Source organism: Mus caroli, unplaced genomic scaffold, assembly GCF_978045245.1.
Source record: "Mus caroli unplaced genomic scaffold, Mus_caroli_1 scaffold_16, whole genome shotgun sequence".
In the NCBI taxonomy this organism is placed as follows: Eukaryota; Metazoa; Chordata; class Mammalia; order Rodentia; family Muridae; genus Mus; species Mus caroli.
The window spans coordinates 39,648,252-40,219,135 of NW_028227271.1; the positions used below are offsets into that span (position 1 = coordinate 39,648,252).

The 570,884-nt window shown below is 44.2% G+C and overlaps 4 protein-coding genes, 1 non-coding gene and 1 pseudogene across 19 annotated transcripts; 3 read left to right on the top strand and 3 right to left on the bottom strand.

The window, feature by feature from the left end:
• Nucleotides 1-55,152: 55,152 nt before the first annotated feature.
• Nucleotides 55,153-347,151, top strand: Asap1 (ArfGAP with SH3 domain, ankyrin repeat and PH domain 1). Of its 6 annotated transcripts, none has more exons than XM_029469556.2 (30): nt 55,153-55,404; nt 88,654-88,739; nt 126,525-126,651; nt 230,830-230,902; nt 244,537-244,682; nt 263,287-263,361; nt 263,851-263,900; nt 265,819-265,948; nt 267,116-267,201; nt 273,187-273,262; nt 274,472-274,594; nt 280,726-280,826; nt 285,810-285,879; nt 297,137-297,224; nt 299,349-299,397; nt 304,989-305,152; nt 305,987-306,120; nt 307,818-307,909; nt 310,309-310,495; nt 310,814-310,899; nt 311,238-311,353; nt 311,479-311,546; nt 313,117-313,224; nt 315,021-315,249; nt 324,030-324,200; nt 332,577-332,646; nt 336,059-336,117; nt 341,015-341,514; nt 343,365-343,487; nt 346,011-347,151. In XM_029469556.2, exons 2-30 carry the CDS (start codon nt 88,681-88,683, stop codon nt 346,083-346,085), a joined length of 3,435 nt encoding a protein of 1,144 aa, XP_029325416.1. In that variant the 5' UTR covers nt 55,153-55,404; nt 88,654-88,680; the 3' UTR covers nt 346,086-347,151. The 6 variants fall into 6 exon arrangements, with proteins under 6 accessions (XP_029325416.1, XP_021038389.1, XP_029325421.1 ...); XM_021182730.3 differs by having other exon boundaries at nt 274,472-274,558; XM_029469561.2 differs by lacking the exon at nt 324,030-324,200.
• Nucleotides 347,152-374,883: 27,732 nt separating this feature from the next.
• On the top strand, nt 374,884-508,057 carry Cyrib (CYFIP related Rac1 interactor B). Of its 10 annotated transcripts, XM_029469392.2 has the most exons (14): nt 374,985-375,156; nt 412,523-412,573; nt 463,967-464,005; nt 479,578-479,660; nt 480,563-480,645; nt 487,256-487,377; nt 492,997-493,102; nt 494,247-494,383; nt 495,544-495,621; nt 497,518-497,634; nt 498,520-498,599; nt 500,052-500,178; nt 501,466-501,536; nt 505,484-508,057. In XM_029469392.2, exons 5-14 carry the CDS (start codon nt 480,573-480,575, stop codon nt 505,545-505,547), a joined length of 975 nt encoding a protein of 324 aa, XP_029325252.1. In that variant the 5' UTR covers nt 374,985-375,156; nt 412,523-412,573; nt 463,967-464,005; nt 479,578-479,660; nt 480,563-480,572; the 3' UTR covers nt 505,548-508,057. The 10 variants fall into 10 exon arrangements, with proteins under 10 accessions (XP_021039648.1, XP_029325250.1, XP_029325252.1 ...); XM_021183989.3 differs by lacking the exons at nt 374,985-375,156; nt 480,563-480,645 and adding an exon at nt 374,884-374,917; XM_029469390.2 differs by lacking the exons at nt 374,985-375,156; nt 479,578-479,660 and adding an exon at nt 374,889-374,917.
• Nucleotides 409,099-409,205, bottom strand: LOC115029528 (U6 spliceosomal RNA). The gene has a single exon (XR_003835089.1). It is a non-coding gene; the product is annotated as a U6 spliceosomal RNA (small nuclear RNA).
• A 3,594-nt stretch (nt 508,058-511,651) lies between the features above and the next one.
• LOC110310057 (gasdermin-A-like) lies at nt 511,652-522,065 on the bottom strand. Its single transcript, XM_085831447.1, has 11 exons — nt 521,995-522,065; nt 521,270-521,456; nt 520,526-520,812; nt 519,366-519,552; nt 518,579-518,753; nt 515,991-516,096; nt 514,717-514,764; nt 513,950-514,125; nt 513,481-513,622; nt 512,972-513,045; nt 511,652-512,316 (listed from the first exon to the last, which is right to left on the bottom strand). The coding sequence occupies exons 3-11, from the start codon at nt 520,743-520,745 to the stop codon at nt 512,026-512,028; spliced, it is 1,419 nt and encodes a 472-aa protein (XP_085687573.1). The 5' UTR covers nt 520,746-520,812; nt 521,270-521,456; nt 521,995-522,065; the 3' UTR covers nt 511,652-512,025.
• Nucleotides 522,066-533,158: 11,093 nt separating this feature from the next.
• LOC110310861 (gasdermin-C3) lies at nt 533,159-544,387 on the top strand. Its single transcript, XM_085831466.1, is given in 12 exon segments — nt 533,159-533,366; nt 533,954-534,131; nt 535,754-535,916; nt 538,360-538,465; nt 540,951-541,049; nt 541,162-541,191; nt 541,424-541,450; nt 542,260-542,405; nt 542,897-543,026; nt 543,460-543,533; nt 544,076-544,303; nt 544,305-544,387. Coding segments are annotated over 12 exon segments (1,440 nt in total). The 3' UTR covers nt 544,356-544,387.
• Nucleotides 544,388-547,227: 2,840 nt separating this feature from the next.
• LOC147000764 (gasdermin-D-like) lies at nt 547,228-554,369 on the bottom strand (annotated as a pseudogene).
• Nucleotides 554,370-570,884: the final 16,515 nt, after the last annotated feature.

The following is a 570,884-nucleotide window of genomic DNA, read 5'->3' on the forward strand; positions in this document are numbered from 1 at the left end:
TTATGCTTCATGTAAATGACAAATCATTGAGCCCAAACTAGCTTCAAAGGAAGGAATGTATTAAGTTTTATAACTGGAACCCAGGGCACTCGAGAAGAGCCCGTTGTTGGTTACTTTTTGCTTCCTGTGACCAAGCAGCTGACAAGACACCATTTACAGAACAAAAGTTTTGCTTGCTTTGTCTTGAGAGAATCTGTACCGTCAATCCATCATGGTGAGGAAGGCAGGGTGGGGTTAATGATGCCACGGCCATGTAGCTGGGGCTCCTCGTGTCCAGAAGAACCTAAATAGAGAGAACAGCAAAGTTCTGGCAGTCAGCTGACTGTCTCCATTTTCCCTTTTTTATTCTGCGTGGAATGCCACCAGTGTTCTAGCATCTTCTGTGGCATCAGTAGAAAGCTGATACATCATGGTTCTGAGACTGGACCCTGAAGGACATTCTCCTGTAACTGTCAAATCTTAGTCTCAGCACAGAAAGCATGGATTTTTCTGGAAACTTATTTCCTATCCTGGACTGCCTAACAAAAAGTTACCACACACAAGAGTTATTGCATAGCACATAAATAAACCCCATCAAACAAAAATTGCAAACCCAGTTCTTCTCACCCTGAGTCTGACTCCCCAGATTCTTGAGGCCAGATTCTCGAGGCCACGTGAACACTATCAAAAGACACAAGGGAAGAAAATAGCAGTTGAAAGGAGTCATAGTCTCAACCAATTGCAAGACAAAGTACAAGTAATGAGTAGTAATACAAGGGGAAGTAATGAGTTGTCACTAGGGCCACTCACAGAACTTTGCAAATGACTCTGCAAGCCCCCTCGATGGGCTTTAAAACAGGTCACTCTGGCTAACGAACCAGACTGTAAACAGCAAGCATAGAAACAGAGGCTCTGAGAGGTACCTCCTAACTACACCAGAGAAGGTACAGTGGAGGCTGAAACCAGCCAGGCTCAAGCGTGGGGCAGGGAGACATGGTCTGGTCAGATTCTGGGTGTATTTTGAAGGTAGAAACTGATAGGGTCTTCCTTTTACATCAGACATGGAGTGTGAGATAAAGATGGGTGTCCAAAACGAATTTTGATGCTGCTCTGATGAGGACCATGGTCTAAGGCCATGCTAGCATCCTAGCACTGTCTTAGTATGCTGGTAAAACAAGGCACTGTATGATGCCCTGTAGTATATCCTGTCTAGGACCACTGATGCCCGGTGGAGCATACCATCTAAACAGTCTCTCTGTCTTGCTTATCCTTTGCCTCCACATTTTTCTACCTCCCTTCTCCTGGCTTCTCCCAGCAAGAGTCTCTCAGTTCATGTTCAATTCCTAGCTTGATTTCCCTGCCACCTTCAAGCCCTGACTGAAAACAGGGCCTCTTCTTGCAGGGCGATGGGGCAAAGAACTTTGGAGGAGGCTTTCTGAGTTCCACACAGCTATGCAAATTAGAAGCTCAGTCCCCACCTACTACCTCACCGCCCCCCTCCTTCTGTGTCGATGACAGCCTGCTCCTCCCACAGAATGCTGGGAAAGGGAACTGAATTCTTGGGAGTCTTAAATGCCAGCGTCTGCATTCTCTTCCAGGCAATGCCTGGGCGTGAGATCCTACAGCCACAGCCCAAACCCAGTGCAGGTGCTCTATGCTAATAGGAACCTGAACATTGTATGTGTACGTGTGTGTGTGTGTGTGTGTGTGTGTGTGTGTGTGTGTGTGTTGTGTACACACATATGTGTGACTGGGTCTGATGCCATCAACAGGTATAAGGCATAACTTGTATTCTCCATCATCAACTTTGCTTCCTGGACCAGATAAAAATATCTTCTTAGGCAAAGCCTCTCTTAATTTGGACAATCTCAACCTCAACAACAGCTGCAGGCTTTGAAATGGGTGCCACTGGCACCATTTTCTGGGTATGAAAACAGAGGTTGTGGTTGTCTTCCGTAGATCACAAGATGGATTCTTTCCCAGCTCTCGTCCTTTCCACTCAAATGGCTCTCTCATCTCATTCTAAACCCTTTCCGACTGAGACCTCATCCCTTCTTTCTTCATCGCCAGCTCAAATGTCGCCTCCTCCCCTCCAAGGAGCCTTGGCTGACCATCCTATCCTCCTTGGCAGCTTTGCTCCTGGTTTCTATCCAAATCATCCTCATTCTTTTCAAAACTCATCAGGGTGTGAGCTGTGGTTTGTCCCTGTGTGCACCTGGCTGGAGCATGGCTCTCTCCATCACACAAGCTCCTTGAGGGCAGGGGCCCATTCTGCCTTATTCATCCCTGTATTCCAAGAACTAGATACAGGTCCAATGAGGAGAGTTCTTGACCAGCACTCCAGGCTAACTGACCAGTCCAGGCACTACATGCCTACCTTCATTCACATCTCTATTCACTGAGTTGGTATTATTCTAGTTCACACTGCAGACTATGCTAGGAATACTTGTATACCCCTTAGCTAAGTTGGCACTAGGTACCCTTGAGTGTGAAGTACTTGTGCTGTATAGCTTTAACTAGTTTAACTAAGAGCTACGAGGTTCAAGAAACTCAATGAGAATCTTATAAGACTCGGTAAGTTCTGTAAAGTCTGACTCAGGAGGCTCTTTTCCTGGGGTTTAGCAAATAATTGCTGAGGGAGAGGAGTCTGTTGGGTGTAGCTGCCTGCAAGTTGTGTAGGGAACTCCAGTAATTTAGCTCTCCTGAGTCATCACCCACCCATCAACGATACAGTAATGCTGCCTTTCGGTTGCCTACACTCCTCCTAGGAGTAACCACAACAAACTCATTGATTCACCAACCTGGATGTAGACACAATTATTTCTTTGGTCTCTTGTTGCTCTCTAAGTAGAATATGGGAGACTGGGTAGCTAGTGAAGAGACAGGTTGATGTGGAATAGGCAGGAACAGGGTTTCCTCATGACAGGTTAGGCATGTATCTTCAAGGGCTTTCTATTATTTGGCCAAATTGACTCCAAAAAGGTATAATGGAAAAAACAAAACAAACAAACAAACAAAACCAAATGTCCACTGGAACATGTAGCATCAAATATTTGTAAAATATTTGTATTAAATGCTTTGAGAATTGCTTACATTATATTTGCTTATACTTATCCACCTTTCCCCAACTCCTCCCAGATCCACCCCTCATCATTCCATACCCATATAACTTTGTGTCCTCATTTTTGAAAACCCACCAAGTCCATTGTATGCCACCTACATACTTTTGGGTGTGTGCCCATCCAAAATCATGGTGCAAGATTGGCCTGAAACACTCTAAGAGCCAGAAGTGAAAGACAACAGCATTGAAGCTGAGCATTCTGGACACAGCAGGGCAGTTGCACACAGGACCTCACAGAGATTGGGACAGCATGCACAATACCTGTGCATAACATCGAATTTTTTTTTTTTTTTGGTTTTTCGAGACAGGGTTTTTCTGTATAGCCCTGGCTGTCCTGGAACTCACTTTGTAGACCAGGCTGGCCTCGAACTCAGAAATCCGCCTGCCTCTGCCTCCCGAGTGCTGGGATTAAAGGTGTGCGCCACCACGCCCGGCTCAACATCGAATTTTAAAACATTGCCTGATAACTACCAAAGGAAGAACGAATAAAGAACATAAAGTAAACATACATCATGAAACTTAGTTGTGTCATAATGAATGAAACTATGCTGTCTGCAGAAAAGTGGAAGGAACTAGAAATCAATATGTTAAGTGGAATAAAAGAGCCCCACAGGACTCTGCCGAAAAGTAGTCTGCACAGTTGAGAGTGTGCACACAGAAGCGGACAGCTTCTGGGACAGGCAGGAGCCACAGAGCTTCTGAGGCAGCGCCCTTTTCGGGGTCCAGACATGCGACCGCCTCCCCGGCCAGAGGACAGGTGTCCACCCGGCCCGGAAGGTTTTTGCCTCAGGAACGGCAGGAGCCATCTTGGTTCCGGGACTTCGCCAAAAAGTAGTCTGCACAGGTGAGAGTGTGCACACAGAAGCAGACAGCTTCTGGGACAGGCGGGAGCCACAGAGCTTCTGAGGCAGCGCCCTTTTCTGGCTCCGGACATCCGACCACCTTCCGGTCCACTGCAGCACCAGGGTTCCTGGCCAGGGGAGTCTCCGGACACCCGCAAGGACCCACACAGGATCCCCCATGGGATCCTAAGACCTCTGGTGAGTGGAACACAGCATCTGCTCCAATCCAATCTCGCAGGACCTGAGACTGCATTAATTAGGGAAGCAGATAACCCGGCCTGATTAAGGGCACAAGTCCCTTCCGGTCCACTCCAGCACCAAGGTTCCTTATGCGCTGAGTTTCTGGACACCCCCAAGTTCCTCACAGGACCCACCACAGGATCTTAAGACCTCTGGTGAGTGGAACACAACTTCTGCCAGGAGGCAGGTTTGAACACCAGATATCTGGGCACCTTCCCTGCAAGAGGAGAGCTTGCCTGCACAGAGTACTCTGACCACTGAAACTAAGGAGAGAGCTAGTCTCCCAGGTCTGCTGATAGAGGCTAACATAATCACCTGAGGAACAAGCTCTAACCAGAGACAGCTATAACAACGACCTCCAGAGATTACCAGATGGCGAAAGGCAAACGTAAGAATCCTACTAACAGAAATCAAGACCACTCACCATCATCAGAACGCAGCACTCCCACCCCACCTAGTCCTGGACAACCCAAAACAACCGAAAAGCTAGACCCGAATTTAAAAGCACATCTCATGATGATGGTAGAGGACATCAAGAAGGGCTTTAATAACTCACTTAAAGAAATACAGGAGAACACTGCTAAAGAGTTACAAGTCCTTAAAGAAAAACAGGAAAACACAACCAAACAGGTAGAAGTCCTTAAAGAAAAACAGGAAAACACATCCAAACAGGTGATGGAAATGAACAAAACCATACTAGACCTAAAAGGGGAAGTAGACACAATAAAGAAAACCCAAAATGAGGCAACGCTGGAGATAGAAACCCTAGGAAAGAAATCTGGAACCATAGATGCAAGCATCAGCAACAGAAGAATACAAGAGATGAAAGGGAGAATCTCAAGTGCAGAAGATTCCATAGAGGTCATTGGCACAACAATCAAAGAAAATACAAAACTAAAAAGGATCCTAACTCAAAACATCCAGGAAATCCAGGACACAATGAGAAGACCAAACCTACGGATAATAGGAGTGGATGAGAATGAAGATTTTCAACTTAAAGGGCCAGCAAATATCTTCAACAAAATTATAGAAGAAAACTTCCCAAACCTAAAGAAAGAGATGCCCATGAACATACAAGAAGCCTACAGAACTCCAAATAGACTGGACCAGAAAAGAAATTCCTCCCGACACATAATAATCAGAACAACAAATGCACTAAATAAAGATAGAATATTAAAAGCAGTAAGGGAGAAAGGTCAAGTAACATATAAAGGCAGGCCTATCAGAATTACACCAGACTTTTCACCAGAGACTATGAAAGCCAGAAGAGCCTGGACAGATGTTATACAGACACTAAGAGAACACAAATGCCAACCCAGGCTACTATTCCTGGCCAAACTCTCAATTACCATAGAATACGAATTGATCCATTCCTATCTCCTTGTACTAAGGTCAAGTCTAAGTGGATCAAGGAACTTCACATAAAACCAGAGACACTAAAACTTATAGAGGAGAAAGTGGGGAAAAGCCTCAAAGATATGGGCACAGGGGAAAAATTCCTGAATAGAACAGCAATGGCTTCTGCTGTAGATCGAGGATTGACAAATGGGAGCTCATGAAACTGCAAAGCTTCTGCAAGGCAACAGACACCGTCGATAAGACAAAAAGGACACCAACAGATTGGAAAAGGATCTTTACCTATCTTAAATCAGATGGGGGACTAATATCCAATATATATAAAGAACTCAAGAGGGTGGACTCCAGAAAATCAAATAACCCCTTTAAAAAATGGGGCTCAGAGCTTAACAAAGAATTCTCACCTGAGGAATACCGAATGGCTGAGAAACACCTGAAAAAGTGTTCAACATCCTTAATCATCAGAGAAATGCAAATCAAAACAACCCTGAGATTCCACCTCACACCAGTCAGAATGGCTAAGATCAAAAATTCAGGTGACAGCAAATGCTGGCGATGATGTGGAGAAAGAGGAACACTTCTCCATTGTTGGTGGGATTGCAAGCTTGTACAACCACTCTGGAAATCAGTCTGGGGGTTCCTCAGAAAATTGGACATAGTACTACCAGAGGATCCCGCAATACCTCTCCTGGGCATATATCCAGAAGATGTCCCAACCGGTAAGAAGGACACATGCTCCACTATGTTCATAGCAGCCTTATTTATAATAGCCAGAATCTGGAAAGAACCCAGATGCCCCTCAACAGAGTAATGGATACAAAAAATGTGGTACATTTACACAATGGAGCACTACTCAGCTATTAAAAAGAATGAATTTATGAAATTCCTAGGCAAATGGTTGGACCTGGAGGGCATCATCCTGAGTGAGGTAACACAATCACAAAAGAACTCAAATGATATGTACTCACTAATAAGTGGATATTAACCCAAAACTTAGGATACCCGAGATATAAGAGACAATTTGTAAAACACATGAAACTGAAGAAGAACGAAGACCAAAGTGTGGACACTTTGCCCCTGCTTAGAATTGGAAACAATCACCCATGGAAGGAGTTACAGAGACAAAGTTTGGAGCTGAGACAAAAGGATGGACCATCTAGAGACTGCCATATCCAGGGCATATCCCATAATTAGCCTCCAAATGATGACACCATTGCATACACTAGCAAATATTTGCTGAAAGGACCCTGGTATTGCTGTCTCTTTTGAGACTAGGCCAGGGCGTAGCAAACACAGAAGTGGATGCTCACAGTCAGCTATTGGATGGATCACAGGGCCCCCAATGGAGGAGCTAGAGAAAGTATCCAAGGAGCTAAAGAGATCTGCAACCTTGTAGGTGCAACAACTTTATGAACTAACCAGTACCCTGGAGCTCTTGACTCTAGCTGCATATGTATCAAAAGACGGCCTAGTTGGCCATCACTAGAAAGAGAGGCCCATTGGACATGCAAACTTTATATGCCCCAGTACAGGGGAACGCCAGGGCCAAAAAATCGGAATGGGTTGGTAGGGAAGTAGGGGGGAGGGTATGGGGGACTTTTGGGATAGCATTGGAAATTTAATTGTGGAAAATACGTAATAAAAAATATTTAAAAAAAAAAAGAGCCCCACAAAGACCCGTTTTCTTATCTCACAGAGATGTGAAAGGGAAGAAAGGCATTAGAAGTGTAGAAGAGTCTATGAAAGGATGGTCAAGGCTCATTGTATGCACATATGGAAATAACTTAATGATACCCTTTTTAAAACAAATGCTCAACCTAACCACTCAATTCTCGTTTTATTCTTTCAGCAGTAAGTGACTGATACATGCCACAACCAAATACAGAGAATGTTGAGCCAAAAATGCATAAATAAATAGGAGGGGGAAAAACAGGGAGAAACAATCCACACACCCAGCTCTGGAGAAGGCCACAGAGCAGGTTTCCCTGTTGGACTGAACATAGGGGCTGAGATCTAAAGAACAACAGGAGCTGTGGAGAGAGGACCTTTTGACTGACAGCAATGTGGAAAGTTCCAGCAACTAGAAGAAGAAAGGCTTCAGGAGCACAGATGGAAATCAAACACACTTCAGGAGCTGAATCAGTTGTTCAAATGTGGAATCACTTCTAAACTGTTGATAAAATTTAGCCTCATCTCACAGATTTATCCCCGGAGCCCTTGTGCTGGACAAAATGGTCCATCAATCAAGAGTTAACCTTGCTCAACCAGTTAAATAGCTGGAACGGTGCAAGGGTTAGAAATCAGGAGGGGAATGGGAGGAGAGCAAGGAAAGGAGCTTGGTCCTTACCTAGAGAGAGTGGCAATAACATCCAAGCTCTTTGAGCCCACAGTGTAGCTTCTGAATGGTTCTGCAGGCTTTAGTGTGGAGAATGTACTGGGACCAGCTATAGATCCAGCCTCTAGTAGAGAAAAATTGAGACCTAAGGACCAATTTCAGAAGTTTTTAGTAGGTAAACTTGACAAATATGAAGCACCAGGTGACTCCAAAATTTGATTTCAGGAGTAGGGAACTGAGGTAGAGAAACCAGAATGCCAACTTTGATATCACTTCAAAGATGCCTATATCACCTCATAAACTGATGGAACTACCATCAGAGTTTTCTACTAGTCTCCTACAAAGGGGGACCATCAGGATTTAGGTGCCTCCAGTGGACGCTCACAATCTGCTGTAAAGTAAGCTGACTTTGCTAAACATCAAATGTTAAGATAAAATTAAATCTCTAGAGATTATATAAAAATTTCACATTCATGGTAGTTATACCAAATATTGATTATTTTGGAGTGATTCATTTTGCTTAGCTACATGAAAAAAAAGTTTTATGTATGCAAAAGTACAAATCAATGTGTTTCTTTATGACTAATTTCAATGCTCTATAATCCTCATGATATAAACAAATACAATTTAACAAAAGATACATTTTTTAAAACTTCAAAAGGATCACCCTGTGGACAGAATTATTCCTTACTCTTTCCAAAATTGTTACACTTAGCACCAAATAGTTTCTAACTCCTTCAAAACTCCTCTTGACCTACAGTTTCAGTCTCCCCAAATCCAACTCCCAGATGTCATTCCTGGCTCTCCCTCAACTTGGGCCTCCAGGAGTGAACCATTCTCCCAGGTGGCACCCTCACTTCATACCCTGACCTCTGTAGAGGAGACTCTGTACACCAGGAACATCACCCTGTCCTGGCATCAAACACTGAGAACAGCATGTGAAAAAGCAGGGAAGAGGTATTGTGGTGGTTTGAAAGAAAATGACTCCCATATGCTTATAGGGAATGACACAATAGGAAGTCTGATCTTGTTGAAGAATGTCACTTGGGGTGGGCTCTGAGGTAGCGATGCTCAATCCAGGCCCATTGTGGCATTCTGTTACTGCTACTGTGGATCTGATGTAGAACTCTCTGCTCCTTCTCCAGCACCACAGTTGCCTGTATGCCATCATCCTTCCTGCCATGATGACAGTGGACTAAAACTCTTAAACTGTAAGCAAGCCACAATTAAATGTTTTTACTTTATAAGAGTCACTGTGGTTCACTATAAAAGGGGCTGCTTGCCCCCTCCTCTCTCTCTTGCTCCTCTCTTGTTCTTGCCTTCCTCCTCCAGCTCTCCCCCATTCCCTTTCCCCTTCTCTCTCTTTGTGCTCATGGCCAGCCTCTACTCCTCTACTTTCTCTCTCTCTCAAAATCTCTCTCTCTCTCTCTCAAAATCTCTCTCTCTCTCTCTCAAAATCTCTCTCTCTCTCTCTCAATTTTTCTCTCTCTCTCACTCTCTCTCTCTCTCTCTCTCTCTCTGCCTTTCTCTGCCTCTATTACTTCTTAACTCCCCTCCCCATGCCATAAAGAAATTCTATTCTATACTATACCATCATGTGGCTGGTCCCTCAGGGGGAAGGGATGCCTCAGCATGGGCCTGAGGAGGCACCCCCTTCCCCCATACCTGACTATACCTCCATAGAACATATCCCCCACTCTCTTTCATCTTTTTATAAACACATCAGTGGCCATGGTATCTCTTCACAGCAATAGAAACCCTAACTAAGACAGGCACAGAACATAAATGTGAACTGAAGCAAGTTCAGTTACCAGAGCTACAAAACTGAGATTTCACCCCATTATGACCAGTATCCTCATAGGCTGGAGTCTTTACATCCAGTGCTCCTGGGTGTGTTTTGGGGAGCATTAGGACACTAATTGGAGTCTTGTTCGCCTCTAACTTTGTAGAAGGTTGTTAGAGAATATGGGTGTCTTACTCCATCTTCTGTTAGCAACAATATATAGACTGGGTGAGTCATTGAGGGGATCTCATCTTGACTTATGGTTCTGGTCAAAGGTCCACAGGCAGCATCCTTGGCTGGTAGGGTAGCAAAATTCTAAGATGGAGGAGGACAACTCATAAGCATGTGAGAGACCTAGCCAAATTGGCTTGTAAAGCAACCCACTCACAATGTGATTCATTAACCTGTTAGCTCGTTAAGTAAATGGATTAATCCATTAATCTTAAATATGTGAATTTTTGAGACAAGCAGCATTCAAATCATAGCAATGAGCAATGGCTTTCTCTGCTTTCTCTGATCCAGGGTAGATTTCCTACCAGGTGTGAAACGGTTTGCTGAAAGCTGCTTTTACAGCCCTGTGTTTGGGGAGACCCCTGCCTGAGTCCCATCTGCTTCTGCACACCCTGTTGTTAGATCCCAGCATCAGACATATTGCACGACATCTGGCCAAGCCCTGGTGCCTGGCACATGAAGCATTTGCACATGATCAAGACTCAATAGATATCAATTTCATTGACTCAAATATACGTATTCCTACAAATACATATGCATATGTATACATGTAAACCTATTTATAAAAAAGATTCCTGCCAAAACAGCATTTGGGAAAGAGTGATATCCATTAAGAATCTAAAACAAGAAAAAAAAAAAAAGTCAGCCCAGATCACTTCCACTGGAAAAGTCCATCCCACTAATTACCCTGAGAGGGCAAAAGACTGTCTCTGGCCCAAGAGAATATTACCTGCTGATTGACAGGAAGAATGTGAAAGCCCTAGCCAAACTAGGTTTTAGAAGTAGGCCCACCCTGGAGAAATGCATTAGCCTGCTAAACCATTAATCAAATAAATGATCAATCCATTTGGGAAGACAAGCTGTCTGAAGTCACAGTAGAATATTTGTGTCACAGTTTTGCTGATGTTTTCTGACCTCTCGATTATGGCTGCTCTCTATCCTGACATTGTTTCATCTGCCTGGTCCACTGTGATGCTCCCAGGTTTGCAGCTCCACCTCCTACTCCACACACATTATCCCTGGTGAGTTCTGAGATTCCCATGGCCTTTGTGCTCGGTGTGTTCCTATCCCTGTATCAGGCAGACCTTGGTTGGCATCACTATTATCAGCAGCTCCGGAAAGAATGTTTAAAAGGAAAGATATCCTTTGGCTCATGGTTTCAGACATTTCACCCCACTTCTGGCTGACTCTCACCCTTAAGCAAGGCACCCCATAGCAAGACAAGAAAGACTTGAAGGAATAAGGTCACTGGTCACTCTCCTTTTGACAGCCTGGAAGCAGAGAGAAAGGGGTAGGAGAGAGGGAGGAGACTGAGAGAGGGGGAGAGTGAGAGAGAAGAGTGAGAAGGGGGAGAGGAGGAGGAGAGGGAAAGGAAACAATTCCTATCTTTCTAAGGCACACTGTAGTGACAGACATCCAACTAGTTCCAACCTCTTTCTACCACCTTTGAGTAATCTCATGTCATTAGATTATGAATCCATCAAAGGATTAATCCATTGGTTAGGTCTAAGCCCTCAGGACCTAATCACTTCCCAACAGTAATTAGCTGCCAGCCAACCAAGCCCCCAGCATGCGACTCCAGGGAGCTTCTTCCAGTCAAGCTATAGCAAACTTCGGTATACAGCATGAACCCTGACCAATTCCTCAGAGCTCCACTTGTATCTCTACAGCTGCTCACAGCCATCTCCAAGAAGGAAAGGTCTTCATGTAGCCCGGTTCCCGCCTTGGGAGACCTACTGCAGTGTAGCATCTTGAGATGGCTCTGGCCTCACATTGCCTCCTTCGCCTTTTGTTACTGGGGCTCTATGGCACTTGAGGAGTGTCTCAAGTTCTGCATCCATCGGGTTCACAGGGAAGTGATGCACCCTTGGTGCCCCATAGACTTCTCCCCTCGCCTACCTCCCCCATTCGGATAAAGGGAAGGCTAGCACAGGTAGCCTGCTTTGTGGGCAAGATGTTCAACTGGAGGAGACAGAAGGCACAGCTGCTAATACCCTGAAATGAAAAGGAGCAGCCAAAGGTTTAGCACGTCTGGGAGACACTAGCAGGTGTAGTAAGAAATCTGGAATTTTTGCTCCCTTTTTAAAAACACAGAAATATTATAGTAATATTTTTCATTTTAATCCCAGGTGTGGGGCTCTGGGGCTATGTGCTTCAGACTCTCTTGTTCTCTAACAAAGGTGAGGTTTTGCCAGCTGCAGATAGTTTCTGCAATTGTGTGACATTTTGGAATTCTGGGAACTTTTCAGAGGTGAGGGACTCTTGGCCAGCTCAGCACAGCCCTTGGACATCAACATTATCCCAGGTAGCATGGCCTTTGGTGGTAATATGAGTCACAAACCTCAACCCAGACCCCTGCTGCTGCATGACCGTGAACCCAGACATGGCTCTCAGAGACTGAGTGGGCTGGAACTTCACCATGGCCTCAGGGGGCCAGGCAGGCTATGCACATCAGGCTGTTCCTCTCCACTCTCACCTCTCCAGTTCTGCCTCTCTCCTCAGTGCTCAACGCGTTCTGCTTCTCTTTCTCTCCCATCTCTCTACCACATACTTGTAAATCGTGGTGGCTGCAGGAAGGCCCCTGAGTGTCTTCTGCCCATCTGTGTTGCAAGGTGGGTGGGCAAGCCTTTCTCAACAACCGTTTTTTGAGCAGAGACCAAATGCTCCTAACATTTAGGAATAGCCATGGCTTCAAGAACTCTGTTCTGGTATTCCCAATAAATTGGCACTTATTGTCATACTACATAGCTGTGCTTACTCCATAATGCAATTACTATATTGATATACACTTCTGATGGACAAGCTCAGCCACAACCTCTAAATTGAACCCTTTTTATAACTACTGCCCTGAGGCTTCTCTTCACCCATCCAAGGAGGGGCAAGACGCCTCTGCCCCTGCCTCAGGAGCATGAGGGAAAGAAGTTAACAACACTTGATAGGTGTGACTCATATTCATTGGAGACCACTGAGTCTGTGGTCTCAGGTCTAGCCTGGCTCCGCGAGATGGTAGTTCTCAGCATGGCTGCCCTGAACTTCACGGCTGCTTTTTCTTATCTCACAGTTCAACGTGCCCTGGTAGGTAGGAGCCAACCGACTGGAAACTGACTCAGTGAGAAGTTGGACTACACAAGAGGCCAAAGATACACAATTCAAGAGCAGAGTACAACTATATCCCAGTCAAGGAAAAATGACCCAGGGATGTTAAGCAAGATACTGTTATGGAGGTAGATCCTGGCTCTGCTCCCTGCCTGTCTCTCCTTATGCATCTCGAGCATGCTTTTTTTTTTTTTTTTAAGTAACTGTTTTGGAGGCAGAAGTGGTTAAGAATTCATGGTCATCCCCAGCAGACTTTTGAGCTTGAAGCCAACCTAGACTACTTGAGATACTGTCTTGGAAAGCAAAAACAAAAACAAGCAAAAAGTGATCAAGTGCCCGAAACACAGCTCAGTTAATAATTTTTTTTCAATTTTTATTGGATATTTTTTCATTTACATTTCAAATGCTATCCTGAAAGTCCCCTATACCCTCCTTCCCCCCCCCACCCTGCTCCCCTACCCACTCACTCCCATTTCTTGGCCCTGGCGTTCCCCTGTACTGGGACATATAAAGTTTGCAAGACCAAGGGGCCTCTCTTCCCAATGGATGGCCAACTAGGCCATCTTCTGCTACATATGCAACTAGAGACACGAGCTCTGGGGGTACTGGTTAGTTCATATTGTTGTTCCACCTATAGGGTTGCAGACCCCTTTAGCTCCTTGGGTACTTTCTCTAGCTCCTCCATTGGGGGCCCTGTGTTCTATCGAATACATGACTGTGAGCATCCACTTCTGTATTTGCCAGGCACTGGCATAGCCTCACAAGAGACTTCTATATCAGGGTCCTGTCAGCAAAATCTTGCTGGCATATTCAATAGTGTCTGAGTTTGGTGGCTGTTTATGGGATGGATTCCCAGGTGGAACAGTCTCTGGATGGTCTTTTCATAGCAGCCTTTACAATATCCAGAAGCTGGAAAGAACCCAGATGTCCCTCAACAGATGAATGGATACAGAAAATGTGGTACATTTACACAGAGTACTACTCAGCTATTAAAAATGAATTTATGAAATTCTTAGGCAAATGGATGCATCTGGAATATATCATCCTGAGTTAGGTAACCCAATCACAAAAGAACACACATGATATGCACTCATGGATAAGTGGATATTAGCCCAGAAACTTAGAATACCCAAGATACAATTTGCAAAAGACATGAAACTGAAGAAGAGGGAAGGCCAAAGGATGGATACTTCATTCCTTCTTAGAATGGGGAACAAAATACCCATGGAAGGAGTTAAAGACACTTTTAATTTCCACTTCCCATTCCTCCTATGGGCTTGGTACTCAGTCAGTGTCTTATGCTTTTTCATCTAGCTGTTTGCCTTTCCCTGCAATCCTGGAGGAGTATACACAGACACTGAGAAGGTCGATCCTGGAGGAGTATACACAGACACTGAGAAGGTCACCGATTTTGGTCTCTCACCTGTTTAGAGCACTTTCCCAGCCACATTCATTGCTATCTTTTGGCTTTCTAGTAATTTTCACAACACATAAAGTTTTAATTTATGATATTATTTTATGTAACCTCCCTCCCCCCAGCCTGAAATCTGGCTGATCAGGTTTGACTGTTATCACCAAGAGAGCATCGGGGATGGAGCCTGCCACCCTATCTTTCTGCCACTCCCACTGCTGCTCCTGCCACCTAGCTGTTCCGGAGCCAACACGTGCTCACTTGCAACTGGACTCCAAGGATGATTTGGTGGGAATGGGCCCCTCTCCCTTCTTCATAACCCCATGTCTCCGAATAATAAAATTGAGCTTTGATCAGAACCCTTGTCTTTGCTCCATCCTTTCTTGCGCCGCCTAGGTTACCTCTTTTCTTTCAGATTCCAAGATGCTTTCCAGGCTCGAACCCGGACATGTAGGCCGCTGGCCGGCCTCAACAATTTTACTGTGTCTTCTCTTATGGACTCTGGGGGCTGTCGAGCTTAAGAAGGCAAAGCTTTTCTCCATCTTGGTATTATTTAAATACATGTTTTCTCTTAATACTTTGGATGAATATTTTTAAATGTAAAACCTTTCGTCATCTGGAGTTGATTTTTTGTGTGTGTGTGTGTAGGAACTAGGAAGAATGTCATTTTAGATGACTTCCATTTGTCTGAACACAATGCCAATTATTAAATAATCCTCCTGTTTCCCACCATTTGAGGAATCCTCTTAACCACATTTCTGATGCATCAGAGCCTATTTCTAGACCCCGTTTAAGTTTTTTTGCTGGTGTGTCCAGTCATGTGCTATTACCAAACCGCTCATTTTATTTTAGCTTTACTGTGTACTCCAGTAGCTTTCAAGCATAGTCTACCTTAGGTTTTTCAGAATCTGTATATGTTATCAATGGATTCTTTTTTGCACATAAGCTTCACTATGGCTAATTGCACCAAAAATGTATTCTTAAAGTTGAGATTATGTTCAATTTAAGGATTAATTTAGGAACATCAGACATTGTGTAGTATGAGTATGGAGCCACCTGTCTTATAAATATTTATTTCTATTTATTTGTGAATTTGTACATAATCCTCAATGGCATCTTTATATTATATGCATACATGTGTGTGTTACAAGGGTAGAACCCAACCCGGGTCTTTGCATGTGCCAGGCAAGTGTTTTACCACTGAACTGCGCCTATTTTCTTCGTGTACATGGTAACATAACTTGATATGAAAACTAATTTGCCCATAGTTACTTTAAATTGACTTTTTAAAATTTTTTTTATCTATTTATTATGCTGGAAAAAAAACTGATTTTCTCACCCAGACATCATGCTGTATTTGATTGCTGAAGATGAATTTTAATTGAATACCCTAAGTTAGTAACTATAAATGCTATATTTATACCTGATAATCATTTGCCTCATTATTAGTTCTTACAGCTCTGGGCTGTTTGTTTGTTTACCCGCCTAAAAACACTGGCTATTAGAGGTAAATCCCATGTTCCAAACATTAATGTGACTTACTAGGGTTCCAAGATTAAGTCTCTCTCTCTCTTCCCCCTCCCCATCCCCCTCCCTTCTCTCTTCCTCCCCCCCACCCCCGTGTGTGTGTGTGTGTGTGTGTGTGTGTGTGTGTGTGTATGTGTGTGTGTGTGTTTGCATGCTTACATGTAGGATAGGGATAGAGGATGTTGTAGACCTGGCCCAGAAATATGGACAAAGCAGGTGAATGCAGAGATGCCTTCTTTTCCTCTCTCCTTATTTTCCAGCTCTAGGCTAGCTCCCTTGGCTGGGGGTGGGGGGAGGGGGACTCCTGGAGACCAGGATGTCTCTTCCTTCACCAAACAGGCTCACTGAAGTTCAGTTCCTACCTCTAGTTTTTCGCTGACTGTCTGCTTTCTCATGTTCAAAGAAAGCTATTATTATTGGGTCAGCCCACCTCCTGTTGTGGAAACCACTTCATGGGGGCAGTGACATCAGTCATAAGGAATATCCATTATCAAGGGTCTTTAAGCAGCTATACAAATTGTCATCATGGTGGGCACTACAGATTACTAGCCAAGTGGAAAATACACCACAGGATCATTTGCCTTTACATCCTACCAGGGGTGATGCAAGCTCCCAGAACCTGGACAACACTCTGGCTGGCTCTTGACCCCTGTATTTCCCAGGAAAGGAAAATAAATGGTCGGTAGCATTTATAACTGGTATGCTGGGGCCTTTGAGGACAAGCCTGCTGTTTCTCAGGTCAAACTCGGTGAGAAGAACCTTGACAGCTCTAGCCAAGCACTTGCTGAAATCAGTGATAAGGTTTGTCAGCCTGCCACAGCCAGCCAGCAGCCCCATACTGTGACGAGATATCTGCAGGACAAGGACCAGGCTGATCAAACCAGGGAAGCTACTGCCAGCATCTAAGCCGCCGTGTAAGATGCAAAACCAAACAAGAAACTGGAAACTTTAATCCCAACACTTGGGAGGCAGAGACAGGTGGATTTCTGAGTTCAAGGCCAGCCTGGTCTACAAAGTCAGTTCCAGGACATCCAGGGCTACACAGAGAAACCCTGTCTCGGGGGAAAGGAAGAAGACGAAGAAGAAGAAGAAGAAGAAGAAGAAGAAGAAGAAGAAGAAGAAGAAGAAGAAGGAGGAGGAGGAGGAGGAGGAGGAGGAGGAGGAGGAGGAGGAGGAGGAGGAGGAGGAGGAGGAGGAGGAGGAAGAGGAGGAGGAGAAGGAGGAGGAGGAGGAGGAGGAGGAGGAGGAGAAGAAGAAGAAGAAGAAGAAGAAGAAGAAGAAGAAGAAGAAGAAGAAGAAGAAGAAGAAGAAGAAGAAGAAGAAGAAGAAGAAGAAGAAGAAGAAGAAGAAGAAAGCTCCCACTTCTGTTCTTAAACAAATTGATGGAGAAGCCGTCAGAACCATCGGTGGGTAAGTGGGCAGGGTCATGAACAGTTTCCAGAAGAAACATGCAAGGGTTTATTTTCTCCCTTCTTCTTATTTATTTAGAGTCCCTTGGCATTCTGCAAACAGCATCGATATTACATTGGCAGTCAAAGCAGAACGCTATTAATCTAGACAGCTATTTTGAAAAGAGCCCGAGGCTTCTTCCTTTGCTGTCTTTGTTCTCCAACAAGATGTGCATTTAAACATCAGAAGCTGACAGAGATTGGTAGTCACTGTGGACAAAGAAGGAAGAGTCAGTGAGTGGGGTCATTCAAGGGAACAGAAGACCCTCAAAGGTGAAGTGGCATTTCTTGGGTCTGGGTCACCTGCCAGGTGATCAAGGCTAATGGAACAGATTGATTATTTATCAGCTCTGGGATTTTTCCAACACACTGAGGTTCCTATGATAGTTATCCTATCTATAAACCAGAGATGTTATGTGTATCTTCAAGGACTGAGAAGTAACAAGGTTGTGTATGGAGAGAGATTAGGACCTGATACATAGTAAATATTCAGCAAGTTAGGATGCAGGAGCAGCACTGCTAACAAGAAAAAAGGGAGGGAGGGAGGGAGGGAGGGAGGGAGGGAGGGAGGGAGGGAGGGAGGGAGGGAGGGAGGGAGCGAAGGTTATTTTGGATCAATGGAAGGTGCACAAGATGAGACTTTGGTCCTCATGTATGGAACATCTATGTAGCCTTGACAAGTCATGTCACTCCCAGGTCCCAGACGATCTCAGAGCTTCCAGGTTTTGTTCTGGGCTGCCCAAGACAACACCTCACTCCCTTGGCCACTGACATTCCCATATTGGACCTGGAGACGTGGAGCATCATGGGTGTGCCTCAGATCAGGCAGGCATCTCACTGGCATGGTTGGCCCGCCCTTCCCCAAGGAAGCTGACCTCTTGTTTGGACCTCTCTGGCATTTCCATGGAGACAAGGGATTTGGCAGAGAGGGACTGAAAGTTCTTCCTTCAGGAAAGACTCCTCCCTTCCCCAGGGAGCCTATGCTCTGTGACCCAGCTTCCTGGAGCCACTGAAACTAAGGCTACCTCCCTCCCACCCAGGCTGCCTCCAGGGACAGGGTTCAGGCACCGCTTTCGGCATGCCACTCAGGGGAGCCAGCTTAGCCTGAAGTTGGCTCTGCCTATACCCACATAGCTTCCGGTTAATAGCAGAGTCCTTCCTGTAGGCACCTACTGTACATTCCAATGCAAGAGGAATTCCCACCATCCCCTCAGGCAACTGAACCCTTGCAGGGAGGGGATTAGGGGGTTGGACTACAGCTCTGACTGCCAACAAACCATACCCTGAGAAAGGTCCTCAGGACCAGCCTCTGTGACATTTGAACCCGTGGACCTGTGAACTGAGCACAGTGGCTTCTGTTGGGTTCCATTCTCCTCTGTTCTCTCCATGCTAAAGCAGATCTCTGCTGTGCCTCGTGCTCCAGGCTCCTTGGTGCTATCATTGCTGAGACTGGCCTGCTTCCTATACTGTATTGAGGGCTTGCTCCGCCTTAATTAAGGGACTATTGGTGCTCTACCACTGAGCTATACCCCAGCCCTCCAGTGTCCATTCTCAGAGGTTCAAGCAGCTGCTCACAGCATCTCCCCGGTATCTCATAAAAGTAATCTAATTGAGGAGCTTTCCATAGCTCTGCTTGTGTGAACCTCAACGGTCATCCTGTGATGAGCATGTGTTGGGGGGGTATGGTGTCCTTTTTTACAAGTGGGGAAATTGAGGCCCAGAGAATGCTCTGAAGCTTCCCAGGGTCCCCAAAGCCAGCAAACACTAGAACTGGGTCAATGATAAGAAGCTTCAGGGGTCCCTGTCACCCATAATTCCTGTTACCCAGCAGCCATCCAGAGCATCACAATAGTTTATTTACCTCATCTTAGAGGAATGAGACCAAATTTACACACATTCAGCAACTTGTTTTTTAAGGTTTTTGTTGTTGTTGTTGTTTTGTTTTGTTTTGTTTTTATTTTTTGAGATAAGTTCTCAATAGACTATTCACTAGGTAGTTAAAGTTGGCTTCAAACTCACTATATAGCACAGGTTAGCTTTAACCTCACTACATAGCCCAGGCTAGCCTTAAATGCACATGATCTTCTTGTCTCAGTCTCCCAGTTACTGGAACTGTTGGCATTTACCTTCACACCCACTACCCAAAATAATCTGAGAACATTTTGTCTCTAGAGATGGGAATGTAAACCCAGATCCACTGAGCACCACAACCTATGACTTCATCATATTACATTACCATCCCACACAGTAGGTCGACCTGTGATGGGAAACTGTCTCTTATACGGGAACTGTCACTCCAAAACCTGGCACTTCCTATGATGGGATCTTGCAGGTTGGCTGGGCTGCAGAAATCCCTGATGAGGAGGACTGTGTAGAGGGAGCACCCAAGGGCTGGATAGAAACAGAGCCGGTCTCTCTGTCCTCTGTGAGTGGATACACAGTTCAGCGGCACTTGCACTCAAGCAAGTCTGACTGAACTGTGGCTAGAAAAAGAAAAGTAGGTCCCTATGATGAAGAGGAAGACCAAGGAGGACACAAGGTAGAGACTTCATCTTCAAATGCTCACTGGTGATAACAGTGACCAACGCAAGATGTGAGGAGAAAATGAAATACCGTGCATTCGTTTATGCACATGCACATGTTACACACCTACTATGCACAAAACACTCCTGACTGTCATCAAAGAACCCACTGATAACACTGTCTTCTGATGTGTAGGTCATCCCTGTGTCCTAATACAAGGACAAACCCCACCCTTACTCTAGAGCCACAGCCAGAACAGTGGGTTGCGTGAAGCGGCACACACCTGTCAACCCAGCCCTCAGGAAGCTGAGGATTGTGGGTTGAGAACAGGCTGGCAATGGCAATACTCTCTTTAAAAACCAGGGTTGAAAAGAATGGCAAGAAGAACCATGGTCAGAACCACTTGCCAAAAAGAGTCCCAGCTTTGAGGAGAAAAGCTAACAGGAAGAGAAAATGGCTGTTCTGTATTCCTACACTCTTCCCAAGATGGTTGAAATATAGAGCCCCAGGATATTTGTCTGTCAGAAAGTGCTCAGTTGCAAGTAAGAAACTCTGACAGCGTGGCCCAAACATGAGCAAGTTCATGGTTTACCAGTTCATGGTTTACCTCAGGTGACTTTAAATTTTTTTCCTCATGCAGTCTCCTTCCAAAGGACTCTACATTACACAGCAGTATTGAAAACTGAGTTTCAAGGTCACTGCTAGCTGTAATAGTTAAGAAGATGCTAATCAGGCTATGCAATCCCCTCAACGTAGTAAACCAAGGAGAAAGGCATTGCTGTACATAACACTTAAAGGACTCAGGGAAGTGGGGGGCTAAGGTCCTGCCTGGAGCTACATTCTATTTCTGGACTTCTGGGGTGAGGCCTGGTACCAATTAATTTGAACCCAGAATTGTCATTAAAAGGGGGGTGGAAGGAAGCAAATGTAGATGAACTAGCTACTCTTAAATTCTGCATTTCCACTTCTCAGACCCTTTTCTCTTGAGAGAAAATGGGCAGAGGGAACACCCAAGAGCCCCTTGCTTATATAACCGTCCTCTGTGCTGGGCTGTCTCATGAGAGATGCACAGGCTGGCCCAGGGTGAAGTCCCTCTCTGGATGCTGCACATGTCTCTATAGTCAGCAAAACCTTCACCCCCTGTGCCCCCTCCCCCTTCCTCACCGTATCCTCGGCATATGATAAGTACCTTACCAGTTGTCACCTGACAGTGGATGGACTTAGGGATAGGAATGGTCTTATAGGTGTTTCAAATACAGTCCCCTCTGCAACTGTGACCCTCTGATGTCCTTAATCTGCCTTCCTGCCAGACCCTATGGCAGTTTCCCTGACATACCTTGTTTGTGCCAGTGACTTGTTCCATCTGGCCTGTCCCCCCATCCTCCTGACTTCTGCATACACACATTCATCTGATTTTTCCTCCACTAAGGCCAATTTCAGCCATCCTTCCTGAGGGAAGTTTCTACTGAACTCATCAGCCCTTCCCCAGTTTATGCCTATACCATTGCCTGTACTGTGATCATGGAGATTAGGTTGAATATGTCTATTCTCTTTGCTCATCAGACTCTGACACTCCAGAGGCCAGGGACCCTGTCTGCTGTTATCTCTGTTGCCTCTGTATCTAGGCACAGTACCTAGATCATAATAGGTGCTCAATTAATGGTCCAAGTTTGCAGGGCACATGTCAGAGGCCTAATGTCTGCCGAGGAGGGCATAGTGGCTTGATTGCACAGGCTCTGATGTCAGACAGCTTGAGTGTAAATCTTACAGCTCCACTTGCCAAATGTGTGATGACTTGTTACATCAAGGCAGGAGTCCTCCTCCTGGAGATATAGCAAAAACCACCTAGAAGTACAGTATGCATGTGGTTCTTAGTCAGTGCCTAACTCACAGGGTAAGATACCATTACCAGTGCTCATGATGTTACCACAGGTTAGTCTTTCACATCTCCATCAGTACCTTTTCTAATCACTGTGTCCAAATACACAATAGACATAAATGAAGGGATTCTTTAATTTGGCTGAGTTTCATGGGGCACAGACAACCGTGTCCCATGGAGACGTGCAGAGCACCTCCACAGTGGTGGAGGCCTGTGACTGAGGCTTGTTTCTATCCTGGCGACCAGGAAGCAGAGCTCAGGCTGGATCCCAGCTGAGCTATATAACCTTCTTAAGTTACTACTCTGCAAGCCAGCCCTCACCTCTCTACAGTCACACAGCCTCTCAAAACAGCACCACCAGCCAGCCGGTGATACTGCAGGCCTTTAATCCCAGCACTCAGGAGGCAGAGGCAGATGGATCTCTGAGTTCTAGGCCAGCCTGGTCTAGACATCCAGCTCTAAGACTGCCAGGGTCTCATAGAGAGGATCCCTGCCTCGAAAAGCCAAACAAAACAAAAACCCAGCCCACCAACTGGGAACCAAGTATTAAAAAGTCAAGCCTCTGAGGGACCTTTTAGATTTAGACTCAAACCATAACAAACTGTCCTCAGCCATCTCTAGTTTCCTCCTTCATAATGACTCATAACTGCTCAACTGGGACGCTAGTGAGATGGTACAATATGTGAATCTCTTATACAAAGGGAAACTTCTATACAAACAATCCTTCCACAGTAAGCTGTAAACCACTTCTCCCTTTCCCACCTCTGCAATTCTCATTCTCTCTCTCTCTCTCTCTCTCTCTCTCTCTCTCTCTCTCTCTCTCTCTCTCTCTCTCTAGTTTTTGATACAGGGTTTCTCTGTATAGCCCTGGCTGTCCTGGAACTCACTCTGTAGACCAGGCTGGCCTCGAACTCAGAAATCCACCTGCCTCTGCCTCCCAAGTTCTGGGATTAAAGGTGTGCGCCACCACACCCGGCCCCTCTCTCTCTCTTTATGGCTATATTAGCCTCTCCGAATACATTGAAGAATGTGGAAACATCAACCTATTTGAGTGAAAATTAAGTTATCATTTATAATTAGGCCAAGAACACTAGAATATGCCGCCCAACTGACCCCACCACCTTTAGTGTCTAACAGTGAGATCTACAGTGCGTTCCCATCTGTATTTGCTGTTTGCTTTGCCATACTGGCAATTTAACTGTGGCCTCAAAACCGTGAAGCCCTGAGCTATATCCCCAGTCTCCCTCTTCAAGTAAATGTAGGCTGGCGATGCAGTTCAGGTAGCAGATACTCTAAGCCCTGAGCTCAATGCCTAGCACATACATAAATCGAGCATAATACCCACCCAAAATCCCAGCTCTTGGGAGCTGGAGTCAGTAGGATCAGAGGTTAAAGGTCATTCTCAGTTATGAGCTGAGTTCCAGGACAGCTTGTGGGGGGATGGGAGGGAACTGTCAATAAATAAATCTGTTTTACAAAAAGAACTTGATAAAAAAATAATAAGGGATTATTTATTTTGGCTCAACTTCAGGGAACACACAGACAATCATGGCGGGGAAGGCATGCAGAGTGCCCCCACTGTGGCTGATATAAAAACTGATATATAAAATAAAAGTGTGACATTTAGGGTATTTTTGTTTTGTTCAAAACGAAGATCAGAAGTGGGAAAGGTGCCATACTCATGGATCACAAACTAAAAATTCTTCCATGTTATCACAAGAAGGAATAAAGAAACAAAGAAACGGCCCTATCTCCCTCCTGTGTGTGCAAAGTAATTCCTTATCTGCACACCAATTTACTTGTCTCTGTTCCCAGAAGACCCAAAAGCACTCAGAAGCCACCAGGTGGCTCCGTGGAAACACAGGTCCACTTCCAGGAAAGCTATCACCAGGGATCCAGCGGCACTTGACACCAACCGAAGGTGACTGGGGGGACCCAGTCTAGACTCCTTCCCTCTCACAAATCCGATCTCAAATCCTTCACACTCTGTGCACCTCCTTCCTCCCCATAATCAGTGCCAGCTTGGCTTAGGTCTTCACCAGTTCCCCTTGGATTAGCACGACGGCATCCTCCTCTAACGTCTCTCTGTCCCTGAGAACCCCTCCTAACCTCCAACCATACCATGGTAAAAACCAAAAACCCAATCAAGGTTTGCCAGATAAATGAGCACAAGTCCCCATTTGAAAGATGGCTGGCATATCTTGGAGGCAAGCTAGAGTGCAAATGACACCTGACATTTGGAGAAATAAAAAATGCACTAATTGATAGTGTGAATTATCAAGAGCTCTGAAAAACTATGACAGAAGCAGAAACGTTCCTTCTCAGCAAGGGAGGTGATGGCCTTGTCAAGCAAGTACCTTGCCTCCTGTCATTCCTCCATGTTCCTGTTTGAACTTTGGTTCCAATGACCTGTATGTGTCTGTATGTGTTCTGTTCTGCAGGACTTTGAAAATCTCTCTCTCTCTCTCTCTCTCTCTCTCTCTCTCTCTCTCTCTCTCTCTCTCTCTCTCACACACACACACACACACACACACACACACACACACCACACATACATGGCTGTGGGTTCCTCGAGTGTAGGTACCACTTCTTGATCATACGGTGTAACTCTAATGCTTAACACATCTCGGGGAAGTTGATTGATGTTGGTCGTGTAACTGGAATAGAGTTGCTGGAGTTGATGCCTGTCTCACCTGTCCTCTGCCAAATCCCTCTTTGCCAAAACAAGCAGGATTCTTGTCAGACACCCACCTTGAACATATCCCTGAGTGGTTTGTAAAGCAGGGTAATTTGTCTCTCTTGGGGAGATCATGTCAGTCCATTCTTTCTGGAAATAGAGTTATTTTTAGAAAGCTTGGCAGGAAACAAGTCCAATTGGAAAATGACTTGGAGTGAGGTAAAGAAAGAAGCCAGAAGTTGTCTCTGCAAACAGCCTCTTACCTACATCTCTGAGAATGTAGCATAACAGTACAAGTCACAAGCACCCTCCCTGTCAACAGTATAATTAAGTCATCCTCATCTCTGGCTGCAGGTACCCCAGGAACCTGGCTGGAAATGGTACCATTCATCCAGTAGGTGGTTCAGAATAGAATCAATCTTACACTGCCGTCACAGCTATTGAATTACCCTGTGCCTCTACCATCAGCCCTGGTAATCCCCATTTTGAAGCCATAATGTTAAGGCTTAGAGAAGCCAAATAGCACACTCAAAGTCACACAGCATCACACATCCATAGCCAAAGACCCTAGCCACTGCCCACACTTTCCCCTCCTCTTAATCTCTCTTTTCCTGGGACCAAGTTACCATAACAACACTCAGGCCACGCTCTTCAGAGAAAGGAGTGAGAACGAATTTTCTAAATCCAGGAATATATAAGTAATACAGCAGGTGGGGTTTACAAGGCGATATTCTTGGTCACTGCCTAAGGAGGAAAAACACAGACCAGGCATTATTTATTAGTCTCAAGAATTCCATTAGGCCAGTGTCATCATGTCCCCCTTATTCAGGTGAGGGAACGTGAGGAGGTTAAGTCGTTTCTCCAAAGTGAGAAGCAGCAAACAGATGAAGGAAGAACCCATCTATCTTAGGGTTTTACTGCTGTGAATAGATGCCATGACCAAGGCAACTCTTACAAGGACAACATTTAATTGGGGTTGGCTTGCAAGTTCAGAGGTTCAGTTCATTATCATCAAGGCAGGAGCATAATAGCATCCAGGCAGGCATGGTGCAGGAGGACCTGAGAGTTCTCCATCTTCATCTAAAGGCTGCTGGGAGAAGACTGGCTTCCAGGCAACTGGGATGAGGGTCTTAAAGCCCATGCCCACAGTGACACATCTACCCCAACAAGGCCACACCTCCAAATACTGCCACACCCTGGGCCAAGCATATACAAACCACCACACCATCCTCAGAGCAAATCTCCACCAAAGGTCTCAATGTGTCAACACTGCTCTCAGTGTACCCACACTGTGCTGCGGAACGCCGCAGTCAGGAGCCACACATCTGACCCGTGTCCTTTTCACATAAATGCAAAAGGCTGGGATGCTGAGGGTGAGAATGATGGCTACTGCTGCTGCTGCTAATGTCATCGTGTCCTGAGGACTTTCCATGAGCCAGGCTTCAGAGTTCCCAACTGTAGAACACAGCCAATTCCTGGCTCATGGTACAGCATGAGAATATGCTCCCGTTTAATCCCCTGCTCCCTAAAATCAGATAATTTCTCTTTTACAGTTGGCCAGATAGGGGCTCCTTCTCACCCTCCATTTGCATATCAAGTGCTCCCCAACCTCAAGACCGATCTCAATCTTATCTCACCTAGCAGTTCCTGCCTGCTTCCCCTTCATGCTCATAATGATAACTATCCTAACGACCAGAAGCTAGAACTCGAAACCAAGCACAGCACAAATGCATGCAGCTTTCAAGGCCTGCCACTTGGACCTGCTTCAAGAAGCTTCCACAGAGCTCAGAAACATGCTTTCTCTGAGAGATAACAGAGTATCTCTCATACCACAGAGATTTATCCAGGTATCAATGCAGAACCAACCCCATTTAGTTTCCGAGATGCTCACTTTACCATGAGCTACCTTTCCTCCTCACAAAGAAACTGGGTGCCCTGCCACCGAGTCACACTCTGAGTCATTCCTCATCACTACTGAAACACAGAGAACCAATGCTCAGATATGAATAGGACAGGGTCAAGCTTGAGGAATTGTAGTCTACCCACAGGACCAAGGAACTAGAGCCTCCCCATTGCTACACACAATGTTCCCTCTATCTAGAATCTTATGTCCCTCTTCATAATCTTCACCTGATAAACTGTATACACCCTTGGAGACACAGATTACAGATCATGTCACCTATGAATCTCAGAAACAGATTCAGTCCCTCCTTCCTCTGTGTTAACAATGCATCTTATTTGTATGCTCATTAGATAAACCTGGGTCATGCATTACTATCAATTTGCACATGGACACATATTTATATTTTATTTTAGGTTGTGAACTCCTCAAAGACTCTTCTCCTTCTGGGCCCAGCTCAGACGTGCTTCTTCTGTGAAGGCTTGCTGAATTCCATCAGTAGGAGTTTTGCAGATGTCTAACACTACTTATGTGTATCTCTGCTTCCTCACGCAGCTCCTACCATGTGGTGAACGCTCATTAGCTGTAACTCATTAGCTTGTAAATTTGGGGTCCTGCGGGGCTTGTTTCTGGGCACAGATAAATGAAAAGAAGCTTGGACCAGCAGCTAACATAATGAAAAGGCAATCCCTTTCCTGGCCTAGTTTCTCCAGGAAAGAGATGTGATGCAGAACTCACTGGAATCCTAACCCCCAAGCTCCTCCCCACCGCTCCCAAATTCTCTTCCGGCTCTGGAACTGTCCTGGAGTGCTGGTCACCAACACTACATTCCTTCCCCAGAGCCATGTGCACAGGTACACCTTGGGAAGCTTGCCTTTCCTCCTGGCATCCTCTCCTCCCCTGACCCTCCATTCCTTATTGCGGAGACCAGCCTAGCTTCCCCCATGTCCTTTTTCCTTTCCCTTTGAGTGGCAGGCCTTTCCTCTTACCCTCCTGACATTCTACCTTGTAGAACCCATTGTCTCATTTTTGTACCGTTCATAGAGTTTAAGGGACCATTGCTTGAAAGACCAAATCCTCTCCAGGGAGATAAAGGGCTCTATATGAGCCCACTGGGAGTATCCTCTGGCTAAGAAATCTTGCCTGGGTCAAGTGTGTCTATGAAATCGATGCATAAACAATAGAAATTTTTTCTCAGTTCACTTATCCGTTGATGCTGAACTCGACAGGACCTACCATGCATCCATCATGGGCGCTAGGGAATGGACCTTGACAAGGACAGTAAGGAAATCCTAGCTGAGTATGCTTGGAGAACATTCTGTTTCCTAGGGATATGGATTAGTGTTTAACACAGAACCTCTGTGTTGTGAGTTATTCTGTTGATGGCAAGGGAATCTGCTTTGAGAACTTTCACTTCTGTTCATTGGGTAGGAAATCATCCCAGAGAGATCAATAATAAAATCTGGCTGGGCCTTTGCACTTGCTCTTGGGTTTCAATGGGAGGCCATTTTGCTTGGGAATTTTTACCTAATGACTGCTCATTGCTGTTATTTTAAAAGATTTGGTTTGAGACAAAAGTCTAAAAAGGAGTACTAATATAAACATGTTAATGTAATTAACACAACAATGATATACAACAAATCACTTCTCACTAAGTGTTTGATATACAATGTTATACACTCTGGGGTAGGTACTAGGTGTGGGCCTAGTGTCTAATGTAATGAAATTAAGATCGTATCTTGCTTAGTTTTGCAAGATAGGTGGTACAGATCAGGAGACTTTGAGTTTGTACAAGGTCACATGATCAATGGTAAACTTCCCCAAGGTCACATGGGCCATTGAGCCAGTGCTGAAATGTAGAACCAACCCAAACCCTGTGTGATTACTCAGAGCCATGGACATCTCCTCTTTATCCAAGGGCCCCATTTCACTCAATGTAGCTTCCAGGAAGCTATGACCCAAGATGCCCTTGGGGCCCATATGTTGCTTCTTCTCTTCTCTTTTCTCCCTAATTCCTTCAGCTTCAAACACACACACTTGCACATGCACACAAATATACACAGGCACATACATGGAAATGGTCCCATACTCTGATTAGCTCTGATCTACCCCAGGGCAGGAGGTCACCTGTGCCTGCAATGCCCTCACAAGAGGCTCCTCAGTTGCTCCCTTCTGCTCTGTTTTGAATCCACCTGCTCTGCTCTGGTGACCCAGGTGGCTCTGAATTTACAGCCTCTCTCAACCTCTGAGCTGACATCTCTTGGATGCTAATGGCTTTGGCTGTTGTTTCTGAACACTGCTCTTCAACCAGGGCTGGAAAGAAACTGCTGGATCTCCCAGGCAGGTAAACAACCTCAGTCTCTTCAAATGGATATCCTTTCATTCTCCATTCTGAAGTTATTGAAAGGTGGGAGGCTGGAGTGGGAAAGAACCCGCTGAGGACCATCTGTCCTCCATTATCACAGCAATCTGGCCTATGCTTGCACTTTCCATTTTGCAAAACCACAACTGGTCCCCATGCAAGTTAGCAGCCTATCTGAGTGGTCACTGTTCTATTGCTGTGAAGAGACGCCATGACTAAGGCAACTCTTACAAAAGACAGCATGTCATTGGGACTCCCTTGGAGTTCCAGTAGGTTAGTCCTTTTTCATCACAGAGAAGAGTATGAGAGCTTACAGTCAGGCATGGTACTGGAGAAGCAGCTGAGCTATATCCTGGACCACAAGGAGAGAGAGAGAGAGAAAGAGAGAGAGAGAGAGAGAGAGACAGAGACAGAGAGAGACAGAGAGACAGAGACAGAGAGAGACAGACAGAGAGACAGAGAGAGAGAGACAGAGAGAGAGACAGAGACAGAGAGAGACAGACAGACAGAGAGACAGAGAGACAGAGACAGAGACAGAGAGAGGACCTGACCTGGACGTTTGAAGCCTCAAAGTCCATCTTCAGTGGTGTACCTTCTCTAACAAAGATGCACCTACTCTAACAAGTTCACAAGACCTAATCCTTCCAAGCAGTTCACCAACTGGACACTTAAGTATGAAAATATATGAACATATGGAGGTCACTGTCATCCAAGCCACCATACAGCCTGAGAAGGTTTTTAAGAGATCTTTCCCACCCATAACTCCAATCTAGTGAAGACATTTCTTAAAGCTTCTTGCAGCTATGGCTATATTCTCTTAGAAGGCATCATGGGGTACCTCCGTTCTCAAATGTGGGTCACCTATGTCTTACTGCCTACCCAGGAGGCCCTTTCTGTTCACAGATATCGTTTAAGTTCTAAATGGGATCCTTAAGACAGTAACACCCATTACTGATGTTGACAGATTTTCTCAGCATCCTTTGCCCCAGGTATAGGAATCCCCATATATCAGGAAGGCAGTTTTAACCATGGGTTTACATGTTCTGTAATTGGAATTCATTTCACAACTACTGTAACCATTTAACATGGCTGTACATTCTATTGTTGTTTATTCAAAAGCTAATTGTTCTAAGTATTAATTTGTTTCTCTGTTGCCATTATAAAACACAGACCAAAACTGATTAGGGAAGAAAAAATGTATTATGGTGGGGAGACATGGCAGCAGGTACCCACAGTGGCTGGAAGAGAAGCAGAGAAGCATCCTTTACTACAAGCATGAAGTGGAGAAAGCAAGTTAATTAGGATGCAGTTATATAGTCTCAAAGCACTCCCCCAAGTGATCTACTTCTTCCAACAAGACTGCAACAGTTAAGCTCCCCAAACAGTGCCACCATCTAGGAATCAAGCATTCAAATACCCACGCCTATGGGGAACATTCTTATTCAAATCACAGCGTTCTAGTTAGGTTTCTGTTCTTGAGATAAAACTGTAACCAAAAGCAACTTGGGAAGCAAACGGTTTATTTAGCCTATAGGTTACATTCCATCATGGGAGGGAAGCCAAGACAAGAGCTGAAGCAAAGACACAAAGGAACACAGTTTTCTGACTTGTTTTCTCTGGGTTGCTTTCTTATACAACCCAGAATGTGTTGCCCAAGTATGGCACCGCCCAGAATGGGCTCAGCCCTTCTACATCAGTCAGCAATTAAGAAAATGCCCTGAAGACATGTCCACAGGCCAATATGATAAAGACATTTCCTCAATTAAGGTTCCCTCTTTTCCAGGGTATCAAGCAGAGAATTGACATTAACTATGATACTGATATTAAGCCAGAATGCAGCTTACAATCAGTGGTATCTTCCAACATTAGTACTCCTTAATAATTCAGATGATATTACACAGCACACATAGAAGGAGTGACCCCGTCTTAGCTGAATTCCCATACCACTTCCCGCCTGCCTCTTTCATAACCCTTGTCAGGGAATATCATCATCCTTTGTATGTATATCTCACCTAGCAGACAGCAAGTTCCTCAAGGGCAAGGGCTCTGTCCATTCCAGCTTTACACTCCAATGGCTAGCCCTACACTGAATGCTTTGTGGAAACTCTGTCTAATTTGGTTGAGCTGGAAAGAAACTAAGCTCAGATAGTCCTCAGAAAGAGACACGGCAATCCTGAGACCTCAAAGGCTTCTTTGAGTGTTTTCTCTTTGTTTTTGTTTTCTCCTAATCATTGTTCAAGTGGCTCAGTGCATTGTTTTGGGATTAGATGACCCAAATTCAGGTGCTGAATTTGATGCTCCAGGGAAACTTGAATCTCCAGGATTAGGTTATCATGGAGGGACCTTCTGTTTGTTTGTTTGTTTGTTTGTATTCCAAATGCTTCTCCCCCTTCCAGTCCCTTCCTCACAGAGTCCTTCTCCCTACCCCCTCCTTCTCCTCTATGAGGGTGCCCCATCCCTGGTCTCCCCCCATTATGGAGCATCAAGTCTCTGCCAGATTAGGCACATCCTCTCCCACTGAGGCCAGACAAGGCAGCCATGAAGACTGAGCTACATGTCTGCTATATATGTGCCAGGGGCCTCGTTCCAGCCCATGTATGTTCATTGGTTGGTGGCTCCATCTCTGGGAGCTCCCAAGGGTCCAGGTTAGTTGACTACGTTGGTTTTCCTGTGGGGTTCCACCCCTTTGGAGCCTTCAGTCCTTTCTCCAACTCTTCCATAAGTGTCCTCAACCTTCATCCAATGTTTGGCTGCAGATATCTGCATCAGTTTTAGATGAAGGAACCTTCTCTAATGGCTTGAATCTTTCTGTCTGGCTCCTGATGCTAACTCAGGATAAGAAAATTCAGGCTAGACAGGCGTGGTGGCTCACACCTTTAATCCCAGCACTCGGGAGGCAGAGGCAGGCGGGTTTCTGAGTTCGAGGCCAGCCTGGTCTACAAAGTGAGTTCCAGGACAGCCAGAGCTACACAGAGAAACCCTGTCTCGAAAAAACCACAAAAAAAAAAAAAAAGAAAGAAAATTCAGTCTGCAGCACAGTGAGGAGTAGTGGGAGTAATGTCTTTTATCGTTGTGCTCTTAGTGGCCATTGCATTGTTGATTGTTTAGTTTGAAGTTTTCTGCAAGCTACTCAGGGACTTCGTTCTAGCCCGATGACCTCATATCAATTGAACACTATGGACTCTGATGACATGTTAAGCTTTGAGGTGACAGACCAAAGAGTGATCTACAATAACTCAGGAACTGGTACCATTTCCATGGGCCCTCAGTGAATCAGACTCAGGTTCTAACAGCTTCTATGTGTGTATATGGGGTGGCGGCAGGGAGATGGGAGACACTAAAATATGATGTACTGCCTGACAATCTCATTCTTTGTCCCTCTCTTCTTTCTTTCTTCTTCTTTTTTTTTTTTTTTTTTTTTTTTTTTTTGGTTTTTCGAGACAGGATTTCTCTGTATAGCCCTGGCTGTCCTGGAACTCACTCTGTAGACCAGGCTGGCCTTGAACTCAGAAATCCACCTGCCTCTGCCTCCCAAGTGCTGGGATTAAAGGCATGCACCACCACTGCCCGGCTTCCCTCTCTACTTTCATAACCCTTCATGATTCTGCTTCAGTCTCTTAAGTGTTAGAATTACACATGTGATGGTTAGTGGTAACTGTCAATTTGATAGAATCTAAAATCATCTGGAAGATGGACCCCTGAACCTGTGGGGAATTATCTTGACTGTCTTTCGATGGGATAACCAGTCCATTGTGGGTAGCAGCACTCCTTAGCCAGGATCCTGAGCTATATAAAATGGAGAAAATGAACTAAGCAGAAATACCCATCACTTTCTGCTTTCTGATTATGGGTGCAATACAACCAGCTGACTTGGCTTCCCTGTGTTGATAAACTGCACTCTTGTATTGTGAGACAAAATTAACTCTTTCTACCTTAAACTGTTTTTTGTCAGAGCATTTTTTTACCAACAGACAGAGAAACTAAGGTGGCGTACACCAATACTTTTTGTTCAATTTGCCCCTTTAAATACTTAGAATGTTGACTCCAAAACTGAAGAGAAAGTGGGAGAGTCTGTAGGTAAAAGCCCTCTAAGATGTCCCAACAATTGTATGAGTAGCTTCTTCATACACTACTAATGTGGCCACTAAGAAACTCCAGATTTCCCAGGCTCAGATGGATCAGGAGTACTTTGGGACACCAAACTCAGGGAAATGGTGAACAAAAGACCAGGAAGACAATTTGTACCATAAATACTCATGTTTCAACGTAAAAGGAAATGTTTGCCAACTTCAGCTTATCAACTAATCAAAACTAGGTGTCTGGGGATTTACAAAAAACATCAATGTCTTGTTAATAGATTTCATTGAAAACGTCAGGGAGAGGTGCTCTGTTTGATACTTGCAAAATGTATTGCCTTCCAGGTTTAAATTGAAGTATCTAATTACACAATTATGAACGCTGTGATTCAGAGATTGCTCACCGAAAGCATTTCCTTATGTAATATCATCTTCCTGTCTACCTACTATCTTCATTTCATTTGTGCTTTTATTTTTGCTAGACTCTAAAGATCTAATTGGAATTTCAAAGTGCCCCCATTAAGCCAAAATAATGATTCCGCTTGATAAACACCATGGCACGGTTGGTTCTGACTTGTATACATTTTAAAACGTGAGGTTTCTTTTTATTTATTTATTTATTTATTTATTTATTTAAATTTATTTGATGGTTGTTTCTCAAGACAGTTATGGCTTTTGCAATTAGACAGCATTGGAGAGCATCGTTTTAACTGCTGTTAATGCTTCAAACCAGCTGAGCATTCATCCACCAATTTTCTTGGCCTTTTAAAAAACCAATACTAATGTCTTTTGTGTGTTCTGGTTCTTTCCAATTTACAAAACTCAATTACGTGTGTTGTTTTATTTGGCCCTCCTATGCAGAGATTGCCTGTCAAGCATGAGACAGCCAACAAAACAGGCCCTGGTGAGAAGAGCAGCGGTGGAGAGAAGGAGCAGAAAGGAAAAAGGAGGAATTTAATAATTCCAATAGAACAACTCAATATGGACTCAAATCTGGTGATTTTTTTTTTTAGAGTACTGAAGTGGACTTCCCAAGAACTCACAAATCCTGGCACAATCATCTCACAAGACTATATATATATATGAGATGGCAGGTAGGTACGATGACGATGACATCTTCTGAAATGAAAATATCTTGAAGCTGGCCAGCTCTTTAGAGAGTTGCTGGGGAACCACAGAGCTGGGTGGTTCTAGCCATCACCCAATCCTCTGTTCTTCCTTCACGTGGCAGTTAGGGGACTTGACTGTAAACAACACAGGCTGCCTTGGACCAATATGAGCATGCAAAGAATTCATTGGCAGCAATGCAAGCAGGCTGTTCAGGAATCAGCAGCCAGGCCGGGAAAACTGGCTCCTACTGCAACTAAGGGCCAAGAAAGGCTGGGCTGTCGGAAACACAGCCAAGATCATGTCACAGCAATAGCCTAATTAGAGTGTAGACGGCAGGGCTGCCAACCTGGACAAGGCAATGAGCCTAGGCTTTGTTCTCTTTTTTATTAAGGTGCAAGTTATGAGAGTTACATGAACAGGACTGAGGGGGTGAAACTCGGGTGTTAAGGTGCTAACCTGAGTCCCGTCCTTAGCACTATATAAATGCAGGGACGGTGGCATACCCTGGAGTACTAGCACTGGGAGGGGAGACCAGAAGAGACAGACGTTCAAGGTTATCCTTGACTACATAGCAAGTTTGAGTCCAACCTTGGCTACATGAAACTGTCTCTTAATTTCTAGAAGGAAAGAAAAGGAAAGGAAAAAGGAAAGACAGAAAAGAGTTATATACAAGTTTTACACACACACACACACGCACATATATATGTGTGTTATATATATATATGTGTGTGTGTGTGTGTGTTATATATATATATATATATATATATATATATATATATATATATATATAGTGTGTGTGTGTGTGTATGTGTGTGCGTGTATCATATAGGTAACCACCTTTTTCAAAACTATAGACTACTTTTCACATCCTCAGGCTTCCACGGGCTTCTGAAGGCCAACACCTCATCACTTTTCTGCCTTCTATCATCGTAGATTAGTTTGCCTGATTCTGAATTTCACAAAGATAGAAACAATATCTACTCCTTATGCTCTTTGTACCTGAGGGATTTTTTTCTCATTACATTTTCAATATCTACATGCATGGTTGCTTACTGTAGTAGCCGTTTATAATTCAGCTCCCCTTCCTTTTCTCCCTTTGTGGCTCCCTTCCTTCCTTGTAGTAAAGTTCTCTGTTTATGCTAATAGTAAAATTTATTACCCAGCCTATTTTTTTAATGACATCTGGGTTATTTCTCCTTTGGGGCTAAGATAAATGACACTGCTGGTTTGTGTCTTTTGGAAAATGACTTTTCTATGTTTTCTTAAGTATAGTAATTTCAGAATCACTAGTAGATATTTAGTGGATGACTCTCATGCAGCCACTGCTCTCATGCAGCTCCTGTCCTGGCATCTCTGTATCATTTAAATTAATGTAAGACCCTGTGAGCACTCAGTGCATCTAGCCCAGATCTCCTCCTCCTATCTAGTGGACATGGGACAGGCCATGCCGGCTTCCACATAATGAGAGGACTGCTGCTTTTGGCAAAATGTGTTTACATTTTCTGGTATTTTATTTCAAAGAGAGGATTCAGATATTCTGGCAAATTTTTACCAAATTCTAAATGGCATATGCCATCTTCCAGTGTGTGCTCTGTGTGTGTGTGCTGTGTGTGTGTATGTGTGTGCTGTGTGTGTGTGTGTGTGTGTGTGTGTGTGTGTGCTAAGATGAGCCATGAAACCCTGAAGATGCTAAGGCAAATACTCTACAATGTAGAGTCTACCCTGACTAGCATCCCAAGCTTCGTCTTCCAGATTGTCAATCTCATCCTATATCGCATGCATCATCTGTGACTCCTTTCCTTGGGTTTACTTTTTAAAACTGTAAGTAAGTTTATTTTTCAGGAGAATGGTTACATTAGTATTACAAATAATATCACCAGAAAACAAGAGGCCTTATTTCCTAATGCTTCTCTGGTGCTCTTTCTGGGTTCCATTCTTGCTCCTGGAACAGATGAAAAGGTGATTATGGGAGATGAGCACAATGAAAACGGAGCAATGATGTTACATTGTAACTATTCAATATGAGGTGCTGATGCTCTTACCTATTGTTACAAATGAAACATTAAAGACAAGGCGAGATTAGCCAGTGTTGAAAAGGTCTTAACAGTTTTCTAATAGAAAACATGCTCCCTATGAAGTAAATAGAATTATTTGAGAATTAAAAGGAGGGGGCTGGGCATGTAGCTCAGTGGGTAGGGTACTTGCCTAGCGTTCACCAAGACCTGGGTTTCGTAACTAGCACAGCATACATCAAATGTGCTGGTGCACACCTGCAGCTCCAGCACCTGACACGTGTGATTGGGCGGATCAGAAGTTCAAGGGAATCCTCAACTGCATAGGAAGGTTAAGGCCAGTGTGGATTACTTGAGACTTTGTCTGGAAAAAAACAAAACAAAACAAAACAAAAAACTAAAATTTGGATGACCTTTTCACTGTACAATTCCTTTTGACTTCTTATCTCTGTGTGAGAGGGATGTGCCACAAGTGAGAGGAACAGTTCAAGATGAAGTGGTTTACTCAAAGTCAGCCAGCAGCATAGTGATGAAGACCAAGCATTCTATAAGCTGCATGTTTTGGATTGCTCATTCATTCTCTTATTCCTTCAGTGCTCGAGTGCGTGGACACACACACAGTGACAGTTTAATGAATGCCAGGCAAGGGAGATAAGTTGCTTGCAAAGTGGCTACTGTCACAATTTAAAAGGTACGTAGAGTCTACTCTCTTCTGCTTTGAAGTGGAGGGTCTCTGTTGTGGGGAGCGGGTGTGGCGGCAGTCCCAAAGGCACCAGGGACTGCAGCTAAGTCGTATGACTTGCACCTGACTTCCTCATATAAACCACAAACATCGTGAGAGCTGCACAGGTGTACCAGGTTACTGGCGAAGCCATTTTGGTGGAGATATGCCCCTGCTGCCCTGATTAGCTGAAGCTGCGTGCCTGGTGAGATGATGTGACCTGCTGTGCGTGGATGAGAACTGATAGTATATAAGAGTGAGAGGCCCAGGGCTCGGGGTCTTTCGCCTATACAGTCAATGCGCAGCCCAATAAACGTGTGCAGAAGGATCCTATTGTGGTGTCTTTCTTGCTGGCAAGTCAGGCGTCTCACACTCTGTTCCAGGAGCAAGAATGGAACCCAGAAAGAGCATCAGAGAAGCATTAGGAAATAAGGCCTCTTGTTTTCTGTCAAACCTTTGTGGTCACCTGCTCAGGGCTCTTCTGAGTCTACTCCTAGAGGAGGCTGCAGCTGCCCTTCCATATTGAAATACCAGTTGTTCTCCTGTCTCTGGGCTGTGGCATCACCAGCAGCTGTGAGTCTGCAGATGATTCCTGGGAAATATTTCATATTTATGCTCCTCTAAACTGTTACTGTATTTTTGCTGTGATAGACAGCAGTCTAGTTGTCTGGTAACAGACGACTCTGCTTTCTAGTAATAGCACTGAGGCTAGACTGGAGTTTCAAAACCTTGTAAGTAGCCAGTCTTCCCATCCTGAAAATTGTGAATTGAATGAAGCACACGTGCCCAGACTCTAAATACAGTAATAATCACACTAGAAATGGCTTATACAACACTCGGATGAAAAGATAAAGATGGTAAGATAAGACTTTTAAAATAAAATAGACTACATGTTGGCCATAAAAAGATACCCTTAAAAGATGCAAAAACATGGAAATAAGATAGGAAAATATAAATTCTGGCCAAAAGAAAAAAATGCAGAATTCTACTGATATCAGACAATACAGGATTTAGGCCAATATAAGAGGGGGAAAATTCATATTAAAAACAAAAGTTAAATCCCTCAGAAAGCTATCATAAAATCATAAGCATCATGTACACCACCTCTGGTATGTGTTTACATATGCGTGCGGCAAAAATTAACATAACTAAAAAGATAGATTGGCAAATTTATAAATATTATTATGGAAGAGTTGGGTACAATATATGCATACATCTATGTGCCTTCCTCATTTTCTAAAAGATTTCTCAAATTTTTGCATTTATCTAGAAACAGGACTGAAGAGATGGTTAAGAGCACTTGGCTGCTCTTTCTGAGGACCTGGGTTTAATTCCTAGCACCCACATGGTGGCTCACCACTGTCTGTAAATCTAGTTCTGGGGGATCTGATACCCTAATACAGACCACACATGCAGGCAAAACACTAAGGCACATAAAAAGTAAGTAAGTAAATAGATAAATAGTTAGAAGTAGCACGTATCACATATCCTAAAGAACTGATTAAAAAATGAAATAATTTGCCATAACCTAATGGCTGGCAGTGGCTCTTCTATATTGAGTGGAAATATAATTGACCTAAATGGAAAATGGTGCCAAATAAAGCAGTTGAAAGATTCGTTTTATCCTTTCCTACTTTAGCAAGGATTCATGAGCAGCAATGGTTCATTCCCACAACAAACGTTTCTCATGCACCATCCATGTAACAGGTACTGTTCTTGGTGCTCAGTAAATGTCAGTAAAAATGGAGGGGGGGAGTCAAATGAAAGAGGGGAAAAAATCCCTGCCTTGATGAAGTTTACATTCCATGGGGATTCTACAGCATAAGAGAAATTGGCAAATACAAAATATTAGCAAAAATAAGGGCCACAGAGAGGGAAAAGCGGGGATAAGGACCAAGATGAGGCAGATGCAGGTCTGAACTCTTTTAATTGTAGCAAAATATATACAACATAAAATTTACCAGTTTAACCATCTGTCATGCAGAGTTCTGTGACGTTAGCTACATTTATATTACTGGGCAATTATTACCACTGCCTACCACCCAGACTTTTACATCATAACACACAGAATCAGGCAGGCAAGTAGGTAGGTAGTTCTGAAGTTAGGTCGGTCTAGTCTGCCAATCAAGTTTTATCTCTGGGACTCATATGGTAGAAGGGTGAATCGACTCCTACAAGGTGACTTCTAGTTTCCACATGTGTGCTGTAGTATGCATGTGCCCACACATACACCTTCATGCACATGCAGGATAAATTAATACATAGTTAAAAGGTAGAAAAATGGAACCCCCCCCCAATCCATTAAACACTCACTTCCTATTCTCCCCATGCTCCAGCCCCCTGTAACCAGTCTGACTTTCTGTCCCTATAAATAGAACTCCAATAGAGATACTCTGGGTTTCTTAATAAGCAGGGAAAGACTGTACTTCTCTGAGTGAAACACCCAATGGATGCTAAAATAAGCAAGCACCATTGATTGCCCAATAGCTCCCCCTCCTACACACTGAGTGAGGTGGCCTATGGCTGCAGTCTCAGCACTTGGGAGGTAAAGGCAGGAGGACCAGGAATTCAAGGGCAGCCTGGGTTTCATGAGACTGTAGAAAGTGGAGAGGGGAGAATTCTGACAATAGAAAGGTTTAAGTCTGGGGAGACCTGGCCCTAGTAACACAGGCACAAGAGAGCTAGCTGGTGGGCTGACCAACTCAACTTCCATGCAGGCCTAGATCCAAGGCTCTGAGTTGACGCACTCCAACATATACCACCCCATCTGTGAAGTGCTGGAGCACCAAAGGGGCCAGTCCTGGAGATCAAAAGCTGCAAGATCTCCATGACCCCGGGGCAACAACAAGATATCTGAGAGGAGTTCTGATGAGGATTCAGTATTGCCAGCCTAGCACAAACCTAGCCTCGAACCAAACCAATGACCCATTGCAATGAACACTTGCAAGGAAAGCTGGGTGGGCAAAAGGAGATGCCGTGTGATGTGGTTTTGTTTGTTTTGCTTTGTTTTTGTGGGGAAGTTGCAAAGGCACAAGATAGATATGAAGGGATGGGGTGATGAGTGCGATTGGGGTGCATGATGTAAGATTCACACAGAATCAATAAAAAGGTTTTATTTAAAAAGGAAATAAAAGTGGCAGAGTTCTCTAGATTCGTCTCACCATTTACAAAGGAAGAACAGGAGAATACTCACCATGATGACAAGGGGTGCCAGCCTGAGAGAGGAGTAGATGTAGATGAGATGTCAGGAGATGTCATCTGAACAGACTTGATGTTCTCATAGTTCCTGAGAAGACTTCCAGGGCAGCCAGCCTGCAGCAAGGAACCAGGCAGACCTGTGTAGAACCCACAGTATCCTTAGGGTCTCAAAATAACAGGGTCAGATGGAGAGGGGCTGGGGGGAGGTGGGCTTCTGCTAAGGCAAACAGGCAGCAGCTTGCGCTGGCTGAGTCCTGACTGTGAATGAGTAAGGGCCAAAGAAGCACTGGCTGCGTATGCAAATTACTCAACTTCTCAAACCTATTAATGAAAAGATATTAAAGCCATGGAAATGGCTCCGTGAACGCAGAGGTGGGATGCAGAGATCACAGACAGCCTAAGCTTCAGGGACGTGGGTTTGCGTTCACTTAGAGCTGTGCAAAACCTGTACTTAAAGAAGCAGGCATTGGGATAGAGTTCATAGTTAAGTTTAAAAACATAATGAATTCATTTGAGGAGTCAGCGAATTTGAGTGTACCGCATAGAAAGAACGGCCCCATTCTTAACTGTTCAAACCCATCTGGAGAATTATCTTACTTCTGAGAGTTGTGTCTTAAGAGGACATGATTTCATAGCTGTGAGGTCTAGCCAGAGCAACTAAGTAGAGATGGCCCTTAGTGGTGTGGGTGTGGGAGAGCAAGCCCAGAGGGTGTGAGAGAGCATGAGAGCTGTTCTCCCATATTGGAATACAGTGGTCCAGGCAACACTCGGGGAGGACCAATCAGAGACGTGTCTCAGTGTCTGATGAGGGGGCTATGTACAGAAAAGCCCGGAGTTATTCCAGTAGATAAGATGCAAGCCATAAAAAGTTCTAAGAACAGAGACTGGTTGAAATTTCTGTTTTCTTTGCCCAAGGAAGAAGCCTGGGCTGAGGGCTATGTCTTTCATGTCTGTGTGTGGCAGGGATCTATGGCATCTGAGGTGGAGGCAAGCATAAGGGAAGAGACCGATTAGGTCATAGAGTGAGAGCAGTGTACAGCCGCTTGTTAAAAAGGGGTCTAGAAGGAAAGAGGATCTAGTCTAGGGAGCCAGGCAGAAAACTAATCATGTCCCAGCTTTCTCTGGCTGTCACCTGTCTGGGTCTCTACCCATGTGTACAGAATTGTTATGCAAGTGAAATGTCCCATTGAGAGCTACTTGGTGAGTGTCCATACTTTTGTGGGCTTAAGTTTTGTTTGGGTTTAAATATAGTTATAGCAAAATGCATGACATTTAAATTGACCACCATAAAGTATATTTCTTGTTTCTTGCTAATTATGTTTCCTTCCTTTTCTTTGTTTTTAAATTAATTTATTCTTTTATATATTATATCCCACTGCAGTTCCCCCTTCCTCCTCTCCTCCCAGCTATTCCACCACACCACATATACTTAAAAACCATGGTATTGTGTGCAATTACATTGTTGTGTGACCATCAGTACCATCCCACCCCAGAATCTTTCATCCTGTGAAACTGAAACTATGCCCATTAACAATCCCTTATTTCTTAGCTCCCCTCCCCTACTCCACCATTCTGCCTGCTATATCAGAAACTAACTACGGTGGATTATTCATATAAATCTTATTTCTACTAGCATAAAGCCTCAGGTTCCATCCCCAGTATATTGCATCCTGATTTCTTCCCTTTTTCAGACTGAATAATACTGCACTAGGTATGTACTGTGTTCCTTGTATTCATTTATCCATGGACACATATTAAATGCCTTAATTCTTTCCAGGCTCTCCAATAGGCAACAATGTTAATACCATGAGTATCTCCCTCCAGGACCTCATAGCTGACCTGGAATAGAAGAGGGGAGTTAGGAATATGACAGAGAAATAGACTAATTTTAATACTGTATTTACTATCAAGAGTCCAGTGCAGTGGCTGTGTGTGGTGGTGCATGTCTGTAGTCCCAGATACGTGGGAATTTATTTATTTATTTATTTATTTATTTATTTTGGTGTTTTGTTTTGTTTGAGTAAGAGTTTCTCTGTGTAGCGTTGACTGTCCTGAACTCACAGTGTAGACCAGGCTGGCCTCAAACTCACAGAGATCCACCTGCCTCTGCCTTCTAAGTGCTGTGATTAAAGGCATGTGCCAGCCCCACCCGACAACACTTGGAAATCTAAGGCCGTAGGCCAGCTTCTGCAACAGAAGCAGCAAGGTTAGACCCTGGATGAAAAGAGAAGAAAATAATTCTGTCCCAAAGTACAGTACATAGCGGGTTCTTAGAGAAGGTCAACATTCATTCTGAGGGCAGTGTGGAGGGAGGGAAAGAGGGAGGGAGGGAAGGAAGAGGAATATTTCTCAGAGACAGCCAAGCCAAGATCAACAATGCAGAATTTGCATCTGGTTTCCCCTGCAGCCAGTGGTTACAGAGCTGACTCAATTGCCTCTAACTCCCCGGGACAGCTTTTAAACATATCTTCACACCAGCTCTCCAGACTGAAATATTGGATTCAGTGGTTCCAGGGAGTCTAGATCTTGAAGAGGCTTGCCTGGCGATTCTAAAGAGCAAGCAGGCTTGACAGCATCAGGCAATATTATAAGTTCAGGTGTATGTTTTTTTAAATATTCATTTTTATGAGTATGTGGATACATATGTGAGCTTCTGTGTATCCCATACAGTAAGTGCTCTTAACTGTGTATCCCATACAGTAAGTGCTCTTAACTGCTCAGCCGTATCTCTAGCCGCTGGGTTTGTATTTTATAGAAACCTCCCTGGCCTCACTATGTAGGGGGAAGTATACAGAGTTACAAAACACTCTAGGCAGAAGAACTGGTCCCAATCTCATCTGATAAGCATTCCCTGGATTGCATATTGCTAAAAGCATCATGCCTGGTCTGTTTCTCTTTCTGGCCATTCAAACGTTAGGTATACACCTACTCTTGGTGCCTGGATTTGAGTACTGGGGAAGTCTTTCCCATGGTGCTAGAGATGAGATCCACATCCTCCAACACACCAGGCAAGCACTCTATCACTGAGCTGTATCTCTAGCCTCAGTCCTTTTCATTTCCAAGACTCTGTCTCTTATTTGGTTCCTTGGGAAAAGACATTGAGCAATGAAGCATGGTGGAGATGAGTGTGAGTTCTAAGCTCAGGCTGTGAAAATCCTGGCAGCTGCCTCTTATGAATCTCTCAGAATCCTGTTGATATTCTCAACACTCCGGACTATCCCGCCAGAGGTGAAGCAGCCCATAACAGGCGTGTGTCACTTTGCTGGCCTGGAAGATGACCATAGATGTATGCATGTATGAATTACTTTTCTGTTGCTCTGATAAAACACCATGACCAAAGGCAATAAAAGGACGAGGACATTCATTTTTGACTTATGGTTCCAGAGGGACAAGAATCCATGATGGCAGAGTGAGACGTGTCAGTGGGCAGCAGGCATGGAGGCATGAACAAGACACGGAGAGCTGACATACTCACCTGCAAGCATGAAGCAGAAAAAACAATGCTCGAATCCTGCCTCCTCTCTATTTCTGTGTTTAGTCAATTCTTAGTTATCACAGCTCAGAAACATTTTCCCTGGTTTTGATTTGCTCCCTGTATTTACTGCTTCTGGTAACACTGCAGTCATTATGGTTTTGTATTTATTCATTTTCATTGTTTACTCCACTATAGTCTCTTCCTCCCAAAGTTGACTGAGAGCTCCCAGAGTTTATGGACAGTTCGGAGCACTTTGTCGGTGCTCGCTGAATACACGTTAAATAAAACCTAGTTTAGTCCTGGAGGAAAGAGGTGTTGGGGTTCTTTTAAAATGGAATTCTTCATACCTACCTTCTACTCCCAACTAGCCTGAGAATTTAAAAATGCTATTGTTGTTAATTCTAGGGTGGCAACAGTTGACTTTGAGGGGAATTCTGCCCCCAGGCAGTTTCCTAGCAGCTACAATTACAGTGCAATATGCAATCTAAAGACTGAAAGTCCTGTCTAAGAGTTAAATCATGGATATGTAAACATCTCTGCAACAGTAACCTCACAGCAATCTCCAGCCTAGATAGATGCACAGCGCTGGTAATGACACCAGCACTGAGTTCAATTAAGGGCTATTTACACAAGCAACAGGGAGCTATTTTCTGCTTTTTCTCAACAGTAGGCCCAGACTCCAGGAACTCTGTTATTTCACATTATATGTCTAAAGCTCTAATATATCTATGTTTTTTTTTCTTTTTCCCTCTCCTCCTTTTCTGGTTTTCTTTTTTTAAGACAGGGTTTCACTATATAGCTCATGCTGACCTCAAACGCATAGCAATCCTCCTTAGCTTCCCAAGGGTTAGAATTGCACTGAGACTTGCTCTACCTCTTCTCTTCTCTTTCCTTCCCTCCACCCCCTCTCTATAATAAAATAATAATAACAACAACAACCCGGGGCTGGAGAGACAGCTCAGTAGTGAAAAGTACTTACTGCTCTTGTAGACCTGGGTTCAGTCGCCATCAACCACAGGACAGCTCACAACTCTATCACTCCAGTTCCAGGGGAGTGGGATGGCCTCTGTACGACCCTGCATACACATGGTGCACGTATATATTTATACCAACATACATACACACATGATTAAAGATTTATTAATTATTATACATTCTTAATCAATAATCTTTTAAAAGTAAATCCCAGGATTAGATACTTCTGAAGTTCCCTTATGGTTGAACTCTCTAAGTTCCAGGCCCAGTTTTGGTCCCTGGAGCTCAAACTTGCTGAAGAGAGTCAGTTAAGAATAGTAAACAGAAACCCAGATACGTTCCATTAACTGATAAATGCATTAAGATTCTAGCTTCATAACTGTAAGATTAAATGAGATAATCATTGGGAAAGGCCATTGGCCATTAGGATGGTACAAGGCCTAGGGTGTAAGCATTAATATGTCTCAGCTGTTCACATCATGTCACCATCACTGTCATCATTGTCACTGACAGTCACCATCATCCTCAGCAGCACAATCCCCTCTACTCTAACCAGCGAGGAGGAGAGACCTGTTCTCAGATCACTTACATCATCCTCTGCTGAGGGGCTCTCAAAATAGCTCAGGAGGGAGATGTTTTGAAAGACACCCTAAGTGTTTGTTCTTGAGCCAAAGGCTGAGAGCACCCTATGTGCTAGGCAATCTAAAAGATGCTGGGACACACAGGTGAATGGCAGAGTCACCACCTCGGGAGGCTATAGGAGAGAGATGATATGTGTTGTGGTATAGGTCGACCAGCAGTGATTTCAGGGAACAACAGGAATGCCTAAGAGGGACATATGTCACTAGAAAAACAAAAAACAAAAAACAGGGATGGTTTCCTCTGGGCCTCCAGAGGTTCCCGGGTGAAGCCCTCATTAATTTCACACAGAATGGAAAGGGCCTTACTTGCTTAAGTGATTGTGGCAGTGACCCATTTGTGTGATCCTTTTATCACAAGGGCCCATTATCACTCGAAGTAAAGCCTTTAAAATTAACAACCTAAGGACAGAAAGCATTTTTCCAACGCTCAGCAGTTCCAGAGGAAATGCCATTGAGAGTTCATCTCCAGAACCCTTGGCAGGGGTGGGAGGCGGGGGGGCAGAGGGGGGAGCTTCAGCAGAGGGTGGTACAATAATGGAATGATGAGGAAGACATTCTCATGATCTGGGCTCTGTTTCGTCTGTGCCAGTTAGATGTGTGTGTGTGTGTGTGTGTGGTGTGGCTCTAATCATTAGCATTTATTGACTTCACAAACCCTGCTTGAGGATGTGTGCCAGTTACCTTGGCTTTTTGGTTTTTGGTTTGGTTCGGTTTTTTGTTCGGGTTTCGGTTTTTCAGAACTGAGGACTGAACCCAGGGCCTTGCTCTTGCTAAGCAAGCATTCTCCCACTGAGCGAAATCCACAACCCTCAGCTCGTAGCAATTATTTCCAGCTTAGGTGACTCATTGTTCTCTACCTGGTTCTCATTGTCCCCTCCCTACTGGATGTTTTTCCTTGCTCTCCCAACAAGGAGAAATAGAAACAAAGCCAAACTTGCCCTGGGTTCTCCTCCAAGGTATTTACTATTCTGTCTTTATTGCTCAGTAGCTTGAAAAACAATATTTTTTTAAATGCTGATATGATTGTTTTAGTGTGTTTTGTGCTGCTGTATAACAAAATGGTTGACACTGGAGCCTGGGTAATTTATGAAGAATAGCTAGGGATTAAGGATATAGCTCAGTTGATGGAGTACTGGCCTAGCATATATGAAGTCCTGGGACTGGTACCCAGCAATGCATGAATCCAGGCCTCATGGCACATACCTATAATCCCAGAACTTTGGAGGAAGAGGCAAGAGAATCAGAAGTTCAAAGTCATACTACACGTAAAATCAGAGGCCAGTCATGGAGCAGGAGGGCAAAGAGGGAGTGAAAGGTGGGGAGGGGGAGGAGGAAGGGAGAGAGAGAGAGAGAGAAAGAGAGAGAGAGAGAGAGAGAGAGAGAGAGAGAGAGAGAGAGAGAGAGAGAGAGAGAGAATAAAATGAATGAGAGCTGGATTTCATCAGGAACTCATTCTTGTAATAATGATATTCATCTAGTTACAAAGTCACAGTCCTCATGGCCCCATCACCTCTTCATGGGCCTGCATCTTAACCCTACTTCATTGGCAATACATTTCCAACCTATAAACTCTGGTAGACACATTAAAACTCTAAGAACTGCATCTTTAAAAAGAAAAAGAAGGTTGTATATGTATAGTGGCAAATGCCTGTTATCCCAGCAATGGGAAGAGAGAGGCTGGAAGTTGAGAGTCAGAGTCAGCTTCTGGTCCACAGCAAATTGGAAGGCAGGCTGGGCTGAGACCTTTTAATCTTCCTAGCAGTCATATGAAATGGATGCTTGCATTGATCCCACTTTTTATTCAAGAACTTAGGCTCAGCACTTTAAGGTATGATATAAAATCATACTGCTCATAGGTAGTTGAACCAGAATTTCAGCTGAGGCCTACCAATGTGCAAGTTCTTAACCACTTACTTCTGTTGGTTGGTGTGGGCTAACCCACTTCCTTCCCTCCTTTCCTCAGATCCCCCACAGTGTTTGCTCTGCATCTAGCATCTCCATCTGGCCTAAAGTAGAACCTCTTGGAGTGGACACTTGATAGGGTTTGGGTGTCAAGGGTTTCCTGGAAACCTTTGGGCTCTCATGGAATTAAATGTTCCCCAGTGCTTTGGATCCTGTGGGGCTGCTGGAATCAGGATCTTTGCTTTTGCCTTGGCTAAGAGACAAGGGAATGACCCAGGCTAGTTGTCAAGTTATAAGCAGCCAAAAGAAGCTGAAAGAATTTGGAATTCTGTTTGATACCCCAAAGGGTTCTAAGAGAGGAAGTAACTGTTTCAGTTACACTTGTTGCTGGGATAAAAGACCCCCAACAAAGGCAACTCAAGGAAGGACGGAAGAGGTCATTTTGGCTCAGTTTAAGGGTAGAGAAATAATGACTGTCGTAACTTTAGGGAGAAGCTTGTCACATTGAAACTGCAGTAAAGAATCAGTAAAGAGAGAGGAACCATAGTGGTTAGCTCACTTTCTCACCCTTTCCCAGTCCGTGGAGTGGTGTTGCCCAAAATTTAGGTAGATCTTTCCGACCTCAGCTAACTTAATCTAGACAATCTCTCACGAGTATGCCTAGGGCTGGTCTCCTAGGTGATTCTAGATCCTGCCAAGTTGACTATATTAACATTGAAGTGGAAACTGAAGTGTTCTTCGGAAAGTCGGTTGGATGGTATTTTGAAAGACTAAGGCAGATTCGTGGAAGGACATGTGATGAGAGGGATTCTTTGCTAAGAACACAGAGGCATTTGTAGGCCTTACATTGTGTAATTGAACTCCCTTTGTCGGGACTCTGTAGAGAGAACTGCACCAAAGAACTCTTGGTGACTTGTTGAGGCTCTTTTGCTGCTTCCATGGTCTTGGGCTGATTGGCAGAGTGCTGTTAGCTGAGACACATGCATGTGCTGAGGCAAGACACATGGAGGACACTTGGTATTTGGAGGGTATAAATAGGACTGGATAGACAGTGTCCGAGAGAGAGATCTTGGCTTGTTGGTAGAGTTGCTGTTCAATGCTTGTGAGTCTCTCAACTTCCCTGAGAGAGGCACAGCAGAGAACTTTCTGGTCCCTCCTGCTGACTCGTGCTGAGGCCTGGCTGTCTCTGCTAGGTAGTGCCATTGCTGAGGATTCAGGTTTGCTATCCGGACTGCCGGTGTATCTATGAAGTGTTTGCGAGAGGATCAGAGGTGCTGCTAACCTGTGAACTGAACTGGCGATTTCCAGACAACACAGATGGGAGTTGCCACAAAGAACCTTTCTAAATAGGTCACTTCCCCAATATCCTTTCCTTCCCACTACCTCTGGTGGGAGGTGGGCTAAAAGGGAGGTCAAAGCATTTAAAAACCATCATTAAAAATAGTTTTTTTTTAATTAAAGTTACAAACCATCACAGTAATCAAGATTTTTTAAAAGTCAGTGCAATTTTTTAAATGAAAATTCTAAAACAAACAAAACACTGACATTTTAAGTATGTAAGACTGGTTTATCTTTTTGCCTTAGGCTATACTGCAGCAGTGTTGGGTATATCTCTTCCCCAAATGGATGGCCACTGTATGTTACCTCTCAACAGACTGTATCACCGTCATGCTTTGCCTTTTGGGGACAGTCTTGATACATAGCTCAGATTGGCTTCAAATTCACCACATAGCTCAGGTAGACCTCCCCAACGCTGGATTACAGGCATGTGCAACAAACTCTACATCACACACTTCAGCCAAAGATTCCTTTGGGACCCTTCCTTTCCTCATATTGATCTGTTTTTGTGAAAGGCCATTTTTGACGGCCAGGGACAACTGTCAACTCAAGAGAATCTCTTGGTTGTATTAATCGAGGGGGGGGGGCAGGACCACTATCCGCTCTGGTTGACACCAATCCCGTGGCTGAGATCCTTGACTTTACATGTGGAGAAAAGAGCTGCAGCCCGTGTTCACTCTATCCTGTTTTTAGATTGGGAATGCACTGGGAGCAGCTGCTTTAAGATCCCACTGCCTTGACTCCCCCACTGTAATGATGCACCCCGAACTCTGAGCCCAAATAGACTTCCACTCTTATTACTGCAACAAGAAAGAAGCTAAGGCACTGGCTTCCCTCCAGTCCTGCCTGAGAAACTCACTCTCCCTTTGTCTAACACCTCAGTTTCTTCATGCAAATAGGGATGGTAAATAGTCCCTACATTATAGCTTTGTTATAGTGTTGTGAGTGTTACATGATTATTAATATCATAATTATAGGTTCCACCTATAGTGAGCACTCAGTGACAGCTCGTTCTTTTATCAATGGGGACGTGATCCCACAAGGTGACAATCGTTTGACATGCTTCATGTATATTTCCCAAAGGCCAGGAGTACTTTTTACCTTGTCTGGAAGGAAAACTTGCTCACATGTAGTTCCTCGCCCATATTTCTAATCACTCAAGTTCCATTGCAGGCTCCAATCTCTCTCTCTCTTTCTTCTTCTTCTTCTTCTTCTTCTTCTTCTTCTTCTTCTTCTTCTTCTTTTTGCAGTATTATCAGATATATTGAATTTGTTGTCATTAAGATCAACAAACTACTTTGAAGGACTGCCCACTGTGACATGGAAAAAGCTTTGTAACACAGAACACTCTTCTGACATATTGCACTGAAATAGGGTTATACCTCTAGAACAAATGAATATCCATTTATTGATGGCTAAGTCCACCATTGAAAAAGGCACTACAGAGATCAGAAAACATGCATAAGTTCAAATTTACAGTACAAAAATAACATGTTGAGAACTTTTCCCATCATCTACGCATTGTAGCTTGGGTCTTAGTGCCGAAGATTATACCTACAAGGGTTGGGCAAGGTGCTAGGCAAAGCTCTTCTCACTTGCTGATGGTGAACATACTGGCCCCATCACTCTGTACCAGCCCAAATGAGAAAGGGGTGAAGACTGGAGAGAAGGACATTTGCCGGAGATCTCCCCCACAAATACTGACCAGGCAAGCAGCCTGGCATTGATTCCCCCAGCAGGATGACTGCCACATTGCCCAAAATTACCAGTCTGGATGCTTCTACTCCAGCAGCAGAGTACAGGGGAACTCTTAGAAGCTTGGAGTGGTTATTGTGAGATCAGTATTATAAAGAGGGCGTCAAGAGATGTTTGCTAAAACCAGGACAAATAGATCAGCCATGAAGCCCCCTATTTATATTATGTGGAAGGCAAAAGATGATTTTCCCCCTTTGTCCTTTTCTCCTATAGACTTGTTTGAAGAGCATCAGGATTGATTAATTGAAAGAACAGTGTTCAAGAATACTGTCTTCAGAGTAAGATATAGATCCATACACCTGAAACATGTATATGATTACAGATCACTTAGGGTTTTGTTCAAAACTCTCTTCTTTCTGCAGTTCATGTGCAGATGTCCACCACCTCCAGGATGTCCTCCTATCTTTAATATGTCTGTGAGGTCAAGATCTACAGGCCCCAGTTTCAAAATGTTTACTGGAGGTAACATCAGAGCCTAAATACTACCAAGAGTCACAGTTGATGACTAAGGGCCATCACTCTGACTGAACCCAGTACTTACATGAATGGTTAATTTCATTCCCACAACTTCATTTGACAGATAAAAACAAAACTACAGAATATTTAAGCCCAGAGAAGGGAATAAAGTCTTGAAAGGTCAATAAAGACAGAAGACAATAAAGTCAGGATTTGAACTGGAAACAAACGCTTCTATCCAAAATTCCTTTTTTTTTTTTTTTTGAGGAATTAGGGGGAGGGGCACCTTTTAAGGCAGGTCCCAAGTAGCCCAGGCTAGAACTCCATATATAGCCAGGATGATGTTGAACTCTTATTCTGTCTGTCTTCACCTCTGAAATGCTGGGATTAGAGGTATGAGCTATCACATCTGTTTTGTGTTATTGTTTTGTCTAAGATAAGGTCTCTCTGTGTAGCTCAAGTTGGCTTCAAACCTATAATCTTCCTGCCTCAGCCTGTAGAGTAATAGGAGTTCAGGCATGTACTACCATGCCCAGATCAAGTGTTCTCCGCCCCATCCCTTGTGGGTATGTGTGTGTGTGTGTGTGTGTGTGTGTGTGTGTTTAAGCCAGAGGTTGACATCAAATATCTTTCTTAATCTCTCTCCATTATTATTATTAATTATTAATAATATTATTATTAACATACATTCTCTCATTGAACCTGGAGGTCACCAGTTATTCTAGATAACTGGCTAGCAGACCCAGGGGTCTTCTTGTCTCTGGCTCCCTAGTTCTTGGATGACAAGGAAGGCTTTTCCCATGGGTGCTAGAAAGCCAACTCAGGGGCCTTCTGCTTAAGCAGTACACACTTTGCTGACTGAGCCATCTCCCCAGCCTTCAGAGTATTCACTCTCTGATAATTCTATGATTAGCTGAGGATGAGGAAAAGATGATAGAAAAGAGCTCCTGCCTGGGAGGCAATTTTGCTGCCAGGAGACACTGGACATTGTCTAGTGATAGCTTTGGTCCTTCGGGCTAGGTTTTGTTGCTGACGTTCAGTGGACTGCTGCCAGGCATGTTGTTCAATGTCCTATGATGTGTACGAAGCCCCTCGTAATAAGGTACCAACTTATTATACCAACAGCTCTAAGAATGATACCCAGCACTGGGGAAATCCGAGCAAAGCAAGACAGTGAGGAGCTGGCATAGGGTGTTGCCTTCTTAGGTGCCAACTCCCCCTCTTACCAACTGTGCAGGCTCCTCTACCTCCCCTTCCCCCCCTCCACCCTCAAGCCTGGCCCCTACCCCAGCCCTGCAAAGCCTGAGACTGCAAAACCACACCCACACTGCCTTCTTTGCACCAAGCACAAACAGGAACGCATTACCTTCCTCCTCAGAATCTTCTCCTTCTCCCTCTTTGTGATGGTTAAAAATACCCCCTCCTCCTCTCCCTCCTCCTCCTCACAGGTGAGCACCATTGTCCCTCCTATGTGCCCTGCACCCCCATCAGCCAGCACACAGTGCCAGCTGTCTCCTAACTCTTCCCTCAGCCTCACTGCTCCTGATTCACTAACATACTTGGAGCCAAAATAGCTTCTTATTCCGTTATCGTCATGAGGTTGAAGGCGTTTTATATCAACCTCATTTGATTGTCCTGATCACGAATTTCGTAAGGAATTCAACTAGGGGAACTTTAGAGACCCACTTAATTCCTATCTATGTGTCTAGGATAAATTCATGATGCTCTGGATATTATCAGCTGGCCTTCTCCTCCAGTGGACAAAGTGGTTCTCCCATAGTTCAGAGCCTGCCCCATCCTGCTCTCCTCCGGTGGGGCCCCCCAGTTCTGCCTCTGCAGATGCAACTGCTCCAACAGAACCTTCCCGTCCCCCACAGACGCTGGCATGCCTGGCCATCTTTGAGAAGCCTCCACCCTTGCCTCCCACGTGCTAGACAGCCACATTTCTCAAAAGAGTTGTCTACACTTGCAGGCTCCCACTCGTTCCTCAACCCACTGCAATCTGGCTTCCGATCCCTTTGCTCCATCCACACAGCCCCGGTAGAAGTCAGTACCCTTACAACTGTCCAGTGCAATAGATGCTCACCTCTCGATCCTCACGGGACTGAATTTGCTGGGATATTTATGAGTGTTGGCCATCTCCTGTCTTTGGGAGTAATTTCTTCCCTTGACCCCCTGGTCCTTTCCGGCTTCCCTCTTCCATGCGATTTAAGAATATATTCAGCTACAGCTGGTACCCATGGCTTCAACTACCAGGAAAGGCAGTATGGATAGCAAAAGAGTTTGGAGACTAGAGCTCCTCCACTCACTAACTATTTGGCTTCAGGCAAGTCACTCAACATTCAGGGCCTCAGTTTCCTTAACTATAAAATAGTACAAAAGTGGTTTAGTCTTTTTGGTTTCTGTTACTGAACGTGCACCTTTCTTCTAAGGATGCAGACCTTCCAGTATTACCCAACTATGAGGCCTGTTCAGGCTGTCTTGGCTCGGGCACATAGGGAGTGCCTAGGCAGTCAGTATGAATATATAGATAAAATGCTGTTCTGAATTGAGTTGTCTCAGAAGTAAAACTGGAGACCAGGAGTTAGGTACAGTTACTTCATCTGGGAAGTGAACCCAAGCAGAACAAAGGAGGGAGGAGAAAAGGGGGGGGGGTGAATAGTGAAAGAATGGGTTAATTTCTTGCTTGCCTGGAAAACAAATGTAAAGAAACTATTGGGTCCTTTGGCCAATGCTAAGCAGATTTAATTCACCTTGGTCCTAAGGCCTTCCTTAGAGTAAGGGGTCATTACTGTGGACCCTTCCCTTCCCTTCACTGCAGAATGGCTTGCCACTTAATATGGCATATAATGTAACAAGTAGTCTTTTTGCTTTTAGAGACTGGGTCTCAAGCAGCTTAGGTGAGCTTCGAATTCCCTAAGTATCTAAACACGACCTTGAACTCCTCATCCTTCTGAGAGCTGGGATTACAGGCATGTGCCACCATGCCCTGGCCCAATAGGCAAGACCTTTAATGAGGAGATGCTGGGGAAGCACAGAGGAAGGCATAATTAACTGGTGATGTGCCAAAGAGACTACAGTTACGTCAACTGACAGTCCTAATTGTTCACAGTGTTCATTTCCCAGGACCATTAGTATAGCCCACTGGAGCTTCTTCCATTACACTGAACACTCCACCTCAAGTCTCTGAGTGAAGGATTCAGGGAGCTGAGGGAGAGAGTGAATTGGCATGCTTGGATGACAGACAGATCTGGATTTCTAGTTTGCCCCTTATATCCAACATGTGCTGACTGAGGGGCTCCCATGTGCTCGTATGGTTCTTGGCACTGAGAGTGGGAACACAAGAGAGACAGTCAAGAATTCTGCTGTGACGCAGCTTAGCCATGGGGAAATGTTAAGCAAGCATCCAGAAAGATACAATAGAGACAGGAGCTATGCAGCAACAGGACCAGGGGCAGGATGTTGGGAGAGGTGCGGGTGGTGAGGATGTGGGGGTCAGATACAGTGGATCAAACGGTGAACTGTGAGTGCCGGACTTCTGCTCTGTGATTTATCTGCCGACCTCAGTTGGGTAGAGGTTCTTTCCAATAGGATGGTGGCTATGAGGGGCAGGCATTCCGGGTTCTTAGGGCCCAGCTTGGAGCTTTTCCTGTGACCTGTAACTACAGAAAGTGTTGAAGAAAAGGCATGCCTATGGGTGCCAAGCACAGGTCTGTTTGTCCTTGGGAGACGGAGCTGGTACCCAAGTTTCAGTTCCCAGCATGTTCATTTCAGTTCTCACTTACCCACACGTGGTCCTTCCTCTAAGTCTTGAGAGTCAGAGGAATCTCAAACACTCAAGTAAAACCACCAAACTGCAGCCTACAGGTAAAGTGTGGTATTTCCTCGGGAAACCACAATGAATCACTCCCCGTGGCCGCCCAGACTCCCTGGCTAGTTCTCCTAAACCCCCTGGAGCAGCTCAAGGCTTATTAACGCGACCTCCCCCCAAGTCTCCCACCCTCAGGTTAAGAACAAAATCTCCAATCTTGTGAGGCCTGGTGAGTTTCTAATTTTACCAGAAAGGGGTCTCTACTACGCCGTGGCTGATCTTTTCTTCTTCAGACAGCAGTTTCTGGAAGACTCAAAGAAAAACAATCACCAGTAATGAGGGAGAAACTGACACCCTTGGGCCAGACCTGCCCCCGAGCTAGGTCCACACAGACATGCAGAATACACAGCCCACAAGTTAGAAGCCTCCCTTCTCTGACATCTCTAGAGTGCAGTAATACCCAAGCATTGTATCATTGATGTCTCCAACATGCCAGTCTAAGCATCTTGTTTTCAAATTAAGTCTACGAACACTCCTTTCTTGTTTGAGAAACTGAGCCTCAAGGAAGTATCACTTGCAGGAAAGAGGAAAAGGCCATTTTCCAACCAGGTTTCAGAGCCTGGAATGCTCGAATGCTAGCCAGATCATCTCTGTGCTATCCAAAAGGTTTTGCCTCCAGGCACTGGGTAAGAAGATAGAAACCGACGGAAAGGAACAGGAGAAAGTAGCCTAGGAGAAGACAGTGCAGGATGGGAGAGAGGCCACAGTCTTTTGGTGTCCCAGCTTTAGCAAAGCTCCACTTCAAGGCCAAGGTTCTCTGCTGATAAGCCCCACCTCTGCCTTCTGTGGCCAAGAAGGAGGCCCACCCCATGCATCTCCTACACTGTCCTATACTCCTGTGCCCTGAAGTGTGCCCGGCGGGCCAAGGGTTAAACGCAGCGGGAGCCCCCGGCGCGGGGCAGCCGCGGGCCGGGAGTGCTTAGTCAGGATTCCGATTTCCTGCCGAAGTGTTTGGATTTCCTGCAGCCCGCTCCCGCCGCCGCCACCGCCGCCGCCGCCGCCGCCGAGCGGGCTCGAGAGAGCGGCTCCGCGTCGCCGGCCTCCTCCTCCCCCCTCCTCGGCACATGGTCGCCCGCCCCTTCCTGCGCCGCGCTCGGCTCCCGCGCCTCGCCCGGCCTCGCCGCGCCCGCGATGGAATAATGCCCAGCGGCCCGCCCGGTCCCGGTGAGTGGCGAGGCGGCGGGGCGGCGGGAACAGGCGCGGTGGGGCGCTGTACGGCCACCCGCACACCCCCTGTGGGCTCCGGGTGTCCCCGTCCGCCCGCAGAGCACCAGCCGGGGGCGTGCGGGGCGCGCGGCCGGCTCTGCAGGGGTTGGCCGGGCGGCCCGGGGACTCCGCAGCCGCAGCGCCGGAGCGCGCGTTCCCCTGCTCCGCGGAGGAGACCCGGGTTGGGGGCGTGCGCCAGGGGCGCAAGGGTCCCGGCTCCAGGAGAAGGCCAGGGCAGACGCCGGGGCGCTTCCCGAGTCCGATGGGGGCGCTTTCTCTGTCCTCCCGGGCACTCTCCCCTCCCATCGGGGCTCTCTCCTTCTCCTCTGGGGCGCTCTCCCGGCCCTCGGAGGCGCTTTCCTTCTCCTCCCCGGCACTTTTCCCGGTTCTCCAGGGGCGCTCTCTCCCCGCGCGGCGGGGAGGCGCGGGCATTGGCCGCCGCATTGTCTCGGGCGCAGCAGAGGAAAGTTCCCCTCGGCGCGGGTCCCGGCCTGGACATGGCGCTGCCAGGCAGGCCCCAGACCACTTAAAAGGAAAAGAAACCGGGAATGGGGGGTGGTAATCCCCCTTGGGAGCTGAGAAGTGCCTATGTCTTCTTCCGCTTGTACCATTTTGGAACCTGATGCTTTTTATGAGAGCAACAGTAAGTTTAAGAGCGAGAAAAAAAATAGAAAGAAAGAAACTCGCTGGTATCTGGTTTTCTGCTGTTTAATTCATCCAGAGACATCATCTCACGCCCTCGTAGGGCGTGTTCTTTTTATCAAGGAGAGGCTTAGCCAGGTCTAGACCAAGTTAACTTGACCTTAGCCTTAGCTGTACAGATGCAAAAGACCATTTTCCCCCTTCCATCGACTCCATCAGGTTGTGTTAGCAGGATTGCTTCTGGGATAGCAGTGGTACAGGATTGCTGAGTAATGTTTTCAGATTGTAAAACAGAATGTAATTCTTAGGCCAGTTTCTTGTCTATTGTAGCCCGAGTGGCCAGGTCTTCTTGTGAGCCGCTGGAAGGCCCCTGTGTAGTGGCCATTGGGAGAGGGGCTTGAGAGGGGGGTGGGGTGCCAAAAAGAAAAGAATCTCGGAAAACAACTGTTTTCTCTTTTAATGTGGAAGAGATTCAGAAAGATTCTATGGACACAACTACTTGGTGGCCTGGCCAGGAATAGCTTACTTCCAAGCCTCTAAACTCCCTGGCCTGGCCACCCTGTTTTTGCCAGATTGTGATCTGCCAGCCATAAACCAGGAGTGTTACTGTGTCTTTCAACTCTCTCCACTTTAGCACCTTCTCCTGTTCTCTTATCTGTTATTGGTGTTGTTTCTGAGCTATGCAGTTATCTCAAAGAACATATTTTGAGATAAGAGGTTTTAAAATTACCCTGTTTAGAAATGCATAATGGTTTTTAGTACTTGTATGGTAATTAAAAAAAAATCTAAAAAAGAAAGAAAGAGAGAAAGAAAGAAAGAAAGAAAGAAAGAAAGAAAGAAAGAAAAAGAAAAAAGTATTGCCCAACTTCTCCTGTTCACTGACACAAGTGGATTTGGGATTCAGCTTTCAAGTGGATTTGAAGCATACAATTGTAGTTATTATATGGGTGTGGGGGGTGCTTTTCTCTATTCTCTCATTTTGTTTGAAACAGACGAACTCCAAGCCAGCATTGTCTTGACACAGAATGTGCTGTGAGATTTTTTTCAGAAGTCTCAATTCTGAATCCTCCTCTCTCTGCGAGCTAGGCAGCCCACCTAGTTTCCTCTTCTTGAAAGCTGAGTGGTTGGCTTTTCCTCTTTAGTATGTGATAATGTTAGAGAGAAAGGACTTTTTCACAAGCTTGCCATTTGGTGAAGGAAATTGAAATTCCTTACACCTCTCCAGGCCTCCACAACCACAGCCAGCTAGATTTTCAAAACCAGTGCAGGCCCTGCAGGCCCAGAGATGAATGTGTGCATTCAGGCTGAGCCCTCCTAGTCCAGACCCTCCTCCCAGCCGGCTGCTCCGTGTTGCACCCAGGTGGCTGTGGTCTGGGGGACACGAGAGCCCCCCTGTACCTGTGTTGTTCGTGGGTTTTCCCAACCAAGTTCTCATTGTGTCAGATGGGATCTTCCTGGGCCCCTTACATTTTCTCCTTCCATCTTCTTTTTCTCTCACTGGGGTATCTGACGTCGGCTCCAAGGTCTTTTCTAGAAATCTGCCTAGATGATCCCTACATGAGCAATGCTGACAGTGGCATCTCACACTTATTAAGCACTTGTTCTATGCTCTAGACTTGTTGCCTCCTAAGATGGACTAAGAGAGTGTTGGGGATATGGCTCCATGGAAAAGAGTGTTTGCCGTACAAGTGTAAAGACCTGAGTTCAAATCCCTAGCACGCATGTAAAAAGCCAGATGTCCTGGTAAATCTAGCACCCACAGAGTGAGTGGGTGAAGATAGCATGGTTGCTTGAATTTGCTAGCACGCCTTGGCCTGGCTTTGGGTACAGTGGAGACCCCATATGACTCCTGTGTTTAGTCATTGGTATATGCTTTCAGGCAGATGTGCATATATGTCTGTCTGTCTGTCTGTCTGTCTGTCTCTCTCTCTCTCTCTCTCTCTCTCACACACACACACACACACACACACACGAGTGCCCCCCCCCCCAAAGAGGGGACTCCTTGGGAGTCTTTCCCAGAAAGGACAGCCTTTCTCAAGTTCATCTGGATGGAGTCATTCTTTCTTGTATGCAGTAAACATTTGCTAAGTGGCTCTATTGTGGGAGGTGGTAGTCATGCAAAGATGAATAGCACCCTGTTCTCAAGGCCTCGTCTTTTCTGCCCCATCTTTCATTGTCAGGATTATACTCTTTCATTTAATTAATCAATTCCCCAAACATCCACTGAGTACCTGTTCTATGCTAAGCCGTGCACGGAGTCCCCGTGAGACAGTGAGGACCAGGATCAATGAGGCCTCACCCTCCTGGGGCTTGTATTCCACTAGAGGACCTGGGCATCTGGGAAGAAGCTGGTGACTTGTAAAGAACGAAAACTTGTGGGATGTAAGTTACCCAGGAAATCGGCGAACGAAGAGGAGGGTGTGAGTAGAGTTGGCTCTTGGTTTACCAGAGAAAGCCAGGTCTGAGACTGGAAGATAGAGGAGTAGCTAGGCTGAGATGTAGGGAAAGGACATTCCGAGGCGATGGGTAGGAATATACAAAGTCTTCTGTGCACAGGAGGGCTCCAAGTATTGCAGGGAGTGAGCCGAGTCAGGAGCTCACGTGAGGTTGATATGTGTTTTAGAGCCCCGTTCACACAGCTTGGATCCTCCCACCAAAGGCCGCGTTACTGAGTTTAGGCTCAGGAGTATACCCTGGACATGTCGAAGAGCCTGCTTCATGAAGAGTGGGTCATAGAAACAAAGAGTAGGTGCAGCAAGGCTGCATTAAGCTGCCGTTTTTGCTATTCCAGAAAAAGGGCGAGCAGACTGGAGTGGTTGCAGTGGAGGCGGGAAGGAGCTAGTGAGTAGCAGTTAGGACATGGAGAGAGAACTGATACATGCGATGGATTCTATAGAGATGATGGGACATGGTTGGAGATGGGGGGGGGACTCAAATATGGGTCCTCTGACAATATCTCAAGCAGCTTGGGGCACGGTGGCCTCATATTGGGGACAGGAAAAATGTGGAAGGAGTTAAGGTTTGTAGGGAAAAAGCTTGGTACTGACTGCGCTAAGGCTGGGATCCATAGGAAGGTCTCAGACAGAGAGGAAGACAGAGGTCCTTAAACTAAGAGAAGACGAGATGCCGAGGCTGGAGACATGGTTCCCGGCCTGAAGCTGAGCCACTGAAGCGCTTCCTTACCATGCACCTGCTGTGTCATTTCCCCTGAGCATCTGTTCCCTTATCCCTGCCTGGCGTGCTCTTCCTCTTTCATTGGCTGACTCCCACTTATCTTCTTCAATGCATCCATGTCTTTATCTCCAGGAAGATGCTTTCGCCTTCCTGGCCCACTCTTGGTTCCTTGGTTCCTTCTTATCCTGTTGCACTGAAGTTACGTTTTCTTCATCTCTTATGCCCGTGAAACATTCAGACTGGCCCTAAATACAGAATGGTAAATGCTGAAGGCAAATGCATGTAGGCTCAAGAAGTGTGAGCTGTTCTTACTGAGTTGGGCAGCAGGCATGTGGATAAAAGTGGTCTTTTTTAAAGGTGAGTGTAATGATAGTATATTAGTTTATCTGTTGCTGTAGTAATAAAAGAAACGTGATTTAGCCAATAGAAGTTATCATCTTACAGCTCCAGAGTCTGAATAGGCCTCAGCATTCTAAAGTCAAGGTGTCCTTCTGTGCTCTAAAGAGGGCTGGGCTTTCTCCCCAGCTTTGGAACCAGCTGTGTACTTGGCTCGTGTCTCCCAAGTCATCAGTGGTCTCCTACGGCCGTTTTGATTCTACCTTTGGAATCTCTCTCCTACATAAACTCATTAGGCGTTTGCTTTGGGCTGCTGTGTAATCTCAGCCACTCTCTCTAGGTTGGTTTGTTTTCCCCCTAGCCAAGGCTGAAGGCTGACCTTGGGCTTCTGATGTTTCTGCTCCTGTCTTCTAAGTTTGAGGATTACAATTGGGATCATTGGTGGACGTCCCCACATCTGGTTTATGGAGTGCTGTGGATAGAACCCAAGACTTCATGTCTGATAGACAAGCACCAACATCCCCACTGTCCTTATTTGAAGAAGGGCTGCCTGGTATCATTGTTTCTGTCTGCAGCCTTCAGTTCCTTTTCCCACATAACTAAACTTGTCCTCAGGATGCCTTTGGGGTGTGTTGGTAGGGCGGTGGTGGTGCTGTGGGTAGTCAGGGGAGAGACTGCTAACCAAGCAAGGAAGACAGGTCAGGGACATTTCCTGTGACACTAGTGATGAGTGTTTAGCCCTTCCTTTGCTCTCTGCTGTGGGGAGTTAGGCCTGATGGTTTCCTCTCAGCCCAGGGATGCCAACCCTTCTTATCCTTCCTCAGCAGTGAATGAGTTCATCAGTTATAAAAGTCCTCCCAGCTCACCTGTCATCACATCCTCTCTAAAATGGGAGTCAGGGGTTAGGGCACTGTTCCTCTTATTGAAACTTGGCTTAGACTTCATTTCTCAGCACTTCACGAAGCCCCTTTTGTTCAGCTAAAATCTTGGTTCCAAAGTCAGAGCTAGCGTTCCCAATATGAGCCAGCCTTGTCCTCAAAGGCACAAGAGAGGTCAGAAGAGGTCCTGTGTTGGCCCATGACAAATCCGTTTGCACCTTGGGGGAAACACTAACAGTGGAGACCCAGCTTGCTAGTGGTGCATGGGTAGGTGGCCTCATTGTCTGAGAGCAAGGGCCTCGGCCATGATGTGTCATGCAGCCACGTCGCTGTTAGGGGGTAATTAAGACCAGATTTCAGCAGGCTTTCAGTTAGAGAAAATGGGCTGCTGTCCCAGATACTCCTGGAAGCCAGATGCTTTCCTGAGGCATAAGCACTTTGGAGATCCACATTAGCTCTGCTGGCCACCAGCACACTGGGCTGCAGAGCCGAGGGCGTTGGCTACCTGAAGTTCTCCGTCATCCCCCTGGAAACACCGCCAGTCTTGTGATATTTCTGGTGTTTCCTCTTCTTCTTTTGCCTGCAGCCAGGAAGTGTGAAGGTGCACACAGACTTGGAAAACTAGGAGTAAGCAGGTTCACCCTTGCCTGGGGCCCAGTTGGAGTCTCGTTTGGGACGAAGGAGAGCACACCCAATGGTACTTCCTCCAGATGTGACACACATTCTGCAGTAGCAGGCTCTTCTGGATCTCTGTAGGCAGGACAGGAAGAGGGACGGCAAGATGGCAACTGTACCCGTTCCGGGATTGCCTGCACTTCCCTGTTCAAACCTGAGCATGACGTTTTTTGGTCAGAGATCTCTGTGTGCACTAAATCCTGTGCACGTGCGTGCGTGCCTGTGTGTGTGTGTGTGTGTGTGTGTGTGTGTGTGTGTGTGTGTGTGTGTGTGTGTGTAATATCCTGTGTGCATGTTTTACCAAAGCAGTTTCTATTTTGGAGTAAAATAGAGAGGGATGCTTAGCCAGGCTGTGTAGTAGTTGTCCCCTGACGTCTGTGACACCATTAAAGCAGGATGGCCAGAGGGAATAGTTCCCTGAGGGGAGCCGTGGTAGACTCAGGGCTGTCTGCTCGTGACCCAGCCGCCCCCTCTAACTGCACATAGTTGACTTGGACAATGTGGGAAGAACATGAGGGGTACCCTTACTGTGGCTTTGTTGCAGCCATCCTGCGAGAAGCTGTTCATTTTGTCGTCTTTCCTGTAACATGGGCCACTTTGAAGGGGATTGGTGGAAGGAGCGGGACCCCGTTATTCTGTGCAGTGCTGAGCAGAGAGGAGGAAGGGTTACACGTTGCTCACGTCGTTCAGCCATGTTGTCCTGCTTCTAGAATTTTCCATCCTTAAGTTTTCAGTGGTAATGACTGTTCCTGTCATTCGTAGGAATTACTGTTGGTTCTTTGTCAGATGGTGCTTGAAGGGCTAGGGAGATGGCGTAGGCTGAAAAGGGCTTCCTGTTCAACTTCTTATCCTGGCCACTTATCCCCGGATTGTACTCTTTCCTTTGGGCTTCCCCTCTCTGTTTTACATCATTTCAAACACGCTGATGTTCTCGTTCAGACTGACCCACGATGCTTGTTCTGAATGAGTTACTTCTTTTGTTTGTGGTGTGTTCTGTTTGGGGGAACACAGTGGTTTGGGCTCTGGGGGGCCCTCAGGTATCCTGTGTTCCAGAGGGGTCTGTCTCTTCTGTAGCAGCCCTGGGTGTTTCCTGGGCCCCTGACTTTCTGCCAGAGAGTCTGGACTGAAGATTCGGTCAGTAGGCTCCTGGTAGAAGAGAGTTTGCCTACCCAGAGCATTCAGGGAACGATGCTTACCCTGCCCCAGACCCTAACGCAGCGGTTCTCAGCCTATAGGTCAAGATCCTTTTGTGGGTCGAACGACCCTTTCACAAGGGTCGCATAGCAGATATTGGCATAATGATTCATAACTGTAGCAAAATTACAGGTCTGAAGTAGCAACGAAAACAATTTTTATGGTTTGGCCCACCTCAACATGGGGAACTGTCTTAAAGGGTTCCAGCATTAGGAAGGTTGAGAACTGCTGTCCTAAGGCTTTCTTGACACTTCTCTGGACAGTTGGAAAGAAACATTCAGGCTATCTTTTCAGAGAAGACTTTGATCTTTTCAGGGCCTCGGCTCTGTGAAGAGGCTTTGGCTTTTCTTTGTTTCTGGTAGGTACCAGATTGCTTAATTCAGTCTGGCTTCTTCAGAAGGCTGGAGAAGAAAGAACATTCATGAAAATGTATAAAAAAAATTCTCTATTAACACATTAGCAATAAAAGGTTGGCGTCAGGGATGGGGATGAAGTTGGTGGGGTGTTTGTGTAGCATAAATAAAGCCCTGGGTAAAATCTGTGGTACCCTCAAAGCTTGGCATGGCGGTGCAAACGCGTAATCTCATTGGGTGGAAGCAGGGAAAGTTCAAGGTCAACCTTAGCCACTTATCAAGTTTGAAGATAGCCTGGGCTACAGGCAAACCTGGGGTTTTTGTTTGTTTGTTTGTTTGTTGTTGTTGTTTTAAAGGGTGAATTCAGAGAGCAAGTATTTCCTGAGTTTGCTCCTCCTGTCTTCATCTGCTTGCTGTAGGTACTTACTGCTGGAAAAGGAGGAGGCCTGGTTCAGGGACCCTGCAAGCTTCAGTGTCTAACCTTGAATAGTGGTGAGGAAAAACTATTTCCTAAGGAAGGAGGGAGGGAGCAGGGAGACAGAAGACAGCTAGGATAGGAGATAATTTAAAAAAATATGAACTTAAGATTGGGGATTCTGAGTTCTAGTCGTGGGCCTGATACTGACTAAGGACAAGATTGCGCAGTGGACATGGGGAGAGTGGAAGTGTGCTGGTTAGTCTGGGAGCTTTTTCAGTGCGCTGGTGTACTGCCAGCAGCTGGGCTTTGGGGAGCTGAGCTGGCTCTTGTGACTTCCACTGGGGTTCCACAACTGAGTGCCAGACTGCCACTTAAAGTCATTATGGGATAGGATCTATGTGTTTTTGTGGCTTTAACCCACTGGTCTCTTGGTCTGCTCGTCTGAGGGGCGGTGCTCATGTACTCTGGTGGCCTGTCCTCTGTGCAGGTCCATCTTCCTGCCTAAGGTGATTGGGCAATGGAACACATACTGCATGCTGGCATGGGAAGCCCCTGCACGTGGGGGCAGCGATAATGGATGATGTTCCTTTCGGGTGGGTGTTTGTCTAGCGGTGTCCTGAGGCGTTTTCTCTCTAAGTCATTCACTCTCCATCATAAGCCTGTGGGAGAGAAAGTGTTCTAACCACAAGGGTAACTGAGATACACTAGCTCCCTCAAGGTCCCTTGGCTTGTAAGTGGCAAGACTTCAAACAAGGTCACTGAGCTCCTTACCCACTCTATATGTGTGTGAAGATGTGAGTCCGTCCCGATTCTTTATATGGCCCTCCAGGGTCTATCCTTAGCCTTTCTCTTAACCTCCCTAAATGTTCATTTCCTTTTATGTAAACAGTGAAAAATCTCACAGTTCTTCTTTTGGGGAGGTGAGGGGTGTCAAACAAAACATATAAAGAAAGTGCCTAAGCTCCTGGCACATGATCGGTGCAAGACAAAAGTGAGACAAGAGTTTCCTTTTGCTTGATGAGTTAGGGAAAGGAAAGGCTTCATCAGTTGGAAGAGTTTCCGTACCTCGTTTGCTGTGTGCCAGCTCTTAGGGTGGATAACGGAGAACCAGAAGTTATGTGTACCCAAGTACTCGGCAGGTGGACAGAAGAGAGAGGTGTAATTATGTAATGTTAAACCCATGTCCACCCCCAGGACCCCCATAGGAGAGCTGGCAGATATCAGCCCTGAGCTTGGAGGGCCAACGATGTCATTCCAGGGACATGATCAGAGAGAGCTTTGGTAACGGACGGGTGCCATCTGAGCTCGGGAACATTTCCGTAAGTGGCTACTGAGGAAGGGGAGTCCAGCCTGAGAAAAGCTGGACCAAATCCCGTGGTCGGCATGTGCTGGTGATTTGGGGAAAGGTCTAAGTGTTGTATTATTCGCTCCAGGAAAAAAGGTAAAGCTCTTAGCTGAAATAACACTGCATTCAGGGCTGCCTCTGGAATTCAGTTGTCCCCGCTGTTTCCTGTCTGTGCCACCCCCCCCCCCCCATCACGGAACCCTTCATGTGGAAACTCAAACAGCAGCATCTTTATAGACCTTCCTGTAATAGCCTTTAGCAAGCTTCCTCTCACAGGACAGTTACTTCCTCAGGCCTAAAATAGACTGGCAGCGGGGTGGAGGTATGGGCTCTCTGCAGACTGCACTGTGTGCTGTGGCTTGGATGAGCCTTAATTGTGTGGCCCAGGATTTGTGTGCATCAGAGGTTTGGTCCTCTTGGTGTGTTTGTGAGAGATGATGGAACTTCTTAGGAGTGGGAGGTCATGGGGGCAATGGGTAGGGTGGGGAAAAGGTAAGGGGGTGGGATCAGGACTTACCCTGGAAAGGTGCCTCAAGAGGGTTGTTACCAAGGGAGCCAGCCTGGTTCCACCCAATTCTCTCTGCCTCCTAGCTCAGAAATGAGACTGCTTGCTCTGACACATGCTGCCACCATTGCCAGCCAGCATATACCACCCGCCACAACACCCTCACCAGAAATGTGCTGATCCAAGTGTCCATGGTTTTGAACTTCTCAAAACTCCAGACCTTTATCCACCTCTCTTTCTTTCATAATGCTTCCGAGTCAAGCATTCTGTGGTAGTGAGGAAACCTCTATTAATTAATTTTTCTTGTTGCTGTACCAAGTAATTTAAGAGGGGAAGGGTTTATTTTAGCTACACTTTGAGGAGACAGTTCACCAGATCAAGGAAGGTGCTGCCTCCATAGGCCTGAGGTAGCTGGTCCTGTTGCATCCACAGTCCCAAAACAGAGAGATGAAAGCAGTGCTCGGCTCACTTTCTCCTTTTTTATTCAGTCTAATACTGTAGCCATAGAATGGTACCGTCCAAATTTAGTGTGTTTTCTAGCCCAAATTAACTTAAAATAAAAACTCCCTCAGTGACATGCTTAGAAGATTATAGATCATGTTGAACTGACAGTCAGGATCAACTATTCCAGAGTTCTTAAGACACGCTATATGGATGGAGATGTCTTGTAGGTGAGTGGGTGGGAATCTATAACAGACACTGCATGCCCAATATAATTTTCCCTTCTTTTTTGTTGACAAACCACTGACCATCGAAAGTCTCTATTCCAGGACTATTGAGGAGGGAGGTGGAGCTCCAAGGGCAAATCCTCACCATGGTCTTGTCCCCTTGGCAGTGACTGGTTTAGGCCTGGACTCATGACATGATTCTGGCCAATGCATTAGGTGTGGAACTGGGGAAAGATCTTGTCTCGTTCTTAGAACATTTAGGACTGAGGGTACAAGGTTGGTGGAGCGCTGCTTAGCATGCATGGAGCCCAGTAGTCATTCTCCAGCCTGGTGTGGAAGAGCATGCCTGCAATCTCAGCACGGGGAAGTGGAGGCTGGGGGATCAGGCGTTTGAGACCATCCTTATCTACACAGTGATCTCAAGGCTAGTCTCAAAACAAACCAACAGATTTCATGTTACTGTTGGGCCAATGAGATGGGTTCCTAACTTGGGAAGAACATATTGAAGATGTCAAAGCCGAAGGATGGGAGGAGCGAGACACTGGATTCTTTATTCATTATATAATAACCTACTTCAGTAGCCATGCAACCCACATTGTTTTTCCTTAACCCACTAGGCACACTAGTGCATGTCTTTATTCCCTGCATCCGAAAAGCAGAGGTATATCGTGAGATGCTGTCTCAAAACCAACACCTAGAAAAACAAAAGCCCCAACTTAACTAATAACTCGAAGGGATGTGAGCCATCTCACGTGAAATTTGGTCTCCTCCTGCTCTTAGCACACACACACTCTCAGTGCCGCTCTGAAGGGCTCCCCTGCACTGTGTACATCTGTGTCTTCACAGTCTCGCTGTCTTCACTTGAGCTTTCCATTCCCTCCCTTTGGCTTCCCCAAAGGCTGCTGCCTCTTTAAGGATGGCTCCCAGGCATTTTCTCTGCGAGGCCTTCTCTGCAGTCATCTTCCTGAGTACCTTAACAGCTAACACTTCCTCTCCCTCTTCCCCCTCTCTCTTTCTTTATTAAGTGCCTACTTCGTGCAGGTATTGGGTTATGCACTAGCACCATCTCTGCCTGTCTGAGACCTTCCGTGTCAATGGAGACGTGTGTGCACCAAGAGTAATCCAGTGTGCTTTGTGTGATCATGCAGGCACATGCAGTACTATGGTGTGCTTGTAAAAAGGTACCTGACCGTGCCTCGCAGGGAAGGTCAAAGGAAGACTTGTTAGGTATTATGTTTTACACTCCGTGTGTGTGTGTGTGTGTGTGTGTGTGTGTGTGTGTGTGTACAATGTGGTACCCCCAAACTGTCTAGCCACTTCCTAACTCAGTGTTCGCCTCTTTGTCCAAACCACTGACTGCCAGTGGAGGTTCACGCCTCAGCTAGGGCCACCTTCCTGCCAATCAAGCATTGGTGTCCATCCTCTGCTTAGGGAAGGGAAGGCCAGGGAAAGAGGAAGCAGTCAGATCTCTGCACCATCAGACCCAGGGGCCTTAACATGCACTCAATAAAGTGCTCACCCTGTAGCAACTCAGATGGTTAGTCAGTCTGTGATGACTTCTTCCTCTGTGCCTCTTTGGCTTAGAGTTTGGCAACCTGTATTTGGCTGAAGTTGACAATCTTGTGAGTTGTTGCCAAGGACTAGGACTTGAACCTGCTGCTCAACGGTGTTCACGTAGAAAAGGAGAGCAAACCTGTGCCCCGTGCTCCTCCCATGGCCACCGTGTAACTGGACACTCATGTGCTGCCTCTTAGGGGCAGAACGCCTGGCTCCTGGGACCTAGTGTGTCATGCTGCAGGTAGGCTAGTCCCCAGAGGCAGCTGTCACAGGGGAAAGTAAGAACAGATCAGTGGAGGTGTTTGAATTAGCCAGTGAAAAAATAGGTGTTGCTTTTCAAAACTTCTTTTCTTCCTAAAGCATCCGGATGGACAACACACGAATGTGTGGGATGTCTTCCTCTTGGAACGAGTTTCGAGTCGGTTGGGGTAAGTTGAGTTCAGTGAGGAGATTTTAAACTTGCAGTGTGAGGAGATGAACCGCGTGGAACATTTACAGATGGCAGCCACGTCTGCAGAGTGAGCAGCAGAAACCCAGCTTCTGGAGTGGTAGATGGCTGGGCTCACGTGAGCCCCAGCCTGGACTTTTATTGGCTTATTTGATGACCTGAAAAAACTCTTGAGGTCTCTCGGAGCTTCAGGTTTGTTTTCTTTCAAATGGAGACAAGGAGATTTCTGCTCTCTGAGCTGTGGCCAGAAGTCTCTGAAGAGGTATGTGGAGAGCACGTGCCTGGTACCTGGGGACTAGGGAACAGGAAATGGAAGCTGCCTTCGTGAGAGTGGGGCTGATTGTTGCAGGTTAAGTCATGCCCTTCCAAAAATGTGTTTTTAAAGTCCTAATCCCTAGAATCTCAGATTGTAAATTATTGAGAAATAAGTTCTTCAATGGAAATCAAGTTAAAATTAATTCATTGAGTGTGCTGGCTTCTTTCTTTCCCCCTTCCCCCTCTCCCTCCCCTCTCCCTCCCTCCCTTCCTCCCTCTCACCTCCCTCCGCTCCCCTCCCCTCCCTCCCCTCTTTCTTTCTTTCTTTCTTTCTTTCTTTCTTTCTTTCTTTCTTTCTTTCTTTCTTTCTTTCTCTTTCTTTTTTTTTTCTCTCGTCAAGAGACATAGGAGAGGAGGGAACCCATGATTGAGAATTTGTCTCAATAAGATCAAACTACAGGGCCTATTCTTAATTAGTATTGATGTGGAAGGGCCCAGTCCATTGTAGGTGTTGCTGGGCATGTGGTCCTGGGTGTATATGGACATAAACTGAGCAAGTCAGGAGGGCAAACTAGTCAGCAACATCCATAGCTTCTGCTTCTGCTTCATTTCCTGCCTCCAGGGTCCTTTCCCAACTTCCCTCAGTGATGGATTGTTACCTGGAAGTATACGATGAAATAAACCCTTTCCTCTCCAAGTTGCATTTGGTCATGTTGTTTTATCGCAGCAATGTGAACGCTACCTGACATTATTTTTGGCAGGATAGTATGATTGGGAAGAGGAGAAAGAGAAAGAAAGAGTTGGAAGAAGACAATGAAGAATAGGGATCCTCAGACATCGGCAGATGGAGGGATGTGTATCTCAGTTAGGACTGCTGGTAGCTGTTACAAACTAGGAATAGACAAGGGAAGATTGACACTGCTAAAGACATCAAAGAGACTATGGATGGCCCTGCTCATCTTGATTTGGGGATGCTAGAATTGTGAAGGAATATATTTCTGTTGTTTTTAAAGAACCAGTTTTGGTCATTTGTTATGGCATACCTAGAAAACTAGTATGGTGATGGGAGTTATGATGATTTGATGGTGATGGTGGCAATGGTGATGGTGATGATGGTGGTGGTGGTGATGATGGTGGTGGTGGTGGTGATGATGGTGGTGATGGTGGTGGTGATGGTGGTGGTGATGATGGTGGTGGTGGTGGTGGTGATGGTGGTGGTGGTGGTGGTGGTGGTGGTGGTGGTGATGGTGGTGGTGGTGGTGGTGGTGGTGATGGTGGTGGTGATGGTGGTGGTGGTGGTGGTGGTGATGATGGTGGTGGTGGTGGTGGTGATGGTGGTGGTGGTGATGGTGGTGGTGGAGATGGTGATGGTGGTGATGGTGGTGGTGGTGGTGGTGATGGTGGTGGTGGTGATGGTGATGGTGGTGGTGGTGGTGATGGTGGTGGTGATGGTGGTGGTGGTGGTGGTGGTGGAGATGGTGATGGTGGTGATGGTGGTGGTGGTGGTGGTGATGGTGGTGGTGGTGATGGTGATGGTGGTGGTGGTGGTGATGGTGGTGGTGATGGTGGTGGTGGTGATGGTGGTGGTGGTGATGGTGGTGGTGATGGTGATGGTGGTGATGGTGGTGGTGATGGTGGTGGTGGTGGTGGTGGTGGTGATGGTGGTGGTGGTGGTGATGATGGTGATGGTGGTGATGGTGGTGGTGATGATAGCAACGACCCTGGTAGTAATGGTACTGCTGATGTAGGTGCCAAGGACAGCTATAACAGTGATGATAACAAACATGGATGATAGTGATGGTGGTGATGAGAACAGCCATGGCAGTGGTGATGCTGAAAATGACCATGACGACTGTGCATCTGGCCTTAGCACAAGAAAGAGTTTGGGTACCTGGAAGAAGCTTCTAGAAGGCCTGGATGGCTCTTATTGGAGGAAAACTCTCAAGTTCTCATTGTTCTCTAGTTTCTGAGGTCATCATAGAGAGGCTGGTACAAGGGAGAAGAGAAGGGCGCCTATGATCTGGATGGCTTAAAAATGGCTCTTAGGCAGAGCAGTAAAGAGGTTTCCCCTTGACCGGCCAGCTGAAATATCCCTTTCCCTGCCCCTCTGCTATTCTGTGTCCAGCCACTCCTTGTCTTACATGTCCTTAGGCCTGGCTTAGTGCCAGGCATTGGTGACAGCTTTCTTACTGTTTATTACGTGGCTGATTAGGCTGCCATTTGCGGATCCCTTATCAAAATGCATGCGACACTGACAGGTCACTGTCTCTCCCCACTGCTGGGCTGTGGTCTCTATGAGGTTGACACTCTTTGATCCACTCCTAAGTGTGGTAAAATATCAATGCCCATCACCTGCTAGGTCCTTAGGAAGTGTCTGAGTGAATCCACCTTGTTCCTTTTGATGCACATGGCATCGCTCCTGGGGCGCTGCTCCCAGCAAGTCCCTGGGAAGATTAGATTGTTAAAATCTCTAGCTCCAAGGTGGGCCCTTAGGAAGGAAGAGCAAATACAGAGACGCGTGTGGTCTGAGTCAGGCGTGTTGAAGGACTCTTAGAGCGTGGAGTGCTCTCCAGGGCTTGTTGGTGTGGCAGAGAGAGGCATGTATGTGGCTGACAGAGGGGACACTTGACTGGCAGGCTGCAAAAGGAGACATTAGGTTTCCTGAGCTGGAGATCCAGATGGTGGCTGTAGACATTGCTCGGTTGGGTTCTCTATAGATTACAGGATGCATGGCCCGCCATAGTGATGGCAGACAATGTACAACCCTTCACCTATACCTCTGGTCCTGCTTACAGTTACCATCATTTATTGTTTGGAGCAGGGTCTTCTGTGTCACAGGATGGTCTCCCAACTCTTCCCCAGAGCTGAGATTACAGGCATGGGGCCATCATCATTGAATACTCTTTATGATGGATGTACAGGTTATTTGCTTTTTCCACTTGCATTCTTATCCAAATGCTTCCGTCTGACATGGAGTTGATGGGTCAAAGAGGAGGCACATTTTCTTGCTTAATTCAGTCTTCTAATTTGCCGTTCAGGGAAGCTGACTGTCTCATGATCAGTTACACATCTCTGCATATAGATGATCAGCCAAGGATAATGTTTTATTTGCATTTTGAAATTTAATACATAATTTACGAGGAAGTCATAGGTGTGTGTGTGTGTGTGTGTGTGTGTGTGTGTGTGTGTAGGTGCATATGTACATGCGTGTGTATGTATGTACTTCAATCATGCTGGCAAACGGACCCAAGCCAGTTGGAGTAGTTTAGTTCTTCCTGCTTCTGTAGTTTAGATAGATGTGGTTTCTAGACCTGACTTTGCTGTCAGCTGTGAGTGCACGCTGCTTGTTCAACCTCTGAGGCCCTCAGTATCCTTTAGAAAGTGGTTGTAGGGAACTAGAGGTTCCATTCACCACCACTACCAGCAGCAGCAGCAGCATCACCATCAACATCACTACCACCACCACCACCAGCATCATCACCATCAACATCACTACCACCACCACTACCAACAGCAGCACCATCACCATCACCACTACTACCAGCAGCAGCAGCAGCAGCATCACCAGTCACCACCACCACCACAATTATTTTATTAAGAACAGTAGAAAGAAGCCATTCTGGAGAAACTAGGCTTGAACCTTGTTATTACATATTCAGAGTCCGCAAATCAAAGGTAATGGCTTTTATTCAAATCCAGAACACTTGCCTCCAGCTCTCATTCTGTCCCTGGCTCTACGCACCTTTGTGTGACTTGACATCATGACAGCCAGTTACCATGGCTTCTGAAGAAAGTAGTGTAGGTAGGCCCTCCCTAGGAAGCTGACTCATGGAAGAGAGCTTTGAGGACATAGAGAATGAGGAAGGGAGCGGCTTAGGGGTATGACTAAGGAGTTCTAAGCGCTTCGAAGGACTGTGGAGTGAGTCTGAGAGGAGCAGCAGAGGAGCTCAGATCAGGGAGGGGCCAGGAAAACACCCCATGGGAATCACACAGGTCAGAGAGCAACAGCCTGGAAAGGCTGACAAGTGGACTCCTCAGACAGGCCTTCCTTGGAATGGGCAGGCTCAAGCCATTCAGCTTTTCTCTATGACACAGTCAAATGTCCCCAAACTGCCACAGGTGCCTGTTAATGACTCTGCCCCACCATCCTCCTGAAAGTCATTGTCCTCCTCTCCTGCTTTGCCTTTTCCTTTCTCCACCTTGCAGCAGGTGCACCATCCCTTCATGTTCTTGCCCATCATACCTCCATCTCTGGTCTCAGATTGCCTTTTACATTGGTCTACTTGGGATGCAGGGAAGGATGTCCCTTGTCCTGAGCTGGGATACCCACATTATGGGAGCTGACCAGGCTACTTTCAGTAGAGTGAACCTCATCCTATCTGCTCCTCAATTTATTTTCCTTGGCCCAGCTTTTCCTTCAGGACGGTTTCATTATCTGTCTCCCTTAGTATCCTGCGCCTTGTTAGAACAAAGCCTACTACAGTTGTGTTTGCATCTACAGGTTCTGATATAAATAGGCATCAGATATAGTATTTGGGGGGGCTAGCCATGAAACCTTGCATAATTCAGTGCAGGTGACTAGCAACTGAACTGCTTTATTAGTTAATAAAGCAACAGTATCTGCAACAACCAACAGTCCCTTCAGTGTTTTTTTTTTAAATGGGGTTTTTCTTCTTTAAGATGGCTATCTTTGATTCCTTTAGTAGTCATACTCAAACATAGGCCTCTTCTGCTTCTGTGGTCCTACAGCTTCTCACACTGTGTATTCCTTGGCTGAGGAGGAAGTGGGGAAGACACACCCATTTCTTAAAAGCCTGTTAATGGCTTACCCCATTTCCACCTTCCCTGGCTAGGACCCTGACACATAATCACCCTCAGTTTCAAAGGAGTCTGGGAAATGTAGTCTGGTGGTGTGCCCAGAAAACTTGGTGAGAGTTGGCTACAGTGTTAGGTGTGAAGAAACAGACAGAGCTCTTTGAAAGTGATGCTTGTGACCATAGATGTTCAACTCCTGGTCTGAGGGGGCTAAAGTCCTACCTGATCCAAATCATTTTGATGCTATTCAGTAATAAGGGCACACTCTGTAAGCAGTTACTGTTGTGGGAGGAGGGAGGCCATGGACATAGAAAACTAAACTCTGCTATGCAAATGACTAGGGTCTGTTCTTTGACAATGACAATGGCAGCTTACATGTTCCAGATACTGATACGTTCCATCCCCTTAACTATTCCTGTGTCACAAGTGAGTGAACCAAATCTCAGAGCAGCAATTTTCCCAAGGTCACAGTTGAGTGACCGAAGCCAAGCTTGGGTTCCAGCAAGTTGGTGACACAGCTGCCATTCCTGATGTGAGCCTACCCTGTTCTACCAGATGGATAATACTGCCACTGAGATAGATTGTCATAATTTGTGTTACAAGCAGTGAATGAAGTCACCCTTGGGTCTCCACCTAACAATCTCATAGGAGCCATCATAAAAAGTCTGAACGTAACCTAGTGACACTGGTATTATGATTCAGCCTTGTTTTATGGAGTGATGAAGTGAAGACTCAGAGAAGTGAGATATTTCTCTGAGGTCACACAGCAGGGAAGTGATTCTATGCTTTTGGCTGCAAGGAACACAACTGGCTTAAAGGAGGCATGAGGGAACTGGACTGGACCATAGGCTAGGCAGTAGGCTGTTTCATTATAGTACGGGACACACAGCTCCCTTGAATTATGATAATTTCATAAAGGGTTGGCTCACATGCATACACACACACACACACACACACACACTGGATGTAGAATTAACGTGAAACTAACCATAAATCTTACCCATTCATAATGTGTGACTATCATTTCTACGTAGTTTCAAGATGTTTTCATCACCCACAAAGGAAGCCACAATGCCTCCTGGTTCCCCCCTCCCCCTCCCAGCCCCTGGCAACCACCAGTCATTTCTTCTCTACGTATGCACCTCTGCTGGATGCTTCGCGTGTATGGAATTGTCCGTGTAAGATTTCATGTCTGGCTTTCATTCAGCATGTTTTAGAATTAATGTTGTAAAGATCTACTCAGGTTGTGGTATAGTGCCAGGGTTCCTTTTGTCTGGCTGTTTGCTTGTTTGGGGTTTGTTTCTTTGAGACACGTTCCTGCTAGGTAACCTTGGCTGCCTTGAACCATCTTGTCCCTTCATTCCTTTTTATAGTTCAGTAATTCCATTGTGTGGGTAGGCTGCAATGTTTATTCATTTACTAGCTGATGGACATCTAAGCTGTTGCTACTTTTTGGCTGTCATGGCAAGTGCTGCTATGAACATTCATTTACAAGTGTTTATATGAGTTCATGTCTTCAATTCCTTGGGGCATATGCCTGGGGTGGAATCGCTCAGTCATCAGGTAACTATTTTTAACTTTTTTGAGGAGCTGTCAGACCTTTACAAAGTGGTTGAGTGATTTTTTATTATTTTTTTTTAACATTCCCACCAGCCAGCAGACCTTTGCCAAGACTTGATGTTGGGCCATTTTCTTGTCTGTGGCCGAACTAATGAATGTGAAGTGGTGTGTCATGGTGGTTTTACTTGCAGGTCCATAATGACTCATGCCTTTAGCTGCTTCTTCCGTGCTTGCTGGCCAGGTCAAGGAGCTTTAGGAAGGTGTGGCCAGGTATGGGGTAGTGCAACCTCTAGAACAGCAGCCTAGGGGTTCCTATGGATATGTGGTTTTGAGGGGCAAAGAGTGAGTGGCTGGCAGAGTCTCAGAAAAGGTGTGGGCTTCCCGGAGAGATTCTGGGCAGAGCTGAGACTTGGGCTGAGCTTGGAAGATGATCTTCAGCCTCCCCTCTTCCTCCCATCTACTAGGGGGACTCCTTGTTCGAATGTGACCAGAGAGTAGGGAGCTGCTCTATAAGTTATGAGGTTGGCTAATAGCTGGTCCTTGAGTGTTGAGTGTTGGCCTCTTGATGAAGTTGCTTGTGAGATTGGCTATAGTCCTGTGGGATAACCCCCCCTTTATCATTACTACCAGAGACACACAGTGAGCATCTTTTCTACAACAAATACTACTGAGAAAGGATTCTCTTCCTCATACCCTCTCCTCCCTCCTCTCCCCTCCTTTCTTTTGGGTAAGTTTTCATTCCCTCTCTAAGCCTGTACCAAACTCTGTCTGGGCACACATGGAATAGATAACTCATTACTACAGCTGGGCTGCAGAGAAGGTTTCAGACTGGATGTATAGTCAGATACCAGCCTTTACTAGATCTGATGAGAGGCCTATTCTCCTTGAAGTTATCATGCTGTATTTGGATATCACCCACAGGCCAGTAACCCACTTGAAGCAAGTTTTCCAGAAAACCCCTGTCTCCCCTAAACAAGAGTGAGAGAGAGAGAGAGAGAGAGAGAGAGAGAGAGAGAGAGAGAGAGAGAGAGAGAGAGAGATCGAGCAGGGTGGGGTGGTGGATTCTCCCTGACCATATCCCATGAGCTCTGAAATGATGGAGCCATGGCTGCAGTTCATTCTCTCCTACTCCCTATGGGTCAGTTGTCAGTCTGTAAGTTCCACTTCTGTTTCCAGTAAGGCAGTGCTTGTCCATTCCCTCTTCCGAGATGTCTAGGTATGCCTTTTGCAAAGCTGGACTTCCCAGCTTGCTCCTTGCCAGGCCACCGCTTTCCACATCAGTCACAGCATGGAGGTGGGTGGTGTGAGGAAGGGCAGTTCTTCCAGCCTGTGTCTGCTGCCAGAACAAGTCAGGAAAATGTCTCCCCAGAGGAAGCAGGCTGACGCTGGAATGTCCTGATCCAGCCCATGAAGTCCGTCGTCGTCGTTGTCGTCGTCGTCGTCGGTCACTTAGGGAATCTGGAAAGTGCCCAGCTATTTTTCTGCAGTTGGCCATGGGGAAAGGCCTTGACACAGCTGTGTGCCTTCCTCTGCACTCTGTCGGGGTACAGATGCATCTCTGTACATGCCTGTCCTGGGAATGGTGGCCTTTGGTTTTGGCATGGGGTCTCTCGCTCCACTCTTCTTTCAGAGAGGGTTCCACACAGCCCAGGTTGGCTTCAGGCTTGCTCTATAGCTCAGCGTGTTTGTAAACACTGGATCCTTCCGCCTCTCCTCTCTCTCTGAAGTGCTTGGATTTCAGACATGTGACGTCGCACCCAGAACTTCACGCACGTGCGGCTAAGTTCCTTACTAACTGAGCTACATTTCCAGCCCAGCGTCTCCCCTTTTGGCCATGTAGTGGCTCATCTGAGTCCTAGTCATTCAAGATTTTGAGGGAGCAGGGTACCCATCAGGTCAGGCTGTTGAGATGCTGGGATAGGATATCTCTGCTGTGCTTTCTCTTCTCAGGAACCCTCACTGTGCTCGTGAGATAGAGACAGGATGACCCTTGCTTCCGCACTAGTTGCTTCCCCACTGGCACCTTGAGATCCCAAGGAGCTAGTAGCCCTCCTTGACTAGTAGCCTCGGCCATATATGCTGCCCCTTGGGGGATGAAATACATCTGTCTTGATTAACTGCCTTTAATTCTTTGTCATTTGAGGATAAAATCTTGGGGAAACTGAGGAGACTGGATTAATGTCTGAGAGAACTTTGGTTTGCAGTGGGTTCTAGAGGATGGGGCCTGTCAGGACACCTCATACCATGCATAACTGCCAAGCAAGAGGCTTGTAGGAACCGGTGTCCTGATAACGTGTTGCTAATCCTTTGGCAACAGGGAGTTGGACTCTGCTGGGAAAGTCTTGGCATGAGATATTTGTTTGGTTTATTAATTCATCAATTCACTGAACATGCACTGGATCAGGCGCAGACCTGGCTGAGGGTCATCTTGTTCCCTGAAGGCTTCTCTGGAGAGGAAGGTGAAGAGAAGTGACAGATTGCTTTCCCCATAATTCTGTCTTGCTTTGCCAGAGAGTCTTTTTTTTCCATCAGCCTTCCATTTCAGGTGGCACCCTGATGTCCACAGCTTGCCGTCCTGTGAAGGTGACCCCAAATGGCTCAAGGAGTCATCCTGAAATTACAGTGAGTCAGCGCACCCAGCTCAGTATCCTGTCACTGTGCTGACACCCTTCACACTTGGAGACAAACAGCTGTCGGAATGGAAACTGTTTCATCGTCATTAGAAGCAAAGAATCTAGACTCCAAGATAATGCAGTTTCTGGAACTGAGAGGATCCTCCTATGTTGGCAAGCAGCATCGTTTCTAAGAAACAGAGGCAGGTTTTCAGAGAGATGTTTGGAGGTTGAGCTGCCTGGCCCTGGTGTTCCTAGGTCATACACTATGAGTTCCTAGGTCACATAGATTCTTAAATATGGCACTGGGCTTCCTTGTCCAGCTGGAGGAAGTAGCATGCAAGGCTGCTTGCATGTGTGAGATATATATATATATAGTCTATAGTCTATAGACTATATCTATATATAGTCTATAGACTATATCTATATCTACATCTATATCTCTATATATGCATATATTATGTCTACTGTACATATTAATTAATAATTCATTATTGTTATTTGTATTGCCCGTAATACAAAAGGCATTCCCGCCTTCCTATTTTTGACAGTTCAAGCAGAAGTGTCTTAGCCCCACCCCCTTTTTAACTGATTCAGGGAATGTATTCTGGCAACAATAGTTGCTACTGACCACCTGCGGTGCAGCAGCCATTCTTAGGGCTATGGAAAGGGACAATAATCCTAGCTGCAGCACGAGAACATTCTTATGTGCTGTCATGAAACTTTCGAACAGCATGGGAAGTAGATCCCCTATCTTGGTTTCATCCCTGGAAGACCAAGTTTGTACCATTTTTGAGAACTAGAAGGGCAAAGGATGCCAAAGGAAGTGTCAGTTACCCATGTTTTTCCAGAAGGTCTAATTCACAGCAGGCCCTTGAAGGAACTTACTGTAAATGTACTTGTTTATGTATTTAATTTTGAAACAAGGATTTTTTTTTTTAAATTATTCAGTCTGGCTACATAGGCAAGGACTTCCCAAGTGCCAGGTGCAGAGGTCCTATGTCTAGCCTGAGGCTACTCTTATTAAGCGAGCTTTGAAAATTGGAACACCCAGTTCAGAAAGGTGAGATGAAACTGGTAAGGGGAGAGGCAGATACTCTGGTCCGTCAGCCTGCAGATTCCAGAGCCTCTTCCTTCTGTGCCTCCACTTGCAGGTTGAGAACTTCCTAATTGCAAACCTTCCCATCTGCCTGTGGTCACACAGCTTTAGATGGGAGCAGACTTGAAATAACAAACCTCTACTGCCATCTCCTCCTTCTGGATGGAGCAGCACTGTGCTAGGCAGAACGACACACGTTCCCGCAATGAGCAGTTTCTTTAGGATGTGGCCTTGTGGGTCCACTTAGAGCCTCTTCCTTTCTGTGTGTTTGATAGCCTCTTGTTCCACCTCAAAACCTGATGCTACTGTTCTCTAGCTCCACAGAGCTACTCCATCCAGCCACGTGCATCGCTTTTCTGTTTTATAGTAGCTTCTCCTTTTGTAGGTAGGCACAACTAAAGGTTCACCTGTGTGGCTTGCATCAGAAGACAGTGCTCAGCTTGGGATGGCGTCTTGTTAGCATCTGCCACCTAGTGTGTAGGAATGAATGGATCTGGCCAAACAGAAGATAATCGGATGTCTAGTCCATCCATGTTTCTTCAGTGTGAAGGGCACTCTTTAGACATGTTCTACGTGAATAAGCAGGGTGAAGGGTTGGGTTTCATTTCTCATTAGCCCTGCAGATATGCAAGAATATCATGCCTAGGATTTATGAACTGCAGCTACGGGTGGGGGGAGGGGGGGCGGGGAGTGTGCAGGTGAGTTTTCCTGTGGGACCAGGTGTGCTTTGCATGATTCTTTGGAAGATCTAAAGGAGGGATTCGTCTCTTTGTTTCTTATTATGCCAATCCTATATCGTCTGTGCTTGGCTTTAAGTAGACGGTATTGAATGCTGCTTAGACATATACCTCATTTCTTTTGATTCTGGGATTCCTTTGATTACAGAATGCGTTATTGATGTCTTAACAGTGCTGGCAGAGAAAGCAGAAGTCAGAATGCATTGGCAGGAATGTGCTTTCTATTCCAGGCATGCTAACCTGTGAAAATATGGCCATTGGAGAATGGAGGTGTAACATGGTTACGAAGAATACAGCCAAGCTGGGTGGCTGGGTGGTGGCTGCTGTCAGGACCAGGTATAAGCTTGTGTGAGGCTGGTCTGGTTAGCTTCTTAAAAGACCCTTTCCACTTCTAACATTCCTAGTGGGAGACACATGGAAGGAGTTGTCTCTCCTGAGGCCACTCCTGCTCTGAAAGGCTGTTGAGATTTAAAAGGACTTAGACATATTTAGGTATTCTAGTTTTATTTCTGTTGCTGTGATGAGAACGGTCTGACAAAAATCAACTTAGGGGAGTAAAGGGCATATTTCATCTTACAGTTTGAGATCTTCATTGAGAGAAGTTGAGACAGGAACTTGAAGACAGGCAGGCTTGCTTGCTCTTCCACATAGCATTTCCTCTGACCAATCACTTGATAGTTAAGGAAGTGAAACAGGAACCATGGAACCAGCTCATAGGATAGCTTATACTAAGCTACATTTCTTATTTAGTTTAGGATCACCTGCCTAGGCAATGGTTCTGCTCACAGTGGGCTGGGCTCTACTATATCAATTAACAAACACAACAATCCCTCACAGACATGCCCACAAACCAGTCTGATCTGGGGAGTTCCTCAATGTAGACTCTCCTGTTGGATGATACTGGGCTTTGTCAGTGTGTCAGCTAACGAGGACACTGGGTTTCATTTGTTACTCATAAAAGCTCTAGCAAGATGCTCATCCTGTCTTAGCCCATTCCTTCCTGGTAAGAGGGAGCAATGGTGACGCCTGCTCTCAGGCTGTTATGAAACTAAAGTTAAATTTTGGAACGTGTGGTACACATACTTGCCACACGGCACATGCTAGCTTTGTCATTTTAAAAAATGGTTATTTAGGCTGTGAGGGTTGTTGTTGCCTCCTTAAGATGGAACAAGGGTAGTGCTTCTCACCGCCCTGGGCTTGGTGAGAACCCATGATTGCAGGTGACAGTGTAGCTGCCACCTAGACCGGAATGCTGCTAGGGAGCGCTTGGCCAGAAGGCTTCTAGGGGAACTAGAACCTCCCATGTAAGCTCTTTCCCCGTTTCTCCTGTCCCTGGACAGAGTGGAGGCTGGGACACTGAGGTGTTATTCCTGGAAGGTGACTTGCAGGCCTTGGAAGCAGGATCCTCTCTGATTGTCACTGGGGCAAGGGTCACTGGACATCAACAGGATGAGCAGACATACGAAATAATGTCCATGCTGTTGATCCTGATGACAAGCTGCTGAGTCAGGACTCCTGGCTGCAGGTGTCATTCCTAGTTTGTGTTGTCACCATAGCGACAGTTATTTGTCCTCTCACCTTTTTGGCTGTGGGTCTTTTGCTTTGTTGAGATAGAAGCTCCCTTGGTGTCAGCAGCTCTAAGCCTAGCTTGGCAGGACCCCCTGCAGTCCATGTTCCAGTGCTGAGCTCCAAGTACAGTAACTGGGTAGCATTCAGAAGGTCTTGCTAGAGCTCTGAGCTCTGAGTGTTGGAACCCTCCGCTCCTAGTGTTACAGCTCCTTGGTAGATGGAAGCACTGATTTTTGGTGGCTCTCTGGAACTCTTCTTCAGGCCCAGCTCTTTACGGTCCCTGCTTCCACCTTCTGGAACTATTCAGCTGCTGCTACTGGGTATGCTTGGGGCTGGCAACCCTGGCAGTTGTCTGTTATTCATGTTATCAGCTTGCTTTCATGGGGTAAAGATAAAAGACCACATGTAGACAAGAGAACCCTCAGTGAGACTTTAATAGACTTGAGGCTGCAACACCACAAGTGGGGACAGCACAGATGGATGGACAGAAGGACACTCTGTTGGACGGATCTCAGCACTGCTGCTTTGTAGACAGTTGTACATAAACCCTAAATGTCCTGGATGGGGACACCTCCCCGACCAGTTTGAAGATTGTTGTGAGGATGTTAGATGGCTGTGATGGAGCTACAGAGAGCCATTCGAAGCTGTCCTGACAAAGCTGAGTCATTGCAGGTGGTTCTGTGACAGAAAAGTCCCCTAGGGCATAGCCAGGCAATAGCCACCATGACAGTTGTGATAGTTCCTGTGACTGCCACAGAATGTCTCAGGGGCTTCTGGGACTGGTTCAGGGTCTTACCTGGGCATCAGTCACTATGTCAGTGTTCCTGAACATTCATTCACAAGGCATTTAAAGCAACCCCAGCTGTGATGATGAACACTCCAGGAACTAACAAGGGAGTGTCTGTTTGGACAGCTTTCGTGGTTCCTGTGAAAACTGTGGGGCTGCAGTTTAGTTGCCACTGCCTCCGACAGGCCTTCAGGAGTAGCATTGATGTCATTCACAGCCTTGCAGGACTTGGGACACATCAGCACCAGAGGTTCTGATCTGCCAGTGTCCCTGCTCAGCCTGGGATGGTCATCCGGTTCTGTCCTAGGTAGCTGGCACCGTAGCCAGGCATGAGGGAAGACCGACAGCTATCAAGCAAGCAAGGGAACTGCTTGCAACTCTCAGCTTCAGTCATTTAAACAAATAAAACAACAGTCAAACAAGCAGACAAACCTTGCTGAGTACCCACATAAAAGATTAGACATGAAGTTTACATTCTTCTTTAGCAGACCTTATCCAATCATTCCTAAACCTCAGCCAGGCACCCTTAGGGAAGCCCGGGGGCCTCCCTCTCCTCAGCCACACACCTGCCCTGCACTGGCAATTCTCATACTTTATGACCATTTCCTTTCTAGCAACGCTGCACTGTAACTATCGTCTTACCATCTCTAGGCAGGCTCTGCCTGAAGCCAAAAGCCATGGAAATGTGAGACCGTAAATGTGAGAGATGAAGGCATGAAGCAGAGAGACAAGAGATGATATGGTCCCCGGTAGATGGGATGTTGCCTTGCTGTGCCTCATTCTCCTAGGGGCCTCTTTGTGTTGGGGAGCTGTGGGTTTGTTGCCTCGTGTCCTCTCCACCCATCCTGGTCCGTGGGCTGTAGTTGGGAGCTACTCCTTGGCTACCTCTAAGTTTGCCTCTTGGTGGTAGACAGGAGTGGGGAAGAGGAGGGGCAGGCAGGTGTTGCTTGAAGCAGGATGCACTACCTTTTAATGAGGCAGAGAGGTCTCAGGATCTGCCAACCGTGAGCTGGTTAGCTGAGAAAGTCACTGATGGGGTTCAGTTTCAGTCCGGAAGCCTGCAGACCAGGAGGCCAAAGGTGTTAATCCTAACCTGAATCAGAAGACCCAAGAACAAGGAGCACCGGCATCCAAGGACAGAAGAACATGGATTTCAGCTCATGTGGAGAGCAAATTCACTCCTGGTCTTTTTCTTCATTCAGGCTTTTGGACAGACTGAATGGGGCCCATTCACCTCAGAAACACCCTCAGCAGACTCATCCAAATATAATGTTTTTGCAGCTGCCTGGGCAGCTCTTAGCCAAGTCAAGCTGACACATGAGACTGACCACCTCCCTGCCCGTTGTGGGCTTGTTTCCATTATTATTGACACCACAGAGTTCAGAATGGGTAAACTGTTGTGCTAGGAGATTCTGGGAATACTTCCTTGAAGGGTTGGAGCTTCACCCCGAAGAAACAGTTGAGCTGCTAAGAGATGGAAAGAAATAATAGCACAGCAGTATGTTTGGCTTATTTTTCTTCAGGCTCCTGGTTTTTTGTCCAAGTACAGCTCCCACTGAACAGGGGAAAAAAAATCACACTGGTAAATGGGAAAAGTGTTTGACATAGTTTTACGAGAGGAAGCAATTGTCTGAGCTGTAGCCACTTGCGGATGACGTGAGCGTTTCCTAATGTCCTTGCTGAAAGGATGTGAATCCAGTGTCTGTGAGGCTCCTGTGGAGTAAAACTCAGCTGCTCTCCTAGGATTGGCACTGGAGAGAGGATGTTAGTTTCTTGGTTTAAGCAACTTCGGGATGGAGAGTTTATTTTGGTTGATGGTTTCAGAGGGCTCAGTCTGTCGCACTTAGTTCTATGTACTCAGGCAGAGCATTGTGGCAGAGAAGTTTCTGTACCTCAGGATATACAGGAAACAGAGGACAGAGGGGATCCTGGGATTAAGTGTGAGCTACAAAACCGTGCCTGAAGCCACCAGCGTTCCGATCTTCTGAAGTTTCTGCCATCTTCCCAAACATTGTCAATAGCCTGGGCTCAAATGTTCAACATGTGAGTGTGTGAGCGCGTGTGCGTGTGTGTGTGTGTTATATTTCACATTCCAGCCACAACAGAAAGGTTTGTATGCCATATGGTTCGTGTCCCTTACTCCTATATGGCATCAGGGGTGGCTGTCCTGACTGACTGTACATACGTTGCAGGACAGACTTTGAGTGGAAAAGCATATACCAGAGAGTTAACAAGCTAACTTCAAAAGCATGGCCTTAGCAACCGGCTTACTCATCTTGATGCAGATGAATTCCACTTTATGTTAGCATGTAGTTGTTTTAAGCATTTTATCTCTGGGCCAGCAAGGTGACAGCTATTGAGAGGAGCATGTTATTCACTCTCACTCTACACATTTCACTGAGCATCTATTTACCAACACCCATTGCTTCCCCACTTAGGCCTTTGATTTCTCCTAATGTGTGTTCACTCGACACTTCCTGCATCACTGAACCATCTCCCGGGATGGATGGAAATTGGTTAAGTAAATTCCCCAGTTCCCTTCTCCTCAGAAGCCAGATCTGAGATGGTATTTGGTCTTCAGAAGGCCCTCTGGAGTGAGTTCCAGGCTCTCATAGGATGGCCTGCATTCACTTCTGAGCACACAACTTCACTGTAACATTGATTTCAGGGACAGCCAGCACTGCTAGTTGTAAGCACTGAGAAGTTCCCAGGGAGCCAGAGTTTCACTCAGTGTTTTAACCACATCATCTTGTTGATTGTGAAGCAGAGTAGGAAAACATGAGTGCATATGGGTTAAATAGCTCACCAGAGTCCCACTGTGGCTTCTAACTCAGGGGTACTTCTTCTAATTATAAGTCATATTGTAAGAATACAGGATCTAGCAAGACAGCATCCAGTATTAGCCTGCTTATCTATATCTATATCATCTATATATATATATCATCTATCTATCAATCATCTTATTTTTATTGTTTGATAATTTTATGCATTTAATATGTTTGGCTCAGACCTCAGATTCCTTCCCCTCTAATTCCTCTTCTATTCACCAAGTACCTTTCCTTCCCAACTCCATGTCTTCATGTGCTTACTCTTACACACACACACACACACACACACACACACACACACACACACACACACACTGTGTGTGTTCCCTGTACGTGCACTATTATTGTAGGACCATCTCCTGGAGCATGGATAGCCTTTCAGCAGCCACATTCCTGAAGAAATTTCCCTCTTCCCACAGCCATCATTTGCCAGTAGCTCCTCAGAGATGGGTGGGACTCATGGCTCCTTGTCCACTCACCTGCCTTAGCCTTGTCCTTTGACAGGTTTCCTGAGCCCCTCCTTTGTCCATGCTGGGCCTTTGGCTGGCTTGGTCTTACTCATGCTTGGTCTTGTCTGTCACAGCCACTGTGTGTTCATGTGTGCAGCTGCCTTTTTGGGTCAGAGGAGCCTGTTTTACTGCAGACATCCGCTACTTCTGGCGCTTATGGTGGTCCCTGATCCTTAGGGTAGGGAATGTGGTATAAGTGTCCCATGCAGAGCTGAGCACACTCTCTTGATCTTGTATTCCCTGCTTGTTGACTGCTGTGGGTCTCTGTTAATCAGTGCATACTACAAAGAGAAGCCTCTCTGATGAGGTTTGAGAGATGGGCATAAGGCTGAGAACCTGGGGGGTGGGGCAGAGGGATTTTAATACTGTGTCCATGTAGCAGAACCATAGTATTTGGTTCTCCCCGGGACCTGTGATCTAGCTGAAACATATATTTGGACTGTTTTACAGTAGTAGGAGTGAGTTCTGAGTGTCTTGATTCCTCTGGAAAAGAAATAATCTCTGAAACTGAATCAGTCTCAGAGGATAATGTGTGTGCTTAACTCAGAGCACCCGTGTATGGATGCTGACTTCAGCTTAGGAGGTCATTGTCAAGGCAGTGGAGTGTCACACCTCACACAGCTCTTTCACACTCCTCTCTGGAGATTTCATAGTGTGTACTGATGTGGGCTAGGCTGCGATTATGGCTTTGTTTCACAAACAAGGACCTAAGAGGCTGAGGGGCTAACCTATCAATATGGGATTCTGGAAACCCGTCAAAGGACAAGGCTAAGGCAGGTGAGTGGACAAGGAGTCATGAGACTCATGTAGCAGCTCGTGGAAGACTAGTCAGAGGAAGTATGGCTGCAGTTCACTTATGTATTGTTATATTATCATTTCTGGGAGAGTGTCCTGTATGTCAGGCTAGTGTCAAATTCACCATGCAGCCTGGGGTGACCTTGAGCTTTCTGATCCTCCTGCCTTGCTCTCTAGAGTGCTAATATTAAAGGTGTGCATAGCCATGCCTCATTTATGAGGTGCCAAGGATCAAGCCCAGCATTTTGTGACTATTAGGCAAGCACTCTACCAACCAAACTACATTTCTAGTCCAAGCTACTGAGCCTGCATCTAGAATCTGGTTCTCCTATGCCCTGTCTCAAGGACATTATTATGTATTTATTGATTTTTTTAAATGTGAGTACACTGTTGCTCTCTTCAGAGACACCAGAAGAGTGCGTCAGATCCTGTTACAGATGGTTGTGAGCCACCATGTGGTTGCTGGGAATTGAACTCCTGACCTCTGGAAGACCAGTCTGTACTCTTAACCGCTAAGCCATCTCTCCAGACCCCTATTTCTAAGTCTGAAGTTTTCTCTTCCGTAAAGATGACTCATTATCTGGGTTGAAGGACTTGTGAGGGTCAAGTCGGTACCAAGCAGGTCGAAACACTGCAGGAATCACTGTCAGTCATCATCCTGGCTGTGCCGTCTGTGTGCAAGGCTTCATTTTTGTCCCCGACTTGTACTCATACTCATGGGTCGTTCATGCATCACTGTTCTCATGCTGTCTAGTGAATTTTTAAAGAATTTCTTACACTTATTCCTTCGTTTGTGATTATGCGTACGTAACATGCCATTGCATGCATATGGAAGTCAGAGGACATCTTGGGACAGCTAGTTCTCTTTTCCCATGTGGGCCTCTTGAATTTAGGTTGTCAGGCTTGGTGGCAAGATGCGGCCAAAAATGCCTAGCAAGGGCAGAGGCTAACAAGTGCCGTTCCTGTGATTTCTATTCTTTTCATGAAGTAGGACTTTTTAAACTTTGTCCACCCACAACTTTCTTTCATATGAAAAAATTTAACACAACCTCTGTTCTCTAGGTTTATACAGTATGTATATAAGCAAAACCATACATTTATTTTTAAATGACCATTTATTAAAGAGGAACTCAATTAAGCACACTAATGAGATGGGTGTGCTTTTCTATTTTATTTTATTTTTACATGCATTAAGTCTCGCCTGAATACTTGAGACTGAAAGGCCAAGAACATCTTCAGTATTTTCCAGAGCTCATCCGTGCTTCAGGTTTATAATCATCTACCCAAAGAATGGTGCTTCTCATGGGTACATGATGCAAAAGAGAATATTTTGGCTGTTTCAGAAATCATTGGACATTCCATCCTGATCCTAGGTCAAAATTCATGCAACCTGTTCTCTGAAACCCAAATCAGCAACTTGAGCACTTTAAAAAAAAAAATCAAGCATTCTGATGCAATACAGTCCAAAGACAGGCTAATTTGCTGCCTACCTGCTGAGAGCTGGCTGTCGGAAAATAACGAAGTCCTTGTTTTCTGTAATAAAGCCATTATTATTCTGTAAGCGTGCTGCCATTCATAATGTATAGGAGCTTTTAGTGTAAGCTGAGGTGTATTAGGGGCCTTCCTCAGTGTGAGGGCTTGCACAGTGCCACGTGTGCCCATTGTACGATTAGAACTGAGGATGAAGAAAAGCCATGCGCGGAGACAAGGGTGAGGTCTGTCAGTAGCAGGCCAGGCTCGTCATGCTCCTGATTTGTAACTCACCTTTGCTAGTTGGGCGTTCAGAAGCATGCTGTTGCTAACTTTTGCCTTACCCCACCCCTCCATAGACTACCCACATTTAAATAGCTTTTGTTCTAGAGCACCAAGAAACCACTGAAAGATGGTTAGCTGGGGGTGGAGAGGTGGGAGATGACACCATCAGATTTCTAAAAATTTTATCCTGCACATCACCTTGATTAGAAGATGTTATCTTGGGGCCGGAGAGATGCCTTGGCAGTCAAGAGCACTTACTGCTCTTGTAGAGGACCTAAGTTAAGTTCCCAGAGTCCACATCTGATAACTCACAACCTGTAACTCCTAATCAAAAGAATTCATTGTCCTCTTTTGGACTGGACTTTGAAAGCACATGTATTCCTGTGCATATGTCATACAGACATATTCATATACATATAATTAAAACATAAAAAAAACCCAAGATGTAAGTCTTACTTGCATATGGGATTTTTTTTCTTAAAAGAGCAACAAATGTTCTTCCCCACCCCCAAAGATTTATTTATTTATTTATTTATTTATTTATTTATTTATTTAATATGAGTACATTGTAGCTGTCTTCAGACACACCAGAAGAGGGCATCAGATCTTATTGCAGATGGTTGTGAGCCACCATGTTGTTGCTGGGAATTGAACTCAGGACCTTTGGAAGAGCAGTCCTAACCTCTGAGCCATCTCTCCAGCCTGTATATGGGATTTTTAACCGACCAGCACCATCTATGACTATTAGGAAACTGGACAATGTGTGGAAGTTTGATGTTGTCGGCAGTGCTTGATGCTGATTGGAGCTGGGTGAAAGACACATGGATTCCATGCCTCTCTTATTGTGTAGGAGTGGAAAGGGAGAGGGTAGATCATCATGGAAGATCTGATTTAGTATTGAAGTTAGGCCATTTGCAGTAGCCCAGATGGCAGTACTTGGGGGCTTGGTCCAAGGCATCAGAGGAGATAGGGCAACAGCTAAGCTAAATGGGCAGTGCCCCTAAGTGGGCCGGATAATGATGGGGTCTAGAGTTTCTGGCCTTGGATGGGGGTATTCCTCTGAGCTAGTGACCCTGGAAAAGCACCAAGTAGGCCCCATTGCTCTTGGTAGTTTACAGCCCCATCTTTCTTTCCCTTCTATCTTACAAATATTAAGGCTACTTCCTTGTGCAGTGTCTTCCATTCTAGTGCGTTCAGAACACGAAGCGATTAATTAACCTTTGGTATGCATGCTTTAATTCCAATCCTTTCCCAGGTTCACGGAGGCTGTTCTAAAATATGTAGGCTCATTTTCGTTGGCCTTCTTCCTGCGACAAGTTCCTCTGCTTTTCAGGAGGCACACAGCTGCATGTGTCTGTCTGTCTGTCCATCCGTCATACCTGCCACACACTGTTAGTTCACGTTTAAGGATCCTGGGCCTAGAGAAGTTAATGACTTGTAAATTGCTCTCCAAGTCTGAGCCAGAAATAGAAGGCAAGAAGGTTCCCGAACAGTCTTGCACAGAGCTGCTCTGATGGAGGTGTCAGCCCCACTGTGGGGAGTGACACGTGCTAGCTGTCTAGCCTCACATGCTGACTGGTCACTCTGGGAAGCCAGAGTACTTCTAATGAGGGCTCGGCCTCCATTGGTTGGATATAGGTTTTCTTGGCACCCCTTGCTGATCGTGTTACTTCTTCTCCCCTACACTGTTCAGGTCGTTTTCGGATGTGACGGCTAAGACATGAGATCTTCAGCCTCCCGGCTCTCCAGTTTTTCCTCCAGAGATTCACTATGGAATCGGTGAGTGGTCCCTGGCCCACCCTGTCTGGGGAACACGCTGGTGCTGTGCAGGGTGGGTTGGAAGCAGCATCAGTACAAACATCCATGGCCACAACTTTTCTGGTATTTGTGGCATGATAAATCTCTGAAGTTTTTCTCTCCTTTTTTTTTTTTACATTTATTAATTTACACATGTGCATTTCATGGCATATGTGTAGACGTCAGAGGACAAGTTTTGGGGTTGGTTTTCTCCTTCCACCATATAGGTTCTTGGAATCCAGCTTAGGTAGACAAACACCCCTACCTACCAAGCCATCTCCATTCTTTGTGCCTGTAGCCCCGGGCTGGTTTTGACTGTAACACGTAGCTGAGGGGTGCCCTTGAGCTTCTGGTCTGTCCTATTCCCACCTCCTAAGTGCAGGGACTCCAGGTGTCACCGCCATGCCTGGTTGATGCAGTGCTGGGGATGGATGGCACCAGGGCTTTGTGCATGGTAGGCAGGTACTCAGCCAACTGAGCGACAGCTCAGCCCTTCACACTGGTCTCTATCAGATTCATCACCTGTTGAATTTAATCCTAAAGAAATGACCGTGGTGCGGGCAGTGTGAGGTGGAGGATTGTATCAGAAAGTGGTCAGGAACGTGGTGTGTGTTGCTCTAGTCAGTTGAACTTCTTTGGAGATGGTCACAACCTGTCCGCCCATATGTCCTGCTGGGTAGGAATGACTGTGTTAGTCAGTAGTTCTCCCAGCTGGATTTTAAGTCATTTTTTCTGGCCCTGGTACCCTGCTTCCCCCTCCCCTGCCTGCCCCCCCTCCCCCACCCTGCCATATAGTCTATGTCATCCTGTTGTAAAAGGTTTACCCAATTTGACAGCTGGAAATACTGAGTGCTAGAATTGGGGTGGATCAGGAGAGGCCTCAAAGTTCAACTTCAGTAGTCCATTATAAATCTTACAGCTCAGGATGGGCCCCAAGAAATGCATAAAATCACGAGGGTTCACTGGCACAGGCTGGTTTGCTGTGGCTGGTGTTGCCTGGAAGTCAGTGCTGTGTTGAGGAGTGCATGCTAGTGCTGAAGGGAGTGGCTGGTTCCTGGCCCGGGCTCAGGTTTGTATGATCTCAGTTGAGCCATTGACTTTATCTCTTACTTCTGCTCCCTTATCTAGGAAAGGGGCAGGATAAACATTTATGTTTCAGATTTTTTGGCACAGGCTAGAAAAGTTACACAATCAAGTGTGTGGATACAGTAGGTACACAGAATGCAATAATTATTTCGTTTTCAGGCTGAAAACAAATCTTAAGGGTGGTTGGCTAAGCAAAATTATTTTAAATGGCAAGCTAGGGAGATGGCCCAGTTAGTAAAATGCTTGCTGTGCAAGCCTGAGGAACCCAAGTTCAGATTTTCAGCTCCCATTAAAAGCTGGGCAGGACCAAAGTAGTATGAGTCTGTAACTCTTGGGCTTGACGGTTGGGGGGTGGCGAGATGACGATTGTTGCTCATGTTTGGTGATGGTGGTGGTGGTAGTTGTTGTTGGATCTTTGAAGCTTTCTCGCCTGCCAGTCTAGACAATTCTAAGCCAGGTTCATTAAGGGACCTTGTCTTAAACATAATATGCAGAAGTAATTGAGGAAGATATCTGGGCATAAAGCTGTGGCATCTTCAGGCACATGCTTCACACACACACACACACACACACACACACACACACACACACACACTGAATAGATGGAAGAAGTGAGTAGGGGATGTGACCCAGACATGAGGTGACAAGAGAGAGACTGTTTCCAAGGAAACAAGGCTTTAGGCACCCTGCTTTCATAGTTCATCTATTACGAGTTTTTTTTTTCCAAATCCCGTTATGTTTTATTGTGCTTTGTTTTTAAAGCCAAGAGTACCATACAAGGTGGCATTAATTTTGCAGGTATGTTTTTAAGGTATATGAATTGTACTGTAGCTGTAAGGACTCGTGGCATTGTTGGAATTAGGTTTTGCTAGGAATGACATAAAACCCAAGGGGCCCTTGGCTTTGAAAACTCAGCAGTTAAAGCACTTGTGAAAGCATCAGGACTGGCATTCAGATCCTAGAGCCCAAGTGAACGGTAGGTGGGCATGGCAGCCTGACGGTGATTCCAGCCTTGGAAGATGGAGACAGGATCCTTGGAACAAGCTGACTACCAAGACAAAGAAAGCACTTGGTGAGTTCGAATGAGGCTTGAGAAAGGATTCCTGACATTATTCATGCCCCTTCCAACACACACACACACACACACACACACACACGAACCTGCTCATACATATGCCCACATATATGTGAACACTCATGCACACACATGTGCACCCATGGAAAAAAAATACAGATAGTGTACATATTCGTTTCTAAAAGTTTAGAGGCAGATAGTAGAGAGGTGCCACTGCAGTAATCTGTGAGGTCCTTTCTTTTGTTTCTGTGCTGTGTAGTTTTCCATTTCCAAGGCTCTTATTGCCCATGCCAGTCCCTTTTTCCCTGGCCATCAGACCAGAGGCAAACAGACACACCAAGAAGAAAGGCAGGGTATATGCTGCTTCTGCGTGTATCTTGTTGGCCAAAATTGAATCCTCTGGATAAAATTAGTTGCAAAAGGGAAAAAAAGAAGACTTGGTTAAAATATAATCCTTATTCAGTGAGAGTAGACTAACCAAGTGTTGTCAGCATAGAAGGAGGGATTGACTAGGCAAACCCATCTTTGAGCGTGCTACTTACTGCTTACTGAATGGGTGCTGTTGAGAAGATGTGATTCTCTTAGCCAGACTGCTGCAGTTCTTATTGCTGGGCACAACTCAGGTGACCTTGACAATCTGCTGACCTCACTGAACCTCAGGATTTTTGTCTGTGAATCCCATTCATAGAGTTCCGCTAAGTGTTCTTGTGAATGAGCAGAGGCCAAGCTCTCGCCCTGTGCCTGGTGCACCATAAATGCCGAGCCCGCTTCCACGCTGCCTGCTGTTTGCCATCTGTGGTGATGCTTAGTGACTCGTCATTGCTTCCTCCACCACCCATGCCTGCCTTCGCCTGCCTCTCGTACTGTTACCACTGCCATTGCTGCTGTTGTAGCTTCCAAGACCCCCATTCCCACAGCCTCTGTTGGTCCGGACACTTCCTTCAGTGCTGTGGCCCCTCCCTCTATGCCTTTCACTTCCTGGTGCAGTGCTAATTCTAGTCCTCTGAGCTCTCTGACGTACCACTCAGTGCATAGTAAGCTGCCATTTCAAAGATGAGAGGGAGACAGTGACTGGAACAGAGCAGATGTGATGGGCATGATACAAGTGCTGGCTTCTTTGTGTGTCAAATTCCACTTAAGATGGACGGTACTGTGTGTTTATCTTCTACTTCGGGAAAACGTGTCCTTTCGGGGTACACCGATGTCTTCATGGGTAAAGTGTGTGCTGTGCAAGCGTGAGGGTCTGAGTTTAAGCCCCTGAAGCTAGGTGAGAAGGACAAATGTGGTGGCACATGTCTGTCACCCCAGTGCTCAGGATGCAGAGACAGCCAATCTGTCTGCACTTATTGAGTTCCAGGTTTGGTGAGAGACCCTGCTTCAAAATTAAGGTGGAGAGAGATTGAGGAAGACTGAATCATGAACCTGTGGCCTACATACAGATGAACACACATATGTGTGTCTCTGGGCATCACACACACACACACACACACACACACACACACACACGTACCTTAGCTGTGATGGAACCTGAGTGTCATCACTCAGGTAATTGCAAGACTTGAATGTCTATTACTTAGATCCCTCCTTCTTTCACTGAAGGGACAAAATCCACTGCGTATCCCTGAGGCCCTAGGAAATGGGATGCAGGGTACATGAAGATGATGCGGCCTGTCTTGTGAAGCGCTGTCTCCTAGAGGTGAACACCAGAGCCTTCAGATTAGGTTCAGTGTGTGATGCCCTAGGGCCGCAGGGTGGGGCTGGAAGCCAGCCTAACCACTCCACTGAGTGACTGGTAGGGAAAAGTTCCCACATTAGTGGGTAGTCCAGTCACATGTGGCCCACATTCTGCCATCTAAAGCAGTGTTCTCTACCTCAGAAGGGGTCAGCTTTTCTTGTCTTGTCTGTCACTGTCACAGTTAGGAGCTGCCTGGCACTCCAAGCAGCAGGCTGCACTCGAGCTGTGAATTCAGTGTGGAAAAGGCAAGAATAGGAGTGGAGACTTCCTAAATTAGGCAAGACAGTGTGAATGAAGGAAAGAATGAGTAAGATCACACCCTGTAGCAGAGCAGGTGTCATGGGTGGAGAAGAGGGAGAGGACCCAGAGTGTTCTTGTTTGACACCGATAACCCCAGGAAGGCAGAAAAAGCAGCCCACTGTGACCTAGAGGGATTCAGAAACCAGCTGGCATTGCTTCTAGGGTTTTTCTTCGTACATACAAATGACCTAACTTCAGCCTGCAACCATCCACAGCCAAGCCCTGGGAAAATCCTCTGCCTTCCAAATGTCAGGGCAGACTCTATCGCTGTCATGCTGCCGGCTGTTCGCCCAAATTGAATTTCCCTGCATCCAGCTGATGTCCCTTTTTGGCCACAGGGCAGGGGTCAGGAATGTGCACTGCACATGGACAGGAAACGTGTCCCAGAAGCCAAACACAAGGCTGACCTTTCAACTCTGCATTTCTAACATAGCAGAAAGGGTCAGGATGCCTTAGGGGTCTGGATGGGAAAGAAAAAGAAACGCATGATAGAAAAACAGTTTTTAAGTCCCATTGTGAAGGGCGTTTGGATGTGATTGAAGTGGTCTGAAATTCCTGAGGCCCCTTTCCAGTTTTGGCTGTTCTTCAGTTACTGTATTCGCCTCAACCCAAGAGCCTGGAAAGTATGATCCTGTTCCTTCTTCCTCCCTGCTGCCCTTCCTCTACCCTCCCTCCCTCCCTCCCTCCCTCTCTCCCTTCCTTCTTGTAGAAAGTAGAAAGCTGAAGCATGCTGGATCCTGTGCAGAGCCCTGGAAATAAGTGAGAAGCCCTGAGGGCCAAGAATCTCTGAGCATCATTCATGTTCAGTCATTGTTTTAAAAGCTGTATCCATTCTACAAATGCCTATATTTTCTTTTTTTAAGTTTGTTTTTAAAATTAATATTTTTTTGTTAATGTGTATAATGATGGATTTCAATCTGACATTTTTATATACAGATCTCCTTGTATATTGGTCATTTTTATACCCCACTAGTACCCCCTCTTCTTCCTCATAGTTCTTCACAGTGGTCCTCTTCCTCCCACAGCAAAGCCCCCCTTCTGCTTCTGTGTGTGTGTGTATGTGTGTATTGTGTGAGTGTGTACATATGTGTGTGTGAATACATGTATTGTGTGTGAGTATATGTGTGAATGTGTGTGTGAGTTCTGTTTTCTCAAGTGTCTTAGTAGCATAGAGTTGGTTATACCTCTTAGGGTATTGTTTCTGTTTTGATTTTCCAGGTGCAAAGGCAAGTACTGTATCACTAAGATACTTCCTAGCACCCTTTTGAAAGTACAGGGCTGGAGAGATGGCTCAGTAGGTAAGAGTACTGGCTGCTCTTCCAGAGGACTGGGTTCAATACCCAGCACCCATAGGGCAGCTCACAAATGTCTGAAACTCCAATTCCAGGGCACCCAACACGCTCACACAGACATACATGCAGGAAAGACAGCAAGGCACATAAATGCACATAAAGGAAAAATTAAATTAAAAGGAGATATTTTCTCAAAAAAAGAAAAAGAAAAAGAATTACTTTGTCCTTCATTTCTCTCACCTGCTCACTCCACAGCACTTTCTGAGACCCACCATGAAGTGGCAGGCACTGTACCAGCTGCTGGGACACCAAGATGACTGACACACACTTCCCATTTATTGGAACTCAGAGGAAGGCTAGCACAGTGAGCTCCCCAGGGCTGCTCTAGTCCCTGCAGGCTGGTTTCACCCAACAGAGGTGGTCCTATTCTGCATTACAGAAGGCTAGGGGGTTGGAGCCAGGGGTCAGTAGGCCACAATCTCTGACACCTGCAGAGAGTTGCCTCACTCACCCCTAGCTCTTGTATTTGCTTTCTGACCCTGGTGCTTCTGGACTGGCAAACATGCTACCTGTTTCTGCAATGGAGTAAATTTTTTTCTCCTGCCTGTAAGAACTGCAGTCATACTAGATTTAGGGTTTTTTTTTTCCTACTTCCCTGTGACCTCACCTAAATGTATACCTGATTGTATCTGCAAAGATCCTGGGTTTTGTTGTTGTTAATTGTTTGTTTGTTTGTTTGTTTTGAGATAGGGTCTTGTTAGCTCAGGCTGCCCTGAACTTGTTATGGAGTCAAAGTTTGGCCTTTGAACTCCTGATCTTTCTGGTTCTACCTCCCAGATATTAGGATTACAGGTGAATGCCAGTCTGCACAACAGATCCTGTTTTCAAATGAATGGTCACATTTATGAATGCTGGGAGGTGGGACTTAGCTTTTATGGGGCAATATAATGTATTACAACATAGCTCAGGACACTTTGTGAGGCTGTGACATCTGGGTTGCCACCCTACACGCTTGCTCTTTCAGTGGTGTCTTTACAGGTAAAGGGTGCATGTCTGGAGAGAGGCACCACTGATCACTTGGATGCCTGTTTCTGATTTCTAGCTGAGAAACTTGACTGGTGGATGCTCCCTTGTGCATTAGCAGGAAGTCCCTGTGGGATTCCATGCTGGTAGCTCCTTCTAGCTGCTGTCACCAGTGTTGTTTCCTAGGCTGGTAGGTGAGGGCATTGAATTCTGGGCAAAAACCTGCCTAAGGAAATGATTCCCTACTGACAGTGCAGGCTGGTTGTGTGGCCAGGCACATTTCCTTGCCAGTCTGCCCCAGGCAATGTATCTGTCCTTTGATGCTAGGGGTCTTTGTGAGGGTAGCTAGACTCAAACAATGTTGGAAGGATAACCTGGCTCATAGTAAGCTAGTAGATACCTGTGCTGGGATACGCCACGATGCATTGTCCCCCCACCCCCAGCCCCCAAAAGACATCAGCCTGGCCTACCCAGCACATTTCCCATAGTAAAGGCCCCAAAGGCTCAAGTACACCCTGTAGGGAAGTCCATCCTCATTTTGCTGTCACTTCCCTCAGGAAAGCGTGTTAGTCACAATTCCTCTAAATGCAGCTTAAGGAGGGAAGTGTGTTTTTGGCTCACAGTTCACAAGCACAGGCCCTCCTTGTGGGGACAGCATGGCAGCATTGGGGCGGGGCTGTGGACACAGGGCATCTTCAGTCAGGAAGCGGAGAGATGGATGCTGGCACTCGGCTCACCTTCTCCTTTTTGTTCAGTCCAGGATCTCAGCTCACAGGAATGTTCTGAAGCCATAGTTAGGGGAGGTCTTTCCTCCTCAGTTAACCCAATCTGGGAACTCCTGCACATCACAGACATACCCAGAAGTCTGTCTCCTACTGATTCTAAATCTTAAGCAAGTTGACAGTCTAGACTGACCAGCACAAATGTCCTTCAGGAACATGGCGCTCCCAAGGAGGTCAGAGGCAGCAGCATTTCAAATGGGAAACAGACACAAACCAGATGAAAGGCTGTCCAGCAGTGGGGAGCTGAAACAATGAAAAAAAATGTAGCATTAAAAAGAGGATGGTTTCTTTTTAATAGATTTGTTTATTTATGTAAATGAGTGCTCTGTCTGCATGTATACCTGCATGGCCAAAAGAGAGCATCAGATCCCATTAGAGATAGTTGTAAGCCACCACGTGACCACGTGGATGCTGGGAATTGGACTCAGGACCTCTGGAAGAGCAGCTAGCGCTCTTAACCATTGAGCCATCTCTCCAGCCCCCCTGATGGTCACGTTTTAAAGTTACGAGGATAGCGATGACATGACTGCCGTGTAAGGATAAGGAGCTTTATTCTGAGGGATGTGACCTTGTTCCTTTGCCTCTCTGTCATATGGGGACAGGACAATAGGAATCAGTCCTCATCCATAGGCTTGCTCTGAGAATTAGATGGCAAACAGCTTATGAAGCTCGGGCCCAGCACCTCACATGTATCAGGAGCTCACTAACTGTTAATGATTACTAGATCATGGTTCAAACTATGGCAGACTGTTCATAGGAAAAGATTGGAAACAATCATACAGGTGAACACCGACGTCTTTTCCCTAGTCGATGTCTTATTTGAAGGGACTTGCTTTTTGTCACTCAGCAAATGTTGGCTGAAAAGCCAAGTGGGACATGAGACAGGTAGCCATAGGAAGCAGAATACAAATAGGATGGACTGGGGAGGCGAGCTCAGGCTCACCCCTCATAGCCTTGGAAAAACCCAGATACCCTTGATCTGGCTCTCAGACATCTATCATCAGAGAGGCCCCCACTATGTAAAACCTTTCTGAGGAGCGGTGTCTTGGTGACCAGCTAAATCCGGTGCCACCGAGGAAGACTATAAGAGGCAAAGGAGTCAAGAAATGACAGGTTGGGCTTATGACAATACCTCCATGTCTCATCCTCCTGTCCCAGTCCCTACCCAAGGTATGATAGGACAGGGATGGAACCAAAATTCTTTCACATCTCAAAGCTGTGACACTTGACATATTTCCTTGGGCTGGTACTAGTTAGTACTTTTTTTAAAAAGGAAATTATTAAAACCTTTAAATAGGGATAAATTATATATAACAAAATGGTCACTTGTTTTTAAGTGCATACTTCCTGACTAATAAGTACAGTCACGCTGCTGTAAAACTGTCACCACTCCCCGTTTCTAGAATGTCTGTAGCTTGCAAAACTGTATTTCTGGGGCTGGGGTGTGGTTTAGTGGGAAAGCACTTTTCCTGGCAGACGCAAGGCCCTGGGTTTGGTGGCGCAACTGCACAACAGCCAAGTGCAAACAGACAGGCACAGCCTTCCGGCCTTTGCAATTCTGTATCCACCAAATACTAGCGCCACCACATTCTTTCTGGATCAGCCTTTGGCAACCTCCAGTTTGCTTTCTATCCATGAATCTGTGCATCCAAGGTAACTTGTATAAGCAGAATTATACAATATTTGCTCTCTTTTCTTGTGACCAATTTCGCTTAAAATAGTGTTTTCAAGACTCATCAGAGTTGCAGAATGGCCAGATTTCCCCTTTAAGGCTGAATAGCATTCCTCTGTGTGTGTGTGTGTGTGTGTGTGTGTGTGTGTGTTGTGATCTTTTCGTCATCCACCATCCATTCATTCACAGACCGTGGGTTGTTTGCACCCATTATGAGTAACTTTGCTGTGAACTGGGATGTACAAATATCTGTTGGAGTCTCTGCTTCTGGTTCTTATGGGTGTATGCACAGAAGTGGAATGGCTGGATTGCATGATAATTAATGCTAATTGTCTTGAGCTGCTTTTCATAGCATCCGTCCGCCCCGATTACCTTTCCACTGACACAGGGAAGGGTTCCTGGTTTTTCCTAGTCATTGCCATGACTTGTTATTTTCTGCTTTCATGATAGTAGCCATTCTCATAGGTATGGAGGCTTTCAGCCAGAACAAAGCAGGCCAGCTTCTTATTTCTCTTATGCTGTCTAGACCAATTAAGTAACTCTCGGCATTTATTTAAGCCGTAGGCATGGAGAATAACAGACCTAAGTAATTGTTGTTTGCTTCTTGCCTTCAAGACATTCATGGTGTGTTGGAGAAAATAAATATGCAAATAGGTGATTTCAGGCCAGTATAATAGGGGTGATAATATATCCTAGTGGGCTAATAATTTATATATTCTTATGCCTTGAATTCAGACAAAAAAAAAAAACAGGCAGCAAATGCTGACTGAGTTTTGTGCCTTGGTGGGAAGCATGTGAAATTCCTAATTTCTACTGACTTAAGAGTCCCAGAATTCATAGGCTGGAAGGAACTTCCCCGTAATTCTTACGATAATAGACATGTTTGCCTGTTGCATCTGCTAGCCATGTGTTCTTACAGTGCATCTAATGGATGGAGAGACTGCATTTTTTAATATCTGTTTAATTTTAATGAATTTACATTTAAATTCAAATGAGCCATACTTGTGGCTGCTGTGTTGGACCCTACAGTTAGTAAACAGACACATACCATCATCACCACCACCACCATCATCATCATCATCATCTGCCTCTTTGCAGACTTGAGTGTACCTTGAACCACCTAGGGATCCAGCCACAAAGAGGCTTCCCTGTGCCTCCCCTCTAGCATTTCTGGTCCGTTACGTTTGTAGTGGAACCAGGAGTCTGCGTTTAACCACCGTGTGTGATTCAGATACAAGCGCATCTGAGAGCGCCTCCTAGCCTCATGGCCCTCAACCTCTGTATCTTCTTGTGAGAGGCAGTAAGATTTGCCTTTCCACTCGCTGTAGTCACGTGTGGCATTAACAGTGTTCTGAGCGACCACACACCGGGTATGGAACGGGGGTCCTGTGAGAGTAGGACATGTTACTGTTGTCACTTCCTGTCGCTGTGCTGTGCGTGTGTTGGTGCTGAAGCTGTAAGAAGACCCATGGCGTAGCCAGTCATGTAAAAGAACAGCACATACCATGATATGCGCCATATTAGACGGTGCTAATGAAGACTGCCCTACTTGTTTATGTATTTACTATACTTTTTATTGCTATTTTAGAGTGTCCTACTATTAATAAGAAAAAACATTCTGCCATCACAGACTCTTGAGTGTTCTGCCTACAGCAGGCTTGCACATCTCACATTGATTGTGCCTCTTGGCTGCTTCTGGAGGCCGTGCCCAGTGCTTACTGACCCGTACTATCTGGGTTTGGGTGAGTTTGATGTTTGCACAACAGCAAAATAGCCTCATGACACACTACATACCCATCCCTGTCAGACACACCAGCACTTATATAAAAGCAATGATTGTCTGTGGAAAGGCAGGGTGAAACACAATTAATGCATTAGTCAGCTAGTTTTCTTACACAGGCCCTTAACCAGACATCTTGGCATCAAATAGGGGGATTGCCCAGCAATAATTAAGAGCAGAACACATAGTGTCTGACCTGGTTGTGAATGCTGAGTCCACCAGAGAGACCTTACTCTGTGCTCCTAGGCACCTTTCCTTATCCATAAAGTAGGGGTATCACTGTCCTTCACCTAAGAAAACACATGTGAAGAATGACATTGGTACTTGGCATAAATTAGAACAGCAAAAACACAGTAGCAGGTAACGCTGTATACTTAACGTGAGCCAAGCATTGCTCTCTGTCTTCTAAGCACCCACTGTTGATTAACTTTCAACCAGACAGCAACCTTGTGAGGAGACAGAATCATTATTTGCACAGGCTGAAGTCCTTGGAGGTCTGGAAAACTGCTTAAGAGCCCAGTGCTGGTTGATGGAGGAGTTGAAGTCGGTTGTAGGCAATTGGCCCTGGAGCCTGCAATTCTTGCCTATTATCTCAGGCTCTATGGAAAGCCCTTTGAAGGTAAACCTCATGCCCTTTGTGACAGTCACCTTCCAATCAGCTCAGCTTTCAAGCTCAAGCACTTGGCCCAGCTGCCCATGCTGTCCCTCTGAGAACAGTGGTGCTTGAGTTTGCACAGTCCACGCCCACCTGGATGTCCTCTAGTTCCCGTGTGCTCTTTCTCAGTGCACCTTGTTCTGACCAATCCTGGCATGCCTTTGAAATTGTCTTCAACTTCAAAGTAGCACAGTGACTTCCACATTATTTCTCCAAGTTCTAGACCTGATAGCCCAAGTGCCACATGAACATAGACCCCTCCAACTTGATGTAGGTTAAGCATCCCATTCCAGACATTTCAAACTAAAAGCTTCAAAACCGGAGAGCCTTTGAGCCTCGAACGTGATTCCGCAAGCGGTGAATTCCACACCACAGGACTTGATTTGGTGCAGTTATTAAGAATATTTGAAATTACCTTCTGGCTGTGTTGATGAAGTGTTGATGAAACATAAATGCATTTCGTGTTTAGACTTGAGTCTATTCCCCAAGAGACTTCCCTACGTATATGCAAATATCAAAATCAAGAAAATTTGAAAATTCAAGCAAATCTGGCCCCGAGCATTTCAGATAAGGGATCTCCACAGTTCGCGTCCACCATGGCTGGCTCTTCTTGTTTCCACATGGCATTGAGTTATGTGCTATGTTGTATCCTGCCCCTTTGCTGCCCGGACCCACACCCTACCCTTACCCTGCTTCTAAACATACTCACTGGCCTCTGCCTTCCTCACAAGTGCTGTCCTATCTGGATTCTGCTTCATGTTGTTCTTCTGTCTTCCAGGCCCCTGACACCAGGATCCTCGTATTCAGATCCCCATATCTTAGCTGAATTGAAGCCCCTCAGACAGCTCTTTACCTCCTCTTGTAACCTGTCTTCTCCCTCTCCCTCTCCCTCTCCCTCTCCCTCTCCCTCTCCCTCTCCCTCTCCCTCTCCCTCTCCCTCTCTCAATCTCTCTCTCTCTCTCTCTCTCTCTCTCTCTCTCTCTCTCTCTCTCTCTCTGTGTCTCTCTGTGTGTGTCTGTGTCTCTGTATATGACTTGGTTGTGGAGACCAAAGGTCAATGTCTGATGTCTTCTTCAATCTCTTTCCACCTTTTTTTTTGGAGATAGGATCTATCGCTGAACCTTGAGCTCACCAGTTTAATTAGCTTGGTTTGGCTAGCTGTTGTCCAGAGAGCCCGTTTTCTCTGCCTCTCCAGCACTGACGTTTTATGTGCGTGTCAAAGATCTGATCTCAGGCCCTCATGCTTGTACAGTAAGCACCTTACCAGCTGGTCCATCTCCTCAGCTTCTTCCCTGTGGTTTTTCCCTAACGGTCTGTATTCTCTTTGTATATGTCTGACACCCCTACTATAAGATAAATCTGTCGTGGCTGCTTATAGTACTTGACATGTAGGATACACACATTTGGTAAATACATATTTAGTAACTCCTGCTCAGTCGAGCATGAACATAAATGACCAGATTTCAGGTACGTCCTTTGTGGACTCTATCACAGATGAGACAATAGTCATATGTATACCCAAGTGATTGACAATAAGATGGGACCTGGGATTTTGTAATGGATCTGGGCCTCTGCCTTCACAGTTGTCCTTGCTGATCATCTAAAGTATTAGGACTTTCTAAGACACACACACACACACACACACACACACACACACATACACACACAAAACCACAAAACAAAACAAAACAAAACAAAACAAAACCAGTCTTAGGTAGTCAGTCCATATGAAAGTTAATGAATGCATTGTACAGATTTGAGTAAGGAATTTTGTTTGTTCGTTTGTATACAAGAACAACTGTATGGTGTCCTCCTGAAAGAGGTCTTTGGTGCATGGGTATTTTCTGCAAATTAATAACTCAAGCAGTGACATCACTTCCAGAATCAAAATGTGCGTGCTAAGCTGAAATCGAGAGGGACCGTTTTGGCCAAGCCACAGAATTTTTGAAAAGGGAGGTTTACAGTGTACAAAGGAACTGCAGACAGGTCATTAACACGGCTGGCTGCTGCAGCGAGCTGGGCTATAGCTCATCGCTTCTCCTTTTCATTAGCAGTGAGATAATTAACCGTTAGGCTCTGGAACTGGGGCTCCTGGCTGAGGTGAGCTGGCTTGGAGCTGTATTAGAAACTTCCAGACAGTGGGAATGGAGTTTTTTCTTCAGGGCAGTGATGAGAGGATACTGTGTGACTACCAGGTTCCAGGCAATGGTCTTAGTTAGCTCAGTGTTTGAAGGATGTCGGCCAGGTTGCTGTCTGAGTTCCCATGAGTCCCACTCAATTCTTGGGATGGAATGACCAAGTTGAGGTGGAGAGAGCTGCAGTCTTACTTGTGAGAGAGCCTATTACCTGTGTGTGAACAGTTTTGGATTTGGGGGACAGAAGTCCAAATGCATTATTACTTTTCGCCTTAATTTGACAAAATATCAGATAAAGGTTATGGAAGGAAGGAAGGGTGGATTTTTGCCTTGTGGCCTGGAAGGCATGGTAGCAAGAGTGTGAGGCAGCTGGTAACACTGTATCTACTGGCAGGAAGCTGAGAGGGGTGAATTCCAGGGTTCAGCGGCCTTCCTCGGTTTTGTTCAGTCTGAGAACCCAGCCCCAGGTGGAGCCACTCATATTCAGGGTTGGTCTTCCTTCCTCAGCCAAGCCTGTCTGGAAGTCTCACAGACATGTCCAGAGGTTTGTCTGCTAGCTGATACCAAATCCAGTTGATTTACATTCACCGCATCTCGGGTCCACTTAAGCAATTTAGTTGTTCACGTGAGCGTTCAGGGTGAACCAGCCCTGGTAGCCATTGGATTCCAAAGTTTGTTCTCACTTCCTTTTCTGTCTGCTCCACTGCCGAGTCTCTTGCCTTTCATGTCTGTGTTAGTTACTTTTGTGCCCACGGTACCTGGGAGAAACAGGTTGGTTTCTGGTTTCTGGAGTTTAGGTCTACTGTGGCAGGGAGGGTATGTATGCTGGAGCAGAATCTATGGTGGATGTAGCATGGGATGGGGGCTGTTCACATCATGGTGGACCAGGCACCAGAGAGGGAGACAGGAAGTAGGGAGCAGGCATAACGTTCAGGTGCTTCCAGAAGCCCCTGCCTTATGCTACCAGGCTGGCAGTCCCAGACACAGAGAGCTTTGCTTCCCAGAAGCTCTCTCACGGTCTCGGTCTCTGAATTAGTTCCCCCAATTTGGGTCACATGCCCATCTTTCTTTCAATCACCGTGGACCAGATGATGGAAGATTTTGAGAGGACTGTCCTGTGTCACCTGACCATTCTCAGACTTGGGGGAGAGATTGAAGGTCAGTCTCAGAGGAACACTAGGGAGTGATGACTTCCCCTATGGGGAATCCATGAGAGGAACAAGCCCTGGATGCTAACCAGGCAAAAGTGCCTGGGAGAGTTTAATCAGGTTGTGTTCGGAAACTTCTCATCTGCTTGGCTCTTCGAATAACCTCAGACGCATGTCCTTCAGCTGAGGACATCTCCGCTCCTCTCCAGAACCACTCCAGGTGAACATGTGGTCAGAGGCTGTGGCTGCTACCCATTTCTGCTGGAGCGCTCTTGTTCCATGAATTGCGTGGAATCAAAGACAGAATGTGGACTTACTATTTGCCACCAGTCTCCTGAAATGTGGGTCAAGGTCTCTGTCCCTGGATGTCAGTCACCCTGTTGGTGAGAGTGGACTGGAGTCTGATGTGACAAGCTACAGATCCAAGGGGGAGGAGGAGGTGTGTGGAAGCAGGGCAGGCCCTGCACACTAAGGAATCCTTTCCCATGTCCCTTTGTAACCTCCCTCCCTGCTCTACTCTCTGTCCTGCCTGCGCCTCTTTGTTTATCTGTGGTTTAGCCAGAGCAGAGTTCTCTTGGTTTATTAAAGTTTATTCTTTCCAGTCCTAGAGCTTCTTGGGTATAGACCTTTAGCAAGAACAACCAGAGGCAATGCTCCTTGCTTCGTATGACTCCATCAAGCCTCCTGACAAATTCCCATAGTGCATATAAACGTGTGGCACCATCTTGCTTCCCCCACTCACCTTCTGTCACTGTCTCACTATGATCTCTGTCACATTATAACCTCTGGAAGGTAGGTGTCATCTTTCTTGCTTATTGCTCTGCATAGGTTCTAGCCAGTGCTTAGATTGGCGCTTGGTCATTGGGTTTAATGAATGGATCCTTTGGCCATGGGGAGTCACTCACAGATGCATGATCTGCCCTGTTTTCTTCAGATAAGAGGTACGTATCTGCAACTCACACCCAACTTCCTGTATTCTGCCTGTTCCCCTTTGCTGAGACCTATGGGTCTCTGAATAGTAATTGGAAGATAAGGATTATAACACATGACAAATACCTGTCTACAGCAGGTTGTAAATTCCATAGCAGGGCTGATAACTTTGATATTATGCCCGAGCTGTTGTCATTGCTGCTTGCTAACAGCAGGTGTGTCTCACACAGAGGGGAAACGACAACAGTTTATCTTCATCAGAGAAGCCCTTCCCTCCTCGTGACTTGAGATCATTCCATCTTACCTTTGTGTCACCCCCTGAACTGATGTAATTTTTTGTAGCTGTAAGCAAAGGATGAGGTGTTGACTTGCTCATCAATGGCATGTTTAACTCCAGGGGACTCTGACTTCCCTGACTCAGAGTTCAAATAGGAGAGTTCATGTTCATGTCACAAAGGGTCGTCTTCCCTTCGAACTGTATGTAGGGAGAGTAGCTATGTGTGGAGCGTAACCAGGAAATCAGTGGTTTTGCCTGTGATGCCCATCTTAGGAGGGGCTTTGGGAGAGTGTCCTGTCACCTCACTGGGAGATGGGTGATGGTGTTATTCTATAGCCATCTATAGAATGTTCTATATACATCTGTTGGATGTCACTCAGGAGGATGGTGGCTTCATCACCTCCTGGATGCAGAGATTACCACTGAAGTCACTGGAAACTGGTCCCGCCTTTGGTAGCGGTACCTACATGCCTACCAAGAAGATTCTCTAGCCCCTCTGTGCTCTGTGACCTTGAACAAGCTACTATCCTATGAGCTCTGATTAATCCACCCGAGGTTTGTAATAACTCCCACATGTGGCTGCCAATCCAGCCACTTCCTGGAAGTACTTAGCACTGGCTGGCACATAGTAGGTTCTTTGTGCTCTGCCCTCTGTTCTGCTGGCTCCATTCTCAGCCAGGCTAGTTCCCCATGTTGGCTCCTGATAGATTGGCGCTCCAAGCCTCCTGACTTTCAGTGTGCTGCCAAGAATCTTTTTCCCATAGAAGGTACGGGATAGAGATGAATCTCAGGCTCAACTGGCTATGAGCGTCTGTTCTCAGCTTGTGGAGTCCATGCGAGGAGAGCTTTGAGAAGTGAGCAATCTGCCTACCAGGTGGAGAAAGAAGTGGATTATGGACCAAATTGATGTACAATGCACATTCTGTAGAAAGAAATGAATAAGAAGCCTTGCAAGCCCTTCTGTGGGGGTGGGAGTAGTAGATAGGGAGGCTGTTGACACGGGTTAGCCGTGCTCTTCTCTGCCTTTGCCTTTGTGCATGCGCTTCTGTCTCCTGTCCAGCACACACTCATATCCTCCAAGACCTGGCTCCTCTGTGAAGGGCTCTCTGGCTAAAATTGCCACTTTCTGTCCCCTCCAGCCTCCTTCCCTTCTCTGTCACCTCTTTCCCATTCTCAAAACAAGCCTCTATTGGTGATCACACCACACCATGCGATGGAATGCCAATGAGGCTTTGTCATAGTGTTGGTGTCAGAGTTGGTCTGTGCTGAATTCTCTAGAGCAGTGACTTATTTATTCATTTATTCAGCAAATATTGATAAAGCACCTGCTGTTTTGCCAGGCATTGCTACAGAAGCTGGGCATTCAGTTCCTAGCAAGAAAGACAGGAAAATCTATAAATAACATTAAAAGAACAAGATAATTTCTGATGGTATGTAACTTACAAAAATAAGCCCGGGCAAAGAGAGAAGGAAGCATCTGAAGTGGGAGGAGCCAGGGCAGGGAGGAGTGGAGTCAGACCCGAAGGATGGTGGGGTCAGTTTGCAGAGATCTGGGTGCAAGGTATTCAGGGGTGGCATGTGTAAATGCCCAAGGTGTGTGTGTGGCCAGACGTGACAAAACCTAGGGCTATGATGTCACAAAAGTCAACGACTTGGTCAGTGAGGTCAAGGCTTAACCATGCAAGTCTTAGATTTTGTCCTCAGTGCTTTAGAAAGTTGCTGCCCCTGGGTTGTCTTCAATGGTGCTCTAACACTGTCACCCTAATGCTGCAAGCGAGAACCTGAAGCGAGCCGGGCGTGGTGGCGCACGCCTTTAATCCCAGCACTCGGGAGGCAGAGGCAGGCGGATTTCTGAGTTCGAGGCCAGCCTGGTCTACAAAGTGAGTGCCAGGACAGCCAGGGCTACACAGAGAAACCTTGTCTCGAAAAACCAAAAAAAAAAAAAAAAAAAAAGAACCTGAAGCGTGGCTTGTCCAACTTGAGATGTAAGAATAAAATATATTAGTTACCCAGAGTTCGCATGACAAAACAGACATGTTCCACTGGTGGCATGTGGATGGGATACTATTTTGCTACATGTGACCTATTATTAGAAGTAATCTTGTCTGTTTCTTTTTTCTCCTATGACTTCCATGAGTTGAACTACATACCTGACAAAGTCTGACTGACTTCCATTGCTGCTCATAGCACTGTGCTGGGCGTAGCCTAAGTTTTTACTTGCTTGGTTACAGCTACCTCTTGACTGGCCCAAGGTCCTACCTTAGGACCTGGTACATTATCTGATGGGTAGAGTCTTTGGGTACCAGGCGTTTAACTTGGATCATCTGGGCTCACATTGCTCCTTGTACCAAGGCTTCAACCGCTACTCTTCCCCAAGGGATCTTCTTGGTGACCTTAGACTGCACATGGTCCAGGTCAGAGCTTCATGGATCTAACTGCCCAGGAGCAGTCCTTCCTTAGCCAAATGGGGACTAGAGTGGGACAGAAAGCACTCTAGCCTCCATGTCTCTAGAGGCTCTGCTCTGAGGTGCGCTTCATAGCATCTCCCAAGGTCTCCAGTGTGGTGAGCTCAGGTTATCATCTCTGTATCCTGCTCTTTAATACATTCAAGAATGGCTTCCTTCCCATCTTACTTACTCTGTTGTCTACCTGGGATCGATTCCCAAGTATGTTCTCGTATTCAGAGACTTGTCTCAGGCTACCATTCTTGTTGGATCCAGTCTTACACTTGTGTCCAATAAATAGGTGCTCAGTTGAGAATAGGGGCCACCTCTCCAATATATTATTGTGCATAGGCTGGCTGCCCATGCCTAGGGGATAGGGGTGGGGCAAGCATAACAACAGATTCCTTGGCTAGTCTTGTTTGGTCTCTGGACCTCAGGGACAATGAGTGTGACAGCTTTGGGTGTGGCATCTTTCTTGTACACACACCCAGGAGGACGGTTGAGTCAGAAGTTGAGTCAGTGGGGCAGAGCCACTCAGGGGAGCATAGTCCTCTTGGATTAGCCAGGTCATGGGGTTCAGGGAATGTCTCTCAGAAGGAAAAGGGCAGGCATTGTTCCTCAAATACAATGAAGTAGACTTTTTATGGGTGTCAAGCCTGTATTTTTTTTTTCTGACACCATGTCTAACATCCAATATATGAAGTTTTTTTTTTGTTTTTGTTTTTAAATACCAGATGGTTCTCCAGTTTTATAAGGAAGGCCAACAGGGTACACTGTGATTCATTCTAATCTCTCTGTCTCTCTCTGTCTATCTCTTTCTGTCTGTCTGTCTGTCTGTCTGTCTGTCTGTCTCTCTCTCTGTGTGTATGATTATTTATTTATTTAATATATCTGAACATTTTGCTGGATAGTTTTATGCCAACTTGACATAAGCTAGAGTCACCAGCGGGAGGGAGCCTCAACTGAGAAAATGTCTCTGTAAGATTGGGCTGTAGACAAACCGGTAGGGCATTTTCTTAATTACTGATTGGTAGTGGAGGGCCCAGTCCATTTATGGGTGGTACCATCGCTGGGCTGGTAGACCTGAAGCAAGCCAATAATCAGTGCCCCTCTATGGCCTCTGCATCAGCCCCTGCCTTAGGATTCCAGCCCGGCTTGCATTCTTGTCCTGACTTTTTCAGTGATGGACTACACTGTGGAAGTGTAAGCTAAACAAACCCTTTCTTCCCCAAGTTTTGGTCATGGTATTTGGTCATAGTTCCAGAAATAGAAACCTTAACAAAGACAAGTGCTTTGCCTGCGTGTATGTATATGAAGTATGTGTATACTTGCTGCATGTAGAAATCAGAAGAGGACATTGGATCCATTGGGACTGGAGTTACAGTGGTTTTTGGCTACTTTGTGAATTCTGAGAATCAAACATGAGTTTTCTGCCATGATGTTCTACCCAAACACCCAGGGCCACGTGACCATGTATTGAGCCCTCTGAAACCTCAAGCTCAAATAAATTCATCCTGCCTTAGGTTGTCTCTGTCAGGAATAGATGGACAGGCAAGATGGACCAAATCACTAGCTATTGGTAATTATAGCCTCTTGAAGCCCCTTTTCTTCTCAGAGTTCCTGAAAGAAGAGCTGCATTATCACCCTGAAAGAATTTGGCCCTCCAGTGATTCCCCTTATCAACACATGAAAGTTACTCATCAGCCAGGATATATATATATATATATATATATATATATATATATATGTATGTATATATAATGTATGTGTATATATATATATATGGAGGCTTATCAGTTATTAATAATTTTGGATATCTCATGGGAAGACCTATACCTAGTAAGTTGTCTGGATCACGCTGTTATGTGTGTTGGCATGGGTGTTGGAAGAACGGAGGGAAACAGAGGCAACAGACTTTGGTGTGCAGAACATGTCCACTGTACTCATGTTGTTCCCTGGTCAGAGGCAGGCTGAACCATCTCCGCATCAAACGTGTTTGTGCCCACTGACATGACACCTTTAGAACAGAGACATGCTTCTTTGCAGCAACATTCAAGACCTCCCCTAGATGTCTTGCCTAACCTCTGGCCTCTCCTCATCCTTCCTCCTTGGCTCTTTGCTGTCCCATACTGACTTGTGTGCACTACCTCCTACTGATGTGCATTCCAGTCCCCGATGTACTTACTTGTACCCGCTGTGCATGGTACACATAGCTAATGCTATGCACTGTGAACGAGCCAAGAGCTAGGTACTTTCTTCTGAGGACAGCTTGACATCGTCTGCTCTGGGTGGTCCTAGGTCTTAGTGCCCTCTCCTATTGCCCTGTCTCTTTCTCCATGTCCCTCGTACCTAGTTTTCCTGGCACTCCCATGACTTGACAGACATGTATGGGGCACCCTCTGTCAAGGAACTGCATAGTTAATGAGAGGTTTCCTGCTGGGTATGTCCTAGCGCTGATACAAGGCTCATCTCAGTGCCAGATACCCTGTGGGCATTTTTTCCTCACTCCATACACTATTATGTAGGCACCCCAGTAAGCTTCTTTCTCAGAGACACAAACTGAAACTTAAAGAGGTTAACAGAGATAGGTAAGTGCTGGAACTCATACACCTCGAGCCATTAAGACTCCAGCATTCTTAGGTTGCTGAGGAGCGATATTGTCTTTTATTGTTCTACATTATACCATAATTGTCTGTTTATAGGACTGCCTCCCCGTATCAGTCAGGGTCCCAGCAGGAAACAGATGGCACACTCAAAATAGTAATGATTGAGAAGAAATTGGCTACCGGAAGAGTGGGGGCAGGAGGTGGGGAAGCTGTTAGGGCGAATGGGGGCATCCCTGGCCCCAGGGGAGAATATTCTTCTTCTAGTCCTGTGTCTCTCAACCCAAGCAAAAGCTGAGGAGCCAGAGGCCTGGAAGGATAGAGAGGGCCTTCTTTGCCACATGGTCTGTCTCGTTGCCTGTTCGGGTTTTTTTCAGCTCTTAGCTTGTACGCCTGTAGCATCTTGTGTTGAGACCAACAGGCAAGAGAACCTTGGACAGGGTGAGGCAATGGAGAGCGAGCTGGCTTTAGTCAAGAGGCAGTCTACAAGGTCTGCTTGTTCCTCACGCACGGGCACACATACATGGGCATGCATACATGGGCACGCACACACAGGCACACTCACACGGGCACGCACACACGGGCACACTTGCAGGCGTTCTTAGTTGTGAGTGTTTGTGCCTGTGTCTCCATGTGCTGCTCATGGGGATAGTAGCAGAATTCCAAATGGCAGCCTGGCCCAGCCTATCCAGTGGCACTTAGAAAACCTTTGTAACTATGTGTTTTGTTTCTGTTTGAATGTGAATGTGGAGAATAAGGTTTCCTTCCATCCCCTCCCCTTCCCTCTTCTCTCCTCCTCCTCCCCCTCTTCTTCTTTCTCTTCTTTTACTTTAAGTAGCAAGTAGGTAGATGCTGTGTTGGTCTAGCAAAGTCTACAGGGAACAACTGCAATTTCTTGGCTTCACTGAGCCTCATTTGATCAATAGCCTTTGCCTGAATTGCTCAGATAAAGGCTGGGAAATATCTGTAATGCAGAGTCCACTTTGGGCTATCCCGTGTGGTCCTGGATGATGCCCCCAGGTGACAACACCTTTCCTGGCCCAGTCCAACTGTGCAGCCTTGTCTCCAGTGTCAAGGGTCATGCTTATATCTGAGATCCCATGTTTGCGAGCTGAAGGACTGGAAAGGAATGAGATTCCTACTTGATGATAATTCCTTTCTCAAAAACTTTGTGCGTGATGTTGGGTGTGGTGGCCCATGCCTGCTAAATGGGGCAGAAATGCGTATCTTCCCACCTATTGTTGTGTACAAGTGATGAAGAAAATTGTCATGGCTATGACATCACTAATACTTTTAAGGACAGAAACACTGTATCCTTTCTGTACTTCAGTTTTCTCATCTGTTGATTGGGGACCATGCTCTGGCATTTATAGGATGACATAGGAATGAAAGGGATTTTAACAGAGGGAAAGCTCTGAGAAGCGGTAGGTTGGCTGTGATGGGACTGTACTTCCTTTTCCTCTAATGCCTGCAGGACCACTTGCCCCACCCCCATCCCGTGTGTGTGTGTGTGTGTGTGTGTGTGTGTGTGTGTGTGCGTGTACATGTACATACATGTGCGCACACATGCCACGGCCTAAGTACAGGGATCAGAGGAAAACTTTCTGGAGTTGATTCATTCTCTCTACTGTGGATTCCAACAGCTGAACTATGGGTCAGCAGCCAGGAAGATCTTTCTGACTCTGCCCGTGTTTTTATTGATTGATTGATTGATTGATTGATTGATTGCTGTTCAGCATCTATAAAACCCTTTTGGCAAAGACTGACCTAACTTTCCACTTTGCTTCCCCTTCTCTCAGTCTCTGCCTCCCTGTGATGGTTAGAATGAGGCTGTGAATGAAAATGGTTCTCATAAGCTCATACTTCTGAATACTTGGTTCGTAGGTGGTAGAACTGTTTGAGAAGGATTAGGAGGTGTGGCCTTGTTGGAGGAGGTGTGTCACTGGGAGCGAGCTTTAAGGTTTCCAAGATCCCTGCTGTCCTCAGTGTGATCTCTGCTCCCTGCATTAGAACAAGATGTGTGCTTTCAGATGTCCCTGTTCCCATGTCTTTTCTCTGCCATCATGGACTTTAACCCTCTGAAATCGTCAACCCCATGCTTGGTTCAGTGCTTGGTTTTTGTAGGTTGCCTTGGTCGTGATGTCTTGTGATAGTAATACTGACTAAGACACTACGCCCCTTTTATTTTTCTCCTTCCCTTGTTTGCTACTTTCCACTCTTCTTCCTCCTTCCCTGCCATCCTTTTCCTCCTGCCTCTTCTGCTCTTCCACTCATGGCCACAGTCGTGTACCTTGAGGTCTCTCTTCTCAGCTGACTCTCTAGGGTCCTCTCATTCATGGTCTGCTCCTGCAGTAACCAGTAGATTGCTAATCAGCGAGAGTGCATTATGGCCCAAGGATTGTCCCTGAGACCGAATACAAGCCAATAACCATAAACCATGCTTGACTTTGCCTGAGGTCTATTGAGGCCAGTACATTGAACAGTTAGGAAATAAGGAAGCACATTTGCAGTTGGGGAAGGGACAAGGCAGCTGGCATGATTTGAGTTCTTAGGCCGAGGTGTAGATGTTGGAAGGGGGCTTTGCCACTTCATGGCTGACTCTCTCCTGCATGTCACCTTGAAGGCTTTGTGGATGGATGCCCTAAACAGTTACACCACCTTAATATGGGTTAATTCGTGAGTAGTTATTATCCTCTTTGTATGAAAATATGTCGAGATGCATGCTTTGCATTCCTTTTGAATTCCCTTTGAGTCCCCAGGTCAGGCTCCAGCACCATGTAAGGGATGGGCTTTCGACAGTGCTCATCCTGGCTTTCATGACTGCTCTGCTTCCACAGCGTGAAGCAAGTGCCAAAGAGGTCCGCCAGCTTTATGAGTGGAGCAGGAACCTACACTCATTAAACATAACAGGTAGACCAGCTTGTCGAAAAGCGATTATGCAAAGCAATAGGGCACCTCTGGGCAGAAGCATGGCTCTGACCCAATGCCTTCTTGCTTTCTGAAGAGGGAGCGGGCTGTATTCTATGGGATTTTGATTTGCCAGTTTTACTGTTCATAATGGGAAGATCTGGGGTTTAAACACTACAGTTCACTGGGTTGCCCAGATCCAGTCTGTTGCAGGTCTGCAGGAAATCTGCATCATCAGTGCTGTGCTTCAGTTGTTCTATGGCTGGGGCAGAATTGAATTTGGTGCCAGAAATAGTTTCTAGTATGGATGCAAGTGCTTGGTAGCTGGGTGAAGATGAGCAGGCTTCCCAGCCCCTCAGATCTGCCTCTCCTTTCAGGACAGAGCAGAAGATAAAATGAGAGACACTGGAATCTTTTTCTTGCTACATGGACTAAGTATATTAATATTCTTCCTGTTTTAATTTCTCTCAGCTGAAGACTAGATGATAGTAGCTGGCCAATGTTGTAAATGGACATGTGTTAAAATCAAGTCAACTTTGGCAGAAGCCTGATAGGTCAAGGTACCAAGGTCCTGTGGTGTCTCAGGCTATGGGGCTATTTTCTGGCTACAATACTTTGGTCTGGTTTTAGAATGCTCTCTCTCTCTCTCTCTTTCTCCTCTCTCTCTCTCTCTCTCTCTCTCTCTCTCTCTCTCTCTCTCTCTCTCTCTCTCTCTCTCTCTTCCTCTTCTCCTCCCTCCCACTCTGTGTATGGGGGTGTATATGTGTATACATGTTTGTGGAAGCCAGAGGTAAACCTCAGGTGTCACCCCTTAGAAGTCCACCTTGTTTTCTGAGACAGGGATTCTCATTGGCTTGGGGTTTGTAAGGCCAATGTAAGGGGTGGGATTTAGACAAGGGCTTAGTTAGACTGGCTGGCAAGTAAGCCCCAGAGAGCCTCCTGTCTATGCCTCTTCAGTGCTGGGGTTACATGCACATGCCGTCATGTCTGGCTTTTTCATGTGGATTCTGGGAATTGAACTACCAACCAAGCTGACTTCCCAGCCCTCTGAAGCTGCAGATTCTTTTTTTTTTTAAAGCCTTTATAAAATTGTGGGGTGTGTGTGTGTGTGTGTGTGTGTGTGTGTGTAGTACTGCTGTGAATCTTACCACACATGCCTCTTAGTACCTAATGTGTGCCTAGGTGTCATTAGCCACATTGTAGCAATGAGGAATTCATGTCTGAACGAAATTAAGCCTTGTGTTCTGTGCCAGGCAATATCTCAGCAGCCATGCTGAAATTATTCTGTATCTATTTCATGTTTTTCTTGGTTATAAAGGCCTACATGTAGCATGGTACCCTACCTAACCATTTCATAACAACTCAAGCCCTTCTTTGTAAATCACAAAGACTTGACATTGTTTCCTGTGATCATTGACACCAGTATATGTTAAGTAGAATGGGGGGTTCTCATGAGCATGCCCATGTATTCAGAATTTCTTTATGGAGGGTCACGTATCTGCAAATTTCGAGTTTGTGGGCATCACTTTTTCGTTTCCTTTTTCACTTTAGCTGCTTCTTGCTATTCCCAGAATGAATTCTGTGTCCACTTGGATACAAAATGTGTCAGTGTATTAGTTACTTTGTCCCCAGCAAAAGCAATGTAAGGAAGGAAGGGAGGATTAACTTGGGCTCAGGTTTGAAGGTGCAGGGGGTCAAGACAAGGAGAGCAGATCCAGGTGTGTCTCCAGCTGGCTGGAAGCCAGCACCAGCTAAGCTGTCTTTATCTCTCCAGAGCTGGGGACTCCAAGGCACATGCAGATCACATAGAATCCACAGCCAGGAAGCAGAGAGTAATGGATGCTGGTACTCAGTCAGCCTTTCCTTTTCTGCTCTGTCTAAGATAGCCCAAAGACTAGTGTCATCATCGTCAGGGTGGGCTTTCTCTCCTCACTTGAGCCCCTCTAGACACACACTCACAAATCCAGAAAATCAGGTCATGGAGATCACCACCACATGGCAAATAAGAGAAATCAAGAACTGGGGAGACCTGAAGGGTCTGCAGGTCTTGGAGGGGAGATCTGCAATGGCAGCCCTAGGCTTTGCTCTTTTTGCTGCCCAGGGATCTGTGGGATTTTTTTCCTGGTTCCTGTGTTCTAGAAAAGGAGACTGTGTGCTAAGTCCTAAAAGGCAAAGATTAAAAATCCTACCCAAGATCTGGAGATAGGATGAATAAGATTGATCAGAATTCCTTCTCTCAGCCAATTGCCCATAATCCCAGCCCTGGAGGGACTTTAACCCAGGAAGCACGCTCTTTGGGCATCAGCTCATTGTTATATGCACGAAATTTAATGTATCACCTCAGAGGAGGGTGATCTGTGTGCAAAGATCTTTTCTTCAAATATTTCATCCTTATTTATGTCATTGTGGGTCGAATTCTAAAGAGCATGAGACGGCAAGGAAGGAAAAGCTGCTCTTGACCCACTAATACCCTATCAACCTGCTGCTGGATTATAAATAACACACTGGTTGATAAATAGCACAGCAGCCATAAGTAAACAGCTAAACAAATAAGCGAGGTGGGATCCTATTTCTGCCGTGGGAAAACTGCTGCTGTTTTTCTGGGATCTGACCTGATTCTACTGAAAATGTTGAGCCAACATTGATTTTAAAGTGTAGAAGTCTTTGAGTGCAATCATTTTACCGTGTTGGGAATCTGCCCTGCCTCCGCTCCCTTAAGCAGTGGTGCAAAGGTCGGGTAAATACATTTGCTTCTTCAGAAGCAGGCTCAGTGGGAGCTCATTGGCTCCTTGGAGGTTGGTTTTCTGAAGCAATTGCTGAGATGGAGTTTAAGTGCATACAAAATGTACTTACTGTGCGTGCATGGCGAATTGAGACCAGTCTTTTCAGCAATTCTGTAACTCCACAAAACAGGCCTTAGTGAGTGTCTTCAAAATAACCCAGTAGAATCCCAAGGCCTCCATCAGAAAAATCTCAACTGTAGAGCACACGTTGGGAAAATAACTCTGGCAGAGCAATTTTAATTTGACCCCTTCTGAGATGAGCTGTCTCCATACATTCTTGGTTGGCTCAGCAAGTACTTAGTCCTAGGTTGTAAATTAAGATTACATTTCAATGATATGTAAACAAGGCCCCAAATAGCCGCAGTAATTAGGTGTATATCCCCTCTACCCAACCCCAGTCCCTACCCCTCCACCCCCATGAATCCAGAGAAGTTAAGAGAGAGTTCAAGGCCAGGTAATATTACCCCATGGTTACCAGGAAACTCAGGCTTTTCTGTCCCACTACTTCTAGTCTCTGGGCCTATTGCCTCATGATTTTAAATGACTGCCAGCATGTCAGCCGTCACATCTATGTTAAGGGCAGTAAGAAGGAGAACAGGGGGAATGGATGATATGGTTCCTCCTCCAACTAGAGTAGCTCGGGAAAGATGGATTACCATACAGAGGCTTAGGTGTTCTTATGGCATTCCCCCACCTCAGTAGCTTCCTTTCTGCTTTCATGTCACATGTGTGCCATTGTCCCCCTTCCTCAATACCCTTGAATCATCCTTCAGGGTTCCCTTTCTAGTTTCATAGTCTACACACATACTCACACTCACCTACCTACCTACCTCTATACATACATAGATACAAGCGTTTAATGTGAGACTCTGCCTATGAGAGAGAACATGGGATATTTGGCCTTCTGACTCTGAGATACTTTGCTTAATTTAATACTTCCAGATTTAATAACTTCTCCACTTTCCCACAAATGTCATAGCTTCATTTGTCTTTACAGCTGCACAAAGTTTCCCTGTGTTTATACACCACATTCTCATGATCCGGCCAGTCACATACACTGGCTCCATTTCCCTTCTGTTGTGACCTAGAGCATCTGTGAACATGGATGACTAGGCATCTCTGTGGTGACCTAGAGCATCTGTGAACATGGATGACTAGGCATCTCTGTGGTAGGCTGTAGAGTCCTTTGGGCATGTGGTACAGCTGGAGTGTATGGTAGCTGTAGCTTTAATCTTTCCAGAAACCTCCATACCAGTGTCTATAGTGACTGTCTCAGTTACACTCCCAGCTATCCATATATGTTTCTATTTACCTCACCCATAGCAACATTGGCTGTTTTCTCAGTGATAACCATTTAGGCTGGAGTGGCATGGAATTGCCCAGAGTTTTAGTGTGCATTACCCTGGTGGGTATGGATGTTGAATTATACACACACATAACATGTACACACACTCATAAAACATATGATACGTTATATAATATGTGTGATATATAATATATAGTATATGTGTGTGTGTATTGGGCATTCATATTGTTTCTTCTGAGAGTAGTTTATTAACACATATATTGATTGTCAGTTGTTCTTGGTGTTTGATTCTAACAGATATTATCTGTGTATTCTAGGTAATACCACTCTGAAGCATGGCTTTTTATTAAGGCACTTTCCCCACAGTCCTGCATAGCACGCATGTGTACCTCCAACAGTAGCCTTGAGAGAGGTGGACCAATCAAATTGGAGCCATGTTATTGAAGAAAGAAAGGCCTGCTAGAGGGTATGTAGCTAATACTCCCTGGCACACCCAATAAAGCCTAGCCCTAGGTCCCACTGATAGACTGTCTCCAAACCTGAGGTGGATAGTACCCAAGGAACCATGCTCAAGATTGACCACTGGCCTCTATGCACATCTCTGCCCCCCACAAACGCATGCACTCAAACACTTCTGTATCATGCCGTGCACACCTGCACGTGTATCCACAAACCAGCTCCCTCATACCCAGCAAATTTATAAGTTAGTATATAGGATACTTCTACATCTGTAAGACCAGAACAAAAAAATTAACTTTTCAAAAATTAAACCTTACCACCCCCCCCCAAGGAACAGAACAGAAGCTAGATGCATCTCTCAAAAGATTTACTGACAATTAGAAAGGTTGTTTTTTTGTTTTGTTTTTTTAATTTAATTAGCATCCCTAGTGTGATTTGGTGTGTTCACATTTGAAAATGTTGCTAACCAGTAACATATGCTAAGAAAACTCTGCAGTGGGTGGGCAATTTTTCTTTTTAAATGAAGTGATTGATACCCTATATTCCATAAGAGTGGACTGCTAAAATTCTGATATGATACAGGTCATTTTATGCGGGCTCAGATATATGTTGCAGGTAAAGTCACATTTCTGGAAAACATAACGAGAAAGTGACTGATAAAGAGCATCCCTTAGAAGGTCCTGCTGCCCGGGACTGATGGCCAGCCAGCAGCTCCTGACTTCTCAGCAGCCCATGAAACTCAGCCATAGCTTCCTGATCTTTAGGCTTAGTTATCAAGTGCTGTTACTGAGTTATGGGATGTTATGGCCCTAGGGACCTCAGAAAGTATCTGCCCTAATCTTCGGTCTTAACCATAGAGGGAAAAAAAAGGCCTAAGGTGGTGAAAAAAACATTTGGCCAAGAGAAAGGGCCAGCCTCCCTGGCTTTCCATGTGGCAAACATCTCTGAGCTACCATTTACTAAGTTGTTTCTTCTTGAGTTGGGTTTCTGATAAGCAGCAACTCATAAAAGACAGCTTACAATGATAGGTCTCAGTCGGGGAAATGGCTCAGTGGGTAAAAGGGCTTGACTTGTGTACCTGGCAACCTGAGTTTAGATCCCAGAGCCCAGGTCAAAAAGCTGGATGGATGTGTTAGTGTGCACCTATGGCAAGATGGGAGGCAGAGACAAGAGGATGGACCTGCCAAAAATCCCAGGGTCCAGTGAGTCTGCAGCGTGCAGCATCTACACAGAAACAAGAGAGACCTTGACTCAAGGTAGAAGGTGAAGGTAGACTCCCAGAAGTTGTTCTATGACCTTTACATGTGCCCTGTGTCATGAGTGCCCACAGTCAGACACATCATGCACACATACAGAACATATATAACATACAAACACACATTCCCCCCTCCCCCACCCCTTATACTCTGGGCTCTGGGTGTATCAGACACTTAGAAATGCAAGTCACCTTTGCCTGGTCACACTTTAAATGGACTTTTTAATGTGTGTTTGACCAGTTCCTTATTAGTCTCTGTGTTCGTGGAACCTCTTAACGGTTCCTGCCTTATGTATGCTTTCAACCCCTACACAATCAAACTTAGCGCCTGTTTAGAATTTTAGTAATGATAAACAGTAGCTGCCTATTAGGGCCTTGCATGGATAATCTTGTTTAAACCTTTCAGCACACTTACAAAAGAGGTCTTGTCATAATCCTCATTCTAAAGGCTAAACAATTTGGAATGAGATAGCCTGCCTGAGGTACCAAGCAGCTGCACTGGCACCCAGGTGATCTGAATCCAGGTCGCACCATGGGAAGATTATGGCCTGGGGATAGTGAGACAAATGTGGGCCTTCTAGGATTCAGCCTAATTCCACCATTCCCACTGGAAAATGTTTGGGGTACCTTGAAGGCAATAATCCCTTCTTTGGAAATGGCTACTCTTGGTGCTTATCATTAAGAGCAAAGGGGAAATGTGGCCTGCACTCTGTGTTGGAGGGGTCCCCTTGGGATAAGAGAAGGGCAGTATGATTATGAAAAGATCATGGGTTACTCACATTAAGGTAACTGAGAAGGAAGAGGTTGGTGTGGGTATTCGCTTTGGGGAACAGGAAAGAAAAGGGAGATAGTGCTAATGAGATGGGGAAGAAAATGAAACAGGAGGTGAACTGTCGCAGACTGGAGTTCTGTTTCAAATTACAGGCGTTAGTCAATGATGGTATGCCATATATATATATATATATATATATATATATATATGTACTCTGTGTGTTTGTGTGTGTGTGTGTGTTGGGTTTTGTTGTTGTTGTTGTTGTTTCTGGTTTTGGTTTTGTTTTTTTTTTTAAACCAGTTTTTCTGTGTAGCCCAGGCTGACCTGGAACACAGAGATTTGCCTACCTCTGCCCCCTCCCTCCCCTCACCCAAGTGCTGGGATTAAAGGCATGCACCACCACTACCCAGCTATGTTTCTTAGATTCAAAGCCTTACACATAGTAAGAGAGCCTACCCCTGAGTTATGACCCCTCATTATAGTGATTAAGAGCAGACCCATGCTTCCAGGCATTCCTTGATACTTTGATGCTAAGATCAACATTCAGCAGGAGAGATGGGAGCTTCTCACCACAGGCTCTTTGCTCCTTCCTTAGACATGGAACCAGGAAAGATGGAGAAATAGAAAACTCTTGGGAGGCAGGACATCTGTTCCTCAGAGTTCCCACACACCTGCCTACTTGGAAATCATTTTCCTTGTCTGGAAAATGAAAGTATTAGAAAGCATATTACTCCATGCATCGTCTCTGGCGCCTGTTTGTGTGATGATAGATACTAGAGGCAACTTCACTCAATCCAGTGCTCCTGGACTAAGTCTTCTCTCTTAGCAACATTTTCGCCTTCTTTCCCCTCCTGTCACTCATCCTTCTATCCCTTCAGGTAATGATGTCTAAGCATCTGTGCTCCAACAGTGAGTGGCTTTCCCACTTCTGCCTTCCTAAGGAGTCTACAGAGTAACTGGAGAAAAAAAAATATTTGAAAAGAGGCCAGGAAAGGGGGCCATAAACGATGTGTATTTTACCTTGAGATAGCACAGCCATGGGCATGATTAAGTGTCATCTGGTAAATTTAAAGCCAGACCAGTTCATCCGTGATGAGGAGAAACCTGGATATCATATAAATAGTTCACCATTTTTCAGGGACATGTTTCTTATGCAGAAGCAAACTAAAGATGTAAGAACCCAGACTTCTATAGAATGTTGGATTTTAGGAATCCTGTAAAACACCATGATTTTTCTTCTCTGGATGTTGTTTTGCTTATATTGGAAATGATGTATCTCATTTAAAAAAAAAAAAGAACCAGTACAGCTCAAGACACATTTATGGGCAGCCTGCAGGGACGTTCTGTAAGAATAGAGAGGCCTGCAGGGTTTGGAGCCACACCAGAGCCTCTGTCCTTCCTTTAATTCCTGAGGGATGTAGGTGAGACAGAGATAGATAAGGCTCCCTTGGAGCCCCCTGGGAATTAACAATCTGGAACTTGGTAGTGTAGGAAACTCAATAGGAAGATCTGAGTTCGCTGCCAAGCCCTATCATTAATAGAGCTACCTACTTGTCACTGTGGGAAGTTCACAGTGTACTTGAATCTGAAGTCTGCTGGAACTGACCTGGTGTGGCTTTGTGTTTTATGACATAGGGATCTGGCTGTTATTGACAATATTCATGTGCAGATTAATCCCTAATCAGTAGAGACAGGGGACTGCTTTCAAGGCCAGTCAAGCTTGTATTCAAAACTGGACTCACAGAAGAGGGAAACCATGTGAACTGTGGCAGGAGAGTTTTCCTGGGGCTCTGGGACCTTTCACTGTCTCTGATCACTCTGTTGAGCTTGCGAAATACTGGCTGACCACCAGGGCCTGGGCATTACATTGGTCTGCTTCATGACCTATCAGGGTGACCTTTGAGCTTCAGTGTCCCCTGCAGGTAAGTAGGGGATAGTTTCGTGCCCACAGTATATAATTGCCATGGTAAATGAGATCATGACTGCAGCCCAAGGTGCATACTATGATTGTAATTATTAACTGTAACTCCTCTTTTACAGGACTGAAGTATATTCCCCACTTCATTCACTTGTTACTCATCCTTTGAGCTTTGGGTTCCCAGTATTCTGCACGCCTTTTCTCTCCTAATTCCTTTACAGAGAGCAGTAGAAAACAGAAAGGTAGAATAGAAGGGTTTTTGTGTCTCCAAACAAACCATGTTCTGCTCTTACTGAGAACACTCTAGTGGTTTTATGTGACATATTTAAATTAAATTAAGCACAATCAGGACCAGAAAAGGCTTTAAGAATGTATTACATGAAATTGTACAAGTGCACTTGGGATACACTCGTACAAAGAACATGAAGAAAACCGCCTTTCTTTTGCGGAGAGTGTGGTAACGTGAGCCTAATGGAATAACACATAGAGTCAGATACATCACTGTTGCCCGGGAAGGACTTTCCCTTCCTGTAGTTTCTTTAAGCTGATAGAAAACAAATCTATGAGTTAACAAGTGAAATGCATAAGGTTTCCTTGGTTACCTGTGATGGGAAATACAGCATCCAGGATAGCATCACTATCTAGCTCCATACAGTAAAAGAGATCAATTTTGCAGACCTGTCAGGCTCAAGAGTAAAAACTTGCAGTTTGATTTCATTGTGTTGCCGCTCCTGTTGCTGTGGTGGCTGCACCTCAGGACTAAGTGGTGGTTTCAGACAGTGCGTGCATACCACTAGTGCAGTGACTGGCTAAGGATAGGCGCTCGGGTAGAAGGGTCCTGGCCTGTCCTCCAGTCTTGGTTTTCTCTGTGGTAAACATTAGATAATTAAAACTTACATACAAAGTTGCCATGAGGGTTCAAAAGGGGAACATAAGCTAGAAATATCAGAATTTCTATCTCCATATACAGGTTTCAAGTTCCCATTATAATATTGGAAATATGGCATCGACTTAGGATGTCTTAGGCCCCGTTAAGTACTTTATATTTCTTAGCTTGTTCATTCTTGTAGATGGGCACTATCATTGTGTTGTGTCCTGTGTGTATGTGTGTCTGTCTGTCTCAAGACTCTGAGAAGTAAATCACTTTAATAAGGTCCGATAGCTGATGTGTGGCAGAGATGTGAGCCCAAGTCATTCAAGTTTGAAAATCCACTCTTACATAAATCAACGCTCCTTCCTGGGAATGGGATCCTTAGACGTTACCCGCCTTAAAACATCCTTCTTTATAAGAGCTTTGGTTCTAAGAAATCGTGTGTGTGTGTGTGTGTGTGTGTGTGTGTGTCTAGGTCCGTATGTGCCATGTGTGTATGTGGTCAGAGGACAGTTTGAGGGTGCTGTTCTCTCCTCTTACCATGGGTTCCCTGGATTGAACCCAGGTTGTCAGAGCTGGTGGCAAGGACTTAACTCTCTGGGCCCTCTCATGGTGGCCCTCAGTGATTCGTTTCTGCTCCTGACTGGAATCGATCCTACTTGGCATTCTTGTTCACTTAATTTCCCAAATCCAGCCTGATCATGATGGGGTCTGTCCTCTTACAAGAGTAAGCACATCTTCCAAACAGTACTTACTCCTACATCAGAGACCCCAGATTCTACCCCAGTTAGAGTAGTCCTTCCTTCCCCTCCCCTCCTTCCATCATCCAGGCAGCCAGGTAACTAATTTAGAGATATCTGAGTTGTAGGATGAAAGGCGATGGATGCATTTATAGCCATGCTTCACACAAGAAATGTTCAAAGAGAATTCACTCTGTGTCAACATCTTTAGCCGAATCTTTTCCCATTTCTTCTAACCATCTGATTACCCTAATTTTACACCCAAGAAAACAAGGCCAGGGACAGAGTAGAGGAACTCGAGTTCCAGGAACTTGAAGCATTTTGCCTTTGCTGGTTCCATGAGGGATTCGATGAGCGCAGTGGCTGGCTGAAGCTGTGGCTCCGAGCAGCAATGGGGTTCCAGGCTTAGAGAGCACCTTTGGCTGCCCACCTCCAGCTCCCTAGGTTTGGATCGCTGTCAGTCCTCTTGCAAGAGAGCTTCTTTGGTTCCAAAGTAGATGGGAGAGCGAGCCTTGTGAGTAGAAATATGACTCAGAGTCAATTCCCAGGTGACGGTGGTCAGCAGGGCTAATGCTGTCCGTAGGAACAAGCTTGTCCTGTTCTTGGTGCTTCACTTCCAGGACACAAAGCATCCTTGCAGGCTGACTAGCTTGCTGCTCTGGGCAGTGCTTAGCAGAATGAGAGGCCTAGGGTAATAAACAGTCTTTGAGGGGGATTATAATGACGACAGCGTAGACGGCGCTTGCTTTATATAAGCCAGGTTCACAGAAGCTCGAGTCTGTGTGCACGTGTCTTTTTCTGGCTTTGGAGAGGATAAGTGTGTATTTCTGGGTAGTTCCCTGTAAAGAAACCCAGCCTTTCAGCTTTGCCCACGCCAGACTCTATTTGCTTTTAGATATCCAGGAATGGTGTTCGGGGTATTTGAGAAAAAGGGAGGTGCAGATGGTTTTGCACCAGGGCATGGTTTCAAATTTAAAGAGGATTATGGTCCATGAACCCCAGAGATGGTGGGTTGAGGTGCGAAGCTTTGAAATTCTAATTGCAGACAAGTCTAAGGAGGTATATGCTTACCAGAGCACAATATCTCATTGTTCATATAGTCCCCTCTTGGCTGGAGGAGGCAGGGGAGGGGCAGATACATAACATAATCTTCGGAGGAAACTGAAACAGCAACTGGTGGCGGCAGTTTGGGCTCTCTGGTGAATTCAGAAAGAAATCCCTGGCTGTTTACCACTGCTGTGCTTGGAATAATCTTGACTCGTTCATCTGCAGAGCCAGGTGTGGGCGCAAACTGGCTCCAGCTGGGAGGGCTCTGTGTGGTGGTCATTTTTGACACGCCTACCCTCTTATTTGATAAAGTCGTGCCACCCAAACCCAAGGTATCTGGATTAGGAGAGAAAGCTGTGGAATTCAGGGTCTCTGGGAACAGACACACTTATTAGCTAAGTCTAGGCCTCTGAACAACAGTTCATATTTACTGTTTATGCCACACACACAGAGGAGTGCTGCCAGCTCAGTAGCCGGGGCAGGTACTAGATGACAACTGGGGGGTGGGGGGTGGGGGGGTGGGACCCAGACTGGCTCACAGCCCTGAGGAAGACAAATCCTTTCAGAGGAAAGCCCCAGTGCTCACTGATTTTTCTGATTTGCTCTCAGTACTTTATAGGGGAGCATGGGATTTCTGAGGCGCAGGGAGCTTAATTAGTCCAAGCTAGTAAGGGTCATATTTGTTCCAACTTACAGAATTTTCCAGATGCTGTGAGAAATGAGGTAGGATTCCCTTCTGGATTGTTCATTCTCCAAATGCTACATCTTGCAGCCGTGGCAACCAGTGAGCCTGCCCTTGTGCGTGGTCAGCTGCCAATCTCCTCCTGCCTTATTTTCTCCCTGAGAGCTTCACTCTCCATGTCTCCCAAACCAAACTTTTAAAGTACTGAGGGCAGAAAGTACTCTTGTTTATGTTTAACCTCTTTATTCACTAGTTTTTTTAAAGGTCAATTTGCCAGGGATGTTGTTTCTTTATGCTTATTCCCTTAGCAAGTTCCTGTAGTAGGCGGAGACACTTCCCTGCCTTGGAGAGCACTGGTAGGAACCACAGTGGAGGCACAGTGCACACCCAATTTGGTCAAGCCAGGAAGAGAAACAGCACACAGTTTAACCCATTTTTTTCCTATGCAGAGAGCAAGTCCTCATCCATGAACTCAGCCTCCTGCATGAGTGTCCCTGTCTTCTACTTTCATGGGAGGCAGTTAGGGGTCCAAGATTCCCAGCCAACAGGGTATCGAGTGGTGTATCCATTCTATTCTGCACACTTTGACCGAGCCTTCTCTGACCATGGTTTATGTATGGCTCTGTCATTTTCTCCTACTCCTCTGTATTGCCTATTTGTCTGGTCCTCTGCTGCAAAGCAAATTCCAAGACAGCAGGAATGTGGCCCTTGTGACATCGCTCATCTCAGAATTTGTCAGCTTGTGAGGCGAACCTTTTCCTCTTGACATGCAGTCTTCCCCTCCCTCCCTGCCGGTCCTCACTCAAGACAAGCCCTCTCCGTGGGTCCCTGAGCCACACGCGGGCAGAAAGGCCAGCGAACACAACCTCTAGCTAGCTATATCGGATGGTATGCAGGCAGGTCTGAGTGGGCCTCAGGGCTTGCCTTCCAAAGCAGGCTTGCATGGAGGCCAGTCATACGCTTTCAAGGGCTCCTGGAGGCCAATCCCAAGGACTAGGTGGGTTTTGTTGATACCGTTCTCAAAATCTTCCAGTCGGTGGTGAGAAATTAGATGGGTATGTTGGACTAACAACAGTAGACATCTTGCTGGGGCTGAATTGGTACTTTTCTCAGAAGAAAGTCAGTTCCTGCTTAGCAGTGAAGAGCATTTGCACCTGAGAAATACTTTTTGCATCTCCGGATGCTCGGCGGTCCTCTGGGGTAGAAAAAAAAAAAAAACCCAAATGCATCTGGACAGATGAAAGTATTTTAAAACAAGCCTTCCTGTCTCCTCTGTACAAGGTACAGCATTGACGTTCAGAGGGCAGCAGGGCTGCGCCCCCATCCCTCGGTCCGCGCAGGAGGGAGACGGCTTTCCGGGCCTCGCTTCCTGCACCCACTCGGGACTAAAAAAGAACATGAACAACTTTTTTTTTTTTTTTTTTTTGGTCCCTCTCTTGCAAAAACGCTCGCGTAACCAGCTCGCTGAAGTAACCGCTCCGGGGGCGGCCGTGTGTGTGTGTGTGTGTGTGTGTGTGCGTGGGGCGCGGTTCCGGAGCCCCACGGGCACGAGCACCAGCGCCGGCGGCTGCGAGGTGGGGGCCGCGCGAGGGCCGGGCAGCGGGAGGGCGGGGGGGGGGGGGGAGTGGAGAGAGAGGGGCGGGCGGGGCGTGCGTGGCGCGTGCGCAGAGCACTTCCGTGTTTGTCCCCGTGACTGGCGCGGGCGCGCCGCCCGCCGCTCCGCGGGAGCGAGCGCCCCAAGTCGGTCGAGCCTCGCCGCGCCTCGCCGCTTGTCAGCGCCACCGGAGCGGTCCGTTCCGCCCAGCCCCGCCCCTCCCCGTCGCGCCCCGCCCCGCCCCGCCCCGCCCCGCCCGCCGCCCCTTGCGTGCGCTCGGGGAGGCGCGTCCCCGGCCGCCTGCGCGCGCCGCTCGCAGTTTGAAGGGCGCTGCGCTGCTCGCTCCGCTCCTCTCCGCTCCGCTCCTCGCGCGCCAGGCCGGGCGCCGCGGCGGGTCGGGCTGCGCGCGTGGCGTTCATGAGCCGCCCGGCGGCCCCGGGAGCCTGCGCCGTGACTCACGCCCGCCCCCGCTTGTGTCTCGTCCCTCCCGCGGCAGGATGCCGGACCAGATCTCCGTGTCCGAGTTCATCGCCGAGACCACCGAGGACTACAACTCGCCCACCACGTCCAGCTTCACCACGCGGCTGCACAACTGCAGGAACACCGTCACGCTGCTGGAGGAGGTAGGCGGCGGCCTGGCAGCTGGGTGGGCTGGGGCCCTGGGGAGCCCGGCGACTCGGGGAGCCACACCCCCTCCGGCAGACCCCGGCCCCTCTGGTCCTCCTTGGCGGCCCTTTCCGGGGTTCTGCAGGTTTGAAAGCCAGGGGAACTGAAGTGGGGAAGGACTGAGCGAGCTCTGGACACCCGAGTAGAAGAGAGATCCTCTCTGCCTTGCACCCTGTCTGGGTGCCAGGCAGTCTGCTCAGCGCTTCCACATCATTGTGACCCTTTCCTAACCCACGAAGTACGTGGCGTCAGGCCACCGAGGGCAGAAAGGCGAGGCTGCTTGGCCAAGGTCACCAGCCAGAGACTTGGAGGTGGGCCGTGAATGCACTTCTCCGCAGCCCAGCGGGGCCAGGCAGGCTTAGCTGTAGAGATAAGGGCTGGTGGAAAACCCCAAAGGAGTAAAAGGGAACTTCAATTGAGACTGTTGCCATCCCTGGGCCTGTGTCTGCTAGTCCCCTGTGTCTAAAGTGAGCAAAAGCCCAGTGGAAGGAGGTCTGTACAAACAGATCCCCGCCCAGCTCCCCTTGCTCCAGTGGCTTTGGTTCTCTAGGGCTCTGCTGCACCAGATCCGCAGGACACTCAATGCAGTCTGCAGAACTGATCAGACTGGTAGATGGGACCAGAAGCTGCGGAAAGAACAGTTCTGCCTATCAGGACCCTCCAACGGATAGATGTCCAGGGGCAGAGGCAAGGGCAAAGCTATTTCTTTTAAATCTTGAGCGCGGGGTGGGTGAAAAGAAACGCCGTAAGCACATATTTACAGCTACAAACAAGCCAGTGAAAATAAGGCAGTTTCCCAGAAACTCAGCACAATTTCTCAGTGCCACAAAATATTCCCATCCTAAGCAGCCAGGCCTGTCTTGGCTGAACACGACAGTATAGGCAGGAAGAGGGTTTCCCCCATGGGAATTAGGCACCTGGTTTATTTGAGGTTCAGGGAGCTCTTTTTTATTTAGGGCGGCTAGGGACCAGCTCTCGGTAATGTAGGGAATGTTGAAGTTCTGTCTGGAACTGGCTGTGGTAGTCAAGTTGTCTAATGTATGAAGAACTGGTATTTGGGTGCATGCATAAGAGATGGAAATGTTAGGGGGTCGGTGGAGATTTCTTTGTCCCATCTTGCCCACCTGCCAGGTGCTATAAACTGGTCTGTTTGATTCCAGAAAGGGTTGTTTCTAGAGTTTTCTCTGGAGCCATTGTTGAGTGATGGAAATGAATATTCAAGTGGATGGAGAAATACTACCTACCTAAGTGTATTTGAAAGGCAGAGGTAGTGAATACCCCTCCCCCTTGTGACTTGTCAGTTGCTTGACGGTTAATATCAGGGATTAAGCAGAGTAGCCAGGCATTCAACCTCAAAGTGATTCTGTCCATCATATAATTGGAAGAAGCTGACAAATGTGCTCATCTAGGAGTGTGTGGTCATCTTTTTCCATTTCTAACTGGATATGGCTCTAAAGGGTTTAACATTGATTAGGCTGTGGGGTTATTTTTCTGCCAGATAACTTCTTCTCTGTCTGCTAATAGAGCTGTCAGTTACTGTAACTTTCTGCACAATCAGATAGTGTTACTGTATTCTGTTTGTGCAGCAGATGATAAGGGTGTTTGGGGTGCTGTCTGTGGGGGATATTTGTGCATATTGAAGCACCTTTTTTTTAGAATAGTTAGAATAGATGCTGTCAAATAAGCATCTGCCCCCAGCCCTGTGTGTGTGTGTGTGTGTGTGTGTGTGTGTGTGTGTGTTTGAGCTTAGGTAGAAGAATAGTCCTTTGGACTTGAGAAAGAATTAGAACCAGTCTAGAAAGTTCAAAAGTGACATATTAGAATACATTGATATACTCTTGTCCCTAAAGCATGTAGATTAATTGATAGCAGAATTTTGTCATTCTTTTTCTAAACTTGAGTACAGGCTTGGTTAAGAAGTCATTTTCCTCAATGTGTATTTTTTAACCCTTGAATCATAGTCTATTTGATTTGACTTTGTGTGGTGACCTCTTCTTTATATGAAACATCTTTTTAGCGTCTTACTGTTGGATCATAACACAGCTGAAGGTACCATCCTCAGTAGATGCTAACCTGGTTCTTCAAAATTAGGCTGGGTAGTGGGACATACCTGTAATCCAATCAGTTGGTCGATAGAGGCAGGAGGATCCTCCACAAGCTTGAGGCTAGCCTGGACTTCCTAATGAGTTCTAGACCAGCCAGGGCTGCACAGCAAGACCTTATTTCATAAAATGCTAGGGCAGAGACCTGCACTAGACATGCCACACACCATGAGGCCAGCACTCAGAGACTGAGCAGAGGGTTGTGAGTTCCCAGCCTAGGATACATAGGAAGAGCCTGTCTCAATAAAATAAAAATAAAAATAAATCGTTGTAATGGGGTGGAAGGTGGCCGGGGGATTACTGCTCCCAAAATAAAAGGAAAACTTTGTGAAAATATCAGAAAATGTTATTTGCATATTCTTCACAAGTGAGAGATTTGGAAATTGAAAGAATTTGGCTTGTGTCATTGTGGTTATTCTTAGAATTTTTGGGTAGTTTGTTTGTTTTGTTTGTTTTTGGTGATGTGGACGCTCTAGAATAGGGAGTAATTTGGGTAGCTTGGACTATTGTTTAGAAGCAAGTCTTTTCCTAGTTCTGATAGCTAAGAATTTCCTGTTTATATGTGACTTTATCTGCTGTTTATATGACTAATTAACACACATGGGGCTTAACTGAAAACCTGTTAGAGCGCCAAGCTTCGAACACCAAATTGATTCATTTGGGGCTAGCACTTTCCCCTTTCATTGTGCCTCCCTGTCAAACAGTACACCATGTGGAGCAGATGCTGATGTTTATATTTAAAGCCCCTTGGGACATGCACTTTGGGAAATGAATCAGATATACATGGAAAGGAGAGGCTAAAAGGCTTACTTCAAGGCTTCCTTTTTAGGGCTGAGGGACACATATGGTTCGGCAAGTAATGGTTTGGCTGGGACACCAGTGGCTGCCTTTAAGAGGCAGGAATGGATCAGCTGGGATTCAGCTAAGGTTTCATCCTGTAAGTGGTTTCCAAGCACAAAGCCAATCCTTTGCTTATTCAGGAATCAGAGCATTCTAGTATATGCTGTTCTGCTTGTGACCCTTTAAAAGTTATGGGTAAGGGGCTAGAAGACAAGGGTTGCTTGAGAAAGAAGCAAGCATGCATTGTAGGAATACGGGCCAAGGTGCTGGGATACATTCTGTCTTTAAAGATTGGGAGTGGCCAATACTTAGGGCCTTGGGTACAAGGGAGAACACATCATATTAATCAAGGTTACTGGTTATTTGCCAGCATTTTACTTTGGTGCTGATGGAAATAACTCTTTGCTCATTTCTTTAGATGCTGCTCCATATAAGGCCAGTTTTAGGCACATGGGATACATAGTTCCCTGTAGTCAGCTGTGTAGGGCTATGTGCATCCTCTGTGTAAAGTCTACACATAGTCAAGTATGAAGAGAAAAGGACAGCTCTTATCTCCACTTTACTGAGAAGAAAAGGCCCAAAGAGGTGACTTTCCTCTAAGGCTTCCTTAGTAAATAAAGGAGTTCAGGAATTCTTTACAGTTACCGGGTAAGATTCACATTCTAAATGTCTGCAAAGTCATATTTATTGACTTTGTAGTACATAGATGGGGCTTCACTTCTGTCACACAACACAGTTTTGATCTCACGAAGAGATGTCTAAGGTCCTTCGTAGTTTGGCTTTTCCTCCTGCCCATGTTCCAGGTACTTCTTAGTAGTAATTTTAGTATAATATTTCTTCAAAGATATGGATATGGGTTTCAGTTTGAAATGTGAGAACTTACATAAGTGACCTATGGGCAGCATCTGATCAGCACATCTTCGAGGAGCATCTGTGTGGAAGTCCCAGTTGCCAAGCCCTGCTGGGGCACTGAGGCTATTATTTGGATTATTTGGAAGCTCATGTTATTGAAAGAAAAAAAAAACCCATAACTCTTAATAGGACTGAAAGGTTAAGTTCATAGATGGGAGAATTAATAAAGAACACTCATGACAGCAATATAAACTAAATACTGCAATCTGCCATCCAGCCAATACATGCACCATTGAATGCATTATACTGGTAGGCTTGGGGATTAGAGATGAATAACTGTGTCTGCAAGGTGCCTTCTAAAAGCCTTTCTAAGGTTGCTGGATGTCAGTGTGGTTCTGGCTTGGAGACTTGTTTTTGAAGGCTTAGAATTATTTGATCAAAGGTTACCAGAGGTCTCTTTGATATTAATAGTAACAGCAATTGACAACTACTGATATTCCTACTATGTGCTAGTTATGTATGTGTATATATATATATATATATACACACACATATATATGTATATATATATACACACACATATATATGTATATATATGTATATATGTATGTATATATATACACATATATACATATATGTGATTTATTTTTATTTTTTGTATATCAGTGTTTGCCTGCATGTGTGTATTACCATGTATGTGTCTGTTGCTTGAAGAAGCCTGAAGAGGTCCTCTGATCCCCTGGAACTAAAGTTACAGAGGGAAGTGAGTCACCACAGGGATGCTGGGAACCAAACCCAGGTCTTTTGCAAGAGTAGCCAGTGCTCTTAACCACTGAGTCATCTCTCTAGCGTGTCCCCTCCCCCATATAGATATACTGTTATATAATGTTTGTTCTATTACTGTTAATAGTCCCATTTTATAGATAACTATGTATCTCACGTGTATGAGTATGTGTGTGTGTGTGTGTGTGTGTCTGTCTGTGTATTTGGTTCACATCCCGTCAGAAATGAACTTGAGACTTAGAGTATCAAGGGTAGAGTGTTCTTGCACGCCAGTCAGACTTCCTTTGTAAGTGTTGCTCCACTCTTTGAAGTTTTGATCACAATATTGAGCTTGGTCTTTCTTGTTGATGTCTGGAGATCTAGCCTTTGGTAAGTAAGATTAGGTCTCTAGTGCTAGCCTGTGGACTCTCACCTAGGAATTCTAAAGCCAGGTCTTAATGGATTCGAGAACTAGTCAGTCACCTTCAAAAAGTATGTAGTTTTAGACAACAGAAGCATCAACAAAGCCCTTCTCTGGAGGGTTTAGATAAAGACCCTGTGGGACATTTTCCCTAAAGTAGAGAAAATGTATTTGGATCTGTTCCTAACCTCTTGAAGGTAAACCAACAAAAGAGAATTCTCCCTGTGGTACCAGGATCCTTTGTAGAAGTCTAGGCTCTGGAGGCCAAGCCTCTGATCCAGTCTGAGAGTAATTAGGGTACGTTTTCTCAGAACCTAGCAAAGTTCAATGACTGTTGGCTTACAAAAACAGGGAATGCAGCTTCCCTTGTGTTTCAGATTCATGCACCCTACAGCAAGGTGTGAATCCATCAGTCCTGTATTTCACAGTAATGCCATATGCCCTCATATACATCTTTGTTATTTTAAAAACATTGTTTTCATCTTCACATAATAAAAGGCCAATTGAGTGGTATTCTTAGTATTCTCCTTTCATACATGCATAAAAGTTTAGAGGTTAAATGTCCCAAGATTTCCTGGTAGGGTAGGCAACAGACTTGGACTGTGGATACAGAATGTATGAACTTAAAACCATACTTATTTTCTATATATTTCACAGTTTATAAATAAAATTTAGGGAGGAGAGAAACAGCAAGCCAATTGCTTTAGTCTGGTTAGGCCTCTCCCTAAATGTCCATTTGTTAAGGTCACACATGGTGCTGCCAGCAGTCCTCTGTGTGGCTGATCAGCTATGAAAAAGCCATGTGACTTCCACTTCCATCCTGGCATATGTATTCTGAAACTGTTGGCCAGCCCTTTGCCTGTGAACCTCCATAGTTGTGGCTGAAGAACTGCAAGTTGTGGCGGAAGTTGTAGCTACAGTAGGCCTCTTAGATCCTTTCTGCTCTTGAGCTCCCTGTCCATCCACCACCTCCTGGTTTACAGGATACTCATTGCTAAGGAATCACTGTATATAGTTGAGTTAAAGGGAACTTGAGTAACATCCAGTCTGAGGTTGGCAGTGTGGAGACTCTATCTCCAAGAGGCTCATTGAGAGCTGTGTTGAATTCAGTAACCAGTTACAATAATACAGAAAGGTTGGTGGACACCCCTACTAGTGTAGTGTAGTTCCGTGTAACTCTCCTGCTATTGTGCATTTGATTTGGACTCTTAATTCATTGAGCTAGTAGTATGGTGCTGATAATCTTTCACTGATCCCATGCTTGGATTGCTGGTTACAGCCACCAAAAAGTGGAGGAGCAAAATATTAGTCTTACTCAGCTTCCTGTTCACCGGAAGACACTTGGAACTTTGCATCCCTGGGGAGTAAAGCTGGTGAGTTACAGGGGCTCACACAGATTTTTGTCAGTCCTCTTGCTTTCAATGTGGAGACTGAGGTCTAAAGATGAGGCAGGGGTTTGAACTCAGGGCTTTTGACTCTTTTGTGCTTTGCTGGGAGAGTCTTCTCCAGCACTACTCTCTGGATCTAGCTTCTAGAGAGAAAGCCTGGAATAAGCCTGAAGTTAGGAAGTTCATTTTGCACATACCAGTCACTGAGTTAAATGCTGGCCTCTAAAAACATGGTATGTGAGGCCATGGCACATTTGATACTGGGTTAAGAGGCCTCCATCAAAAGCCTGTTGTGTCAGATGTTCAGACTGACCAGGCCTTTGCAAACTGCCCTTGTGTGTGGGGTCTTTGAAGCCCCGAGTGTTGGGTTCCATATACATCATGTAGTCACTTGAGGATTTCCTGGCATATCCCTTCTTACACGTGTTATTTAACGATGGGTAAGTGATGGGGCTGGAGATCATACCTAAGTCTGTTTCCTCATCTCAAAAGTGGTATCCTTTTGAATAGAAAAGGAGATAACGCCCACGAGACACTCATTAAGTGATGTCCTGACCTGGTAAAAGCAGCCAATGAGTATCCAAGTCTTTATAGTCAGTGTTCCTCCCATAGGGAAGGAGGCCAGGGAGAGGCCCTAGCATTCCTGTAGCTGGTCTTTTGCTACTTTGTGGGATCTTCTTTCTTCTACCCTTCCCCACCCTTTTCCCACCCTTTCAACCCCCTAACACTAGATGAAAGAGAAAAAAAGAATAGAGGGGAAAAAGGGTGATGTTATCATTATGCTACTTCCTGCTTATTAGGGGTGTTGAGTTCCTTGGGGCAAGTTTAACTTCGCCATCAGGATATCTAATTTTTTCTTTCTTCTTTCTTCTTCCTTTCTCCTCTGCCTCCTCCTTGAACAACTATTAACTAAGCACTACCAACAGCAACCACCCACCAACCAACGAAACCTTTCAGGGCTCTAGCATTTATATATTCTCTAAAAAGTCCCCAGAATCCACACAGTTGCAGAAACTACTTGTAGCTGGCAAAATCATGCCCCTGCTAGAGCATGAGGCAAATCACAGTCAGTTGCTGTGACAGTCTGCAGAGGCTCCATCTTGAACGCATGGGATTTAAAAAACAAACAAAACCCAAAAACGTATTCTGATAATATTTGTGGTTTTTAAAAAGACCAAAATTCCATAATTGTCACTACACATTCCTTGGTAGGTAAGTAAACAGGCGGAAGGTTTACCAGTGGACCCGTAATGATCCACTGGGTAGATAGAGAGGACGCTTCTGCCAGGTTTACTTAAGCTGTTTGATTTCCAGGATGTTTGTTGGTCAAGTTCCTGAAGCTTTCTCTGTCTCTTGTTTCCTTACGGGAAGAGTGAGTCAGCGTATGTAAAGTGCTGAGTATTGCCTGGCATGGTGATCACTGTATTCGTGATGGCTCTTACCCTCAGGACTGTTGCTGTTTACTGTGGGTGCATTGTATTGCTGGTGTGTCACCAGGATGACAGTTGGCAGAAGTGTTTTGGGAAGGTAGGTGATGAGGAGGTCAGGTGGCAGTGCTGACTCCATATGCTTCAATGATCTGGGTTTTAGCAGCACAGATGGGACCAAGGTAGAACTAAAGATTGGGACCATTTGTGGCTCATGGTCATAGCCATGTTGAGCTAACGTAAGCTGCTTGCTCAGTGACTGAATTCTTACCCCTTAAATGAGAGAACCGGTGCTTAGTGTTGCTGTCTGACTTAGGCTAGCTTGATGGGCTCCCTGTGCAGCCTCTTGCCCCATGCTTTTGCCAGCCAGAGCTAATTTGTTTACTGCCACATGTCCACAGGGTCCCTTCATTGATGCATCAGATCCTGGGCAACACTGTTCTTTTGATTTTGTTGGAGTTTGGGGTAATGAGCTGTTTTGTTATATAATGAACACAGATATTTGATTTTGTCCATTTCGAGGGAGGCACGTATGCCTTGGTCCTACCTGAAATATAGTGTGCTTTGCTGATTATAGCTTGAAGCGCTGAGACCACAAATGATTCTATTTTGGTTTGGAGGCAGGAGCTTTAGAGTTGAAAGGATCTTTCTGTTTAGTTAAGGCATAGAGTTGCTGCCATCTCATAAAGTAATTTTAATTGTATCTGGAGTAGGGGTGGCTCAGCTTAGGAGCCATATGACTCTGCTTGTTTTAACTAAATGGATGAGTTCACAGTGAACTCTTCCTGGGCCTGAGCATTATCTGAGCAGCCCTGTGCCATGGTGCCGTTTGCGGTCAGTTACATAAGAACTGAATTTTAATGCTGAGGCCACGGTATAATTTTCCCCCAAAGAGCTGGAATATGTATCCCTTTGATAAGACAGTACCCAATTTAGCCACCCAGAAGCTAGGAAAACAAAATCAGAACCTTATGGCTCAGTGAGGTAAGAACCACAAAACAGTTAGAATTTGGTGCCAACTATTGCAGAAAGCAGAGTTGGCTGCATTAATGGAGACCATTTCTTCTCCTGCCAGATGTGAAGAAAATATACATTCTTCTCCACTCTGTTATTAACATAGCAGGGATACTTTGTATTCTGTAACATCATGCCCCAGGGGTTTAGACCAGGACAACCATAGTGAACAAACCCAGCATGCAGCAGGCTGTAATAGGTATGGTGATAATTCTTTCGTTATGGAAAATAACCAGAGATCATCCCGTCCTTTTGTGGATTAGATTGGTGGGGCCCAGAAAATAAAGGTGCACATGGTCCTTTTGGTAAATTTCAAATCTCTACCCACCCCACATAGATACTCACATAAAGCAAAGAAAAACACAAATAGAACTAGTTAAATAGCGTTTGGATTTGTTGGAAAGACTCATAGAATATTCTGTAGGACACGAGAGGAAGAATGACAGGCAGTAAAGGCAGTACACTACTCACTTCTAGATTACTGGCAGATATGTTCACACTGGTCCTATATAACTTCCTGACACCAGCTGGTATCTTTGAGCTCTGCTGTGGGAAAAGCACATTTCATAGGGAAGTGCAGAGTGGCCCAGCTTGGAAGAGCAGATCACCTCTGGTTTGGTCAGCTTCTGGGAGGATGATGGACCTGTGATTGTTCAGGTTAAGCCTTCCCTCTCACCACTTCTCAGCACTTCCCGGTCCTTAGAGAATGGGAATAGGTTAGGAACAGCCCCCCTCCTCAGCCCCCTCTGTACAGCTGACACAGCAAAGCAGAAATCCAGGTTTCCTGGCCTCCTCTTTATGTTTTTATTTAAGTAAGAGTTGGGTGGAGACAACAGGGTCTTGTGTCAGGAGAACTAGGAGGTAACAGAAGGTAGGTAAAGTGCCTGGTATCTGGTGACACTTGGAAGATAGTAGCTTTTATGCGCTTCCCTCTGCACTTCTTACCTCTCATTGGCCCTTCTACTCTATTCATTTGGGATACATGAAGGGCTGTGGTTAGAGGACTGTGCTGCACACTTTTAGCTTTGCTAATGTGGTCAAGAAAGACCAACAGTGGAATCCAAAGTGATGGCATGATGTTCTTTCAGTAATCTTTCTATAGTTACCCAGGATGGTTGGAAGACTAGGCAGAGCAAAGGTTCTCCTTGGCTTCATCGGCTTTCTCCCAGTGGGAAGTAACCAAGACACAAGAATAAACAAGGACTAACGACTTTGCGTCCATGGAAGGGCTTCTTCACGACCCGGTCACACATGAAATAAGAAAGTCTCCTTTTTTGTTGTTGTTTGTTCTTTCGCTTTTTTTTTTTTAAAGATATGAGGGTGGGGGCTCCTTTATATTCATTAATCATTCCTTTTTTATGAATTTCATTTCCTTTTTCTTTCCATGTTTATTCACATTAGTAGCGTTTACATAAAATTAGATACTCCTTATTTCCACAGAGTGCAAATCAAAAGAGCTGCTCACTGCTGGCCCAGCAGCTGCTCCTGCTTTAATAATAGTAATATTTTTCACAGCAAAGCAAGTAAGCGCACTGCCTCCCAGAACATGGAACAGCGCCAAGTCAAATAACACTGTCGCTGCCCCAAGGCTTCTGCATTTTGTATGTAAGCATTGGAACAAAATCAAATTCACAAACAAAACCACTACAATTAAGCATGTAGTCTGCCGTCGGCATTGTGTTGGGCACTCTACAGACATCCTCACCTTAATACTTCTGTAGCTCCGAGACTCTGTTTTATGGATGACTGAACGAGGCTTCGATGACTTGCCTAGTTCATGCCCTTCCTCCTTCAGACTCATCTTAAAGTGCCATGCGTGTGTTAGCCATGTGAGATAGAGCCAAGAGAAAATGGGCTTTTGCTGAGTCAAGCAGTTCAGGTCAGCTTGCTTATTTGTTGCTGTTGTTGTTTTAATATTCCTGATGGGACAGTAAATGACAACCATTGGGTGGTCACAGAAGTAGTTTTTCTTCTCATTTTAGAACAGCCTTGTTCATGATGGGCTGATGAAGTAGTGATATGTTCATATACTTGTCTTTACCCTTTTTTCTAGCCATTCTTACTGCATTTCTCTCTTTTTATATTATCATTCCATGTATACATAGAATAAGCATATCCTGTAAAGTCCATTTAGTGGTGCATCTGTCCGTGTGTTTAAGGCTGACCACAGTTAGGGGCCTCTTCCCTGAGGAAGACTGATACTCCATCACTCAGTAGTCATTGATTGTCTGTAGCTCTCCATCTAAGAGTGGGACCTCATGAGATTGCCCATGGACTTTGGCTGGTCAGCTGGGGTTGCCATCATTCAGGACTTGTTTAGGCAGCCCTAGTGTTGGGATTTCATGGCTGTAACTTCGCTGTCATAGAACACGCACTCTCATATAAGAGCTCCTTATCGTCTGGTCTTTGCAGCCTTCCCACTCCCTCTTCTGTGTGTTCCCTGAACCTTAAATGTAGTGGTAAAGTTATCGTTGTATCCATCGGGGCTGGGCACCCCACTGTCTGTTGTGCCCTGCATTTTGACTAGTTGTAGCTTTCGGTTTCTACCTGCTGCCAAAAGAAGGGTGTTTTTTTTTTTTGTTTCTTGTTTTTTTTGTATGTTTGTTTGTTTTGTTTTGATGAGGGGTGAGAGCTACATCTATGCATGGGTAGAAGGGTAACTTGTAAAATGGAATTAGAAATTATACCAGTTGAGAAAAGTGGCAGTCCTGGACTCTCCTAGATTCCATGACCCACTAGCATTACTTCTAAAAGATCACACGTAGTGTCCTCAGGTCTAGTGACACTCCCCCAACCTCCTTTTTAAACCTGTTGGAATGCAGATATTTGATTAAAATTATGGCAGTGATCACTTGATTTATAATTGTTGAAAGCAGATCTGGTAAAGGTTTCTGAGTGCAGCCGAGTCTGCCTCTTTGGACTAGGACTATATGCCTATCGATTGAATGGTGCCTCGGATTTTTTGAAAGTTGTGCCACAGCCAGTTTGAATACCTTGCTAAATGTATTGTGTGACCTTTTGTCAGAATTAATTGTGCTGTCCCACCAGTCACTTTCCGAGTGCCAGCTCTGTTCTGGGGATCTTCTGGTTGCTATTTCCCCACCTTTCCAAATCATCCGGGGCTTGATTGAGACAGTGATCCAGCCTTGGCTCCACGACCCAGATCTTGATCCCGTTGTTTACTACCCTGCCTTGCTTGTTTTTAGTGGCATAGTGGCAGAGTACCAGTAACTCAGAGAGGCTGCTCAGCATTTGCCTTCGTAGTGGAAACACACTTGCACATACATGTAACATGTATACAACATACACACAACACAAGACACACCTTGGTGTCGGCGAGTGGAAAATGAAAGCATGATTTTTTTTTTCCTTTAAGCTGAGTGGGAGGTGTTGAGATCTAGACAGTTTACATCAGTTATTTTTAGGAGTAAGCAGTTCAGAGGTGGAATGAGAGGGATTAATGAGGGAGCTGATATTTTCAAAACAAGCTAACTCTCTGCTCCTTCTGCGTGGACAATAAGGAGTGAATCTGCCTTGCTGTCTAAACATTTTTGTTTCTGATTATTAAATCAACAAGGCATTTCTCTGGCTGAAAACTCCATATTAAATCATTTCTTGCTACTAAAATAAAGTACACAAGGCTGCATTTGCAGGGATTGAATCGAGTCCCTTGTGTAGGTTCAGTAAGTACTGCATGAGCGTCATCAGGGGCTAGGGATCGTTAGACAGGAAAGAGGTTTATTAAGCTCACAGTTCTAGAAGTGAAGCATGCGGTGCCAGCATCAACATGGCTCTGGTGAAGACTGAGAGTGGATGGCCTCAGAGTGGGTGGGATGTGCAAAAGGAGAGATGAGACTGGCAGAAGTCAAAGAGAGTGGCCAGGTACAGTCTCAGGAGAACAAGCTCCAGGTCCTGGGAGAATCCTCTCCAAGGTCGGAACTTGACAGTTGTGTCACTTCAGCGTCACTTGGCTGAGGACCAGGGTTCCAGCCTGTGACCCCTTGAAGAAACACCCACACCACAGTCACGCATGAGTGCCTTGTGCAGCCCCACTTGCTCTGCCACATCACTTCCATTCAGTGAAAGTCAGAGGGGCCGTGCTGGGGGCGGGGCTGACAGACTGGGGAACATCTTGAGGAGGAAATGACAGGAGAAGGGAACTAAGGTGACTTGAATGGGCCCTTCGGAAGGCGGGCCTAGCATTGTTTTCTTTTGTCTTGTTTCATTTTTCTGTTTAAGTCAAATTGCAATTCAGATTTTGTTCTTGAGCCTTGGCTCTTGGATAGAAGGCTGGTTCCGCCTGGTCAGGTGAATTGGTCATTTCTGAGGTTTTAAAACAGCTCTATCCACTTTGTCAGGCAAGTTGGTAACATTTGAGTTTGCAACATTTGGATGTTTCTACAGAGTGTACTCTCTTCATTCCAAAAAAATTCAGAGAACTACTCTTGAGTAGTTCTGAACATGTTGGGCCTCTCTGTGAGCGTGCTGTCAGGAGCACCTTTCCTAGTGGGGTATCAGCTAAAGGGCACATCTGTAAGTCAAGGCACACTCCTGTCAGCCGTCAACTCCACACCTAGGTTGATTGGTTTGTTTTTTGAGATGTCTCATGTAGGCCAGGCTGGCCCTGGACCTTGAACTTCCTCCTTCCTCCTCTACCTCCAGGTGCTGGCATCCAGGAGTAGCACGGTGCATGTCAGCACCAAGCACATAGTAACCAATGCAAAGCTCCCTTGGGCTGGCTCCACGTTTGATTCTGGAATCCTGCTACCTCTCTACTTCATGTTTGGAACAAATACCTTCATAAATGACTACCTTTCCTGTTTCCCTTCCTGATGGCAGACCTTTTCCTAAAGTTTGTCAAGCCAGTCATCCATGAAAGAGCCTGTGTCTTGCATGCATATCCAGCACTAGACTGCATAGTAAGCTAAGGATGTAAGCCTCCTCTGGTAATCTTTAACAGTTGTGGAAATGGACTCGAGAGCTTTCGGATGATGAGTGAGCATCATGAATCTTTCAGGTGATGAGTGACCGGAAGCTTGCCAGTGGGCAGCTTCCTTTCTCCAGCTACGTCCTGAAGGGAAAGAACCAAGATGGAAGCCAATACTGTCAGACTTTTCAATTCTCCCAGTCGCTGTTCTTCACCTCTCTGCAGCTTCCCACCAGGGTCCCACACTTGTTGCTCAGGCAAGCATGCTGTGTGCTTAGACACTGTGGATGTTTGATGTGGGCTTAACTGGGAACAAGCATGAATTGGCTGTTGATACTGACACTTGGGGAACAAGGTGGACTTCTTTCTGTCCTGTGCCCAGTCAACCTTCCTGTTGTTCTGTCTGCTCCCCTCTGGAGCAGGCTGGCGGGAGGTTAGTGTCCACTTTCTGCTGTAACACGGGATGTCACTTGACTTAGCCACTTAATTTGATCTGTTAGACCCTAACATACATCATGATAAAAGTCACACTAAATACAGATCAACTCTATGACACAAACAATTGTGAATTCTTATCCCCAAAGGGAAAGGAAAGCAGGTAGCATGTCTTTGCTGTGAAGGGTTTTGTAGTGTTGCAGTATCTATCAATGATTGCACAGCCTGTAGTCTTCAGGAACTGTTATTTCTTAATAGCCAGTGTTTACTAAGGTTTCTTTGGAACTTAATGCTGTGTTAGTTCTTTTTGCAAACACTCAACAGTCCTTTATATTGTATAAGGAGAAAATAGCTGTTTAGAAATTTGTCTATCCAAGGTGAACAACTCTTATATGGTAGAGCTGAGGTTCAAACCAGGTCTTTTGACTCCCTGATAGCATACTGCTGCCTTAGGTATCATAGCAGGTTACAGAAGTAGATGTGAAAAACATTTTTAACTTCATAGTTTAAATATATGCCCACATGCATTTTATGCATCAGGTACAAGAATATGTGCCAGAAACTCTTACTAATGAGATCATTAATTTCTACTTCTACTCTTTCTTCTAGAATGCTTTTGGTCTGAAGGCAGCATTGGGGAGGGGCTCTCCACCCAGCAGAAATTGTTACCCAGTGTGCATTAATGTGTGTTTATTTCTAAAGCTGTTGTTCTTACTTCCCTAAGGGCCTAACCTTGTTTAACTCTTTGTTCACTAAGTTACTGTTAGTCTGTCCTCTGCCTGGCAAGAGTTGGTAGCTTTTCATTCCCTGGGAAGTAGCCTTTTGCTGCACACAAACCCATTCTTCCTCACAGCTGTGTGGGAGAGCACTCTTCCTTTCTCTAAGCAGTGTCTCCAGGTTTTTCTCATGTGGGACCCACCAGATTGAGTTTATTCCCAGGTCTATCCAGTTACTGTTTTAAGAAGTTTTTTTGTTGTTGTTCCCAAAGCCTGACAAACAGTTGAAAGACAGCACCTGAGTGAATAGATGAAACAGAGAGAGAGAGAGAGAGAGAGAGAGAGAGACAGACAGACAGACAGACAGACAGACAGACAGACAGACAGAGGAGAGAGGAGAGAGAGAAAGGGAGGAGACGGGAGACAGAGAGAGAGAGACAGAGAGAGATGCATGCATACTGCTGGTTGTGAGCCCTGAGCAGGGTGGGAAAGTCTGGAGAAGCAGTCTGGGATACTGAGACAGTGTTAGGTGGAGTGTCTGAGTTCTGGAGAAGTAATTCAGTCGTGGAGTTGGAGTTGTAGAGCTAGAAGGAGTCGTTAGAGGTTATAAGGTCAACTGCCTCATTTTCCAGATCACTGAGATTGCTCTTCAGCCCTGAGTTCACAGCCACTGCCTGCTGACCTTAGGTGCACAGAGTCAGAGCAAAGCTCCTCAGGTTAGTGCTCTCATTGGTTTAACACATTAATGGTTACCAGTGTGTATTCTGTGTTTTAAGTGATTGGTTTTGTCTTTGAGCCTTGAGATATTTTTTGTCACAAACAAAGCTCTATTAAAATCTCTAAAAGCCAGTGAGATGGAAATTCCCAAGCAGAAAAGAGCTCCACCATATTGAACTTATGGTTCACATTGGCTTCCTCCAGCTCCTGATTCCCTCATGGATTCTGTTGATCTGCTCAAAACTACTGCCTGAGTTTGCTCACCCGTAACTACTTGTTCACCACAAGGCCCAGCATTACTTGCCCCCATCTGTGGCATGTGGTCTATTTTGTTTGCTTTAAAGTTTTCTATCACTTTTATGAGACATGTTGAGTTACAAAGAACTTCATGTGTATTGTCTTCCTGAAGAAATGATAGTTTAGACAAGTCAGCTCAGTCTCCAGAGAGAGAGAGAGAGAGAGAGAGAGAGAGAGAGAGAGAGAGAGAGCTGGTAGGTGCTGAGTACAGGTGCAGTGACTCTCATTCCCCAACAGGCAGAGACTTAGTGTCTCCCTAATGCAGAGCTGCTCCACCGGTATGTGTCCAGCCTACGGAGGCATCTATGAGCTTGAGGCTTACAGCCCACTGTCTCTTCAGATGCAGTCTTCCTGACTGCTTTTCAGCTCACATGGAAGAATAGGACAGTAAGGCACTTACTTATTAATGTGCACGTGTTTCCATCATTCTGTTCCCACCTTGTGATTTTCTTTTTCTTAGAAAGGCTCTCTTATGTTCCATGCTGGCCCCTGAGCTTGCTCTGTGGCCAAGAGTTGCCTTGATCCTTCTGCTACCATCTCCAACTGGGATTAGATGTGTGCAGCTACACTGGTTTTTATGAAATGTTGGCCATTCAACCCAGAGCCTCATGCACGGTAGGTGAACACTCTGCCACCTAGAGTACATACATCTCCAGCTCCAACCTTGTGATTTTGATTGCGAGCCGTCAGCTTCGATTCTGAATCACCCATTGTATACTAAGAGCTCAGCAACAGCTGCCCTGAGGGGTATGGCCGAGGAATGAACTCTTATGTGGTTTATGAGCTCTTGGAGCAGCAAGCAAACCAAGATCAGCAGCCCCCAGCCAGAGTCTGATGGCCCTCTCTAAGAGTCAGTAGGGTAGCAGGGAGCTACAGCACTGAGCTGCAGAAAGCAAGGCTCGGCCATGTCGAGTGGTTAAGAGGTGATGCAGCACAGGATGCACGTTTTCTATTACACCCTACTGACTGTTTCTGTGACAGAAATGAAGAATTCTTTGTAAGTTTTGTTATAAACCATCATCCTCTGGCATATAGCCATCCCTTTCATTAGAGTAGCTGTAGAAAGCCTCGAGATTCAGCTTGTTGATTCTTGATGTTTCCTCAGAGAGGGATCTAGGAAGAGTCATTGGACCCTTGCTTGATCTCAGTCCCTTCCCCCACTCCCTGTGCATCTCCTATCTAGCTGTATATAATTCTGTCCCTGGTTGCATGTGGTCACAGGATCTCTGAAACTGCTACATTATGGAAGGTTAACTAGGAGTTAGGGAGGAGGGTCCTGGGACTCCATCTGTGAAACTGTGAGACTTCTGGAGTTGTGGAATTGCTTTGGGATTGTTCATGCTTCTATGAGATTGCTCTCACCCATATTCTGCAAGTAGTACCAATAAGCTCATTGAGTCCCCAAGTTGGACCTTAGAGGATTTGTTTTGGTACTTATAAAAAATGAATAAGATAACTTAAGTTACTTTTCTATTGCTGCAATAAAACATCATGACCAAGTTATAAAAGAAAGCATTTAATTTGGGACTTAAAGTTCTAGAGGTTAGAGTCCATGATCATCATGATAGGGAGCCTGGCAGGAAACAGGCAGGCATGACACTGGAATAGTGCAGAGAGCTTATATCTTGATCCAGTCAGGGAGAACTAGGTCACTGGGAATGGTGTGGGTATTGCCAGTAAGACATTTCCTCCAACAAGGCCACCTCTCTAAATCCTTCCCACACAGTTCCACCAACAGGGGACCAAGCATTGAAACAGTTGAACCTGTGGGGGCCATTCTCATTCAACCCACCAGAATAGATGTTATTGCATCTCCTTAAGGAAAGCACTCTTGCAAAAGATGTGCATGGCATCACTAGCATTAGAGATACCACAGTGTTTGCTGGGTTCTTGGGCACTAAAACTATCTGGGAGAGATTAGAATAATGTCCCTGGAGTATTGTCCCCTCTTTATTTACCTGACAGGCAAGCTCTGTTGTGGCTACTGGGTCTTCTTTGTTGAGTGCTTTTTTTTTTTTTTTTTTATATGCAGAGAACTTTAACTGTAGCAGCTAATTTTTATTGAATGCTTGTTGAATGTGGTTAATTCGGTTCGCTCATTTAAACCTCACAACCACTGGTTAAGGTATGAGCTGTCACATAGCAAACCATGCCACTTGGGGCAAGTTGCCTCACTTCTCTCTGGTTAGGTCTCTACTCCAGGCATACTGTGTAAATAGGTACCTTAGTGTCAAAGTGGCATTTGTACTGTGCTTCTGTGTGAAGAAGTGTAGGGTGAAGTGAAGAGCTCTGTAGACCTTGGTTTCCTAGTCATGAGCTAGGACAAGCCATTTCAGCCATTCCTTTATCTGGAGCCATTTCTTCATCTGTAAAGTGAATATATGTATTTAAAAGATTATTGTGGGTCCCAATACCTTACATTCTGTTGTCCCATGGTAAATGCTGAACTTAAATGGCAGCTGTGGCCTCTAAGACTATTCCCAGGAGGAAGTGCCTCCTGGGACCACCTTTTTATGTAGGCAGTATTGTAGGAGCAAGCGTGTATAGCAAGGGCTGATCACTGGCTCTCTCTGCTCTAACTTAGAAGAGAGACTATCTTAGTGAATGGAAGAGATTTCAAGCTGAATACAGGGAAGTTGGAAGGTTATTACAGCAATGCAGGAAGGCAGCCAGTGAGAGGAACTGGCTGGGATGAACCATCTGTTAGTATTTTAATTTTCTTTTCATAAAAAATTCTTGGAGCTGGGCGTGGTGGTGTATGCCTTTAATCCCAGCACTCTGGAGGCAGAGGCATGAAGATTTCTGAGTTCCAGGCCAGCCTGGTCTACAAAGTGAGTTCCAGGACAGCCAGAGCTATACAGAGAAACCCTGCCTCGAAAAAAGCTAAAACAAAAAACAAACAAACAAAAAACAAAAATTCTTTACCTACTTCTACACATAACCAGCTTACTTTCTAAAGGGGATTATATATAATCCCCTTTTATTTCTTGTTAATTATTGTGAACAGTCAAATTTTATAACATATAACAGGGTATCTCTTTGGACTCCGTTCATTTTGTTATACTGGTGACAATGCTGGACCAGCGTCCTGTTATACTGATTATTTATGAAAACTCCTAGACAGGAGTGTGGCACAGAACATCAACCCATTGCCAGTTTCATCAGTTGATGTATTTTTAATAATTTTTCTTGACATCTGTACTGTTCATTCAGAGTTCAGATGGTAGTTTAAAGTTGTAAATCAAACTTTTAGAAAATAAATACTGTAAGTTAGAAAACATAGAAACATCTTTTAAAATACTTTGGAATTAGTCCCATCGTTTTACCAGCCTGTGCCATTATTTTCTCTGTTGATGTGCCAAGCCTTTCCTTGTTTGCAAACATAAGTTCTGGTCTAGGCTTATCTGACAGCCTTAGGTGTTTGCCATTTCCCCTCTTGGAAGTATTGGAAGCGTGGTGTTGGGGTTCTCTTGCTTGGTGAGAAGCTTAAGGCCTCCACAGGCCAGCAGTGCCTTCAGAACGAAGCCAAGGTGCTCTTTGCGCGTTTCGCTTCCTGTCACTGGAGTTTCCCAAGGGCTGTGTGATGAGTGATGGTGTCTTCTCTGACAGCCTGTTAAATGTGTTTTGGACTTGGAACGTTTTCTGTTTTCATTTCTGTTACACAAAATATCAGTAGATGTGGCTCCCTTTAAAAAGCAACAACAGTGCCAAGCGTGATTGCTCACTGGGTAAAGCACTAGTGTGTCACCAAGCCTGACTACCTGAGTTTGACTCCCAGAGTCCATGTGATAGAAAAAGAGAGCCGACTCCCGTTAGCTATCTCATACTACACTGTTCAAGCCTGTTCCTCCCAGGAATCAGGTTTGCATGGGTTTGCCAGGTGCCTGGCCTACCTGGGCAAAGAACCTAAAGGCCATTTCTCTGATTGCGGAGATGCTCGGGCATGGCAGTCATGAGGACTTAAATGTCAACTGCACTTCACCAAGCTGGTTCCCCTTCCTGTATGCTAGGTAATAGTTGTTCCGTAGATGAAGTGAGTTTGGCTGGTCTTCATTTTTTATTTTAATGTATGGGTGTGCATTTGTGTGAGGCGAGCAGGTGTGATGTTGTTGGATCAAAAGATATTGATTGGTCCTCAGCCAAATAAGCCTGGCCAACTGGCCAGCCTATGAGCTTCCACGGATCTGCCTGTTTCCACCTCCCGTCTCATGGTTGTCAGGGTCTCAGCACAGGTGGCACAACATCCCAGTTTTCCATGTGAGGTCTGGGGACCCAAACTCGTCCTCCTGCTTGTGAGGTAATACTGGCTAAGCTATCCCCCAAGCCTGAGACATGTAGTTGTAATTGACTGTAAGGAATTTGAAGAAAGATGGACCACAGCATAGTAGAGCAGTGATCTCGCACACATACTGTGCAAGTGTTGCGTTCAGAGAAAGTAAATTTGGAATCAAGTTAGCAGTTTCTTTGACTTCTTTTGTGTGCCCCTTGAAAGGAAATGTTGGACACTGCAGTTTTATTCTGTGGATTTTCAGTAGAAGACCTTAAAATTGCCCACAATGCAGCTCTGCCTTTGTCTGCATGACATATAATTTTCATGGTAGCAGTGGTCCTTCCATGCTTGCCTCACTCTTTGGTTCCTGTCTCTTTGTAGTTTGCCACCAACCATTCCTCCTTACATTTTGTTAGTTGGGGCTTTTTGTTTTTCGTTGAAAGTCTTTGCTCCCTTTGAGATGTAGTAGCAGTGTAGACCACAGAGGAAGGCAGTGCTGAGGATCAGTGCTTATCCACTTTTGACACTGAGTTCCTCATCAGTTGGGATGCACAGACCTGTGCCCCAGGCAAGCATCAGTCACACTCAGCACCTTTTGTTCTTGTTGCTTTCCAAGCTTGTCTTTGTCTAAAAGCTACACAACCATGCCTTGCTGGTGCTTGCCTGTGCTGGTTACTCGTAGTTCCTATTTAATGAGCGAGTGGAGCTCACGACATAGCTGTTGAATGAATGTGTTAGTCATTCACTTGCCCTTTTTCTGTTATTGATCCCTGAGAGTTGGGGAGGAACCCTCCCATTGCAGGAGTCTGTCTCCCCTCTCTTGTCTCAGGCTATTCTGCTTTGGCTCCAGGATTGAACACTTGAGTCAGCACAACTGACAGGGGATTGTATTAACTTTTCTTGGAGAAGACAGCTATGTGACATTCTATAAATCCGGCATGTGGCTTTTATGAGCATATCCCTGCATTCCTTCCAGGTACATTTAGAACTTCTGTTAGGGAGAGACCATTGCATATTTTTTTTCCATTTCAGTTAAGTTAGGAGCTTTTTTGGTCTTTGTTGACATTTATATTCTTGAGTGTGGCCTGGCTGGCTTACTTTTGGCTCTCTGTCAATTCCAGGTATTTACACCAGGGTTCCTGTATACACCACAGTGTGTATGTGTGTCATCATTAGATCTGTTTTTAGAGGGGGTTTTTTGGAGGGGTAGGGGTGCTTTATCTTTCCATAAGTCACATATAAAGATCACAAAATGGATCAGTGGGTGTGAGAATCCTTCAGTGACAGTTGCGTTTTATTGCTGTCTGATGACTAGCATTGGAATGGTTACTACGTTTTCCTTTCACACTGGTTTGTTACAGATGGGTCTGCATTGCTTTCAAATGTTGGCCTAGCATGTGTTTTTCTTACTAGCCTGTCACTGCTGAAGAATTGGTCTGTTTAGTTTATGGCCCCTTGACCCTTCCCCTTTTAGGACACCTTGCCCTGAGAAGAAGATAGAGTCTAGGGAGAAGTCTTGTAGGAGATACCATTCTATGGTGATTCCAATGAGAGGATGGGGTGGGGGGTAGGGGGCAGACTGTCTTGAGGAAGCAGGGGAGAGGGATAAATTTTCATTTCCACAGAGGTTTCTCATTGACAGGGTTCAGTGGAACGTCTCTTTCTTTGTCTCTATTTTTCGGTTTTAGATGTCGTTGCTGTATGAACTGATAATTAAAGTAGGCCTGTAGGGATGTGGCCAGGCAGCCTGGGTGCAGATTGAATCAGGCATTAACCCTCTAACTCTGAAGCTTGGGTCTCTTGAGCCAGAAGTCAGGGAGAGCAGAGCCACCATGATCTTACCTTCCCCCCCACTTAGTCTCAGGTGTTGTCCTACCCTGTATTAGGACAACCTGCTGGAGTGCAGTTTACAGTGGCCCTGATCATCTGCTCATCTCCCCGGAGCTGGGTGGCCATCGTTGCAGTTGCATCTATGTGGGTGGGGGTGGGTAAATTAAAAACTATTTTTGTTTTTAATAGCCAGTAATTTCATAGAAGAAACGTGGAGTTTTTTCCTTCTCTGCTGCCAGTTGTGGCTTTTGATAGATAATCTGTGCATTTTGTGTTTGCTTTGGCTGTAATAAACCATTGTCTTTGATAACATTTTCAGGCTACCCGGAGGCAGCTTTCAAACCTCTCAGTAGTAAGGCAGTTCCCCATAACAATCTGTTTATTGCCCTATTAATTTTTAGTTGTGCTGTTTAGTTATTAATGTTTTATTGAAGGTACCTGGATCAGGCAGTAGTCGTCCAGTTCCTGTCATCTGGCCAGAGCCTGTGCGCATCGTTGTCTGAGTTTAGAGACTGTTTCTTAGAGCCAGCACGTGGCCTGCAATGGTTTCTCTTAAATGGCCTCTTGTGTTCCATTTGGAGTTTAACGTCCTTCCAGCTTTTCTGCCAGGTCTCATGATGGTTACAGGCTCCTTCAGTGATAGGTTGGAAGGAAGAGCTGTTGCGCTCTTGGGTGACTAACGTCAACACCATGACCATTTTCCCTTTCAGGGGGCTTCCTTCAGTTCCTATCAGATCTCTTTCCTGATGGTTCAAGAGACTCCATGCCGCTGTCCACATGAAGCACCCAGAGTCAACTCGGCTTTCAGGGGACTGTTTCGGAAGTTCATTTGTATTATTTAATCCCAGGTGGTGGCTCTGTGGCAGTGACCAGATAGCATTTGGAATTGGGTAGTCTCCTTGACTTAAAGCTTGGCCCTGACTTGTATCTGACTCTGAAATTTCCTGGCCAGTTAATTGTATCTTGTAATTATGAAGGTGTCTTTGAGAATATACTTTTATTTAAAAAAAAAATAAAAACAAAACAACTTTTTTTTTAACTTCTGCAGCTATGTGATTCAGTAGTACCATAGAGCGTATGTTTCTATAAACGTTTGCTAACTTCTTTAGGTTTAAGTCGGCAGAAGGGTGGATGTGCTTACAGATGTTTCTCACTGACCCTCACCTGCCCTTGCCTGACCAGGGAGCCCAGAAGTCATGTGGAGTATATTTATGTGGTCTACAGGTTACCTTTAGGGGACATCATGTCCGCAGCACAGGCTGCTGTATCTTCTATCCACATCAACCATGAGAGGCAAAGCCAGGCCCAGAATCTTCCTTCAAATTATTTCATTACTCCTTGTCCTACCAGAGTGTCCTACACTCTGCGGACATAGTTGATTTCTGGCTAGACTAGCCTTTCTATAGTCTGATATTCGTGAGTGCAATGATGTTTTGCTAGTACAGGTGGGTGGGGATGGAGACCGTGTGCTGGCGTATTATTGAGTGATAGAATGAAATGGATTAATATATTTAAATGCCTAACTAGGGTCCTGTGTACCGTAGTTGTCTAGCTGAAGGCCATCCATCTGGTGGTGAAAATGACCAGTATTATCAAACGAACAGGAATGGAGCGTGATTTAAATAGTAGTTTGAGGAAGATAGTGCTTAAGGTGGAGAATGGCGTAGGACAGGAACTGTATGCCAGCTCTCTGGACCCCAGGTAGTTCTGGGTGGACAGTAGAGCATCATTTTGCTTCTCATATCTGTGGCATCAGTGAGCACAAAGCAAGGGAAACTAGCGAAGAAAGGAAGGGACTCTGGGTATTGTGGAAGGGAAGTTTGGATAGATATGTATTGGGATAATCTGGGGTGGGATTTGCTTACTTGTGACAAAGGCACTCTGTTAGTGAGATGATGCTCTTAATTCCATTTCTCTTTCACATTGTAACAGAGCTGTTGGTATTGGAGTCATGTCAAAATTTCCCAGTTTCCAAATGATTTTAATGTTGATATTATGGCACGAAAAGTAGCCTGTGATTCGATCTATGGCTGAAGAAGTGTGAAAGAAACCAGAAATTTCTGCACACTTGAAATATAACAGATCCTTTCATTAATTTCGGTCTTTGATTCCTCTGCACTATCAAATAAATGTTTGTTTTTGTATCGCATTACAGTGAGAGTAATCTTTGAGCCCTTAGAGCAGCTGTGAGGAACTGAAGAATAAGTATTGAGACAACTTTATAGCTTGACGTCCTCTGTGCGTACGGTTATTGGTATCCTGTCAGTTAAAAAGTCAAGAGTACACTAGACATCTTGGCTTTTGAACTCTGGCTGGATTTGAGTGCGACGGGTCAGGTTTCTGTGAGGCTGGGAACTGGTAGATGACGTTAGTAACAAACAAGAAGCTGCTTTGGTGACAGCGTTTCTTTCATGTGTTCCCTTTCCGCTACCCAAAAACATACTCAATGCCTTAGATTTTTTTAATTTGGAAATGAGTGTGTTCCTTCTTTTGTGTGAGCCTTGGCAGCCTTCTATGGGCCGTGAAATAGCGTCCATTCCTCTTCACAGCTGTATGAGGGCCCCCTGCCTTCCCATTTCCTCTACTCCATGAAGGAGTCTCAGTGCAAACCTTAGGCACTCGCTTCTCCTGTGTCCCTGCATCCTCTGTAGTAGGGAAACACAGATCCCTTTTCTCTACCAAGGTTTGACAACACCTTGAAGGGACCATTTTTTTGTTTTTTGTTGGTTTTTTTGTTTGTTTTTTTGGTTCTGTTTTGTTGTTGTTTGTTTGTTTTTTTGCTGTTGTCCCTTGTCCCTGCATCTTGCTGCTCTAGCTATGCTAACTACACATCCTGTTCCTGTGCCTAGGATGCTGTGCACTAGTGTCTGCAGGGAAGGTATGGCATCCTACTCAGTACTGTGCATGGTGGGCCTCCCAGAAGTCTCCAGGAATGTATAAATATATCTCATAGTTGTAGTTTTATGTTTATCAATACAGTCAGTGAGAGGACTAACCTTTTGGTATCGTGGCCATCTGCTGTAAACCTTCTGTGTCAGAATAAGAGTGTCCTAAATTAAATTTTTATTTTTATAGCTGTGACTGTTTACTAAAGAAATAAAGAAGAAAATGTAAAGCAGGGCCTCTTGATCCGAAGATAATGAGACTTAACATTCTGTTGGGTAGCTCACTGGCAAGTTACTGTTTAATAATCACGTTTGAACTAGAGGTGAGTGTTTAGAAATGAGACAGTAAGAAGGTCTAGTCTGCACAGAGTTCTGATTTCCCCTCGGTTTTTCCTCTCAAGTTATGAGAGCCACTTGGCAGAAGAGCAGGACACAGAGGGCGTAAAGTTCGGGGTGACAGATTGAGCCAGTTTGTGTTGAAATTTCCATGAGTATTGTCACGTTGGCACTCTCACGTGAATGTTTCCTTAGACAAGTCACCATTTTACTCTTGTCTCTCTGTCTGTCCATCCCCGTCTCTTTAATTTTGAGACAAGATCTCATTCTGTTTTGGGACTCAGTATCTAGCCAAGGCTGGCCCTGAAATCAAAGAACTTGGCCTCAGTCTGTTGAGTGCTAAGGTTATAGGCATACCACCAAACCCAACTGTTTTTTTTCCTTCTTTTCCTTTTTTTTTCAACTTTATATTGATTTGTGTGAATTTCATATCATGCACTCATCTCTCTCTCTGTGCCTTTGTATCTACCCTCTTGCCTTGCAACATCGATCTGGGGAAAAAAAAATAAAGGAAAAAAAAAAAGAAACAAAACGAATAAAAACGTGTCGCTGTGGAAGTTGCAGTGTATCCTGGTGTGTCACGCAGTATACCCTTTTGCCCAAACAGCTTGACTTTGCAAGTGTTCATTGCAGTTTGTCATTGGTCTGGACAGAAGCCTCTGGCTTCTGCTACACTGCCAATGCTGGATCCTCACATGACTCCTCTTGGACATCCTGTTGTTGCTCGGTGTCATGGAGATCCTGCAACTTTGGTTCTGCAGGTTCATGCATCCAGCAGTTCACAGATGGGTTGGGCCAACTCAAAGCCCTGGATCTTGGCTTGAGTGGTAGTTGAGTTGCTCAGCCTACCAGTTCTCTTGCACCCACACCACCAAGGCTAGCTCTCCAGCATTGCCCTGCTAGCTCACCCAGTGCTGCAGCTGGCAAGGGCTGAGACCAGCTATCCTGTACTCACCTCCTTGAAGACAGCTCACCTATGCCCTTGCCAACAGGGCCAGCTCTACTGTGCTGCCCTCTCCTGAGTGGGTTTTTTTGTGTTTTTTTAATCACTTTTCAGGTTTGGTGATTTAGTTCAGTTTCAGGGTGCTTCTGGTCCTTGGGTTCAAATATTTTCTGCCTACTATGAATGTAAAGTGTTTAATGAACATACGTATTTCCTTAGTTAACTTTAATTGCCAACCTGTCACAGCTATCTGAAAACCCAGATTGAGGACTTTCCCAAATCAGAAAAGCCTGTGGTTATATTTCTGGGGTTGTCTTTTTTATCAGTTGGAGGGTTTAGGTCATTGTGGGTGGATACCATCTCTAGGCAAGAGGTTTGGGGCTGTATAAGAAAGCTAGGTACGCATAAATAAGCCTGAGGCCAAGCCAGCAAGCAGTGGTCCTCCTTGGTTCCTACCGTACTGCCTTGGCGGTGAATACCCTGGTTGAAAGTGTGTGGAACAGTAAGCAGTGTTGCCTGTTGGCTCCCACTCTGACTCTCTCAATGGTGGACCATGTGGCCTGGGAGGATACGATGTAGTAAACTCCTTCCTCACCTAAGTTGCTCTTGGCCCGAGTTTTTATCATAGCAACAGATATGAAAACAAAACACTTCCAAAAATAATTTAATGACATGGAAACAGCCCGTCAAGCTGCCTGTGCATTCCTGTTATGAGAGGCCGTGAGCATGCTAGCAAGACAGCTGCTTCCAGGTAGGGAAATATGTAATAAAGGCCATGATTTTATTTGAAAGAAGTGGTAAGGAACTTCGAAGCTGAATCAGTCAGGGCTGGTCTAGGGAAGTGGGTTTTTCTGCTCACAGCCAATGAGAAGACAGGGATATTCCAGACCTTTTTAAATTAAAAAGAAGAGGAAGAAGGAGAGAAGGAAGAAGAAGAAGAGAAGGAGGACGAAGAGGAGGAGGGGGAGGAGGAGGAGGAGGAAAAAAGGAAGCAGCAGCAGCTTCTTTTGCATTCTGGAATATTTCCAAAAGTCTTCCTGTTGCTGTTGAACTCCATTTGGGATTTGGAATTATGAGTTTTTTAAATCTTGAGATGAAATTAATTGTGTATTTTTTCTTTTGACAATGAATAATAATGATACCATAAAGTAGAATTACGTAGCCACAGAAACCAGCATAAAGGCAGATGCTTATTTGAAATGGGATTGGATATTAATGTGTAGGTGGTATATATGGGTTTGGGTAAAACTGGGTTTCCTTTCTCAGCCTGGGTTGAAAGAGAATTTCTTTCCACTCTGCTCATTTGCTTGTACTGTTTGGCTGTGGACCTGTGGTGACACAAGCTGTGGTGTCCTGGGTGGAAGCACCCTGAATTAACAATAGAGCAGTACATTTCACAAGAAGTACAACCAAGTCAGCTTTTGTCAACAGCAGTAGAATGTGAAATTTCAGGTATTAGCCCTGAAATTTTTACTGTGAGCCTAAACCAACAGAGCAGCCCTGTGGGGGCTTAGAGGCAGCAGATTTCTGTTATCCTCCTAAAATCTGCCATCCTGTGTATTTTGTCATTGTCTCTAGACTCCACAGTGCTAACTAAGCAAACCCAGGCTAGGAGCAAGCACAGAAAGAATCCTGTCTGTGGTATTCTAGTTTGGGCCTTTGTTGTCTGGTTTTCCAGCCTTTGTGGGTTCTTGATCCTTCCCCATGTGATAAACTGTGTGCGTTTGTAAGTATGTGCGTCACATGTAGGTGTGTGTTGTAAGTGCTGTGCTTGTGTTGTTGACAACTCCACAGTCTTGAGGGTTGGACACATTTTAACTGAGTTCTGGTCACCAGCAGTCATCGTTCCACCTGTTTGCTTTATAGTTTCCCCATAAAAGCCTGACAGTGGCTCAACTCTTTTTGTTGTAAATGAGGAAACTGAGGCTGAGAAAGCAAGAAACTTCCACTGATGAAGGCAAGGAGTAGGGTCGAATCTTGTAGACTTGGCAGGCCGAGTTAAACTTCCATGTCTGAGCTTAACTTCTAAAATTTGAGTTCATGTTCTTACAGAAGGAATCTACTGGCAAATTGAGCATTTTGAGTCAGCCGTTGTAATGAAGGCTGTAAGAGCTAGCGAGCTTTGTGACTACTTAGTAAGTGCTCTGGACCCATTTTCCTCAGCTGCTGCCAAGGAAAGAGGAAGCAACACTGACCAAGTTGACAGCTGAGTCAGGATAGCGCAGCGGTAGTATTCTTCCTCTGCAGGCAGCCTCCTGTAAGTCCTGAGACTTAAGATTAGTTGACATTTCATGTGTGCCTGCTAGGTTCTGTTCTGTCTGTGCACATGGGGCGTACTAGCCCTGTTCGGCAGCAAGGGGAACTGTGCACTAGAAACCGTTATGTGTACGGGAAGGTCTTAAACCCAGGTCTAAATGAGGTGATAGTCCATTCTGGGCACATAATTTCAGAAAAATAAAAGAAAAAAATGTATGGTTAGAAATAGAAGTGGGTCTTCATACTGTCAGGAATACCCCAGCTTGCTGTACTTTTGAATTCAGTGTTCTTCTTGACTTCTTGCAAAAATTCCCATTTGGAGTACTTTTTATGGGTTCCAGAAGGATTGTATGTAAAGACTAGCAGAATTTCCATAAGACATCATAAAGTAAAATGTGTGTTACTTGTTGGAATCTTCTATTACTGTCATCCCAGTTTACATACATACACAATTTTAACCTGGGAATAGAAAAGGTGACTCATGATAAAACCTTCCCCTGAGAATGGATTCCCTTTGGTAGGGTATGCCTTAAATACTTAGGAAGGCCTCATGTTGGTCATAGCTCAGGCTAATTTGATCCAATATTGAGTACCTGCTGTGTACTCAGCCTACTGTAGGTGCAGAGAGAGGTGGGGGAGGGAGGGGCACACACAGATGAATTAATAAAACTGATTTCTGCTCTCAAGGTCGTAGGGCAGCTAGAGGGTTAGCTATGCAGTGTGGGTCAGTGCTGAGATGTTAGTTCTGAGTGTTCTAGGAGCAAATAATGGGCCACCATCGAGTCCAGCTGGGGAGACTTTGGGCGATCATTTCTGATGTGGGTTCTGAAGTGGGGACCGGGCATAAGTAGAAATTCCAGCTGTGATATCATTTGAGCCAAGGTAGGGAGGTCCAGGGAGGAATGGGAATGTGTTGTAGAAATTTTAATCCCAATCTGGGGTTTCTACCCTGACTTGGAACATTTAGTTCCTGGATAAAAGACACGTGAAACCTTTATATTTACAATAAGCCTTAATCAGCACTAGAGCTGGGCAGATATCTACCCTCTATGCTATTAGAATCTACTTTCCTAACGATAACTGTAATATTATTTACTATGTTTCATCTGGGATGCTCCTAACTCCCAGCTAGCCACCTCAGGGCCATGTTGTCATGACTCACCCACCCCATGCAGCTTCTCCTCCTGACCTTTTTCTCCCCTCCTGGTTCTCCTCCAACCCTAAGCCCGGGAATCCTAAACCCCACCTATGTTTCTTCTGTCCAGCTGTTGGCTGTCGGCATCTTTATATACCAATCAGAAATAACTTGAGGACAAAGACATATAGCGTCACTTGGGTTTATGTGCAGACTCCAGATCTTGGGGGCACTTAGGATTACAATACACAACCAGGCAATGGTGGCGCACGCCTTTAATCCCAACACTTGGGAGCCAGAGGCAGGCGGATTAATGAGTTTGAGGACAGCCAGGGCTACACTGAGAAACCCTGTCTTGAAAAACCACACACACACACACAAAAAAAGATTACACAGCAAGAGCAAATATTAACAGGAGTGTCTACTGCATCAGTGAGTAGAGGAGGACCTTCTCTTCATGGCGGTACTACTGACTTTGCTCGTTCAGTTTAGTTTGATAAAATCAACCAATCGTTGTCCTAAGTGTGTGCATTTTTCTCCATTACTTTTCTATTATGTTTTATGTTTTGTTGGGTATATGCGTAGGAGAGATTTCCAGCTGGGTCCAGCTGCAATGAAAATGTCCTGTGTGACAAATTGAGGAATTAGATGGTACCCATCTCTCCCTGAGAACCAGGACTCTAGCTGTAACACCAATCATCCCTCCCTTTGTGGCACAGGATGGAAGGGAAGTAGAGAATTAAGGCTGCTGGGTGTGTTGACTAAGAAATTATTTGAACAAATAAGACTGTTGCTCTACATGATTAATAAATATGGCTTCTGACTGAACCACATGGATTTTCCCCCATGGAGAAGAGGCTGACACTGAGGCTGCTCCTGGGAAAAAGAATAGAGATGGTCAGAGCCTTCTCATTGCTTGAATTACTGTTTGTGTGATTTCCTAATGGTTCCTATTTCAGAGCTTTTCGTGTTCTTAAAATATGAGGGGTCCCATGCAAGCAAGACACAGATGTGAATTCAGCACCCGTTGACAGGAGATAGTTAAGGCGCTTCTGAGTGTAACAAGGACGTCAGTGAAGTTATTTAAGCAGATGTCGTATCCTACTCAGATCAGTCAAGGAAAATAGTTCTTGGATCTCCGCTAGTCTAAGGAAGACATACCTCTTCCAGATATCAGTAGTCTGTGTATACTGAGCTGTAACTGATCAATTATTTTTAATGGCTTTGCATCTTAACATTGGACATATTGCCCACAGGAACAACTAGGTGCAGTATTATGTGGCTCAAGTGTTGTTATGTCCTTTAGAGGGCAGACACTGGGCACTGGGCACTTCTTCCTTCAGAGGGCAAAAATTACAGTTATTTCTCCTCCCTTATTCCTGAAATTAGTTTGCGTTTGTGTAGCAAATAACATGAATGTTATTACATGTACCTTCACTGTTTTCATTGTTTGTTAGCTGTTACAGTAAACTGAGTTAAGACCCTAGGCTTTGACCGTATGGTCCTTGCTTTCAATACCTACTGTGCCATTTATTAGTTCTGTGTACTTGGCTAAGTTATGAAGTTGCCTGATATGTACAAGTAAGGGACTCAGACTCAATCTTTATGTGTATGGGTGTTTTGTCTGCATGTGTGTCTATGCACTGTGTGCATGCCTGGTGATTGACAGAGATCAGAAAAGAGGTTCAGATCCCCTTGAACTGAAGTTAATGGACACCTGTGAGCTACCATGTAGGTACTGGGAAAGCAACATGGGTCCCTCTGGAAGAGCAGCTAGTGCTTCTAACTGCTGATGCATCCGTCCATCCCCCAGACTCAGAGTTTCTATGAAGCTAGATGAGACTATCTTTGAAGTACTTCTGGCTGTCTCAGAGTTGACGTGCACTGGGAGCATTGCCGCTGTGGCCCTGGCAAGAGTAGAGTTAGAAGGTAGCAAACATTACGTGTTCTGTTCTGCTCTGCAAAACTGGGATGATTTTAAATCCTTAAAGCCTTTGCTCTTCCCTGAGGCCTCTGCATGATGACTTTGGGGATAATTTTGTTGTTGTTTATTTGCATTTATACTTTATCCATTCAGAGTATAGAGTTTGATGGTGTTTAGCCTATGTGCAGAGTTGTACAGTTCACTTGAGAACCTCTTATCAAGCCTCATACCCACTAGCAGTCACTGCCGATTTTCTTCCACTCCCTTAGTCACCATTCCTCCCCTCCCCGACACCAGTCTACTTGGTATCTCTATGAAACATTACATTCTGGGCCCCTTTTAACTATACATTTTAATGACTACACAGTATTTTGTTAATGTATTGTAGCTTAATTTAGTCATCACCCCCACTATTGCTGATTTTTAAATGACTTCACTATTTTAGGCCATGTTTATGTTGGCTCTCTTGAATTCTTTCTCTACAGTTACCTGGGAGCCCTATAATTAGGTAAGAAGTAGCATAAAATCTTAACTGCTCTCTACCCTGTTACACACTATGCTGTGGAGCTCTTCTGTGGAACATTTCTGGGCTCCTGAGACTGCTGAAGAAGCCTGGGCCCAAGACCCAGGCACGCCTCTGAACAGCAAGCAGTTGACCACCATGAAGCCACAGGGTCCCCCACCCCGACCCCCTGTAAGGATGTTAGACAAAGCTGTTGAAAAACAGACCAGTCACAGGGCTGTATGTTTTACCATCTGTAGAATTAGGGTCAGTCACATGTCCAAATACAAATGATAGTGGATCCAGAATGTAGGGAGAAGTCTTCATCCCATCTGCCCTGGAAGATGCAGCACATACCAGCTGCAATGTGACCTGTCAGAGTCTGAAGGGCTTAAATATTAGACTTGAGGGGAAAGGACTCTGGGAGAAGCCGAGTGCTCCTCTCCCCTGAAGAGCTGCTGTGACCATTTTCCAACCCCAGGGCTGGGAGGCATGCTGTGGAGAAACACATCAATTTATGCTTTGCTCTTACATGTTGGGACTACCTTAAGAGAATTTTTTTTTTTTTTTAGCTCATCAGCTGTCTGGTGATCTTAACACTATCAAATGTAGAGTATTTGCATTCACTTGTTTTGGGTATTCATGCTTTGCTGGACTCGGCAAGGACACACTGCTAACTCACTGTGATTAGTATCCAGTAGGCTGCTCAAACCTCTTTGAGGGAAGATGAAAATGAAACTCAAGAGTGTAGTGACCTACATTATGTATACCAGGTTCATCATGGTTTGTACCAAAACATATGTTTTTTGGTTTTGTTCTGTTTTGTTTTGGCATGGAAAAGTGCTTCTGATGTAGAAATAAATTTTATAAAACAAAAGGAGAAAGAATAGACACAGGCTTTGCAAGTAGACACACTAGTGCTAGACTAAATAGTGAGCTTGTCAAAAGCAGACTCAGGTTCCTTCCTGTGCTGGTGAGCTGGGGTCTCATCCCTTAGTCCTTGGTAATGAAGGATGATGTGCCCTAAGAAGTGACCTTGAGACATTGTATCCCTGTCATGTCACCCCACCCTTAAGCTTTGACTGGCTTATTAGGATTTTAGATAGCTAGTTAAGGCTACATGCTGTAGAGTTTAAAAGAAAAACTAACCTCCCCCAAGATCTTTAAGTCAACCCCTTGAAGGTTACTTAACTTTTGTCTGTTCATTTCCTCATTTGGCGCACATTTCCTCACAGGCTGTAGTGGGGTTAGCACCTTATAAGGCTGCTTGGCTTGAGGTAACTGTTACTAATTGCAGGGCTTGAGATCAGTTAACTTTTTTGAGCCTTAGTTTTGTCATCTCTAAGGGAAGGAGAAAGCATCCGTCTCACTAGCTTTCTACAGTGCAGAGAGACAGTGCTGGAGATGCGTCAGCCTGGCTGTAACTTTGGGCTACTGGCTTGCCCAGCATGTGGTACTTGATATTTCATGTATTTTATAACACATGATTCTGCTGTGTGTATACTAGCTAGTTAATGTGTTCTGATGCTGAAGCTATGATAAAAGGCTGTGCTTTGCCGTGCCTGCAAACTAGAGGATTTGGACCTATTAAACTTATTGTAAGGACACGCATCTTTAACTCTGCCAGTAGAGTAAGGAAAATATAACACATGGCAGCAGCATCTTAATATGGATATTTGTAATGTGGTTACCCAGTTCACAAACCAGGAATGCTAAGAGCAGTGGTAACCTTTTCACACTGTGTGCTGTCTGAAGTTAGCCTCACTTCTTCCATGTTACCTGAAATTTTATTGAGGCATTTTGTTTGTCTTTGGATACTTCAAGAATGCAGTTCTCCAGTTTGCCCCATTCTCTCATTTAAAGGGAAATTATCAGATTGGGTTCTAAAAAGAAGCTAGATGCAAAGTCCTGAGTTTTCAGAAAAGGGAAGAATGCAAACCCACTCATAATTCCTGCTGCTTCTGTTTTCTCGACTCCCCCTCGCCCCCACACTACCCCGCCTGTTAGGGGTATTCCGTTTCCTCATTCAGTGAAAGTATTTGAGTTAGGATAAAGAAAGACTGCTTCTCCATTGGCCTGCAAGCAGAGTTATCAGACAGCAGGTGGGGTCCTGATTTTGGTGGTTCATGATCTCATCTGTAAACAGGTGTGTTGCAGGGTTCAGTTGCCTTTGCTTGGCTCTTGCAGAACTCAGGACTACACACCAAAAACTTCTTTTGCTTCTTGCAGTCGATGCAATGGCAGCATTCTGCTGCCACTTCCTAAGGAAGCAAAGATTCACTCTTGTTTTTCAAAATAAGTGTTAAAAAATGAAGTGTCCTAGTACTACCTGAGGACCGAGCAATACCACTCCTGGGCATATACCCAGAAGATGCTCCAACATGTAATGAGGACACATGCTCCACTGTTCATAGCAGCCTTATTTATAATAGCAAGAAGCTGGAAAGAGCCCAGATGTCCCTCAACAGAGGAATGGATACAAAAAAATGTGATACATTTACACAATGGAGTACTACTCAGCTATTAAAAATAATGAATTCATGAAATTCTTAGAAAAATCAATGGAACTAGAAAATATCATTCCGAGTGAGGTATCCCAATCACAAAAGAGCACACATGGTATGCACTCACTGATAAGTGAATATTAGCCCCAAACCTAGGAATACCCAAGATACAATTCACAGACCACATGAAACTCAAGATGAAGTCGAAAGTGTGGATACTTCGGTATTTCTTAGAATAGGGAACAAAATACCCATGGGAGGAGATATAGAGACAATATGTGGAGCAGAGACTGAAGGAAAGGACATCCAGAGAGTGCCTTAAGTGGGGATCCATCCCATATACAGTCACCACACCCAGACACTATTGAGGATGCCAGGTTCTGACAGGAACCTGATATAGCTGTCTCCTGAGAGGCTCTACCAGTCCCTGACAAATACAGAGATGGATGCGCTCAGCCAACCATTGGACTGAGCATAGGCTCCCCAAAGGAGGAGCTAGAGAAAGTCCCCAAGGAGCTGAAGGGGTTTGCAGCCCCATAGGAGGAACAGCAACCCCCCTCACACACACACACACATACACACACACATGCAAACACACCCTACACCACCACCCCACATCTTGAGTGCAATATTATGGTTAGAGATAGGGATTAGGGAGAGTATAGGGAAGTGGAAAAAGGGTTACACAAAACATAAAAACCTAGTACATGGTTCTAATGTTCACTTCCTTCTGCATTAACAAGTGACTCCTTTGCCTTGATGGCTTACAGTCAGGTCTTGAACACTGCCTTTACCCACTTGTTGGGGCCTGCTTTAGCTTCGGAACGTGCTGGCCCTCTAGACCGGTGTTTAAAATATGAAGGCCTCTACTCCTGTCTCCTCTCCTCTACTTCCCCACAGAGTGCCAGGGTGCAGTGCTCCTGCCAGAGCAGAAGAGCAGAACAGCTCCTTTGCTGTAGGGCTACAGAACGTGTCCTAAAAACATCCGACCACCCAGAAGATAGAAACTCCTGACACTGCCCTAACATGGACAGCAGTAGTTCTGTGGTGTGTAAGCCATGCCAGGGTGTCCTCCCATTTATGTATTTGCCATCAGTGTCAACATAGATGTCAGTATTGCCTGTGTTTTTGCCCAGTTGGGTCTTGGGTTTCCCATGGAGTTTGACTATTCAAAAACTACTTGTGAAGCCTGTGATCCTATGAACATTTTGCAGTAATGCCCCAGCTCGTGGGCTACCTTGGTTTTGCAGTGGTCTGGGTGTCCCTGTTCTGAAAGTGAACATTTGCTATTATCTAGAGCGTTGTCTTTGAGTCTCTCTCTCTCTCTCTGCATTGTTACACTTTCTTCTTTGTTACTTGTTTATAGGAGCACTTGTCTTTCCTACCAGGTTGTTAACTCACTTAGGCAAGGACTCTGCTGAGGGTTTGCTATGGCAAGTGCTCAATGAATACTTTTTGGGTTGAATTGAGTCCAAATAATATGATTTATTTTTAGTTGAGACTTCATCTGGAACAAAAGAAATTTTTTTAAAAGAATGGTTCATTATACTTTTCCCGAGATTTTTGCCTCCAGTTCTATAGTTACAGATATGATATGTTTCTCAAAAGTATCCTGAAGGGTATGTGTGGTAGCCTAAAAATAATAAAGATCAGCAGTATCATGGGATTGGTTCATGATCTCTTCAGCAAGGAGCAGAGATCAGTGTTTAGCAGATGTTGTAAGTCCGTAATTTACCTACGTGTAAGGCAAAGACTCATGGTTGTGTACAGCAGTTCATGTTCTTATCCCACATGCTATAAATGCACATGCAGATGTAAGGAGACTTCTTGGCACTAACTTGAGAGGATACATTTTTGTTTCTCCATTTTTTTTTTGGGGGGGGGGAGGTTTTCGAGACAGGGTTTCTCTTTATAGCCCTGGCTGTCCTGGAACTCACTCTGTAAACCAGGCTGGCCTCGAACTCAGAAATCCTCCTGCCTCTGCCTCCCCAGTGCTGGGATTAAAGGAGTGTGCCACCATGCCAGGCTTGTTTCTCCATTTTTTTAAAACTTAACATTTTTTTGTTGTTGTTGTTGAGAAAATCATTCTATGGTACACATGAGGAAACCAAAGGACAACTTGTGTGAGTTAGTTCCCCTCCCCACCATGTGTGTCCCAGAGGTGAAACTCAAGTCATCAGCTTTGGTAGAGTCTTTACCTGGCAACTCACCTCCTGTCAGGTTTTTTAGAAACTTTGTCATCACCTACTGGTGCATCTCTAAGATGTCTCACTGACACTGTTTTCTCTGTATTGATAGTTGCAGCTTCTTTTGTCTCCTTGGGCTCTTTTTTTTCTTTTTTTTTTTTTTGCAGACATTGGAGAGAAGAGCTACAGTTGTATCCTTGATGCAGTATTTAGTTTCTCTTTAGTAATGGTTTCCTGCATTTTGCTTTGCTTTCCCTGTTTCTGGGGATGGAAGCTAGGCTCTCCTGGATGCTAGGCAGGTTTTATGTCACTGCTCTTTATGTATAGCCCTGTTTTTTACTTTGGCTGTGGAGTCACAGTTGCTCAGACTGGCCCTGAACTTACACTACCCCACGCTGAGCAGCTGTGATCAAGCCTGGCTCCAGTACAGACTTTGATAGCATGTTTGACAAGAGGCCAGTCCAAATCGGGCTTAGCTTCTTGATCATCTGTTGGGAGCCAAGCACAGCGCTAAATGCTTTACATTATTACTCCATTTTATCTACCAGGACATTGGGATAAGTTTTGTGATCATTAAAACCTTACATCTCTCAGTAAGCAGTGAGCCTCTGGGGTCTGTGAGATGATGGGAGATTATTGTTTCATTAAGATTTATTTGTATTACTTTGTAATTATATGTGTATATGTATGTCTGTGTGAGGTTATGTACATGTTGAGTATAGGTGGTTCTTGAGTAGAAAAAGGCTGTTGGATCCCCTGGAGCTGAAGTTTTACCCGGTGGTTGTGAGCTGCCCAACTTGGGTGCTGAGCATTGAACTTGAGTCCTTTGCAAAAGCAGTATGCTCTCTTAACCACCGAGCCATTTCCCCAGCCTTGGCTAAAGATTATCGATGAGTAGGTAGACATACTATGTCTTTCTGGGATATCAGTTTTACTCAGATTTAGGTTGGAGGGAGTAGATGTGTTTAGACAACTTAAATGACTATAAATCATTTCTTATATTTAAAAAATCATGAAGCATAAGAAAGATGGATAAAATGTTGGAGATAAAATATTTAAAGTTTAAGTATTTAGAGATGGGGTGATATCTTGGTTGGTAATGCAAGCATGAAGAACTGGGTATGCTACTCAGAACCCAGTTTTTGAAAGGCAGGTGTTGTGACCCACATTTATAATCTCATTAATGGGGAGGCAGAGGCAGGCAGATACTTGGTGCTTGATAGTTAGCCAGCCTCACCAAATTGTTGACAAGTTGGCCTGCACCTGCAGAATGACGTTGTTAAGACTGTTAAGTCCAGGTTTTGTTTTGCAGTTTTGGAAAATGAGCTCCTACAATTCATGTCTCTGTTGACTACAGGGGGACTTGATTTCCCAATTCACTGAATGTCCTCTTGACCCTGCCACACGCCTGCTTCTCCTTACCTACCAGATGCTTTCATGCTCTATCAAACATCGCTAAGCTCAGATGGATAGACAGAGCTGAAGATCAATAGTATCAACAGTGTTTCATGATATGCACAAGGTCACAGTGGCTTGTGAATGGCAGGGCCCTGACTTCACTCTAAGACCTTAACGCTCCTATCCTGATAACATGCCAGAGGTTCAAGTTACTGTTTTACAGTTAACAGAATTTTGAATTTTTCTAACTCTGTGCTCTTGCTTTATGTTACATGATTTTTAAAAACAGATTTCCTTTTAGAATTAGATGATTGCCCTTTTGGTTACTTACCTGTTTACCTGTTGTTCCAATGTCTTAAACTGAAAGACTGGATGTGTTTGCGCTCTTTGGCAAAGTGAACTAGGACAGTGGTGTTGATGTCTACTGACCTAGTCGGGGGGTTGGGCAGATAATTTTACTGTTTTCCATAGGCGAATTCTACTCTCAGAGTAGTCTGGTAGTAACTGAGAAGTCCTGTGTTTCTGTCATCGTATACTAGGGGACAGTAAAAACAAAAGGCCCTTGCCCTTGGTACTATAGAGAAAGCTAGGTCGAGGTTGGTCATGGCGGTGGTGTTTTAGTTTGTTTGGATTTTTGTTTTTGGCGTGGTTTTCCTCCTTGGTTTTTCCTGCCTGACAGTGATATCTTTGTCTTTTCAAGTTTTAAATCTTAAGTGTCAGGCTTTAGTCTATGTCCTCCCTCCCCTTCCTGTTGAGAGGGAGCCTTTCAGTGTTGTCCAGAGAGACTACATATGCGGATCCAGCTCTCTATATTCCTCATGGTCACCAACCCTAGAGATCTGGGTGTGACGTGCTCACTAATACTTTCTTTTTTTGTTTGTGCTTGTTTTGTTTTGAGACAGAGTCTCTGCATAGTACTGGCTGTCCTGGAACTTACAGAGATCTGCCTGCCTCTACCACCTGAGTGCTGAGATAAAAGGCGTGAACCACCACACCCGGCTAATTATTTCACATTTTGCAATGAATCCTTTTGAAAAGCATGGTAAATTTAACTTTCTTTCTGGTGTGAAATAATGCCTCTTTTTTTTTTTTTTTTTAAATTCCACGACACAGTTTTGAGAATTCTATGAGATGAGAGCACATAAAAATATCCTCTTATGAATTACATAGTGACAGCTGATATTTTATGCATGACATATAAAGGATGTATGGAGTCCAAGCAGGTCTCGTATTGCTATATATTCTGCATTCTCCACTGGTGATATGACTGTCTCCACAGTTGCTTAAAAAAAAAAAAAATTACCCTCTGCTTGCACTGTTGTACTTATCTAGTTATTAATAATGGTTTTCTCCATTCCTTTTCAACTTTTTAAAACAAAAATATGTGTGTGTGTGTGTTTGTGCCTACATGAGCTTATGTGCACCATAGGCATGCTTGAGCCCTCGGAACTGGAGTTAAGGCAGTTGTGAGCCATTTGATAGGAATGTGGAGAACTGAACTCTCATGCTCTCAACCACTGAGAAATGTCTCCAGCCTTCTTCCGTTTTATTTGTTTTGTTTTGCATTTAATATTTCTCTACTCACTTTTTCTAGCAAGCTTTTAGGAAGGGACCTTGGAAATTGAGTTGCTGGGTCTAAGGCTTTCACACAGAGCATATTCTGTGTTAAATGAGTTAATGTTCCCACTGGTAGATATGAGTGAGGTTTGCCTTCACAGGGAGAGTAAGCTGTAACTTCCCATGCCTGGGTGTGTAGAATATTTGCTCATTTTTGACTGCACAGTGTTCTCACATCCCACATGAAAGATGCCCACTGCCTCTCCAGGACCTGGGGGCAAGACCTCACTACCTCTTGATCTGGGTTCATTACCTTTCATTCACTGGTGCCACAGTGTGTTAGATAAGTGCCAGGCATTTTCCTCAGCATTTTTTTATTATTCCTTTTTAGTCTTATTTTCTTATAGGACAGACAGGGCTGTCTTAAAATTAGCAACAGCTGTAGGCTGTTCCTGGCTATGTGAGTCAATGCCACAGTGACTTAAACAAAGGTACCATCCTATTTCTGGCTGCACAGGTTTTTGCTTGTGATCTTTTGAGCATTTCTACCAAGGTAGAAACAATGCTGTTTCTTCTCCATATACCCACAATTCTTCCTACAGAGGACATGAACACTGTAAAAACACTTTGGCAAACCAACAGTGGCATTCTATTCCATATGATCTGATTAATGCTGTCAGTTTTCTTACAGTTTTTATTCAAATGATGCAGAAGTCCAGTTTTCAGATCTGCATCTATATTTCAGAGTTCCCTTCACAGCTTTCTTGATGGGTAGTGCTGGGACCACAAATTGTTGTTGGAGAAAATGTTTCTTTGTACTACTGATAGTGTTTCCCACTTCCACAGACAGTTTCCTTCTTTGTTTTCTCCTGTCTGTCTGTCTGTTCTCACCGCCCCCCTTTTTGTTTGTTTTCTGAGGTAGAGTTTCTCTGTATAGACCTGCCTGTCCTGGAACTCATTCTGTAGACCAGGCTGGCCTTGAACTCACCTGCCTCTGCTTCCCAAGGGTTGGAATTAAAGGTGTGCACCACTATCTGGTCCATGAACAGTTCTTTTTTTTTATTTTTACTTATTTTTTTATTTTTTATTTCTGAGACATGGAAAAGATTTCAACCTTGTTCTCTTGCATATATCAGTTTTAAGGTCTTGAAGGTTTTGAAGGCAGATAATATACCCTCCCTGGCTATTACAGTGACCTGACAGAGAGGTAGTTAAAGGTACCCATAAGTTTTCATTTGTCATGTGGATTGTCCTTGGCCAGGTTGTTTGACCAGCTGACACACACACACCATTGCTTTGAGAACACAAGGAGGTCTTCCTGGAAATGTGTTCCCCTGTAACCCTACAGCACAGCAAATGCTCGTCTCCAGAAAACACCATCTGGTCCACAGTTCCATCAAACTATTAGAAAGTGCTTTTCTGTTTTTGTCTTGTCATAGAAACCACCAGTGGGTGATTTTTATACAACCATTTGTGAAGAATTTCCTGTTCCTTATTTTAGCATTTCTATAGAAGTGTAGCAGCCATTTCTGCAGCTCTTCCCCAGCAGATCCAGTGTTCCTTCCTTTTGCCCCTTCAGTTTTTGTTGCTGCCTGTTCCTCTCCTGTCATCTCAGAGTTGCACTTGCTGCCTATATAGCTCTGACTTCTTCTGCATCAATTTAGCCAGTATAACCTGGGTTTTCAGTTGTCACTATAGATTGGCAAATGATGCTTAAAGGATGTCTTAGGAGTTTATATATGTAGAACTTCCTGGGTGGCTTCCTGACTCACCTCCATGAACTCATATAGGGACCATTCACTGAACATCTGCTATATTCCAGAAAGCATTAGCTCCAGAGACAAAAACAGTGTGGCAGGCAGGACCCCCAGGCCTTCAAAGCTCACAGTGGAGTTAACTGATTTCCAGCTGCAGCATAGTAGGTAGAGACAGGTATCCTGTCAGTGCCTGTGGAGCTGCTATAGAGGAGGCATCAGTAGTAGGCTTGGCTTGATTTGGACCAAGACTCCGAAAATACTCCACAGAGGATATGGGCCCATTCAGATACAGAGGGAACAACCCTCACTCCTTTTTTTTGAAATGTCTAGGGTAAAGTTTTATTCACTGAGTGGAGGCTAAGAGAATCAGAGTCCAGCCCTCCTCCTCCTACAGCTTCAGCAAGCTGTAAGAGTGTCTTGTGACATTTTGACGTATTGAAATGGTTTCCCTGCAGGAGCCATTCCCTCTCGGCAGATGGCTGAGAGGTGGAGAATACCAGCAACATCTTGGCATTTGCTGGTGTGAGAACAGGCGAGCGAGGAATAAAATGACCCTATTCTTCTGAATAAGTCACCGGAAGAAACCACTGTATACTGTTTTTAATTTTATTTTTTCTGTTTAACATACCTGTAATACTTGGCTAAAGATTATGGTATGGACAGTTATGGAGATTTATAGGGGAAAGCAATTGCTTGGAAGCCAGAAGCAAAGTCATTACTCATCTGGAGGTATATGATGGACCAAATGATGGCGGGACCCCCACCCCCAAGCATCTTAGGCTGATGGCTCTTTATTAACATTCACCATCCGGTCTCTCTGGCAATTAATGAGTCATGCTGGAGACCTTGTACCATCTTTTATTTTATTTTTGGCTTGATTTAATTGGGGTTAGATAGAGCTGCTTATCACAGAGAGGAAGAGCCTCAAGTGAACTGAAGCCTTAATATAACAGGCCATTTCTCTGTCTGCCTGCTTTCGTCTCCTCTACCTACCTTGATGCATAGCTTCCATTCTTATCCTCACATATTGGCTTAAGGTTACTGCCAGAGCTTCAGCTATCACTCACAACATACAGATTCTAGAAAGACAAGAAAAAGCCACCCCAACACTCAGTAGGCTGAGGTGGAGGGATTTGGTGTGAATTCAAGGCCAGCCTGAATTACAGTGTAAGAACTTGTCTCAAAAAAGAAAGAAGAAGGAAGGAATGAAGGAAGGGGAGAGAAAGAGAGAGAGAAAGAAAGGAAAGAAAGAGATAGGAAAAGCAAAATCGGCCCATCTTAGCAGAGTCACTTAATGCTAGAACTGACTGATCCATCTAGATCAGGAAAGGCTAGGAAATATGTTTCTGTGTCCAGTGGCAAATGTCCTGGCAAAAACAGAGTTCCATTTGTCAAGGAGAAAAGGAGACTGGGTTTCGGGATAGGAACTCAACAGAATGGAGTAGAGAAGAGATAAGCTTTGTACCACTCCACTAAGGAAGAATCAAGTCAAGATTGAATGTCACTGGTACAGATCCCAGAATTTCCAAGAGTGATGCTGGGCAGGAACAATTGCCAGTTAGATGGAAAAGTCATTAAAGTATTGGTGTCCTGGACCATAGAAGGGAAAGATGGCTAGCAGGAAGCATCTCTTCCCATTAAGAAGAAACTGTTAAGCAGTCCCAGTGACACAGGACTGTAACTCATCTATCAAGGAGGCCACAGCAGAGGAATCACAAACATCATGTCCTATGTGGGCAACAGAGTGTGTTCAAGGCCATCCTGGGCAAGTTAGTGAGAATGTGTATGTAAATTATGCAGAAGAAAAAGGTTCTGTCCCTCCTAAAGGAGGAAATAAAGAACTGGAGGCATGTTAAAGACCTGCAGTAAATCAGAAAGCTACTTGGGTGCTTGACTAGCCTGAGATCTGTGCTTGGTGTGGCTGTTATCCGTAGCTCTGCTAGTACGGGACCATTGCTGGGACCACTTCCCCGTTGCATGAAGAGCGTCAGAGCTTAGTACTAGTCTGGTTCATGTGTTCTTTCCACATGCCTCCATTTTTCCTTCATCTATAAGACGAGCATGATGCACCGTGTGTAGTGTGAGAATTAAGTAAACGGCTATAAAGAGGCTCAGCCCCATTGTGACACTGCAACTGGTGCTGAACAAATGATCCACCCCACCCCCTTTCAGTGTGTTGAGTACCTCATAAAAAGTGGTCTGAAGACTGAGGAATGGTCAAGGATGTCACAGTGTGAAAGGTCTCGAAGAATGAATGCCTGAGGCTAAGTGGAGAAGTATGCTTACCTTTGTAACCCAGGGGGGAGAGCTTTTCAGAAAAAAAGACCTTTCCTGGCCAAACTGAGGGTGACAGGGTGACGCATTCTTTTCTTCCATTGATAATGATCATTTGCATGGAGTACTTGTATTTTAAAATTGACTTCCCGAGGCACTGATTAGCGCCTAGTGGGCTCTCTGCCAATCTAAGGACAGATTGTAAAACTGTTTATGCCAGTACTCTCTAGGGCCATCAGAAGGGGAGAGAGAGGAGCCAGGGGATGTCATGGCTGGGGAGGTTGCATCTGTTTACAGACAGGATGTCTCTTTGGAGGGGGAGGAGAGTTCATTGTCTTCCTCTGCACACTGTTAAAATAGTTTGAGTAGCTCATGGTGGAAAGTCATGGGCGTTTTAGTTCATGCAGAATGTAGACACTGTTTAAGGTAAAACTGCTTAAGTCTTGATTATCCTGGGTTGATAGCTTTTGGCATTGAAGGTAAATTTTTCTTTAGCTGAAACCTCTTGATGTCCTGTTAGGTCGTTGAGTACAATTGTTCTGTTTCCAAAAGAAGTGTCGGGTGTTCCTGTTGTAGCTGCTTGCTTTGACATTAAACTAGAGTTCCAGAATACCACAAGGCCAGGCTATGGCTGCAGATAACTACAGAAATTTTGCATGAAGTGTTCCTTTAAAACTGCTAGTTTCTCTGACCCATTATTGCAAATTGAAATAGCAGTTTCCTTTTTAATGCAGGAGATGGGGAAGGAGAACTGAATTTACATATGATCTCTTAAAGGGCAGCAAAGATAGAGAAGGAGGTGGCCCTTTAAAACATTTCTGTATAAGGTCACTTTGTTTCAGTGAAAACAATGGATATGTGTGAAGAGTAGTATCTCATCAGAAAATACTTAGTTTTGGTCACTGGGTTGCTATGGATTTTAGTCACTTGGTCCTTCAGACCACTTGCCTCCTTTCCCAAAATGTACTACATCTCCAAGAGAATTTGGTTAATGAAAATGCATTCCTGGTTCTTGCATGAAAACCTATTAGACTCTTAAGGGAGGCCAGGCATGCTGGCAGAACTTTAATCCCCAGCACTTGAGGAGGCAGAGGCAGGATCTACAGTTCCAGGCCAGACTGGCCTACAGAGAGAGTTCCAGGATAATTAGGGATCCACATAAAACCCTGCTTTGAAAACCCAGAAAAGAAACTCTAAAGGAGAAGATTCAGAACACAGTGTCCATGCCTGCCCAGGATGTGTTCTTTCTAAGCAGGCATGTGCTTGCTCTCTGGCTGACCTTCGTGACTGGGACACTGCTGTAATTGGAGCAAATGTACGGGACACCTAGCATTTGATGTTCTCCTGGGCTGCTCCTTCCCTAGTCTCTCTAGTTGAATAATAGAGGCAAACCCAAGTCCAGAATCCTGGGATCTGACTGAAAAGCCGAACTACTGAAGAATGTCAGTGCTAGGCCTCGTCTCCAGTGTAGCTGGGCATCTGCTTCAGGCACAGACAGATTGAGATTCAGATGCCCATGTTGCCACGTAAATGTATCACCAGGATTTAGTTTCCCTTCACCTTGTTTTCCTAACCCGCAAGTTGAGATCACCGTAGCATCTGGAATGTCTGGCCACCAAGATCAATGACACACAAGTGAGTGCCACGCACGGCCTGCACCCATGTGGAACTCAACCCTTCTCATGTCCTTGCTTCCCTGTAGTTTTTCCCTAGCCAGCCCAGGTATTTTAACTAAGATCTCGAAAGCCCTTTCTTGAGCAGGTAGAATAGTCTAGTGCTCTTTAGACTTCGTTGTACCCTAGACTCACCTGGAGCACTTGGTAGGACGGGTTACAGGGCTCCACCCAGGCTCTGACAGTCAACAGGCCAGCTGTGCAGCTTAAGACTCTACCTGCCTGCATCCCTCTTCCTTCCTTCTCTCCTTCCTCTCTCCCTCTCTCCTTCCCACCCTTGCTTCTCATTTATGTATTTGTGTGTAGGTAGTGTGTAGTGTCCAACTGGCGGGAGTCAGTTCTCTCCACTGTGTGGGTTCTGGAGATTGAACACAGGTCATTAGTCTTAGTGGCTTTAGCTTCTAAGCCATTTGAACTGGCTGGAGAGGATTTGGAGCTGGTGCTGAAGCTGCTGGTGCTGGCCCAATACCACTTGCTTTCTCTCTGAGGGCCAGAGCTAAAGCAAGCTAAGTCCAGGAGCATTCTTGTAGCTGTGAAGCAAGCACTATGGAAGATCCAGAAGATCTTGAAAGGATTGAGTCTTAAAGTCTAGAAAGTACAGAGAGCTGCATGTTTGGGGGTAGGTTATACCAGTTCTCTCATCTGTAGATACATTGAACACAGTGATGCTCACGGCTGTTATTGATCCCCATGTGTTTCTTCTGCCTTGGTGACTTTTGCAGGGCCTGTACACCTATAGTTGTATAACTGACATCTTGTTAAATTTGGTTTCTTCATTTTCTTTATTCAGTGCTGGGAATCAAAACAATATTTCATTAGGAACTTTCAAACCATATGAATTACAGGAGGGTTAATAAGCCCCGCTTTTCAGCATCCAGCTTCAATAGTCATCAACATATTGTTTCCTTGAGATCACACTAGGTTATTTGAAGCAATTCCCATCATATAACTTTATTGATAGAAGTTCAGCGTGCATCTGTAAAAATAAGAGCTCTTTCTAGTACATTGCCACTACCACACTTAAAAAACTAACAATAATTCATTAATATCGTACATATTCAATGAAGGCTTATATTTCCCTGGTAGTGTCAAATACTTATTTATTCAAATCAATACCAAAATAAAAACTCATGGTTTTGCTTAATACATTTCTTTTTTGTTTTTGTGTTTGTTTTGTTTTGTTTTGTGTTTGGTTTGGTTTGGTTTGGTTTGGTTTGGTTTGGTTTGGTTTGGTTTGGTTTGGTTTTTCAAGACAGGGTTTCTCTATGTAGCCCTGGCTGTTGTGGAATTCACTCTGTAGACTAGCTGGCTTCAAACTCAGAAATCTGCCTGCCTCTGCCTCCCAAGCACTGGGATTAAAGGCGTGCGCCACCACTGTAGACTCTTAATACATTTCTTAAAGTCTCTGCTTCTCCTAAGAGACTGAAGGCATTGCTCACGCAGAGTCAATGCATTGTCTGCAGTGACTTTGATGCTTAACTTGGCCCTTCATTCCTCTGCTTTCCACAAGCAGTTCTTCCTCAGATTCCAGTGTAGTTTATCCTTTTCTCGCTTTAGAGAGGTGGGACAGTATTTATTTGTTTCAAGAAGCATGTGAGAGATGGATGGTAATGGTATGCTCTGTTGTGTTCTCTGCCTTTTCACATCAGCCAGTGGATTCAGGTATTATAAACCACTTGCTTTTTGTTGCCCTACCTCCAATATATCCTCTGACTGAGGAACTTCTAGGAGTGAAAATAATAGGGAAATATGAGCTGCATCATCTAATAATTTTACTAAATGAGCATTTGATACTGTAGTATACTGTTCCCACTGCACAAAGTTACTTCATCAATCTGCCGATGTGTTTAATAGAACAGAAGTCTTCCACCCCACCCCACTCCCAATCCCAGTCTTCCTCGTATTAGAGTTACAGGCATAGACTACCATGCCTAGATTATTCATTCTCATTTGCTTAGTGTTGGTATTCTACCCCAGCAGGTTCTTTATGAGTAAGTGTACTTCAGCTGCATTTTCAGGAATGAAGGAGTGAACATGTATGTTCAGTCTAAACCAAAGGCTGGGTACTAACTCTTATTTCTATGAAGAATCTGAGTTACTCTCTAATTCCTCTTAGGCTAGGACAGGGCTTGCTTTCATGTTATGATAGAGTATTATTTCAGGAAGGACTTCTAGCAACATGTATTCTAGTCGTTTTGACCCTGAGAGGATGTGACTTCCACATGATCACATGATCACATGGTAGCAATGGATAGGCCTGGTGTGATGGTTTATATATGTTTGGCCCAGGAAGTGGCGCTATTAGGAGATGTGGCCTTGTTGGAATAAGTGTGTCCCTGTGAGTGTGGTCTTTAAAACCCTCATCCTAGCTGCCAGGAAGCTTATCTTCTCCTAGCTGCCTTTCGAACAAGAGATGGAACTCTCAGCTCCTCCAGACTCATGTCTGCCTAAATGCTGCCACACTCCCACCTTGATGATGATGGACTGAACCTCAGAACCTGTAAGCTAGCTCCATTTAAATGTTGTCCTTATAAGAGTTGTCTTGGTCATGGTGTCTCCTCACAGCAATGCAAACCCTAAGACACCTGGTGTCTCCTGTCAAGAAAAAGACCACTTAATTTTCTACAGAGACATGAAGGTCTTGCTCTTCTTCAGAACCCCAAAGGTCTATAGATTGGCCTTCTGAAGCCGTCTGAACTTGACCTATATTTGAAGGGTAAGCCATTTGGCAAGTAAGGATTGTCTGGAGTTGGCATTCAGAACATAATGAAAACTAACAGTGGTGTATAGTCCCTGAAGACAAGGAAGAGAAGTCTGCATGACTGTCCCTCAGGTCAGGGTGGCTGCAAGGACATAGACCTGGGATTCTCTGTCCTCATCTCAACTGAAGTCAGAGGAGACATAGAGCAAGAGCCAGCTGTCCCTGCTTTGGTGTCTGCTCTCTGCCTTCATCCACTTCACTGTGTATTCTTCACATGCAGTGCTAAGGGTTGGCCGCACTGTGGGTTTAGATTCAGGCCTTGATGCAGTGGCTGCTCAGGCTTCTCATCTGTTGTCTAATTTCTGAAAGTCTGGAACATGGACGTGGAGGGACTGCATATTGAAGGAAGTAATGTATAAGGTAGACTGGCAGGGCGAACCTTATAGATCATCTGCCTCCTCATTAATGCTGCTGCTTTGGCCTCAGGCTTCATCATAACTCATTACTTCAGAGGTAAAACTTGAAACTGTGAAAATGGCCCTGAGCTAGAACGTTTGTTTTTGTTGTGATTTTTTTTTTCACTAAAAATGTGCCATGAGGAAGGGATGGTGCATTTGTTGGTGCTTGGAGGAAACCAATCTCTGCTTGGGTTGTGGGCTAAATTGTGAAATACATCAAAAAGAGAAGGACAAATAGAGGCCATGCCGACCATCCACTTTGCACGTTGAGCTTGTTCTGCAGGCGACAGTCCTAGTCCTGAGCTCAGAGACTGAAACCCACTTGTGCTGAGGAAGAGAACTGGAGGAGAGTAGCATACTCCCCAAGGGAGGGAGGGTTGGGCACTGCTGTGGGTTCAGGAGAACAGCAGAAAAGGCATGAACGTCCCTCGTCCCTCAAGTAGAGCACCGTAGGGAAGAAACTCCTGGCCAAAGAGGAAGCATTTCTGGCTTTCATCATGTAAAAATAGATCTTTCTTCCTTGGTAGATGTCATTTCACAACATGGAAGAAAGCTAACAATACAGTCACTTGTGTGACTTGGTGTCCACACAAGTACTGGAAATTAAGAAATCCACACCACTTAATTCCATTCTAACTGATTAGGTTTATGCTGCCCTACGTGATCTGATAACATTTGTCCAGAAGGATAGTTAGAATAGCAAGCTTTGTGGTTGAGGGAAAACCCCTTCCCTAGACGAGAGGCAAGAGGCTCAGATGCTCCTGGTGTGTAGATGTCAGCTTCATCTCAGGTGTAGCTTGGTTTTTGAAGGAACTAAACTGAGGTAGGAGCAAATTGCCACCGCCGATCTGATTTCTGATGGTCTTTACAAGTGCCAGGTGTTTTGTGTGGTGGTCTCTTAGATTCATGAACACAAGAGCTGTCTTTTAAAAGTGACAGGTGTAAGATGTAGCCTCTTTGAAGACCCTACTTATTTACCCTTCAGCTCCCTAATGCTTATCTGCAGGAGACCTTTTGGATTTGTCTTCAGGACACTTAGGACAAAACACTTTAACGTGGTGTTTAGGGTAACCAGCGTGTTTTAGTGCTAGAAACATCTCTAACAAAGAGGACATTGGCTGTCAAAGGAAGAGAGGCGCCGTCCCTGAGGCGTAGGTGTGGGTTGCAGTGTTCCTTTGTCAACCCACAACTTTCCTTGAGTATTGCTGTGTTCTGCTTAGGTGTATTGAGTGGAATATAGTATGGGTTTGAGTCATGTTCTTGCTCTTTTTTAAAGGTGCTGTTGGTATCAGGCAGGAGGGTCCCTGCAGCAGTAACAGCCACCCCCTTTAGGCACACCTCTTGGCTTCTTTGCACTGGGTAGCAGTGTCCATTTAGAATTTAGTGAGAAAAGCGAATGTGTGCCCCCACGCACCCCAGTGCAGTTCAACCCTGGCTCGGACCTCGTCTTTGGAGGAAGTATAGTTTGCATCCTTGTGGTTTGAATTTAGATTGCCATTGCTTCAATGGGTTGCTGCTAGCTGTTTTGACTTACACTAAAACAGATTTTAATCATTGAGTTTGTCTTATGTTCCCTTGACATAAGAGGATTGCTTTCTCAAATAATGAGAAACCTGTAATGATTTCACACCATGCACCCCAATCCTATTCTTTTTCTCCCTGTCCCTTCATGTCTGCCCTCTACCCTTGTGACCTCCTCTCTAAAATAAAATATAAAATATAAAATAAAATAAAAAGCAAACAAGCAAAAGATATCTCCTTGTGGAAACTGCAGTATGTCAGGAGGTCCCACAATATACCCCTTGTTCACACATAGCAGATACTTGTAAGTGTGCATTGCACTGAGTCAGTGGTCTGGTTGGAGGCCTCTGGCTTCTGCTACACTATCAGTTCTGGATCCTCACCAGGATTTCCCTTGGATATCCTATTGTTGTCCTGTGCCATGGAGATCCTGCAGCTTTGGTCCTGCAGGACTGGCCCCTTCACGTGTTCTGGTAGTTCATAGATAGGGTAGATGTTGATGTGAGCGAACTCAAAAGCCCTGGATCTGGGCCAGCCGCAGTGGTAGGGCAGGCCACTCCCATCAGGCTGCTCCTCTCCACCCTTGTGTCTCCAGTTCCCCTTCTCTCCACAGGGCTCAAACCACTTAGCTTTTCTCTCTCTGCCATCTCTCTACCACATACTTGCACATTGTAGTGGCTTCCCGCTTTTCACAGGGCAGGCAGGCCTCTAGGTATCTTCTGCCACTTATTTTGTCTCTTATAAATAATGGCTTAACAAATGGGAACTTCATTTGCATTAAAAAATTAATCAGAAGCGTACACAATGTCAATATAGCTTTTCTTTGGGGGAGGGGAGATTTATTCTCATGTCCCTCTCTCCTATCTATCCATCACTCTGTCCCTGTTTTTCTCTCATTTAAACATTTTTATTACATTTGGTTCCTGTATGTATGTATGTGAGAGTATATGCAACCACTCATGGTTACTTGTTAAAGTGAGCTCTTTCCTTCTACCATGTGGATCACAGGGTTGAACTCAAATCTTCAGGCTTGTTGGCAAGTGATTGCCTGCTGAGCCATCACAACAGCCCCCTTTTGAGACAGGGTTTCACTATGTGTCCCTGACCTGGAACTAACTTTATATATCAGGCTGGCCTTGAAACTCACGGTGATTACCTGCCTCAGTCTTCCAAGTGCTGACGACATTAAATAAATACACTATACTTGATATCGTCCAGGCTTACCTAGAACTCACAATCCCCCTGCTTCAGCCTCCCAACTGCTGAGATTACAGCATGGCCTTCTATGCTGGATATTCTAAAAATTCAATAGATGTAGGTATATTTATCTAGTTATATAAAGTGATTATTGAATATAGACTTTAAATTGTGTGTGTGTGTGTGCGTGTGTGTTTATGGATCATAAAAGAGAACCATGAGAAGGGAGAAAGATCTTAAGGGAAGGGGAAAGAGAGTGTAATGGCATACATGCGACATGAAATCAGAAGGGAGGCCTGAGGGAAGCAAAGGAAACAGCTGGAGTTGGGTGGGGCAGAGTGGAAAGCTGTCAGAGAGGGGGATGACTCGGAACAATTAAAGAGACATATGCACATACATATACACATATGCACAAGTGCACACACGTGTAAATACCACAATAAACCCGGTTATTGTATATTTAAGTAAAATATGTATATAGGAGGAAAACTAATTTAAAATTTGTTTTAAAACAGCCACTGTGGAAATTTGAACATAGGGTAAAACATGGGAATGTCAACCTCAGCAGCAACTTCTGACTCCATCCCCCACCCATCTTCCAGACCACCTCACTCACCCGTCCCGTCATCCAGACTGCCTCCCTCAGACCCAGCTGGCACTCTGCTGTGTAGTGTGTAAGAGAAGAGGCCTTGCTTCCTTTCCCAGGTCTGAAGTTCCTTCCTCCTGCAGGCGGACACTTCTGACAGTCTACCCTGGGCATCCACGCCCCCCCCCCACCCCCCAACCCCCGAGAATGCTGTCTTCCCGGCAGGCAGCAGCCTGTACTAAGCCTAAGCAATAACTTAATGGGAAATCAATATCAATATCACCTCTTACTATCAAAGCAATGATATCCCTGACCCAAGTTGGTCTCTCAACCCAAACCTTTATGGTATATTCTCAAGTAAAGTATAATCTACAAATGCTGGCACCATGTGAACACACTGACTTGTGTAAAGCTCAAGTGTATAGGAAGCAGGGGGGGGGTAGTGTTACTAAGAAAATTTACTGCCAGTTTTGGGGGGGGCAGAACATAGACTGTGTCCTTTGACAAGTGTCAAGTGGCCCTCCTAAAGGAAGCTTTCAGACTTTTGTTTTCTTTTAAATTAAAGAAAATCAAATTTTATGATAGAATTTATAAGTCGTGTGACCTATTTTTTTTTTTCATGAGATTGTGGATGTGTTTTTAGCATAGCAGGATTTTGTGGTTTGGCTAATAAAATCTTTTCAGAGCTGATCCTCTGACTGAGCCTTCTGTCTAGTTAATATCTCTACCGCTGCTTTTATGACTTAATTGCCTTTGTGGTTAATTCACTTGATGACACATCCATCACCGTGAAGTTTACACACTTCCCCCATCCGCCCTATCTACTTGATGAGTCCTGGGGTCAAGGAGAGGTTGGTGGGTGGATGAATGATATTAGATAAGTAATGTGGCTAATCGGCCTTGTTTAATTAAAACAATCCCCTTAATTAATACACAGAAGCTACTGTTTCCTGATCGTTTTCTGTTCCACCGTGTCTCACCTGAACCTGTAACAAGTTATTCCATAATTTGTAGGGCTAAGCTTATATGGCCCTGTCCTGTAGTTGTCCTCAGGACCTCTCCCACTGTGCTAAGTAATGAGATTTCACTTTGTATAGATGGGGAAACTGACACAGAACAGCTACTGCAACTCTGCCGTGTCACTGTGGCTAGTAATATGGTAAAGCTGGGATCCTGGTAAAACAGAACCACAGTGGTTTTACTACAGATTCAAATAATGTAGTTTTCACACTCGTTTCTTGTTACTGGCATCACCCTCCTGCCTCTGTTTCCATGTAGATGCCTCACTGTCGTCTCGCACAGCCGCTGCTTACTAGTGGATGGGTATTTGGACATGAGAGTTTCATCTTGTATCTGTCAGAATCTATTTAAAAGCTGAAGCTTTGCTCAGAAGACTACTTCTGGAGTGTCTGCGGTTTAGGATCCCTTTGCTAAATTCAGCAAAATTGACATTGTGCTACTTAACAAAAGACTCTGCACTTGTGACACTGTTCTTAAGCCACCACCATGAGATCTGATGTGGATTTTAGTCTATTTGATTTATATCTTATTTGTTAGATAATCTGCTTCATCCCTGGTGTCTGCCTGTGATCAGAAATCTCATTTTAACCAATAATGCAGAGTTGGGTTACTTTTAATATGAGATTGAAAGTATTTAATAATTCAAGAGCAAACACTTTTAGAATTTTAAAAAGATTGTATATATATATATATATACGTGTATATATATATGTATATATATATATATATATATATATATATACACATTATGTATATGTATGTATAAATACACACACACTCTCACGTCTGTCTACACAGATACCTGTCTTCAAATTCCAGGACCAGAACCCTAGTCCCTTAGGAATTCCCGCTGCTGTTTTGACTTTCCTAATTCAGTTGGTTTCATGTGTAGACAGACGTGAGAGTGTGTGTGTATGAGCTTTCTGCCTGCATGTGTATATACTACATGTGTGCCTGATATCCATTGAAATCAGAAGATGGTGTCAGATTCTTTGGAGATATGGGTGTTCGGAATCAAGACCAACAAGTGTTCTTAACCATTAAGCTATTTCTTTAGCTTCAAGAGAAAATGCTCTAATATCTTATATTTTAAACTAGACACTGAAAATCATTGTGCAATATCTTTCATCTTTGGAATACAGTTTTAAAGCTATGACTCATACGTCACCACTAACTTAATGACATGGTGCAGTTCATTGGTAGAGGGCTCCTACCCACAGCATGCACAGAGCTTTGGGTTTGGTCCTCAGAACTGAAAGAACAGATAGTTAATAGATTCAGGTTTTCTCTCACTATAAGAAAGTGCTTGTTATTGCATTTATATTCAAGAATGTTGTATACTAGGGGCACATTTGTGCTGTTGACTGTAAAATGTAACTGATTCCTCAGTTGTACTCCAGAAAGTGGAGGCAACTGTACAGGAGGAAGCTGCTTTACTGTACAAATACACTTCCCTCAAGTGTTGCTGAGCACAAAAGCTTAAAAAATGTTTTAGGAAAATCAGCTTACTGTACAATAGCATTTTGGAGCCATAAATACCTGTCTTCAAATTCCAGGACCAGAACCCTAGTCCCTTAGGATTTCCCACGGCTGTTTTGACTTTCCTAATTCAGTTGGTTTCATGTCTGAGAAATTAAAGCATGGGAACTGGAACTAGAGGTGCTTGGCCCCATGCTTTCTCTTAGAAGCTCAAGTGAGAGGTGAGAAACATGTGAATTGTGAGTGAGAGATGAACGTTCCCTGTTGAGTGGTGACAGAAAAACAGAAAGAATAACTGCAGGCATGTGGCAAGGAAGACTTTGTCAACTTAGTTCCTGGACTAGCCATTGTATGCAGAAATGTACATCACTGGTCTACTTGGTGTGGGTGGCCTGGACCTAAATCTCTGAGCCTATCCCAAGAACTTACGCATTGCCATAGGACAAGAGCATACAGTTTTTGTGACCATTTTTTTTTTCACACAAGAATACTTTTGGCTTGCACTTAGTTAAATGTTGTTTCCTAAACACTCAGTGTATCTATTTATGAGCTATTAAATTGAGTGCTCAGTGTTTGATAACAGTTGTTCTAGGTGGTCAGGATTTCAGTAGGTGTGTGTGTGTGTGTGTGTGTGTGTGTGTAGAAAGTACATCATAGGAGAGACAGACAAAGGAAGAGAGATGTATAGGGAAACTCAGGTAGTGATGACTGCTAAGAAGAAACCAAATAGGTAGCTGAACATGGTGGCGGGTGTCTGATCCCTGTCATTCCCAAGGCAGGGGTGGGAGACTCTGAGTTATTAAGCCCACCTGTGCGGTCATGTCTTTTAAAACCGTGCCTCAAGAAGCACTCAGCCAAACAGGGACATTGATGGAGTAGGGATGAGATTGCCCAGAGAATGCCTTGTGGAGGAAATGGCTTTTGAGCTTCATCCTGAGGTGGGAGCATGGCAAAAGGCACACAGACATGGGTGTTCTGGTCCACGGAGGCCACTGGTGCAGAAATTGAGCTGGCTGCAGTGACCTGCAGTTCCTGCTCTATTTGGCTTTCTATATCTGGCCCAAAAAGCTACCGTTTTAATAGGACCACAGAGATAAAACAGGCGGTGCATATGAATAAATGTTAAGGTACATGTGGCTGCTGAAAACTTTCTGTGCTTCACTGGAGTCGACCACAAACACACCCTGAATGTATAAATCAAATGGTTTCCCAGGTCCTTTCATCACTGCATCTGCTAATTTAATCAAAAGCTGCTTGTTCCCTTTGTGCTCTGAGGCCATTGACCTCTCTGTCTCTTGGTCTCTGGAGTAAAAATTGTAGGTAGACATGAAGGACTGATTCTACTCAGACCTTTGACCATGCAGATCCTTGGGGGCTTTGTGCTAATGGAGATGGATAAGGTTTTCTTTCTGCTTCTGAATTGATTTTGTGACTTTAAAAAAAAAAAAAAAAAGAACATTTCTCAAAGGCTAAGGGTTTGTCAGCGTGGGGTGAGGGGCATTTAAAAAGAAGCCATTATCCAAGTAGCTGCTCAAAGGGAATCACTTAGGCTATACATTCATCTATAATGACTTGCATAAATAGAAGATAGCAGATGTGGTGAGTGAATCACCTGCTAACTAATAGCACTCACAACAAGAGCTGATACCTCAAGAGCACTTGCCATTTGCTACGTTTCCTGTGGAACAATGACCTTCATAGGCTTCAGTCTTCTTCCATCTTTTAAAGAACTCTCTCAGATTGGTATTATCGTTATCACTATTCAGGTGAGAAACATCAGGTGTAACTAGTATAACTTCATAGTTAACTTGGGTAACCAAGTGCAAATTAGACCCTGGTCTTCTTCTTCTTTTTTTTTTTTTTTTTTTTTTTTGGTTTGTTTTTTAAGACTTCAGACACTCCAGAAGAGAGAATCAGATCTCCTTACAGATGGTTTCAAGCTACCATATGGTTGCTGGGAATTGAACTCATGACCTCTGGAAGAGCAGTCAGTGCTCTTAACTACTAAGCCATCTCTCCAGCACCGACCCAGGCCTTCTTGATCCCAGACTTTAAGTTAATGAAGACAATCCATGGTGTGCCCTGATGATGATAGGATACTGTGAAGGATACTGAGGAATGCTGTCTGAGAAGTAATGACTAACAAATAACTGGAGGAGTGCTGAGCTGGGCGTGCACTAACATAACTCTACTAATTTCCCACTGACAAATGGAAAATGAGTGGTTACATGAATGAGTAAATGAATGATCCACCGTATCGTGAGTATCTATCTCTAAGGTGAAGATTGTCTAAAAAACAGTGAAAGTACAGGCTACAGAAATCAAGCAAATCAGCACTCAGGCAATAGTGTATTAGGTGGTGAACGGTGCTATGAAGAAGGTCGAGTAGTGAAGAGGATGGTGGAAGGGAGGCATAGGAGCATGGGAGTAGGATTCAAAAGCTGTGATGGAGATCACTATGGGTTAGGAGACCAGCAGTGCAAAGACTGAGGCAGGAGCATGGCTGGTGTGTTCAGGAAACAAGGAGATCTTGTAGCCCAAGTGTACAGGGAAGAGACTGGGAAGGTTGTAAGACCAGGTACACTGAGCCTTTGTCTTGTGAAGATGGAGTCTTTGGGGTTTATTTTTTGTAATTTTGAGTAAGGACTGACTACCTGATGGGCTTCCATTGAACAAAGATCTCTCAGTCTCTTCTGGGAAATGGACTATGAGGGTCAGCATAGGAGGTAGGAACTCAGTCAACGGGTAAGATTCCCTCCCCCAGTTAGACACACATTCTGCATTAAGGTAGAGACATCCTCAGACAGTTGAAGGATGGTAAAATTAAACATGAGCTCATCTTAAATAGACTTAGACAGATGCTTATGTTCATAGGCTGTTCCATAGGACTGACTTGTTAAGCTTGGCTTTGGGGATGCTATTGGACTGGATCATATATATGAAAAAATGTTCTAATGTATCTATAATAGCATATTGGAGAAGAATAAAGAAGAAACTGGTGCTCCTTTCTTAAACTGACTTACATCAGATTTTTAAGTGCAACACTTAGTGTTGGATATTCATTCCTTTTTGAAACTGTAACTATGCAAGTTACTTTGTTGCAATCACCATAAAAAAAACAGTTCTCATTTATTTTAATTTTCATCTTTAGCAAAAAGATGAGGGAGGGTCATTCATATACTTAAGCAGAGTTTCTCAATGGAACTGGGGTGACTTTTGCCTTTCCCTATCTGGGAGAACATTTACGATTATCAAGGAAAAAGTTCTCCCTTTCTTCAGAAATGTATTGATAGCCTTTTTGAACATGCAGTTTAGACTTGTGGAAAATTGAGCTGAAAATACAGAGTTCTCATATACATTTCTGATTCACACTCCCATACTGCCACCATGGCTCCCATTACACAGTGTGTTGATGTGTGGTGCATCTGTGACAGCTGATAAACCCGTACAGTAGATTACTACCAAGTGAAGCCCGTGACTTAGCTCTTTGATGTTGTACATTCTATGGAATTTTGACAAGTATCTATTTTGCTGTATTAATTTCAGTGCCCTAAAGTCCTCTGTGCTCTGTGCATTCATCTTTCCCTCTCCCAACCCCCAGCAGCTACCGACCTTCTTACTATCTTCCAGAAGATAGGCTTTTCTAGAACACCATATAATTGGAGTCATATAGTTAGAAGAGCTTTTCAAATTGATCTTTTCACTCTCAGTCTTTTCCTAGCTTGATAGCTCATTTGTTTTTATTGCTAAATAAATCCTATTTTCAGGGTGTACCAGGTTGTTTAATCTATTCATTTAATGAAAGACGTCTTTTAATATATCCCTGGAGCCATTTTTTTGATTGTCTCAAAGATGTAAGAATGCTATTGATAACTGCCAGCTCAGATGTGCCACACACCCTGCTGTACAAAGGACATGCCTCTAACAATGAGTCATCCCATTCAAAAAAAAAAAAATCACTAATGTGGAGATTGTTAAGATCTGACCCAAATCTGTCTTAAGTAGTGTAGGGAAATATTCTAAGCTGACACTTCAGTTTGAAACCATTAGTCTCACAGCTATCCCAGGACCAAAATGTAATCTAAAGTCCATTTTGTAAGTGAAGAGACAGTTTAAAGCTAGGTTCTGTGGCACATACTTATAATCCCAGGATTCAGAAAACCACCTATTTATAATGAATGGTCAAAGACAGAATTCAGTGGTCAAAGACAGAATTCCAATCTGGACCTTTTGAAGACACAGGCACCTCAGGTATTATGCCTGTACTTTCTTCCTGTATTATGTATGGATTCACTAATTTTTAACAAAAATGCAGTACACCTTTTCCAAGGTGACCTAAGTTTTTTGTAATATGAAACAGGTGTTGTACAATTCTGTTGCAAAGTGCTTGCCTAGCGTTCACAAGGGCTTCATTTAAGACAGCAAGCTTAGCTCTGCAGAGCTGTAGGTGCCCCAGCTGCTCTCTTGTAGCTGGTGTCTGGCTTGGAGGCTTGGCTGCCACCTTTGGTCATCTTCCTGTGGCCATCAATTTCTTCCTCCCACTGATGGCCGCTGTTCTGGATGCTGAAGTTGCTTGTTCTTTTCTGTGCCCATTAGCAGCCTGCCCTCACCATGTGTTCTTCCTGTTTGCCATAAGGAACAGCTGGAAGTCCAAGCTTAAAAGCCAGCATTTTATTTGGGGGAAATTTTGTGTCTTCATATTTCACATTTTCATATCTGTCAACTCTTGAGATAGCTGTTTGTAGCAGAGTGCACTGTAGACATACACACACCCTTAAAATAGTCTTTTTGTCAACCTTGCTTAGTTTCTACTGTGTTTATCACATTAGAGGAATTTTTATTATGGTTGATACAATTTGGTTTCATTGGTTAAAGTGAAAAGATAAGCCATGGTTTTCTAAAATTCTGTGCACATGTCGTATGTAATGTTGGACAGCAGCTGTAGGCAAAGTATTTATTTACACATCTGTGACTTTTCGATGTTGATTCCCAGAGCATAGACATTTGGAAATTACTAGTATTTGAGTTCTTACCAAGCGGTGTGGTCTTCTATTTGGAAGGGACTTTGCCTTCATGGAGGTTGAATCTTTTCATCAGAACTCTGATCCAGTCATTCCATTTCTTTGACATTTATCTTGTGTGCAAGATTTGTTTTAGATCTGCAGACACCTTGAGATACCCTTGCTGGGCAGTGAGTGCTAGGGAAATCTGTGAGTAGAATATGCTAAACGGTGCATACACATATTTGTTGGCATGGGAAAATAGTTATAAAACCAGGATAAACAAGACAGTTCTATAAGTGTGTTGAAAGAATGAGGTTTGTTTTTTTTTTTCCAAGACTGAGTTTTGGTTCTTATTACATAGCGGACAGTGAGAAAGGTAGCCCTATAATTATCTATACCTTTATAGAGGTTTGAGCACAGTACAAGGTGCTATTGGATGGTTATTCTTCATAGTAAAATCTGGACTAATGGGCTTTTGGGGCATCATTTTTTGTAATGCATCAGAGGGCATGGACTTCTGTACTAAGAAGCAGTACTACAGCTTAGTCAGACTGTTTTGATTTAGCGTTAGCACACTGCTTGTTTTGCAGCCAAACAGAAAGGAGAATAGAAGGGAGGGGATGGAGAGAGGTGAGGTGGAGAGGGGTGGGGCAGGGTTCTTGCTGGTCTTGGAGTGCAGGCAGACATTGATCCCCAGTGTGACTGATGTTCTGCTGAAACCTAGACCAGACAGGAAGTAAAGGATTAGTTCATAGGTCCTCTCCCTTGTCTTAGCTGAAGACATGCCTCTAATTTTAAGGACCCAGTTGTTTTGAAAGAGGATAGCAAAAAAAAAAAAAAAAAAGTGTTGTTTTTCCTTTTTTAAATTAGGGTGGTACTTTATGATTTAGCCTTTGATTCTTTAGCTTCACGATCTTTTCCAGATAATAAAGACTTTTATGTGAGAAGCCATAGGGTTCTCAGCCTTTGCCAACTGCGTATCTAGCTGGGGAGCTGTGAGAACTCTGGGAGTTGTACAGCAGGCAAACCAGAAACTAAGAAGGCAGGAGGGGTGACTTCAGTTTGAGCCCAAGCTGAGCTCTCGGGGTGTGCTTGCCCTGAGCTCCTCGGAGCACGGGATTCTTACCTCCTGCAACACAGAAAGTTCCAGTCCTAGAAACATTTTCAACCTCCCTCCCCTTGAGACAGGATTGTGCTGCATAGCTCCAGGTGGCCTTGAGCTGTGGCAGTCTGTCTCTACCTCGAGGCTGGGGATTACAGGCTTTGTCACCACACCGCCTTCCTTTTCATTAAGGGGAGAAACACATGACGGTGATGTCATTTAAGTGTCATAAATTGGTTTGGTTTTAAGATCCCGTACTTAATTAAGGTTGAATGCCACAGCTGGTGTTTGTCTCTTTCCATGGCCTGATCACTGAATTCCGGGAACTTGTCAACCTTTACCGATGCACATAATATTCCTCTGTGAGTTTTTCTTTTTCTCCTTACCGTTGGGCCAAGAAACTGTACATGTTAAAGCTTGTTAGTATTTTGGGTTTTGTTTTGGTTAAATTGTTTTCCAAGGAACTGCCTTACTCCTTGCCTAATTAACTTCCATAGCGTGCATATGTGGCTCATTTCACAATCCTGTCCCTTTAGTGGATTTCTGGTCCACTGACCAGATTTTTTTTTTTTTAAACAAAATATCCACCTAATTTGTTTATACTGTTTACTTATCTTAATGCAAGTTTTCATTATTTCTTTGACTTGCATAATTTCTCATCCTTAAATGTAACATTTTTAAGTTTGATTTTTAAACATTTATTTTTCACTGGGCTGCCTTTACTCAGCTTACTTTCTCTAGAAAGTTTCTCCAAATCACCATTCCCTTGATGTGATGTCTGCCTATTTAAATATTAAATAGTTATGCATTTTCTGCACTGTTTTAAGTCCAACATATACTCTGCCTTTCTGCCTTCTTGCAGTTCACAGGGAGTGACAGCAGCTTAGTGCGTTCATCACGTGGGTTTCCAGCCCAGCACATACCTGGATATGTGGTGTTTGCAAATAGAGGTTGGAGATGAGAGAAGAGCTATGTCAGATGAAGGGGGTGAGGGCAGCACCTGTGAGTGCTCCCAGTGACTGGCACCCCCGCTGGCGTGTATGCCACTGTGACGTCCATCCTGTACACATGCACCACTCAGGCAGGCTGCTGTGTCACACTTCAAACTCTGAAAAGCGTTTTCGGTGTCCTGGTCCTTCAGGGTGTGGAATAGGTGCAGCCTGTGTTGTTGTCATTGCATCCTCCAGTTGTTGACGTTATCCCTCAGCCTCTGGGCAGACAAACAGAGGCAGTGAGACACCGTTGGAACCCAGCCTGGTCTTGCTGCCTTCTGGTTTAGCTTGCTGCTTTTTCCTATCTTCTGTAGTTCTCAACATTCATTTTATTAAGAGAGGTACTTGTCTATGTTTCTAAAGGACGTAGGTTGAGCTTTGTAAGCTGGGATGTCTCAAAGTAAAGGCACATGATTTCTGCTTTGCAACCATTCTGATAGGAGGAGCAGGCATATGGTTAGTGATTTACAGTGGGGCATAATCCGTGCCATGATGGACTCACGGCAGAGGTCAGTCTGAGAGGCCAGGGCAGGGTACCCAGCCTTGACTCTTGTACCAGAGGAGACTCACCAGAGGAAGGGATATCTTATCTTGGGCTCAGATTAGAGGTAGGGGAGAACCTATCTCTTTCGAGAAAGTAAGAGGTGTTATAGCTACAGCTTGCTGAGGAGAGGGGATTTTAACAACCCTGGAAGGACAACAGGGCTTTAACCTCAGAGCAACAGAAAGGCAAGCCCCTTAGAATTTAAACCAGGAATTAGCATGTTCTACTTTGCTTTGTAGACATACTGTTCTAACTATAGCATGGAGAATGGGTTGAAAAGAACGACATAATGTGAAAGGTAACATGCTTCCAGGAGTGCCTAACCCTTTGGCATCACTGCAGAACATTGCTGTCTACAGAGCTCACACTTAGAACAGCACAGTCGAGTTGTCAGGGGAAAAACAAGATAATGTGATGTTTTAAGTAAATTTATGTAAGAAATGCTTAGCCCATAGCTGCTTTCCTAGAAAAGAAATAATGTTTGGTTCTTGAAAAGGAAATCTTTTCGGAGCAGGGTCCCCAATAAAGGAGCTAGAGAAAGTACCCAAGGAGCTGAAGGGGTTTGCAGGCCCATAGGAGGAACAACGATATGAACTAACCAGTACCCCCAGAACTTCCTGGGACTAAACCAAAGAAAACACATGGTGGGATTCATGGCTCCAGCTGCAATGTAGCAGAGAATGGCCTGTCGACCATCAATGGGAGGAGTGGCCCTTAGTCCTGTGAAGGTTCTATTCCCCAGTGTAGGGGAATGCCAGGGCCAGGAAGCGGGAGTGAGTGGGTTGATGAACAGAGGGAGGTAGGAGAGGACAGAGGATTTTTGGAGGGGAGACTAGGAAAGGGGATAACATTTGAAATGTAAAAAAGAAAATAATAAAAAAAAGAAAAGGCAAGGAGGTATTTTTCTGTCATTTGGGGTCTTCCTACTTGTCAAAACATTGATTAATGCAGCTGTCTGCATTTGGTTTTCATGGCTGCCAGGCCCTGGGTTGTAAAGAATCGGTTTGGTTATGCATAGCCATCTATACCAGCAGTTCTCAACCTAAGGGTCACACCCCCTATGGCTCATATATTGTGTATCCTGAATATCAAATATTTATGTTACGATTCATAACAGTAGCAAAATTACTGTTATAAAGTAGCAACAAAATAATATTATCGTTACCTTAACATGAGGAGGCACTGTATTAAATGGCTACAGCACTGGGAAGGTTGAGATCCATTGACCCGCGCTCATTCAGCAGCATCCTTACAACAAAGTGATGGCTTAAGAAACCTCACATTTCAGCAGTGATGTCATAGCCGTGCAGAAATAGGAATATTTGCTTACTCTCCCACATGTCTCAGTTCCTAGTTCAGTGGTTCTTTGAATTAACTAATCAGTGTCCTCATTGGCCCATTTAGCTAACTGTACCGTCTGCCATTTTTCCCAGTTATACTTTCCCAGTTAGTCTTTGTCAGCTGCAGTTAGATGATTGGGTAACAAGTGCCAGCTACCTAAGTCAAGGCTGATCTTGAGTGTGCCCTCTCTTCATGTTGATTACGGGTTCCTCCAGAAAGAACTTGTGTGTGCTGTCTTGCAGCTCTCTTTCAGTTTTATCTCTTTATAGTGGGCCCAGAACCTGAATTCACCTCTACATGCAACTTAATGGATGCAACTGAGCAGCAGAACTGGGAACTTGTAGAGGATAGTTTGACTGTGCTAGCAGGTTACCCGCAGTGTATCTATAGATTGTAGCCCAGCAGCTAGGACCCAGAGGAGCTCTGCTACATGGCCCCAGTCATTTCACCAGTAACAGGAGCAGTCACACTGAGTGGGCTGTAGATGAGAAGGAATGGGTGTTTTCAAATCTGGCACATAGCTGAGAATAGTAGTAGCCATTTCTATAGACAATTGCTCTTTCTCTCTCTACGGTAGTTTTTTAGGTGGAATGTGTTTGCTCACAGATGCCTGTCATCATTTACACTGTGTCAGTCCCTTGAGATTTTTAGGTCCAGGGGTGGCTGGGGGGTGGGGGTGGGGGTGGCGGTCTTTGTTTCTATCCTCCTGAGTGACAGGTACGAATTCTTAGTGTTTTTTCTAACCTAGCCAGTTAACCTTGAAAGGTACTGTACTGTACAGTGTGGTGGGATAGTAAGAGCCAGAGGCTAGGGGAAGGACTTCAGCCTGAGATAGTTACAGGGGCCTGGGGCAAAGGGAGGTTGTGAGTATGTGAGAGCAAAGTTAAGCCGCCTGGGAAGCGTCACAGTTTTTCTTCTTAAACTCATTGTTTAGTCAGTCACTCAGTGTTAAGCCCAGATATGAGTGACTCAAACAGACAAACAACAGGGGCAGTGTTGGGGGAGCCAGAATAAATCAGGTCTGTGCTGCTTCCTAGGTAGAAGGCCAGCTGAGCGGGGCTGTCATACAACTGATAAACAACTAGTTGCATCTCAGCCCACAACAAAAGAGATGTAGCAGCAACAGCAGGGAGAAGGAAAAGTAGGATGTTGAGACAGCAGTTTAAAAGCACAGGCATGCACATCTCTGTTCCCATCCCAGCCAACTCTCTGAGAACTTTGCTGAGTAAAATGAATAGTGGGTTGGATACTAGGTGTCCTGTTCCCTTCCCTAGCCTCTACTCAGAAAGATTGTCACAGGGATCAGGATAACTGTTATGAATAGAATCGCCCAGGGACGTACTCCACTTTATCTGGACCTCTACCAGGTAAACCTCTACTTCTAAGAAGCCTTCTTCCTTGTAACTCCAAGGAAGCAGGAAGAAGTTGGTATTGGCAGGTCTGCGTTTCTGCAAAGCAGTAAGTAATGATCTAGCAGGTTTGAAGAATGTTAAGCTTCCAGTAAAGTCTACAAGGCTGGAATTTCAGATGTCAACAGTGTGGCATATTCTCTCTCTCTCTCTCTCTCTCTCTCTCTCTCTCATACACACACAGAGGAATCTAACAATCTCTTTGATTGGATGGATTTTTTTTTCTATTTAATATGTGCTAGTTTCTAAACTTAGTAAATTTATCTTTAAAGTGTAGCACAGTGTGAGTTTGGTGCACAAATGTTCCTGATACTTCCATGAAATATGGTTAGCCTTACATGAATTCTATCTTGTGGTGGTCATTTGTAGCTTGGTACAAAGCCTATTGAGTACTGTAGTTAGCCTTCCCATGGCTAATGTGTAGCTGACCCCTCTGCTAATTGTGTGTTTGCTTTTTGCCAGATATTTTATAACATGAACTTCATAGTAACTGTTTTTGTCATCCTCCTCTTACCGTTGTAAAAACGCTCTGTCAGGTGCTAACCCCTGCCCACACTCTTGAGAATTGACCTTGCTCATCCTTTTAACTTACAGCGTTTTATCCATGATCATTTAATAGCTTCTGTACTCTCCCCAGTTAAACCAAGGAGCCACTTGTAATTTGTCTCAGTAATTAGAATGTGACTTTAAGTAACTTGTGGAGTTGGCCTTTATCTGACTGAACACTTGTTTGGGTAATTTTCTGTTCCATCGACCAAAATTCTGTTCTATCAAATGAAATTTCTGTGACAGTTGTTCTTTCCACAACAGAATCAAAGTAGTGGCCCTCAAATAGAGAAGAACTTACACTTGTCTCCTGTCACCTTCCCAAGCCCCACGTGAAGGCTGCTGCTGCTATTTGTGCATATACTGAGTTACGTGTCACCACACAGCTGAGTAGCTGAGGAGTAGAACCTGACCTCTTCAGCTCGCCTTGCCTTGTATCACACTTGCTGCTTGTATGTGATGCACGGCCAAGGATGGTGTTTAGGGACACTTCATTATATGATACAGAGGAGGTAACTGGGACATTACTGCATGCTTTATAGTGGTACTCTGAAAATCTTGTGAGCCTGTTGACAATTAGTTCCAAGTCACAGAACTGTCACATGGGCAAAAGCGAGTTCATTATGGCTATGGACTAATGTTATCGTCGCTGTTGATAACTGATGGAGGGACAATTTTAGTCAGGTTACAGTGTATGTGTTATACATATATATGTATATGTATGTATATGAATGAAGTGTTGCTTTTTTTTTCATTTCATTTAATCATCTGCAAAATGCCTACATCTCGTTCACTGTGATTGAGGCGTGTAACATGAGTCAATACAGATGAACTGTTAGCTGACGGTCTGTCTGGTGCTTATATAGGGAAGCAGAGAACATGAGTGGCTGTGAAGATCTGTTTTAGTCATCTCTGCTTCCTAAGACATTGCAGCATTATTGCTAGATGTACATTCAGTAACTATGAGTTGCTCATTTGTTTTCTTTCTTCTTTGTGTGCTGTAGGTATTTAAACATCCAGCATTGTGCCAGAAGAGAGGGCAATGGGAGTTTCTTCTGCTAGAGGCATTTATAGTCTCCTGAGCTGTATGATCACTGATCAGAGTCATCCAAGGAAACTGGCCCAGTGATGGGTAGTGGGTAGTGACCCTGAGGCTGCATTATACAAAGACCATGAGCCTAGGAATGCGAATGTTCCTGTGTAGCCACAGAGTGGCCATTATTGAGGAGGACTGCCTGTGAGGACTCACTGCTCCCACTTGGTAGACTTGCTAAATACCTTAAGCAATAGTACCCTTCCTGTCTGAGCTGCTCACTTCAGAGAAGAAAACATCTCCTCTATGTATGTGTTTCCTTGTGAAGTAATAGCATCCCTCCTTAATAGCTAATAAAAACAGAAGCCTATAGTCATGCAGAAAAATCAGTAGCCGATTTCAAGTTCCCATACTGAGATTTCAGAAATGCTCCATCAGTGTCTTGTGGTTTTGTAGCTACACTTGTACCCAACAGAAATGGAAGACTATGGGTGGAAGAAGAACCTGGACTAGGAGAGGAATTTTGTAGCAACTGAATCTTGACACAGTCAACCTTTGGGGTGTTTCCCTGGGGTCTGTTACTTAAAGCCTGGAACTTGCAAACCTTGCTCCACTTCTTACCCTTTGTACATCTCCTCTGTAAAGCCCAGTTCAGATGGCTCAACCTTCTGAAACCCTTTCTGCTAGACTAGACTTGAGGGCAGGGAGGCAGATCATTGGTTGCTTTGGTTATAAAGCTGACCACTCCACCTTATTATCCATCTATCCAGACAGTCTGCAAAGCCCTCGAAGATGGAGAAAGTCCTGTTTACAAAATAGCCCGTAGCCTGACATGCAGGCTCTTCATGTATGTTAAGTGACTGCATGCATGCATTCATCCTTTGTATTTCTGTGCCTATTACCTGGTGTCGCCTTTGTGAATTACATCTGGAAGGGAGAGGAAATGTAGGAGATAGGTCTCAAAAGCTGAGCCTGTCTTCTCTTAAAAGTTTTGTAGAAAGTACTAGAAGGAGGAGTGTACTCCTGGATCTGTGTATGATCTGCCCTTGACAAATCAACTCACAAGGTCTGGAGTTTTATCTTTCTTCACTGCCCCTTTTGTAAACACTGGATGTAACAAGAGGTTGTAGAATACTCAGGAATGGTCAGGCTTCCCCTTAGAAATCAACCGCATGGGAGCTTACGTGCCAGAATATGAAGTAATGAACAGATCACCTTCTGCTGGGAAAATGGGAGCTTTGGCTGCCTTGTCGGGGTATGAGTGTTACCCCATTGATCTGTGCCATTTGTTAATTTTCTTGATCCACTGTGATTTGTCACCTTTCCCATTCGTTTTTTTCTTTGCTGCCATCTTTTCTTGTTGGGGCCCCATGGGAGACAGGAGGATAGTATCATTGTTATATAGTGTCTCACCACTCTTTACTGTTCTTCTCTGAGGCTGTGCAGACACCTGGGGGACAAAGGGGACTTCATTAATGGCCTTCTTTAATGAGGACTGCAGTGTTGGGGTGGGAATGTGTGGTGGCAGAGGCAAGTTGGCTGAAGTCTGAGGTAATCATTCCATTGGACCTATCGCATTCCATGTGGGCACGTGAGCAGCTGTCCATTTCTCCACCCAGCATTTTCTTGGGTGTTATTCCTTGTCTTATCAGGGGTTTCCCAACACTAAGAGATTCTGACACACCCACTCTAAGCTTGTCCTGTCATGCTTCCTTCTTCATACCAGTCTTCCTCTTTTCTAGCTGGAGGGCATGTATGTACAAAATGTAGAGGTTCATTTTTAGCTGCAGTCCAGGCAGGCCTCGAGGGAAGTGTTGCGATAACTGGATTTCTCAAATGGTAACTTGGCAACCCATACTTTCAATTCCCTTGTAAGCTGGTGTTTGTCTGTAGAAGATGAACTGTCTTTACGTGTGAAGGTCTTCATGGGATCATCCATTGATCCCATCAGAGCCTCGTCATTTACTTCCTTTAATCCAAGGCACATCTCCATGATTTGACAGCCTGTCACAGCAAGGGAGGATGTAGAGGATAGGATAATAAAATTGGTCAGGCAGGATTTGATACAGAGCAAAGAAGGCCAGGTATCAGCTTACTAGCCAACTACAAGTTGCAAGAAACAGTCCACAGAGGATCACTGAACAGTTTGGGACTGCTGGGAGTGGCTTGGCTCTGAAAATCGTCAGATATGTGCCAGCAGCCTTGGGAGCTCCCTAAAGGGACTAAAGCAGCCTTTATTATGTCCATGTAGATTGGGTCAGGTTTGGGCATCATTCTAAGGTTCATTGAGGGAGGCATATTTGGGTCATGAGAATCCTCTAGAACCAATGGAAGAAAGAGGAACCCAGGGTCTGTTGGTGAGGCTGGCATAGCCTGTACTTTTGGGCATCCCTGTCAGCTCTTGAGCATCTCAGCACTGCTTCCTTCAAGGTCCATCCAGGTTGGCCTCACACATTATCTTCCTGTTGTTTCATATGCTTGCCCTTTGATCTCTACAGGTCCTTTATCTGCATTACTCCCATAAGTGTGTTCCCCTGACAGGATACCTTATTGTATGAAGAACTTGGTATCTAATGTTCCAGGGGTCATTTCATAATGGTAAGCATGTTGCTGTAGTTTTGAAGTTGACTCTACCCTAATGTTCTTCGAGTTAGCCTTGGTTCTGAGATGGAGCTGTTTGGAAGTGGTGAACCATGCAGGAAATAAGCGCGGTCCTTAGGTCGCGAGACAAGTGATTTTCCAAGTGAGTTGTGAGACTGGAACCCCTTTTTATTTTTATTGCTTTTTTATACAGGGGGTTCAGTTTTGCTCCCTTACATATTACCACCTTGCCACAAGCACAGCACAACGGGCTAGCTGATTGTAAGCTGGATCCTCTCAAACTGTAGACCAAAATAACCCTTTTTACTTTATAAGTTGATGCCTCAGATATTTTGTTGTAGTACAGAAAGCTGACTAACATACATTAAAGTTATTTGTGTCTATGGAAGTGGGGCAATTATGTCGGAGACTAGCATAATTAAAGTGATCCCTACAACACAAAACAAAACATGAATAAAATGGCTTGAAAAATGGGAGCATCTGTTTTTATTACTATATGTGCTTTAACATGTAACTCCACAGCTCCTTGTATCCACGAAGGGACCCTAGGTAAGTGGTCTAGTTCAGACACATATGGAAACCACATATCACAGTAAATTAAATGCCAGCTCTGCTGTTGATGGCTTAAGAATATCTTCGCCTTTCCTTGCACAGCACTTTATAAATTTGGTCCCAGTTTCACCAGACATGGTTACTATTTTGTAAGAAGCAGTGTGGAGAGCGATTCTAAGACAAGGCTTGGTTCTTTGATGCTCTCAAGTCTTGAGAAAACATCATCTCCAAGCCTTGTTTTCCTCAGCTAGAATATAGTTCATAGTTTTCCCTTGCAAGTCTGTTGTGAAGATTATTGGAAATGACACCAGACATACAGTGGATTCCCAGAGACTAGGAGCTAAAAAGCAAGAGGAATTTCAGAAGCTTCCTGAACAGGCAGTGATTTCTCTAATTGAGAACAGGTACCAGACTATACTATCTCTTTGCCAGTAAGCTCTGAGCTCAGCTCAGTATTTTCTTCTGTTTACTTGATTTGGGGCCTTGTTCCTTCTCCTCAGCTGGAACTAAGCATCAGGACACTCAGCAGGAAGCAGTGGTCTGAATCCTCCCTGGTAGGCATAAACAAGCACTTAATGTCATTAAGGAAATTCTGGCTGTCGCCTATGGAAGACAGGAGCTAATCCCAGCATTATTGTTGTTAGGTTATTAGAATACCAGCCTGGCACTGACCATGGATACTTGCCTGTCCAGAGCTTGAGAAAACATGTTTAAACATGTTTGTTTAAATTCCCAAAGAGGTCAGAGATACAGTTGTCTGGGTATTTTAGCAGTTAAACATAATTATCTTCATGCCTTAGGAAAATGATACAAATGGCTCTTGAATAAATGTGATTCCAATTTCAGTTTCCTTGGTTTTGTGTAGACCAGTCGAAGTGCTTCTAAGAATAAGATAATTTTATTTTGGCTGAAGTTTGTAAGCTTCTTCATTTGTGGAATTGTGATCATCAGTCCCCACAGTCCTGCCCTGGGTCCAGTTTTTCCTTGATAGTATTCTTTGTTGAATATTACATTTCCTTTCTTGAGTCTGAAAGTCCTTCAAGGAAGGTCAACTGTTGGAAGTTATCATAGGCAGAGCCCGGTGTTTGCTTTGCTAATACTTCCCCTCCATGCTTACTGTAGAAAAATGAATGTGGGTTGCCAAGTCTTCCTCTCTCTTTGGCCTGGTGCTCCCTGAAGTAATCCACTCTAAATTTTGCAGTCAAGGAGGCATTCAGTGTCAAGGAGTCAGTGTGAACATGATTGCATGACATGGGTCTGCTAGCTTTCTTGGGTCTTAGTAGGGGTGTCAGGTTCCCCGGTTTCTTCTTCACAGATGTAGTTAGCACCATCATGTTTTGGGCCACCATCTGTTCCCACTAGTGGATATATTAGAGATGAGTTATATTGCCTCCAAAGGAGATGTCTTTATATATATATATATATATATATATTGAAAGGATTTTGCTTCTCCACAGATCTTTCATGCTTTTTAGCAACTGAAAACTGACAAATTTGACAACTTAAGCCCCACTCTCCTCTATTCCCCATAGCCACACTTTGTATCAGAGTCTGCGTAGGTCATTGTGATGGGTTCTCAAACACAACCAAGGAAGCCATTGAGTTTCCTTGTTCAGTGGTGGCACTTGTCTTCCTAAACCTGCCTTTACCTGGACTCTTCCTCAGCCCTGCCTCGTCACTTGCACTCTCTATTACACACAGCTCACCTTGCAGCATAACATCTCTGAATGCTTCTCTTGAAACCCTTGGTCTAATATGAGAAGGTTGCACCACGTTTAGCCCTTACTCTTTGTGGGATTCCTGGGCTGCGTAGGAAACAGCAAACAGTGACTCTCTCATACCTGTTTGTTTGAATGGGAATCTCTGTGCCTGGCTTCAGTGCCTTCCATTTCCTCCTGTGTCGCCTCACCTTCAACTTCCTGTTCCTAACAGATGTGTCTCATCTTCCCTCTCTTCCGAGCAGTATTCCCACAGCTCCTTTCCTTTGCCTGGAGCCACCAGATGCTCCCAGAAGCCTATGCTGCCAAGCACATGGTCCCTGCTTCTGCAACCCACGTGAAGGGATGTTTTCTTTCTTTCTTAGAGTAGGATCTGCAGCACTCACAAATCTGTCGCCACCTGCCTTGTTGAGCTAACAGATGTTTTGTGGGTGTTGCCCAGTTTGGCCTGGATATTGTCATTTAAAGTTCATTAATTAATTACTGGTGATTTTCTTTAAATGGTCAAGACCATTGTCTTTCTGTTATTGTCATGTCCTCTTCTACTCTAGTAGGGCAAACTGTTTCTCTTTTTAACCTCATCTTCCCATATCTAGAATGCACTTGATTTGTGTGTGGTTGGTCCATTGATTCTTGTTTATGTTGTACTTATGTCTTCATATTGTAATTTCTGTAATTTTCATATAACCTCATGAAAAGGGGATGAGATCCTTTTAAAAACATCCCAAGGGTGTTTATACTCTTGATAATTAATTGATAATTAATTACCTAATGAGGAATAGGTATTGATACTGTGGCTTTAATGGCATGGTTGGCTACCTTGCCTACCAGTAGCAGCAGCCTTTGAAAACCTTAATTGCTTAATGTGATCATGACCAAACTGTAAAACATCCCAGCCTCTCTGAGACTCCCACAGAGCACAGAGCCATGAGAGTAGGCCTTGGGCTTTGCAGAGAAGGGAGGGAAGGGACCAAGGAACCGTTGACTGCTTTCTGTCTTAGACTTCTAGTGGAGCAGCTTACCCTCTATTATAAAGTTGGCAGTGGAGGCCAGAGGTAAAATGGTGTCATACAAGTAGCTTGAACCCAGGCTTGATGTTAAAAGGTAAAAGGTTTGAGAATTGTTTATTCTGTACCATTAGGCTGGGTGAGTATGGTGACAAAATCCTTTCACCCCAGCGCTTGGGAGACAGAGAGGTGGCTCTCTGTGAGTTCAAGGTTATCCTGCTCTATATCCAGGGCTAGTCATGGCTAGAGTAAGACCCTGCCCATAAATACATGCATGCATGCATACATATTTCCAAGCTATGCCTTCTATACAGCCTGTCCCCTGGGCTGGTGCAATTAATGCACGCACATTTGCTCTGCCTGTGAATTTTTGCAGTTCAGGAAATGTGTGTATTTGTATTTTTATATTCCTAACACCTAAAGCAAGACAGGCACGAAGGAAATGTGCATGAATTGTTTCATCTCTCCCCAAAACATTTGTAGACCTTATGCCTGCAGATATGCCTCCAGTTGAGTTCTCATGTGGTTGCATTCGGGATTGGGCTTTTGTCTCTTTGGGCTCTACTGATATTACAGAAAGGAGAGGGGCACTTAAGGTAGCTGGCGTTTCAGTATGCTAAAAGGGGATCTCACAGTCACTCTCACTCACAGCGTGGTTGACGGTGGCAGCCGAGCAGTGGTGCAGATGACGCCAGTTGTATTGCACTTGGTGAGCCATACACAAGTTCAGTTGAGGTATTAAAACATTTCCGTTTGATTGCTGTTATAAGCAGACTGGTGATAATTGTGCTGTGTTTTGGAAAATAGGGATCAATACCTAACTACAAATAAAGTTTATAAGCAGCCACAGGATAGCTTTGCGTGTTTTTTCTTTTCTCCTGTTTGGTAAAATTACTAGAAATGATTAATTCTCTACTTAATAATCAAATTGATTCTTTGGTTCCTAAAACACCACATAGTTGCAGGTTTTTAAATATCTCTGCTTTGACTATGTGGCCAAATCAAATTTATCAAGTTACCAACTTGGGAGGCATGTGGAAAAGGGAAGGACATTGATGATTGGGAGATCTGTGAACGTGGGGCCTGGTGTTCTATAGATAATGATAGTGCTTACCTTTAATTGAGTTGTAGGCTTATTTCTTTCCCATCAACCCTTTGATTATGTAACTTGAAAATGAGGTCATTGAAATCATTGAGATGAAATCACTTTTCCAGTGTCACATGGCTGTAGGCTGTTGGCCCCAAGCTCTTCTCTTCTGCCTGACATTGTTTGTGAAGTATGTGGAGTGTGTATCCATACTGTGTATCCCAAACCTGTTTGTTACTTGGAAAAAACATGTGATTTATTTTTTGATTCTTCATCTGTAAATGACATGGTCACCTCTTCTCAAACAACTCAGTGGTTGTCCCAGCCTCTGTGTCACAAGTTAGGTGATTATTAATGCCCAAGAACAACAGAATGACAAATTTCTACTCCTTTTTTATATTACTTCTACTACTTTTTTATATTAAGTGTCAATAGAAATGTGGTTAACTCCATCTCTCTCCTTTCTGTCCTCCTTCCTAACAATAGGTTAGCCAAGACAGGGTTTGAACTCAGGACCCTTCTACCTGAGCCTCCATGTGCTGGAATTACAGCAAAGAATCATCACACATAGCTTGGTTAAATTATACAGTAGAAAATTAAAGTCACGGTTGACACTCTAAACAGCCTCACAGCTAATCATTCCAAATCTTAAGTACCTGGATGACTTTCACTTTGTTAGTCATTTTCTTTCTCAAGTGGGATCATTATGAATATGTATGCATTAGCCCTCTTTTTCTCTTGCCTTTTATTAGTGTGGATAAATAATGCTACAGCTCAAAGTTAGGAGAGTCAATTGTGTGATTGTATTGGTGAATCGTGTAAATTGGCAGCTACATTAAGAGTCAGTCATGTGACATACCGATTTTCTAAACCTATGTTCTCAGTCAAAACCACCATTTAATCCTGGTTGGCTTCCTTGAAGTCCATCCCTCCAGACAAGGCACAAAGAAGGTAAGAAACAGACAACCAGGGAAGGAATGCTAGTGTGTCTAGTTGGTTAACAAGTCCAGCTGCACTCTGCCTGGGCATTGCCATGTATTTAAAGGACCAGAGTGTTCTTGTCAGCAAAGGAGGCAAGAGCATCACCTCTTCACCTCTTTCTGATGGTCAAATAAAATAAGGAACATGCAAATACCAGATGGAGATATTCTAGTAACAGTGCTGAGTTACTGAACTGACACACAGACCATAGGTTTCTGTCATTCACTAGGTCAGAAAGGAGGAACATTTAAGGCATAGATGCCCCTAACCGCTCTGTGAAGCACTTCACATCCCATGTTCTTCCTGCCTGGTCTTTACTTCTTTAACCCTTAGAGAATACGAGTTGAAAACGATGTAGGAGTCATCCGGTCAAAGCAGCGTGCTTTATATACAGGGAATTAAAACCGAGAGACTAGTTTGTATTTAAGATCACACAGTTGTTTATTAAGCAGCCAGACTTAAATGAACCTGCATGCTTGTTACAAAAGCAAATTAGATTTTACCACACCAAGGAGCTTTTATGTATACCAGTAGAATGATACTTCCCCATGACCATTTAAGAATATGGTTAAACAATCCCACAGGCATGGATTTCTAACATTTGCCATTGAGACACACCTACACCCCACCCTTACCCCTCCTCCCCAAACTGTGACACAGCCTTCCTATTGCCTAGCAGTTGAGAAAGAGTTGATAGGCCTTGTAGACAAGCAGTTTGTGTCGGAACCATGGTCTTTAATCCTCTCATCCTGGGTATATGTGCAGTGAGAAAGAGTCAATTCTACCATTTGCTTCTGGTCCGCATCGGCCAAGCTGTGGAGAGGAAGGTGTGGGATTTCTGTACTTCTCTCAGGTTTCCCCTCGGTTTCACTGTGAATCAACTGCTTGGCATTTGGAGGTTTTGCCCTTTCCTGAGACGCTGATGGGCTGAAAGATATCAGATTTGTTCATTCTTCGTTAGTTGTCTGACTTTCACTAACCCCTTTAGTTCAGCCACCCTGTGTGTGAAATGGGTTTGAAAAATCCTGCATTGTTTATAACTAAGGAATATTTTAAACAGACAAATGAATGGGGAAGAACTTTGGGAACATATGCAGTGCCCTCTTAGTTGGGAGTATATGCATAGAAGATTTAAAAAAAAATAGTAAAAATAAAACAGGATGGGTTGACGGAGTTGCCACAGAATGGTTAGTGGGTAGGGTGAGTAGATCCTGAGTGGCCCAGAGTAGTCGCCTGTCCTCTTTTCTAGGCCTGTGTGCTTACGTTTGGAGAAGATAAGATACTGTAAGAAATACGCAGACCTCTGCGTCCTGTGCCAGTAACCTCATTTATCATGTGTACCCTACCTACAAGCCCGGTGCTAAGTATGGAGAAGGAACAAGAAGAAATGCTGGCTTGTGTGCAAGTGTCCTCAGAGCAGACTGCTTCCTCTGTGGTGGCCGTTGCCTTCACGTGTGTCTAATGGAACAGAAGCCAGTAGGTTTCTAGTTTATTTCTTTGTTTTCAGTCTGACATTGTTGATGTCAACAACCACAGGGTGGTTGGGTGGTTGGTTAAATAGGGTTATGGTTTCCTTTTAGTTTCTTTTTCTCCCTTGAGGCTAGGAGTGGTGAATTCTAACTGCCCCTCTAGTAAAGATATGTAGGATGTAGGATATAGGATGTGATTCGGGTTTTTTTTTTTTTTTTTTTTTTTTTTTTTTTTTTGTGCTTGCAGGGATGGCTCCTGTAGACCAGTCTCAAATGTCTTTTGAAACTGTAATGAGGAGAGTGAATGTGTTAAGTTTTACGTTGTTTCCTTCATGCCGTCTATTTAATGTCATGAAGCGCTAAGCAACCCTGAGTGTGAGCTGAGTGTGAGGAGCTGTTGGTGCTCTTTTCCATGGCTGACTTTTCTATGCCTATAGTGTTAGTCTCTCGGTGCTCTCAGAGGCAAGGGACTCCTCTGCCTCACAGAGCACTAGTCTGCTTTGGGTTCCTCCTGCCTTTCAGGTGAGACTCCTGGGGCCCAGCACTCCTCCTCCATTTCTGAACACTACTGGGGTCAGTGTGGCGGGCCCACACACGCTGCCCATGCTCATGTGACAGCACAAGCTGCAGAGCGTTTATGTAATCTGAGGACAAATGTGGAAACTCCTGTGAGCGCTCGCAACTTGTTTGAGAACTTGCGCTTGCGGCTGCCTGTCTGTGGTGTCTCCTAAGGCACTTGAAAGCTATTTCTGTATCCTGTAGTTCCTCTCTTTCCCACTCACCAGCCTCTTGGGTGCCATGCCAGATTCTGAGGTCTGTGACGCTAATTTTGGATATTTTTTTTGTCACAAGAACACTTAACATCACATCTTTTGATTTTTATTTTCCCTGCTTTTGCTTCCAATTTTAAAGATAACTCACCTAGACATTTTCACATGTGGTAAAAATAGAATTACTGTTTTGGATTTGGTTATGTACTAAATTTTCTGATTCTTTGACCTCAACTTCATCAGTTTTATCCTTTTTTATTGTCTTAAATTCTGCATACCAGTGAGTTGGGTGGCTAATGATGGTGGATGGTTTTCTGCTCTTGTTTGTAGACACTGTAAGCATTACAAACTGGCAGTGACTGGATCCACCTTGTTAGGCAAGTTGTTAGATGAGATGAGACAGACACAGTTTGGATCCTTTTCCTGACCCTGTTGCAGCTTCTCTGTCCTCATTCTTCCTCTGGTTACCATGGCCTGCTGTCCTCAGCCAGAGTGTGCTGCAAAATCAATTTGGGACATTGTCAGCTGGGAGGTCTTTGTAAGGTCCAGTGTCTGTTTGAAAAGAGTGATTCTCATGGGAAGGGTTTAGCTACAGAGCCAGTACTTAACTGTTAGCCAAGTAGGCTTCACCTAGAGAACAACATGGTTGAGAAGCTGAGGGAACTTGTTTCTTCCAGGTGGGGTCTCACCACAGGCAGGATCCTCTGTCCCTTCTTTGGGGCAGCTGGGCCCCCGGTGTCTGTGGAGACCCTCAGGCCCAATGGTTGTACTATGGTCCCTTTATTTCCAATCCTGTTGCTTGGCTTCTATGGACTCAGTTTCGTCTCAGTTTAGGGTCACTTGTGCTGCCGCAGAGCATTGAGGAAGACTGTATTGTGTTTCAGAAATTTTGGGCTCACACAGTCAAGTGGCTTATGTGCTTCATTTCCTTTAATTTGGGTTGGGCCTGTTACTCTTCGTCACACATCTGTTTGGTCAGAATGTGGGTTAGGTGCCCCCTTAGATATTCTCAGCTAATGACCAGGGTGCTTTCTCAGAATGACATGAGGATGAACCCATGCAGGACTTGCACGCCAACTTCTCTTGTTCAGGCTGTCTTTCAGTGGCAAAGACATCAGGTATCCTAGGGAGCTCACTTATTGTAGTATATAATTGTCTGTACCAGAAAACAATGGAAGTTTTGATTTTAACAATTATTAGCAATATAATTTTAGAGAGGTCATTTAATGCAAAAAAAATTCTAGCTTTTGTCACAGTAATAAAAGAAATTCAAGTTGTATATGAGCTTGCTTTCTAAACTTCACACAAATAAAAAAGACGAATGATTAAAGCTATGTACACATACATACATGCACACACCCTCAAAGCACACAGAGATCCTTGCTCTGGGAGTTTCCTATGCCTAGGGACTTCATACCACATCAGCAATGCCAGACTCAGATACTTCTTGGAGTTCTTTTGTTACATTGCCAGCATAAGGTAACTTTGTGGTACTGGGTTGACTCTTTGTCCCTTCTGTTGCAGAAGCTTGCCTCTCATAAGGTTCAGTCATTTTCAGCACCGTAACATTTACAAATAGAAGTTGGAGGGTACTTTGAGCTTGATCATATTTATCACTTACAGTCCTAGTGTTTGTGAGGAAAATCAGGCCAAACAACAAGAAAATAACTCCGTCTGGATTCCCACAGCATTCCTGTAATAGACACTTTTCTTCTTCGGGTGATCCTTTAGCACTGTCAGGAACCCTATTTTGAAAGTGCTCTCTAGTTCCCAGGCTTTGGGTGAGGGGAGTCCTCGGGGAGATGGGAATGGAGAGGCTATTGACCCTGAGGCTTGCATCTGAATGTGCCTAAGTGTTGCCACATAAAAGATATTACTTCTTTTTTCCAGTAATGCTTAATAAATGCATTAGTGGGCTGCCTTTGCTCTCTGATCTGCAGAGAGCCCTGCTATAGGCTTTCTTTGTTTACACTTGAGTGATTTCCTTCAGCTGGGGTCAGGGGTATAATGTAATTTCCCACTGTGGGCCTCAAAGCATGTGGAAGGCAAGGAGGAGTGCCCTTGGTGAGTGCCTTCTTGGCGCTGGCAGCGTTATACACTCTCACTGCATTCTCACCCAAACGCCATGTGGGTGTGCTTCTTCAGTCCTACTGCATTGGTGAAGTGGCTAGTCTAAGAAAATCGGAGAACTAGCCCAGGTCCTCCAGCTGAAGTGTAACTGTGGAGCCACGGTCTCCAGAGCCTCTGCTCCACAAGCCTCACCAAGCAGCCCTTCCCAAGCTAGGGTGGTAAGTGGTAGAGAAAGGAAAAGAATTCATCCTCCATCAGCCTCTGTAAGGTACGGAAATAAGAGGGAAAGGAGCTATGACGACAGAGAACCAATCAGAATGTGTACTGGTGGGATTGATGGGAGCTTTCTGGGGGCAGTACCCTAGATGAGAACAGATCCCTTCATTTAACTTCATCTGTGTCGTGCCTGATACTCTGCTAAATAAAGGAAATAAGACTGTCCCAAAAATGAGCCCTAGTTGATCAGTTGGATGAAACAAAATAGTCTCTCATTAAGTATTAAAGCCCAAAGACATGTGCCTGGCAGTGAATGCCATGGGAGACAATGAGACAATGAGTCTGAATTTGCCATATCATATGACCGTCAGTGGCACAAGTAGGGAGGGGTTAGGCATCCCTTTCTGTCTTTCCATTTAGGATTGATAGTGGATTGAGTGGTCCAGCAGAAGACTTCAGACAAGGAACCACAGCTTTCTGACTCTGCAGCCTGATTTCTGATCAGGTAGATACTCTTGTCTCTCTACCAAAGAAAAGAATATAGACGTCTCACCTCTATATTTCTACCAACACAAGACTTGTCTGTGGAGTGGTGCCATCAAGAGCCAGTTGACCACCATCTTCTTCCTTGTCACTCCTCCTATCCCCAACATACCAAGTCTTGTCCCCTAGTAATCTCAAGTTCTGCTGTCAGTTGGACTTGGTACTTCCTAGTGGGGAAGTAATTAGTACAAGCAGACAGGTGTGTGTTGGTACTGGCCAGAAAAGAAGGGACCCTTCCTCCCAAGTTGTTTAACCTGAAGGAGTATCACTAAAATCGTTTACTTGTTGCAGTGAGAGTGGGAACTCAAATAAAAAAGGCCCTACAATGTTTGAGAGCTTCTAGCAGCTAAGCCAGTCTCTGCTGTGCATCCCCTGCCATCTTTATCCAGTGAGGGATTCAAGGATTGGAGGAATAAGAGTGAATGAGCTCTCTTATCAGAATAGTTAGGTAAGCCAGTTTCTCCTGGGTGTTGACTGTGATCATACAGAGCAGTGTTCTCAGCTTCTGGCTGCCTTGTGTGGAATCACCTGGCAACCCTTAAATATGTACCAATACCGAGGCCCCACCACAGCCCGGTGGGACTGCTTCCACATCTTCTGCACAGTGACTGCTCCAGCTTGCTCTGTTACCATTGGTCCTAGCCTTGTAAGCCTGGTTTTCTCCCTTCTGGGAGACCCCTCTGAGGCTCCCCTCAGGAGTGCTAGTTAACAAGCAGATAAAGGTCCCTAGTCTTTCCCTTTATGACGTCTTCCTGATTGTCTGAACTGGGGTTCCACATCATAACAGATAATGGTCTTATAAAAACCAGGTAACTGTCTTAAAAACAAAGTAATTTATTTCTCTTCTGCTTTCTGTTCCTGGGTCAGTCCTTTGCTCCCCTCCCACCACATCATTCCTATTTCAGTCCCTCTACAAATCCTTGAGTGGAAGAAACAAGGTCTGCTGTGGTCTGCCATGGCACATCTCTCTGAACTGCAGAGTGGATCTGCATGTTTAATTTCTTTATTTAGCAGTGTTGGAGAGCCAACCCACGCTGGGCAAACACTCTACTACAGAGCTGGAGCCCAAACCTGCATTGTTTGTGATGCCTTTCACCCAAGAAGGATCCAGCACAGGTGTCCTAATGTTAATTTTCAAGTGATAATGCCACTAAAATCAACTTTTTAAAATCTGTTGATTTGCTGGTAACACCATTTTCCATTGGCTTTCTGAGTTTAGCTTATTATCTTGCCCTTTGTAGCACTGCCAGAAAGATGAGTGTTGTTTGGCATCGGTAGGAGTTTGGCCTGTTGGGAAAGATGATTATGTAAGGATTCAGCAACGCAGTGACTCCAAAACAGCATACTTCCAGCTCCAGCTATGTTCTCAGAAAGAGTAAAGACAGTATTTCCCTCCTCCTCTTTTGTTTTTGTTTTATTGCTTTGTTTGTACAGCACATTTAAAACTTCATTGACTTCTGTGTTTCTGGCCCTGGGATTTCTTTTAAACTAAAATAAGTATCATGTATAATAATAATAACCCACAGATATTAGAATTTGAAATGGAAAGGCAAAGCCCATGCACAGGAAGGCACAGGAATCTCAAGATGCATTTTTTTCGGCCTCCTTCTCAAGTCTTAAAAATTCTCATGTTTAATCCTTAGCTGGGAGATTTACTTGATGTTTATATGCGTCTCTTGTCTCTCTTGTTATTTTTCCCCCCTTTGCCTCAGTTTTGTGGGGCTTAGTGGTAAGATTAGAGATGTGCCAAGAAGTCAAGGAGACAACTTACAGAGCTGTGAACTGGGAGGCTTCCCCCAGCCCCTGTCACAACCCAGCTAGTGAGTATGGCCCCGAATCCAGTGTTGAGTGTGGCAGTAGCTACCCTACCTGGCTTTACCTGCTCTGCTCTCAGCTTGTATTTTCTTATATCTAAGCCAGAGGCAGTGCTGAAACCCAACAGATGCATTATAGCTCTGTGTAGTGGGCAGTGTAATTCAGTTGGGTTTTCTAAATGTTAGAAAAGGGGGACAATTTAATACTCCTAGGAAACTGATACTTTATAGATTTCATTCATTACTTTGCTTATTTTCTTTGAATGAAATCTAGCATTATTTCTTTAGTTGTTTGTTTATTATTATGCAGCTGTCTAGAGATTAGGAATGCTATACTCAACAAAACTGGAGAACCTGGATGAAATGGAGAAGTTCCTAGACAGATACCAGGTACCAAAGTTGAATCAAGATCAGGTTAATGATCTAAACAGCCCTATATCCCCCAAAGAAATAGAAGCAGTCATTAATAGTCTCCCAACCAAAAAAAGCCCAGGACCAGATGGGTTTAGTGCAGAGTTCTATCAGACCTTCAAAGAAGATCTAATCCCAGTTCTTCACAAACTATTCCACAAAATAGAAACAGAAGGTACTCTACCCAACTCATTCTATGAAGCCACAATTACTCTGATACCTAAACCACAAAAAGACCCAACAAAGATAGAAAACTTCAGACCAATATCCCTTATGAATATTGATGCAAAAATCCTCAATAAAATTCTTGCTAACCGAATCCAAGAACACATCAAAACAATCATCCATCCTGACCAAGTAGGTTTCATCCCAGGGATGCAGGGATGGTTCAATATACGGAAATCCATCAACGTAATCCAGTATATAAACAAACTCAAAGACAAAAACCACATGGTCATCTCCTTAGATGCGGAAAAAGCATTTGACAAGATCCAACACCCATTCATGATAAAAGTCTTGGAAAGATCAGGAATTCAAGGCCCATACCTAAACATGATAAAAGCAATCTACAGCAAACCAGTAGCCAACATCAAAGTAAATGGTGAGAAGCTTGAAGCAATCCCTCTAAAATCAGGGACTAGACAAGGCTGTCCACTTTCTCCATACCTATTCAACATTGTACTTGAAGTCCTAGCCAGAGCAATTCGACAACAAAAGGAGATCAAAGGGATACAAATTGGAAAAGATGAAGTCAAAATATCACTTTTTGCAGATGATATGATAGTATATATAAGTGACCCTAAAAATTCCACCAGAGAACTCCTAAGCCTGATAAACAGCTTCGGTGAAGTAGCTGGATATAAAATTAACTCAAACAAATCAATGGCCTTTCTCTACACAAAGAATAAACAGGCTGAGAAAGAAATTAGGGAAACAACACCCTTCTCAATAGTCACAAATAATATAAAATATCTTGGCGTGACTCTAACTAAGGAAGTGAAAGATCTGTATAATAAAAACTTCAAGTCTCTGAAGAAAGAAATTATAGAAGATCTCAGAAGATGGAAAGATCTCCCATGCTCATGGATTGGCAGGATCAACATTGTAAAAATGGGTATCTTGCCAAAAGCAATCTACAGATTCAATGCAATCCCCATCAAAATTCCAAATGAATTCTTCAACGAATTAGAAAGTGCAATCTGCAAATTCATCTGGAATAACAAAAAACCTAGGATAGCAAAAACTCTTCTCAAGGATAAAAGAACCTCTGGTGGAATCACCATGCCGGACCTAAAGCTCTACTACAGAGCAATTGTGATAAAAACTGCATGGTACTGGTATAGTGACAGACAAATAGACCAATGGAATAGAATTGAAGACCCAGAAATGAACCCACACACCTACGGTCACTTGATCTTCGACAAGGGAGCTAAAAACATCCAGTGGAAGAAAGACAGCATTTTCAACAAATGGTGCTGGCACAACTGGTTGTTAACATGTAGAAGAATGCGAATCGATCCATTCCTATCTCCTTGTACTAAGGTCAAGTCTAAGTGGATCAAGGAACTTCACATAAAACCAGAGACACTGAAACTTATAGAGGAGAAAGTGGGGAAAAGCCTTGAAGATATGGGCACAGGGGAAAAATTCCTGAATAGAACAGTAATGGCTTGTGCTGTAAGATCGAGAATTGACAAGTGGGACCTCATGAAACTACAAAGCTTCTGCAAGGCTAAAGACACCATCAATAAGACAAAAAAACCACCAACAGATTGGGAAAGGATCTTCACCTATCCTAAATCAGATAAGGGACTAATATCCAATATATATAAAGAACTCAAGAAGGTGGACTCCAGAAAGTCAAATAACCCCATTAAAAAATGGGGCTCAGAACTGAACAAAGAATTCTCGCCTGAGGAATACCGAATGGCAGAGAAACACCTGAAAAAATGTTCAACATCCTTAATCATCAGGGAAATGCAAATCAAAACAACCCTGAGATTCCACCTCACACCAGTCAGAATGGCTAAGATCAAAAATTCAGGTGACAGCAGTTGCTGGCGAGGATGTGGAGAAAGAGGAACACTCCTCCATTGTTGGTGGGATTGCAAGCTTGTACAACCACTCTGGAAATCAGTCTGGCGGTTCCTCAGAAAATTGGACATAGTACTACCGGAGGATCCAGCAATACCTCTCCTGGGCATATATCCAGAAGATGTCCCAACCGGTAAAAAGGACACATGTTCCACTATGTTCATAGCAGCCCTATTTATAATAGCCAGAAGCTGGAAAGAACCCAGATGTCCCTCAACAGAGGAATGGATACAGAAATTATGGTACATTTACACAATGGAGTACTACTCAGCTATTAAAAAGAATGAATTTATGAAATTCCTAGCCAAATGGATGGACCTGGAGGGCATCATCTTGAGTGAAGTAACACAATCACAAAAGAACTCACACAATATGTATTCACTGATAAGTGGATATTAGCCCAAAACTTAGGATACCCAAGATTTAAGATACAATTTGCTAAACGCATGAAACTCAAGAAGAATGAAGACCAAAGTGTGGACACTGTGCACCTTCTCAGAATTGGGAACAAAACACCCAGGGAAGGAGTTACAGAGACAAAGTTCGTAGCGGTGATGAAAGGATGGACCATTTAGAGACTGCCGTACCCAGGGATCCATCCCATAATCAACTTCTAAACGCTGACACCATTGCATACACTAGCAAGATTTTGCTGAAAGGACCCAAATATAGCTGTCTCTTGTGAGACGATGCTGGGGCCTAGCAAACACAGGAGTGGATGTTCACAGTCAGCTATTGGATATATCACAGGGCTCCCAATGGAGAAGCTAGAGTAAGTACCCAAGGAGCTAAAGGGATATGCAACCCTATTGTTGGAACAACATGATGTACTAACTAGAACCCCGGAGCTCTTGTCTCTAGCTGCATATGTATCGAAAGATGGCCTAGTCAGCCATCAATGGAAAGAGAGGCCCATTGGACTTGCAAACTTTATATGCCCCAATATAGGGGAATGCCAGGGCCAAAAGAATGGGAATGGGTGGATAGGGAAGTGGGGGGGCACTATGGGGGACTTTTGGGATAGCATTGGAAACGTAATTGAGGAAAATATGTAATAAAAATATTAAAAAAAAAAGAGATTAGGAATGTTCATGTAAGGTGCCCGATTTGTAAGATTCAGGGAACTGGGACCCCTTCACCAGCTCACTGAGGAGACAATCACACCATTTGAAGATAAACCATGCCAGTGTCTGAGGAGAAGAGAGAGTTTAAAAAAAATAAAATAGAATTCAACATACGTGTGTGTGTGTGTGTGTGTGTGTGTGTGTGTGTGTGTGTGAGTGAAAATAAAACAAAGTCAGAAACACAGGTGGGCAGGAACTGACTTTGGTTGATGGCCTTACTCCCCAGGCAAGGCCTGGCCACACATACTAATAGTCACCTCTCTCCAAATTGCCGTGGACACGCACACACACTTCCACGGCACTATTCCCTTTTGCACAAGGAAATACTTATAGAGAGCAGCTCTCAATTAAAGGCTTGGGGGAGGGGGACGGGAGAGGGTCTGTTCAAGGCAGTCAGTGCCAGCAAGGGGTGGGCCAGTACCTTGCTGCTCCAGTTCACAGTACCAATAGGTAGAACGTCACAAATGTCATGTTCTCAGGGACAGAAAACCAGTCAAGGTGGCGGCAGCAACAGTGTTCTGTGTATACTGTGTAGTCAGACATTTGGCTCAGGGAAGGGCCTCTGCCCCGCATGCGGGGAAGCAGGCCTCAGGTCCAGCGGGCACTTCACTCAAAAGCCCTGTTCTTGATAAGAAGAATCAGAGATTGAAGGAGGAGGATTGTAGCCCACAGGAAAATCAGATTGGTGTGAGTGGGCTGTCCTGATGGACAGCAGGCTCTCCTGGGACCCAGAAGTAGTTCTCATGCAGAGACGGCGTGGGCCTCAGAATGCAGTGTTAGGTGTCTGGAAAGACATTGCTTAGCATGTGGCCTTGCGTGCTGCTGCTGCCTGCTCCAGCATGAAAGACCCGATGAGGAATGGACACTGGAAAGATCTTTGAAAAGATGTGATATTAGTACCCCTCAGTAGGAAAACCTAATTTGAACAGACTAGATAAAGAGTTTTCCAACATTCAGGACCAACAGTTGTAGGGTGGCACCTCCTACTGTGCACTGGGCCCTCCCACATCAAGCACCCATCAAAAAAATGCCCTAAAGATTTGCCCATAGATCAGCCTGGTGAGGACATTTTCTCAATTGAAGCTCTTTCTTCCAAATGACTCTAGTGTGTCTGGATGACATAAAACATACCTTCACTTGTGACCCTGATGCTGCCACCTATTATCATGATGGAAACCTTTCTTTAATTGCACATGAGGATCCCTGGTTCACAAGAGATGAGGTGGGCAGTCACACCGTTTTAAAAACTATGTTTCTACACTGAGCACAGCAAGTTGCTATGGAGAGGGACCCCTGAGATGTAGCTTTTGTAGCATAGTTTGGTATGTTTGCATGCAAGTTTAATATTCTTTATTCTTTCCTGCTGTTGACCTGTAAGCACATGTAGTTAGCTGTTTGTTTGGTCTGTCCCAGAGCATCTTGGTAACAAGTTTCTTACCTACAGTCCACCCTCACAATAACCATTTTGTGTGGAAGCTGTATCACTGACATCTGCGTTGGCATTCTGTCTCTGACCAGTGGGTGATTCTGAAAGTCTCAGATTTTACTTTCAGATTCATCCTCGGCTAAGCCAGCCTCTGCTTTTCCCCCTAACATTGAAGAATGCTTTCTAGACAAAAGGCCAATTTTAGTTGGCCTTAATTCTCCCTCTGCGGCATTCCTTTAGTTCTGTGTGTTTGAAATTCAAGGCCTGTTCTGGTTTCAAGTACACTTTTTAAAGTCTGAAACAGAAATGTATTATTGGACTGATAATGACTTACGGAGGCCAATAATGGGTTTATGTAGGAGCCACAGTGCTGTTTTTGTTAGTGGCTTAAGTGCCTTTGACTGTTCTGTCTCCTCCACCTCCTTCTCCTCCCTCAGGTTTCTTGAATCGCGTTAAGTAATTTGATATTCCTCTTGTCCTGCATAATGCAAGCTAACATTGGCAAATTGTTGTGAGAGTGCTTCAGGGAAAGAATTCAGCTCAACACACAGCAGTATAATGTTGTGGCGATTGTAAATGGTTCTTAGAGTGATCAAGAAACTTTGAATTTCTTTCATTTTTTTTCTTTCAAGTTTAGCATACTCTACAATACTGGATTTTAAAAATACTTGGAGAGAACAGATCGTCCGTGATGCCTCTAACCCAACTATTTTTAGTTACGATTTTTAAGTCTTTCTTTTTTCTAGTTTTAAACAGTGGCCTTTGCCTTCTTGCTTTATACTGTTTTATGGGTTTGCAGTCTTCCCTTAGTTTTTCGAGTAGCATAACGTAACTGTATGGAACTGTTTGTCACTGTCCCAAACCATTTCTGTGTTATCTTCTCTCTGGAGATTGCCTAAATTTTGGCTAATAACCATCACTGTTCTAATTCATTTCTGAGTCATTAGCCTTTTTTTTCCAACTGAGCAATTTCCTTGGCATGCATTCCCAGAAGGAAGATGCTAAGATAGGAATTGTGGAGTGCCAACACTGTGCTGCTATCTGATGCTGGCAGTTGCTTTGTCAGCAGTGTATGGCACAGCTGTCCGTAAGAACCATCGCTATAGAATGCTCTGGTTAAGAACCATCGCTATAGAATGCTGTGCTCGCTAGTTGCTTTAGCCATCTCTGCGCTGGTGGCTTCTGAGTTTATCTAGACAGGCCTCGCTCGATGTCTCTTTTAACAGACTCCACGTGAAGTACTACCAAGAAGAAAAGGTGGCAATCATAGCTGACTGTCCCGTGAAGGAAGGTGGAGGTACCGCTCTGACTCACTGCCTCATAAGAGTTAGGTCAAGGAAGCTCTTCACTGTATGTCCTCACCATAGTTGAGACCCTAACTCCAGAGGTAGATGGCCTGGGTTTGATGCCCCGCTCCCCATTTACCTACTGTTTTGAGTTGAGTAAGCTGCTTAGCATTCTTCTTCAGAGAAATTGTCATCATATTCTGATTTTCCTTAGGCTTAAACTACTGGTGCTCTGGATATTCTGACCATTTGGTTCTTTCCTCGTGCTCTGGCTCTTTATTTTCTGAAGCCAGGTAGAACGCCTGTCTTCTCAGTCACCTTTGCCCTGCCCAGCCAAGCAGGACTTGTAGAGCCTTCTGAGTAGTATAGTGTTGTTAGCACTTTGCCGTCTTCATGGCTTGGATATGCACTAGCATTGCCATGTCCTGCGTTTCAGGCAGGGAAGCATTTACATTCCATCTTGTGTTCATGTTCGAGGGACGGATGATAAACATGTTAGTTAGCTTGAGTCGGTGCTTAGATTTCTGACATGAAGTCAGACAAGATAAAGTATGATATAATGAATCCCTGAGTAACTGCAGGAGGACAATTATTTTTGTAAAGTAGTTTGTACGATTGTTGTGCAAACTAAACAAATTGGCATGGTGAGAGGCAGTGCTTGGGCCAGGTCTTTAGAGGTGGTGACAGGAGCCATACTGCCTCTCAGCTACTTGATTACACCAGTACCATTTGTAGACTGATGAGTGAAGGCTGCGCCAGTGTCTGTCTGGCCTGAGTGCCGGGGATCACAGGATTGTGGCTAGGCCCGAGTGACTTGTTCCTACCAGGTGAACTGTAAAAAAGGTGAAGGAGTGTCCGTGCTTTATCCCTCCCCCGCTCTCACTGTGTGACATGCTGCCTGCTTACCATTTCTGATCTGAATCTCTATGTTTCCATCTCTGATGTTTCAAGTCCCCTGTCTGGAGGTAGCACGTAGGCTGTTCATACACTTTTCTTTGTTGGCCTTCATATCACGCCATGTCCCCATCATGGTTAAAAATTCTTTCCGCTTTCCAGTTACGCTGTTCCTTCTCATCAGTTCTCACAGGGTCTCGCATAACTGCCGCTGCCTTCAACACAAAGCAGCAGAGTGAGAAAAGCTTGCGTGGCCTTAAGACAAGCCACTCAACACCCTTGCACCTCAGATTCCTCCTCTGTGCAATAATTAAGAATGCCTGCCTCCTTAGATAATGTTTCTTTGTGCCAAGCTCATAGGAAGCCCTCAAAATCAGTAATTGTAGTGAACCTCAAGGAGCTTACTAAAGAAGGTCACCAGAACTAGCTGGGCTGTGGGCCCTGATCTTGTTTTTTATTAATTCTTTACCCTCATGGGTCAGCGTGCCTCACTTTATAGGGATGTGTAAGTTGTGCATGAGTTAAGGAAGGCCATTTCACTTAGCACTCCTGAGCTAGCAGAGGCTCAGATCAGCTCCCTCAGAAAGACGGCTGTTGGCCTTCCCACCTCCTGACCCACCTTCTTGTGGTCCCTTTCTTGTATTTATTTTTTCTTTGCTGTCTGACATGGACTTATATCTGTTTCTTTTCTTTTCTTTCCTTTCCTTTCCTTTCCTTTCCTTTTCCTTTCCTTTCCTTTTCCTTTCCTTTCCTTTTCTTTCCTTTCCTTTCCTTTCCTTTCCTTTTCCTTTCCTTTCCTTTCCTTTCCTTTTCCTTTCCTTTCCTTTTCTTTTCTTTTCTTTTCTTTTCTTTTCTTTGTTTCTTGCTCATAGTGGTGTTTCTTCCTCAATAGTTGTTCAACACCAGTTGTGGCTTCTTGTGCATCACTTGTCCCACCCCTTCTTTCTAACTCCTGCAGTGGGATCTGATAGGCCAGCTTGTCCCGCTTCTGCAGCCAGATAGACATCTCTAGGTTGCTGGATCAGCCTGTCTTCCCTGGTGATTTTAGCAATGCAGCCAGAGGAAAAAGTATAGCCCCTGGCTACCCTGGATCTCATCCTCAGCTTCAGACTAATTGTAATCAAGCACTATACACAAGTCAATGATTTAGGAGCTATTCCTATTCACACATCCATCACTGGGGATAGGAGGCTTGTCCTTTGATTCCATGTTACACAAAAGCAGAAATATTCGCAAGACAAGTGGGTAAGGGAAACTTGTTGTTTGTGGAGCTAGTTCTCCCTTGATCCGAAGCAGATCTTTGTTTGGAATGTAGCAATCTCTGGTGCGGTGAGTCAGGCCTTCCACTGGTTTGCATTTTTCATTAGTGTATCATTTAAGGAAATCCTGTGGTCAGGGCTTTGGAACAAGCCTGTTTATTCTTCTGCTAAAATAAAAGAATGCAAAACACTTAATAATGCATCTGAAGATAAAGTTGTGTTTCTGGAGCTGTTTGCCTAAAATGTGGAAGCGGAACAGTTTTCAGTGCTTATTGTAAGTCTTTTCAGACTTTTTGATGTCCTTCATTCCAGTGTGGATCATAGAAAGTGGGACGTTCTTCTAGCTTAAATATTATAGATACTTGTAGAACTAGGGCTTCCAATTAACATCAGTGACTTTCTTATTCAATAAAGGATTGATTTTTATCCTAAGTGTCTACTGAAAAGGACCACACCAAAGTTTTGTTTAATATATCTAATACCCCCCACGTATTGTTTTATTTAGCAGCTCTAGAAATAGAGTATAAAATACATTTTTCTTTACATGCTGAGCATTAAAGAAAATTATGATGGTTTATAGTGTTTTGAAGTTACTCCTATTTGAATTTTTGGAGGAATAAAGTTCATATGACCTTTTCTGGCTGCTAAGCATATTCATTTTATTCATCCTACAAGCGTTTATTCTGTAAATACAGTTATAAGAGTGTGTTAGTTACTAGGTATAGAGGTCAAGTGTCAGCAATTTCAGCTAAGATGAGATCCTATGACTATACTCTTGGCCCCTTCAGGTCCCCCCGTATCGCTGACTTGGCGTCCTTCCATATGGGCAAACACCACATTAGGCTGGTTGCATTTGGGAACAGAAACTTGCTGTTAACCCAGTCTGGCCTCACACTTACTGCACTCTGGCCTCAGGTTTTTTAAGAGCAGGAACTGCACATAAATTTCCCAGGGGCACTTGCACCTGGAGGGCTATCAGATTCCAATTTAACCACACCAAAGTCCATACGGCTCTCCCCACCCATGATCTCATCTCAACCTCTCTCACCATTAGAGATCCCCCAGGCTCCTCCAAGCCTCCCACCATGTTCTTTCTCTAGTACTTTCCAAACTTGCCTCTGGAGCTTATAACCTCCCAGAGGCCTGATTGGCCCATGTTTCCCAAGCACTTGGGGCTATCTCAGGATCTGCCTTCCCATTTACTGAGCTTCTAAGGAACCAAATGCCCTCATAGGCCATTGGAGCCTGGAGTTGCCTTCACATCCTTCTCATAGAAACCCCCATGAGTAAGAGGCAGCTGTATTTAGTCTTTGTACTAGACTGTCACACTCTGGTCTTGGGCAAGTTGTTTATATTCTCAGGGTTTGGAGTTTTGCTTTTGGTTAAATAAATATGAAAATTAGGCGATATCATCCACATGTAGGGTTCTTCTATCTCTATAGTATGATAAAATGAGGCTAACCTTTGGCTTTTGGAAATTGGAGTTTTTCCATTTCAACTAAATCCTGGTTAACAGAGAGGATAATGAGCTTCATTGAGTACGAAGACCAGCTGGACAAAGCTCCTGGTCTAGGATCTGCATAGTCCGAGTAGAGTGGCCTGATGAGGTGGAGGTAGCACAGAACATACACCTGCTGGAAAGTCCCCTCAGAGGGGACAATTCAACACCACACACTGCTTTGGTTTCCTTCCTTCTGCTGGATAAATTACGACTAAGAGCTTTATTTGGCTTATACTTTAAGGTTACAGTGCATCATTCAGAGAATTCAGGGTAAGAAATCTTGACAGAACACCATTTGCAGGCTCAGGGTTGTTTGTTTGTTTTATTTTTTGAGTTTTCCGAGACAGGGTTTCTCTGCATAGCCCTGGCTGGCTGTCCTGGCACTCACTCTGTAGACCAGGCTGGCCTCGAACTCAGAAATCTGCCTGCCTCTGCCTCCCAAGTGCTGGGACTAAAGGCGTGCGCCACCACTGCCTGGCAGCTTATTTTCTTATACAGCCAGAGACTACCTGCCCAAGAATGATGTCAGCCACAGTGGGCTGCCCAAGAATGGTGCTCCTCATAGTATGAGTCAGTACTATCCCACAGACATGCCCAGTGGTCAGCTCAAGCTTTCTTCTCAGATGACTCTAGGCAGTGTCAGGTTGGTGGTTAAAGCTAAGTAGCACATACATCTTATACTATAGGGCCTTGTAATGTTGGGGAAATATAGGAGACATTGGAAGTACCTGCTGAACTGAGGGGAAAGAGACTTTTTTTTTCTAGCTAGGAAACCTGTAAATGAACAATGTTTGTTTATTTTTTTCTTCCCCCATTTTATATGTGTATGAGTGTTTGTGCACCATATGAGTGTAGTACAAGAAGGCCAAAAGGCAATGTTAAATCTCCTGGGCTGGGATTGCAGCCATGCGCTGTAATACGGATTCTGGGATTCCAACCCAGGTTGTCTGAAAGAGCCAGTGCTTGTAACTTCTGCTGTCTTGCCGGCCCCTTTTCCTTGCTCTTTTGGGGGAAGAGAGGGGAGATAGATAGATATCTTATCAATTATCTCTCCTTTTTTATTTTTTTAAAGAGAGAAGTTGTAAGGTATTTTTAAAGTAATCCTTATTATAGTTAGTGAATAAATGTGGTTAGTTTGAAAGCCTTAATCTTTATCCTCAGGAGAACGTTCCAAAAAAGACAGAAATTATGGAATTCTTGCCCTGTAAGTGAGAGGCATTGGAGTAAGAGCTAATCCAATATTAGACAATGCCTTCCTCAGGAGAAGACAAATGAATACAAGCACTCTTCACCTCTGTGCATTCTATGAGGCATTCCAAAATGCACGCAGGTCACACGAGGCTGTGGTGCACAGTCAGTAGTGAGCAGGAGGACTGACGAGACAATGAGCATCGATCGGGTGGGCTGTATACTACAGAACCGCATTTCTGGTTATGTGAATCTGCACGGTGTTTTAGAGCAGTCATAAGCAGCCATGAAGAAAGAGCATGACTACCTAGAGCTCTGCTGCTGTTCTGCCCGACTGTCCTTGCTCTGAGAAATCACAGGGGTTAGAGAGGCCCTGCACCCAAGGCAGAAGCCATGCTGTTCCAAAGACAAGAGCTGGCAAAGGTCTAAAGCGAGTTTTAAGTATCCAAGCATCCACTGCAGGATCTCCTTTCCAGAGGAGACTTTAAAGAGAACTGGAAAGGGGAACAGGTTTTAATGGGAGTGGAAAAGAAGAAATTGTTTGAAGCTTGTGGGGAGCAAGTGAAGGCTTGGGGAAAATCCCAAGGGAAATTCTCTGATCTTAAGCAAGCCCAAGGCCTGGAGGAAAACTCCAGCCTGTTTCAGTGAGTGAGTCATAGGTCAGGATCCCGAGTTACACAGACCGCTGTTTCTTTAGCCAGTTCAAGTTGTGGGTTTTGTAAATGATACTCTGGGGAGATTTTTATTTCTTCTTTGGAATTTCCTTTCCTATATTCAGTCTTCAAAGAATGAATGTGGGGGTATGGTGGGGGTGCTTTCTAGAAATTTGGGGATTGAAAAGAGCACAAAAGAGAAAGGCCTCCTTGGTGATTACCCCAAAATGGGTGTTGGGAGGAAATAAAGTAAGAAGTATCAGAATTGAGACAGAGGCATTTCTGGATGTTAAGAGGAGACAAACCAGTGTCTATCGCTGTCATACACAAATCTATCAGAAGAGCCAGAAACTATTGTACTCAGACTAGAAAAGAATGTGAGAAAGACAGTCATGTATGCACATACAGTCTAAGAACTAACAAGTGTGGTTTATTGATCATCTACTATGTACACCTTCACACTGCTAAAAAGTGGGAGCGAGACCCTGAGCCCACCAAGTATGGAGGTATATGCCTGTAATCTGAACAATTTGCAGGTAGAGGCACAAAGAAGATTCAGGAGCCATAGCCCATTCTCAGCTCCACAAGAAGCTGTTTGGACTTGTGGGACCCTCAACTGAAAGGGGAAAAAGAGGGTCCCCAAGGGATTAGAACACATGCCTGATGCTCAGAGTCCAAACCCCATCCAGACTGTGCAACCCACCGTACTGATGAGAAATGGTTGTTTAGTTTTAATGAGGCAACGTCTCATTGTGTAGCCAAACTGGCATAGAAATCATCATTTAGTCCAGGCTGACCCTTTGCTAATGATCCTCCAAGCACTAAGATTGTAGTTGTGCATTACAAGCTCTGCCAAAAGAATTGTTCCAGAAGAGGGGGTTGTATGGAGCTTTTAACAGACCTGCTGAGTTTCCATTTCATTAACCAAGCTACCTGGTACAGGTTTGAGAAAATATTAATCTAAGTATGGCTTTCTGTACCCTCAGCTTCCATGAGTATGAATTGAAATTTGGGTTGGGAAAGGGGAAGCATTGGATTTAAACTGAATGTGTGTATCCTGTTTGGTTTGGTTTTAGATACATTTTTGCTCAAACTGGTCTCTAATTGAAGATTCCCTTGCCTCAGGTACTTCAGTAGCTGAGATTACAGGCCTGTACCACTATGCTCTGTTCAAAGAACTATTTACATAACATTTACACCGTTTGGGGTATTACAGGTGATCTAGAGATTTAAAATAAACACAAGAATGAGCATATGGTATATTAAATAATATAGCAAATTTCAGAAGGGACTTGAATATCACTAGGGGTTCTAAAACTAATCCCCCTTGGGAACAAGGAGATAGTTACAGTTTTTAAAATTAAGGGTACTCTAAATACATAAAAACCATTAACCTCGTGCCTTTACCACAACTATCAAACAAAAAAGTATGGAAAGAACTCTCGAGTAACAAGTACTGCTTTTCTTGCAGAGCTTTGACAACATCAGTGAAACCATGTATAATCATTGGGGCTGGACCATAAACTTTGTCTGTCTGTCCACACTCCATTGATTGGATGGTGAGGGGACTCTTGGCTCACTTTTGAGATTGTGATCTCAACTTAGAGGATCACTGTAGTGTGTCATTGGACACGGCACCAAAGTAAGTATATAACGTTGAGAAGTTCCTAGGCCACTTAAGCTCTTGAGTGTGTTCTCCAAACGTCCTCCTTTAACGTGCCCTGAGCATGGACATTTATTTGTAAAACAGCTGGCATGATCGCCATGAAGTTAAAGCTTTGCAGAAAGAACACTCCCTCACTGGAACACTGTTTAACTAGAAGGGTTCCATTTTTTTTTCCACTTTAGTACTAAAAATAGAAGCCACTTTTAAATCATTGACAGTCCTTTAATTTTACTCCCAACTGCAGAGAAACAATTGAAAGGAAGTTTGTCCCCCTGTTTACAATATAACTCAGTCTACAAAGTGTAAGATAATGAAAGTCTTCCTTTATCTCCCTGTCTTAAGATTAAATGTTTTCTAAATTTGACTGTACCTTTCTGAGTGATTATATCTTTCTTTAGATCCTCATATGTCATACAATAAAAGAACATTCATGTTTTCAAACCCTTTGTGTCTAGAGACGTAGTAGTAAGTGGGATTAAGGGGGCCCGTAGTAACCCCTGGTGTCAGGGATCGTGCCTGCACACCTAGCTCTAGGATCTTGTGTCCCACTGGGGTCATTTGTCAAGTGAATCAATGGACAGAGTAAGGATGAAAGTTTGTGTGAAGTGCTATATGGATATACACACACATTCCTGGTCAATTCTACTAGACTGCACCCATATCAGGCCCTTAGAATGATTGTGCACATTCTAAAAGAACTCATTCCATAAAATGCAAAACCTGACATCTAGTGGGAATGACTCTGAAGTGCTTATAATGCATCTTGAGGAAATAAGGTTTCATTTATAGAAAAGTACGGTGAACGGGAAGATTCTACCTTTAAGGAAGCAACACCCAGTGGTGAATGGTGTTCAGAGCTTCTGAGCAAAGACTGCAGCATCCATCTCTGTCTTCTGTAGTTCAGTATCACAGGGTCCCCTGTCAGGGAATAGCCTCCTCCTAGCAAGGCACTGTCAGCTGATCCTCAGAGCATTATCTGAGAGGGGGCATGCTGAGGATCAGCTGCCCTGTGCTGGGTAGGGGGCAAGCATTTCACATTAGCCTTTGAACCCTTTTAAGAAAACTGTCCTTTAAGTTGACCAGTGTCCTAAATTGCAATGAAATGTAATTTGCAAGAGGATTAACTAGATCTTTGTGACATTTATTTAAGACTTTTTATCCGTATAATAACTTAGGGACATCATAAATTACTAATATAATATAAATGCCATTGGTACCGACACATAATCATATGTAAAACACAAGTGCGTGACTTGAGAATGTCTTCAGTAGAAGCAACTTTTTGCTTAATGTTCATGCTGAAAATTGAACTTTAAATATAAAAATCTTTACAGACATGGGAGATTACACTAACTTTCAGCAGGAACGTGTAGGAAGCACAAGACGTTTCAGAGTGATGAAAGACCATCCTCACCTGCTCAGTCGGTCACACCCAGACAGAAAAGTATAGTGATTTGCAACCTGCTAGTGAGAAAAGCTGAGTACAGGCTGCATGTGAGCATTGCTTACTTAAATAGAGATTGTAGATATGTACTGAGAGAGGAGGCAGCACAGAGGGGAGTAGTATTTTGGAGCAGTGAGCTATGGCTCACAGTAACTGAAACTGACTTACTTTCTTTCTTTCTTTCTTTCTTTCTTTATTTATTTATTTATTTCTTTATTTCTTTATTTCTTTCTTTATTTCTTCCTCTCTTATTTATTTGTGCCAACAAGATGACTTGGGTAGTCAGGAGCTTGCTGTGAAGCCTGAGAGAACCAATGAGTTACTAAAAATTACAAGAAAATGTGCAGGACTTTTCATTTTAGGTAATGTTAACACTATTTGATGTTTGCCAATATTCTGAGTTTAAAGTTATTAGATTGGTTTCCGGTGCTTAAAAGCCCACAATGTCTTGGAAATGCCCAAAGACTGAGGATTGAACGTAAGGTGTTACATACATAGGCAAGCACTCTACCACTGGGCTTCATCCCCAACCCAGGAATGCCTTTGTAGTGGTGTACAGGGGTGTCTTCTTTCCACACATTCAGCATACATACAGCAGGCAGTCCTGGGCATGCTTCATGCCAACCCTTACTTTGCCTGTCCCATCATGCTGTGGGCATGAGTAGTATTAAGAATATACTTGTTTTTATAGTGGTCTTCAAAGTATTATAGTGTGTTTTCACATCTGTTTTGAGTATGACTCCAATCTTCATATATGGAGTAAATGAAGTATATATAAGTATATTCTCTGAGTGGTACTCTAAAGCATAAAGACTACAGGCTAAAGTTGTCACCTTCTTTCATCTCACCCTATAGTAGACTATTGTATATATCCTAGAGAGTGAGATGAGCAGTCTCAAGGAAGAATGAGTCTGAATGGGGGTTTGACTCCACCATCTACATTAAAAAAAAAAAAAAAAAAGTTCTTGCTAACTATTCATCCCTAGAGAACCTTGGAGTAAATAAACCAAAATACCTTTCACCATCAAATCTAGATAAAGTTGGCTGAGAACTTGCTTTATCATTAAAGACACTTTATTTACTTGGATTTTTCTTCACTTAATCTACTCAAAATTGCCTACTAAATTTTCGTGCTTTGCAATAAGGAAACGGAAGCACAGCTGTTTTCTCTAACTAGACCCAGGCAAGTAGGTTAGTAAGTAGTGCTGGTGGGTAGTGTTGACCCCAGGCAGTGTTGCTCTAGACACCAGTCACTAAACCACTGTTGTGAAGTTCTGGTGTCTGCCTGGTACTTACTCTCCATCTTGACTAAACCTTAATGAGTGTGAGCCACTGCAGCATGCTTTCAAGCGTTGGGTCAAGACCCGAACCTATATTTACTAGAACCTGTGGGGTCCTAGAACTTGGAGGAGCTAAAAGGCTACTGTCTATTCTCTTGGGGTAGCTCCTAGCACACACAAATTGGGGAGCCTTGTTCTGGTCGAGGTTTTACCTCCTTCAGGAACTCACTATTTTATCGCTGGAAATGGTGTTTTCATGACTTTTTTTTTTCCTTTAAATACCTTGCTGTACCTATAATTATTATTTTCCCAAGAATGGAGCAGAAATTGCTTCTAGATGAAAGAGCCATGGTGCTCGTGGGTGGGTGTGCTACTCGAAAGTTTGCAGCTACAACAGAAATTAGAGGTTCACAAGGTAATTGCTGTGATTACAGTTTTCTTCTTGGCCCCAGACAGGAGCTCTTGAAACACAATATTCTACTAATTTTTTAAATGTACAATTTGCAAGGCTACAGGAAATTACCATGAATATGTGCTATTTCTCCCCTATTTTCTATGGAAGTTAAACATGTCATTGGGTCTTTTGAAATACTGAGGGATAAGTAGGCATGGTGAAAATTGGGAGATATTGTTAAAGGGCTTAACGTTTTTAGATAATCAACCTTGTGGTAAGGTATACAAGAATTATTTGAGGCCGAGTGATGGTGGCACACGCCTTTAATCCCGGCACTTGGGAGACAGAGACAGGCAGATCTCTGAGTTCAAAGCCAGCCTAGTCTACATAGCAGAGTTCCAGGACAGCCAGGACTACACCCAGAGAAATCCTGTCTCAAAAGAAAAAAAAAATTACTTTTAAAGACACATTTCTAATCACATCATACTGACAGCTTTGGAGAATTCCTCCTTCAATATTCTAGAGTTTTAAAGCCATTGAGTGCCATGATCCGATTAACATTTTAGGAACATTGCACCTTGGTGCACATGTGGGTGGGATGAATGTGGGAACCATTAGGAGGCTGTTAACGGACCTAGCTGGAGAGGGGAAAATAGAAAGGCAAGAGCCAGAAGAAGGGCTTGGCAGTGGAGTGCTGTGGAGATAGTCACGGCAGCATTTCCTGTCCTGTTTGTTACAGAGGAGAGAATGACATGACAGGCTTCCTTGATGCTTAACCCCAAACATCCCTCTCCTTAGACTGTTGGCACACACCTGCTCCCTGCCTCGTCACATCTTGATGGAGAAGAGTCTTGCCTTTACCGGGCATCTAGACTTGTAGGTGTAGGCTTGACATCTGGGGGAGCAGATCTGCACTAGTCCCCCTGCCTCCCACTGGTTCCCTTCTTAATTGTCACGCTCTGCAGGTCAGAATGTTCACAGGCAATGTAATGGCTGTGCTTATTAGGCTTCAGCTTCAGAGAGACTTGGCTTAGAACCCTGCCTTTGTCCTTCACAATCAAGTGTCATCTGAGCTTCAGTTTTCTTTAAGTCTGTGAATCAGAGGTGGTGGAAACCGACTTGTACGTTAACTGTGAAGGTTGAGTAAAGTAATGTATATAATGCATACTAGCATTTATTATCAGTATGGAGAAGGATGGTGTCCTAGCTGTGGTTTCTATTGCTGGGATGAAACAATAGCACCAAAAGCAAGGTGGGGAGGAAAAGGGTTTATTTGGCTTAGTCCATCATTGGAGAAAGTCAGGACAGGAGTTCAAACAGGAAGGAACTGATGCGGAGGCCATGGAGGGGTGCTGCTTACTGGCTTGCTTCTCATAGCATGCTCAGCCTGGTTTCTCATAGAGCCCAGGACCTCCAGTGCAGGGATGGCACCGCCCACAATAGACTGGACCCACTACATCACTATTAAGAAAATGCCCTATAGCCACATCTTACAGGGGCATTTTCTCAACTGAAGTAACCTCCTTTCAGATGATGCTAGCTTGTGTCAAATTGATGTAAAACTATGTAGCATAGACGGTAAATTGGGCTAAGAGAAGAATTTGGGGTCCTTGAGGAGGGGAAAAGCAACTCAACCAGCTGTACAAAGACAGCATCAACAACACCATTTAGTATCTGAAGCTTAAGCTTACTACACAGTCACCAAGCCAATAGGTGATAGCCAGACAGGAAGTGCCCGCGTCTAGATGGCCTCTTTTCCTGTGTTCACGGCCACAGCATCACGTTTCTTTTCACAGTAGTTCTCAGCTCCATAACTAAGCTCTGCTGCTTTAAAGACTGACCCTATCATCAGCTGGAAGGATTGGTAGGACATTTTGAGCTCCTCAGCTGTGGGCACTGCTGCTGGTGACGACGAGACACTGGGTAGCATGTCCCACAAGGTAGGCCACCAGTGCAGGGAGTGAGATTTCTTGAAAGTTCAATCCTGACCTTTCCTTCTAACTAGGATTAGATTCTCTTTATAAAGTCCCCATCTGGCTGAACTTGGTGACAGGTTAACCAAGGGCTTTGAAGAGGATCTGTTTCTCTCTTCAAGTTGATAGATACTGTAGTCTGCACAAATGGCAGTATGGTTTGAACATTAGATAAGACAACTGGCCCGGGCCGACCCCTGCTGCTCCAACAGTTCTTGCCCTTTAGGATTACATTCCCGTCTATAGATGTGGACATGAAGGGACGGTGCAGGCTCTTCACTCCTTGCAGTTCCCATTGCTCTGTTTCACGCGGGACTTGTACAAGGCTTTCTTTGCAACCTCAGTAGATGTTCCTTGGTAATATGTTCGTGCCTTCCCCAAGGAAAATGAAGTCATCTTATGATTGGCCCATCATAGAAATGACTGACCTTTGAAAGGTAGTATGAGACATGGGTCTGTTGTGACCATAATAAGCCTTCAGGAAGTGATTCTACAAATACTACGTGTACTACTACCCAGCCCCCTCCCCCCACCATGTTGTTTTATTTATCTTAGTTAAGAAGGGGCTTCTTGCATGTGGTTAGACTAAGAGCTAGGATTGTAAACCAGCTCATGGTAGAGAAGCATCAGTGCCATGGGGTGCCAGTGAGGCTCTGCAGACCCGTCGTCGTTTCAGATGCTTTCAGTGCCAAAGCATGCTGCAGTGTCTGCTGAGTGTTAGTCCAGATTTTCCGACTCCTCAGAGTGTGTGCCTCGTCGGGTAAATGATGTCTACCCATCTGCACAGGAGAGCACACGTCAGTTATTGCTCTGTGTTGTACTTTGCTTTGGTGTAGAAGGTCGTTGTTAGCTTAGTGGTTATTTTCTGACATGGAATAGTTGTTTGGAACCATTTACAATTTGTCACTGAAAATGATTGGTTGAAACTTGGCCACAGTTATGAACTGTGAAGTAACTTGTCAAGTTGGGGCCCAGAACTTAGCAGTGTACTACCTACTAACCTCTCCCTGGGCCACACCCCACCCACTCTGAGCAACCATTGCTGTAGGCACAACAGAGACTATTAAATATCTGGAGAGCTTAAATTTTCAAAATTCTTTTAATAGTCTCCAACAGTGAGATAAACAGCTTAAAGCCTTTATTTGTATATGATACATCAACTTTCCATTTTTGGGGTGCGTTATGCAAATCAACTTTTATTTTAGGGTGATGATTTTCCCTTTTTTAGCGGCCTCACTTGACTCCTACTAATCTTGAAACTAACAAATGATAACATCTTTTCGTCTTCTCACAGAAGCTGTTCTTGCTCTGTGTCTCCTCCCCTGTACTCAGGTCTTCTGGGCTGCTGCCTCCTAACTGAACCTCCCCTACCTGCCAGGTGGGATGACACACAAGCTGCGTCACAGCCCCCTCGGCTTCACCTGGACTAGTGCAGTCCCTGCACTTAGCCCCCTGTGTCTGCTTTGCTTGCTGCCTTGGCTTGTCTCTGATGCTTGCTTCCTCATCTCCCTTGCTGCTTAGCACAGGGACAGGGAAGGGTCGTTTTCCGTGAACAAGTGCTGAAGGTGCCGGTGCCATGGGGGATGCCTAGCACACAGCAGACACTGGAGGGTCAGTTCTCTGCTTCTCCTCACTCTTCCTTCTTTGTATCCGGGAACCCCTGGAACTGAGTTTGCTATTCCAAAGTATACCTTATATAAACTGACTACACGTCACTCACTTTGAGGTCTCTGTCCTAACACATAATCTCCAATTACTAATGTGTATTGGTTGAATGAATTCATAAAACTGAATTCTAGTTGCTAGAAATGATAAGTATTTTCAGACTTGTTCGGGTGTTTCTCTTGTGGCTACTCCATTTATTCTCTCTGTGGAAGGAAGGGGCAGGTCTACTTCTGGCATGGTCGCTCCCAAGGTCAACTTGAATTCTCTCAAACCTCCGAGAGTGGTTGTCTTAGTTGACAAACTACAGTGACCAAGAGCAGCTCAATGGGAGAAGGAAGGGTTTGGCCCATTTCCACCCCAGGCCATCATCAAAGGAAATCAGGGCAGGAGCTGAAGGCAGAAGCTCCAGAGCGCTGCTTACTGGTACGCCCTCCTGTCGCCCCTCCTGTCTTGCCTTGCTCTTGCCCTTGTGATGTGGCTCGCTTCAGATGCACAGTAAGAGCTGTAGGCACATATCTTGTCACGTGTCTATGCAGCTGTGGAGTCCACCCTGTGTGTACCTCTTTTTCTTTCAGCTCTCATGTGACATTTCTCAGGCAGTCTCTGCAGTTGTTTGGCACTTGAGGGAATGGAACCTTTTAGCACATCTGGAGGTGTTGTTTCTGGAGGGGGGCTGCTTTAACTGAAGGACAACACCATCTATCTAGCCCTCTATAGTATGGGACTCATAAAAATACTTTTACTTCTCTGCTTCTTGCCACTGGGCAATTACAAAGGTTTCAAAAATAAATAAATGGAAAAAAAAAAGCATCATTCAGACCTAGCTGTGGGTGTACCTGACAGATGAAATGCTCTTAAAAATCTTTTAAAAGTACATGAATTTGCGCTCTGTTGATGAGTTCTTTGCCTGAGCGGATGAGCTGAGAAAGCATCTAAAATGAATTCTGAGACATTGCCTCTCCCTTTAGTACACCCCTCGCCCTGTAAGAAACTACATGGTGTCTCATACAGTGTTTTGAAATCTTCCTCAGACTTTGCTCATTGGAGTTGATAACTCCAAATACCCACAGGCATTGCAGTCTGAAGTGATTCTCTCTGCATAGACCCTGGAGCTGAACTGCCAGGTGAATTGAGAGTACATCTTGTCTCTCTTTCTGAAATTACATGGAGGTCCAGGGACACACAGACATGCTTTCCACGGCAGATGGGGAGCACTCAGAAACACATAGGCCGTTTCTCCTGTCGATGTGGGACATGAGACAAAGCTTTTTCTCACACCTGGGGCTTTTTTCCTCCCTGGGGGAAAATCAGTAACATCTATGTAAAGATATATGCTGATAATGATGTGGGCTCACACAGTTCATCAGAGGGCACACTCCTGCCCAGTCTCTCCTTTTTCTTGTATTAGCAGTGTATTGGTTGCTTTTCTTGTGACTATTACAAAACTTTTGACAAAAAAAAAAAAGGAAGGGAGGGGGAAGGGTTGAGTTTGGCTTGAAGCATTTGAGGGAACGCAGTCCATAGTGAGAGCAAGAACATCCCTCAGCTGAGCACGGGTGCCTGCCATCAGGAAGTGAGTGTGATGTCTGCTGAGCTCCCAAGTCTGCTCTCTATGCAGCCCATGACCTAAGTCCATAGGATGGTGCTGCCTACCTTCAAGGTGGGTCTTCCCTCATTCAAGCCTCTCTAGAAACCCTGACAGACACACACAGAGCTTGTCCCTTAGTTATTCTGAGTCATCGTGTTGACAGTCAACAGTAACCATGACACTCAGAATCAGCTTGCTTAGGTCTCCTCTCTTGAGAATGGTAGGTTGCCCCCTCCCAGTGATTACTTACAGGTTTCCATTTCATCTCCTTACAGATCAGAATGCAGAACTGGGCAGGGTTGGAGGTCGTCATGACTTTGTTCAAATTCCAGCTGTGTCACCCCAGACTGAATGGGCTTTCTAAACTTCTGTTTTCTATAAAATAGACATAGTAGTATGTATGTTACAAGTTATTTCTGAGAATCATGTGGGATAATTTGTATAAGCTCTGTACTGAGTATATATTAAAAGTGGGTTATCTTACAGTACTTCCGACTTACCTCTACCCTAAAACCACCTGGTAGAACATGCCGTGGCCTCTGTGGCACAGTACACACACTGTATACAGTGGCTGAGATGCTGGCCAGAAATGCATTTGTGAATCAGGCACATGGCGGTTTTCCAGCTATCATCTGTTAGTGACACATGGTCCTGGCTTTGTGCTTATGGGGAGTCAGCCAGCAGCTGGTGTACATACCTGTTACTTCAGCGTTGGAAGCTGAGGCAGTGTGGATTTCAGTTTCATCATCACTTTCATCTTTACTTTTAATAAACAGGGATTTTTTTTTAATTAAAGAAATTGTCAGCTTCAGAAGTACTATGAAAAGATCATTCCTGTTTTTTATACTAAAGCAAAAAAAAATTTCTGGGTGTATTTACACCACATGCTAAGTGCAGTGTGGTTCAACAGGTATCGTGTCATTGTACCATAAGGGTGTTTTCTCCCTTACCAGGCCATGAATTTGTACAAGAAGGAAGCAGTTCTTAAGGTTTGCTACAATTTCTTTGCATGGTTACTGACAGGCTACCAGACTGACTACCTCCCACAGCACTGAGCCTTGTGTAGTGACCCTCCGTTTGTATACAACACCAGACACAGATGGCTGCACTGTGCTCTACAGAACATAGGAAGTTGTGAGTGAATTTTTTTTTTTAATGTACCAAAAAATTTTAACCCCCTTTTCCTCTCTTTCTCTTTTAGGCTCTAGACCAAGATAGAACAGCCCTACAGAAAGTGAAGAAATCTGTAAAAGCAATATATAATTCCGGTCAAGGTAAGTGCTTAACTAATCCTCCCACAACTCATGAATAATGGTCAGAGCTTCTCTGTCACACGGTAGGCTATTCACAAAAGACCTTAACAGGTGACAAAGATAAGTAGGCCAAAGAACTGAGCTTCTCTCCTCTTGTCCCCATCTCCACGATCAGCCGAAGCCAGTCGTTGTTTCTGTAGTATAAGTCACTGTTAGTATCGTCTTAAGAACTCGGGAGAGTGGATGGAGGCTGGTGGTTATCACAGACGGCAGGAGGTACCTACAGTCTCTTGGTGTGGTTGCTCAGCCTGTGATCTGGTAACTTCAGTCAAACATGAAATAGTCTCTTCCTTCTTGAGTGTGACTGTACACACTGAGAACCAGTCCTGACCATGGACCCTGCAGGGGAGTTAGGGAGGGGAAAGGTTAAAATTCTTACCTTCACTGACTGCCCACTGTCATTTTCAAATGATGGCAGAGAACTTAGGTAACTAAATGTTTTAACATTGGTCCAGAGACTTTTTTGTAACAACATCATTACTTTTTTGTAACAACATCTCTTAACAACATCATTTTGTTTTAGAATAATGAATTATTAATTATATTATATATTATTTATATAATTTATGTCTATATACATGAATATTATTTATATAATGTAAATATTTTAGTATTTTAATTATATGATAAATCCACATAAATTAAATTAGTGGGTACCCATGAGAAGTGGTAGGCTCTAGCCCCCCAGGAAAGGGTTGGGACGAATGTTTCAAGGTCTCTGAGTCACCTTGATACCGTTTTTTTGCAGCCACAGCTTACTTGCAGGAAGTCACTTCCCTAACACATCAGTTGTCTCTAGTGCACAGAAAGCCTGGAAGGGGAAGATGGCTGCCTGTGAAGGAAAGAGCGCTTGCTTTGAAGCCAACCGTGAACAGAAAACTACCGTGAACTACTTACTGGGCTTTCTGTACATGGGGTGGGACCTTTAGAGACTTGTTACAGGACTTAGTGTACCTCATTTCTGTATTATATCACTGAAGTTTCAGTAAGTTCAGGGTTCTTAATGTTATTATTGTACAGCTATAGAGCTGAAAGGAATGTGAACAAGGCAGAACCTGACCTCATCCCCCATGAGAGCTTAGACTCACTAGTCTGAGGGGAAGCTTGTTCCTGTCAGCCCCCGCCCCACTCCTTAGAACATTGTACAATATTATCATCATGTTTTATGCCACTATGTCGTTTCTCTGATTTCAAGAAAATTATAAGATATTTATTTAAATAACACAGATAACTTAATGACTGTTTGATAAGTCCAGGTTTGATTTTTAATCAACAAAACTGATAGAATGAATAAAAACATTTATGTTTAATATGAACATAATATAAAAATATGTTTATATTAATAGGGACTTATTAGAGTGGCTTCCAGTTTGTGGTGGTATTAAACAGTTGTTGAGGGAGGTGACTTAGTGTGCCTAATTTCTGTATTATATTGTGGAAAGTCAGTAAATCCAGCTCAACGATGGTTGTCTCTTGATGGCAATGGCAAGAATCCTGTAGTTGTTTAGGTCATGAGGCTGGATGTCTCTGCTCTGTTTAAATATAGAAGTAGGGTCTAATACCTGTGAAGGACCCCTCAGCAGCAGGGTGGATGACCCTTTCCATGGAAAGCCAGGGCACACAGGCAGGAAGCAGAAATTCCCACCTCCACGTTCTTTTATATGGGCTGGCGCCAGCAGATGTGGCCGGACTGTAGGTGGGTCTTGTCACCTCACGTGACCCAAAAAGAAGTCCTCACAGGTGTGCCCAGATGTTTGGAATTTAGTTGACCACAGATGTAACATCTCAGATCAGCAATCACAGTTGTCTCAATCTGGAGTGCCTGGATGTTGTTGAAACCTAATTTACAACTTCTGTCTCTGACTTCATTCTGGTAAACCCCTGAAATGTGGTGGGCCTTTTGTAGGGAGTAGCTTTTTGAGAGTAACCAGAAAAGCCACAAGGCATCCATTTGAGGGACTGATTCCGTTTTGTTCTGTTTTGTTTAGCTTCTCACATGAGTGGTGTTCATATGGTTAAGCTTACTCTGATGTCTGAAATGTTACCTTCGTTTTCATGCTGTGAGGTGACATAAAATACACTTACAGTGTATAAGATGATGCTCAGGAGCCTTACTGGGATTTAGAAAAACATTAAATGAATGGGATTCATAAATGAAGAATAGCACATATATACTGCTAGACTCTATACTGTATACACTATACCCAGGTTTCAAAAAGAAGAATGTAGCTTTGCCACACTTGTTAAGCTCAAGGACAATATTTGACTGCAGAAAGAGATTCTGGGGATCTAATGTAGTATGACAGGGTGCTAAAGGACTGCCTGTCAGAGAACATGGCCACTAAGCACTGATGCTATCCTCTAGACTAAGCCAGACAACTTACCCAGAGTACCACACTTGGGAGGAAGATGAGAGCCTCGTGGCCCCAGCCTTGCTCATTACACACACTGTTTTCATCACCTTCACCTGCTGTGTGACAGGGCTCACTAAGTATATAATAAGTTGCCTGTTGTATATTGACCGGATAGGTTCTTCATTGGGAAGCTGCCTTCCAATGGCTGTAAGTACCTGCTTACCATGAACATTAGTGAGGGAGTCACTCAGTTGTAATCTGTGGCTAGTGTGACCTGTGGGTTGACCTTGTGGTTCTGTGATGGGGATCACATAGAAGTTGTACTTGTGGTAGGAAGTGTAGAGGTAAACTCAGATGGCTTGGGTCTCCTCATGGGCTACTGGGACCCAGTGCTGCCTTTGTAGTCATAAGCCAAGAAAATACAGTGAGCTTTTTTTTTTTTTTTTTTACCAGGGGATTTGGGCAGCATAGTGACACTTAATCCTTTAGAGGTGACATTTAATCTTTTAGAAGTACAGTTAAGTGAGGAAAACAGAAGTGGTTTATATCTTTCCATGATATATTCAAAGTGCAGTCCAAACTGTCCCTATCCCAGTGACTTTGGCCTCATCCTGAGAAGCCGTAAGAGGCCAATCATTGGGATTCTTTCCCAATGTGTTTTCATAATTTCCTTGTTTTCTTACAGCTCTTAAGAGACAGAAATCCCATTCAATAATGCTTAGAGATTTAAGAAACATTTTGTATTTCTGATTGGAGATTACCAACCATTCACCTTCCTAAAATGATTTGAAAAGTACTCGGCAATTATGAAGGATCATGTTTATAAAATGTGTTCTTTTTTTTTTTAACACGTAAGCTTTGACAGTACTGATTACTGAACAATGTAGAATAAAAAAATATTTCTTGAAAAACGTTATCTTCATGGAAGACCTTAAGTTTGGAAATCATTTTGGAAATTTTTCTCTCTTATCTTTGATGTGTATTGGAGTACTTAAAAATACATGCAAAACTCAAAACCTGAGAATGTCTTAGGCCAAGAGAAAGCAATCCTAGGTATTTTTCTCTTCCTTCTGTTTTTAAAGCCTTAATTTATTAATCTGTGATTTAGTCCGTGCAGCTCTTATCTCCCCCGCCCCCTTTACTTTTGGTAATTAATTTAAAATTACCCTTTCCTAAGCACTGGAAAGGGTTTAAAGTCTATTAAATATTTTTGATTTTGTTTGTTTGTTTTTTACAAAGATGAAGCATAGTTCCCCCTTCTTGAGTGTGACCCAGACTTAGAAAGTCCCTTCTTTTGACTGAAGTGCTAGCATAATTCCCTGTGATTTCAAAGGTTAGACTTAGAAAGTCCCTTCTTTTGACTGAAGTGCTAGCATAATTCCCTGTGATTTCAAAGGTTAGCTCATCAGAGTGCTAGTTCTCCATCTGCCCTGTTCTGACATTTTGATTTGGAGGAGAAGCTACCCACCTACCTAACCCGATGGAGAGAGACCTCCCATCAGAAGCATAAGCTGACAGTCACGTGGGCAGCTGGCAGGGTTAGTGTCGGCAGCCTTGCCACCCCTGTGGTCATGCGCAAGTCAGGAGTGACTTCAGAAAAGGGAGCTTAATGACACATACTGTGTTTTTATAAAGCAGAAGACTCGATCAGACTGAATGGATTATTTTACCAGATGCATTAAGAACAGTAATCGATTCTTAACAGGCTCTGTTGTGACCTTAATGTAGTTGTTTATCCTTTTCTCTTGGAGTAAAGGCCCAGGATATTTATATTACTAGATCTCAGACTGAACTGTTCATCTTATTTTTCTTTATTTTCTTGGGGTCTAATGCATCCCAGGATAATCTCAAACTCCCTGTGTAGTTACTTAGTTATGTGTGTAATGACCTTCAACTTCTGATCCTCCTGCCTCCACCTCCCAAGCGCTGAGACTAGACATAACACACCTGCCTGACTCAATACTGGAGGTCTAGCCCATGACTTCAGGCATGCTAGGTAGATATAGACATATCTCTATACACCACTGAAATGTATATTTTATTATTTATTATTGTGTGGTGATTTTCTTAGAAATGTTTGTCAAGATGTATTTGGAATAAATGTTAACTTGCTGACAACATATGGCACCCCCTAGAAATATGTAACATTGTCAGTCTGAAAGATGGGACTCTTTCTAAGTCCTTTCACTTTAATAGAAAAGGTGGTCTGTAGTTGCCCAGTGTGAGCAAGGAAGCCTTCCTTCTGCAGCAAAGCTAGGCTGATGGAAACTGGCTCCACCTTTCCACTGCAGGAGAGAAAGCACATGTTGCTGTCCTGTTTTCTCTTCCTCCTGCTTCCTTTCCATTAGAGTTGCTAGTGAGTGATTTTAGGAAGGAAATCTAGTGGTCTGTTAAGACAAAATCAGCACATGGTGTTCTCTAAATTTTCATTCGGCTATATTATTTATTTTAAAAAATAGTTCATAGATCTCACAAATAAATCTAAGGCTTTAAAGGTAAAACAATAAATTTCTCAGTGGCTACAAAGCAAGCAACTTAATTTCAGCTGCTTTTCTAAACACTTGGTTCAAATGTTCAGACATAGCATAAAGTAGGTTGTAAATAGAGTTGGCAGTTAATCCCAGTGTTTGACTATATATCATATAATGCTGATTTTAATTATGATCTTTTTAACAGGCATAAATAGATAAAATAAATTAATATTTTAATAGTTCAGTTGAAAAGGATAAAAATCACGGCTACAAAATCAGTCTGTGTTTAGGAAATTTACTGTGTTTGACTTTTTAATTATATGGATAATAACTGCATTTATTATTATGTTACATGTATTATTTTGCCTGGATGTACACGTGCATGCTCAGTGCTTACTGGATACCAGAAGAAGGTAGAAGAGAATGTCAGGTTCCCTAGAACCAGAGGTACAGATGGTTGTGAGCTGCCCTGTGGGTGCTGGGAATTGAACCTGGGTCCTCTGGAAGAGCAGCCAGTTCTCTTCTGAGCTGTCTCTCCAGACCCTGTATAATTATCTTTAATGACAACCTTTCAAAACCTTGACCAGATCCTCCTGGAAAATTACGGTCAAGATTCTAGGCATGTCTGTACCTGGCCTCCCATTCCAAGCTGCTCTTTGACCACACTTTTGAATGATTTTATCTCTGTGAGCTGCCATTCAGTTTTCCCGTAAAGCTGTTCTAAGTATAGCACAGACCCAGGGCAGCACAGGCTGGTTTGGGCACTACTTCCCCATGTGGTGTTCTCCCTGGGCCTCCCTGGAATCCTCGCTCTTTCACAGGCATTTTGAATCAGGTAACGTATCACCTGTTATTTAAGTAAATGAGCATCACTACGAGTGTATGCTCTCACATGCCTGACAAGACAGGGCGTACATTCAAAAATAGTCTGCCGAGTTATCACTCCTGGAGCGTAAGTGCTCCAGTCTGGTCTTAGCCTATGTGTGGCTTCCTAAACTGGGTTGAGACACCCCATGTTAAGATTGTGGGACATTTATCAATGATAAAGTATTCTTTACTGCACAGCAACCAAGAATTAATTCAAAATGAAGCATGGAGGAATCTGAGGTGTTCCTGTCTGTACTCACCTGTTTTGGATTGCATGGCTTTACTGCAGGCCAAGCTGTAAGCTCACACATGGGCACTTTTGTGTGGACACCGCTGTCATGCCATGCAGTGCCACCAAATACGACCTGAAGTGCTCCAGTTTGCCTTCAAAAAAAAAAAAAAAAAAAAAGCCAAGACTGAATATTTTCCTACCATTATTGCTCAACACGTAAATGTCAAATTAGTGTATCTTTGGATTACACAGTTAGAATGTTTGATTTTATAAATTACTATTTGAATTGCTGACATGAGTTTCATTAAAAATTGCTTGCTTAAGTTTTTGCTTGAAATATTAGGACAGAATTTCCAACAATTTCTGATATAACCATAAATATACTTCTGCCATTTTGAATTCGTGTTTATATGAAACAACACTCTCATCATTGACCAATAGAAAATGAAGTTAGTAATGAGCTCTGAAAAGTGTTGTCTGTGCTCTATCCTGCAGTATCAGATAAGAGAATAGGAATAGGACCCCTCCTCCTGTCAGGGTAGATCTGAAAGCTCCTATAAAGGAGCTCTGACAAAAAGATGGGGAACTGTATTTCTGCACCTGTGTCAGACACAAGACCTTCTAAATTTATGGTCTATATCAGAAAGGAATTATGAATGAAGACCAGAAGAATTAGCAACACATACTACAAAGATAGCCCCACCCCCACCCCATATAAGGCAGTCTGCTTGCAGACTGGTGAGAACTACACTAAGAAAATAAAGGAAGGAGGAGATATTAACAGACAGTAAATTCAGAAAAGCAGGCTCTTTGAGGTTCTATTTTTCATGCCTGTGAGGCACAATTAAGAAGGACAGTGCTTCTGGGTGCTAATGACTTTTTAGAGAAAGGTCTCTGTGATATGGGCATTGCTGCAGTACTGGAGTGTACATATGTCCACATCCCCTGGAAGCCTGTGTTTATGTATATCTTTGCAGAGACAGAGCAGCAGCCCGCATGAGCTTGTGTTTGGGGGTTGTTATTGAAGTGTTGGGCTTTGGTGGGGAAAGCTGCAAACAACTTGGAAGATTCTTAGTAGAGGAATTGTTATATAACTAGCACTTCAGCTTGTCGTGAAATAACCACAGTTGACATAGTTATTAAGATGTGCTTATGTTGACTCTCTCGGTCTTTATTCAGTAGGAAAAGAGGAAGCCTTGGTGTCTTCTGCATGATTCCTGATTGGGCTTTATAAAAAGTGAAATGAAAAAGAAGGAAAGTGCCTGTATTTGTGTATGTGTTGACACAGAAAGAGGTAGGATTAGAAGAGGAAGTTACAGTTTCTATCTATCTGTGTATCTCTATAGTTGCATGTGAATTACACTTTTTAAAACAAGCACTTAAGGTTATAATGGTACTATCATGTGTATACAGGTCCTTTTCCCAGGCTCCAGCACTACAGTGTATGCAGCAGCTTATGTAGCCTTAGTACTCCAGCTACTGTGCCTGGCACCTGACTGGTGAACCTTTTTTGAGAGCAGGAACATTATTTGTTCAGTACACACAATAGCATTTTATTGAGCACTCACTGCAGGCAGACTGAGTTCTGGGAACTGCATATGTCACAAACGGGGTAAGCTACGAAGAGTAAGTGAAAGGTGGCTTTATATTGACTTTAAACCAGGAAGACTGAGACCTGGAATGTGGTGGCACTTCAGGGGAAAGACATTTGGAAAGACTCTATAGGTTCCAAATACCTAATCTGTGGCTCACAAGATGATAAACATGTTACTTTATTCCACTGTTCCTCAACCATTCTAATGCTGCGATACTTTAATACAGTTCTTCAGATTGTGGTGACCTCCAACCACAAAATTATTTTGTTACTACTTCATAACTGTAATTTTGCTACTGTTACAAATTGCAATATAAAGATCATATATACAGGATACCTGATTTGTGAGACCAATGGGGTCACGACCCATGACCCCAGAAGAGAATTAAGACCCAGGAGGAAGGCCAGATTCTCAAGAAAGAAGACGTGGGAAGACATGAAAGTGAAACTCACTTTGAAATGAGTAATAGTACAAACCCTGCATATGCCAGATACTGGATGTGCCACAATACAGCCATTCCTCTTCAGTTCCGCATAATGGCCATGCCAACTAGATATTAATACCTTATTGCTAGCTTACATATACCAGGATTCTACAAAGTATACCATGATGTTAAGTTTATATACGATACCACTAATATATTGGCAATTCAACCCAATCTCAGGATTATTGGCATAAATGTAAAACTTTTAAAAATGTATTCTATAGACATGTGTTTTATAGACATACTATTTCACATATGAACTAAAGATTCTGAAAACGTAAGGAATTTTTCTAAAGTCACATGGCCAGTGAGGACCAGAGTAGGAATTGAGACTCTGTCCATGTTCCGTGTCTCAGTGCACCTCTACCAAGAAGTGCTTCAGTCACATTAGTGGTTGTGCTTGGAACCGGGCTTCTGGTGATGTCCCTTGAGGTCCTACTGCTCAGTAAACACAAAGAAGCCTGATGCTTTGTTTTGTCTTGTGGCCTTATTGTTCTTCTAAACAATCTGTCCCATTCGTTATGACAAATTAGTAACCAGTGGCCAGGTGAGTCTTACTAGACTAGCTCTCTACATGAGGGAATTGAGGTAGAGTCTGGTTATCTGGTCACAACCAGGCAGTGAAGACAGTAACTGATAACTAATTTCCAGGACTTTCTTTTACTTGGCATCTGGCTCAGATTAGAAGTCCTCAGATGCAGTAGAGCCCAGCCAGGACAAATGGTTGCGAGCAGGGCCAGGCCTCAGTCCTGCCAGCCTTCTCATTAGCTATGTGACCTTAGGAAAACTGCTTAGCCTCTCTCAACCCTTTCCCATGTTTAAAATGAGGATGTAACAGTAGCACTTAATTGTGGACACTGGATGAGTTGACGTAGAAGGAGTACTTAGTATAGCTCTGACACATTGACTCATCCAAAATCTTAATTCCAACTAATTGTAACTATTGCATTGTTGGTGTCACTAAGGCACAAAGAAGCCTGTTGGGTGCCTGACACTTACCCTAAACCTTTCATGTAGTGGATTCTGAGTAGGTGTTAACACAGTGTTCTGGCATGTCGGATGCTCTGCTGAGTTGGGTCAGCAGACGGGTGTGTTTGAAATCAAGTGTAGCTGTTCTCCAATTCTGGCTGCATCCCTCAGCTTTATTTACCTATGAAACAGCACCATCATGGCTGGAGAGATGGCTCAAAGGTTAAGAGAACCTGCTGCTCTCACAGAGGACCCAGGTTTGTTTCCCAGGACCCACATTAGGCAATCCACACCTTCTTATAACTCCAGTTTCAGGAAACCTCACACCCTGTTCTGACCTCTGTGGTCACTGCACACTCAATGTACACACAGATGAGCAGACACATACATGTGCATATAAATAAGAATATAAATTTAAAAAAAAATAGTACCTTGAAGGACTGTTCTATGGGCCTTGGAGTATTACTGTGATGGGTTCCACTACATACTCTGTGCTTGATAAGTAGCAGAGGCCAAAGGATGGGTTGGCAGGCCAGTCTGGAAGAATGGTGAGTTCTGCCACAAGTAAGCAGCCATCAAAGAAAGGCCTGTGGATTATTGAGAAAGTCCTCGAGGTGTGTGTAAACAGTGGAGCTGCAGTGCAACCCGAAGGCACGCCTGACTCGCAGGGTGTGAGCTTTGGTTTTCTGATCTCAGAGTGTTTGGACGCCTATGCCATCTGGCCGGAGGATGAAAGACCAGTTGTGCTACAGAGAGCGGGGTGGGCAGTGACATCACTCTGATGTCATCACATACTTACTGTGCTTACATGCTAACCTCCAATAGCTTAACTGTCTGAGATAAATGCCATCGATGTCTCCATTTTGCAGTATGGCTTAGAGAAGGCCACTTGACCAAGATAATGTCACACAGGCATTGAATGAAGGTTCATCCCACTTTAGATTTTACATTTGAACAGGGAAGAGCTTTTCCTCTAAGCTACATTCAGTGACTGGGATCTGCAACCAAGACTGTCAGAGATACAAATCAACAGGGAAGGGGCTGATTTAGTATGTATATGGGGGCTCTAGCTTTTTGAGCTTATGCACCTCCCCAAAAGACCTATAAATTGTGAGCTTCACCAAAATAGTCTCTACACTTTGCCTCTTCCTTTCCACAAGTCACTGTCTTAGAAGCCCAAGGCTTCTACCTCTTGTCTTGTTATTTCTAATTCTTGCGGTACATATCATAAAAGAGAACTTTTCTCATGAGCCCTCATCTCCTGGAGTGATCAGGCTTTTGTGCGTTTAGTCTGTCTCTTTAGTTACAAAGCTATGTCTGTGATGGTGTCCGCTGAAACCTTTATATTTTTCCACAAAATTATTTTGTTACTACTTCATAACTGTATGCCTAAAGTGATAGCGCATTTAGTTGGCCGACTGTCCTCAAATACGGTCTCCCTCTGCCTCTGCCTGTGATACTTCCTCCCCAGAGCAGTATTACTGCCTCTCAGACTTGTTACATATTGAAAAAATCTTGGAAAACTCTTGGTTCTATGCAGAGGTAGAGGTATTTTGTGAGGGCAAATGGGCTGCGGGGAGGGTGCTTTCAGTAAACCGTCTCTGATAGATTTATAATGCCGTAAGCTAAATGATACTTAAAATGCATGAGACCTATTCCTGTGCTGTTAGATATTACATACAGCTCTGACTGGCTTATTTTGGGCTTATGCTACTCCCCCCTTTAGTATTATTATCCCCAAATTCAACTTATTATACTGCTATATTTTAATATCTATATCTATATGTATATATATGATATATCACTGTGTTTGAACAAACACTCATTGATGCATTCATATGCACACCCAGGCACTATATAGGTTTTCTGGATCTATACCTAACTTCTGCTGACTTATCCATTCTGGCTTTCGGCCTCTCATCTATCACACTTTGCAGAGATCTGGTGAGGAGGAAATACAGTGTCACAGAGAGAACGGTCAGGCCAGAGAACATTCTCAGCACACATCAATACCCTCCTCCTATGACCCGGCTCTGCTCAGGTCATCTGACTTCTCAGTGAGTCACCATTGTTCATCTGCCAGGCTTCTCATAATTCTTCCTAACTCTTCATGAAGTTATATTTCAGGGGAATAGATGTCAGGGGAGGAAGAGAAGCAATTGCAGTTTCATGAGATGCCTAGGAAGGGATTCTAGAACCAATTTGTAATAATTCCTTTCTTAATCTGGGTAGTGAGTAGCAGATACTCTAATAATTTACACATCTATACACATTTCATTCTATGACTTCAAGGGAACAAAGAGCAAGCCTGTGTGCCAGTGTATCCCACCTAATGCTGAGGTGCTTTCTCCCCTGGAGCGTTGAAATGGACTTCATTGTTTCTCACTGGCTTGCAGAAGCAGAAAGAAGCATTAGGTGGGAGTCTCAGTGGGGTGTGGGCGTCTATGACCCAGGTAGATCTATGCTTTGGGGCAGACGTGCACGGCCTATTGTTGAGCTGAGATGGTCTTTCTATTTTTTCTGAGGTTTAACCAGAGATGTGTTTTATCTTTTAAAAATATCGCAGTCATAAATGTTTATCGCCACTGCAGGCATCATGAATTTTAATGCTGTGATGAGCAGAAGTCTTTGGGAGCTTCATCTGGTCTCACTGGATGACAGCGATGTTTCTTGCCCGTTATTCCCTGGGCTGCTGTTTCATTTCTTGAATGGCCATTGCTCTTGTACAGTTATTGAAGAAGGTTTGAAGTAAAGCATTCCATTGTTGAATAGCTGGGAATAAACAGCCTAAAAAATTTCAGAGGACTTAACAAATTCTCACTAAGCCCTAATATCCTAAGTCTAGCTCCCCTGAAAATCGCCAGTATTATCTCTTGAGTGAGGGATACAGAGGTGACAGAGGCAATCCTTGCCTCCTAAGGGAAAATATGCATGTGCACAGATGATGTGGGAAACCGTGCATAAGTACAGGACTTACCAGCAAGAACAGTTCCTTCTGACTGAGGAAAGCCTTAAGTTTCTGACACAGACTTGTTTACTCATTCATGTAGTACATACTAGGCATGTGCTGTGGGCTTCCACACAAAGGCAGAACAAAAAGCTGGCACATGAATACCACCTCCAACGCAGTCACCAGGTAAGCCAGCTGCCATGCATCAGTCCCAGGTATACTTCTCTCCATGTCTGTGAAGATCATGGTGAGCCTGGCAGTCCTTCATGAAGGGCGTGTATGGTGGGAGTTAACATCTGTTGTATAACCTAATAGAGCCATATAGGGTGCTGTTTCAGTAACAAAGCAAGAGCAACGATCAAGAGACCAGAACAAAGAGGTGAGGTTGGGTAGGCGGTGATTAGCATGAGGTGATGAGAAATTCTCAGATTGGGGTATATATCTTTCTCAGTGGTAAGTGGCCTTCTGTGGCCACTCTGAGGTCCCAGGGTGTGAGAAAGGAAAGCCAAGTATGAGTCGACATGTTTCCCCTTGCCTAATGCTGTTTGCCAGTGCCTAAGTAAGATAAAGGGCTTAAGGAAGAAGATCATGGGGTCCACTGTAGCCTTTTGTTTGGGCATCGAAATGGAGATAGATGGTTGGATGTGTCAGTTTGTGTTTTAGTAGTCAAGATACCAACTTAAAACTTTTGGAAAGCATTTAAAGTGATGAGACTTGAGATCTCAAAGCAGTAAGAATAGATGGAAAAATAACAGAAAGCACCAGTAACAGGGAGGGGCTTTCTAGTGCAATGAGGTCAGACAGGCGAGGAAGCAGCAGAGAAGGGGGAGGAGCAGCCCTGAGGTAGAGGTAGAGGATGATGAAGAGAGCATGATAGCCTGGAAAACAGGACAGAAGGTATTTCACAGGAGTAAGAGTTACTGCTCGTGTATCCACTCTACTGAGAAATGCTTGTGGGCTTCACATCAGTTCCTGCAGAGTTGAAAGAAAGTATGAGGGGTAGCGGAGGTACAAAGTGTAGAAGTTGTTTTCATGATTTTTGTGATCTGAGCATGCAAACTTTGTACCTAGAGATGGTTTCACTAAAAAATAAAAACTAAAAATAAAAAATAAATGTTTCTTGCTCTACATCTAATCTTGACTCCTTTTGTAGGCCTGGGGCATAAAACAAAATAAAGGAGTCAAGACTAGATGCAGAGCAGGAAACGTTGCTAGAACTCTTGAGGTTTTCTTTTGTATTTTAAGATTGAGTTTGCTAATGAGAAATTTCTTCATAGTTTCTTAATTGCTGGTGAATGTGGGAAGAATTTTTCCCTTAAATAACTGAAGAGTCAGTAAGTGAGTATTCCTGCTTAGAGAAAAAGGAAGAGAGGGGCAGACAGACAGATAGACAGCACCAATGCCATCCAGGCGTGGTGGCTCACACCTGTAATCACAGCATAAGAGAGGCACCAGCAGAAAGGTGGCAAGCCTGAGGCCTGTCTGAACTATACATCAGACCCTGTCTCAAAAGAGAAGAGTGTTGAGTGTACTGCCAGCCTCTGGATGTGCTCAGTAAATAATTGATGCTGTTTTTCTCTGCTTTCTCTTAAGAGGTTCCAGTGATCCACATTCAGAAGAACTCCTCATTGTGGCAAATAACCACTCACACTCCATTTTTGCTTCCTTTTTAGATCATGTACAAAATGAAGAAAACTATGCACAAGTTCTGGATAAGTTTGGAAGTAATTTTTTAAGCAGAGACAACCCTGACCTTGGCACCGCTTTTGTCAAGTTTTCTACACTCACAAAGGAACTGTCCACGCTGCTGAAAAATCTGGTGAGTCATGCTTCCTCCTGGAGCAGCGCTGGGCTCACCAGGCGTACAGAGAGCAGTCCTCTGCTCCTCGCCTCCACCCTCGGGCCTCAGAGTGGAAACTACAATAACAGGCTGTGCAGTCCTGCAGAGGTGGTGCTCTTCACAGATTCCAGAGTAACATTTCTAGCCTGGTATCCTTAGCCCAGCCAATAGCATGGTGGCTATTTTGAAGGGAGAGGAACCACGTGACTGTCTTCTACATTCTACCACTGTTAACTGTTTTAAGATAACTGTTAGCAGATGTTACTTTTTCCCTTTTATTGAAAATAGATTTTTCTCTCCATACAATATATACTAATTATGGTTTCCCCTCCCTTTACTCCTCCCTGCCTCCCTCTCATCTAGATCCACCCCCTTTCTGACTCTCACTAGAAAATAAACAGGCTTCTAAGAGATAGTAATAAAATAAAGCAAAAAAAAAAAAAAAAAACAAAAACAAAACAAAAAAAAACCTAACATGCCACTGAAGTAGGACAAAACAAAGAGAAGGAGAAGAGCCCAAGAAAAGCCCAGGTATAGATAGTCGGACATCCATTAGCACACTCAAGAATCCCATAAAAACAGTAAGCTGGAAGCCATAAGACACAAAGCAAAGAACCAGTAGGGTAAAAGGAGGGAAGGAAAATATATATAAGTAAATTTTAAAATGAGATAAATTTTAGAAACAAAAAATGAAAAGCCCTGCCATGACATGGCTAGACAAGGTACCTCCCCCATCCCGACAGCTCCCCCATGCCGATGAGCGCTCTCTTCTGTTGCTCTACTGCTAGGCATGCAGCCTGCCCATAAGAGGGACTTGTTTTCTCAGTGAGACTCTTGACAGAGCTTCTAGCCTAGGAATAGGGACATGTATCCCTTTGTCCCTTCAGCTCCTTAACTCCGCCTGACATAGACCTGTGCAGGCCCTGTGTGTGCAGATTTTGATTTTTTTTTATTTATTTTTTATTTTTATATTTATTTTTGGTAAACTGGTTAAAAGAGTAAGGATGCTTTCAGTGCTGAACAGGCAATGGAAATGCACCCTGCCTTTATTGTATCTCACGTGTATGTGTGTCTTGGTTCTTGAAATAATGAGCCTTCCTTAATTCTACATATCCTTTTACAATCCACCCCACTGCCAACCCTTTGCATACCTTCAAGAAAAGGTTTTAGGATTTATGGAATGTGTATGGCAGGAAGAATCCTAAAATATAAGGTCTTTAAAGATGTTGACCCAAGAAGGCAGAGCAGATGGACAGCAGTGAGAGTTTCTTTGCCAGCACTGTGCCCGGCTATCACCATATCTTAACTGCATCCACATTGTTGAGCCTGACATTGTTGATTTGGTGAAAATGTTTCTGTAAGAACTGCCACATTTGCACTTTATTTGATTTAATCAAGCATCATCTAAGCCTTACGAGGTAGGGGAGCACAGCGATGTGATTTATTGCCATATTTCCCTCCATTCCTGTCCTGGAGACAGGCATTCTGTCTTCACCTGCCTCCCCCAGCATTGCACTTCTGCATCCCCTAAGAATCTGGAGCCTAAGCTCATGTGTCCTCGCCTTGCGTGGGTTAGATATCAGATGGGCCTCTGTGTCTTTGGCTGGTCATCCTGCCATAAATCCAGTTGATACAAACAGCTTACAGTAGAATACTACCTATTTGAAAAATCTTCCTACAGTCTCTTACCCTGAGTGTTTCGAATAGTCAAAATGTTTTCTCTTTTATTAAAACTATGCATACATCTGTTTTCCTGACCATTTAATTATATTTGGTGGGGTTTTGTCATTGAATAAGTCTATAAGTATTATGTAATATGAAAAAAAAAACGTTAAACACAAAATACTTTGTCTTTTCAAAAGCTTGAAAAAATTCAGTGTTTCTATACTTTTTGGTTTAACAAGCCCTTGATTTCTTTCACTCTTACACTACTTGAGCCTCATTTCCTCTTCCTTCTGGGTATTATTTGCCACATGCTGTGAGGGTGGCTTATAGACTAGTAAGCCTGGATGCCTATAGTAAAAAAGGAAGTGAAGTAAGACTCACCCCGACTTTGGTAATAACTGGCAGAGAACCCAAGAAGCTGTTTTCCCAGGGATACGTCTTGTCACATGAGTATCTCACTTTCCAGGAGACCAGATGTGTTTTGACATTAGCCAAGGGTCATCACCCAACAAGGTTCCCACACCAGTCTGTATATAGATTTGAGTATACTGCAGGTTGATGCTCAACTGTGTATCTACATGTATCAGACAATCAGGCAAACATGTGTTGATTTAATATATATATTCCTGTATGTCCATGTAAACTGGTGTTTATTGAAGACCTTTGAACCTGGCAGTGTGTGGTGAGTGCTTGTTACTGTTTGATGTAAAATGGTCCCAACAAGCTCATGGTCCTAGCATTGTTCTAGGACAAGTGTGTGGAACCTTTTAGACATAAAGTCCAGCTGACACAAGGATGAAGGTTGAGGGCTACAACTTGGTTCAAGCTGCCTACTTCTGGTGCACCAAGATGTGAGGCATCCCGGGTCTAAGCTCCTCCTCAGAGACTTCCACCATGCCCTCCTCAAAGGATGAACTATGCCCTCCCAAACTGAACTAAACCTTTCCTTCCTTACGTACTTTCTGACAAGTATCACATACCTGTGACAGGCAAAGTAACTATTAAAGTGACGGCTGTCTTACCGTGGTACCTAGCTGTCCTGTATTAGGTGGCCTCCCTCCCCAAGAGTACGGAACCCTGCTGAGATGGTGGAAGTTGTTGGCTCACACTGCTAGAGTGGAGCTAGAGTTCTGTCTCTGCCTCGGCTGTCTCTACCTCTCTGTGTGTATTGCTTCTGCCACTGTGTATTCTGGGAAATCTCTCCCCCAAGCTAAAAGTGCTGGTCTTGCTATTTTACTAGATATGATATACTCAGTCCCAGTTTTGGTTTGGTTTGGTTTGGGTCATATCCTCTCTTCTTTCATAGAATAATAGAAGCCTAAGGAAGATCAAGAAGAAATTGCTATGACATAATTTATTTCATTTCATTCAGAAAATAAAAATAAATATTTTCTATTGAAGATGGTGAATGTTCCTGGTGAGCGGCCATAAAAATAATCATTTTATACTGGAGTTGGTTCAGTTCACATGGCTACTCTTCTTGGGCTGTCTTTGCCCAAGAAAACTGTAGCTTTTCCTGACAAGCGTGGCATTGTGCTGGCACCTCTGTCTCCCTTGGATCTGCCAGTGGCTTTGGCTCTATTCCCGTAGCTTCACTATGCAGTGCCCTGTCAGATGCTGCTTGCAGAGCTGTGATGCAGCACCACTCGGGTCCAGGCTTTTCTTTGGAATCTTGTTGGAAAGACTCCCTAACCCTTGGAAAATCAGCATCAGGTCTGCTAGCTCGGGATGTCTGTCATTCCACTTGATCAACAGGTATTACTGCCTCTGAGTGCCTTCCTAACCAAACACAGGGCAGTGAGGCATCTCTTCTGCAGCCCCAAGTCAAGCACCGGACTTTGTTTTACAGAGACTGATAACTACACCTTCTTTAGAACTATGTGCAAAGATATAGTTGTTGTTCAGGAGACAGAAAAGCATATAGCAGAACTGATGAGACTTAAATAAGGTCCGTCATGTAGTCTCCTGTCCTGTGTCAGTGTCTAGAGTTTAGTAAAATAACATGTAAGCTGCTGCTGCTGCTGAGGATGTTGGCTGAGGAGTAGTGAATAGGATCCTCTCTATGCTGGGTTTTCAATTTTTTGTGTTTAAATTTTTTAAAATATAAATCAAAGTCTAGGCATCAAAGAAGAAGAGAGAAATGTTTAATAAAACATCACTATGTCAAAATGTCATTGTAAAGCAATGTACAGAGTCAAAGTTCCCCAGCCTCCATTGGGCCCCGAGGAGGCTGCAGCCTGCTTCCTTTGCACTTCCCTAGGTTTTGTGAGCCAGTTATTTTTCCCTCCTGGAGACTTTCTTTTTCTAACATCAGTTATGTGGTTGCCATTCTGAGACGAGGGAGGGATCTACTCTGCTTCCAGACGTTGCTCTGTTAGGTTTCTTGGGTCTAGGAAATGCTGCCTTTTAGTGGTAAGGAACTAGAGAAGCATGGACATGGTGAGGTTGTAACCTTTAGCATGTCACTGACACGCTAAAAGAGCTTAAGCTTTGACCTGAAGAGGGTTAGGAAAGAAAGGGTTACCAGCTACTGCTTCTCCGTGTGGCCTGGAAAGATGCCTACGTCTTGATTTCTTCACTAAGAGACTGCTGATCATCCGTGCCCTGTCACTCTGAGTGCACGCATTGTGTGTAGTGAGGGTCTGTACAGATAACGTGATAAGCAGGAGGGACCGATCCGTGAGAAAATAGACACCCGAGCCTCCCTCTAGAAGTTTGTGTTGTGTTCGGATTTCCAGGAGCTGTGTAAAGCACCTGTGCCCCTTTCGTGGTGCTTTCCTGGTGGTGTGGGTGCCTTCCATCACTCCGTGCCCATTTGAGATTCAGTGTATTAATGAGAAGGACTTCTTTTACAATGCACTTCTTGTAACACATAGATAAAAGTAGACTGCTCTTCAGTTTAGCTGCTTGTGGTTTTGTTGCTCACTTGATTAAGTAAATACAGTATCAAGATTAAGTTCATGTTTTTAACCATTGAAAAGAAAGCAATAATAAAATGGCTGCTTGGTGAACAGTGCTGGCTAGTCGTGTGGTCCTGGCAAAGGACTTGAAGCATCAACAGACAGCATCACATACCTTTCAAGTTCCCACACTTTAAATTGCTCTGGGGAAGAGATCCTCTGTGGTTAAGAGGAGCCCTTTAAATGGCATGCTGTCATACTCCATACTGAAGTGGTCTTTCAAGGCTGTATGCAAACCTTATTTAACAATAGTGAGCTGTGCCCAGAGGGCGTCTAGCCCAGGCAGGACTCTGGTCCCTTCTCCCCTACCCTTCCCACAGCCCTGCAGCCTGCCCTTTAGCTGTTGAGGGCACTTACTGCTGCAGAGCTGCTGGAGCCGAGCAGAGTTCCGCAGTGGCAGAGCACTTCCTGTTTACCCGTTCCGACTGCAGAATGTGGTGGTTTGGGTTAAGGGTTGCTTTTTGTTTGATTTTGTTTTTTAAGTTTCCTTTCCCCCCAGATGAAAATAGCTGAAAACATGCCTGTTGGATCTAGATTTTCATCACATTATTTTTGAGAATTTTCTTTGAAATGTTAAAAAGTGTAGAAAGGAGCCGGGTGTGGTGGCGCATACCTTTAATCCCAGCACTCAGGAGGCAGAGGCAGGCGGATTTCTGAGTTCCAGGCCAGCCTTGTCTACAAAGTGAGTTCCAGGACAGCCAGGGCTACAGAGAAACCCTGTCTCGAAAACAACAACAACAACAAAAAAGTGTAGAACGGATAGTTATGACCAGTGGTAATTGCCGGTACCCTGAACTCTAATGCATTTTTGAAGATCTCATCTATCCTCATTTAAATTAAAATATAATTTTTCCCAACCCACCCCTACTTCCCCTACCCACCTCCACCCTGGTGTCCTGGACCCCTCTGTTTCACTGTTATTACTGTGTGTCCTGCCCCTTGGTATTGGATAACCAACTAAGGACTCATTCCTGCGAAGACTATTTCCTGGTTTCCGCACTCTATAGTTGCCTCTAGTTCTCTGTCTAGAGATAGAGAGCCCTGAGGTCCCCCTTCCATGTTAGCATGCCTTCTGGTATTATAATAGGTCTTGTTAAGGTAGCCATGTTATTAAGGTAAAGCTTTTTTGTCATTTCTTGGAGGCACAATCTCACGACAGATTTCTTTGTCCTCTTCCCCCTCCCCGCTTTGGTAATGTTCTGTTCTGTTGCAGATGTACCTGTTAGTTCTGGCTCCCCATGTAAGATCTCATCTTTACGTGGAATGAAAGTGCATAATTGGAGGTTGTGGTGTTTGTACTACATCCCCCTTCGTGCCCTGATGACTCATGACCAGTTAGCATTGTGGGACATTCTGTTAACTAGGGCTTTTCACATGGGTGTGGGTGGATGAGCAAGAGGGAAAGGATTTGGAGTGTTTCTTTTTTTATTATGAAAGTTACATGTGTTTACTACAATAAAACAGGAATATAGAAAAATTCAAAAGTAAAGATTATTATATGACTTTAGTGTCTAATATTTTAATATAATCTTTCTTTTATACATTTAGACATAGATACTAACTGCTTACATATCTGTGTGTGTGTATCTGTCTGTCTGTCTGTCTGTCTGTCTGTATCTTACATTGTGTCCAAAATCCTCACAGCTAGATAATCTTAGGCTTCAGGGTTTACATCTTAGGTGGAGGACGGGAACACTTTCCTCAAGAGTGTGCCACACTGTATCATTGTAAACTGATCCTTCACTTGAGATACACTGCAGAGCAGCATTTGGAACCAGCAGAGGCGTGCTTTAAAGCTGTGAGTCCATTGCCGAAGAAGGAAGGGGGAAAGAACCTGGTCAGTTGAGAAGAGATTTGAACAGAATCACGCTAACAATGGCACCGTGGCACTTGCTTATCGTATTTCTTGGTTTTTGTTTGATTTTTGCCTGCAATATCAATTATTCAGTATTAGCCACTCTGGGCAATGTAAGAGAGGGTGTCTTTAATTTAATTAAATAATTGATTAATTAACCTACATCCTCAGAGTCTTTAAGCCAGCAACAGTACTGTTATTTTTATGGTTAACTTTTGCTTATCTAAATAGAAGTAACACTAGATTATAGTGTGCTAGACATTGACTTACATACATTACACGTTGTATTAGGCTAGGTTAGTAAGGATCTGCCCCAGTCATAAATGTTAATAACGTGAGTGTAATAAACGTTAGTTTCCATCTCATGACACATGCCTTCTGAAGGAGTCTGGTTCACGTAAGAAGAAAATAGAGAGTAAGGCACATGGCAGCTCCTCAACAGGGTTTGGTATAGAGGAGAAAAGACACCTCCATGCCAAAGGCTCATGAAGACTTTTCACAACTCTCCAGGGGTTCTTTGCTCTTCCATCTTAGCTCCAGAAGACCAAAAAATCCAGGGGAAGAACAAGTGCTCGGTGAGCATTGCCTTCTGTTGTCTCTGCATCATTGACTTGCTAGATCAACCTTGGTTAACTGCAGGGAAATGGAACCATACCTCGGGTAGTTGTAAGAGTCCTTCAAACCTAGAGTGTCCTCACACTGCACTGCCTGACATTCATGCATGTGCTCTTGCTGGCATAGATCTACCATAAACTTAACAGTTGTGCTGATTTAAAAGAACAGTTAAACCAGTAGCACAGATGTTATAAGACCGGCACTAAGATAATGAACTTTCTGTCTGCACGCTCTTCATCCCAGAAGCCTCCAGAGTTCTTTTCCTAGCCCAGATGTTATAGGTGCATTGTGAAAAGGAAATGCAGATGTTTCCCTCGGCTCAGAGAATTCCATGAAGCTCTGGCCTACAGTCACTCCTTTGCCCCTTTGCCGCTCTCCCTTTCTTGCCCATTTTCCATTACCTAGATTTTCTCATTCTCAGCCTTATTTTGGATTCCTGGTGGGGAAGGTAGTCTCTGTCTTTGCCTCAGATAAGGCTGGTGCCCTCTTCACACTTGACTGCTGGGAGATAATACAGTCAAGTCAGGTCCCCTTCCTGGGCACTGGGCACAGGTTGTCGAGAGGAACATGGCTGTTTCAGGCCCCACTTGTGTGTTCAGGGCCAGTGCTTTGGCTGTGCATACCGTACCCTACCCAACTTTACACAGCAGCCATAGCCAATGTATTTGTCTGCTCCTGCCTAGGAACGGGAGCATCAAGTGAGTGAAATGGCAAACTTAGCCCCATGCCTTGTTCTTTGATGAGAGTTCTTTCTAAGAAGCCTTACTTAATATTACTCAGGAGACTTGCAGTACACATTTGTGAGTTAGACACCTAGGCACATGAGAATGAAGGACCTTAACCAATTCGATGCTTTCAAACTTTTTTGATCACTGACTTTTTCATGTTAGAATCATGAACTTCCCATTGAACGACTTTGAGAAGTGCTAATCTAAATGCTAATTTTAAAATGTTGTTAGTTCAGGTGATTCATTTCTTTAGCTGTGTTTATTCTTAATTTCATTCTGCTTCTGCCCTTGTTGAATTTATTTCTGATTACATTTAATACAGAGTGCATGGTTGTTCTCCAGCCATTTGTTTCTTATACTCTTTTTGTCTTAGACTATGTCCTTTGCTCCTTTGGCCCTTTATGACTATACATGAAGAACTGCTTTTCTAATCCAGTCTTCAAATAGCATCTCACTACATCTGCCCCTAGAAAGTAAATAGACTGCCCACTGACGTACTGTTTGCACTGTGCGTGCTAAGAGAGTGAAATGGTGGAGAGGCCCGAGAGTTGGCAGAAATGCTGTAGCTTCAGAGACAGATTTGTAACTGAGTTCAGACCTCTGCTCTGCAGCTTCACACGCCTGGTCACCAGAGGCAGATCTCTCATGTTCTCACTCACCCATCCAGAGTGCAGGGGTATCACGTCTTCACACTAGTGCGACCCTTGTCCTGATTACAAATAGTTTAATGGGGTGGTTTTTTTTTTTTTTTTGAGAGTGTTTTTAGAAGCTGGTAGAGACCATTTCCCTTAGAAGAGGAACTAAATAGCATTCAACAATAGTTTATATTGCACATTATAGTGAGGCCAAAATGTAAATTAAAATATGTATTAAAATATAGACTTTCTAAAGTATCCCTTGACTCAGCAACTTTTACCAGGTGCCCACTATATGCCAGGCTCTGTGGTAGTCATGGCTGTTCCTTTCTGTTTGACAATGCTTGCATGGAACATTTTGATAGCTTACTCTACAAAGAATTCTTTAATTTCATAGAGGAAGAGAAAGATGGACATAGAGACAGAATTTTACCAAGCCTCCTGCCTTGGGGTTTCCATGAGTAGGGGAGAGATTATTTGATTTCTTGGAAGCAGCTGATAGCCCAGATTCGTAATGTGAGCTTCCTCATGTGCATGGATGCCCTTGAGCTGTATCCGCCAAGAGTGCACCACACAGTCACCCTTTAGGTAGGTTTTTGAGTCCTGAACATTTCCATGAAGATGAAATGAAATGTTGGAGACCATGCAGACCCAGCCCAAGGAGGAGACCCAGGGCAGCATTTGGTTCTGTTCTCAGTCACGTGCATCAGAGTCTGATGCTTCCAAGAGGGTGGCACTGGGCCTCCTGATGCATGCTAAGCCCTGGCGTGCCAGCATACAGCCATCTTAGGTTGTACTACAGTCCTTCCAGAGTCGGCAGTTGTAAAACATGAATAGGACACGTGATAGAGACATCGTAGAAGGCAAGGAAAATGTAAACCGATGTCACAGAATGGTTTTGTTGTAATTCACACATGGCGAATTATAAATGACATGCATGGAAATGAAATTTAAAGTCTAAAAGTTGGCCAAGAACTGATTACCATTCCAAGTACTAAGGGCCAGGATGACTTTTTCAAGCCAAGATCCAAGTGTGTGGGCTGTGTCCTTTCCACTTCCTCATTCGTCTTAAATGTTAGAGCTCCACTTCTCCTTCTGGTGTAGTTGTTCTCCGGTGTGGTCAGAGGGAACAGTGCTTGATTTTCCCTGGGAGGAGATGTGAAATGATACCTACTGTGGCCTTAAGTTAAGGATGGCCATATCCCTTAACTCCCACACTGCCTTTGTGTAATGTTTCCAGGAAAATTGGCCTCCCAATTTTCAGTGTTGTCAGATGCCATCAGCATACGGTGGATCGTGGGTTTTCCAGACTTCTCTAGCGCAGCCTTTGAGCTCCAGCTCCATGGCAGTCATACCTGAGACCATAGGCAAGGTGATCTGGCTTGGAAGCAGTCCCTCCTCAACAGGAATTCGGATTTTCTTCTGTGGACATCCCTAAGACTCAGAGTGGCTCTCTTACTCTAATTCACTTGAAGAGCTTACTAAGACTTGGGCTGTTGGGCTCCATCCTCAAGAAGCTCTGATAGGTTAGACTTGGAGTCCATCTCTAATGTGTTTTCAGGCAAGAAGACTGGTCCAGGACACAGTCGGAACCACCTGCCCCTGAGTTCTGGAATCCCCTACTGCCATGACTGCCACGAGAAAGCTACTGCTTGTTCCTTCAAACCTGCTATCGCACTGGTTTTGGCTTTGATAACACTGATTCGACTTGTAACTTGTGTTACTGATCAAACGTTTGCTAATATAGCTGAGTCTCAGTTGCTCAGAAAGCTGAAGCAGGGGGATTTGGGAAAGGAAGAGGAAGACTGGGGAAGAATGAATGGATGCTCGTGTTGTGACTGCTCCCTATACCCAGGACCAGACATTCATGCTACCATCTTATCTGCAGCCCAGGGACTCATAAAAACCTTTTCCTGTCCAGAGCAGCTGGTGCTGATCCGGGGATAGCCACAAGGGAAAAGGCTGGCAGGGCCAGACCTAAACTTGAGAGTTTGTACTTGACTCCAGCTAGCAGGAAGCAAGAATGGGTTTCTGACAGGAAAGTGATGTGCCCCGATTGTCACTTTAAATGAGTACAGCAAGAGAGAGGAAATGAGAATGGCCTTTGAAGTAAAGCAAATTGCCTTTAATAACCTGACCATCTGTTTCATTCATGCTTTGGCTTCCGTCAAGTTTGCTTAAGCTCTCTGAGCTTGTACCCTCGTTAATCTAGTGAGATTAACTCTATAAACTCTATAAAACACATTTTATAGAGTTCTCTCGACCCCAGTAACTTTAGATAACAAAGGCTAAGCACAGTATCCTCTGCTATTTTAATCAGCAGTTTAATTCAGTGTTACCTAGATGCAACATAACATAATGGGATGCGATGTTGTTTTAAGAGGTAGCCTTGAAGAATAAACAGAAAAGCCAGACTGTAGGATTTACCATGGAGAGCATGTGGTGCAATACTTACAAGCAGTTTTTCAGATCCCTTATTCCCTCATTACCCTTTTCTCTCCCATTACTGTTTAGCCTTGCAAATGTGTGTTTAAAAAAAAAATGTAAGAAAATAAACCTCGTTCTGTTTAACTGAGCCCATCTCCTGCCTGGCATTCTACACACATGTCAGTCCACTGAGTGCATCTCACAGAAATGCCTCAAGGGTACAAGAACTTGGTTTTATCATTTGCACCTCCGCAGTGAGGAGGCCAGGCCTCTAAAAGGGTAAGTGGGGGTGACTAGCCCAAGAACACACTTAGCTAGATGTGATAAGGTAAGCCTGGGGCACCCTGGAAGCTGAGAAAAACTCTTAAAATCCCAGGCAGATAAAGTGAGCGTGGACTCTGTTCTGGAGGAAGGAATACCCTCAGACCATGAGCAAGCACTCCCTGTTTCCCCTCACTGCCCGTGCAATGAAGAACAGCGGAAAAAACAACCTTAACCCGATGTGTCAGAAATAGCGGATGACAGTGGTCCTTTGCATCTATATTTGTATAATTTTAGCTATTGGAACATTTTGGGAAACATTTTGATATAAGATATATCATAATAAGATAATTTCATAAATAATTTGATGACTTCAAAGCCACACCTGTTTCATGTTTAATGTTTTAACAAGGTACTTTGTAAAAAAGCTCTGTGGTCCTGTTCTTAAAAGCAGCCACCTCCATGGACTCATGGTAACCTGGGCTTACTGTTTACAGGAAAGGAAATAGCTTGGAAGCTGAATCTATCAATTTTACCATTACTGAGCTGAAAGCACAAAGATCCAGGTCATCACTGGCAGGAAGCATTTTTAGAGAGGAAGCAGAAAAAGGAGTACAGGGAGGGGCCAGGACAAGATATAGTTCCCAAGTGACTGCTTCCTCCTCCAGGCCCCATCGCCTACATCACCGACTCCCAGCAGTGCCATCGTACCGTGTGTCCATCAGGGAGTAATCCATTCATAGTCAAAGCTTTCATGATCCATTTGTACCTGGAAACTCCTGCATGGACACAGAAAAGATGGGCCTTACTAATCTGTATGTTTTCTAACCCGGTCAGGTTGACAGAATTAGCAGTCGCACTGAATAATCAGTAAGCTTAGTAAGATGAGTGAGTCCCAGGGGTGCCTTGTTGGTACCCTCTCTTCCTTATTCTCTGCTCCCCAGACCATTTGCACTGGCACTGGCTAATTGAAGGAAATACTGGGACACCAGAGAGGTTAAACCGTCACTCTTACATAATAGTCACATGCGTGTGTGATTCTTCTCTCTGTGTTACAGTATTCTGGAAAGCAGTCTAGCGATAAACTCTTTAAATTTTCTTTTTGCATTGTGTCTTCTTTTTTTTTTTTTTTGGTTTTTCGAGACAGGGTTTCTCTGTGTAGCCCTGGCTGTCCTGGCACTCACTTTGTAGACCAGGCTGGCCTCGAACTCAGAAATCCGCCTGCCTCTGCCTCCCGAGTGCTGGGATTGTCTTCTTTTAAAGTAGCTAGTATAATAGAATGATGGATATCATTGTGACATTTTCATGCATATATATCATGTATTTTCTTTGCATCTCCCTACCACCTCGCTCAGTTCCCCTTCTTCATTGTTCCCCCTTCTGTCCCCAAATGGTCCTTTCTCCTGCTTCCATGTCACATATGTTCTGTTTCCCTCTGTTGCTTCTTTCCTTTTAGAGGGAAATTTTTAATCTAGATTTGATTATGAAAAAAATAACCACACACTCAGAATTTGTCTTTCCAACGCTGGCTTATTTCACTTAGCATGATGATCTCCAGGTACCCGTTTCAAATAGCTTTAAGATATTTGGTTACGGCCTAGGGTGTGAAGGAGTTAACACTCTAGACAGAAAACCTAAGTTATACCAGGGAATTGCCGATTTAACTGCGGGAGCTGGCTCATTATTTTAATTGGATTTTCCAAAGTGTTGAGCAAGTCAGCAGATTTGCATTAGCTTTGCTTTGAGAGAAATTGTTTCTTTCTGCAGAGAAGGAGAGAGAGCCGAGGAGCAGTGGAGAGAGCCTGTCAGAATTAGGTAGAGATGACAAATGCAAGCAAATCATGTCCTTGTTAATTAACGCAGCCCCGTGTGCGTGTGGGAGGGGCCGTCGGTAAAGCTAGACTGCTTTCCATTCCAAGGTGGGAAAAGGAGAAACTTCTGCCCTTCTCTAGGAGGCAGCACTCCAAGGCTCCCATGCACAGCTGTGAGTCCAGCAGGGGGCTCGCTCGGGTGTGGGCACTGTGGCATGTGCTGCTCCTGTAAACCTGCTGTGGTCATCCCAAGAGCCTCTCCCCTCAGATGTCTACCCTCTGAGAAGGAGGGGGTGGGTAAAGTCATGCATGCATCAGTAGACAGATGAGCAAGAGGGTGTCTTCCATGGAAATCTATATGAAGGGGTAAAAAGTCAAAACAGGATACATGTGTTCCCTCCCGCACAGAGCAGACATTGTTGTAAGTCATCTTCAGGTAGGGTAGTGATGGGTTGTTTGTATGGTGCATCGTCAGGGCGGTTGGTGAGGAATAAGTGGTTGTTTTTGTAGAAGCCTGTGTTAATTACAGGTGTATGTTTAAGAAACCTCTAGTGCTCTATGAAAGGATAGATTACAACTTCCTTGTCTAACTTTGTCCAGATTCCAGGAAGGGTATGAAGTATGGCCTGGCAGAGGACAGCCCTTTCATAAGGAACAGTCATTTGTCAGGAGCATCCGTATATTTAGCGTGGGCAAGTGTCATCCCCGATGGTGTTTAAAATGCTGCTTGCTGTTGTATATGTGTGTGTGTGAGAATGAGTCTTGCTGTGTAGCTCACACTGACCTCTAATTGGCAAGCCTCCTGCCTCAGAGCAGAACTTCTGCTTCTTGTGGACTAGAATTACGTGAAAGCACTTACCCTAATTGGATTTGATTATCACAGAGAGGGAAAGAATTTGCGAGTTGGAAAAGATGATGCAGAATAATCAGTAGCATTTTAGTAAAGTGCCATCGAAATGATCCATGGTACATTTTTCCCAAAACATCCCTTAAAGGCTAATGACAGTGACAGCAGGAAGTCTGCTCCCTCCAGTCGTCCTGGGATTCTGTGTTGACTACACTGAAATTGCCAGTGGGGACAGCACTTTACAGTTTGACAGAACTTGCTTGGGTTGTCACTTTTTTTGAAATATTTAGAAAACGAAAATACTGGAAGAGTCTGGAATCCTAAGACTAAAATCATATAATTCACCTGTCACAGAGCAGCACACTAAGATATCTGAGGAACAGGTGTTCTCTTCATTGAGATTTCCAAGGGGGAAGCAGTCTGTGTTTCAGTTCCCCCCCTCTTCTCTGCTGTCTTCCTGGTGCCTCTCAGGTCATTCCCTGTCGCCTGTCACCAAGGAAAAGACTTTCTCCTGGGAAGGGAGCTGACTAGAGGTAGTAAATTTTTGTAATTTTTTTTCCTGTGACTTTTTCCTAAGCTTAACCACTGGGGAAAATCCAGATTTCTAAATTTATAACGTATTGTCTGCTGTTTCATATTATTCCCCAAGAATATGTGTGTAGATGACCACAATGAAATTCTTAATTCTTGGGGTTTCCCATCAGTACAGAGCCCCAACCCAGTGCTTAACCACAGTGATGGCCTTGGTTACTCGGTGTGGTTAGAGCATAGCCTTATTCTTAAGAAGAACCTTCACCTTCAGCACTGACCACAGATTTCATAATGCCCGTGGTGTCTGTAATGCAGCCTCCGTGTCAAGGTAGCAGCAAGCTTCCATTATTGCTTCATTCACAAGGATCTGAGATATTGATGAAAAGGGTCATTTAGGATTAGAAGTTGAAATGTGCTTTTAATCTGTGTTTTCCATGTTGTTTTAAGTACTGTTTCTTCTTGAGCAAACAGTACATTGCTTATTTTTAAAGAATGTTTGAATATGCATGTGAAAATTGTGCATGTTTGCATAGGCGTACCTGCGCAACCTCAGCTGTTGTTCTCAAACGCCGCTGTCTTGTTTGTTGAGGCTGGACAGATCTCATTAGCAGAGGGCTCACCAAGTAGGCTCAGTGGGCGGTCACAGAGCCCCAAGGAATCTCCTGTCCCTATCTCGCAGCACTAGAGTTACATGTGTGGGCCACCAGATAGATCTGCCCTTTTTTGACATGGGTTCTGTCATCTAACTAAGGACCTCATGCCTGCAAGGTAAGCATTTGCCAACTGGACTCTCTCCAGCCCTTCAAATAAGAATAACAACAGTGAACAGAGCCTCCTTTCCTCCTGTATCCCCTCCACCCCCATGTCCTTCAGAGCACTGTGAACACCAGCAGATTACTGTGTTCTTCTCTAGGAATAATAAACACATACAACCTTTTCCCCATCTTTTTAGAGGTAAATCTTGTCCTCTGGAAGTATTTTTTATCCCCCCCCCCTCATATACCACATAAATAAGGAAGATTCTCATAAGTGCTACAGTTTCCCAAGCCAGGTGCCCATTGTTGGGCACACTGTTTCCATCCGTATGAACAGCCCTGTAGGAGGGGAACCTTGGACAGCCTTGCTGTATTTCATACCTTCTGCAAGTCCTGCTGGAGCAGCGTTTCAGTACAGCACGCTGTTTAGGTTTGGGAAGCGTGGCCACGCAGCTCCTGCTGTCCAGGAGCTGTTGTGTAGACTGTAGACTGGGGAGATGGACAGTAAACAACTGAGGAGATAAGCACACAGGTGGGGGATGGGAAGCCCTTTGAGTAAAGCTGGTGCCAGGGTACTTACAAGCAGAAGGTTTGATGCCGGCTTCATTAGCAAGGAGTTAAGTTGGGACCATGGGCCCAACATCCACACTAGCTCTCTCTTTTTAAAAAAAATAATAATAATTTTATTGAAAGGTGTATTCAAAACATAATGGTAGTTGGTTAGTTTACTTCTGTCCACTCAAAATCAATATTGTTTTCAAATTGAAGCATATCAGCCTTTAGGAAGAACTGACATGTTCTCCAGGAAACATGATTTACAAAGGTTAAGAATAAAATACCAGCCAGGCGTGTGGTGGCGCACTTGGAAGGCAGAGGCAGGCGGATTTCTCAGTTTGAGGCCAGCCTGGTCTACAGAGTGAGTTCCAGGACAGCCAGGGCTATACAGAGAAACCCTGTCTCGAAAAACAAAAACAATAATAATAATAAAATAAAATACCCCCATTCTTTGGTTTATTATTCAGCGTCTCAGTGGATAATTTTCTTATCCCTTACATGTCAAAATGGTTCCAGCTACTCTGGAATGCCCAGGCTGTCCAGGGCCCTGAGGAGCTGCCTATGTTAAACAGTGTGTAGATCAATCATTCAAGGCCAGCATGGAGATTCTGAGCTCAACCACGGTGCTCTTACAATTATGGAGCTGCCTCCTTACTTCCCTTAAGACTTAGAGGAAAGGTTTGCAGATCTACTCAGTTTCTTTTAAAATAAAATTCTACATTAGAAGCAGTGGCAGTTTTATAGAAACAGTCTGTGGTAAGAACTTCTGGAGCGTTTTATCAAGCCTAAACTAACTTTATTGCAATAAATAATTTGTTACCTTTAATATTTCTCCTAGAGAACAGATGTTTGTATCCATAATACAAGCAAAATTCATCAGAATTGCTGCTTCAATGTAGTCCCATTTGAGAGAATTTGTTTTCACAGTCTTAATAGCTGGATGAGTTATCACACTATCTCTTAAGAGCCTTGGGGCAGAGGATCCTGGGGACTTAGACTGTCAGAGTAAAATTGAGAGCTAAGAGCAAAATATCTCCGGCTTAGTGTCTAGAACAGAGGGCTGAACTCTGTCAGTCTCCATTTTCTCCTGGCATGCCCAGGCATTCTCAACATTTTTATTTTTGAGGACCACAATTATAAATTCTAAGTGGAACCTTAATAAGAGAGGATGCACCTGGCCTTACTGCAATTTGATATGACAGGAATCCTTGATATTCATGGGAGGCCTGACCTTTTCTGAAGAGTGGATGGTGAGGAGAGGGAGCAGGGACTGACTGGGAGGAAAGGAGGGAGGAGAAAGTATGGGATGATAGACAGATAGACAGACAGATAGATAGATGGTAGATAGATAGATTGATTTTAAAATATATACATAAACTCTAAGTGGCCTTTTTGCCCTACTTTCCAAAACCATTACTGATTCTCATTGACATTCAGCATTTAGCAATCTGGACTGCTTGCTTAAGCTGAATTCTGTGTTACACAGACAGAATTGCCTTGGCAGGGATCCTACGCCCTCTGGTGGTATATACTGGAAAACCTTCTTCAGATGTTAAGCCAGTGGAAGTTTAGCAAAGAACATGACAGAGCTGCTGAGAAAACCCAAGGTGTGAGCAACAGGGACGCACTGGGAGAAGGCAGAAGCCAAAAGGCATGGCTTCTCTTCCCCTCTGCCCCCTCAGTTCTGGATTCATAACTGGCATTTTAAAAATATGCGGGTTTTCAGCACTCATGAGAGTCTGTAAGCTGGCACAGAACCTGTGTGTTGGCTCGTTCCATCCTCACCTGCTGGCAGGGGGATGTAACCCTCCACTCTGCCAGCACCAGGCCATTGGGCAGCAGTGGATGTCCTCATGTCATTCTCTCTTAGCCTTGCTGGGTGTCAGCTGCCAGTGTAGAAAGAAGCCCCACTTGGAGCAATAGTGGGCTGCTCATCTCTGCCTGCACGCACACGTGTGGCTCATTCCATTCTCTCTTTAGTGAAGAGTGGATGGATAGGTGGATAGGCTGACAGGTAGACATACATACATGGCAGAGGGATGTTCTTAAGGAGGAGACCCCAGACCTACTATGCTTTGGTTCTGCAGAGCCATGCCAGCTCAGATTTCCCTGGGAATTCCCAGCATCTTGTTGACTATATTTTAAACCATCCTTTGGCTCCTCAGCAGCTTGCCTCCAGCTGGGTAGCAGCTCAACCTCTTTCTCCGTTAGACTCCTGTGTACTGTGTCAAAGTGCAGTCTGCTGCTGCAGAGCAAGAGAAAACCTGCTCCCCAACCATTAAAGACTTGTCTTAGCTGAGTCTTGTGGCTCATGCCTAGGAACCTATAATCCAAGGCAGAAAGATTGTGAATCCAAGGGTAGCATGGGTTACACAACCAGACCTGTCAATAATAATAATAATAATAATAATAATAATAACTGAGGCTGCAGCTGTAAGCAGAACAGCCAAGGTCATCAGTGAGCATCTAATCTCATGCAAGATAGAATCACAGATAGAGTGCATTCTGTAAGAGCACAAAAAGGAAATGGTGAAAGCCGGTTACACACTTCCCTCCTTATTCTTGACAGCGACTGAAGAAAAGTCAAACCAAGAGTTGCAGACTTGTTAGAAGTTGCACTGAAAGTGCTGAAATGAGTAGCAGTAGCTTGCACTCATCTGTAGGTACGACAGCAGCATATCAGAGCATCGCTCTGGGACCACACTGCAGCTCTCTGCTCACAGCTGGGATTCTTACATGTCACCTCTCCCTCCTCATTCCTACAGCTGCAGTGTGGGGGCTCACACTAGCAAGAGGATGGCATGTACATGCAACAGACATTTAATAGACATAGAGCTCTCCATTGAGCCCCGGGCGGGTGAGTCCAAGGAATAGGTTTCACTGTTTATTGTGCATCCTATTAACTCTCTCCCATCTTTTCTTTGTGTTGATTTTCCAGCTCCAGGGTCTGAGCCACAATGTGATCTTCACCTTGGATTCCTTGTTAAAAGGAGACCTGAAAGGGGTCAAAGGAGTAAGTGGCCAGAAATTATTATTTTCAGTCTTCAGTTAAAAGGGTTGGGCTTATTCTTCCTTTTTTTTTTTTTTAACATAGTAGTACTTATATTTGAAAATCTCTAAACATTTTCAGCACAAAACATTCTTGGAAAATTGTCATTAGAAAAACTGTTGCATCTTCACATAATGGTACCGACTGGAAATAAGACTAGGTCCTTTCAGAAAGATTGGTAGTTCCTCAGTGGGGATTGGGGGAGGAGCTGGGCCCCAGTCTGGCCTCCCAGGGTGATTGATGGACTGGGCTCTGAGCAGCTCTGGCTCTTGCTGCTTTGATAGGACCAGGAGGGCCCACCCTCCTGCATCTGCAGGGCTTCTCACCTGGGACCAGTGCACATGTGGTTTCAGAACTCCAGAAGCAAGTTGGTTTTGTTCTGATGGTTTCTCAGTTACTTATTGGAGGAAAGATGAATAACAGTTTTCATTTTCTCATTTTCTCTTTCCTAAGGATCTCAAGAAGCCATTTGACAAAGCCTGGAAAGATTATGAGACGAAGTTGTAAGTGCTGCTTTGTTCTGTTTGTGGTATATGGTCATGGTCATGAGTTTCCACAGGCTGAGGGCAGGACTGAGCCCCAGTGAACTAATATATTAGCAATGATCTAGTTAAAAGCCACACACACACACACACACACACGTCATCCCAGCACTCTGGAAGCTAAGCAGTCCTGGGCTCCAGTTAATTCAAGGGCTGCCTGGGCTAAGACAATGCCTCAAAAAACGAAACATCTAGAAAACCTTACCCAGCCTGTGCTAACTGTCTGTAGTGAATGATGGGCGCTATGTTGGTTGCTGGTATGAACTGTCAAGTTGGAAGCCGATGCAAATGCACAATCTTCTTTTATTATCACTTAACTACACCATGTGCATTTCTGTGGAGTACAGCAGTTAGGAAATAAAGACTAGCTGGTGTTTGCGATAGCATTTTTATCTGCCAGGATTTACACCAGTGTGTGTTTTACACACACGACTGCCTGACACCACTCATCAGTGTGCACCCCTCTCTGTCCGTCCAGAAACTGAAATCTCATTCTAGACTAGCCTAAGGAGTTTTAGAAGGTCATGCACTTAGTGGCCATTACGCTGGCATTCATGCTGGATCTGTCTGACCTAGAGACTGAGTGGTATAATTTGGGGCCAGATGCTGAAGTGACCCATACACCAGGAAAAGGCAGTAAGCACCTGTCAGGCATTGCCACCCCCGTGAAGGAGACAGCGAGTCACGCCTGTCCCCCATGCCTCTCAGGCTTTTGCTTCTCGTCCCAAGCACGTCAGTGGAGAAAGCTGAGATTTAATTTTCTCCACTAAAATCCTTTCTTTGATTGCTTAGGCGACATGGTCAAAATGTTGCCTGATGCAACTTTGGATGAATGAGAAGGAGTCTCCACTGAGTTGACCATAGCTTTACCTTTGGTTTACATTGGTTCCACTGATGTTTCCTCTATCTGTGCATAGGCAAGGCTACTTAGCCATTTATTGTGTTTGGCTCCCCAGTCTACATCCACTAGTCAGTCTTTGCTGTCACAGTTGGAAAGTCAAGGATATTTCTGAAATTTGAAGTCCGTTCCCAGTTAAGTGTATTTATCAGAAGAGAACCAAACAGCAAGCATCGCTGCCTTCAGGCACTACAGGGTTAATGTGTGCTCCCTTCACATCCGGTTCATGGAGCCTTACCGAATCCTTACCGAAAATCCCAGATTAGACAAGGCATTTCTCCCAGCCCTGTCATGTGCAGTTCCATGACAAGTAGTGAAATAAACCGTGCTACTGAAATATGATGTCTAAAGTTAGCTTCGACCAGTTTTTAAATGTCCTGACCAAAATCCTTTGTACTTTATCTTTAAATAATTCTGAAGTCTCTAACTTTCTGCTTCTTTCTCATCAAAAAGTCATTTACTAAGGAAAATTAAACTGTTCAGATTTACTCCTGCCAACCAAAATATAAAAAGAGCTGTCTGTCTATCACATGTGTAAGCTCTGAGTGGCAGTGTAAGGAGCTTCCTAGATGTTTGTTCCCTTTGAACTCACATTTCTACTAATGATTTGACTCTGTCACCTTAAGAAATGTTGCCTTTTAACTAGTTAGGCTGTCAGTGGTTTGATTAAGGGAAAGACACCAGTGGGGTTTGCTTCAGGAGGGTTGAACCCAAGGTCTTACGCTCTACCCCAGGCTACATCCTCAGTTGAAAATTGGTGTTTTTGAGTGGGAGATAAGGAGAGCACCCGTCCACTCTCTGCACACACATACATACCTGCCCCATAATCACAGCCTACGCCACCCCACTCCATCCATGGTACATATGAGGCATTTGGTGGACCCATTAGTACAGCATCATCCAGAGTCAAGTTTGCGTTGTGGTTCACACTTGGTGTCGAGGGCTATACTTCTTTTAACATGGCATATGCTTTCGTTGCAGTACAAAAATTGAGAAGGAGAAAAGGGAGCACGCAAAACAGCACGGGATGATCCGAACAGAGATAACAGGTGCTGAGATTGCAGAAGAAATGGAAAAGGAACGGCGACTTTTTCAGCTCCAGATGTGTGAAGTAAGAGCAGACCTTCCCAGACTCGACTTCTTCTGCTCCTCAGCAGGCTAGGTTTGATGCTTGGAGGAGGGACTGTTTCCTAAGGATTCTAATCTCCCTTTTTCTCCAAGCCCTTTGGGATCCGACATTGCACTGTTGTCTCATATTTTGAGCCCTTGGTCCTATGGGCCTCTTTAAGCCAAACCAGGATTTGTTGGTGAGAACCTTAATGTTGCTTGCGAGTGACTGGGGGAGTCCTGGTGGGAGGGAACATGGGTGAGGAGTACTGCTTTGGAGCATGTGGTTGTTTAAAGCATGGATCCAGCTCGAGGGAAAGTCTAGATAAAGCTGTCCAGCAAGGAGGTCTGAGCTCATGGAGAAATGCAGGGCAAGCATGCTGCCTTTAACTCACAGCTGTGGTTCTCAAACTGAAACCCCACCCAAGCCCACGCCCCAGTGACCTGAGCACTCACTGTAAGGCAGCATGAGCAATGGAGAGAGCTTCCGGCTTATAAAACCCTAATGGACAATGTATGATTTATGTTTTTCTCTTGAGTTCCCCTGCCACCTCTGCTCTTTTCTCTCTCTCTCTCTCTCTTTTTTTTCTTTTGTGTTTCTTTTTCTTCCTTATAAACCTATATAGCTCCTTGACCTTTTCTGAGTATGAACTCCTACTTAACATTACGACAAGTGAGCTATAAGCACAGTGTCAATGGAACATTTTGGCCAATAATAAAACCAAAGTCATTACCATGCTTAACTGCACCACCACGGTTTTATTCTTTTTTTTTTTTTTCAATATATATAATAGAGATTTCTCCCTCTGGTTCATCTCCTTGTTTAAAGTTTCAGTATCTCGTGGAACATTCTTGAGGAATTGCTCTCCCACCTGTCTTCTGCAGAGAACACTCTGTCTCAGGACTATGTGAATATAAGTTTGAGATCCATGGCACCTAGGGAAAGCAGTCGTGACATGGAGTGTGTTTGCTGTGTTTCACTCTTGCTTGTCTTGTAAAGGAGTTAGCAGCCGCTAACACTAATTGCATTTGTGCACACTGACTGCGCCCCAGCAGCCTTCCCCAAACAAAGCTCACCTACCTGGGCCGGTTTAGCAGTGCTGTTCTTCCACATGAACTTGAGAGTCCCCGTCTAGAGTTGCCAACATGAAATTCTGCTTTCTTTCCACAGTATCTCATTAAAGTGAATGAAATCAAGACCAAAAAGGGTGTGGACCTGCTGCAGAACCTTATAAAGTATTATCATGCACAGTGCAAGTAAGTGCTGCGTTACTTACCAGTAGTTGTTACCAGCCCGTTCTGGGCCCCTTGGGTTCACTGTTCTTCTCTTGATTCTCTTTTGTTGAGTGACCATCAGTAGTAACAGCTAAGGGCTGGTGAGATGGCTCAGTTGGTAAGAGCACCCGACTGCTCTTCTGAAGGTCCGAAGTTCAAATCCCAGCAACCACATGGTGGCTCACAACCACCCGTAATGAGATCTGATGCCCTCTTCTGGTGCGTCTGAAGACAGCTACAGTGTGTGTATTACATGTAAAAAATAAATAAATAAATAAATAAATAAATAAATAAATAAATAAATAAATAAAAGAAATGCTTTAAAAAAATAGTAACAGCTAAATAGATGAGAAACTGTAGACAGTATTATTGTCTTCTGTCATTTTGTATAAGTTAGAAGCTTACAATAAACAGTTATTTGATTCTGAAGCAATGTCTACCTCTACAGCTTGGAGTGCTTCAGATGTTTAGCACTATAGAAAGATTTCTGTGAACGTGTTCTATCCTGAGACAAACATTGCTCTGCACTGCCACACCTTGAATGTATTTGATTTCATTCTGTTCATGAATCCATGACAGTGTCTGATTATTCTACTTACTGGGCAAACTGAGATGAGTGGTCAGCTGGAGTCTTGTGTGTGAGAATATGCCATTACCGTTAGCGTCTGTTTGCTGATGGATATACAGAGGAGAGAATGCCAGGTCCTTTCCAAAGCTCGCGACCAGCTCTCATAACCTGGAAGAAATAAAGATCATTTGAACTAGATAATAATACACTCAAAACAATAAATGCATAATTCCTTTTGATCTTTTTTATCTGTTCAATAACACCAGGCCTAGAAGCACCTTTGTGTGCAAATGACACTAAAAAAAAAAAAAAATCAGAGTTTGAGTTGCTTAATGGACAAGTTCAAATCCCTGCTGGGCAACAGGCCCTCACTGGATACCAGTGCCATCTGCCATTTGCGGTTAGAGCTTATAACCAACACCTCTAGATCTTAATGAGGATAGGAGAGTGAAATAAATAAAGCATTTTGAAGTACTTACCGATGGGACAGTTGAGGTATTGGGAACCATTCATATATGTCATGGTTAGGGTGTTTCTCTTTACAGAAGACCAAATTAATCTTTATATAAAATTGTTAACTGTTTGCAAGCTAAATTCTACTTCATATAAATGTGCTCTGTAAGTGGAAAGAATATATTTCAATATATATTCAATATATCCACATTTACAAGGTGAAATATCTACGGAAGCTCTGATCTTAGGCCCTGAGCTACGTTTGTCTTTATGGTATAGTGGACAGTTACACATTTAAAGTAAGCTGCAATGATTCCTGATATTTTTTTTTAAAGGGGACTACAGGCCCTCCCCCTTTTCTTCAATTTTTTATTAGATATTTTCTTCATTTACATTTCAAATGCTATCCCGAAATTCCCCTATACCCCCCCCCGCCTGCCCTGCTCCCCTACCCACCCACTCCCACTTCTTGGCCCTGGCGCTCCCCTGTACTGGGGTATATAAAGTTTGCAAGACCAAGGGGCCTCTCTCCCCAACGATGGCCGACTAGCCCATCTGCTACATATGCAGCTAGAGACATGAGCTCTGGGGGTACTGGTCAGTTCATCAGCCACCAAACGCTGACACTATTGCACATGCCTGCAAGATTTTGCTGAAAGGACCCTGATATAGCTGTCTTGTGTGAGGCTATGCCAGTGCCTGGCAAATACAGAAGTGGATGCTCACAGTCAGCTATTGGATGGAACACAGGGCCCCCAATGGAGGAGCTAGAGAAAATATCCAAGGAGCTGAAGGGGACTGCAACCCTATAGGTGGAGCAACAATATGATTTCTGATTTTTAACTTAAGACGGTCATTTTGTCTTGGATCAGCTTCAGGTGCTTTTTTTTTTTTTTAGAAACATTTAATCTACAAACTTTTACCAAAAGAGATGAATCTCTGAATCTTCTGAATTGCAGCACTTGATGGCAAACCTTTACCTGATTTTAGAAATCCCTCTTACTCCCCAACTCTGGATAGAAGAGTTTGAGGTCTCCAAGCATGTGGTTCCCCCAACAGAAAGCACTTAGCAAACTGTGTGTAAGTTAGCCTCTGTGAGTAGAGGGAGAGCGCCATTATTTAAAGTGGATGCAGCCTGACGCTGCTTATTGCTTTGTTCTTTTCCTTTGTTCCTACCCATAGCCATTCACTGGCCTCCTTCCAAAGGCTAGGTGCTTTGCTAGGTTCTGGAGTTAGATTCAAACAGAGCTGCTTTCTGGGGGCTGTTGACTGTTCCTGGCAGTCAGGTACCTGATAATCATAAGGTGTTCTATGACCTATATCATGGGTACCAAGAGGAGGGACTCCTGCAAAAGCTAAGGAGGGCAGTGGCTATATCTGAAAGAAGGTGGTGGCAGGACTTTGGATGGGCCTTGCGGGGCAGGTGGACTTTGAGATATGGTAACAGAGGCTTTCACTAGAGCCCAGAGAGATTGGCAGAAGGACAGATCCACAGGACAAGCTCCTTAAGAGGTGAGGTTCTGAGCCTTAGGTAGCCAGGTAGACCAATTCTAGGCTTTGTCTCTAAGTTGCCCTATTGTTGGAAAGAAGAAGCTAGGGAGGTTGTCTTCCAGAGATTCTTCCTGCTATCCCAGTCCCTCCCAACCCATATTTAATATGAATAGTGTGACCCTGTAAAGCAGTCTCTACTCAAGTCTTTATTTTAAAGATTTCTTCTGAGCTCCAGTTCCAGTTCCCAGAATAGTTTTCAGTAGACCCAGCTAGCACTCACCAGGGAGTTTGCTGCATAATGCTCTGGGGAATCACAGCACCTCAGTAGGGATCTAGTGTTTACATTGGAAAGAGAGCAGAAAGGAACTGTCCCTACCTGTTCCAACTCACCCACATTGCTGCTCACTCACCATGAACATTGCCAATAACATCCTGCTTTCAAAACAAACCGCCCACTCCCCTTGACTGTGATCTGCAGAGATAAGAGCATTTACAAGCAGGACTCTTTCATCATAACAGATTATGCTAACAAGTAACAGCTCCCAGGAACTTCTGGACAGCCCAGAACGTCTGGACTCACTGGTTTTCACATGTGGCGGTTTCCCTTTTATATCACAGAGTCAGGACACTTTAATTCAGAATTCAGTAACTTGTCTACAGGGGCATTTGTTTAGTAGATGCTTAATCATGTCAGTACTGACAGAGTAACCACAGAGCCCAAGGGAAATTAGACATCAAAATCAAAGCTCTGTTCATGAAAAGATATTGAGAGAAAACAGGAAGACAGCCTACTGAGTGGGGTAAAGCATCTGTAAGTCACTTCCCTAATAAAAGCTGAGAGTACTGATGTATAAAGAATACAACCACAAAAGGGTGCTCCAAGTTTTTGACTGGGCAAAGAGTTTGAATAGCCATTTTTCTGAAGGAGATATATAATTGGAAAATATCACATGATAAAATATTCAGCATCGTTAACCATTAGGGACATACAAATAAAAATCAGAAGTGAGACACCATTTCATACCCCCTGGGCAAGCTGTAATTAAAATAACACAAATAGAAAGTAAGCTTTGGCTGGGCAGTGTTGGCACACGCCTTTAATCCCAGCCCTCGGGAGGCAGAGGCAGGCGGATTTCTGTGTTTGAGGCCAGCTTGGTCTACAGAGTGAGTTCCAGGACAGCCAGGGCTACACAGTGAAATACTGTCTCAACCCCTCCCCCACAAAAAAAAGAAAGAAAGTAAGTTTTGGACAGGCTATGAAAAACAGGAAACCCATGTATCACTATTAGAAACATAAGGTAGTACAATTGTTTGTAAAAGTTATAAAATAAGTCCCCAGAAGAGCCAAACAGGGGTATATAAACAAAAGTATATGCATGAAAATTGCATAACTATTGTTTACAGTCCTTGGAAACATATTTACCTATCAAGTTAAACAAATATTCATCCAGCAGAATAGTATTCAGCCAGGCAAAAGAATGAAATACCGATACATACTTCAACATACATGAACATACAAAACGTCATGCCAGTTACAGAACACCACACAACAGATTGCATGTATGTGTATTGCAAACTCTCTAGAGAAGGTGATCCATAGAGTCCTCAGATTAGTGTCGTTAGTGGGAAGGGACAAGTGGGCAGTTTCTTCCTGGGATGATGGAAGTGTTCTAGAATTAGTGTGTGACTAGAATAGAAATCACATGGCTGGACAGATGGCTCAGCTGTAATGAGCACTGTCTGTTCTTCCAGGGGTTCAATTCCCAGCAACTACTTGGTGGCTCACAACCATTTATACTGGGATCTCATGCCCACTTCTGGCATGCAGGTGTACATGTAGATAGAGCACTCATATACACTTTAAAAAATAGAGTATCATAGCTTAAAACTGAATTTTACCAACAAAAAGTATCTGGAATGGTAAATCTGCATTATCAGTTCTACCAGATTTAGAATCACCAGGGAATTAGCAGTCCTCACCCAACCCCTGGCCCTCGCCAACTGTTTCTTGAGGGACTTTGCGAGATTGTTAACTATGGGAAGAAGAGCTACCCTGAAAGTGGGTGTTGCTGACTACCGGCTGAGTGGAGCAAGGAGAGAGAGCACCCCTTCTCCGCAACCTGTCCTGTGTCTTTTCTCTGCTGTGTCTTACCCACATAGCCACAATCAGCCTCCCCACGCAGTGCCCACGCAGGCTAGGAGCTAGAGTGTGGTACGCCCACTGCTGCAGCTGGTGTCTTTAACTTCAGGGTGCATGCCTTAGATGGCATACCGGACATTTTGATCTGATGAGCATGAGATGGGGCACTACATCTGCATTTTAACAATCTTTAGCAGTGGGTCTAATATAGCACTTTCTAGTGTAGCTCTGCTTGAAACTGTTGAAATGTCTTTGTAGTTAAATAAGGGGGTACATTCCAGAGTGTTAAATATTGTAGGGTGTAAGAAAGTATCAGCCTAACACCAAGGACTCAGGGATTTGGGGCCTGGTTTAGAGTCTGGGAAACCAGGCTTTGTGTGGATCCCAACGTGGACTCTAAAATTGCTCTCCTTAGTGCATCTAAGTCGCACCAGGACCACTGTGGCATGGCAGGGAGGTGGGGAAGTCATCCCATGGGGTAGGGCATGACTTAGAGAAAGGGGCAGCAGGGCATGGGGGTTCCGAACACCTAGCCCCTGCTTTCTGTAAACTGAACCACAGGGGCGGGCCCTGAGGAATGGCCCCCACAAGAGAAGAACTCGCATCACCTGCCCAAGATAAGAACTCACGTCATTACTAGCTTTCAGAATGGGCTTAGTATCAGGCAGTCCTGGGTCTGAGTCCCACCACCGTGTGGACCTAGTAAGGTATAGAGCCTTGCAGTGCATTCTCTACATGGTGGAGACAAAGCTGAAGTGCTTGCCCCATGAGAATCAAGCCAGAGGAACAACTTGTGAGTTGGTGCTCAGCTTGTAGGAAAGGTTCTTCCGTTGTCAGCTCTTGTTATCATCGGGAAGTCACACAGCCTAGCCATTCATGCAGTGTAGCGTGCAGCTTTCCAGACCCTCGGCACCACTAAACCCTGTGTCAGCACACACTGCCTCCTACCTGACCCTCCGGTGTGCAGTTAGACTTCTGTATGCCAGCGGCTAGTTTGTCTTTCTCTCTTTGATTCAAGCATGGTCTGGCTACAATGAAGTGGTCTGTGTGAAGATGTTAACACGTGTGATATCAGTGAGGACTGCAAGGGTTATTTGTGCCGACTGTGATCTCTCCTAATAGATTTCAAGCAGTAACCATAAATGTGTTTGTTGACACATTGTTATACAAGTGCTGAATTTGACTTCATGTTTATTATATGGAAACCACTGGGGAAGGGTGTGGGAAGACAGAGGTGGGAAGAATCCTCAGGGTTTGCACATAATTCTATTCCTTCTTTTTACTGCTGGTGAGTCAGTGTTTTTTCCCCTTGTAGTTTCTTTCAGGATGGCTTGAAAACGGCTGATAAACTGAAACAGTACATAGAAAAGCTGGCTGCTGACTTATATAATGTAAGTCCCTACTTCTAGCATGTGCATTTAACTTGTAAGGAGCGTCAGGTCCATTTGAAGTCTGTATCAGAAAGGGTGTTAGGCAGAGAAGACCAGTGATAGGTCAGTGTAAACCCAGCCAACAGGGCTTCGTCTTAGCAGCAAACCTGTGGAGGCTATGAAGAGTGGAAGGAGCAAATAAGAAATGAAAAGGTAAACATCGGGAGGAGAGGGGAGTGGATACTTAGAGATGGAATAATTGTTACTTGGAAATAACTTGGCCGATGAACTTTAAAAGAAAATATATTAGGAATCCGAGTGCCTAAGACTAGACAAGGTTAGAGTTACAGATAACAGACTAGGCATTCCTGATGAGAAGTGCTCTGAAATCTGAAACTCTGAGGACCAACTGGCATGACAGCACAGAACGAAAATTCCACACATGGCCACATCACAATCAAAATGTAGTTGTGCACATACATGCCAGAAACTCTATGTAGTAGGACATTGTATTTAGCCTGTCTGTTTAAGGCTATGTGGAACAAGTCAATTACATGTTTACACTTTTGCCCCGCCCTTGAGAGATCTCATTTTATTTATACACACACACATGCAAATATTCCAAATCACAAGAAATACAAAACGGTACTACTTCCACACATTTCAGGTTATGTATTATCAGCCTGATTCTTACTGTAGCTTTTGAACAAACATACCTGTGTATTTTCCCTAATTTTCTTTTAGTTAGTGAACAGGGATCACTGACAGTTAAATCCCAAGTGCTTAAAAATAAGCAACAGAAATCCCGGTCCTCGTGTGGTTCTATGGAAACTTTGGTGTATGCTTTGGCGATTGGTGTCTCAGTCATTCATAAGATTTTCTTCTGACACATTTAATTTTACCATGGTATTCTTTCTGCCCGTCCTTTAAAAGGCTAGAAATAAATGTTACAAGCATTATTTTCTAACCTCATTAAATAGAGGGATTGAGAGCTTTTTGGGTCACCGTGTATTGTTTAACAAGAAAGCCGGGTACATAACTTGCTAACTCTAAACTCTGGGTATTTTCTCAGGATTAGACTCTACCTCTTACATTAACCAGGCAGTGTAAGAAATGGGAAGATTTACTACAACTATCAAATTGATTTGTTTGATGAGTGGTATATTTGGATAATTAAGCTTTGTTTTTAAAGTAAATGATAAATAACAGGTGTGACTTTTTCTTTCATAGATAAAGCAAACCCAAGATGAAGAAAAAAAACAGCTAACCGCACTCCGAGATCTAATAAAATCCTCTCTGCAACTTGATCCGAAAGAAGTAGGTGGTTTATATGTTCCCAGCAGGGCTAACAGTGTAAGTGAGGCTGCTTGTGATTCCCTTTGTGCTTCTCCATCTGTGAAACAGGCACATTGATAGCTTCCTGCTGGGGTGGGGGTGGGAGCAGGTGAGGGAAAAGATAGACGTCTGTGTCCATAGTGATGCCCGGCATAGAAACTATTCCCACCAGGCAAGGTGGCACTTACCACTGAGAGGCAGAGGCAGGCAGAGCTCTCTGACTACAGAACCAGCCTGGGCTACATAGTGAGAACCTGTCTCAAAGAGAAGAAACTGTTCTTTCACCTCATAAATAAATGGTACCCTGGATTCTACTACTTTGTAGCCTTAGATTTTTCTTAATGTTAACCTTTGAAGCAGGCAGTATGCCTCATGATTCTCTTCTCTGTCAGGCCATGCTTATCATTCTGGGAAGCCTGAAATGGTCTTTCATTTTACCAGAGATTTAAGGAAATATTTTGAGAGAGTCCTTTAGAAACTTGCCCCAGAATCAAGAAAATTCAGTTGAGATGGGCCCTGGATGTTGACAGTATAGAGTGAATGGTGGATTTAGATTAATGCAGCTCGGATCCTTATTTACAAATGTCATTTGTCCAGGCATTGATACCTGCTGCACATCTGGCTGTAGTCTGGGTGCTAAGTGTAGGTCCCTCCATGAAGGAGGGTCCAGTGTCATGGAAGAAAGTCCGATGTGCCTGTTTGTGCAGTATTGGAGTGCAGTGTTTAATGGTTGTATAAGAGATGCATTTGCTTTGTCAGTTTCCAATGATAGCTCCCAACAGTGGCATTCACTCTTTTTTTAATTCCTGAAATTTCTGAATGGCATTCATGTGGCCAAAACAAAGGTAAAGCGCCCTCCCTCCCTCCCCCCCCCACCCCCAAGGCACTGGAAGCCTGCACTCGAAACACTAGCCTTTACAGTGGCCTTCAAAGCTTTCCTTTTCTAAGCCTGTAACTATATGTGTACACAGTTAAAATAATTTTTGGTTTTTTTTCCTAATTCCATAACTCAATGTGTGTGTATAATACATTTAAAAAATGATTTTTATCCTTTTTCTTCTCCATGTTCAGGTTTTACAGATGTTTGGGAGATTGGGAAAGTGAGATAAGTCCATCGTTCTTTAATGGCAGATAGTCTCCGGCTCTCCTGTCTCCTATCAGAGCAGGCCTGATTCCCACAAACATCTGTGCACTGAGGCAAAGTCCTTACGTGCAGACTTACGCTGTGACTGTGCCTGTGATCAGGGGCCTGAGACTATCTCGGGAAAAGGGGTTTTTTTGGTTTTATGGGTTTTTTTTTTTTATTAGAAGCTGGAGCACACATACTCTCTACTTGCATATAAAGAGAAGTATTCTTGAATTTTTTCTAAGTGTACATGCAATAGAAAGGCCCAAATGAAAAGGAGAAAGAGTAGACATTTAGGCCGGGCGTGGTGGCGCACGCCTTTAATCCCAGCACTTGGGAGGCAGAGACAGGCGGATCTCTGAGTTCGAGGCCAGCCAGTTCCAGGACAGCTGGGCTACACAGAGAAACCCTGTCTCGAAAAACCAAAAAAAAAAAAAAAAAAAAAGAGTAGACATTTGTCTAAAGGAAGCTGTGATGGCTTTACTGGTTCGCACATAACCACTTCCTATCTTTGTTTTGCTACCCAAGAGTGAAGTCATTTTGCCTTGTATAGGTATTGATGTATTCTACTCAGGTTGGCTAAGAAGCAAAGTTTCATGACAGAAGGAGTATCTAGGAGGTGAAATGAACATGAAGTGATTATATTTAACTCTACTTGAAGTTAATTAATGGGTTTTAATTGTCACTCCTCCTAAATATTTTGCAGCTAAAATTGGCATTTAACAGCATACCCACCCACCCCTTTCTAACACTATCACCTCTTGTTGCAAAATAATTAGCAAGTAATTATTTTTAGTGACTTCGAGATAATAGAAACTATCTACCAAGTCAATGTGAAGGACGATATCCACCAGAGAGTTCTTGTCCTCCTCCTAACATTTGAAAGAGTGCAAAGTAATCAAAACTATTTTATGAGAAATTAAAAGCACCCAGCAAATCACCTAACTCACTTCACCTTCACCAGTTTCTAACGTGGCTTGATTGAAGGACACTGTCTTAGTTTTGCTTCCTGGTGCTGTGATGAAATACCCTGACCAAAGCAACACAGAAGAGGCACAGGCACAGCCCCCGGTTACTGTCCAGGCTGCGAGGACGTCAGAGAGCTGGAGCAGTCAGGAGCAGAGAGCAGTGAGTTAATGAGTGTGTCCTCGTGCTCAGCTCACGCTCCCTACTCTTGTGCTATCCAGGATCCCCTGTGTAGGGCGTGGGGCATCCAGGGTGTGGGGATCTCCTCATCTCACTTAATCCAATAGCAATGAGCCCTTCCAGAGGCCAACCTGACCCTCGCCAGACTCTCCACGAAGCTCCCTTCCTAGGAGGTTCTAGAGTGTCAAGTTGACAATTAAAAAGAAAGTCAACGGCCAAACCTTTACCACAGAGCTTCAAATTTACAATGGCAGGTCAAATCTTAGTGGGCCAAATAGATGACCTGACAAGGTGCTACCAAGACTGCTGACCTTAGCTCGGTTCCTAGACGCCTGTGGTGGAGAGCACCGGCTTCTGCAAGTTGTCCTCTGACGTCAGCAGAGAGGCACACACAAATAAACAAATGCAAAAGGAAAAAAGCCTCGCAACTGTTAAAATAGCTCTGAACAGGATCCCCAGATATTTGGAAAGATTATTCTTTCCTCCATCAAGTCAAGTTACTGTGAAATGACTTACCTTCACCTTAGGTAACAGCCCAACTTCCTGAAAGAACTGCTTGCTGCTCAAGTATTTCTAGGGCTGTAACTCTCCCCTTTCTAACAGTGATTCTATGCATTGTGTGTATGAAACACAGAAGTGTCTGAAAACTAGTGGGCCTTTCACGGTGTGGATGCAAGTTGACTCACTCAGCATGTCACTCCTCCCTCTCTTCAGTGTGCCAAGCCCTACCCAGAGCTTAATCACTCACCACACACTTGCCATTGTAAGTTTGAAGTTCTGTGGTAAAGGTTTGGTTTTCATGGAATACCAGGAAGCATTCACAAAGACATTAAATCAGTGAATAGGAGTTGCACTCAGTTCAGAGGGTTGAGGTTTTACAGATTAATAGTGCGTATCACATGTCAGCATAGCTTCCAAGAGAGTGATTTTCCTGTCTCTGCTAGGGTGCAGGAGGTCAAATTGCAAATCAGTAAGGTAGATGCAGTGAGGTAGATACATTTCCTAGCTCTTGGCACAAAATTGCCCAAAGGTTTCAAGTTCATTGTTTATTTTCAGTGTTGCATATTTTTGCCTAAATGAGTTTGGAATTTGCATTTTTCTTTCCTGAATATATAGTTGATTTCTCTCATGCTATCAAAACAACTCAAAACCTATTTCATTCTTTAGTTGTATGTGTTAAATTATAAGTAGTATGATAATTTTCCAGTACTTTCTCAAAACTAAATTCATCTTTTCATTTATTGATATTGCTACTAAGCACCAGGTGGTGATGGTGGCACATGCCTGTAATCCTAGCGCTTGGGAGGCAGAAGCACGTAGATTTTTGAGTTTGAGGCCAACTTAGTCTACAGAGCAAATTCCAAGATAGCCAGGGCTACACAGAGAAACCTTGTAATACTTCTACTAAGCAAGCTGAATAGCCATTATTTCTCAATGAAGTAAAAATAATTTATGTACATTTATTAACCTATGAAAGTCATTAATTAGCTGATTTCTGGAATTGTAGAGAAAGTCAAAAAATAAAGTAAAAAAATACAGATCTGGAAGGATTTAGTGGGCTACTGTACAGTGCTGACCAAGACCATGGTTGTATTTCAAAGTAAACTCTAGAAGCTGGCAAGATGGCTCACCTGGTGAAGGTGCTTGCCACCAGGATTGATGACTGACATTCAGTCCCTGGTACCCATGTGGTAGAGGGAGAGACTGATTCCTGGAATTTACACTCCTCCTCATACACACACACACACACAAAATACATATATACATTCATACATACATACATACATACACACATAAGTGAGTACATAAAAGAATGTAAACAGAAACATTAGAAAGTAAACATTAAGAAATTTTGTAAGAGATCCCTAGATCTCATTCTACCCCACAACTCTGTCCCAGATAATCTGATTTGTTCAATTTTATGAAAGGAATCTGGCCTGTTGAAAACAAACTTCCTTGCAGTAAGGGAGAAGTGATAATAGGGATGGAGAGATGAGTCACCAGTTGAGAACTTGCTCCTCTGACAGAGGTCCCAGATCAGTTGTCAGCGCCCATATGGTGGTTCACAACCACCCCTACCTCCTATTGCAGGGGATCTGATTCCCTCTTCTGAAATCCAGGCATGCACATGGTACACAGAGGTACATGGAGGTAACTCATTCATATAGATAAAATAAATGTTAATAAAATAAAATTATCTTTAGAATAAAAGAAAGGAAGACAGACAGACAGACAGACAGACAAAAAAGAATGTCACTTGCAACCCCTTTCATCAGTCTCAGCTTACTGGGTAAAGCCTGCTGGGAGAGAAGGACAGGAGTGGTCAGAGTGCAGGCATCCTCTACAAAGCCTTATACATTGGATCCCAAGATTCTGCCGGCCCTAGGGGATGAGATGCTTGGGGCAACATTTACATCCACTGTAGAATAGCTTTACAAAGCTGTATTGCCCTGGCAGTTTTCTTCCAAGTACACACTGTTGGACCTAGGAGAATGGCACATGGGCACCTACATATGTGGGTGCATCCACTAACATGCACACACACATACACATTTCAATTGGGAAACAAGAATACAGAGGACATCACGACTCTTTTCTGAGTTTTCAGTTTATTTTGGTTTTACTGAGGCATTGGTTCTCTGTGCCCCCACATTTTGAATGATGTTACCATTGACTGAGAAATGTACGCCTCATCATCTTCATTGACTGTGTTTATCTCCTCAGCACACATGAGCTAAAATATGTAACACTTGATTTGATTGGTATAGAAATATTTTACTGTTTTATCATCCAAATTCTATTATGATCATGGATGTGTTTTTTGGTACATCTTTACAATAATCTTTTCTATGTGTATTTTATAAACTGCTTAAGTAATGGCTGATAGAGCTTTTAACACAATTAACTATTTTCAATCTTCTGCCTTTTTTTTCTGTGTTGCTTTGCCCTTCCTGATCGAAGTCTAGAAGAGTAAGTTAATACATTTGTGAGAATGCATTGTCCTACTATGTGCCTAGAGACTTTTGTCCTCTTGCTGAAACTCCACTTTATGTTTATTTGTTTCATTTGTATTTTACTTCTTGGATTTTCATAGTATGACTTGTCTTTCTGTCCTTAGAGTCCACAGCTAGGTACCAGTGGAGTGCCAAAGTAAAAGCAGGCTTGCTTGTTTCTATTGCTGGAGTGTGCATGCTTTGTCACATCCTAGACTTTTCACACCATAGGATGCTGATTTCAGACTAAAATCGTTGACATCAGTCTGTTTTGCAGAGTGCCATAGGCAGATTATTCCTTTTCTGGAATGTTTGCATAGTTTACTAACTGGGTAACTCAGGAGGTCCAAACCACTCCCAAATCCAGGAATGTTTTGGGCATTCCAATAATCAAAAGGTTTCAGAATTCAGATACTTTAATTATAGATGTTCAGCGTATAGATAGTTACAAGATTTGTATGCTAATTGCCAATGCTCTGCTCCGAAATCTTTATAATGAAAATGTCCTTTATTTAGAGGACTCCAGCACACACATAAAGGAGAATAGGTACGGCCGAGGGAAGACACAGCCAGCTTGCACACTCCCTGCATTCTGTTCCCATTTAGCCCTTCCTGTTGCTTCCTGCTGTGAGTGAACACTGAGGCTGAGTCAGAGCACTGTTTTCTTTTGTGTTTGAATCCGTACTAAACTAGACCTGGACCCTGGGCTCTGCCTAGGTCTTGGTTTGTGAGTCAGGCAAAATATTGACATGTCCTACTTCCTCTGCTAAAATAAAAGGTAGGCCTTAACAGCTCCCAAAGTCCACAATTCTCCCAGGCACAGGCCAGCAGGCAAAGGCTCAGTGGCAGAACAGCATTTGCCAATCTGTGCTTCTGTTTTTCAGGACTCTCAGAGCCGGCAAGGTGGGTACAGCATGCATCAGCTCCAGGGCAACAAGGAGTACGGCAGTGAAAAGAAGGGCTTCCTGCTGAAGAAGAGTGATGGGTACGTGTCCAGCCCTGGCAAGCATGCCCAGGCAGTGCTCTCCCTGGGACGGTGTCCAGGCTCTTGTTGAGAAAACATACTTAAAAGCTTTCTGAGCAGGTTCTGCTCAAATAGTTGCCCTAACATGCTGTCCTTACAAGAAGAACGATTGTTCTGCGTCCAGGTAACACCTCTTGCTTGTGACTTACACTTGTAGAAAGCATCTCTGCTTTATCATTGTCATATTCTCTCCTTGAGATGGCACCTGGCTGCCCCAACCTTTGTGGTAACCTGTGACATTGTCTCTGTCACAACCAATCTATCACATACTCTTCCTTTTCTAACTAAAAATAATAGGCCTCTTGTCATCTCAGCTGCTTCTGCTCAGGGGTGAAATCTTTTTCATGAGTCCTATGTAGTTGAACTCTGAGTCTTCTCTGTGAGCACCTGCTCCTCTTTCTCATCTATGCATACCCCACAGGACTGCACCGACAGTGAGAGAGAGAGAGCCCAGACTTCAGCCTGGGTGCTCTAACTTAGCATCAGGCATCTAGTGTTTGTCTTTCAAAATGTCCATAACTGCCTTTGACCATTCTGGACATACTGAAGACAACAACTGGCGCAAGCTTGTTCTGTCTTCTTCTTTCTTTCAGTCTGTTCCCCCTTCAAACATTTACTTCACACACAGAAAACATTCTAGCATCCGAAGCACACAGCTAGATGCTAGAAGATAAAAGCTAAGACAGTATGCCTTTACTGTCATGCATCCTTGGAAAGAAATGGAGAAAGATAAAGGAGATGGTTCAGTGCAGCATGGCCAAGGCCCTACCTTCAGTCTATGCCTGAAAGAGAAAGCTGGGAAGGAAAGGGGCAGAGGAGAGTTATCTTCTCTCAGAGTTGGAAACGAAGAAGGCGTATACGTTTTTCATATTCATACATGAGAGATGAGTACTAACCCAGAGTTGCTTTTGATGGCTTCTGGGGAAGAGAGAAATGCTGCACCCCTTTTGCGTGAAGACAGACCCCTTAAGAGTAAGCACTTGTATGTCGTGTGATTTTCATTTTCATACAAATTGCATTAGTAATTTTAACCCAGTTTTGCAATACTTGTTACTTAAAAACTGTTATAGAATATGAGAGAACAATTTTAGTTTTTTAAATAAGTTTAAAACTTTATGCCTCAAAGGTACTTATAGGAGCCATTGTTTGCTTGTATTTTCTCAGAGTAATCCCAGATACTCTCATGATACAGATAGAGAGAGTCTCTAAGGGTTACGATACATGAGCAAAACCACCAAGCTTTGCTGGGAGGATGCCAAGTGATGACATGGACTGAAGCCCCACCGATGCTTTATTTGTATGAGGTCACTTTCCCAAGAGCCAGGCAGAGCTGTCAAAAGTGTTCACAAAGGGCAGGCACATTTGCCCCCACGCATGCAGGGATGTCTTGGGAGTCTCCTCTTTCCTCTGGTGACCAGGAAGCACCTCATTAGCCACCTCAGCCAAAAAGCTGAGAGCCTTTTTAATTTCCTTGGCTTTATTCACTATGTAAGAAAATATGAGAACTTGTTTTACATTGTGTTTCCATAATATATGTGAATAAGAACGGGTAATGAGTGAAACTTTAAGTACAGTGAATGAGCCTCGTAGGCACTGATCTCTCCAAGTCAGCAGTTTATCATCGGTAGAGAGGAGTGCCTTACTGAGACCCTAATGGGCTCCTGTGAGGGTGAAGTGAGATGCAGGACCACTTGAGTGAAGCTGCTGCAGGTGTGACTGACAGGTGCTGCCACTAATCAGACATAGCCCCAGTCCTTGTACCAGAAAGTGTATCATTTGGCTGTGATGAAGGAGTTTTCCGGCTGATGGCTCTTATTCCCTCCTGAGGAGACTAGCATTTTGTGTACCTGTTCAGTTTACATGTAATCTGATGGTGTATTTTTCCCCTTCCCTCTGTGCAGCGTGCTTTGGAGCAAACTCCTTCTAGTAGTTAAATACACACAAAAAATGTTTTTATTTGGATTTGTGGCAGTATTCTTATAATACTGACTTCATAAGTGGAAGGAGGCATGACAGAATATGGTTATGGGCCTAGCAAACCTTCAGTGGCCTCCTGGTACTGTTGCTTCTAAGGCAAAGGAAGGCCTGACTTCTTTTCTTGTCCAGGATGTCCGTGCTCCTATGGACCTGGTAGCTATGGTTCCAAGTAGTGCAGCCAATGACTCCCTCCCTCCCTCCCTCCCTCCCTCTTTCTCCCTCTCTCTCCCTCTCCCTCCCTCCTTCTGTGTCTCACCCCCTCCTCGTGTGTGTGTGTGTGTGTGTGTGTGTGTGTGTGTGTGTATTGGGACGTAAAAGGGGTAGGTGCACACAGATCCTCCTGTGTCCCCCCTTATGCCTGTATGTGGAGCTTTGTGAAAATCTGTTGATGTGAGCTATTTAAAAACAGGCTTTTTTTTTTAATCCTTTGCTCAAATTTTTCAAAGTGTGTCATGTCTACTTGTGAATTGTCTTAACATGGTGTAATTTCCCAGAAGGATCAAAAAGATCTATTTAGGAGGATTCTAGTACCCCTAAGAAAAAGTATACAAACCCCAAATATAGAATATTCTTACTCAGTATGTAAACCCTAAGCTCTTTTCTACATATTCTGAAGCAGTATCTGACTCTCCCTTGCACAGTAGATGTCATAAGTTTAAACACCATTATTTATTAACTATGGAGGCAATCTCTAGCAGAGCTCTTTTAGGAAAGTGTCAGAGATATGGCTAAAAATTCTCATTTGTACTATCCCCTGTGCAGTTCTGCATCCCCATCCCAGAGAAGGGAACTTCTGTGTAGGAACTATAATAAAAGTATTTTTCTGCTACTAGAGTCTATTTCTCTTTTCCATTTTCACTGTCAAAAACACTTCTGCTGTGAGCTTCTCTTTCCATGCCTGCTGTCTTAGTCAGGGTTTCTATTCCTGCACAAACATCATGACCAAGAAGCAAGTTGGGGAGGAAAGGGTTTATTCGGCTTACACTTCCATGCTGTTGTTCATCACAAAGGAAGTCAGGACTGGAACTCAGACAGGTCAGGGAGCAGGAGCTGATACAGAGGCCATGGAGGGATGTTCTTTACTGGCTTGCCTCCCCTGGCTTGCTCAGCCTACTCTCTTATAGAACCCAAGACTACCAGCCCAGGGATGGTCCCACCCACAAGGGGCCTTTCCCCCTTGATCACTAATTGAGAAAATGCCTTACAGTTGGATCTCACTGAGGCATTTCCTCAACTGAAGCTCCTTTCTCTGTGATAACTCCAGCTGTGTCAAGTTGACACAAAAATAGCCAGTACAATTGACCCCTTGTCAACTTGACACACAAACACATCACTAGTAAGCCTCAACCTTTACATTCTTATTCATCCCCAAGATCTAAATAACTTTAAAAGTCCCACAGTCTTTACATATTCCTAAAATTTCAATCTCTTTAAAATATAAACTCCAAAGTCTTTTTACAATTAAAAGTCTCTTAACTGTGGGCTCCACTAAAACAGTTTCTTCCTTCAAGAGGGAAAATATCAGGGCACAGTCACAATCAAAGCAAAAATCAATCTCCAACCGTCCAACGTCTGGGATCCAACTCACGATCTTCTGGGCTCCTCCAAGGGCTTGGGTCACTTCTCCAGCCATGCCCTTTGTAGCACACACGTCGTCCTCTGGGCTCCAGATGCCTGTACTCCACTGCTGCTGCTGCTCTTGGTGGTCATCTCGTGGTACTGGCATCTCCAAAACACTGTGTGACCCCTTCAGTCCTGGGCCTTCAATTACAACTGGGGCTGCACCTTCACCAATGGCCTTCCATGGCCTCTCACAGTGCCGAGCCTGAGCTGCTGTGTGACCCCTTCATGCCTTCAAAACCAGTACCATCTGGGTGACCCTTACACATTACCAAGTCCCACTGCAGAAGGAGTACAACCTTGCCTATCTCTGGAACACAGCCTCTTTGTGCTTTCAGAAAACACTTCCCAGAAGATGTCACCTCAACGATGCTGGTCTCTTCTTAATCACCGCTAATTTCTTAGCTCTAGCTAACCAGCATCAATAGTCCCAGTAATGCAAAGTTTTTGCTTTAGTAGTTCTGGTATCTTGTTAATCACAGCTGATTCTTCAGCCCCAGCTAACCAGAACTACAAAATCTTCACAATAAAAACAGCAATGGCCCTGAAGAGAGTCTTTAATTTTCCCTCTGAAATTTCACAAACCAGGCCTCCATCATCTTCACTGTTCTCAGCATTATCTTCCAAGCTCCTACACAACATCTGACAGAGCTCTTAACAACGAATGGATCTTCAAGCCCAAAGTTCCAAAGTCCTTCCACAGTCCTCCCCAAAACATGGTCAGGTTGTCACAGGAATACCCCACTCCTGGTACCAATTTGTCTTAGTCAGGGTTTCTATTCCTGCACAAACATCATGACCAAGAAGCAAGTTGGGGAGGAAAGGGTTTATTCGGCTTACACTTCCATGCTGTTGTTCATCACAAAGGAAGTCAGGACTGGAACTCAGACAGGTCAGGGAGCAGGAGCTGATACAGAGGCCATGGAGGGATGTTCTTTACTGGCTTGCCTCCCCTGGCTTGCTCAGCCTACTCTCTTATAGAACCCAAGACTACCAGCCCAGGGATGGTCCCACCCACAAGGGGCCTTTCCCCCTTGATCACTAATTGAGAAAATGCCTTACAGTTGGATCTCACTGAGGCATTTCCTCAACTGAAGCTCCTTTCTCTGTGATAACTCCAGCTGTGTCAAGTTGACACAAAAATAGCCAGTACACCTGCCTATCTGAACTTCTTTCTACCTGGCATAATAACAGACATCCAGGAGGCTCTGTTTTGTGGAGTTTGGGGAAGGAAGTTGTTTTTTTCTGGGATAGCTTTTCATAATTACTGTTTTGCCTCCTGCCACATGATTGCACACCTCCAGTGAGTCATGTACAATACCGAGTTCTGTTTGACTTGCTCCCTAGGATCCGGAAAGTATGGCAAAGACGGAAGTGTGCTGTCAAGAATGGGATCCTGACTATTTCCCATGCAACTGTAAGTGAACTCCAGGCTTTGCTTCCCTGTCCTCATGCTTTCTTCCCTAGCCGCCTCAGCTCAAGGGCAGATGAGCTGATGTAACCAGCACGAACTTTTGACAGTGCCTTCCTTAAGATTAGTATTGCTGTGATGAAACACCGTGGCCAAAAGAGTTTGATTTGCTGATGATGTCACATCACAGTTCATCATCCAAGGAAGTCAGGGCAGGAGCCTGGAGGCAGGAGCTGATGCAGAGCACATGGAGAGGGGTGCTGCTTACAGGCTTACTCTTCATGGCTTGATCAGCCTGCTTTCTCATAGAAACCGGGACCACCATGGAGAGTGGCCACACCAACAATGGGCTGGGACTTCTCCCATTGATCTTATGGAGGCATTTTCACAACTGGAGCTCCTGATTCTAGCTTGTACAAGTTGACATAAAATTAGGCAGCACGGGTTAGGTTCCTGTATTTTGTGAATTGGAGCCGTATCATTCAGGATGGTCCTTCCCAGTTACTCGGGTACTTGTCCCATGCTGGCCTACCTGACTGACATGTTCGGGGGTTGGAGAAGGAGCTTTGTTTGTTTGTTAGTTTGGTTGGTTGGTTTTGGTTTTGTTTGGTTTTGGTTTTGTTTGCCCTTTCAACCTAAGTCAGGTAGGGCTTGACTTTATAATCCTAAGGCTTTGGGGGAAAGAGAATTAGTTGTTACCTGAAAAGCCTGTGAACTATAAAGATAGTAGAGGATTTTCTTTGCTTGAAAAAGTAATATAGGAAACAAAACATTGCATGTAAAATCTTCAGTCATGTTGTTAGAGTGTATTAGTAAAGCAGGGCCTTTCTGGTTTGGCATTTTTACACTTAAAAATAATAATATTTTAAATTCTGAAGGAGGATAAAGGCTATAATGGGAGATGTATCACAGAGGAGTGAAAATTACAAAATATATACTGTCATTCAGACAAACCGACAGCCTACAGATTGGGAAAAGATCTTCACTAACCCTACATCTGACAAAGGGCTAATATCCAAAATATATAAAGAACTCAAGAAGTTAGACACCAACAATCCAAATAACCCAATTAAAAAATGGCATACAGAGCTCAACAGAATTCTCAACAGAGGACTCTCAAATGGCTGAGAAGCACCTAAAAAAGATGTTCAATGTGCTTAGTCATCAGGGAAATGCAGTTTGAAATGACTGTGAGATTCCACCTTATACCAATCAGAATGGCTAAGATCAAAAATTGCAAGTGGGAGCACCTGCTGGTGAGTCTATAGAGCAAAGGGAACACTCCTCCACTGCTGGTGGGATCGCAAACTTGTACAACTGCTCTGGAAATCAGTTTAGCAGTTTCTCAGAAGACTGGGAGTAGTTCTACCTCAAGACCCAGCTATAGTACTCCTGGTCATATACCCAAGAGGTGCACCCACTATACCACAGGCACACTTTCTCAACTATGTTCATAGCAGCTTTATTTGTAATAGCCAGAACCTGGAAACAATCTAGATGTCCCTCAACTGAAGAATGGATACCAAGAGGTTTTTTGTTTTGTTTTGTTTTGTTTTGTTTTTTAAAACCATGTACAACTTAACCCAGTGACCTCTACTTAGAGGGAAAAAAAAATGGAGTTAAAGTTCAATACTCCTGGGTTAAATGATGTTCTTGACAAGCTAAGATACTTAGTCAGCTGCAAATAGACTTCATAAAATGAGCAGTGAGTGTGCATTCCATTGCTAGTTATGGATGGGGGGGGGGGGGGATGGGTAGGTGTACATTATATTACTAGTCCATTTCAGTCGAGAAGAAGTACTGCTCTTCCATAAAATCGATTTCACTCAATCATCCTGATAGCCCATGGCATCCTAAGTGTAATTTCATAGATGAAGAAAGCAAAGCACCAGGAGGGCCATGACCTGGCTCACTCTGCAGAACCTACTGTCGCACCAGGAGGGCCATGACCTGGCTCACTCTGCAGAACCTACTGTCTTTCTAAGTCTTGACACTGGACACTGGTCCTTGCCTTACTAAAGGTTCCTAGCACACTCCTTAAGAATATCACCTGCACGCCTTTAATCCCAGTACTCGGGAGGCAGAGGCAGGCAGATTTCTGAGTTCGAGGCCAGCCTAGTCTACAAAACGAGTTCCAGGACAGCCAGGGCTATACAGAGAAATCCTGTCTCAAAAAAACAAAACAAAACAAAAAAAGAATATCACATGCATCTTAAAGACTGCTCTTCTTTATGAAATTGGAGTAGTTACATCATCTCTGTCCCTTAACCCTGCAGAATTGTGTGTTTTATCTGAGGATTCCCTTCAGACAACCTTGCTAACTGCCATGACGGTTGTGACCAGCCCACCCATGAGGTACCTGAAGTCCTTCTCACCTACTTGGACAAGTTACTAGTTGCTTTGTGGCTGTCTGTAATGATTAAACTTCATTGTCAACATGACTGGATTTAGAATTGCTAGAAGACGCACCTCTGCCCTTATACCTGTAAGGGTATTCATAGAGAGGTTTAACTGAGAAAGAAATGCCCACCCTAAGCATGGGTTGCACACCCATAGAGGCAGAGGTCCCAGAATGATGGAAAAGAAGGAAATGAAGAAGTCGGGTGAGCCAGCATTCATCTCTCTGTTCATCACTGCGGTTATAATGGGACTGGCTGCCCCGCATTCCTACTGCCGTGCTTCCCTGCCACAAGGACTGTTTCTCCGTAACTCAGGAGCCAAAGGAAAACCTTCTTACCCTAAGTTCCCTTGAACGGAGTATTTATCAAAGAAACAAGGAATGTAGTCAATATGCTGTCTTGTTTCTATTTGCTTATTCAGTCTTCGTTCCACCATTCTCCATGTGTAGACCTGGACACTCCAGTTACAGAGGTAGAACGTGAGATCATTTAGACACACCCCTAATCCATCACGTGTCTACCAGAGTGTGTTTCTGACTATTTGTGAAAGGCTGATGCTGTGTACTCTAGTACCTTCTACAGGAGAGCGCTTCCTGTCATCACCAGGAGACAGTTGACAAGTTACACGATGGCTTTCCCATGCTCTATTTTGCTGCTGTAGAAAGGCTTTCTGGTAGGAGACCATATGGGTGATGAGGGCATCGTTGTGCTGTTTCCTTGGTTATTTGACCTTGAACAATTTGCTAAAGATGAAAACTCAGTTCTCTCCCCTTCTCTTTCGGTTCCCTGCCAAAAGACATTACTGTGGCCAAGCCAACTGTTTTCTGTGTATTCTAATTAACAACAAATAACACATGGGCCATACTGTTTGGTGGCTAATAGACAGTGGCATCTGTCAGATTGGCGTCTGAATCCCAGTTTGCTGTTCACTCTATGACCTTGAAAAAAGTGTTCAGCTCAAAAATCTCCTGAGGATTAAAAGAGATGGGGGTGGGGTGTGTGGCACGTGTGAGGTTAACAGCTTACAGCTGTTACTGTTGCCTCTTTGGATGGCATTACTGAAGTCTACTGACATAGAGCTTGGGTGAAGGAGAAAATGAGTCCCTTCCCTGACTCTGATCCCCTCCCATCAAGTTGTTACTGTTACCCACTGTTCTCTCTCTAGTCCAGACATTTCTGCTGGCAACTACATCACAGCCCTGCCCCCACAGAAACACACTACTGGTCACGTAGAATTTGGATGAAAATCAAAACCAGTAGTGTCCTCAGTAGACAATTGACAGGGGTTCTGCCAAGGCAAGGGACACAGACAATGCACCTACTCACGTGTGGGTGCACAGAACAACCGGAACCTCTAGAGTGTAGCCTCACTTGGCCCTCAGGACACCCTCAGGACAGGGGTTGCTGTCTTCAGTTCTCACAGGGCAGGTGGGGAGAAGCAAGAAGGCGCCACGTTTGTTTATCTTTGGAGTGCCAGCAGCTAGCACTGTGCTGGACTCAGTAAATATAGTCAGTGCTCAGTGATTGCATCTTTTTTCCTTTGTGGGACGGCCTTGTTGTATAGCCCATGCTGACCTCGGGTACATAATGCTGACTCACTTGTAAGAGCTGGGATCACATGTGTGTCTTACTGAATTTGCTTCAATGGATGTTTTTTAATTAAACTACATTTTGTGGTTTAGCCTCAGCCTATACTCCATGCAGTTTGCAGCATTCAAGCTCCTAGTTCTGCTCTTTTGTCATACATAGAGCATCCCTCGGGTGAGGCACTGTTTCTCATCATTGGATCACCGTAGTGTCAAGATGGGGAGTACTCTGAGATCTTCTAGGAAGAGGGGCGGGTGGAGGGTTTAGGAAGGTCTATTTGAATCTGAAGGTTGCCTACATAATATTTTATGTTTTTAAATGCCTTCAGCTTCCCTTATGATTAGTACGGAAACAGCTATTAAGTTGATATTCACCTTTATCTTTAGACAGCTCTGAAGTTACCTTAATATCACCCAGGAGTCTACCAGAAAAGTCAGGACTCTTGCTAAACTGGAAGGCTGAAGGTGACGTGTGTCCAGTGCTACGAGGCTCTCTGTTTGCAGCTGAGAAATATTACCAGTACGGCTTGGTGTAGAGGCATTACTTTTTGCTAGAACACAATGCAGGAGGCCCACAAAGTTCTGCTAACAACCAGAGTGCAGCACTGTGAATCCAGCTGCAACTAAGTAAGCTTGAGCCTTGCTGTGGTTGAGCTTCTTCGCCCATCTTCTCCTGTAACACTCCTGGTAGCATGCTGGATGGCAGGAAGTACTCCTTAGCTTGGTGGTTGTCATCTCTGTGAGCTGAGATGGGACTGCACTGTCCGCAGCATGGAGCTGGACCTTCTGAGAAAATCCCCTCTCTGGCACAAGATCTCTAGTGACAACTGTCTGTAGAAATTGGAGCCATTAATAGTGCCTGATTCATCAGTGGTTGTAAAGATTAAGTGGGTTCATTGATTATGAGCAATTAGGACAGAATGTGGGACAGAGCTAGCGCTCAGTACATGTCAGCTGCTGTTGTCAGTACGCCTTTATCTGCCTGATGTGTTGCTGTCTCCATGGTGTTGACTGAGTTTATCAGAATCCTTCAGTATCGCTCTCCCTTTACGTCTAGGCATACTTTACAAAGTCACTTTGAGGCTCAGTTTTTTACCCTTAGAATTTAAATTTCTACCTGGTGGGAGCTGGCAGCAGTTCTATCTATTCCCAGGACAGTTGGCTAGAGGAAGAATTGGGTGTCTATCTCTTTGTCCTTGAGCTTTCAGCATCAGTAGACAGTTCCCAAGAGCTCTTGTCTTTCAGGCCTGTCCAGAGCTCTCAAGACAACATTCTCCAGCCAGGGCTGGCTTTACCACATGCACTGGCAACACATAGAGGAAGCAAGATGCACCTGCAAGATGATTGATGCCTTCAGTGCACTGCATTTAACACCTTGCCTCTGTGGCTGGCCTTTGTGGCAATTTTTTTTTCTTAGCCTCTTGGGGACTCTCCTTTGCTTTCACGTGTGCACATTGTCCTTGGGAGGAGAGATTTGTTTTTCTTTCTTCCAACAAATCAGAAAGTAGCACTGTAAATTCCAGGAGGACAAACTTGGGCTGCTACTTGTTAAACTCTGAACAAGCTATAAAACTTTGATGAGTTATTTCATCTTTGGAAGCCTTAGTTTCTCAGGTACATAATTTCCTCATTAAAGTGTTTTGTTGATTTTTTTTTTTCCTGAGCCCAGCACTGGGGTAGGGACTAAATGCAGTGATTAAAAGGGTGGCCCCTGCACTCTTAGAGCTTAGAGTAAACCTAGGAAAGGTACTGTAGAAGAAACTAGCAGGATACTGTGATACATGGAAGGAGTTACAGAGACAAAGTTTGGAGCTGAGACAAAAGGACGAACCATCTAGAGCCTGCCATATCCAGGGTTCCATCCCATAATCAGCTTCAAAATGCTGACACCATTGCATATACTAGCAAGATTTTGCTGAAAGGACCCAGATATAGCTGTCTCTTGTGAGACTATGCCAGGGCCTAGCAAACACAGAAGTGGATGCTCACAGTCAGCTATTGGATGGATCACAGGGCCCCCAATGGAGGAGCTAGAGAAAGTACCCAAGGAGCTAAAGGGATCTGCAACCCTATTGTTGGAACAACATGATGTACTAACCAGTACCCCGGAGCTCTTGTCTCTAGCTGCATATGTATCAAAAGATCGCCTAGTCGGCCATCACTGGAAAGAGAGTCCCATTGGACTTGCAAACTTTATATGCCCCAGTACAGGGGAACGCCAGGGCCAAAAAGTGGGAGTGGGTGGGTAGGGGAGTTGGGTGGGAGGGTATGGGGGACTTTTGGGATAGCATTGGAAATGTAAATGAGGAAAATACCTAATAAAGCGTATTTAAAAACAAAAGAAAAAAAGAAAATGAAGGGACCATTACCTCCTCCTAGTCAGAGCTGAGCACACCATGCTACAGCTAAGTGAACAGCCATTTCAACATCGGAGAGCTCAGTCCAAAATCCCCAGCCTAGACACCCTGTTGAGGGAGCTTCGAGAAGCTGCTATAGAGAGTTTGCATTTTTTAAGGAAGATTCTTGGAGCATTGTCACTGTTTAAGACTCCTGGATAACGAAAAGAGACAGTCCTCAAAGTCACTGCCTGCTGCATTTTCTTGAACCTGTAGTGCTATACTTTTCTATTTCTATTGATTTCTCATCCACTTGAACGGGTACCAGCTCTCCTCCAGCACAAGGCAGTATCTTCCACCATGCTACACCTTGACATCCCTTCTCTCTCTTTTTAAAACGTATCTATTTTCTATTTATGTTTATTAGTATTTTGCCTGTGTGTGTGCTTGTATACCACATGTACCTGGAACCCATGGAGAACAAAAATGGGTTTTGGATCTCCTTGAACTGGGGTTACAGATGGTTGTGACCTGGGAACTAAACCCAGGTCCTCTGCAAAAGCAACAAGGGCTCTTAACTGCATGGCCTTCTTTCTTGTGGCAGGGGCTTGTGGCAGTTATTGAGCACATGTCAAGTATTCAGGTTCCCCTGGAGACACTAGGCATCTAATCCTGAGTGGGACTCCTGAAGGGACTAAAGGGCTGACCATCTCTGTTTCCAGGCACCAGCCTCGGAAGTACAAAGAGGTTTATTTTTTTTACCTCAGCCTGGTTAGGGTCAGGCTTATATCCAAAGTAATTAATGATATCCTCGTCTTGTTTGTGATGCAGAGCGGTTCAGCGGGACGATTGGGGTTGCAATTTCCTTTCTGAACACAATTCCTGCAGCTGTGTCCTACTGACAGAGAAGTAGAACTGTGCCAGTAACTCTGCAGCCCTGTCACAAAGGGAATCACGGGCCACAGGACCAATGAGTGGGGCCTCTTTGTTTTATGGAGGCAAAGCCTGATGGAGTTGATTGGCAGTGCTGGTCTGCATGCAGACTGATGTTCATAGCCCAGTGACTTGTCAGGCAGAGGCAGCCATGCTCCCTCTGTTTCATAGAACGGACCCAGGGCGTTCCCTAATTAAAATGTTTCTTATCAGAAACTTGACTGTGTTTGCCCTTAGATGAGTATAGTGTCAGGTGAAAAGCAGTTTTTAAGAGCAGTATATACAAGTTGAGCCAGTGCTTGTTGAAGAATAAAAAGCATGCTCCACAGAGAAATCCTGTTAAAATCAAAGTAATAGCAGAGGTTATAAAATAGTGATTAACCAGGTGACGTTCCTCCCATGCAGTGTCTCAGCTTCTCCTCTGTGAGTTTGTGTTATTTTAATGAGAGGTGAGTCAGCACAAGGCCACACCTGGGTGTTTAGGAGCACCAAGCTATAAAATCTTCAGTTCTGATAGCTGTACAGCTAGGTATGGCACCGGCACTCCTGAATGAAGTCCCTCCTGAGAGGCCCCTCAGGAGCATCAGCCCTGCCCCCCACCTGTCATCCAGGGCCTCGAGTGGAAAGCTTACTTTTGAATGTTGGCCTCTCAAGTCTCCAGCCTCTGCCGCACCCTTAACTCAAACGCTCATTCGTGGTCATCTGTGTCACTCTCAGCTTCCATCAGCCACTTGGGTGAAGCCCTGCATGGCCGCTGCTCCTTCTGCACCTGCCACTCTTCACACTCCCCAGCTCGTCTGGCCTGTTCACTCTCTGCTTTGCTAGGGACTTCACTGCAAGACATGGCTCACTTCATCTGAGTCCTCGGTATACACCTCAAGCCTCAGACCCAACACTCCTGAACAGCCAGCAGGCTCTCGGATAATCAGCTTTTCCTAGAGCTGGTGACAGCGGTGCTTTTCACGCGCACTTAAAGATGTGGAAGAAGCTTTAGTAACCACTAAATGAATGAGAAACTATTTCACCTTCTGAAGTGTCTCTTTTCATCAAGCTGAGTTAGGAATTTGGGTGGGAATCAGATACCCAGCCACTCCCTGAGGGCTGCCACTATTTCTTCCTTTCCCTGCTGGCCTGCACAGTGGTGTAGGGAAGAGTGGGGGCTCTGATCCCCTCATCCACTGGCTTACTCAGCAAGCTGGGGATGGTCGTTAGCATCTCTCTCCCTCACGTCTAGTAAAGGAAACTAAAAGCATTTCTTCGAATGTACAGGAAGTATTTACTATGTTCTTGGAAGGTAGGACTTTGATTGATATTTGAGTGCTTGCTGTATACATGACATAGTTTAGTAAGCACGAAGCACACCATTGTTTGAAAGGAAAACAGGAGACAAATAGCGATGAGAGCCATAGAGATGGGCGGCTTGTGTGAGAGGAAGGCTGCTGGTTCAGGAACCACGGCCTCTAGACACCGGAAAGAAAGGCGTGGAGGGGTTCAAGTGGGGAGGGGACAGTATATACATACTTTACTTCCTGGACTGCCCCACCACGATGCAGCCGGGCCAAGTTGTTTAGTTTTGCTCTCATTTTAATCTGTGGAAAGATTGTCGTCTTTCATCAATATACCTATAATTTAGTCTAAATGTCAAGAGTGGGTTTGAAATGTTGTAAGTTAAACCATCAGCGAGGATTACCATTATTGCTGATTTCTGTGCTTCTGCTAACGCTCTTCAGACTTGAGCAGACCATGCCCCAGCTCCGTCCCTAAGCCTTTCCTCATGTCCCTCTGTTCAGCATTGGGTATCAGCTGCTTTGTTTGCTACGCCTATTGCAGTTCAGCCTGGGGGAGAATATGTGCGGTATAGGCAAGATGTGTCCCTGTCACTTGAGGTTCGTGTTGATGCCGCAGCCTGACCGTTCTGTAGGATAAATATCACCCTAGTATTATTGCTAATGGAGTAAATGGGTATAGCCCTTATGTGAAGCTGTCCAGCAGATACTTTGAAGCCAGTGAATACTTAGCAATGAGAAGAGAGGACGCTGGCTGACTTGTCCATGTGCAGCTAATACTGAAGTCACTGGTTCTTTAAGATTTTGCATCTATTGCTGGGTGTTTCTGGTATTAAGAAGCACCTAGGAATACCAGATTTGGAATGAAGAAACTATGTTAGCTTTCTGCCATGTTTAATATGAATACTGTCAAATGTTTCTTAAACTTTCAAAACCAGATTTCTCTACTGAAGAATCCTAAACATTGGTTTAAAAGATTTTTTTTAAGAAATCCTGAAACCTCTTATTATACCTAATCAATTTAAGCTTGGGAAGTTCTTCCATATGTCTGGCTCAAATCTTACATGGTTTGAGTGCATTTTTTTTTTCATTTGTACATATGGAAAACAGCTGCCCAGGCTTCACAATGACAATGTTTATGTATGTGCTTTTAGACAGCGGTAAGGTCACGCCCACTCTTCTTCCTCTGAACTGATTGATGCCTTTATCCCATCTTAACAGTTTCCTTTTCCCACCTCTTTAATCATCTCCTGATTCCTCTAAGCATTGTACAGCCTTCTCAAATCCAGATTCCAAACAGAACATAATATTCAAAGGCTCACCATTAGACAAAGTCCCTTCCTTCCTTTCCAGTCTTCGCAGGCTGTCATGTGCTACAGTCATTCAGAGAGGAAATGGGTAACACTGTCAACCTCCAGAAAAATGAGATGGAGGATCCACAACAGATGGGGCCCAGTTTGTAAGCAGTCAGCAAGCCAAACTCAGATCTGTGTGAGAAACACTCACAGGCTCACACCTCCTGCCTCCCCTCCCGGTCTGGGTTCAGCTGATGATCCTGCAGCACAGGGACCTCCTCCTCCTCCTCCTCCCAGCTATAACTCTCAGTACTGTCTCCAGCTGTGAATCAAAGGTGGATGCAGTGACTGTGACCGCCCAGTGCCTTTGCCTCTGCTCCCCATACTCCGTGCTGTGAAGCAGCTAGTTTGGGCCTGAGGGTGTCGTTCTCTGAAGGGTTCCTCACAATGCCGAGCACACACAGGGAACAGTCTGTTTTCTAGGGCCTGCTGCTTAGGAGAGATGTAGTATGTGTTGAAACTTCTTACTCAGCTCCATTCCTGATGCTTAGACCTCAGAGTGGTTTACTGTGTATCCTCTCTGTCCCCTCCATGTCTTAAAAAGTGAAGTTCCTGAGTGGCAACTGGGTCTTTTTTGAGGTCAAGACTGTCATCTGGAGTAGGCATGCAGGTCTGACCAGAAAGTTGCACAGATTTCTGGAGCTGAAACAGCTGAGCTCAGACAGCCTTGACAGTTCTTTTCTGTAGTTGTATGTGTAAGAAGCGTGGGACCTAGGCAAGTGCAGGCAGGAGAGGAGGCTGGAATGATTGCTTGCTGCACCCCTAAGTTACTTTGTAGATGTTGGTAGGATCTATTTTAAAGGTGAGACTGAGTATTTACTAGTAAGTCATATAAGTCCCACCATGCGTTTGCTCTTGTCAGATATTAGGGCGCATTACACAGTGCCTGGCCAGTGGTAATTATCCTTAAACTTTGAGGCTAAGTGATTTTTATATTTCTATGAGTTAGTCACAAATGCCTAGGATGTCAGCAGTGAGGTAGCTCTTGCAGGGGTCATCCTGCATTAATGAGTAAAAATACAAGTCAGTGCCTTTCACGGTAAGACAGGGGCCTAGAAGTACCACTTATATGCCGGAGGATGTCCAACTGTTCTGGGTTCCATTATAGTTGGCCTCCGGCATGCCTGTGTACAGTTATGAAACATTGAGAGGGACAACCAATTTTTTTCCCTCCTTACTGAAGTCAGAATTCTACTGGGGTCTGTCACAACTACCTACTAGCTTGTATGTGAGGGCAGAAACTCAAGGTCTGGTGTTTTGTTGCAGTGAATGTGGATGTCTGTTTTCTCCCCTGCTAATATCGTCCCTTTGTCACAGAGCAGGCATTGAGTGGGGTTGCTGCATGTGTAACCTGCTTCCCTCTTACAGTCCAACAGGCAGCCTGCTAAGTTAAACCTCCTCACCTGCCAAGTGAAACCAAATGCTGAGGACAAGAAGTCTTTTGACCTGATATCACGTGAGTCCTGTTTTAAAACCAATCAGTCACTGTGGTTCTGACATCTACAGGTCTGACTATTTAAGCACCAGGAGTTTTCAGTGGGGCTTCTCATATTTAACCCCAGCTTGTTCAGGGAGACTCCTGGGAATCCTTTTGTTTGTTTGCTTCCTTGTTTGAGGCAGAATCTTACTTTGTCCCCTAAGTTAACCTTGAGCTCAAGCAACCCTGCCTCCCCTTCTCATATGGCTGGATCTGTGGGTTTGCACCATCTCCTGTCTCCCTTAGCTGTGTCCTGTGTGATGTATTTAGAATGGGAAAAGACGGATGGGAAAGCTGTTGCACACCTTTCCACAGGGGTAAGCGGATCTCGTGAGGTGAAGGTGAGCCTGAACTATGCATCAAGTTCCAAGCCAGCCAGGACTACATAGTAGGCCCTGACTCAGGAGCATTGAACTGATCTAATATCCCTTCAGACATGTTTTTTTAGTTATGTCGCCAAGTCACTTACTGATCGTAAGGATACAAACTTTGATGTGCAACCCAGACACTTTGAAGTTGTAGGACATTCCAGCTTGTACCCGTTGATTAAGAAGTACTGGTATAGATACAGGGATAGAGGTATACCACTGTTGCAACATGTCTGATTTGTCCATTACATCCTGGCAAAATCAGGCTCTTCAAGGAACAGTCCAACCCCCTTGCTTCAGTTGTTTTGAACCTCGTTGAATTGTTGTCACCACACTCCTCAGTCTGTCACTGCGTGGCACTTTGCTTTTCTCCTTGGTGAGGGAATAAGCCCAGGCACCAGCTCTCTACCTGTGTCCCACGCTCTCTGTGTCCAGCAAGTGGTGGGAGGTACTGTGTTGCTAGCCTGCACTTACTGACTTAACTCAGCAGCTGAGGGGGCTCCTAAGCTCCTTCAGGACAGTGAGACTCTGCAAGGTTGTAGAAGTCTGTGGAAGGCACTGTGGCACATGCCCAGTCCCATCCCTAGCACCTCAAAACCAAACAGATAGGATAGACCAGAGCCACTCTGTACTGCCCTGAAATACTACAATAGAAACCCAAAGCCCAGAATGGCAGACTGGCAGCCAAATGATGTGCACAGAAGCACGGGTACACAGTCCCGCCCTTGAAGTTCTCTTAGGAGGAATCATTTGTGAGGCTCTTCAGATGGAGGCTGAGTCTCCTGCAGCACCTCTGTACACTCAGAGTCCCTATAACCTCCATGACTACTCTGATCACTGATGGCATTTACTTCATGATTTGGCTATGAATAGGCATCACTTATATTGAGTGCTGAAATCTGCCAGATCTATGTTGTGCAGTATTGCTAATTTCACAAAAGGTCGTCAGTTTCCCATTTTACAAAGGAAAAAGCTGGGTGAGTTGGGCCAGCCGAGCCAGCAGTAAGGTGGGTACTGCTATACTTGGTTGGGTATAGGTTCTCTAAAGTATACAGTGTCTCAAAGGGAACTGAGTGGGAGTGCCTGTCTGGAGCAGTCACATGTTCTGTGTCGTGCCAGCTAAATATGTTGAAGCGCTTGTACAGTCCTGGACTTTTTAAATGAGCTTCCCTTGTGAACATCCTGTCCACTGTATCGATGTTAGACCTTTTTGGAAGGCAGAAGTTAAACCTGCCTTCCACAGAGCTGGATTCAGCTGGAGAGCAGCCAACTCAGGCCAAGAGTGCTGCTTCCCCGAGGCAGTTGGAATCCCAGAGGGAATGGCAATCCTTTCTGGACAGGAGGTACTGACTTCTGCCTGTTTGCCTCTGAAACTCCTCTGGGTCAGCTAGGACCTGGCTTTTTCTCAGTGGCCTTTCAAAGAGGCATATCATCCACAGGTGATGGTGCCTGCCTGCAGTCACAGCCAAAGTGAGGCTGAGTTTAGAGCTAGTGCAAGACCAGCTTGTACTATATGTAGCAAAACTGTCTCAAGCAAACAAAGGAAAATGCCTACTGTCTGCATGGAATGTGCAATTCTTTATTTTAGTCCTTTGTCCTCAAGGAAAATAATAAAGTGAATTGTTACACTGTTGATACCTAGTGGAGTAAAAAAAATAATATGATTTTGTGTTTTTTGCAGAGACTTTAAAACTGCATTATTCTCCTTTCTGAGATGTTGTATTTTGTGTTTTAGATAATCGAACATATCACTTTCAAGCAGAAGATGAGCAGGATTATATAGCGTAAGTACTTTCAAAATGGCGGTGCAGTGGTTTGAAATTAAAGCATTATTAACTACTCTGGTGGCTTGTCACTTTCCTGTCTCTGGGCTTTCACACTTGGCTCTTCTCTCCATCTGTCCTGACCACCTGAGATATTCAGCCCTAGCCTCAGTACTACTAGAATTGTTGCCCCCTTGTCTCTGCCTGTAGCTTCTTCCCACAGCTCCATGTTTATCTGGTCTATATCCATGCATTTAGAGACCCTAAGCTCTCTGAGAACAATCACTGAGCCTTGCTTACCTTATAATTGTGCATCCTTGTATTTAGGTGTCTTGCTTGGTGTTTGGTCACAATTTTAAGTCATTTGAGATGTCCACAGGTGCTGCCTGAGATGCTTGGCTGTTCTTGGGAGAGAAGCAGACGAAGCTGGCTCTAAGGGAGACCCTGGCTGTGACCTCTTGCTGGACAAGCATGATGTAGTCAGAGGGAACCATGTGCAGTGGGAAGAGCTAGGTTGGGCATCACATACCATAGGGACTGCAGCCTGAAGTCAGGTCATTCCTTTCTCCCTCCGGTGGCCTAGAGTTCAAACAGCAGCTTATTGCATCCTCAGCTGTTTCAATAGGTGAAAAGACAGTCAGTTAAGTCATTTTTGAAGGGCTTACATTTATCTTTCTCACAAGAAATTTAGACCAAGTTTCATGAACGACCAAAATTCAATGCCCATCAAAAATTCCTTCCTTAATTCCATGGAGCCCCAAATTCTGTTCAGACCTGTTTGCCTCACTCACTTCTCCTCCCACTCCTGTTTCCCTGAGTACTTATACTCTGCCTGATCTCAGACTCTGATAGGAACTCTGAAAGAGAACAAGAAATGGACCACAAGTAAGTCAAGATGGGACAGCAGAGGAGCTAGGGAAGGCCAGTGAGCGGCCAAGAATTAGAGGAAGCAGTGAGAAGCAGACAGAGACAGAACACAGGACTTGATGTTGGCTCTCAGCTCAGGGACAGAGCAGAGACCCATGTGCTGGGGCACCCGACTTGGATTCTTAGGGACTGCCCAGAGATGGCTTTCTCCAGAACAGTAACCCTGGCCTGAGCTGAAGAAGCTGATAAAGTGTTCTCTGCCTTCCCAGTGGAGGGAGCCTTGAGCTGGGTGACTGGAGTAACTGGGAACAAGAAATGAGGAAGCCAGGAAAGCTATTCCCCCACCCCACTCAGCATGTAGAGAGCTAATTCTTACGGGCATCACATTATGCTGAGTGTATCTTGTGTCTTGTTAATGCTGAGCAAGCGCACGGGAAATTCAGTGCCCAAGTCACAGTCTTAGGAATCTACTTAGCATTTCAACTACCTTGAAATACCACTTCCATTTTCCTAAGTTCTCTCTTCCTCGGTCCTCCAAGAAGTAAGTGGGAGACAAATGAGAAATGTGGGTGAAGCCAGGAAGGAACCCACTTGATCTCATTCTCTTCTGTCTCAAGCAGAAGCCTTGCAAAACTTAGAGCACACAAAGGGTTCATCCAGGTCTGGGAGGTGCAGGTTTTCTGCCCGTGGAGTGTGACTTTCACAGTAACAGGCTCCCTTCAGCCGCTCCTCGAACTCTGGCAGGGCCGAGGAGCTTCACTTCCCCTCTTCATTACCTCCAGCTTTACATAGCAACACCGGCTTTCCTTCCTCGTGGAAAACCGTCCTGTGAAATGAAAGCTGTCTCCTCACCAAGGAAGGGGCAGGTATCATCAGTTGCACATTTGAAGTCTAGAGCCCTGGATCTAGTCTCAGTGGCTCTGTTTCTTCTGACAGATGATCTGGCTTCCATTTAAGACATCTTGCGGGGGGCGGTATGGGGGACTTTTGGGATAGCATTGGAAATGTAATTGAGGAAAATATGTAATAAAAAATATTAAAAATTTAAAAAAAAAAAAGACATCTTGCAGTGGGATGGGATTGCCGCTCATTTGGTAGAGTGCTGACGTAGCATTCACAAAGCCCAGTGTTCAACCCCCAGGATGGTGTAAGCACTGGAGGAAGGGGGGGGGGGCGAGCAGGAGAATCAGAAGTTCAAAGTCATCCTTGGCTACCCAGTGAGTTTGAGATCAGCCTAGGGCACATGAAACCTTGTCTCGAAATCAAATTAATATACATTCAAGGTCACTATATTCTCAGCCCTTGTGAGATGTAACTATTCCATTCTATTCTACCAGATTTGAATTAATTTCTTTTGAGAATGAATTAATTGTCCTTAAGATATACATTCCCTGCTTATTATGATAAACTTAAAAAAAAAAATCATGAGCCTATGGAAAAGCCTTGAGCCCCTGGCATAATGGCGGGTGCCCTGAAAATGTAGACTGTGCTGTTGTAAGTCAGTCCAACTCAAGACCTTGGGTAAGTCACGGAAATTTTCTGACACCTAGCCTTAAAGGTGTTGTAACCCCCAAGGTAGAGGCTCTTGGAGGATTCTGTTTTTAAAACTCTTATGAATCAAGTACCTAAGAGGTGCTGATACACATTAGGTATCCAAATGTCAAAGGGCCTGACACAAAAACAGAAAGCATAACCGAGCCTGCACGCACTGTGAGTTCTAGTAAGGGTTCATGATGAAGTGCCGCCTTGCTGAAACAAGTTGTGTGAATTGTGCTAGAGAACTGGTTCTTCGGTTAAGAGTACATGCTGCTCTTCCTGAAGACTACAGTGGCTCAAATGGTGGCTCAAAGCCACCTGGAACTCCAGGTTCAGGGGTTCTGACATCTCCAGCCTAGGGTATCTGTACACACATATATACACATGCACACATGTGTGTCTGAAGAGAGGGACAGTGTACTCACATTTTTTTTTAAAAAAGTGATCTCTAGTTTCTAACTTGAGACTAAGTTAGAACAGTAAACAGAACAAACACTAACATTTTAAAGTGTATTGGATGTCCCACTCACTCCTAGACTTGCTTCCCAAGTGTTCCATATTCTCTCTCTCTCTCTCTCTCTCTCTCTCTCTCTCTCTCTCTCTCTCTCTCTCTCAGATATTTTTTTATCTGCATTTCAAATGCTATCCCCTTCTCTGGTTCCCCCTCTGAAAACACCCTCCCTCATCCACTCCCCCTCCCCCTGCTCATTAACCCACCCACTCCCGCTTTCTGGCCCTAGCATTCCCCCACACTGGGGCATAGAGCCTTCATAGGACAAAGGGCCTCTCCTTCCATTGATGTCTGACTAGGCCATCCTCTGCTGCATATGCAGCTGGAGTCATGAGTCCCACCATGTGTGCTCTTTGGTGGTTTAGATACAATTCACAAATCACATGAAACTCAAGAAGAAGAAAGATCATAGTGTGGATACTTCTATCCATCTTAGAAGGGAGGAACAAAACACCCATGGAAGGAGTTACAGAGACAAAGTTGTGAAGTAGAAACTAAAGAAATGACCATCCAGAGACTGACTCTCCTGGGGATCCATCACATTTACAATCACCAAACCCAGACACTGTTGTGGATGCCAACAAGTGCTTGCTGACAGGAGCCTGATATATCTGTCTCCTGAAAGGCTCTGCCAGTGCCTCACACATACAGAGGCAGATGCTCACAGCCATCCATTGGACTGAGCATAGGATCCCCAATGAAGGAGCTAGAGAAAGAACCCAGGGAGCTGAAGGGGTTTACAGTCCCATAGGAGGAACAACAGTATGAACTAGCCAGTGCCCCAGAGCTCCCAGGGACTAAACCACCAACCAAAGAGTGTTCCATTTTCTGTGTGGTCACAGAAATAAATTGCTGGGGTTCTTTCTCAAAATAAACTGAAGGTGAGCGCCACCTAGAGTCAAGTCTGTGCCTGGCAAGCACATCACCCACAGCCTGGTTTGGCTTTTAATTCTCTTGCTGCTGCATTTAACTACATAGGTTTTCTGGGTAGTACTTTGCTTCATATTCTGCCATCCAATATTTCATCCAACGAACAGGCTCAGGCCTGAACCTCTGTGTTATTAAAAGAGCAAATGTAGCTGTCTGTTCTCATTGTAAAAAAGCAATGATTTGGCTATGGATTTGTTGGTTTTTATGTTTTGTTTTTGGAAAGTAAATTTGGGGCTTTTCTCTCATTAGTGAAAATAATACAAGCTTATTTTATCTTTGGGAAATTGCATGTACCCCCCTCCTATGAGTTTTCTCCATAAAGGGGGAAAAACATTCAAAAGACAAGCACATTTTGGTTAAAATTCCTTTTAATTTTTTCCCCAAAAACATAAATGCATAATTGATACATATATTTAAATTTGATATTATTTAAAACATTTTTCACCTCTATTTCACAAGATATAGTCTGAACATTTCTCCTATGCCATCAAACACAATTCTCTAATGAAGCCAGCTAGATGGTTCCGTGGCCGAGGTACCTGCCACCAAGCCTGACAACCTGTGTTAGTCTTCTAGGACCGACATGTTGGAAGGTACAAGTTGTCCTCTGACTTCCTCCATACATGTGCCATAGCATGCATGACCACATACATTAAAACACAAACACACACAAACCATTTGAATTGGTATATTTTATGCTTATTGGACTTTCAGGTTTTACATATACCTTGGAAACAAAGGATTTGTTCAGTGCATACTATGTCTCAGTATAGTCATACCCACTGCTGTGATACTACTCTCACCATTACTGACAAAATACTCCATAGAAACTATGTAGAGACTTACTTCACTTCCTGGATCAGAGGAAGAATCAGTTATAGCAGAAAAGACATGATGACCAAGAATCTGTTTGTGGTAGCGGGAACTGGTTACATCTTACAGATCAAAGGGGAAAGAAAGGCAGGGAGGAAGAGAGGAGAGAGGGAGGGAAGAAAAGAGGTGCCACCTTCAAGGCCTGACCCCAGTGACCCACTTGTGGCCAAGTCTGGTTCCCAATGCTTCCCCCACCTTCCACAACAACAGTGCCATCTAGAAGCAAATGCTCAAATGTGAGCCCATAGAGGCTTTTCATATTTAACACAGCTGCATTTTAGTGTCATACTTCCAAGTTACACTCCCCTTTAACAAGCATAAACTTTATGGCTGCTATTAATATACCCTTCCTCTTCACTGTTGAATGTCCTTGCAGCTATAGACTGCCAGAAAGTGGATGCCTTCTATTGAACACATTCCACCTGTCACTGCTTCTTATCATCCGTATATGCTCATTCTGTAAATGAATCCTCTTCACTCCAGCATCCCCTTCATTCTGCTCACATAGGAACGGAAGCACCTGTATATTCACACAGGGTATCAGTCACCATGTCCTCTGTCCTCCACCCCAGCCATCTCTCTGTGTGTCATCCACTTCAGCCATCCCTCACTTGTCACTTCTCACTATTTTATTTTATTTCCATTTTATTTGCTTTTAATTGTTTTATGGGCTAATGATTGAACCCAGGATGTCATATGTGCTCAAACAACCCTAACCATCTCTTATCTCCAATTTACCTCTTCATTTTTCCTCACTTTATTGCCATTTTGGGGAGAGCACTTAAGAAAAGAGAGGGCTTTTGAAAGTTCCTATTGAAGATATGTTTCCAGTGGAGAAAGACAATGGTGGCTGTGCCCTTATGAAGGCTACCTTCCTCTGGTATCTTGACCACAGGTGGATATCAGTACTGACGAATAGCAAAGAAGAGGCCCTAACCATGGCCTTCCGTGGTGAGCAGAGCACAGGGGAGAATAGCCTGGAGGACCTTACCAAAGCCATCATCGAGGATGTACAGCGGCTCCCTGGGAATGACATCTGCTGTGACTGCGGCTCATCAGGTAGCCGTCCTGGGCACACTGGCCTGTCGAGCCTCTTCCCTGTGTAGTCATCACTGGGGTGGTTGCTTGAGTTCCTTGGAGTTTGGGAGCCAACTTAGACACACACAGCATGATCTCTGAGCATGAAGATAACCCTCACTGGGCTGCTCTTCCCTACTCTGTTTCCTCTACCTGGGTAAGTCCCAGGCTGTTCTACCTGACACACAGTGCCTCTCCCGTGAGTGTGCCCCCTGATCGCTAAGGGGATGAGGACACCAGGGTGCTCATGAAGTAAGTGTGACTCTGCCACACCCAGCTAGAGCAATGTTCATTCAGTTCACTCTTCCTAGGTGTTCTGCTTTTTCTACCACTGACCTCACAGTGTATGGATCCACAAGATAGCAACATCCTCCTCTTACAGATGGGGATAAAAGGGCTTTGCTTAAGATTGAAATGCACACCAGCTACTTCTGAAGATTGAACCAGAAGGATGGGTTAGAGCTACTCGTATTCTGAATGTACACAAAGGCTGTGGGATTCAGTGCTTCTCAGGCATTCAACACCGTCCGTGCCTGGGGCTAGAAGGGAACCCAGCCTGGCCCAAGGCCTGAGACTATTCTATAGGTTCTCTAGGGAGAGGATTGAAGCAAATTGTTCTAAGGACAAAGGGCTTGACTTTGATTTTTAGTTAAGTGGTAAAGGGATCCAAGAGCCCCTGCACTAAAGCACAAGCTTGGGATTCCTGCCTCAGCCCTTCCCTAGAACTGATTCTTAGCAAGGTTGACTGCTGGGTGAGGCCCCTCTGTAGCCTGTAATCTGAATGACATATCTTGTTTCATCCAATCTTTTCCACAGAACCCACGTGGCTTTCAACCAACTTGGGAATTTTGACCTGTATAGAATGTTCCGGAATCCATAGGGAAATGGGGGTTCACATTTCTCGCATTCAGTCTTTGGAGCTAGACAAATTAGGGACTTCCGAACTCTTGGTAAGTCCTGCCCTGTGCTTTAGAAGAAAGGTTTATTGTCTCCTCCGTATTTAATGTCTTACTCTTGAGGGATATGTTTGTTTTTCATATTTGCAAATAATTGTAAAATTTAACGGATTTGCCTGAACATGTAGATGTTAACCTTTGTGATAAACAATGATTAGTGCTTATTTCTGTTTCCTGTTTAAGGAAAAAGTGAACTACAATGGAACTAGCTCATCCCTATGAAAAGGGCTTCTTCCAACCCACTTTTTTCATTAGGAATTAGTTTTCCTACAGCTCACTACAATGGTAATTAAAGCAAGCGTGCAGAATACCTAGTGGTTCATATTGTTAAAACTAATGACTGAAAAGCTTTTCCCAATTTAACCTTGCTGCCTGGATATTTGTAAAAGTACTTGTTAGCTAGTATCACAAAACCAGTAAGCCATAGCTTAACTTACATAGTTACTAAGGGAATAAACTGCTTGATGATTTGAAAAACATGAAAGATTTGAATACGTAAATGTGTTTTTCTTTCTGCCTTTCCATCAAATTTGAAACCTTGACAGAGTTCCTCATGATACACTGAAAACAGCAGTGAAAGGCCCAGTTGGCTTCCCATAATGCCTCTGGCCGTGGGTCCTTGTCTTGGATAAATTTAGCCCTAGTGCGCTGTGAGAGACTTTGCAGTAAGAGTGAAACCTGCTTAAGAGAAACCAAGTTGAGAGGAAAGTGTCTCTTGAGGATATGAATGAACTGGAGTTGAGCAGCAGCCTTATCTGCACCAGACCCCCAAACAGGCAAGGCAGGTTGTCAGTCAGCTGTGGCTCCTACCCTGAGCAGCCACTGTGTGACAGTGTCTTGTGTCATAGGAGCCTGTGCACTTAGGAAGTGTAAAGTTGGGCTTGCCATTTCGCTTGGGTTACAGAGCAAAGTCTCAGATGTAAAGAGCATTGGAGCACATTCTCCTTCGGTACCAACTTGGTATCGTGGCAGGTCCGCTACTTATAAATGTGAAATCTGAGTCTCAGTGCCAGAAATGAGGAAGTCCAAATAGTAAACACTCGTGGTACAATAAACCCAAGACTTTTTACCCAAAGGCCTGTGTGCATGAACGTGAGAAGCACGCAGACACAGACGACAATAGGCCCTTCTGAAGGACACAGATTTTAACAGTCCTGAGACCAGAAGCAAAATAGTTTGTGGCTAGTCCTCTGTTACTCCTTCAGCACTCAAATCTGTACCCAAGAAGATGACAGTCCTACTTTCTTTTCTGCCCACCAGAAGTAACAAGATTCAGTATGAAAAGGATGCTAGAGCTTGATAAGCTATTGTTCATGAGTTTAGGCTCCCATGTGGAGGTCTGTCTGTCTGATCTCAAGAACTTCGGGCGGGGAGGGGGGGGGGGGATCAGGTCCTGTTCTATTGAAGCATTCATCACATCATATCTGTAGACATTGCTGACTGTTTTGATATAACCCAACCCCACTATATTTTGAACACCTTTGAGAAAAGAGCATTGCTACCACTTCTAGCAATTCCAGGTCAAAATTCAGTGCCTGACGTGTGGCAGCTGCTTGGGGAATTTCCTAACCAGAAGAAGGGATAGTTTGTATACTCTGAGTCAGATGAAGGAAAATATATATACAAAAATCTTAGCAGCAAATGATAGGAGTCGGTTAACCAGTGGTATGTTCTGTTTGTTTATATCACAGCTGGCCAAGAATGTAGGAAACAATAGTTTTAATGATATTATGGAAGCAAATTTACCCAGCCCTTCACCAAAGCCCACCCCTTCAAGTGATATGTAAGTATTTTGAATTCTGAGTATATGAATACTTTACTAGTCTATCCTCCTCTCCTTCCTCACTCAAAAACAGACAAACAAAACATAACCAGCTAGCAACACAGTATCCCCCTCACCCAACCCCCATTATCAAGAAAAGACTAGAAAAATATTTTGAAGGATATGTCTGCAAGAGGCAAGTTTCTTCTCAGCAGTACCTTCCCTGGAAACTGCTGCTGAGTGCCAGCTTTATGGAACAGATCTTGGGAACAGTTGTATCTGGCCACACTGGGCTATGGCAATAGCCCTGCCAAGGTGGTGGTAGGGGAGCTCTTACAGATGGAGATGTCCAACAACCTTCTCAGCAAAGTCTGGCAGGTTGATGTTCTGTCTAATGAGTTTTCTGTGGGAGTACAAAACAAAAACAAAAAACAATCTTACCAGAATTATAAATCTATTAACCCTGGACCAGACTCTTCCACTTCTGGAAACTACTGTCTATTTTGTGGTAGAAAATAATAATAATGATAATGATAATGGGACAAAGGGAGTCTGTGACTCTACCAGATGTGAAAACACTAAGTCCCATGTTCTGGTGTAAGTGATTTCCAAGACAGTTGATACATTTTGAAAAGCAAAGAACAATAGAAAGCAGACTGCCTTCTGGGAAAGGACAAGATGGGTAATGGGGAAGAGAAACATACCTTCTCACCCTAGACCCATTGCCAGACTGAGAAACTGAATTGTGGCTAACCTTGGTGATTAAACCCCCTCATTCCTGCACTGTCTACTCAGGAGCCAAATGCACTTGTGGACAGAGTTCTGTATACTTGCCTCACTAAAAAAGGTGGTGGGTGTTTCAGTCCATAGTCAGCTGGTCCCATTGCTGTGGCCCAGGCTGGTAAGGCAGAAGGAAGCAAGGCAGCGGAACTGCTTGCCTCACAGCAGTGAGAAAGCACAGCAGACAAAAAGTGACCCAGAGCAAGCTCTACCCTTCACAGACATACTGCACTAGTGTGCACTAGTGCTTGCTTAGCTTGAACAAGGCCCTAGATTCCCCCCTCAATACTAGGGGGACAAGATTGAAGAGTTCTTAAGATTGAATCCTGTACCTTGTAAAGACTCTACCTCAGTCCCTAAGTGCTATGGATAAGTAGGAAGAAAGGCTAATTCTTACTCACATAGTTGGGAAGGCTTTATGCAGGAAGAAAGGACAACAGCCTAAATATTTGGCCAATGCTTCCATGGATACGAAACTTTCACAAGTATTAAAATTTTTACAGGGCACATTCAGTCTGCAATCGTGAAGTTAAGTCTCCCAGAAGGCCTCTTGGCAGCAGTGGTCTTTTGTTGAGTTGTGCACATGCTTACAGAGTGCTCATTCTCTGCTGAGAAAATAGCAAAACAAACTGCAGTGTAAACCTCCCCCTCAATGCCTTGGGTCTAACAGGGAAGACAGACATTGCCAAAGAGCTCAGACAGCTGTTTACAGAACCGTGGTTGTAGGAAGTGTGCTACAGGAGTCAGTTCCAAACACACACACCAGAGAGCTAATAGCTGCCTGTAGCTCCATTTCTAGGAGATCCAGCACCCTCTTCTGCCCTTCTCAGGAACCTGCAAGCAAGTGTATGATGCACGTAAACTCAGAAGGGCATATATGTGAATTAACAATCAGTATATAAATCTTTAATGTGCCAGTAAGTAGATGTCTCCATTTTAAAATGATAAAAACCTCAAGTTCATAAAGTTTAAATACTTTTTATAGTATCACATAGCTGGCATGCTGTAGGACCCAAACTTCATGTATTTTTACTAATTAGCTTATTTAAGTGGGAAAGATCAGGGGATGGACACAGGTTTCTGGAGTGTCAGACGGTGTCACCTGATCTTAGTTCTTTCTCTCTGGCCCTCATCTGATTTTCCCTGAACTGTCTTCCGTTTCAGTCTTCTGTAGGTGAGAGTGACAACTAGGCATTGAGGCTCTGTTCTCAGCTCGGGGCTGGGAGGTAGGCCCCGTCTCCATGGTGATGGTGATTAGACACCACATAGCCACTCAGACTTCAGGCCTGGTCTTTCCAGCGTCTGCTCTTGAAGGAGCCTCTACAAGGAAGGCAGTTCACCTCATTCATCCCTGTAACACTTCTTGCCTGTGGGGTAGATTTAATAGCAGCCTTTCTAAGTCTCAGTATTCTCTCCTATAAAAGGGGTTAGAGCAAAAAATAAAATCTTCATGAAGCTCTAGAAGCTTAATTTGTCTCAACTTTTAAAATTTTCCCACATATGTGGTGAATTTGAAATATTCATAGAATGTTTCTCTTAATGTAGAAAAGAAATCACCCATGATCTCTATGCACATTGATTTTATGTGTTACTCACACATATCAGCAGAAACGCTCTGACCACTTCTTCGTGTGTTTCAGGACCGTGCGTAAAGAGTACATCACTGCAAAGTATGTCGACCACCGCTTCTCCAGGAAGACCTGTACCTCTTCCTCAGCAAAGCTGAACGAATTGCTTGAGGCCATCAAGTCCAGGGACTTACTTGCATTAATCCAAGTCTATGCAGAAGGGGTGGAGTTAATGGAGCCACTGCTGGAACCTGGGCAGGTAATGACTCAGAGAAGCCGGAGGATTAAAAAGCAAACAGTAAGCATGCTGTGGCGGCATACATCTGTGAGCTCAGCACTTGGACAAAGTGGCAGAGTCTAAAACAAACTGGGGGCCAGCCCCGGGCTGCCCCGCAGAGACAGAGTTTAAATGAGGGACCATACATTTCTGACTCAATTTAATGAGGTACATGTGCATTAGCTGAGCAGGTCTGGAGAATTGGAGAGTCGACGTGCTCTTGGTAATTGCTTGGGGTTCCTTGGCAGTGAAGCTGTTAGAGGCATGATCACAGAGTTCATATCCTCCCTCCCTCCTCAGGAGCTCGGGGAGACAGCCCTTCATCTTGCCGTCAGGACCGCAGACCAGACATCTCTCCATCTGGTTGATTTCCTTGTACAAAACTGGTATGGCTTTTGTTTTTCATCTGAATGAACTGAGTATAGTTTACAGCACAAACCAGAACTGTGTAAGACCTATTCCCAAACTCTGTGCTCTGTGGTTAGCTGGTTAAAAGACTTTTATTGGCTGTGACTGCTCAGTTGCATCCCTTTATCTCTGCCGGCTTTATAGTGTGCCCATAGGTATGTGTATGATCTGCTAGGTGACGGAAAAAAAGCATAGAAAACACAGAGCGTAGAAACTGTGCGTTTAAGCATCTGAAGAACTTCTTAAGGCATATACCTCATAGATGAGAGAGGACCTGTGGTCACACAGTCTTTCTAATAATGCTGCAATCTTTCAGTGGGAACCTGGATAAGCAAACGTCTGTGGGGAATACAGTTCTGCACTATTGCAGCATGTACGGCAAGCCGGAGTGTCTGAAGCTGCTGCTTAGGAGCAAGCCCACCGTGGACATCGGTAAGTGTGGCTACTCTCAGACATCCCAGAGGGCGGAGACTACACACACATTCAACTTAGTCACTGTGCCTCGCCTCTTAAAATAGTATCCTAGATAATTATTTGCATTTATTCTACTGTTTCAGTTAACCAGAATGGAGAAACTGCCTTGGATATAGCAAAGAGACTCAAAGCTACCCAGTGTGAAGATCTGGTAAGCAAAACTAGGATCAGAGGTGTGTCAGACATCAGCGGCCATGAAGTGTTCTTCTGAGAGGATGGAATTGGGGAAGGATGAAGCATTTTGTTTCTAAGTAGCTAAAGAAATACAGATAAGTGCTAAAGTGCATTTGAAAGAGTGCTGAGGTCATGGCTTTGCCTTCTGAGTGCACTTGTCACACTGGAGACCCACGCCTCTGTAGGAGTGAGGATTAGGATCATGCTGCGTGTTTGCCAGGACACCAGGCTGCTTTGCAGCTAAGGGGAGAGGATAGGATTCCTTAGGCAGTCAGTTCAAGAGCTGGGAAGAATGTAGTGGTTTTCTGCAAGCTAAGCACCCTCCCTTCTGCCTCCCTCCTCTGCACACTCACCTTTCTCTCCCTACTAGTTCTTCCCTAATCTCCTGCTGGACCTTCACGTGAGCGGGATTCTCTTAACCACAGTGCCTGGTGTCTGCCCTCTGTTGCGGACAGCATGTAATAAACAGACTGAGAGCGAGTTGTAAAGAAAACAGATGTATGTTGACTTGCGGTTCAGGGTAAAGGGGCTGCATCCTCGATGGCCTTTTTCTTCTCCCAGTTAATCCCACTATGAGAGACAGGAGAGTACCTATGTTTCCTGCTCAGTGGTCCCTCATCTAAAGCCACCAATGTTCAGCCATTATGTCTCCTTCCTGAAAACCCTATCTAATCCTCATCACCTCCCAAAGGCCCTGATCTCAGTACCGTTACTGAGTTTCCACCCTTTTAAGACCTCTCGATGAGGATTAAGTTTTCACTTAATGGACTGGGGATAGTGGGACATGCCTGTAACCTGAGTCCTTAGGAGGCTTAGGCAGGAGGATCACAAGCTTCAAACAAGCCCAGGCTCCATGGAGGAGGCATTGCAGTAAGGAAATATCTCTGCATTTCAGAGGCACAGGCCTGGGAAGCGAGGCTAGAGAAAGAAAGGACACTCCACTGAGTTTGAGTTTCTCCAGACCTGGAAGTTGTACTTTTTGTAATTTTTGTTGCTTTGATATTTATATTTGTTTCTTGCTGAGTTCTTGTGGGGAGGGGCTGGCAGGTGGGGGTTGCGGGGAGGACTCAAACTCTAATCTTCCCTAGCGCCAGGACCTGCACCACGATCACTGGCTGTATTATGTATTCTTGTTATCCCTTAAGATTTATTTAATTTTCTTTTATGTATATGAGTATTTTACTTACATGCATGTATATATACCACTTGTGTGCCTGGGGCCTATAGAGACCAGAAGAGAACATTAGATCCCCTGGAACCAGTTACCATGTGAGTCACCATGTGGGTTCTGAGGCCCAAACCCAGATCATCTGCAACAAGAACCATCTCTCCAGCACCTGTATTTTGTATCTTGGAGTCCTCTGAGACCACTGTCTCTGCCTACAGTGCCCTGGGCGTGTCATGCGGCCACCCAGCTTGTCTACTCAGAACTGAGCCCACTGGGCCGTGTCCTTTAGGGCTGAGGGGTGGGGTCTTGCTTGGTGCATGTAGAGTGGTGGATATTTGAGCATTTCCATTAAGTGGTGTGCCCTTGCTGTTCCTTACAGCTTTCCCAGGCTAAATCTGGAAAGTTCAACCCTCATGTCCATGTAGAGTATGAGTGGAATCTTCGACAGGACGAGATGGATGAGAGTGATGATGATCTGGATGACAAGGTGAGTGCCTGGGTGAGTGCTCCAGAGCGCCTAGGCCACCTCCCACCTTCTGTGAGGTGCATTGGTCTGGGCCTTCTGACCTGCGGAAGCAATTTGGTCTCTGTTGGGCACCATGTAATAGCTGGACAATAGAACCTGTGGGAAAGATCTGGAAAGAGACGGTCATTTGAAGGAAGTGGCCTATGCAGTTGTGGAGCTGGCCAGCTGACAAGCTACAAGTTCCAGCAGCCAGTGATAGCTCAGAGATGAGGGTGAAGAGGGTCTGAAAGCCAAAGTCCTGGTCAATTTTTCTTAAGGTCTTCAGCTGACAGGATGAGGCCCACGGACATTTTGGAGAGCAGCTCAGATGCCAGTGATTCCGTTGTAAAACTGTATCTACACTGATGATTGCCTGCAGCCCACAGCCTAGTCGCCTTGTAGAATTAAACATGTAAAACACTACATATAAGTACCCATGATTGTCACTTTTGAGGGATTTACACGTGGTCTAAGTTGAGATAAATATTTTTCCATCATCTCAGACTGTCTCTCTAGAAACTCACAGGGATGTGATGATTGTACCCAGAGAAAACTTACGCACAAGAGGACTTGGCATCTTTTCTGAAGCCTTCTAGCTGATAGACGACTATCTCTAGGATTAGGCCCAGGTCTTGGTGACTCTTGTAGGTGGTATTTATCTACCTTTGAAAGTTCAGCCATATTTATCATCAGACGTATGCCAGGCAGGATTATAAGGAATACTCAGACAAAGGTCCTAATGTCACTCTCCATTTCAAGAGGAGAGAAATGCTAACTCAAATGGTAATGTGACTGTCTAGTGAAAATCAGAGAAGTCCAGACACCTAGTGCCTCAGCCTTGGTAAGCCCTGGCAGTCTCATCAAGTAAGCAGCCACAGAGATAGATTTCTGAGAATAGCTGGGTACTGGCCAGAGAAAAGAAAAGAGGAATAGAACCACTCATGCTGTGAGTGGGAAGCATCTTCCTGGGGAGGGGAAGAGGTACCCTGCAGAGCTGTGAGTAGTTTTTCAGGTTCAACCTTTATCTTTACCCAAGCAGTCAGAGGCCAGCAAACATTTATTAGCAGGACTGAGTTTCCTACCAACCCTTCCTGTAGTGTATACATTGAGATGAGGGGAAGAGAAGAATCTGGGCCATTCTGCTGCAGTGAGAGCAGTGAGCACCTTGCTAGGACTAAGTTACAGGGTCCATCTGAGGCTTCCATGCAACACATGGGATGCAGGTGATGTGTAACGACCACAGGTAGAGTTGGATGGTGCTCAAGCCACCACAGTGTATAAAATACCATCTGGGCAATTGGCAATGGTTTGCAGCCCAAGAATGTGGGTGGGATTTAAAGCTCCAAGCCTTTAGCATGTGGGTAGCACCTCTAAACCAGGTGTGGAAGAAGGGTGAAGGTGAAAGGTTTGTACAGAGAAAAGGACTTCATGTAACAAATCATAGGTTAACGGGGATGCTGTTCAAATAAGGCTGACAGGTCTTTTGCAGGGAGTTGTTTGTTGAATAAAGACTAATTGTAACTGTGGCTTTACCTGTCACTTTTGAATGTCCTACTGATCCCTAACTATGGAGCATTGGTGGGACTTATTGATGAAGATGTAGGAAGTGTAAAGTCTTCCTTCACTGTCACTGCTGTGAAGCTGTGTTGATGGCCACCCACATACCACACCGAGAGCCATAGGAACCAGATGACCTCCTGAGCCCAGTCTGCAGGGGTCTTCTGGACACCTCAAGGGCAGCCCTTGAGTCTCATCTCATCTGTTGTTTCCTGTACCAGCCAAGCCCGATCAAAAAGGAACGCTCGCCCAGACCACAGAGCTTCTGCCACTCATCCAGCATCTCGCCACAGGACAAGCTGGCACTGCCAGGGTTCAGCACTCCACGGGACAAGCAGCGGCTCTCCTACGGAGCCTTCACCAACCAGATCTTCACCTCTACGAGCACAGATTTGCCCACATCACCCACCAGTGAGGCTCCCCCTTTGCCACCTAGGAACGCCGGGAAAGGTACGAGCTTGAGGAGTGCTTATGGATTTGACCTCCTGGTTGCTAGTCTGCCAGTTAAGTGGCAGGATATGAAACATACTATCAGGGGCAGCTCAAAAGTGGGACTTTGTCATTCCCCAGGCACGAGAGTGCAAAAGGTAGTATCTTGGGTATTGTAGGTGTGTTACCTTGCATTAACCTCCAGTGAGTTACATGGCTTTTTATGCCCATCCTCCTGAAAAAAAACAAGACTGAAACAGTAAAGTGACTTTGTAGTTGAGACTCAGTCTGAGAGCCATGTGGTGTTAGCACCTGTACTGTCTGTAGCTCTTGGTTCTCTGAAAGCCTACTTTTCTCTGTACTGAGATGCCTCTGTGTTAAATATGTGACTGTCTGGACTAAAGAGGTAGGCGTTAGTAGAAAGCTTGTCCTTACACATGAAGCCCTGGGTTTGATCCCCAGCACTGTGTGAAATTGCACGTCACAATTACACAATCACTATCCTTCCATATAACTCAAACGCCGTGCTTTTTAGTCTAATTACTTACACTCTTTTAATGATTTGATATTCACTTCCCTTTCCTTTTATTCCTTTCATCGATGACTTCCCTCTCTAAAGTCTGAAATAAGCTGCCTGCCTGCTATTAGCCTCCTCTGCAGTCCCTCTGTCACGTGGGAGCCTCGCTCTTCTTGTAGGATTCCTACCCATATGAATTGTTCCTGATTAAGTAAAGAAGCAATAGCACTCCTTCAGCAACCTCCATGGTTTCAATAGCCCTACTTAATTGGCTGGTACAGGAAACAATGAAATGATCAGAAGTTCGTTATCATTATAGCAAGTTTGAGGACAACCTACATTTCATGAGTCCCTGACTCCGGAGAAGGATGGGGATGCCATAGTAGTTGATAATATTTGTAAAGCACTTGCCTCACGAGAGATTACACACCACACTTCTCCCATCCTAACGCCTCCAAATGAGGTAGGTAATGCAGGTTCTCATCTACCTGGGGTCCTAACCCAGATGCTGTATGAACAAAACCCACAGTCCCGGACTCTCAGATGATGTGAGGATGGCCTAGGCCACTGTTACTCCCTATATTGTCAGATGCCTTCACCAGCCCAACATTAGGCCAGTGGAGATGGTTCCCCACCCATTACCACAAACACTAGCCCTTTGTTCTCTCTCCAGAGTGTGTCCAGCTCTGGAGGTCGGTGTAGAGGGTCAAGTTAAGGCACAGAAATTCTAGGGCTATAGCTGAGAGGTGCTAAGCACTGTAGCTGCCAGAGAATCCAAATGTGGGATTCTCCCAGTGCGCTCAGCCCCGCTCAGCACAGGTTGGCAGTGCCCTTGGTACACAACGACTGGCCTATTTGAATCACACTGGTGCTGTTTTCTGGCAAATGTGAGCTTTATTCAAAACTGGTTTTTTCACAGCTTATTCTCCATTGAAATCGTGTTATAAATGGGAGCTGTGTTCTTAGAGAGACCCCAAATGACCTTGTAGATCATAAAATAATAGGGAACATTACAATAAAGCTTTAGCGTGAGCAGTTCTCATCAAAGACAAACGCTTATGGCGGTGGATATAAGCCAAGTGTTTCTTATCATTCTGCACAGTCTACTAGAGCACACTTTTAAAGACAGACCATTAATGTAACAAGCTTACAAATCTATACTGTGTGAGCCCTGTGCAAAACCATGTTCCCCAGCAAGTCTTGCTTCTGACAAGAGGACAGAAAGGAGCCTCCAGACCTGATAAATGCATCTGAAGGATTGATTTTCTGTGCCCTGGTTATGTGGTGACCTGTCTTGACAGGCAGAGCCAGCACCTGTTCAGAGAGCCTTCGCTGACAGCAGAAGCCAAGAACTAACACACCCAACCACCCCCCCCCTTGTAGCCTCCCTGTGTAATTTTATCTCACAGGGACGTAAAAAAAAACCATCGAGTGCACAATCTGGCTTAGTGCCAGGCATCACTCGCCTGCGTTGAATAAATTCTAGCTAGCTCCTTACTGAACACCCAGAAAACAAAGGCTACATTTATTCATCGATTCAGCTGCTGAAATGGGCTTAGAGGTTTGGCCATAGCAACCGTGGCTAACTAAGGATAGACCACCTACCCTTCCTTTTACAGGTCAAGCCCATGCTTGAAAATAGAACTTGCTCTCCTGACTAAGTTCCCCCTGGCAGCCTATCGTGGGACATCAGGTTCCGAGCATTGGACTGTCTGCTGCTGACACAGATAGACAGCTGCCTATCTGACAGCTGCCAGGCACGAACCATAGCTGTCCTTAACCAGCAGGGCTCACTTGCTCTTACGTGGGAGAAACTTGCAATGATTCTTAGAGGACACTGTTAAACAGTCAGCTAGCTCCCTGTGCAGAGGGCATTGTGTTTTGTGGTCCCTGTATTTTTTTTTTCAATCTATCCTGCTAACTGGAATAACTATCTACTTGGAACAAAGCTGTCTGGAATCAGTCATCCTTTGGATTGTCATTAGTTTCTCTCCACAACAAGGAAGGCCCTGGTCCTTGCTTATAGCACAAGCTACACTCAAAGATACAAATTTAGGAAGCTCAGGATCATGACTTACTGGGACAGAACAGACACCTCTGACAAAGTCCCGCACAAATAAGGGGAGTGCAAAAGGCAGCAAGAGAGAAAAAAACCTCCTCTGAGGCAAGCTCAGAGGATTTCCAGAACCCTCCAGGGACCTCATCAGAATTCAGGGAAGTTTGATCTAAAGTCCCATCAGCCAGCATCTGAGGCCCACATTCACCATCCTTCCAGCTCAGGCAGTCAGATGCCTGACTCTGCAGAAAGGAGTCCAGAGAGAATCCCTGAAGGTACAAAGCTAAGTGTGTCGATCTTCCTCATAATCAGCAGCCCCTACCTAATACAATTTAAACAGGACCCTAAGGTTTTTACTGGTTTTTAATCTTTGCATTTGAATGCTATCATAGAACTTTGGTTTCTTTAAAGCTAAGAGGAGTCTGAAGGACTGTATCCCATTATACAGGCAAAGAAACTGTGCCCTAGTAAAGTTAAGGAATTTCCTACAGATCACATGGTGCTGTAGCAGGAGAGCTGTAGCTTCAGGCTATGGCAAGTCACCTCAAGTCTTCTTTCCTTGTTGAGTGAGATCGTCTATCTTTCTCTTACCTGCCTAATGGAGAACACATTGAGACAGTGTATAGAGAGATCCTCCTGTTAGGTCTGCTGGGCTGTGGCTGCAGCTACTTCTGGAGTGGGGGATCATGGGAAACCAATAGCTGCACAGCTCATCTCACAGAACAGGTACTTGCAAGTACATAATGTTTGCTTGCTTGGTTGACTAACTTAGCTGGTTTACAATAATATTAAAGTTTAGAGTCATGGCTGTCTGCCATTATTCATCTTCATGCTTTTTGCGTGTCAATGGCAAAAATGTATACCCACCATCGAGCCATTACTTCTCACAAGATTGAGGACTGTAGGAGACACTGGACATAGCACTTGGCACCATGTGATCCATTGGGGTTGGTTCTCTCTGCCTGGCTTCGGTACCTCTCTGCCACTGCCTCTTTTAAGGCGTCTTCAGGGAACTATGGACCAGAGTGAAGTTGCTCACTGGCTGGATTAGCATGTACCATATCGAGACCTGATGCCTGCCTGCTTCTTAACTGAAAGAAACTTTGTAAAGAATAAGTCTGATCTCAAGGAGCAGAACTTGGTTTGAATAACTAAGTTTTTAAGCTTTTAGAAGCAGGAACAACTAGTGTGCTAGAATCCAGAAATATTACTGGTCTGAATAGCATGTGAATACTAACCCTTGCATCTCATGGGTACATGCTATGATGGAGACCTCCTACCTCATACAGACTCCAGCCTCAGTCTAGACCCCGGGATTCCTACTCCATGAGGGCCAATCCTGCAGAGTTACCGGAAGTAAGGATTTGGTGTTTGCCTTGCTGAGTCACTGCTTTGAGCCTGCACAGTGAAATGACAAGCAGATAAGACCGCGCAGCTCCACCGAGTGCGCTCATTCAACAACTATTTCAGGAGCAGGGATGTAGGGGAGAGTGAAGAAGGCCTTCTGCAAAGTAAGAAAGCAAGAAGAAACTGCACCATCAGGTCAGTAGGGGGCAATGCAGGAGGAGAGCTAAGTTTGCTGCTTTGAAAGCCAGGTTTCTATTTCCTCCTGCCCTACTGAAAACTTCTCCAGGACAGGAGGTATAGTCCTGTTGTCTCAGCACAGTGCAAGATGGGGTTCATCTGTCATATTATTAAGTGTAGAAGCAACAGAAAGAATAAGTGAAATCATGTCTCAAACGATGCACAGCAAAAGGAGGGAGTGGGCACACATGGAACCAGACCACGTGTCCTAGGGAAGTGGCGGTTCACTTTCCGGAGAGCTCTGTAGAAATGCTTATAGCAGTTCTACCCAGTACAGCTGTGGAAGCACTTTATACAAAGCATCTCCTTCTCTGAGAGGCCTGAAGTCTAAGAGACAAGTGGGGATGGGGAGACCTCCTCAGCTTCCTGCCGTGGCTTGCCATCACTGGCTGAGTGCTACAAGCCTGGGAAGTGACTACCGCTCCCTGGGGCGCGTATCTCCTGGGATAACCCTTTGAGTGGCTTGGTGTAACAACTCACACGCTTTGCCTTTAAATCATCGCATTAGATTTATGTTTATATTTAGCTTTGCTTTTGTTGTTGTTGTTGTTGTTGTGGCCCTTTTCCAGTTTCCCACCATACATTTTGTTATTTTAATAATTGTTAAAACTTCATTATTTAAAAAAAAAACAACTTGCAAATTAAAAAAAACACCACACACCAAAACTAACCAGATGCAAGATCTTTACAACTCAGTGACCTTACAGTTAAAATAGGCATTCAGAATGGAAGCTGTGATGTACCAAATTCCTTTTTAAACACATTTCCTGAAGCCCCGTGGGCTGACCAAGAGCTTTATCTTCAACAAGGGTCACTAACACAGGCTGTGTGGTCAAGTCACCTGGCCTCTAGGGTATGAAAAAAGAAGCAGAGGTAATCCTGATTTCTCCTGCATGGGGAGAGGTCAAAGTGTGTGCTTATGGAATTGTTACATAACCAACCCTAACTCCTTTGAGTCCACTACTTTTATCAGTATCAGAAAGGGACTGAGGGACAAATGAACATCTAAGGCTACTCTCTGCATAGAAATCAACAAACAGAAAAACATGTCACCCTGGCACTCCTTCCTTCCTTATACAGCACCTGGCTTTAACTACTGCTTGCTAAGGTGATTAGCATACTATAAAAAACCATGGGACCGGCTACATAAAAACAGCCACATAAATTTAAGATACGTTGTAGGACATGTTATTATAGCAAATAATAATGGATTGTAGTCTTGAAAATTGCTAGGACAATAGATTTTGAGTGTTCTTACCACAATAATACATTAGGTGAAAAATGTTAATTGACTCATTGAATCATTCCATAACCTGTATGTGTTTCAAAATAGCATTGTGTGCTCAATGAACATATATGACATTGTTAATTAAAAACATAAAGGGAGCCAGGTGTGGTGGCGCACGCCTTTAATCCCAGCACTCGGGAGGCAGAGGCAGGTGGATTTCTGAGTTCGAGGCCAGCCTGGTCTACAAAGTGAGTTCCAGGACAGCCAGGGCTACACAGAGAAACCCTATCTTGAAAAATAAAAGAAAAATAAAAAATAAAAAAAATAAAGGGAAAACCATTAGTAAGTGATAGAATTTTCTGTATACTGGTAGAGTTACTCAGGTATAACTTTAGTCATTAAGTCTTCTGTAAGGCACGTTACTGTCAAGACAGTTTTTAAGCCATTTTCTGCGAACTTTGAAAGTTGTACTTTTTATTTGGTCTCAGGTAGAAGACCTGGGTTTTCACCTTTACTGAAACCCCACCAGGTCCAGCACTGGGACATAGAAAAGCAATACCATCTCCCCTGTGAAAACAAGCAGACGGAACAGGAAGAAGAACAGTCACTATAGTACAAAACGGGGTATCCTCGTCCCTGGCAACCTTGCTGAAGTCTTAGACATTAACAGCAGGCACCCAGGGAAGAGAGATGCATTAAAGAAAGATTCTGGATAAAGTTACATATGAATCCTCCTAACAAGTGAGGGCAGAAAAAAAAAGTATTGAAATCCTCAAAACTGAATAAAAATAGTTTTTAAAGTAGGCAGGAAGTGAAGAGAGATCCCCACTGTGCATGTGGGAGTCAGGAAGAACAAGCTGTTGTCAGGCCTGAGCGTTTGGGCTTGAGTCAGCTCACGGTTCTCTGAACTCAGCTTCTTGCCATGTCTGACCAATTTTCCAAACTCTTGGATCTGGATTCAGCTTGGTTGGTAGAGACTAGGTTAACCTTGCAGGAGATCATCCCTGGAGTCACACATACCTCTGTTAGCATTTTACTTCAGTATTTGGAGCCTCCCTACGTGACCTTTTATAAGATGCACTTCACCAGAGAATCCCTAGATGGTGATAGAGATGAAATTACAAGAGAAACTCACTATTGTCTGTTACTTACCTATTCTGCATTTCCTCTTTCCACTTCCTCCTACTGAACCTGGTTGTTTTCCCCGGGGCCCAAAGGCCGAATATGCTGCCCTGCATCTCAGAAGCCAGCAGCACTGACTGCTGGGGCAAGTGTCTGCTGTTTCTAAACCTGCTTTGTCCCAGATCCGTGTTTCCTACTCTATGGGGTCTGTCATGCCAAGCTCCTTTCCTGGATATATGATAGGACCATACTAAGCCCATATCTCACAGGATAGTACTGAAAGTTAAAAGGAATAACCTATTCAAACCCATTTGAAGAGTGCAAAGCTCCGTGCATGTGTAAGGCTGTAGTACAACCTCCTTATTATATCCAAGACATTAGTAACTAATGGTGTGACTAGGTATTGCTTTACAGGAACCATAAAGCTTCTGTCCTGTGTCACGTCAGTGAAACAGAATCAAGTCTATAACTGTGGTCATTCTCTTAATGTACATGTCTACCTTATTTAGATGATCATTGTCCACTGCCCTGTCAGGCTACCTCTGAGAATTAATGACTGAATCCTTGTTAGTACTAACCACTAATTAATAATTAAAACTATCTTTTAAGTTTACCCAGGAAGAACACCATCAGTAATTATGATTTTCTTTTAACACAGAGTATAAAAAGCTCATTTGGAACTTTTCTAGATCACTAAGTATCTCCTGTCTGAGTTAAACGTTGCATATGGCAGTGTTCCTAGCTTCCCCCCTCCCTTGTTTCTATCACTTTCCTTTTTTTTTTTTTTTCTTCCTACATGTGTATAGAAGCATTTGTTCATGGACATGGTTAAAGCAGGCCCATGAGAGTCTTCTCTAGAGAAATACCCATCCAGTTGCCCAGCGTAATGTCTTACATGCGCCCTCACGTCAAGAATGTATATGGTGCGGCTATAACTGATTCAAAACCAGCTCCGTTAGCTGGAGTTCAGACTCAAGTATAACAGATGGTTTGGGATTTCCAGAACAATTCGGAATTAGAACAAAAGGAGGTTTCGGAGTTGTTGTTCTAAGTCATCTTAGATCCTTACCAAAATGATTGGCTGGTTGGGGTTTTTGTTTGGTTGGTTTTGTTTTTTGAGGAAAGCTTGTTTTCTGACTAAAAGAAAAGCTGTAGTAGAATTCAAAAACTCTGCTATATAAATACTTTAACTGTGGGCCACTGACTGCCGAGCTCACAGCACCCCGCTGTGCCCCTCTTGAACTTGGTGGCAGTGCATTATGCCTTCATCCTAAGTAGATCCAGTTACTTCCATTGAGTTACTGATTGAAAATGTGTGTGCTTTCTTTATACCACTGCATCTGAGGGAAGGACTAGATCCCTGGGCTTTCTGTGTATGTTACGACTGTTTTCTCTCTGCCTTGGTTCTTAAATGAGCGTTCATCACATTTCTGACTGACCATGCAATTCTTGATGTCCATGATTCCCTGCCTTGGCCTCCTAAGAGGTTGGGATTTCAGACTTATTCCACCATGCCTGGCTTGACTGGTCGTTTGCTCCTTTAAAATACTCTTTTTTTTTTTCCTGTGTTGTAATTTTTAACTAAGTCCTCCCCCCCCCCCATCTACTTATCACTTGAATTCTTACTGTGTTCTTTCTCATTTCTAGTTCCCTGAGAACTTCATACAATGTATTTTAATCATACTTCTTTCTCTCTCTTCTTTCTCTCTCTTCTTTCTCTCTCCCGGATCCATCTACTCTTCCATAACCGGTCCACTTTGTGTCCTTTCTCCCCTCCCTCCCTTCCCCAGCAAGTATAGTTTATACATTTATTCTTGGATGTGTGGCCTCCACTAGATGGTGATCACAATCCACCAGAGAACACATCATTAAAGAAAAGTGACTCTCAGTCCCAGCAGCTATCAACTGCCCACAGCTCTTTAGCTCCTCTTCACGCTGTGATCTTATCTGGCTGGAGCTGGCGCAGGTCTTAGGAGTGCTACCTCAATTGTGCAACCTCCCTGCTGTGTCCAGAAAGCAGTTTCCTTGTGCTCATTCATTGCCTCTGGCTCTTACACTTATTCCGCCCCCTCTCCCACAGTGATGGCTGAGCCTTGGGAGGACAGGGTATGATACAGATGTCCCCATCAGGGCTGAGCCTTCCTCCAACAAACAGTTTTGAAATCTGTTTGTGAGTTGGTGGGCTGGTGGACTTCCATGTTATAGCACATTTTGATGAGTAATTACATACTGGCTGTTGTGTGTCTGTGAGACTGGGATTAACCCTCCTGCCCCCCGTTCAATTTCCTTTCTAGGTCCAACTGGCCCACCTTCAACACTCCCTCTAGGCACCCAGACCTCTAGTGGCAGCTCCACCCTATCCAAGAAGAGGCCTCCTCCCCCACCACCAGGACACAAGAGAACCCTGTCTGACCCTCCCAGCCCACTACCTCACGGGCCCCCAAACAAAGGCGCAATTCCTTGGGGTAAGTTTTCCCAAAGTCAGGGTCAAAGCTGTCCAGAGCCCGATAGTTGGGGGGACTCCACTGGGCACTGGACAGTTTGCACGTTAGGAAAACCATCCAAACTGCACACACACTGGCTGTGGACTGAAACATATATTAATATGATTGTACCTGCCTTCTAAGGCCAGGAAACAGATTGAAAAGTATCTGGGGCCACTCAGAACCATAGGAGTAAATAAAGTGCTCTCTAATATCATCAGGGAGCTGATCGTAGAACACCCCACACACACAAGACACCAAAAGCTGCAGGGGCCCCCATCCCCAGGCATTTGAGTAACCTGAGCACAAATACTATTAAATTCTCTCTAGACAGCATATCTAATGCAGTGTAAATAGGATGGGTTTTTTTTTTAAATGTGTCCATGTTTGGTACATATATTTTCCCAAATATTTTTTATCCACAGATATGGAGGGTAAACTGTAAAATAGGACCTGAGCAGCATGCCCTAAATCTCAGCTGAGAGTGGCAACTGTTTTAGTTTGGAATTACAATTCTCACGGAACTCAGCAAAGCAAAATAATGGGCTAAGCATAGGGATGGGTTTCCGTGCTACCTAGCGTGCTTATCTAACGTGCACAAGTCCCCCTGGGTTCAGTCCCAGTACCAGAAAAAGAAGAGAAGAAAAAGAAAACAGTCCACTCCTTCATGACAGCCAGAACAGTCTCCTCCTAAAACAGAAACCCTAGACATTCTTCCTCACCCCTTTAGTGGCTTCCTGCTGAGGTTCAGATCAGTGCAGGCTCTTTATACCAAAGCAGGAGTGGCCCCGCCCTTCACCTCCAAGCCTCCCATGCATCGTCCAAGGCACTCCCGCTCCCTGGCATTCTATCCTGTCCTTGCAAGGCCAGGCTCACTTGTGTGCCTCCCTGGCTCTTCTCTGTTGTCTCCCACAACACTATGAGAGTTAAGTTCTTTGCTACCCCGCTAGGATGAGAGAACCATGAGAAGAAGCATCCTTGGCTGCTATGTTCTCGCCTGGACGGAATCCTGCCTGGCCCAAACTGGATATTCAGAAATCTCTCGAGAATGAGTAGCCTTACCCAGAGTCCGTTAGTTGAATCAACAGATCAACCCTGGCTGCGGCACTTATCTTGTCTACCAAAAAACAACAAAACAGTGCTAACAGCAACAACAACCATGGAAGCCCACACTTTGTGTCTTGCCGACTGCCCTGGCAGTGGTATATGGCTCACCATCATCCAGTAGCCCAGCAAGGTGCTGGCCCACACATGATCTCTGCCAAATGAGCATGCTAGTCATCTTTCCCCACCAGTGGATTCCACTGTGACTTTTTTCCTGCCTTTTTTAAAATTGGGTTTAACATGTAATGGGTAGTTCAGCTTAATAGTCTTAAAGGATTCCTCAAAGCCTATCTGAGTTTTTTTTTTTTTTTTTTTTTTTTTAAGTTTTGAGTCAAAGCCAGAATATATATTCTAAGACTGTCCCACAGTTTTGTCCCAAATGCCACTGGACATACATGTACACAGCACAGGTGTGCTCACAAATGCGTATTTATATTGTAGCCACTCATGCTTCGGCTCAGCAGTGCGCTCCTAGAAACAGAGGCATCCCTGGAATCAACATGTCAGATCTCTATTTTCTGGCCCGAATGGTATCTAACACCTGGCTTTCCATTTTATCTTTAATAGTGGTAGAGGCCAGGCCTCTTCCTAAAGAAACTCAGTTGTTATCACTTATAAAAGTTACTGCCTGCCAGTAAGCTGGGAGCATGAGAACCTTTCACAGATGGGGCCTCAGCCAGCCCTACATGAGAAAAACCAAAGTTTATCCTGAGCAAATGTGGTGTTGCTCCAAATAGCAGGATTGTGCTGAGTGACAGCTTGAGTACTGACTCGAGGCTTGTTTGTGGTTGGTGGGTGTGCACATATGGGAGCCAGTCGCACTGGCGCACTGCAGGTACACAGGTGGACTAGTGACTGTCAGGGGGAATTCACTCAGCTCCTGACGTGTGTACTCTGCTGATGCTTGGTGTGTGACTCTGTCCCCTGTCTGCTGTTGATGCTGGAGGCCAAGGCAGGGCTCAGACTGTTGAGTCAGCAGCCAGATACAGAGGTCAGCCTCTGGAAAGCGTCTCCCTGGTGCCTCAGTTTCCCTAGCTCTCCTCTAGTTCTCCCTTCTCACCTCAGCCCTTGGGGTTGGGGTCCCTGGGATAGACATAGCTAAGGACATTCTGAGTAGCCATCTCTTACTTGTGTGCCTTCCCAGGTGCAGCAGGGTCCCAGTCCACACTCCTTCCTCTATCCCCTCTCCGGTGGGCCTCAGTCATGACATGCTCTCACAAGGTCTAGCATGCCTTTTCCTCTAATCAGCTGTATTGATGCTTAGCTATCCTTCAAGGCCTGTGCTGGGACTTGTTTCAGAGACCCCACTCTGTTTGCCCAATGCTCCTGCCTCCTTGCCTGTCCCTCTCAGAGCGTCATCTCTCTGTAGTTCCTAATGTAGTGGTGTCTACTTTCCACATGGGTTTTGGGTTGTTTTGTTTGTTTGATTATTTCGTGGTTTGTTTGGTTTTTTTTGAAACAAAGTAATTCTCTATACTTTAGGCTGACCTTGAACCCATAGCAATCCCATCTCAGCCTTCTGAGTACTGGAATTGCAGTCTTGAGCCATCACATGTGGCTTTTAGCAAGTGTTTGTTCATTGTTCAATGCCTCGGTTCCTCTTAACAATAAACTAAGGACTAGTACTGTTACTGTTTTATGTATGGAATTCTTAGGATGGTGCTGTGAGAAAAGGCAAGCAGCACAGGACTGGGGACTTAGCACTCAGCAAGTGTTACCTACGGCTTGTAACTCTAACTCTCAGCCTGCTGTTTGGTGGATGACCAATCCCTCCCTTCCCTATGTGTGTCATGGAGTTTTGTGTGTCTTTGGCTACTATAATTCATGCCACAAACTCGGGCTCTTCAGACAACAAAGCTTATCCTCACAGTTCCAGATGCTGCAAGTCTAGCATCCTGCAGTCATGTCTTCTCCTAGGAGGCGAGAGTAATAATCTGTTCCTTACCTTAGCTCTCTTTGTTTCTGGTGACTGCTGATGTCCCTTGACTTAGGTAGGGTTCTTAACTGTGCAGATATGCATGCATGTATGTCTCTAGTCTGGCACTTACCAAGTAGGCTACACTGGATGGCCAACAAGCACCCGGGATGGATGGATGGATGGATGGATGGATGGATGGATGGATGGATGATCTCCCTCCCCTCCTCTTCTCTCTCCAGCTCTGTAATTCCTAGTACACCACCACACCCAGTTTTACTATGGGTTTTAGGAATCAAACTCAGATCTTTATTCTTGCCTGGCAGGCACTTTACAGGCTGAGATACCTTTCCAGCCTGGACTTGGTACCTTTAGGTGGCCTTTTGTTGGTTGGTTGGTTGGTTGGTTTTGGTTTTGGTTTTGGTTTTGGTTTTTCGAGACAGGGTTTCTCTGTGTAACCCTGGCTGGCCTGGAACTCACTCTGTAGACCAGGCTGGCCTCGAACTCAGAAATCCACCTGCCTCTGCCTCCCAAGTGCTGGGCTTAAAGGCGTGTGCCACCACTGCCCGGCATAGGTGGCCATTTTATAATACTCAGATTCCCATCCATTCCATCCAAAGTTCATTCTCCATAACACCTCATCTCACCCCACCACGTCTGAATCCTCTTCATCTTGGCCCTTGCTCCTTTTATTCCTCAGAAGAATATGCTACGCAGCCATGTCGCCAGCACTCTTACCAGGCCTGTGACTTGACTGTAGTATGACAGCCATTTCCCTTTTCTTTGATTTGGTTTAGGTTTTGTTGTTGCTGCTGCAGTTTTCAGGAGAGGGGTTCTTAGGCTCTGTTTGATTCTTTATGGGGTTTGCTTGTTTCAGAATAGGGTTTTACTATGTAACACAGGCTAGCCTGAACCTGGAAAATTCCAGCCACGTCCTCCCAATGCTGGGGTTACAGACATGTGCCACCACACCCAGCTGCCTGTCACACTCTGAAGCTTTTACTGCGGAGTATTTTGCCAGCATGTTCTCTGACCCGAACGGAACCTTTGACATTAACTCATTCATAGATAGCTGTGACTGATAGGACCTGCCTTTGCTGGTATTTGTGATGGGTTCCGAGCAGTTTGTAAGTCTGACCAGATTTCCACAGTAGCCTTTGAGGAGGGATAAGGCAGTTTAAGGAGGAGACAGAGCATGAGTTTGGTGTTGGAAGATGAATGGAGTAGAATGGATTCTACTCAGAGTTGCTGAAGATGTACCAAAGATATGATTGTGGGGCTCTCTCAGGAAGGAGCAAAAGAAAAAGAATGCAGCCAGTCACATAGCCAGCTAGCCATTGGCACACCTGCAAGAAAGAGTATCAAGAGTATAGCCTGTAGCACGTCTGCTTCACAGAAGAGCACGTTACCTTCTTGGTAGACACTCTATCCAACTTAGGACTTTTGCATTCACCAGTGTAGCTGATTCTTGCCCACAGTCTCCGGGATAGAACACACTGTTTCCTGGGCTTTAAGGAGTCTAGTCTAAAGGTTAAGAAGTTGTCCTGGTTCTCATGGTTGGTATGTGAGAAGCCAGTGTGGCTGAGAGCCTACACTCCTCACCCGGTCCACAGGCTGCCTTCTGTTGCATGGCATGGCTGGAAAAGGGCAGGAGAGTGAGTATCTGGCTGGCCCTCCTCACCACAGTTGTCTCTTTGCCTGAGAATCAGAGGCCTGGTGAAGGCATTGTCCTTGCCAGAGGTAAGGACTGTCCTGCACAGCCCCACTCACTGCTGTGCCTCCTTGTCGCCTGCAGCAGCACTCTCTGCTGTGTCCAGCCTTGTCCAAGCAAGGAGAACCCTTCCAGGCTTTTTCCCTGCCAGAACTAGTGTCCCCAGTGCCCAGAATAGCCAGTGCATCACATGACTGGAGTCCTGCTTGGTGGTGAGTTCAGCCATCTGTCTCAAGAGCCTTCTCGGGCAGGCTTGAGATGGGAAAACAAAGTCAAGTATAAGATCTGTGGGGAGCCCATGACCTTGGAAGTTGCATTTCATTGAACTTTTTAACTTACCTGCTTTAAAACAAACCTACGTGTATCTTAACACATACATCTAAGATATGGAAATCAGGACAGAACCTGTGTTAGTTGCCTCCAGGAATCACCTCTGACCATTGACACCTAAAGTCCATGTGCCTTGTGTCCTACGGTCAAAAGGCCTTAAAAAAAAAGGGGGCGGGGTTAAGACTCTGAGTTGTTCCTCTCTTATAAATCTTTTTAAATATAAAGCAGATAATTTTTCTAGCCATTTTTGTGCTGAGCGTTCCTAGTCATCCCATAAATACAATGACATCACCCCAGTTTACTGGCAAGGAAATGAAGCACAGAGAAGTTATTTGCATAAGATCACAAATTGATAACTTCAGAATTTATGACCCACATCCTACTTCACTGTTCCAAAAGATCCCTGCAGCCTACGTGCTCTTGTGACCAGTTCAAAATTCCAGCTTGTGGCTTCTAGGCTAAATGGTTCGTAAAGCAGAGAATTGGCTACAGATTCTCCAGTCGCCTGGCCAGCAGTTGAGCACAGCCTTCTTACTGCCTCTGGCTGACATACCCAGGACTTTGCCAAGCGGCAAGTTCAAGCTGCACAGTGGGAGAGGAAAGGGCTGAGCCTTCTCTGCTTCTTCACCTTCTCCTCTTTGAGGATCTTTCTAAAGCTCACTTCAACTTACACTAGCCAGCCTTGCCTGGCTCTGAGAATGACAGGATTCATGGCTGTCCACTACAGATGGCTTCCCATCCAGGTCCGAGAAGTCACACTCTCAGCAAGCCTGCTGGCCCTTTCTGTCTGCAGCAGGAGCCATCATTACTCTTTTCCAGGCCCTGAGTGGGAGGTAGGGTTTCAAAGGCACGGAAAGAGTTACCGTCTTGGGGTACTGGCACGTTGACTGTGTCAGCATAGTTCCCGTCACGTTTCACTGTAAGCATATGGAGAGTCATTACTTTTGTATCGTGCTCCTATAGACCAGGGCTCTGCTCACAGCCCATAGCCTTTCGTCTGATGCTCTCTGTTGCAGCGAGCACACCTGTTACTCCTATTGTGTGGGTAAGGAGAGCTCCATCTTTCAGCAGAAAGAGCAACATCCTCCAAGCTCAGTCCAGATCAATAGTCTACCAAAAATTCAAAACTGGACTTGTACTGCTCACAAATCTGCCCCTTTGTTTCTTCCCAGAAGAAGGCAGGGAATGAAGTCAGCCCGGCGGATATTCTTTAGACATACAAGAATTGACCAAATGTTGAGGGAAGGTGGCCAAAGAGGGACATTAAATGAGAATTCTTGACATCCAGGCCTTAGGTGTGGGCACTGCCAGCCTTCCCTGATGCTCATCTATGCAATAGCAGAGAATAACCACAGTAGAGCCAGGGACCCTCTCTTGCTACTGACAAATACCCTTCTGTATAATTGAGTTAAATAGTCATTTGTTGGAAATGGTTTCACATAGAAAAGGAGTTAGTGGGAACAACAGCTTATTCCCCAAATATTCTATTGTTGTGGCTCACGGAAAGGCCTGGTATCCAGGACTGTGGGCTCAGCATGAAACACAGTGCTGAGGAAATGCTTGCCTTGAAGGTTTCTCGAGAATTGCCAGGAAAGGCCTCTCAGCATTAGGCCATGTGCTTATGAAAATACATCAAAGGTTAAAGAGCATCCCATAACCACTAACCAGTAGTCAGTTTGCAAACTGATGGTGCCTCTTCCTGTCTCATTGTTCTGGCATTACAGAGCATTCTGCCCAAGAGGTCTGCTTGCAGCTCTACTAGTCTCTCCTGATGGGTAGTTTTGTTTGGACTGAGGGGAGAGTAGGTATTGAGAGTTTAGACTCTGGAGAGGGCCTCTGGCTGTGTATCCCTGCTGGCTCTTCCCCTGATGGTTCCCCTTGGGCCTTTGCTTTTGTCATCTATATGTAGGTTGGAAGAGATGGTTATGCTACTTCTCATGAGCATGACTGCCTACAGATACTTGGCAAATACCATGCTTGTGATAACTACTCCATGAACGTAGGTGATGTCATCTGTGCTGCTCTCAGGGTATCCTGAGAGGCCGGGCAGAGCACACAGCAGTGGTCAGGATTCTTGGCCTCACCATAGCTATAGAACCCCAATGATTCATCAACTAAGTCTCTCATTACCTTCTCCTTTAAAGAAGGCTGGAGTGCCAGTCTCTCATGCTGTGCAGAATGGCAGCTGATAGAAGCGAACACATGATATATGTTGTGCTGTGACATGGAGCAGGAAATAATTATTGCTTTCTTGTCCCCTTTCTTGTCCCCTAATGTCTACAGGAACTCTGAGGCCCGGCTCTGCCATGTACTTCTCCAGCTGTACAGTGATCACAGACAGTCCCACTTAGGTCCTAACCAGTTCTGCCCACCTGCACAAAGCACACATCTATTCTTTTGGGCTCTGCTAGTTTGGATGCTGCCCCAGTAGAAATTCTCCTTCCTCTTCCACACGCCATGTCCTCGCTCACCAGCTGGGTTTTTTGATAACTGTTTCTTCATTTTCATAGCACCCTGCCTAGTTCTCTCTTATTCCACAGTACTAAATCATTCCTTCATGTAAATTCTCCATGCCAGATCCTAAGCACTGTGACAGCAGCAGCCACATAGTCTTAGCTTCTGTTCTTGCTCTGCATTCATGCCTTGCACATAACACATTGGTGCTAAACAGTTTTTACACTGAGTGGATATCCACTGCGCAAGTCCCCATGGTGTTGCTGTCAGCCACCCACACATACATGGGCCTCACTTGTGAGTTGAGTGTGTTATCTGTGCCTGGTAACTGCCTCTAGACCAGCAGTTCTAAACCTGTGAATCTCTACCCCTCTGGTAAACCTCTATCTCAAGAAAATGATGACACTATAATTCATAACAGTAACAATATTACAGTTATAAATTAGCAGTGGAAATAATTTTATGATCGGGAGTCATCACAGCATGAGAAACTGTGTTAAAGGGTCGCAGCATTAGGAAGGTTAAGAACCACTGTTCTAGTTTGAAGTTGATGTTTAATTGATGTTTATCTGTCCTTCCAGACCAAGGACCAGATCAGTAGCCACTGGACATCAGCAAGTTCCTATGATCTTAGAAACCTACCAGGGGCAACCTGCTCACCCTCGTCCTTAGCTAGCAGTAGAAGTGTCAGTCCAGACACTGTTTGGTTTTTGTTTTAACACAGGAAGAACATGCTGCTCTGACAGAGGTCTTGTGATACTTTCTGGTACCTTCAGGAGGCCAGTTTGTTTTCCAGTGTCTCTCATGTCCATGACTGAAGATATACCTCTGACTTTCCTTGTAGGTAATGATGTGGGCCCATCATCTTCAAGTAAGACGGCAAACAAGTTTGAGGGGCTGTCTCAGCAAGCAAGGTGAGCCACCACCCCTGCCTTCCTCTCCTGTTGTGCTCATGGTTGCTATGGGCAGACTTACAGACTTGGCCTTTACCAGTCTTCCCAACACTACTCAGTGCAGCACCTGGCAGCATCAGTTAGGAAGGGAAATTGGGCATCCTTGCTCAGTCTACATGGTAGCTCCCTGCTGAGCCCCAGTGGGGACCCTTGCCTGGAACAGACCTGTATGCACAGCTGGCTATCTCCCTGCAGTAACACCAAGAGTTACCCAATCTCTGATGGTCACACAGTTATAGAATGATCTAGACACTGTCAGAATGAGTCTTCTCTTGTTGTTTTGTTTTGTGAGACACAGTGTCACACTCTAGCCTGTGTTGGCCTAGACTTGTGTACTCCTCCACCCCCGCTTCTCAGAAACACAGGGTTATAGGCACAAGCCAGCATAACCAGCTCGTTTTTTCTTTACTCTTCTCTTTTCTTTTCTTTAGGAAAAAAAAAAAGCAGGGGGGGTCTTACAGTGTAGCCCTGGCTGTCCTAGAACTTGCTATGTATACCAGGCTGACCTCAAACACACAGAGATCCACCTACCTCTCTGCCTTCCCAGTGCTTAGATTAAATGTGCACCACCATGCCTGGCCTATTTCTCACCTTTTAACTGAGCAAATCTTTAAGTCTAAAGATTTTTTTTAACATAAAAATGAGACCTCGCGCGCGCGCGTGTGTGTGTGTGTGTGTGTGTGTGTGTGTGTGTTTTAAGGAGAGAAGGGCTTGTTTATTTGTTTTTAAACCAAAAGTAGTGTTTCTTCTCCCACCCCCACCCCCCCATTCACTGAAGCATAGGCCCTTTGGAAACTTTCTGAGGACTCGGTTTTCCACCTCTCTTTCCTCTAGAACGTCAGTCAGGTTGCAGAGCTACCTCCACACCCAGCCAGAGAGAATCAGCCGCAGGTGGAGAAGGCTGGCTTTGGGTCCATAACAAAGGGTAAATAAAAAACCAATAAGACCGCACTTCTTTTAGAACTCTCTCTTTTAGTCTCTAAGCCAGTGAGATCAGCCAAATTACCATAGTTCTACTTCAGAGCATTTAAATGAGCGAACACATGTCAGAGTGGCTCTCTATACCTTCACTCACCTCCAGCCTGGGTGCATTCTTACTCTTCCTTCTGTAGCTGCAGTTGGGCAGGTCATCTGCAGAGAGGGTAGAGTGACTTAACATGCTCACAAAGTGTTTGTAAACAGGATCAAGTTGCTATGAACTAGACCCATTCCCACCCTCACCCACCCAGAGTCCCCTAGAATACCAGATCTCATCTCAGCCTTCCTATTGCTGCGACCCTTCGTACAGCTCCTCATGTTGTGGTGACCCCATCCATCAAATTAGTTCCATTGCTACTTCATAACTGTAATTTTGTTACTGTTATGAATTGTAACATAATATATGTGTTTTCCGGATGGTATGAGGCCATCCCTGTGCAGTGCTGGTACAGGGGCTTCCTGAAAGGAATCTCTGATCCTCTAGGCTTTGGCCTTACCTGTGTTCAAGGGTGACTGATCAGGCAGCTGTGACTCCCCAAGAGGATGCTAAGGCAAAGCATGAGGAAAACACAGTCAAGATTGGAAACCAGGCCCTCTCCTATTCACTGTTACTCATGTCCTGGTAGCTTCCTCTGAACATGGCTGGCTATTCCCTGCCCCCAAGAGCGGAAGGTTGTATTGCCCAAGAGCTGGAGAGGGTAGGGAATCTCAGAGCCAGGCAGAAAGGGGAACTTTTATCACATCCTCTTTCTTTGACTCCTTCTGTTTAGTGGTTAGGTCAGTAGAAAAAAGGAAAGGTCAACCAGCTCTTGGAACACCAGGGGGCAGAGGAAGAGGCCTGAGGCCCAAAAGGGGTTCTCAGAGGTGCATGCCAGGGGCTTGGCTGTTCTTGCTCCTTGAATGCAAGGTGTTCTTTGGGACCCCTGAAGAGCATTTCAGCCTCTTGTGAAGGGGAAGTTGTGGCTTCCAGCTAGCAGATGTCACATTTGATTATTCAAACAACATAAAGCAGCCTTGGAGCCGGGGCTTAGGTGTCACTTCCCCTACTTATTTGCATATCCTTCGAAGAGAAGCCACTCCAGGGCAGAGCTGAACAGCCATCAAAGTCCGTTCTCTGGAAGGGAGGGTGAAGAGGGCTGCCTGTGGAATGATGTGAGAAGAAGGGCTTCTGTGTAGGACGTCAAGCCTCACAGTGTGCAGAGTGAGTGCCCAGAGCTTTCACACATGATCACTTCCCAACAAAGCTTTGAGATGAGGGGCTTGGTTGGCTGTTGCTCACGTATCCAAGTATTTCTCCATCTGGACCAGACCATATAGAAAGTACATAATCTCTGTGTGTGTGTGTGTGTGTGTGTGTGTGTGTGTGTGTGTGTGTGTGAAAGAGACAGAGATATAGAAAGTACACCATAATCTCTGTGTGTGTGTGTGTGTGTGTGTGTGTGTGAAAGAGACAGAGATATAGAAAGTACACCATAATCTCTGTGTGTGTGTGTGTGTGTGTGTGTGTGTGTGTGTGTGTGTGTGTGTGTGAAAGAGACAGAGATATAGAAAGTACACCATAATCTGTGTGTGTGTGTGTGTGTGTGTGTGTGTGTGTGAAAGAGACAGAGATATAGAAAGTACACCATAATCTCTCTCTCTGTGTGTGTGTGTGTGTGTGTGTGTGTGTGTGTGTGTGAAAGAGACAGAGATAGAAAGTACACCGTAATCTTGTGTGTGTGTGTGCGTGCGTGTGTGTGTGTGTGTGTGTGTGTGTGTGTGTGTGTGTGAAAGAGACAGAGATATAGAAAGTACACCATAATCTGTGTCTCTGTATGTGTGTGTGTGTGTGTGTGAAAGAGACAGAGATATAGAAAGTACACCATAATCTGTGTCTCTGTATGTGTGTGTGTGTGTGTGTGAAAGAGACCAGACAACATATAGAAAGTACACCATAATCTCTGTGTGTGTGTGTGTGTGTGTGTGTGTGTGTGTGTGTGTGTGTGTGTGTGTGAAAGAAACAGAGATACAAGCAGCTCTGCTGGGCTTGTGGAATTAAGAAGACAAGTTTTGTGGACTGTTTTCTCCTCTCTGTGGGTTCTGGAGATTTGGCTAATGATGCTACACCTGTGTGGCCACACCTTTCCCCTCTGAGCCACCTCTCCAGCCATAAAGAAGTCTGAGTCTTGGCATGGTATCTCATACTTTTAATCCCATCACTAAGAAGGCAGAGGCAGGTAGAGCTCTACATAGTGAGTTCCAGGCCAGCCTGGACAACATAGTAAAACTAAGACCTGTCTCAAAAAAAACAAAACAAAATAAATCTTGATGATAATTTTAAAATGACTGTAATTAACTGGATCAATGTTGGAAAATGGTACTTTTAGATTCTAAACAACTGTTATTTGTTAATCAGCACCAGTTCTGCTAAGACTGCCCTTGGCCCGAGAGTGCTTCCTAAACTACCTCAGAAAGGTAAGACTCTTCCTCTTCCTATTCCCATGTTACTAAAGTGTCACTACCTCTCCGGGGGACAGAGTGCTGCCCCCTTTCATTTGCTGATCTGTCCCAAGTGTCTGGAGCAGTATGGAGAAAGTGCCCAACAAATATTTGTTAAATGGAGAAAGTAAAGCCTGAATCTGTCACTATAGCAAATACTGTAGTTTCCTTGAGAAAATAACCCTTCTCAGAAGACACGCTGCTAACCCTCAGGTACTGCTGAGACCTTGGGCAAATGAGTTGTTAACTTTACCCGCATGGTGCACTCATCTGTAGTGCTGAGGTTGTGTAAGGACAGGGTGAGGTCATGCTTCAGATGGCCCCCTCACAAGGCAGTAGCACAGGCAGCCTTTCCTGGGATGGCATCTGTCATGCAGAGCAGGGACACCTGTGCCTGGGAAGCACAGGAAAGCAGTGTCTGCAGTGCTGCTGCTTTGCCAAGCACACACTTGGCTCTCTGACTAAATCTTCTGAAATCCTGACCATGCTTTTCATTTACAAAACGAAATGTTCAGCCTCTTACTACACAAATGGGTGCACAGAGAAAGCTCCACTTGCCTTTAGAGTCATGAAGCCCCATCTGAAGCGCCTGCTTCATTAAGACCTTGTGAATGCCTCCTGCAGGCCTCTGTTAGACTTGGGTAAATGCTCAGAGGAAAGAACTCTGATGGCTCCAGGTTGTCAGTGCCTGTGCTCAGTGTCCACAGCAGAACTGGTCGGTCCCAGCTCAGTGCTTGAGAAGAAGGCAAACTAGAGGTTAATGTAGAGACATCAGGATGCACCGCTCTGCAGAGCTCTCTGTCAAGTGGCACATCTGCAGTGAGTTGCACAAGGCTGCTAACTGTGGAGCAGGAAGGCTGGCTCCTCTGCTCTACTCTGGCTGTCTCCCTCAAAGTGGTGGTGATTTGTCCCACATGCAGCCACAGTCTTTGGTGGCTCCTGGTGCTTTTGCCCAGATTCTGCCCTGTCTCTCATAATGACCACTGAATAATTCTACCTGCCTCGCTGCCTGCTTTCCCAAGATTCAAACTGAATGGATTCATAGGCACCCTGTGGCTGTTGCCACTCTGCCTCTTGTCTGTTTCACACCCTCCCCATCCTCCTGACCCAGTGTGAGTCCAACAGAAAAAGCTCTCCCTGACATTCACCATCCTCCACTGCAAAGTGCTCAGTGGCTGACCCTGTGTGGGCTCTGACTTGGCACAGAGCCTACAGGAATAGTCACAGTGGCAATCACTGACCATGACCTCATGAAGTCCCCTGCTGCCAGATAGATACTCCTCACAAGTGTCACCCTCCCTTAACACTGTCCTTATTTAAAAAGAAGAAGAAGAAGGAGAAGAAGAAGAAGAAGAAGAAGAAGAAGAAGAAGAAGAAGAAGAAGAAGAAGAAGAAGAAGAAGAAGAAGAAGAAGAAGAAGAAGCAGCAGCCAATGACCCAGTTTCTCCAGTATAAGCCTGCCCCTGCCACTACTCTGTGCCCCAGCAGCCTGTGTGTCAGTAGTCCCTGGTCAGGACTGCACTTCAGCTCCTGGCCCCTCCAGCATCACTATCCTCCAAGACTTCCATCACAACACAACCATGTTTACCAGATCTCCCATCCTGATCTGTGCTCCCCAGAATACCCCCACTTTCTCTGTCAATATTTTCACTGTTTGAAATTTCCCCATAACAAACTTGCTAGAAAATGCAAAACTAAAACTCAAACTATAACGTAGCCTTCCAGGGGCTCTTCATCTTCCACGCTGAAAAGCATTTCCCTGGTCTTGTTTCTGATTCCCTACTTAGGAATCCATTGTCGTTCCAGAGCAGATCCCAAACCCCATGTCATTTCATGTGTGTGCAACCCTGTCTTCGTATCTTAAAAAAAAATCGAAAAAGTTCTTTGACCTCATAAGTGGGTTTTTAAAACAAATTAGTGGAATAAGGAACAAAATAAAATACAGTCAGTCATGTCTTAAGTCTCTTAAAGTACTTTTGTTTATTTTTTTATATGTATCATTGCTAAAATAAAATTTCTGAGGCTGGTAGCCTTCTAAAGAAAAGTGCCTTATTTAGACTGACAGTTCCAGAAGTGTCAAGTCTAGGAGCTGCATCAATAGCTGCAACAGCCTGCCTCGTTGCTAACCTGGAAAATCACATGGCTGAAGACAGGGAGTTTGTGGAAGCCTGTGTGCTCTATTCTTATAAGGCCTCCAGAATCCAGTCGCAGGAGTTGTATCCTCATGACCTTTTCTCGCCCATACTACCTCAGAACCAAGACAGCATTGCACATGTGGGGCTTGAGGAGACTCTCAAGTCACATAAACATAAACTACAATGCCTGTGTCACACTATCCATTAGTGCTTCAGAGCCCACAGGGCTTGTGTTCTGGATCTTGCTCTTTGCATCCTCAGTGTTCCTTTCTCATGTTCCTCTCTCTCCTCTGGGTTTCTGGCAGCTGTCAGCAGATGCAGATTCATGCTTTTGCAGAGAATTTTCTGAGTCACTATCCATCATTCTACAGAGAGGCTTGTAGCTGCTCTTATAACCAAGGTCCATTCCTTCACCTGCAGCCTGGAACCCACATTGTCACACTTGGTCATTGTCAAAGCTGAGTCCCTTTGTCGAAGTTTCTTGAAACCTGTGTGGCACTCTGAGAGCCTGTGGAAGCCCGAAGAGAGCATTGGATCGCTGAAACTAGAGTTACAGACTGTTATAAGCCGCCATGTGGGTGCTGGGAATCAATCCTGTGTCCTCTGGAAGAACAGCCAGTGCTCTTAACCAGTCATCTCTCTAGCCCCTAGCTTTACTTTTTGAGCCATGCCACATGGAGCTGCCTATGAACATGGTTCCCTGAGCTTCACCTCCTTAGAGAGGGGCATGGCAGGCCATTAGCAGATGCACTCTCAGGACTGCCGGACAGCGGATAGCACTGAGGCATCCCCTCTCTGTCTTTGGCCCTCTTTTCTGAGGATACTTTTTCTAAACACATTACAGGGTGAGGGCAGCACCCTTAGCGTGACTCCTTGGTGTACCTTCATGAGCACACACTAAGTGCCCAGCTCCCATACCAAGGAAAGAACCACAGTCATAAGACTACAGCTCTTACTTAGCCTCAAGGAACCCTACTTAGTAACAACAACAATGTCTCCCCTGTAGAGTACTGATACCAGTCATGTCTTCACTGCAAACTCTTTTTATTGACTAATTCATGCCATCCTCATGATCGTCCCTTGAGACAAGAGTTTTGAAGGTGAGGAAGTTGAAATTCAGAGTGGTTGCATAATTTGACCAAAGTTATATACTGACAAGGTTTGTTAGTTACTACTGTATTGCTCTTGAAGAGACACCATGATGACTTTTTATAAAAGAAAGCAGTTAATTGGGGGTTTGCTTACAGTTTTAGAGGGCTAATTCATAATTATCATAGCAGGAAGCATACAGACATGGCGCTGGAATCATAGCTGAGAGCCTTACTTCTGATCTGTACTCAGAGAGAAAGAGACAGTGAGCCTGGCGTGGGCTTTTGAAATCTCAGAGTACACACCTCCTCCAACAAGGCCACACCTCCTAACCCTTCCTAAACAGTTCTAGTAACTGGAAACCAAGTGTTCAAATATGAGCCTCATTCAAACCACCATATACACTGAGTGAGTGAGTAAGTGAGTGAGTGAGCGAGCGAGTGAGCTGGAATGTCCTAAAGGTATCACAGGTGGTGCCCTTCAAGTCCCTACTCTGTTACAAGGATTATTGTACAGAGTGGCATTTTCCAGATGTGGAGTAGGGTGCAGCTGTTAGAGAATGGAAGACACTGACCTAGGAACGTCCAAGCATGTGAAGTGGCAAAAGCAGCTTTGGATAATGTGTAACGTAGCAGTGCATGTAGTGACATGTTTATCTGTCCATGTGTGTCATCAGAGTTTAACACCGTGTGCCATGATAGTGGGTGGACAACAGAGGAAACCTCTTGCCAGTACTGAGAGTCATAAAATGAGGGTAAATAGGCACAGCTAGAGAAGTGAGTAGCACGCCCCTTCACAAGTAACTTTGTACTTTTGTTTGCTTGTTTGTTTTTTGGCTTATCAACAAGGTTTCTCTGTGTGGCTGTACTTTTAATAAACTTAAATACATGGCAAATGCTTTTGCTAAATAATATATTTAAAAAGTTATGCCTGCTGGGCGGTGGTGGCGCACGCCTTTAACCCCAGCACTTGGGAGGCAGAGGCGGGCGGATTTCTGAGTTCGAGGCCAGCCTGTTCTACAAAGTGAGTTCCAGGACAGCCAGGATTATACAAAGAAACCCTGTCTCGAAAAAATACACTGACAAAAACAAACAAAAAAAAAGTTACACCTGAGGAAGAATACAGGAGATAGCAGAGTGTGGTGGCACACAGCTTTAGTCCCAGCACTCAGGAGGCAGAGGCAGGTAAGTCTCTGAGTTAGAGGCTAGCCTGGTCTACAGAGAGAGTTCCAGGACAGCCAAGGCCACACAGAGAAACCCTGTCTAGAAAAAATAAAACAAACAGAAACAACAACAATCTAGGAGAAAATACTTAAAAATTTTTAAATGACTAAATTTATTAGTAGACTGACATACGAGGAAGTCTTCTTTTCATAAATCATATTATGTGTTCTTTAATTCTGGATTGATGTGGTCAGCACACACTGGCTTAGTGAAGGCCCAGAGCTGTGAGCTGTAATGTAGATCTTTCTCGGCCTCCGACTTTATCCTGGCCTGGGCTAGACATGGGTGAGCTTTGGGCTTGCTCCTCCCCAGCGCACACTCAGGTTAATACTCTGGATAGTGTTTGTCCTTTGTTCCATGACCATGACGCTGTCCACCGTCATCTGCTCTGTACCGTGACTCCTCTCTTGTCATCATTTCCCACAGTGGCACTAAGGAAGACGGAGACCAGCCATCATCTCTCCCTCGACAGAACCAACATCCCACCTGAGACTTTTCAGAAATCATCACAGTTGACAGAGTTACCCCAAAAGCCACCACTTGGAGAGCTGCCCCCGAAGCCTGTGGAACTGGCCCCTAAGCCCCAAATTGGAGAGTTGCCACCTAAGCCTGGAGAGCTGCCCCCTAAGCCCCAATTAGGTGACCTGCCCCCCAAGCCACAGCTCTCAGACTTACCTCCCAAGCCACAGATGAAGGACCTTCCCCCTAAGCCACAGCTGGGGGATCTGCTGGCAAAGTCCCAGGCTGGTGATGTCTCAGCCAAGGTGCAGCCACCCTCAGAGGTCACACAGAGGTCACACACCGGGGATCTGTCTCCAAATGTGCAGTCCAGAGATGCCATCCAGAAGCAAGCATCTGAAGACTCCAATGACCTCACACCCACGCTGCCAGAGACACCCGTACCACTGCCGAGAAAAATCAATACGGTGGGTGGGAGCCAGTGTCAGGCTCTTCTCGCAAGGCTCCAGCACTTCTTTCGTGGTGCTAGGAACTGGACCCAGGGCTGTATGTGTTCTCTATACTCCATCACTAAGCAGCATCCTCAGACTGCAGTTCCCCAGGGTAGGAGGAGGCTGTATGCTCCACCATAGGAAGAAAGCAGCAGCCCACACTCACTCTCCCACCGACTGAAGCATTGGCAGTGGTGCGGAGCCTGGTGGGACCAGCATTTGGACCCCAGCTGGCAGGCTCTGAGACCTGGCATCAATGCCTGATGTAACTGCCTAGCTAGCAATGTCCTTCCATTCTCTGGGTCTGATTCCTCAAGTCCAGAAAGGGCCTATGTGATACTAGCACAGTGGCCACATAGCATACACTCAGCAATTGTGCCTCTGACTCGAGCACCTCAAGGGTTGAACTCACTCTTCCAGAGGATCAGTCTCTGTCCTTGAATTCTGAGTAGCTTTCTGAATGCGTGTTCCTCACTGTGTCTCCCCACTGGAACCAGAGGGAAAGGCTCTCGGGGTTTAGTAGCCCTCCTGTCATTCCTCTGTCACACAGTCTCACACAGAGATTAAGGGAGAGAACCAAAACTCTTACTACTGTGTGAGCCACCTCTGCTGGGTGATTTTATTATCCCAATGCTGCACTAAAGGTAAAGCGGCCGTCCTCACACAGACCTGAGCCCACTGTTGGCTTGCCGGGCTTCCTGCCTTCCTCAGCACTGTTGACAGCTGCTCTAGTCTTTCTGTTGTGCACAAAACTCCAACTCCTGCTGCCTGCATTAGTGACAGTATTCCACGTAAAACTCCCTATAAGTGGACACACTGCAGGCCCTCTCAGTCTCAGCGCTGAGATGAAAGTCTGCTGCCATGGCTTTACCGATCTTCCAAGCACACGTGTCCCAACCCCTCCCCCCAGGAGCTTAGGAAGGAACCAGGATCATCAGGAAAGCCAGAGAGAAGCCAGGGACAGAGAGGAAAAGACACTTGGCCCAGAACACTTAGAGATAACTTGCTGTTCTTACTGCCAATGATCTAAGTAACTGGGTGCTAAAAGTATTCCTTAGAAGGTGTCAGACTCTGTTTCCATCTTCCTGTCTTCAGAGAACTAGAAGTACAGCCAAAAAGCACTGGTCAGAATCACAAGTGTTTAGACCCAGGCCTTCCCTGGCCTTCCCTGGCCTGACCTGTTTTGCGTGAGGCATTAAGAAATCCATCTGTGTTGCACATTCAACATGCAGAAGCTGCACATGGTGCTTTATGTCACCTCCAAACAATTTTTTTATGGCTTCTGCTGTCATTTCTCTGCAAGCTGATGCTGGGGCAAGCTGGACAGAGGGGAGGCAGATCCCCTCACGCATTTCGAGAACGCTGAGCTGCGGTTGCTACTTGGATTGGTTGCTCTCTGCCAAAGGTTACCTGGTGATGCCAGCCAGAGGAGGAACTGCCATTCCTGGGAATGTACAGTACCCAGGGAGCGAGTCAGTCTTCTACATACACACACACACACACACACACACACAATAATACCCAGGGAAGGTGTCAGTCTTACACACACACACACACACATGTGCAGTGCCTAGGGAGCATGTCAGTTTTTTACACTCAGACAGACAGACACTCAGACACAAGTACAGTACCTAGGGAGCGTGTCAGTTTTCTACACTCAGATAGATAGACAGACAGACACACACACACACACACACACACACACACACACGTGAAAGCCTAAGCTGGGCACAGAGAAATCACCTGGCTGAGTGAGTACCCTGTGAAGAGTGCTGTTCTGTTTATCTGTTCTCTACTCAAACCAGTTCTTCTTTTTTTAATTGCAGGGGAAAAATAAAGTGAGGCGGGTGAAGACCATTTATGACTGCCAGGCAGATAATGACGATGAACTCACATTTATTGAGGGGGAAGTAATCATTGTCACCGGGGAAGAGGACCAGGAGTGGTGGGTATGTACCTGTATTTATATGTCTGACCCTGCGTTTCTCTAGCCACCACGCCTTAGATGGCTGTAGGATCCTGCCTTGCAGGTGTGTGACTCACTCCACGTCACTCTCATCTGCCCCTCTGTCACTAAGTTTATGCTACAAAGAGACCATCTTACCTTGAAAACGCACCAAGAACATTTAGGTTACACTTTCCCCGTGATGTCCTATGGCAGCCAACTTTTTGTGTGTACTTTCTAGTTGTTCAAGAGCGTGGGTCACAGTGCATGGCCCCAGAGCTAATTCCAGGTCAGGCCAGGCTCTAGAGGTGAACTGCTGCTCTCACCTCAGTCACTCTCTGAGCCAGGAGGCAAAAGGCCATGGCCCCATGCAAGCTCAGCCCTTAAGCCAGTCCTCAGATCTTCAGGAAAGAAAGCACAGTGGCTTCCTCACACGCTGTTGGAATGTTAAATGACACAATCACAGTTGTGTCCACAAACACAAGCCTTGTTTCCATTTCTCAACATCAGCATGAATTCTTACCTCCTTCCAAGAGAGGCTCACATCTGTCTGCCAGGAAGTAACCTGCAGATCCTGGTTGGACCAGCAGAACCGGTGACTGCCCAGAAACACACATTCACTTGCTTGCACATGAGTACACATACACCTTCAACTTTCTTTTTCTGGACCTGCAAGAACTTTGTTTTGACTAAAGGAGTTTTCTCAACAGGGGTCGGAATGTTTTTGCTACCCTAGGTCCTTGGACACTGTCAGGACATGGTTGTTTTGTTTTGTTTTAAAGATTTATTATGTATACAGCATCCTGCCTGCATGTGTGCCTGCAGGCCCTGAAGAAGCCACCAGATTTCATTATAGACGGTAGTGAACCACCCATGTGGTTGCTGGGAATTGAACTCAGGACCTCAGGAAGAGCAGCCAGTGCTCTTAACCTCTGAGCCATCTCTCCAGCCTATCAGGACATGTTTTAATGATCAGGACCTGAGATTAGACTATGGATATAAAACAAGTAAAAGTCAGGTATGCCACTGACACTGTACACTGCTTAGGGAATCTCCCCAGTAGAGCACATCCACGGTGCTGAGGCCAGCAACCCTGTGGGTGGGCTTTGCTTAGGTCAGGATGAGCTAGGGATACTCAGACACCCTTCCCTGGCAGAGGATCTTCTCTGGCCAAGCCAAGTCTGTTCCAAGTGTACACTAAAAGGCCAGCTTAGGACAGTGACTCAGAGTCCGTAGCCCCCCAGTGGTATCAGTTACTAGTCCTGGGGACTTGACATAAGCTCATCCTGTCTGTAAACCTGTTTCCTCTGGAGTTGGTAATATCTAGAGCTCTCTTTTTTTTTGGGGGGGGGGGGGGGGCTTGAGACAGGGTTTCTCTGAATAGCCCTGTAGACCAGGCTGGCCTCAAACTCAGAAATCCACCTGCCTCTGCCTCCCAAGTCCTGGCATTAAAGGCATGCGCCATCACTGCCAGGCTCTAGAGCTCACTCATCTTCAGTCTGTTAATGTTACTACACTGATCCAGCAGTGACCATAGTCACTGCTAAGAAACAAGTGACTCCATCTGAGACTCTTGGAAGAAAAAGGAACATTTTTATGACTTCAGAATCATGCCTCAGAAAAATGCTATAAGCCATCAAGACCCCTCGTCCCAGTTAAGAGCTTAAAATCCTAATACTCAGGAAACCTGAGCACAGAACCAACTAAGATTGGTAGGAGAGAGGTAGGCCAGGTCCTACCCCTAACCACATTCCTCCGAGGAGACCTGGAACATGGAGGCCTAGGCACAGCTCTTGAGTCCACACCACACTCTACTACAGGAAGGAAGCAGAAAGCTGGCCTGTCCGGCTTTCTGCCCAGCTCTCTTGTGCAGCCTTCTGTGTGTCCAGTAGGCGTTTGCAGCCAGTGCCCATGCTCTTGCTGTGCTTCCTATGGAGAGCCTACAACAGGATGCTTTTCAGTGCAGTTAACGTTGATCTCGTGGAGGTAATTAGGGAAGTTCTGCAAGTAACCGTGGCGTGCAGGTTATGCTGCAAATGGTAAAACTGCCATCAGCCACTCAGTCTCAGCCCACTGACCACATGTGCAGTAGCCAGAAGGCACAGGGCCCTGCCTGCTGTGTGCACAGTTGTCCTTTTTCATCCTAATCACGCAAGCCTCAAGAGGTACTTTTTTTTTTCAACCAAGTTTTATAAGCAAGAGGTTTGTGAAGGTTTGTCTGGGCTTATCCAGGGGATGACTGCGTGGACCCCTGACTCTTGTGGAAAGTTTCCTCAGTAATTCCATCTCTGCGCAGCACCAAGGGATACCCTGACACCTCCGAAAGGCCCAGGACTTGCTCTTGGTGCTGTTGCTTTGCCACACTGCCTCTTATTATCAAACACTGTATAGTTCACCACAGGGCAGGGCGGATGAGCTTGCTGCCACCCCAGGCCTACAGGCAGATGTGGGGTGGGCTCTCATCCAGTACACCCATCACTGGGTGCTACCTGCCATCTCCTGTCTAACTACTCCTTTCTTCCTACAGATCGGGCATATCGAAGGACAGCCTGAAAGGAAGGGTGTCTTTCCAGTGTCCTTTGTCCACATCCTGTCTGACTAGCAAAAAGCAGAACCTTCTGTCGTCCGTCCACACCCTTAATGCCAGACCGCTGTCTCCATGTAATCTTGTATACAACATGTATATAGCTGCTGTTACAGACCAAGAACTCATGGAAGGGCCACTCAGGAGGGGAATATAGTATGTATTGTAAATATCCTGTGGTCTTCTGCCTTCACCAGTATTAGGGTAACCTCGGGACCTGGTGCGCCTTACCGGTTTGCCAAAGCCATCCTTGGCATCTAGCACTTACATATCTCTGTGCTGTTTTATGAGCAAACAAAAACCAGGAGTATAGGAACTGCTGGCTTTCCAGGTGAGGAGTCTCCAGCAGCCGTTGAAGGGTGCAGTACCGACTCCTAACAATGCAGTATTCTCAACGGCGTTACTGAACGTGCAACATTAGCAGAGGTGGGTTCTGCGCTCCCGGTGGAACGTAAAGTTAGTCCCTGGCCAGCCAGCCTGTAGTTATCTGTGTACACAGTTTACAGCTACAAAAACCTACTTTGGTATTTATTACAGAAAAGTGTTCAGTTAGTCGTGTTATTCCTTCAGCAAATACTCACTGACACAAAACCCTCTGCAGCATTTTCCAGCATATGCAGCCTCGTGCAAGTTTAGATGAGTGGATTTGTACATCTTATGGCGAGTGGCCACCCCTGAGATATTACCTCATTATGCAGAAGTAACATATCCTTCATGACTATTTTGACAAAAGCTTAAAACCATGTCTGATGAAGTCCAACTTTCAGGAACCAAGGACTGCCAGAAACTCTCTGCCTCTACGTTATGCATGCATCTAGACGCTTACCCGAATTCTGCCTTTTATAAAGGAACAAACAGGATGAAGAAGTGAACTGTACAGTTTTAAACTTGATTGCCATTAAAGCAGAAGTTACAAGATTGCAACAATGCTTGTTTCTGGTCACTCATTTGGCCTTTTCCAGAGTGTTTGCACATGGTGTGGACGCAGCACCCCCAGCGGTGTTGAAAAGCGTCTAAGGGGTCAGTTCGACATGATTTTCTTCACTTTGTTCTTGATTAAACCTTTACTATTCAAGTTGGAAAACTTGTAAAGTCAGTCTTTCCGTTTTCTCGTGCAGAATCCAGGTGCTGACCCCACGCTTTTCTTTTTCCCCTCCTCTTCTCTTCCTTAAACTCCAATGCTAGAGTAATTTCATACCCTCAACTTAGCCAGTAAACACGTGCCCTTCAGGTCAGTTTATAACCGAGTTGTGGGACGCTGCTATGAATTGCACTGTGATAAAGCTCTCTGCAAGCCATCTCTGTCTGTCTGTCTGTCTGTCTGTCTGTCTCCGTTGTTGCTTGTGTTTTGCTTTCTTTTGATTCTTTTCCCTCTGCCCATTCAGCACATTGCATCTCCACCTTTGGCTTCAGAGTGAGTTTGGGGAAAGGATGGATGCGGTAGCTGTTTTACTCCTGGGTCCAGGACTGTTGTGATTCTGAGGTGTGCTGTCATGCCATGTCACATTTGGTTAAGTTCATTTTGAGCACAGCACAGAAGACAAATACTCTTAAACAGATAATCTTGGCCATGAATAAAAAACCCACTGATTTCACAGAAGCAGAGTTCCCGCCCCCCCCCCCCCCAAGCCTGTGGGAAGGGCCACAGTGCGCAGTAAACACTCAGTTCTGCCTGAGCGGAGACAGTGAGAACTCTGAATAGCCACCCAAGAAATAACCTTGCAGGACAAACCTGCAAAATGCTCCATCAGCTGCTACTAGGAACCTATCGTAAGCAATCGCTTCCATAGTGTCTGGGTACCCGGGTACCCGGGCATCAAACCCAGGAGCCAAAGGTGCCTGACAGCACACTGGTGTAAGGCCGGCAGCACCCGGCAGCCATGGTTTAGAGGCCGTAATGGCTTCTGGAATGTGGTGGTGGTCATTTTGTTCACACGTCCTTAAGATGCATCGAAGTTGCATTTTGGAGGTCTAGGCTGTCCCCTGATGATTTGAACATAAGCTGGTTTTTTAGATAAGCAAGTTCCATCTCTAAAATGACAAGGAGTTGTTATTCTCTTCTGCTGCCTGCAGGGACTCACACAAATGTATGTTCATCTCTTTCTTTTCTGGTTTTTTGTTTGTTTCCCATCAGGAATTTGAATTTCCTTCACTCCATCGTACTGTGGGACATAGGAAAACTAGGTAGACATTCCTTTGGCAATCTTGTTAAGTTTAAATCTGACCTTGTTCTAGAATGGGGTAAGCCACTATCTACAGTTTTGTACATGACATATTATTTTGAACATATGCAACCTTAAGAAAGAAAGATCAAATTCATTCCTTTTTCCCCCCTCAGAAGGGAAAAATTATGTCTGCAAACAGTGTGTCTTATTTTCCTGTTGGACAGCAATTGTTATTTATTTTTTTATTGCCTACTACTTGGACATGGTATCTAGGAGCCCAGTCATGCCTGCCACTAGTTAAATCCCACGTTCGTACCTGGGAGTTACCACGAAGCATCAGTACACTTTTTATTTCACATGTATTTAATGTGACAGTTTCTCAGTACTGTATGTGTTCATTTCTACTTTTTTAATATTTAAAATTGCTTTTAAATAAACATATTCTCAGTTGATCCCAAGCATCTGACATCAGGCCATTTTGTGAGTTGTCCACTACTTTCTGACTGGGAAAAAAAAAAACAAATGGTGTGGATTTCGGGCAGAGATGGGAAGCACAAGACACTCTTGTCACAGCTCCTGCTAGAGACGTAACAGGGGTGTAGCCTTCCAGGCTCACCCTAGTCCCCTCGCACTCCCACCATGTGTGAAGTTTTCATGAGGTGACAAACAATTGTTCATCCCAGATATGGCACTAAGGGCAAACCAGACAGTGTGAATCCGTGTGTTTTAACTGGGGCTACTTAGAGGTTTCCAGGAGAGGTTTCTCAGGGTCGTGGGCAGCTTATAGTCAGCTACACCGCTAAGAACTCTTCACTCCGGAGGGGAGGCCTTGTAAGCCTTACCTACCTGTTTCTTCCTAGGGAGGAACCTCCTGAGTCCCTCCTCCAGGATGAGTGTAAAGGCTCTCCCATGGTGGTCCTTGCAGGGAGTCTACTGAACATCCAAGGCAACAGAGGAGATTATTTGCATAACTCTAATTTTGTGCCTTTTTCTGTGGCAAGGATCATATGTTAATGTGCTGAGTGCTGCATCCACTGTCTTGCATGGTTGTCACTCCTGATGCAGCCACAACGTTGGGTGGATGAAACAAATGCACTCTACAGTATCTACTGTCCCCTCTATGCGCCCGAGGGTCCTGGAAATGAGGTACAGGGAAAAGTATGCAAGGGTGGAGGTTCATGGCTGGAAAAACCCTGAGTCAGGAGTCCACATGAGGCGTTCTCGCTCTGAGGCCATTCTCGAGATCCCTACAGTCAAGAGGCTTCATGACACGGTTCTAATCAGAGATAACTGGGAGCAGAAGAAAGCTGCATCAGGAAGATGTTGCCAGTTCCTCTTTTGAAAGCTAGTACACTTCCTGTCTGTTCACAAAGCGACACAAACACCATCCACCCAAGGAAAGCAGCTTTGACGGGGAAAGACTGTGATTTCCTATTGGGATCTTTCCGTAAGAGGGGGACAGTGACCTGTACAGTCCAGGATCCAAGGAGAGCCAGCTTATCTTGGGTTAAAATGCCAGTCTCCCATTGGTTGCTTATGGTTTCAATCCCATGACACACCAACTTAGCAGCTGACCTCTAGAGAGCTGCAGCCATATCTAGGGGAATGGTCTAGAAACTGGAGGGTCCCTGGGGTCACCCCTGGCTCTCTGAGTGCTCAGTACAAACAGCCCATATTCCTTCAGACGGTACAGCCTTCTAGGAGGTGAGCTTCCATGAGGCATAGCTGGATGATCCCCTCCAGGCCACAGAGAATGGCAGGTAACAGTTGCCAGCCCAAGTCCTGTGACCTCAATGTCACTGTCCCTCCCTTTTTCTCCTTGTCTTTTTCTACTCTAAGCCTGTGCCTGATCACCCCTATTTGTAAGTCTTCCTAACTCCCAGAGGGGTCGGTGGGGTAGTGACACAGACAAATGATGTTCAACTTTTATTCTGCCCTCTTCGGTGGGTTCTCATGTCTGGAATAAATTTAATCTCCCCCAGTTTTGCGTCGTGGGGCTATTGAATGGGCTCACTTTTGTCATGAGTATCCTGTTCACTGTGTGCCAGCATCTACGGGTGCCAGGCTGATACACTCAGCCTGGCTTCAGTGACCAGTCGTCCCTGTGAGGATGAAATCAACTGAATGCTAACATGAGCCTACTAAGCTGATTTAGACATTTCCTGTGTAGCCAGAGGAGACAGCTCCATGTTCTCCCTGCAACAGTCACAGAGCACGAAGAGGTCAGGTAAATGAATAAAATATATGAATCTTACAAATGTGGGCTCAGCTACAAGGGGACTGGCAACAGGGAGATGACTGTTAAAGATTCAACTTGCAGTCTTCAGGGCTAGATAGAGGGTGGCACCCCAAAGCAGCCAGGGCAGGTAGCAGTAAGCAAATAGGCCAGAAACAGACAGATGATTCCAGAATCATCTTGGCTGCACTGCTCCCAGCCCTGCCTTCCCTTACAGGATAACGGTGCTAAGGCTGAGTTCTCTGATGCTAGTTCACAGGTTAAGGAGTCACTTTAGTAAGAGTCAAGCCGTTCCTGGTCCTGGAGGCTAGATTGGAACCTAGCCTCCTAGTGTAAGCTTCTGAAAACAGGAGTGAGAGCTCAGAGAAACACAGCTGTTTGCCTAAGTCTTAGCACCCAGGGAACCCCAGCCAGGTACTTTGATGGCTTTTTGCTTCTACTAGGGGAGATGCCTCTGTTGGGATTTAAATGCCAACTTACAGTTCCAAGCAGACCGGAAAGCAAAGGGTAAATGTGTCACCTGCACCAGCTTGAAAATGCACTGGCTGATCTCTGAGCTTCTGGACTCAAAAGAGAACCAGGTTCCCAGACTCTGTCTCTGGAAACTGAGCCCCAGGAGAGAGCCCAAGAATCAGCATTTTAAACGCAGCCCTCAGGTGAGCCCCATGTACCAGCAGTAGACATGGTCACTCCAGGACTCCAGCTCCAATCTTAACTCTAGGATTGTCACCAGAAGTGAGGGTGGCCTAGTACCCTGTACAGGGCTTTGCACAGGGACCTGCTTTGATAGTGTAAACCCTGCCCCATCATGGACTTGGCACTTAGAAAACTGTACCTGGCACTTGCACCATAGAAAGGTACATGGAAAAGGACATAGACATTGGCATTCTACAGGCCCAGTTCATCCCAGCCACAGCCACATACCAGCAAAGGTGTCAACAGATATTACTGAGAGGCTAGCACAGGTTGCTGAAGCCCCAAGAGCCTCGTTTCCTTTGATGTGTGTGTGGCACTTGGTCCTCAGCTACAGTAGATGGAAAGGTGTCTTCCAGAGCCACCCACTGGTTTCCTTTGTCCCCTGTAGGCCAGGGAAAGCCCCAGGACTTCCTGTCACCTGCAGTGCATCTTCTGGTCAACACCAGGGTGACAGTTTATGGGCCTGACCGGACCATTTTTCCCCTTTTTGGGGGGCTTGGGGGAGAAGAGGGGATACTTCACTTAGGCTCTGAAGGGTGGGAATCGAATCAGGGGTACAGTTCCCACTTTGGCTTTTGTTTTAGGGTTTCTATTTTTCTGAGCAGAAATTGTTTGGTTATGTTTTGTTTCATGTCGTTTGAGACAGGACTGACCTGGAACTCACTATGTAAACCAGGCTGGCCTCAAACTTCAGGTGACTGCCCTGCCTCTTTGTCCTGAGTTCTGGGATGACAGGACCTGGGAATAAAACAACAACAAACAAACAACAACAAACAAAAAATAACACCTTGGGCTTGAGCCTTCATCTTTCCAAGCTTCAGGTTTTTCCTCTGTGTACATGGATAAACAGCAGCCTTCGAACTGAACTGTGGTTCCTAAATGAAGACAGGAAGTCGGAAGGATTCCCCTCACCTTCCTCAGTGACAAGTGAGAAATTAAAGAATCCACTGAGTGCTGACCATGCAGTCGGTGATCACTTGGCAGTCGTCGAATGACAGCACGTGACACGGTCAGTAGCTAGAAGGGACTCTGCTGCAAAGAGTGCTTGCTGCAGGAGGCACCAGATGGGTGTGCTGACACAGCTCAGTCCTGATGCCATCTCTGCCTAAGGATGTTGACAGATCCCATAGGGAAGGACTTGTTCCCCCAAGTCCTCAGCAGGAGTGACAAGCTGACAGTGGCTATCAGTTGGGGTTCCCACAGACTCCACTTGGACTCACTCGCTAGGATGGTCACAGAACTAACTGGAGGAAAGTCCTTCACCAGGTTTTTATAGAGGACATGGCAGAGGAACGAGCTGGAGATGTAAGTAGAGTAAGGTAAGATAGAAAGCGGGCTTCCAAACCAGGTTAGTTTCCCACCCTCCAACCAGCACCAGGCGCTCAGTTTCCTTCCTTGAAGCTCTATCCTTTTAGGGCCTTGTAGAGGCTTTGTTCTGTGGATGGTTCCTAAGGCTCCCCTTAACCTTCAGTCCTCTGCCCTTCTGGCTGGCTGGGACACAGAACTGTAAAGTCAGAATCCTCTTCTCTTACCTTGCTCTCTCCATAGTCAGCCTTGGGGGCCACAACCACCAACCAGTCATTGGCATATGAAAAAGACACTTGTCACTTCTGAGATTTAAAGGAATTGTGTGCCACAGTTGTGTGCCGGGGAAACAGGAGGAAGACCTGTACACACATTTCGGGATCTCTCTGGGCCACTTTTTGCTAAAGAGAGTGATAGAAAGGCATAGAGCTGCCCCCTTAGAAGCCTGTGGAGCCCCCTCACCCCCATGGGAGGTCAATGTTAGGGAGCCCTGCTGCACTTGGCTCAGCAGGCATAAGCTGCATAGTGCTGACTCCCACACAGAAACAGGCAGCGGGACAATGGGCCTCTTATGGAGTCCTAAGCCACAGAACAAAGATGCAAAGGGCACATTGTCTGACAGTGCAAACTTCGTTCCTGCTCAGCTGGAACCACTTAAGCCCTAATTGGGAACAGTGACATAGGCCTGTCATCCCAGCTACCGGGGAGGCTCAAACAGGAAGATCTTGAGTTCAAGACCAGCCTAAGCAACACACACACACACACAAATACTTCAGCCACTAGGACTCTACCTTCAGTTACCAGTCAACTGCTCCTCGCCGACACTCTCTTCATGGCTATGCCAAACTAAGAAAAAACCAGTGGATATGCCCAACCTGTCCCTGGGGCCTCAACTTTGCATCTCTACCCAAAGCCTAGAAGGCCCACCCTTGTCTGTACCACAGCAGAAGATGCCAATATATAGGATGTATTCAGTAATGAGAATGAACATTCCAGACTAGACAGAGATCCTACTGGGTAAAGGCACTTGTCACAGCAGCCTGACCACACAAGGTCCATGTAAAAGCTGGACACAGAGCGGCATCTGTCTGCAGTTCCAGCATATCCCTAACAGGGAGGTAGGAGTGAAAACCTGGACAAACCAGAAGCTCACAGGCCAGCTGGACTGATGCAGAATGCTTTAAACAAGAGGTCCTGTCTCAAGGTAGGAAGTTTGGACTGATAGCTGAGGTCCTCTGACCTCCAATGTGTACTGTGACACCCACGCAGGCCCACTTACACACCTGCACATAAACACACATGCGTACATACATGCACATGTACACACAAAAGGAAAGAAGAATGAAAGGTCAGTCTACAACCACATGTTAACAATATGCCGAATCTCACAAATGGCTGCCAAGTCTAAGAAGCCAGACTCGAAAGAATTAGGCTTTAAGATATTTAATCATCCAACTGGATGATCTGTGAGTTACGTGGTTATGTGGGAGAATGGGGTGACCACCAGAAGGGTCAGGGATTGGGGTACAAACACTAATCTATTTGTGTAGGGGCCTGTCATAGAGGCTTGTTCTGTCTGAAAATCAAGCTTCTTGCCCTTTCTTGTCCAGCCTATGCGCTTTTCTATGATATGCTGGCAACTGTCTAACTACCTCTTGCACGTTGTATTTGTATATTTATTCCTTTATATATTAAATTTACTTTATATAAACATATATTACATAACAATAAATAATGAAAAGAGGCTATGAATCTGAGAGGAAGCAGGGGACCATGGAAGAGGGAGGGAGGAAAGGAAAGAGAAAATGATATAAATACAGCACGTATGTATGAAATTCTACAAAATTAATTTAATTTTAAAGTAATTTCTAAGCCAGGTTTGATGGCACACGGGTGACCCCAGAACTTGGGAGATGGAGGCAGAAGGATCCCAAGTTCAAGGCCAACAACAGCTATATGATAAGACTCTATCTAAAAAGGCAAGGCAATGTTGAAAAGAAACCCTCATTTATGGCAAGGCCAGTTCTTGTGGCATCTCCATTACTGCCATAGATGTGATGAGCTACCAGTACCTGCCTCTGAACACTAGGCTAGGAAGAGAGGATAAATCCTTCCTAGGGATTTGGTGACCAGAAAGAGGACTGGAAGTGGTAGGGAGAGGGGAAAGGAAAGACTGTTGGAAGCAGGTTGTATGCATATACGAAATGTGGCAATGAAACTACTACTATTGTTTGTACAATTCGTGTACATTGTTAAATAGCTAATAAAACACAAAAATAATGTCTTTTGTCAAAAGTTGCCTTGCGCACCAGCTCCAACAGGCTATAAGGTATACCTTAACAAATATCTTTTTTTTTTTTTTTTTTTTTTTTTGGTTTTTCGAGACAGGGTTTCTCTGTGTAGCCCTGGCTGTCCTGGGACTCACTCTGTAGACCAGGCTGGCCTGGAACTCAAGAGACCCACCTGCCTCTGCCTCCCAAGTGCTGGGATTAAAGGTGTGCGCCACCACTGCCGGGCAACAAACACCTTTCTTAACTGTCTGGGACTAGCCAATGGCTCCCTGGCCAAGAGCACTTGTTGCTCTTACTGTTCCCAGCACACACATGGTAGCCCAGAACCATATAGAATTCCAGTTCCAGGCCATCCCATGACTTCTTTTGACCTCCGAGGGTGCCAGGAATGCACATGTTGCACAGACAAACATGCAAGCAAAGTATACACACATTAAATAAAAATGAATGAATGAATAGATAAGTAAGTAATAAATAAATCTGAACAGCTGCTGAATTGTAAGACCACTGGAATGAGCCTCTCTCTCTCTCTCTCTCTCTCTCTCTCTCTCTCTCTCTCTCTCTCTCTCTCTCTCTCTCTGTGTGTGTGTGTGTGTGTGTGTGTGTGTGTGTTTGAGATAGGGTTTCTCTGTTTTAGCTCTGGCTATCTTGAAACTCACTCTGTAGATCAAACTCGACCTCAAACTGGCCTGCCTTTACCTCCCAAGTGCTAGGATTAAAGGCATGTGCCACCATCACCCCAGGGAGATGAGTCTGTTCTTATCCAGTTCCTGGCTAAAACGTATACATTTGTTCATTTTAGACTACTGTGTTTGACTCAGGCTGGCCCCAGACTGCCTATGGAGCCAAGCAGGACCTTGAGCTTCTGACTCTGGGATTGCAAGTATTGGCCATAAGTGTTTTATACAGTGCTGAGGTTCAAATCCAAAGCTTGGTTGCACAAGGTGAGCATCTCCCGGCCAAGCTATGCTGCCATCCCAGCCTATACTTTTTAATAATGTATAACAGCTTCTCTGCAATATAATTAATAGACTGTTTATTCAAAGTGTGCCTTTAAGTGGGTTTAATATTTTCACAAGTTGGACAGCTGTCACCACCATCAAGAGAAGAAAGTTTTGATCATCTAAGGAAGATACCTTGGGCCCATTAGCAGCCAGCCATTGCCATTTCCTCCAGCCACAGACAATTATGCATAGCCGATCTCTTCAGGGAATTTTGTATTATACAGTACATACAAGCTGTGATTGGGTTACTTGGTATATACTATCTCCAAGGTTGATCCATGGTGTTCCAATTCTTTTTTTCTTTTGTAAACAGTCTTGCTATACATTGCAGGCTAACTTTAAATTTAACTATCCATCTGCTCCTGCCTCCCAGTGCTGGGATTACTGAAGCACACCATTTCTCTTTTCATTGCCAAATATTCTTCCACCATGTCTGTGGCTACACTTCCTCAGGGGTTTGCTGTTGTGTTGTGTTGTGTTGTTTGTTTTTCTGAGCCCTGTTTTGGGCTGGGATGAACTATACAGCTGGGAACACTTGTGTGATGTTTTGCATGGGCTCTCTCTTCTTGGTGGGTCATGGGGTAGTTGTATGTGTGGCCTTCTGAGGACCTGTCAGGATGGTTTCTAAAGCAGTCACCCTGATTTCCACTCCAGCAGCGATGCAGGAGGCTTCCCATTTCTCGGCGTCCTCACCCACACTGGGTTTCTATTTTTATAGCAGCCATCCTAAAAAGGGTACAGTGATCTCTCACAGTGGTTTTGATTTGCATTTCCCAGAAGACTTAGGATGCTGGGTACATTTGCAGATCTTTGAAGGGAAGAGGTTTTCAGATCCTTTACCCATGTTTAATTTTTTCAGCTGTACTATTTATTTATTTGTTGTTTTTCTTCTGGCTTGGTGGCAGGGGGTAGAGGGGGCTGTTATGTTTTTCTTGTTTGATTTGGGGCGTTAGTTGGTTGATTGGTTAGTTAGTTGGTTGATTGGTTAGTTAGTTGGTTGATTGGTTAGTTGGTTGGTTGGTTGGTGGGTTGGTGGGTTGATTGGTGGGTTGATTGGTGGGTTGGTTGGTTGGTTGGTGGGTTGGTGGGTTGGTTGGTTGGTTGGTTGGTTGGTTGTTTGGTGGGTTGGTTGGTTGGTTGGTGGGTTGGTGGGTTGGTTGGTTGGTTGGTTGGTTGGTTGGTTGGTTGGTTGTTTGGTGGGTTGGTTGGTTGGTTGGTGGGTTGGTGGGTTGGTTGGTTGGTGGGTTGGTGGGTTGGTTGGTGGGTTGGTGGGTTGGTTGGTTGGTTGGTTGGCTGGTGGGTTGGTTGGTTGGTTGGTGGGTTGGTGGGTTGGTTGGTGGGTTGGTGGATTGCTTGGTTGGTGGGTTGGTTAGTTAGTTGGTTGGTTGGTTGGTTGGTTGGTTGGTGGGTGGGTTGGTTGGTTTTTTTGGCTTTGGGGGATGGGACCGTGTAACCTAACCTGGCCTCAATGTCATGAAGCTCCCCGTGCCTTACCCTTCAAAGTGCTGTGACGATGAATGAGCATGGCCAGTTTTTCTGTTTTCATATTCTAGACAAGTCCTCATCAGCTTGAAGATTGACAGATTATTTTTTTTCTGCCATTTTGTAGACTGCATTCCTCTTGTTCTCTTCAGACCAACGGTTCCCTTTTCAGAAAGATGAACTTTCTGATCCATAAACTCCACAGCCTAGAGAGGCTGGCCAGGTCATCTAGAACCTGTGCAGTGGTCTTTGGTTTCAATCCTGGGATGAGCACTGTGTTTGGGCTCTGGTTCCCATGAACGCCGTGATGGTTCTTTACCTGTAGCTGTCACAGAATCCCTGAGGTTAGGTAATTTATAAAGATGAGGCATTTATCTGTTCTTAGAAATCCAATTACATGAGGCCAGATCTACTAGGCATGAGATGGGATTGCTTCCTGCCTTATAACAGCACAGACGGGCCCACATGTTGAGACACCTTGAAGTGCTAGAGAGAATGATTAAGAGGCCACTTCCTCAGTAACTCATTGATGTATTTAAGAAGGCAGAGGCTCACCGCCCCCTCATCTCCCAAAGGTCCTGCCTTCAAATGTCACTAACATGACTTAGAAGATTGAGTTTCTAGACAAATAGCTGTCTCCTCTTCAAAGCTGAGCAGGCATGGGCAACTTACCTGACTCCTCTGATCCCTGGGTTTTCTTGTCAAAGAAATGTAACTGCCATAAACTGGGCAGTGATGGTACATGACTGTAATCCCAGCAAAGGATTGGGAGGCAGAGGCAGGTGCATCTCTGAGTTCCAGGTCAGCCTGGTCTACCTTACAGAGTGAGTTCTGAGACAAGCCAGGGCTGTTTCCCAGAGAAACCCTGTCTCAAAAAAAAAAAAAAAAAGCAAACAGACAGACAGACAAATGTTGTAGCCACCACTGGCCTCCCAGGGTGGACATGAAACTCAAAGTATTTTAGAATAACCTTTCTAAACAGGGTGGTATGAGGCCGGAGAATTGCCAAAAGTTAAGGCTAGTCTGGTTTACATTGTAAGTTTCAGGCCAGCCATAGCTACATAGCAAAACCTTAGAGGGGGAAAAATATGAAAGTAAAAAGTGGGGACCTTTTTATATGATTTTAACTATGTACACAATTCATCAACACAGGTGTGTGCACATATACATGTCTACCAATGTGCATGTGTGTGTTTGTGGGTGGGAAGGCAGAGGTTAACAAGTCTCTCTCTTTGTCCTCCTCTCTCTCTCTCTCTCTCTCTCTCTCTCTCTCTCTCTCTCTCTCTCTTTCTCCATGCCTCTCCCTCTTCCTTTCTCTCTCCCTATTCCTATCCCTCCTCCCTTCTCTTCCTCCTTCCCTCCCTCCCTCTGTGTGTGTGTGTGTCTGTCTGTCTGTCTGTCTGTCTGTCTTTTTGACACAAGGTCTCACTATGCAGCTGTAGTTAGCCTCTAACTCCCTGTGTGAACCAAGTCACCTCAAATTCATGGAGACCAACTTGCCTCTGGCTTCTGAGTGCTGGGGCTGCCCATTTTCCATTTGAAACAGTATCACTGCACTTGACATTCAGTGTCTGGCTAGACTAACTGCTCAGCAAGCTCTAAGAACTCACCTGCCATCACCTGTAAGCACTAGGGGTATGGCTACTTGTATCCATGCCTAGCTTTTTACCTGGGTGTTAGAGACCTGAGCTCAGTTACTAACTAAGCCATCTCCCTAGCCCCTTTACCAACAGTTTTTTTTTAATTACTCATATTTTTTTTTTGCAATCTAGTCATTGCCCTCCTCCCCATCCTCCCTTCCACAGTTCCTCATCCCATTCTTCCTCCCTCTGTCTCCAAGAGAATGCCCCCCCTCTCCCCACCAAGCCTCCCCACTCCCTGGTGCCTCAAGTCTCTCAAGGGTTAGGTGCATCTTCTCCCATTGAGCCCAGACCAGGCAGTCTTCTGCTCTATATGTGTCAGGGAGGGGGCTTAGACCAGCTCTTGTATGCTTCCTGGTTCTTTACCAACACTTTTAAAATAAAATATAGACTTGCATCTGCTCTGGAGTAAAGTTGAGGCCCAGTAAGAACCTGCTGTCTCTTGCCCAGGTGCCTGTGCCAGCCCCCAGCACAGCCCCCTTAGTCCTACGCCCTATCCCTGCAAGGGAGGCTTGGTTTCTCCTAGACTTTGGTGGGATTAACTTGAACCTGATCTCCCAAAGCAATAAGGAGGGATAATGGGGAGATACCATATTTTTCATATATTATTAACTTAGAGATAGTCTTTTCCACTTATATGGAATGCCTATCAGATTTCCTGTCCACTGAAACTAAAGGAAAGTCACATGTTAGTCTTTCCTAGCCAGGGAAAATGGCCTTTTGATCCCAGGAAGGATTTCTTAGTCTCCTGTGAAGTGTCTGTCACCACACTTTTAAGGGTTCCTAGACTAGCTATCCTATGCCCACAGGGCCCTTTAGCCTGAGCCCACCATGCTGACAATGAATGGCTGTGCTGTTTCCTAAGTCAGGCTTCAAAGCAATCTGGGTAGAGGGGTTTGGGGGAAGGACTAGGACACCAGACCTAGAGCAAAGGGTCTGGAGGTTCAGAACCTGACTTCCTGTAATAAGTTGATTCATCCGCCACAGGCGTGCTCTCGTAAGAGTTAGTGAGCTCTGTGGATTTAAGAGTAAAAACGAAACTCTTCAAGTTCCTCTTCTTTGGTCCTCAGGTCCTGGTGGTAAACCCCCTCCCCACTCTGAGTCAGTTTCAGAGTCGGGGTATCAAGGCGGAAGTACTGGTGTCTGGGCAGCTCATCATCTCCGGGGCAGGCAGGATGCCCCTGCTCACACACCTCCAGCAGGGCAGAGTCCCACTGATGCCATAGAGTCGGATTCAGAGCCAAGATGAGGCCGTTCTTACCCCTGCCAAACAATAAGTTCAACTGTTCACTTGAGTGTATTGGTCCACTAACTAATCCAGTATGGCCATCCATCCAGGAGATGCAAACCCTGAGCGGGTAAACTGTAGGGACTTCCCAGTCTCCTCCGGGTGTTAGAGGATGCAAGCTGAGTCTGTAAGGGTTCCTACTTCTTATACCAGAAAGCCTCCCAGGGGCTTTCTGAGTAGATGGTTACAATTGTTCTTTGTAAGGTGACATTCACACTTTTTTGTTTTTAACTTACTGGAAACAGCGTGTGCATGTGAATGAAAAGAGACAAGCTGAGGCGGAAGTGGCTGGCGCCTCAGCACTGGCCTCTCCAGATTCTCCTGGGCCCACAGTGTCAGGTCGCTCACAGCCCTCCCCAGACTCTTCCTCACCATGGAGTGTCTGTTGGCCTTGCCTCTTCCCTACCCTCTTAGTGTTCTATCAGTGCTTCCTCATCTCAGTTAGCAAGCTCCTAATGGATGTCGAGTATGCCCGCCCATCAGCAAGCGCCAGCCTGAACGAGCACAGGGTGAAACCTCGATCGAAATCTTCAAGTAGGCGGGGCCACTGAACCCTGCCCCTCCCTCTTACCCTAACCATATAGAAGAATCCTGGAGAAGCAGATACTTCCTGATGGCCCAGCAGAACGTTCCAAATCTCTAGTCCAGTTGGCATTGGTTGGCCTTGGTATAAATAAACTGTAAGCCTAGCAGTGAGGAGGCTGAGGCAGGAGGATTTTCTAGACTTCCATAGTAAGTTTGAGGCTGGACTGGGTTAGAATATAAGTCTCCATCTCAACAAAACCAAACATAAATGGAAAAAAACGTAATTCTATTTGTCGCACCCTGTTAGGAAGGAAGGAACCTTGAGAAGGAGCATCTTTAGCAGTCACAGAAAAGGGGCCCAGGTGTGGGGATCACCAACCCAGAATAGTGGGCTGAGGGGGAGTAGAGTCTGGTTCTGACACTTCTTGAGGACCTAGCCAGAAGCATGACCTTGAACAAACCTTCCCATCTCCCACATTTACTTTCTTCAACCGGACACAGGGATTGCACGCTCTGTCCATGTCTTGGTATCACAGAGAACACCTGTGTGTGCCTGTGTGCTTTATGCCAGTTTACACTGTAGGTCCTCCAACACCGAAGAGCCCACCTCCCACCCAGCCTTGTAGAAGGAGAGGGAGAAGGGGCTCTCAGTTTTTGCCTGGCTGCTCACTTGAAATTAATCAATGCAGCAAAGTTGGGAGCTGGGACTCCTCCCTCTGATTAGCCCCTCCAGTCAGCTCCCTGCCCTTCCCTGTGCCCTGGGCAAGAAAAGTGGTGGGCTGCTGTCTGTGCCAGGGTGACCTGGACACCCCAAAGTACAACTGAGGGAGAGAGAAAAACCCAGGAGGGCCAAGGCGACCTTGGTATGTAAACCCCCTGAGAATAGCTGGACCCCAGGTGCAGCCCTGCCCATGCCTGCAAGTGTCTGGGTTCAGGGAGGCTGAGTGAGTGACGTGCTAGGTGCATACTGCGTGCCAGACAGTGTCCTAACCTTCCTGGTTGCATCCCATCAGCTGCACGATGCAGGTTGAGTTGTTGCTGCTTTACAGATCAGACCCAGGGCTCGGGGTTGGTTTCCTATGGCCCCTAGAACAAAGTAAGCAGATGCGATAGTTTAAATCAACATATTTCTTATGACTGTGGAGGTTAGAAGTCTAAAATCAAGATGTTAGGGGCGGGGGTTCTTGGAGGTTTCAAGAATTCATTTGGTTGGTATTTCTATTGAAGCTGCTTGCATTCCTTGGCTTGGGACCAATTTTTCTCACTTTAGGACATGACACTAACTTCTAGTATCATGGTCAGCTCGTCTCTTGATGTCACCGTGCCCCTTTATCACTGTTTGATAAGCTCTCCTGTGGTTGCAATGTGGCCATGCCAAGATTCTTCTCTTTCCCTATGTCACCCAGCTGGAGAATAGACATTCTTGGTCAGGAGTGGCTTAGGTGCCTGGCCTCTCCCTCCAGAGTTGGGTACTGTAGTCTTTCTGTCCCAACATCAGCAGTTGTCATCCATAGCACTGGTGGCTTTGCCCATAGGCCATTCTCTCTGTCTCTCTGTCTCTGTGTGTGTCTCTCTCTCTGTTTCTCTCTGTGTGTCTCTCTCTGTCTCTCTGTGTGTCTCTCTGTCTCTGTCTCTGTCTCTCTCTCTCTCTCTCTCTCTCTCTCTCTCTCTCTCTCTCTCTCTCTCTCTCTCTCACACACACACACACACTACTCCCCAACCAGGGCAAGGGTCAGCCCAGCAGCTGCCTGCCTGTAGTCAGGACTGACAGAGGAGCAGGCTCTTGGGTAGCTTCTGGTGACAAGTAGGAACTACAATATTGCTTTCCACTCCTCTGTTCTCTAAGCAGTTCTCAGCATCAGGCCACCTCTTCCTAATGCCCCAAGGCTCATCCTCCTAGACTGATTCCTTCTTTCTTTTAATGAGCATTTGCCGTGTAGGTACTTTATCCTAGGCTCCAAGGACGTGAGACAGAACCACACAGACCTTCCCTGGAACGCTAAGAGCCCATTCAGCAAAACAAATGCTTACACCAGATTGACAGCATGTTCCGGGAGGGGGCTCATGCTCAGTCCTCTCATACACGTAGGAGGTGTCAGGAATACCAACCCTGGCAAGCATGCCAAGTCTTGGAAATGTGCAGTCCATCCGGACAATGCAACATTGTGCTCTGCTAAATTCCTTTTCTTTTTTTCAGAGATGGTCTAACTTAGTCATCCTGGCTGGCCTGGAACTCAATACGCAGACCAGGCTAGCCTCAAACGACACAGAGATCTGCCTGCTTCTGCCTCCTGTATGCTGGGATTAAAGGTGTGGGCTACTATGCACACCAAACTCAACTAAATAATAAGTAACCAGTAAAACATGCTAGTTCTTTGTAATGTCACATCCATGTAATTCTAGCTGCTCAAGAGGCTGAGGCAGGAACACTATAAGTTGTGAGATAACCTGGGGTACATTGTACACATTTTACCCTTTTGAAGGAATTTGTAGTTCGCAGGTCAGATTTTCCTCACTCTGAGTCTAACCTTTCTGAAAGTGGGTCAAGTTTGAAGCTGCTTGCCTCTATGTCTTACCCAGCTGTCCCACACTTGGTCTGCAGACATTCCAGCCTCCATGCTGACAGGGAAGATACAGAGAAGGACACCCTGCAGAGGCACTGCTGATGGGCCAAATAGCCCACAATAAAGCTGTCCACAAAAGACCGAGGAAGGCAGCTGTGTTCAGTTGCCTGGAGAGGATTCTTCCTAGGAAACATAATATTTATGGCTACGAGGGAGTGACTGAATCCCCAACTCTGGCCATCTTGGAGGAAGGAGGCGCAACAGAGTATCAGAAGAGGGTGTAGTGCGTCTCCTACCCACTGACATGGGCTGGACTGGAAAGTGAGGCAGGTGAGAAGGTTGGCCACAAATGTAGCAGAAGGTACAGTAAACAGAGACAGGAAGTTGGAGCTGGCCAGAGAAGAAAGAAACTTGCAGGCTGTAGAATTGTCGAGCAAGACCCTGCCGCAGTGTCTTGTGTGACATCAGAGTCTGTGTGACAGACACCCATCTTTCTGTCCGCATGCTGACACTCTCAGAGCGCCAGTCTGATGAAAGACTGAGACAAACGATTTTGTGTTTCCCAGACCTAAGCTAGAAGCAGGAAGTTCCTCTTGCTGTTCCCTGCCATGCCATTCCCACCCAGCCTCTCAGAGTCTGTGCTCAGCTTTGCCTCTCCCCGCCCCCTTTCTTATGGACATTTTAGCCCGGTTGGTTAGATCTGTGGTGTGGGCGAGTGCCTCAGGTAGAGCCATCATCCTGGGGTAGACCAAGCTTCACGGGCTCTGTGCTGGGGTCAGGGCCTATTCTAGGAGCTGAGGATTGCACAGAGACGAAGCACCTGTGATAGTAAAGTTGGTTATCAACGGACAGGATCTAGACTCACCAAGGATGAGCCTGAAGCTGTACCTGTGATTGACTGATGACATCAGGTGCTGTGGGAAGGCTGGCTCTAGAAGATGCACTGCTCCCTGGGCTGAGGCCCTGGATTTCATAAAAGGGGGAGAGCGAACAGAGCACCGGTACTCCTCTCTCTCTGCTTCTTGACTGTGGATGTCATGTGATCAGCTGGTTTTGGGCCGGCTACCACCCCTTCCACAACATAATGGTGAAAACTAACTCTTCCTTCCTTAAGTTGCCTTTGTCAGGGTATTTTATCACGGCCAGGAGAAAAGTAGCCATACACCCCCTGTTTCCACAGAGCTTACAGTCCGTGGGGGTGGGGGTGGCGGTGGGGGACAGAAAGAACCTCAGTACTACAATTTCTGGTACTAAGCCCCAAGATGAAAACCAAACACGAGAATGTGATGGTGGCTTCTGTTACTTGATGTCGCCAGAGTAACTTAGAAAAATTTTTTTCTCTCTTCGAACTTTAAATTGAATTTTGCTCAATAAAAAAAAAAATGTTTTAAAAATATTTGATTTGTTTTTGTTTTGCCATGATTTCCTTCCCTCCTTCTTTTCTCCCTCCCTCACTCCCTCCCTCCCTTTGTTGCATAGAGAGGATTTCTCTGTGTAGCCCTGACTATCCTAGAACTTGCTCTGTAGACCAAGCTGGCCTTGAACTCAGAGATCCACCTGCCTCTGCCTCCCCAGTGTTGGGACTAAAGGTGTGCACCACCGTGCTTTTCTTGAAAGCAGAGGAGAGGAGGGACCTGGAAATTTTCCCAGTGTTGGAAAGACTCCCTCTGCTCCTCCTGCAGCTCAGGAGCACCTTTGGTGCTGCAGGGTTCTATCTTTCCAGCCTTGATGATGACCATAACAATGTCTGCCCTCTCCCTGCGCCTTCTGCGATACTTCGTGGTGCCCACTGCAAGGAGTCACCAGCTGTTCCTCTCTGCAGGCAGAGAGCCTTGTCCAGAGAGTCACCCATTCTGACTGCTCAGTCAAAATTTCAAGAACCTTGGTGGTTATAGGACATTCTCTTTCAAAGAGACTTCTTTCAGTGATAAATGGAGCGGAAAGTGTCACTGGATCTTCCTCCCAGGGGTGTCTCAGGAGCTGCTCTGCAGACCAGTGATGCACAGAGAGGTGCAAAGGTGGGTGTGGCTTCCTGACTGTCCAGGTCCCAGGTAATCTGAGCCACCACTGTGCTTGACCTAAGGACATCAGGCAGAGCAAGGATTGCCTCCCACAAGAAGTTGGGGACACAACCTGGAGCTGGTCACTAAAGCATAGAAGATGCTTTATAAACAAAGTTAGTGGCTATTCCTTGTTGTCAACTTGACTATATCTGGAATGAACTACAATCCAAAATTGGAAGGCTCACCAGTGACCCTAATCTGGAGGTTGAGAGATAGAAGTTTCTGACCTGGATCTTGGTATGGAGATCTTGAGGCATAGTGGCTATGGATTCCAGAAGATTAAGACAGGGAGATCTCCAAGTTGAAGGTCATCTGGGATTAAAGGTGTGGTGGGCTACACCTTCTGCTGGAGACCATATAAGGACAATGGAAGAAGGGAGTCTCTCTGTCCTTTGCCTGCTTGCTATGTGGGAATGAGCAAGTGCTAGATCCTTGGACTTCCATTCACAGCTGCTGCTGACCATTGTTGGGAGTTGGTCTGCAGACTATGAGTCACCAATAAATTCCTTTACTATATAGAGACTACCCATAAGTTCTGTGACTCTAGAGAACCCTGCCTAATACAGAAGTTGGTACCAGGAGTGGGGTATTCCTGTGCCAATCTGACCATGTTTTGGGGAGGACTGTGGAAGGATTTTGGAACTTTGGGCTACAAGATCCATTCGGTGTTAAGAGCTCTGTGGGATGTTGTGTAGGAACTTGGAAGATAATGTTGAGAATAGTGTAGAAGATGGAGGCCTGGCTTGTGAAATTTCAGAGGGAAGATTAAAGACTTTCCAGGGCCATTGCTATTTTGATTGTGAAGATTCTGTGGTTCTGGTTAGCTGGGGCTGAAGAATCAGCTGTGATTAACAAGATACCAGAACTACTAAAGTGAAAACTTTACATTACTGGAATTATTGATGCTGGTTAGCTGGAGCTAAGAAATTAGCTGTGATTAAGAAGAGACCAGCATCATTGAAGTGACATCTTCTGGAAGTGTTTTCTGAAAGCACAAAGAGGCTGTGTTCCAGAGATAGCCAAGGTTGTACATCATGCTGCAGCAGGACTTGGTAATGTGTAAGAGTCACTCAGGTAGTACTGGTTTTGAAGGGGTCATGCAGAGCAGCTGAGGCTTGGCACTCTGAGAGGCCATGGAAGGCCATTGGTGAAGGTGCAGCCTCAGTTGAAATTGATGGCCCAGGACTGAAGGGGTCATGCAGTGTTTTGGAGATGCCAGTACCATGAGATGACCACCAAGAGCAGCAGCAGTAATGGAGTAGAGGTAACTGGAGCCTAGAAGACAACATGTATGCTACAAAGGGCATGGCTGGACAAGTGACCCAAGCCCTTGGAGGAGCCCAGAAGATCGTGAGTTGGATCCCAAACATTGGATGGTTGGAGAATGATTTTTGCTTTTGATTATGACTATGCCCTGATATTTTCCCTCTTGAAAGAAGGTATTTTAGTGGAACCCACAGTTAAAGACTTTTAATTGTAAAAAGACTTTGGATTTTTAAAGATATTGGATATTTTTTAAAGAATTGAACTTTTAATATGTAAAGACCGTGGGACTTTTAAAGTTGTTTAGATCTTGGGGATGAATAAGAAACTAAGGGTTGCGGCTTACTAGTGATGTGTTTGTGTGTCAAGTTGACAAGGGGTCAATTGTACTGGCTGGCTTTATGTGACATCTTGACACAGGCTGGAGTTATCACCGAGAAAGGAGCTTCATTTGGGGAAGTGTCTCCATGAGATCCAGCTGTGGGGCATTTTCTCAATTAGTGATCAAGGGGGAAGGCCCCTTGTGGGTGGGAGCATCCTGGGCTGGTAGTCTTGGGTTTTATAAGAGAGCAGGCTGAGCAAGCCAGGGGAAGCAAGCCAGTAAGGAACATCCCTCCATGGCTTCTGCATCAGCTCCTGCTTCCTGACCTGCTTGAGTTCCAGTCCTGACTTCCCTTGGTGATGAACAGTAGTATGGAAGTGTAAGCTGAATAGACCCTTTCCTCCCCAACTTGCTTCTTGGTCATGATGTTTTGTTCAGGAATAGAAACCCTGACTAAGACACAGAGCAAATGGTGTTGAGGCTGGGTACCCTCTTTGCCCACAGCTCACCTCCTGAAAGGATATTTTCATTCACACTCGCACACACAAACAGACACCTGTTCATATATATATATATATGTTTGGCTGGGGATTGTTGTGTTTGTTGGTTGTTGGTTTGAGTTTTTAGAGACAGTCTCATTGTATGACAACTCATTAAGTAGATAAAGTTAGCCTTAAACCTAGCAGTGATCCACCTGCCTGTGTCTAGAGTTGGGATTACAGGTTGTGCCTCCCTGATGCTTGGTTCATGAGCTTCCCCCCACTCCCTAGTTGCTTAGGTCTAAAGGATAAATCTACTTTTTGCTTAGCCCATCTTAGCCAGAAATGCCACCCAATCTGCTTCTGTTGACTCCTTAGTGTTGTGATCGTGGTTAGTAAGTGATGTAGTTTGATCGGGACCCCCAAGAATCAGGTTGAAAGTGTAACTGTGTTGGTTGGGTCGGGTCAGGGGACTTTCCACTGTTACAGTATGATTAGCTTTAAAGTAACTGTCATGTATACCCAAGTGTAAGGAACATGGGCAAGCCCTGCTTTCCTTCTGGCTGGCAGCCCCCACATAGCTGGCTGAGGTTACTTGCCAAAGCTGCCAACTCTGAGGTAGGCATATCACTGTGTAAGCCACCGGGCAGAGTATGTATGTTGACCTTAACAGTGAATGTAAGTTACTATGCCAGACATATTCAATTGTAGATTCCTGCTAGGCATGGTGGTATGCCTATAATCCCAGCACTCAGGAGGAAGAGGCAACTCAATGCTAACCTAGACTACATAGCAATACGCTGTCTCCAAATAGCCAAGGGGATAGAGCTCAATGGTAACATTTGTGCCTGGCATGTGCAAGACCCAGGGCTTAATACCCTGGACTGTGGAGACAAGGATTCCGGCACCCACTCAGATTCAGGGGTCAAGAATCCGGATGGTCAGAGCCTGAGGATCTGTAGCTTTAGCAAGCTCTCTGGTGTTTTGATGTAAGCAGCTCTGGAATCAGGTGATAGTCAAACCTGGTTTTCCCCATCTTCATAGGGGACTAATAACGACACTCCTGGGATGGATGGGTATCTGAAGAGCTGACCTTTAGTCCACAATTTATTTCTAACTCCTTCCATGACTCTAAATCATTCTGTGATTCCTTCTACTTATTAGAGGCAAACGCTAGTGACATGCCCTGCTGCATCTCCATCTTGGGCTGCTGAGTGGGGTCACTAGAGACATTGGCTATGAAGCCTACAGAAGCATAGAAGTGCTTGCTTTGTGAAATATAATCCCATGGAAAAATGAATGTAGAGTGGGCAAGGAAGGTGAGCGCAGATAGCCAGGTGTGGGAGATCAGATGCTCTGCGATTTACTTTGACGCCACGAGGGAAACATCCTTGAGGTGTCAGAGTGGAAACAAGAAAGATCACGAGTGGGGATGGTGAAGACAGGCCTGGATGAGGGACAGCCTTCCACAGGATGCCGATGTCAGGCCACTGTGTGAGCGGAGGAAACTGGAGCAGAGAAAATCCACAGCCCTTAAGTGCAGTGAATGGACGTCACTGAGCTGGGATGTAGGTCAATGGACATAGTGCCTACCTAACATGCACAAAGTCCTCGTCACCATCCCCAGCACCACACAAACAGGATGGAAGCAGGAGGATGGGAAGTTCAGGGTCATCCTCAGTTACATGTCGAGTTCAAGGCCAGCCTAACTTCTATGATTCCCTGTTTCAAAAAGGGAGAAAGGAAGGCAGGAAGGCAAGCAGACACAGCATTATAAATGTCTCAGAAGTGTCACTGAAGTGAGCAACAGACCCCAGGGTTGCAGTTGGATATCTTTGAGAACTTCTGAAGCAGGGCTCTACCCACAGTCACTGACTCAGACCCTTGGGCTGTGACAGCATCCCAGATGCACTTGCATCAGAACACAGTAGTTCATATATGTGTGTGTGTATATGTGTGTGCATGTGTATGTATATATATATATGTATATATGTATGTATGTATATATATATATATACACATATATATATGTGTATGTGTGTGTATGTGTGAGTATATATATGTGTGTGTATGGGTATAAATATGTATGTGTGTATATACATATATATGGGTGTGTGTATATATACATATATATGGGTGTGTATATATACATATATGTATGTATATATACATATACGTGTGTGTATATATATACATAGGTATATGTGTATGAGTATGTATATGTGTGTGTATATACGTGTGTATGCATATGTGTGTATATATATATACATATATATATGTATATATATAAATTTACATACAGTTGTAGTTGTCTCTTGGTGTTGGCTCCAGGACCCTTGTGGGTACCCAAATTCAAGAATGCTCATTAAGTCTACACAATGGTATAGTACACAATACAAGCTATGGACAGCTTCTGTATAACTGGAATCATATTGAGATTACTTATATTATCTAGGTAATACAAGGACAAAGATGAAGAAAATCTAAGACTTTAGTATCATCAGATGTGGGCCGAAATTCTGACTCCAGAGGACTGAGTTGTATCTCAGTGGCACAGGGTCCTACGATCTTCATATGAGACCCAGAATTTATCTGCATGCACCCACACACTTGGAGGGCAGGGTGACCAGTGGAGGAAACCTGTTCCTTATCACAGGGAATTATTTAATATCTTACAAGATCTCTCACATCACCTCAGGCAGAATGAGGTTTATCCTCAAAAGTGAGTTTTTTCTGAACAGCAAAAATTCTCCATGTGGGGTAAATCTTCCATATCTGACAAATTCCCAGCAACTCCTTGAGAACAAATGTGCTTCTCACTTTCTTTAGGGAATGAGGTCTGAGGGACACCTAAGGGACATGCTCAGGACTTACAGTTTGTTTGATTGAGACAGGGTCTCAATAGATAGATCAGACTAACCTTAAACTCACAGGATCTGTGTGCTCCTGCCTCTAAGTTCTGGGATTAAAGGCATGGCCACCACACCAGGACGTTTCTTCATTGCCTTTTTTGATAGCTAGCTTTTTCTGAAGTCCAGCAACATACCCTAGCAAATGCTCTTTCTCTCCCATCTCCTGTCTTCAGAGTTTAGTGAGGAGAGAGAAGAAGAGGAACTGGTCATGTCTGCTCCAACACCACACCTCTTGACAGGGATACTTCTAAAGTCTCCTTGCAATGGACAGATCCTTGATGTGGCCCTCTATATCCATATATTAAAGTCCTAACTTCAAATGTCATGTGACACTAGGAGGTGGGACCTTTGGAGGTTATTTGGGCATAGGGCAGAGCCCTAATAAAAGGTATTGGTACCATTTAGACAAAGGCCCAGACCCTGACCTTTGCCCTTTTACCATATGAGGACATGTGAAGTCAGTAATCTTCAACCTGGAATAAGGCCCTCTTCTGAACCCAACGTCTACCAGGACCCCAGACTCCAGGCAAAAACAAAAGAGAAAGAAGCCCCTGGGGTTTAGATTTGTGTCACTGTTTCTCATGGCTGTGAGCAAATACTGGGCCAAGTCAACATGGTGGAGGAAAGAGTCTTTGGCCATGATTTTTTTTCTATAGATTTTTAATTCATGAGCCTGAAGCAGAGTATTGTGGTGCCCGTCAGAGAAAGGATAAGATCCACCCAAAGACACTTTCAGCCACCCACTCTGTGAAAATAGTCCCTGCCTCTTAGCACTTCCAGCTATGGGTTTGTCTGTCAATGGAGTCACTGACCACACTTGAGTGGCCTCTCCATAGCTTCGGTTTCTGGAGCCAAGTCTGCCATGCCATGTGTGACACAGATATCTGTCCATCACCTCTGTCGCTATAGCCCAGGTCACCAAGGTGCTCTTCAGTTTGTTCTCCTTATGGGTCCACACTTTGAAATACTTCATCTACCTTACAGTGACGATAGCCACACTCCCATTATTAAGCATCTTCCAAGTGAAATTTTACCTCCATCACCCTACTGTCTCCCACAATACCTTGCTGTAGGCCTCACCATCAGCCCATTTCACAGGAAGAAACCTGAGGTAGAACATGACTAAATACTTTCCTCAGAGCCTTCCTAATAAAAATGCAAGTAAAAAAGGAAATGAAAAATGGGCGTGGCAATACACACTTGTAAAAAGGATAGAGGCAACAGGAGCTCAATGTTAGCCTTGGCTATCTGATGAATTCAAGGACAGCCTGGGCTACAAAAGCTCATGTTTCAAAAAAAAAATGATAGATAAGATTTGACTTAAAAAAAAACTCTCATTCTTTATTTTCCTAAAAACACAAACTCAGTCTTGTAACACTGATACACGTTCTCAGTTAATAAGTTTTGTTTTAGTTTCAGTTGCTGTAGAACTATTTGTAAAAGGCAGTGACCCCTCCCGAGGACTCCCCACCACACCTGCTTGCTGAGAGCCCCCCACTCTGATCCATTTCTGGTTGCAGATACAATGGGATACCGTAGTACAACGTAGTTCATGTAACATCTACAGAGCCCAGATTCGAAAGCTGTTCCAAGACATTCCATGCGCTCTTCATGGCTATCCATCCCTGGGATTTGATTAAAGCATGATTTTTATTATCTCAAAGGAAACCCTTTACACATCACACACTCACTTTCCAACACTTTCTGCTTCCTAGTCCAGCAGTCCCCAGCAGCCCCCACAGGACACATGTTGTTTAGTTATCTGGTTGTTTTGTTTTGTTTTGTTTTGTTTTTCTTGAGACAGGGTCTCACTGTGTGGCTCTGGCTGGCTTGGAACTCACTATGTAGACCGGACTGTCAAACTCACAGAGATCCTCCTGCCTCTGCCTCCTGGGCACTGGCTTTAAAGGGATGTGCCACTGCACCCCACAGATTTTGTGTTTTTGAGACAAGGCCTTGCTCCATGGCCCCGCTGGCCTCGAACCTCTGATTCCTGAGCTTTGGAAGGCTCAGACTCCTTGTGCTGTCCATGAGAACCACTGTTCCAGCTTTAGCTTCATGCTACATACAGTAGGACACGCTACTTCACGGAGGAGGATGTCCGTCCGGCCTGATGTGATGTGCTGATGATCCATCTGCAGGCATCTTCCCTGTGCACTGCTATGTCCCCGCACAACATCTGGCCGGGCTCCATCTAGTTTAGCAACTTCTGCATCATCTCTGGGACCTGAATGGCCAGAGGGGTGGGGAGCCAGGCAAACAGGTAAGAGGCCTTCCCTGAGTTTGCTTTGGTCATGTTGGGATGCAGCATGTGTTTAATTGTAAACTGCTGACCCAGCAGGACAACAGTAAGTGCCCGAGTCACCTGACCTTCACCTTCTGTTGATTTTTAGGCAGGGCAGCATCCACTCCTGCAAACGCACACACAAAAGAAATACAAGTTTTTGCTAGAAAAATGCCAAGAGATCCAGATTTTAATATCAAGATAAAAAGATGGCACCACAGTTGGCAAATCATGTAAAATTCATCATCTCATGTAGTTAGTCCTTCCTATACCGGAAGGTGACATTATCATATCCATTTACAGATGGACGAGTGACAGTGGGGGTGGGGGGGTGGGGGTGGGCTACATGACTTCCCTGTGCCTGCGTCGCTGGGAATGGCAGGTAGTGTTCCTTACAGGATGTTGGAGTTCACTATTTATTGTCAGGGTTGATATCTCAGGCCACCACAGACTTGCCACAAAGACTCGGAAAACACCCTTTCCAGCTCTCCATTTGCTTGCATCTGACAAGCATACCAGAGTCTGATTGAACGAGCAAGACTCAGCCTCTCTGGGGCTGGGAACAGACTTTCCTATCTGAGGCATACAGAAATGACTGGTTGGACTCTATCCTAGCAAGTGGTGAACTCAGTGGTACACAGGCTAAGCATGGACCCCTGACCATGCCCTCCTCTTCCCCTGCTCTTCCCTGCCTCCTGCCCACACTCAGACTGCACTCCAATTGCCCTAAGCTATTTGAAGTCCCCCCCAGCTTCCTAGAAAACTTTAGGTCCTTGAGTCTTTAACACTTATTCCAATAGTAGCAGCAGCAATGGTCATAGCCTTTCTAGGTTCTGTACATGGACTCAGTACAGTCGGTTCCATTTCACATGGCTCAGACTGGGCAAGTCCTTGGGCTTCAAGTGACACAACCTGGGTACTTGCCTGGCTCCTCTGGTATGTGATAGGCATGACCTCAGGTTGATGCCATCTGTCCCTGTGTTAGCCTCTTCATGTGTAACTCTGGGCAGGCCGCTTCGTGGACTGTGGTGAGAGCTAAATGAGGTGGGCACAGCCTCTGGCACCTGGCTCACTCTGAACATCCAGACTGAGGCCCTCTCTTTTCGCATGCTCTCTGCTGTGCCAGGTTTAAAACCTCTTCCTCTGTCTCCTCAACTTTATAGCTGACCATTGATTCAATATTCAGACCACTTCTTACACTGTTAAGATGGCATTTGCTCCCCAGAGCCAAGGGTTCTGATGCCCCTGCAGGCTCTGACGTTGGAACAGGGTCTTGAAGTGCAGTGGTAAGGGAGAACTTGAACTCAGGCCCTTAGCCTCCCAGGCAATTCTTCCCTTGGCCTAAAAACCTCCAGAAACTTCTAGAAAGCACTTCTGCTTTCCCTTCGGGTCTGCTATGCCAAGTGGGCCACACACCCTTTCTTGCTTGTCCCAGTGCAAGCAAGCTTTCATCATCAGAGTGGCTCTACCCAGCACTACAAAGTTTCCTTGCAACCAAAATATTCCCTGAGAGCCCTCCTGGAGGGCTCAGCAACCCCAAGCTCCCCGAACTGGCCCAGGTTAAGGAAAATCTGGACACACACCTTTGTTAAAGATGAAATAGACCAAGGTAAATCAGTCCCCAATATTGTACCCCCAAGCCCCCAGCACAGGTGGAGGGGTGATAAGAATGAGAAGTAGGGGCAAAAGTTGTGGATGTAAACCTTTTGATACCACGTTAGAGGTCAGGGAAAAGATATTTCATGGAACATTAAATATTCCTGAAAAATCTGATTGAAAATCAAGATAACGATGACATGGACTTGAGGGCAGAGGAGTAAAGGAGAGGGGGAACATGCCCCTTAATGATGTCCTAGGCAAAGAGAAGGACAGGGGTTCCCACACCAAAAATCCCAACAAGGAGATGGTATTTGGGGAGTTTCCCCTTCGCTAAATCACAAGTCCTGGGACGACCGTGTGACCGTGTGGGTAGCCCAGACCCCCTCCTCGCATCGCCTCTGCTTTATTGGTGCCCGGGCTTGCACCACTGGACCCCGTGGGTGTTTCTGCCCCGCTCCCGCGGTCCAGGGGCAGCCAGGCAGGTGGCGCCCGAGCCGAGCGCATCTCGACCCCTCGTCCCAGGTGAGGGAGGGGCCGCGGGGACCCGGCGCCCTGGGGGTCGGGCCTAGGCGCCCGGGACTCGCCCAAGGTCACCGTGCGGGCTGGGGCGGGGGCGGTGCGGGGCGGTCCCGGGCGCGGTGACGCGGGGCCCGTGCTGCGGCGGGGCCCGGGCGCGGGGGGCGGCGCGTCGCCGCGTCCTCCTTTTGTGCGGCGCCGGGCTGGGCTGCGAAGGTAAACAGCGCTTCCTCTTCCTCCTCGCCGCCTCTTCCTTTTATAGCGATTTCTGGTCACGCCGGGGCCGGGCCGCTGCTGCCGCCGCCGTTTGCTGCTGCTGCTGTCGCTTGCTGCCGCGCCGGGGCCGCTCGCGAACCTGCGGCGGGGACGCGCGAGCCGCCGACCCGGAAGCGGCGTGTGTGCACCGCAGGCTCCCGCCGCCAGCTCGCCCGCCCGCCCGCCCATCGGGCCGCCAGGTACTTGCAGGGCCGTCCCGGAGCCCGCTGCGGCGTCGCCGCCCTGGTTCACCGGGCTGCAGGGAGGGAGCGAGCGAGCGCCTGGGGCGCCGTGCACTGGGAGGCTGGGGCGCGGGGTCCGAGTGGTTGTCCCCGGGCACACCCCTCTTGCAGGCCAGGTGAGCGCTGCAGGGCCTGACCCGGGCTCCGCGCTGCCCTCCGCTAACTTCATTTTGGGGGTGGGGGTGGGGGTGGGGGTTCCAGGCCAGGAGGCTGAATTGAGGAACCAAAAGGGCGAATAGACTTGCACCAGCCTGACTTCCTCCTGCTCCGACCCCCGCCGGCGTTTAAACAGCACTTCCTCTTTGCCCGTTATGTTTTCATCATCATCCGCATCATCATTATCATTATCAGTTTTTTTTTTTTTGAAAAATGGAAGTTTAGTGTTCAGAGGTGGAGGCATTTGCAGCCCACAGGGCTTTCTGGGGGTCGTGCACACACAGTAGGTCTGGAAGGAATCCATGTGTCCTCTGAATGTGGGTCTTGTGTCTGGGGTGGGAGGAAAGAGGAACCCGGACTTCCTTTGCAGGCAGAGCCCTAGGGGGTTGTCTCAGATCCCCACCCTGCCGCTAGAAATGGAGGGGTGGGGGAGGGCTTGAGTGAGAAGGTGGCGCAGCAGGGAGAGTCACGTGGCTGTGCACCTCTGTCTAATTCTTGGTTCTACCACTCACTAGCTTTGTGACCTTGGGCAAGTTGTCTGCCTTCTCTGAGTCTTTCGGCCCCTTGTGTCTGTAAAATGGGCTGCTCTCAATTCTGGCCTGCAGTAAATGGGACTAGGTTTCCTGGCCCTGAGGTTCAGAGTGGGAATGTCACCTCCCCTTGAATGCCTTCATCCCTTAAGACACGTGCCGGGCGGGAGCACAGGGAGGCTTCCTATAGATAGTTGTGAAATGAATTGGTGGCTTGTAAATTTTGAGAAGTGAGCCCGTAGGCTTCCTCATTTTTGCCTTCTTTGCCCTTAACTTCCACCCCATAATCACCAGAGCCATGTTTTGTTACCTCAGCCTCCAGAAATCCACGGATCCCTGGAGGAAATAGGGACTCCCACTGAGGAAGCTTCCACTCTGATTTTGATTGAGACTCTCCCTATTCTTGGAGGGTTGTATTCAGTGTGGAGAAAAAGGAAGCTTTTTTTTTTTTTTTTGCGATGACAGTGGAGGTGGCTGGCAGGGTTGCCAGCTGGAATGATTTCCCAGGCCCTGGGCTCCATGTAACTGGGAAGGAGGCTGGGGGAGAGGTGGCTTTTCTCCTGTGGTGGAGCATGCAGAACAGGTCACCTGGCTAGGCTTTTTTCCTGGAGGCACTTTGTAATAAGTATGCTGTAGATTATGTGAGTGTGTGTGTGTGTGTGTGTGTGTGTGTGTGTCTGAGAGAGAGAGAGAGAGAGAGAGAGAGAGAGAGAGAGAGATTTGTGCACTTTGGGAAATTTTAAGGAAATGTTGCTTTGTCTAACAGCCATTCCCCCCTCTCCCTTTTCATGTCCAAAGCCTTGTGTGCACGTCTCTGAAGACCTTGGAGGAGGTGGTGATATCCCACCTCAGGCAGGCAATAAGTCTGAGAGCGACTGCTTCTTGCTTTGTTGATTTCTTGACGTTTTGAGACAGGATCTTATGATGTATCACAGGCTGGCCCAGAACTTGTGAATGTTCCAGCCTCTGCTACCCAAGTTCTGAGACCACAGGTGTGTGGCGCTGTGTCCCTGGTCACTTCCATTCATTGACTACCGAGGCAAGCAAGCTCCTCCACGCAGAGACACTGCTACACAGCTCTTGTTAATGCACATGGTGGCCACAGTCACCTGTGTGGCAAGAGAGAATCTTTCCATTTCACCCAGACTTGGTGTGAGGCCAGGGCTTCCTGTTACTCAGCCTGGGAGAGGCGGGTGCAGGACCTTGGGGCTGCAAACCTAGCCTGGGGTTCTGGTGGTCCTCTGCATCCTGAATGGCTTTGGGTCACCTTGACAACTGTGCCTGGCTTATCCTGGGAAAGATGGACCCGTTTTCTGAATGAATGAGAAAGTGATGGCTTCCTCTCTGTGCTTTGTGTCTACATCTCAAGGTCATCATCTGGCATCAAAGCGACCTTGATGTTGTTCTCTGGTGGCTCTTCCTGAAGTAAAGTCCTGGCTCCTAGTCCCTGGCGGGCCTTGCATCTCGAGACAGGTGCACAGAAAGGGCTCCTAAGAGACACTGATGCCAGGAGATTGTGGCTGCATGTCCAGCATCTCTGCCATCTCTTTGATTGGAGAGACCACCTTTCTTGTGGCTTTGGTGGTGTGGGCACTTGGCTCTCTTTAACACATCTGTCTGAGGCTGTGCTGTGTCGATTTAAACTGGTTGCGTGAACTGGGTGTGGTGGTGCCTATCTGTAATGTAACACTATGGATGTTGAGGCAGGAAGATCACTGGTTCGAGACCAGCCTGTGCTATGTGGTGAGCTGCTGTCTGACACAGACAAACACCCATAACATCAGTTCATCTGTGTGGGCAGCAGGTGGTCTTACATCAGTATCACCTTGAAGTCCCCTTTTCCTTCCTGCAAACTGGTGAGCTAGTTCTAGCCCTTGCCCATCGCACAGGGTACCCATAAGAGAGTAGGATCCAAATGTAAACCCATTTTTCTGTTGCTCACACATGTGCATCCAAGGTTCTGTGCAGTGTTCTCATCTGTAAAATGGGCAGATGAGTCGTGCACTTGAATCTGCATCAGTTATGTGATGGAAGTCCCGAGAACAAGACCAATTATGGCAATAGCAGTGGCAGTCTTGCCTGTCAGAGCATAGACAAAATGATTGTAGGAGCCCCTCTCTGTTTTAACTGCAGTGAAACTTCCACAGACAAAACGGGAAGAGGCCAGGAAGGAAGGGCTACTAACTTTCCTAAGAGGGGGTGTTTTTTATAGGTTGCTGAAGATGGAGTGTGAGCTCTTGTGTATCCGTAGCCCCAGGTACAGAGGCTTGCCAATACATGTTACCCCCACCTCTCTCTCTGGTTCTCGCTCAACCCACCCACCCTCTATGTGTTGGTGACACCCCTCCCTTATCTTCCTGAACCCGTGTATCTTCTTCCTGTTTTTAGCCAAGACTTGACTTCCCCTGTGTCTCAAGTGGACCCAGTGTAAATTGTTTTTAGTAGAACTTCAGAATTTAGACTTCAGATAGACCTGAAGGCTAGATGGCCTCAGGTTGAAAGATAACTTCCTCGTCAAGGATATAGTTAAGGGACAATTACCTGTACCCCACTGCCACCCCACCCTCCACCCCCGCCATCCATTTCTATTTCCAGAGGCACGGAGAGTGTGGGTTTGGGGATCAGATTTCCTACTCGTGGGCAATCCTTCCTTTCTCTTTGAACCCTCATCATCTGTAACGTGGAGAGTCATGCTGGCCATCTGGAGGTGTCAGTGGGATCAACACAGAGGTTGATGGAACAGTATTGCACACAGTAGGTGCTCAGTAAATGTTTTTGCTTCCCCTCTATGAGGCTTTTTCTATCCTCACCTAGTGTCACCATCCTGTCCTCCGTAACCCCCCCCCCCCCTCCTGTTCTGCTTTGGGAAGCAGCTCTGGGCTAGCGGACTATTCCTAGAAAGATCTGGATTCTGCAAGCACTTGGAAGCCCAAGAGTGTTCTTTTCATCCAATTGTTGACTGGCTGGTGTATGGGCTTCCACTGAGTGGGAGATGGTTCCATCAGAGCTTGTCGGGAAGACGAAACGGACGAGTCATTCATTCAGCTTCCATTCTGTCCCATTCATTCCTGCCCCCACTTGTCGAAGCCTTAGTAGCTGCCATCTGCTCCGTGAGTATCGCTCATAAATATATAAATAATCGAAGTGGATGAAGTCTGCTGGAAGAAATGTGGCCCAGAGTGGCTTTTATAATATTTAAGACAATCTGAAACTACTAAAGGAGTTGCAGGGCTTATTTAAAAAAAAAAAAAGAAGAAGAAGGAAAGAAAGAGTGTTTCGACAGGCTCCCTTTCGTGGCAAGAGCAAAGGAAATGTGTTTTTGGGATGTGGATGAAGGACCTGTGAGGGATCAGTGGACAGCTTGTGCATCACCCCGTTTGAGGTGACAGGGTGAGGACAGCTCGATTCAAGGGACAAGGACCAGTGCCAGGGTTTAAAGCTAGTGTGTGAGCACTCTGTGGCATCCTTGAGACTCAAAAGGGTTGTGATGGATCCCATGCCTTGATATGCTCTGGAGTATATACATTTCAGGTCCCAGTTTGTCTTCCATGTAAGGTTCCAGAAGGTTCCTAAGACCAATCTCTTTTTTAAAAAATTAATTACACATAATGGGTTTCATTACATTTCACACACACACACACACACACACACACACACACACACACACACACACACTCTTTCATGTCTTTTTGTTCATTTTAGTGACTCAGCCAGTTTAGTTAGTGTTGTGGACTGGCCCATCTCCCTCCTCCAACAATCTTAACCTGCGCATAGTTTCAACCCATTCAGTGAGAGGTGGGGCTGTGTGAGCTTCTCCCCTTTTGTGGCAAGCTGCTGATGGTCCACTCGTGTCCAGGTCATGGCCGAATCATGCCCAGAAGTCAGTGTTCCCCAGCGCTCCACCCAACCACTTGCTCTTAGGAACCTTCTGCCAGTCTTTTCTATGATGTTCCCTAAGGCTAGGCTCTTTTAATTAGCGAATGGCTATAGTGAGTCCTATTAGTGTCCCCAGTTTGAGAGGCCTCATCTGAAAGGAGCCATTCCCAGGCTTGTGTGTGGCCCAGTCACTTGGGCCTTAGCCCGCAGCCTGAGTCAGGTGCTTGAGAAAGCTGGGTGGCCTGAGAGGTGATGCCTCTGGTCTGCAGGCCACACGGCCAGTAAGGCAGACTTGGCATTCCTCCTACATCACTGTCTTGCTTCTCCTCTCATCACTCAGGACCAGGAAGACAGGCCACATGGATGTAAACCTGGATGGTGACCCTGGAGGTTCCCGAGGCAGCTAGCAGCAGAGGCAGTATTTAATATATCATTAAATGCTGAGGCCCAGCTAGACCTCAGTCTAGAGCACTAGAGGGGTGCAGCTGAAGGAGAAGGGAGGTCTCCTCAGCTCAGGAGAAACCAGAAGGGCTAGAGATGATACCGGGGGCGGGGTGGAGATAGTGTGAGCAGACTGTGCATCCCTTGGAGTCTGATTGTGGCTGAGCCTGAGTCGGACCTCTTTGAATTTCTAGAGCTTCAACTCAACCCTGTCCTCCCATTTAAACTGACAAGGCAGTGGGGACCCAGAGGCAGAAGACATTCCAAGAGGCAGAATCGGGGCCGTGAGTCAAGGCCTTCTGGCTGCGAAGCCTAGCATCTCCCCCTGGCCCCACTGTGCCTGTTCATTTGTACCGCAAGCATGTCTAGCGACTCTGCTTCAGAGATAGTGGGATGCAGGGGTGCTAGATGGACCCCTGCCCCTGATGGTCTCAAGCAGCAGGCTAAGGTAAATGAAAAGGAAGGCTCAAGATGGGAAGAACCGTTAGCTTTGAAGTCATCCCGTGGTATCCAAGGGCCACTGGCTGGCCAGCTCTTCTCGTCCTGTTTGATTAGGGTGAGGGAGGACATGGGGAGGAAGGGCTCTATACTTACTCATCTACTTTATGTCATTGACCTTGAATGACCACTTTGAATTTCTAGAATTTAAACTGGACCCTGGCTCTGCCACAGTACTGTGTGGCCTTGGGCAGATCACATCACCACACGGAAGCAGAATGGTGCCTGAGAAAGCTGGGCTGATGTCCCTGCTTTCTTGGGATACCTGTACCTAGGAGTGCATCCTAGTGTAGCCAACACCCCTCCCTCCTCCACCGCACCTCCCTGTGTAGCTGCTCTAGCAATGAATGCCCCCTTCTGGGGACATACAGAAAGAAGCCAGGTTCTTGTAGATCAGAGAAGGCTGTGGATTAATGTTTTTAGACTGTTGGGTTGGCTTTATGGAACACTAGATGCTCTCTGCCTTGGAGGTCAGCATCTTTGGAAAGAGCCAGCGGTGGGGTGAGAAATGGCCCTTTGGAGCCAGGATGTCTGTGCTAGACCTGACTCTGAATTCTCTTCTTGCAAGTTGTATGACCTTGCTTGGCATCTCAGCGCCTATTTCCCAGCCTCTTGTAGCTCTTTGAACAATGCTTCCATGAAGTTGCACATCCAGGTGCTGCTATCGTTTGAGTCCCTGGTTCATACAACGCCCCCAGAGCTAGGACTCGGAGCCTAGGGACACTGGGTGGAGGGAAGGTCTGTACCGCCGATGTCTCCCCCAGCCCCGGCTCTGTTCAGAACCAGGATGAAGTAGGTTGTAGAAGACAGCGTGGAAGTGAAGCTTGGGTAGTCACATCCGGCAGTGTCTGCCCTGCTTTCCTGAACCAGGCTCTGCTGTACTGTTCTGTAATATTGGGCACCAGAGCCCAGCTAGAATACACACAGATCTAAGAGGCTTTCGAAGGGAGTGACTCATCAGATGGCAATCCTGTGTGTTCTGCAATGTGTTTTCCAGCCATTCTAGAACACGCGTCCCTAGCTCACCTGTTTGTGATGGAGGCCTGAGATCTCTCCTGCCGTTCAACAAAGTAATAAAGCAAATAGCTGCTGAGCATGCTCCAGGCCTGTGATGCTGTCCCGTGGGGGAGCAGACAGTGTCTGGCAGCCACTCACACAAGTCCCTATGGGGTCCGAGGAGTGTGGAGCTGGGGGGAGTTTGGGTTTGTTTCTTCTGGCTGACCCAAGCCCAGCCCAGTTATCTTCATTCAGGTGCCAAGGACCAGGAAGGCAGCTCTGGCGAAAACCCTCGGATAGCGGATAGTGTGTGTGTGTTCTGCCTTTTGAGTTTGGGTAGCCTATCTCCCGGTCACTTGGTGAGGCAGATTGTACTTACTATCACGTTATAGTTGAACAAAATCGAGACAGCATGGAGCCTAATAAGGAGAGCGGGAGCCCAGACGTTCCACGTCATCAACTTCAGTGCCCACTTCTCTCTCACCTCGTTCCAGGGACTGTAATGGAATTCAGGAAGTATGAGGTGACCCCACCAGAAGCGGAGGCTTTCCTGGGAGGGTTTCTCCCTAGCATCATGGAGAATAGTTAGCCGGAGAGCACCCCAACCCTTGGTTGGCCTATGACTGTGGGTGACCCACCAACTCTGGGTTCCTTATTGCGGGGAGAGTCCATGTGTAGAAGGTTTTGGACTGGAGTCATGGTGGCGTGTGTGCGTGCGTGTGTGTGTGTGTGTGTGTGTGTGTGTGTGTGTGTGTGTATACAGGTATGAACCACAGGGGGTGTTATTCCACAAGTATCTTTTTTTTTTAATTGAGTCTTATACTGGCCTAGGACTCACTAATTTGGCTAGGCTGGCTGGCCATTGAGCTCCAAAGGTCTGCCTGTCTCTGCCTCTCTATAGCATTTTGAAACTATGATACCCTTTCCTAAATGTGGGTTCCAGGGATCAAACCAAGGCCCTTTAGCTGCTGAGCTATCTCCCCAGCCCCTGTAATTCCTCTTGATACTGTAGATTTGGTGGGATTTGTAACTAAGATGTGGTCACATGGTTGGCTTGTTTCAGGCTGTGACAATCACTCCTCAGGAGGTGAGCACTCTCAAAGAGGCATTAAAGCCTGGTCCTTGATGCCCATCAGCGGTGTGACAGTTTGGACTAAGCTATCACCCTTTACAGATATCTCAGAGTCTACATGGCTAGGGATCGGTCAGTTGGCCTAAGATAGGAAAAACCCTAAAGGTCACCAGATATCTTCCCCGGCCTTTCTCAGGCCGTTGCCCACACAGGAAACAACTACAGTTGACTGAGTCCTGAGCCTTGGGCCAGACATCGAAAGAGGGAGCACTTCCCCATGGGAGGGGACTGACCCTGGGGGCCTACTGTCCCAGTGTTGAGAGGTCCATGTAACCCCATCCCTCTCGTTGAGACTAACTCTGATGTCTCTCAGAGTGGTACCTGTTCACACATGCAACCATGGTCCAGAAAGGGGATGTGAGTTTCCCAGTGCCACACAGGAGTTTGAAAATCATGAATGAGTTCCCAGGACAAGGACGGCTAAGCCCTGCTAAGGGTCATGTACCAGAGCATGGCTACAGGAAAAACTAGTTCTCTTGATTAGACTGTCCTGGGGAGGTGGGGTGGAGTATGAAGTTATTGGGTCTTATGGGTGACCATCAACCTGGTGGAGTACTGTCTTTCTGTTGTCGTTTGAGACAGACTGGTTTTCTAATAGTCTCCAACTGACAGTCCTTGCTTAAGGCCCAGAATACCAAAGAAGAGGAGACCTGACTAATGAGAGTCGCATCTTTACCATGGAAGTGGAAGTCAACCAAGCAGGCAAAACTTGACAGAACCAATGCTTTCTCACCCAGCCCTACCCAAAAGAACAGTGCTCTGCACACAGAGCTGCGCAGTGAGGTCGAAACTTGGATGTATGGATTGAGCTGTAGTAGACAGGACACACTTAAGGACAGTACCTGGGAACCAAGGACATGGTTCAGTGAGGAAGAAAGGATGCGGCTGAGTTGGAATCCCAGCACCTGGGTGAAAAACTAGGTGTGGCCTGGGGCACACTGTGGGCAACGGCAGGGATCACTGGGGCTTGCTGGCAGCTAGCTGAGTTCAAGCACCCCCTGATTTAGAAATAGGTGGAAAGAGAACAGTAGAGTACTTGGTATCCTCTGTGCACATAGACACACACACAGAGATACACACATAAACACACACACAGACACATGCACACACACACACACACACACACTGAGTGTTAAAAAAAAAGAAGCAAGTACAGATGAATGTGTCACACAGCACAAGAATACTCGTCTAACATTATTTACTGTTTTCATTATATTTGTTCATTTTTCTTTATTTTTAGGTGCTGAGTATGAAATCTAGGGCATAGCAATGTTATTTATGTAAATTACCTACCACTGTGCAGCAGTCACAGCTCAAATTCCTTCCTTCCTTCCTTCCTTCCTTCCTTCCTTCCTTCCTTCCTTCCTTCCTTCCTTCCTTCCTTCCTTTCTTCCTTCTGAGTTGAGGATTGAACTCAGGATCTTCCTGAGTAAGCACTTGCTCTACCGCTTAGCTAAATCAACAGCCCCAACCCCCTTTCTGTTGCAGGGACTCATGTAGCCCAAGCTAGCCCCCAGCTCTCTATGTACTGAGGGTGACTTTGAAGTGGTGACCCTCCTGCCTGCACCCTCATGAGTACTAGAATTATAACCCATGTTCAACCATGCTCAGTTTCTTAGGTGGCGGAAGTCAGGGCTTCAGGGGTTTTAGGCCTGTAGTGGACCAGCTGAGCTGTACCACAAGCCCCGCCCCCTAAGGTTTCTAAATGAATAGAAAGAATTTTTTAAAAAAATTAGTCTGAGTTCATTTGAATCTGGCTTAGGTGAGCAAGGTTGGTCCATTGCAACACACTGAGGACATAGGCAGTGTGCCCTGGGTTCTGCTGGCACCCAGGGTAGGTTGTGCAGGTTTGTTGTGCCTGACCTCTGTCGCCCCAGGACCAGAGTCTGGTGGCCCTTCAGGAAGGTTTTAGGGGTTCTGGCTGTCTGGTGCGGGACATAGGGGACAGGGGAGTGACCTCTCTGGACTGGACAAGGCTTGGCTTCATGATTTTGAATGAAAAAGTCTGTATCACACAGTGAGTTTGTGGTTAGTCTCTCACCCCTACTTGGAGCTGATCTGAAAGCGCTGGCACAGGGGACATTTGCACTTGGCCCCCAAGGTCCCCCTCTGTAGGACTATGTTTTGTTCCAGCAGCTTCTTAGACTTGCAGTTCTAAATGCAGGAAGTGAGGAGACCTTGTGTATGCTCCTGGCTTGCCTTCTGACCTCCCCTCAGAAGGGCCGAATGTTCCCTGGCCTCTCTTCCTTCACGATGGGGAGTGTGGCCTGGAAGTTTCTCTCCCAGTGTAAGCTCATCTTTGGCTTAAGACATTGAACACTTTCCTCAACAAGGAGCCTGGTCTTTTGTAGCCCCGTTCCAGCCTTACATGGCTTTGAAGAAGGGCATCTGTTTGACTCCATCTTCTGGAGTGTTCTCCAATGTCTTGTGGAACTCCAGGCTGGGAGGAGAGCTGGGGAGCACGTAGGACCAGCTGGGTTGATTGGTAGAGAAAGACCTGGTGCTGTGAAAAGTGTCACTGTCTGAAGGCGCTCTCGATGGTCTCTGGCTGTGTCTTGGAGTGACACTTCTGTATACTGTGGGGACTGATAGCAGGAGCTAACCGTCGTTATAACCTTTGATCCGGCTGACTCACTTTTGGGAATCTCTCCTAAGGACACAGGAAGAATGTTGTCTGGAGACCTTGAGCCTCAGCTGTTACCTGTTCAACTTGAATAGAAACGGCAGAGTGTCTGACAGGGCCAGAGTCTTGTCATTTGTGGCCACAAGGTTAGAATGGACATGGGGCCTCTGGGAGTCAGGGCCACAGAGGATATGGAAAAGCTGTCAGTGTTTGGTAGAAAAAGGCCTGAGGGAACTGTACAGAAATGGTGTCAGAAGGTCTGGGGCAGGGCGGGGGTGGGGTGGGGTGAGAATCCAAATGAGTTTCTGGTTTTTTGCATATTCTCTGTCTTGTGATTGTATCCTGTTCTCTTTTTCCTTTCCCCTTTCCTTCCATCCCCTGGCCTCCGCCTTCCTTTCCATGAGTCTCAGCAGGGTAAAGGAAGAAACCCAAGTTTCTTAATAACTTAATAACTAAGACACAGCCAGCCAGCCAGTCAAAAATTACTGCATTTGTTTGTTTATTTTTACTTATTTTATGCCATTGTGTGTCAACATGTGTGTGTTTGTGTGTGTGTGTGTGTGCGCGCACTACAGCATAGCAGTAGATGCCCAAGGACACCTCAAAGGGGTTGATCTTCTCCTTTCACTGTGTGTGTCCTGGGTTGTCAGACATGGTAGCAAGCACCGTTACTCTCTGACCCAGCAGCCAATTAATTAATGAAATGTAGGACTTGTTGAGGTCTGGTGACACTACGAGCAGACAGCTGGTCCATTTTGAATGATTGCCACCCTAGGCCAGCCTCCCCTAGTTCTATACAGACATTTCCATTTCATGAGAGACTTTTCTAGAATCACTTTGCTTCTTCCCAGTGAGCAGCTGGTAGGATTGATGGAACTTAGAGGTTCCCGGTTCAGTAACACTCTTAAAATCATAGAAACTGTGTGGTTTTTTTTTTTTTTTTGACAAAAATGAGTGTCAGTTACGGAAAAACAGTAGCAGAGGGGTTTCTGTCTGTAAGTGCCAAGGCGAAAGGAAGTTGGCTAGGTGGCAGCAGGGAAGATCCTTAGGCCTTCAGGTGCCTCTCCAGCACTGGGCCTCTGTGCTCTGGGATGCTAAGGGATGTGTTTCTATTCCTTTCTGAGAAGGCCAGAAGGAGGAGACAGCTGAAGGTGCCCCCATAGGGGCCGTTCTGTGCTGAGTGTGGAATTGCAAATTCCCAGACACTCCATGGTATTTAAAATGGCATCTCCTCAGACTTCTGTGTCTGTCATGTGGCACACTTGTCGCCTCCGCCTGTGCCTCCGAGGGAATCGGGTTGAAAATGCCTCAGACAATTCAGATTTCTGTTTTCCAGTGTTGAAGATTGTCCAGAGGGCCTTGTGTTTGCTGGGTGGGACTTTTTTCTTTTTCTTTTTTAAAGGAAGTGTACAGAGCAGCCAAGGTTCTAGGTGCCCAGTTTATGTCTGGTGAACAAGTGTACACATTACATTTCTGCTTTGGGTGGACAATTCAAATTGGGACCTGTTAAACATCTATCTCACCCTCCCCTGAAATCCTCACTCCCTCCTCCCTTTATTTCCTCTTTCCTTCTATTCATTTTGAGTCTCACTATGTCTTCCAGGCTGGCCTGGAATTCACCATGTAGCTGACCTTGTACTCTCTCCAGAGGCTCCTCAGTGCTGGGGCCACAGTGTGGGACACAACACACGATTAGTTGTTTTTTTCCCCTGTAGTATGGATGGGGCCATACACATGCTAGGTGAGTGCTCTACCACCCAGCTACATCTCTGCCCATGGGTTTATTATTTTCACATATATGTGATTTTTTTGTTGTAGAGTGCCCGTGTTAGGACCTTGCGTTTGGTATTTAGTTATCATCAAGTGTCCAGAGAAATCTCCGGTGTGCCCTTGTATTGTTAATTTGATTACAATTGAAGTGACCTAGGAAACGTGTCTCTGAGCGTGTCCTTGAAGCCACCTCCACAGAAGAGGGAAGACCTCTTCTGGATGTAGGCGGCCCTGTGCTATGAGCAGAGATGCTAGGTTAAGTAAAAGGAGGAAGCAGTCATAGCACCAACACTCAGGTCCTCACTTCCTGACCGTGGGAGCTGCCTGCTGTTATCCTCACGGCTTGCTGGTCTCTCCTGGCTTTGTGCTCCCTGCCCTCAGCACCTTGGAGACGAAGTGACATGTCCCTTGCTTCCCTGGGCTGTGTTGAAATGAATGGGGGAATGGTTGCCTTCCCAGGACTCTCTGAGCTGAGTCAGGCAAGCTCCTCACTCTTCAAGGAAGAAGGTGGAAGGAAAACTCGGATGACTGACAAAGGAGCATACAGCAGGCACCCAGCAGCTCGCTGCATCCCTGCCCAAACTGGAGAATTCCATGAGCTCAGCAAACCCCTGCTGGCTGCCCATCTGCTGTGAAGCCTTTGCAATGGGGCTTGGTCATGTGGAGCCTGGGAAGCAAAGGCAGCGCCAACATGGGCTTAATGATGGAGTCACTCCATCTCTGAGGATGCTGGGCACACCTGAGGCCCGGCTCTGCTATGTGCTCCATACTCTATCATTAGCTGGATTAATGTTGTTTCTTGAGGGGGATGAGGTGGAGTGTGTGTTCCTCAATTGAGGTCCTTGATTGTTGTCCCCTCCCACCTCCAGCCATAGGCAAGGGTGCCCATCATGGGTTGTGGCTGCTGTGGCTGTCATAGGGGAGTCTTTCTGTCTATCCCTTCTAGTGTCCTCGCCACCACACAGGTCTCACACACGGGACGAGTCCCCTGTAGTGTGACTAGTTGAGAGCTCGCTCTAGGAACAGGCATCTATGAATAGATTTTCCTGCACAATGCAGGGCGCCAGGTTTGAGTGGAGCAGTGTGTTGTCAGCACTGAATTTCAAATGAGCCTCTTGGCCTGTGTGAGTCGCAGTGGTGACCGAGCACTAAGACTTAAATCTTAAAAACAGAAAGAAGGAGGCCAAGAGTCCGAGAGCGGCTTAAAAGTAAGCATTGGGGAGCAGCGCATAGCCAGTTTGTGCTTATGTGTTGGCTCCGCTCTGGTAAACACCACTGAGGTCAAACTCACAAGGGGCCACGGTTCACCAGTACTTGAGGAAGCATTTTAGAAAGTTGAAACTCGGGTTGAAAGATGTGTTGGAAGCTGCATGGCCGGTCTGTGCCAGAGTGGGGACTTATTTCCTTAGCGCTGACTCCTGTCAAGGTCCACATGTGTGAATTACAGGAGGGGGTGGAGGGGAGAGTTGAAGGTTGACGTCAAAGCCACAGTGTAGTGGGAAGGACACTTTAAGGAGGTAGGGGACATTCTTCCCTTTACTCTGAAGTCGTGTGGAGTGCCTTGTTCTCAAAATGAGCCTGTCCTCTTGGTGGCTGTCGACCACCCCCCATGCCCTCACCAGCCCCTCCCTGTTCCTTGCCTGTTGGAGCGTTTTCTCCTTTGTTCGACACTAGGTTCCCTCCAAAGATCCTAGAAACCACATGGAGCTGTGTTGTTCAGGGGACTGAAAGCCAAGGTGGCAGAAGTAGACAAGGACTCTGTGCCCTCTGAGAACTAGTCCTGGCGGCCCCTGTTCTCCTCCCCATCCCCACCCCTCATGTAGAAGGTACTCTGCTAAGTGCTGGGAATGCTGACACTCAGAGAAATCCTGGTCCTTGAGGTGGACTCTGAGTGGTGTCGTACTGGGGACCTAGACGCTCTCAGGCTTCTAGGACAGTCTGAGACATTCAGAAGGAAGTAGATATCACCGTGGAAGTCCCCGTGTTCCCTTCTCCTTTCTCAGACCTTAGAAGTGCTATATGGCCTGGGGTCATGGGTGGGGTAAGCCCATGCTGTGGTATGAGCCTGCACTCCATGTTCTGCTTTTTTTTTTTTTCATGTTTATAAGCAAGTATGAAGTATGAGCTATGCTCAAGCTGGATCAGTGGCAAGGATGACAGTAGCACTGGAGACAAGTGTTGCCCTCAGATGGTCCCAGACTCGGGCACATATTGCTGTGGACACATATAAAGTGCTGAAATGATGAGCAACTTATAACAAAGCAATGCCATTCAGTCTTGTTGTTGTTGCCACCCTCCTCAGATCCTATGTATTCCAGCTTGGCTTTACAAAATTCACTATGCAGCTAAGGGTAGCCTTGAACTTCTTGATTCTCTGAGACAGCTTATGTGCTACTATACCTGCCGAAATGCTTCGAGTTGACTATAAACTTGACAGGATTTGGCATCTCCTAGGAAACAAGCCTTTGGGGCCCATCTGAGAGATTATCATGGTTGGTTAGGTTAATTGAAGTGGGAAGCCCTACTGTGAAAGTAGGCGGCATCATCCCCTAGGCTTTGGTCCTGAAGGCGCAAGCCAGCTAGCATAGGAGCCTTCCATCCTGCTGTCTGCTCCCTGACTGCATATGCATTGTGACTGGCCTCACGCTCATGCTCTTGCCATTGGTACTTTTCTGCCTGCCACGATGGACTGAACATTGAATTAAGCCTTGAGCCACATTAAACAGTCCTTCAAGTTGTCTTTGTCAGGGTATTTTATCCTAGGCTAAGTAACCAGCAGTCTTGTTTTGTAGGATGTTAAGGATCGGACCTGGGGATTTGTGCAAGCACTCTGCTAACTGAGCTTCATCACACCAAGCTTGTGCATAAATAAAATATAAAGAAGTGCAGAGAGGAGAGAGGGGGGGGGGGGCTATGACTTGGCTACCTGGGAATTAGCCATTAGACTTTTTTTTTTTAACTTAAGCTGGTGGTAGATGTAAGAGGTGCGATTCTTATACTTGATTTTTGTATGTTTCAGATATTTTTACATAGAGCTCTGAACAGAAACTCATCTGGATATGTATGGAGGATGTGTATGTAGCCAGACATAGATGAACCTCTAGCTACGCTCCAGGCTTGCCGAGGTTACTCAGGAACTGAGGAACCAAACTGCCTGGAGGATTCGGGGAGGGGAACATAAAGAAAGGGCTAGTTTGGATTGACTTTGAAGTCAGTGCAGGGAACTGCAGTTCATAGAGAGCCCGGTGCAAGCAGAGATGGCATTGATGAGTTACAGGTGGATCTTGTCTGAGGCATTGTAGCAGTCCTTCCATAGTTCCTTGACTGGAACCCGGATTGGCTTTGATGAACAGGGAGCTACTTCAGGGTGGAATTAAATCTCCGACAATTGCCAGAAAGTTCCTTGAAGTGTATGGGGGCCCCAGCAGAGCTGAGCCGCAGTGGTGGGCAGGCTGAGAAAAATGGTCTTGTAGAGAAATGAGGCAACACGGCTCGCTGAGCATCTTGGGGTGGCTATTGTCTGGCGTGAGAGGCCATCTGGGACACTGCTGCCTGGCCTGGGGCTGGGCGGCAGCAGCGGAGCCAAGCCCTGTGTTCAGTGGCTTGGGGAGTAATGTATATTCAAGATGGTTTTCTTTGAATACATCACAGAGCCAAGGAAAGCCCTCGGGAGCGGGATGAAAGCCGTGATGGGGAATTTCATCAGTGCGTAATCAAAGGCATTGATTGTTTTCTGGGCCTTCTGCTTGCCCTCTCATTGTTGTCTTTATTTGTGGAAACTTGTTCATTATGGTTTCATTAAGGCCAGCCCTGGGCGCCACCCCTCTGAAGCTCCCTTTGATGTCTGGGAAGCCATCCCTGTCCTTGGGGAATCCTTCAGCCTCCTGGTTCCTAGACTTCTTGGCCACTCATTGCCATCTAGGCCACATTCACATGTTTCAGAATAGTGGTGCTCCATGCTGTCCCAGCGTGGAATAAGGAAGAACCTATGGCATGGGAGGCAGTCTCTGTACAGGACCCCTGCTGGTACCTAGGACAGGGGTCCTTTCGGGAGACAGAGGTCCCCGGACACGAGGTAGCCTCAGCTTCTGGACTCTTCCATTGACTTCATATTTCCGAGTCTTCTCTGAGTTCTCCCTCCCTGGGCAGATCTATAGGCGTTTGAAATGCTGCCTTGGCATGCTGAGGGACCACCTGGTGGCAGGCGGGCAGGAGAAGGAAGCCACATTGGCTGCATCATCCTCCTGGCCCAGAACAGAGAAACTTCGTACACATCTCCTGCCAGGGAGCAATTAATTTGCAGGAAGTGGTGGTTTGCATTTACCCTGGCAACACAGCACCGGGTTCACTTCTGGGCCTCAGCCTCTTTGCAAGTTATGCTGTCAGGATTGAAAATTCACAGCATCTCCTGATTTTATTAGCTAGTTCTGCCCCACATTTCATCTGCTTTCTCTTAAACACTTTTTTTATTTTTTGTGGGTCTGTGTTTATCAACCCTGAATAAACACACATCCCAAACTTTAATTAGGAAGCCTGCAGCAGCCAAAAAGAAAGTTGGCACTGTTTCTCTTCTTGGGTGACTCTTGACAGTGGGGGAGACGAGAGCCCCACCCGTGGTGGGAATTCCGGCTGACTGGCGTGAAGGATGTGCCCTCTGCCTTCTCCACAAGCCGCGTGCCTGTGTCAGCTGAAGCCACATCTTGAGTAATTAATTCACTTGGCAGGTTCCTGACTCTGTCCATTTGTTCAGTATTAATTTTTAAAAGTTTATTTATTTATTTTTTTCTTTTTGAGACAGGGTTTCTCTGTATAGCCCTGGCTGTCCTGGAACTCACTCTGTAGACCAGGCTGGCCTTGAACTCAGAAATCCGCCTGCCTCTGCCTCCCAAGTGCTGGGATTAAATGCGTGTCCCATCATCACCCGGTTTAATTTTTTTTTTTTTTAAACAGGGTTTCTCTGTGTAGCCTTGTCTGTCCTGGAGCTCACTGTAGACCAGGCTGGCCTTGAACTCAGAGTTGTGCCTGCCTCTGCTTCTTGAGTGCTGGGATCAAAGGTGTGTACCACCACCTCCTGGCAAGCTTAATTTTTATTTTTTGTACTATAGTATGTATATGTGTGTATGTATAGTATGTGTGTGTGGGGGGAGGCACATGCTATATAATGTACTCAGAAGACAGAGGATAAGTTTTTGGAGTTGGTTCTTTCCCTTTGCCTTCTAACACCCTGGTCCTGGGATGGCACTCAAGTGCCAGCATCATACAAGTGCCTTTACCTGCTGAGCATCTCGGTGGCCCTCACATATATTGCCTGTCAGTCACTCTGATCTCTGTGCCTTCCTTACTTGCCTCCTCCTTCCCCTCTATCTCCCTTAAACAGGTAATGCATTTTAAAACACTTATTTCATGGTGTGTAGGTGTGTATTGTGTCTGCACGCTCATGCCTGTGGAGGTGGGAGGATAGCCCATAGGAGTTGGCTCTCTCTACCATGTAGGTTCCAGGGTCATGATCCTTCTGCCTCAGTTTCCCAATGCTAGGATAACAGGCATGCCACCAAACCCAGCACCATTTAAAAATAAATGTGCAGAATATCATGAAAAGCCTTCCAGGGAAGGGATTGAGGTGCATTTATGTCTCTAACAGCAAATTGCTAACAGAAACATCTTGAGCAGGTCATCTAAGCTGAGACACATTGCCTGTTCTGTAAGCTCAGAGTGGGAGGAAACAAAAGCACTGGGGTTGTACCTTCAGAGTCTTCCTGGCCTTTCCTGCTCTGTTTCTGATTCTCAGGATCCCCCCAGGTTACTACTTTCGCCCTGGGAATATAGCCGTGTCTGGTCCAGATGAGTGAGTGTTCCACTCAAATCAGGATGCTTCAGTGGAAAGATGGAGGGCAATGGTAGGGATCTTCTAGCCTGGGGAGGACTGGAGGGCACTAGGTTTGGAGCAAAGGGGAGGACTTATTAAGGAGGACTTCAAACAAATGGTGTCCATGGCATCAGGGCTGTGTCATCTGTCCCCAGCTTTATGCAGCCTTAGCAAAGTGCATCAGAGGTGGAGGTAAAGGGAGAGGTAGTGTTTTATAAACAGGAAGATGTGGTGCGGGTACGAGAACTGTGGAAGCACCTAACACATGCTGCATCTCATTTCCTGAGGACCAGCCGATGCCAGGACCACGGCCTGCTCCAGAGCCCCCAGTACACTGGGGTTGGGACACCCCCTCCCCCCACAATCTTTGGCACACTGACTGCCCAGGACTTGGCATTTGTAGCTTACCCAATCATCAAGCTTTCCTATGAGGGTCTTCTATGTAGCCACCTAGCCTTGTCCTTGGGACCATGGTTCCAGGGCTGCTGCTGACAAGGAGTTACTCATTGGGATGTGAGTGTACAGAAGTGGGATAAGGACTTCTAACCCTCCATGGCAATCAGCAGCCCTGCAAAGGAAACCTCCTCTTAGTTCTCCTGCTGCCACTCAAAGGCTGGAAGTTTGGCATGGTGCCCAGTTCTTCTCTGAAACCCTAGTCTCTGGCATGGGAGCCTGATACTCCTGCGCCATTTTCAGAATGGAGGAAAGGACGAATGACTGCCATCAACTGCGTGTACATAATGGCAGCTAAGTTCTCCAGAGAGTAGCTGCCCTGGAGGTCGGGAGAGGCTCTTTCTGGAAGCGACCTTTCCATAGCACTTGAGGTGTTTTGAAATAGCCAGTACTTCAAACTACTTCATGTTTGGTCTCTGTGGTGAGTGGTGGAGAAATACTTCCTGTGTCAACACTGGGCTCTGGGCGGTGTAGACACACAGAGGCCTCACTCTTACTCTCTTTCCCTGTCAACAGTAACCTGGGGCTCATGGGTCGGTGTTCATCGACTTTTAAGTTTGGAGGATTGGGGCATCTCTTGGGTGCTTCCTATATTTGTGGGCATAGAGTGTCTATGTGTGAATCTTGCTGCTTCTCAGCAGGCAGCCAAGGTAAACCAGAACATTTTTTTCCCAGCAGCCTCTGGGCTGTGAGACCCTAAGCAGGACGACCTGGAGGTGATCATGGCAAGAGCCCATGGAGGTGGTTCTGTCATGGGTGACACATGGTGGCCTGGCGGAAGCCTCTGCTATGTCTCTCTCATTTTTCAAGTGTATTTCTCCAGCTGACCTCTGGGTTTGAGGGATTCCTCATTACACAGCAAACTCACATACAGAGTTCCTTCCAGTGGTCCTGGTTGGCTTCTGCTGTCTGCCATTGTGTTACTGAGAGGACAAGAGGGCATGTGGGCCATAGTGGAGCTTATTGACTGATAGGGTTGCTCCCATGACTGCTGACCCAGACAGGGACCCTCCAAGGGCCTGTCACATGAGCCAGGTGTGGCAGGGATGAAGGGAGTAACCTGGGCAGGTGGATAGATAATGAGAAGGGTCTTTCTGTAGGAGGCCTGTGAACCAGGGAAGGAATGGCAGTCAGGCAGGGAAGGCAGGAGCCAAGAATGATGACTTTCATGTCGGGGCCTGCAGACTCTTCCCGCAGTAAAGATGGACTCTGTTTTGGGGCTCTACTAGACACCTGGTCACTGCTGTGCTTACACTGCCTGTGGGTGCTCAAGTATCCTTGGACAATCTGCATTGGAGTGGGCGTGGCTACTTCTCAGATGCTGGGTCTGATTTGGTCTGTGAGCTTTAGCTGACCCTTGTCCACCCTCACGCCATGCCGAGTGGCTGTTATTCCTTTGACATTATGTACGTCTGATGGAACTCAGGCTAGGCACTGAACATACTCAATAGAAACGGCTGGGGTACGAGAGGCTTCGGTTGGTTTGATGTGAGCCTGGTCCATTTCTCTGCTGTTTTCTCAGCAGTCACCTCTTGTGAGAGCTTCATCTTCAGGCTGCCTACCTCATAGTTATAAAAATAGCTGCAGAACTTCCAGGCCTCAGATCTGTTTCTTTTCCGCATTCTCTTTGGACTGGCTTAGGTCGGGTGTACATCTGAGCCTGGTGAATGAGACTACTTCATGCTGACTGACTCTGGCCTTCATCGGCAGATCAGGATCAAATAGCTCATCCGGGCAGGGGGAGATAACACCAGTCTCTCGTGATCCTGCATGTGGCAGCCTGCTGGTGGGAGAGGGTGGAACAAGATTGCCCCAGAGAGCACAGAACAGGTTCACAAATTCTAGAAAAAATACCAGCTCTGCAGTGATGTGAACATGAGAGGGAGGCACCCACATTCTGTGGCCTGTAAGACAGCAAAGTCACACTTGGCAGTTTGTTCACTTAACTACGGTGTGGGGGCCTGCAGTCAGTAGAACCTGTGGCCCACCAATGATGTGAAGGAGGGATACCCAAGACTCATCGTTGATGTCTTTGTCCTGCTCAATACCTGGAACCAGGTGCAGGCACTTGGGCTAGAAAGACTGTGTTCTCAGTGGGTGGAGTGGATTAAGGAGCCTATCTGCCAGATACACGAAGACTGCAGCCATGCCCATCCAGAGCAGATTCAATTCCATCTTTCAAGAAAGGAGTGCTTTCTTATAAACTGCCTTGAGTTTGTTTGGAGAGAGATAAACAATGATAAAGAGCGGTGGATACAGGGCTGGCTACTGTGCTGCTCGGGGCAAAAGGAGTGCTGCCTCCTTTGCAGGGGATGCTTGGAGTCCATACTTCTTGTCTGGGCTGAGCTGACTGATCTTGCACATGGGGATTTCAGGCTGTGGAAGACCAGGCCTGGTGTCCCTGTCTCTGTTCCTGCATTTCTCACACCATGGGTAGGTATACTGCACTCATGACATAGTGTTGACGGATGAGTGAGTGACACCCAGTCTTGGTGGCTTTCTGCTTCTACGCACAAGGGGATGAGAAGGTGGGTCTATCTCAGATCCCCGAGGGACATTCCCTACAGTCAGCTCATTCTTCAGTTTTCCTCAGATCTTTTGTTTGTAATTGGTTTTGTTTATTTTGGACAGAGGATTTCACCCTGTAATCTTTACTGGAATTTACTATTTAGATTAGATTAGCCTTGAACTCAGAAATCTGCCTGCCCCTGCTTCCCAAGATTAAAGGCGTGCTCCTTCATACCTCCATGCCCTTGACTTCCTATGTATGTTCTGGCATGTAAGAATGTACACCATATGTGTCCCTGGTGCTGTCGGAGGCCAGAAGAGGATGTCAGATCCCCTGGAACTGGACCTATACGTGGTTGTGAGCCTCCATATGGGTTCTGCGACTCGAACCAGCATACTATGAAGAGCATTGAGCCATCTCTCCTGTCCCTCATCAGAGCTTTTAAAAGGACTGGTGAGTTCTTGCTTTCCTTGGACCTAAAGCCCTCAGTAGCTCCCTGTTACCACTAAAACACCAAGCCGACTCCAGGATCCAGCTGCGCAGCCTGCCTTCCTCGGTGCCCAATGCTTCCGCTCTTCCTCAAGTTCTGTAGCTCCTCCCCTTCCTTCTGTGTCAGCCTATCAGCCTCTGCCTGGCATTGTGTGCACCTCGCTCTGCTTCTTTCCCCATTTCCTCCTGTTTCTGATAGGCTTCCTTGCAGGTTACATCTTTTACTTATTTATTTTTTAAGACCAGTTCTCGTGTGTGCCTGGCTGGCTTTGAATTCCCTATACAGCTAAGAAGGATCTTGATTATCGGGTCCTAGGCCATCTCCTGAGTGACAGCTGTTTATTGAGCACAGGTGGACACTGCATTACAGCTCTGGCACTCTGGCTTGTTTTTGTTTTTTAATACAAGGTCTCTCTCTTAGTAGCTCTGGCTATCTAGAAACTTACCATAGAGACCAGATTGGCCTTGAGCTCACAGAGATCCACCTGCCTCTTCCCCCAAAGTGCTGAGAACGAAGGCGTGCACCACCATATCCAAGCATTGCACCTGTTCATTTATGCATGCATATATCTATATACTACATGCATTGTATGTATATAGCTAGGCATGGTGCCACACACCTTTAATCCCAGCACTGGGGAGGCAAAGGCAGGCAGAGACTCTGTGAGAGCAAAGTAACTCTGTTTATATTGCGCATTGAGGCCAGCTGGGACCACAGTGAGCCTCTGTCTTTTGTTTGTTTGTTTACATTATTTTATTACTTTATGTTCACTGGTGTTTTGCTTGTGTGCATGTCTGTGTGAAGGTGTCAGAAGCCCTGGAACTGGAGTTGCAGACAGGTATGAGCTGCCATGTGGGTGCTGGGAACTGAACCTGGGTCCTCTGTAAGAGCAGCCAGTGCTCTTAACTGCTGTCACTCCAGCCCCCAAGGCCCTATCTTTCAAACAAACAAACAAACAAACAAACAAACAAAGAGAACCCCATTTATTTTTGTGAAATGTGCATGATCAGCCTTTGAACATATATACAGTCTTGGGACAAGCGTTGGCGGGTCTCCTTGGCACCTGCTTCATGTCGGGCACTTGTAGGGTGTAGCCTAGAGAAGAAAAAAAGTGCTTGGAGGGGCAGCTGCTCTTGCTTTGGCCTCACTCCCACCACCAGAAGATGCCACGGAGTCAGGGAGCCAGTTGTGGTTTTGTTTTGTTTTGTTTTGTTTTGTTTTGTTTTGTTTTGTTTTGTGTTTTCCCTCCTGTCTTGATGAGGCGGCTGGTCCAGAACCTGCTGCTGTCTTCTGAACGCCCTTGCTGAGAAAGCACCGAGTGGCTCTTAACTTATTGATGGGGATATTGGCAAAAGTCTCATGTCTCTGGACTCATTTTGTGTGTGTTTTCAAACCTCTGAGAGATTTAGATCCATGTAAGCCTCTCTCTTAGAACTGACTGTAAGTGTCTGTGCGTGTGAGAGGGGATTTGAAATCAGTACAGACTCGACTCTAAGCCCTCCCTCTTCCCCTCCCCCTCCCCCTTCCCCTTTCCCCCTGACCACACAGCAGCAATTTCTCAGGTCCTCCTGTCATCCCCTTTCCCCAGTCTCCCCTAGACTTAGAAGCCTAAGTGAGAAGGCCATTCTTGGGTCATTCAGCCCCAGGACAGCCCTGCTCCGCCCTAGGCCTCCTTGGTGATGGATCCACTCCGGTGTGCTGCCCCTGAGCTCTGTCTTGTGGCTTTGCTTTTGGTATTATGGCAGCTTTATTGTGGTGAATGTTAGACAGAAAAGGAGCCCCTGGTTGTCCTTGTCTTCATCCTCAAGATCAGAGAATTTCGTGACTTCCATGACCACACGGGTTTCACAGATGTGACTAGGTGAGGGGCCTTTACGTGGGAAGCTGAACCTATTATCCTGTGAACCTCAGAAATCATGAGAGTACTAAGAAGAAGACACCCAGGAGTCAGGGTCACAGAACATGTGCAGATGTAGCCAAAGGTCAGGGGGGATAGAGCCAAGGATGCTATGTCTCCGGGAGCTGTGTTCTGCCAGAAGCTAGAAAAGGCAAGGAGGTTGCATATTCCCTGTACCCAGCCTCTAGAGACTGTGGTCTGTTGACACTTGGATTTCAGCTATGTGAAATAATAATCTGCAATAATTGCCTACAGCAGCTCTAGGAAGGTGTATTTTGCATAGTAGAGCCTGCCCGTTCTGAGATATTTTGTATACCTTGTGATTGATGTGACAGACTCATACTATTTCAGAGCCTCCCAAATCCATTGCGATTTGAGCTCGGTTCCTCTCCCATCTTCTCCCTCAGCCCAAGGTAACCAGGCAGCCAGCATTTGAGCTTTCTGTCAGCCTACCTTTTGTGCATTTCATATACATTAAATGATAGTGGGTGGTCCTTATTTTGACGTAGAGCCTCAGGCAGTCTAGGCTGGCCATGAAATTTGCTGTTAGCTGAGGGTGGTTCTAGTGCTAATCTTCCTGCCTTTGTCTCCTAAGTGCCGGGATTGCAAGTGTGACCCACCATGCCCAGTTATTTGGCTTCTTTTTAAGTGAGCGTGTGTTGAGGGTTCCCCCACATTTTTATCTGTATCTTATTGGTGCGACATGTCTTGTGTGGACCGTCGCTACCCTGTGGAGTGCAGGGTAGTCCTCAGCCTTCTCACGCCGGCTGTGTGCGTGTGGTGTGTGGTGTGTAAAGGAACAGAGGATATTCAGACTCCTTGCTATGTCTAGCGCCTCCCTGACCTTGCAGGATGCTCTTTGGTTGACTGGTGAGATAGCAAGAAGACAGAGTGACCCAGAGTGTGGCAACTTGCAGAGTCTGGGAGATGCTAGACGGTTTTACAAAACACCCCCACAGCTGCCCACCGTGGACCGTTTGCCCATAAGGCGGAGAGTGTGAAACCGCATGAGGCCCAAGACATGCAGGGTTACGGTCATCTCCAGGATGCCATGTTTCAGAGTCCCATGAGATGCTGTCCAGAGAGAAGACATGTAGTGAATGTCTATGTGCCTTACAGTTCTAAATAAGTGTTCATATTTGAGTGTAAATACATAGAAATGAAGATATGGTCATTTCTAGGTGATGGAAGGAAAGATGGACTGGGGCCTCTCTGCCTTTGGATGCGATGTCTGAGGTGACGTCATTGCCTGGCATCTCAGCTCTGTCTTCTGTGAGTGGGAAAGTTTGGGGCTGAGGATATGGCTCAGTCGAATGCTTGTCTAGCACACATGAAGGGGTGGGTCCCATCTCACTCACCTGGGGAAGCTCGGTGTGGTGGGGTGCACCGGGGAACGCCATACTTGGAAATGGAGGCAGGAGGGTCAGAAGTGCAAGGTGGTCCTTAGCAATGACAGAATTTGAAGCCAGACTTGGGTACATGAAGCCCAGGGATATTTGTGCCATGTACCGAGAGTCTTTGGAATTAACTCCTGGAACGAAGCAATGTCAGTGTTGTCTGTGTTCAGTGTCTCCACAAGTTTTGTTCATAGGCTCTTTTATTTTTTATTTTTATTTTTTTATCTTTTTGTAGACTCTGTGAATGTCACACCATACACCCAATCTCACTCATGTCTCGTCCCTTTGTATCAATCTACCCCCTAACAACCCTCCCATCAAAATAAAATAGAATAAAAAAGTGTCTTGTCATGGAAGCTGCAGTGTGCCATATGTGTCACACATCTATCCACTCTTGCAAATACACATTGCACAGACTCACTGGTCTGGTTCCAGGCCTCTGGCTTCTGCTACGAGATCAGTACTGGATTCTCATATGCACTCCTCTAGGATATCCTGTTGTTGTTGCCTTGTGTCATGGAGATCCTGTAGCTTTGGGTCTGCAGGACAGGCATGCCCCCCAGCAGATCATAAATGGGGTAAATGTTTGGGTGGACCAACTCAGAAGCCCTGGATCTGGGCCTGGGAGGTAGCTGAGTTGGTCAGCCTGCTAGCCCTCCTGTGCCTGCACTACCAGGGCAAGTTCTCCAGCCAACTTACCCAGTGCAGCAGCCACCAAGGGGCAGGGTCTGCTCTCCTGTGCTCACCTCCTGGGCTGCTTGAGCCCCTCTCTCCCCAGGGGTAGCTCTATTGTGCTGCCCAAGAGAGGTGCAGGGCCCACTCTCGCAAGTAGGATCTTTCTTTAGGGCTCCAACTGAAATATAAACAGTGAACTGTTTTTTTTTTCAATTACAATAGTAAGTTGTAGTTGTTTGTTTTTGTTTTTGTTTTTTTTTGCTTTAATTTACATAACAAAGGCTATTGAATCCAGAACCTTTGAGTGAACTACTGTTGGAAAGGTCTGGAGGCCCTGAGGCACTTGGAGGGAGAGTGGGTTTAGAAGTCCCTTATAAAGTGGACTTCAGCCATGGGAGAACCTAGGACTTTCACCCAAGAAGAGAGATGTGGAAACCTGCGTGGGTTACCTTTGTCCTCGAAAGGCTTGTATCATAAATGAGAATCTTGAAAACCCTGTTCCTCCCAGGTGATGTGGATGTGGAAGGACCTCCCAGAGCTTGGAGAGTGTTTGGTTTGTGGGTCTGAGCTATGGGGAGGAGCAAGAGGGGAGACTCCATGATGGCTTTTCAGGACCTTGAGCCACAGTTTGTAAGCAGCCACTGGTATTTACATCATGGGACAGATGACAGAAGGAACACAAAAAGTTAAGAGTTGCATCCATAATGAAAGATGGATGTTTAGGGCCCCACCTTCCTTTTTTTTTTTTTTTTTTAAGATTTATTTATTATATGTAAGTACACTGTAGCTGTCTTCAGACACTCCAGAAGAGGGCGCCAGATCTCGTTACGGATGGTTGTGAGCCACCATGTGGTTGCTGGGATTTGAACTCTGGACCTTCGGAAGGGTGCTCTTACCCACTGAGCCATCTCACCAGCCCCGGGCCCCACCTTCCTTACAAGCCAAGAGTCAGACCTGACATTGGGCCAGGACAGGAAGTGAGGAACGGGTGGCAGCAAGCAGCAGCCTGTCACCCCCTGAACACTGAACCAGTTGCTCTCTGGATTGCAAATGACTCTCTCTGAACTTCAGCTAGCCTAAGTTGATAAAATTAAAGAGAATTATGTGCCAAGCAATGACCTGATTGGGCGGGGCTGCTCCAGTGGTCAGTCCATTTGCTGAGGTTGGTCTCTAGTCTCTTTCTTTCAGGTGGCAAGCGGCTAGAGCGACTTGGACACAAACTAAGTCTCCTAGTGGGATAAAAGGCACCTCCCTCCCAGCAGCCTCAGTCAAATTTACTGGCCAGCTAGAATCTTAGGTCTGTTGGTTCTGGAAGGTTCCATGCTTTGACTGTCTTCTCTTAGGGTACATGCCACCCCTGGAACACATGTAGGGATAGTTAGGGTGTCCCGTAAGAGACATTGGGTGCATTTCCAGAGGGACATGGAACTGTCAGACAAGACAGCAGCTGTGCATGGCAAAGCATGGCAGGGCCTTGCAGGGTGTGGCTTTCTTTCCTGGCCACTGAGGTTTCTGTTACATTGGTAATTTGTACTTGACAATGAGTAGCAGAAGGGAAGGAGGGAGGGAGGGCGGGAGGGAGGAAGGAGAAAAAGGAGGAGAAAAGAGACAGGGAGAGACCAAAGTGCTGCCCCAGCCTGTGGGCTTTCCCTGCTGGATGCTGGGAAGTGTGAGGGCATGTGGGTAAGTGGGGAGGGCTCCGCAGCCAGTGTTTCCTTCCCAGCTGGTCTGGAAGCAGGCCAGCGTTGGTGAGCCGCTGAGGGTAGCGATTCCTGCTAGTTAGAAAGCACCACGTGGTTGGGAAGAAAATGCTTTCTCCCTTCCCTATGCCGCACCATGAACCCTCAAGGACTTCCAAGGGGCCTTTGCAGAACGGAGCTTCTGTAGGTCTGGTGGGTTGGGGACGTCCTTGCAGATGTCAGGAGGTGACTGCTCTGGAGTGGGCCGCTTCCTTGGGCTCTCAATGGGTATTAGCCTTGTTTCACCATCTACTGTCTTCCCCTCCCAGGTGATGACGGGCCACCTTGGCCAGTCACACTTTGTTTGCATCCATTTATTTTGTGGGCCCCCCACCCCTTGCCCTGCCCAGTTCAGTTTTATGGGCTTTGGACACTGGACAAATATTTGACATTGATTATGAAGGTCTTGAATGGAGAATGAAAATGGGTTCTTCTCATTAGTTCTGGGCCCTGGGGGGATACGAGGTGCCTCTGGCCATATGGTGGGTCATCAGTGCCAGTGGGGGACTGGGCACCCAAGAGAAAAGCTACAAGAGTAGCAAGGGTCACCTTGCCTAGGGTAGGGGGCTGGGGGCAGTGAGGAGAATAAGGCAAGCGAGACAACAGGCCATTGTGTGGCTCCCACTGGCTGTGGTCTAAGCCCTGCCTCTTTGAATGACATCACTTAATTGTCTTTGATCAAATCCTTAGTGGTTGATATCACCATCACCATTTCATGGTAGGGGAAACTGAGCCCAGAGAGGTTAGGAAGGTTTTTTTTCTATGTAACCCAGCTACAAAGTGGTTAGCCTGGGTTGTGGGGTTCTGTATCTGTGTCAAAGCTCCCACCTGTGGTGCTTGAGGACATTTTGAGTATGAATGGATTGTGATAAACGAGACTCCTAGAATACGTAATGAGGTTTTTATACTGACTGGCTGTAAGAGGAAGATAAACAGGTATTGAGGGAGAGAGGTCATTGGGCTGCAGCCTGGGGTATAGGTGAGAGTACCCTGAGCTGGCTCCTGTCCCTGCCCTTCCTGCCCTTTCGTGTACCATGTGGCTTTGTGTGAGTCATACCATCCTGGGGCCGGCTTCCTTCTCAAGAAGCAAGGGTAGCACCATAGTACTTACTGTGAACTCCCGAGTGGCAGGGCATGGACCAACCTTGGATGTTTAGGGCTCGGTGGGAAAGAAGCACTTTGCCTACTAGCTCAGCACAGATTTCTGAGGCCTGGGGAGGTGGGAGGGAGGGAAGCAGCCCTAAGGCAGCCATCTGACTGTTGTCCCTGAAGTCACTGGGAAAGGGAGGTGCCATGAGCAAGAGGACTTCTAAATAGTGCTTCTCTCCCTTGGACCTCTTCCCCAGCCTGGTGGCTGAGCAGAATGGCTGCTGTGGCATTGGCTTTCAGAGGGAGAGGCTCCAGCTGTGTGGCACCATCACCCAGGAATCCCTGATCCCCAGGTCTGAGGTGTGCAGTGTTTGGAAAACGTACCCTGGATGATTAGGGCCAGCTGCTGTTTTCTCCTGAGAGCCAGCAGCCACTTCTACTGAGGCACCATATTCAGTGCTGGCCCCAGAGAGATTCCCAGTATGCAGCTGCTCCTGAGGGCCACTACCCTGCCTGGGGTCAGGGTAGCATCCTCTGCAGGCACGTGGGCCTGTTCGCCAAGCACCGCCCCCCTCCCAGTCCCATGCCTTATGGCCAGCTGACAAGCACACTTCCGGGTAACACTGCCCCCTGTCCCATCTGGAATCCTGCTCAGTTTTATGCAGTAGGATATGTTTATGGTTTCCTTAAGGTGTGTGTGCTTGGTGTGCACAAATTGCCCATATTTAACTTAACTTTCACATCTTGGTGAGTTTAGGCACAGCCATGTTTATCGTGTATACAGAGGCGATGACTAGGTGTCTTCTGATGAAACTCAGCGGCAGCAAGATGAAGGCTGGGGATTTAAAAAAAAAAAAAAAAGGTGTGGCGAGCTCTAGAAGTCAGCCCTGACCATAGAAACTCATTTAAAGTGGACAGGGATTTGGAATTTTGATCCAGTTGATGGTCAAATGGTGGCTTTTTGTAGTATGACATTTTTCTTTTTTCATTTTTCATGAATTTTGTCTGGCTACATGTTGAGGAGTGCTATTTTTAGAAGTTCTATGGACCAGTCACTTTCTGAATATTGTTCAGTACACTTAAAAGAATGACAGAGGAAGAAACAAGTTTGTTTGAGACACTGAGTGCTGTCAGGATCTACATAAACCCAGACTGGACCCAGGCGTGCCTGCCTCCGGAGCTCCACGCCATGTGCACTGATTGGATGTTCATGAGCACACACCAGGAGTATCATGGGATAGGATTTAAATTTCTGTTCTTCGACTGGGCAGTATGCCAGTGCCCGTAACCACACAGGCAGGCAGGTCAGCTGAAGCCAGTCTACATCATGGTGTAAAGTTCTGCTGGGTACCACTGACCCCAAGAGCCAGGAGCCAGATCAGAGCCAGGTCTGTGAATGAGCGTGTGTTTAGAGATGATGAAAGGCCTGAGCAGACTGTGGGATCAAGTGCCATCCACTATGGAAGTGACCTGTCAACCTGGTTGGGACTTGGCGTTGCCAAGTCTGTAACGACTTGGTCTCTTGGTTCACTACACACAGTTTGCATGTTGATGCCACTGCTTACTGTCCTAAGAGCTCTAGGACACAAGAAGGGATGTGCTCAGCACCTCCTCTAGGCCCAGTGCAGTGCATGACCACACCCTGGGTGTTCACCTCTCTGGAGGGCATGGGGACCCCAAACCTGGGAGATTTACCATGTAGAAGGGCTTGGAAGTGAGAGCTGCTGAACCAGGAAACATGTTAGTTGGACCTAGCCCTCAGAGCCCCTCATCCATAGACCAGGTCCCCAAAGGAATATTCTCTACCTTTCAGGTTAGCAGTGACTTTTCTTTAAAGACATCCTGTCTTTATAACTAGAAGATATTTGATAGGTAATTCTCCATTAATTCAGAAACACCATTACTATTTGTTCATCGGCTAGGGGTGTCTGCCCTTGTCCCCACCGTAGTTTATCTCACAGGATTAGGTAGGGTATGACTGTGATGGTTCTGGGATTCTCCATGTCTATTCAGCATGTACTAATAATGTGTCTATTCACTGATATAATTCCATCCTTATCTGCCTCCTCCTTACCTCCACAGTCTGTTCATTCAATCAAAAGAAGGTTGAATTGTTGTTGTATAAATAAAACCTTGTATAAGATCTGAGGGGTGTAGCTTGTTGGTGGAGCTCTTGGGTAACATGCATGGATCCTGGGGTCAATTCCCAGTACCACAAACAAAACAAAACCTTATTGAAGTACAGTCACTGTTAACATTATTAGGCTAAACAGATGGTTGAGTTAAGGCTTCCAAACACTTATTTTTAACGTTTGCCAATGAGTTAAGTAGCTCCTGTCTAGTTGCTGTCCCCCTTTTAGGACCACTGGTCTTCTAGGGTTAAAGGCAGATTGGTTACTGTGCTGAGGCAACAATTAGAAACAATTGTATACGCCTGTTTAAATAGATCTTGAAACTATGGGAAATATATTTATTTTATTTTGTTTTGAGACAAGGTCTCACTATGTAGTCCTAGCTGGCCGGGATCTTGCTTTAGTAGACCAAGTTGGCCTGGAACTCACAGAGCTCTGCCTACCTCTGCCTCTACCTCCTTCATGAGAGGAGGCCCTGACCCCCCATGCTGACTCGGGGAAAAGTATGAATGGAAACTTGCCTTCTCTAAGTGCTTGGAAGAAAGAGGGAAACATCATTTAGTGACCTTGTGCTGTATTTTGTCTTGGAACAAGGTCTAGTGTCCTGGCACCACTTGAGAGATGCATGCTGGGGCTTTTTTTTTTTTTTTTTCTTTAGCCTTATAAATGAGGCTCTTTTCTAAATGTCTTCAGTGGATCAAAGGGTATCAAATGTGAGGAGACCTCAGATGTGTGTGTGTGTGTGTTCATATGTGGGCATATATGCACAAGAATAGAAACTGATATGAAGTGTCTTCCTCAATGCTCTCCACCTTATTTTTTGAGACAGTGACTTTCATTGAGCCTAGAGCTAGACTGACTGGCCAGCATTCCTGTGAGGACCTCCTCTCTCCCCTCCACCCCGGCTGGAGGCACACATTGCTGTGCTCAGCTTTGTGTATGTGTGTAGAGATCTAACTTAGAGCCCCATGCTTCCATGGCAAGCCCTTTTCTGACTGAGCCATCTCCCCAGCCTCTGACTGCAGCTTTTCTATCCAAAACTTCAAAGCAGCCAAGACAAATTTGAATCCCTTGCGTGAGCTTCCCCCCAGGCAGCGCGTACTAGCAATTTAGTGCTCAGCTGGCCAGAATCGAAAGCTGAAACACGAGTTAGAAGTCTGATATTCAGATAATCTACACGTCTAGCTACATAACACACTGATAATATCCAAAATTAAGATTAGTACTTCTGTGACCACCCATACAAGATGTCCACCGTGAGGGTGCTTTTGATCTAATTACAAGTGTCAGGATGGCTACTAGTGGATAATAGAAAATGGCAATAAGATTAGGGGTGAAGTGTTTGACAAGGGCTGAGACAACCTTTAAAAGTTACCGCTGTCTACAACTGTTCTCTTCATTGTCTTTGAGGACAAGTGTTCGGGCTGCCACTGTGATCCTATCATGGGTGTTCTCATTTGAGCCGCAGTCACTGTGTGGCGCTGTCACCAATGTGAAGACTTCCCTGGGCATGAAACCCCAGTAGCCGTGGCCTCATCTCATCCTAGGAAGTGACTGTCAGCCACTCCAATCTTACCAAGAGATCATGACATCATTTTTACGACCCCTAATGTTTGGGCAGGGCTTTTGAGTCTTGTTAATTTAAGACATGGAGTGCCGATTTGGGGAGAGAGGAGGCACAGGGACAGGATGCAGAGCTCAGAGGACCGGTAGGAAGGCCCTCTCTGCTTGGCACATAGGATGGGATGAATTCAGCCCAGCAGGGCAGCCAGACGTGGAGATGTTCTGTTTATAGCTAAACCTCCTTCAGACTCAGAAATTGCTTCTGTTTTTTGTTTGTTTGTTGTTTTTTTTTTTTTTTTTTTCCAAGACAGATCTTCTAGACTGCCCAAACCTGAAGGCTAAACGCCACTCAGGTTCCCAGAGGCTACAAGGAGAGGTTTGAATGAGGGACACTTTGTAGTTAATTGAGATGCTGTTTCCAGGTGACTCCGAGAACAGTTCTGTGCTAAGTGCACACCCCTTGAATGCCTGTACATCCATGGCTTTGAGGTTTTCTCCCCCCCCCCCCGCCAGATTTCGAACATAACTGATTTTCATGAGTTGCTCTTTTTGTGTCTGTTAGCCTCCTAAAAGGCTCTTTTATTGTGTTCTTGCTACTTTATTACTGCATCCTCTCAATCCTGTGTCTGTGTTTCAGCCTCATCTAGAAAAACGATGGTGAATTCCAAGTGAAAATAAATGTGAAGACCTCGTTCTAAGTAGCGAATGTTTATTGCGTAGTTACTATTTATTAGTCCTCTTCTTGGGGGAAAGTCTTACCAGCTGAAAGAAGTGACCAAGGCTTGCAGGGACACTTTTACAGGTCTCTTGGAATGGAAGAGGATTATGGGTGTAAATTTATAATTTTATTATCGGGAATAGAATGAATCATGGTCACCAAAAAAAAAAAATCTCAAGTGATAAACAAGCCAATAAAGTTCGAAGATGAATTCTCGGAGGGGAAGGAGTAATTATTTGAATTATATTTGCCTGTTTAATTAACATTTATTGTCTTCTGGGTAACAGGCACTGCTGGGTACTTTTACATCTGCTATTTTATTTAATTACAAAGAGTTCTTCACTTGCAGATAAGATTTCCCAGGGGCTTCCCAGGGCTAATGAGTTAGCCTGCCTGGTGTGTCTCGGGCCCAGCTGCTCGTGGGGATCACCTAGGGAGCTGCAGGGCCATCTGGTGCCGGGCCTTCCTCCTCTGGGATCCTAGTTACCTGGGCAGGGTTGGCACCCTGCAGCAGCGGGTCAAAACTCTGGACCAGCTACCCAAGCCAGGTATTCCACTCGCAGAGGAGAATACCACCCGAAACTTCTCAGCAGTAGGCAACTGTTGTGAAGTTCGGCAGCTGAGTTTGTGGTGCCATGTGGAATACACCCGACACCTGTTTTGGCTTTTTTTTTTCTTCCTTTGTCTGTTTCCCATTGAGTGGGGTGTGGGGAGTGTCCGGATAATTATGGAATGAAGCAGGCTGGCAAAACGTTTCCTGAAATGTCTCAGCTCCAGAATTCCCCGGGGTTGATTTATAGTCTGACTTTCCTCTGCTGTGTTGATCAGGGACGTTCTGTAGGTGACTTGCCTGCTAAGAGGCCGTGTCTGTGTGTGGTGGAGTTGCACGTGGGTAGGGCTCAGAGAGTAATTTGTAGGTGCCGGTTCCGGATGGAACTCAGGTTGTCAGGTTTGGTGGCAAGCATTTTAACTCACTGAACCTTCTCATTGGCTCTCTTTCTTATGAGAGAAACAGAGATAGGGAGACAGAGAGAGAGAGAGAGACAGACAGACAGACAGACAGACAGAGCCAGCATGCACCTCGGTACAAGTATGGAAATCATAAAACAACTCTGTTGAGTCAGGTCTCCCACCTTATGTGCGTTCTTCATGGCAAATGTCTTTACCCCTTGTGTCCACGCTTTGATTTTTAAAAATATTTATTGGGAGCATGCACATGCTGTGTGACACGAGTGTGGAGGTCAGAGGACAACCAGTTCTCTTTCTCCTACCATGTGAGTCCTGGAGACCAAACTCAAATCATTGTTTCCCAGCAAGCATTCTGTTCAGCCATCTTTTTTTTTTTCCTTTAAAAATATGGAACGCTTCATGACTATGCGAGCCATCCTTGCTCGGGGGCCATGCTAATCTTCTCTGTATCGTTCCCATTTTAGTATATGTGCTGCTGAAGCAGGCACCTGTTCAGTCATCTTGGCCCCAACACCTCCTTGTTTCACTGTCTTAGACCTGTAGACAAAGAAGCCAGGCTGGATGGCCAGTGAGATCCAGGGCTGACCGTTCCAGGTGTGGGCTAGGTGGGCGTCACTGGCAACTGGCCCCCTAACATCTAGTCTCATCCCTCCTGCGCTTGGCCTAGCGGCAAGTCAGACTTACATGGGCTGTTGGCTCTGCTTGGATACTCTCCTGCCTCTGGACAGCTGGGACTTGTCTTGTAGCTGTCTTTGTGGACAGAATCCCCTTGGGGAAGCTCTGCTCTGGCCCTCACTACTTTTTTATCTGGCTGAGCTAATGGAATACCCTTGCCTGCCCACGCCTGTCCTTGTACCCTCTGGCCATTTTAACTGCACTAGCTCTTGATGTCAGAGTCCTGGGTGGCTGGAAGGCTCAGTGTGTGGCCTCTGAAGCCACAGTTCTACCTTTTATATTGTCACTGTAGCAAAGGCTGCTGGATCTCAAAGAGGGCAGGAGACTTGGCCCAACTTAGGTGGCCCTGGAAACTGTGATGAGTCTGCGGTATAGCCCAGTTTCTCTTTGCAAGAAACTTGGGAGTGAGAGATAGTCACCTGTCTTCAGATACCACCTTCCTGCTGCCATAGGCACTGTGTCCGGCGTTTCCATCAAGGTTACACAGTGGTCAGCTTCCTTAGTGGTTTTAAAAAACAAAGCAAGTCAAGGCTTCTGTGAGAGTCCCCATTGCCTCTTCTCATTTCTAGGATTCTGTGCAAGGCCTTTAAAAGTTTCCCAAGTAAAGAACTTGTCCCCATGTTCTGTTCTAAAAATCCTTGTCAAAGAATCAGAATAAGAGGGATGGGAGAAGTGGCAGTTGTGTGTCTATATAATTTGCTTATGATATATATGTGTATACACACACACACATATAAATATATATATATATATATATATATATATATATATATATATATATATACCTATGACATGGTGAGTATATGTGTGCATGTGTGGTGTACTCATAGTGTGTATCTGCTATGTGATATACATGTATGGGGTATATGATGTATGTGTCATGCACGTATATGGTATGAATATACATGATATGCATGTGTGTGTGCATGTGTGCTTTCACATTGTGTGTGATAGGCATGTTGTATATGTTTAAGTGGAACATGTGTGATGTGTTTTCATTGTATGTGTGATATGTGCTATATATGTACGTATGTGGTTTTAGGTGTGTGGTGTGTGTTTCATTTGTTCATGTATATGGTATGTTATGTGTACATGAATTTGTACGTGTCTATGGCACGTAATGTGTTATGTGTATGTTGCGCTTGTAGGTATGCAGTGTGTGTGTGTGTGTAGTGTGGCATATAGGTATTTGTTTGTAGACTGTGTGGTGTGGGTTATACTTATATATGGTGTGTATATGTGTGTGATAAGGTATATGTACATGTGTGCATACACATTTGAAGATATGGCTGTGAGCATGGCTTAGACAGCCTTTCAGTTGGGTCTTCCCTTTCTTTAAGCACTTGTGATGAGTTTAAAAGGGAATGTTAAAGCATACAACAAGAACAAGGGGAAGGCACTTGTCCCTGTGAACAGAAGCAGAGCTGGCAAAGCACTCGGGGTGACAGCAGCAGACAGTGGCCTCCTGAGACAAGGAGGCCCCGCCCCACACCTTTTGTGAATAAAATGAAGCTGGTTAAGTGGCTTCCGGTATTTTCAGAACTCAATGAAAAGCTAAGTGAGAACTTCACCGGCAGCTGAAGATTTGATCCTGGCCAAGGGCGCTCACTCCGTTCCATTCCATCTGGCAGTGAGTGTGTGTAGACGCCCCTCTGCCTCCATTTCAAGCAGAGTGCTGGTCACGTGTCAAGGAGGCTGCTGTTGAACCCTGGTTTTCTGAAAACTCTTTGATGCCTAAGCTTCCGCTCTGAGAGATTGGTTTCCAAGAGTGAGACCTCTGAGGGCACTGTGCATGCTTGCTTTCTTCTCTGTGCAGAACAGAAACCCCAAACAGGAAATGATTCAGGGACAGAATGGCTGAGATCAGTTCAGAGTCAAGTTGAGCTGAACATATTTTTCTGGGACCAGGGTTTCTGTAGCCATCCAGGATTCCAGGACCCTTTATCTTAGAACTCAGAATCTCAGAGCACAGCATGACCCCACCCCACCCTCTACGTCTGAGACTAGGGTGTCCATCCTGATGGTCCTTAGTTACAGATGTTTGGGGCTTTGCCTTCATCTGTGCAACTGTCAGCAAATGACTTCTCAGAGTCAGCTCCTTCTCCCCCATCTCCATCTCTCCCATCCCCCCCTCCCTTCCCATCTCCTCCCACCCCCATCCTTGTGATGGCTAGTGTTATTTTCAGCACTAAGTGAGAGACAGATTTGAGAAACATTGCTGCTGTGCGTCTAACCTGTGACCCATGGGCTGCATGCTGCAAGGGTTGTTCTGAATGTAGCCCAACACAACATTGTAAACTTAACTTAAAATGTGACATTTTAAAAACTCTTACTTCATTTACTTTTTTTTTTTTTTCTGAGGCAGGGTCTCACTCTAGTTCTTGATGATCTGGAACTCACTGTGTAGACCTGGCTGTCCTTGAACTCACAGAGATCCACTTTCCTCTGCCTTTTGAGCACTGAGATTAAAGGAATGTACCTGCATGAGTTTCTGTGTATCACACATGTGCAGGTACCTGTTGAGACCAAAAGAGGGTGTCAGATTCCTTAGAGCTGGAGTGACGGTTGTAAACTGTCTAGTGGGAGTGATGGGAATGGAATCCTGGTCCTCTGCAGGATCAGTAAGTATCCTTACCATTGAACGATCTCTCCAGTCCAAACGTGAGAAATCTGTGTGATGTTTGTTTTTGTAATTTGATTGCATACGTTTGTTTGTTTTCTTCTTGTTTAGTTTTTTTTCTAGACAGGGCACAAAGCCAACCAACCAAAAACAAAACCCCAAAATGGTGGCTTTCCTGAAACTCACTATGGAGACCAGGTTGGCTCTGAACTCACAAGAAATCCTGCTGCCTGTCTCCCAAGTAGTGGGGTCAAAGGTGTGTGATCAAAGAACTATGCCTGGCACTTGCATAGTTCTTGAGCATGGTCTTTGTAGGTGACAGTCCCATGGTACCATGTGTAAAGATGGGACGCTTTGGCCTGGTCTGTGTAACTGGCACTTACAAGACGTCCTCTCAGACCATGTTACTAGTATCGGAAGGGAAGAAGTAATGGTGAAGGCCAGGACTTCTTGGTGGCTTTCAGCGTGCTGCTGTAGCTCGCTTAATCCTTGCTGTCACTCTTCTTACAGGAGAAGACACCGAGGCCTGAGATCTGAGATCCTTTCAAGGCTACTGCATTGGTAAGTAACAGAGCTGGCATGGGACCCTAGCCACCTGGCTCTAACCCCTCACTGCTCACTCTCACTCTGAAGAAACAGCAGTGAGCCAGATGTGACTTTCACTTCAGTAGAAGTGTCCCCACCCCATGGAAGTGACAGCACATAACGCATCATCTCCTTCGGCCCATGAACGCTGAGCTTCTGTAGGCTGTTGAGTCAGACTAGGAATTTAAATAACTAATTTGGAAGTGAGGTGATACTTCTACACTTCCTGCCCCAGGTAACAGTAGTAGCAAAGAGTTCTGAGCCATAGACTGTGTGTACACATTACCCAAGTCACAGTAGCCCTACCAAGCTCAAGTTCACAGGAAGGAATGACCTGGACCCCAGTCGTTCTGTGAAGGAAAGCAGAGTCAGTATTCACACCTGGCTTGCAAGCCGGTGCTGTTAACCAGCGTAGTTTTTGTCACCCTCTGAGGGCGCCTGTCGTGGGGGAAAACCATTCTCCTTGATCCCAGGTGCCCCCACCACATTCCACGTGGCTGGCCAGCTTTGTGGTGATGCGTCAGCATGGTAAGGGGCCCTCAGCACAGTGGCCCATGGCAGCCTTTGCTCTGGCGTGCTTGAATGGTTTTAATGTTTTGTTTTGTTTTTTAATGGAATTATGTGTGCAGTTAAATACAAATCTTATTCTTTACAGCTGGTTATATAAATGTTTACTATCCTACCCAAGTTAACTGCCCTGAATCAGGAGGCTCAGTATTCCCACCATGCTAGGATGCTCCCTAGAACTGCCTGATGAGTCAGCACTTTATCATGTCTGTGTTTTCAGCTTATACAGATGCAGGCAGGCATAGTTGTTCAACAAAGCAAACTGAAGGCAAAACCACCTTAAATAGCATAGGTGGCCATATCATTTCACCCGGCAGGCCTCTGTCTCCGAGTGAGTATGATAGGAGGCTTGGATCTGCTATTCCTTCTGTTAGTCTTTGTTCTCAGTGCCTTTTAAAATTTGAGCATCTCATGCCATCAAGTGTCTCCTGTATTTATAGACTGTAATTATCACACAGCATGCCCCCCTACATCCAAACCATCTCTTCCATATGGTGCTTAGCTTAAGACATTCAGTCCAGTGCTAAAAGAAAGACGATGTTGTATGTCATAAAAGACAGTCGGCCAGTCTTCAGTGTGAGGCCATATGGGATTTTCAAACCATTTTAGAGTTTTCAGTTTTTATATTACATTCTGATGTTAGATGCTAAACCTGGAGTGAGATGCATTTTATAGAAATCTTACATTTATTATTGAGTGGGGAGGGGACAGTGTCACGGGGACAATGTTTGGAGCCTGTTCTCTCCGTTGTCCTTTATGTGAGTTCTAGGGACTGAGCTAGGGTCACAGGGCTCGTGTGGAAAGTGCCATTATTTACTAAGCTAGGTGGACAGCCCGTAAGCTGGAATTTTAATACCGCTAGGTCTGAAGCGTGAATGAATGACTGCATTGGGTTCAGTGACCTGGAAGTTTTTGCTGAGATGATACACCGAGCTGATTTGCACAAATACTTCCCAGTACAAATGTGTGGAGTTGATGGAAATAAGAGCAGTGGGTCTTGGGGAGTCTGTAACAAAACATTCTAGAATCAACCAGAAATTTAGAGAGACGTATGAGCCAGTGGTTATATGTGAACAAAAGCTGTGACACATATGGGACTTTTGTAGGCAAAGGGTCCAGTGAGTGGTGTGTTAATTGTACAGAGTCTAGAAGTGAGGCCTGAGATAAGGTAGGATTGAGTATCCAAGAGCCTTAAAGGAAATGTTTATTTCTTTATGACAGTGGAGCTAGAAAACGTCACTGTCTGGAAGTTTAACTATGAGTTGAACGAGTGTTACCCACAAGAAATAAAAACTTGGTACTGTACCACACACACACACACACACACACACACACACACACATCAAATCTATTTTGATTACTTATAACATGATGTCCTTCAACCTGAACAGTTAACGTGAAACTTAGTTTAACCAGTACCACAAACACAAACGCAGTCCTAGAGGATGTTTCATCAGTGCATTCCCGACAGGATTCGCATAAGAAGGAAAAAGACTACCTGTGCAGAAGTCACAGATAGACACTATAGACTGACTACTCAGGACAAGCCATTCCAAGATGCTGGTAAATTTAACTGTTCAGTAAAACCAACAAATAGTATGTTTAAAATGATTGAGGACTAGTGACATCAAAAAGTAAAGTAAAGGGGAAGAAGATCTATAAACCAGCCAAAAATGAAATGAAATGAGAGTCATTTTATTTAAAACCTAAGGGAAGGGCTTAAGGAATGACTAGCTGTGGAGAGCAAGTGAACTGTCGTACAATATTAACCCTCATTAAGTGTGTTGCCAGACACTGTTCTGAGTTCTTGGCTCAACCCACTTAATCGGCAGAACAAATTGTGAGGGGGCATCATTATGGCCATCTGTATTTTTATTTGTTTATTTTACATCCCTAATTAAAATATAATGACGTCATTTCCTCCCTTCAGCCCTTCCAGCATCCTCCCTAGTCTCAACTTGATGGGCTCTTTTTGTTTATTATTGTTACAAACATATAGACAAATATATAGATACAACCCGCTGAGTCCGTTTTTATTTTTCCTGTGTATATGGTTTCAGGGCTGACCGCTTGTATTAGATAACCAGTCAGGGACTCAAACCTGGAAGGGGCTAATTCTCCCTCCCAGCAGACATCAGTGCCCTGTCTCTGTCAGTGTTCTCTGTCTAGGGGTTGGGTCACTGTGAGATTTCCCCCTTCCATGTTAACATGTCTGGTGATATTGTTGTTTGGGTCTAACTCAGCAGCCCTTTCTAAGAGTCACATAGTAGACTTAATGGTACTCTGACTTTCAAGTGTTATACCTCCTCATGCCCTCTTCTGTGGTGTCGCCTGAGCCAGTGCTGTAGATGTGTCCATTGGAGCTGGGCTCCCCACAACCCACTGACCTTTGCATTGTGAACAGTTGTCATGTCTATTTTATAGATGGAAAAAAAAACACTAATGCAGTTCAATCTTGTTATTCATGGTTGTACACTTGTACTGGTAAGGACAGAGCTGGGATTTGACCCCAGCAAGAATTAAGAATAATCACCAAGTGGTATACGGATGTAAGTATGAAAGAATAGTAAAGAGACACTGCATAGTGGGGCTAAAGGAGAAACCATGCTGGGGGAATGTGAGGGTTAAATGTCTTCTGGGATCTCCTGTAAGCTTTGAGATGTAAGAATTTCCGAGCAGATGAGCATCATGGGTACAGGATGCAGGGGAGGGTAGCAGAGCCTCACTTTGCACTGTAGTATATATTGATGTGCCGATAAATGTTTATAGCAGTCTTCATAGGGAAAGGCCAAAAAAAAAAAAAAAGCCTCTTTGTAGCATCCAGTGATTTCTTTTTACTTTTAAATTTTACTTTTTATGTGTATGGGTGTTTTGTCTGCATGTCTGTCTGTACACCATGTAGCACCCATGGGGGCCAGAAGAGGGCGTCAAGTCCTCTGGAACTGGGGTTACCGATGGCTGTTAGCCAATCATGTGGGTGCTGGCAAATTGAACCTGGGTCCTCTGAAAGAACAGCCAGTGTTCTTTACCAGTGAGCCATTCACTAGGCCCGTGTTTGCTGCTTTCTGTGGTGTAAATATCCCCGCAACGACTAGTTTCAGGCGAGCAATGCAATGTCTCTGAACTTGGAGTTGAGAAGCTGTGAACATCGTCACGTCTCTTGAAACAACATGATCTGGCTTCGGCATGTCAGTGGCTCACGTGTTCACGCTATTTTAAGCTCCGATTCTGGGTTGTGCACCTAGGAGCGGAATTTCCAGGAAGTAGTAATGTCACGGGTGATTCACGGGGGCAAGAAGAGACAATGGGACGGGAGCAGCCAGCGCGCTCTGCCCTTCTTTCTTCCCCTGGACTTAAAAGCATAACAGGAAAGCAGCCTTTTGCGAATGCGGGCCGAAGCATGGCATAGTCCTCACAGTTGGACACTATGCATGTAGCTAAACGCTAGGGTTAAGTCCTCGTCCTCCCAGGGCTGATGACTTCCCAGCCATGGGTTTCTGGTAGGAGTTACAGTATCAGATATGAGCTCCATCTTGTGCGGTGGGTCTCAAGTCTAGTCATAGAACAGTTGGGTGCCCCATGACGATGGCGTCACCATTGCAGGTATAGAGGCATCTTGCCTGGCAGGTTAATGTTGCAATTTGTAGGGCTCACAGCATAGCAAGGCCACTGATGCCCTTTCTTTCCGAGTACTCTGTTATAGAACTGTCCATCATCACAAAAGCTAGAGAGTAGGAAGGGAGCTTGCTCTCAGTTCCAGCTTGATTTCTCTCTTGTCTTGCAACCAAGGTGTGTGTGTGTGTCTTCAGGAATAAGGTCTTACAATCTAGTTTCAGTAGGCCACCAAAAGGAGATGCTAGAGCCTGTATTCTTTGGGGCTTTGCTAACCAACAGCTTATAAGGTAGTCATGATTTAGTTTTGAGTTGCAAGAAAAGCAATATTCAGAAAAGTAGTCATTCATCTATATGGAAAGACAGGAGCATGGATATTTTTCTGTATCTGTCGTCATACACAATATGGATACTTAACTTGGCTCTGCTTAGAGTATAGCTGGAAATCTGCTGTGGGCCGGTGATACCCAATTCCATGTCCTTTTATAGGCATTTGAAGTTTTAAAATTATTATTACTTATAGACAGTCTTGTTTTGTATCCTGAGATAATTTATAACTTGTTTGTATCCCAGAACAGTCCAGACCCTCCTGTGTCATTATAATGACTTGTTTGGTCACATATTGCTGTTTGATGAAGAATCAATTGTACCTAAAAGACTACTTGGGACTAGGCATGGAGGTACATGCTGATAATCCAAACACTTGGAGGGGTGTGCAGATTGGAAGTGAAAGACCAGCCTGGACTCCACAGAGGACGAGACAAAACCACTTAGGGAGCCTTGCACACAAGAGCCCTTCCCAAATTTAGAGGGAGTTAGCAAGTCTCCCGTGGGAATCCACCACTAAATGCTAGGCACTTCCCTGTGCCATCTGGTGTAGCCAGTACATACGCCACTGCAGGTCTCCTCAGTGCTTGACTCTGCACTCAAGGAGTCTCAAGGAATCTGTAAATAAGTGATAAATATCTGTGAATTCCATTTTCAAGACGTGTGTGTGGGGAGAGAGAGAGAGAGAGAGAGAGAGAGAGAGAGAGAGAGAGAGAGAGAGAGAGAGAGAGAGACTTGTGTGTCAAGTCCTGGCATGCAGTAGATGGAGTTTGGTGGCATTATTTAGAGGGGTTTTATAAACAGGCACTGCTTAACCATCCAAAGGGTTTCGAATGTATCTCAAGCTTCCCTACCACTAATCCCTGGTGCCCTCCACCTCCTGGGTTACTTGGAGGTATTCTGTCATTACTAATTGTCTCAACGTGAAGTCTATTTGCTCTGGAAAGTCAGAACTCTGTTTCTGGAACAAATGAGACCTCGATGTGTTTAGCAAGCGACAGAGGTGAGAATTTGTCCCACTGTGTCATCCTTTTTTAGGCTTATTTGATCCGCCCACCGCCTGTCCAGGATGGATCATCAAAGGCCCCAAAGACACTGGCTTCTGTTCACTTGACAAAGAACATTTATGGCCTTTCTTAGTGAAATAGATGTTCTCAGGGGAGCTTTCACTGTTGCTGCTGTTGCTGCGGCTGGCCACATGTCGAACTCATGAGCTGGTTTATAGAACCAGAGGTTTCTCCTCATGGCGCTCCCTGGTTACCGTTTGGAAATAAGTTCCCTAAGTGGGTTATACATCTTAAAAGGCCTTTAGGACACTGTCTGTGGTTGGTGAGGAGCTGGGGATGGCAGCTAGCTTACAGAGTCAGGAGATGGGGGCATGGTCGCTTCAGCTGACAGGGGACATCCTCTGTCACAGGCTCCCAGTGATCATGGTTCATTTGGCTATGCAGTTTTCAGTTCTGGGGGGCTCAGGGTTCCATTGAGCTCTCCTCCGCAGAGCATTGTCTACGCAGCAAGCTGGGATGCAGAGTTTCAGTTTACTGAAGATGGGTGTGAATCAGCGGTGATATCTGACTCCCTCAGACAATCATCCTGTCTTCATTGCCAGAGTGAAGATGGAGAGCCGGTTTAAATACCGTTGCCCTGGGAGATCCTTTCCTGATGCCCCTTTCAGGCTTGTGTTGCTAACTCGACTGTCATCTGACTGGCTCTGCACAGCTGTCGGAAAGAAAGGGTGGCCACCTCCATGTTAGACTGTGAGCCTAGAAAGGTGATGTGGGTCCACCTGCTTCCTGTGCTCACGGGAACTCAGACCTCTCTTGTTGGGCTGCTTCCCACCTCTGAACAACCCCAGCTTGAGCTGCTTTCCGTAGCAAGGAGCTTTGATTGCTTCTTTACTCGAAAAGTTTAAAGATGGAATTTTAGGCGTTAAGAATCGGAAGCTGAAAGTCTTGCCAAGTCTGGACACAGTTTTTCATCTCTGGATGAGACCCATGTCCTTTACAGATTGGGGCATCATGTAGCAGTTAGTGGTCCTAACAGCTTTAGAAAGGTCACTTTCCTAATCATCCAGCTGGAAGTCACAGAATTGATCTTACTGTTCCTCTGGCTATCAGTGGCTGTTGCTAAGTGCACTCTGTAATTTGATTCGCCATTCTAGGACAGTCCCGCCCACTGGTGAAGGTAGGCTGGTTTCTGAATGCCTCCTGGGGCACAGGGACAGAATGTGGCTAGGGGCTCCTTCCCTGAGGCCATCTGGGAACTGCTGTTGAATGATGGGTAGGCAAGAGCAAAGGAAGTCCAAGGAGACAGGTTTTTAATTCGTGTTTATTGGATGAGTGAATGAACTGAGGAATGAGCAGAGGAGAGCAGCAGCGAGGGCTGGTTGTACAGCGCTTGCCGTGGGTTTAACAGATGGAGCTTTGTAAAGAGGAGGGATACTGCTTTGAAGTCTAGCCATTAAAGTAACTGAAATATTTAACAAGAGACAGGAGAAAGACATGCGATAGCTGTTTCTAGGTGTATTCAGGGCATTGACAGGGCAGGGACAACAGTTGGGATCCTACTCTCTGTCCTAGGTGCTGGATAGACACCTTGTTCTCACCTTACTTTAATTTTTATTAGAAAAATCAATTTTTTGCTGACCAGCCAGGTGGCTTAGTGGTTAAAGTTCTTGGTGCCAAGCCTGATGACCTGAATTTAGTCCCTGGGACACACACATAGAGGGAGAGAACCAAGTTCTACAAGTTGTTCTCTGGCCTCCACATGTATGTGCACACACACAAACACACACACACACAGACATACACAGACACATATACACACAGACACACAAGACACACACACACAGACATACACACATATACACAGACACACATACAGACACACACACAAGACACAGACACACATAGACATACACACAGACACACACAGACATATACACACAGACACAAACATATACACACAGACACACACACATACACACACAAGACACACAGACACACACAGACATATACACACAGACACACACAGATATACACACAATACAGACACACACAGAGACACACACAGACACACATACTGAAAGTTTATTAGCTTTATGATCTAGGACTAATTGTAATTAATATCTGGGATATGCCTTATGCCATTCAGTCTTTTTCCTAAGTTACATTGCCTTTGGGGATTGAGGTGTTATATGCTTGTTTATTTTGAGATTGCTTGGTTGTATAGCCTTTGGACTCTCCGAAGTCTGCCTTAAGCCTCTTGGGTGCTGGGATTTCAGGTATACACCACCATACCTGGGTCTTATTTACTCCTGATAATTTGTTTTTGTCAGAGAAAGAGACTGTGTCTCAGAGAATTGCAGAGGCATGGACACTGGGGGCTGGGTCAGAGTTCTGTCTTTGGCCAGATTCTCGAACAAAATCCCCCTTTTGATTTCTAGGTCTTTGGCTTGGCTGCTGTCTGCCTGACAGGCTGCACGGAGTCCATCGGGTTTCTAATCAGGATCTAATCCTGGAGTCTTAATGTCACTGCCTTCAGTATTGTCCACTCATTCAGGCACTCAGTCAAATACTCAGGAATGATTTCATCAGTGCTTGGAGGTGTGGGGCAGTGAATGAGGGAAGCCCTCATTTCCCTAGTTTCAGGTTACCTGAGTTCCACATCCCTTCTGGTTGTTAGCCAACCTTCTAGGAACGTGGGGCTGTGATATTGACAGCCACACTAAGTAGCCGGGGACCACTGATCTGTAGGCGACCACCACATCCGGAAAGCTGGGAGACCTTGATTAATGTATCCATACACTCTTGTGGGTTGCTGCTCCTAACAGGAATGGGTGTGTATGGTGGGGTGGGAGGCTTGAGGCAAGCCTTTCCTCGGCTCACTTTCCTGAAGCTGTGAAGCCCATTATTATGCACATATGATGACCCTGGTTTCTGAAATCTCAGAGCAGAGCCATGGTCAGCAACAAGGTCAACTGCAGAAAGGAAGGGAAATCACACTCTGTGGGTGTGGCCTCTCCTGTTCCTTTACACGGCTTCTTCAATCTAGGCCCTGCCGCCGTGCAGAACAGGGAGCTGGGGCCTTGGCTATACTTATAGCTTCATCCTAGGCCTGCGTGCTTCTCTACACCTAGGGCATCTTTTAATGCCCAGCTAGAACCTGGGGCCTTAGATGCTTCTGAAACTCCAGGTGGTTTGATTCATTCTTTCTATTCATTTACTGGGGGGTGTGGGGGGGGAGAACCCAAAAAACCAAAAAACTTGTTTGAGGGCCTCTGTACAGAAAAGCTTTTAAGCCCAAGTTCCAGGGTGACCAAGACCTGTTTGTGCCCTCCTCTGAGAGAACCTGAGTCTGAGTTAAATCATCAGAAATGTGCTTACATTTCTGCCCATCCTTTTAGTGAGTCATTCAGGATGGATCATCAGGTGGGGTGTGCTAGGCTTCAACTGACCGAACTCCCAGGTCAAACGGGGGCAATTGCAGGGATGTGGTTGACAGGAGCAGGAAGTGGAACGGCCTCCAGGCACACTTTGATCAGGGCCCTGCCTTGGTTTCTTGGTGAGGCTTTGGGCTCTGCACATCTTTCTCCTGGCTTCATTCTCAGGTTCCGGTCCTTTACAGCAGCTTAGGAGGAAGAGGTAGCCTCTCTCTGCAGAGCCCTTGAACAGAATTTCCACTCTTCTCTCTGGCAGGATCCTCTCAGGACCTGCATCCCCTTCTCAGACCAACCATGGTGGCAGAGCAGAGGGGACAGCATTGTCTTAGACAGCTCAGGATCCACCTTTGGGATTGAGGACAAGTGTGTGTGGCTCCTGGTAGGGGATGTGTGGAAGAGATGTGACCAAGAGGCTTCCAAGTGGTTTCTCTGAGAGGATGGAAACAAAAGATGGGCCAGGAGGCCCCGCCTCTTCTCATGGCAAATTCTCCTAGCAAGTCCACCTTGGTTGGTTTGCTTTGTTTGTTTGAAAGCTTAGCATTTTGCATGGTTTCACAGTGACTTGAGTCATGTCTCTTTCCAATGGGAAATTATTTCTATTTTACAGAAGAGGAGACCAGCATAGGGAGCTTAGGGTACTGCTGGTCTGCAGGCACTAGCGAGCCTGCCAGATGTGTCTGGCCTGTGGATTCCACTCTATTTCTCTTTGGGGTAGTTTGCAGAGAAAATAGAATCTTAATAGAGGCCCTAAAAGGGGTTCCTACTGATTCGTCACAGTAAGCAGGGCCTTGGGCGCAGTTAGCACTTTTCATTTCCAGCTTTTATTAGGAGAATCCTGCCTGCCTTTTTTTTTTGTTGTTAGGCAACTGTGGATGGGAGGAAACTTCATTTCCCAGGTTCCGGGAAGTAACAGAGTGAGAGAGTGAGCCCCGGAGAAAAGCAGCGCCATTGTGGACTCACAGTGATTCAGAAGATAGAGCCTCAGACGCTCTTACAGAAATGGGTTTTCTCTTCTTTTCACTTTTCTGCCTGAGGCTGCCGTTTGTTTTCTTAAGCAATAGAGTAACCATTATGTAATCTATACAATGCTTCCTTCCCTTGGGCCCAAGTTAACTGTGCCTTCAACAATGCGGAGTGTCTTTTCATGTTGGCAAAGAGTTTACATAAAGCTAGTGGGAGTCCTAAATTAAACTGCCAAAGCAAAGGCAAACAAGCTGGGGTTTCTGGGCTTCTCCAGACACTGCAGAGACAACATCCCACAGCACAGGCAGCTGATTTGTTGAAATCATCTTGTGCTGGTGCAGGATGCAAGAGTGCTGTGCTCTGTGCAGAGCATGCAATGCCCTGAACATAGTGGCCAGGTGAAAGGGCACTGTTCAGAGCTCCCCCCCCCCCCCGCCCACCTCTTTACTACCCCAGGAGACACATTTATCTCAAGAGAAATGAAACAAAAGTGGAGCCGCACATGGGAGGTGGTGACTACTGACAAAGGAGCTTTGGTAAATGTCCTAGTTTGATTTCTCTTGTGATGAACCAAAAGCAAGTCCTGGGGAGGAAAGGGTTTGTTTGGCCGGCTTACTGATTACAATCTGTAAGCACGGAAAGCCAAGACAGGAACAGGTAGGAACTGGAGAAATGAGCATGGAAGAATCCTGCTTACTAGCTTTCTTTCCCTCGGTGGCTCGGGTACCTTTCTTAATACATCCCAGGCCACCCGCCCACAGATGATACGGCTCTTTGAGGACTGGGCCTTCCTACATTGACGAGCAATTAAGGGAATACTTCATAGACATGCCCATAGGCCAGTGGTTCTCAGCCTTCGTAATGCTGGAACCCTTTAATACAGTTCCTCAGGGTGTGCTGAACCCCAACCATAAAATTATCTTTGTTGCTGCTTCATAACTGTACTTTTGCTACTGGTATGAATCGTAATGTAAGTATCTGATAAATATGCGGCCCCTGTGAAAATCTCAAGAGACCCCGAGAAGGGTTATGATGCATAGGTTGAGAACGTCTGGCACAGGCCAGGTTGAAGGAAGCAACTTTTCAGCTGAGATCCTTCTTGTCAGGTAGGTTGGAGTTGGTGCTAAGCTGGCAAAAACTCCAACAAGTAACTTAGGTGCTGTCAGTTTCTTTTTTTGAGTTCTTGTGTATGTGTTCTCACTTTCAGTTTTCTGTGTGTTTCCCTTATGTTCTCTGCTTACTGTTCTGGGTCACAGACGAAGAGCAATTCAAAGCGCCGCCATTGGTAGACCTCCTCTCCTTGGATTCACTCCCATCGGTTCTCAGCCGTGTAATTTTGGAATTCCGATGACCCTGAATGTGGCAGAATGGTTCGGAGGGGGTCTAGAAAAGGTGTGAAGTAAAACAGGCCATGAGAAATGCCTGTGGTTAGGCGTAGGGTTAAATGTCAGGTAGACATTTTATCCTTCAACGAGACTGTTGAGACTTGCTGACCCTAGAGACCCACCTTGATGGCTGTCATTAGGTGTCATTCAGGTTAACTCCCCACAGCAGAACCTGGCTTTACTCTGTTATAACTACAGCTCCTAGAGACTGGGGTTGATGGCATCTGGGAGGTGCCAGGTTGTATGTGTATATGTGTATATGTATGTGCATAGAAATCTTGCTGCCTCTGTGACCTTGGTTTCCAGACTTGTCTGCAGACTAGAATCACCCACAGAGCTTTTTAAAGTCAACGATGAAGACAACATGCTAGCAGGTTTAATTTATTCACTTTGGTACTTTGGGGAACAAGCATGTTCTCTCTCTCTCTCTCTCTCTCTCTCTCTCTCTCTCTCTGTGTGTGTGTGTGTGTGTGTGTGTGTGTGTGTGTATACCTGTGGAGATCAGCCTTGGGGTGTTATCCCTCTTCAGATATTGTCCTCCTTGATTTTTAAGGCAGGATCTCTTACCTGGCTTAGAACTTGCCAATTAAGCTAGGCTGGCAGGTTGAGCCATAGAGATCTGTCTCTCTCTTCGTTGCTGAGATTACAAGCACACACACCACACCAGATTTCTTTTTAATGTTGGTACTGAGAATCGAACTCTGGTACTCCCGCTTGTATGAGAAGCACTTTACTGACTGAGCCATCTCTGTAGCCAAAGTCAGTAAGCTCTTTGGCTGATTCCAGTTGCCGACAGGTTCTGCAACAGTGCTGTGTAATGACTATACCATGACTATGGTCTGGGGATTATTCTCTATGGAATGGGGATTGTCACAGTAACGATGGTAATGGCCATTTAATGGCTGACATCTCTAGGCCAGGCCATCTGCCGAATTTTTACAGATGTTCCCACTAGTCCTTCCTTTGTTCGCTGTGGGAGGCTGGAGAAGAAAGGAGGGGCCGTAGCTTCTGACTGATGTCTGAGGAGTTGACTGATTGGCAGGTAGAGGCCACAGAGGAGGCTGCCATGCTTGTCTCATTCGCCCCTGAGAGACCACTGTGGTCATCCTAAGTCTGAGATTGAGGTTTCTGTTGTTGTTACCACAGCATAACCTGTCCACATCCTGGTGGATATAGCCATCCTTTTAATAACCACAGTGGATTGAGAAGTCAATATTCAAGACCATATTTCTGCAAAGTTGTGCATTGAGGGTGAGTTTATTTTGACTTGTGGCTTGGGAGGGGAAAAGAACACAGTAAACCAGGCTATTAATCTTAGTCTGGTTGATTTGTCCATGAAAACCACTGTGTATGTCCAAGAAGCCAGATTAAATCAATTAATAAAGCCCTCGCTTGTGTTTTTGCAGCACTTTTCTCGGGGCATGTCTTGGTGCTCTGTAGACCTCATACCGTCGCTAGTGTGTCTGATGCCTCCCAGAAGGATGGAGAGGCATACGTTGGTCTGTGGGTTTCCATCAAGTGAGAAAAGGAGCCGTGCTTATCCAGTGGTGACGGTCTGTGGAGGGGAGCGGTGGGAGAGTGCTAGGGTATGTGGTCCTGGGAGAGCAGGAGAAATGGGCAAAAGCCAGGAAATGGTATTGACAGGAGCTCTGCAGCTAGCTCAGAACGACATCAGGAATGGTAGCATTCCCCACCACCGAGGAGACTGGAAAAGTCCAGCAAGTGGGTGTTTCTCCTTGTGTTTTTCATCAAGCAACAAACATATCTCTTAACTTTTTTTTCTTATTTCAGTGTTGGAAAACATTTGTGTGATGAAGGGCAAGGTAAAGATGATTTCATGGATACCCCCCCCTCCATTTGTCCTGAAAAATCATCCCAGATACCAAACCAAGGGTTGCACATTGCTTATTAGTAATTATTAAACACACACACACACACACACACACACACACACACACACCCAAACAGGACTCTTGTTCATGCTTCAGGGAGTCAAACTGAGCTTTGCCCTTGAACTCAGTTGTTCTCTGGCAGTGTAGACATGAGCACCTGTGAGCTACATGGCCTAGATCCCAGGTCTGGTGGGGCTCGTGGTATGGATTGTGCTCCTTGTAATCAGTAGACAAGTTTCTTGACACCTTGGGCCCTCAGTTTTTTAAAATGTAAAATATTAAAGGTGACTTTCAAAGTTCTTGCCTTCAAAAATTAGGGAGTTCAGTGGAAACCCAGTAGGCTGCTGTGGTTAGTTTTGTCTGCTTGATTCGTTCTAAAATCACCTGGGAACAGAGTCTCAGTGAAGCGTTGTCTAGATCGTTGAGGTCAAGTTGGCTTGTGGGCATGTACATAGATGATGATCTTGACTTGATTAACTAAGGCGGGAAAGCCCATCCACTGTGAGTGGCAGCATTCCCTAGGCAGGGTTCTCCACTCCCTAGGCAGAAGATCCTGAATGTTGTTAGAGTGGAAAAGGCAAGCTTAGCACAGGCATGCATGCATTGACTTAATGCTCTGCTCTTTCCTGTGGATGTAATGGGACCATTCCTCCCAAGTTCCTGCTGCTTTGACTTTCCTGCTTGATAGAGGGTAACCTGGAACTGTGAGCTGAAATAAACCCTTTTACCCTTAAGTTCGTTTTATCAGCGCATTTTATCATAGCAACAGGAAAGGAAACTGACATGGGCACACACAAAACAAGTGACCTGTTACATGAAAATGTTAAGCCTAGGGCTTAGGTTAAAGGTATTTTTCTCCTCCTTTGTTGCTGAGAAATGGATGCTGAGTCTCTTGGTGTCTGTGCTCTTAACGTGAAACCTGTACCAGGATTTTAGAGAGGTTCCTGGTTAAACCATTTGAGCTTCTTTGTGACATGGACCATAGTGATATCCCCCCCTCCTTATGCAGTATCTTTAACTTGAAATAGTAACTGTGAGAAGCTGAGTTCATTCACACTTTTAGCTCATGTATGAGTTGTCCTATTATGTTGTTTAAAGTTATGAATTTCACATATCAGTGTCTATAGCTAATGACTTAATCATTTAGGCTTCTTGTGAGTGCTATTCAATTCATTCCTCCATGGCACCTCAATGAGCTCTTGGTTGTCGGGCTGGAGTGACATTAGTCCCCAGACTGGGGTAAGTCAGCACTGATGGCCACATATGCTCCTGACTAGCTGGCTGCAGCTGTGTGCCAGGTACATACTTTGTATCAGAGACTCTACCAGAGTCAGTGCTGGCTCGGGAGTACTGGGCTAGCAAGATGGAATGGCTTTTGCCTAGAGGAAGCTCCTAGTGTTGGAGAAACTGTCATACCATCACAGTAGCTGGAGGCTATCAACAAGCATCTAGGCTTTTGAGAACACGCACAGGAAAGGATCTGACTTGGTTTGGCAAATCGCTGGACATGGCAAAGAACCCAGGCGGGCAGCTGGGGGCTGGAGGTACTAAAGGCAGCATGTGGTCCCAAGTGCCAGGGGCCACCAGAGGGAGCATCAAGATTCACTTGACAAACAACATGGCTGTGACTTAAGGATATGGCCTTCTTGGGACATCTCCTTCCTCCCCTGACTTCTTGAAGCTGAGACAACAATCCCCACTTTTGAAGTTTACTTTTGAAGTTTACTTTTGAAGTTTTCATCTTTATCATTTGTCAGTTGCAAGGCCCTGTACCGGAGTAAGATAGTGTATCTTTCATCCCTGGAAGGAAAGGGGTCTTCATGCAGCTCTGGGTGGCCCCCTAGCAGTATGTGGCATGGGCTGGAATGTGTTGGCTACATGTTTAAAGAAATATCTGGGGGCTGGTGAGATGGCTCAGCGGGTTAAGAGTACCGACTGCTCTTCCAAAGGTCCTGAGTTCAAATCCCAGCAACCCTATGGTGGCTCACAAATATCCATAACAAAAATCTGATGCCCTCTACTGGAGTGTCTGAAGACAGCTACAATGTACACACATATAATAAATTAAAAAAAAAAAAAAGAAAGGAATATCAGAAGCTCATCCGTGAGCTTCTGACTGTGGGACTCTAATCAATCGCAACTGCAGCCGTAGGTCACAAAGCACATAGGGACTCGGAACAGTAGCATGTGACAGCCCCAAGTGCATGTGTGTGCATAGAGACTGAAGCTTCCATTGACCGAGGCAATTAGTGGGGGGAAATGGTGTGCACCTGGGAGTGGTTTAATAGATATTAACTTGTAATTAAAACTTTCAGGTGAATTGGCTTTTCTTCAGTGGTGTCATATTACCTACTTTTCTTTCTTCCCCTGTGGTCCTGTTTCCATTAATAGATTACCAGTCCCCAGTCTTCTCTGTGCTGCTGGCTCTCTTCAATGCTGTGCGCTTTCTTCCAGATCTTTCCGTATCCCTTGGCCCTGTCTGTGTTTGCCTGCCTACAGCCTTCCCATCCCAGTTGCCATTGTTTGAACAATAGGCTTTTCAAGACATTAAAGGATTCATCCCTACTCCTACCCTGTTATCACAGAATTTTAACTTCTCTGGTCTTTCCTACCACAATTTCCTCACAGATCAGGATAGTACTGCATATACAGATTACACTCTATGATATACACGATTTTGTACTTTATTCTTTTCACTTACTAGCCATACATTTTGTTTTGAGTTAAGGTCTCAGAAATTGAGGTTGGCCTTGAACTCAGTTTATAATAGCTGGGATGACCCTGAACTTCGGATACTCCTGTCTCTACCTCTTAAGTGCTAGGATTAGACTATCGTGCATCACCCTGCCCAGTTTATGTGGTATTCAGGATTGAATCCAAAGCTTCCTACCTAAATGCTAGGGAAGCACTTTAGAAAGGAAGCTACTTCCCCACCTCCCAATAACCATAAAGCTTTTTTTAAAAATGGAAAGATTAAAAAAAAGATATTTTACACATGTGAATGTTTTGCCTGCATGTATGTACATGTACTACATATGTGCTGTAGAGGTCAGAAGGAGGCCGCACTGAAGATATGGACAGTTGAAATCTTCTATGTGGGTGAACTTCACCAGGGTCCTCTACAAGAGCAGTGGGTTGCCCTTAACCACTGAGCTGTCTCTTCAGCCCCAATACTCAGAAATTTTAAATCAGGAAATGATCTCCTGCTGTGTGTCAGGCATTGTTTTAGGGGACAAACCAGCACAAAGCAGGTGTTATCGATCTAGGTCTAGTTCTTGGAGAGAGACAGAAGACATTCTGTGTGCTTTCTCAGGAGGTATGGACATGGGGAGAAAAGGTCTGTCTGGAGACGAGTCACCAAGCATCGTCTGATGTTACTGTGTACTTACTAACCACATCAGATCTTTGCTGTCAGCACCCTGGAGTGTATGTGGAGTGTCAGGACAATGAATGTATAGAGAATGTGTGACTCATGGAGGACAAACTCTTTACTCAGAGATGAGCAAGCAGATTCAAGGAAAAGAAATGCCTTGCTCAAGACCTGGTAGTTAGGATAGTTTCCGTTCGTTCTAAAGTTTCTCTTAGAACCCTATTGTGCCACTTCCCTCAGAAGATCATGTTTATTTCTGTAAATAATACTGCAATGAGCACTTTATACCAGCACCACCAGAGTGAAAATCGTCCGTTCACAAATAATGAAACCAAAAGGAAAGGCCGTTATTGACTGAGTTCTTCCATTTGCCAGGTACTGTGCTGTGTTTCTGGCAGCAAGTGTCTGCACGTCCCTCTTTTCAGGTGAGCAAAACATTCAGGCCTGGCCGAGCCCTGACTGTGTCGATGACTTTCCAAGTCTGAACATGAACATAGGAATGTCAGAGACCATCAGTCTCAGTTACTTTTCGCCTTGGACAAAATACCTGGCCGAGAAGGGAGGGTTTGTTCTGGATCACAGGCTGAAGACACGGTCCACCGTGGCGAGGATCTGATGGCAGCCGGAGCCCGAGATAGCTACACACAGTACATCCGCAGTCAGGGAGCAGAGGTGAACGATGCTGCTCAATTTGTAGCGTGGCCTTTTTATTCAATATGAGACCCCAGCCCATGAGCTAGTACCACCCGCCTGCAGCGTGGATCGTTCCTCCTCTGAGGAAGGAAACACCTGTCGCAGACATTCAAGCTCTGTTGGGCTTTAACTGTATGTAACTGCTCTTCTTCTCGCAAAGGCCGAAGACAGTTTGAATACTGATACTTCCATTTGTTCCTGTTATTTTGCCCAATCATCACTAGAGCAATTATTAGGGTGAAGGTTAGGTCAGGAACGGAGTCTGGACAGTGAGGGATTTGGCTAATTCTGGCTGAAATAACAGGAGAAAGTGCGGGGCGGTGATGGCGCACACATTTAATCCCAGCACTTGGGAGGCAGAGGCAGGCGGATCTCTGAGTTAGAGGCCAGCCTGGTCTACAAAGTGAGTTCCAGGACAGCCAGAGATACAGAGAAACCCTGTCTCGAAAAAAACAAAAACAAAAACAAACAAACAAACAAAAAAACCCCCAAAAAACCCAAACAAACCCAAAAAAGAATCAAAAAGGAAAGGAGAAAGTGAGGAAGGCGGACCTTCCTGCAGATAGACAAACTCTTTGTTCTTGAGTTTCTTAATCTAAAGCCGAGCAGAAGTAGAAAACTCTCATGATGGTGCTGGAAGGCCTGAGTGTGAAATGTGCCGCAGTCCTGTGGACAGCAGCAGGATTGGGAGGCAGTGGGCCTGTCACTCTTTTCTTTGTGTGTGTGTGTAAGCATAAGATTTCTGTAAAATGCATTTAAAAATGTTTTAAAATGTCATTGATAAATAGGTGGCTTTGGCGACAGCAAGGATTTTCTTGGTTTACAGGGAAAGCTGTGTTTTAATTTTTTTTTACATTGTGTGTGTGTGCACACGTGTGTGTGCATGTGACATATGTACAACATAGCATGTGTGGAGGTCGGAAGACAACTTTGGAGAAGTCGGTTCCCCCTCGCTGCCTTGTGAGTCCCAGGAGTTGAACTCAGGTGGTCAAGCTGTTATTCTTTCCCTCCAAGTCATCTCACCAGCCCAGAGCTCATGATGCCCAGGGTGTGCTGTGGAGGTGGGTCAGCAGAGATTAGGGGTGTGGTGACAGTGGAGTGAGGCTCCGAAATGAATGGCCAATCCAGACACCTTCCTTTCCCATTGCTCTGCTGCTATCTGAGATCTCATGTCATCTTGTCCCTTCCTAAAGGTGACACCACCCCAACCTGTGTCCTAGCTTAGGGAGGGCGCGTGATCGTCGGGCCTAAAAGGCCCAGTGAGCGGTCCTTTGTGCACCGGGATTGCACCCTGGGTTGAAAGATGTGTTTGCGGCAAAGGGCCGAGCATCCTGAGCGAGCATGCGTCTTGAATGTTCTGGCAGCCACCAAGTCTGCAGACAGAGCAGTGGGCTTTGAACTTCACACTGCGTGCCGTATCAGCTGCTCTGTGCCAGCCTACCCCTCATGGGAAAAGCTTTGCCTTGGCTTAGAGGGGGGAAAGGACAGTGTGTACAGAAGATCTTTCCTTCTCTTTCCATTTCAAATCTTGGCACAAAAAACATGCTTGCCGTTCCTGTTGCAAGTCTCAGCCGCAGATCCCTGTGCTGAAGACTGAGCCGTTGTCGTCCCCTCCAATTTCAGCTTTCCCAGTGACACACAGTTTGCTGCTTTGGGTGGTGGGGCTGCTAATAACTCCAGGTGGTAAATGGGTGGTAGGGAGTACAGCTGTGTGGAAATACAGCACGGAAGAGATACAAACACGGGGAGAAAATGGGAGCCCGTCAGGAGGTGGGTGCAGTGATAAGGCCTTTTGCTTTCCTTGATGTTGAAGAAAGCCCTCTGTTATCTTACCTCAGACTCAACTGGTTACTTATTTCATGCTGTGTCTATATGGTGAACTATTATTATATAGCCTCTAACAGTGATGTAACTCTAGTACGTTCATTGAGCAGGGGTAGCTAAGATATGCTGTGAGGTAGAACATAGCAGATTAGTATTCATATATGAGCCATTCTTACAAAAATATTCTATCTTTATATAGATACATAATAACATTTGGAAGGGTATCCATATGTTGTGGGTGGTTGGATCATGAGTATTTATATATTTTTCTTTTTGCTCATATGTATTTTCAAAGTTTTGCTTCAGTCAACATATTACTCACAAAGTGAAAAAAAAAATGGTATGGAGGTCCACAGCATCTCAGTTACTGCCCAGCCTTTTATGTGTGGGGAGTCTTCTAGCAATTGGGTATTGTAGCAGGGAGTGCGGCAGAGCCCACTTCCTCTTCCTCTTCTTGTTCCTCCTCCCTCTCCTCCTCTTCTTCCTCTTCTTCTTCTTAAGCTAAGAATCATTAAAAATCATGACAGTTTATGAAAGTTAAGTGCTCTGAAGGTGAATGAAAGAAAGTAAGTAGGGTTTCACCTTTAGGAAGGAGTCTGGGAGAAATTTTTGCAGCAGAGAGCTGAGACACAGTCATGGGAAGCGAAAGTGGATGTACAGTTCTGAGATGTCACAGCTGATGCAGGACAGTGGGGTCCTTTTTTCTTGATGTAGTTTACAAAGAGGGCTGGAACAAGAGCCTTCAACACCTCCTCTGTGAGAAATGTGTTCCACTTGGAAATGTGACTGGGACTCATATACAGACCTTTAACTTAAGGGGATCTTGGTCACGAGGACTTCAGGGGCTTCAGAGGGCTGGTTAAGGTTTTGTTAAATAGCAGGAAGGTCTTGGGTGTGATAGGGTGGCCTCATCTTTGGTTCTTTTGAAATGGCAGTTCTGACGTCTTTGTCCAGTGTGAAATGAGCTTCCAGCCCTATCCCAGGCTTCACTGTCTGCTCTCATCAAATATTCATTGGCTCCTTGTCCACTGGGGGACTGTGGAGTCTTTGCTTGGAAGCCCTGGCTATGGAGGAGATGGTTGGGAGGAGCCTCTGGTCTGGAAGATTCCCTGTTTTGCTTATCCCAGGAAGAAGAAGGGAGAAATTATTGAGCAGGTTTTGAATCTGACCTGGCTGCATCCAGATCTTGAGGTGGCTTTGGCTCTGTTGTTAGCCAGTGCTATACAAGAGTACCATGTGGGACAATGAGCCCAGTCCCTGACTGTCAGTGAGGTGGGAAGGCGAGCTCTCCTCCTGAGTGTGCACGTCAGGTGGGTTGTAATGTAGCTTAGAAACCATAAACGTGTTTAGATTCTTGGACCCAGCAATTATAATCCAGGGAATTTATGTGGTCACTACTCATCCTCAAATAGTGGAACAACCAAAGCCGAGATGGCTGCTCCAGCGGCAACAGTTAACAAGGACAACTCTTTGGGGGTCAGAAAGTGCCTTGCTGGACAGTGGATTCTTATCCCCACTGGCCAGGTAGGAAATGGGAGGTTGGAGATCCTGAGTGAATGAATGGTGCGCTTGGGCTCTGCGCTCCGGTGTGTACTTCCTTGTCCTGTGGCATTGCCTGGAAATGCAGGGTGCAGAGGCAGGAATCAGGAAGTTGTCAGGAAGGAAGAGAGACAGTTAGACAGTGTTGGAGAAACTGACACTGTAAGAGGTTGAATTAGTGTAATTCCGAGAGCAGGCTCTGAGCCTGACCAGGCTGTACACTCCAGAGTTTTGAAGTGGCTTTGGCTCTGTTACTACCCTGTGTCTCCCAAGAATGCACATGGGGTGAATGGATGAATGAAAGAAAGACAAAGGGATGAGGACATGAACAGCAGCTTCTGTAGGGAATTAGACATCAGGAAGGGGTTTTCCCCCCCTAGAGTTGTGCAGCGTCTGCATATAATTCAGTTGCACAAACTTCTTCTCACTAGGGAGTGTTGTAGTCTGCTGGCCCTGAGGCCACACTTTTCCAAAACCCTTTACCTAAAGGCTCTTTCTCCTGGCTTCGCTCCACCCTTGCAAAAAAAAAAAAAAAAAAAAGCCCCATTGTGAGCAGGTCTAGGGTCAGCTGGCATATTGGATATGGACACATAGTGGAAGGGAACTGAGCTATTGCAGTGTGATGAAATACTCTGTAGCTGTTAAATGCTAAGTGCATCTGTGGGGAAAGAGGAGAAAGGCTTGGGAAATAGTTAATGCTTATCTCAAGATAGCAGTTTAAGCCGTGTGTGCCTGTGTGGGTGAAGGTTAGAGAAGAGGCATGAGCACCTGGTAAAGGTAACTGGGCTCTGATGGAGACGCCATCCATGTAGTGTCCTCAGCTAAGAACCCTTTGGTTGCTGTCCCTACAACTCTGGTTTTCTTTGACCCCAGTTCCAATCAGTTATAAACCCAGGGAAATACATGACTACATATCTTAATTTTAGCATTTATTCTTTGCTTGGCTCGGGAGTGATATCTACAGGACCTTGAACATGCCAGCCAAGTGTTCTACAACTAAGCCATCCCCCAGCTCCAGACTGTTGTCAACTTGGACCCCTCCAGAGCCTCTCTGCTGGCCTCCTGGCCTCTATTGTCTCCCACAGTGGGTTCATTTGGACATCCTGTACCAAGTGGTCTTGATAGGAAATATATCAGATTCTGTTTCTCCCTTGGTTACAAGTATCTTTTCCTGTCACTGTGTTAAGATTTGCAGTGGCTTTGGCTTCTTATTGTCCTTCTCTCCTATCCCAGATGTCTCAGACTTCTCTTGCTCCCTTGCTGCCCTGTTTTCTTGCCTCAATTCCTCAGGACCAACTCTAAAGGTCCCCCAGCTTTGGCAAAACCTTCAGAGCTGGCTGAAGCAGAGATGGCTCCTTCTTACAACATACATTACAACATTCTCTGTTACAATTTCCAAGCTCTTGCTCTTTTATAGAAACCTCCAGAGACCTCAAAGAGGGACCATGCGTTCTCTACCTCAGACCCTCCCGTGAATCCTGGGATATAGTAGAGGGGATAGCACAAAACGTTGATTGAACGCAACAGTTTATCTTAATGTTATAAAGATTTATTTATTTTCACGTGTGTGTGTGTGTGTGTGTGTGTATACATACACATATGTGTAAGCATGTGGATACAGGTGCCTGTGAAAATCCTGAGAGTGTCAGATTCCTTAGGAGTGGAAAATGGCAGGCAGTTGTGAGTGGCCTGATGTGAGTGATGGATACTGATACACACTCACACACACACACACACACACACACACACACACACACACTCATGCACACACACATTAACACACGCACACACACAAACGTGCACACACACATGCACACACACAAACAGGCACACACACACACACACAACGCATGCACACAGACATACACGCACACTCACACACGCATGCACACACATGCACACACACACACATCTTCTGTAAGAACAGTTAAGTGTTCCTAACTGCTGAGCATCCCTTTAGCTCTGTCATCATCGTCGTCGTGCTTTGAAATTTGAGAAGTAGACAGAGTGTAGTATATATGTGCAGAATTCAGACAGATCTCGGAGCTGACAGATTGCGTTCGAATCCTGGAGCTGTCACATACTGAACCCCGCATTCCTCATTTACAAAGCGGACATGAAAACAGTACCAGATGGGGTGTCTATGAAAAGCAAAGGAGGAAATGCATGTCAAAGGCTGCATACAATGCTTGGCACCGTGTAAGTAGTGCGAGGATTCTAGAGATCTGAGGTAGCTGCCGCGACTGCAGCATCTCTGACTGGCCTGTCCTCTTTCGCCAACGTCCTCTTGGTATCCTTCTGCTTGCTTTTGTAATCTAAAACTTCTAAACCTTTGGCCTCAGCTGAATGAAATGTGATCGCAGTGAGGCAGAAGGAGGGAGAAAGAACTGTGGAAGAAGAAATTTAGCCTTTCTTGTAGGGGGCTTGTTTCCTTAGCCAGCTTTCTGCACATGGGCAATGGTGGAGCTTGCTTGTGTTTCTCGCTGTGTCCAGAAAATGGGTCCTGGGCCGATGAGGGGAAAGCTGCTCAGAAAGGAGCCTTTTGTGCTCTCAGCAGACCTGTCTTGTTGTTTTTACTCACCAGCCAACTCTTTTCAGAGTATAAGCACCTCAGGGCCAATAACCGCTTCTGATTCCCACAGATAGCATTAAGGCCAGTGGGTGAAGACTGTAGCGATGCACTCCTTAGGGTTGGAGGTGTTCCAGCTAAACTGGATGTTCATGGAGAGATTTCTGCAGTTTTTGCGTGGTTGCTTAGAGGGACCGGTCAGATACATACATGGTGTTACATTCATGGGCCAATGAATACCAGTGTGTGTCAGGTAAATGGAGCAAGCCTTATTGGATGGTGAGGATAGTTTAATAAAAAATGATGAAAACCCGATGTAGTGTTGAATCCAAAGCCTCCTGAAGTATAAAGATCTGAGATATAGGATTCTTGCCCTCAATGTACAGCCCCCACCCCTCACCCCAGGCTCTCCTGACTGGATTGCATACCATATTGTCTTCATGAAATTGAAGAGGCAGACAGGCTTACTACAGTAGAAGACACCACATTGAGTTTACTGGCTACATTTATCAAGGCCAGCGTTTCTTAAATGATGGGTGTTGGGAGTAAAGGGTAGGCTCGTGATTAGGGTTCGAACTGCCCCTAAGTTCATGAGTCGGAAAATCATATGCAGATTTGTGTCTATATATGCATCCTCCTAAGGAGAAAAAAGAAAGTCCATACTTTCATGGGATTTTTCATTTGGGGTCTTAAACCCCCAAAATGCTCAAAACCCTTTACTTTCATCTTAGGGCTGTGCTCAGAAAACTAAATATAGTTATGGGAGAGGTAATTGTGCTAAACGTTTATATTTCCCTGCTAGTGCTCCGAGTTTTACAGCAGGATTCGAATGAGCTATGAGACCTTTTTGTGTGTGTTCAGAGGGGAAGGGAGCATTTATTTACCGAGAGTGACAGTAGGATTAGACAAGTAATTAAGTGGTGTAGCTCTGCATCACATCAGAATTGCAGCCCACTCGACGTTTCTGCCGAGTCGACGACCCCAGAACAAGGGTCTGATTTATCTAAAAAGACTGCATGTGGTAAGCCACGTTATCAAGTGAGTCTCATTTCTGTTCCCAGACTGATCATTTAACACCTCCCAAGGGCGTCTCTGCGATAGCATCGCAGGCGATAACGGAGCTTCTCCCTAGGCCCTGGGGAGCCTGCCTAGTGCCAGAGCTGCCTCTGGAAGCGCGCGAGAGAGGCTCAGTACCAGGCCCGAGGGAAAGGCTTGCTGCCAGGAGCCAGACCTCTCCAGGTGCGGGATGCTGGAATGCGGCGTCTCCCTGGGTAATTAGCTCAGAGCCTTGGTCTCTTTTTGAGCTTGTACTTGTTCACCGCCGCAGTAAGACCCTTGCAACCTCCCGAACGCCGCCTCCCGCGAAGGTGCTGCCCCTTTAAGGGAGGGCGTGGTCTCGTGCGGCGTGGCCGCGCCCCCCGGCTTTCCGCGGGGCGCGCCGGACCACCTGTCTCCGGCCGTGCCCCGCCCCTTTCCCGAGGGGTGGGAGAAGAGGGCGGGGAGGATGGTCGAGGCTTTACCTTGCGCAGCGGTCGCGCGGCGCATGCGCACAGCCGGACAGGTCCGCGGCGCCCTCACTTCCTGGCACTCCCCCTCCCCCCTTCGCCGTTACCCTGTACATCCGGGTCTCTTGCCCTCCCCACTCCAAGCCGCCGTCGCCGCCGTCGCCTGGCTCTTCGCGGCTCCGCCAGAGGGGCAGGTGCGGAGGGGCTCCCGGTCCGGCCGCCGCCGCCGCCCCGCTCCGGGCCCGGGGCTCCCCCTAGCGCCGTGACGAGCCGCCGGCGGCCGAGAGAAGCGCGGCCGAGCGCCCGAGCTCGCGGCGGGTGAGTGACCGGCCGGTCGTCTCCTCACGCCCCTTGCGCCGCGGCGGGCCGCGCGGCCGCTCTGCGCGCTCCCGGCCCTGCCTGGGCCCGGCCTCCGCCCATTCATTCTCGGCGTTCGCTCTTCCGCCCGGGCCGTGGCGCGTGCGGGAGCCGGCAGCCCCGTGCCGGGCGCTTCTCGGCTCCCCGGCTTCCTTGCCTGCCCTCCTGTCCCTGTGCTCCGCTGCACCCCGACTCCCAGGCTCCTTCGTGCCCCGGCGTCCTCTGCTTTCCGGGCCAGCTCTCCCGGGGCCCTCACCCCTCCTTTCCTCGGACCATGCCACGCTTTGCCGGGACACCCTGCGCCCATGGAGGGTTTGTGTGTCTTTGCACATCGCTGCGTCTTTCACCTATGAGGCCAGCAGACCTTTCAACTTTTAATTCCCTGCGTTTAAAGTCCAGATGCTCAATCCTAGGGTGTGGTCTTAGTGTGTTTCCAACACACACACACACACACACACACACACACACACACACACACAGCTTTTTATTATAATTACCCAAATTTATGTCTGTCAGAGTCTCGTGAGAGTGGCCATCGGGATGTGTGTGTAATCTGGTGGCTTCTTTGGTCCACTCCGCCTCCGTCGTATTTGGTACATTTTTCTCTTGAGCATAAAATTTGTCAAAAAGTGTTCTTTTCTATGATTCCATGCCTGCTTTGCAGCATCACCTGTTTGTACTGTTAGTGAGACTTTTTCTTGCCTCTGACAACACTTATAGCACTCCTGTTATCCCTTTCCATTCCACATACTGCTGGAATGCCTGAGCCCTTACAGAACCACCAAAAGCCCGTTCTGGATAAAGCAAAGTTTTCTCATTCGTTGACACTTTCTCTCTTCTCCTGACGTGTATTAAGTTTGACACCTTTGAACCCTGCTGCGTGAGAAATGTGTGCCAATCAATTTTGAGTTCTTTGAGTCTTACAGTTTGGTAAACTGATGTTCCTGTAGCCGAAGGAACTCTTGTCACTTGTGTGTCTAGCACCTTATTGCACATAATTTTAGATTAGTATGCCCCAAGAAAAACACACAGATTCTTTTAATTTTTTTAATTGTGTTTAGTAATAGAAATGGAAGCTTAGTGCTGAGGATGACTGTAGTTGGAACGTATTTGATAGTCTGTTGTAAAGTTTAACTAAAATTGCCTAATCGGCATCTATAAAATGACCGAACAGCGCTTTCTGCACTGTGACTTTCATGGTCCGTTATGGTGAACTCCAGTTCATTTCAGAGCACACATGCCATACCACCCTGTAATGGCCACAATAGCATTTTCTAATACTTTTTTCTTTCTGAGCAACTAGGTTTTTTTGTTGTTGTTGTTCTTGGGTTTGGAGGTTCCCCTACACCACCACCACTTTAGGCTTTGAATAGCCATTTTACATATTTCTCTTAAAAAAAAAAAAAAAAAAGATGTGTGTTTGTGTGTGAAAGTGCAGGAGTCTGCGTGTGATTCTGGAGTTGATTCTGTTTTCTTCTTCCACCATGGGATTCAGGGATTGAACTAAAGTAGCCATGCTTGGGCCATCTCACCCCGCCACAGCAGTAAGATTTCTCATCCTTTTTTTTCCCCAGAGTGATTTTTTCAGGATGACTTAGAAAATCCCTTAAAACATCAGTAGTGATGTGGCTGCCTTGGAGGAAAGCCTTGCTTTGTAAAATGCTCTACATTTGGTGGTTCTGTGGTGTTACAATATGTAAATGCACAGAGTATACTTTTTTCTTCACTAAGAAAGAGACCATTTAATCAAGGCCGGCTAGGTTAATAAGTTGCTTTTGGTTGTCCCAGCAAAGAGTGAAGGCAGTTGATTTCTTGCATGGTATAGGTGATATTTAATGGAGGTTAAAGATTCATTTCTCTGAGCTTTCTGAAAATAGGTTAAAAATAATGTATGTGGAATTGTGCCATGTTCCAAGTAAACAGTAATTGTTGGAGAAGTACAGAGTGATGGGTTTTTCATATTATTCCTAGTCTCTTTAGGGAAAAGCCTGGATTATCACTCTTACTAAGTATTGATGCTTCAGTTGTTAAGAGCCAGTAATTTTCTTTTCCCTGTTTAAGGAAAGCAAAAGACTATATTATCTGAAAACACTTGTGTTGGTTTTTATATTCTGTCTATTATTTTTGGTTATTCTTTTATAGCACAGCTTAGCAGTTTCTGCCTGGTGTATAGTGTATGAATTGTTAATATTTTGGGTATCCTAGACTGTAACAGCACTTTGGAACTATTGTAACTATGTGGCAAAAGTTTCAGAGAAAGATATTTTTTGCTCTGAGCTGCAGATCTCGAAATACTTAGTATTTTGAATTTGCTACGTAGGGTTATTAAGTTATTTTGAGATCTTTAGGGGACAAAGAAGAATAGACATATGTAGTGTTATGTTCTCGTTTATAGACTGGATTTGTTTATTTCAAATATCTTGCCAGTATTCATGAACAGTAGTCAATTTAGAACATTTCTCATGTGTTTAGTTTGTTTTCCAGAGTTAGCATAAAGTGTTTTGGTTATGGAAGCTCTTCTATATCTGTTTACTAAAGTAGATTAATTTATTCAAAGATATAAAAAAAAAAAACACATAGCAAAGATGGCATAATCCAAAGGTACAGTGGTAACTTGGTTTTGGACTAGTCATGCTGATATGCTACCAGTAGCTAACACTTGTACTAGGTTTCTTTAGGCCAAGGTAGTACTTTAAGACATGGTTTAATTTTAAAACAGTCTTGTTAGATAAATACTTACACTGCTGTCTGATAGATGAGGAGTCAGGTGCTAGGCTGCAGTGTTGAGCAGCTGCCTTATACCCAGTAAATTAGCTAGATGACAACCCTGGAAGACATAAGTTAACTTTGAATTCATTCTTGATCAACATTAGAAAACTAAGGCTCAAAGAGCTTTGACTATTTGTTCAGATGGCTTCTAGGTGGAATACCTTTTTGACTCACAGTCTTTAAATAAATTTTTATTTCAAGGTATTCGTTTGAGGCCTTATTTTACATTAAATATTTAGATGGTATTTTTTAGGCAAGAAATCTCAACTTTTCAACCACCACAGAGATATTCGCTTGTTCTGTTTTCTCCTTGGAGTGTATACATTCTTGCTCACCAGTAACAACTTCCTCCCCTTTCCACTCAAGCAAGTAAATAGAATGCAAATTAGTGCCATTTGTAAAACTCTTCAAACAACGAAATCATTTTTAAGGTTTTTGTACTCTCTTTATAAATAAACATACAAACAGACACATATCGAATAGATGTACTTAATTTCTTATATCTTCACATCTGAATAATACAGTCATGGGTGAGAATGGCTGGTTTGTAGAAATATACTCTTGGGGTCTTTTGTTTAGCTAGAAGACATGATGCAAACCATTTTTGTAGCTGTTTTGATCAGGTTCATACTCCTCATGGGAAAGATTGAGGAGTACGTATTGCGTGGGATACTGATACTGCAGCTCTGAACATTTGCATTCTTTTCTCCCCTGCAGTAATTTCTACTTAGTGTACTTTGCTAGTGCATCATGTGGCACATGTTAAGTCTTGGACTGATAGTGTCTGGGACACTTCTTCCAGTCCATCAGTTGGCATGCTTTCAGATAATTTAGATGATACTGAATTGGAGGTCAGAATAAGCATTTTTGGATATTATTTGCTAAGGAAAAGAATTATGACATTATTAGTTGGGATTACTTGTGCCACCTCTCTTCTTAGTAAGGGTAATAGGGAATTGAGTACACTCATATAAATGAATCTGAGATTTAACTAGATTTTGAGCAGTCACTTGCCACTCTTTCTTCTTTCCCTGGTTGAGATTAAAACCAGAGCCTTACACAAGCTTCTCTGCATATGCCCTACTATTGATATCTGCTTTAATCCCTTGAAGTATATATCTGTAGGGTTTTTTTCTTTAACTTAGAGATTCTTTTCATTGTAAAATTGTAGTGCTTATATGTGATTTTATAAAACAGTGTATATGGACATAAAACATGACATTTAATTTCTAGTTTGAAATAGAATAATCCTGAGATTATAAAATGTGAGTACCAGATCACACCTGTAATCCTAGCACTTGAGAGGCAGAGGTAGGATTACAAGTTCAAGTCCAGCTTTGGTACACGAGACTGGATCTCTGAACAAATTTCTAAAACAGTAAAATGGAAATGCATAGCCCTGTGACATGATTGTAATTTTCTTTCATTCTTTTTTAAAGACAGGGCCTCATTGTGTAGTTTTAGGTTGGTCTTGAATTTGAAATCTTGTCTCAGCCTCCCTAGTGTTGGTATTATAGGTGTTTGCCTTCACACAAGGTGTCTTATATGTCTTCACACAACAGAAGAAGCTGGATATAAATTCTTTTTGGTATAATTCTTGGTATGTGAATGGCGATTAATTTACTCAATTAGTTATTGAGCACAAATTGGTGTAACAGTGAAAAAAATCAGTTGTGGTCCCTTCTCATAGAAGATAGCAAAACTGGAAAATGTGAATGTTCTGGTTTTCTTTCTGTTCCCTTGATAAAACACTGACCAAAACTAGCTTGGAGCAGAAAAGAATTTCTTTGGCTTACAAGTTATTGTCCTTTGATGGAAGCCAAAGTGAGGACTTAGAGTGAGAGAAGAACTCTGCTATGACTTCCTTTCTGTACCTTGTTTAGCTTTCCTTCTTATATAACTCGGGACCACCTACCCCTGGATAGCACTACTCACAGTGGGCTTCCACCTCCTATATACACATAATAGTTAATCAAGAAAATGCCCCACAGACACACCCACAGGCCAGTTTGTCTAATAGAAGCAATTCCTCTGTTGAGGTCCCTTTTTCCCATCTGACTCTAGTTTCTGTCAACTTCAGCACAGTGACTTAAGTGCTAGTACATTATGTGGGTTTCCAATCTTAGAAGATCAGGGTGAACCATCCTGCTGTGTGTATTACCTTCCAAGGCAGGACCTGGGAAATTGGCCAGGCAGATAAATAGTGAGTGCATGGGAATATGGCGAGAGATCATATTAGAATCTTAATATTGTGTGGCAATAATGGGCATGGTTAAAGGAGAACTGGGAAAGATGCTGAGGAGTGAGTGTAAGGCCACCTGCAAGAATCATAGTAACACAGTTTTGAATAAATGCAATGGGAAGACCACTATAAAGCGCTTTATTGGATAAGTGAAATACTCAGATTGTCTTTTCAAAAGAATGAATGTGGCTTAGTGTTAGGGGATTTATATTCAAGGCAAAAGACCTTGGAGTCCATCTCCAATTTGGAAATTAGGAAAAGGAGGGTTTTGTTTTTTGTTTTTATTTTTATTTATTTTTTGTTGTTTTTGTTTTTAATTTAATTTTCAAGTTTTTGAGGCAGGGCTCTAGAGTAAAAAGTGCTAGGTAATACTTGGAAACATTGGGCTAATACTTCAGTCATGTTTTGCCATTAGGAAACCCAGGCCTCTCATAGGGAGCTTGTTGCTTTGTTCTAGAGAGATAGTTGTCAGATGCACAAAGGACTAAAAGCAGGCCTGTCTTATGGAAGGAGATAGGATTTTTATTTTTCATAGCTGTATAGAAATCTTAGAAAGATATAAAGTAAAGGACAGCAGGTACCTCCTCAAAATAGGCAAAGAGTTATCTACAAAGTGTAATTTTCATTCATATATATGTGTGTGTGTGTGTGTGTGTGTGTGTGTGTAAAAATATAAATTGTCTTGGTACATCTGCTTTTTAAAAAGAAGAAGGTTCCTACATATAAGAACAGTTCACATTGTGATTGGAGTTCATTTTCTTTTGAATTTTATTTATTTTTACTTTATTGTGTAAATGTTTTGCCTCATCTCTATTTTGCCTTTATTTGTATGTGTACCACCTTCTTGTCTCATATATGTGGAGGCCAGAAGAGGGCGCTGAAGTTCCAGGTAGTTGTGAGTTGTCATGTGATTCCTGAAACCAAACCTAGGTCTTCTGAAAGGGTAGCAAGTGCCTTTAGCAACTGAGCCATCTGTTCAGCCTTGATTATTCATTTTCTTGATATATATCAACTTGTAAGTATGACCTTGATAAGAGAGGTTTAATTAATTTCCTCTGGGGTAAATGCATAGGTCAATAATTACTGAAACCTTTGATATCTTGCAATCTGGAGTTTATTCATTACATGTGGTCTTTCAGGGGTGTTAAAGTGAAATGTGAGAAACTTCCATGGAGTAAAAGATTTGAGACTTTTGATTTTATTACATGAAACTGCAGTAGCTCTCGGTATGAATCCTTTTGAATGACAGTATAGATTTGTGGTTAGAAGAACACCTAACACAGGTAGCTAGAGGAAGTTTATACTTGGAATTTTTCTTTGATTTTTAGTTTTTTACACAAACTAGAACTCTTATCTTCTAGTTCTTACTTAATAAGTTCACAATTTTCAGTTCTTTTGGTAAAGTTTGTACACTGTGTGTGTCTGTGTGTATGTGTGTAAGATAGAGGCTCTGTAGCTCAGGCTGGCCTGAAATTCAGTGTGTAGCTTAGGCTGGGCTCAGACTTTACAGTGTTCCTTGTTTTTCAGATTCCCAAAGTATTGGTATGACACATTTGAGCTATCTAGTATGCCTGGTTCTAAACAAGTTAACTTCAGTCAATGGAGATTATTAATTACCTTCAAATTTTGTGCTGTCTTACATAGTTAATGTCTTACAGCACGTCATACATTGTTTGTAAAAGTAAAATAGTCAACTTCATTTATTTCATTCATTTAAATCCAAGTGTTCATGAATTTAGATACTTGGAATTGTCAAACAGTCTAGTTATGCCAGAGCTGGTTGTAAGTTGCTAGTGGGAAATGTGGGTACCTCAAAATCAGGGATTAAAGCATTTTGGTAATCATTTCCTTGATAATTAGGACTTCCATATTAAATTGTAGGTGATATTAACTTTTTTCCTTTGTATTTATATAGTAGTATGTAGAAACAAGTACCTGGGGTTGACATCCTTTGAAGTAGATATGCCTGTTCCGCTATGGTATGAGTGGTGTTGACAACTGGCCAGTGTTGTCTTTGGTATGTAGTATGGACTCTTAAGGGTCTGTTAGCATACTAGGTACGCATGTATTAAGAATTGGAGTGGATGACCAGCCTCTGTTTTGGGGGGAAAAAAAGGAAAAAAAAAAAGGTTTAAAATTGTTTTATTTACTCAAACTCAGCAATGATTGTAAAGAATTAAAATTTCATTTCATTCCTCTTCAAAAACCAGTTTCACTGAAGTATACTTCGTACATGAACTATTTGTATTTAAGTTGAGCTTTAATAGCTCTTTTTATATTCTGGACCCAAGCCCTTTATCAGTTACATCATTTCTTAAGTATTCTCTCAGTTTGTGGCTTTTTAATTTTTTTTAGTGATATCTTTTAAGGTATTTGGTAGTTAGAATGAGAATGATCCCTGTCATTTAGGTTTGAATTCATGGTTTCCAGTTGGTAGAACAGTTTCAGAAGGATTAGAAGGCTTGAGGTTTCAAAAGATTCTTTCCAGTGTGTCACTGCCTCATAGTTGTGGATCCAGATGTGAGCTCTCAGCTGTTGATGCTGCCATGCCTTTTTTTTTTTTTTTTAAACCATTGTGGCCTCTTAACAGTGAAATCATAAGTCAAATTAAATGCTTTCTTTTATAAGTTGCCTTGGTCTTAGTGTTTTGTCAGAGCAACAGAAATGGTGGTATTTATGCAATTAATAGTTAATGGGGAGAGAGAGACATTTTGTTTAGTGTAGCTACTGAAAAAGTGCCACTAGATCACCAAAATAAAAAACATAAATAGAAGCAGTTTAGGAAGAGGAAAGGACCAGAGAGTACAGAGAGGAGGACAAAAGGGTAGCAGGGGTGAACATGATTGAAATATAAGTGACATGTTGGGAAATGTTCTAATGAAACCCATTTATTATGTAATTAATGTATGCTAATAAAACATTTTCACAAGAATTGTAAACATCACAAAATAAAAAAGATTGGTGCTTTTTGGCTACATATGAGAGGTGGGAAAAGGAGGATCAGGAGTTTGTGGCGAGTTCAAGGCCAGCCTGGATGACTGAGACCCTGTCTCTATAAAGCAAACAGATACTTTTAGTGGCAGGTCTAAGAAATATATGCCTGGCAGTAGGCTCTAAGATTCACTTCACTGTTTTCTTTGAAAAGTTTCATGATTTTTAAGTTCTTGCTATTTGGGACAACTTAATAGTGTGAAGTAAGTTTCTAGTTAATCTTTTCACATGTGGACCACATCTAGTTGCATCAGTATCTGGTTTGGCATCTTGTGATAATCAGCTGTGTGTAGATGAATGTGTTAATTTCTAACTTTGAAGTTTGTTGTCATTGATCTCTGTCTTTGCTAGTATCATATGACTACACTTTCGTTTTTCATGTGTGTGTGTGTGTTCATCTCTATATTTAAGCTAGAGGTTGCAGTTGAATGTCTTCTATCACTCTCTCTCTCTCTCTACCTTACCTTTGAGAATCTTTGATTGTCCTGGAGCTTGTCAGACTGGCTGACCACCAAATTTTAGGGATCTAACTGCCACTATCTTTCTGTACGTTGGGGTTATGGGCACATATTGCAAAGGTTTAATTTATTTGTGGGTGTTGGGATCTGAACTCAGGTCCTCATGCTTAAATAGCCATCTGAACTGAGCCATCTGAATGCCCTTTTCCTGATAATGATAGATTTTCCTACCGTATTTTAATAGCCAAATAACAATAGCTTCCTCTTGTCTACTTTTCAGAATTGAGGATTGAATCTAGAATCCCACACTGCTAGCAACCACTCCACCACTAAGCTGTGTTCCTAGCTCCTTTTTGTTTTGTTTTTTTCTTTTTATTTTGAAAGAGATGCCTAGACAGTTCTTGAACTTATGTTCCTCCTGCTGTAGACCCATGAATAGCTGGGATTATAAACTTGGCACCAGGCCAGGCAAACAGTGCGATCATGTTTATTAAAACAATGAAGAAAACTAAAACCACCATGTTGATAGTAACTAGGTGAACATCTTCCCAGTCATCTGTATAGACTACTTAATGCGACACGTGACTACACAAATTCTTCACATTCCACACAGGGCGGCACAATTGCCCACACTTGATCTTCCTGGGTTTTGACTTTCTCCTTTTTGTGAATACACTTACTGACAGCTTTAAAAGAGAATTGATAGTTTTTCTTAGGCACATTTGTAATTCTTTGAGATATATTTACTTATGAGATTAATTACTAGGTGTGTCTTTTGTTGGTGAAAGTAGAATTTACTTATTTTACTTTTGGGAAGATGACTTTAAAACAAATGTTCAAATGTGTATTTTATGAATGACATCCTGTGTGAAGCTTGAACAAAACTAATCCCCTAGTCCAATTTCAAACATAGGTTTTAAAAATCTGTTCTGAGTTTTAGTACTGTATAATTTTTTTTTTAAAGCATTTGGTGACAAGAAGTATAGATAGGACCAGAAAATCTATAAATGTGTAGGGGGAGAGAGTTCTGTTGTTATTGTGAAAACAACTCCTCTGTATGCTCAGTTTACCATGTGAATAGAGGAATGGCAGCCTTTGCTATATTGCATTTTGTGAGTTAATCCTGATACAGCCTAAGATAAGGTCCGAAACAGAGGGACTTTGGATAGTCAGTGAAGGTTAAATCCTGCTATCAGAAACTCCCCTGCTGTTCGAATTTTTCTTACATAGTATTTAGTATCATGAATATATGATTTAAAACTCCCCTCCTCTCCTCTCCCCTCCCCTTCCCTTCATCCTCCTCTCTCCTTCCCTTCCCCCCTCCCCTCCCTTCTCCCATCCTCCCTCTTTTCTTTTCTTTTGGTGGCAGGGTCTATGTGGCATGAAACTCACTATGTAGACCAGGCTGGCTTCAAACTCAGAAAGATCCACTGCCCTCTTGAGTGAGTGCTGGGGTTGAGTGAGTGCTGCCATATCTGGCCCCAGATTACAGGTTTTTATTGTCCTTTTATGGAAAATTTAGAAAACATAAAACATGTTACATAAGAAGAAATGAAAGTGAAACTCTTGTTCTGGATTTAGCCAACAGATGCCCCTTACTCAGATAAATTGTAAAAACATCTTGCAAGCCTTGGCTTTGTTGGTTTAATGGCAGCAGTGTTAAGCATGAGGCCAAAGTTTAGCAGACATGTGAACCACCAAATATCTTGGAGGTGAGCATTTGTAGACCTAGTGCTGGTGAGGCAGAGACAGGCAAGTCTCTGGAGCTCATTGACCAGTCAGCCTACCTGATTTAATGAACTCTTCACTGAGAGATTCTGTTTTAAGAGACAAAAGTGAGCAGGCCGTGGTGGCGCACTCCTTTGATCCCAGCACTTGGGAGGCAGAGGCAGGCGGATTTCTGAGTTTGAGGCCAGCCTGGTCTACAAAGTGAGTTCCAGGACAGCCAGGGCTATAAAGTGAAACCCTGTCTTGAAAAACAAAACAAAACAAAACAAACAAAAAAAAAAAAAAGAAAGAAAGAAACTTAAGAAACAAAAGTGTAGACATGTCAAGATGACTCAGTGGCTAAAGGCTCTTGGCCTCCAATCTCCAGAACTCAGATGAAGATAATGAAAAGAGAGAACTGACTCCCCAAAATGTCCTCTACCTACAAGTACACTCTGTGGAGTGAGTGCACACATAAGCAATAAATAAGGTACAGAAACATACAAAAAAGACTTAAAAATGTGGAGAGGTATTAAGGGAGCTACCACATACATATGTGTACACACCCATATAATTTTTAGAGAGAACCAGAAATGGATTTTAGGACTTCTTATATCTGTCTTACCTGTTGATAGGAAATATAACCAGAATGCTGGAGAGTAGGAATACTTTCAAAAAATAAAAGGTAATTTCATTGATGTACATATTAAATTAGAGGATTAAAGAAATGGACTGAGATGGAGAGTCTTTCATTAATATCATCGGGGTAAGTTGGAATTATGGAATAAAAGGAACAGAGGAACAGTTTTATTATAGAGGGAATACTTTGCAATAATAATAATGGAATACAAGGAACAGAGGAACAGTTTTATTATAGAGGGAATACTTTGCAATAATAATAATATTATTAACAACAACAACAACACTGGCAGACAGATCTTTGAGATTCAGGCCAGATTGGTGTACTTAGGAAGTTCCAGGGCCAGCCAGGACAACATAGTAAAACGCTGTCTCAAAAGAAGAAAACAGCCAGAAAAAACTTATCAGCTGTTCTTAGGTCCTTACATTGTTAAAATATGTGTCTGTTTTCTCTGTTCCTGGGAAGTCTCAAACTTCTTTTTGATATTTTAAAAAGTAATTGCTGTGGTGGTCGTGGGGGTTTCCCCCACAGTGTTGTGGTTATTTAATTTTCAAGTAGTGGAGGTCATGAGAAGTGGGCTTGTTTGTTACAATTCTTACTTAAAAATAGACCTTCAGTCTGTCTCTTCTCAAAGGTCTTTCTCTCTGATAATTGCTTTCAGAGCCTGGGAATATCTGTTTCCTAAAAACTTGGACCCAGATGCTTAGCATAGGAGTGGGCAGGCACTCTATAAATGGCTGCTAACGTTTATCTGAATAGTAGCTATTGATTATCATTAAATTATGCAACTCACATTTTAACGTGTTTCAGGTTTTAGTACAAAAAATGTAAGTAAATACTCCAGTAGGCAACATTGTCAATTATTTCCTGATTAGCTGTTGATTGTATACAATTGCCTGTGAGCTTAAAAATGTATGTGTAGGTAAAACACTTCTACATATACAATAAAGTAATTTTCTAAAAAATCATGAATCACTAGTCATTAATCTTTTGTCCATTTAGCATAATTACCACTTTCCATATTTAGGATTTCCCTACTTACTATACATATGTTTGAGATACAGCCTCATTGTGTAGTACAATTGGCTTTGAACTGAATCATCCTGCCTCAGCCTCCTTCCAGTTAGCATTACAGGCTTATACTCTTGGCCTGATATATAGTACATAGCTACATTTGAATGTGTCTTCTATTTTAATTTACAAGTTCAGGCTTGTAAATATGAAATTAAGATGTTTACTTCTTAGCAAGTAAAAACAAGAGGGTAAATAGAAGGCTCAAGCATGTACAGCAAATGAGATAGTTACAGTTGGAGAATTGGAGGAATTAGAGTGGTTTTTGTGTTTTTTAGTGGTATTGAGAAACCTCCATTGGTTTTTGAATTTTTTGTTGCTGTAGACTAGCAAAACCTGTTTCTTAACGAATTAAGTTTCATTTCATTATGTATTCCTTTGTTACAATCAAATGAATGGTGTTTAAAATGCCTGTTTTAGGGAGGAATATTTTTCTTTTACAGCTTAGGGGATATACAAATACAAAACTTCTCTTTTAAAAAGTACTTTACTAAATTTGAAGCACATAAAAATGTCTTTGCAAGTTGTTAGTGCTTGTGGTGTTTTTTTTTAACACAAGGCAAACTCAGAAATCTTTCCTTCTCTAGCTTTCTCTGACACTCTTTAGACATGATGAAATTATTTTTCATCTCTCTCCCCATACAGTTTAACCACAGAGCTTTAGCATGGCATTTTCTTTAATTACAGTTTGGTAGCAGTCTGTTTCCATGTCATTTCATAGACCATGAACATCTAGAGGCCAGGCTTTCTTTCACTCAGCGAGCTTTGATTTGCCTTGCATCTGGGGTGTATTGGAGGATCCTTATTGACTTTGTTGAATTTTAAGCACTTTGTGTTTTAGATTATGTGACAAGGCATTTTATTTTGTTGCTATTTTTATATATTTACCTTTCTGAGTCCATTTTGTCTGTTCTCACCCTGGCTTGCCTGTAGACTGATCTTACATCTCTCAAATAACTCTTGAGACATGACATTTTAAACAGTTTTTAAAAACATTGCTTTGATTGCTATCAAGACATGTAATAATAAATTATGTATTTCTGCAAAGTGATTGTCACAATTGAGTTATTTTGGCAGTCTGGGAAAACCAGCACCTATAAAGCCATTGTGGACACTTGGACTGTTTTAGTTAAGGGTTTTTAAAATTTTATATTACTTTATAATAGAAATTACATGTTTGTCCAAATTTTTTTCATATATCCGATACATATATGTTAATATCTCATTTTCCCACACAAATCTTTTTAGCAGAATGATCAGTCTTTGTGGCCTTAAGCATAGATAAGCCACATTTCTTCAAGTCTCTTCTATCATGTTTGCTTAGTCATTGATTCAGCATATTTGTACACATACTGGAGTCTGCAGTGTACCAGAGGCATTGTGCTTTAGGGAATGCAGTAACAATAAATGGATTCTGATTTCAACATTCATCAGAAAGAATGGAACATTTTCATGAGTGATGTAACAGTGGATCCTCAGCCTATACTTTGAATATGTTCTTGACTTACTTTAGTACTGTCTTGTTTTCTAAATTTGTTATAACTGTAGTCTGTTCTGTTAATCTAGTTGTCTTAGTCAAAAGTTCCATTGCTTTGAAGAGACACTATGACTATGGCAGCTCTTATGTAAGAAAGCATTTCATTGGAGCTTGATTGGAGTTCAGAGATTTAGTTCATTGTCATCATGGTGGGAAGCACAACACCTTGCAGGCAGACATGGTGATAGTAGTTGAGAGTTATACATTTTGATCTGCAGTCAGTAAGAAGAGAGATGGGAGGGAAAGATACATTAAAAAAAAAAACCCCAAAACAAAAAACAAAAATTGGGCCTGGCATAAGCACTTGAAACCCCAAAGCTCTCATCCCTGATGACACACTTCCTCTAACAAGGCCTTCATACCTTCTAGTCCCTATCAAGTAATGCCACTCTCTAATGACCAAGAATTCAAATCTAAGCCTATGGGGGTGGCCAGCATTACTATTCAAACTACCAAACTAGTGTTGACAGATTATTATGAACTCTCTGTCTGTCTGTCTATATAAAATTTCAACAGTAACTCTTTTAGGGTAAAATTTTTTTGAGGGGTTATTTCTGACCTGTGTGTTTCTGGAACCTGTTCCAGCATCAGGAAAAAAGTAAATGTTTAATCAGTATTGCTAATCATAGCACCAGTTCATTGAATTGTTTTGTTTTTGCTAAATGCTTAAAGTGCGTTTTTACCAAAGCTCATTAATCCTTGCATAGTGCTACAGGAAAACTATTAATTCCATTTTCCATATCAGAAAATGTATGTTTCAGAACTGTGTGACCTTGTGTTGCAGGTAGCAGTTGTCAAAACTAAAATTTAGATTGCTTTAGGGCTAGCTCAGGGGCAATAGGCCTCGCCTGGCATTTTTGAGGCCTAGAGTTTTAGCCCCATCACTGCAAAGAATTCAGAGTGGGGTGGGATCTAGCTGGTTTCAAAGTTTGGGTTAAATATTTTCCACCTTTATGTTGGTGCTGTTCAATATAAGTATGTATTGAATAGGGTACAAAAAATTGAAGATAAAAAGGCTCTTTCTGTCATTTGAGGCCTGTGGATTCCTGCTAGCAACAAGACTTTTGAAGGTAACTATGTCTAGAAAGCTGTGGTATAAAGCCAGTTTTGCTTGAATAAGGGGTCTCTGAAGCTCCATGGTACACACAACTTTTCCCAACTAAACAGGAGTAATCCTGGAACCTGTAGTCTGGGCTCATGGAAGTAGTGGCATAAATGGTGCCCATTTTTCAAGCATCCTCTCTACTGCCATGGGACACAATCCATGTGATGCTGAACCCTGCAAGGATTTAAATTAATAGAGAGTAAACCAATTAAAGTAGATTTGTGCTGTTTTGAAAATCAAATTTAGATAATTTTCATGAATTTGTCTTCCTTCAATAGTGTGACTGTTATGCTTTGAATGTAAAATGTCTTCCACAGACGAACACTGATCTCAAGCTAGTGGTGTTCTTTGAAGAGATTGTAGAATTTCAGGAAGTGGAGCCAGTCTGGTGGGGGTGGGTCACTGTAGGGTTGAGGATTGAGGGTTATCAACCGAGGTTTGTCACCCAAGTTCTGGCTACCATGAGCACCAATGCCAGACAAGCCACTGCTGCCACCATACACTTCCTGCCATTGAGGGTTTCACCATTTAAAATAGTGACAATAAAAAGTTTCTGCCTTTAGTTGTTTCTGTCAGATACTTGTCATGATGAGGAGTCAGTGAGTTTTCACTTAGTACTTGGGGTTTGCCTACTCAAGTAAAGAGCACTGACAAGAACAATAACAGATGCAAGAATAACTGTACAGCCAGGTAAGACTGCTTGGGAATTGCAGAGATTTCAGTTCTCTGGTGGTTGGAGTCCAAGAGCAAGGCCTACTGAAAATGGGAGTAGCTTTAAGTTGAACTTTAAGGGCAAAAATGTTTTAGAAGGAAGGTGCTGCTTTCCATGAGGAGGAGACGAATGTGCAGACTAGAAGTAGTGTGGCTGTTAGAGATGGTCATATCAGCCTTTAGAATGAGGTGTTCTAGAACCAGAGGTTCTTAACCTTCCTAATTCTGCAACCTCTTAATACAGTTCCTCATGTTGTAGTATCCCCCACCCTAAAATTGTTTTTGTTGCTATTTCATAACTGTAACTTTGCTACTCTAATGCATTGAAATGTAAATATTGGTGTTTAAAGATGGACTTAGGCAACCTCTGTGGAAGGGTGATATGATTCCCAAAGGGGTTGTGATCTACATTTTGAGAACCACTGTTCTAGACTATAAACACTAGTGTATATTATAGTCACTTGATCTTGAAAAGTGAAAATTCTTAGAAACAACTCATAGAATTTAAGAATTGGCATTTTCTGCAGATTTAGATGTATTCAGTCCCTGGTTTACTTGTTTAATTAACAAACACTAAATAGCATATGAAACACAGAATTTACTGAGCTCTTCCATCAGTAACCACTCCTTGATTCTGTCACTGCAGTCAAACTAATGGACAGATCTCTTACCCATTAAAAATTGATCCTGTCTCTTCAAAGTCAATCTGCCCTGTCAAAGCTCCAAACAACCACTTTTGTTGCTGTGATAAAATAATACAACCAAAACCAACTTGTACTAGAAAGTTTTCTTTAGTTTACAGCTTAAAGGGATAGAGTCCATAATAGTCACAGCAGATGACTGGAGCTGGAAGCTAGTGATCATACTGTTGGAATACCAGGAAAACAGGGAGTGTAACTACAAGCGGGCTGAGGCTATAAACACTGGAAGCCTGAGTATATAGCTGAGCATAAAATTGTTAAAAGATACACAGTGTTTTTTAGTTAATACAGTGATATGATTTGTGTGGTGACAGTTTATAATCCCATCGGATGCTATTTGATATTGTCAGATTTTGTAGTTATTTGTTCATGTGTGTCTGTATTATGCCACATGAGTACAGGTGCCTACAGAGGACAGGAGGGCATTGAGTTCCCTGGAATTGCCCTTATAGACAGCCTGATGTGGGTGCTTGGAACTACACTCCCATCCTATGGAAGAGCTATTAAATGCTCTTAACCACAGAACTGTCTAATAGTGTCAGATATCTTAATTTTTTATTCAGTCTAATGGTTGTAAAATGTCAAAACCAAAGATATTGTTTCTACTTGTTTATTTTTTTTGAGTATGCATGTTTAAAACTTTTTTTTTAAACTGTGGTTCATTTTGAAAATCAATTTTATTTATTATTCTATTCTACCAAACATTAGCAGGGGTTTTCGTATAGTTGATACTAATCCTTCCTCAGGTATATGTATTGCATCTTATAGTTCAGCGATTTACTGTTTGGTTTCTTTGAAGTGTCATGTTAAACAGTTTTTGTTTGTTTGTTTCTTTTGAGACAAAGTCTCACCTTGTATTCCAGGCTGCTTTAAATTCATAATTGTTTTGCCCTAGGCTTTAGCTGTGGACCACCATCTTAGTCTTAGAAGTTCTTGATAATTAGTTTGATTAAAGTGTTTTCATTGATAGGTAGTGCTTTTTGTAATTCTGTGAGCACCTTGCTGTGTCTACTTTGGGACCCTAAAGAAGTATTCTGAATTTCATTCCAAAAGTTGGGATTTTTCTGTGTGATTAAATCCCATGGGGTTTATTTTTATTTATGATATAGTATAGGCACTTTTTCTTATGTGAATAGTTCCCTTAAAAACTGATCAACAGTCTTCTTTCTTCAATGGTCTACATGTGCGAGCACACACTTCCTATTTTATATGTAGGTATGTGCTTGTTCTTAACGTGTGTATTCTGCTTTTCAATATTGTATTTTCTTTGTGTTGCTAGTTTGTCTTCATACCAGTACCATGATGTCTACTCTAGATTACTTTATATCCTGAAATCTGTTTGGGCAAGCTGACAACCTTGATTCCTTGGACATTTTGATTGTTCTTGAATTTTTTTTTATATAGATTTCAGAATTTGAAGTTCAAAAAAAAATCCTTTTGCAATTTTGGTTAAAAATGTCTTTAGGCTGGGCAGTGGTGGCATACACCTAATTCCAGCATTCAGGAGGCAGAGGCAAGCATGGATCTCTGTGAATTCAAGGCCAGCCTGGTCTACAGAGCTAGTTCCAGCACAGCCAAGGCTGCCCAGAGAAACCCTGTCTCAAAAAACAAAATCAACCAATCAAACAAAAGTCTTTAGTATTTATGTGAATTTGGGAGATATATGTCAATTGCTATCATGATATCCTCTCTCTTACGGACTTGGCCTCTTTGCCTGTGGCTTTTTCCATAATGTTTTATCTCTATGCAGGTAATTGCTCAGCTTTTGTTACATTTATTCCTTGTTCCAATTTTAATGCAAATTTGTATGTAGAAATAATTATTTCTCTTTTGTAGTTTGAGATAAGCATGGTAGGTATCCTTGTATTGGTAATATAATCATATCAAATGCTTGAGATCTAAAATAGTGTCTTTTTTTGTTTGCTTGTTTTATTTTATGTTTACTCTGTAAGTAGTTCTGATAGTGGGAACCAAAGGTTTTAGTTTTTCTTTAGGTGGGGGTGGGGTGGGGGAATTCTGGAGAGATGGCTTAGCACATACTGCTTTTACAGTACTCTTGTGATCTCTACGGGAACCTGCACAAACATGATATATATAAACATGCACACATACATAAAAAGCAAGTAATTTAATATTTTTAACCTTTTCCTCTTAACTTTTCACACCAGTTGTGACTTGAAATGTTATATAGGAACAGTGGGAGGCAGTTTTGTCTCACTTTAGGACTTAAGGGGAAAGCTTCTACTGTTTTGTTTTGTTTTTTTCTTACTCCCTCCTCCCCCCATTAATTTGTTTATTTTACATCATGATCACAGCCCACTCTCCTCCTAGCCCCCCCTCCAAGTAGCCCCTTACCCCAACCCCCTCCTTTTCTCCTCTGTGAAGGGGAGTCCTCCCCTGGATACCAACCCCCCCTGGCACATCAAGACACTGCAAGACTAGGCACATCCTCTCCTACTGTGGTCAGACAAGGCAACCCAGTTAGGGGAACAAGATCCACAGGCAGGCAACAGAGTCAGACAGCCTCTGCTCCAGTCATTGTTGAAGACCAAGCTGGACATCTACATATGTATGTGTTGGGGGGGGGACCTAGGTTCAACCCATGTATTTTTTATTTTAAGATTATGTTTATATTAGACTTTTGGTTGAATTAGATGACTTTATTGTTGCAAATTTTATTTTACTTATTTTTTTTTACCATAAAGTGACTATATTTCATTTGAGGTAATTTATACAGTTATTTTATCTTACTTTTTTTACTTTGTTAATTGGGTAAAGATAGTCTGTAGATAGACTGAACTCACTTTGCATTCCTGAAATAAGCCAGATCTTTTGTCGTAAATTAAAAACAAAGAAAAACTTTGAATTTAAAAATCAAAGTAGCATTTGGGATTATTACAGAACAAATGCAGTTTTGCATACTCTACATATTTGAGTAGCTATTTGATTTGTTACTTAATTGACCCTTAGGAAAATACTGTTTTCTTTGTATATAGAATTGAACTGTTTTTACTTGTCAGTGCCTTTTATTACTCATTATGTCATTACACTTGAATCATGTGTTTAGATTTTATAAGAGCACTTGAACATATCAGGTTGATAAAATGAACTGTACTACTCTACCTGATCTAAACACTGAACTTCTCAAAATTTGAACTTATAGAGCTTCAAAGCAGCTTAGTGTGTTTTGTGAGAATGTATCTTAGCTCTGCTTGCTCTGATTGAAGCACCTCCTCCAGAAGCCATTGTATAGTCTTTGGTTTATTGATCTTTACTCTAAAACATTTCTGAGTTGAGACTATCAGAAAAGTCCCACTGTCAAGTATCCACACCTGTAATTCCAGAATCAGGAAGGCATAGACAGGAGGATCCCTGGGGCTTGATCAGGTTGAAAATAAAATCTTAGTTTGTAAAGATTATATAGATAAATAATGGGCTAACTTCTGGCCTTGCATGTGTGCCAGGGTGTGGTGGCTGGTTTATATCAATTCAACAGCTAGGGTCATTGGAGAAATGAGAACCTCAATTGAGAAAAATTCTTCATAAAATTGGCCTGGAGTCAAGTCTGAGGGGCATTATCTTAATTTGTGATTGATGTGGAAGGGTCCAGCCCATTTTGGGTGGGTCCACTTCTGGGTTATTAGCTCTGGGTTGTATAAGAAGCATGCTGAGCAGGCATTAGGAGCAAGCCTGAGAGCAGCAACCCTCCATGGCCTCTATCAGCTTCTGTCTCCAGGTCCCTGCCTTGTTTAAGTTTCTGTCCTGACTTCCTCCATTGATGAACTACAGTGGAAATCAAGCCAAATAAACCCTTTCTTCCCCAACTTGCAATTGGTTTCACTGCAGTAATAGAAACCCTAAGATACCAGGCAAGTACTCTTGGAGCTGAGATTAGCTACATGCCCAGCTGATTGGATGAGATCATGTGTGAGTGCATGTGCATGTGCCTGTGTGTATTTTTTTTACTTGAAGTTCTTTATATATTCTAGATATTCATTCCCTGAATAATGGATAGTTGGTAAAATTTTTCTTCCATTTTGTATGCTATTTTCTCTTTTTGGGACATGGTCTGGTTCTGTAGCTTGTGCTCCTGGAACTCACTGTACTGTACAGGCTGACCTCAAACTCATGGCAATCTTCCGGCCTCAACCTCCCAGGTGCTTGAATTACAGGTCTATACTTCCACACCCAGCAAATATTTTGATATTGTCAATTTAAAAATATTAAAATATACTTGAAAATTAAAATTGATAATAATTTCCCTAAATACTCATTGGTTCCAAGGCCACTCCTGAAGATACCAAAATCTACAAATGCAAGTTCCTTGCATAAAATTGCATAGCATCTGGAAGTCATTTATATAATATAGTTTAAATAACGTATAAATTATGCATAATACCTAATACAGTATAAATGCTACATAATTATACCTTATCATTGTAATAACCACAAGGAAAGCTGCATACATTTAAAACATAAACAATTTTTGTCATCCATGAATAGTTTTCATCCTAATTTGTTAGGCTCCACAGTTGGTTGAACCTTTGTATACAGAATCCGTGGTTATATTTTATATACCTTGATGATAAGGCCATTGTATAGTAGTAATCATGGTATAAAATGCATTGAATGCCAAGATTTTTATTCAGAAATTTGAGTGCTGGTGTATCTTCAACATGGTTATTTTTAACAGTATAATAATACTAATGTGATGAAATAATATATATCTTATTCTATTTTTAATGATAAATAAGACCAGTTATGACCATGTTCAATAAAACATCATCTTCATTAATCCTCATATGTTCTTTGAGATTATATTTGCTGTTTTACAAATAAAGGAAACTTATGTGCAAGTGTTCCCTTTACACACAGTGAAACACTCAACAAAAATTAATTTAAATAATTGAAACTCAACTCTACTTATTCCAGAACCCATGCATTAAATCATGCTGTAGTACTTCTAGTTTATTTTTAGGGAGTGTGTGTGTGTTTACTGTTTTCTCTACTTGTTCTAAGTTATTGTAAGTTTTCCTCCTGACTATGAATATTGAAGAACTTATTTAAAACATTGGTATATTCTTTACTTTTAGTTAAATTTATTTTTGTGTGTAAGAGTTCATGGAGTTCAATAGGGTGTTGGAGCCCCTGAAGCTAGACTTACAGGGGGTTGTAAGCTGCCATGTGCTTTCTGGGTGCCAAACCCAGGTCTTCTGTAGTGACAGTAAAGCACTTGTAACCACTCAGCATCTCTCCAGGACTCATTTTAGCTTTAAATACCTGGTAACAGCTTTTTATCACGAATTTCTTATCACCCTTTAAATTACTCCAGTAGTCAATACGACAAGTTTTTTGAGATTTAGTTCTGAACTGGCTGCAAAGGGTCTCAGTTTTCCATGATATTATTCTAATATTACTTATTAAAGAAATCTTTAGAATATTCTTTTTTTTGAACATGCTTTTTTTTTTTAAAAAAAGGATATTTTCTTTATTTACATTTCAAATGTTTTCCCCTTTCTAGGTCTTTCCTTCAGAACCCCCCTATCCCATTCCCCTTCCCCCTGACTCTTTGAGGGTGCTCCCCCTCCCACCCACGCACTCCCATCTTCCCACCCTGGCATTCCCCTACACTGGAATACCCTTAGGCCCAAGGCCTCTCCTCCCACTGATGTCCAACAAGGCCTTCCTCTGCCACATATGTGGCCAGCACCATGGGTCCCTCCATGTGTATGGTGGTTCAATCCCTGGGAACTCCGGATGGTCTGGCTTATTGACACTGTTACTCTCTCCATGGGGCTGCAAACCCCTTCAGCTCCTTGGGTCCTTTCTCTAGCTCCTCCACTGGGGACCATGTGCTCAGTCCAATGGTTAGTCCTGAGCATCTGTCTCTATATTTGTCAGGCTCTGGCAGAGCCTCTCAGGAGACAGGCTTCCATCAGCAAGCACTTTCCAGCATCCACAATAGCATCTGGGTTTTGTGGCTGTATATGGGTTGGATCCCCAGGTGAGGCAGTTTCTGGATGGCCTTTTCTTCAGTCTCTGCTCCACACTTTGTCTCTAAATTTCCTCCTGTGAGTATTTTGTTCATCCTTCTAAGAAGCACTGAAGCATCCACATTTTAGTCTTTCTTTTTCTTGTGCTTCATATGGTCTGTGAATTGAATATTGGGTATTCCAAACTTTTGGGCTAATATCCACTTATCAGTGAGTACATACTAGAATATTCTTGAACTTATATTTCCTTTTCCAACTTTTCTTTTCTCTCTCTCTCTTTTTTTTCCCCCCCGAGACAGGTTTTCTTTGTGTAGCCCTGGCTGTCCTGGAACTCACTTTATAGTCCAGGCTGGCCTCGAACTCAGAAAGCTGCCTGCCTCTTGAGTGCTGGGATTAAAGGCATGCGCCACCACACCGAGCTTTTTTTTTTTTGGTTGCATAAAATTTTTTATAGGTTAGTATCTTAGTTACTTCTCTATTGCTATGTTGAAATGCCATGACTGAGTCAACTTATAAAAGAAGACAATTAATTTGGGGCTAAAAGTTCAAGAAGGTAGTACAGTCCATGACTATCATGGTGGGGAGCAAGGCGGCAGGCAGACATAACTTTGGAGCCATTTCTAAGAGTTTACATCTGATCCACAAGTATGAGTGAAGGAGAACAGGAAGAGGACTGCACTCAGAATGGTGTGGGCTTTTGAAACCTCAAAACCTACCCTCAGTGACATACCTTCACCAAGGCCACATCTCCTATTCCAAGTAGTTTTACCAACTAGGGCTATTCTCATTCAAACCGCTACAGTTTGATTCTTCTCTCTGAAGAAGTATAGGATATTTTATAGTATTTATTGTCAGACTTTTGAACCTCGTCGGTGGCCCATTAATCAATCCAAATGCTCCTTTCTGTTTCTAAGATGACTTTGAAAGTTGTTTCCCTGATTGTCAAGGAAACCATAAAAACATTGAGTTCAGTTTTATCTTGTGCCTAGGTTTTGTAGCTAGTTATTGAGTACTATGTAGCTCTAATACAGTGACCAAATGCTCTCAAGTCACAACTTTTTATGCCTTAGCTTTTGCTGGAGGCTAAGAAATGATTTTTAATACTTGGTTTGTAGATACTAAGTGGTACTTGGATTACCCAACTTAAATATTGCCTAGTATTTATGACTTGATGTTTTGTTCCAAAGGTAAATATACTTGCTGGTGTTTTATCAGATATTGGTTTATTAAGAGCTTGACAATATGACTTCAAATTTCCTCATGGTTTTATTCATGCGGTTCTGGTTTGTCTCTGTGGTTTATTAAAGTGGCTAGCCAAGAAGCCACTTATTTCTGGGTAGCTGCAATAGTTAGGGAAAGTTTTTCTTGTTTTTCTTGTTTTTGCAAGAAAAAGAAAGTAAAATTGTTCATTCCATTAGTATCAATAACATTGATCCAAGAAGCTTTCTTGTGGATAACCACAGTGATGTTAGACTTTGATCATGAGTGGCTCACGTATGCAGATGGAAACGAATGATTTAGAATTAATACTGTAATACATTTTAGATAGTGGGAAGTCTGAGACAGAGGTTTCAGATCAATGGATTAATAACTAAAGATAGTTTGCAGAGTATTTTGTTTGCTTTACTATTGGATAAAACATACAAATATGTGCAATGCCCTAGTTAGCACTTTTTTTTTTAAACTTTTTTTTTCTTCCCTTTTCTTTTCAAAACAGGGTTTAGCCCTGGCAGTCTAGAACTCACTATGTAGACCAGGCTGGCCTCGAACTCAGAAATCCGCCTGCTTCTGCCTCCCACCTAGTTAGCACTTCTACTTAAAGTGGTCACAGCTCTGTATTTGCTGACTTGTGACTTAATGTAGAACTTCAAGAGTTTATAGATTTAATACAACTAATGGGATGAGGCTTTTAGAGTAGGAGGACATGGAGTGCAAAGAAAGAAGTGGAAAGGAACCCAGAATTTAACTGGAGAACCTGGGAAAGCTGATTTGTCACATGAGATGGAGGTTGCTTCAAGTGATCAAATTTGAGTAATAAAAATGAAAAGCTCAGTTTGGGACATGTAAAGTGTGACTATCTGTTGGAAAAACTGAGTAGGTGTTTACAGTGTGAGTACCAAGTTAGACCCAATGTGAAAGCTTGAGCTATCTAGCTGTTCAGAAAAATTGTGAGACAGAATGAGATCCTGAAGGGAGCAAAGAACCTAAGACTATATGCCCTTGGTACGACAATTTCCAGAGTTTGAAGGAAGAGGAGATCAAGAAAGGAGATTAAGGACTGTCCAATGATGTAGGATGGTTTAGAAGGGAAATCACCTGGTTTGACCTCAGAAATAGCACAAGACAGACAGGCTTGAGTGCAGGGGTCTTTTTGGGGTTCTGTTACTAAGAAATAGTTGGAAGGTGGGGAAAAGTAAAACGGGAAGAAAAGACTATTCAAAGATGCATTATTGAGCAGACCATCTATGAGCAACTGACTTACTCTTGAAGAAGTCTTTGTAAAGAAAGGAAAACTATGCCGTCAAATAGGAGCCAAGGAGAGTATTTATCTTTCAGATCTCCTCTCCTGTTGGTCAAAAGTTGTCTATAATGTTAACACTTTTACTTTCTACGTTTGTTTCTCTCTCTGGATTCAGAATTTTATGGACATTTCTTAGGCAAAAATATTGTGGAGTCTATGAGCCACAGGAAATGCAATTGAGATTCCATTGGAGTAAGATGTCCTGTGTTGCCCATTTGCTGTGCTGTCTCTTCGATGGTGGTCAAAATCACAATAGATGGCTAGCAGAAGTCAGTAGAAAAAGACTCATTCTCATCTTCTTGGTCTTCCTTCCTTTTAGCGAGCACTGCAGAGGCTGATTCCTGAGTGACTTGGTCTTCTTCTCCAAGGGTCAAGTTGCTTTAGTTGATTTATCCTTTTTGTGGCTTAATTGCAGTAGCTGCTGGCTTAGTTGGCACTGGATAAGAAAAGACACTATTCTCATTACTAGGTCATTGATATTTGTCCTCTTGTTTGCACTATGAAGTGGTATCCATAGGGCTTTATGGTTGTTAGGATTAGTTTCTGGCCCGTTCTTTACCTCTTCTCCCCATGGTAAGTTTAACACACTGTTCTAAAGTAAGGAGTAAGCAGTCAATGCTTAGAGTTCTGCAGAGCTGTCCTGCATCCCCTGTAGAAGGCCTTTTCTTTCCCACCCCTGTCCCCCTTTAAAAAAAAAAAGAAAGCAAGCAAACAACTGATTTGGAAGACTTGGACAAATGGACTTTCTTTGCAGTTTTTGCTTCCTTCCATCTGTTGACTGACTTAATTAAAATCAGAGACATATTTTAGCATGTAGGGGACAGTGTTAAGCATAAGATCATTTGCCATCTGGGAACACAGTGCCACATGTCCTCAAGATGCTACCCAGTAATATTTCATGGAAATTGTGTTTTTTAAATCCAGGACTCCTGAGTTCTAAAATAAACTATCAAAGAAAGAAATCTCCACATAGAAGTCAGCGGTTAGATAATTTTATACATGACATGAGCAGTTACAATGGTTATCTTACAGGTGTTCTTAGTTGCAGAATTATAATACAGTCATTTTGAAGCGGTAAAACCCACTTGAAAGCACATTGTGGCTTAACTTTGGTTTTTGCCAAATCTGCCAGTAGCAAATGATGAGCTGTTATTATTGGAATGTGTGTTTTAACACCTCGATTAAGACAGGCATTGAAGACTTTCTCACCAGGTGAGCTTCAACTATGGTAAGAAGTACAAATAGATCCCTTTGGCCCCTGTGATAATGATAGAGAGAAATTTCCAATTGTGTCTCTAGTTAACTTTTTCATATTCTATGATGAGTATTGAGTTATGTTCTTGGTATACTGAGTGTCTTGAATGCTACATCCTTGCTGTTTGATCATTTATTTATGCTCTTATAGGGCTAATATGATACTTATAGTAGGCCCTTCATATACAGTGGTTGGATTCATCCAAGGAAATACACATGTTACCACATTTCATGAATGTATGATGTGGTGTGTATATGTAATATATGTGCTTTTTTGTGTAGGTGGTTGTGTGTGTATATGTAGAGGCTAGAGATCAAAGTCGGGTAATTTTCTTCAACTACTCTTCACTTGAGAGAGAGGGGGGCGAGTGTGTGTGTGTGATATGTGTGCTAGTCTTTAACTGAACCTGAAGCAATTTGGGTAGGCTTGCAGTCTAGTGAGCTTGGAAGAGTCTCTGCATTCCCTTCTTCTCTGACTCTGGAATGATAAGTCAAATACCACTGTGTTCGGCTTTGTATGTGGTTCTGGGGAACTTGGGTACTTAGGGTTGAGGTTTGTTGTAATGACGTACTTGGAAGTATAATGATGTCTTAGACTCTTCTTCCCTTTCTCTTCTTTAAACAGATAGAAGGACAAGGACAGAATCACCAGCACTGGCTGAAGGTAAATATGTCTTTGGGGGAAATGATTGTTGAGACATATGTGAAATATAAAATGAATATAAACCTACATTAAGAAAATATCATTTAGGGAAAAGTTTTTTTATATATTGAAGTCAATATAAAACTTACTAAAAGTATATGTAGATAATATTGTATAATTTCTGTCTCAGGGAGTAATGGGGAACATATAAATTAATTAGAACTTCTACTTACAGCCCTTCAAGTAGGAGAGGTATATGGGTTTTTTTTTGGGGGGGGGGATTTCTATCTCTATAACAAGTAGAATTGATCAATAAAAGTTCAAGATAAAACTTTAATAGTATAATAAGTGAGAGGGGGAAATATGGTACCTATCCATTTAGAATTAGAGAGAAAGAAACTTTTATACATCATCTTAAATAAGAATTCGATCTTGTTGTTAGTTTTAGTCCTTTAAGAAAAATGTCTGAAGGTTTCAGTGAAATGGCTCAGGAGGTGACAGTACTCGCTGTGAGTCTGAATGTGAGTTGGAGTTCCAGAACCTAAATGGAAGAAGCAAATGACTAGTTCTGGCAAGGTGTCCTCTGATCTCCAGGTGCACACTCAGACATACATATGTACATCGACCCATGCATATGAAATAGCAAAGATTAAGTAAAAATGTTTTGAAATCTTAGAAGTAATGAATGCTAAACATACAATTGCCATTAATGGGTCTTGAGTACATAAATATTTGTAATCCTTGGATTATTTATTTTGCCAATCTTTTACTTTCAGAAATGTATAGATATTTTAAAATCTTAGTTTTATATGTGTATTTTGTGGTTTTCTAGTTAAAAATGTGTTGTAGAAAATTTATTTTTATTTTAAAATTTTAAGGTATTTTAAAATATCTAATGTTTAAATGTTTAAATAATTTAAAATATTTTAAGATAAATATTTTATCTTAAAATTCTGTCCTCTTCTAAATTACAAAGGAAAACATACTTATATTTCAAAACTAGTCATTTTATTAGAGGAGATATGATAGTCCCAATGAGGACCCCTCAGAATTGTCATTATTTCCCTGATCTGTGTCACCAGTTGTCATGCTAAGGACATCTTTGGTAATCTGTAGGAGCCTGTGACCTCTGACCCACAGTAATGGTCCTAATGACTCATGCTTATGTGAGGAACCCAGTTAAATTGAAATACTGTCACACATATGCAGATTGTGGTAGGCTAATCTGTCCTTTCACCAGATTATAAGCTTTAGAACAGCAGTTCTCAACCTGTGGGTTGTGACCCATTTACTTGGTTGCCTAAATCTATTGAAAAATACAGATATTTACAGTTTGATACATAACAGTAGCAAAATTACAGTAATGAAGTAACAATGAAAATAACTTTATGTTTGGGGTTACCACACATGAGGAACTATATTAAAGGGTTGCAGCATTAGGAAGGTTGAGAATCACTTCTGTAGAATAACTGCTAACTACTGTAAACATATTTGCAATTTTAATTAGTAACAAGTTTATGGAAACTAATTTTGCTATACTTATTGACTATAATCTTGATGAAAAGACGTGCTCATTTTTCATGTAGAAGTTGGTAAAACATTTCCTGTTCCGTTTCATAGACATTGCAGTCTCTGAACAGTGAGAAACCACATCCTCCTTCTTTCTCACTCTTGCTCAGTGAGTGTAGTTCTCCTGATCCTATATAACTGAGCTTAAAAGGAAAGAGCTGCCTGGTATGGTTGTAAGACTGTATATAGACCCAGCTTTCTGGAGGTTGAGACAGGAGAGGAGCAATGCAAATTTGTGGCTAGCAGTTACTTGAGGTGCAGATAGAGAGACCTTGTCTCCAATGAAGAGGGTGTGTAGGGTGTGTATGTCCATTCCTTTGAAATACCCTAATAGTATAGATTAGAAGTTTGTGAAAAGGCTTTGAAGACAATTCTGTTTGCTGGTCAGTAACAACGGAAACAATATGTTTTGGGAAAGAACATTTGATAGGCATTTTCAGGTTCAGGGAATGGAGATCTATGGCAATTTGGTTGATTGCAAAAGCACCACCAACATTAGTTTTAAAGGGGCCACAATTGTATTATGGTGATACTGAGTTCTTTCTGTAAGTATGATCTGGCTTCAGTACTCCATCTTAAACATGTTCTTACAAAATGCAGTTCCAGGTTTCTTAAAGGAAACACTACTACTGTTCCACTAGTTGCTGGTTTGACCTAAATCACTGAATTTCTCTGGTTCTTAGGTTTCTTTCACAAGATTCAGAAGTTGAGTTTTTCCCAACATTTTCACACATTCTTTACTTGGTATGCATGCTTCTGTCCTCTTTCATTTATGTTCTTTTCTTTTTTATCCCTCCCAGAAACTTTGAACATATGGTAGGAATATTAAAACAATAAATGAGTTAAACTTTGGCTCGTATATGTATGTCTAACTTACATGCTATATAAGATATATTAAGATATGTGTGTTTATGTGTGTGTGTGTTATTGCAACTTTAAAAGCTGTAATAGTGACATACTTTGTTAAATTTATATGATATATGCATACTACATTTGGTCTTATAATGGTTTTAAATTATTTAAAATTCTATGCTATTAAGAAAATACATTTTTACTTTTTGTCTATAAATTTGCCTTTAAAAAAAATAGAAGCACCAGCATTTACATTGTTACTTTAAATGCCTTGGAATTTGAGGCTTACCAGGGCTACATAGTGAATCCTGTCTCATAAAATAAAATTTACCCAGGGAGTTTGTTTATACTCTTAAAATGAAGTAAGACAATATTTTTTAAACTGATATAATGAAAAAAAAACAATGTATTTATTTGTAATTACCACCTACTTGACAATGTAACCTTGTAATGATGGCCACTGACAGAGTCCAATTAGCATTGTAAGAGATAATGATTCATAAGACTATTTAAGTACTGTCTTAGTTAGGGTTTCCATTGCTGTGAATGGGTACCATGACCAAGGCAACTGTTATAAAGTACAATGTTTAATTGGAGCTGGCTTACAGGTTCAGAGGTTTAGTCCATTATGAAGGCAGGAAGCATGGCAGCATCCAGGCAAGCATGGTGCTAGAGGAGCTGAGAGTTCTACATCTTGTTCAGAAGACAAACAGGAGAAGACTGCTGTCTTTCAGGCAGCTAAGAGGAGGGTCTCAAACCCCATCCCTACAGTGACACATTTCCTGTTGAAATGGCTGAAAGCTAAATAAGTTCTATAAAGAACATTTAAACAGTAGCTGAATAGCTACTTGGATGCTACAGGGGAAATTCGAACTATGATAAAAATGGCTATGATTGATTGAGCCTCCCATTTTAGCATGGATGGTCCCTTTCTGGTTTAAGATTATTGGGTACCATGATTATTGGTAACCAAATGTAAAAACTATTTGATGTGTTTTAGATCTTACAGGGATATTAACTTAAGAAACCTTGATCCACATAGGAAATAAGGGACACCTGACTTAATAGAATACTTTACCTCTTAATAGAAATTATGAGGAGAAGAAGAAAGTGGAAACACAATTTAAAGGTCTCACTGTTTCAGCCATAGTGAGGTTAGCACTGGACTTGTATTCCTACTTGGGAAATTCTGGCAGATTTCTGAGCTCCTCTCTCTTTTATTCCTAAGAAGTCTAAGGGCATGGCATGGAATGCTGGTGTGGAGTGGACAATAATGTTTCTGTAGACCTTATTCTCCGTGCAAAAACTAGAAACAATGTTTTTATTGATAATGTTAGTATTACTTATTTTGGCCCTTGCTATAATGTTTATAAACATGTTCACCACTATTGAAGATGATGAGTTTGGTGATCGGAAAGAGCTTCATGGAAAACTCTTACAGTCTCTGCCAATTTAGTATCTTAGCAATAAACACTGCTCTCCAGCCTTGCTCTTGATTTCTACAATCTTTGTGGAATTTGTATTTGAATAATAATTTCATAGGTAACACAGTTTATAAGCTTATTTCTTAACTTATAAATTTATAGTGTTTTATGGGGTGATTCTCATTCATCTATTTGCTTTTTTGATGAATAAGTTTTTTTTGACATACTCACCAAAAAGTCCATGAATTCAATAAATATTTGTTGAAATGAGCTGTGAGAGTGTGTCTGCTATAAAATAGTTTGAAACATGAAAAAGATGAATACTGCCTACAGTTTTGGCCAACTTTGCTGTTAAACTCATTGTGGAACTAACATGTTTTGTAGTTTATAAACCACTCTAAGGGATATGAAGAGCGTATATATAAAATAGCCCTGATAAAAATGTCATTCAAGTGCAGAGACAGAAATTGCAAACCAATCTTGCATATAATCTAAAGCAGAATGTTAGGAAGCCATGCATGGTAATTATCTAATAAGCATATTAGAGCAAAGAACAAAAAATATGAACCAAATCTAAAAGTACCTAAAGATCTAGAGACCTAAGAGAATCTAACCATAGACACTTTAAAAATGTTTTGATCTTAGTGAATTAAAAAATGGTTTAGCAGTAGAAAAGGAACTCAATTTACTGTATTCATAGATTAGTGACAATGTAGTTGAGATATTGTAAGGTGACATAGTTCTGCTTGAATAAAGTATATAGTAAATGTAAATAAAAATCTCTTTAGGAATTTGTAGGGGTGGGAATAAAAGGTGTGGCTATTAATCCATATGTGCTTATACATGTTCATATGGGTGCACAGAGGCCAGAGTTCAACCTCAGATGGTGTTCTTCAGATGTCATCCACTTTGATTGTTAGAACAGGCCCTCATTAGCCTGGAGCTTGGTAGGTAGGCTGTACAATGTGACCAGTCAATCCCACAGATCTGCATGTTTCTTCAGTACCCAACTTTTGTGCATGGGTTCTGTGACCTGGCTTAGCCATTGTCCTATTGCTGTAAAAGATGCCATGACCACAGCAGCTCTTATAAAAGAAAAGCATTTAATTGAGGCTGCTTACATTTAGAGGTTTCCTTTATCATGGTGTGAAGGGAGCCTGCAGCAGGTGGACATGGTCTGCATCTGGATCAACAGGCAGCAGGAAGAGAGACACTGGTCCTGGGATGAACATTTTGAAATCTCAAAGCCACCCCTAGTGACATACTTTTCTCTAGCAATGCCGCACCTCCTAATGCTACTCTATTCATTCAAATATATGAGTCCATGGGGCCATTCTTACTCAGACAACTACAGATTTAAACTGAGAGCCTCATGGTTTTTGGCAACTACTTTAGTGACTTATCTCCCCAGCCCACTTGATAATTTTTGTAGAATTTGATAACCACACAGAATTAAAGGCTAAGAATAATAGGTGAGGCAATTCTGAAGAGTAATTCTTCAGAATTACTACTTAGCACTGAGCATAAAGAAAAGGTGACAAATTGAGCTGTTACTATAAATAACACATGAGCAAAGTTAAGAAATGTTAGGGACTAAATGAGGAAGCAGTTCCCTATTATGTAGGCATAAAAACTAGTATTATAGAAGTCCTTATTTAGAATTCTTAAAACTCAGGGGAAAAAATAGTGGCAGACCAGTTAGCGTTGAGTTAAAAAACAACAACAACAACAAAACAACAAAAAACCAGATCAGCTTGGGAATTTTTAAAAACAGAATATGATACAGAGAATTTCTAATTAAAAGGTATTAGAAAAATTGCAACAACCCAATATAGGATGAAATAGAGCAGTGAAAAGGAAAGAAATCCAAGATAGACCTATAATTACAGCTATTCAGGAAGCTAAGGCAGGTGTCTTAGTCAGGGTTTCTATTCCTGCACAAACATCATGACCAAGAAGCAAGTTGGGGAGGAAAGGGTTTATTCGGCTTACACTTCCATGCTGCTGTTCATCACCAAAGGAAGTCAGGACTGGAACTCAAAACAGGTCAGGGAGCAGGAGCTGATGCAGAGGCCATGGAGGGATGTTCTTTACTGGCTTGCCTCCCCTGGCTTGCTCAGCCTACTCTCCTATAGAACCCAAGACTACAGCCCAGGGATGGTCCACCCACAAGGGGCCTTTCCCCCTTGATCACTAATTGAGTTTGCCTTACAGTTGGATCTCATGGAGGCATTTCCTCAACTGAAGCCCCTTTCTCTGTGATAACTCAGCTGTGTCAAGTTGACACAAAAATAGCCAGTACAGCAGGAGAATCACAAATTCAAGACTAGCCTGGACAAATTAGTGAGACTCATTCCTCTAAAATAACAAGAGTACTAGGGACAAAAGTCAGTGGTGGAGTTTTTGCCTAGCATACCCAAAGCTGTAGGTTCAGTATTGACTCCACCTACAGAAAAAGGAAAATTAAAGACAGTTTGCTGCCATCACCCCATTCCCACTATTCAGCAGTTGCTAACCTGTCCGGCCTGGGTACTTTTGGTTTCCTCCTGCCTTCTCTTTGCCTTCCAGAGCCTTCCATTGGCATATCTAGCCGAAACTGGGATGTGGGGAAATATCATTTACAGGTTGTGTAAACACAAAAAGAGGGCATGTAGTTTATTTTTTGTTGTGTATTTTCAGCTATTTCTCAGCTTAAAGGATTAAAGCCCAATTCTCTCTGGATAGTCTTTCCCAGCCTCACTGAGACTGGATGAGATGCTCCACTTTGTTCATGATTTCCTTTGCTCATTTCACATTATGAATCTGTTTTCTCCATTTGTCAATGAATCCCTCAATTCTAGATTGTCATTAACTACCAACAGTACCAGATAATATATAATACATATAAAACCATTTGGGCCTTTATGTAATGTTAAATCAAATAAAATAGACCATCTATGATGTGTAGCATTTGTATTAGGAATAAGAGAACGTGTCTGAATTCTAATCCAAGCTTTTTGCTTAGGTACGTTTGATTGAAACCCATGTGCTCTGTAGTCACTGACCACATTTTAAAATGCTTTCTACCTTAATTGTACACTATAGTAATTTAAAATAAGAGAATTCCTTGAATATACCAGTAGTTGAGGAGCTAGAACATTATTGGAACCTTGAAGTTACCCAGTGTTATGGTTATTCCCCTGCGAATAGCTACTATATGTAACATATCTTTTAATGTTATCACATAGAGTTTCCTGACTTAGTTCCCATACTCTGTGTTGTTTCTCATTTAAGGGATTTGTAGCTAGATTTAATTTGTACTGTTTTGTAATTCTTTGGATACATATAGCACATGTACTTTGCATTGAACACCAAACTTTTTCTCAACGTAGCCATACCTATTTACACATCCATCGGCAGCACTCCTATTGTTCCTTCCCCTTAAGTTTGTATAGTACAACTTTGGAATCTATACTAGAAGAAAATCATTTTAAAAGGCTATGTTTCCAGATTAATCATTATCAAAACTATTGGCATATGTTTATTTTGGAATATGACATGCAAAGAAAGCCATAATTCAAAGGAAAATGCTACTTGAAAAAACATCAAGGATGACATTTTGATACTTAAATAAGACTGCTTTTAATATTGAATATTCATGGTGTGAATTGTAATGAATTGGCTACATTTTGAGGTCTTGAAATGAAGTATAAAATTATGTGATTATTGCTGTTATGAATTTTAAAAAGTATTAGGTTTAAGAAAGTGAATTTTGAGCTGGAGAGATGGCTCAGAGGTTGAGAGCATTGACTGCTCTTCAGAAGTCCTCAGTTCAGTTCCCAGCAACCACGTGGTGGATCCTCTTCTGGTATGCAGGCATAAATGCAGGCTGAACACTGTGTACATAATAGATAGATAGATAGATAGATAGATAGATAGATGCAGGCTGAACACTGTGTACATAATAGATAGATAGATAGATAGATAGATAGATAGATAGATAGATAGATAGATGTTTTTAAAAAGTGAATTTTGAATACTGTAGTTGTTTAATGATAATATATTTTAAGAGGAGTATTGAGCGTTTCCCTCACAGCATTCTGAATACTCTTGTATTGCCTGCATACTTTGTTAGCTATGATGGCTGAAAGCCATTCTAGTTAAACTCAGGTGCTATGAAAGTCAGATATAGTACCATTGTTATGATTCACTTCTAATTTCATATACTGATCTCTCAATTTCTTATATTTTTTATACATGACTTCATAGCTTTATAAGTAAAGTTTATTTCTCCATACCTATTCAACATTGTACTTGAAGTCCTAGCCAGAGCAATTCGACAACAAAAGGAGATCAAAGGGATACAAATTGGAAAAGATGAAGTCAAAATATCACTTTTTGCAGATGATATGATAGTATATATAAGTGACCCTAAAAATTCCACCAGAGAACTCCTAAGCCTGATAAACAGCTTCGGTGAAGTAGCTGGATATAAAATTAACTCAAACAAATCAATGGCCTTTCTCTACACAAAGAATAAACAGGCTGAGAAAGAAATTAGGGAAACAACACCCTTCTCAATAGTCACAAATAATATAAAATATCTTGGCGTGACTCTAACTAAGGAGGTGAAAGATCTGTATAATAAAAACTTCAAGTCTCTGAAGAAAGAAATTATAGAAGATCTCAGAAGATGGAAAGATCTCCCATGCTCATGGATTGGCAGGATCAACATTGTAAAAATGGCTATCTTGCCAAAAGCAATCTACAGATTCAATGCAATCCCCATCAAAATTCCAACTCAATTCTTCAACGAATTAGAAAGTGCAATCTGCAGATTCATCTGGAATAACAAAACACCTAGGATAGCAAAAACTCTTCTCAAGGATAAAAGAACCTCTGGTGGAATCACCATGCCGGACCTAAAGCTTTACTACAGAGCAATTGTGATAAAAACTGCATGGTACTGGTATAGTGACAGACAAATAGACCAATGGAATAGAATTGAAGACCCAGAAATGAACCCACACACCTATGGTCACTTGATCTTCGACAAGGGAGCTAAAAACATCCAGTGGAAGAAAGACAGCATTTTCAACAAATGGTGCTGGCACAACTGGTTGTTAACATGTAGAAGAATGCGAATCGATCCATTCCTATCTCCTTGTACTAAGGTCAAGTCTAAGTGGATCAAGGAACTACACATAAAACCAGAGACACTGAAACTTATAGAGGAGAAAGTGGGGAAAAGCCTTGAAGATATGGGCACAGGGGAAACATTCCTGAATAGAACAGTAATGGCTTGTGCTGTAAGATCGAGAATTGACAAGTGGGACCTCATGAAACTGCAAAGCTTCTGCAAGGCTAAAGACACCATCAATAAGACAAAAAACCACCAACAGATTGGGAAAGGATCTTCACCTATCCTAAATCAGATAAGGGACTAATATCCAATATATATAAAGAACTCAAGAAGGTGGACTCCAGAAAGTCAAATAACCCCATTAAAAATGGGGCTCAGAACTGAACAAAGAATCCTCACCTGAGGAATACCGAATGGCAGAGAAGCACCTGAAAAAATGTTCAACATCCTTAATCATCAGGGAAATGCAAATCAAAACAACCCTGAGATTCCACCTCACACCAGTCAGAATGGCTAAGATCAAAAATTCAGGTGACAGCAGATGCTGGCGAGGATGTGGAGAAAGAGGAACACTCCTCCATTGTTGGTGGGATTGCAAGCTTATACAACCACTCTGGAAATCAGTTTGGCGGTTCCTCAGAAAATTGGACATAGTACTACCGGAGGATCCAGCAATACCTCTCCTGGGCATATATCCAGAAGATGTCCCAACCGGTAAAAAGGACACATGCTCCACTATGTTCATAGCAGCCCTATTTATAATAGCCAGAAGCTGGAAAGAACCCAGATGTCCCTCAACAGAGGAATGGATACAGAAATTATGGTACATTTACACAATGGAGTACTACTCAGCTATTAAAAAGAATGAATTTATGAAATTCCTAGCCAAATGGATGGACCTGGAGGGCATCATCTTGAGTGAAGTAACACAATCACAAAAGAACTCACACAATATGTATTCACTGATAAGTGGATATTAGCCCAAAACTTAGGATACCCAAGATATGAGATACAATTTGCTAAACGCATGAAACTCAAGAAGAATGAAGACCAAAGTGTGGACACTGTGCCCCTTCTTAGAATTGGGAACAAAACACCCAGGGAAGGAGTTACAGAGACAAAGTTCGTAGCTGTGATGAAAGGATGGACCATTTAGAGACTGCCGTATCCAGGGATCCATCCCATAATCAGCTTCTAAACGCTGACACCATTGCATACACTAGCAAAATTTTGCTGAAAGGACCCAAATATAGCTGTCTCTTGTGAGACGATGCCGGGGCCTAGCAAACACAGGAGTGGATGTTCACAGTCAGCTATTGGATGTATCACAGGGCTCCCAATGGAGAAGCTAGAGAAAGTACCCAAGGAGCTAAAGGGATCTGCAACCCTATTGTTGGAACAACATGATGTACTAACCAGAACCCCGGAGCTCTTGTCTCTAGTTGCATATGTATCGAAAGATGGTCTAGTCGGCCATCAATGGAAAGAGAGGCCCACTGGACTTGCAAACTTTATATGCCCCAATATAGGGGAATGCCAGGGCCAAAAGAATGGGAATGGGTGGGTAGGGAAGTGGGGGGCGCTATGGGGGACTTTTGGGATAACATTGGAAATGTAATTGAGGAAAATATGTAATAAAAATATTAAAAATTTAAAAAAAAGTAAAGTTTATAGTTGAATTAAGGTTCTTCATTTTAAACCTGGAAGTTGAAATAAAAATTGAGAGTGTATCACTAGATGTCACTATAGGAAAGATGTCACACATGTATGCTGTAGCTGAAGCAATGCAAGAGTGCAATTTTATAAATAAACTCACTTTACATGAGACATACATTGTGAGACACACAGAATAAAAAAGCCAGCTTCCTCAGTTTTAGTTATTTTACCATACTAAAATTTTGATCTTGGCATATGCCTTTAATAAATCATGGTGATAGTATAATCTGCTATAGTGAACACTTAGTACTTTATCGTGAGCTGTTATAATAAGAGATTGTCAGGGGGAAAAAGGAGAGATGCAGGGTGACCACTTAGTGATATTGAAATAATCTTAGCAAGAAGCAATGATGTCAAGGGCCAGGATAATGAAGCAGTAAGCCAGCCATAAGCTAGTGACAAAAAGTATATTGATAATGTCAGTGTATTAGATGCCTTTGACACAGTGATAGGTGGGACTTGAAAACTGGCAACATAGCTGTTAGTTGATAGCTTTGCCACACTAGTTAAGTAATGTGGCTTTGGCATAGAGTTTGGTGGGTTAGGTTTGACAGAATGGAAACTGGTAAGGAAGCAAAGCTGGTGAGCACAGAAAACGGCTTTTAAGGAATGTTCCTGCAAAGAAGAAACAGGGAGTAATATGGGAGCTAGGGAAGAAAGAGAATAATAATAATAATAATACACTTTCGTTTTATTTTAAGAGAGGAGAAATAAATACATGTATCCTGATAGGAGAATACACAAAAAGAAAAACTATAAAATAGGAAGGAAACTTGGGGAAATGTATTATACTAAGTGAAAGCATGGGGCTGGAACAATGGCTCAGAGGTTAAGAGCACTGAGGTCAACCACATGTGGCGCACAACCATCTGTAATGAGATCTGATGCCCTTCCTCTTCTGGCACATGGGGGGTATACATGCAGATAGAGCACTCATATATTAAGTAAATAAATCTTTAAAAAAAAAGAAATTATGAGTATAAACCTAGTCAAATACTTTGGAAGTTGAAATATGATAGTTGCCTTTTAAATTTTCTCAGGAAGCAAGTTTCAGTGGCCTTGACAGGGAAAGCTTCATTGTAGTGGTAGATGTTAAGAGGAGGCAGATAGGAATGGATTAGAAGTTGAAAAAGTGGAGAAGACTGATGGTAGACAGTACTGTTTATATTTACCAACTGAGGTGTAAAGAAGATAGGGAACATGGTGCAGTAGTGGAGCAGGTAGGAGGTTCTGAGCTATGCAGAGCCAGTGTTTGGAAGGAGAGTTGCTTAGGAATAGGTGCAAAGAGAGGACCATGAGGTTACTAGTACAGCAGGTGGACATGGACAGCTTTGCCTCATTTTAGAAGTCCTCACCTTAAAGTGTGGAAAGAAAGGCTAGAAAATTGAACTAAGAACATTTATTCCAATATTAAAACTTATGATGTCCCAAAGTGTGTATATTCAGGTATTGGTGCATAGGTATGAATACTTATGAGTGTACATGGGGAATCGGGCGATATTGAGTGTCGTCCAGTATCCCCCACTTAGTTTTGACAGTCTCTCAACATGAACCATCTGAAGTTTACCTTGTTAGGCCTGCAAACTCTTGGCTCCACTGGCTCTGTTCCTTCAATAATGGGTTATAGGCTAGAAATGTTTGCATTTTGTATGTGAAAGATGGAGTAAGGTAATTTCTTGCATGGGAGAATGGTGGGAGGTCTGAGGAGATTTTTTTTAATGCATGGAATTATCCTTGGTGTAGCTATTCAGAGCATGTTTTGGTATTTATGGTCATGTATTTGAAAGCTACAGCTGTCGACCAGGAGTTACTTGTGCCTCCTGAGAAACACTTGTCACTATTTGGAGACACCCTTAGCTGTCAGTGAATATAGACATCGGGCAACAGTTGTGGTAGATCAGTCATTCTCTCCCAGAGACACTTTTGCCCTAAGGGGACATTTGTGGGACATTTTTTGATTACCACATGGTTTTATGAGCATATGCAGTTTTACTGATTTCTAGTGGGTTGAGAATCAGGATACTGTTAAATATGCCACTGTGTGAAGTAGCCCTCAGTAACAAAAGAATTATGTAGCCAGGTGATGCCAACATTGAGTAATACCAGATAAGCAATCATATTCAAAGTAAGCATTTATATTGGGGTAAAAGACAAGAAATCCTACTGTGGAATGAGTAGGTTAAGACCACCAGGTATATTGCAGTGGTGAAGAGTATAGGCCTGTATTAGGGCATGATCTCAAGAAAGCAGCATAGTTATAGAAGGGGATTAGGGCGTGATCTCTGGAAACCAGCAGATTTATAGAAGGGGATGTTGGAAAACAAACTTAGCCAGTACCAACATTTTTCCTGCAGGTGACATGGTGCACATATTGCTCCCTTCTTTCTCCCTCCTATATTGTGATGGTGGTATGCCAGGAAGACTGCTTTTAAAATGCCATTTGGCAACATTCTTGACACAAATGGGCTAAAAATAGGCCTTATTCTACTTAGACCTTTGAAATCCATTGATAAGTTGGAGGCCTTTCCTTCCCTGATGCTGTGATAAAACATCAAGGCCAAGGCAGCTTACACAGAGGGGTTCATTTGGGTTTATGGTTCTTGAGGATTAGGAGTTCATCATGGCAAGGGAAGCATGTTAGCACAAGCTGGAGCAAGATGCTGAGGGCTCATATCTTGGATTGAAAGTAAAAAGCATACTGGGACTGTTATGTGACTTTTAGACCTCTAAGCCTACCCTCAGTGACATACTTCCTCTTGTAAAAGCATACCTCTTAAGCCTATCCAAACAGCTCTGTCAGCTATAGAACAAGTATTCAAATAGCTAAGCCTGTTGGGAACATTCTCATGCAAACTCCCACTACTGTTTGTGTCAAAAGGAATAAGGCCACTTTTTACTCCTCTTTCCTCTTCCTCCTGACCAGTTTGAGGTAATTTGGATTTGATGATTTAAGGAAAATGATTCCTTTTCTTGGATATGAAAGCTTGGTATAAGGCTATCTCAGTCTACATAGTGAATTCCAGGTACGAAGACTACATAATGAAACTCTCTCTCTCTCAAAAAAGAGCTTGTTTTGTTTTGTTTTGTTTTGTGTTTTTGGTTTTTCGAGACAGGGTTTCTCTGTGTAGCTCTGGCGGTCCTGAAACTTACTCTAGATCAGGCTGGTCTCAAACTCAGAAATCCACCTGCCTCTGCCTCCCAAGTGCTGGGATTAAAGGCGTGCGCCATCACTGCCCACCTCAAAAAGAGCTTGGTATTAAACTTTTTACAATGTATAAGATAATTACAGTGATAACTATTAGATGTTTTCTTCTAACTTACTGAATCCACTTTCATGAAACATTGTACAAAGCAGAATGTTGAAAATTCTATTGAACATGACATATAGTGTAATAAAAATAGTATAGATTAAAAAGTAGAGCTGGGGATGTGGTTCAGTTGGCAAAATGCTTGCCTTTAAAGGTCAGTTTGACTCCCTAAAGTTCACTTAAAAGCTGGTTGTAAAGTATGCACCTGTTATTTGAGCACTGAGGAAGAAGAGAGAGAGAGGTTCAGTGGCCAGCCAGCCTTGCTGAATCATAAGCTCTGGGTTCAGTGGGTTCCCTGTCTCAAACAAACAACAAAACCCAGTGTAGAAAGCTGTTGGAGAAAACACTTGTCACCAACCTTTGGCCTCCACATATACACACATGTGTACACAGACATGTACAAGTATACTACTAAAGAAGAGGAGGGGATGATTTGGAAGAAATATTATCTAAAAGAAGTAGAACCAATTTAGTACTTAGTATAGTTTAGCATTTTATACAAGATATTTTTGCCTTACTGACTTTGGCCTCTAATAAGAAACTGTTAACCCCTGTATACTTATATCCTCACTGGGAAGCTGACAGGGACACAAACCAGTGTTGAAGAATAGGTAGGAATCAGGCCAGGCACTAAAGTTCTAGTTCTCTTAGGGTTTTGAATGGGAGTGAGCAATAAGGTATCTTTTGTTCCTTGGTGGAAATATCATTACTTTTAAATATTTGTATCATATAAATATTGTCTGTGAAGTTTAGCAAAGGAAAAGGAATATTGTAGTCAGAGGGAAGAGGGTTCTGAGCAGTCCTGACAGTATTCTTTGTTTGAGGTTGCTGTTGTGCTCTAGCTTCTAGGTTTGAGCCCGGTTTCCTGACAACACCTTTCACTTTCACAGAGCAAAGGCAAATCCTTGGGCAAGATTTATGCCAGTGTTTTTTTCATTACATTTTGTCTGCAAACTTACTAAGTTGTAACAGTAGCTTGTTCTGTATGTGGTGTTTACTGGGTTAACTTTTCAGTTCCATGTCATGCATACAGCCGAACACTCAGTTAAGAGTTGATAATAAAGTTTTGGTGAGTCTTAGAGGAGAAAAAGGTATTGTGGTTTGTATAGTAATTTTCTTAAGCAGATAATTAATTGATAACCTTCTTCAGTCTAATGGTTAAAAGTAGTTTAGATACTGTCTTCTTTGTATTTCTAATAGGATTTGATTTAACTTGAAGGACAAAACTTTCATTAATTTAAAAATAATGGTCTGGATATTTAAATATTTGAAAAACACTGCTGTTAATTTAAGCTTAGAATATGTACCTCAGAAGTCTTTAAAAAGAACATTAGCTTAGCTTTTAATCAAGTATAAATATTGGAACTTATATGTAAAAATATCTTTTCCCCATCTTGCTTATATAACTTTTTTACTGTGTGAAACCAGGGGGACAAGAGCTATAAACTCAGCTGAGTGAACCTTTGTTGTTCAAGTTACCAATGTGAGAACCATGTGAACCTGCACCTGTTGGCATCTATGAGCAAACCAGCCTTGCTGAGCCCCAGGCCTCTACTTCAGCCTTTTACTGGAACTAAATGATGTTGCCATTTTTATTTTTAGGTTTGCTGGCATGGGTAATCTCATTAAGGTGCTAACCAGGGACATAGACCACAATGCAGCACATTTTTTCTTGGACTTTGAAAGTAAGTCTCCTTAGCCCTTCACAGCTGGTGCATAATGGTAAAGGTGGAAGATTAATTATACTCACACCACAGTGAAGGCCAGCCAGAATATTTGTTAATTAAATATGGGGAATCAAACAAAGGTTGCATGACTTTTTTTCCCTTAATTGTAGGCAAACATCACCATCATATGTATAATTCTTTAGTTTCTCATTTGCTAAAATCATGTTGAGTCTGTAGCCAGTGGTGTCCTTTCATTAGTCCATGAAGCAAGTAGCCTTATGATGAATATTCTAATAGTATGCTTTAGTGACTATGCCTAAGGCTGTCCACTTATCATCCTGTAATAATCTGCTCTAAGAAATAAAATCTGTGCTGCATATCTAAAATGAATACTTTTAATAGCTTCCACAAATTTTCAAATCAGATTTGGTGAGAAATGCCTGCTTTATTCATTGGCATAAAGGAAGTAATTTTTACATTTTAAAATGAGATGTGAAGGTGAGCTTTGGCCAAACCTTAATATTTGGCCCTTAAATTACTGTTTCACTGCTATGCTTGGAAAGTTTCATGTGAATAATTCTTGATTGGAATTTTTTTTTCAGAATATTAGCACTATTGGAATACTTAAAGAATTTTTCATTATAAGGCCATTAATGAAACTTGTCTTGGGAGAATTTTGAGAAGAATTAGAGCAACAGTTGTACCATTATGTACAGGAAAAACCATATTTCACCTCTAGGTCCTACACATCAACACCTTGAGAACCCGGTTTGCTGTCTGCCAGAGCACAGTCTGGGTAACCTGAAGGATGAATTCATGGCCTAATGAACATTTTCCCTGTTACTATTTTTTCTTTAAGTCAATTTCAGATGTTCTTTTTATAAAGGGATATTTTCTCTTTCTCATTCTTGTCTTGACAGGTACCTTAACATGGGGAATCTTCTTAAAGTTTTGACATGCACAGACCTTGAGCAGGGGCCAAATTTTTTCCTTGATTTTGAAAGTGAGAAGATGATTTTATATCTATTTCTCTTTGCCTGCAGTAGACTGCGTTTGTCTTGCACTAATGAATGTTTCCACTTTGCCATCTTTTTAACTGCTTTGCATGACTGAGCTATGAATTGTTTGATTAAAACTTTTGGTGCCTTCTAGAACTGAATCATTTTATAGAGTAAATTATAGTAGTAAAGTGTTTCTTTGAATTTCCAAGAGATTGTGTCCCTTAATTGGCAATTATTTTATTATTAAAGCCCTATAATAATGAAAACACGAAAAAAAATTAAGGAAAAAAAACACTACCTCCAAATCTGTTAATAAAAGCAGTATTTGAGAGAACATTGTATTACAGTTGAGAAAAAAAAATGGAGCAGGTTTTGTTTATTCCTTCTGCGTATATAAAGTATTTTAAGCTTGGATCAGTTCATGATGGCTATTCAGAGCTCAGTCATTTGGGCATACTATTCAAAGGTAAGTGTGAACCTAAATTGTATAATTCTTATAACTTAAGAAGTTAAAATGATTTTGTACATTTCAGGAGTTCATTTTATCCTGACTCTGAGTAAAAAGAAAAATAACAGGTTCACAGACCTTTAAGTAATTTGCCTTGTATCTATCTGTTCTGTGTTGCATGACTTGTGTATTGTGGTCTGAGAGCGACAGGTAAGTGCCACTGAGCTCTGTGCATGCTCTGCTTTGGCTTTTGGCTGTCAATATTGCTTCAGCTTGTCTGATTGTTAAATTGAGAAAAATGATTTTAAATTGATGTTATAGTGTGAATGTTGCTCTTTTAACAGATAATTAGAAAATTGTTAGGAAAGGGTGAAGAGATATTTATAAATCACGTGTTTTGTTATATTTGAACAGATTTTTAAGTACTTTAATTTTAGATTTTTTTGATTTTGAAAAGCAAATAACTTGAAAAGAGAGTCATTTGTTTTTCACCTTCAACTTAGTTTTTATATAGTTCATTCTATTTTATGGCCGTTTCCACAATTTGTCCTTTAAGCCAGGGTAACGATTGATACATACATACATACATACATACATACATACATACATACATGCATATTTTCATTTCGTAGAATAGTACAAAAATCTGTTACAGTCTGGGTGCTGTATGTAGGCTAATAAAGGAGGAAGGCCAAAATCAAGGCCATTAAAATTGTTGAGATTTTAGGGAAAGTGCACCAGATGAACATTAGTTTTCTTGACCCTTCTCAACAATTAGACAGTGCTGTTCTAAGTGCATGTTCAGCATGGATTTTAATCAGCTTGAGGATGTTGAGCAGACTGCTGACTTCAAGAATGTTCTTCCAGATGAGGCAACTTACATTAAAGCTGTATTAGTTTATTTGCTCTGTTTGAAACTTGGTCCTCTATATTTTTCCGCTCTTCTGTCTTCTTTTTTCTTTGTCCCAAATGTCTTACATTTGCAGAATCTTGGCTTTGATATAGTCAAGATCTTGTTCAAGACTTGGCACTTGATCTTTTTATAAAGCTAGCATTCTGTGTTGTTAAAGTATCAACCATAATTTAAATATAGAACTTGAAAAGATTACTAGATCCTGGCTTTCAGGGCTGGGATAGGGGCATTTGCATCATTATCTTCACATTTTAAATACCTAATATAGTGGTAGGGAAAGGTTCAAGTCATATTAACAAAAATAGTCAATAATGTAGAACCTTTGAAAAAATGTGAACCTTTGAAAGTAAACTTTTAAGAAAAGCTAATATTAAAAAAATAGTTGTGTAAAACTATGTGTGAATCTTTAAAAGCAAACTTTTAAGAAGTGCTAATATTAAAAAATGTGTTTTTCCTTCATTATATTTGTGTACACATGTGTGTGGTGCTGGTATATACCAGAAGAGGGTGTCAGCTCCCCCTGGAACTGGAGTTTGCAGGTTGTACTGAGCTGCCATGTGGATGCTGGGAATTGAACTTGGGTCCACTGGAAGAGCAGTAAGTGCTCTTAACCACTGAGTCAACTCTCCAGCTTAAAACATTTTAAATGATACTTGTTGCTTTTTGGATGCAATATAGAACTTTTGCTTTGCTACTTGCTAGTATACCATAAAAGAGCCCTCAGTGAAGACACACTGTACCAGGCTAGAATTTGATCCTAACTTAGAATTCAGATGCTGAGGTATGTTTTCTTGTGGGATCTTAATTTTATCTTATACTTTTTTTGTTTTTTTGTTTTGTTTTTGTTTTTTGTTTTTATATATTTTCCTCTTTTTAAAGAAATACCCAGTTTTGAATTTGGGAACTTTATTGTTAAACTTCCATAAAGACCATTAGATAACTCCTCTTTAACTGGTAACTATTATGTACCAGATCCGCCAATTCTTTTTTGCTGTTTTAATACAGCCACATTATTTGATTAAAGTAGTTAGAGCTATCATATTTTTCTAGATATGGAATAATATTCAGGCCACCAAAGTAATTTAGAGCTATTATTCTAGTCATCCTTATTGGTTGGACCCAGCTTCGCATACCTTCAGAGTTGAGCTATTACAAACATAATTTTGTATATAATCTCTGAGGACACTGGAAAGAAGCAGCCACATGCACAGTGGTGTTAAGACAGATGCCATTCTATGTTTAGCCTTTTGGGCATCAGAATGTATCAAATTATATAATCTCGTGCATTTTAAACATAATTTGTGGTACTTAATAATTTATTATATAAATGAAAACTGTTGAAGTCATTATTCCCTTAACCCATACCTCCTTTACAGGTTTACACTTTAGTCCATGTACACTTAGAGCTAGCTTCTTGCATACTAGCCAGTAAGCTAGATAGGCAAAGGCTGTTGTTTGACTGCTGCTGTGGGGACCTTAGCAGTAGTGACTAGTATAGAGAGAAGTGAAGAATCACATACTTACTCTCATTTACATGCTTACATTTAGGATGTAGATTAGAAGGTAAGAGCTGCTAGAATTGGGTAACTACTGCTCAGTTAGGAAGGTGACTGTGGACAGAAGCAGCAACATGCACAGTGTTTTTAAGACGAATACCATTTTGTGCTCAGCAAAACATATTCTTTAAATACAGGAATTTCTCTTAAGTTCTCTTAAGATAATAAGTTCAGAATTGTTTCATGATACTTGGCAGCAGATATACTACTGACAGCATACTTTAAAATAGCCTACTAAAATGGCAGCATTGTATAGCTACTTCTAAGTCTTTAGAGTTACCTACTGTCGAAGTGGTTAATAGCTCATTCTAATAAGTCTTTAGCAACTGTTATGCCAGTGGTTCACACAATTCTGGTTTGTAGAACAGAAGAGGAACTTGGCTTTATGCCATTTCTCAGCCTAGGCTCCTAGTATTTGTTAAACTTGATTTATGTATATTATATCAAAGCAAATCAAAATAGAGTTTTTATAAAAATGGTTATAGGTGAGAAACAGAATCTTCTTTTTCTGCTTGTCTGGAGTGCCTTCCCATTACGTCATGCATTCTTTCTTCCCAAATCTTTTGTGTTGCCTGTCTTCCCTCTTTAAAAAAAAAAATTAGTACTTACTTTTAAGGCTAACTTTATTTATTTATTTTTTCAGTTAATCTCTTGCACATTTTCAATACCTTTTGCCTTATTCTAGGAAAAGTCTGCAAGATGCTGAGCTTATGTTCTGTGCCAGTAGGGTACAATATGCGTTTTGGTTCCTGACTTGATGGAACTTAGGTAGATAGGCTTTAAGTATTTACTGAGTAAATGATCGTAAGGTTGGAGCTGAAAGCTCATATATCACAATTGTAATTTTTATGTTGATCCCTTCTATTTCTCCTTTCATATTTAAAAAAACCCTACTGTCTCCTATTTTAGTGATTATTTTCAGTGATTCTTGGCTAGTATTTTTGAGGAAATTCTTCTACCTGGTAGGGAATTGGTATGATATGACTAATATATTTATTTTTGCCTTCAAACATTAAGAGCAATTGGAACATATCTTAGTTTCCATTTAATAGAATATACATTTGAGTCTGCTGAGCACTGAATATGTCTTCTCTCAGTAGATACATTGTTTATATTCAAATGAGTATGTCAGACTCTGTGGTTTGCTTTCCTTGGAAAAATAAAGCTATGAAAAATCAAAGTGACAAGTCTTGGTTGCATTATATAGAAAATGCCATTTTTTTTTAAGCAATGCTTTATTTTAGTCTTTTTCTTCCTCCCTAGTATTTCACCCTTTGCATGATTTGCTTTCAGTAAAGCAGTGCTTTCTTGTCTGCTCTTTCTGTCTGTCTTCATTTCTACAGCAGTCTTCAGCAGCTTTCAAAATTATAAATGTGACTTTCCTGTGACAGTCTAAAAGATGTTTGATCAGTGTGGTGCTGGGTGTTTTTCCCTCTTAGGGAAACTCGAATCTTCTCCTTTATTTTAAATTTCTTGGTACTCATTAAACCTTTACTAGTTATTAACTACTTACAAGGTCTCTTTAAATTTCCTGGATAATGTTTCCTTTATGTAAACTCAGTGTCACATTTTTATGTTACTAGCCTAGTGACCACACCCAAAATACATATTTTAGTCTTCAAATGATACAAATGCCTTCTGTATATACTGGATAAAAATACTGTCCTTTGTCATGAAATCCCACGTCATAATTTGAAACTATGTGTCTATTGATGTTGTGTCTGTAGTCCCACACTCCACATGAGAAAGAACTGAACTTTGATTTTTGCATGTACAAAGTATTTCTCTATGCTGCATCTGGTGTAAGTATAAAAGTCATGGGTGTGCTTTTCATTTTTTATTTATTTATTTTTTAAGTGGTGTGCCTAATCATTGCTTTGAAAATATGGTCTGGCTATATATGGAAACAGTACTGCTTTAAAATGACAACCTGATATTTATAAATCTAGACATTTATCCACAATTCAGTATTTGCTCTTAGTAGAACGTTTGTAACTTTGAACACCATCTTTTAATATTTCTAGTGGCTACTCTTTTAATTATTGTATTTTTATTTTTAAAGAGTAATTAAGGGAACAAATATCTAAACACATTTTTAAAGTTAGCTTTCCACACTAATGTTTTCATACTGTTTCTGTAGTGCTGTCTTATGTATATTAAATTTAAACTTGGGTACTGTAATTGTTCATTTTAAATGTGTTGTGTATTATTGACTAGTTGGCAGATAATAGGGGAAATTGAACCATTACTTACACCAAACATAAAATATAGAATTTAAGATGTTTTTATATTTAGTCTCATGTGTGAAAGAAAATTTTCTTTTTTAATTTTCAAAGTAAAGGAACAAAGAGGTAGAAAGCCTAGCAAGCAAGATAAACAGTGAGTCTGGCCAGAAATACTCTGAACTCATCTTTTAAATTTGGACTATCTCTCTCTCTCCCCTAAAGATAACATGTTAGCATGGAAGAATCATGCCAGCATAGTTCTTCCATAAGGCATTATTTTACATACTCTCTACCTTATTTGTAGTATTTATTGAGTGTACTCTAGTTGGAAAGACTCATGAAAAACGCTTTGCTTGAACAGTCCACTTTTTTTGTCTCAAAATAGAAAGGAGAATATTTAAAAAATTTACCCTTAGAGGAAACAAATGACCATGCTATTAAAAATGAGATTTCTGTTACCTTTTATCTAGCAAAAAGAAACCCAAATTTTGTCACCTTTCAACATATGTTTTCTAGTTAGCAACACCGGTAATAAAGATGCCCGTATGGTTTTACCCCAGTTTTTATAACTGTAATTACTACTTCGTTTTCTTCCTCCTCGATCCTAGATATGTAAAAAGTCATTTTTTGTTTTGTCATTTCAGAATTCCAGCAGTGATCATGCAGCTTAAAGTATCCGTCCTCAGCTGTTCAGGAGTTTTATAGTGGTTTTGTAGTTTGAACTCCTGCATAGGATCCTTGGCCCTCATACTCACCAAGAGAGACATTCAGTGACAGTGCCATAGGCTTTGTCTTAAGCACTTTGTCCTCTCTCATAACCTCATATGATCCCAGTTGTTAAGACATTTTTAAAATGTCCCCTAGCAACCTCAGTTATTAAAGCTAAAATGAATTGTGTAGGAAAATAAAGGAAAATGAAGTGGCTTTAAATTGTAGATGAACAAGATACTTTAATAGATAGACTTCATTTCTATTGCATTAAAATAAAATAGTGATGCTTCATTTGTTTTGTTAGTGACAGTGAGGGATGCAGTACATATCAGACACTGATATGCTTTTTTGTGATCCCAGCATTCAGACTGAGGCAGAAGATTTACAAGTTTAAGGGCAGCCTGGGGTACATAATATGTTAAAAGCCAGTGTGGGCTATGTAGTGAGACGATTTTTAAAAAACCAAAACTGTAAGTAGTACCAGTCTAAATTTTAATTAGAATTCTCAGATTGGTTCAATATACCACAATAATTTGTAAATTAAATTAACATTATATAATAGCATTTATTTTTCTCTTGCTTCTTTATAGTTTGTATAAATTTGAAATTTAGTTTAAATGTGTCTTCTAAAAGTATAAAATTTATATTGAATAAAATCTACCTCTTCTTTGGAAATTGAGTTGTTAATTGTTTTTAGTTCATACATGTATTAAAATATTCATGCCACTGTAAATTTTCTTGTGCTTTCATGCTGTTTAGATGCCCAGCCTACAGAGTCTGAGAAGGAAATATATAATCAGGTGAATGTAGTGTTAAAAGATGCAGAAGGCATCTTGGAGGATTTGCAGTCATACAGAGGAGCTGGCCACGAAATACGAGAGGTAAAGTTTATAATTTTTATAGGCATTTTATCAGTAAAGGCCAATTGACTATTTGTCACCTTGGCTTACTTTCTAATGTTTTCTGGGCTTGTCTTGGGAAGTGTTATATTTGAAAGACTACTTGACATTATTTCAGAACCGGTTACAGAACTGCATGGACAGAGAGGTATTACAAAGGGGCAGTGCTACCTACTTGTATGTTACTTAATAGGAGTTATAGTCACACATGACAATTAGGTTTTCCTTTGGGGACTATTTAGTTATGCTTTCCTCTTGTGGAGGAAGAGTATTGCTTTCTGGCTCCCTTCCCCAGCACCCTCCCACCTCCTGCTCTATTTTTCAATTCCTAAGCTTCCTAGGAGAATGTGAAACCATCCAAGATAGTTCTTCCACCTCTAACCTCTCCCCACCTGCCTCTTCTCTAATAGTCTTATGCTACATGGAAAGTGTGAAGAGAGGTGTCTCTCTACCTCTGTTCTAGTCTCTGAATTAACCTCCCTTTTATATTTCTATTTTTCAGAAACTGAAACTTCCCTGCTTCTTTCTACTTTTTTTCTCAAGTTCCAGTCTAGAACTTTATTCTTTCACTATGTTTTCTCTTAATTCTACCTTTATTTTCTTTTCTTTCCTCTGAATGTACTCTGATACAGTGCTCAAACTCTCTTGCCTTTAGACCTGGATTTCTCATCACATTTCTTGAAGGCATTGTCTATCGATGCTTTGTTCCTGCCCTCCTTGTTTCTGTTACTCTCAGTAGCAAGTAGTTCAGAGGTCATCAACGACCACTCTTTTGGGCTCCCAGTCGAACGTCTGCAGTAGTAGCACCTCAGAGTAAAGTGGAGAAAGGAGAGGATGCTGTGGTTACTCATTAGCTCTTTTGTGTGAGGGGGGAGGGACACTGAAATGACTTGCAGACTTTTCCTGTGTGTGACCAAGCTGTCTTGCAGAGCAATCTCACCCTTGCTTTAGTGTGGAATGCTCTTCCTTCCTTCCCTTCACATGTCAGTAACCTACTTCCCCTTACTGTGTTCCTAGTACTTTACACGTGTGTCTTTTATGTACTCATGCGCCTCAAAAAAGTGATGACCTGCTGTTTATGTCTGTACCACTCACTCGCCAAGCTCCAGTGTTAAATCACCCTGGGTTCTTACATACTCAGTACCAAGCAAGGTGAAAACCCTTGAGGAAATAAATACTGAAGGTGTGGACTAAACTTCTGCTATCATTCTAAATCTTAACGTTTTTGTAAGTGAATGACTGTGACTTTTACTATGAAATCAGATACTGACAACACTTAAATATAATTTGAAAACTCAGACATGGAAGCAAAACAAAATAGCTTCATTAACTACTCAGTATATCTTTCCTTATAAGTCACAAGATTTCAGAGATTATTTTAAAATGAGTTTGATGTTATCTTCATGTTGATTAAATATAGATGAAATCTTATCACTTAATGTACTCACTAGTAAGTGGATATTAGCCAAAAAAAAAAAAAAAGTACAGAATACCCAAGATACAGTCCACAGAACACGATGAAGTGCCCAAGTGAAGTCTTCTCAGTCCCACTTGAGAAAGAGATAAGAAAGCAGTCACAAGTGGGGAGGCCGGGAGTGAGGGACCTGGGAGGGAAAGTGGATGGGGGTGGGGAGAGAACCTGATCTGGTATTGGGTGAGGGAAAAGGACTGAAGCCCTGAGGACCAGCAGAAAGAATGGAGATGGGCAACCTTGGGAAGTAGGAGTTTTGGGGGATTCCCCCCCTCCAGAATGCATCAGAGACCTGGGAGGTGAGAGACTCTCAGGACTCAGAGGTAGGGATCTTAGTTGAAATGCCCAACAGTAAGGAGAGGGAACTTATAGAGCCCATCTTTTTTTTTTTTTTTTCAATTACTTATAGTAAATGAAGAAAAAAATCTCATTCACTAAAAAGATACCTGTTGTGTATTTTTCTCCCCATAGGTAGAACTCTTAGGATTGAAAAAAGTTTTGTAATTTTCCATCAGAAGGTTTGCTCTATGTTTGTGTGGGAAAGACTTGGTCCCTATTCTCATGTACAGTTCATTGACTTCTTGCTTAGATTGAGTTTATTTCTAGAAGAGAGCACAATGGTAGGAAAGTTTCTGTAGGTCATTTCAGAAAGGCTACCTGGGGCTGTGATGCCAGAAACTCTGAATACCATGGCCAAAGATTGGAGCTCTCCACATGTCCTAGGTGTGCAACGGAGCTGACTTCCCAAGGCTATAGCTACATATAACTCACATTATTTCACAATTTTTGATGTGGAAAAGTAAACAACTGCTTTAAAGTGTGTGTGTGTGTGTGTATATATTTAAAGGCTTGTGTAGGGAAGCAAAAATATAACCATATAACACTAGAAAACATAAAAGGGGGAAACTAAAGTAGGGTAAGAGGCTGACCTTACCGGGTCTTGAGACTTCCTCTGACTATTGTGCCATCATTAACTATTTGGTAAAGGACTTACGGACAAAGAAGTTATCTGTGATGGTTCATACCTATAATCTGAGCACTTGTGAGGCAAAGACAGGAGCATGCCCTGAGTTTTGAGGCCAGCCTGGGCTATTGAGTAAGACCCTATCTTCAACTAAAACAAATTAACACAACAAAACAAATAACAAAAGGAGATTAAAGACGGAAGTACGTAAGTAGAATAGTAATAAAGTATGTGAACTGGAAAACTAGGAGTACATATCTGTGGGATGGATAGGTACAGACAGTGTTAAGGCAGTTGAAGTTTTAAGAAATGTATGGATGCATAGGTGTAATTAGGTTTCTGAATCGTAGGAAAGCAGTTCCCATGAAAGGACAGTGAAAGCCTAGTACATGCTAGGCTACAAAGAACTGATAACTGTTGGAACTGTAATAGGTGGCCTATGAAAAACAGACAACAGAAAATTATTGTTTTGCGAATAAATGTGTGTATCACTGTGAAGAAGTTTCTTTTGTGAAGAGAATTTGGCCTATTAAGTGAGTGCAAATTGACATTGTAAAATGGTTATCAAGAGGTCTCTTCATAATAGAGGTCACTATCAAAAACAAAAACTCTAAAATTATTTGTACTTATAAATGGGGTACTTATATCTGTGTGTTGCAAATTTTTAAAAAAAGTAAAGAATAATGGCTCTTTAACTCACCATAATAAAATGAAAGCAACTAGCAACATTTCTGTGGTAATAAAATTATAAAACTCCATATAAACAGTGTAGCATAGTACTGGCATGTAATAACACAGACTGTTTCCTGGTAGCTAGCTTGTTAAGGATGTGGACCTAAATATGTATTAAGTAAATAACATTTATAAAATGTGACTTTAAAATGGAATAAGTATGGTTTGAGAGATGGCTCAGCAGTTAAGAGCACTGGTTGGTCTTCCAGGAGGCCTGGGTTGTGTGTTGATTCAATTCCTAGCACACACATGGTGTCTCATATCCATGTGGAACTCGAGTTCTAGGGTATCCAACACCTTCTTCTAGCCACCAGACAACAGCCATGCGTTCACAGACACACATGCAGACAAAACACACATATAAGTAAATAGTGCGTTAACCATATAACCTTAAAAGGAGTAATTATGAATGAAGACGAGTATGCTCCTACTGTAAACCTCTAGTGAGGAGGGAGTAAGAACCTCCACTAGGGTTGAATTCTGCCCTAATTTTTCGGTTTTTGTTTTGGTTTGTTTTGTTTTGGCTTTGGTTTTTTTCAAGACAGGGTTTCTCTGTCTTGGAACTCACTCTGTAGACTCAGAAATCCGCCTGCCTCTGCCTCCCGAGTGCTAGGATTAAAGGCGTGCGCCACCACCGCTCGGCTATTTTTTTTTTTTAATGTATTTTTTTTCCCTAAATTTTAACAGACTTGAAAATGAGTTGTAGTATTTATTTCAAGATATCTTTGCCATTGATATTACTAAGTTCCATCTTGTATATTGAGCTATTATGAATACTGGCCCAAAATCTTACCAACAGCAGTGAATCTGAAGTGACAGGTGAAGGAAGCAGACACTTAGATCCATAGAATGTTAGCCATGAAGTAACATGTCATCCGTTCCATATGGCAAACCAAGTCCTAGGAAGTAGTTTACTCACAGGACACAGTAGACAGCATCTACAGGTACATTTGTGTATTATGAAAATGCATTAGTGCATCATAAGAGAAGTTGGGATACTTAAGAGGAAATCAGTGAAAGTTAGTTTTAATTGTTTGCTTGTTTCCTGAATAATAAACACATTTTCACTGTTTGCTTGTTATAAGATGAACTGAATCTGGGCTTCCCACCAGATATATTAGCATATTGTCAAAAATTGTTTATATGAAGTTATGATTATCTATTACATGTTGTGATCATTGATATTAATTACAGTATTTCTAGATAGTATTTCTAACATGAGTAATATTGACTTTAGGCTTCTGCTGTGTCTAAGAATTATTCAGAAAAGTACAGAAACACTCAAAATTTGAAAATATCAGCTAGATGTGGTAGCACATACCGGTATTTCAGAACTTGGGAGGCTGAAGCAGGGGGATCATGAGTTTGAGGACAGTCTATGGCTACATAGTAGGACCGTGATTTTGAAAATGCTTAAGAAGTGTTTATAGTGAATTATATACACAGCCCATTTATTTACTTATTTGTACCTAATTTATTCACAAAAATTTTAAATCTGAATATAAGTTTATTTTGCCTTCTTGAGTTTTGGTTTTGTGTACATAGATTCAGTACTAGTGCCTTGGGGGAACTAAACATGTCATGCCTGGTGACCCTTCCAAGCAGCTCCTGCCATAGCCAGAGTTTTGTCTCTCAGGTAGTAACTTTGGGTTATTTAAAATGTTAGAGAAAGCAGAGCAAGTTGTTAGAGGATAAACTACAGTGAATTTGATAAAGAATTAAGAAAGCATCTGTAGGCAAAAGGAAGGTAAAAGTAAGAAAACCCTTTCATCTGGGAATAACTCTGCACTCAGAAGAGACAGCATAAGGTCTTAAAGGACTAGCACTGACTGAGGGCTGCGTATATTTGTGAGCCCCGCCCAGCTTTGTCTTCATTTCTTCCCTTAGATCTGAAGCTGCGTTTTTGTTTTTGTTTGTTTGTTTGTTTTTCCCCTATCCTTTACTCAGGAAAGCTTGGAACTCAGAAAAGCATCTTAGTTCAAAACAATGAGTATTTGTAATATTTCTAACTTGGATTTTTCAGGTTGATTTGGGTTCCTGTTGGCCAGGTTTCTTAAAGCTGGTGTGAACCATGCAAATTGCATTACAGCTTCTTGGCCGTTTCTCAGAGTTGGTATTTTCATGTATTGTCTTACTTAAAGACATACCAAGAGTGTCTCTGCAATGGAAGAAACAGTATAAAACATTCTATTTTTGTGGATCTAAATGACACCAAGTTGTGAAATAGCTAACAAGCAATGTTGATTTTATTATTATGTTATCTATTGGGGGGGGGGGAGGAGACTTGTGGAGTTAAGAAAGTCCAAACTTGGAATGTTTGTCAGTCTATACTTTAGTTATCCAGATCTCCTTAATTTGCTAAAACTTTTGCCTTAAAGGAAAAAAGACGGTTGTAACTTTTATAAATCTTAACTTTATTTCTTGGACTTTTAAGGCAATCCAGCATCCAGCCGATGAGAAGTTGCAAGAGAAGGCATGGGGTGCAGTCGTGCCACTAGTAGGCAAATTAAAGAAGTTTTACGAATTTTCTCAGAGACTAGGTAAGCTTAAAACTTTGTAATTTTTACTTTCCTGGTAAGAAAACATGCTTATTAGGTCCAGAATTATTTAGATGATTTTGTTTACAGTACTGAAGTTGGCTGTGTATCTATTGTGCAGGTACAGCAGATTGTACTCATACTTTTCTCAGGCTTTTGAATTGTTTAGACGGTTTTCCTCAGTAAGTTGTGATTTACAGAAGGAGATCTGATTTCTTTGCATGCTTAAGTATAAGAAACTACATTAGCCTGATGACAGACTGTTTAGAGTCCCCACCCCTCAATGGGGTAGAACCCAGGGCCTTGTGTTTGGTAGACAAGTGCTTGCCACTGAGAAGCATCCTAACCTTAGGACAGACACTAGCTATAATCAGACAAGATTAGAGAAGGATTTTTATAATAAATATCATTTTAAAAACTGGTGTGTGTGTGTGTGTGTGTGTGTGTTTGGAGTCCAGAGATTGTTAGAATGTCTTTTAATGATTTCTTCTGCATCTTTGAGACAGGGTTGCTTACTAACCCAGAAGTATACCCTTTTGACTGCAGGTGAGGTAGGGTTTTTTTTGTTTTTTTGGTTTTTTTGGTTTGGTTTATTTATTTATTTATTTATTTATTTTTGGTTTTTCTAGACAGGGTTTCTCTGTGTAGCTCTGGCTGTCCTGGAACTCACTTTGTAGACCAGGCTGGCCTCGAACTCAGAAATCCGCCTGCCTCTGCCTCCCGAGTGCTGGGATTAAAGGCATGCGCCACCACGCCCGACTTGTGAGGTAGGGTTTTAACAGTGTCATTAGAAAACAAAATTTTAGGGCCTTTAGAGCAGAAGGAAATTATGGAAAGTCTGACAGGATGTTAAAGAAAAAAAAAATAGCATTTGCCTATCTTTGATTAAGTTTCAGGCTTAATTTCAGCATTTGGAATGCTTAGGATGCCAGAGCTACCAGACAAGGAAAACAGGACAGTTTACCCTGTGCCCTTAGTGTTTAGATTCATACTTTGCATCACTTTGAATCTGATAGATTTATGATAGAATTAGCTCTTTTAAAGTTTTCATTAAACTAAGTCTTACTTCAATAGATAATTTGAGTGTGTGCATCTGAATGTTGGTTGGGAATTGAACTCCCTGACAACTTCATCTTCTTTTCATTAGAAGCAGCATTAAGAGGCCTTCTGGGAGCCTTGACTAGTACGCCATACTCGCCCACCCAACATCTAGAGCGAGAGCAGGCTCTTGCTAAACAGTTTGCAGAGATTCTTCACTTCACACTCCGGTTTGATGAGCTCAAGGTAGAGTCTGCTGATTACTTTTTATGAAAACCACTTTTTTTTTCATTGAATAGTAGTACTAGGAGGAACCTTTTAAAACCTGTATTTAAATGATTTCTACCCAACTGGAAAGCCAGACTTGAAATGGCAGCTCTTTTAAAATGACAGCCAGCCAGGAGTTGGTGTTCATGTAGCCCAGTGAATTTGTAAGCAGAAAGTAATCCAGAGCTGCTTCTCTGTTTTTTTCTTTCTGTTTGTCCAATTTCAACTTTTTTTATACAAAACATTTTTCCTCTTCCTTCCCCACCATTTACTTTCTTCTTCCTGATTGATCTCATCATCTAGCTTTTTATTATATTTACACCTATAACTCCCATATTGCAATATGGGGCAAGTCTAAAACCCTACTTTTTTCTTTGAAGATATACCAGGATTTATGAGATTTTTTCTTTTATCTTTTTTCTTTGAAGATCTATCAGGATTTTTATACTCAGAGATCTGCCTCCTGAGTGCTAGAATTAAAAGCATGCACCTCCACCACCTAGCAAGCACTATTTTGTTTTTTTAATCGAAGTCCTGAGTTCAAATTATGAGGCTTGAGTTTTCAGGATCTTGAGTACCTTTTCTAGAAAATAGAAGAGTTATGTTTCTAACTGTGTTACTTCATATAGTATTATAGACAACTGTTAATTACTATTGATACTTTGGGCACAAAAGTACAAAACTATAAAGTACATACATATTCTTTTATTCAAAGCAAGTACCCTTACATTTGTTTTTTGTTTGGTTTTGTAATATCAATATTTTCGATAAACAAGCTCTTAAGATATTGAAGAGGAGTACTGCATAATGCCCACAATTGGAAACTAGTCTATGGTTTTACAGTTAGTATGAATGCTGATGTGTGTGGTAGCATACACCTTTAGTCCCAGCACGTGGGGAAGGCAGAGACCCAAAGGTCTCTGTGAGGTACAAGACCTTGTATCCAAGGGAAAAAATGCACTGAAGAGTTCAAAATACTACAGGCGTTTGTGAATATACCAGATAGTTTTTAAAGTTACATGAGAATGTTAGGTTACCACTTCAAACTAAATTAGATTTTCACCTAGCTTACATTAGCATTTGATACATAGAGTTGTCTTTCATACATTATAGTGTTGTCATACATGTGCTTCTTTTAGATGACAAATCCTGCCATACAAAATGACTTCAGCTACTACAGAAGAACATTGAGTCGTATGAGAATTAATAATGTCCCGGTAAGCTTTTGCTATGAATTATGTTTAGTGGTGATAAGAATAACTTGATTTTTTTCTTCCTTTTGTTCATTTATTTAGCACTTATTACATGAGTTGTTTTTGTTTTGTTTTTTGAGACAAGATCTCAACATTGCAGTGTCTGTCCTGGAGCTTACTATGTAGCCTAAGCTAGCCTGGAACTCACTGAAATCCACTAGCCTTTGTCTCCAGCTTATTCAGAAGTTAAAGCTTGTAATAATCAGAAACCATACTATGGAAGGAGAGCTCAAAATATAACATACAGCATATATTCAATCCATATAGCATATATTCTTTTTTTCTACTGAATTTAATTTCCACAACCACTTCAATAAAATTGCATTTTGCCTTTATATCAGTGATACTTTAAATCTCTTTGTATATTATTATTTTAACTGAACAGAAAAATTTGCATGAGAGGTTACAGTTACAGTGATGAATCCTGACGAAAATTGACCCAGGATGAGAAAATTAACTGCCAGTGGCAAGAGGTCATCTGCCTCATGTTGATGAGAAAGTCATTTCTGGGCCTGTGCCTTGGCATCATAGCTTCTTCCCTGGTTCCTTGGGGCTGCTAATCTCTTTTGTCCTCCTAAAGTGTTTAGCGCTTTTTTCTACTTTCTTGGCATTACAGGTGAAGATACTCTTTGTGTTTAGTGGGCCCATATTATGGTAATTGGTGTCAAAGTAGGAGAAATCACAGCACAACTCTATGCTTATGTTATTAGTTTCATTTAGATGTACTGGAACTGTGCAAGGAGCGATAGAGCGTCAGATAGAATTTTTAAGTCCAAAGGCAGCATTTACTTATGTTTTTATTGATACTGAAAAATCTCTATGAAATGGTTGTTTTAAAATGGGCACCAGGTTGGAGGTAAAGGGTTTCTCTGTTCTTAACAACACTTTGGATTTATACAGACCACCTCGTGTGAAACTGATTATAGTGTCTGTCTGTTTGTTGTTGTTTTGTTTGTTTGTTTAATTTTCACCTGGTAAATAAAAAGAACACTCAGTCTTTTGCTCTCTTTGCCATTCCTATCTCTACACAAGAGGCCCAAGACTTTAGAGAGATCTTCACACTGTCTTACACTCTCGAAAGTTATGTACAAAGTCAGAAGTTCTCAGTGAGATCACTCAGATTCAGAGTCTTGCCCAGGTTGCTGTGATCTCCTCTTTTTCCTGTTAACCTCAGAGCCCATTTTCCTCTCTCTTTCAGTTAATTTGTAGCACATAACTTCCTTTCTGACCTTTTGGAACTGTCTGCCTACTAATATGGGTTGGTTATCTTTTCTTTTTTAAAAAACATTTACTTGATACTCCTTTTAATCCTCTAAATGGATCCCTATTTGTAAGGAAAATGGTAAAGTTAAGTAGTATTTAAGTCTCTCAACAGTCTCACTTCTACTTTAATTTTCACTAGTTACCATCTACTATTACACTGAATATGTCAAAGTGTGCTCTGCTAAGTCATTTTAAAAATGTACTTTTCTTCTGCCAATAGAAATACCTTGCTCATTAATATATACATCATCACTTGTAAAAGCCCAAGTTTTCATCAGTCCTTCTCATTTTCTTCTAGTCTGAGATTCCCTTCCTTCTGTTGTTGCCTGTATTTTATCATGGTACTGGGTAGATCCTTTTTTCATACTGGAAGACAGGGTGCAACTTCATAGTTATCCTTTCATCTTCCAGAGCCTTCTGAACAGTCTCTTATGTAGTAAGATATCCCATCAACATATTATATTCTATCATACCATTTAATATGTTTGAGTAGACAGTTTTTCCTTTTAAACAATTGCTTAATATTATTTGCAGTCTCTTCATTCATTCATTGGTTTAATAATTTGTGAACATTAATGTCAAGTAATTTCCACACAGGCAGAAGGAGAAAATGAAGTAAATAATGAATTGGCAAATCGAATGTCTTTGTTTTATGCTGAGGCCACCCCAATGCTGAAAACCTTAAGTGATGCAACAACAAAATTTGTATCGGAGGTGAGTTGTTGGGGACCCTTCTTTGCATTGATGCTGTTCCACTCACTATAGATATGATGACATCAGCCGTTCTTTGATCCCAAGTACTACCCTTAGACTGGGACCCCTAAATGAGACCTGCATAGGCATAGCTACCCACTTGCTTTGCATTCACTCTGGAGGTACTTTGAATACTGCTGTGATCACATAGCCTAAGTGTGCTCTGATTGTCTTTTACAACCCTCCCCCTTCTTCCTGTTTTCTTCACTAATAATAAGCAAAAATCTCAAGGATGATCATTTTAAGTTCCTTTCTGCATTGATTTCATCTGATCCACAGAACCATTCTGCTGGATACTCTATATGATGCTTATGAAAACTTAACCCCTGCTCCTGCTGCATACCTAGATCAGACTGCTGCCCCCTAACCTATTTTTATTTCTACTCTTGTTCCACTAAATGTTTTCCATGGCCCGGAGAGATGGCTGGTCATTAAGCCTAATGATTTGAGTCTAATTTCTAGGACTCATAAAGTAGGAGAGAACAGACTACTACAAGTTCTCCACTGTGGCACAAGAGAATACCCACATAACTTAAGTAAGACGTAATGAAATAAATAAAATACAGTTTCCCTTCAGGATCGTCTCTATATCTGAGCCCCTCATCTCTTATATTTGAAAGGTGGTGCTTATTCTTGCTCACTTAACAGAAATCACTTTTAAAAGCAATAAGGTCTTGGCTATTTTGTACATGACTCTATCCCCGATCATGAAACAGTGATTAGAATCATGGTCATTGCTTAGAAAGTTAGAAATAGGAGCCAGATTATTTGCTGGTTTTACATTATTCTTAAGTATCACATATTTCACTTATACTTGCTTCTTTTGTTTTCTTTGTATACTTACAGAATAAAAATTTGCCAATAGAAAATACCACAGATTGTTTAAGCACCATGGCAAGTGTATGCAGAGTCATGCTGGAGACACCGTGAGTATTACCTGATGTGTTTTACCTCAGCAGCACTGCTGAAATGACTGGTATTTTAAAGCATATCCAAATACAAACATGTCTCTATGAAAAAAGAAATGAAGTTTATTCTGACCATCAAATGTTAAATGTATGAACAAAGTCAAAATAATTTGGCAGCTGAGTGTATTTATTTTTGAAACATAGAGTTGGACTATGGACACTTCAATATTTTTTCCCATCAGAACAGGAGTTTAAAGATTTTGAGAGTCCAGGGAAGATTCCTTTCAGAAGGCTGTATTATATTTCATTTGCCATATTCTCTCACTTTGGTTTTGTCCTTGTTTCCTCACAGACCTGATTTATCTGAAGGCATTTGTGGTACATATGATTGCTTTTGCTATCAGCACCAGAATGAATGGATCTTAGATTTTTTTTTTTTTTTTACATTTTTTTTTTTAAGATTTATTTTATATATAAGTACACTGTAGCTGTCTTCAGACACACCACAAGAAGTTATCAGATCCCATTCCAGATGGTTGTGAGCCACCATGTGGTTGCTAGGAATCGAACTCAGGACCTCTGGAAGAGCAGTCCATGCCCTTAACTGCTGAACCACCTCTCCAGCCCCGGGTCTTAGATTCTTGATAAGATAGTTTTTATTAAAGACCTTTTGTTTTTGCACCACTCATTTCCCAAAGTGCTCTTGTATACACTGTGTTATTGATGAACTTGAGGGGCAGGAGGACAAACACCTTCCACTCTTTCCTCCTGTGTAAGAGAATGGGGTCTAGGGAAGTAAAGGGATACACACTACCAGCCCACCACCTGTTGGATCAGTGTCCCCATTCTGAGTCTGGTCTACTGCTTTACCACATTGTATTCTGTGTGGATTAGAGTTCCATTTTCCTTTTTCTAAATGAGACAATTGATCGAATCCTGTAATATAATAGATACCCACGAATAGCAAGCCTGTTTTCTCCATTGAGCAAGTGACTTTTTTCATGTTGCTAAGCACCCATTCCCAGACTCCTATTTCAGGGTGATTTTTGCTTTCTCTGAAATTGTCAAAGAGGTAATATAATACCCTGATTGGTACAAATGTGGAGACCATGATATGTGGGTTGTAAGATTTCACCATGCCCCCTTCTTCTCCCTAAGGGCCTTATAGAGAAGGGATAATGTTGACATTCTTTTCAGATATCAAAGTAGTCAGTATCAGCCTGGCGTGGTGGTGCATGTCTTTAATCCCAGCATTCGGGAGGCAGAGGCAGGCGGATTTCTGAGTTCGAGGACAGCCAGGGCTACAGAGAAATCCTGCCTCGAAAAACCAAAAAATAAATAAATAAATAAATAAATAAATAAATAAATAAATAAATAATAAAAGTAGTCAGTATCAAGTGTGGGTGTGTGTAGTCAGTTCATTAGAGAGTTTGTAATGTGCCTCACCCATCCAAATCTTCTGCCCTCCAGGGAATACAGAAGCAGATTTACCAATGAAGAGACAGTATCATTCTGCTTGAGGGTAATGGTGGGTGTCATAATACTCTATGACCACGTCCATCCAGTGGGAGCATTTGCCAAAACTTCTAAAATTGATGTAAGTTACCTGTTTCTTTATGTGATTTCAAATTGATCTTACTCATGGAAATCAGTAAGGTTTTATTTAAAGAATAACAGTCTGGACTCACAGATTCTGATCACAGTTTGTGATATGGTTGGGATTCCTTTTTCTGGGCTGTCCTGTACTTCTGGTTGCTAGCCAGTATATGGGTATGTTAGATGATTGAATGATGTTACTGATAGTGAATGGTAATGGTGAATATTTCTTTGTAGTATTTCTAATGATTACATAACCAAAGATAAGGTTTATTCAGAACATACATTAAAAAGTCAATATTGATGCTTCTTTAAGAAAGTGGAAGAGCCTATGTTTTTTGTTTTGTTGCTACTATTGCTTCCTTTTCCTATTCATAATAGTTTATTACTTTCTACTTTCATTATCTGCCGGGAATGGAAGTTCCTATTAGAAATGTAGTGTTTTTTCTCATTTCTCTGTTTACTCTTAAACATTGTAACTAGTATTTGATGGGGATTGTCTGATAATTACTACTTCAAGCTTTTAGCATTTTAGTTCTCAATTATGGATTGCTAGCTTTCACATGTATCTGTTTTATATAAAGAAAAATGAGTTAGCATTAGCTTACTTGTGGTAACCATGTCCCCGAAGTTTTACCTTGTTCCTATGTACCTGTGTGAACATTGTCCTAGAATTTTCCATTCACTATAGCAGCTTTACTATAGGAGGTTAAGTAATACAGTTGTTAGGAAGTGGTAGAGTATGAGGCTAAACCCACACCTCTCCATTCATGCTTACGCTGTCATGTTTTTCAGACAACCAGGCTGATCTTAAAATAAGAACCTCATTGAGGTTTTTCTGTCTGAGTAGCCTGTAGAAGTGCCTACTGCCTGTCCGTGAGTCAGTTTTACCTCCATCATCTGCACTTCAGGACTCTTTCCCTCCCTCTCAGCTCTACAGGATTCCAATCTGTCCCATGCTTGTCACAAGCTACCTGTGAAACTCCTCTTTCCTGGAGCAGATCCGTTCTATCCTTGCAAATGGTGTATAGTATCTTTTTCAGGATGTCTTTCCTTAGTTCATTAATGTGAGTGGGATTTCATTTTGACTGGTTGTATTTCCAGAAAGTTTTGCCTCGCTAACAGACTGAAAATAATACTTGCCAGCTCCACCCCCAAGAACAAGTAATTTAGCATTTCTAGTATATGGTCCCTTCAGTTCTGTAGTAAAGGTTCCAATTTTAGTTTTGCCTTTTTAAAATGAGTGTTATATTAAAAAGTGATATTTACTTTTTCTTTTTCTCCTCAGATGAAAGGTTGTATCAAAGTTCTTAAGGACCAACCTCCTAATAGTGTAGAAGGTCTTCTCAATGCTCTCAGGTGTGTATATGTACCTACACATGACAGAAAAATATTTGCCAAGTGTTTGAATAGGACCTAAGAGATACTTCAGTAATATTCAAGCCGGAGAGTTTGCTTATTGGTAATGTTGCTTCAAAGCAGTGATTGTATCATATAATGAGGACAGTGTGTAGACGATGACAGTACTAGTTTGTTTCTTGGCTCAACACTTTGCTCTACTGTTTGCCCCTTTGAGGGAAGTCCTGCTTCTTGTAACCTTAATGCATGCTAGTTCACAAACAGGAAAGTTTAAAGAAAAACCACGTGGTCTGACCATGTGTAGCTTCCTAGTGGGTTGAGAATCATAGCTCAGTGTAATTACTAGCCTGTTGATAGAGCAATCCAGAGTTTTATGGTCGTTCCTTGTAACCTAGTAACATTTCTGTATTCATGCCCCCATGTCTGCACTATCTTTGTTTTGAGGAGTCATTGCTGATTTAGTCCCTGCAGCTTCTCCTGTGCTGCATGACATCTTTTTAAGTGAATACCTTCATGCTTTATAACTTAGTGGCACAGGATCAACTTAAAAGATTTTCAACCTAGAAAATCTTAAAAGATTTTCACAACCTAGAAGCTAATTTTCTATACTTTATTATTTTGAGGTTTAAGCAAAAATAGTATGAACATGGAAATATTTATGTAGTGGTATTTATTTATATCATAAAGCAAATATCAATTCATTTCACCTGAGTGGAACCTATACACAACTAGTGCTGTGTAAGTGGTTTCAGCCTGAATAAAGGAAAGCTACTTTAAATGAACATTAGAATGACAAAAACTTAGTTTAATTAAATCCATATACTTACTATCAGGGTATGGCAGCCACACACCCAATGTTTAGGAATTTTCTTCTTTCTTTTGCGTTGCATACTACATTTTAAATTTAGCTATGTAGGGCATGAGCCTCTTTATGTCCTATCTGGATATTATGTATCTCAGTGTATCTGTCGTCGTCCCCCCCCCCTTTTTTTTGGTAAATTTTCTGAGCTTTTTATTTTCCTAAAGGGTTAGTCTCTGCAGTCAGTAGGTGTCAGGAAATCTATTATGAAATTTATTGTTAAAAGTTAGGAATAAATAGCCTGGCATGGTGGTATATACCTTTTAAACCCAAAAGGACAACTTAGTTTACTTAGTGAGAACCTATCTCAAAAATCCAAAACAACTTAAAGGTAAAGGAGGTTGTGAAGGTTTTTAGTATTTCTTAGGTTACCTTAAAGGAAGCATGCTAAAAGAGTAGTTGAGACCCCCGCAGTGCAGTACTGCTTTTAGAACTTGTGTGTGTGTGTGGGGGGGGGGGATAGTTAAGTCTCATTTTCTTAGTGTTAGAGCCAAGGGGGGCATTAGAGTACAGGACTGGTGTGCAGGGTTTCCACAGGAGGCAGTGCTGAGGAAGGCAAAAGGATCCTGTTAGTTTTATTAAATTGTAAGGAAAACTTCTGAACCTACTGGTTCATAGCAAGCATATTCTGTGTCTAGCTCTCACTTTTTACCTGGGGCTTTGTAATGCTAATGCTTTATAGAAGTTCAGTTTTATCACATGAGCCCAGAAGTAGTTCAGGTTCTGAGGAACCAGAGTTGGTGCAGGATTTCTTTCCTAAAACTGATGTCCTTTGGATATCCCAATCTGGTTCATTATGTATTGAACTCGGTGTGTTGATTCAGAATAGATTGTAAAACATGCATATTTCCAAGTTACTACCTCTAGAGTCCCTTTCTTTATATCTGAGTTGAGACTCAGGCTCTCTCATTTTAAATAACCCTGGCTAGTCCTTTGTAAAACACTGTTGAAACTAAGACATCACAGCCTAGTATAGCTTTCTCGTAACAAGCAAAACCAAACAAACTTATGGCAAAATTAATGACCAAAAGATTTTTGAATGGAATTATATTTGTCTATGTGTTTTGAATTATTTATCCAATACCTTCTACTTTTAGAAGCAATGAGTCATGAATATTTTTTAATAGAGATATGGGATGAACTCTCTTTATCCATGAAGGGGAGAAGGAGTTGTGAATTCAGGTATAGTGCTCCAGTACTTGCTTCTTTGCTGAACTTCTGATAAAGGCAGCAATTGTTTTCCAGTAGAGAATTCACATGCACTTGAAAGGGGACTTGGGTTTTGTGCGCAAAGGATAGTAAGCCTATCCTATGTGGTTTGGTCATTCAAAGTCAGTTCTATTACCTTTGCTGACTCTTAAGAGTGGTGGTGCAGCACCTCTGACATGATCTTCCATGGTAGGTATGTCAGAGCTGCCAGGAGCATGGCCACATTACCCAGAGACAGTCTCAGGGAGTGTGACGATTGCTGACTGTTGTGCAGTAGGGATTTAACTATTCCATGTTCCTTAGTTATTTCCAGTAAAGGAAAGGGAGAAGAAGCCATAGAAATATATGACATCTATTTCCTGATATTGAATAGGGTAATATGTGGCCATATAAGCTTTGTCAATCTAAATAGAACAGTTGCCTCATCACTACCATTTTATTAGATAATGCTTTTTGGCAGTGGTTCTCAACCTATGAGTTATGATCTCTTTGGCAAACCTCTCATCTACAAAAATACTTACATTATGATTTGTAACAGTAGCAAAATTACTTATGAAGTAGCAGTGAAAAGAATGTTATTGTTTGGGTGGGGGGTCACAACAAGAGGAATTATATGAAAGGGTCGCAGGATTAGGAAGGAACCACTGCTCTGTGGACTTCTCCTTTCCAGTGTCACAACCTAACTTCCCTCCAGTTATTTACTAAACACTCATTATGAACCAGACACTACAGTATCTCTTCAGTGAGAACAGTTTGGAAGTGATTGCTGAGAATCATACAGTTCATGCCAGGTGTGTGATAAAACTTATCTGTCTCTTCACCTTTATTAAAGAGTACAGATAGGATCTTTACTTTTAAAGCTTATTTGAAATAAACTGAACAGTTGTTTAAATTTCTTTAACATATATTGCCTATATACCAACTTAAAATGATTTAGTCTTTCCAGGTAGGTATGTTTTGAATAAACGTATAAGTCCAAACTCAAAATGAATTCAACAAGATGAAATATTCAATTTTAAAATTAAACTGACTCTTTAAATAATACAACACCAGCCTGCAGTCTCCAATGTCTTCCAGGAATTACTACCCAACAGGAGAAGGAAAGTGACTAGAAAGAGGCTAGTCAGGAGTAGGGCTCTGGAAAAGCAATGAAAGAATGAAGGAGGAGTGACAGGATGCTGAGTAAGACGTGGGGGAAGCTACAGGACTTTCAACTGAGGAGCTGATACTAAGGAGTAAAGGAAGCCTAAAATTGGACCTGATCAGCAGCGACAGACAGAGGTTTGCAGTGCTTGGATGTGGAATGTATTCAGAAGATAATTCAAATAGGTTGATTTGGCTTATAAACATTTCACATATAATTTTTTTGCTTTTCCAGAGCCCTACCCCTGACTAGCCTCTTTCTTACACTTTCCTTCTCCTGTTGGATAGTAATTCCTGGAAGACATCGGAGACTTGCAGGCTGGTGTTGTATTATTTAGAGTCAATTTAATTTTAAAATTGAATATTTCATCTTGTTGAATTCATTTTGAGTTTGGACTTATACGCTTATTCAAAATGTACCTACCTGGAAATAAGGTACTTAGAGAATGTAAGTATTTCAAGGTACCGTTTTTATACAGCATAGAGTAAAACATAGCTAATTGTTTCAGATTTTTGGCTAATCATTTCAACGAGGTCCCTATAACCAAGTGACCAGAAACTGGCTGCTCCTGTTGGATGGGGGAGAGAAGTAGTATGAGCCTGATCAGGATTAAAACTACCACCCTAAGTCATGAATTTGTGATATTGAGTGATCAGCTACTCATCTTGGCATATTACACAGCCCGTACAGACTTTCATTTCCCAACATTGTTCTCTCTCTCTCTATTTTGTATAGGTACACAACAAAACATTTGAATGATGAGACTACCTCCAAGCAAATTAGGTCCATGCTGCAGTAAGAGCTGTGGAGCAAGCCCCTACTGCAGATGGAGCACACAGTGTTCTTCAGTGACCGAGAATGCACAGTCTTAGTGAATGCCATCAAATCTCCTTATTCTTGCTTTGGTTTCTTTCCTCTGTTCCTCTTCCCACTTTTTAAATCATGTTCTTGTTCTTAAGACTTCTTTTCTGTGCCAAAATCAGTAAAGTTATACTTTGAAAGGGATTTTTGTCCTTTCAAAACAGGCCATCTAAGGCAGCTAATTACGCATTGCATTGAGGTCTCTACTGAGAAAAGTTCTGTGACTTGAACTAAATATTTTTAAATGTGGATTTTTTTTGAAAACTAATATTTAATATTGCTTCTCCTGCATGGCAAAACTGCCTATTCTGCTATTTAAAACCCTCATAAATTTATTTTCTACTGCCGCTTTTTCATGTGCAGCCAAAATGGAAATGTTTAAATTAACTGTGTTGTACAAATGGTACCCAACACAAAACCTTTTTTAAATTAGTAAGACTTTGTTTAAAGTTTTAAGTTTGCAGGTTGACTTTTTTTTTAAGGTTGTATGTTGTGTGTTTAACATTTATTAACTAACGTTAAAAACTGTGATGTGTGCGTAGAATATTACGTATGCATGTTCATGTTTAAGAATGGCTGTTGATAAAATAAAAATCAGCTTTCCTTTTTCTAAGTGTGGCTTGGTTTACTGAGGTTTCTGGAAGTTTTCCCTGTATATATTTCTGTGGAATGCATATACACATTACATAATTTTTCTTTCTCTTAGGCAATAGCTATGTCTTTTTCAGTTGTTTTGCTTTACTTTTGTCTATGTACATAAGTTTGACTGCTTCTAAAACTGTTGTGTATAAGATGACCAGTGATTGTGTCGTCATTAACTTGACTTCTGTTCTGATTTAATCTTTGTGAGCGTAGTCATAGAAGGAAAACCATACTTTCTCAGCTCTCGGTTTCAGGAATGAAAGGGCGGTAACAGGAAGCACATGGTGTCTCAAAGGCACGAGGAGTCCTTGACATTGGAGAACAGTGAGCAATAAGAGTACTTCCAGAGGAAATAAATGAAAGACTGTGATCTCACTAGTTGTAGGAAGTGACATGAGTTACAATTTAAACTCATAAAGCCCAAGGCAAAGAAATTTGTCTTGGTCGAGAGAAGCTGCTTGAAAGTTGTCTAATTCAGCCTTGTCAGTGGTTTAATGACAAGGTGATCTGAGGCGTGATACAGTTAAAGTGGTTAACCATGGAAGATGATCACAAGCTGCCCTCTGGACCGTCTCCATCAGAGCGCCAGATTGTGGTGCACACAGCACTTGATGATAAAGTTCCTGTTGACTTCTCTGGCCTCCTGCTTACTCGTGTTCTATTTCCTACCCTGGTCTCCAGCCAAGCTTACCTACTTGCTGTTTACAGATTGTTCCGTGTGGTGTTGCTTCGTAACTGATCTGGCTACAACCTGAACCTGGTCTTCCTTCTCTCCTTCATGTTTGTCTGACCAACACCAGCTGTCATCTTTCAAAAATCAGATTCTTTTACTTCCTCCAAAAACCATTTAGATGACATTGGCCATGTCTTCTAGGAGTCTTCTACAGTATTATAATGGGTTTAATAGTTTACTCCACAAAAGGTAATGTCTGGAACCTGTACATATGGCCTCATTTTGAAGAAGGGCATTTTCAGGTGAATGTAAGGACCTATGTATGTATGGCATCGTCCTGGATGAGAGTGGGTCCTAGCCCTACTGACAAGTCCTTTTAAGAGAAAAGAAGGGGACACAAGCAGTGGAGGTCCTGGGAGGATAGAGGCAAAGGTAATATCATATCTTGAAATTTCCTGGACCACAGAAGCTAGAAGAAGGTCATGGAACACTTTCCATCAGAGTTTCTAGAAGGAACCGACCCTGTTGCTGTTTTTATTTCAGACTTCTATTATGATGAAAAAATAAGTTTCTATTCTAAGCCACCTAGTTTGTGGTAATTTGTTACAGTCAACTTAAGCATTGAATACAACTGTCTCACAAAACAGCCTAATACATCACTACACTTTTATATCTTCTCTGATACTCATGAGAAGTTACAATGTCTAGATGCTGCAGAGACTGAGAACCTGAGAAGAGCCATGTCTTATTCCTTCAGTGTCTCAAGCAAGGATCTTGCATAGTACCTAAATATGGAGAGCTGCCAAGTGAGTAATTGAATGGAGTGAGTGAGGACTGAAAAATGAAGTAGATGTAGTAAGCCTGCTGTGGCCTTTCAGGTAACATGGTTCACACTCTGCATGTTGAAGATTAGGTTGGCAAAAAAAAATCTTTAACTCTAGCCTAGGGGTCAGTAGCCCAGTCGGTGGGCCAATTCACCTCCCTCTGTACCTACACAACCTGTGAATTAAGAATGATTTTTAAAATGTCGGGAGAATAAAGGATAACAAATGTTTTTCTAAAAGTTGAAAAATATTTTGTAGCATGAGAAAAGTATATGAAATTCAAACTCCAGTGTTCATAAATAAAATTTTATTGAACATAGCCTCATTTGTATATATATTATTTATGGCTATTTGCTCATTATAGCAGCATTGAATCAAATTGTGACAAAGATCTTTTGGCCATCAGAGGCTAAGGTATGTTCTGGCCCTGAATAGAATTTACCAGTCCCTTTCCTTGGGAGAAGAAGTTTATTTGACAGCCTGGAATAATAGGGGCACACTGCTGCAGTGATGGAGGAGCTGCTTCTGGGGAATGAGCTCAAGAGGCATGTGGGCATGGTCATCATTTTTTTTTCTCTGCTTACAAAACTGCCTTTAGAGTGAGTGATTCTGTGGCTGGGCACAGCACAAGCCTCAGCAAAGGGTCTGCATGTCCACTGTACACAAGTTGACCCTGCTCTGCTAGTTGCAGATACTACAAAACTTGCCTCCTTTTGCCCCTCTGCTTTTCTTAAAGGATGTTTCTATCAGCATATATCCCAGCCTACTTTTGGACCATGTGCTCCTGGTTCAAAACAGTAGGGTAAGCTACCATATCTTCTACCAAAGCACACCCGTGATTATCTTCATCCTGTCCTTCAGTCCCTGTCATGGATGCATGGTGCTTTCAACTTCCATTTGCTCAATTCACAAAGATTTAGATTAGCTTTTTGGGCCACCATGATGACTGCAAGTATTTTAGGCTGATGAAGATAATTGGCATCTGTGTGCTCAAATCTTAAGTTTCTGAATTGAAGTACTTTCTCAGATTTGAAATGCCATTCTGGTTCTGTTTGAGATTTCAGTAACTGGCATGCCAGAAATTCTTAAATAGCCCAACTGAGTGTGTAATCACAGACGACAGTGGAAAGACCTGTGGGTTCAGAACCCTGAGACCCAAGATAGCCCTGCACAGGAATAATTGATCCCAGGCCACCAGGAGGTCTCAAAAGTCCTGTCAGCAAGGTCGTAACATGGTGAAGTTACAAGGTTTATTCAGTGAGCTTGAGTGCATTCAGCTTTTTCCTTTAACTTGGTGTGACTTTGGTTAAATATCTTGTCCCAAAACAAGAAACAGTATTTCTTTGGAGTGGCCACAAGAGGTCATCTAGTCAAAGTGTGGCAAGTTTGCAGACCAGGGGTGCTCAGTGTTATTTTGACCATCAAAACTTTACCATTATGTTCTGGTATCCTGTCTAGTAACGTAGATTTTTTATTCCAGAGTACACTACTGGATCTCACTGTTTAGTGAAGGAGCCAGACCTATACAGTCTGAAAGAACTTATACTAGAACCTGTAATTGATGAATAAAAAATGTTCTGCATGATAGCAGTTTTCTGAATAGCAGGCAATTAGCTATTGGGACTAAAAAAAACTTTTTAAGATGTTTAATTATGTGTATATGTGTGTTTCTGTGTACATATATGTACATGAGTGTTGGTACCTGGGAAAGTCAAAAGGAAGCATTGGGTCCGCTAGAACTGGCATTAGATGTAGTTAGGAGCTGCCCAACATGGGTCCTCTGCAAAAGCAGTATGTTCTCTTAATTAGTGACCTATCTCACCAGATCTCTAAAACACAATTTTAAAAAATTTAGCATTTTGCAGTATTTGTGAGGCGGAACCCAGGATCTTTTGCATGCTAAACAAGTACTCTACCACTGAGCTACTTGCCCAGTTCCTGCAGTCTTGTAAGTGGCAAGCTCCAGTGAGGGAGCTGTTGCTTCATGGAACACGAAAACAAACCATTTTTAGGTGAGTAAGGTTAGCCACAGCTAACCTAGGATGACAAAGATGATGAGTTTACTGGGTGTATAAGGAGGACATTTTCTGAGAAGTCCTAAAGACATTTCCATAGTATAGGAAAAAATAGTACAGCTTTTGTAAATTAAGTGGGCCTGGGCTGCCTGTTTTCCTAGAGCCACTGTAATGCCACTGAGGCTGCCATCTCTTTGTTAAGTAGTGTGGTATTCATGAGCATCTCAAGAGTTGGTACTGCTTTGGTACTACTATAGAGTTAGTACTTCTGTTACCGAGCCTCGAGGCACATACCCAACCAAGGTACAGGTTATTACACCTGAAAGTTTAATCTCTAAAGAAGTGGCGAGTCTACTTGTTTGCATGTTTGGCATTTTAAGGTATGAATCTTAACTGTTTTTAAATGGGATTTTATGTGTGTAAGTATTTTGCCTGCATTAAGTGTACCACGTGCATTGATACTCAAGCCAGATGAGGGCTTGAAATTGGGGTTACAGATGGTTGTGAGTGGGCGCTGAGAACTGAGCCTAGGACCTCTGTTATTGAGGATAGTGAGGGCTTTAAAGAGGCTGTTTCTAATCTTCTGAGATATCTCTACCCTACAATCCATTCCTGCTAGGGAAGCAGAGCCATTTGATAGGTTTGCTTGATAGGTTCAGGGGCTATTCATCTCCTTGAATGCTGTTTCTTCCAATTACCACCTTCTGCTATTTCTTATCCAACACAGTTAAGGAAGTGATCATGAGAGTCTTGCTCACTCCCTGCTTTTCTGGGTGGTCAGTTTCTCCATTCCTAAGAATTGGTTTGGTACTGCTGTATTCCCAGTGCTTTGACTTTAGCACACTAGGGATATGGTACCATGGAAAATGCCAAAGGCTGTGGGAAAGCTTCAGAGAATTGAAAAGGCAGTTTGCAACTTAGGGCTCATTATAAAGTTATCTTGTGAGCCAAGACAGGAAGGAGAGATGTCAGCCCTCTGTGGAGCAGGAACCTGGGGAAGGCAGCCAATAGCCGACAACAGGAGACCAGTACATCTGAAGCTGAAGGGAAGAGGGGAGGTACAGCCAAGAGGAATGGAGCAGAACACAGGGCCTTTGAGGCCATTTGAAACAGGCTGTGCCTCTATCTAAGGCATCCAAGGAAAGAGATAGGATCTATTTGAAAGGCTTCATTCCAGCTACCTCAAGAAGAGACAGGATACAGAAGCAGGGGCCAATTAAGCAGTTGGTATCATTGAGGCAAAAACTGATCGTGAGTTTGTAGGCAATCTGTGTGGAAAACAACCAAGATTAGGATGTGATTTGAATGTGGGGGCAATGAGGGCCAAAGCGGAGAATAGACTGAGTGCCTGGAAGTATGGGTGGAAATGGGAAATGGGTTGAGGAAGTTATTAGACTGAAGAGGGACAACCCATGGGAGCATGAGAGGCCCTGGGGAAGAAGCAAGGGGTATGCAGAAAGACAGCTGGATAGCCCAAGTAGAGGATGAACCATACGGTAAGTTCTAGTTCCCTTTCTATTCTGATCTGTGACTTCCCAGAGTTCCACCTTCCATCTCTGTAAAGATCCCACACATGCATGGTGGCCGGGGGCACCCTTGTTGGAGAATATAGGTTTTACCAGAAACAGAAGAAACTTGTAGGGGAGAAGCTGAGACTAACTCAGGTACTACACAATTAAAAGGAAGACTGGGAAGAGCCTGGTCTATTAGGGAAGAGTCTACCTTCTCATTTCTTCTTTTCTCCTGACTCTATCCCATGCTCTGACATTGTATAGTCGTTGGGTGCAGTTGGCTGGAACCTGAGCAGCTTGTCTTACTTGTCATGTTTCCGGTGGGACAAAGAAGGTCAATGCAGGAAATGCACGGCAGGACAGCTCCTGTTACCCACAAAAGCTACTTCTCCGTGTGGCCTCACTCATCTTCCACCATACAATAACAGCACTCTTGTAGGCATGCCACATATAATTTAGGAAGTTCTTGTGCCCTGGGAATTACCACAAATCTCCTTTTACAATGGCTGAGTTTACCTGAGCACAGAAGGGACTATGCTGCCTAAGATACACAGCCAAAATGTTTTACAGGCAGCCTGCACTGCTCAGAAATAACACTGATTCAGGATATTGTTCGAATAGGTGTTTCAGATGTTTGGAACCAGTCTTAAAGTGTGGTGTGGGGCCTCCTGGTGGAACCGTGTCATCAGCTGTGACCACTAGTGAGGGTCAGTGACATCCTAGGCTGCCAGGCATCAGATTGGATGAGACCTTAGGGACAAATCAGTGTTTCCTCTTCAGACACTGTCCTAGAAAGCCCAGGACGTGGGTCAGCTAGTAGCTGCAGCCCTGTGAGGCACCCATAGAGTGCAGAAAGCTGAGGCACTGCTGTAGGGTCCCAGGTGAGCTGGCAGCCAGACTGCTCCAGCTCCAGCCCACAGCCCTGCACCAGGCTTAGGATGAGGACCACGTCCTCACTCTTCAGAGCACAGAGTACTCCTGTCGGGAGAGGAGAGGTTATTTCCTCCGCCTGATTACAGTTCTGCTCCAAGATGCTTGCCACCTGCAAGAAACAACTCAGAAGGATGGTAGGGACCACCTAGGCCTTGGGTGGAGGCATCTACCCTCAATCAGCAGCCAGGGGCCTCTGCTTCCTGTCCACAGCCAGTTGTGGTTTGGGGGTTTATGCTTATGCAACTTTTCCCTTGATCCTGGGAGGTGTGCAACCCCATTTCCATTCTGGTGCACACTGCCCTTAGACTGCTGCTGGCTGCAGTGAAGCCTCCCTAGCACTACCCAGGGCCTTCCAGCCTTTGCTGTTCTGCCAGGCTGCCCACCACTCTAGCTGTTGACTTCCAGGAACTGGCTCCAGAAATATATGAGCCCATTCCAATACTGTCCATCTATGGAGGGGTCAGTTGGATGGGACATCCTTTTACCCTTCACATTCTCAGACTTGGCAGAGAGCATGAGTGAAAATGGTTGTGTAAAAGTACTTCAGGATGCGGGACAAAGCAACCCCAGTAAGAGACTGCTCAGAGCTACAGGCTGCAAGGCCAGACCCAGAGCCTGCTCCCTCTGAGTAGGGGCTGTACAAATAAGCTTTGAACAGGCTCTCGAGGAATGGCGATCAGATCTTTCTACAAAGCTGCTCCATCTGTCCCACATCTCTCCCTGTACCTCCCTGCACTCTAGTACCCCCTCTTTGTGGCTCTCACCAGCTCCAGTTCCTCACATAGGATTTGTCTCTCTATGGACTGGGCCAACAGGCAACGCTGGGGTTCACTCAGTGCTGTGAGACATAAGAGAAGGGGGGTTACCAAGTACAGGAGGTCCCAGGTAGCTCTGTATTGTGTCCTCCGTTGTGGGCTCTAATAGAGAGAGGGCTGCATCTCAGGAGTCCTTTTTGAGGAGAAACTGCTAGTTCTGGTACCTCTGGAATTATCTTTCCCAAAAGATTCTAAAAGGTAGAAACTATATCACCCTGCAACAGCCTACCTGGCCTACGGATGTCAGACACAAAGGGTTTTCACACATACAAGCTCTTCTACCGATAGTAGTCTTGACCAATAGTGATTAACCAGGGTCTGGGAAGACTTGATCAAGGGTGCTCATACTGTTAGTTTAGACCCAGGGCATCACATCCTAGCAGCCCAAGCTTCAGCATGGGGTCCTCCCTCTCGTTCACCCTTCAGGATCTGCCTTCAGTCATTGACCCTCCTCTTACCTGCTAGGGCTCCAAGAATGAAGAAGACAGCCATACTTCTTGAGCATGACAAGTTGCCTGTAGAGTCTTTGAGGATGCTTAAAACACAGCCTCCAGGGCCCTCCAGCTGTACCAGCAGCCCTGTATCCAGAGCCTGTTCCAGCTGCAGGAAAAGGGTATTAGGAAGAGGTCCCTGTCCATGCATTCAATGCCCCTGTCCATTCAACGAATTGTTCCTGCCTCTGGGAACCCACTAGTGTGTAAAGAGCCTGGGGCTGGCCTTGAGCTTAGCTGAACCAGCTTCTTCCTAACTGGATGGGCTAATGAGGGTCTAGATTTCAGGGTCTGATACATTCCATACAGAGCCCTGCCTTACATTCTCAGAAGAGTGTGTGAGAGCCTCAGTGGAGCTCTGTTCATGACCACTTTGCCCTCTCCCTGGCTGCCTGGATCTGGGGTCTTTCCCAAGCCTAGTAAGTAGGTCCATCACCGTGTCCTCCAGCTCCTGGAGTGCTTGGTGTTCTTGTAGTAGCCCCTGGAGGGCACCCAGCAATGTGTCCCGTTGCTCTGAGGACAGTGTGACCAGGTCCTGCAACTGGCTATCTACTTGGTCTCGCAAGTTGTGGAAGTTAGACTCCTCTCCTGATTCCTGGCTGAAGGCTATACCTGTAGAGACCAGATGGACAGCTACTTAGTTTTGTGACAGTCACCTTCTTGGGGATCCTCTCTGTTCCCAGCTTCCCCAGGAAATCCAGTGGCACATGAGTGACCCTGTGCAGTTCCCTCACACAAAAGGTGCCATATATCCTTACCTCATTCCCTCTGAGGACCTTCACCAGACACTTGCAGGGCGTCTTGTCCACACGAGGCAATTACAGATCTCAGGCACCCTTTCTACCTGTCACGTCACTGCCTTCCTATTTTTCCTCTACCCTTTTACACTACTCCCATGGAAAGAACAAAGGGTGTCCTAGCTTTCTCTCCCAGGGCTGCTAGACTCCTCTGTTTCTGGGATCCCTGGTTCTGAGGCTCCAGCTCTCATCCTCTAGGCTGGAGAGACAAGCATCACTCCTGTATTCAGAGAGGGAACCAGGGCTTAGGACAGTTAGGAGTCTCCAATGGGGCATTTCTCTTGGCAGTTCTGGCTCACTCTACCTTTTCAGGTGGAGGCCTCCACAATGGCCTAGGGACACCACATAGCATTTGGAGACCCACAGAACTATATCAGGGCAGTCACCAACCTTGGTTGTCACTCACCCACCCCTGCGTTCCTGCAGAGCTTTCTTTCAGGGAAGTAAAGGACAGCTTCACGTGACCAAGCAGGGACAGGACAAACAAACCAAAGAGGAAGCAGGACACTTGGTCAGAGAGCCTGCATCTGCACTGCTGGCCTGCAGGGCTGGGACTCTGCAGTGTTACCCTACAGGGCATCCTAAAGCAGCCCACACCCTGCTACAGAGAGTGCTACATGGGCTTGGCCAGGGCACTGGGTAACAATGGTTGGCTCCAGAACTCAGGCTTTACCCTCCCATGGGGACAAGGAAGGGTTGTGTCCCCTGTTCCAGGAACCCCAGGAGAGCTCAAGAACTGCTAGGCCCGATGCAATTATGCATAAGAGTCTTTTTTATCATTGTGAGTCAGACTCAGATGCACTGTGCAGGACAGGGGTGCAACCCTGAGCCTAAAAGGCTTGGCACTTATAGAAAGCATAGTTTGAGATTCTTTGGAATTTAGGGTGAAGGGGAAGGTGACAAGGCAAGTCATTTTTCAAACAGGATGCCTGTTTGTTCCTGCAGCAGGGTGAATCACAGACTGGGAGGGGACTCTTCTGACCTAAGGAGTATCGTGATGGTGCTTCTCAGGAACTAGTGTGTGTTTTATGGCTCGCTATCGCTGTCTGTGACCTCTCATTACCGCCCTTTCATGATCTGAATGTGGGACCCGAGTCTTCCCAAGGATGTTTCTCTTCGAAGGATAGGGGCCAGCTGCACCTGGGAAGTGCTTAGCCGTTTATCAGTGACACAGAGGCAAGAGACTCAAGCTGGCTCCATTTGCCCCTTCTCCCACTTCAAAGCCAAGCAGAGAGTTCCAGTGGCCAGAGTGAGTGCTGGGAGATAGTACCATCCAGGCAGTTTCCAGATGTGTCTCTAGTTTGGGACATGGATAGGGGCAGCAAGGTCCACTGTGTCTCTCTGCTCACTGTCTGACTACAGATATGCAGAAAAACTTTGTTCCAATGGGATAACAAGGGTCCTTTGGTAGAATTCATCCCTACTGCAGGGCAGGCAGGGGCAAGCTGGGTTTCAGCCTCCCCAGCATGACCGCAGCAGAATTCCATAAAAATCAAGTCTTTTTGGGTGTCCTGAGCTGCATACTGCTCAGCCAGTGGGACAGGGGAGGAGATTGTCTTTCTGCTCCTCACTCCTTGCTGGGACAGGGGAGGAGATTGTCTTTCTGCTCCTCACTACTTGCTGGTATCTGTCTGCTGGTAGGGGGTGGGTAGGGTAGGGTGCAGGGATAAATAGGCTTACCCCAGCCGTCTTCTTCCACCACCAGCTGCAGAACCCTGTAGGCCAGTATGCTGCCCTGTGGAATGCTCACCATTTTCTCTGTGTCCACATGACTCTGCCCCTGTACCTGTGAGGGAGGCAGGGAGAAAAGGACAGCAGCTATCTATCCTGCCTCCAGAAGCTACAGCTTTAAGGCAGACAGGAAAAGTACCAGGGTCTTGATGACAAGATTCCTGGAGGGCTGGATTGATAGGTAGGTGAAAGTGAGGTCAGACAGACGCCTATGTGCAGCAGGGACACAAACTATGGTTGCATAAATGGTCTTTCTAGAAAACAATCTAAGGCATGGACCTGGTTTGGTCAAGTTCTAAGAAATCACACAATGGAGACACTAGCGCACTCTGTCCTATTAAATATGTTACACTCCTTTCTGGACACTCACTTGGAAAATGCTGAGGTGTAGGCACAGGGATATGGCTGGTCTATCTATACTCCACACAGCCATGAAGCCCCTTTCACCCATTTTCCACTTGGCAACTAGGGCTTAAAGCAGTAAAGGCATGGAGGAAGTTGGCCCTGAAAGGCAGACTTTTATGATGTTTGTCCATTGTCACAGCCTTCTGCCTTCTCTCTAAGGCAAGTACTATGTAAAGCACCGTAATAAAACTACATTTTCATCAGGCAACATGGTTATCCTGGATACAGGTCACCCCTGCAGCAAGATGTGGCCACAAAGCCAAGTTCTGGCTGACAGGACACACGAAGAATTTCTTCCCCATTCTGTTGTGTGGTGTGCGATGTATATGATAACTGGATACCATAACCATGTGACACATGAGGTGAGAGCCACACATTGGATGACAGAATGGAAAAAAAGAAAGAACAGATCATTTAAAACTGTGTGTAGTACTACTGGGGCTTTTTGGCTCCTGTCTGGACTTTTGTGAAAGGGCAAAATGCTTTTCTTCTTTTCAGTCAATACTGTTTTTTAATTTCCCTTTACTTGCCAGCAAAGAATTGGGTTTCATGGTATTCCTGGGATTCTGGGTTGTGGCACGAAGTGCTGTGTCCTTGGGAAACCCTACTTTTGGCAATCTGGGAAGGCTGATCACCTTTTTCTAGAACCCAGTCTTAGGACATTCAGTATCTCCACGGATCACGATATTGTAAGAAGGAACCAAACAGAAGCCATTTTGAATAAAACTTCCACTTTGGATAGGAGTCCATTAAAGTTTAAGTTCCCAAGACCTTCCTGGGTAACTGACATCTGCTTGGCAGGAAGAGACGTGTACCAGGTAAGTAGCATCCTGGTTAACAAGCTGAGGTATGAAAGGTAGGCAAGCTACCACACCACAGTGGAATAAGCCAACCAATAACAACAGGATAAATGTACCACAAATAAATGGTTCCTCTAACCCTGATCCTGATTGTTGGAAAATGTAACTGTAAGTCGGCACAGATATTTGTGATTTTCAAGCCTAAAAGCTCTATAACATTCTGACTTCTGGTTGCAGTTCAGCTCACGAGACTGTTCTTTGCCCCTGATCCATCACTATTGGCCTGATTACAATAAACCTTTCTTTTCTGCGTAGGCCTAGTGTTTGAGTTGTGTTGGATCTACCTTGGACCCCTTAACTATATCAGCAATAAATGTTTACTTCCTAGATGCGGTCCTTGTCTCAGCTGCTTGCCCCATTGCATGAGCTGGGTCAGAAGACCATCGCTCTCCTTGGGGAACATGTGCTTAGAAGGCATGTGATGAGCGTCAGCACTTGCAGGCTATGCTGCTGTCCTATGGCTTGACCAAATGTGTACTGAAAACACATAACAGACTTGAACTTGAACCCCACCTCTCACTGGCTGTGGTTCTCAGCAAAGAGCTTCTTTGTGTCCTGGTTTCCTCAGATTAGAAAACAGACTTAATTAACAGACACAGCTCCTGGAATCATCGGGAGGAATGGATGAGGTCTGTTGAGTGCTTACAGGCAGTACTCCATCATGGGAGGGAGGCTTTCTCTGAAAGTGGTACCTACCTGTAGGCACATGCATTCCTGGGCATGCTAAGGGGATCAGCCACCTGGACTTGCAGCTAACAGGTGGGAGGCAGAGCATCCCAGAACCTAGAATGTTCATGTGATGTCAGCCTTCCCTTGTGAGGGGTGAAGTAAATGACCTAAAAATGGGTGCTTGTAACCACCTGTGCAAATCTTCCTACTGTGAAGGTCACATGCAAGAATCATCCGGAAAAACTCAAACAAAACCAGTGATTGTGTGCGATATCAGACCCATGATAACAGCATAGGGGCTTACACTGTGTCATCTGTAACACCAGGTACCTGGGAGGTAGACATAGGAGGTCATTTGGGTCCCGATTGGGCAATATATTAAGACCCTGATTCAAAACAGAGGGAAGGAGGGGACCCTGCGGTGTGAACATGAGAAGCCTCAGTAAAACCTATGCAGGCAGAGCTGAGACCATGTCATCTTCCAAGGCCTGGGTTCCCCTTCAGGGTAGGGAGACTTCTAGATAGAGCATCTTCATGAAGTTGATGATATCCGTTTTTCCAACCTCACTGCCCACCATTGGCCCACTCTGGCACAATGCACACCTGACCATGGCCCAGCTGTAGGAGGGACAGCTGCCCAGCTCCTAGCATGTGGCTGTGGCTCTGAAGCATGGCATCTTGCAGGGTCTCCACAGCCTCCGTTACCACGTATAGACTCTCCCTCTCCTTCCGGCTTTGTAGCTCCTGGAGGAAGGAGGGCCTAGGCGACCTCAGTTTCCTGGAAGGCACAGAAAGCAGAGAAGATCTGAGCTGGGAGGGGCATCTGCACTGCTGGGGAGTCCCTCCTGACTTGGTGCTCTCTGCACTGATCTCAGTAGCTAGGGAGAAACGATGTGCTGGCCTGTGTGGGGGTGAGAGGTCTGCTGTGTAAAGTGAGTGGCAGTCAACCGAAAAGGGGGAAACTGAGGAAAGCCAGCAAAAGTTCTCTTCAAGGTTTCAGATGTCCAAACATAGGCCCACATGAGATTTAAACATTTGGGAGATAATATTAAAATGGATGAAAGGGTCCCAAATTGCTAACCTGGGAAACCTGGCAGCAACGGAGTATCCACCAGCTTCAGGCAGGTGTCTCCAGTTTGCTGTAGTTGTCACCACTCCCTGTTGCCACACACTTCTATAGTTTAGTTTACTTTCCTGGCTCTGGATGCTTCTGGCTTGAGTCTCCGAGTCTGCATGTGGGCCTAGGGCACACTCCCATGGGTCTACTGTCTCATTGGTCTTCCCAGGCTGTGGACTGGCTGCATCCTTGGCTTTCCCTTATACCCGGAGTTACTGTGGCCATCCTACCTATCTTGGAGTCCAGCTGCCCACAAACCTTCCTGGCTCTCACCTCTTCTCTAGCAGCATCTCCCAGGTGCAAGGGGAGACCCAGAGTGTCTGCACAGCCAAGGCAGAGAGGCGGGTGGTCTTGCCACTTCCGGTCACCTGGCCCTGCAGCCCAGTGCTCAGGCTCAGAGCCCCTGTCAATCCTCCTGCCTCCTTCTCCCAGGTGTAGATGGGCCTGCTGTGGTTCACCTCTGCAGAGAGAGAAGGGAAAGCTACAGGTGCCTGGCAAGGTAAGGAGCCAGGTTGCAGGGTAGCTCATAGTGCAGTTTTGGCCTCAGCCAGGTCTCAAAATGGCTGTCACCACCTATACATTGTGTGTGCTTTGCAGAAGCCACTCTGTGCTCAAAGCCTCAATATTCTCATCTACATGCAGGGAAGAAAGAGCATCAGGGCTTCCTCTGAGGAGGGGGTTGAGGATCAAAAACAGATTAAACAATGTGTGTGTGTGTGTGTGTGTGTGCGTGTGCGTCTGCGTCTGCGTCTGCGTCTGCGTCTGTGTCTGTGTCTCTGTGTGTGTGTGTATGGCATGAAAGTAGAAAGAGGAAGAAATCTAAAGCGGGGAAGGAAGAACAGGGGTAAAGGCATCTTCATGACATGAAAGCAGAAGGAGCACTGTCTGGGAGGAAGGAGCCCAGCAAGAGGAGGGGGAGTGCTGGGGGGAAGGTACAGAAATATGAACAAATTAACAGATGTGTGTGAAATGGCAGGAAGGGCCACTTTGCCGACCACAGTTTGATCCTTGGGACACTCATGGTGGAAAGGAGAGAACTGACTCCTGAAAGATGTCCTCTGACTGCACATCAGTACTGCGGCACACATATGCCCAACACACAACACCCACAAAGAGTAAATAAATGTAAAACAAACACCAAAAAATCTCTTAAAAAGAAAAGGCCATAAAGAAATCCACTGTTTTGTATTCTTAACTTAGACAATTAATAAAAACCAAATAATGATTTGCTTATATTACAAGGAGGAACACAGGGGGAAAAAGAGCGTCTCTCTGGTACATCCAGCCACATGACATGGCTATGGGGCCCTGATTCTGCTAGCCTCACCCAGAGGTTTCTGTTACCAGGGCAGCACGCTGTTCAGTGTCTAGGCACAGTCATCTGCCTCCCTTGGGAGTCCCACTTCACTCCCCAGCAGCCTCTTGGGAGATACCTGGGTCAGGACAGCCAGGCTCCAGCACATCCAGGAGGGAGAAGTCTGTGGGGATGAGGGGTGTGTCCCAAGGCCAGAGGTAGCTCTTGTGCTTCTTCCTCACCAGGCAGAAGGGGCGAAGGCGCTGTGAGCTGCTGAGGCTTTCCACAGGCACCAGCTCACCCTTCCTGCCCAGCTCTCTCACCAGGCTCTTGGTGCTCCTCAAGAATAAGGAAGGCATGCTCCTTGAGAGGCAAGGAACAATACCATTCAGGGCTGGATGGGGAAGCCTCTGTGATAGCTGCAAGCTGGGTGGGAAACAGAAACACACAAAGGTTGGGAGCCCAGGCTGACTGCCTGAGTCCCACTGATCACCCCAGAGATAGGTTGCAAACTCTGGTCTTAGAGTAGAAGCCACAGCTGGCCAAAACCACCTTCTAGGTTCCCCTGCTATACAATGGAAGATTCTGAGAAGCTCAGGACAACAGCCATACTTCTCTGGGTGACAGGGCTGTTCCTTTAGGAACACCACTGAATACCTCTGTGCCACTTAATGCTGTGGTTTAGTTACATTTAGAAAATGCCACCTCAACACATCTCTGCAAGGACTCTGTTAATAACTGTGAAGACCTTCAGCACTGGCCTAGCTCCATGCACAACAGCTCTGCATCCTGGCCCCTCTTTCTTACCCAAAGGCATTGGGGACACAGTTGTGGTTTACAGAGGGAGGAGTTGGGTTGAGAAAGGAACAGGAACTCTACTTGCCTTCTCTGTGATTGTACAAATTCCTATGTGGAAGGACTTAGGGTGTGACCCCAGATTCTTCTCATCTCCAGTCGCATTTTATCATGTCTTTCTTGCTGTTGAAGCCACGACCTCCCTGAAGTGGGCTCTGGGATGCTCCTGTCGCATTTGTGCCGGGCAGGGCATTGATATTAGGATGATCCTGGGGCTGTGGAGGGGGTGGGAGAAAAGAAATTAGGGCAGGTGGGAGCTGGTCTAGGGGTGACTGGGAGGCTGGAGAAGAGAGCCTGGCACACAGCCCTGGTGATGGCCAGGGGTGCTGGCTTCACCTCTCTCTAGAGTAATTCCTAGGTTCCACAGTCACTTTGAGGGATTCAGAAGAGAATGTCTGACTTATTTAAAAATAGGAAGAAGGGAAATTAAGCCTTTCAAGTATGTCACAATACAAAAAAAAATGGTATATTATATTTTTTATCCCAACAGTACTAAATGACAATTTATGTCTGTGGTAGCAGGGTTTCAATAAAGAGAAATCAACTGGATCCTCCAACATCACCCTCCTGGCACCTAGAAGAGAGAGGAGGAGAGGAATCTGGGCCCTAGTGCTGGACAATGGCGACATTCCTCTGGGCAGCAGAAGGCTCACACTAAGGGTTGTGGGTCAGCCCAAGTCAGGGAGGCCACAGAGGGAGGAGGCAGGCTGAACTGGTGTTCAGAGCACCCAGAACAGCAGCTCAAGGACTAACCTGAGGCCTTAGGACATGTGCCTCAACTTCGCACCTCGGTGTAGCGGCTGGTGGGTGCCACCTGGCTGACCTACCGGATACCAAGGCCAACTGCGCCTGCGCAAGGCGTCTCCAGCCACGTGGGACTTGTTACAAGCCTCCTTCTGAACCACAGGATTCAAGTTCAGCCCCTGCTCTATCCACAAATCCCTTTTTTTGGTCACCTTAGACTTCAGCTTCTCCGAAGCAAGGCAAAGCTGCTTCAGCTTTCCTTCCTTGCCATATCTCCCTCCCCCAGTTCTCTCTTCTCCAGGATGGCAACAGCCAACTTCTCAATCTGTGGGTTTTCTTCCCATCGGATACACGTGGTGGCTCATGGGTGCTGCAAAACTCTCCACTTCCTTCTGCTTCCCTAATCCTACTGTGAGTGGGGGTTGGTGGGTGGACGAAGGCATTGATACCACCATCCTTAGCTATTACACTCCGTATGAGCACCCACCCCATTCCTGCCTCTAGATCTGCCAAGCCACAGCTATTCCTTCTATCCTGAAGCCCACTCCCCATCACGTCTTCCCACCAATGCCCCTTCAACCCTTCCACCTATAGTCCTTTCTTGGGAGACTAGATCCATCAATGCAAATACCAACCTTTCTAATATTTAAATCTGTCTTTACCCACTCCTGATCTTACAAACTTACAGTCATTCCTTATAGGACCCTCATACGTGGCACCTTCCAGGGTTGCAGTTTTTAAAAGTGCTAATCTATGGTCACAGAATTACAAACTGCTTCTGTAGTTTGTCAAAGACTACACCCCGTTTTCATTTTCCTTTGCATTCGGGGAGCCACACCTGAAATACAAAGTTTCACCCTGACCCCTCAGTTTCCTCCACCCAACTGCAAATCAGATTTAAGCCTAGCTATAAAAGAGAAGAAAGTAATCCTTTCAGAAGGGGTGGGGGCGATAACCTGAGCAAACTTTCTTCCAGCTGCACATTCGCTTTACAGGAAAACTCTTATTTATCTAAGGTGCACGCTGTCTGCAGAGAATGAGTGTCACTATTTACTTATCTCGATGGTTAACTGTACTCATGTGATTTCTGTGTGTGATTATTTTGTATGTATAGATGCATCTGTTTGTTTTGTGTGCTCATGGGAGAATTTTTTTTCCTATCCAAAGTAGCTAGGCCACCAAAGCTCAGGATTCTACATCCACCCCCACCTTCTTAAACCATATGCAACAGAATTAAAATATTGTAATCTTCCTTATCTTATAAAACTTCTGGGAAAAAAAAAAGGAAATGAGAAGGAAAGGCCATGACTGCTCCTAGGTATGGAGAGGCATTTATTGTGGATACATGGGAGAGCATAGCCAGGGGCATTAACAATTGGGAGAGTCTAGAGTGGACATGACACTGAACCATGTCAGGAGAGGGCAGGGAAGAGAGACAGGGGAAGCCAGGTGCAGCAGCCAAGAGAAAAAAAAGGTAGAAAAGGGGCAGGGAGATAAAATGGATGAATTATATAGGGAAGTTCCTCTGGGGAATTGGGGGTGGTAAGCCAGTCATACTCTAACAGGTAAGGACTAAAGGATGCTGGGAAACTTGGCGGCCAAGTCTGTGTTGATATGTTAAATAGGAATTTAAGACTTACAACTTCTATCCTAATTTTTAATTTCCCACACCTGGTGAAACTTTTCTTTATGTAGAAGTCCTGTGACATCCCCTGAACTTGACCCCTCTGCCTTCCTTTTCTAGGATTCTTTTTTATTTCTCTGTGTAGCCCTGGCCATTTTATTCTGTGGACGAAGCTGATCTCAAAGTCAAAGAAAACTGCAGCCCCTGTCTCCTGAGTACTGGTATAAAAGGAGACACAGAAACTCATTTTCTTTACAGTCAGACTGAGACAAGCCCAAACACCACATCGCACCTGAGATGGCTATGGTCAGTAGTCGACTTGACTATATCTGGAATGAACTACAATCCGGAAATGGAAGGCACACCTGGGCTCCAGATCTTGAGGTTGGAAGACACGGGTTTTTCACCTTGATTGAGAGGCAAACTGAGGCAAGGACATTTTTGATTTTAAGGCCAGCCAGGCACAGAACAAATTCTAAGTAAAGAAGAGGTTAGGTCCAGGTGAGGTTATACACACCTTTAAGCTGGGCCACACCTTCTACTGGAGGCCTATATAAGGACAATGGAAGTTGGAAGGTTGCTTGTTTGCCTGCTTGCACTTCCTTGCTGGCACTTTGGTTGTAACCTACTTCTTCTGGATTCTAGTTTATACAGAAGACCAGCTGAAACACCTAGAGGTATGGGACTGAGCAACTACTAGATTCTTGGACTTCCCACTCACAGGTGCCGATTGTTGGGTTAGTTGGACAGAAGACTCTAAGTCATTCCTATAATTTCCCTTAAATTCTGTGACTCTAGAGAACCCTGACTAACACACCACTGATGGAAACTTTAAAGCTGGATCTCTGGATCTTCTTAGTGAAAATGGGTAATATTTATTCTCTCAGTAGATGCTGTTAACTTGGACCTTGTGTGTTAAACTGATATCTCAATACTTTAAGATTTTTACTTTTCTTATTTTTAAGTCATATATCTGTGCATATATGTCCCTGTAGGTATGTGTACATGAGGGCCTGATAGAGGCTGGAAGACAGAATCCAATTCCTTGGAGCTGGAGTTACAGGTGACTGGCTGTAAACCACCCAATGTAAATGCTGGGATCTGAACACTGGTTCTCTGCAAAAGCATCAAATGCTCTTAACCACTGAACCGTCTCTTCAGCCCCCAGCTGTCCTAATTTTATCTATTCGCATTTGCATGTTAGCTGACCCTGCCCTACTTAGTTCCAGCTTCCATTTTGACACAGTCAAGAGTTATCTGAGGGAATCTCAGCTGGGAGATTGCCTAGATCGAATTGGCCTGTGACCACCTCAATGACCAATTCTGTTGACTGATGATTGATGTGGAAGGGCACACAGTGGGAGGTACCATCCCTATGTAGAGCATGAGGGAGTGAGAGAGCCAGTAAGCAACATTACTCTATGGTTCTCACATCCAGGTTCTTCCATGAGTCTCTGCCTGACTTCCCTCAAAGACAGTGTGATCTGGATGTATAAGATGAACTAAATCCTTCCCTCCCCATGCTTGTGGTCATAGAGTTTATCCCAGCAACAGAAAGCAAATTAGCAAATCTCATTTACCTTCAAGAACTGAAAGCCAGCAACAGTAGAGACCCCAAACCCTTCTTTTTAAAAATTTATATTTAATTTTTTTGAGAATATCACATGAGTACTTTATTTTTAATTACTGTTATACACGTGCCCACATATTTATACATAAATACAGTCTGCTGAGTTCCTTTTGTGTTGCCTCTATGTGTATATGCTTGGGGTTGACCACTTGGGATTGGATGAGCTATTAGCCGTTTGACCCTGTAGAAGACAGATTCTCCTCTCAGCAGTCACTAGTTGTTTATAGATCTTCAAGTATGCTTAGGGCCTTGTGAGTTTTTCCACTGCAACTACATTGCAATGCCAGCTTGTGTTGTTACTGGGTAGGTCTTGTTTAGGTGACTCTAATTTTGAGATTTTTATGAATATAGCTTCCCTATCATTTCTAGGTGACAGCAATCTCACAGCAGATTTCCAGATCCTCTGGCTCTTACAGTCGTTCCATTCCCTCTTCCATGATGTTCCCTGAGCCTCTGGTGTAGGGGTTATTTTATAGATTTGTCAACCGTGGGTGGGCAATGCATAGTTGATTGGTCTCTGCATTTTGATGAGTTGCACATTTCTGTAATGATGCCTGTCTCAGTCATTGTCCTTTTGCTGTGAAGACACACCATGATCAAGACAATTTTTATCAAAGTATTTAACTGGGACTTGCTTAAATTTTCAGAGAATTAGTTCATTATCATGGTGGGGAACATGGTGGTATGCGGGCAGGCATGATGCTGCAGAAATAGCTGAGAGTTTTTCATTGGGATTCACTGGCCGTGGGGGCAAGGGTGTAGAGAGGGGGTGGCTGGTATAAGAATTAGAGCCCACTGCCAGTGACACACCTCTTTCTAAAGGACACACCTACTGAACATTGGGCTGCACTCCTAAGATTTCCCAAACAGATTAACAACTGGGGACTAAGCGTGCAAATCCATGAGCCCTTGGGGGTTGTGGTTATTCAAACTCCCACAGTTTCTCCTGAAGAAAGTTTTTTTGATGATGACCAAGAGCTATGCTTATCTGTGAGTAAAAGGGTAAGTGTGTAGAACCAGTTAATACTGGTTTAGGAAAGTGGGAGAAGTAGGGTTTGCTTTAGGGTCCATGAAGTTGGCTAGGTTTATAGTAGCAGGCATGGATTCTCTCCTCCTGAGCAGGCCTTAAATTGGGAGGTTGTTGGTTGTCACAAAGATATATAAATGCCACTAATATACCTTTGAGCATAGCTTGCCATGATGGTCATTATTGTCATTTAATGGCTTTACAGCTTGAGAGGATTACTGATTGCTGTCTTGACTTCCTCCTTGGTGGAAGTAAGGAAGTAGATAGCTTCCAGGCCAGTTCCAGCTCAGCTCCTCCAAGTCCTGTGTCTGAAGTGTGTGCTATCTCCAACCACAGAGTCTTCAAGAAAATCTAAGTCCCAATTTCAGTTGGAAACAACAAAGTTGACCCAATGTCCATCTCCTAGGTAATCTTAGAGTCTCATTTCTTGAGTGGATAATGTTAGTTAGTCAGATATTATCAGACTTGGAGGCTATTGAGGAAAGACCATTTCCTTGTGGAGTCTTCCTACTTTCTTTGATACCAGGGACCTTCTTACTCATTCTCCTGCCCTATGACACTTACTGACTTCTATTAGTAAATATGCCTGCTTCCTTAGGCCCTAGCTTAAAAGGGATGGCTTTCTATCCTCTCTCTCTCTCTCTCTCTCTCTCTCTCTCTCTCTCTCTCTCTCTCTCTCTCTCTCTCTCTCGGCAGGGTTTCTTTGTATAGCTCTGGCTGTCCTGGAACTCACATTGTAGACCAGGCTGGCCTTGAACTCAGAAATCTGCCTGCCTCTGCTTCCCAAGTGCTGGGACTAAAGGCGTGCGCCACCATGCCTGGCTCCTCTATCCTGTCTTTTAAACTGTCTAACCGGTTTTGGATCCCAGAAACCAAAATCTTTCATTAAGGTTATTACCAAGAGACATGTTGACAGTATCTGCCTCCAAAATTTCTGGTCCTAGAAATTGCCCCAAGATTCCCTGATGAGGGTGCTACCCTTACCCAGCAATATAAAGCTATGAAAAAAATCAACTGAATTCTCTTCTCCACCTATTTGAGTTGTAATAATTCTCACCAAATTCACAGGGAACTCTTTTTCCAGGTAGGTAAAGGCAGCTGCTTGGCTTCAGAATTGGAGAGGGAGGTGTGAGAATTGAAGGAGCTGTTCACACACTTCCAACCACCAGTATTACTGTTAGTATCACTCCTCCATGGTGAGGAAGCAGCTCACTTGTACCCTAGTCCCTGGCCCTCCCAAGGGTTCTTCATTCATGCAATTTATGTGCCTTCATCTTTGGAATATTGATGCCTCGTGTCTTCTGTTCTCTCTCTCTCTCTCTCTCTCTCTCTCTTGATCTTTACTGGGTTCAACAAGACAATGAGTTTTTTTTTTTTTTAAGTGTGAAGTAAAGCTATCTACCTTCTTATGAGAGCGAGGTAGGTTTCAGATACACTTGAACAGAAACAGGCATGAACTTCCCTGAGTCCTGTTAAACCCACAATTTTGGTCCTACTCCTAAATGTCTGTTTTCTTTCTTAGATTTAACTTCTTTTAGAAAGTGGGTTATATAGGTCTAGTATTAAAACCATCTTAACTTCATAGTTAAGTTGTGTTCACAGTTTAGGTCCTCCCACTCTGTATGTGTATGTGTGTGTGTTTGTGTGTGTATTTTGTGTGTGTGTGTGTGGGGGTATTTGTGGCTATGTTTCACTGTGTCACCATGGCTGGTCTGGAACTCACCTTGTAGAACCGCACTGGCTTTAACCTTACAGAGCTCTCCCCAAGTCTACCTTTGTCTCTAAGTGCTGGGATTAATGGTATGTGCTATTGCATTATCTAGGAAGTTCTTTGGTATTTTGAATTATCCTCTCATGAATATTTATACCTAAATATTTGTTCTTTTTGATTGTTTTCTTAAGACATGTTTGTATATGATGAATTAAAAGCTCATGATATTAACTTTCTAGGTAATTTTGGTACATATTACTACTAACAGAAATATTGTCATGGTTTGTTTCTGTCAATATTTGTAGGAGAGACATTGTCATTATACCTTTGGTGACAAGAAAAAACAAACAAACAAACAAACAAACAGGCAAACAAACAAACAAACAAATTTTGGGGGCTAGAGAATGGCTCAGTGGTTAAGAGCACAGACTGCTCTTCAAAAGATTCTCAGTTCAATTCCCAGCAACAACATAGTGGCTCACAACCATCTGTAATGGGATCCAATGCCCTCTTCTGGTGTGTGTGAAGACAGCAACAGTGTACTCACATACATAAAACAAATAAATCTTTAAAAACTCACCTTAAAAATAAATTAAATTTAAAAACCCCAAACATTTGTTAATGAAAATGTAACTAGAATGTCCAAATGATTTCTCGTGATTTCTAGTGACTTTCAAGTTTTAAAAATGCAAATCTGATTCTGTTTTCTCTAGTGAATTAATATTTTGGTGCTTAACTTGTTTGTGAAGTTGAGTTCTGTACTTAACTGGAGCTGAAATTCACCTTCCCTTCCTGGAGTTGCTTCCTGTCAGGCATTGGTTATGGCAAAGTGTTAGCACAACCTTGATCCCTCCCACTGAAAACCTAAAGCCACATGTCACACCCAGCACTTCCAATCACTGTTAATCACCAGCCAGACTTTTTCAGCTGTTTTTCTTTGCAGAGAGAGAGAGAGAGAGAGAGAGAGAGAGAGAGAGAGAGAGAGAGAGAGAGAGCTAGAGAGAGATTGCTAAGAATCCTCCCTCCTCTGATCCAGGAGAGCCTTACAGGCACACCCGCCAATGCTCTCTGATGCTGAGCCATAATCTTTTGGATGGTGGCTTTGAACACTGATTCTGAGCTCAGAGCTTAGTTTCTGGAGAAGAGAGTTCACCCACATGCTTACCTGTCCATAATACTGCATTGAAAATAGACTCGGACCTGCTAAAAGGAAGGAGACATAGTAAAGAGAATCACGTTGATTTGGTCCTGGAGTTTGTACAAGTTATACTTGGATTAGAAGGTCCAAGGACTAAGGAGCCACATTCAATTGCACTTTCTGTAGAGGAGATAACACAGCTTCTGCCTGGTAAGTGCTGATGGGGATGAGGGGGTGCATGAGGAGAGAAGGCTGTGTGCTCAGACAGAGTCCTGCAGGCTGGTTTGGGGAATGAGTTGATGGGTTTTCCTAAGTCATGCATGTAACCTGCAGGGAAGGACACACTTCCTAAGTTCTCCATAAGAGAATTAGTGGGGAGCTCATGAGAGTGAGGAAGGGCAATGGCTGGTCTCTGACACATCTCTGCTCAGGTTTGGTGCTGGGCACATAATTGAAATGGTCCCATGAGGACTCTTTTACAATTGTTGACAGTCCCATCTTACTAAATTCATATCATTCAAACTCTGTTATCATTGGAAATCTCGTTCTTTTCTCTAAAGAGAATGATTTAAGCAGATTAATCTTACTTAGACTTTTCTGTAGAGTATTGTTAACATATCCAAGTTCATAAATATCTACAACCAAGGTTTTGATTTCTACCCATACCCCTTTGCTTCAAACATTTTATCTCCATGACGGATTCTACTATCCTGTGCTGGTATGTATGATTAATCTTTCCCTGGCTTTCAAAATCAATGTGCTGAGATATGAATGTACATCTTTTCTCTTCTTGGAAATGACAGTCAGGGAAACGGCACCAACTCCATCACGTTGCCCTAGGGACCCTGAGGTTCTCTGCACTCCTCCCCTTTGCCATGCTTTGTACAAAACCCATCATTCAATTTTTAAATTTCTGTAGCAATCTTGAGTCTTCACCCCAGTGTAAGCTGCATGTATGTCTTATTTGAATATTGCTATGAATATCCTCAGAAATAATTATATACTTTGCTGCTCGAATATATATATATATATATATATATATATATATATATATATATTCTCAAGACAGGGTTTTTCTGTGTAATAGAGCCCTGGCTGTCCTCAATTGTAGACCAGGGTGGCCTAGAATTTAGATCTGCCTGCCTCTTCCTTCCAAGTGCTGGGGTTAAAGGTGTTTGCCACCAAGCTGGGCATGAAATTTTTATATCAAGAAATTGTGTGTGTGTGTTATACATATATAATTGGTAGTGCAATTGGCCTTATGGATGCATGGATCCTACAACTTTGGAATAAACTGACCATTGACTAAACATATAAAATAAAGAGCTTGGAGAGATGGTTCACCAGGTATAGCACTTGCTGTGCATTATGAGGTAAAGAATCTTCTCCCTTTCTCCCCAGAGACAGGGTTTCTCTGTGTAGTTTTACCTGTCCTGGAAGTCACTCTGTAGACCAGGCTGGCATCAAATTTAGACATTCACCTCTCCCTGCCTCCCAAGTACTGGGATCAAGGGCAGTAGATTTTACTGCCCCTAAAAGGATCAGACTTCTATTCCTAGGAACCCATATAGAACCCAGTGGGCAGGGTGCCAGCCTGTAATCTCAGCATGCAGGAGGTATAGATAGGAGACCTCTGGGTCAAGCTGATTAGCCAGACTAGCCATGGTGGGGAGCTCCAGGGTCAGCAAGAGACTTTGCCTCAATATAGAAGGTGGAGAGTGATGGACCAAGTCACTCAGTGCTAACCACAGGCTCCACATGCACACATGTGGGTGAGCATTCATAGAAATATGTGCCCTTGAACACCCAAATGTGCATACATACATGTATAAATGTCACACACATGACACATATATGTATATTAAAAAAGGAAAATATTTAGGGGCTGGAGAGATGGTTCAGCAGCTAAGAGCACTTGATGCTCCTCCAAAGGACCCCAGTTCAGTTCCCAGCACAGATGATGCTGTCAGAATGCACAGGGCTCAGACCATTGCCCTTCTGAAAGCCTGTGTCAAAATTAGTCTCTACACCATTAAGTTGTTTATATCAGGTACTTTTTTTCATAGCAACTTAAAAACAGTTACTAATACAATAGCCTTTTAATTATTCTAGAGACAGCTTAAATGTTACCAAGAGTGTGTGGTCATATATAGATTTTGATCTCTATTAAGAGCCTGGAACACCAAACTATATAGATATATGATTATGTGTGTGGAAAATGTTATCTATAATATTTAGTATTGAGGTAAAATACATAGCATGAGCTCTGTCTTCAACAGAGAGTAGATCTAAACTTTCCTCGAAGATCTGTAGTTTGCACTGGAAACACTAAGGTATTGGCTAACAATGCCCTTCTCTCTCCTCCTTTACAGAGCTTTCTCTGGGAGAGTACTGTTCACTCTCTGGGTCATGGAGTGTTTGAGATAATTCATAAGTAGAATCATGTGTGTGTGAGGTCTTGACTGACATATAGTTTGGCATCCTCAAGATTTATCAAATTATTGCATGTTGTAGAATTTCTTTTCCTTTAAGGTTGGTAATAGTCCACAGTAAGATAACAGATATTTAGATTGTTTCTACATTTTGGCCTTTGTGAATAGTCTGCCACAAACATGAGTGTGCTACTGTGTTGCTGAGATATTTTCTTTAACTCTATTCTTTTTAAAAAATTTTATTTTTGTTTTATGTGTGGGAGTACATGGTCGCTGTCATCAGACACACCAGAAGAGGCCATCAGATCACATTACGCATGGCTATGAGCCACCATGTGGTTGCTGGGAATTGAACTCAGGACCTCTGCAAGAGCAGGCAGGGCTCTTAACCACTTAGCCATCTCTCCAGTCATCTATTCTATCCTTAAGATTTTTTTTCTCAGAAACCTGGTTGATTTCTGTAGGAGATATATTTTAAATTCTCTCAGTGTACCTGGTTCCATTTTTAACATTAATACCAACAGTCATAACATTTATGTAGATATGTAACAGCATCCTGGGAGATATAATACCTCATTGTGATGTTGCTTAACTTTTTTTTTATGATGATTGGTGACATTTGTCCTTTTGTATACTTATTGGTTATTTGTATTCCGTTTTTGGTAGCACTGGGTCTTGAACACAGGTCCTTATGTGTGCCAGGGAAGGTTTGAATCCCCTCCACAAGTAACTAATTGCTTTTATTATTTAGAGAAATATCTATCCAAGTCATCAGCCCTCTGATTTCTCCTTTTTGTATTTATTGTTTTAAATTAGTATAAAATAATGGGTCTCATTATAGTATTTTCACACAGCATAGTATATACTTCATCATGTTCACCCCATTACCATTTCTTGTTCTCTTGACCCACCCCAAAGCCTCTATCTTTCTGAAAAGTAGTCATTTCTTATTTCATAATTTGTATATACATATTTTATATATGTATATTTAATGCATGTATACATGTATATACATAAACTATAGTATATGTGTACAGGAGATGCATGGGATATCTGTGTCTCTGAGTTTAGTCTATTTCATTTGACTTGATGACCCTGAATTCCATCCATTTTCCTGTACTTGGTATAATTTCACAGTTTATGAATGAATAAAATGCAATCACGTATATATACCATACGTTCTTTCTCCATTCATCTTTTAACAAATCATTTATTTTTATGTGTATGGATGTCTTACCTGCAATTACGTCTGTATAGCACATATGTGCCTGGTGCCTGATGAGATCCCCTGGAAATGGAATTACAGAGGGTTGTGAGCCACCATGTAAGAGCTCGATCCTATGGAAGAACAGTCAGTACTGTTAACCTCTGAGACACCTCTCGGGCCCCTGCCCCCATTCATCTTCTGGTGGGCACTACTAGGTCCAGTCTGTCTTCTGGCTTTTTGGAATAGTCCTGGGCTAACTTGGATGTGTATATTTCTGCTGTGTGCTGACTTGGGAGTTCTCTCACACATCGGTGGCTTATGACAAAAACATCAGGAATCACTGAGAATCAGTTACACTCTCTCTTTTTTCAACTGAACTTTGTGCTTCCTTCTATCCTAGCAACATGTCCTACAGTTTTGACCAGGCTAGCAAGGATGTGGTTAAAAAGCTTCAAGGCAGAGATCTGAGGCCTGTGGAATGCCTGTCAGATGCAACCAAATTTCGTCTATTTCACATACTTCAGGAGACTCCTCGATCAGGTTGGGAAACTGAAGATATTCCAGTTGGATTTACCCTTCTGGATCTCTTGGAGCCCAATTTTCCTGTTCCAGGTATTGTCTGTCAAGGGGCAGAGAAATGTGAAAATCAGTATTTTCAATGGTGCGGCTTCCCAGGGTCCTTGAGGTGCTCAGACAGGTTGCTAGTGAACCATTCTGCCTAAAGGCAAAGGACAAGGAAGGCCCTTTGGGAATCTACTCATCCATGCATTTGGCCTTATAATACTTCCAAGAGCCTCTTTAAATAGAGCTATGATACCCATCTTCCTAAAACTTGTTCAAAGTTACATAGTTCAAACTGGTAAGTCTGGCTATGATCCAGACTGAGGTCAGTCTATCTTCAAGTCCCAGGTGTTTTTCTATTTGAACAACATACCCTGGACTGGATTCTCTGCTCAGAATGGTGTTCCCCAGGGACTGCTAGACACTGCACTAATGATGCTTTTCTTTCTTAGGATGAAGACCATGCTTGCATGGGTTCCAGAGTTTGCCCTCTGTGATAATTTACATTTCAGATATTATTAACTAGCTTCTTGATAAGATTTAAATAAGGAGAGGAACTAGCCTTATTTTTCCCATTCTCCAGAATAGCTGTTCCACAGTGAACTCTGAGCTGAACTTGTGTGCCTTTTCTTCTTCAGAGCCTGAAGTGTCTGCTCCCATGCCCTTCATACATGTCCAATCAATGCAACTGGAGGCTAACTTGGATGTCCAACGCATTGTAGGAGGAGGTGTAGGGTATGATGGGTACGGTGGATACTACATTGAGGTTCAGAGAACAAGCATCCCAAATCCAAAACTGGAAAGTCTTCAAAACAGGCAAGACCACTGGGGGTAAAAGGATGGCTCAGCCAAGTTTCAGGCTGTGTTCTCATAGGCAGTCAGGCAGCAAGCAGGTTCTGTTGCTGGGGTGGATGACAATTTAGTTTATCTACTTTAAAAAATCATTGAGCTGGGAGTGGTGGCACATGTCGTTAATCCCAGTACTTGAGAGGAAGAGGCAGGTGGATTTCTGAGTTCGAGGCCAGCCTGGTCTACAAAGTAAGTTCCAGGACAGCCAGGGCTATACAGAGAAACCCTGTCTTGAAAAACCAAAAAAAAAAAAAATCTCTGAAATAATGACATATCGTCCACTAATAATACTCATTAAGGTAGAATTACTCATTACTGTTCTAGTAATGTGATGGGAACAGAAAGACAAGAGAGACAGACAAAGGTTCTGATATACTAGAACTTTCTGTTCATTGTATGGAGAATGAGCATGCAATGAGAAACAAATCAGTAGAATTGAAGGTTAGAATATTGATTAAAATATGCTAAAGACTGTAACAATCACTTTAAGCAATCAATGTCCCAATGCTTAGGAATTTAGATTGACTTCTCGTCACATCTCCTGATAGATAATTTAGAGGGAGAAATGCATGTTTCATGTGCAGCATTTTGGTGTGATATATGCATATAAGTCAGTAACATATCATCACTGCTTCTGGTAACCATTGTTTAAAAAGTTTTATTATGCCAACCATTGGGCTGACCATAGGGTCTCCAATGAAGGACCTAGAGAAAGGACCTAAGGAGCTGAAGGGGTTTGCAGTCTCATAGGAGGAACAACAATATGAACTAGCCAGTTCCCCCAGAGCTCCTTGAGAATAAACCATCAACTAAAGAACATGCATGGTGGGACTCATGGCTCCAGCTGCATATGTAGCAGAGGATGGCCTAGTTGTACATCAATGGGAGGAGAGGCCCTTTGTCCTATGAAGGCTCAATGCCCCAGTGTAGGGTAATGCCAGGGCCAGGAAGTGGGAGTGGGTGGTTTGGTGACCAGGGGAGGGGATAGGGTATAGGAAAAAAGTTTTTTTCAGAGGGAAAACCAGGAAAGGGGACAAAGAAATGTAAATAAAGAAAATATCCAATAAAAATAAAGGAAAAAAAAAGAAACTGGAAAAAAGTTTTATTAAATTTATTATTTACTCTGTGTGTGTTTGTATGTATCTGTGTGTGTACATGCCATGGCTCACATGTGGAAGTCAGAGGACAACTTGGAGGAGTCAGATCTCTCCTTCTGCTGTGTGTGTCTGAGAATCAGACTCAGGTCCTCAGGGTCTGCAGCAACCACCCGTACCTGCTCAGCCATTTTGCCAGCTCAGTAACTGCTATTTTTATGACAAGAACATTTATAGCCTACAGTCTTAGCAGATTTCAAGCATGTGTACCATGTTATCAACTTCAACCATGTGTTTTTCTGGGAATATAAATTCATGTCCTCACACTCCCATGGCCAGCACTTTATTGACTGAGGAAAGTCCCCAGCCTGAAACTGACTCAATCTCTTTAGTTTTTAAAGGCTGGCTCACAATTTTCTGTTTGTTCATGATTTGTTCTCTGTTTCTATGAAATTAGTCATTTGGATCTTTTCTGATTCTCCTTTACATCTTCAGGAAACTGTTGGATCAGTTGCCCACATTTATGAAGACTTGTCGGATGGAAAGGAAGAATCTGTATGTGGTGACAGAGGCCTATGAAGTGATCAAGGATACTATGCTGACAGGCTTAAGCAGTGTCAATCTTTCATTTAAAGGGTTCATCAAACAGCTTGTCAAGGTACAACAAGATGGGGAGAAGGAAGCTAGTCTAGCTAGTGTACTCTTGCTTCTTAGGGGATTCTGGGGATCACTTTCAAGGGGTGACAAGGATGGGGTCATTATTTTCCACTGCTCATTTGTAGTCTATGCTTAATGTTAGTCCTGGTCTTGCATTATATTCTCATGCCCTTGTTTATAATGCTTTAATACATAGGATCAGTAAATATTGATAAATTCTATACTAGATGTTATTATTTGGTACCATGTTTTGTTTTGAGTAAACAGTAAATACTGTAGAAACTGAAATATAAGGATTCTGCATTATTTACACACACCAGTTTCATTGCTAGAAAAACACAGGAACATCTTTACTAAACTGTGTCTGTTAATCTATGTTCTATGATCATCTGATAACACATATTTTTTGAGATGTGGTCTTATATAGCCTAGATTGCCTTCAACTGACTATGGAGCTAAGATTGGCTTTGAACTCCTAGTCCTCCTGCTTCCACTTTCCAAATGCTGGGATTGCAGATATATCTCACATGCCTTGCTGTGGTAATAAATGTTTGAAGGGGCAAGATTTAAATACCTTGATTTACATGATCTATGACAAAGTCCCATATAAAGGCAAGCTTGTCAAAATAATAGCCGTTTTCTCTATGGTGACTGTAAAACCAAGAAGAGCACAAATGAATATACTTCAAGCCCTAAAAGAAAACAAATGCCAGCCTGGACTATTATACCCAGCAGAACTGTCAGTCATAATCAAAGGGGAAAGTAAACCTTTCTATGGTAAAGCTTGTGAAAGAACTTATGACCACCAGGCTAGCCATACCAAGGAGTCTACAAAGAATAATTCTTCATGAAGAAAGGGGTAAAAATGTATAAGCAGTGATAGCAAAAACTAACATTAAGTCAGTGATTAAACAAAAGATCACAAACACCATAAAAGTAAACAAAATGACAGAAATCAGTACACTTTGAACATTAGTGATTTAAACTCCCTAATCAAAAGACACACATTAGCAGTCTAAATTAAAAAAAAAAAAGACCAATTTTCTCTCTCCAAGGAACATATCTCAACCACCAAAATTAGAAACCTTTCTTAGGGTATAAGTCAGTCAAAGATATTCAAAGCAAAAGAGAAGTAGACAGACATGAGTTGCCATAGTAAAACCTAATGAAATAGACTTTAATCCAAAAATAATCAAAAGAACGAATGTCAGCTCACATAGATCAAGAGAACAGGCCAACACAAAGACATTATAATCCTAAATATATGTGGTGGGTTGAATATGCTAGTCCCAGGGAGTGGTACTATTAGGAAGCATGACCTTGTTGTAGTAGGTGTCGCCTTGTTTTGAGGAAGTGGGTCACTATGTGGGTAGGCTTTGAGACTCTCCTCCTAGCTGCCTGGAAGATAAGTCTTCTCTTGGCTGCCTTTGGTGAAGATATAGTACTTTAGGCTCCTTCAACTCCATGTCTGCCTGGTTGCTGCCATCTGTCCTGCTATTATGTTAGTGGACTAAACCTTTGAGTCTGTAAGCAGCACTCCCTAATATTTGCCTTTATAAGAGTTGCCTTGTGCATGGTGTCTTATTACAGAAATGGAAACCCTAACCAAGACTTCGTATTTTAACCAAGGATGGGTACACTCAGCTTCATAAAACAAACATTTGTATATGTAAAGGAACATAGATGGTTGTCTTAATGAATGGAGAGTGACAATGTGGCAATAACACAATGGAATTATATTCACCTGCAAATATGTGTGAAACTATGAAATTATCAGGAAAATGTGTGTACTGGAAATATTAATCCTGAACGAGGCACCCCAGACTCAGAAAGACAGATAATTCATGTCCTGTCTCAGACTCTGTGAGGCTGCTGAGTTCAGTAGATGCTACCTCTAGGGTCCCAAGGAGATGATGAGTATAACAAGACAGAAGATACAGAAGACATCACATGGACTGATAGAGACAAGCTCTGGAATGAGGAGAAGCAGCCTCCCCCAACAGCTAGCTGAGAATACAGGCCTATGTAGAAACCCAGATGTGAATATGGGTAAATCAGAGTGAAACCTCAACATTGGAGGAGGCAATAAATCATATTAGTTTGGAAAACTCAAGACATTGCAATAGAGCTGTGGCTATAGCTCAGTGGTAAATACTAGGCTGGTACCCATGGTGCTCTGAATTCAATGTCTAGGCCTCTCTAGGCACACCTCCCACATTTCAATGTAGGCAAATATTGTCATACAAGGGAGAGGAACAGTAACTGGACATGGGGCTCAGGAGGGGAGGTGAAGGAAGGGACTGCTAGTATTTTCTCTTGAGCTTTCTACATTTATTTGACTTTTAAATTACATGCATACATTTTTTTTTGATTTAGAGTAAACATTTTTAATGGTTTTATGAGTCAAAGAACTACAAGTCCCTAGGAATGTTTTGTCTCCCCAGGGTCGAGCCAAGGCAGGAAGGGTGGAAATGTATTCAATACCTATCTCAAAGGGTTCGGTGTTGGCCTATAAGAAGCAGCAACTTGTCATTGAGAATAACACTTGTGGTGAGCAGCAGTGGGGGCCTGGTGGGGATGGGGTGTCCAAAGATGTGGACCTCTTCTGACTACAGTCCAGGAGCACTCCTCACTGTCCCAGGCACATGCCCTACCTTCAGTCACCTCTAAGCATGGCCATCCTCATATACTTCTAGCTGTAGTTGCAGAGGTAGCTTCCTGCATAGGAAGGGATCTGACTTGGAGTGTTCAAATGGAGGTATTTTTAGCTGGGTGAAGTCCAGGCTAATCCCAGTCATCTCTGGGCATTCATCTCTAGACATTCAAGGTCTTGCTCTTCTCAGAAGCCCAATAGGGAGCTGCCAAGTTCACCAGGTGACCCATAACTCCACATTAAAGCTCCTTAAAATAACAGAAGTACGACAGAACCGAAGCTGTAGACTGAATACCTTAATGTAGTACAGAATTTTCTCCAAGAGATGTACCACTGCCCAATATACACACCACACACAACATACACACCTCACTCTCACCCATACCCATACATTCAGACTTTGCCATGGGGCATAAGTGTTTGTCTTAATCATGGATGGACATGTTTGTGAGCGAGTGCCAGAACATGAGTAGGTCTTAGAGCCCCAAGTTATTCCTCAGTGTGGCAGGCAGCTCCTCAGAGAGGAGGGAACACACACACACACACACACACACACACACACACACACACACACAAACTCATCCCCATCCCACTCCTGCAGTATCTACCTTGTAGCTTAATCCTCTGGTTATCAGCAACAGTCAAGGAAGTTGGGCTCTCTAATTTAGTAAGCACAGTTAGTGGCTGATAGCTTCTAGAGAATTTGTCCATATCCTTATAGCACCTATGACTGAATCATAGGATGGGAAATGGGAACAGGGTTGGAGATGCCTATTAAATGCCTTACTGTTGCAGATCATGGTAAGTGAAAAATGCTTTCTTTTACAGAGGGGAAAGAAAATGAACACTTTACTCAAAATATTAATAACAAAACAAAATAAACTGTGATTAGATCAGATGTTATACCCAGAAACGCAAGGCCATGCTTGTGGAGGCTGAATGTAGGGTGGGTTGGGGGAGGGAATTAGGGTGTGGGTAGGTGTATGGGTGCGAATTGGGGTTGGGGGTGGAGTGTTTCCTGGAGGATAAAGTCTAAAGTTTGATGTGTGCATGGAAGAGAGGAAGTGAGAACACTCAGGAGAACTGCCTAGGTATGTGAGAGGAGGCAATAATGGGAGGGGGCTCTGGGATCTGACGGTGCAGAGCCCAGTTCTTGTCAGGTCAGGCAAAGTGTTGGTGAACCTAAGCTATGAAGACAGATTTGAGCTGGATGTATTACAGGTCACTTCCTCTACCTCCTTTCTTCATGTCAGCTTGGGAGAGAAAAGACACTGTGGTTTCCCCTTCCACAGGAGAAGGCCAGTTTTCTCAGAAGCTTCTGGGCAGCGATATGGCAACTATTAAGTCCTTTTTGGACTGTTATGAGGACTAACTTTGTGCTCGCCAGTCAACACATTGTCCCTGGTTGTTCCCTTCCATGTCTGATTGTATAAACAAAATGCCGTGCGCGCCCCCTAGCGCACAGAATGTGACTTGTAGACACTTTGAAGTTTTTTTTTTTTTTTTTGTTGTTTTGTTTTGTTTTTGTTTTTTGTTTTTTGTTTTTTTTTTTGGTCTTAACTTCGTTTAGTTCACACTTTAAATGTTGTCATCTTTGTTTCCTCCACAGGCTCATTTCATGGGTCAAATGCTTGAATTTTGCTGTTAGGCACGTTTAGACCTCAGCACAGCTCCATGAACGTAAATGCAAAACAACTCGAGATCACCAGGTTGAGCATAGATAAAGGAGGCCAGCTAGTAACTGAAGGCTAACAAGAGACCTGTATGACAGGGCAGGAGGAAAACAGTCGGCTTCACCTCATGGAGTATTTATTTGCTTGTTTTTATTTTGTGTGTCCTGTTTTGTCTGCATGTAAGCGTCCCAAGCACATGCAGTGTCCAAAAGGCCAGAAGAGGGCGCTGCCGTGTGGGCTCTAGAACTGAATTCTGTTTTTTTTGCAAGAGCTGCAAGACTCTCTCCAGCTCTCATGGAGTAATTCTTGAATGTCAGAGGGTGTGATGGTCACCTAAAGTGCTCATTTAAGATGCCAGTTTCAGGCAAGTGAGATGCATTAGCTGGGGAAGGTGCTTGCTACCAGGCCTCATGACTTGAGCTCTGTTTCCATGCCCCTCATGTTGGAAGGAAATAACTGACTTCTGTTGTCCCCTCGCCTCCGTATGTGTCCAAGGCACACACGCATGTGCACATAATAAGTAAACAAACATAATAAAATGCAGGTTTCAGGGCACCTTTGAAAGGATCTGATTCACAGGACACACAGGCTGGTGCTCAGGTTGACAGTGGTCCCTGGTGTTTGGCTTGGGAGTCCCTAAGTGAGGTGTGGGAAGTACTCTAATAGGTGTAACTTCACCTCACCTCACTTGAGTTTCTTTTCCGTCCAGTCATTCTCCCTTCTGCTACTAAGAAGAAGACCTTTCCTGGCACACCTAAGTATGCTTCTGCTTCCGAACCCACTGAAATTTATAGAACAGAATTGCAAGGTGAAAAGCAAGGATGGATAGAGGGGGAAGGGATAGGAAAATGGGGGAGGACATAAGAGATATAAGGACAAACACTAATTTTTGGGTGGGCCAATATATTATCTCTTTCTAGACTTGTGGATAAAGGACATCGATCCAATTGGTGAGTGTGTCTGGTGGGGTTGGGGTTGGAGATCTGGGTGATGCTACTGGGCTCAGCCCTAGCCCTGCCTCTGGTTCCTGGAGTATTGGAAAGTTCATGGAAGGCCAATGTGGTGAAGGCATAGACTGGGTGTGGGGCAGGAGGTAAGATAAGGTAGGAGAGACTCTCCAATGTGTGTCTCAAGAACAAAGTGAGGATGAAGAAAGGTAACAACTTGCATTTTTCTTTCTAGGAAGAATACAGGAGCCTGCCCATCTAGGTGAGTGTGTGTGTGTGTGTGTGTGTGTGTGTGTGTGTTTAAAAGAGGAAATCTGGCTTTCTAATGCGAAACCATAGACTCGGATCTCAAATGATAACTTCCTTTGGAATTCAGAATTTGGAGGTCTACTTCCACATTCTTTTCAGTTAGTTCAATCCATGCATGCACAACTGTGTGCACTGATGTTCACTGAGGACAAACGGGAAGCAGACTTTGCTCCAGCGTGGGGAATGGGAAAGAGTCAGAGAGATGTGCTTTGGTGCTTCCACGGTGGTACCTCCCACTGTCCCGGCTCACCCAGAGGACATGTGGCAGAGCCAGAATGCCCTCAAATGCAGTGCTTGGCTAATTCTTTATAGATTTCAGAGATACTGGCCGATAAGTGTGCCTATTATGTGCCAGGTGCCTGAGAATCACAAACACATTGCCCCCTCACCACATCCCCATTTATCACACACGGAAGCTGATCCACGAACACCGAGGATCGCCGTCACCAGAGCCCAACAGTACGTTTCATTCCTGACATATCCCAGAAATGAATACTTGCTCCTTTCTCTCCCAACACTTGCAATAACCAGTGTTCAGATTTCCATCTCTACCCCCGGTGCTGTGTCCCCACCTTTCAGAGTGCTAATTCTTCCTTGTTTCTAGCTTCATGATAGTTGCGCCGCCCCCGCCGCCCCGAGGTTGGGAAGCTTAAGCAGGCTGTCAATGGAGACATTTTTAGCTGCTGGAAATGGTATCATCCCAGGGATATCTAATTGAAGAATGTCTCTCACTATCTGATTGGTGTTGCTCTCTGCGAGCAGATTTCAGGTGCCTACAATATGAAGTTTCTGAACAAACACGGCTACTGGCTGAACTCTCAAATGATGTTCAAGAAGTTGTGTTGTCCAATTTCCTGTCCATGCTCTATGAAGGTGACAGGAACGTTCTATATGGCCTGATGAACATGGTGAGAGTTCCATAGCTGCCTAGAGATGATCAAACCTGTAACGGTCAGTTTGGGAGACAGGGATGCTAAGACATGAGGGAGGAGCAATGTATATGATGCTGAGGACACTGAGAAAGATGTCAAAGGTGGGGAATTTCAGCTCCATGCACAATGTAGAGGGCTAGAGAGTGTGGCCTACTAGTTCTGTTCCCCATGGAGAGGTACTTAACTCCTCTGGAAATAGCCACACTACAGGAGAATAATTTTGAGCCAGATATGGGAAGCTGAAGTTACTTGAAGGAAGGTTGAAAGTTCGGGGTCTTCCTGGGCTACTTAGTGAGTTCAAAGCTGGTTTGGGCAACAGCTTGAGACCCTGTCACATGAATGAAGAAAAAGAAGGGTAAAAGGAGCCAGGGTGTAGCTTGGTGATAAAGAACTTGTTCAGCATGTAGAAAGCCATCCAGTCCCAGCACTGGAAATGATGTTATTAACAGAACGCCTGTCTCCTGTAGCTGGAGTTGAATCAGTTGGGGCATATGGATGGCCCAGGTGGCAAAATCCTGGATGAGCTGCAAAAGGATTCTAGCACCCCATGGGTTGACCTAAAGGACCTCATTCTTTATCTCCTTCAAGCCCTGATGGGTAAGAATGATTTCAGGGGGAGTTTGGGGAGAGTCCTCATGTTGGTCCTCATAGGGCTGTGTCAGAGGCCACCTCCCCAAAGCCTTTGGATTATGATCACCATTCTTACATCATCCTTCTCTCTAATGCCAGCAAGGCTCTGAATGATAACAGTGCATGGACCACAGATGGAGTCTGAGGTCTAGAAAGTGAGCAGTCATCAATCCCTTAACACATCCTTGGAGGAAGCTGATTCCTGCCTCAGCCCTTATAATTTTCAGCTCTGGGTCATGTCACTTATGAGCCTGGAGCCCATCTCAAGGGCTGGAGACCTTTCTTGAGCAGTGCATTTGACCTTCAAGTCTAATGGGGAAATATTCCTGTGTCTCAGAGTTTTCCTCTCATTGGGTTTCATAGTTCATGGTAAGAAGAAAATACATTTTCCTTCCCCCAGTGCTGAGCAATAGCCAACTCAATCTGATGGCCCGGTCTGTAGAGATGCAGCTCCTCTCCCACCAAGTAGAGCTGGTAAGAAACTGCCAGGGGCTGGCCGTCCAGGGAGGGGTAAGAGGAAAGGAGGAACAGAAAGAACATTCTAGAAGATATCAATGAGGTTTCTACAAGGGGAGTCAGGAACCCTCTGGGGAGCAGGCAGGTTGGGTTCCACCATATCAGGAGCATCTCTGCAGTTATGGAAGACTTGGAAGTGAGGCTTACTTGGTCTAAGTTAGCCATCTAGGAAGGCATCTTTATAGGAAGAAAGAGGATACAAATCAGTCCCACCGTTTGTTTACGGTTACCATTTGCAAATCACCTTTTCTCTGCCTTATACGTTTCTCTCTAAATACAAAATTGTGTATAGCCTTATGCATACATGTGTGCATACACCGGCAGATGATACTCTTGTGCACTGTAGGCTCTATTATTGCCATGTTGTAGGTAAGGAGCCAATGCTTAGGGCTTCAGGTCTTGCTCATTAGGTCTTTATCCTGTGTTTTTCCCGGGTGTTGGGACAGATCTTACCCTGGGGTCAGAGCCTGGTTTGCCCAATCTGATCATTTTTGTTCTAGGTAAAGAGCATCCTACAGCCAAACTTCAAGTATCCCTGGAACATTCCCTTCACACTCCAGCCTCAGCTTCTTGCCCCACTCCAGTGTGAGGGCTTGGCCATTACTTATGAATTGCTGGAGGAGTGTGGTCTGAAGATGGAGCTGAATAATCCCAGGTCAACTTGGGATTTGGAAGCCAAGATGCCCCTGTCTGCTCTCTATGGAAGTCTGTCATTTTTACAGCAACTTTCAGAAGGCTAAGTCTTCCTCCAGGCCCAGCCTCAGTCCTGGATACATTTGAGATATTGTACCATGGCATACACAAGACTCGTGATTTGCGTGCATGTTTTAGGCTGGTGGGAATAAAGATGCTAGAGCTCCTTTTTTTTTTTTTTAAGTACTATTGATTCACAATTGTACAAATAATATACTTGGATCAGATTCTACCTTCCCCCATTGTTTCTTTTAATCCATCCCTTCCAAGTCCCTTTTTCCTCAACAACTTCTCATTCAACATTTGTCTGTTTATTTGATGCTATGCTACTTTTAATTAGGGTTGTTTGCATAAGTGTGGGATTACTCATTTGAGCAAGGGTAGCCTTCCAGGGTGGGTGGAAGGTTCTTCTCCATTCATGTGGAATGTTGGTTGGCTCTGGTTTGCTTGGTCTTGTGCGGATACCCATTGCTACTTTGAGTTTATAGGTTTAACAGCTATTCCATATCCTTACCACATCTAGGAAACAGGATGATGTTATCTTTCAAAACTAGTCAAATTGTATGCTAAATAAAGAAGTTTTCCTCCTATATAAAAAGATATATATTTTACTTTTACTTAATTGTGTGCATTTTGAGTTGTTCTGGGTGAAAGGTACTGGTGTCAGTAACTTTGAAATGCATCAGCAATAAATTGGGATGTTTTAGGTAAGTAGTCAATAGTATGATTACTTAACACTCTTTTAGGCACCCTTATGTATTTTATCCCCCTCCCTCCTTCTGTGTTTACTTCCCTTTCCCTTTTAATTAGAGCTCCGTCTTTTCCCCATTCCCCCCTTGGATCACTGGCATCCTTCCAATTCCCTCTGTGTTATTCTCCTACTGCTACCCCCCCCCCCCCAGTCCCATACCCCGTGGCCCCTTTTATTCCCCTGGTTTCTGTACTTGCTCCAGGACAGACATGTACTCTCATATGAAGACTTGGCACGGGGAGGCTCAAGTGAGAGAACATGCAGTGTTTGTTTGTCTGGGTCTGAGTTATCTCATTCAATGATTTTGTTTTCTAGTTCTATCCATTTGCCTTCAAATTTTCTGAGTTTATTTTTCTTTACAGCTGAATAGCATTTCATACTGTGTATATACCACATATCATTATCCATTCATCAGTTGAAGGACATTTAGGATGTTTCTCTTTCTTTTCTTCTGGATTTTTGAATCGATTATTTAGGAATCTCATAGCATGCACCCCCAGTGGTGCATACCTCCCAGCCTTCTCATGTCCACCCCTTCCTCCGTAACCTGTTCCTCAAAGAAAAAGAAAGAAAAGAGCCAAGCCATCCTGTGTTGTCTATATATTCACTGGAACATGTTCAAATTCTTAGTGGTCAGACCGCCCTACCCTCCCACCCCCAAAAGTCTTTCTCTGCTTGGGTCCACAGCAAAAACCTTCAACTGATAGAACCCTATGGCTACCAGCGAGGTGCAGGGCTAGATATTCCACACCTAAGCCACTGCTTGCCTCAGTGTGCTGTGGGCCAGTTGAGGTGGGGCCAGACCTTCTGAGTGGGGGCTGTGTGTGATATATGTATCACCATCACAGTGAGGGCCCAGAGGCATGAGGCCAACTCTCCTGTGCCCTGACAAGTGTTGGCTAGCAAGGGGTGGAGCCAACTCTCCAGCAGGGTCAGGGCCAGCTCCAGGGGACACATACACACACAGCTCTGCAGTGAGGGGCAGTAGGGCTGGTTCGGGAGTGTCCATGGATATTAACATGACTTCAGGTGGCAGAACATCTGTATCCACTTTAGTGGCAACAAGGACTACAAATACCAACATAGCCCTTGGCTGTGGTATCAGGACCACCAACTCACTCACAGCTCTGAGCAGCTTCAGGGGCCATGAGCTTCCACATGGCCTCCTCAGGGAGCTACGTTTACCATTCACATCAGGATGGCACCTGAGGGAGTAAAGTCCCTGGATATCACCAGCAGCACAGATGTCATGGATCTCAGGCTTCAGAGTCCTGGGCCAGCAGCACAGGCCACAGTCACCGACACAGTCTCTTCAAGGTGTTTTTTTTTTTTTTTTTTTGAGAAGGTCCAATTTAGCAAGTGAACCTTTCTTCATCTCACCTGGCTCCATTCTCAGGGGTAAATGCCACCTGGCTCCCGCCATCATTTTATATATGCATTCCTTTTTGTTTTGTATGAGTGTCACTTGGCGGACGTGTTCCCCTCGCTTTTCTTGTTTTTCTTCCGTATTAAAAGTCTGGTGTTCTTTTAGACGAAATACATTCAGATCCAGCACACTCTCTCGTGTCTGTGTCTGTTTGTCAATTCTGGCCGACTCCATGCACATGTGCAGGAATCCTGATTCCCACGGACTGAGGGGGGCCAACTGAGCCCTGTCCATGACAGAATGGTGCCTGAACAGGGATCCCCCAGACAGGTAAGACTTTATCTCTTTTTCTTCTTTACTTCTCTCTTTTTTTTTTTTTTTTTTTTGGTTTTTCGAGACAGGGTTTCTCTGTATAGCCCTGGCTGTCCTGGAACTCACTTTGTAGACCAGGCTGGCCTCGAACTCAGAAATCCGCCTGCCTCTGCCTCCCGAGTGCTGGGATTAAAGGCGTGCGCCACCACGCCCGGCTTTCTTCTTTACTTCTCAGGCACAAAGGCTGTCCTAGCTTTCTCTCCCAGGTCTGCTAGACTCCTCTGTTTCTGGGACCCCTGGTTCTGAGGCTCCAGCTCTCATCCTCTAGGCTGGAGAGACAAGCATCACTTCTGTATTCAGAGAGGGAACCAGGGCTTAGGACAGTTAGCAGAGTCTCCAATGGGGCATTTCTCTTGGCAGTTCTGGCTCACTCTACCTTTTCAGGTAGAGTCCTCCACAATGGCCTAGGGACACCACATAGCATTTGGAGACCCACAGAACTATATCAGGGCAGTCACCAACCTTGGTTGTCACTCACCCACCAGAGCGTTCCTGCAGAGCTTTCTTTCAGGGAAGTAAAGGACAGCTTCACGTGACCAAGCAGGGACAGGACAAACAAACCCAAAGAGGAAGCAGGACACTTGGTCAGAGAGCCTGCATCTGCACTGCTGGCCTGTTGGACTGGGACTCTGCAGTGTTACCCTACAGGGCATCCTAAAGCAGCCCACAACCTGCAACAGGGAGTGCTACATGGGCTTGGCCAGGGCACTGGGTAACAATGGTTGGCTCCAGAACTCAGGCTTTACCCTCCCATGGGGACAAGGAAGGGTTGTGTCCCCTGTTCCAGGAACCCCAGGAGAGCTCAAGAACTGCTGGGCCCGATGCAATTATGCATAAGAGTCTTTTTATCATTATGAGCCAGACTCAGATTGCATACCTTCCCACCGTGCAGGACAGGGGTGCAACCCTGAGCCTAAAAGGCTTGGCACTTATAGAAAGCATAGTTTGAGATTCTTTGGAATTTAGGGTGAAGGGGAAGGTGACAAGGCAAGTCATTTTTCAAACAGGATGCCTGTTTGTTCCTGCAGCAGGGTGAATCACATGGCTGGGAGGGGACTCTTCTGACCTAAGGAGTATCGTGATGGTGCTTCTCAGGAACTAGTGTGTGTTTTATGGCTGGCTATCGCTGTCTGCGACCTCTCATTACTGTCCTTTCATGATCTGAATGTGGGGTCTGAATCTTGGACACGAATCTTCCCAAGGATGTTTGGATTTTGGGTTTCTCTTCCAAGGACAGGTGCCAAGTGCACCTGGCAAGTGCTTAGCCATTTCTCAGTGACAATGAGGTGAGGGATGTGGGCATTTGTCTACTCAAGCTGGCTCCATTTGCCCCTTTTTCCCACTCCGAGGCCCAGCAGAGAGATCCAGTGGCCAGAGTGAGTGCTGGGAGCTGGAGCCATCCAGGCAGTTTCCAGATGTGTCTCTGGTTTGGGACATGGATAGGGGCAGCAAGGTCCACTGTGTCTCTCTGCTCATTGTCTGACTACAGATATGCAGAAAGTCTTTGTTCTAATGGGATAACAAGAGTCCTTTGGTAGAATTCATCCCTACTGCAGGGCAGGCAGGGGCAAGCTGGGTTTCAGCCTCCCCAGCATGACTCCAACAGCATTCTATAAAAATCAAGTCTTTTTGGGTGTCCTGAGCTGCATACTGCTCAGCCAGTGGGACAGGGGAGGTAGGACATTCTTTCTGCTCCTCACTCCTTGCTGGTATCTGTCTGCTGGTAGGGGGTGGGTAGGGTAGGGAGCAGGGATAAATAGGCTTACCCCAGCCGTCTTCTTCCACCACCAACTGCAGAACCCTGTAGGCAAGTACGCTGCCCTGTGGAATGCTCACCATTTTCTCTGTGTCCACATGACTCTGCCCCTGTACCTGTAAGGGAGGCAGGGAGAAAAGGATAGCAGCTATCTATCCAGCCTCCAGAAGCTTCAGCATTGGAGGCAGACATGAAAACTACCAGGGTCTTGATGACAAGATTCCTGGAGGGCTGGATTGATAGGTAGGTGAAGGTGAGGTCAGACAGACCCCCTATGTGCAGCAGGGACACAAACTATGCTTGTGTAAATTGTTTCTAGGAATCCTAAGGCACTTAGAACTCAAACAATGGACCTGGTTTGGTCAAGTTCTAAGAAATCACACAATGGAGACACAAACACAGAAGTGGATGCTCACTGTCAGCTATTGGATGGACCACAGGGCTCCCAATGGAGAAGCTAGAGAAAGTACTCAAGGAGCTAAAGGGATCTGCAACCCTATAGTTGGAACAACATGATGAACTAACCAGTACCCCAGAGCTCTTGTCTCTAGCTGCATATGTATCGAAAGATGGCCTAGTCGGCCATCACTGGAAAGAGAGGCCCATTGGACTTGCAAACTTTATATGCCCCAATACAGGGGAATGCCAGGGCCAAAAGAATGGGAATGGGTGGGTAGGGAAGTGTGGGGGGGGGTATGGGGGACTTTTGGGATAGCATTGGAAATGTAATTGAGGAAAATACGTAATAAAATAAATAAATAAACAAACAAACAAATAAATAAATAAAAAAGAAATCACAAAATGGAGACACTAGTGAGCTCCGTCCTATTAAATATGTTACACTCCTTTTTGGATACTCACTTGGAAAATGCTCAGGTGCAGGCACTGGTGTATGGCTGGTTTATCTATACTCCACACAGCCACGAAGCCCCTTTCACCCATTTTCCACTTGGCAACTAGGGCTTAAAGCAGTAAAGGCATGGAGAAAGTTGGCCCTGAAAGGCAGACTTTTATGATGTTTGTCCATTGTCACAGCCTTCTGCCTTTTCTCTCAGGCAAGAACTATGTAAAGCACCGTAATAAAATTACATTTTCATCAGGCAACATGGTTATCCTGGATACAGGTCACCCCTGCAGCAAGATGTGGCCACAAAGCCAAGTTCTGGCTGACAGGACACAAAAAGAATTTCTTCCCCATTCTCTTGTGTGGTGTGCGATGTATATGATAACTGGATACCATAACCATGTTGACACATTAGGTCAAAGCCACACATTGGATGACAGAATGGAAAAAAAGAAAGAACAGATCATTTAAAACTGTGTGTAGTACTACTGGGGCTTTTTGGCTCCTGTCTAGATTTTTGTGAAAGGGCAAAATGCTTTTCTTCTTTTTGGTGATTACTATTTTTGAATTTCCCCTCACTTGCCAGCAAAGAATTGGAGGTCTTGGAATTCCTGGGATTCTGAGTTGTGGCACTAAGTGCTGTGTCCTGGGGAAACCCTACTTTTGGCAATCTGGGAAGGCTGATCACCTTATTCTAGAACCCAGTCTTAGGACATTCAGTATCTCCACGGATTACAATGTTGTAAGAAGGAACCAAAAGGAAGCCATTTTGAATAAAACTTCTATTTTGGATAGGAATCAAATAAAGTTTAAGTTCCCAAGACCTTCCTGGGTAACTGACATCTGCTTGGCAGGAAGAGACGTGTACCTGGATAAGTAGCATCCTGGTTAACAAGCTGAGGCATGAAAGGTAGGCAAGTTACCACACCACAGTGAAATAAACCAACCAATAACAACAGGATAAATGTACCACAAATAAATGTTTCCTCTAACCCTGATCCTGATTGTTGGAAAATGTAACTGTAACTTGGCACAGATATTTGTGATTTTGAAGCCTAAAAGCTCTATAACATTCTGACTTCTGGTTGCAGTTCAGCTCATGAGTCTGTTCTTTGCCCCTGATCCATCACTATTGGCCTGATTACAATAAACCTTTCTTTTCTGCGTAGGCCTAGTGTTTGAGTTGTGTTGGATCTACCTTGGACCCCTTAACAATATCAGCAATAAATGTTTACTTCCTAGATACGGTCCTTGTCCCAACTGCCTGCCCCATTGCATGCGCTGGGTCAGAAGACCATCGCTCTCCTTGGGGAACATGTGCTTAGAAGGCATGTGATGAGCGTCAGCACTTGCAGGCTATGCTGCTGTCCTATGGCTTGACCAAATGTGTACTGAAAACACATATCAGACTTGAACTTGAACCCCACCTCTCACTGGCTGTGGTTCTCAGCAAAGAGCTTCTTTGTGTCCTGGTTTCCTCAGATTGGAAAACAGACTTAACAGACACAGCTCCTGGAATCATCGGGAGGAATGGATGAGGTCTGTTGAGTGCTTACAGGCAGTACTCCATCATGGGAGGGAGGCTTTCTCTGAAAGTGGTACCTACCTGTAGGCACATGCATTCCTGGGCATGCTTAGGGGATCAGCAACCTGGGCCTGCAGCTAACAGGTGGGAGGCAGAGCTTCTCAGAACCTAGAATGTTCATGTGATGTCAGCCTTCCCTTGTGAGGGGTGAAGTAAATGACCTAAAAATGGGTGCTTATAACCACCTGTGCAAATCTTCCTACTGTGAAGGTCACATGCAGGAATCATCCGGAAAAACTCAAACAAAACCAGTGATTGTGTGCGATTTCAGACCCATGATATAGGCATAGGGGCTTACACTGTGGTGCATATGTAACACCAGGTACCTGGGAGGTAGACATAGGAGGTCATTTGGGTCCCGATTGGGCAATATATTAAGACCCTGATTCAAAACAGAGGGAAGGAGGGGACCCTGGTGTGTGAACATGAGAAGCCTCAATAAAACCTGTGCAGGCAGAGCTGAGACCATGTCATCTTCCAAGGCCTGGGTTCCCCTTCAGGGTAGGGAGACTTCTAGATAGAGCATCTTCATGAAGTTGATGATATCCGTTTTTCCAACCTCACTGCCCACCATTGGCCCACTCTGGCACAATGCACACCTGACCATGGCCCAGCTGTAGGAGGGACAGCTGCCCAGCTCCTAGCATGTGGCTGTGGCTCTGAAGCATGGCATCTTGCAGGGTCTCCACAGCCTCCGTTACCACGTATAGACTCTCCCTCTCCTTCCGGCTTTGTAGCTCCTGGAGGAAGGAGGGCCTAGGCGACCTCAGTTTCCTGGAAGGCACAGAAAGCAGAGAAGATCTGAGCTGGGAGGGGCATCTGCACTGCTGGGGAGTCCCTCCTGACTTGGTGCTCTCTGCACTGATCTCAGTAGCTAGGGAGAAACGATGTGCTGGCCTGTGTGGGGGTGAGAGGTCTGCTGTGTAAAGTGAGTGGCAGTCAACTGAAAAGGGGAAACTGAGGAAAGCCAGGAACAGTTCTCTTCAAGGTTTCAGATGTCCAAACATAGCCCCACATGAGATTTAAACATTTGGGAGATAATATTAAAATGGATGAAAGGGTCCCAAATTGCTAACCTGGGAAACCTGGCAGCAACGGAGTATCCACCAGCTTCAGGCAGGTGTCTCCAGTTTGCTGTAGTTGTCACCACTCCCTGTTGCCACACACTTCTATAGTTTAGTTTACTTTCCTGGCTCTGGATGCTTCTGGCTTGAGTCTCCGAGTCTGCATGTGGGCCTAGGGCACACTCCCATGGGTCTACTGTCTCATGGGTCTTCCCAGGCTGTGGACTGGCTGCATCCTTGGCTTTCCCTTATACCCGGAGTTACTGTGGCCATCCTACCTATCTTGGAGTCCAGCTGCCCACAAACCTTCCTGGCTCTCACCTCTTCTCTAGCAGCATCTCCCAGGTGCAAGGGGAGACCCAGAGTGTCTGCACAGCCAAGGCAGAGAGGCGGGTGGTCTTGCCACTTCCGGTCACCTGGCCCTGCAGCCCAGTGCTCAGGCTCAGAGCCCCTGTCAATCCTCCTGCCTCCTTCTCCCAGGTGTAGATGGGCCTGCTGTGGTTCACCTCTGCAGAGAGAGAAGGGAAAGCTACAGGTGCCTGGCAAGGTAAGGAGCCAGGTTGTAGGGTGGCTCATAGTGCAGTTTTGGCCTCAGCCAGGTCTCAAAATGGCTGTCACCACCTATACATTGTGTGTGCTTTGCAGAAGCCACTGAGCGCTCAAAGCCTCAATATTCTCATCTACATGCAGGGAAGAAAGAGCATCAGGGCTTCCTCTGAGGAGGGGGTTGAGGATCAAAAACAGATTAAACAATGTGTGTGTGTGTGTGTGTGCATGTGCGTGTGTGTGTGCGTGTGCGTCTGCGTCTGTGTCTGTGTCTCTGTGTGTGTGTGTATGGCATGAAAGTAGAAAGAGGAAGAAATCTAAAGGGGGGAAGGAAGAACAGGGGTAAAGGCATGACATGACATGAAAGCAGAAGGAGCACTGTCTGGGAGGAAGGAGCCCAGCAAGAGGAGGGGGAGTGCTGTGGGAAGGTACAGAAATATGAACAAATTAACAGATGTGTGTGAAATGGCAGGAAGGGCCACTCTGCCGACCACAGTTTGATCCTTGGGACACTCATGGTGGAAAGGAGAGAACTGACTCCTGAAAGATGTCCTCTGACTGCACATCAGTACTGCGGCACACATATGCCCAACACACAACACCCACAAAGAGTAAATAAATGTAAAACAAACACCAAAAAATCTCTTAAAAAGAAAAGGCCATAAAGAAATCCACTGTTTTGTATTCTTAACTTAGACAATTAATAAAAACCAAATAATGATTTGCTTATATTACAAGGAGGAACACAGGGGGAAAAAGAGCGTCTCTCTGGTACCTCCAGCCACATGACATGGCTATGGGGCCCTGATTCTGCTAGCCTCACCCAGAGGTTTCTGTTACCAGGGCAGCACACTGTTCAGTGTCTAGGCACAGTCATCTGCCTCCCTTGGGAGTCCCACTTCACTCCCCAGCAGCCTCTTGGGAGATACCTGGGTCAGGACAGCCAGGCTCCAGCACATCCAGGAGGGAGAAGTCTGTGGGGATGAGGGGTGTGTCCCAAGGCCAGAGGTAGCTCTTGTGCTTCTTCCTCACCAGGCAGAAGGGGCGCAGGCGCTGTGAGCTGCTGAGGCTTTCCACAGGCACCAGCTCACCCTTCCTGCCCAGCTCTCTCACCAAGGCTCTTGGTGCTCCTCAAGAATAAGGAAGGCATGCTCCTTGAGAGGCAAGGAACAATACCATTCAGGGCTGGATGGGGAAGCCTCTGTGATAGCTGCAAGCTGGGTGGGAAACAGAAACACACAAAGGTTGGGAGCCCAGGCTGACTGCCTGAGTCCCACTGATCACCCCAGAGATAGGTTGCAAACTCTGGTCTTAGAGTAGAAGCCACAGCTGGCCAAAACCACCTTCTAGGTTCCCCTGCTATACAATGGAGGATTCTGAGAAGCTCAGGACAACAGCCATACTTCTCTGGGTGACAGGGCTGTTCCTTTAGGAACACCACTGAATACCTCTGTGCCACTTAATGCTGTGGTTTAGTTACATTTAGAAAATGCCACCTCAACGCATCTCTGCAAGGACTCTGTTAATAACTGTGAAGACCTTCAGCACTGGCCTAGCTCCATGCACAACAGCTCTGCATCCTGGCCCCTCTTTCTTACCCAAAGGCATTGGGGACACAGTTGTGGTTTACAGAGGGAGGAGTTGGGTTGAGAAAGGAACAGGAACTCTACTTGCCTTCTCTGTGATTGTACAAATTCCTATGTGGAAGGACTTAGGGTGTGACCCCAGATTCTTCTCATCTCCAGTCGCATTTTATCATGTCTTTCTTGCTGTTGAAGCCACGACCTCCCTGAAGTGGGCTCTGGGATGCTCCTGTCGCATTTGTGCCGGGCAGGGCGTTGATATTAGGATGATCCTGGGGCTGTGGAGGGGGGTGGGAGAAAAGAAATTAGGGCAGGTGGGAGCTGGTCTAGGGGTGACTGGGAGGCTGGAGAAGAGAGCCTGGCACACAGCCCTGGTGATGGCCAGGGGTGCTGGCTTCACCTCTCTCTAGAGTAATTCCTAGGTTCCACAGTCACTTTGAGGGATTCAGAAGAGAATGTCTGACTTATTTAAAAATAGGAAGAAGGGAAATTAAGCCTTTCAAGTATGTCACAATACAAAAAAAATGGTATATTATATTTTTTATCCCAACAGTACTAAATGACAATTTATAATATGTCTGTGGTAGCAGGGTTTCAATAAAGAGAAATCAACTGGATCCTCCAACATCACCCTCCTGGCACCTAGAAGAGAGAGGAGGAGAGGAATCTGGGCCCTAGTGCTGGACAATGGCGACATTCCTCTGGGCAGCAGAAGGCTCACACTAAGGGTTGTGGGTCAGCCCAAGTCAGGGAGGCCACAGAGGGAGGAGGCAGGCTGAACTGGTGTTCAGAGCACCCAGAACAGCAGCTCAAGGACTAACCTGAGGCCTTAGGACATGTGCCTCAACTTCGCACCTCGGTGTAGCTGCTGGTGGGTGCCACCTGGCTGACCTACCGGATACCAAGGCCAACTGCGCCTGCGCAAGGCGTCTCCAGCCACGTGGGACTTGTTACAAGCCTCCTTCTGAACCACAGGATTCAAGTTCAGCCCCTGCTCTATCCACAAATCCCTTTTTTGGTCACCTTAGACTTCAGCTTCTCCGAAGCAAGGCAAAGCTGCTTCAGCTTTCCTTCCTTGCCATATCTCCCTCCCCCAGTTCTCTCTTCTCCAGGATGGCAACAGCCAACTTCTCAATCTGTGGGTTTTCTTCCCATCGGATACACGTGGTGGCTCATGGGTGCTGCAAAACTCTCCACTTCCTTCTGCTTCCCTAATCCTACTGTGAGTGGGGGTTGGTGGGTGGACGAAGGCATTGATACCACCATCCTTAGCTATTGCACTCCGTATGAGCACCCACCCCATTCCTGCCTCTAGATCTGCCAAGCCACAGCTATTCCTTCTATCCTGAAGCCCACTCCCCATCACGTCTTCCCACCAATGCCCCTTCAACCCTTCCACCTATAGTCCTTTCTTGGGAGACTAGATCCACCAATGCAAATACCAACCTTTCTAATATTTAAATCTGTCTTTACCCACTCCTGATCTTACAAACTTACAGTCATTCCTTATAGGACCCTCATACGTGGCTCCTTCCAGGGTTGCAGTTTTTAAAAGTGCTTGAAAGACTCCAAAACTCCCAAAGGGAGGCACTTACTCAAGCCTCGGGTCAGCCGCGCACCCAAGAAGACACTGAGACCGAACTTAAGATGTATAGAGAGTAAGATTTAATACAGCAACGACAAGAAAGCATACAAAAAGCACATATACCAGATATCTGGGGTCAAAACTCATGCAGCCTGCAAGGTGCAGAGGAGATTCGGCAATTGGCCCAAACTTTTCACAGGCTTTTATAGGAAATAGCCAGGGGAAAAGTAGAAGTTTTACGTCACCAAGGTGTTCTGCCAAGGGGCTTTACATAACCAAGGGGTCGTGTCCTATATTTTGGCAATGTACTCGATCTATTGGAACATTCTGGGGTAGTACCAGGAGGCCCCTATCTCAAAAATGTTCTTGGAACAGTCTTCAGTTAGGAGGGGTAGGACTAGGTTTGTTCCAGGAGACCCCTTATCTAAAAAATGTTCCCGGAGCAGTTTCCAATTGGGAGGGGGTACCTTGGGGTAAAAAGTTCAGGAGTGCTCCGGGAACAGTCTCTGGATGGGAGGGGTAAGAGAGTTCAGGAAAAGTTCAGGTGTCCAGTAATTTTCCTCTTTCATTCCCCCCTTCTTTTAGTGAATAATTCTAATCTTAGAATTTCAGATACTGCATTTACTCTATTTTAACATGGGAACAAAAACAGAACAAGAAGCATTAGTAAACAGAACTAGGCAGGGGCCCTTTTAGCGAGGCTTGAGGGTCTGGGCATGATGCAGGTGCACGTAGATCAGATCTCTGGCTGGAACTGGTGAGACGTCCTTGGGGTACCCAGCTCGTTCACTGTCTCGGCTGTTGGGATCCCTGGCGCGATGTCGTCCGCGTACTCAGTCCAATCCTTTTCAGTTGTGACCAGACCACCTGCAAGCCTTTTAACTTAACATACAGAGCATTATTAACAACATAGGTTTAAACACATTATTTGAGACTATGATGGGCATAGGAGTTTCATAAAGGATCTTAAAAAGAGTAAAACTGAATCAAGAGATAGGGCATAGGGAAGGAACACCAAGTCCATGCCAGTCTCCACGATTAATTTTGTCAAGGTCTGTCTTAGAGTTTTAAACTAATTTTTATCTTATCCTGAGCTCTGAGGTCTATACACACAATGTAATTTTTGACCTCTGAATACTTGGCCACACCCTGACTTACCTGGGCAACATTATCTGACACTATTGCTTTTGGCACTCTTGGAAAAATTTTCTTTAATAATCTTCTTGATGACTATGTGAGCAGTCTCATTTATCCATTTTGAGAACGTCTTTTTCTGCAGATGTCAACAGCTTTCTTTGTTTGTATATTGTTCCATACAGTGGCAAAAGCATACCTGCTGTCAGTGTCATTTATAAAGCTTGTATCAAAACCACAAGTTCAGCTTTTTGGGCTGAAGTCTCTTTAGGGAGGCTGCTGGCCTAGATCACCTGCTTTTTGTCCACTGCTGCACTGCTGTCCCCGCCTTCCGCTTACCTTTAACCATGAGGCTACTGCCATCCGTGTACCAGTTCAGCATATAGGGTAAAAGGCTTAGTCAGATCTGGCAAAGCCAGAGCAGGGGCTGCAAGCAGGGCTGCCTTTATGCTGTCAAAGGCTTTTTGGTGTTCCTCAGTCCAGGTGAATGGGACTTTTTCTTTAGTCCAGAATCTGCAAAAGCCCACCGTTCCCAGAAACTCATGTGGCGCGGGGTGGTGGGGGTTGGGATCAGCATCACAGCCTTTTCCTTGGCTTCGGTGAGCCACCGCTTTCCGTCGTCGGCACCTCGGTACGACATAGCTGAGCTTTCTTAGCCGATACCCGGTACCCCAACTCACCCAGTTCATTCAGGAGCTTCTAGGAGGGCCAGAATTTTTTCTTTGCCTTTGATGTCTCTGCCTTCAGCCAACCGCAGGGCTTGGGTTAGCGCCAAGAGTTCAGCCTTCTGAGCCGAAGTTCTTTCTGCCAGAATGTCAGAGTGACGAGTAGGTGAAGACTCAGCAGGTTAGCAGGGGAAGCGAAGGTCACTTGTTCTGTCAACAAGAAGCTCTAATAATGTGTCCATCAGCCAGGGAAACAATTGAATCATGTGTCCCTGACCAGAAGCCATCATGTGCAGACAAGCAGGCCATCCCTCAGTCACCAGGTCTAATTTGTTCAAGTGCCACTGGTCTTTTAGGGTCCCAATTTCTGAGTAAGAACCTCTTTGGCAATACTTTTGTTCTCAGTCACATTTAGGAGTCCCAAAGTTGGGGACAACATTAGGGCAGTCTCAATAGCATCTAAGGCCATCCAAGGTTGTTCTTTATTTCTTATACGAAGGGCTGTTCATCTTTTTAATTCAGCAAAACCTGGAATCCACAGTTCGCAAAGACCTGTAGCGTCCAGGAACCTTTTAAACTTGCTTTGCATTGGTTAGTGGAGGAATATGAAACACAGTCTCTTTTAAGGACTCAGCTTCTGTGTTAGCACCCCTTCTGCTATCTCTTTATTTTTAGCCACAAACAGGTGAAGGGTTTTGTCTTGAGGAGGGGGGGGCTCCTCTTCTTTTTGTTAGGACAGTCTCTCACCCAGTGTTCTTCTCTTCTTAACAGTAAACACTTTGATCTTTAGCCAAAAGCTTTCTTTTTTTGTTGCCAGGTACTAAGTTTTCTAGTCTCCCTGACTCTTGTGACCAGCATTTCATTTCTCTTATCTTTTTTAGAAAAATTTTCTGGCTCCTTATTTCTTACAGATCATCTTTAAGTGCTAGTATTATTAGCAAGTGTCACTTTACTAGGTTCTAGTCTTTGTCATTTATCTCTTTATCTATATATATCTCTTTCTTGTCTTTGCTTACTTTGAATGTTATCTAATTATTACATCTATATTCTGTCACTTAACTTTTTTCATAGTTTACCTCTTTTTACTGTTAACCTATTCCTTCTGAGTCTGCTGAAGCTTTGCTTTCAGTTCTTCTTTGCAGACCTCTATCCTTCATCAGAGCCTGGCAGTTAGTGTTCCTTACCTTGGACAGAAGAAGCCCCAAGTGAGTGGTCTCCCTCACCGGAGCTCAGAACAGACTCACTGCCAGCAACTCAGGGCAGTGCCTGAGAAGAGAAAACACACGGGGCAGAGAAGGGAGTGCAGTTTTCACATCTAGCTACACCAGACCACTGATATTTCAAAATGAACACAATTTTTTCTGTTAACAGTTAACAAGGGACAGGATACAGGGGACAGGAGAATGAGCTTCTCCCACCCAGGAGGCAGGCAAAGGCTGAAAACAGATCTTTTGATGTGAAGAGCCCAGCGCCGAGTCTCCGCTGCGCGCGCCGGAATGCAGCGTAAACTCCTGGGAGTGGCAAACAAACGCTGGCAGGCAGAGGCAGCAATTTAACTATTTAACTACCTGATAGACACCCTGTGCTCTCTGCACTGTCTTTGGGGAGGGAGCACGCAGCTAGGCAGGCACAAGGGAGTGCGGGTAGACTCTGGGGGGGACCAAAGGAGGGACGGCGGCTGTAGTCGGCCCCTCCCCAGCTGTGGCAGGCTTCACGGCCACTCCGGGACCGGCAGGCGGCCGCACTCCCCACCAGCATAACTGCGCCGCCAAAGCCGGCTCTGCATCTAGGTTCTCTTTTGAACAGCCTGGGGCTCCCTAGCCGAGTGCGGACCGTGCGCTGCCTTTGTCGGCCGGTGGCAGCCGGTCCCACCCCACGATGGCCCCGCAACAAGGCCGGCCGGCGCTGCCCACCCGCTGCGAGCCGCTGGCACTACCTCGCCGAGAGCGCGGTGGGCAAGACCGGCCTGATGGTTCTTTTTCTCTTTTTTTTTTTTCCTTTTTTCAAAACCATTGCTGACAAATTCTGTCCTGACGTCAGTCCAAGTCTACAGTCGACAAAGGGTTAACACACACACACACACACACACACACACACACACACACACACAGTCTACGTGACCAAAACACAACCAGCCAAACGCCACTTTCTGACGCCACTTTCTGACGGGGTCGGATTCCACATTGACTCCTTTTCCTGATAGGGGTGGGATTCCACATCCACTCCCGCTCTGGCAGAGAGAACACTCTCTCTCTCTTTCACTCTGCCAGGCAACAGCCAGGTCTTTTTGACTGTTCTGTACCCTGGGCACTCCTTCCAGGGTCTCCCTTGGAACATCTCTTTTGGGGTGCAGACTGTGAGGCCATAGACAGCCGTCCTCTCACAGCCACTGCCAGAATAAACCCACAATCTCAGAATACACAAATGCAGCAGTTCCACACTTACACACCCAGCAGATTGTCCCATTTCTAGAATAATTGCAAACACAACAAGAGCAGACACAAGACTTGAGACACCACAGGCAACTTACAGAATCAGATGGCCTCTCCAAGGCCGACAGATTGAGACCTTCCTGGTCTCCAGTGGGGTCCACCAAGCGTCCTTGGTCCTCCCCTATCTCACCTGGGACGTCTCCCAGGGGCAGATCGGACGGTGGACACCTGGGCACATCTGCTCCTTATCCACTTCGCATTCCCTCCCGGAGTGCGATCTCTGGTGCTCTTACTGAGCACAGAGCGTCACGCAAAACCAGAACTGCGATCGCACCAGATACAGAATGGCCTTCCTGGCCTCTCAGAAACTAACAGAACACAGACACCAGACCAAAGCAGAACAGTAAATCTTACTTCTGAGTGGGTCCAGGACTTCTGGGTAGTCGCGCTGATTCCCGGCCAACGCACCAAATAAAAGACTCCAAAACTCCCAAAGGGAGGCACTTACTCAAGCCTCGGGTCAGCCGCGCACCCAAGAAGACACTGAGACCGAACTTAAGATGTATAGAGAGTAAGATTTAATACAGCAACGACAAGAAAGCATACAAAAAGCACATATACCAGATATCTGGGGTCGAAACTCATGCAGCCTGCAAGGTGCAGAGGAGATTCGGCAATTGGCCCAAACTTTTCACAGGCTTTTATAGGAAATAGCCAGGGGAAAAGTAGAAGTTTTACGTCACCAAGGTGTTCTGCCAAGGGGCTTTACATAACCAAGGGGTCGTGTCCTATATTTTGGCAATGTACTCGATCTATTGGAACATTCTGGGGTAGTACCAGGAGGCCCCTATCTCAAAAATGTTCTTGGAACAGTCTTCAGTTAGGAGGGGTAGGACTAGGTTTGTTCCAGGAGACCCCTTATCTAAAAAATGTTCCCGGAGCAGTTTCCAATTGGGAGGGGGTACCTTGGGGTAAAAAGTTCAGGAGTGCTCCGGGAACAGTCTCTGGATGGGAGGGGTAAGAGAGTTCAGGAAAAGTTCAGGTGTCCAGTAATTTTCCTCTTTCATGCTAATCTATGTTCACAGAATTACAAACTGCTTCTGTTTTTTGTCAAAGACTACACCCCGTTTTCATTTTCCTTTGCATTCGGGGAGCCACACCTGAAATACAAAGTTTCACCCTGACCCCTCAGTTTCCTCCACCCAACTGCAAATCAGATTTAAGCCTAGCTATAAAAGAGAAGAAAGTAATCCTTTCAGAAGGGGTGGGGGCGATAACCTGAGCAAACTTTCTTCCAGCTGCACATTCGCTTTACAGAAAAACTCTTATTTATCTAAGGTGCACGCTGTCTGCAGAGAAGTGAGTGTCACTATTTACTTATCTCCATGGTTAACTGTACTCATGTGATTTCTGTGTGTGATTATTTTGTATGTATATATGCATCTGTTTGTTGTGTGTGCTCATGGGAGAATTTTTTTTCCTATCAAAGTAGCTAGGCCACCAAAGCTCAGGATTCTACATCCACCCCCACCTTCTTAAACCATATGCAACAGAATTAAAATATTGTAATCTTCCTTATCTTATAAAACTTCTGGGAAAAAAAAAGAAATGAGAAGGAAAGGCCATGACTGCTCCTAGGTATGGGAGAGGCATTTATTCTGGATACATGAGAGAGCATAGCCAGAGGCATTAACATCTGGGAGAGTCTAGAGTGGACATGACACTGAACCATGTCAGGAGAGGGCAGGGATGACAGACAGGGGAAGCCAGGTGCAGCAGCCAAGAGGAAAAAAGGTAGGAAAGGGGCAGGGAGATAAAATGGATGAATTATATAGAGAAGTTCCTCTGGGGAAGTGGGGGTGGTAAGCCAGCCATACTCTAACAGGTAAGGACTAAAGGATGCTGGGAAACTTGGCGGCCAAGTCTGTGTTGATATGTTAAATAGGCATTTAAGACTTACAACTTCTATCCTAATTTTTAATTTCCCACACCTGGTGAAACTTTTCTTTATGTAGAAGTCCTGTGACATCCCCTGAACTTGACCCCTTCTGCCTTCCTTTTCTAGGATTCTTTTTTATTTCTCTGTGTAGCCCTGGCCATTTTATTCTGTGGACCAAGCCGATCTCAAAGTCAAAGAAAACTGCAGCCTCTGTCTCCTGAGTACTGGTATAAAAGGAGACACAGAAACTCATTTTCTTTACAGTCAGACTGAGACAAGCCCAAACACCACATCGCACTTGAGATGGCTATGGCCAGTTGTCGACTTAACTATATCTGGAATGAACTACAATCTGGAAATGGAAGGCACACCTGGGCTCCAGATCTTGAGGTTGGAAGACACGGGTTTTTCACCTTGATTGAGAAGCAAACTGAGGCAAGGACATTTTTGATTTTAAGGCCAGCCGGGCACAGAACAAATTCTAAGAAGAGGTTAGGTCCAGGTGAGGTTATACACACCTTTAATCTGGGCCACACCTTCTACTGGAGGCCTATATAAGGACAATGGAAGTTGGAAGGTTGCTTGTTTGCCTGCTTGCACTTCCTTGCTGGCACTTTGGTTGTAACCTACTTCTTCTGGATTCTAGTTTATACAGAAGACCAGCTGAAACACCTAGAGGTATGGGACTGAGCAACTACTAGATTCTTGGACTTCCCACTCACAGGTGCAGATTGTTGGGTTAGTTGGACAGAAGACTCTAAGTCATTCCTATAATATCCCTTAAATTCTGTGACTCTAGAGAACCCTGACTAACACACCACTGATGAAACCTTTAAAGCTGGATCTCTGGATCTTCTTAGTGAAAATGGGTAATATTTATTCTCTCAGTAGATGCTGTTAACTTGGACCTTGTGTGTTAAGCTGATGTCTGAATATTTTAAGATTTTTACTTTTCTTATTTTTAAGTCATATATCTGTGCATATATGTCCCTGTCGGTATGTGTACATGAGGGCCTGATAGAGGCTGGAAGACAGAATCCAATTCCTTGGAGCTGGAGTTATAGGTGACTGGCTGTAAACCACCCAATGTAAATGCTGGGATCTGAACACTGGTTCTCTGCAAAAGCATCAAATGCTCTTAATCACTGAACCGTCTCTTCAGCCCCCAGCTCTCTTAATTTTATCTATTCGCATTTGCATGTTAGCTGACCCTGCCCTAGTTAGTTCCGGCTTCCATTTTGACACAGTCTAGAGTTATCTGAGGGAATCTCAGCTTGGAGATTGCCTAGATCGAATTGGCCTGTGACCACCTCAATGACCAATTCTGTTGACTGATGATTGATGTGGAAGGGCACACAGTGGGAGGTACCATCCCTATGTAGAGCATGAGGGAGTGAGAGAGCCAGTAAGCAACATTACTCTATGGTTCTCACATCCAGGTTCTTCCATGAGTCTCTGCCTGAATTCCCTCTAAGACAGTGTGACCTGGATGTATAAGATGAACTAAATCCTTCCCTCCCCATGCTTGTGGTCATAGAGTTTATCCCAGCAACAGAAAGCAAATTAGCAAATCTCATTTACCTTCAAGAACTGAAAGCCAGCAACAGTAGAGACCCCAAACCCTTCTTTTTAAAAATTTATATTTAATTTTTTTTGAGAATATCACATGAGTACTTTATTTTTAATTACTGTTGTACACGTGCCCACATATTTATACATAAATACAGTCTGCTGAGTTCCTTTTGTGTTGCCTCTATGTGTATATGCTTGGGGTTGACCACTTGGGATTGGATGAGCTATCAGCCGTTTGACCCTGTAGAAGACAGATTCTCCTCTCAGCAGTCACTAGTTGTTTATAGATCTTCATGTATGCTTAGGGCCTCGTGAGATTTTCCACTGCAACTACATTGCAATGCCAGCTTGTGTTGTTACTGGGTAGGTCTTGTTTAGGTGACTCTAATTTTGAGATTTTTATGAATATAGCTTCCCTATCATTTCTAGGTGACAGCAATCTCACAGCAGATTTCCAGATCCTCTGGCTCTTACAGTCGTTCCATTCCCTCTTCCATGATGTTTCCTGAGCCTCTGGTGTAGGGGTTATTTTATAGATTTGTCAACCGTGGGTGGGCAATGCATAGTTGATTGGTCTCTGCATTTTGATGAGTTGCACATTTCTGTAATGATGCCTGTCTCAGTCATTGTCCTTTTGCTGTGAAGACACACCATGATCAAGACAATTTTTATCAAAGTATTTAACTGGGACTTGCTTAAATTTTCAGAGAATTAGTTCATTATCATGGTGGGGAACATGGTGGTATGCGGGCAGGCATGATGCTGCAGAAATAGCTGAGAGTTTTTCATTGGGATTCACTGGCCGTGGGGGCAAGGGTGTAGAGAGGGGGTGGCTGGTATAAGAATTAGAGCCCACTGCCAGTGACACACCTCTTTCTAAAGGACACACCTACTGAACATTGGGCTGCACTCCTAAGATTTCCCAAACAGATTAACAACTGGGGACTAAGCGTGCAAATCCATGAGCCCTTGGGGGTTGTGGTTATTCAAACTCCCACAGTTTCTCCTGAAGAAAGTTTTTTTGATGATGACCAAGAGCTATGCTTATCTGTGAGTAAAAGGGTAAGTGTGTAGAACCAGTTAATACTGGTTTAGGAAAGTGGGAGAAGTAGGGTTTGCTTTAGGGTCCATGAAGTTGGCTAGGTTTATAGTAGCAGGCATGGATTCTCTCCTCCTGATCAGGCCTTAAATTGGGAGGTTGTTGGTTGTCACAAAGATATATAAATGCCACTAATATACCTTTGAGCATAGCTTGCCATGATGGTCATTATTGTCATTTAATGGCTTTACAGCTTGAGAGGATTACTGATTGCTGTCTTGACTTCCTCCTTGGTGGAAGTAAGGAAGTAGATAGCTTCCAGGCCAGTTCCAGCTCAGCTCCTCCAAGTCCTGTGTCTGAAGTGTGTGCTATCTCCAACCACAGAGTCTTCAAGAAAATCTAAGTCCCAATTTCAGTTGGAAACAACAAAGTTGACCCAATGTCCATCTCCTAGGTAATCTTAGAGTCTCATTTCTTGAGTGGATAATGTTAGTTAGTCAGATATTATCAGACTTGGAGGCTATTGAGGAAAGACCATTTCCTTGTGGAGTCTTCCTACTTTCTTTGATACCAGGGACCTTCTTACTCATTCTCCTGCCCTATGACACTTACTGACTTCTATTAGTAAATATGCCTGCTTCCTTAGGCCCTAGCTTAAAAGGGATGGCTTTCTATCCTCTCTCTCTCTCTCTCTCTCTCTCTCTCTCTCTCTCTCTCTCTCTCTCTCTCTCGGCAGGGTTTCTTTGTATAGCTCTGGCTGTCCTGGAACTCACATTGTAGACCAGGCTGGCCTTGAACTCAGAAATCTGCCTGCCTCTGCTTCCCAAGTGCTGGGACTAAAGGCGTGCGCCACCATGCCTGGCTCCTCTATCCTGTCTTTTAAACTGTCTAACCGGTTTTGGATCCCAGAAACCAAAATCTTTCATTAAGGTTATTACCAAGAGACATGTTGACAGTATCTGCCTCCAAAATTTCTGGTCCTAGAAATTGCCCCAAGATTCCCTGATGAGGGTGCTACCCTTACCCAGCAATATAAAGCTATGAAAAAAAAATCAACTGAATTCTCTTCTCCACCTATTTGAGTTGTAATAATTCTCACCAAATTCACAGGGAACTCTTTTTCCAGGTAGGTAAAGGCAGCTGCTTGGCTTCAGAATTGGAGAGGGAGGTGTGAGAATTGAAGGAGCTGTTCACACACTTCCAACCACCAGTATTACTGTTAGTATCACTCCTCCATGGTGAGGAAGCAGCTCACTTGTACCCTAGTCCCTGGCCCTCCCAAGGGTTCTTCATTCATGCAATTTATGTGCCTTCATCTTTGGAATATTGATGCCTCGTGTCTTCTGTTCTCTCTCTCTCTCTCTCTCTCTCTCTCTCTCTCTCTCTCTCTCTCTCTCTTGATCTTTACTGGGTTCAACAAGACAATGAGTTTTTTTTTTTTTAAGTGTGAAGTAAAGCTATCTACCTTCTTATGAGAGCGAGGTAGGTTTCAGATACACTTGAACAGAAACAGGCATGAACTTCCCTGAGTCCTGTTAAACCCACAATTTTGGTCCTACTCCTAAATGTCTGTTTTCTTTCTTAGATTTAACTTCTTTTAGAAAGTGGGTTATATAGGTCTAGTATTAAAACCATCTTAACTTCATAGTTAAGTTGTGTTCACAGTTTAGGTCCTCCCACTCTGTATGTGTATGTGTGTGTGTTTGTGTGTGTATTTTGTGTGTGTGTGTGGGGGGGTATTTGTGGCTATGTTTCACTGTGTCACCATGGCTGGTCTGGAACTCACCTTGTAGAACCGCACTGGCTTTAACCTTACAGAGCTCTCCCCAAGTCTACCTTTGTCTCTAAGTGCTGGGATTAATGGTATGTGCTATTGCATTATCTAGGAAGTTCTTTGGTATTTTGAATTATCCTCTCATGAATATTTATACCTAAATATTTGTTCTTTTTGATTGTTTTCTTAAGACATGTTTGTATATGATGAATTAAAAGCTCATGATATTAACTTTCTAGGTAATTTTGGTACATATTACTACTAACAGAAATATTGTCATGGTTTGTTTCTGTCAATATTTGTAGGAGAGACATTGTCATTATACCTTTGGTGACAAGAAAAAACAAACAAACAAACAGGCAAACAAACAAACAAACAAATTTTGGGGGCTAGAGAATGGCTCAGTGGTTAAGAGCACAGACTGCTCTTCAAAAGATTCTCAGTTCAATTCCCAGCAACAACATAGTGGCTCACAACCATCTGTAATGGGATCCAATGCCCTCTTCTGGTGTGTGTGAAGACAGCAACAGTGTACTCACATACATAAAACAAATAAATCTTTAAAAACTCACCTTAAAAATAAATTAAATTTAAAAACCCCAAACATTTGTTAATGAAAATGTAACTAGAATGTCCAAATGATTTCTCGTGATTTCTAGTGACTTTCAAGTTTTAAAAATGCAAATCTGATTCTGTTTTCTCTAGTGAATTAATATTTTGGTGCTTAACTTGTTTGTGAAGTTGAGTTCTGTACTTAACTGGAGCTGAAATTCACCTTCCCTTCCTGGAGTTGCTTCCTGTCAGGCATTGGTTATGGCAAAGTGTTAGCACAACCTTGATCCCTCCCACTGAAAACCTAAAGCCACATGTCACACCCAGCACTTCCAATCACTGTTAATCACCAGCCAGACTTTTTCAGCTGTTTTTCTTTGCAGAGAGAGAGAGAGAGAGAGAGAGAGAGAGAGAGAGAGAGAGAGAGAGAGAGAGAGCTAGAGAGAGATTGCTAAGAATCCTCCCTCCTCTGAGCCAGGAGAGCCTTACAGGCACACCCGCCAATGCTCTCTGATGCTGAGCCATAATCTTTTGGATGGTGGCTTTGAACACTGATTCTGAGCTCAGAGCTTAGTTTCTGGAGAAGAGAGTTCACCCACATGCTTACCTGTCCATAATACTGCATTGAAAATAGACTCGGACCTGCTAAAAGGAAGGAGACATAGTAAAGAGAATCACGTTGATTTGGTCCTGGAGTTTGTACAAGTTATACTTGGATTAGAAGGTCCAAGGACTAAGGAGCCACATTCAATTGCACTTTCTGTAGAGGAGATAACGCAGCTTCTGCCTGGTAAGTGCTGATGGGGATGAGGGGGTGCATGAGGAGAGAAGGCTGTGTGCTCAGACAGAGTCCTGCAGGCTGGTTTGGGGAATGAGTTGATGGGTTTTCCTAAGTCATGCATGTAACCTGCAGGGAAGGACACACTTCCTAAGTTCTCCATAAGAGAATTAGTGGGGAGCTCATGAGAGTGAGGAAGGGCAATGGCTGGTCTCTGACACATCTCTGCTCAGGTTTGGTGCTGGGCACATAATTGAAATGGTCCCATGAGGACTCTTTTACAATTGTTGACAGTCCCATCTTACTAAATTCATATCATTCAAACTCTGTTATCATTGGAAATCTCGTTCTTTTCTCTAAAGAGAATGATTTAAGCAGATTAATCTTACTTAGACTTTTCTGTAGAGTATTGTTAACATATCCAAGTTCATAAATATCTACAACCAAGGTTTTGATTTCTACCCATACCCCTTTGCTTCAAACATTTTATCTCCATGACGGATTCTACTATCCTGTGCTGGTATGTATGATTAATCTTTCCCTGGCTTTCAAAATCAATGTGCTGAGATATGAATGTACATCTTTTCTCTTCTTGGAAATGACAGTCAGGGAAACGGCACCAACTCCATCACGTTGCCCTAGGGACCCTGAGGTTCTCTGCACTCCTCCCCTTTGCCATGCTTTGCACAAAACACACCATTCAATTTTTAAATTTCTGTAGCAATCTTGAGTCTTCACCCCAGTGTAAGCTGCATGTATGTCTTATTTGAATATTGCTATGAATATCCTCAGAAATAATTATATACTTTGCTGCTCGAATATATATATATATATATATATATATATATATATATATATATTCTCAAGACAGGGTTTTTCTGTGTAATAGAGCCCTGGCTGTCCTCAATTGTAGACCAGGGTGGCCTAGAATTTAGATCTGCCTGCCTCTTCCTTCCAAGTGCTGGGGTTAAAGGTGTTTGCCACCAAGCTGGGCATGAAATTTTTATATCAAGAAATTGTGTGTGTGTGTTATACATATATAATTGGTAGTGCAATTGGCCTTATGGATGCATGGATCCTACAACTTTGGAATAAACTGACCATTGACTAAACATATAAAATAAAGAGCTTGGAGAGATGGTTCACCAGGTATAGCACTTGCTGTGCATTATGAGGTAAAGAATCTTCTCCCTTTCTCCCCAGAGACAGGGTTTCTCTGTGTAGTTTTACCTGTCCTGGAAGTCACTCTGTAGACCAGGCTGGCATCAAATTTAGACATTCACCTCTCCCTGCCTCCCAAGTACTGGGATCAAGGGCAGTAGATTTTACTGCCCCTAAAAGGATCAGACTTCTATTCCTAGGAACCCATATAGAACCCAGTGGGCAGGGTGCCAGCCTGTAATCTCAGCATGCAGGAGGTATAGATAGGAGACCTCTGGGTCAAGCTGATTAGCCAGACTAGCCATGGTGGGGAGCTCCAGGGTCAGCAAGAGACTTTGCCTCAATATAGAAGGTGGAGAGTGATGGACCAAGTCACTCAGTGCTAACCACAGGCTCCACATGCACACATGTGGGTGAGCATTCATAGAAATATGTGCCCTTGAACACCCAAATGTGCATACATACATGTATAAATGTCACACACATGACACATATATGTATATTAAAAAAGGAAAATATTTAGGGGCTGGAGAGATGGTTCAGCAGCTAAGAGCACTTGATGCTCCTCCAAAGGACCCCAGTTCAGTTCCCAGCACAGATGATGCTGTCAGAATGCACAGGGCTCAGACCATTGCCCTTCTGAAAGCCTGTGTCAAAATTAGTCTCTACACCATTAAGTTGTTTATATCAGGTACTTTTTTTCATAGCAACTTAAAAACAGTTACTAATACAATAGCCTTTTAATTATTCTAGAGACAGCTTAAATGTTACCAAGAGTGTGTGGTCATATATAGATTTTGATCTCTATTAAGAGCCTGGAACACCAAACTATATAGATATATGATTATGTGTGTGGAAAATGTTATCTATAATATTTAGTATTGAGGTAAAATACATAGCATGAGCTCTGTCTTCAACAGAGAGTAGATCTAAACTTTCCTCGAAGATCTGTAGTTTGCACTGGAAACACTAAGGTATTGGCTAACAATGCCCTTCTCTCTCCTCCTTTACAGAGCTTTCTCTGGGAGAGTACTGTTCACTCTCTGGGTCATGGAGTGTTTGAGATAATTCATAAGTAGAATCATGTGTGTGTGAGGTCTTGACTGACATATAGTTTGGCATCCTCAAGATTTATCAAATTATTGCATGTTGTAGAATTTCTTTTCCTTTAAGGTTGGTAATAGTCCACAGTAAGATAACAGATATTTAGATTGTTTCTACATTTTGGCCTTTGTGAATAGTCTGCCACAAACATGAGTGTGCTACTGTGTTGCTGAGATATTTTCTTTAACTCTATTCTTTTTAAAAAATTTTATTTTTGTTTTATGTGTGGGAGTACATGGTCGCTGTCATCAGACACACCAGAAGAGGCCATCAGATCACATTACGCATGGCTATGAGCCACCATGTGGTTGCTGGGAATTGAACTCAGGACCTCTGCAAGAGCAGGCAGGGCTCTTAACCACTTAGCCATCTCTCCAGTCATCTATTCTATCCTTAAGATTTTTTTTCTCAGAAACCTGGTTGATTTCTGTAGGAGATATATTTTAAATTCTCTCAGTGTACCTGGTTCCATTTTTAACATTAATACCAACAGTCATAACATTTATGTAGATATGTAACAGCATCCTGGGAGATATAATACCTCATTGTGATGTTGCTTAACTTTTTTTTTTTATGATGATTGGTGACATTTGTCCTTTTGTATACTTATTGGTTATTTGTATTCCGTTTTTGGTAGCACTGGGTCTTGAACACAGGTCCTTATGTGTGCCAGGGAAGGTTTGAATCCCCTCCACAAGTAACTAATTGCTTTTATTATTTAGAGAAATATCTATCCAAGTCATCAGCCCTCTGATTTCTCCTTTTTGTATTTATTGTTTTAAATTAGTATAAAATAATGGGTCTCATTATAGTATTTTCACACAGCATAGTATATACTTCATCATGTTCACCCCATTACCATTTCTTGTTCTCTTGACCCACCCCAAAGCCTCTATCTTTCTGAAAAGTAGTCATTTCTTATTTCATAATTTGTATATACATATTTTATATATGTATATTTAATGCATGTATACATGTATATACATAAACTATAGTATATGTGTACAGGAGATG

Excerpts from the sequence above, each read along its gene's own strand:
- Asap1 (XM_029469556.2), top strand. The coding sequence starts at position 88,681 with ATGAGATCTTCAGCCTCCCGGCTCTCCAGTTTTTCCTCCAGAGATTCA. Across the intron at positions 244,683-263,286 it reads CCACGCTGCTGAAAAATCTG|CTCCAGGGTCTGAGCCACAA; the intron begins GTGAGTCATGCT and ends TTGATTTTCCAG. Across the intron at positions 341,515-343,364 it reads TGCCGAGAAAAATCAATACG|GGGAAAAATAAAGTGAGGCG; the intron begins GTGGGTGGGAGC and ends TTTTAATTGCAG.
- Cyrib (XM_021183989.3), top strand. The coding sequence starts at position 479,588 with ATGGGTAATCTCATTAAGGTGCTAACCAGGGACATAGACCACAATGCA. Across the intron at positions 487,378-492,996 it reads CTGGCCACGAAATACGAGAG|GCAATCCAGCATCCAGCCGA; the intron begins GTAAAGTTTATA and ends TGGACTTTTAAG. Across the intron at positions 498,600-500,051 it reads AGAGTCATGCTGGAGACACC|GGAATACAGAAGCAGATTTA; the intron begins GTGAGTATTACC and ends TCTGCCCTCCAG.
- LOC110310057 (XM_085831447.1), bottom strand. The coding sequence starts at position 520,745 with ATGCCTTCCTTATTCTTGAGGAGCACCAAGAGCCTGGTGAGAGAGCTG. Across the intron at positions 518,754-519,365 it reads GAGATGCTGCTAGAGAAGAG|GAAACTGAGGTCGCCTAGGC; the intron begins GTGAGAGCCAGG and ends TGTGCCTTCCAG. Across the intron at positions 513,046-513,480 it reads CATTCTTGGAGCCCTAGCAG|CACTGAGTGAACCCCAGCGT; the intron begins GTAAGAGGAGGG and ends TATGTCTCACAG.